Below are 522,523 nucleotides of genomic sequence, written 5' to 3' on the forward strand. Positions count from 1 at the left end.
AATGCAATAATTAAAAAGACAAATTGAAAATTTTAAAGATAAATTTTTCAGCAGACATTTCGAAAAGAAAATACACGGGTGTCCAGTGAGCACATCATCATGGAAATGCAAAGTAAAACCATAATGAGATGTGACTACATACCCACTAAAATTTAAAACACTGACAGCATTGAGAGTTGGTGAGGATGTGAAACAACCGGAACTTTCATACACTGCTGATAGGGGTGTGAAATGGAATCATCACTTTGGAAAACAGTTCAGCAGTGTCAAAGTTGAACATACTATATTTACTATACGACCTAAAAGTTTCACTCGGAGGTATGCAAATAAGAGAAATGAAAACACATTCACAAAAGGCTTGTGTGTAAACATTCATAGCTACTTTATTCACAATAGCCAAAAATGTGAAACAGCCCCAAATTTAGTCAACATTGACAATCAAGTTGTAGTATAGTCTCTACCATAGAATACCACTCAGCAACAAAAAAATAATAAACAGTGTGGGGGAATCTTTAAAACATCATGCTAACCAAAAGAGACTGACACAAAAGACTACAACCTTTGTGACTGCACTTTTGTGGAGTTCAAGGGCAGGCAAAACTAATCTATATGAATAGAAATCCAGCAAGTGGCTGCCTGGGTCGGGGGTGGAGGAATTTACTACAAAGGGGCTCAGAGGTATTTCTGGGGTGATAGAAATGTTCTATATCTTGGTTGTGATGGTGGTTACATGGGTGTATACATCTGTCAAACCTTATCAAACTGAACACTTAAAAAAACAGGTGCATTTTGGTGTATGTATGTTATATTTCAATAAAGTTGACTTTTTTAACAAGAGGTTTTTGTCCTTCAGGAGGTGTCATTCCAGATGGGGAAACCATATTAAAAGCCCAGGGGACTCCCCTGTGGTTCCACATAAGCCGGAAGGGCATTCTACATTACTTTATGCCTTGCATACCTAGGTGCCATGAAGATCCAAGGAGAGGGAGGTGGGTGGCAGACTAGTCAGTGTAAGTTTCATGAGGAATCTGATGCTTGGAGAGAAAGTTTGGAAAACAAATAGACTATAGGGTCTTGGAAGCAAGGTAAAGGATTTATAAGGCTGAAAATGGGCATTCTTGGGATCCTGAGTTGGGTGATGGCAGTGTGAGAGTTCTACAGGTGGGGAATCCGAGGGCAAGAGTCCAGGAAGGAAGCTCTGGAAGGTGGGTAAACACCGACTGATGGAGGTCTGCTCTAGTGAGGTGACCTGAGGATACAAAGGAAGGAGTGGACCTGAGATCCATTCCAATGAGCACAAGCCCTTGGGAGATGCCGGCTGTCTCTTATAGAACCTTCTAAACCATGGAGAGGATGGAGCTGAGACTCTGAAGTCTATTGCCCTAGCTCCAAGCTGGCTCCACTACAAAAAAACTTTGGGAAAATTTCTTAAGCACCCAAACCTTAGCTTTCTCATTTGTAATATGGGATGAATAATTCTTAACATGCAAGGTCATTGAGATGATTAGAGGTGAGGTAGATAAAATACCTGGCATAAAGTAATAATAAATGAAATACATTATAATTAGTCCTAAGGTTCATCAGAGATTCCTGAGACCCCCTGTGAGGTGTCTCCTTCCTTTAGGTCTCAGGGGTGGGGTCACAACTATGCCAGATTAGTGAAAAGCAAAACACTAATAAATACATCAATGTACAAGTGTACTCATCATCAAGGACAAGTAACAATAGGTACACATGTCCTTTACATGTGTGTGGCACATGGTCAGCAAAAAGAGAAGGAGGTGGGTCCCTTTGTCTCTTCCACTAAAAAAAAATGGGTCAGGGCGCCCAACTATGGAAATCTTGGCAAAGGGGTTCATAATTCAGTTTCTCCACTGGGAGAAAGATGCCTTTTTAATCTGCAAATTGATGGAAAGTAGCCTACTTACCCTAACATTTCTGTCATTAAGTGGCCTCCTTGATACTTTGATGCAGGTAACTGTGACTCTCAGGGAATCCTAGGAGACCGATTGTTCCAGAATCTCTTCTCCAGGTAGGGGCATGTGTTGCAGGTGTTGGACAAGCACAAACTTAATACAGTTGCTCAGATCCAGGGAAGATTATTTTTCCTACATTGAAAAAGACAAGCATTCACTGAGCATCCACTGCTTACAAGGCAGGTAGTGTGTTAAAGGCCTTACCTGAAGTGCCTGGGGTAACCATTCATTTATTCATTCATTTATTCAGCAATTATTTATTGAGTTGCAACAAGAAACTGCGTAAGATGTCAGGGATGCACTGGGGTCAGGGAGACAAGCAAACAGATCACAACTACAGGGTCGTAAATATCACAACAGAGTAGGACCAGGGCAGAGAGGCAACACCTAATCTGGTCTCGGCAGAGGAGGGTGCAAGAAATCTTCCCGGAAGGAGTGAGACCTAAGCGGAACACGGAAGCCCGACTGAAAAGTAAGTTAATCGGGTGAAGGGGAGGTGTGGATGGGAGGTTGTGGGGGAGTGGAACATTTCAGGCAAAGGAAAGAGCAAGCCCTAAGGCCTGGCAGTAAGAGAGACAGAGAGTAGTTCATTAGAGGAATTGTTAGCAGTTCACTATGGTTGGAGCAGAAAAATGGCTGCAGCAGTAAGCAAAGGTCTGAGCATGAAAGATTGACAGGCCTGGAATCGAGTTACAGATTTAGCAAATGAAAACACAGTTGCTAAACCTGATGAACACTACCTTAGCCAGGTGATCAAGGTCAACATCGACAGTGGTAAGTCATATGGACAGTACAGACCCTTAATGAGATGTGATGAGAATGGCTCTTGACCTCTGTGGCCTTCCTCCCAAAAAAACAATACCCCAGCCTAATCACGAGAAAACCATCCGAGAGGCTGAAGTGAGGGGCCTTCTACAAAACCCAAGACCAGTGCTCCTCAGAACAGTCAAGGTCATCAAAAACAAGAGAAATCTAAAAAACTGTCACAGCCAGGAGGAACTAAGGAGACTTGACAACTAAATGTGATATGGTGTCCTGGACAGGATCCTGTAATAGAAAAGGACATTGGGGGGAAACTAAGGAAATCTAATGAAGTATGGACTTTAGTTAATGATAATATATAAATCTTAGTTCATTAATTGTGACAAATGTATCATACTGGCATAAGCTTTTTTTTTTTTTTTAGAGATGACATCTTACTCTGTCACTCAGGTTGGAGTGCAATGGCGCAATCATGGCTCACTGCAGCCTTGAATTCCTCGGCTCAAGTGATCCTCCCACCTCAGCCTCCTGAGAAGCTAGGATTACAAACGTGCGCTACTGCACCAACTTGACGTAAGATATTAGTTATAGGGGAAACCAGGTGCAGGGTGTGTGGTAACTCTGTACTATCTTTATATTTTTTTCTGTAAATCTAAAATGATTCTAAAATTAAAAGTTTATTTAAAAATGCAGGTTGCCCAGTTAAATCTGAATTTCAGGTAAACAACGATTTTTTTTAGTGTTAAGTATATCCCATGCAATATTTGAAGCATCATTATACTAAAAAATTATTCAGTGTTTATCTTAAATTCAAATTTTACTGGGTGTCTTGGCAACTCTGCCTGGAAAGGGGTTTACCCTGAGAACAGTAAGAAGGGCAGTGATGAGCTTCCGAAGGTCTCAGCCAGGACAGCACATGATGTGCCACTTCTACAGCAGATGTACAGGTGAGGAAACTGAGGCTCAGTGATTTAGCCAGTCTCCCCGCTAGCTTAGTGGGGAAGCAAGGATCTGAACATGGGCCTGCATCACCCTAGGCCCATGTCTGTCCATTACACCTCCAGACTTCACAAAACTTTTCTTTTCTTTTTCTTTTTCAACTTTTATTTTAAGTTCAGGATACACGTCCAGGATATCCAGGTTTGTTACATAGGTAAATGTGTGCCACGGTGGTTTGCTGCACAGGTCATCTTATTACCTAGATATTAAGCACGGCATCCATTAGCCATTCTTCCTGCTTCTCTCCCTCTCCCCACAACCCCTCAGCCCTGACAGGCCCCAGTGTGTTATTTCCCCGTATGTGTCCATGTGTTCTCATCGTTCAGCTCCCACGTATAAGTAAGAACATGCAGTGTTTGGTTTTCTGTTCCTGCATTAGTTTGCTGAGGATAAGGGCTTCCAAATCCATCTATGTCCCTGCAAAGGACATCACAAAACTTCTTCCAGAAACATCCACCTCCATGAAGAAGAGCATAAATTCGCCCTTGTTGGCCAAAAAAAAAATGAAGTCGGGGGTCAAGAGCACATATTGAACCCGGAGGACTCCAGTAAAAGCAGGCAAGTACTCCTGAATACTAAAACACAGGGCCACACTTCCTGCTGGCCACCAGCTCTCCGCGGAGGTCTCCCTCTCCCTCTTCTCTGCCTTCACCATCACAGTCAAACTAGGGATACTCAGAGCCATGAACTAAAATGTTGGAAGGGGCCTTAGGAGCCATTCATTCATCCAATATCCCGCTTTGGGCAGGATTCGCATCCACAGTTGTCACCATGAATGTCACCTCCCTGGTTTGGCTCTTAACTCTTGGCTCCTGTTTGTGGCAGTCTTTTCTTACCTTCAGTTCCCTGCTTCCAGTCTGTTCAGGTGTCAGAAAGCAGTTCACCAAGCGAACTAGACCTATGTGTTAAGTAAAAGTTAGTGGTCTCAAGCAAGGGCCCAGAAGGCTCTTCTGTGTGGAAAGAGAAACTTTGTAATGTGTATTCCTGCTGCTCAGGGATGTTTGGGGCTTACCTCCTCCCCACCTTGTTCCAAATAGATGTTGCTGCTTTAGACCTGGGTTCCATAGTGATGAAGTTAAATAACTGCATTTAGCTCAGCACAGCCCAGGAGTTACATTAGCGTATTTTAGTAGCACAAGGGAGAATACAGAGGATCAACAGAAGGGTGACGTGTGCTCGGCCGGCAGAGTCTCCTGCAGGAAATTACTGACGCCAGCCAGCTGCTCCAGGCCCCTGCTGGGCTGTTTCTCCTCCTCTCCTATCTCTCAGGGGATGGCCGTCCTGCTATGGCTTGTCAGCTCTGGAAGACAAAGAGGGTAAAACTTTCAGTCTGCTGAGTGCCTGTCTCCAGCACGTTCCCTCCAGAAGCCACCGCTAAACACAGCCCTGCCAGGGGTGGGGGTGGGAGGAATTGTCCAGCAATCCTCTTTTCTCTAGAAATGGGATTGGAAATGGGGTAATCATCTAAATGGGCAGTCCTGATGAGTCGATAAGCATAACTCCCATTTTATTACGGTGATGAGGCTGCCTGGGCGGGCGTAATCCCTCTGCTGGGCTCCAGGCGATTGCCAGGCAGCCAGCCACTACCCCGCCTCTCCACCGCAGCTGCATTAGTCTGATGGGAAGAGGCTGAGCTCTCCACTGAACTGCATTTCATAATGGCATTTAAAAGTATGGATCCCAGGTCACGCCAGAGTCCAGGACACTGCTGGCCAAACTGCCTCTCCCCCTTCATACTGTCCTCCTGCTCCCCCAACCAGTGATGGGGACTACACGATCAAAATGCAGGGCTATGCTCAGCCAGGTAAGATGAAAAAAATGTCAGGGAAGATCCCAACTTAAAATGGATCAAGAAAATATGACACTAGGTTGGTGCAAAAGTAATTGTGGTTTTTGCCATTAAAAGTATTAGCAAAAACCACAATTACTTTTGCCCTAACCTAATATAATGGAAAAACTGTGGATTCTAGCACCCAACAATCTCACTAACTCTCTGGGACCTCTATTTCGTCATCTGCATTATGTGATTTGCATGGTTCTTTCCTGCTCTCCCACATAAATTCATAGATTCATGACTCTCCAACCCAGCCAGGAATTCCACCCTTACAGACTAATTCCTTTGTGTTGTAAAGGCAGTTTTATCTTTCATACCTCCCTATTGAAATTATAATTTTCTACTTTACTAATGCACACTTTGTGGGAGAGGAAGACCTGTTAGTAGCTGGAAGCAAGGACCTGAGGGAACAGGACAGGCAAAGGAGGAGTAACCAGGAAGATGCAAGGGGTTCAGGAAGGGAGGTGCAGAGACACCCAAGGCCATGTCATCTGAGAATGGGTAAGGTCTGGGTAAAGGGCTGCAGATTAGGGCAGCTGGTTCTACCAGTGGAGCTCAGGGGCCTGCAAAATAAATCATATCATGTGTGTATATCTCACTCCTGAAATGAGGCTTCATCTTTACCCTATTCACTCATGTACTCACTCACCCATCAGCCAGGAGGCAAAGAGGTACAGAAAAATTAAGACTGCTTTTAGGGCCAAGTGTGGTGGCTCACACCTGAAAGCCCAGCACTATGGGAGGCCAAGGTGGGAGGATCACTTGAGACCATGAGTTCAAAACCAACTTGAGCAACATAATAAGACCTCGTCTATACAAGAATTAAATAAATGAAAATTACCCTGGTTTGGGGTGGGTACCCATAGTCACAGCTACCCAGGTGGCTGTGAGGTTGGAAGATGGCTTGAGCCCAGGAGGTTGATGCTGCAGTGAGCTATGATCATGCCACTGTACTCCAGCCTGAGTGACAGAGAAAGACCCTGTCTCTAGAAACACAGTCAAACAAACAAACAAACAAAAAAACTAGACTTGGATCCTAAAGCTGGGCCCTAGCAGCAGTGCCAGTATTTAATTATCATATGACATTGAATAAGTCATTTGCCATTCTAAGCCAGCAAAATAAGGCTAATGCCCACCTTGCACACTCCATGGGCAGGGTTGCTCTCCCACATAACTCCGGGGTGCTCTTGCACAACTCCGGGGTGTGCCATGCCCACAGGAATCTACATGAACTGAGCTCACCAGACCTAGCCAATTCACAACTTGCACAGCCAAATGTAGCAGCTCGACTTGTAGTTAAAATTTCAAACGACATAAGCTACATTAGCCATGAACACTATTAACACGGCAGTATTATTATATCGGTCACATCCTAGAAGAGGGTGTTAGATATATAAAACACATATCCTTGAAAAGCTGAAATTTAGTAGCATCAAGTTTCACATTCTGTCCAATTCAATGATTATATTACCCTAGTGTTATCTTTGTCATTCAGACTATAGGAAGCATTAAAAAGAATAGGAAAACAGGTGTGGCTCCAAACCTAGGGTGAGGCAAATACTCGTCCTTATGCATGATGTATCTCCCTGGTCCCAAGCCCACTTTGCCCCTGGTACTATCAGCCTCTCGAAATATTCTTTATTAAGACACTCAGGGATCTCAGTGAAGACCAGCCACCATGATGGACATCTCAGATCAGGTTAGGAGGACCAGAAATGTCCAACCCAAGAGGAATTTCCTTGGATGTCACACCCTCTCACACACCAACTCACCATCAGGTCAGGGCAGCAGGTCCTGAAAGCACCCTCTCCTACTGTTATGCACTGAATGTCTGTGTCCCCTCCAAATTTATATGCTGAACTCTAACCCCCAATGTGATGGTATTTGGAGGCAGGGCCTCTTTGGGAGGTATTCAGGTCATGAGGGTGGAGCCTTCATGAATGAGATTAATGCCCTTCGAAGAAGGGGTCAGAGAGCTAGCTTGCTCTCTTTCTGTCAGGTGAGGATACAATGACAGTCAACTGCTTGCAACCCAGAGAAGCCCATACCGGAACCTGACTATGCTGTCACCCTGCTCTCAGACTTCCCAGCCTCCAGAACCGTGAGAAATAGGTGTCTGCCATTCATAAGTCACTTGGTCCAAGATACTTAGTTACAGCAGCCCAAATGGACTCAGATACCTCCAACCTTCCAACAGGCCACTTTTGCCTGAGAAAGGAAAAAAACCACAGATTTGTAACTCTGCCACTGCCCACTACTCCACTGACTCCAAATCCCCTCTGATTTTTCCCCTAACCATTGGTGAGGTTCAGGTCAGGTAGGTTAAAAATGTTAAAATAATGTAAAGTTCCTTGATCCCTTGCTGCCCTTCCTGGAGGGGGAAAATGGAAATAGAGAATACTAAATGCATTTGCTCCCATTTCTCCATTCTCATTCACTGTCCTGATTCCCGTCATCTGCATCAGATGCCTCCTAATGTGTCTCCCTGGTCCCAAGACGCGTTACCTTCCACACCTCCACCCCACACGCCCCTCAGAGCTTCTGCTCTAAAACACAGCTCTTGGCCAGTCATGCCCTTGGGTTGCAGGCTGCACAGTGCCCCTGTACCTAGAGGGCACCATCTCAGCCATAGGCTTGTTCCCAACCTCACCTCTAGCTGCTTCCTCTCACATAACGAACATGGCAGCCCCAAGGAGTAGCTCTCTGTTCCTAAACAACCCTCATGTATCTATTCATTCAATGCATGTTTACTTGAGAGTCTAAGGTGCATGGAGCCCTGCACTGGGCACTGGAAATGTAGCAAAGGCAAACCCAGCCAGGATCCTGGAGCTCCCAACCTTCCAGGGAAAACAGACATCAATCAGATAACCACAAAAATAAATGTGTGACTACAAACCGTGATATTTGATAAGGAAATGTGCTCTGAGATGTACTAGGCAGAAGGGCTGAAGCAGTCAGGGGGATCCAGGGAGGTTTCCCTGAAGAAGTGACATTTGAGCTAACACCTGAAAAATGAGAAAGGATGAATTACATAACGGGGGTGGGAGGGGAGAGTGGCAGCAATAGCAGAAAGCTTTCCAGGCTGAGAGGCTGCCTGGGCTGGGGGCCTGTGAGCAGACTGCTGCCACTTGGGACAGGGCTGGGGGCACTGGGAAGGTCTCCAGGGGCCAGATGATGAGGGGCCTTAGATGCCCTGCTGAGGATTTGAGTCTTTATCTTAAGAGAAATTAGAAGGCATTAAGAGGTTTTAAGCATTGGGAGGGAGGTAGTTTGGGGACCGTGTGACGTGAGCAGATTTGCATTTCAGAATGGTCATTCCAGCTGCAGTGAAAAGGGGCTGGAGGGCTCAGGGTGGATGTGGGAGGTCCACTGAGGAGGTAGGTATTGCCTCCAGTCCAGGCAAGACACATGGATGCCAACTTGGACTGGGAGCTGAGAACAGAGCAAATGAACTGACCAAGTCAGTTTACCAAGGTAGATGGATGGGTGGTGCCATCTGGAAAGATGGAGCACCAGCAGATGATTGGATTTGGGTGAAAAGATCCTGAGGTCTGTTTGGGACAGAATGGGTCTAGGGAGCCTTTGAAGCTCCCAAGTGGAAATAACAGTGGCGGATGGGTCTGGGATGGAGACACATATTTTGAGAGTCATCTGCACACAGACTGCAATGGAAGATATGGACATAAACCAGATTGCTTTATATCACCACTTAAAGCCACCTCCTCTTTCCAGTCACTCCACCTGTGCCTGCCCCCATGCAGGGAGACAGGTCTCTGCTGCCTCACAGTGACCCCACAGGCCTCTGTACGAGCTCCTGCTGCTATAGTGCCTCTTATATATTGTTTTATGGCCACTTGCTTACATGTCTGTTTTCCCCACTTATGATCCAGGAACACCATGAGGACAGAGACACATGGCTCTCCTCCTGATGTCCTCAGCACACAGAGCACGGCCTGACCCTTTTGTGAGCTGTAAGTTTTACAGGCCCACTTTTCTGACCCACCACAAAGCCCCAGTACAATGTTGCTCTAGAAAGAGGTGAAAATGCTGGCCCAGACCCAAGAGCCTCATCTAAAACCCAGTCTCAGAGTCCTCAGAGGGGAAACTATCTCACTTCCACATAGAAACCAAGATAGGCATTGAAGAATTTTTTTAAAAGAATGGTATTGATGTTTCCCCACTGTTACTACAGGTAAGTAAGCACTCAGGGAATTTAAGGGGGATGGATTGACAGGTAGAGAAATGGGTAAGCTCGGTCCTCAAGGAGCTTCCAGTACCATCTCTTACTCAGAACTCGCTGTGCTCATTATAAGTCAAAATAAAGTTATGTGTATTTCATGCGCAATATCTACAAAAAATCAAAGCCTCAGTCCTCAAGGAGCATATAATTTCAAGAAAATATAGAACAAACATAGATGAAAAGTTCACTCTATCAATACACACAGAGCCACCCCTACCCTCTCCAGTGCCTTTTTCTAATTAGAAAAAGGTACCTTTCCTCTAGGCAGACACAGCACCTCAGTCAGCAGGATGTATGACTGGGCTGGATTCTGGATTTAAGCCCATGTCCCTCTACACTGACCTGACATCTTTGTGCAGTGCACAACCTGCACAACACATATGTGACAGGAGTAGCAGGTGCTGATAACAAGTAGGGATCCATATAGGATGGATGAACAGAGACTAGCTAGAATTGATTGGGTAAGAACAGAAGAAACTACTACAAGGAATGCCAGAGGTATATCCAGTGACAAATCAGATTTGACCAAGGCAAAGGGTACACTTGATGGAGTAAGGAAAGGAGATTGGGAAGCTTAGTTAGGGAGTAATTAGGGAAGGCCTCAAACACCAAGCTAAGGAGTTTGCACTTGACCTTGTAGGAATTGACCCCGCCTAGGGTCATTATCCTCCTTTCACCAAAGTAATGCCATGGAGCGTTGGCTGCCAGTATCAATTGTCACCAAAGAAAGTGCCCACTTTCACCCTGAAGGTCATGAAAGACATCACGTGACAAGAAAACAACTAAATATCTTTGTGCTGACACAGAACCCCTAATAAGGTCCAATCCCTTGCATTTGTAGTCTGCATAAAAATGTATGTTTTATGTCCAATATATTTATTGTTACAATAGTCTCCTTTGATTAATAGGATAAGAAAGTAGGGCAATTAAGGACTGTGGTGAAGGTCAAAGAAAAAATCCACGGGGGCAAAGCTGTGACTTGAACCCAGGTCTTTCGATCAGAATCTGATGCTCAAGGGCACTCAGCCTCCCTGCACTTGCCTCGGCAGAGTCCCTCTCTCACCAGTCACCACGCTGACTACTTGAGTTTGCCAGCCCTGGGTCCTTTCCAAGAAAAGACAATGCTTCCAAACAAGCAGTAGTGACATTGATTATTCCAAGCCAGAGGCAGGGGATTCTGGATCATTTCCTTAAAATACTTGCTCAGCAGCACCCGGGTCCTCACCCTCACTGCCCCTGGTCCTAAGAAAGATATGTACAGTACTTCATTTACATGAAGGGGAAAAGAATTCCCTGTGGATTTTTGCAGTCTCATTTCTCTAGCTTGTCAAATGCCAGCAGCAAGCCAGTCTGGCTGCATTGTTAGCTTGGTTGCATCTTATTTTTGTAGTGTTTTGCAGATTGCAGCAGCTTTTTTTTTCCAGCTGGGTGAAAACATGTCACCTTGAAGCTTCCTGGTGTATCACTCAAAAGATTTTCCTATTCTCCTTGGACTTCATAATATAGAATTCTCTTCTGCTATCACAAGCCATTTTTTTTCTCCAGGAAAAAATATAACATTTATTTTTAACACCATCCTCCAAGATATGTGATCAAAATGTAATTTTTTAAAAAACAAATAAATAAAAGACTTTCCAATATGTCACGCAAAGCATAAAAGACATGCTGTTCAAAAGCTAAATCTCAGTCATTGCATTTACATTCCCTTTTTTTTCTGCTTCACCCTTTTGTTACTAAGGAAGTCGGAATGAAAGGGGATTTGTCTCTTTTTCTCAAAAACCCATCTTTCGCCGCTAAGTTTCTCCACACCTGAATTCACACATCTCCCACATCATGATAATTACCTCCATGGTAACCACTCATGACATCACAAACACAATGTGATAGCAGAAGAAATAAGAGCTCCTGAGATCCTGTTGGATACAAACGCCCTGTACGACCTAAGGGCCTCCACAGCAGGAACAAAAGGAATTTTGTCTTGAGATTTTAGCAGAAAAGTAATTTTTGAAATCTATTCTTGGATTTGGACGTTTATTGGATTTCAAAGCTTCTTGCTGCCCAGGAGCTCATGAATATGGTCAAAAGTCTATGAATTTCCAAAGCAGTACCACAGCAGATGAACCCGAAAGCAAACTGGAGGGACCAACAGAGTCCAGCCTATAGACATAAATCCTTAACTACACCTAGACCTCACTGTCCTTTCCAATGGTCAAAAGAAGGGCTCTTGAAACAGCTCCACTGTTTTATAGAAAACAAGGTGTTCCTAAGAAGTCTTTTTCTCGTATCTTTTTCTTACCCAAAATAAAGGAATGGCCCAAACCTCAAGCCAGGCTTACCAGCTATAAACAACTTGGTGGTCAGCAGCCAAAAGAAGAGTAGACACGCCATGGTCATGTGGCACGTACACTATACAAGTTTCACAGAGAAGAATGGAAGCACTTGATTGTTAGACAGAGTGGTGCAATGTGAGAGGAATATTAACATTCACTTTCCACAGGCATTTTTTTCTGCAAATGGCACTGCTTTGGGACTTAAAATTTTATTCCAAATACTATTTAGATGCATCAGGGCTCTCAAAATATGGATTTCAAGTTGGAGACATCAGAGTGCATTATTTACTATAACCACTGCAGCTTTTTCCCCCTCTCCTTTCACAAGATGCTATTGTAAATTCAAGCTGCTTTAATCTCGGTAATTAAAAAAAAAAAAAGAAAAGGAAGAAAGAAAAAAAAGTGCAGCTTGAAGAGGAACTGAACTCACAATCTGGGAGCTAGAAAGTAAATATTACCCAGAGAGTACCTCACTTTAATTACTGGCTCGAACATTGGTTTCAATTTACATGTGTCTTAATTAGCCACGGAAGGGTTCACCTATTATTCTCTGAATACAAAACTTAAAAAGCAAATAGAAAATAGGGAAAGAAAGGCTTATTTAAGGGTCTCCAAGGATTAATCTTTGCATTCTTCTCATTTTTTCCCCGAATTTGGGGATAAAATTTGTTGCAGGGAATTTGATCTTAGGGAAACATGGAGTTTGGTTTGTGAACACAATCTACTTCTGAACACTATTTTAACAAACAGAATTTTAGAAGCATAAGGCTCTAGCAGAGGGCTATACAGAATTTTGCATAAACTAAATGACGACTGTTTCCTCCTGAAATGCAGGAAATCAAGCTGCATGGATACGTTTGCTGATTGGGTGAGTGAATGAGTGAAAACTCCAGGCTCCTTTACTCTTCCTACCTTTCTTTAACATCCTTAAACTTTTATTTGAATTTTTTAAAGTTTGTAAATTGTTTTGCTTGTCCATCTTGGACTGTCAGTTTCTGCCACCAAAAAAAAAAAAAAGAGTAAAATTAATTGTAATTGACTTTAATTTCAAAACTGTGTCACACCAGATTTCTAAAAAGTTACATTCCAAAACAACTAGGCATTAACAACTAGACTTAAAGAAGCCTTAGAATGGCTGTAACTAGAGAAAGATGTGTGGCTGACTGATTTACCGAGGACTAACAATGACACTTGGGGATTAAGCACTTCTGGATTATGAAGACATAACCTTTTTTATTAAGTCTTGAGCCCCTGACTCCAACTCCACCAACCAGCCAACAGTTATTCAAGCAGGTCCAGTAGAGCTTCTGCACTGGGCAAGGAACTCTGTTAAATGCTTTGGGGGATAAAAAGAGGTCCAGTGGTGTGGTGGCTCACACCTGTAATCCTAGCACTTTGGGAGGCCAAGGCAGGTGGATCACTTGAGCCCAGGAGTTCGACACCAGCCTGGGCAATATGGCAGAACCTTATCTCTATAAAAAGTACAAAAATTAGCCAGGCATGGTGGTACATGCCTGTAGGAGCTACGAGGGAGGCTGAGGTGGGAAGATCACTTGAGCCCATGAGGTCAAGGTTGCAGTGAGCTGTGAGCATGCCACTGTACTCCAACCTGAGTGACAGAGCAAGACTCTGTCTCCAAGAAAAAAAAAAAAAGAGGTCGAGTACATGGTTGTTAAGTTAAGAAGTTTTTTAAGGGAGGTAGAACCTCTATAGACCTATAGCAAGCACTTGTTCTAAGTTCTAAGGACCAGGAGACCACTTCTAAGTTGGGGGACAATTATGGGCTCTACAGAAATGATAATAGTCAATCTGTGAGGACTGAGCAAGAATCAATGGAGAGGTGTAATATATGCACTGTCCCCAAACCAAAAGCCTAGTATATATTTAGAATAATGAGTACAGGACTGGTTTTGCTGAGTGTCTGCTGTGGCCAGAGTGTGGAACAGAAAGGAGACCTTGCAGGTCAAAGCCATGTACCCAAGAGTGGATAATATGGTCAGCCTGTGATCTCAGAATCTGTGTGGAAGTGAGAGGAGAAGAGGAAAGGAGTGACAATGGCCTATAATGAGAGTTCAAAAGGAAACTTCTATAGCTTAAGATAGAGATAATGCTACTCTAAGTGTCTCTGGCAGGAGCCAAGAAGAGAAAGAAGAAACATAGTCAACTACTAAGCTGTTGGGCTCTAGAGCTTACCCAACCTTGCCCTGTTGGCCTGGAATGAGTTTACTGGGTGCGCCGTAGATGCAGTGGCTCTCACCCAGTAGCATCTTAAAGGTACTGCTCTGCTTCTGATAGTTATGCCAACCATGACATAGTAGAAAGCACCGGCAGCTGCTTCTCAGATGGCCGCAACCCCAAGACAGCATGTTAGGAGTCACTCACCTATCAATCTCAAAGTCCTTAGGTCTTCAGCAAAGCTTGGACCACTTGGCAAGGTCTTCTGTCTCCAGAGGAATGATGGGAAAAGCTATGGGACAAAAATCAGGAGAGTGGTGCTGGCTGATCCTGGCCTGGATATTGACTCCCTGGGGACTTCAGGTGAGTCTCTTCCTTTCTCTGAGACCCAATTTCATTTGTTAAATGAGGAGGTTGGAACAAATACTTGCTTCTATGTCTTGCATTCTATGAGTTGGGATCAAGTGACTGCTCCAAGTTCATGAAGCTACACGGAAGTGAGATCCTAGAATAGATCCTGTGTCTCCTGACCCATCAATCTAAAGTTCTTTCCATAATTCTGGGCTGCATGAGCAGATGTTAAGGGTAAGAGGTAACATTCATTGAGTGGATACCACATGCCAAGTGCTCTCTCTCGTGTGTCTGTACTATATCTAGTTAGTTCTTCCATCGTTGTTTGTGTTAGATAAAATTTTCAAATCATTTTACAGATAGGAAACAAACAGAAAGATTAAGTCAATTACCCATAATCACACCATTAGTAAATGCAGAGCTAGGATTTAAAGTCAGTCCAATTCCAGAACCCATTGTCTTCATCTCTACTCTCTACACTACGCAGCAGAACAAGAAGGAGTAGTTCAGTGACATAAAGGACATGGAACCTTAAAACAGAAAATACGGCAGTCTTTCAGACGTGAATTCATATGGGAAGTATGTGAGCTTTCTGAAGAAATATTTTGGTTAGTGTTGCTTGCCTGCACACCTCCCCACTGATGACCACATGAATAGTCCCTAAGGGATCATTTGAGATCCAGTGGCCTTTAATGTGGTCTGAATGCAGTATGGATAATGACCACATAGAAAATTAGGAGGCAGTGGCCTCCTGGCTGACTCCTCTAGCTTATAAAACAAGGAAAACCAAAACCACTACAGATTATTTTTACTACAGAATAAAACCCAAGAGGAATCATCCCATTGAAATCTTTAGGGAGCCACGCTGACATCACCCCGAGGCACACACACAGGCTCACCCAGCAGAATACAACTTGGATTCACAACTATGCCAAGACAGACATTATTTTAAGTAAAATAAGGGGAGGGAGGACTTAAAACTTCTTTCAGAGGCCTATATGATGTGATCTCTATACTTTCTTTTACCTGTAATATCTTAAGATCTTTCTTCTAGGAGAATGAGTTATTTTTGAGCAGATTTTTCTATTGCTAATAAATATGTGTTAGTATGACAGAAAGAACCTTGGATGAAGACTAGTGACTGTTTCTAGGCCAGCTCTTTCACCGAGTGGCCTCTTGACCTTGGCTGGTCACTAGACTCTCTGGAGCCCTAGTTCCTCACCTGTAGAGAAGGGACTGATCTCCCCGAGTCAGCCAAGGACCAGGAGCCCTTGAATTGTGAATTTTGCTAGATAGACCCACCAAACAAAATTGTGATCCATGGAGATTAAATTCAAGTAAGAACAAGAGGCAGTGCTCCTCTGGAAAAGAAATTAAGTTCAGATAAAAAGCTATGCCTTTCTCTGGTTCTGGAAGCTTGGCTGGGCCTGACCTGCTGCCAAGCCTTGGGGGCTCCTCAATCTATCCACACAGCAGGGAGAGCAAAAGCTCCCTCCCTGGGAAGCTGTTTGCATGAAGCAAAGCAGTGCAATCCTCCTTGACCTCCCTGGAGGGAAGGTTTGCCTCCTTCTCAGGGAAAGTTTCCACAGTAGAGATAGTAGAATACAGGACGAAATAAGCTGGACTGGATAGACAAGGCTGAGAGGAAAGCCACATATGAGACCACTGGATCCCTCTGGGATGGGTACATAAGCCCCCTTCATGATTCTGCCTCTTCAGAAAATGGGTTTTCCCATAGCTCTGCCAAAAAAGCCTTTGTCACATTCTTGATGCTCACACACCCCGATGATGGCTGTTTCTCCCTATCCTTCCATTCATGGTTGCATTTACCAAAATTTATATTTTTTCTGAGCCTCTAGGACCTTTCCCATGCTGTCCTACAGAAGCGGATAAGCTTTATTCAGTATTATCTGCATTGTGTAGAGTTGGGTACTTCAAAAGGAACTTCACATTTCCAGCTACCCTGTTGTGTCTCAGGGTAATCAAAAGTATTCTGGATTTTTTCCTATGCATTTAAATTTCTTGAGTAAGGTGAAATTGTCAAACCCATTCTAAGGTGGGAAAATGAAGCATGGAAGAGTTGGGATTTATCCACAATTACACACGTAGTATGTGTCATGCCAGGATTTGAAGCCAGTCAGTGTGACTCCAGAACTCATTCTTTTTTTTTTTTTTTTTTTTTTTTTGAGACGGAGTCTCGCTCTGCCGCCCAGGCTGGAGTGCAGTGGCCAGATCTCAGCTCACTGCAAGCTCCGCCTCCCGAGTTTACGCCATTCTCCTGCCTCAGCCTCCCGAGTAGCTGGGACTACAGGCGCCCGCCACCTCGCCCGGCTAGTTTTTTGTATTTTTAAGTAGAGACAGGGTTTCACCGTATTAGCCAGGATGGTTTCGATCTCCTGACCTCGTGATTCGCCCGTCTCGGCCTCCCAAAGTGCTGGGATTACAGGCTTGAGCCACCGTGCCCGGCCCAGAACTCATTCTTAACCTCAACTCTCCACACTACGTAATACAATAAGAGAGGGAAGCTCAATGACATAGGGACATGGCAAATTTACACACAAATGTATTCACATATATAGGTGTGGCTTTGTTTCCTTTCTGTGTGGTGTTTGCATTTTTTAGGATAAATGGGATCATACACTAGGTACTGTTTAATGAATTGTTTTTTCATACAACACGTCTTGAAGATATTTCCATGCAGTTTTAGAATACATCAACCTTATTTGTTTATAATCTCAGTGTATTCTACTATATGGATATATATTTAACTTTCTTCCTACTGATAGAAAATTAAGTTTCTATTTAATTAAGTTTCCAGTTTTTCAACTGCAATGCTTCAGTTAATATCTGGTACTGTATGCAGACATATGAATATTTCTGTAGTACAGATTTTTAGTAGTGAAATTGTTTGGTCAAGGAAAAATGCACATTTTTTTTAGCAGATTTCTGATAGGGTTTTGCCACTTTGGCTAAGGTCACAGTTAAAGACACCAAGCTGATGTGGACTCCAGAGACAGACAATATGGATGAGTATCCCTATAGCTTACACATAGTACCTCACATATTCCAAGGAGCCTTTACATATATTAGCTCATTTACTCGATAATAAGTTATGAGAGAAGGCCATTCTTATCTTCAGATAAAGAAACTGAGACCAAGCAAAACTAGAGAGATTTGTCCAGGGTCAGTCTGTGAATTAAAATCAGAGTTAGAACTAGAAAAAAAAAAGTCTCATTTGTATTAAGGCTATTTCATTAAAACCACATTGGTATAATAAATTGCATATAATAAAATGTTTGGTTTGTGCTTGGCTATTAGCATATCCATATATACAAGTTTTTAAAAGTAGACAACATGAGCCCAGTTGAGCATTGCAAGTTGTGAGGATAGAAATGTACAAGAGAAGATGGGAGGTGTTTTCCAGTTCGAAAGTACTATGATCTTCTGATCCTAGAGAAGTAAATAAAGAAAATGAAGCGAAGAACTCGGAAATAAAAAGTAAAAGATACGAAAAAGAGTGGTTGGGATGGGAGAGTCTTACAAAAATTGGTCCCAGGAATCCTCACAGAGAGTTGCAAAAAAGAAGCCCTCAGGACATACTAATGTCTTGTGAAAGCCAGAGTAACCCAGGCTCAGGCTTCTTGCCTAAAAACAGTATATAACCTAGAAATTTCTTCTCCAAACCCACAACAGGAAAAATGACAATTACTTAATCAACAGAGAATCTTTAGTAGAATCCACCTCAAAGATAATTTACTCCAAGTAAAAGATTTTACTGTTAAATATTTCTTATGATTGAACAATAGGTATCATTAGATAAAAGAATTTTGAAGAGGAATGAGTAAGCTTCTCTGCAAAAATGAATACAGAAATCTGTTCTTGATCATCTTGATCAGAATAATGACAGAAGGAGGAGGAAACTGTAATGATGTTTTGATAAACTTGCTCAGTCAGGTGCCCTAACATTTACGTGTAAATTTCAAATAAGGATTCTACAAGGACTTAAGATACCTCCTCTCAATAGCTATAAAGACAGCCTGCCCAGTCTCAGCTCCTTTCACTTAGTTAGTATGCAATTTATCTAGAAATTGTAACTCCCCTCTAGTTCTGACTATATAACTTGCAAATGAGATAAATTAGGACACAAAGACAAAGACTCATACTGAGTAGTGTCTTCAAAGATGATTGTCTATCAGTACCAACAAATGCTTTTGAAAACATAAGCTTTCTCTACCAACTGCTCGTTAAGAAAGAGAGAGAGTGACACACACACACAAGAGAGAGAGGAAATGAGTCCATTTAAGAAACATATATTCTGAAATCTATGTGGTTCTTAAGGAGAAGGTCTCGGATTATGAGAAATAGTTGGCAAGAGATTGCACCCTATTACTGCATACCACTGGGAGTTTGGGCTAGAATTTACAATTTTGGCGTTACACAGGATACTCAGTGTCCTGGCCACCCTGCATAAAAGATTGGCTGTGGATTTTGCCAAGGACTTATTCACATTTCAGCTGACCAAGATCTTTAATAATCATCTGACTTCTAAACTACTCATTCTGAGGTCTTCTGCAGCAGCCCACGGGAAACAAAAGCCTTCATTTTCATTTAGATTTCTCCTTTGGCTCCAGCAAAGAATCTCTCCCTCTCTCTCTCTCTCAGGATTCTTGATAAATATGTAGCTCATAAGGAGAGCAAGCAAGGGGTTCAATCTGTGACAGGAAGGAGAGAAACTATGACACCTTTGTAGGACTCTCAACAGATGCTCACTGCACAGAGGGCTTGAAGGAACTATGAGATTGTTGTTGCTGTGGCAACCACGCATGCCTAAATGAACAACAAAATTAATAGTCTTAACAGCCTTCGGTGGCATCAATAGGATGACAGCACTTCCCCTTTACTGGGAAATGTGTACCCTCAATAGTGACCCCACTTAGGTATGGTGCTCATATAAAGAAAAATAATGTTTCATAACAGCAAACAAATAGAACAACCATCATGTACATGTGCCACACAAACTTCTCTAAGCCACAGACAGCGGCCATGTTACTCTGTTTCCCTGCTGAAGTTAAGAGGCACCTTTCAAATTCCCAGGCCTTTTTGTGGCATTCTATTTAATTTCATCATGCTGCTGCTAGTCTCCTGTTGAGCTTTTGTTGTGAGCCAAGAAGGCTAATGGAGAGCTAAGGGAAACCAGAATGAGACACAAAGAGAAAAAAAGGTAAAATTAGCTGAAGCCCATAATTGGACTCTGACCTTGAGGAAGGCACAATACATGTTAATTAAGCAGACTAATATGTTGCTAGCTGGAGGGGCTATTCTAGACAGCAGAAACAAAGTTTAAAACAGGTAAGAAGTTTTTTTTTTTTCTCTTTCTTTCCTGTGTTGAGGTTAGTATTCTGGATTTTTCTATACATTTAAAATAATTAGATAAATTTTATCCTTGAGTAGAAATAGGAAATAGGTAAAGAAGCTTTAAGATGTTAGATATTATTAAAAATCTGCTGGGCCAAGAAACATTTTTAGATCATGAGAACTTTTTGAGAAATTGCCCAGTTACTGCTCTATTAATTGAACTGCACAATGAACATATTTGTACCTTTCAAATGAGTGTAACATTCGGATCCAGTTTTAGGCAGAAGTTTCACTCCCCAAATGTTTATTATTATTATGACAGAATTAGAACGAAGAAAATATTTCAGGTTAAATAATTTGTCCAAAGTTCTGGGCAACGCCTACATTGGGAATTGAAACCTTTGTTGGAAAAATGTGGACTTGGACATTAAAGCCTGTACTAATTGAATGGGGTCAAATGCATGGGGTAGCTGGCTTAGAACAGAGACAGGGCAGCTCCAGGGTCAGACATCCTAATGCCAGTCAGTCCACTCAGAAATACGCTCAAGTTTGCCAAAAAGAATAAGCAAAAATATATAATAAGCTCCATGCAAACCCATCACAGCTCAGCGTATACACAAGACTGATAACAGATTTGAGATTTCACCTTCCTTTAAAAAGAATAAAGTGCACACCTATGCTTACAAATCCCATGTAGCGAATTATCAAAAAATGTTCTAAGTAGTTTGAGCACTATAGAATATGAGTTAGAGTCACACAAGTATTGCTGTTTATGATGCTACAATATCAGCCTGATGACACGTTAATTTTGCAAACAAATAGTCAATAGTAAGCTGCATCTTTACTACACAAAATCTAAGGAATGTATGCCTTAAACACTGTCTTATGAAGTTGTGAGAGTTGTACATGGGAATGAAATTGTCATCTCAAAAGTTCTCTCTCCTCCTCACCCCCCAATAGTGACCTCCTACTATTATAAACCTATAGTAAGTTTTATAGAACAGATTTAGGTGAGAATACATTATTAAAAGTAATTATGTGTTCAATACTAAAAATCTCCCTTTGTCAATGTCCTATTTCTGAACTTGAGTGCTGGTTACATGGGTGCATTCACTTTATAAAAATTCATCAGGGCCAGGCACAGTGGCTCACACTTATTGTCCCAGAGCTTTGGGAGGCTGAGGTGAAAGGATCACTTGAGGCTAGGAGTTTGAGACCAGTGTGGGCAGCATGGCAAGACCCCATCTCTACAAAACAAAAGAAAAAATTAGCCAGGTGTGGTGGCACCTGCCTGTAGTCCTAGCTACTTGGGAGGCTGAGGTGGGAGGATCCCTTGAGCTCAGGAGGTCAAGGCTGCTGTGAGCTACAGTCACACCACTGCACTCCAGCCTGGCTGACAGAGTGAGACCCTGTCTCTAAAAAAAAAAAAAAGAAAGAAAGAAAAAGTCATCAAGCACTACACAATCTTCTGAATGTTAGACTTCAACAAAAAGTTTTTTAAAAAACCTTCTCTTGTTTCTGCACTGCTGATCTCAGATGAATTATACACAGTTATATGTTGCTTTAGAAACAACACCTTTATTCCTATCAATGTGAAGGTTAAAAAAATGTTTTGTAAAGTAATCATATTGTGAAAGTGCATCAAATAAACTCATTATGTAAATGAATGAAAGATATGAATTGTATCTCTGACTTGGCTACTAACTAGTGGATGAATTTGAGCCTCTCTATAGGCTTCAATTTTCTCTCAATTAAAAAGGGATGGGTGAGCTACCGTCCAGTGTCTCTTCCAACTTCAATATATGGTATTAGGTAGGTGCAAAAGTAATCACAGTTTTGCAATTACTTTTTGTTTGTTTGCTTGTTTTTGTTGTGTTTTGTTTTTGAGGAGTCTCACTCTGTTGCCCAGGCTTGAGTGCAGTGGCAGGATCCCAGCTCACTGCAACCTCTGCTTCCCAGGTTCAAGCAATTCTCCTGCCTCAACCTCCTGAGTAGCTGGGATTACAGGCATCTTCCACCACACCTGGCTAATTTTTGTATTTTTAGTAGAGACAGGGTTTCACCATGTTAGCCAGGCTGGTCTCGAACTCCTGACCTCAAGAGATATGCCTGCCTTGGCCTCTCAAAATGCTGGGATTACAAGCATGAGCCACCATACCTGGCCTTGCAATTATTTTTCATGGCAAAAACTGCAAATATTAGATAGTAGGACAAATGACAAATGAGAATCCTTTGGTGAATATGTAAAACAACAAACCACTTCCTGGTTTATCTCAAGAATTCAAGGGGGAAGAAGGGTAGTTGGAGTGAGCAAAAGTCTGATTGTGTGATAACCTTGACTCATATGACTAGGCCTTGTTAACCACAAGAAAACCTCAGTCTAGTCACATAATTCTGTAGTCCCCGCAAAAAGGAGAAGTTATAAATTATTTCCTCCATTAAAGTCTGGAATCAGTAAGACTAGAATTAACCTTTTCCTGCCAAAAGAATTGTGCAGGGTTTTCAGTGGATCTAAGTTTAGTCAAAGGATCACCTATTCCCCAAACACGTACTGAGCTCCTACTGAATGCCAAGCTTCCCAGTAGACTCTGGGGATAAGATGGCAAGAGGGGCAGACTGGGTCCTCCCCTACGGGCCTCTGAAGCTTGTGGAGGATACAGAAAAGTAAGCAAGCAATTACAGAGGTATTATATTGTACGTGCTGTAAAGAGCGAAATAAAAGGCACAGGAGGGGCACATAACCTGCCAAGAAAGTTTTCTGGAGCAAGTGATGTCTAAATAATGAGTAAGAGTTAGCCACATGACTATGTGTAGCTCAATGCTGGGAGGCACCGCAGCCTGGAGCTGGCCCTGGAGTCAGGCTACTTAGCTTCAACTCCCTGTACTTAATAGCTGTATGAGCCTGGGTAGGGCTCTTAAGCTTGCTGAGCCTCAGTTTCCTTATTTGTGAAACGGGAATAATTACAGTGCTCATGGGTTGTTGTAAAGATTCAATAAAAGGATCCATGCAAGCCTTCCTTAGCACAGAGCATAACTACTATTACCGTCATTACTGATAGTGAGACAGATGTGGGGAGAGGACAGGTAATATTCCAGGCAGAAGGCCTGTGCATAGACAAGCCCAAATGGGGACAAAGAATATGGCCATTTGGCATCCTGAAAGTCATCCAGTCCAGATGGAGAGAAGAGTGGGAGGAAGTGGTGTGATGAGGTTGGAGTGGAAGGTGGAAGGCAGGCACTGGAGGGTGAAAGGCCCTCTATGCTGTGTGAAGGGGTTTGGACTTCATCCTGAAGAAATAAAAAGCACTGAAGTCTTCTCAAAGGAGAGGCTCATGATGTTCACTCTCCAATTTATTAGTAGGGGAGAAGTGGGCTGCCCATGTAAAAAGTATTTTTATTTTACCCCAAAGCATTAAGACTCTGCATCCACTAGCCAGTTTCCTCTATAGAGGATAAGGTTCTGTTGGTCACTAACATCCAGGGATTCCCTTCTTTTGGTGCATTCAAGATGTTGGATGCTCAAATAACTGCAGTTAATTCAGGAGAGACATTACAAAAATAATGTAATTCAGCCTCAGAGATCCAGTTCAGAAAATTAACAGACTATATCTTTTCATGAGCCATGAGTTGCAATATACAGCAGGCCTCTCTTGAGTCATTAAACTTGCTCTATTAGATTACAGAAAATCCCAGACAACTCACCCTGCCCTGGCTGGATTTTTGTAGAATGCAGATCTCCTTTTTCTGACAGAGGAAAAGCAAGCATGAACCATAGAAAGAGAGCTTTGTGTAGTATGGGGTGCAAGATACACACTTCTTCTGCACTTTCTGTTTCTTTAAACCTGACCTAAGGGAAACTTGAATGAGAACAAATCAAGGCTTCTTGAGATGAGTAAGTATTAGAGTGAAGTCCATATGGGATGGATGTGAGCACTGACATGATTCAACACTTATAAATGATCTGGAAGAACAAGCAAGCAATAAATCTCTGATGCAGTCAACCCTAAGCGCTTCTGGGTAGTTTAATGCCAAGTCAGCATGAACCAACTCAGAGCAGGAGTGGAGAAGAGAATGGCAGGTGTGATGTAAGTGTATTTGGAAGAGAACAGTCCACATCTCACTTGTAAATGAGCTACCAGTTATAACCCAAAAACAACACCTGGAATTATGGTGTGGTCCCTGTTAGTCTATTAAGGCCAGAAAAATTAGAGTATCATCGTGACAGTCACTAAAAGCAAAAGAGGAAGCAAACCACCATTCTTCAGCCCTCTTAACCAAAATGGAGGCACACCCACTCCTAAAATGCCATGTGGCTTTATGGCCATGCACAAAGAAACAGAAAGCAGAACCTGCTGGCACTTTCGCACTAGCTATAGTGTGAAACTTCAAACTTTCCTGTTTGTCCACCACACTAGCTATAGTGTTTTGCACTCAACGACGAAACATAAGTATCAGTAATGAATACTAGTTTGCTCATGCATTTAATATTTATTGCAAACCGGCTAAATGCAAGGCACCATCCTAATGCCTGGGAGCAACATTTAAAAAGGTGAAATATGCACACTCACCCTGAGTGGCTTACTCTCTGGTAGATGTGATGAGACTTGGACATTATAACACAGGGCACAAAGTAATAAAAAGCCACAATAGAAGAGCAGATGAAGTGTTATAGGACTATCCTACACATATTTAAAGAATATTATGATGTCAATACATCATATATATATATATATATATATATATATATATATATATATATATATGTGGTCTATTTTTATTAAGCACATTTGTTTTAAAGCTTGACCTGGACAGCGATGATCATTGTGATTATAGTAACTGAAAATTCCATTAATGCCCAGAGCCAGCAACTGATATTGACTAGCAGGTCACAGTGGCAACAGGAAGATGAGAAGTTTCTGAATGGAGCTGCATTCCGAGGCTGCTAACAACAGTGGATATTAAGACAACTGACTTTTCTCTAATGGAGGAAGGTGGAAGGGAGAGTTTATGTAGCTTCCCAGTGAGATCCACCATCGTTTCTCCTGCCTGTGCCCACAGGGCACTTGGTTTATCCTGCAACTGCTGCAAGGTGCAAGAGCCCTGCCCTAAAATACTCTTTAAAGGAGGGGAATAAAAATTAGTCTCAGGATGAAGTAGCTGACATCCTGTCTCTTCCCAAGTCAGCTTAGAGAAGGCATTTACTATATTAATACCAACAACACTGTCTTCCCCTTCCCCACACCACTCCGGAAGGTACACATTGGATTTATTTAGGAGATTAATTTTGTCTGTAGAAATACTAGTTCTCCCTAACCCTCATAATCAGAGTTCAAGGGAGAAATCAATAATACTGTAGTAAGGCTTGAGAGATAAATGTCTTTGGGAGTATGACATTTTCATACCTCCTAAATATTCATAACTCTAAGCCAAGGAAACTAGAAAAATGAGTTTTAATTTTGCTGCTTAACAATGGCAACAAAAGCCAAAATTGACACATGGGATCTAATTAAACTAAAGAGCTTCTGCACAGCAAAAGAAACTACCATCAGAGTGAACAGGCAACCTACAGAATGGGAGAAAATTTTTGCAATCTACTCATCTGACAAAGGGCTAATATCCAGAACCTACAAAGAACTCAAACAAATTTACAAGAAAAAAACAAACAACCCCATCAAAAAGTGGGCAAAGGATATGAACAGACACTTCTCAAAAGAAGACATTTATGCAGCCAACAGACACATGAAAAAATGCTCATCATCACTGGTATCAGAGAAATGCAAATCAAAACCACAATGAGATACCATCTCACACCAGTTAGAATGGCAATCATTAAAAAGTCAGGAAACAACAGGTGCTGGAGAGGATGTGGAGAAACAAGAACATTTTCACACTGTTGGTGGGACTGTAAACTAGTCCAACCATTGTGGAAGACGGTGTGGTGTTTCCTCAAGGATCTAGAACTAGAAATACCATTTGATCCAGCCATCCCATTACTTGGTATATACCCAAAGGATTATAAATCATGCTACTATAAAGACACATGCACACGTATGTTTATTGCGGCACTGTTCACAATAGCAAAGACTTGGAATCAACCCAAATGTCCATCAATGACAGACTGGATTAAGAAAATGTGGCACATATACACCACTGAATACTATGCAGCCCTAAAAAAGGATGAGTTCATGTCCTTTGTAGGGACATGGATGCACCTGGAAACCATCATTCTCAGCACACTATCGCAAGAACAGAAAACCCAACACCGAATGTTCTCACTCATAGGTGGGAATTGAATAACAAGAACACTTGGACACAGGAAGGGGAACATCACACACCAGGGCCTGTTGTGTTGTGGGGTGTAGGGATAGTATTAGGAGACATATCTAATGTAAATGACGAGTTAATGGGCGCAGCACACCAACATAGCACATGTATACATATGTAACAAACCTGCACATAGTGCACATGTACCCTAGAACTTAAAGTATAATAAAAAAGGAAAAGAAAATTTCACTGCTTAAAATACAAGCCCTCTTACCCCCCCACTTTTTTTTTTTTTTTTTTTTTTTTTTTTTTTGAGACAGGGTCTCACTCTGTCAACCTGGCTGGAGTGCAGTGGCTCAGTCACGGCTCACTGCAGCCTCAAACTCATGGGCTCAAGTGATCCTCTCACCTCAGCTTCCCATGTAGCTGGGACCACAGGCACTCACCACCACACCCAGCTAATTTTTTATTTTTTTCTGTAGAGATAGGGTCTCTCTGTGTTACCCAGGCTGGTCTTGAACTCCTAGACTCAAGCGATTCTCCCACCTCAGCCTCCCAAGTAACTGTGACTACAGGCATGTGCCACCACACCCAGCTAATTTTTGTATTTTTTGTAGAAACTGGGTCTTGCTATGCTGCCCAGGCTAGCTTTGAACTCCTGGGCTGAATCCATCTGCCCACTTTAGCTTCCCAAAATGCTAAAATTACAGGCATAAGCCACCGTGCCCAGCCAGCTCTCTTACTCTTCTCTGTATGCTCTGACATGGAAAACAAGCTTATGTTGCTAGCTACCTGTGCAGTTATCAATGTCCACCTCTTCATGAAATCTCTTTAATTCATACAAATAAGAGATAGGCTTTCCCCGTTCTCCATCATTTCCACCATTACATTTGCTTTTGCCTCTGCATGTGTTAGTGGCGGGAAGGGCATATTTATACAGCTGTCTCTCAGTTAATAGAACACATTTAACTGGGAAGAGTTCCTAAATGTAATGCAATCACATTTCAGAATAATGCAAACTTCTTAAGATCATACATTTAAATAATACAAAAATTTTCAAGTATATGACTTTATTTTAAATGTTAGCAATGAAATTGATGAAGAAGTATCTATCTGCTAGGTTTCTAATGTACTAAGATATATTGTTAGATGCTGCACAAGTTTTTTTTAAGTTGAAGATATAGATCCTATTTTTAAGAGGCTTATAATCTAGTTGGGAACATAAGTTTTAAAATATACTCAAATTATGTGTAAGAATTAAATATTAGAACAGTATCAAGATGTCTACTAAGTCCAGAGAGTTTAAGGGATGGAAAATAATGAGTGTAAATGTTAGACTTTATTTCAAAAGAGCTTGGGGTTGTTGGAAAATCACCAAGGCTTTAGGAATTTCTACCTTTCAGCTAGAATCACTGTGATAAAGGGTAAAGTTGATGGCACTACTGTCAAGAGTTTCAGTTACTGTGTTATGTTTGCGGTATTTTTAATTTTGTTAAAAAGGGTTTCCACTAATTAATTTAAAGAATTTCAACTAATTAAGGAATATCTGTACTGTTCAATTGTATTTCATCTGGTTTCTTTTATTTTAAGAATAATTGACATGATTATTGCCTACTCTGGGTTCTCTAAAATCTATAGTAGGTGCTAAAGAATCACAAACACATTCTGTACCTAATAAATGAATAAAGACGTTGTTTGGGAGAAGTAGAGATTCCATTTTGTGGGTGCTTTAATTAACAACTGAACTTGTAACTTTCGTTCAAACAAAATAGAAATCTTAATTGCTAACCAAATTAACTCTTAAACTTGAGTTTTAAAATGGCATAGTCTGGGATTCTTCGTTCTCTTTCCCTTCATCTCTAACATACAAAGAACCCAAAAAGGTATAACACCTAGAAAAGACAAAAATTGGCCGGGCGCGGTGGCTCACGCCTGTAATCCCAGCACGCCTGTAATCCCAGCACTTTGGGAGGCCGAGGCGGGCAGATCACTAGGTCAGGAGATTGAGACCATCCTAGCTAACACAGTGAAACGCCGTCTCTAAATTAGCCGGGCGTGGTGGCGGGCGCCGCCTGTAGTCCCAGCTACTCCGGAGGCTGAGGCAGGAGAATGGCGTGAACCCGGGAGGCGGAGCTTGCAGGGAGGCGGAGCTTGCAGTGAGCTGACATCGCGCCACTGCACTCCAGCCTGGGCGACAAAGCGTGACTCCGTCTCAAAAAAAAAAAAAAAAGACAAAAATCAAAGTTGAACATTTGGATTCAAATTGCAGAGGAAGAAAGGGAATATTTTAGAAAATCGCAAGGGATATGCCTGCTGTTATTGCTTTAAATCAGTTCGAGCACACACTGCATTTTAAGTAGTTGTTTGCCTGGTTTGTGTTTTTTTTTTTTTTTATAAATAAACATAAAACTATAATCTTAAATGCACGGTGAGAACCCAGATAATTGCTTTTAGTTTTATAATTGGGAGTCAGCTGTGACTCAAAACAGAGAATCTGAAAGCTACTTCTGGAGACGACACTATATGCATTCAAAATGATGCAGGTGAAGGACTTCCTGAGTGAAGCAACAGAGCACCTGTGGTCACTCCAGCCATCTTTCCAAGCTTTTGTTTCATCCTTTGAGAGCTTCTAGAAACAGGGATTCAGATGTTTATATGTTCAGAAAATGCAGGATCAATTATTTTGTTGCTAACTATAAAACTAAATTGTCCCCAAACTATTCAACTTCACACTTACATACACAAATTATAACATCATAGTTGAAAGCTTCTAAGCCTAATTACTGTGCCCATATGAAGATTATAATGCACCCCATTCTTGATTATTCGAAGACTAATTATCTAGGCCAGGCACTTAAGCTTGTCCTTATTCCCTTGGTTTTCTGCCATTTGGTTATTTTAAGGTTCACTGGCCTCTTCACATGCAGGGCAGAGGAAATAAAAAAAAACATGAAACTCAAATCAGTAAAATTTAACTTCCCACGTGATCTACTAAAACTTTTGGGATAGGGAAGGCAGATGAAATTAATGGTTAACATGAAGATGGAAGTTCTCAATGTATTTGATTTATTCACAGCGCTCTCTTGCACTCTCTGTCTCCAGTGATAAGCTGACCAGATGTCTTGAATTAAGTACAGGTAAAATAGAACTTGATGTTGACTTTTTGACCTTCCTGTTTTTTCACTTGGTTGATGGATTATGTCTCTCAGCTCTTCCTCCCTTTGTCCTTCCTTCTCCCTTTCCTTTCTCACTGTTAGCAGGAGCTACATTCATTCACTAAATGACAGTCCTTTTATTTTTGCCTTTGAAGGGGGGAATCCCTGGGATTTCTAGGCCTTTTCTATCACACTTTAATAGCTTTGCTAAGCCAAACCCCAGTTCTATATGTTTATATGCTACCCCTAGTAGAGAATTGGTTACAGCCCTGTGACCCCTCTTGGGCTGCAAGTTTTATCATTTCTTTAATCCCCTATCTGAAATCTTGTCACATTAGCTATTTATGTAGACATTAAAATGACCCAATATCCAGCCACCCAGCTCTCTCTAACCCCGCTCCCACCATGTTCCTCTGTACATGACAAAATTCTTAGCCAATAGGATATAAATCAAAGCATTACTTGTTTCAGTTCTGCCTCCCACTCCATGGGTTGTTCATCAGCCAAAGCTACAACAGTTTCCTGCGGCTTAAACTGTTAAAAATTCTACCAAAAGCTCAGACCACAGAAAGGAAGGATCCCCAGGGAACAGTATGCCTATGAATAAGATCCCCCAAACTCATAGGATTCATCTTCCATTAGCTCTGTGGGGGCATTAAAACCCCCGTTAAGCCTGTAATTTTGTGCCCAATATTAGAAACCACCAGATCCTAGATGCAGCCCTAAACCTGTCGGGTAGTGACCAGCTGTTCTCTCCACCTCCCACCAAAGCCTGAAAGGTTCATCATGGTTCCAGGATAGTGAAGGAAGAGTAGAAGAATTCGAGTTACAGGTTACAGGCTTATGTTCAATTACAGCCTTTTCTAGTCTGATCTATGTGATGTGATGTTTTATGTTATATTGTGACTCCCATATCTTAGGTCTATATTGTTATTTACATCCAACAGACTCTAAGTGTTTCATGTGCACCATCTCTAATCATCATAGCAACCCTGAGTTAGGTACTATTAATATCTATTAGACATTAGAAACTGAGGATAGCCCTGCCAGGAAATAGCAGAGTTGGATTCAAACCCAGACTGACTCCAAAGTCCATGCTCATTCTACTACACTATTTCACCACCCTAGCCCTGGCCTATTTATCTAGTCTTATTCTCCCACTTTCTCAAATCTCAAGCTGCCACCAGTTGAATCTTGTTATGAGCTAGTCTATAAAGAAGCCCAACCTGTGTTCTTAGTAAGGCCTCATTCCTGTGTAACTAACCAGGCCTTTCACTTAAGACTACTGTAACTTCATCCCAGCCCTGCTAGGGAGGTTATAGCTCCTGCCCAGGATCCCCCAGCCAAGGCCAGTGTCCCCATTAAGACTCTTTTCCACGTGGCCTTTTTACAAAATCTACCGTGAAGAGCAAGGAGGATGAAAATGAAATTGTATGAACTATAGAAATGTAAATGGCATATGGGAGCATAGATTACTAAGAAATGGAAATAAGGATTAAGATAATCTGGAAAGTTAACACCCATCTAATAGGAGGTTGATAAATAATACAATATACCAACAATTGACACAGAAATTAATATCAGTAAAATAAAATAGCATACATTCCTGAAAGACACAAGGTAGACTTGAATACAAGCAAAAATATCCTCTATTCTTGGATAGGATGATTCAGCATCACATATATGTTGGCTCTTCCTAAGTTAATTTATAATTGAACTCAGTTCCAATAAAAATAACAACAAGCCTTTCTAAGGAGTTAGACAAATTGAAACTACAGTTCATATGGAAAAACAAACCTTTAAGAATAGCCAGAAAAATGGTGAAAAAGAGAAACTATGAGGGTGGAGTGGGGAGGGAGAAAGAGCCCCATCAGACAGTCAAACATACTATAAAGCCTCCAAGTTCCCATTTAATCTACAGGTTAAAGAAAATCTCTTAACTATGATTCAAAACCCAGCAGCAATAAAAGATTAATAATTGTGACTACATAAAACTTTTTGTATGGCAAAATAAAAAAAAAAAAACCCACCCTAAGCAAATCAAAAGACTCTGACAAACTAGGAGAAAATATTTGCAGCATATACCACAGACAAGGTGCTAATATCCCTAATAAATAAAGAACTATTAAAAATCAGGAGACAAAGGACCAAAAGTTGAGCAGAAAAATGGAAGGAAAACATGAGCAACCACACACACACACACACACACACACGCACACATGCACGCATGCACAATCTAAAATGGCTCTTAAATGTATGAAAAATAAACTCACAGAGAAATGCAAATTAGAACAACACTGAAATACCATTTCTCATTTATTAGATTGGTAAAAAAATTTTAAAAGCATGGCAACACATTCTCTTGGCAAGGTTGTAGGGAAACAAGCACTCCCATATACTGGTGGTAGGAAGGCAAGCTGATGCCACCCTTCTGGAAGAGAATTTGGACATTATCTAACAAAACCACACATGCACAAAACTTTTGATTGAGTAATCCCACTTCTGGGAATCTAATCTGAACATATACCTCCAATAAGACAAAAATACATATTCTCAAGATTATTCATTGCAATATTGTAATTACTAAATGTTGAAGACACTCTATCTGCCCATTCACAGGACAGTAGTTGAAAAAACTATCATGAAATACTGTATTATATATAGCTGCAAAAAAAAGAATACGGAAGATCTCTATAAATTGATATAGAGTAATTTCAAACAACAACAAAAGTGCAAAAAGAGTATACGAAGAGTATAGGAAAGAAAGGGATTTAAGAAAATATCTGTTATTTTGTGCAGAAGAAATACAGGAAGGATAAACTGGTAGCTAGTGAACATGGTTACTTTGCAGTTGTAGGTGGGAGTAAGGGGCAAAAAGGCATGAGAAATAGTAGTAGGAATAGGGGAGCAACATTCCTCTGAATACACCTTTTTTTTTTTTTTTTTTTTTTTTTTTTTTTTTTTTTTTTTTTTTTTTTTTTTTTTTGAGACGGAGTTTTGCTCTTGTTGCCCGGGCTAGAATGCAGTGGTGTGATCTCAGCTCACTGCAACCTCCACCTCCTGGGTTCAAGTGATTCTCCTGCCTCAGCCTCCCAAAAAGCTGGGATTACAGGCGCCCATGGCCATGCCAGGCTAATTTTTGTATTTTTAGTAGAGATGGGGTTTCACTATGTTGGACAGACTAGTTTCCAACTCCTGACCTCAGATGATCCGCCCACCTCAGCCTCCCTAAGTGCTTGGATTACAGGCGTGAGCCACCGTGCCTGGCCTGAATACACCTTTTGTACACCTCTGACTCTTAGAACCATGGTAAAGCTTCATGGTAATACACAGTTTGGAGATCACAAGAACCAGGCTTTCCACTGTCTAAGAAAGAAGTTACAAATGAGGAAAGGAAGCTGGGTGTGGTGGCACACGCCTGTAAGCCTTAACACTTTGGGAGGCCAAAGCATGAGGATTTCCTGAGGCCAGGAGTTTGAGATCAGCCTGGGCAATATAGCTTGACTGCATCTGCCTCTCTACAAAAAATTTTAAAAGTTGCTGGGTATGGTGGCACATGCTTGTAGCCTCAGCTACTTAGAGACTAAAGCAGGAGGATCACTTGAGCCCAGTAGTTGGAGGCTGCAGTGAGCTGTGATTGCACCACCGCCCTCTAGCCAAGGTGACAGAGAAAGAGATTGACTCTAAAAATAGAGATAAAATAAAAAACAAATTATGAAAGGAGAATGGCTAGAACAAACCCTGTGGTGTTAAATTAGAATTAGAGGCATCACAAAAACTCATGAATTATAAGATAGATATATATATACACAGATGGATACATATATCTATATGTATATGCATGCATTTGAATGTATACATGTTTCCTTGTTCTGTCCACTTTGAGAAAGCTTGGAAAAAGGGACACCAGTAGCAATAAGAATATCTGGTGCCCAAATCTTGGTCTCTAAAAATAACATTTTCCAGTGAAAAGTACAAGGGTTCCTTGGAGAAGTGGCTGGTTCTAGAGCTGGAGGAAACATACAAATGAGTCTGGAATATCTTGGGGTGCCAGAGAGTAAAGAAGTGCTCAGAAAAATGATGGGCCTGTTGAAAGGGCACAGAAGTCAACTTGAAGGAGCTCCCCATAGCTAAAGCTCTCAATGGCCAAAGCTGACAATCTGAGTAACAATAAAGATGATAATAATAGTACTCTATTATAATCCATAGAATAAAATAGTCATGAGTCCATGTTGATCTAAATAATTAATTAAATAAATAGGGTATAACCCCATCACAAAAAGATAAACATTGAATGATTCCTCTTATATGCAGTATCTGGAGTAGTCCAATTCATAGAAACAAAAAGTAGAATGGTGGTTTCCAGGGACTAGGGGAGGGAGAAATAGCAAGTTAGTTTTTAATAGGTGTGGATTCTCAGCTGGGGAAGATGAAAAAGTTCTGGAGATGGATGGTGGTAACAGTTGCACAACAATGTGAATGTACTTAATGCCACTGATCCATACACTTAAAAATGGTTAGAATGGCAAAAGTTATGTTATATATATTTTACCATAATAAATTTTAGCAATATTTAGAAACAAATAATACACAGGGGGAGGAAATAGCTCTTACTTATAGTAGAATTCTAACTAATAAATATAGAGAAAATAAGGCAAAAATATGAAATCTCCAGTAGGCAAACATCAGAGTACTAATTGCTGCAGCAAAAACTACTGATGGATGTTAAAATTATTGGGCATATGATAAGAAACAGGATATTTCCATAGAGTCAAAGTCTCTCCCCCAAAGGTACTTACTAATTACAAAGGGAAAAATCATAATTTTTAAGTAGAGAAACTTTGCAGACATCTTAGTTATGTGATGAAATTTACCACTGGTAAGACATTTTGACATGATTGACACAGCATTAATTCTGTGATACTCCTGCTAAAAGGCATCACCTAAACCCAATCATGAGGAAACATTAGACAAACCCAAACTGGGAAACATCCTACAAAATAACTGGTCTACAAATCTTCAGACACATCAAGATCATTAGAGTTAAAAAAAAAAAAATTCTTTCATACTGAAGGGGATTAAAGAGATTTGACGACTAAACACAACACATGTTTCTGAACTGGATCTACTTTCTATAATGGACATTATTGGGACAATCAGTGAAGCTGTAACAAGATCGGAGGATTAGGTGGTAGCAATATATCCGTGTTAATTTCTTTATTTTGATGATTGTATTGCAATCGTGTAGGAGAAATGTATGTGTTGGAAATATACACTAAAGTATTCTGTGGTAGCAGGGCAACAGATCAGCAACTTGTTCTCAAATTGTTTGGGAAAGGGAAGTTACTTGTACATAACTTGCACACAAAAATTCGAGAATGTTTCAAAATTAAAACATAATAATTATTATAAAAAGATAGAGGGCCAGAAAATATGAAAGAATGGGGAGAGCTCCAACATCTATCTTATGTAATTCCAGAAGCAGAGAATAGAGGAAGGGTCAGAGAGGCACCATCAAGAGAAACAATGGCTGAGAACGGCCAAAAATTCTCCAGGCTGAGGAGTGAAGAAAGACATGAGCCCTCAGACTGAATGTTTATATCAGTTGCTGAGACAGAAAAACAAAAATAAATCCACCTCTAAGCATATCATATTGAAAATTCAGAACAGCAGGGATAAAGAGAAAATCCTAAATACTACCAGGAGGGAAGACAGATTACCTACAAAGAGCCAGTCATTAGACTGAAAGCTTACTTCTCATTGGTAAATTGACACCACAGACAGTGGGGAAATAGCTGCCAAATAATAAGGGAAATAACAAGAATAGTATATGGAGCAAAACCAGTGTTTTTCTGACTGTAGTAAGTCATGAAAGGATATACCTCAGCAAGAAGAAAAATGAACCCAGAAGGAAGGAGTGGGATATAAGGAGCATAATTAGCAAATAAATTAACAAAATATATCAGCATATCTCTTTATGTATTGGTTATTAATAATAACAACTGATTTTGTGCCTTCTAAAATAGGTAAAACTAAATTCTATATAACAATAAAATGGCAGATTAAAGAAGGGACTCTGGATAACTTAAGTTTGGTACCTGGTAAATTCCTTGTTTTGTTCAAAAGAAGAATAGAGAAACTAAAAAACTATAGACAAAGTAGAAAGCTTAGAGTATATGTTAAAAATGTGAAGAAATAAAAATATAGAATCTAAAGTTGTCAAACCGCTGGGGTAGAGGCAAGGGAAAGGATAATAAAAATGCAAAAATCCAAAACAAAGGAAGAAAGAGTGAAAAAAGAAGTAGGTAAAAAGCTTGACAAATAGAAAAGAACATAAGATGGTAGAAATAAGCCAAACTATGTCATTAATCGTAATCAGTGGACACAGATTAAACTCAGTTAATCCAGAAAGTTCCCATAACTATGGATAAAAAAGCAAACACCAGTGATGGGCTACTTTCAAGAGACACCCCTAAAACAAATACAGAAAGATTGAAAATAAAAAGATGAAAAAATATAGATCAGGCAATACCAGCCCAAAGAATTCTAGTGAGCAATATTAACAGCAGATTAAATGGAATTTAAGGCTAAAAGCATTATCAGAGATAAAGAGCTTCACTTTAAAATGATTTTTTAAAGTCTACAAGAAATATAACTATCATTAACTTGTATGAATCTGCTAATACAGCTTAAGCATACCTAAATGAAAAACCGATAGAATTACAAGGAAAATTGGATAAATTCACATTCACAGTGAGAGATTTTAAGGCAACTTTCTCAGACAATGATAAATAAATCAGATGAAGAATCAGAAACACAATTAACAAACATGATCTATTGGACTTATACATCAAAAGAATACTACACCCCCCAAAATAGAGAATATACATTTTTCATATGTATGTGGAATAATTACAAAAATTAATTGCTAAGTAGCAAAGTAAGTCTCAACAAAATTCAAAAAATCAATAGCATACAGTTTGCATACTCTGCTTATCACAATCTAGTTAAATTAGGACCAAACAAGAAAAGAGGGTAAAAATGAAAACATCCCTATGTTTGGAAATAAAAATTGCGTTTTTATACAATCAAGAATTAAAGAGGAAATGATAATGGGATTGTAAAAGATTTAGAACTGAATTAACAGTGAAAATGCTCATTTCTGAAAGTGTTCTTTTAAAACTTGTAGTATATAGCAATGCCAGCCCTGGACTTTTCCCCAACCTATCACCCAACCCACTAACAAATTTCCTTTCTGCCTATCTTCAGAATACAAGAGGGGTAGATATTTTTTCCAATTTAATCACTGTATGGGTCATTTTTCAAGGTCCTGTATTTATCCTGAAGATCTTCAATCCAATTTCCCACTTTGCTGGAGACCTCAGCTTTGTCTCCTGCTCCCCATTTAAGGTCTATGAAAATTGAAGCTCAAAGGATGAAAACAAGGGGATCTGAGGCTTTCCTCAACTTTCTCTCCAGGTTCACTATTTATTTTAAGATTAAAAAAAAATTTATTCAGCATTTTAGAAGTTTCCAATTGGGAGGCTTTCTTGGGATAACTAGTCTACCATTTTGTCCAAAACGGAGTGCCACCCTTAGGCACATTACCTATCCCCTCTGTGTCTTAGTTTCTTCCTTATACAATGAGGATAAGAATAAAATCTATAAGTTTGGTGGGGGTAGTCAATGAGGGACTGCATGAAAGCCCCTGGCGCTAGTAAGTACTCAATAAATGCTGATTATTAGAGGCAGCAGTTGTAGTGAACTTAATGCCAATAAGGAGAGTACCAAAAAAAATCTATAGAACAATCTCATCTACGAATATAAATGGGAAATTCCTAAGAAAAGTTAAGCCAATGAAACCCAGCAGGGTATAAAGAATACAAAACGGCTAGGTAAGTTTATCCCAGGATGCCAAGATAATTCCTCATCAACATATATTTGTGTGTGTGTGTATGTGTGTGTGTGTGTATATATATATATACCCAGATATATATATATATTGGACCATACTAAAATTAAAGGAAAATACTACTTGGCATGATCATCCTAATAGTCGATGCATAGAATTTAATCTTCATTCATTGTAATTACTGTCATGAAAGTAGGAGTAACAGAGACCTCCTCAATCTAATAGAGTAACTACATAACACCAAAAGCAAACCTCAGAAATACAGATGAATCTGCAGAAGGATTTCCACTGTAGTCACAAAACACAGAAGTCTACTTTCACCATGATTATTCAACATGATACTGGAATTTCTAACCCCGTGCTATCCAATAGAAGTGTATTAAGAGTTAAGAGCTGCATAGGCATTTTTAAATTTGCTAGTAGGCAGATTTTAAAAAGTAAAAAGTACCAGAAGTTAATCATAATAATTTATTTTATTTAACCTGATATATCCAAATTATTATCATTTCAACATACAATCAATTTCAAAATTATTAACGAGATATTTTACATTTTTTTCATTTTAAATCTTAAAAATCTGGTGTGCATTTTATACTTCCAGCACAACTCAAAGCAGCTACATTTCAGATGCTCAGTAGGCACATAGGAAAATGTACTGAACTTCATATGTAGTCAGGGAAAAGCATCAGGTTGGCAAACATTAAAAAGTCTGAGAATGTCAAGTATTGGTAAGAAGGAAGATTCTTATATATTGTGGGTAGGAGCACCCTACCATTTGGAGAACAATATGTAATAAATTTGATGTAGATAATATTCAGTCCAATAATTCCACATCTAGATATATACTTTAGGAAAATTCTTCCCCAAGTGTGTAAATAAATATTTTTGATGGATGTCCTCATAAGCTTTGTTTGTAATAGGAAAAGCTATTGGAAACTCTAAATGTCCATAGGTAGAAGAAGGAAAGAGAAATTGAGGTAAACACACACAACGGAATAATACACCACAGTTAAAATGAACTAAATGTATATGCACTAAGATGGAGCAAGCTCAAAAAAAAAAAAAAAAGGAGAATTTGTATATTATGATAGAATTATGTCAAATTTTTAAAATGTATAAAAGTTACATATATTTTAGGCATATTCTATAACTAGTAAAAATATAAAAGATATAGTGGATGGCTACACAGCATAATAATCATAGTGATGCCTCTCAGAAAGAACAGAGGGAAGGAAATGAGAATGAGAAAGGATGGGATCAAAGATTTATCAGTAAAATATTACTTTCTTCATTAAAAAAATGAAGCAAATGTAACATGTCATCTGGAAATTTTATTTGATGGCTACATAAGTAGTACACAGTATTGTCCCTAGCACTTTTCTGTATTTTTTAACATTTTCACGATTATAATCATATAATGCTTCTTGCTATCTGCGTATCGTGGATGAAAATTTCTTACTTGCTACACAGACTGAGTCTTTTCCATTAAAAGGAAATTTAGAGGAAATGAAGTCCTACACATGAATGATCTGTGTGAATACCAACACATGGAGGCACATGCGTGAGTGACAGGTCCAGTCTGGTATCTAGATACTTGATCTGTGTCTAGAACAGTGTCTGGAACATAGCAGTGCCTTAATCAGTACTGAGTCCATGAATGCATGAAGTGTGTTGCACTGGTGGACGGGACCTTCAAGAGTCAATTTGCACCAAGGGAGGTTTGCCACGCTTGTGCTGTGATTATTTAAAACCATGCACTTGGCTTTCCAGATACATTCAAAGGATTAAACTGGCCACGGGAGGCAGAATGCGATACCTGACCCAGATATTGATTTTTGGTCCAACTGGGGTCTTGGCTTTATGGAAGGAGAAAGGGTATCTAGGCTACAGGGGAAGTGACTTTTTCCGCATGTTACTCTGAACACAGCAATTCCACTTTGGTAGCCAAGTGACAAAGCATGTCACAAGCTGTCATGAGCAGGAGAGAGTTGGAGGAAGGATTTTTCCCTAAGTCCTCAGACACAGCATGGCTTTAGTTCAGCAAGGACTCCAGGAGACTCTGAATTACGGATTTGCCACAGAAAGCTGTTATGTATCTCTACTAATGAAGCTCCATGGTAACTTGACCTACCATTATATAGGTTTCCATGTCTCCAGATCAAACCACTTTCCCACATAAAACACGTATGTACCATTAAAGCTGATCTAACAGCAATTTATAGGAAGACAGATGAATAGATGAAAGATACATTAGATTAAGATACATAGATAGATAGATAGATAGATAGATAGATAGATAGATAGATAGATAGATAGACAGATAGATAGATAGATAGATAGATCTCCTTTTCCCTGTCTGAGAGTTTCACTCTATTAGATAAATTTAGCTGCAAAAGGATTGAACAAATATGCCAAAACTCATGAGAATTCTCTGTTTTAAAAAAAAGTAAGATCTTCAGGAATGTTTTTGCAATTAACTATGCTCCATGTATAACAAACCTAAATACAAGAATTGGCAACCGGACCTACAGATACTGTAAAGAAGGGAGTGCTGAGCACTTCACATTGTCTTTTTTGGCACCAAGTTAAAAGGACCAGGATGTGGTTTCAATTTTGGATGTGCTAATTATGTTTGTCAATTGTGAGCTTTGCTTAATTAATTAGTCATACAAATTTAGCTTGAGGTTTTTTTTTTTTTTTTTTTGCACATCTAAATCATTACTGTAGCAATTAAAAAGCTGCTTTGATTAGCTCCTTTCACAGTATGTAGCACAGCATACTCGTGTCAACTTCCTTTTGACAATCTAGCATTTGGGTACTGTTTGGAGAAAATACATTTTATATGTTTTTTCTATGTTTTTTGTTGTTATGTTTGGGGAAAAACATTTTTATATGTTTTATATGTTTGGGGAAAAATAAAAACCAAGGCAGGTAACCAGAAAAGTGGCCCAGCAGAAGATAAGTCAACAACTATTGCCACTATAAAATACAGACTGGAAATTGTAATAACACATGTTCAGGAGGAATACCCAGGGGTGGAGTGAGAGAGTGCTGAATAAACCAGGGACATGCTTCTTTTGGAAAATTAAGGTGGGGAGACGGTAACAAAGATAAGTCTTTGACTCCCAATCAATGTCAAAACCTATAAAATACTATAGGAATCAAGCTTGTTTTTGTCTGGGACACCTAGCCTGATTATCATAATCACAAATAAAGGCTATGGGTAGGGGGCTTCTGCCACACCAATCTCTCCCCATGGCCATTTCATACACTAACAAGCCCAACTGTCAGGAACATTGTATGATATTAGGTTGAATTTCCTCTTAATTGATACATAGGTGTTACCTTCCCTATGAACCACCCGTGGATGCTGTATCACTCTCCTTTCTGCAGAGTGAGAACTTGACACATAGTGGGATTTAATACATTTCCCCCATGCCACACTGAAAATTAGAAGCAAATTCAAGAACAAATACAGGATTTTAACTTCCATTCAGAACAATCTGTCAACCAAACCTTCCCATGCTTGCTCCTCAACATTAGCCCTGCAGGCAGGATGATAGCAAGCAACAGCTAATAGGTTATTACATACCCATGATGTTTATAAAACAAAGAACCAACAGCAATTATTTAAAGAATATAATGCCATTTCTCATTTTAAAGTCATCCCTGAGGCTAATAACTTTACACATGTGGTATGTCTCAAAGGGTCGCCAACATCTCTAATAGAATCCAACTGTGGAATAGAAAAAATATTTCATCTAAGAAGTGGATCCTAGCTGTCAAATAAAAAGTTGCTGTTGAATGCTGTAAAGTACACTTTTACACCCATGGAACTCATGGAAAAAATTAGAGTTAACATGGATAAAGGGATTTTAAAAGGCGAGAGAGGGAAGAGTTTCTTCAGGAGTCTCCAATGACAAAAATGTGTGCATTTTCTGAGACCTCCAGAATAAATTACTAAGGTATCCTCAAACAAAAGTGGTTTTGCTATTCAGAAATTCATATGTTCTAAATAAAGAAAATTAAAAATTAAAAAGACATGATTCAGATTTTGCAGTTTCTTTGATACCCAAAATCCTACAGCACTTTAAAAAAATTGAAATTAATTTTCAAACTTTTCTCAATAAATTTGTCCCCCAAAATATCCCAAATAAGTCCCCCAAAATATCCCAAATAAGTGCATATTTGGATACATGTACACATATATATGCTGAATATATTCCTATTAAATTATCTTATATTTAGGATTTCTCAATACGACTGGTGCTGGATGAGTTCTGAGATCCGGCCCACATCTTCAGGGATCTCCTTTAGCAATTACGTGCACACACACGCGCGCACACACACACACACATACACACTCTCTCTCTTTCTCTCTCTCTCTCTTTCAATTTTCTGTCCTTCTGGATCCCTCCCCTGTGCATATTGATAAACTCATGCCTCCCACTTCAGCATTTTCTCAAGCAATCATGCTCTCCCTCCTTCTGCCTTCACAGCCATTCTCCTAAAGGAGATATCTATTCTCACCATCTCCACTTCCTCGCCACTTACTCACTTCTCAGCCCACTGCAATCTGGCTTCCACTGAAACTGATCCTGCTGAAGTCACCCAAGCCTCTCGATTTGCCAAATCAAGTGAAGACTTCCCCATCTATTTTACAAAGTCTCCCTGAATCGTAGACACCACTGATCTCTGCCTTCTTGAAACTCTGCCATCGAGATAACGCTCTTCTCTGCTCTCTCTTGCACTCTCCTCACTGTCTCTCACTGTCACCCCAGCTCCCTCTTTTCAGTTTCCATCACTGCCTCTTCCTCCTCCAATATCTCCCTAATTGTTGAATGCCCCAGAGGTTCTTCCTTACCCTCCTCTCTTTCTCCTAGATTCCTTATGGCAGATGCATTCACACAAGCCAGAAGCCTGGGACTTATCCTAACACAACGTCATCTTCATCTCCATATTCACCTCAAGTCCAATTGATTTTGTACTTTCATTTTCTGCCCAGCCTCTCTGCTCTTGAGCCTAGTGTCCACACTGCAAACAGAGAGAGATTAAGAAGTAAATCTGGTCATATCACTCTCCTGCTTACCACCTTCTAGTGGTTCTCCCTCACCTATCATTGTGGATTTATAAGTTTTTTAAAAAGGAATCTTTAGGCCTGGTCTGTAGCTCACACTTTTAATCAGAGCACTTTGGGAGGTCAAGGCAGGAGGATTGCTCGAGCCCAGGAATTGGAGGCCAGTGTGGGCAACACAGTGAAACCTCATTTCTACAAAAAACAAAACAAAACAAAACAAAAACTTAAAAATTAGCCCAGCATGGTGGCGCTTGCCTGTAGTCCCAGCTACTTCAGAGGCTGAGGCAGGAGGATTGCCTGAGTCTAGGAGGTCAAAGCTGCCATGAGCCATGATTGTGCTACTGCACTCCAGTCTAGGTGACAGAGCAAGCCTTTGTCTCAAATTTTAAAAAACGAATTTTTTTTTTTTTGCACTGGGAGGTAAGCTCTGTGCGGGTTATGCCTGCAAAATGCTTGGCACCTAGTATGTGCTCAATAGACCACTGTTGGGTAAAATGAAATCTTACAATGAAGTCCAACTTGAAGCATTAACACAGTAAAACTGAGAAATTCCCATTAAGACAAGGGTAGGAGCAGAATCCTCCCTGCTTGCCCTGAACATACCCCACCAATACCCCAGGTACCTCTGTGAACCTCCTACTGATCTACGGCATATCTGGAAAACCAGAAACCTATGTGATAAAGTGTAAGCTTCCTAGCATGAGATAGAGACCCTTGACAAACTAATTTCTACCTACCCTCCAACATCATTTCTAATTGATCTCCATCTTCACCCTTCACTCCAGCCTTGATAGGCTGAATTAATGCCACGCCTGGACATGCAGGGCTTTGCACATGTAGTTCTTTTCTGCCTAGAATACTCTAACCCTCCTTGACAGCCTAGAAAACTCCAACTTACTCCTCAAGAGCAGCTCAAAGGCGAAGATTTTCTGATTCCACAAGCAAAATGTATTACTCCCTTAGTGCCATAAATATACCTCATCCATATTTTTATTATGTCTTTTCACACTCTATATCATTTTTTGTTTACAGGTTTACTAACTCTACTGGGCTATGAAGGCACAAACTCTTTCTCATTTATTTTTGAAACCCAGGGATTAGCTAATGCCTAGTACCCAGGAGATACTCAATATACGTTTGTATAATAAATGCAATTCTACTGGACTGAATCTTTTTTTCAACTCATATCCTTTTGATAATGTCATTTTGCATGTCACAGTGTCCCATGCTAAAAACTGACCAGTTAATCTTCTACTATCTATGTTTCAGCAGAAATGAACAGGGATGAAGACTTGTAGATTCAAATAAATATTTAGAGATAATGTCTTTTTTAAATTTTGCTTTAAGTTCTGGGATACATGTGCTGAAGGTACGGGTTTGTTACGTGGGTATACATGTGCTATGGTAGTTTGCTGCATCTATCAACCCATCATCTAGGTTTTAAACTCCACGTGCATTAGGTATTTGTCCTAATGCTCTCCCTCCCCTTTCCTCCACCTCCTGACAAGCCCCAGTGTGTAATGTTCCCCTCCTTGTGTCCATGTGTTATCATTGTTCAATTCCCACTTATGAGTGAGAACATGCCATACTTGGTTTTCCATTCCTGTGTTAGTTTGCTGAGGATGATGGTTTCCAGCTTCATCCATGTCCCTGCAAAGGACATGAACTCATTCTTTTGTATGGCTGCATAGTATTCCATGGTGTGTATGTGCAACATTTTCTTTACCCAGTCTATCACTGATGGGCATTTGGGTTGGTTCCAAGTCTTTGCTATTGTAAATAGTGCTTGTGAGTCTTTTCAATTGAAATTGAGATGTCTGAGATCAAATGGGTTATTACAACTGTTCTTCTCCTGGGCACTGCTGAAATAATGTCTTGCATCTTAGGTTTTATATAATAAGATAAATAAGATAGGAAAAACATGTGGGTCATATTTGTTCAATATGAGTGAGATCAATAGAGTATAAGAATGTGATCCCTTAGCAGGTTCAGAAGGGGGCCATCTCTTTAATGATATAAAATCGAAAATGAGAAACATCAGATGCAGAAAAGAAAATTTTAGTTAAAGAAAATTTGATAGCAAATTTAACTCAAGCTATGTAAATGAGACTTCCCAGAGAATGAAAAAAATATCTTCTCATTCTCTCCAGCTGGTCTCCAGAGTCGATGTTTCTACAACAATAGTTGCATCAGTTTCCTCACAATTCTGAAACATTTGGGTGCTAAATGCAAACCAGAAAATAAAACTCGGTGTGTTGGTCTCCTGGTAGATGATTTTTGTTTTCCACTTCCAGGGCAGGTTTGCAAATTATGTAGTGGAGAATCATATTCATCTTTGATATATATATATATCTCAATCAGACTATGGTAACCAGCAATTTACCTACCATCTTATTAGCCAAAAATATCTGGTATTACTCAAGACTTCTTTCTGTAAGTACCAATGTAATATTCTTGATGTTCACAAAGATGGTATTGCGGGACCCTGAAGTACCCACTAAATCATGGAAGAACAATGAAATCCCTTGAGTTTCAAGTCCAAGTGTACCTTATTGTATGTATTCTAATTCTCTGAAAAATGGGGACTCATGTAGAGCATATATGGTTGTTTGTGTGTGCGTATGTACCTGTGTGTGTATGTATGTAGAATATTTGTTTGTAACACACCCAGTCCACCACCCATAACCCATAATAAAAAACTTACACTAAATCAGTGGTCCCAGCTGATCACAGTGCCTCACACCTATAATCCTAGATACTCAGTAGGCTGAGGAAGGAGGATCACTTGAGGCCAGGAGTTTGAGACCAGTCTGGACAATATAGTGAGACCTTACCTCTAAAATTTTTAAAAAATTAGCTGGTCATGGTGGTGTGTATCTATCATCCCACCTACTTGGAAAGCTGATATAGGAGGATTGCTTCAGCCCAGGAGTTCAGGGCTGCAGTGAGCTATGATTGCACCACTGCCCTCCAGCCTGGGGAACAAAGCAAGACCTAATCTCTAAAAAAATTTTTTAAATAAATACGTAAATCAGTGGTCCTCCAAGTATGGTCTAAAGACCCTTGAGGAACCTGGAGAATTTGTCAGGAGTTACACAAGGCCATATTTATAATAATGCTAAGACATAATTTGTCTTTTTCATTCTCATTCTCTTGCAGATTTGAGTTTTCCAAAGGTTATATGACATGTGATATTGGAACAGGTTGAATGCAAAAACATATATGAGAATCCAACAGTATTCTACTAAACTAGACATTAAAGAGGTTAACAAAAATGTAAAACAACGCCACTCTTCTCATTAATAGTTTGTTTTGGGAAATAGTTGTATTTCATTAAAATGTGTGATGTATGCTGAAATGCAGTGGGAGAATTTGAGATTTATTGTGCTACCTGAATCTAAGGATTCATGTCTTCTACTTATTCTGGAAAATTCTCACCAATTACCTCTTTAAATATTTTTCATATCCCCTCATTCTCTTTCATCCATCTAGAATATCAGTACAACATATATGTGTTCTTCAAATGCTCACATATTCAATGTTTTTTATATTTTTCCATTCTTGCAACTCTGTGCTGCACTTTAGGTACTTCCCTCAGATCTTTCCAGTTTGCTAATTCTTTTTACAACTGAATCTATTTTGGTTATTTAAGTATTCCATTGTATTCTAAAATTTGATTATCACTTTTTTATTTTTAGAAGTTCTACTTTGTTTTATAAAATCGTCAGGTCATGTTTATGTGTGTGTTCTTATTTACAGTTATTCCTGATATTGTTTCCTTAAACCCTTTAAAAATATAAAACTCTTTTTATATTCTCTATCTGATTGCTCAGTTATCTGAAGTTCCTGGAAGTCTAATAAAGCTGTTTTTACTGCTTGCATTCATACATGGAAATCTGTCTCTTTTGGTATGCAATTTTGGATTGTGAATTTATGTTCAATCAAACCTTTTATCCATGGGAATTGTCTTAGTCTGTTTTCTGTTGCTTATCACAGAATACTGAACCTAGGTAATTTATAAAGAATAGGACTTATTTCTTACAGTAATGGAGGCTGGGAAGTTTTAGGTCAGAGGGCCACATCTGCTGAGGGACTTCTTGCTGGTGGGAACTCTGAAGAGTCCAAAGGTGGTGCAGGGCCTCACATGGTAAGGGGACTGAGTATGCTAGCTCAGGTCTCTTTTCTTCTTATAAAGCCACTAGTCCCTCTCTTGTGATAACCCATTAATCCATTAATCTATGAATGGATTCATCCATTCATGAGGGCAGATCCCTTATGACCCAATCACCTCTTAAAGACCCCACCTCTCAATATGACCACATTGGGGATTAAATTTCAACAGGAGTTTTGGAGAGAAGAATATTCAAACCATAGCAGAATCTTAAGTAGCCTAGGATGAAGACAGGAGTCTTTGGAGAGGATTTGCATTTGCCTCTGTTAGGCACCCAAGGTGTCCCAAGGTAGTATGTATTAGAACTCCTATCCCACTTGAGGGCAGGCCTGAGGTTATAAATTCTCAGGACATACTTTTCGTTTTTACTCTGTATGCCCAAGCCAAGCCAGACAATTTGCCTTATTATCTCCTTTTGCTAGTTACTTTTTTCTATCCATCTTTTAGTGCTTGAGGGTTCCAGATTATTGTGAGGATCTTGGCTCCTCTCTACACCTTGCTGGGTCCAAGGTCTTATCTTCATGTGGCTGTTAAACACCAAGCATCTGGATTACCTGCAACTATAAATGCTCCAGGGCATCAGTGGCTTCAATGTCTGCTCCTCCCTTGGTTTTCAGCTTCTTCATTTTTTGATCCCTGGGGATTTGCCTTGCTTTTTTTGCAAGCTTAGTTCTATATATGAGATATTTGTTACATATTGTTTAATATTTTAGGTGTCTTTTTAAGGGGATTTCCTGGTTATCTTGTTTGCCATATTGCTCAGGAATATAAACGGATACAAATTTCTGAAAGATGAAATCCATATACCATGCAACCAAGCAATTTTACACAAAGAAATTTATCCTTTGCATGGAAATTTGGCAACATCTATCAAAATTTAAAATGTACATAACTTTTAATACAGCATGTCTACTTTCTAGAAATTTATCCTACATATATACTCACACTTATACAAAATGCCATATGAATAATGTTATTTGTTGCAGCAGGCTTTGTGAAAGAATAGAAATTGTCAAATATCCATCATTAGAAGACTAGCTGAGTAAATTAAACCACTTCCCACAATATTCTGCAATTGTTAAAAAAATGAAAAACTTCCATATGACCTGATATGGAAAGATGTTTATGGTGTAAGTTGCATGACTTCTTTACATAAAAAATATAAAATACGAGAAGATGTGCTTGTATATTCATTAAAAGCTGAAAAGATACACAATGGTTAAGGTAGTTTCCTATAGGGATCAGGACTGGGCCATTGTTATACAAAACACTGCACCTAAATGAGAAATTTGCTAACTTGAAATTACTTTTACCCATTTATTAATGGGTAAAAAGTACCTTACTGCTATATTATTAGTAGTAGTGTTACTAAAGGCTTTTAAAAATAAAGTCCTTCTCCCCAAACTGTTCTCCAACTCTTATCATCTACTACCTGCCTGTCATTCCTTACCTGTCATTTAACCTACCTGTCCTCTGCTGACTTTACTAGGACATTCATTACCTAATGCTCTAAATATAATTTTATAGGCTGAAATAGACAGATTTCATACTTCCATCTGTCCTGAGAAGGAATGGTTTACAGTGTACATAAAGGAGTTATATTTTAAATGCCACACCACTGCAGAGGGAAAGGAAGGGCTCGCTGAGAATTAACTGAAAAGCCAGCCCTATTGCTTTGGCTATGTCACAGTTTGATCAGCAGGAGAGACTGATTTCAACATCTGAGCCCAGCTGTAGCTTCTGGCTGGAACTCTTGAATTTTCAATGAGCTGCTTAATGTCCAAGGACTAGAAGCGGAGTTAGGCATTTATACAGCTGGGGACATCTTCTGGCATGAGGTTGAAGGTTTTCTTTTGAACATCTTCATTCCTTCATATGATGAACTCCTGGAGATGACAGTGCACAGCTTGAGTTATTTAATTTCCCATTAGATTTAGATGTGCAAATATAACAAAGCCCATGTAATTTCACATACATTCATAGCCTTTCACATACTAAATTGCAACTCTCTTTACTTCATTCTCCTTTAAATAAGCTTCATATTAGTGCTGTGATGAAAGCCAGCCCAGATATTATTCTACATTTTGGATTATAATTTTCACCATATTGTAATGTTAGGGCATAAGTTATTTCAGATATCTTTGTAGTAATTGGTTGCTTTGAAGATATGGACTTTTTTGTGTTTGTTTGAAAAAATGAAGAAAAAGATCAGAAGAAGAGAGAAATTTTCCTTTTAGAAAAATAATTATTTCCTTTTTGGGTTTTTATTCCCATCAAAGTCCATAAGAGTTGACACTGAGCTCTTTGGAAAATGTAGATACACATAAATAGAAATAGCAAAGATGGCAGTTTCTGAAATAATGTAATCTACAGGCACCAGAAGGGAATATTTCTTGATTATTGGCACCCCAAAGTATCTTTCTTTTTTTATTATACTTTAAGTTCTAGGGTACATGTGCACAATGTGCAGGTTTGTTACATATGTATACATGTGCCATGTTGGTGTGCTGCACCCATTAACTCGTCATTTACCCCAAAGCATCTTTCATAACAGTCCTCTTCAATGCCATGAGTTTCCTCATTCTTTGTATTTCTCAATCCTCTAATAAAACGCAAACATTTTAGAAAAGACGATCTTTGGAGGTCATGTTCAGTCATTAAATTCTATATCCATCATATCACTTTCCAGTGTGAGAAGCTGAGAAGGACTTAAACACAAGATAGGTAACAAGAAGGTAGTAGACAAGTATGACAAGGAGGTCCATCGGGGTGGCAAAGGAGGAAGGACATTTAGCAATAATGGACCAATACCTATGCATTGAAAAGGTGTTTCACTGAAAAACAGTGAAAATAGAGTTACGAACTAATAGTATCCAGTTATTTAATTTCCTAAATATGGCCAAAGGTACAGTGCAACTGGAAATCATATTGGGAATAAAAACAAATGGGTTTAGTAAAGGTTAGGATTCCAGTTCTGCACATATGATGCTCTGAATAAATATGAAACAGTTTCTTACATGACACACATATGACTTCTGGGTAAAATATTAATCCTCCCAAAATTTAACAAACAGCTAAGCTTAAAAGAAAGTGAGAACTCCCCCAGGTGATGGGAATACAATGGGAACATAAAGCCAGGGCAGTAGGGGAGTGCATGGGTAGGCGATTTAAAACCTAGGAACAGGTCCTGGAGCCTGGGAGCTGGGATTCCACCACCCACAAAAGGCTGCTTTGGGATAGAACAGGCTTGTCCAACCCATGGCCTGCAGGCCACATACAGCCCAGGATGGCTATGAATGCAGCCCAACACAAATCTGTAAACTTTCTTAAAACATTATGAGACATTTTTGTGATTTTTTTTCAGCTCTTCAGCTATCGTTAATGTTAGTATATTCTGTGTGTGACCCAAGACAATTCTTCTTCCAATTTGGCCTAGGGAAGCCAAAAGATTGGACACCCGTGGGGTAGAAGGAGGAGAGGTGCTGGAACTGAGGCTTCCACATAAAGCCAAGGCCCTTCAAGGGCTGCTCAGACTGGCAATTATCTGCTGTCAGCTGTGAAAACGCCACCCACCAACTCAGCAAAGCAGTAAAGCAGTTTTTACCTGCCTGAAACGTTGAATAGAGAAAATGTCCCTGTGAGACAGCAAGCCATTCAGATACCTTGGCTGAAAGAACTACCTAAGGGTACAGTTCAGGAAAATAGGTAACTGAACCCAGAGCAAAGATGAAGTGTGAGAAACAATGAGGAGGTAAGAAACTGGTAAAACACCAACAATAAAATCATTAAGATATGTCTCATTCCATGGATATTAAAACAAGAAAGAACTTCAATACTGGACATGTGAGACCCGGGTTGGATTTCCAAATAAAATCCAGCTATATGCTAATTCTAAGAGCTACAATTAAACCAGAATGACACAGAAAGTTTAAGAATAAATGATGGGGAAATTTGCATCAGAAAAAATGCTAACCAAGGTGCATTTATATTAATATCAAGCAGAAAAAAACTCTAAAGAAAAAACAGTACAGTATCATTAGGAATACATAATGGTAAAAGAGTAATTTACTGAAAGACATAATAATTCTGGATTTATATAAATCTAGCAACATAGCCCCAAAATATATGCAAGGAAAATAGAATTAAAAAGATAAAGGGAAAGATTCACAACCATATTAGATTTTTTTAACATGCCATTTTCATCACAGATAGATCAAAAGACCAGAAATAAGTGAGACTATAAATGATTTGCTAACCCAATTAAGAGACTTCATGCAATGACAATAATTATATAGAATACGACATCCAACATTTTGAGAACTAATATTCTTTTTTCAAGCAAAAATGGAACACATATTAGAACAAAGAAAAATTTCAAAAACTACCAAACAAAATATCACACAAATCAAGATCTCTACTCAAAATATAATAAATTTAGGAAACAATAACAAAAGGTTATTTAAGAATTTTTCATTTTGAAAATTTTAATGTATTTCTAAATAATCTGAATATTTAGAATCTGAAGAAGAAATCGCAATAAAAATTATAAAATATTTAGAACTGATTCACAAAGAAAACACTATATTTCAAAATGTGTGCAGCTAAATGAACAAATCCTAAAACTGAAAAATTGATGTAGGCAACTCAAAATAATAGGAGAAAGTTGATGAAATGAAAAACTAAATATCGGAGCAGAAGTTAATGAAATGAGAAACAACAGAAACAAATCTTAAAGTTGCTTTTTAAAAGAAATTAACTATTTTGTTATCAGGGCTAATCATGGGGGAAAAACACAAAACATAAACAAAACAGATCTGAAAGTAAAGGGTGAGACAATCACAGATAGAATAGACATTTTTTTAAAATCACAAGAGAACAGGCTGAGTAATTTGATACCAATAACTGGAAACAAAAAATTGAACCATTCTCTAGAAAAATATAACTTACCAAAACAGACTCATGACAAATTGAAAAGTTGAACAGATCTATATCCATTAAAGAATTGGAATTGATCATTAAAAATCTATATCACCCTCTATAATAAAAAAAAATCACACCATGCTGGATGGTTTTATTGGAGAACATGTCAAACTTCCAACAATCATCATTTTAAAGTTTTTGAGAGAGTACATAAACACGGAAACTTCACTAACTGATTTTAATAAGACTGACATAACTTGGCACCATAACTGAAAAAGTACAGTATTAGAAAGGAAATTTGGCAAGGTGCAGTGGCTCACACCTGTAATCCCAGCACTTTGGGAGGCCGAGGCAGGGGGACTGCTTGAGCCGAGGAGTTCAAGAAAAGCCTGGGCAACATGGCAAAACCCTGACTCTACAAAAAATACAAAAGTTAGCTGGGAAGGGTGGCAGGAGCCTGTAACCGCACCTACTCAGGAGGCTGAGGTGGGAGGATTGCTTGAGCCCAGGAGTTTGAGGCTGTAGTGAGCTGTAATTGTGCCACTGCACTCCAGTCTAGGTGACAGAGTAAGATACTGTCTCAAAAAAAGGAAATTTGTAACTCAGCTCATTTATGAACATATTTGCAAAAGGGCTAAATAAGATACTAGCAGAGCAAAACCAAAAATTTATACTTAAAAAAAATATGTATCATTACCAAGTAGAGTTTATCCCAAGGATTCAAGGCTGTGCTAACATTAGAAAATATTTTAATGTAATTTAACATATTTATAAAGGAAAAATTATCTTATTGCATGTACAAAAAGTATTATTAAATATATACATATTTATAATTTTTTTAAACCCTCAGAAAATCAAGAATAAAAGGAAATTTCCTCAACCTGACAAAAGCATACTTTTAAACCCTATAGAAAACATAATCATAATAATGAAACTTTATTAGCATTTCCTTCAAGACAAGAAAGAAGAGAAAAAAAATGTTTGCCATCAGCACAACTATTCGACAATGTGCTGATAGTCTTAACCAGTGGAATAAGACAGAAAAATAAATAAACAAAACTTAGTAACAAAGTAATCATTGCTTTGTAGGCAATGATTTGTAGGCAGGTTCGAACGATTTTTAAGGCCTTTGGCGAATTTTGACATTTCTGCACAAAGTCTACCTTTCTAAATTAGAATCCCAAAAAGTGCAATTTCCAGGTTCCTTTGCTGTTTGGTGTAGATTTGTAATTTTGATTTTCCCACCAGAGGCACCTATTGGAGGCTTTGATCCAGAACTGGGTTGTAAGTCAGATGTTGTTATAATTATTAAAAACACTCCCTTTCAGACTCAAAAGAGTCCTGAGTTGAACAATAAATTATGCATTTGCTCCATTACATAGGCAAAAAGGCAACATGTAGAGATATATTTGACTGATGGAAATCATGACAGAAGCGGCATGGATCTGGAACTCTTAGCAGTGGAAGCCTGGATTTAGTAGCTTCTGTATTATGGTAAAGGACGTGTAGTCCTGGTGCCAGCAACCTGTGTTTCAATAAGCATGGAAGGTGACTGATGCATGCCTAAGTTTGAGAACTAATGCTCTAGAAAAATTCTTGCCCGTGTGTACAAGAATAAATATATAAGGATGTTTACTACAGCACTATTTGTAATACAAAAATAAGTGGGAACAACTTTAGCAGCATCATCAGTAAGGGAAGGGAATTAAGTAAACTGACTTAGTTGTACAATAGATTCTATATAGTTCTAGTTCAAATGAATGAACTAATCTCCATAGATAAATTTCAAAAACCTAATGCTGAACGGTAAAAGCAAATTGCAAAAGGATATATATGGCATGATAACATTTATTAAAAATTTTGAAACACATAACACCAGAAATTATATATTTATGATATTTACATGTGCTTTTTTAAAACACAAAAACATTGAAGGGATCACACATATCAATTTCAAGACAGTAGTTACTTCTCAGAAGGAAGGGGAAAAATGTCTTGGGGGTATCCTTTAATATTTTATAGGGCAAATATGACAGCATTTTGGACAAAGATTCATCAATTTTTGTCATTTCTCTATGCTGTTCTTCATATTTGAAAAATCATAAGTTAAATGGTAAGATACAGGTTTGTTCTTTAAGTTCACTTTCACTTGGTAAATTTGACAGATAAAATGGTTTTATAAAACATCTGGTAATGTTGCAGTGCTTCATTTCCAGAGGCCTATTGCCAGATAGAAACTCAGTCTATAATCAAAGGTGAATACTGTAAACACCTCAGTAAATATATATATTTTTGGTTCAGTTTATATTCAACTAAATCCCTGGAATTGCTGGCATTCATCAATATAGGGAGGACAAAATACATCAATCCCAAATGAAAACTATAGGAGTAACACATCTTCAGGACTATCTATATATGAAATACTGAGATGTAACATTCCTTAAATGAGGAGTCTGGGCAAATCTCTTTGTAAAATAAATAATTGTTTTTGAACCTATTTGTAAGTTCCCATTTTCAAATGTTTTATTTTCCTGATATGTTACATACCTATAAGTTCAAAAGTAGAGAACTCAGTTTTCCAGCATTGTTACCTTTCCACAATACTGAAAGAGTAACTCAAGCATGCTTTGGAGGAATAGAGTTGAAACCTAAGACTAATCTGTCTACCCATATATCTGCTCATATATCTACTATTTTTTTCCATCCATCTGATGCTCAGGTAATCCTCTGAGATGGCTTTCACATGTCCATTCCAGACTGTTCCAGCATTTTGTATTCAAGTGAAAATCCATGACTGTTAATTTATAAACACTGCATTGACAAATGACAGGTAAGAAATAACAATTTGTAAGAATTGCATTATGTCTAGGATTTTATTAATTTGAAAAAATCAACTTAGAATTTCTACTAGGTAACATTAAAATGTATCTCCACACTTACTAAGAACCAGGTTAAAAACAAAAATAAATAAATAAAGTATCACCCATGTGAACTTAAAACACAAAAGTATTTTTACTAATTGTATGTGCATTAAAATTTTATGTATTGCTAATATTTAGCTATTAATACCTACTCAAATACATCAACATTTTGAAGAAACACAAAAGCTGCTAAAGTGTTAAGAACTCTGAGAAATTGTAGGAAAAATGCAAATAAGACATCAGAGAAGAGCTCACAAAGACTAGGAGATTGAAATGGAGCCTTAGGAAAAAAGAAGTCAGAGAAGGAAGAAAAAAGGGAGCTTCTGAAAATGAGAAGAGTAACGTGCTGAAGGGCTCATCAAAGAAAATTCCCAGATACAAATACTTCACTAGCTGTAAACGATGAGGACAAGTTTATCATGTAAAATGAGAGTACTAACCTGTAGACTGCATTTCATGATACTGGGAACCAAAGTTAAGCGCATCAGATAAATATATTAAATGTCACGGTGGAATATTTCACTGAAACATCTACTCAGTTATGAGAGCTGTTTTTATTGCACACACGAGAAGCAAAAAAATGTGAAACAATTTATATACAAGAGGGCACAAGATGAAATCATTGTCTGTATTTAACAATAAACCATGTGACTATTTTGAGTTTAACAATCATACCAATTATGTGTTGTATCTAAGATATCTGATTGTTTATCATGAAATATAAGTGAATATGAATAAAATGTGTTGCTATATTATGAATAACAGAAACTGCTAGAACTACATATGTTCAGTAGTTTATGTCACTAATCTCTAGATATATCAAAAATCATAATGCAAACTTCCACAGAGTATCACAGATGTGAGGCATAAACAGAGCTTCCCAAAACTTAAAGTAGAAGGAAGATGGTATCATCACAAGCTGAAAATCAATGTCTGTTAGTAGTTGCTTTTCAGCCCTAAACAGATTCATATGTCAGTTTCACTGAGGATATTGACTATGGCATAACCTCATAGGTTTGACTACGTAAAAACCTTCTCTCCCTGAGTTTCTTCCAAAATTAGATGGGAAGCAAATGTGAGAAGTCTTGAACCAAGTGAAATATTAATTAGGTTCATGTACAGTTTGAAGTGTTTGGAGTTTGCTTGCTATTGTTTTTTGCTAGTGTAAGCCTTTAAATACATACACATTTGTTTCTAAACAAACTGATTTATTAGGTGAATTTTAGTTTTATTTTTGTTGGAGACAGAATGTTATTAGAACAAAAAAAACACACACAAAAAAAGTTGAGGTTACATTCCACTCCCCAGAGGCAAACATTTTCAAATATTTTAGCTGTTTCTCTTTGTGGTTATCTTCATATTTCTAAATAACATGTTTAAACTTCTGTATCTTGATTCATCAATTCTGGGTGTTTATTGACTTACTATACCATTTTCCACTTACATCCATTTCCTATCCCCATTTTTCCAACATAAATATATCTATTTTCTTTTTTAATTAAAGCAATATTCAATTTGTATTTACTGGATATTTAAATATCACTCAGTGCTGAGTTAAGTGGTTAACTATGATTACCTCTCCTTTTTGTGCAACTGGTTTTTTTTTTTTTTTTTGAGTTAATAATTGTTCCTCCTTAAAATTTGCTGAGACTTCTAGACCCTACTACCATTAATAGCAATTCAATTTAACTTTCCACATGGTAAAACCAATCAGAAGATTATTTTGCCCTAGAGTCCTCCATCCCCCACTTCCAGTTGGGACTAGTTGCTCTCTAGGCCTAAAGTATAGTTGTCATCCTGGGGTTTTCCTTCAGCATCATCCTGAGAATTTCCTACACACCTTTTTTGCTTCCTGAATCTCGTGCCTCCTTTTTGTTGTTTAATCCCTCATTGTGGTGGAGCACATCATTCTTCAGCTTCCTGAGAAAAGACAAATGGATAAGGAAGGGAGCTGAGGGGTGTCACCATTCAAAATGCACATTTTAACTGAACCCTCCTATTTCCAGTCCAACATCTCACTCCCTTTCCTTCTTCCTCAGTTTTTAATCTCTTCATGATAGGCTCTGAAATAAAAATTATTTCAGAGAAAATAATTGTCAAAACTAAAATATATTTCATTTGCAAAAGATAGGATTTGTTGTAGGAAAAATGAATTTATAGGTCCAAAGCTTGGAGTAGTCAGAGTAAAGGGTTTTTACCATAAGTCATACAGTGGGAAGGATATAAGTTATGAAGTAAGGGCACTTCTCAATACATAGGGTGAAAGTAAAAGCCCTTTCTGAGCTCCAGGAGGGCATCTTGGGCAGGGGGAGGGAAACAACAAACAAAACAAAACAAAACAAAAAACAAAAAGCAAAACAAACAAAAAAGAGAGTAAGAGAGTGGAGACGCAACGAGAGTCTACTTTCTCCCCTGCCATCTTGGAATCAAAATCTCAGGGAATGATGGAGACTCACAGATAGGCATTACGAAACAAGTGGGCATGCTTGTGCTCCAATTCTCAGAGCATAGCCCAAGAAGCCGCAATACAGCAGACGGGCAAGGCAAAACATGCTGAGAGGAAGACAGTGCGTCATGGCAGGATGTCACTACATGATACTTATGACTATGGATCCCAGTTACACCCAGAAGATGCCAACACACAACATACTTCCCCGGGAAGTATCAGAAACCACCTAGGAACTCAGATCATCCTGTAGGTACTCAGGAAGACAGGTGAGGAGATGGGAGGAGTTTCTCCTCCAAAGAGTCTGAGTTAAACTGAAAGAAACAGTTTTAATCCAGAATGACTATGTTATCATGAATGGAGAGTTACAAGTGCAGAAATGCAGGTTAATGCACAAATTGAGTTAAGCTATAGAAAAAAGAGAAGATAACATTTCCGCACATCCATCTGGTAGTGTGTAAATTGCAAGCTGCTAATTAACATTAGTGGTTTGGTCTAGGGTTTAGCAAGAAGTCATGCTCACTTTAATTTATATCCCTGGTTGATGGTCACAGGCTATTTCCTTATAGCAGTTCTCTGCCTTTGAGCATGGGACTTTTATGTCACACGCAGAAAGCCACAATGCAGTGATGGGACAGCATCCTCTCACCTCTATTTCTGTACACACTGCATGTTAGCCATATCTACAATAATGGCTGTATTTCTTACAGAGCCCTCCCAAACTGAGATGATTACCCAGAACTTGGGTTTACTGGCAAAGGGAGAGGCTGGTGGCTGGCCACTATCTTAGGGGAAGAGGGAAGAATTGCCTACACAGTGAAAGTTTTAAGACCACAGATCTCAAGCCTTAGTTCACATGAAAATCACCTGGCAGGCTTGGTAAAACACAGATTATTGGATCACATTCCCAGAATTTCTGATTCAACAGGTCTGGGGTGGGGACCTGAGAGTCTGTACTTCTAATAAGTTCCCAGGCAATATTGATGCTGCTTGTCTGGGGACCACACTTTGACAGAACGACTGCCTTTAAAATATACTCGAGGCTCAGGTCAAAATCTCCCTTACCTATCAGACTACTAAAGCAAAATAAGTACAGTGTCTCTGTCCCTTCCCCCTTTCTGTGCCCAACTAAGCTACCTGTAGCAGTTAGGAATGCATTCAGCTGCAGATAACAGAAAACCCTTCTACCACTGTTAATCAGGATGGGAAGAGCACAGTGTGTCATAGCAGGATGTCACTGTATTATATTTATGACTAAGGATCCCAGTTACATCCAACGGATGCCAACACATAATACCCCAAGGCAGAAGAGGCTGGCTGGACAACTTCACTGCATTTGGGAGTCAGTGTACAAGGACCGGATATTTCTGGCCAGGAACAAATAAGGAGATAAAGAATTATATGGCAATGGACAATGCAAGGATGGCACAGTTTCTCAGAGAGATCATAAAGGCCCCATGTTCCTGCTAAACTCTGCTCTGCCAATGGCGTTTTGCTATGTCTAAGAACTAGCTCTCTAGAAAGAGTGGGAAAAACCTGATCTGCAGCATTTGCCAATTTCCATGGTGAAAATATTCCCACCATGGTGATGTCACTGAAGGCAGAGTTAGAGAGAAGTGGGCACAATACCAGCTCCAGCAGCAGCTCTACCCTCCTTAGGATATAGCTTTGATTCTCGAGGTCTCCACTTTATCTCTCAAGATGGCTGCAGCAGGTCTTGTTATTAAGAAAATCAAAGGTTTTCCAGCAGCCTAACCCACCAAATTACTGCCTATGTCTTATCAACCAAAAGATAGCTGATGGCTTGTTAGCTGGAAGATGACTAAAGGGAGGGAGGTTGGAGCAGCTAACAAACAGTGTCTGTCCCCACTTCTCTGATACAATTTTATCTTCAAGGTTGCCCTTAATATAAATCTGACTTCACTTATATAAAGAGAGAGGAAAACACACAGTGATACGCTCTGCTCTCTATTCCTCCCAGAAGTGGCCTGGAGTTACACACCACCTCGGGATAGCATAGTTACAAGCAGTATTTTATGGGAGTAGTGTCAGGCTGAGCCAAAGCTGGGAAGTGTACCTGATTTGTTGGTCAGTGTTGTGAAGGCGTGGTGAGCTCTTCCAGGCTGACAACACATAGCTGATGTGGCTGAGGATGTAGAAGCTGAGTATGATACAAGACTCTCCATGAAGGGCCATTTTCCTGTTCAGATGATCCCTTTTTTACTGTACCTCACTGAAGTGAAACTGAGTTATTCTAGAACACAGTGGACCAAGAGCAAAACTGTCAGCAGGACTCAGGCAAACAAACTCCTGGCATCCTCCTCAATAAGTCAGATATCCATTCCCTTTTTCCAGAGCCCATATGAAAGGTCGGAGACTCTGAGTGTGGTACCTATTGATTATCTGGTAGCAGAAAAAACAGTTAGACTGAAGCTTGCAAGAGTGGGTATTAATCCCATTCTTTCAATAACTATCTCTGTGACCTCGAACCCGTCACATCTCTTCTCTCAGCTTCAGTTAGCTCATCTGTAATTGAAGGAGTTGAACTGTGTGCCTTTGTCCTATGGGTCATCTGAGCATTTAAGCAGGAAAAGCAGCTAAATATTTTTAGGAGAGTGACAGGGATAAAAATTAGATTTCAACCACACTGCTGTTAATATTAAATGGCTACCTAATCAGACCTCTCTTCCAAATTAATCAGTAATGATTTCGATCATAACTTACAGTTTGTGAAGTGCTTGCTTCTATATTTTTCTCCCATCAACCAATTTGAGGTAAGTAGGGCAGGCATTTTTATCTCCATTATTTTCCTCCTCAGGGTAATGTACAATTCTCACTCTAGGATTCCCATAGTCTACAGCAGCAATTCTCCAAGCATGGTCATAGGCCACTTGCATAAAATCTCTGCAGGACACCTATTACAAATTCCTCTTCCTGGACTCTATTCCAGATCCACTAAATCAGAATCTCTAAGGTTGAGGCCCTGAGATTTGTTTGCACTTTTGACATAACATCTCCATGTGATTTTTATATAACCCAAATTTGAAAATCACTATTTTAAAAAATATATTTGGGGGTACAAGTGCAGGTTCCTTGCATGCATATATTGTGTGGTGGTGAAGTCTGGGCTTTTAGTGCACGCATCACCTGAATAGTGAACCCAATAGGTAGTTTTTCAATCCTCATACCCCTCCCACCTGTCCACTGTTTAGAGTCTCCAATGTGTAAAGAGAGCTAGCATTTGAGGCCTATTATGTGTCAGGCACTATACTGGCTGCTTCATATGAGCTCTTTCATTCAATACTCATAACAACTCAATAAAGTGCATATATATACACATATATACTATATATCTATATACAGTTTGTCAAAAAACTATTTTGGAGTACTTTTTTATACTTATGGAAAAGTTGCAAAGACAGCAGTGATAACATACCCCTCACACAGTTTCATTGCCCCTATTGTTATCACCTTGTGTTACCTTGCTTAGTTTGTCAAAATTAAGAAATCAACATAACATTGGTACATTACTGTCAATTAAACTCTCAATTTTACTCAAATTTCACCAGCTTTTTCATTAATGTATTTTTGTATGTTCTATAATCTAGTCCAGGATACTACATTACTTTAGTTGTCCTGTCTCCTTTGTCTCCTCTGATCTGTGACAGTTTCTCATTCTTTTCTTGTTTTTCATCACCTTGACAGTTTTGAGGAGTCCTGGTCAAAGTAGTACAAAATAGTAGAATGTTCCTCATGTTTGGTTTGTCTGATGGTTTTCTCATGATTAGACTGGGGTTATGGGTTTTTAGAGAGAACACAACAAAGGGAAAGTGTCTTTCTCATCACCTAATATCAAGGGGTACATAATATCTATATGATATCACCTGATGATGTTAATAAAGTCTATGTTTGTAATCCCAATTCAACCAAATAGGAAACAAGTTTATCAAGCCTAGTGTTCCATAACTGCTAAGTGGCAGAACCAGGATAAAGTTTCATTTCTTTTCTCTGCCATTTTGGTTGCAAGTGACCACTCTAGTTTTATTCTCTTCCCATAAAACCCTCCATTTCAGCTCAATTTGCCATTCTCTGTTGTTTCTTGCTCTACTCAACTCCCCTATGTTTCCAAGTCTTTTTCAGTGTTCAGCTCAAATCCAATCTGCTCATTGAAATCCTCCATGATCCCCAACACACTCCTTTCACAAAATTCTAGATGCTCCTCTAATTTTCCACTTAGCACATATTGTCTTAACCGCTGTCTTTCCAAGCCAAAATGAAACAATAATGGGGAGAGACCAGCCTGTATGTGAATCCATTTGCTCCTGAGCTGAATAACATTGGTGTCTTACCTTCTGTAGTCTTTCACACTGTATTCAGAGGAATGCTTCTGTTAAAACAAACTAAATATGGCCTGAGAAGGACTCTGTACTTCTATATTTGAGTCCTTGTGGATGAACTGCAAGCTAACTTAACAGGTAGACAAGATTGAAAACCTAACTTAGGAGTATGTGCCTCTAACAATCGCTGAGTCTTGGCCAATCCCAGCAGCTATACCTCAACCCATCATAGATTGCTGAGTGTTTAAACTGTGTTCAAATAAGGCAGACGTCAAGCTGTAACCAATCCATCTGTTTCTGTACCTCACTTCTGATTTCTGTATGTCACTTTACTTTTTTTGTCTATAAATTTGTTCTGACCACAAGGCATCCCTGGAGTGTCTTTGAATCTGCTGTGATTCTGGGGGCTAGCTGATTCACCGATCGTTCATTGCTCAATTAAACTCCTTTAAATTTGATTCGGCTGAAGTTTTTCTTTTAACACTTCTAAATTGCAAATCTATACCATTACCATGCTTAAAACTTTTCAATGACTCCCTATTATTTACAAAATCCAAATGTCTACCCTTAACATATAAGGCTCTTATGAGCTAAGGCTTGCCCATTATTTCATTTTATCTCTAGCCATCACATCACACTCCACTCCACAATATCCTGCATTCCAGTCATGATGAACTACTGGCGATTTCTAAGTGCCCTGTGACTCTTCTGAGCCCTATGTCTCTACACATGCTCTATTATCACTGAAGAGACCATTATAGAAGACTCCGGTTCACCCTGGCTGATACAACAGGGACAACTATAACATTATGTCATAGACATGTGAAAAGTACGGAAGTTGTCCAGCAACTCAACAATGCCATCAAAGACCCAGGGTCTTTGTATCCTTTTGCTTTGCCATCCTCAGAAAATGTGATTTGTCCTCAGGTTGGCTCCCTTCATAGTCACAACATGGCTGTGGTAGGTTTAAGCATTCCTTCCAAGCACAGCAATGCCTAGAGACAAAAATAAAAAATAAAAATAAAAGAGCTACCTCTTCCAATGTTTCCCTCTTAAGGTCAAGAGACATTTCCAAAGCCCTTCCAGCAGACTTTTTCTTATATCTCATTGGCCAGAACTGGTTCATATGCCTACTCCCCTAAGGTAATCAAACAAGAGGAATGGGCCTACCACAATTATCTTAGACCAATTAGCGCTTATTCCTAAAGGCAGGGATAGTCACTCTCCCTTGGGTCAAGTAGAGGAGGGGACACTTGAGCAAAATCTCAACTCTGCTGAAAGGAAGGTAATTGGTATTTGGTGGGCAGCCAGAGGTATCTGACACACTGCTGTTACTGCCTTATCCTTCTTGTCTACTAGGCAAACTCCTTTTTATCCTTTAAGACTCAGCTCAAATATTACCTCTTGCAGGAAGCCTTCTCTGATATAACCAAGCAGCACTGAATGCTGCTTCTTCTGATCCCCCATATTACTGGGTTCATAACTCTGTGATAGCACTTATTACGTACCTATAATTCTGCTACCTTTAGAAAAAGTGAAACCTTGAAAGAAAGCACCATTTTCCATTCATATTTGAGTCCGACTTTGTTGAAGGAAAGAGAAGGGAAAAGAGGAAGAAAGGAAGGCAAGAAAAAAGGAAAAGAAACTCTCAGGCTGTTCATCTGTTAAATAGGGATAATTTTACTTTCTAATTGTTGTAAAGATTACGTAGAATAATATACAGAAAGCACTCAACAGAGTTCTAACACACAGAGTCCTATGTATATTTTTAACAACATGGACCTCATTTTGTATTTTTTAATACTATCCTCCTACCCTTTACACACATTTCATAGCACAACGCTTTGTATAAGTATAGTTGCTCAATAAATATGTTAATAGTTTACCTCAATCTAAAAATAAATTGCAGATTGCTGAACAAATTAAGCAACGAGCTCAGTTTCCATATCTTGCTTTCCTTTATTAGATTTCCTTAAAATTTTTTAATAACATTTCCTAAATATTCTATTAACAGAACTCTTAATAGAAGCTTTCCTGCAACCATCCAAAACCTTAGATCTGCACTCTCACCTTGGGCAACTTTTCACTAGACACTCTTTTGTTTTACAGTCTACTCTTATCAGTATTCTGGGCTTCATTTCATATCTGTCCTTCTGAGGTATGCTTCCCTCCCCTTCCTAACACTTCTTTGCTGCTAAAAATAAGTGATGTCCCTTCAGAGCAAAAACACTTGGCAAATCAGTTAGCTTTTATAGGTACAGCTTTATACTGGTCTCTGTGAGATTGGGGAATGGATGAATTAAATAAAGGAAGAAGCTCACCACCATCTTCTTCTCTCCATGTACTCCTGCATTCCTCAAAGGACTTTACAAAACCCATGTAAAAATAGCAATGCCACACTCATCAAAAATGCAAAAGCTAAAGGATGCTACCTGAGATTTTGCATAACGCTAAAGAGTAAATAAAACAGCCAGTTCATAAGATCACCAGAAAACATTTTGAGGAAGCATTTAATTAAAGGGCCCCAGGCCCAACTCAACAAAGTAGAGCTGTTGGTGATGATGATTTAATAACCACGCTTTTCCAAGGAAAACTGTAGCATATAACATAGCCAATTTCCTTTAGATTACAATGAATATCTTTTGGACTTCTCTTACCTAAATTATCTCTTGGTATGACACTGTCAGCTTGTATTCTGCCTATATTCAGTCCCTTATATATCCTGTGTTGCTTTTTGACATTAACCCTGAAAGTAGCATTGATACATTGCCTAAAATATCCTTTTCACCTATTACATATTCAACTACTTGAGATACTCTATTTCCCTACAAGTGAAAATTTTCTATGAAATTTGTTTAATAATCCTTACAACTGGTATATGTATAAACAAACATATTCATGTGGATGGATCCATATGTTCATGAGTATCAAGGCATGAACATGTTGCATACATGTATATACTCATGCACAAATTTGTATATGTACATATCCGAAAGTGAATGTACCTGAAAACGAAATGTGGTTTGATCACTTTGCACTTCTGAAACTCATCGCTGGAGTTGCATTGTCCTAATTTCTTTGAATGAAAGTAGTGAAATTGCAACACAAACTAAAATTGCTTAGAGGCCTAAATTTAAAGGTAACCAGCTCAATTTAGTACTCAATTAAATCCTATTCTGTTTAATCTGTTGGCAGTTGTGTCAACCTGCTTGTCAACTACTATCTTCTGATTTTTTTTAACCTCACCTCAAAAATCATTCTACCTTCTCTTTATTTTCTTGAGTTCATACCAAGCTCCCTACCTGCTATTCAGTATTTCATACATATCCTTAGGGCCATGGTTCTCAAAACCTGATTTCTAGGCCTCTGGTTATTAGCCATGGTGGTGGGTGCCTGTAATCCCAGCTACTCTGGAGGCTGAGGCAGAAGAATGGTGTAAACCCAGGAGGCGGAGCTTGCAGTGAGCCGAGATGGTGCCACTGCACTCCAGCCTGGGTGACAGAGCAAGACTCCATCTCAAAAAAAAAAAAAAAAAAGCTTCTTTAGATGTATAAATAATTCAAAGAGTGAGTCACACAAAAATGGAGATGGGGGTGGTGATTAGAAGTATTCTCTAGTGTAGATTGATATTATCACAGAATCACAGAACAGAAAGAGTACATCAAAATCCCAACAATGTTATAATTGATGGGGTATCCAGCTATTAACTTAATATCTTCAGTGTTGGGAAACTGATAGCCATCCAAAAGCATGCCTTCCAATCATAACAATGCTGTCTCATACATCAAGGTACTAACTTCTTGCAGTTTCTACCATTCAAATATTTATCATAAGCCTAGTAGAGTGATTAATCTATAGTAGCATTGAGCCACTGACCCCTTTGAGAATCTAATAAAAATGATGGGCCCTATTCATAGAAAACTACACATGAAAAATAATTTTTCTCACAATTTCAGGAAGCTTACAAGTTATGTGAAGCCGCTTCATCCATGGACTCCCAGGTAAAGACTCCCTCACTCCTGTTTTTTACTGAGTAGAGAAATGGATGAGAAATAAGCCATAGTTTCCTCCTTCAAGGACCTTACTTTCTGATAGCAAATGCATGTGAAACAGTTAATAGTAATAAGGCAGGATATGGTTAAGTACTAATCATACACTGAGAGACAGAAAATTCTACTTCTGACAACACAGCAAGATAAAATCCTTGCAAATGGCCATTGTACACTCACATTCCATAACGGAGATAAAGTCTTTGTTGAGTTCTTGTCTTATCAGAACTTATCAGCACAGCACCAGGGAGCAGAAGAAGGCTCTGGTCATGGTCTGGTACATGGTACTCAACAAATTTTTAATGAATAAATAAATCACCATTTACTTATCAGTTGTTTAAAATGCTCCCTGACCTTCCTGAGAAGAAAGTTGAAAAAAACAATAAAATAATTTCACTACCTTCAAGCTTCTTTAGGAATAGCATTTCCATTCATCCCACCTCTTAATTCAAAAATGTCAGTCTTTCTAAACTCAAAATAAAACTCTATGAGACTTGTTTTAGGTGAGTTGGGAAAGGTTAAAAGAAATGTGTCCAAAGTTACAAAAGCGACACTACAGAATGAATCCAGAAGGTTCTCATTCCAATAGGATCTCAAGAAGGAAGCACTGGTACTTCCATTTTAATGTCTTAGTAATGATATCTTCTAACAGTAATTGGACAGCTTTAACAAGTGGTTAATTTTCTCTGAAATCCAGATGTTACCCTGCTTTCTTTATATGGGGAGACCTTGAAGATTGGGTAAGGAAATACCATCAAATAAGGTAACAGGAAAAATGGCCAGTTTATAATCATTTCTTTTTTTTTTTTTTTTTTTTTTTTTTTTGAGATGGAGTCTCGCTCTGTTGCCCAGGCTGGAATACAGTGGTGCAATCTCGCCTCACTACTACAAGCTCCACCTCCCGGATTCACACCATTCTCCTGCCTCAGCCTCCCAAGTAGCTGGGACTACAGGCCCCTGCCACCACACCCAGCTAAATATTTTATATTTTTAGCAGAGGTGGGGTTTCACCATGTCAGCCAGGATGGTCTCGATGTCCTGACCTCATGATCCGCCCACCTTGGCCTCTGAAAGTGAGCCACCATGCCCGGCCCATAATTATTTCTATTTGCTTTCAGAATTGCTCTGTAATGAAACACAAAATATTTTTTTCTAACCAGGATTGTTGTTCTTTTGTTCTTCACATGCATATTATGTATTATAAGGATGGTTTTGTTTGGTGTCATTTTGTTTAAGTAAAAGGATTTTAACTGAAGGCAAAATCTTGCAAGAGAGAAGGAGTTAACACTCTACCAACTATAAATGAAATACATAGCTTCATTTAACTCCTTATACTGTGTTTTCCCAGATAAATCAAATGATTAATGTAATATAAAGAGGGATCAGAATGTATGCATTCAGGTCCCACCTTTACCATCCAATCATTACATGGTCTCAAATCAAATCAAATCAAATCAGACTGAGGTCAGTCTGAGCCTCAGTTTTGCCACCAGTAAAATAAAACTGATAGGATAATAAGACTTGCCTCGTTGACCTCAATGGTTGAACTGAGGTTTTTGTGAGATTATTCACATGAAGACAGTCCTTTAAAACTCTGTATTAGTGTTGAGACAATATAGTTTCACCCAGAAGAGATGCTTAGTTGGTTAAGTTGGATCTACTGGTGATAGTTGGATCTACCTCCACTTGTGTAGTATCAGAGCCTTAGGGGTCAAACTGGATTAGTGGGTATAGGAGTTAAGATCACTGCCATACATACTTTTCCTTCACCTTCAACTGTACCTCAGCCCAGTACTACTAGGATTCTAACTAGCTAAACAGCATCTGAGTTGCCCCTAATTTCATGAACATTCAAAGCTATTTTGGGGAAAGGTAAGACACATTTAATTACTTTTCCAAAGTCTGATGGCAGACTAAAAACAACAAGTGAATTCAGCAACTCCAGGGTTCCAGTTTGTTATTCAATTGCCACTTGTTATTAATGTATACTACAACATAAGTATATCCTTATGACACAGTTGATAAATGAACATGATAAAAGGGGAAAACAGTCCTTATTTTTTATTTTTTTGTTACATAAATTAACCCATTTATTATAGGCCAGTGATGTCTCAAAGAGTAGAGGAGCGTCTACTGGTCTTTCAAGTCCTTCAGTCTTCTGATGGCGGACTTTACCGTGACAGCGGAAGTGGTATTGAATGTCCAGGCACCGCCGGCCACTGTCTTCATGCAGGAACCACAGTGCCAGATCCCCACAGCTCGTCTCTTCATCTTGGTTTTGCCACAGAAAGAGCAAGTGTACTTGGCGTGCTGGCTGATTTCAATTTTCTTCACCATTCTCCGGAGGGAGGCCCCATACGATCCCGACTTTCTTGGTACCTTTGGCCATGTCGCCGCGCACTAGGTCCGAGCCCAGAGAGCACAGTCCTTTTTTTTTAAATTAACATTTACAGAGTCAGGAGAGTTCAGAAAAACAACAATTCAAAAGTGCCATCCTGAACAGATGGCTGCTCTCTACATGCTATCTCTGAAGGGGATTTTTTTCAAAGTAAATAGAAACAAATGTTTTGGTGCATTGTGTACCAAAATACGTATCTTACAAGAAGCATTTTCCAGGATGAGATGAGTTTCTTATTAATCAGTTTTATGACAGAGACAAAAACTGATTTTGGAGCTAGTTTAAGACATTCACTGTTATTCTATGATTAAATTACTATTAATAGATAATATGTTTAGTTACTTCTAAGATATTTAACACATTTCATTTTAAATCTGCCCATTCTATCCTCTTGTCCCCTCCTTCACCCCCGTTTAGTTTCCAACAACCTTAAGCCAAAAAGGGAGTTTGTCTCTCTTTAAAATATTCCTTTAACATCCAATAAAATATGAATGTCTTTAAGAGAACAATACAGATTGTTCTTTCATTAACTCATTTATTCAATAAACATATTTCAAGGATCAACACTGTGAAAGGGAAAAGTACTTACGAGCCCCAATTCTGTCACTGATAATATGACATTAAAGACATCTCATAATTATTCCCTGCCTCAGTCAGCCATTACAATATTTGACCTGCCCACCTGTCAAACCCTTATACGAATGCTCATTCATTCATTCAGCAAATATTCACTGAGCCCCTACTCTGTGCTGCTCACTGGCATGGTGCTGCACATCTGGTAGTAAACAAAACAGACACTGGCCTGACTTCATGAGTTCAGTTTAAGAGAATTAACAAACGGAAACAAAAACAAAAGGTTCTACTTGAACAGGAAGAGTCAGAGAAAGACATTCTAACTTGGAGTCTTGAGGATGTAGCCTCCTTTTGCCCAAGCTACTGGTGAGTAGAGAAATGGTATAGATTACAAGAGAAAAACGTCATTAGATGTGCAAAAAGGAACCACCTCATCACTGCTTCATATCCATGTTGGCTCAAAGTATGAGCTAAAAATACAATCCAGAAGTTTCTTCCTTCCTCTAGGTGTGCTTTTTCGCCCTATAATAGCTCACATGACTTTTTTTTGAAGGGAAGTATTATGCTATAAATGTAAAGATATGACTTTAAACACAAATGTACAAACAAAAGCAGCATTCTAAATAACACAGGAAAATGTGACATCTTCTCTAGTCCAGTATTTCCCCAAATATGGTATGTAGACCACTGAAAGACATGAAATTATTTTAGGTGGTACATAGATAAAGCTTTCTTCATAGTTATGTGTTCATTTTAATGTGTATCAGAAAAAAAAATACCCTGAATATAAAAAACATTATTTCACTGATATTTGGGCTTAGTATGAGGCTGAAGTAGGTAGCACTGTAATCATTTACTTTATGTAGCCCACATGAATTACGGGGGCAGGGCTCAGGCATGCCTATGAATGTTTTCAGCCTTCTGTCATGATTTTAGAGCCACACACAGCATAAGTGCTATTAGCACAAGTATACTAGCAATTGAATCTCACATCCTGTTCCACGTGTATTGCTGCAGTCTTGTCTGGGATAGGCCATTTGTTACTGGAAACAACAATAGTTCCAGAAACAGACTTGGGAAAGGCCTCACTGGCTCAGTTTAGGTCATGTGCCCATTAGAGCAAACATTATGGCCAGTGGGATGAGGTTCTTAAATTGGCCAGGCCTCAGCTTCGTTGCCCTCTCTGCAATCTGGGGTTGGGGGTAACTCTACCTAAGCCATATGGATAAACAATAGAGGAGATGTGGTTCCACAAAAGAAAACAGAGGGACTGCTCCACATTTGTATAATGAGGATAGTATCTCTTAAATCATAGTACTGAGGTGAGGATTAAATTTAAAAAAGTATATACTGCTTGATGGATACAATGAGTGGCCCAAAATAAGTGCTCAACAAACTGTGGTACTAGGAGTAATAATAATTTTTATTATTGTTTGTAAATAGGATGATTTTTGTTGTTGTTATAGTAGTAATTTTCTGAAACAGTTTTAGGATCATATTTGTTATCTTAAGTATTTTATTAGCCTATAAGTGAAGAGTAATTATTTGAATATAATCTTTGCAGAGCTATTATGTAAAGGTGGCACTTCCTCCAATTATATGCTTAGTTTGTTTATTATCTCCATGCCTAATCAAGGTACTCTGAATTACCACAATAAAATTTTCTATATCTCACCAAACAGCTTTTTGCTTCACTCTTAAGTGACACATAGTTTAATCATGACATCATCTTAAATAATTACTGAACCAATAGTGTTAATAATACTACATTTGCAACAATAAATTGCAATATATTTTTCATAGAACCCATATGATTTTGTGAGTTAATTTAGTATGAAACTTACATGAGTTTCAAAATTAAAAGTGGTGATATTAAAAAAACAACAATATCAGCAGGAACTTAGTAATGTTGCTAGAATCTTTATTTTTTAAAAGTATATAATGTGGTTAGGAAGAAGAGTTAAACATGAAGACTAAAACATAACAAAATAAAATCATTTATTCCTCTTTGGATCAAGAATATAGCTGTGTGTATCCTTTAAATAACGCAGTTGAAGATTTATGATAGACTAGCATAAATTCAAAAGTTAACCAAAATATTTACAGTAAAACGATATATGAATAACATATATTTGCTTCATAATATTACGAGTAAAGATTATCATCAGCCGGGCGTGGTGGCTCATGCCTGTAATCCCAGCACTTTGAAAGGCTGAGGTGGGTGGATCACCTGAGGTCAGGAGTTCAAGACCAGCCTGGCCAACATGGTGAAATTCCGCCTCTAGTAAAAAAAAAAAAAAAAAAATTAGCCAGGCATGGTGGCGGGAACCTGTAATCCCAGCTACTTGGGAGGCTGAGGCAGGAGAATCACTTGAACCCGGGAAGCAGAGATTGCAGTGAGCCAAGATCGCGCCATTGTACTCCAGCCTGGGTGACAAGAGCGAAACTCCATCTCAAAACAAACAAAAAAAATTCATCTATTATGATTATTGCCGAATGTGGTGGCTCACGCCTGTAATCCCAGCACTCTGGAGGCTGAGGCGGGCAGGTTGCCTGAGGTCAGGAGTTCAAGACCAGCCTGGCCAAGATGGTGAAATCCCACATCTACTAAAAATACAAAAATTAGCCAGGTGTGGTGGCACACACCTGTAATCCTAGCTACTTGGGAAGTTGAGGCAGGAGAATCGCTTGAACCCAGGAGGCAGACAGAGGTTGCAGTGAGCTGAGATCGCACCATTGCACTCTAGCCTGGGCAACAAGAGTGAAACTCCATCTTAAAAAAAAAATTATTAGCCGGGCGCGGTGGCTCAAGCCTGTAATCCCAGCACTTTGGGAGGCCGAGACGGGCGGATCACAAGGTCAGGAGTTCAAGACCATCCTGGCTAACACAGTGAAACCCCGTCTCTACTAAAAAATACAAAAAGCTAGCCGGGCGAGGTGGCGGGCGCCTGTAGTCCCAGCTACTCGGGAGGCTGAGGCAGGAGAATGGCGTAAACCCGGGAGGCGGAGCTTGCAGTGAGCTGAGATCCGGCCACTGCACTCCAGCCCGGGCGATAGAGCGAGACTCCGTCTCAAAAAAAAAAAAAAAAAAAAAAAAAAATTATTATGAAAAATTCATAGGCAATATAAAGCACTGAATAAGTTTCTTCAATATATTGGGTCCTCAGCAAGATATAAAATATAAATCATATCAATTTTAAAATGTAGATATGGTATATTTATTTTACCTTCATTTGTATAAAACTTAACAGAGTTCAAGAGAAATAAGACAAAGGTAAGTGAAATATTGTCTAAATATCATAATTTAAAAATATTCTAGTTTACAGTCCCACCAACAGTGTAGAAGTGTTCCTATTTCTCCACATCCTCTCCAGCACCTGTGTGTACATGTACCCTAGAACTTAAATAATAAATATATATATATATACACATTCTAGAATAGTCACAGAGGAATTTAAAATCCTAGGACTAAGTGAGGTAATAACTTCTGATATTAAAAAACATAAAAGTGATTGCCAAAAGAAACAAAGAATTGAGTTTACCTTAAAGTTAAATCCTATTCAGACTGTCAAATAAATTAAATTATATATTAGCAGAAATGACCAGATTCCTATCTACACATAGTGAAGGCAGCTGAAAAAGCTCCCTGGGGACAAAGCCACTTCTGTTTGTGGCTTTTTTATGTTCTAGTGCTTCCTTACACTGAATCAGTTTCTTACAAAAACATCAAAGACCAAAATGCATATCTATAGTATATACTTTAGTAGAAATATAAATGCATGTGGCTTTCTACCAAAAACCTCAAATGAATTAAGAGAGGCATTGGGGTTTGCTTTTAGTAAAGAACTATGAGTTCCTTTTTCTTAGAGTTTTTGCATCTATATTCATGAGGAATATTAGCCTGTAATTTTCTTTTATTGTAATGTCTTTGTCTGGTTCTGGTATCAGGGTAATGCTGGCCTTATAGAATGAAGTCGGAAGTATTTCCTTCTCTTCAATTTTCTAGAAGAGAAATGTTATTACTTCTTCCTTAAAAGGTTAGTAGAATTCTCAGTGAAGTCACCTGGGCCTGTCATTCTCTTCATGGAAAGTTTTTTAACTATAAATTCAATGTCTTTAATAAATATAGGATTATTCAGGCTATCTATTTCTTCTCGAGTAAGTTTGTTAGTTTGAGTCTTTTAGAATGAATTTGTCCATTTAATCTAAGTTGTTGAATTTATTGGCATAAAATTATTCAAAATATTCCCTCATTATCCTTATTAATATCAGTGTAATCTGTAGCAGTGTAACTTCTCTCATTATTGATATTGGTAATTTGTGACTTATATTTTTTTCATTATCATTCTGGCTAGAGATTTAGCAGTTTTACTTATCTTCTTAAAAACCAGTTTTTTGTTTCATTGATTTCTCCCTACTGTTTTGTTTAATATTTCACTGATATCTGTTCTGAAACATTCTGGTATGTTATTATTTCCTCCCTTTTTCATACTTTGAGATTCACTTACTCCTCCAGTTTCCTTTCTTTCCTCCTTCTCCTTTCTTCTTCTTCCTTCTCTTTTCCGTTTTTTAAGAGACAGGGTCTCACTGTACTGCCCAGGCTGCAGTGCAGTGGCTATTCACAGGCATGATCACACAGTGGCCTCAAACTCCTGGGCTCAAGTGATCTGCTTTCCTGAGCCTCCTAGGTAGGTAAGATTACAGGCATGCACGACTGCACCTAGCTTCTTCCAGTTTCTTAAAATGGAAAGTTGGGTTATTGATTTGAGACCTTTCTTTAATGCTATAAATTTTCCTGTAAGTGCTGCTTTATCAGCATCTCACAAATTTTAGTATATTTTCACTTTCATTTAGTTTAAAATATTTTCCGCATTCTCGTTTGATTTCTTCTTTGATTATGGTGACTTAGAAGTATGCTATTTAGTTTTTTAAAATTTGGAGATCTTCCATACATCTTTCTGTTGCTTATTTCTCATTTAACACCATTGTGGTTAGAGAATATACTTTGTATGGTTTTAATTTTTAAATGTGTAAAAATGTGTTTTATGGCCTAGAATATATGCTTGAAAAGAACATGTATTCTGTACCTCATGAGTAAGGTGTTCTATAAATGTCATTTAGGGAAGCCTAGTTGATAGTGGTTTTCAAGTCATTTATATTTTTACTAATTTTCCATTTACTTGTTTTATGAATCACTGGGAAAGCAGTGTTGATCATTCCAATTATAATTGTGGATTTCTCCTTTAACTTCTGCAGTTTTTGTTTTATTCATTTTGAGGCTGTGTAATTAGGTGCATAAATGTTTGAACTGTTATTTCTTCTTGATGAATTTCTCCTTCCATCATTATGAAATTACATTCTTCATCCTTGGTAATAGTCTTTGCTCTGAAATTTACTTTCTCTGATATTAGCCACTCCAGCTTTCTTTTGATAAGCGTTAGCATGGTATATCTTTTTCATCCTTCTACTTTTAAACTCAACTGTGTTTCTTGTAGACAGCATATATTTTTTATTGTTTTTTATTCAATCTGATAATATCTTCCTTTTAATCAGAGTGTTTATCCCATGTACATTTCAGGTTAACCTTTGATATGGTTAAATAAGTCTAACATCATGCTATTTATTTTCTATTTTTACTATTCTTTTATCTCTTCTCCACTTTTTCAGCATACTTTTGGATTATTTTTATTATTCCACTTTATCTCCTTTGTTTATTATCTATAACTTTTGTTTTGCTATTTTAGTAGTTGCTTTAGGGTTTATAGTATACATCTTTAACCTATCACAGTGTAACTTCAAGTGATACTAGTTTATATAGAAGATCCCTAAATTATATACTTCCATTTCTCCCTTCCTATTTTTTTTTGGTCATATATTTACTTATGATATGCTGTAAACTCCATTTTGTCATATATTTTACTTATAATATTCACTCCACAGCATATTATATGGTTGGTGCAAAAGTAATTGCAGCTTTTACTAACAAAAGTGATGGCAAAACCTAAAACCCGAAATTGCTTTTGCACTAACCTAATATTATTTGTTGTCTTTTAAAGAGGTTTCAACAATAAGAAACGTAGTTGTCATTTCTGCTGTTATTTCTTTCGGTAGGTACCTATTTCCACTGGTGCTATTTTACTTCTGCCTGAAAGACTTTCTTTAGAATTTCTAGTAGTGTAAAAATGTCGATAAATAATTCTGTCTTCTATGTGTGAAAAAGTGATTATTTTGTCTAGATTTTTGAGAGAGATTTTCTCTGGGTATAGAATTCTAGGTTGATGGTATTTTTCTTTTGGTATTTTTCAGATATTGATCCAGTCTTATCATCTGTAGCATTTCCAAAGAGAAATTGGTTTGAATATCTTTTTTCTCTGTACATAATGCATCCTTATTCCATAGCTGTTTGTAAGATTTACTCTTTATCATTGGTTTTGAGCAGTTCCATTATAATGAGACTTAGTGTAGTTTTCTTCAAATTTCTTGTGATTGGGGTTCACCATTCATATGGTTTGGCTCTGTGCCCCCACCCAAATCTCACCTTGAATTGTAATAATCCCCACGTGTCACGGTAGGGACCTGGTGAAAAGTAACTGAATCATGGAGGTGGGTCTTTCCCATGCTGTGCTCATGATAGTAAGTCTCATGAGATCTGATTGTTTTATGAAAGGGAATTCCCCTGCATGAGTTCTCTCTTGCCTGCTGCCATGTAAGACATGACTTTGCTCCTCATTTGCCTTCTGCCATGATTGTGAGGCCTCCCAGCCACGTGGAACTGTGAGTCAATTAAACCTCTTTCCTTTATAAATTAACTAGTCTCAGGTATGTCTTTATTAGTAGCTTGAGAAGAGACTAATGCAACCATGATCTTTGGATCTATGGATTTGTAGTTTTCATCAAAATTCAAAATTTTTATTATTATTTCTTTATTGACCCTTATTTTTTTCCTGATTTCCCTTTGTGAACTCTAATTATACATACATTAGCTGGCTTAAAGTTTTCCCTTGCTGCTCTTTATTTTTAAGCAGCTTTATCGAGATGTAATTCGCATACCATGAAATTCATTCACTTAAAGTATACATATTAATGGTTTTTAGCATATTCAGAAAATTATACAACCATCACTACTACATAATTTTAGAATGTTTTCATCACTGAGAAATCCCATACTTACTTCATTAGTTTTCCATGGATACCACAACAAATTACTCCAAACTTAGTGGCTAAAGCAATACAAATGTATTATCTTAGACTTCTAGAGTCAGAACTCTGAAATGGTCCCACTGGGTAAATACCAAAGTGTCTGCAAGGCCGCATTCCTTTCTGGAGGCTGTTTAGAAAGACTCATTTCCTTGCCTTTCCTAGTTTCTAGAAGGCACCCACATTTCTGGTCTGATGACCCCCCTTCCTGCATCTGCAAAGCCAGAAACACTGTATCTAATTATTAACATTTCTCTCTCTAACAAAATCTGGGAGAGGTTTTCTAGTTTGAAGGATTCATGTGATTAAATATTCAAGCGGATAATTCAAGATAATCATTTCATCTCAAGACCTGTACGCTTGATCACATCTGTAAAGTTCTTTTTGTCATGTAAGGTAACATATTCACAGGTTCTAGAATTAAAATGTGGACATCTTTGGGGACTACTCTTCTGCCTACCATACCCACTAACAGAAACTCCCTCATTCTCCCCCTTTCCCACTCTGGGCAACCACTAATTTACTTTGTTTTTATATATTTGTCTATTCTGCACATTTTATATCAATGGAATTATATAATACCTAGTCTTTTGTGCCTAGCTTCTTTCACTTAGCATGTTTTCAAGGTTTATCCATGTTGTAGTATGTATCAGTACTTCATTTCTTTTGGATAATATTTCATTGTATGGATATGTCACATTTTATTCATCAATTCATCAACTGATGGACATTTGGGTGGTATCTACTTTTTGGCTTATGAATAATGCTGCTAAGAAGATTAAATTTTTATGTGGACACATGTTTTCATTTTTATTGGGTATATAATTAGAAGTGGAATTGTTGTACTGTAAGGTATATTTAATTTTTTGAGGAAATACCAAACTGTTTTCCAGTTTGCTGGTAGGCAGTATCATTTTATATTCCTACCAGCAATTGATGAGGGTTCCAGTTTCTCCACAGCCTTAATAGAACTTACAATTGTCTGTCCTTTTTATTATAGCCATTCCAGTAAGTGTAAATTGGTATTTCACTGTGGTCTTGGTTTGCATTTCCTTACTAAGAATGTTGAGCGCCTTTATAGGTCATTACTGGCTATATGTATATCTTCTCTGGGGAAATGTCTATTCAGACCCTTTGTCCATTTTTTAAATTGAGCTATTTGTCTTTTTATTATTGAGTTATACAAGTTCTTTATATATTCTGGATACAAGTCCCTTAACAAGTATATAATTTTAAAATATTTTCTCCCAATAGGAATGCTTTTACACTGTTGGTGGGAGTGTAAATTAGTTCAACCACTGTGAAAGACAGTGTGGCAATTCCTCAAGGATCTAGAACTAGAAATACCATTTGACCCAACGATCCCATTACTGGGTATATACCCAAAGGATCATAAATCATGCTACTATAAAGACACATGCACAGGTATGTTTATTGTGGCATTTTTCACAATAGCAAAGACTTGGAACCAACTCAAATATCCATCAATGATAGACTGGATTAAGAAAATGTGGTACATATACATCATGGAATATTATGCAGCCATAAAAAAGAATGAGTTCATGTCCTTTGCGGGAACATAGATGAAGCTGGAAACCATCATTCTGAGCAAACTATCACAAGGACAGAAAACTATACACCACATGTCCTCACTCATAGATGGGAAATGAACAAGTACCCTTGGACACAAGGCAGGGAACATCACACACCAGGGCCTGTCGGGGAGTTGGGGGCTGGAGGAGGGATAGCATTAGAAAAAATACCTAATGTAAATGATGAGTTGATGGTTGCAGCAAACCAACATGGCACATGTATACCTATGTAACAAACCTGCACATTGTGCACATGTACCATAGAACTTAAAGTATAATAATAATTTAAAAAACTTCTCCAATCTGTGGGTTGTCTTTTTACTTTCTTGATGGTGTCCTTTAAAGCATGAAGATTTTAATTTTGATGAAGTCCAACTTACCTATTTTTCTTTTGTCACTTGTATTTATTGTGTTGTATCTAAGAAACCAATTGGTCCAATAACAGGAAGATTTATTCCTATGGTTTCTCATGAGACTTCTTTTTTCTTTAGTTTTAGCTCTTAAATTTAGGTCTATGATCAATTTGGAGATAAAATAATTTCAGCATTTGGCGTGAGGTAGAGGTCCAAGTGATGCCTTAAAATGTAGGAATCTAGACTATTTTTTTTTATCTGTTTGATTGTCTTGATACCCTTGTCAAAAATCAATTGACCATAAAAGTAAGGATTTCTTTCCAGACTCTTAATTCCATGCCATTGATCTATATATGTCTCTAAATATCTTTCCTTGTGCCAGTATTACACTGGTTTCATTACTTTAGCTTCACAGTACATTTTAAAATCAGGAAGTGTGAGTCCTCAACTTTGTTCTTCTTTTTCAGTATTGTTTTGTCCATTCTGAGTCCCTTACATTGTCACGTGAATTTTAGGATCAGCCCGATAATTTTTTTAAAGCCAGCTGAGATTTGATAGAAATTGCACTGAATCTGTAGATCAATGTGCGGAATATTGCTTTCTTAACATTATTAGTAAAGTCTTCTAACCCATTAACATGAGATGTCTTTTCAATTATTTGGATCCCCTTTAATTTATGTCAACAATATTTTGTGGTTTTTTTGTTTTTGAGACAGAGTCTTCTCTGTTACCCAGGCTGGAGTGCAGTGACATGATCAGGAGTCACTTAGCCTTGACCTCCCTGGCTCACGCAGTCCTCCTACCTCAGCCTCCCAAGTAGCTGGGACTTCAGGCATGTGCTATCACATCTGGCTAATTTTAAAAATTTTTTGTAGAGACAGGGTCTCAATATGTTGCCCAGGGTGGTCTCAACTCTTAGGTTCAAGCAATCCTCCCACCTCAGCCTTCCAAAGTGCTGGGATTAAGGCGTGAGCCACTGTGGCTGGTCAAACTTTGCAGTTTTGAATGTACTAGTCTTGCATTTCTTTTTCTAGCTACTTTTTTAAATTGGTGAAAATTATATAAATTTATGGTGTACAACATGATGTTTTAAAACACACATATTTCGTGGAATGGCGAAATCAAGCTAATTAACATGCATTACCTCACATACTTCCCATTTTTAGTGTGATGAGCACACATAAAATCCACCATCTTAGCCATTTTCAAGTATATAATACATTGTTACCAACTATAGTCATCATGTTGGACACTAGCTCTCTTATATAAAAAGGATACACTAAGATCAAGTGAGATTTATCCCAGGAATAAGAAGTTGGTTTAATATCTGAAAATCAATATAATATGCTATCTTAATAGAAAAAAGAACAAAAACCTCATGATCATTTCAACTGATGCAGAAAAAGAATTGTTGGATTTTGTGAAATGCCTTTTCTGCATCATTTGACCCAATCCCACTTGATCACTGTGTATCCCTTTTATACATGGCTGGATTTCTTTTCTAACATTTTGTTGAAAAATTTTGCATCTATATTCATGAGGAATATGGGCTTGAAGTCTTCTTATGATGTCATTGTCTGATTTTGGTTTTCTGGTGACATAGATTAAGTTGGGAAGTGTTTCTTCCTGTTCTATATTTTGAGAGTTTGAGAAAGGTTAAAATTGATTTTTCCCAATTTTTTACTGTGGTAAAACACATATAACATAAAATTTATTATCTTAACAATTTTAGGTGTATAGTTCGGTGTATAAAATGCATTCATAATGTTGAGCAATCATCATCACCATCAGATCATCTATTTTCATCTTGTAAAACTGAAACTCTATACCCATTAAACAGTAACTGTCCATTCCCCACTCTCCCTGGCTCCTGGCAACCACTATTCTCCTCTCTGTCCCTATGATTTTGCTCTATGATTCTGACTACTCTATTTACCCCATATAGTGTAATCAGAGAATTTGTATTTTTGTGACTAGCTTATTTAATTTACCATAATGTCCTCAAGGTTCATCCATATTGTAGCATATGTAAGAATTTCATTCCCGTTTAAGGCTAAATAATATTCCATTCAATGTATATACCACATTGTGCTTATCTATTCATCCATCAATGGATACTTGAGTTGCTTCCATGTTTTAGCTATTGTGAACAATGCTACTATGATCATAGGTGTATAAACATCTCTTTAAGACCCTTTCCATTCTTTTGGGTCTATGTTGAGAAACTGAATTGCTGGGTCATATGTTAATCCTATTTTTACTTTTTTATGAAACTGTCATACTGTTTTCCGCAGTAGCTGTACCATTTTACATTCCCATCAAAAGTATATAAGGTTCCAATTATTTCCCAACCTCAGCAATACTTGTTTTTCTTTTAATAGTAGCCATCTTTATGAATGTGAGGTGGTATTTCACTGCAGTTCTTATTTGCATATCCCCAGTGAGTAGTGATAATGAGCATCTTTTCATGTGTTTATTAGCCATTTGTATATCTTCTTTGAAGAAATGCCTATTTAAGTCTTTTGTCCATTTTTAATCAGATTGTTTGCCTTCTTGTTGAGTTTTAGGAGTTCTCTACATACTCTGGATATTAATGCCTTATGAGATATATGATTTGCAAATATTTTCTCCCATTTTATGGGTTGCCTTTTTACTCTGTTGATATTGTCTTTTGATGAACAATTTTTTAAAAAAATTAACGAGATCCCATTTGTCTACTTTTTGTTTTGTAGCCTGAGTGTTTGGTGTCATATCCAAGAAAACATAGCTATGTCCAATATCATGAAGGTTTGCCCTGTTTTCTTGTAAGAGTTTTACAGTTTTAGATCTTAAATTTAGGCATTTGATTCATTTTGAGTTAATTTTCGTATGGTGTTAGATAAAGGTCCAACTTCATTCTTTTGCATGTAAATATCCAGTTTTCCCAGCACCATTTGCTGAAAAGAATTTTTCCCCCTATTAAACAGTCTTGGCATCCTTGTCAAAATCATTTGACCATATATGTGAGGGTTTATTCTCAGGCTCCCTAATCTCTTCCATTGTCTATATGGCTGTCTTGATACCAGTACCACACTGTTTGCTCACTGTAGCTTTGGCATAAGTTTTGAAATCAGGAAGTGTGAGTTCTCCAGCTTTGTTCTTTTTCAAGATTGTTTGGCTAATCAGGGATCCTTGAGATTCCATATGAATTTTAGGTGGAGTTTTTCTATTTCTGTAAAAATTGTCATTAGGATTTTGATAGGGACTGCATCAAATATGTAGCTCTTTTAAGTAGTATTGACATCTTAAAAATATTAAATCTGGAACTGATTCTCTGAATGTTTGGAAGAATTCACCAGTGAAGGCTTTTGGGTCTGAGCCTCTCTCTGTGGAAAATTTTACATTACTAATTTAATCTCTTTATTTGTTATAAGTCTATTCAGATCTTTTATTTCTTGAGTCACTTTCAGTTGTTTATTCATTTCATCTAAGCTAATTTTTGGCATTCAATTATTCATTTATAATCTTTTTATTTTGCTAAGGTTAGTTTTAGAGTTTTATTAACATTAAGTTCGTAGTAATGTTATGACATTTAATGTTTTAATTATGTAATGTTATGAAATTTAATGACACTGTTTTACTAACATTAAAGTTAGTAGCAATGTTTTCTCTTTCATTTCAGGTTTAGTAATTTAAATTTTCTCTTTTATTTCCCCCTGGTCAGAAAAGCTAAAAGTTTATCTATTTTGTTGATGGTTTTAAAGAACCAACTTTTGGTTTCATTAATTTTCACTATTGTTTTTCCATTCTGTATTTCACTTATTTCCTCTCTAACCTTATTATTTCCATCATCTGCTTACTTTGGGCTTAGTCTGCCCTTCACTTCAAGTTTTCTATGATGAAGATTAGAATACTGACTATTTTTTTCTTATTTAATATAGGCATTTACAGCTATATAATATAATACAGACATCTATAGTCACTGCTTTAGCTGAATTCTACTGTTTTTGGCATGTTGTATTTATATTTTCACTTATTTCATTGTATTTTCTAATTTCTCCAGTCATTTCTTCCACAGTCCACTGATTATTTAGGAGTGTGTTATTTTTTATATATTGGTGAATTTCCCAAATTTCCTTGTTATTAGTTTTTAATTTAATCCCATTGTGGAAAGAGATACACTTTGTTGATTTCAATCCTTTTAAATTTATTGAGGCTTATTTTGTGCCCTAGCACTGGTCTAACCTGGAGAGTATTTCATATCAGCTTGAGAAGAATGTGTATTCCACTGTTGTTGGGTGGAGAGTTCTATAGATGTCTGTTAGGCCTAGTTGACGTCTATATTGTTCAAGTTTTCTATTTCCTTTTTAATCTTCTATATATTGATGCTATCCATGATTGAGAGTGGGATACAGAAGTCTATTTTTATTGAATTATTTTTCCCTTCAATTCTGTCAGTTTTTGCTTCATATATCTTGGGGCTCTGTTGTTATGTGCATATATTTTTACAATTATTATATGTTCAACTGTTGTATCTTCCTTTTATCATTATAAAATGTCCTTCTTTGTCTTTAGTAACAATTTGTGTCTTAAAACCTGTTTTGTCTGATATTAGTACAGCTCTTTTGGTTACTGTTTGCATGGTTCCTTTTTCCTTATCCTTCTAGTTTCAGCAGATTTGTATCTCTGAATCTAAAGTGTGCTCTTGTAGACAGCATATAGTTGAATTCTTTTTTAATCCATTCTGCAAATCTCTGCCTTTTACTTTGCATATTTAATTCATTTACATTTAATGTAATTACTGATATAATTCATGTCTGCTTAATCTAAAATTTTCTGTTTTCTCTGTGTATTCATTCTGGATAGTTTGTATTTCTATGCCATCAGGGTCATTAATCTTTTTTTTCTTTAATATCTAATGTGCTATTGACCCCATCTAGTTTATTTTTTATCTCAGACATTATTGTTTTTGTCTCTAGATGTTTAATTTGGGTCTTTTTAAAAAAATTTATTTGAAGTCTCTACTCACAGATATAATGCAGTTATAATAACTTTTGTCTTCTAATTCTAACATCTGCATCAGTTTTTAGATGGATGGATTACTTTTCTTAATGTGGGTCAGATTTTCTTGGTTTTCTGCATGCCCAGAAATATTTATTTGGATCCAGTCATTAAGAATGTTGCCTTTTTGGTTGCTGGATATTTTCATATTTTAAAAAATATTCCTGAGTTTTGTTTCAGGACATGGTTAAATTCTTTGGAAATAATTTGATCATTTTGAATCTTGCTTGTGAGGCAAGACCAATGTATAATAACATTTAGTATGAAACTAATTATTCCCCACCACTGAAGCAAGACCCTTTTGAGCACTCTCTCCAATACTTTATAAATTAGGAGATGTTCTGGTCTGGCTGACAGAAATAGGCACTATTATTAGACCTGTGTAAGTACTGTCACTGTTTCCCCTAACTCTCTTTGATGGTTATTTCCCCAGTCTTTAACAGTTTCCTCATATGCACGTGCCAATTATTAATTGGAGTGCTCAAAAGATTCTCTGCAGATCTTTGGAGTTGTGTGTGCAGCTTTCTTCTCTCCAGTACTTTGTCCTAAGAACTCTAGCTTCCTTGGTCTTCCCAGACTCCCAGCTCAATCTCTTCAACCCATGGAGTCTGCTAAGCTTTACCTGGCTTCCTCCTTTCTGCACCACAACCTAAAAAAAAATCCCTCAAGGCAGTAAGCTGTGGTAATCGTGAGGTCACCTCATTTGTTTTTTATCCATCAGGAATCACTGTTATTCCTTGCCTGATGTCTAGGATCTTGAAAACAATTATTTCATGTATTTTGCCTGTTCTTTCTTATAGCTGTTTCAGATGGGATGGCAGATTAACAGGCAGTAACTCTTATTCCATCTTGACAAGAAACAGAAGACTTTCCCTGGTTTTCTTGATGGCTCCCATGGGCTGCAAATGGCTGAGAATTTTTCCAAACCACAGGGGGTATCTTATGACACACTTGATGTAATGTAAAAGGAAGTCTACAACATGCTCTTTGAAGTATTCCTTCCAAAAATGTTTAATCTGAATCTGAGGACTATTGCATCCAAGTCAGGGTAGGCCTCACATAAGCCACCACCCTACAACAAAGAGCAGTTGTAGTTGGGCTCCTCCTGTCTCCAGAGTTCCTTTCTCTTTATATCTATATATACATGACTATATGTTACACCTAAAATGGCATACATAGGCACATTGATGAAGTCAATATTTAAGCATGAATCCAGATCCAAGAGGAAGAAGATACCTTCCTCCATTGTCCTAAAATATAGGCCACTGATGGAGATATCACTGATTTATGCATTTCTAAGTCACTATGTTATCTTTACCTTAGAGACAGCAGGGCCCAAATCATGAGGCAAAATCTGAACTCTTGAAATTCTGATGTACTTGAATGAACTACTAGCCAGAGTGCATCTAGCTGGGCATTATAACCTCTATAAAGTTTCCCCAATCCAGTGAGCAGAAAAATATGAATAAAATAATATTCTAAAATGTAGCAATATTATGATATTCAGAAATTTCTCATGGAAAAGTAGTTTTCCCATGATCTGTCAAAATCAAGTTTGGCTGGGGATAGAATGGCCCTGATAAGGATCAAGCTCCAGAGACTAGGTTTCTCAAAATGTGGTTTTCCCAAGGTATCTCAAAATTATTTGGAGGGACATGTTCAAATGCAGATTTCTAAGGCCTACTTCAGAGTTACTGAATCACAACATCTAAGGATGGAGCCCAGGAACCTGCCTTTTTAATAAGCATATTTGGGGATTTTTATGAACATTAAGGTTTGAGAATGACTACAGGCAATCCCACTGGGACTAGGCAAGATAGTAGGTTCATATGACAGGCACCAAAACTCCAAATGTGTAGGCACCCAAAATCCAAATATGTGGGATTCATGCTATAGATGTCTGTTAGGCCTTAATCATGGTGTGAAGGGAGTCTGATAGTAAGCAAAGGATTATTGTAGGTTATTACAGAGGGGAGAGGAAGGCACCATGATGTCAAGAGGCAGATATCCAAAAGTGAAGAGATGTGTAGGGAGTCAGGCATTGACAATAGGCAAAGTTCCAAACAGACAGATGATGGGCATCAGAGATACAGCAGCTTGTAATAAGAATCTAGTCATGCAGACTTTGGTTTAGGAATTGGCTTCTAATTTCAATGAGGTTGAAGGAATCAAGGTAGAACCCCAATCTCAAAGCAGGGTCAAAGGCAGACACACAGAATCTAAAAGAGGGTTATTACTAGAACTAGTCACAAGCACCAAGGCAACTGCCTACTCCATAGGGCCAGGGTAAGCTCAAAAAAGATCAGCACAGAGACTGATGTGATGCTCAACCACCCAGAAGCGTTTGGATTTTCTTGCTTATGGCCTGGATTAGTCCAGGACCTGTGCCAAGGGTTAGCCTGCCCTAGGGAGCTAAGTGGCCCTGCTGAAAAGCCTAGGAAAGACTACCTGGCTCAACTTCCCATGCCCTTCCTGAATTCTGTTTAAGATGTAAGCCTCAGGATGTTGTCACAGGAGTGATGGTAGTTTTCCTAAGTAGTTACAATGATAGCAGTTAGATGTAAAAGAAGTTGATTCCTAAACAGAGTAGCTCCCTAAAGGAGGTAGGAGACAGCTGGAGCTAGATTCTGGAGCCAACAGCAAGTTATCTTCACCCTTAAGAAATTCTGAAATGTCTCAGCTTAGTCCTCTAGGCCAGGCAACCCAGATGTTCTCTGAGCAATTCTGATTTTCTTTAAAATAGCAGATTACTTTTGTAGTTAAAAAAAAAAAAAAAAAAAAGCCTTTTTCGACTGGGCACAGTGGCTCACACCTGTAATCCTAGTATTTGGGAGGCCAAGGCAGGTGGATTGTTTGAGCTCAGGAGCAGCCTAAGCAATATGGTGAAACCCTGTCTCTACAAAAAATAACAAAAATTAGTCTGGCGTGGTGGCTTGCCCCTGCGACCCCAGCTACTTTGGGGGCCTGAGGCGGGAGGATCACTTGAGCCAGAAGGTGGAGGTTGCAGGGAGGCAAGATCGCACCACTGGCTCTCCAGCCTGGGCAACAAGAGTGAGATCCTGACTCAAAAAAAAAAAAAAAAAAAAAGGAAAAGAAAAAACTTTTGAAATTTTTTATATACATACATTAAACATTTTGTTTTAACCTAAAACATATAAATATACATTCATGAACCAGACTGTCTTTTATTTCCTTGAGATGACGTCTTGCTCTTGTCACCAGGCTGGAGTGCAATGGGGCGATCTCAGCTCACTGCAACCTCTGCCTCCTGGGTTCAAGCAATTATCCTGCCTCAGCCTCCGGAGCAGCTGGGATTACAAGCGCCTGCCACCATGCCCAGCTAAATGTTTTTTGTATTTTTTTTAGTAGAGATGGGGTTTCACCATGTTGGCCAGGATGGTCTCAAAGTCCTGACTTCAGGTGATCCATCTGCCTTGGCCCTCCAGAGTGCTGGGATTACAGGCGTGAGCCACCACACCCAGCCCATGAACCAGACTTTCAATGAAGAGCAAAGGTGTATTCTTCTATGTTATTTGATTGGAGTTCCGATATCCTCTCCACCGATTTCTAAAAACCTTAATTTTTAACTGACAATTGGATAAATTCATAAATCCTTGGTTCCTTCATGCTTAGAGCCACTGGTATCTCTAAGGTTATGAAAGCATCATGCTGAATTCCTCCATCCCCTCAATGACACCCTTTCAGCAAGTAATAGTAACTAATATTAGATAGCTGAGTGATTGGTAGGAAGTGAAGAATCAGGAGAACTGTTAGAGCCATACCAGAGAAAATCACCGGAAAGGCAGGAGTGCAAAGATCTAGTGGAGGCTGTGAGAAAAGGTAAATCCCTTGTTAAGCTCATCTGCCCCTTTAGTTACCACTGGCTGTCTCACTCCTGGACTTATGTGACTCCCTTAGCTATACTTTCCCAGCCCCCTGGGATGTTCCCCAATCATCCTACTCACTCACAAAGAAATACTGTCAAAATCAATTGGGTGATGATTAGGAGCCATTATCTGCCTGCTGTGCTGAAAAGGACACAGGGCTATCTGCAGAAACCTTTCATGACGGGCTAAAAAAAAAATTCCAGTATATCTAGGAGTGGTGTCACTTCTAAGTGCGAAAATCAAAGTCAATCCATAGTCTTTTCATACTATTGGCTTGTTACGTTTACAAGGTGTTATATTTCTAAAGCAAACACCATACAAAATATGAAAAATTCATGCTTGACTTAAAGGGAGGAAAAAAGTAAAGGGAACCATTTTGACAGTGGAACAGATATATTCAGATTCAAGGATTGAATAAATATATTTGTAACGTTTTCTTGCTTTGCCCTCTGGAGCTCTGGATTCTGTAGTCTCCCCAATGTCAGTCCTCCAGGTTCTCTGTCCTTGCAACTCGGATTTAGAATTATGGATAAAAGGTGCCTAAAATCCAATTTCTTGATTGAGGAAACTGAGGCCTGGAAAGTGAATTAAGTCTCCTAAAGTTGGCCAGAGACTAAAAGTCTTGTCTCTTCATTCTGTCCAGTGTTCTTTTCACTCTGCTGCCTTTCTTGGTATTACTTCCCTTCAGTTTTGAAAATTACTTTCATTTATTATTTGTCCAAACCTATTGAAGCTGAAGCTTCACAATATATTTAATAGTTGCATATCATCTACTGCCAATTTCTGGTTTTCACCTTTGAGGGAGCGGATGCTGCAAAATACAGAGAATATTCTGATAAATATGCACTACAAAGATAATCTATTCTGCTGTAAGAGCTAGGAATGATTTATTGGAATAGATATCATGGGATTGTAAGTTTCTTGGGTAAAGTTCATTATGATGATCAATACTATCCAACAAAGTAGAAGAAGGATTACTGAGTAAAGTAAAAGCCCACTAAAATATGAATAGCATAATTGGTGCCTGTGCTATTTAAAAAAGCAACTGAGATGAACCTTGGATCTTTGGGAAGTGGCATGATGTGGCAGAAAGAGCACTGTCTTGGAATTCAGAAAATTAAGGTGTCCATCCTGATTACTCAATATATGAGCTATGTGATCTTAGGTAAATCACTTGAACTCCTCTAAGCTTAATTTCATTGTGCATGCAATGAAAAACAGAAATCCTGGCTATTTCAAATAGCTGTTATAACGATTTAATTAAATAATATATGAGAGATTATTACAATTCACAAGTCTGAGACCATATGCCTCTGCATGATGGCAGAGGACCATGTGTGTTTATTCAACAGTATATTCCCACCATTTAACATAGTGTCTGGCACATGGTAAGCATACAATAAATATAGAAGACATTCATGAATTAAATAAACGAAGATAATTATAGTAAAAATATCATTCTTATCACTATTTCTTGCTGTGGAAATGTTTACGGGGGGATAAAGCCAAGTATATGAATAGAGCAGAGGCAGGGGAGGCAAAAAAAGGAACAAAACGATTGGTATCACTTCCTTCCTAGAACAGAAGCAGAGGTTACAGAATCAAAAAAAGAATGATCAAAGTGACCAATCTCTAAATCTACCCTTCTTCTTTCATTGCCTCATTCACCCCACCTCTCAATCCCACCACTGATTTTTTTTTTAAGATTGCCTTTGGGCATCGACCTCATTAATTTCAGAGTCATGGTTAAGCCATTGCTTTCAGTGTTTTTATTAAGACCTGTATATGTCATCTCTGTAGTCATTAGAAATAGTGCTGTTTTTCATTTATATTGGATATAACTAATTCAGAGTTCTTTCCTCTTAGACCTCTCCAAAGACTACAATGGCCAGGGGGAAAGACAGTGGACTTCAGGGACTACTTGAGAGGAAAATCGATACAGTTCATTTCTTTTTACTTCAACTTCTAAATGATTCTAGGTAAAAGTCCTATGAGATAGGTGCCTGGTTGAAAATGTATCTCTCACTGAATTGTCCTCTTTTAGTTTTATAGATGTGCTCCATCACACACATAGGAATTTCATAAAAATGTTTTTCTCTGCCACAGAGGTCAGGGCTTTGCAGGCCTTTGGAGAATAGATAACATGCCTAAATGTCAGCTCAACTAAAGAACCATGTTATCCGACTGGAACGCCTCGATCTTGGTACTTGGCAGACTTTGGGAACACCTCAAACCACATGTACTTTAGAGAATGCAGACAGGTCACAAAATTAATTCAGTCTAGTCTGGCCAAACACTCTCAATGCACTTCTAAATTTGAACTAATTGATAGCCTCTCCTCCCCCAATTATACTTATTATAGCCAATTCAATTGGTTTTAACTGGATTCACATAAAATTCACCTACTTTTTGCTTTCACAAATATAACTGACAGGAACAAACAAAAATAGTTCTATCTGCAAAAAGCAATGCAGTAATAAGACTTTGGACCTTGAAGCTTACAGAAGACTAATGAGATAATGTCTAAAATGTATTTGAGATGCATGTGTGAAAGGCTCTATGAAGATAGAAAATATGATAAATAATGCAAGTAACCTTTGTGTCAGGAAAGCTCCTGTCTTCTGGAGGATATAAGTATTAAATAAATATTTTACAAATATGTTCCTGCTAATCTTATCTGTCAACTCCAGCCCAGGTAGGTTGAAAAGGACTATTATTCCCATCAAAACAAGTAAGAATCTTAGTTTCTAATGAAAAGTTTTCCAAGAAAATTCCAGTTGGAATCCATGACTTTAGGTAACGTTTTCATATTAAGCTAAGCTTCCGACCTCAATTTCAGCTCTTGGTCCGTTTTATTGTCAATGTGAAAGCACTAGTCCTGGCCCCCTCCAACTTTCCACTCTATTCAAGCCAAAGGCATCACTGTGGGATTCTGTAGCTATCCTAAATTGAAAAAAAAATCACAAAGCACACCCTCTTTGGGGTTCTTGAACCATCAAAGAACACTCAACAAATTATGTTGTCAACCGTGACCACATAATGGACTTCAATAACTTAAGTGCTCAATTCAATTACCTATAAACCTTAATCTGCTCCTTCATGAAAATTCCTTCACTTAAAAGTACACAAAACCTGTATTTCTTCTTATGACATCTCTTATCCCTAAAATTATAAATAAGAAAACTAATTTTTTCACAAAATCTACAAAATAACAAAATGGGACACAAAACTGAGCAAAAAAATTTCTGATGGAAATGTCAAAAACATCTGGCAAACACTCTTCTCACAAGCTGGCATAGGCCAATAAATCTCCCATTCGTTTGTTTAAAATCCATATCATTTCATTTTTCAGAACCTTACTTGAAGACAAGCTATTATCTTTTAGAACTCATCTAATCTTAAGCATTTTCTAGAATAATCAAGTAAAAAAAATTCTACTAAAAAAATAAAAAAGTCTCAGAGGTGGGAAGAGCTTTGTTATATTGTCTGATTTAGCTCTTGCCTACTGACTGGTGAATTTAGTTAACAAATACTGAAACCGATGACCTGTGGGCAGTCGGCCATCCTTGATCTTTGGGGATACATACAAAGTAATAAGACAACTTTGTCCCCTAAAAGGAGTTTACAGTCTACTAATGTTTTCCCAAAGTACCTGAGTACTTGGGGAGAAGGTATGAATGTAAAAATGAAGATTCCTAACCTTCGCCTCAGACTTATTGATTCAGAAATTCTAGGGATTAAACCCAGAAATCTGCTCTTTAAAAAGCATCTTGGGTAATTCTTGTGCACAATGTTTGAGAACCACCACTCTGGTAGGTCTGAGAGATGTGCACAAATATGAGTTACGGAAATGCTGAATAGAGGGCTCGTCTTTTAGGGACATAAAAAAATTGATCAGCACCTTCCCTCATTAATGCCAGATACAAACTGGGGAAAAAAAGAAGTCATCCATTAGCCAAAACCAGACATTCTTCTAAATCATATTCACCACTAAGTTGGATTGTGAGTTATAACAGAAACACTTAGTGCAGAAATCCAAAATTTCTAGTGACCTACCATTCTCCCTAAAATGTCTAATTCACTGCATGTATTGGCTCACACCTATAATCCCAGCACTTTGGGAAGCTGAGGCTGGCAAATCACTTGAGGTCAGGAGTTGGAGACCAGCCTGGCCAACATGGTGAAACCCTGTCTCTACCAAAAATACAAAAAACAAGTAGCTGGGCATGGTGGCGCTCACCTGTAATCCCAGCTACTCGCGAGGCTGGGGCATGAGAATCACTTGAACCTGTGAGGCAGAAGTTCCCGTGAGCCAAGATTGCACCACTGCACTCTAGTTTGGGCAACAGAGTGAGACTCCATCTCAAATAATAATAATAATAATAATAATAATAATAATAATAATAACAGTAATAATAATATGACTAATTCACTGGATATTTAGTTTCATTTAGGTTATGAACCACATATTTTAGCCTATTTCCTTCCCGTGAGAGTAGTATTCATAAGGAAGAGTAATTTTCATAGTTTCTATACCCTCTGACAGAAATACAAAAAAACTAGTAAACATAAAAAAAAAAAAGTTGAATTTATAAACATGTGAGATATCTGGGCTTTAAGAAAGTAAGCTCTTAGAATTAACTGGCACATATGGATTCTGTATAAGACCAACACTTTGTACACAGAAAAATCACCTGGGGAGTAGCTATCAATGCAAATGGCTGAAGAGTCTGAGTTAGTAAAAGTAAGATGGATAACTGAATTTTTAACAAGCACCCCAGCTAACTCTAATGTAAACTGTTTTGAGAAAACATTCCAGAACTTTCAAGATTTCAAGATTCCAAGCTCGTGACATCCCAACCTGTCTTCATGTCTAAATCAATATATTAAACATAGTAGAGTGCCAGTGCATACATATTTAAATAATTAAAGTAATTTTATATTTAATTAAAGTATTAAAAGGGAACAAATAGGGGAATTCAGTTTACCTAATCAGAGCCCACATTCTGTAAGTCAGAGCTGAGGAATCTTATTGATATAATGAATTGCCCTCCAGATCTAGGAGTCACAAGCAGTAAAAAAGCAACTTAATGTAGATTCTGCTGTTGTTCCTTTTAGAGAGTATATAAAATACTCTAATTAACTACTTTTAAAATTAAAAATATGCTGAATGGTATATGTGTGCAGCAAAGGGAATGGCTGAGGTTGGAGGGAGAGTTATTCTCTGGACATCAGCAATAATCCGAGAAATAAAATTCTGAGGATCATATAAAACCAAATGGAATCTGTCTTTGGTCTAAGCATCTCCCGCTGCTGATGTTAGGACAGTAATTTCCTCATTCCCACAGGAATTAATTGTGAACAATTAAACACTTGTGGTATTATCTAATTACTAATACTTCACAGAGAACTGAGAGATTCTTATCCTCATGTCCTCTGGGGGAACCTGAATGTGAGTGGGTTCTGGGGTTGTACGCTTTCTGTAAGTCCAGGAAGCACACTTTATATGTGTATATAGCATGCTGTTTCTCAGATAGTCCACAAACATGTGAAATGAGCACCGGCTTACTACTCACAAGTAGTAGTTAGAAGAATAACTGTTCATGACCCTAAACAGTTAGCGGCTCAGCTTCTTCAGCTATAAAATGGGTACCCAGGTTGATCTGTATTCATGGTCCCGGTTCTTTGCACTCAGCCATGATGCTTCCCACGCCATGTGCTTAACTGAGGTTTATGTGGGAGGATCACATGAGATAATTTTTGTAAAAGTGCTCTGTAAGCTGTAAAGCACTATACAGATGAAGCGGATTATTATTAGTCTTTTACGAAGCCCAGCGATAAAGATGCAAAGTGACCCAGAAAAAAAAAACTGAGTAGACAAACCTGAAATACAACATCTAATAGCCCCTAGAACAGTTACCCTGTACATGGTAGGTAGGTGCTTAACAAGCAGAGTGAGTAAAGAAAAACACAAAACAGGTTTGTGCCTCCATCATACTAGGTCTGATACCAAGAATAAATAAATATACCTAAGGTCAATGATAGTTTCATTTAACCATACAAACCCGAATAATCCAAGAGCCTAAGATTTTAAATTAAAAATTACTTCAAAGAAAGGGCACGGAAACGTGAAATGTGACCCAGCATTCGCAATGAAATAGTTATATTCTTACCTCTTCAGTCTTTCCAATGCAGTCTTGCAGGGATACAGGACTTGGGTGAGGATGTGGAGTGCTTCCCTGCACCTGGTAGATCTACATAACTGTTCCTAGCAACCTCTTGAGGAAATAACACACTCTATAGAATGTTGGGTACCTAAGCTCTCTGTTTTGGATTTGAAAGGCTGCGTTTTAGTGATTTTTAAGCCAAACCAGATTTATCCCCTACCATTCCCCCAAAAACACGCACAGAAAAGAAGAATGAGGGGGGCGGGTAGGTAGAGAAGCAGTTATTCACTTTAGAAAACAACTCTCTATAGGATTCCTTTGTCAGTTTCCTAGACTATGTAAAATGTGATTCAAATTAAAATATTTAAATCACATACCCACAACTTGACATAGGCAGCTATTTGTAAAATGAGGCAAACCCACACTGGGAAATACCAAATTAAAAAAAAAAAAAATCAGGGGAAAAAATATTTTCTTCTGGGTGGCCCTAAACTGCCTTCTTTTTCCCCTTTGCAAATGTATTTTTATGCTGGGTTACATTTCCAAAACAGAAGTGTTTTTTTTTCTATGGTTGAAATGAAACAAACAAGTTTGCTTTCAGAGCCACAGAAATGCCCAACTGTTAGGGAAAAAAAAAAAAACGTTTTCCACTGGCCGCTTGCCTCTCTTATCCCCATGCAACCTTGCCTATTGGCCCCTTTCCCCAGGAGAGCCCCTGGGGCTGTCTGATGGAACTGATTGTAAAACTATTTTGTGCAGCAAAAAATTCGTTTCTTCAAAATCTGAGACCACCCAGAACATACCCAATCTTTGGCAAATATCGACTGGTTTTCTCAGTATTTGACTAGCTGTACACTGAGTAACTGACCCGGGTTTCTGGGTTTTTATTTAAGAAATGAGGGGGAAATGTTTCAGAAGATGAAAAAAGGAAGAAAATCTCTCATCCAAGAATCTATTCAAAATTCATTTTGTGTGTTTCGAAGCAGGAGGACAAGAGAATTTAGTGCAAAGACGGCCTCCACCAAGCTAAACTGTCCAAAATTTGCAAAAGCTTTTAAAATAAACTGCTCAGGGATCAGGAGTTTGCTGGAAACTCCCAGTCGCTTAAAGCCCTGTCCCTCCGCTCAGGGCACCCAGGCCTCCCCAAGGGTGGGCACCCCTCCTGCAACGAGAGCGGCGGCTGGGATCTCCGAACAGGGTCGGCGATGGCCCTGGAGGCAGCGGCTCCCGGAGAAAAGGCCCTGGCTTTTCTCCGCCCGCTCCGTTCCTCTTCTTACAGCCTCAGCTCCCACATACTAAGTGCTCACTAAATGTGGACACAGGAAGCGAAAAGGCCGAATCTGTCCTCATGCCCCCAAGGCGAATTCTGGGGCTGGAGGGTTTATTCCGACCCACTATCACATCGCGTTTCCTGAGGTAACCCGGCCTCGGCTCTGCGGCCCCAGCGGCAGCAGAGCCACGGAGAAGGCGGGCTGCGGGCGACAAGATGGAGAGCCGGCCCGAGAGGGATAGAGGCCGCGCTGGCAACGACCTGGGGGCCCACCTGACCGCCGTGCCGGCAGCCCGGTCCCGCGCTCCCATTGACAAGGAGGTCCGCGCCGCCGGCGCGTGGAGCGGGGGCGGGGGCGAGGGCGGGGTGGGACGCCCCGGCGCGCGCCCGGCTCCACGCCCCGCCCCCGCCAGCCCCGCACGCGCCCACCCCGGGGGAGCCGCGGGATGGGAGGGCTCTGGGGGGAGAGGCAGGCCGCTCCGCGAGCGCGCGTGCGCGCCGCCGACGGCTGACGCGAACCCCGGCGCGCGCCTCCCCCGCCCCGCGCCTTTCCAGTCCCGGGGGCCCGGCGCGCGGCCCTGCTGACGTCAGCGGGCGGCCCGCGGAGCCGGGTGCGCAGAGCCGCTGGCGCACTCGCGCGCTGCACTCGCCTCTTCTCCCCGCCCGGTCCCTGGCGCGCGCGCGCGCTCGTTAGCTCTCCCATTTTTTTTCCCCTCCCTCCCTGCCTCTCTCTCTCCCTCTCCCTCGAGCTCCCGGCTGGCCGCGGCTCCCTGGCGCTCTCCCTCTCTCCGGTAGGCTCACCGAGCGATGAGAGCTCTGGGAGACAGCGACGCCGCCTCCCGCTAGAGACCTGCCTCCCGGCCCGGCCCCCTGCCCAGCCCTGCCCTGCGCGCGGGGGTCGGCGAAGGCGCCGCGGACGCACCGACGGCTGAAGAGCGGCGATGCACATGCACTAGCAGCACCCCCTAACTCACTCCCTCCACATCCCGCGCCGCCGCCGCCGCCTCCTCCACCTCCTCCTCCTCCGCCGCCGCCTCCTCCTCCTCCGGCAGCCGCGGCAGCAGGACCCACCCTGCCCCCCACCCCACCCTCCGTCGGCTCCGGCTGCGGCTCCAGCCTCGACTATTATTTTATTTATTTTGGGTCGTGCACAAGCCTCAGTGCCTGCAGCCCGCGCCTCCTCGGCCCGCGGGCGCCTCCTCCCTCGGCTGCGGAGCCCCAAACCCCGGCCACCCTCGGTTCGACAACCCCAGATCCCCGCCAGCTGCCGCGAGTCTCCGCTGCTGGAATCTTGTTAGCGGCTGTCTTTTTGGGGGGTTCTGGTTTCCCGACATTTTTGTTTCCAGCCCAGGAGAGGATATCGTGATTTTCCCCCCTTGAGCCCAGGCTCTGCTCTCTGGGGGGGTGGGGGGCGCTCCGAGCCGGGGAGCCGTGCCAGCCGAGTCGTGCGGGCTGTGGCAGGGAAGGGGCCACCATGGGATGTACTCTGAGCGCAGAGGAGAGAGCCGCCCTCGAGCGGAGCAAGGCGATTGAGAAAAACCTCAAAGAGGATGGCATCAGCGCCGCCAAAGACGTGAAATTACTCCTGCTGGGTAAGGACCGCCGCTGCTACCCCCATCCCCCGACCCCGGCCACTCCGCACCCCCTGCCGCCAGCTCCCCCACCCCACCCGCACCCGGGAGACCTGGTCCCCAAGTTGGCACCACCATGTGCCCAGGATCGCCCACCCCCTCGCATGCCTGAGTCCCCCCTCCCCCTGTTCCCTTAAGCTGACACTCACCAGTTTTTCCCCACTGTCTGTGTCCCAACAGGGGCTGGAGAATCAGGAAAAAGCACCATTGTGAAGCAGATGAAGTAAGTCCCTGTGGCACTGGGATTTGTACTTTTAATAAGAGTAATTTTTAAAATCGTTTTTATTACCTTGCTTACTCCACATTGCTCTCCAGGCCTGTTTTTTAATTCGTGCACACACACACACATACACACACACACACACCCCTATATTTGACTCCCCTCCCCCACTCCCTACGTTGGTTCTGTCTGGGTCCTCCACCCCAACTCCTGGGTGGGTGTTTTTTGGGAGGGGGAAGGGGAGCGCCTGTAGTTGTATGAATGACAGTGTCCGCCATATTGATCAGAGCATCACACTATTGGCATGATTATGATCATTACTCTTGCTTGTGGAATATTTTTTGTCTCACTGCCTCCATTTCTGTCTGTGTCTCTGTTTCATTCTGTCTCTATTTCTCTCTCCTCTTGCCTCCATACCTCCCTATCCCCCGAGGTCCGTAATCCCACTTCCCCTGCTCTTCTCCTGGGGCAGTGATTTTGAACTTGGCTAACATGGAGGGGACCCAGCCCTAGACTGGGTTGGAGGATCAAGCGTCTGCTGTTCATGCATTTGGTGCTGAATTGGAGGCTGTGGTTTCTACATCCCCTCGCACCACCACCCCCCCCCCCCCCCGCCCCAGAAAAAGAGGGCCAGGGTTAGGGGAGGGGTCGTGTGCTAGGGGAAGGAGTGGGTTTCCAAGCGTACGTGACGGGCACAGTTTTATCCAAGGTAGAGGTGAAAGGGGGAGGGAAGCTGCCTGTGAGGCTGAATGTCCTCCCCTTACTGCTCCCAGCTCCTCTCCTCCCCACCTTCCCAGTATTGCTCTCCAGACACCCGCAGTTTTCGTTCGCTCCGTGGCCTTTATCAGTGTATTTATTTACACTCTGCATAGGCCGTGTTCCATGTAATCTACCCACAATGCGGATTTCAGGCCCCACTTGCCGCCGCCCCCTTCTGCCTTAGCTATCAGTTTCCCCTCCTAATTAACTGGGGGTGGATTTGAGTGATGGTTGAAAATTAAAACAAAATGGGATATTCCTTCCCTTCCACACTTTCTCAGTAAGGAGCCTCGCCCCTCCTTTCCACTTGCAGGCTCGCTTCTTGCCCTTATCTACTCGGCAGTTCCTGGTGAGCCCACAGGCAGCTTTGCTTGGGGAGGGGGTGGCCGGCAGCGAAGTGGTGTGCGCCCTCCGGGCCTCCAGCTTCCGTTGGCCTGTCAGTTCGAGACGGAGAGTTCGTTAAGACCATTTAGCGAAGATTCCACGTCGCTTTGCTGTGACACCTTCGTGCACACACAGCTCCTAATTAGGGGTTGCTGTGCAGTAAACAAAAATGATTATTTTTCAACTTGACAGAATAGCCGAAGTAATTGCATCGCGTAGGGAAACAATGGAAAATAAAAACCCCTTTCGTGGGAAGGTGGGAATGGGAGTGGGAGACGAAGCACGCTTGCGGTTTCAGAACCAAGATGCAGAAAATCTTGCATGTGTAACAGGCATGACAAGCGGGTTCTAGGCGGCGCCATGATGGTAGGGAGTAGCGACTCGGAGACAATTTTCCCATCTGCTTGACATGTTCTTATTTTTGTTTGAGAACTCCCTGGGGCTTTCTTCGCAGAGGCCCACTCGGCTCGCCGCACCCTTCTGAGCCAAGGGTAATTTAGCTTGGGGCTTCTCTTGAGCTTGTGCAACCCAAATTGATGGGGAGGCGGGGCCTGGGGAATTGCTCTTTGCAACAAGGTGCATGTTGCATCTGTCTGGAGCTCTTGCAGATCTGTAAATGCAAGCCGCGCCACCCCTTTCTCCCGAGGGGGGACGTTTTAAAACTTCAGAAGTCTGTAATCAGCAGTGGCTGACTCAGAGCCCGGTAGAAGCCCCAGCCACCTGAGCTGGATGAGGTTTCAGGCGTTGCAAGTGGTGGACAGCGCCCAGCCGAGGCCGGAAAAGTCGATGGGGCTCAGTTCGGCGACGCTCGGCTAGGCTCGGTGCGGTCTGGGCGCGGGGCTCGAAGTAAGTCGGCGGTGTTCGGAGCCGAGTCGGTGTCCTGGCGGAGAGAGCCGAGCCGCTTCGGAGGGGGTCGAAAGCATTCGGAAATGCTCGAGGGAGGGGAGGGCGCAGGAGGAGAGGAAGGAGGGGAACAGGCCAGAGTCTGCAAATTAACTTTGCATCCGCCAAAGCAACTGCCTTTGCTGAACATGCCCCGTAAATTAGGTTGATTTAATGAGAAGTTTAAAAATATATACTGAATCCCCCAAAAGGGTGCCTCGCCTTTTTTTATTCAAAGAGAGCTGAGCTCTCTGAGGAAATAGGTGTGCCACTTTAGGATGAAAATTCCTAATTATGTACTGGGCAGGAAATCTTAAATGAAGGCTGTATATAGACTTCCCCAGGAAAGTCCTATGTGTCTTGCATTTGGTTACACCGAGGAGGGGGGAAAATGAAGTGAGTGATGTTTGAGATTGTTAAATCAGAAGTCAGAGCATTTCTTCTTTTTCCCTTTACTTCTTTTTTTTTTTTTTTTTTTTTTTTTTCACCCTTACAGGACACCTTTTTCAAGAAAAATGTCAGGAAAAACAGATTTTGTAGGTAAAACAATTTTTTTTAAAGCACAATACACCAGCTCTCTTTAGGAAGTAGGGTAGGTCTGTTCAAAAGGTCCATCACAAAGGTTTCTGGTCCCTGTTTGGCACAAGGGACCCTGGCATCCTGTCCTCCTGAAGCATTCATAAATGGCAGCTTTCCCTGTGAGCCCTCCAGCTTGGCTTGAAATACATCAGATCAGGGCCTTGTGCCAAGCTGAATGCAGGACTTGTTTTATTAACCACAAAATGTGGGATTGGTGTCACTGTATCCTAGTAACAAATTTTTTTTAGTCCTCCCTTGCAGATATGGTTTTTGAGATGGCCACTTGACTGAGAGTCACTTTGAGTCAGGAGAATTCTGTGGATAGGGCCAGGCCCGAAAATCTAGGTGGCATTTATAGAAAGCAGTTTCCAACTTCCTTGTGCAGTACGATTGGTGACCGACCTATCAGGCCATATGTACTGGTTAATTAGGAAGCTGTGTTGTTTCACCTGGACAGATGAAATTCAACAGAGAGCCCTCTTTAGGTTATACCCTATGATAACCCAATGATTTCCTAATGGGGGGCTGTAGTCTAAGAGCTCAGCACATTGGATAGAGAGGAAGAATATGGATATTCAGACATCACTGAATAAAACCCCTTTTATTTAGCATTTCCAGAAGAGTAAAGAGTCATTCCATTGAGCCTGTGTTCTCAACCTTGTTGTGGTATGCTAATTAGAAGAAACAGGCTTCCGTATATTCCCATAGTAACTGAGGTTAAATGATAAAGGACCGGCTGGCAGTTGCTATTTAGAACAAAGGGGTAACAGCTTCATCAGCCTAGGAACATTGCAGCGATACTGACATAAAGTTCTTCTGCTTGATACGTGTTGTAAGGGGAAACGTGCATCTGCTTAAGAGATACCACAGTTTTAGAGTGTCATTTGAAAAGCCTGATTCTCAGTACTTATATTAAAATTTTTATTTGAACAGTAGTGTTTTGGGGTTTCTTTTCCCCCTTGTGTGTGTGACTGTGAATTCGTGTGAGGGAGCTCTGTCAGACAATCCAAAACATTTCAGTACTGAGAAATAAACTGATAATTGAGACAGCACAAATGTAATTTTATACATACCATGTGTGAGTAATCAGTGACTCTTTTTTTGCATGGCATTTTAAATAATTTTGCTTGTTAAGGGGTTGTGACCTCACCTGTGATACAGCCTCATCATTTTATAGTCAATCAATAAGACTCTGAGTTATTCAGACTAATCAGAAATTGTTTAAAGAACTGTCAATTTTATTTAATTACCAAACCCTTACAAAGAAATCCCTTAACGAGTTGTAATTTTATGAGGTATAGAATTGACAGAATATCACTTTAAGTGATTTCCCAGTTCTGAACAAATAGTGACACCCACTTGGACCATGTACCTGGTGAAAATGTAAAATGAACTGTGGAGTTGCTCTGGGAGCCACAATTTGCCCTCATTCGAGGTGTTGAATTTTCTGTAATGTTGAGTTCAGCCTATCTGTCTCTGGAGCATTAAGTGGAATTTTTAGAAAGGGAGTTCAAAGGTGGCCATGAGGCATTGCATGCTAGCTGCTAGTCTTTCCCAAAACGGGCACAATAAAAATCGAGCACTTTGGTTGTGCGTCCATTCCCACAGTACCTGCTTAGTGCCATTTTAAAACAAATTTAAGAATTTGCCTGATGAAGACGTCACTGCTCATACAAATATTCCAGCCTGACAAGTGGGATGTGATTCAGAGAACAGACCCTACCCTGTCAGGAAAGGCTGTCTTAAAAGGTCACCTGTCACCAAAAAGCTGATGGTTTTTTTCCTCCCAGCTGACCCTGACTTTGTAATTAGGGTATCTACTGTTTGGTATGGGTTCAGGGCAAGCTTGCATCCTTCACTTGATCTTAGCCAAAAGGCTGAAAAGTGGTCAAGCTTGCATTCTTTCAGCACAATGCTCTTCAGCACCTACTAAATGACAGGCATTAATGGAGGTAAATAGCAACCTGCAGCCATTACTCCATGAAATGCAGCCGTCTAAAAGGACCTTTCCCACACTTGCCCGCAGGGTCGCACGTTGGGGTAGTATTCCACTGAGAACCACTCTTCTAGATTTGTAGACTTGTTATTTCTGCAGTCATCTCGATGGCCGCTTTGCCTCCCTCCCTTCCTCCCATCTCTGTTTATTCAAATGGATGCACCTTGCTCTCCGGAGACAGCAAGAGCGTGAACGGAATGTCAGATCAAGTAGCAGATGAGTTCTCTTTTCCTGATGGATGGTGCTCTCTCCCTCCTTACTGTGCACTGAGCTGTAAATACCAGCAGACCTTCCTGCCAGAAGAGTGGCAAACGGTCCACCTGATCTCCTCGGGAGTCAGTTGTGGAATTCTTGAACCTCACTTACCTATTGGATTCTAAAGTAGAACCTATATGCTTGTTGGAAAGGGTTGTTTCCAATTAGATTAAATGGGTGAAGCTTCATGAGAATCAACATGGCTGGAAAAGAATGCAGAACGTCTGTTCTATGTGCGAACAGGGCAGGATTAGATTTACGATGCTCAGAGTGGGAGTGTGTCTTGTTTCTTTTAACACATGGAATTCCCAGATTTTATTGTGCTTCTTCACATGCCACATCTGCTAAAGATAGGACAAGATCACTCATGTTTTTCAGCTGCTCGCAATACCCTATCTCCGTTAACACTGGAGATTTAATATGAGTAGAACGAGGCCCTATTTTTCCAATATGTACTCAGCCCATCTGGATACTGGGACTCAACTCCCTGCCTCCCAGAGTGTTTTCATTGTCATTTCTTATGGAGCCAGACAGACCATTATCACCAGAATACATCTTGATCTGAAAGACAACAGAAAAACTGGTGAAGGGGTGATTCCAAACTGAAAAAACAAAAACAAAAACAAAAGCAAAAAAACCCAAAAACACATTTTGGAAAGAGTTACCCTCAGAATTGACACTAATAGAGAAAACTTTTGATTCTGAAGAAAGAAAAAGTGTGCCTGTTTGTACATACCCATAGACTTGTGGGTTTACAAGTGGCAGATGCTATGAGAACAGCACTCACCTCACTTTCTTACTGATTGCATCATCATAAAAAGCTTGAAGATCTCAAATGAACTCCATCCTAAGAATTTCTTCAAATCTGTGTCACATTCTTATTTTCTTCCATCACTCATTCACACACAGGACTCATAGAAAGGAATCTGTCCAACAGATCCATGATTAGCACTGGGCGGAAGGAGAGAAGAGAGCAGTAGCCTGTTCACTGATTCAGAGAAATAGGTAGTTTCTTGTGTTTAGAGAATCAGTTTAGCATGCTTCTCTAAAATTGAGAGGTGGTTAAGAGCATAGACTTTGCAAACAGGCTGCCTAGCTTCAAATCTTGGCTCTACTGATAATTAAATATGTGACCTTAGACAAGGCACATAACATTTGGTGCCTCAGTTTCCTTACTGTAAAATGGGACTGATAATGAAAATAATAGGATTGTGGTGAGCATGAAATGAGTTAAAATATGAAATGTGCTTTGAGTAGTGTCTAGAATGTGGAAATCATTATAAAAATGTTAGCTCTAGTTTTTATTCCTTTGATTAGTGGGTGTTCCCTTCCCATATGGAGTTCTCTTGTCAAGTAAGTATGTGGGACTTAGCCGCCCTGAGAAGCAGAAGCGGGGTGCTGTGGTTCATGCTCATGGCTTCTTCCCCTTGCCTGCTCTGCAGCACCAGTTATATAACAAACTGTTTTGTCATAACTAATGTGACATTTTTGATGGCACAGCTGCTTCAGCCCAGGAGGCTGGGGTGACATTTCAAAGGGTGGGAAAGAGCACTGAACGAGGAGTCCAGGTCGGTAGCTCTGCCTCTGCCCCTCCGAAGGCTCAGTTTTCTGAAAGAATTGGACCAGGGATACCCCAAATTCCTTTTCTGTTGTCAACGGTGTATGAAATTGGGAATTCCCTTCGTTTTCAGGGTCTTGATGTTCTCAATATGAAAGCATGAATTATGGTTTTATCCCGTGGGGGTGTAGGGTATCCATGAAAGTTCTTTTAAGACTAAGTTAATTGCAGAATAGCAACCTCAGCCACGAAGCTTTGTCAGCCAGGAAATTTGTAGTTCTGAGAGTCAATTTGAGAAAAACACCTCTAACCAAACTTTTCATGCAGACATGGTTCTTAAACCAAAGAGGAGGATCTGAAAGTATCTCATTAGTAAGAAACAGGATGTTTCTGGGAGGAGAGAGCCAGTGACATTACAAGAGAAGTGGTTTTTCCGTGGCTTCCAGGATGCCCAGAAGTGGAGACAGCCCTAGCATTCACCAGGGATGGCTGCATATGAAGAAACTTGCCTGGGTTAAGGTGCCTAAAACCCAGGGAGCAGGGAGATTTGCAGACTAGTAAAAGGGGAGGATCAGGAGAACTGTATTTTAATTTTGATTCACTCTCTCATTTAACTTTGGGCAGATCACTTGGCCACCCTGGGCCTCAATTTGTTCATCTGTTAATTGAGATATGGGTTTTCACTGTAGAATTTCTCAGGGCTCTTTCAGGTTTCCAGCTCTAAGATGCAGTAAATGCAAAGAGAAACTTAGAAGCCTGAAAGGTGGTGGGGAATAGTGGGAGTATTTACCACCCACAGCTTTTATCTGCTGAGCCATCTTTAGTTCTAATTTTCTTTACAGAGAAGAGGAAAAACATTGTGCTTTTCATAGCACCAAAAAATTAAAGTAAAATAAAATCCTGCAAGGCTAATAGTTGGTGCCCTGAATTTGGTCCCCTACTCTCTTGATTTGTCAGCCATCCTAGAAGCAAGTAGAATGGAGAAAAGAGAAAGGGAGACTAATACATAAGACTAGGATTTCATAGCTAACAATTTACCTTGGATTCTCTGCCTGTGTCTTAGCCAACAGATAGGTTTTTCTGTAGAATATTGTTACTTATGAGAATAGCTTGTCCATGCTTTAAAATTGATCCTGGGGTCACCTGAAGCAAGGATGTTACTTATTTTTGCTCATAGTACAGCACCATGCCCAATGCCTGGCACAAAGGAGGTCTTAATAAATGTTAGTTAAAGAAAAGGAAGAATATGAGGTATACAAGGAATGAACCTTATTATTCTCCGTAAACCAAAATAATCACATTGAAAGCTTTTGGTGGCCATGGAAAGTGTTCATCATTTTCAGTCTATTATATTCATTTGTTTGTCAACCTGTGAGCAAATACAGTCATCAATTCCATTTTACAGTTGAGGAAGTGAGGTTCAAAAAAGTAAGGTGGCTTGTTCAAGGCCACACAGCTTAGTAGGTGACAGGGCTGTATTCAGACAATGATTTGTCTAATTCCAAAGCCTATGTTCTTTTCATTGTAACTCCACACCTTTCTTACTAGACCACCACCAGTATGGGCAGTAGAGACCTGACAGTCTAGGACTTCACACCCAGATGTTGATGGTGCCAGCTATGGTTGAGGTCAGTGGCTGAGAGAATAGAAAGTGCCTAATTGGTGCTGAGTTCCTTCTGGAGGTGGTAGTAATGGTCATCATATATCACATTGATTTGGATACCAGACTATTCCCTAGCAACCATCTGGATGGGTCTTAAAGTAATTTTCCATTACTGCCTCAAAAATAGGGGCCATTTTCAGATTGCAACAGAGAGAAGGCTCTGGCTTTGGTGGAGGCAGGTGTCTTGGAGAACTGTGGAAAGACAGGATGGTAGGAGATCCATCCATCTGTCCATCCATAAGCATTTATGATTGCCTACTTTGTGGGTAGCATACACACAGTGTCATGGAAGTAGAGAGGAACACCTCAGTCCTTGTCCTGAAGGAACTCATGGTCTGGAGGGAGCTACATGTAAAAGAGTCTTGCACTTCAGGGTAGGAAGGGCCACGATGTCTGTATGCACAGTGTGCTGTGGTAAAACAGAAGGCACCTTCTCTAGGCAGGCAGTTCAAGGAAGACAGCCAAGAGAAAATGGCATGTGAACTGAGCCTTTAAAACAAGTGGTAGTTCAGCAGGTCGAAAAAAGGAATGCCAGGCAGAGGGACTGGCATGTGTAAAGGCATTAAGATGTCATCACATGGAGCATGCTAGAAGTGTAAAATAGTGTGATTTGACTAGAACAAAATATGTAAGAGGAGTGTTAAGAAATGAGGAATGAAAGATGGGACAGAAACCAGATCATGAAAGGCCTTATCTATTGTGCTAAGGACTTTGGATTTTATTCTGAAGATAATGAGATGCCACCTGAGGGCTGGCATTAGATCACCTGTGTAGACTGGAGAAGATCAGCTCTGGAGGTTGGGAGACCAGATGGAAAGTTACTTCTGTGACCCATTTGGGAAAAAGATTAAGAACTAAGTTAAAGCAGTGGTAGTGTGGGTGGGGAAAGGAAACAGATTCAAGAGATATTTGGGCAGTGGAGTAATTGAATTTATTTGTTCATCAGTTGGAAGAGCATTGAGGAGGAGATAAATTTTAATGAGTATGGACAAAAATGATTCCAAGATTCCTGGTTTGGGCTACTGGTAGATGGTAGTACCATTCCCTGAGATGGAAAAATGCAGGAGGAAGAGAGAAAACTTGGGGAGAAAAGTGGATGACTATATTTGGTCATGTTGATGATTCTTGTGGACCATCCGAGTGGAGATCCTGATGGTGGTTTAGATAGGACACACCTGGGGAGAGGGGTCAGTTTGAAATTCTGTGGTGCTTTTGAGTGGTGAGAGCCATAGAAGTTGGTAACCTTAGTCGGCTGAGTGAGAAGGAGAGAGAAGGCAGGGATGTGTCTCCCGTCACAGACATGTTCCACCTCCAGGAAATGAGAATAATTTAGGAAGAGGAACCTGTGAGGGAAAATGAGAAGGGGTGATCTGAGAGATGAAAAAGAAAACCCAAGGCAAAGTAGCATCATGAAAGCCAAGGAAGAAAAGACTTTCAAGGGCAGGAAGTGGTTAGTTGAGTCAGATATTGCAGTAGACAGATAAGATGAAGACTGGCAGGTGTCCATTGAATCTGGCAAGTTGTTGCTGACCTTGGCAAGAGCAGTTTCAACAGACTGGTGGGAGAAAAGCCAAATTGCAGTGGAGTTAAGAAATGTATGGGATTGAGGAAATCCATGGAGACCTCCCTCCGGGCCCAAAAGAAAAGTGGGCTGCAGAAAAAAAAGGGGTGAGAGGTAGGGAGGGAGAGGGCAAGTATGGGGTCCTGGGAGGGGTTTGCTTTTATAGTTCATTTGGCTAACATGGGAGTAGTTGGATCCATTGAGAAGTTGTCCAGAGCCCTGATGAATGGAAAAGTTGAAGGTATAGGAAGGAGGAAGTGGTAGAAGGAACACAAGCCCTTAGGGGATGGGTAGCTTGATCTTGACATGAATGTACATCTCCTTCCCTAAGACAGACAGGAGGGCAGTAAGGATGGGAAGTTTGTAGAGAAATTCTAGGGCATAATGATGAGGACAGGAAGTTGAGCTCAGGAGAGATGACCCCTAGTTGAATGTACATGAGAAGAAGAGAGTATATCAGAGAATTCCTCCCCATTTTGAACCTGTGAGGAAAGATAGGAGCAGGGAAGAGAGAGAAGATGGCAGATGAACCCATAAGCATGAATTTCAGGTCCTTACAGGGTAACAGGAAATGTTCAGTTGTTTGCTTGGGAGGTAGTTCTGGCATTTAGGAGAGAGATCTGGGCTAGAAGGAGAAGTGGGCTTAGCTGCCCTTGTGGTCGGGCCGTGAGAGTGGATGTGGTATCCCTGGGGTGAGTATGCAGATGGCCAGGAGAGGGAGGGCCCAGGGAAGGGACGCACCACTGTGGCAGTGAGGAAGGGAACCTGCCTTCAGTAGACCCACAGGTAGCTCCAACTGGCAAAAGGAGCCAGAGAGCAGAGAAGCAGGAGGCAAACCCAGAGCGCCCTGCCACAGTGGATCCCCAGGAAGGGAATATGCTTCAGGAATTCTGGGTGGCGAGCAGGATTCTGTTTCTTGGCATTGCCAAGTTAGATAAGTTCTGAGGAAAGACCATTGTATTTAAAGCTATCGTGGGCCTTTAAAAGTGCAGTTTCAGTGGAGGGAAAGGGATAAAAGCCAAACTTAAAAAATTTTTATGGTAGAAATAGGTCTGAACTGGGAGTCAAGAATCCAAGTTCTCATCCCAGATCTGTTTCTGTTTAGCTTGATGGTCCCCAGGCAAGTTCCTTAACTTCCTTAGGACTTAGTATCCTCACATATAAAATTGGGAAACTGGATTACGTGATCTATAAGCTTCTACTCAAGTCTTGAGGTCATAATTTTATCTTCCTGCCCAGCAAAACAGATGTTCTTGTGGCAAAGGAATTCCCCTCCTTCTCCCTTGGCCACCCCCAACTGACATAATAAATTATAAAAAAAAATTAAGCTTTCAGAACTCTAGTGCTAATTGAGAAAGAAAACTGGGACATCAGCTCAGGGAATTCTGGACACCAGTGCATGTAGTGTCCACATGTACTCTCCACTGAGAATCTGGGGCCCTGCGAGGTAGGAATTTGTCTTGTAATACTGTCAGGGTTACGAGACCTGGATGGTTTGATGCTCTTCCACAGGGAGAAATGCTGAAGGTGGTTCCACAGTACAAAGACAAAACAACTCCTGGGGTTCCCCTCTTTTTGAATTCACGTGGAAAGAAGGAAGGCTGTAATCTGAGCTGGCTGTGTGCAGGAGTTCCAGCCAGGGCAAACAACAAAAGCTGGAGGGACCCATGCCTTAGGAGATGGACAAGCCTGAGGGCACCAGTGGACAAGGGCAGGAGAGGCACCCACTCTATCTCCCTGGTACTCCGTGGCCTCATTGGTGGGAGGACCTTGGGGAAGGGATGGTAGAATGGTGATATGTGGAGAACCTAGTTCTGAGCTGTGGCCATTCTTCCTACTCTTAATTCCCCATGTGCTATGGAGGGCCTGTTTCTTCTTTGACTCCTTTCCTTAGAATTTCAACCACATGGCCCTCGTTGTTCCCTGTCTTCTTTGGTACGTGTTTGTTCATTCTGTGAAGGCCATTGGAAGACCAGCCATACTTTGGCACTTTCTCAGTTTCTAGGAATAGATCCTTTACTAAGATAGACAAGCTCGCTGCCTCAATGGCCTTACAGTTTTAGAGAAGGAAGATAGTACAGGAATAATTGAAGGCAAAGATCATTTCATATAGTCATATGTGTTCTAAAGGAGGAAACTGGGATTAAATAATGGAGAGGGATTGAGGGAGATGAGGGGTAAAAAGGCAGATCAGGAAAGATCTGAGGAAAAGGGAACAGCAGATGCAAGGCCCTGGCGCAGAAATGAGCAGAAAGAAGGCCAGTGGAGATCTAGACCACAGAGAAGGAAAAATAGCACACAATGAGGTTAAGCAGGCAGTTAGGGCCAGGCGCAGTGGCTCATGCCTGTAATCCCAGCACTTTGGGAGGCTGAGGCGGGCGGATCACGAGGTCAGAAGATCAAGACCATCCTGAATAACGCAGTGAAACCCCATCTCTACTAAAAATACAAAAAATTAGCCGGGCATGGTGGTGGGTGCCTGTAGTCCCAGCTATTCGGGAGGCTGAGGCAGGAGAATCGCTTGAACCCGGGAGGCAGAGGTTGCAGTGAGCCGAGGTCATACCATTGCACTCCAACCTGGGCACCAGTGCGAGACTCTGTCTCAAAAAAAAAAAAAAAGAGGCAGTTAGAAGCCAATGTGCAGGGAAGGCCTGTTGGCTGTGGAGAGACATCTGGGTTTCATTTTGAATGCCATGGGAGATTGACAACTTGACCTGACTTATGCATTAAAAGATACCTCTGCATCGTGGAAAAGGCAAAACCACAGGGATGGAAATTACATCAGTGGTTTCCAGGGAATTGGGTGTGGATGGAGCTTGCAAAGGGGCACAAGGGAACTTTTGTGGGTGATATAAATATTTTCTCTCTTAATTGTGGTGGTGGTTATACCACTGTGTGTGTTTATCAAAAGTCATCAAACTGTATACCTAAAAAGGGTGAATTTTACTCTAAGTAAATTATACTTCAGTAAACCTGACTTATAAAATACATATTTTTTAATCGAATAAAAGAATTGCAGTGAGACTTAACAGAATCCCTCTGGCTGCCCTGTGGAGGGTACATGACAGGGAGCAAGCCTGGAAACAGGGACGGTTGCACAGTCCAAGCCATACGCCCCCTCAATGCTGTTCTTACAATTCAGCCTGTGTTATGTGCTGTTCCTAGTGGCTTCCTTACATCAGCTTATTGATGTTGTTCCTAGTTTTCCTGTTTACCTAGCTTTTCCTTAAAAACTGGTTTGAAACCTCAATGTGGATAGAAACCATCTGCTGCTTTTGTGTGGGCCCATGGGAGATGCTTATTACATATTACTTTCCTTACATTTAAGTAGTCTTTAACATTTGCAAGCAATTCGTGATCTCCTTTGAGCCTTACAACATCAGGCTGCACATATGTTACCATGTTCCCATTTTACAGATGAAGAAACTGAGGCAAAAATAAGTCAGTATAGCAGTGTGAAAGAAGCATGAACTTTGGAGATTCTGGCTTTGCCATTTGTTGGCTATCAGTGTGATTTGGGAAAATTATTCAGTCTCTCTGAACCTCAGTTTCCTGATTGTTAAGAAAAGACCAAAAAATAAAAAATAAATAAACACACTGCAGATACACTGTGAGGAGTAAACGAGATAACACAGCTAAAAACAGGTAGCAGATAATTGAAATTCCCTAAATGGTAGCTATTTGTATCATTTTTGCTATCAGAGAAAACATGATTTATTTAAGGTAGTGTGGCCAGTACCTGGTAGAACTAAAGCCTAGTTTTTCTGATTCTAGGTGTGTTTCTTCTCCATCACACCACTCAGAACATTCTTAGTTGTTATCAATTAATTGGTCCAGGGCTAACTACTTTTTACCAACTCAGATGCTTAAATACAATTGTTGATTATTCAGCAAATATTTATTAAGCACTCACCATATGTTCAACACTGTTGGGGACACAGGATATAATAGGGAGTTAAAATAGGCTCCACCTCTGCCCTTACAGTTAATAAAGCAGAATGGTGAGGGAGCACCTACCTCAGTGTGCGGTCTGGGAAGACTTCCTAGAGGAGGTAACGTTGACACTGTCTTTAAAAGAAACATTTTTGTTGTGATGCAGATCAATATACATGCAGAATGTACATTAATCTTATATGTTTTACGGACTTTTAAAAAGCAAGCGCTCTCACCAGGTAAAAAAGTAGGACATTGCTAGTGCCCAAGAATGTCCCTAAATATCCCTTTTTGATCACAGCTCCCTGCCTCACTCCTTACTACCTTAACTTTCGTGGTAAGTTTCATGCGTCCTTGCCTTTCTTTAGAGTTTACCACCTACATATGCATCCTGTAATCATTTAGTCTAGTTTCGCATGGTTTTGATATAATTGGAATCATGCTATTTGTATCTTTCCTTCAGTATTGCATTCATAATATCCCAGTTGTATGTAGCTGGAGTTGATTTTCATTGCTACATAATATTCTATGGTATTCATTTTATGAATATTTTTAATTTTTCTATGTAGCATTCATAAATATTAGTGGATATTCATGAATATACTATATATTATTCTTCACTTCATTGCTATATAGTATTCATTGTTACAGACCAGCTGTGACTATACTGTAATTTATTTATCCATTCTACTGTTGATGTGGCATTTTGTCATTTTGAGTTTGGAGCAGTTACAAAAGATGCTGCTATCAGTGTGTGTGTGTGTGTGTGTGTGTGTGTGTGTGTGTTCTGGGGCACATGCATTTGTGAAGGGTTCTTTGAAGAGGAATTGCTGGGAATCTTAAACTGCATTAGATAATATACAGTGTTTTCCAAAGTGGTAATTCCATTTTTATACTCACAGTAGCAGAAATAATTTCTGTTGTTATAAATTCTTGCCAATATTTGGTACTGTCAGATTTTTTCGTTTTTACCAAACCAATAGGCAAGTAGTAGATCTCATTGTGGTTTTATTTTACATAGTCTAGATTGCTAAAGAGGTTGAACAGCTTTTCATATATTTATTGGACATTTGGATTTCCTCTTTTGTGAGGTACCTGTTCTTTTGCCACTTTTAAAATTAGGTTGTAATTTTCTTATTAATTTGTAGGTGTTCTTTATATGTTCTAAATACTAGTCCTTTTTGTTTTTTGTTTTCTTTGCAAATATTACCTCCCATTCCCTGGCTTGTCTTTTCACTTTGTTAATGGTGTTTTGTGCTGAAGAGATATTTCTCTTTTTTTAATGTAGTCATGTCTTTCAGTCTCGCTCTTTTTGGTTGGTGTTTTTTTGTGTGTGTATACTGTTTAAGAAGAAGTCGGGCCGGGCGCGGTGGCTCAAGCCTGTAATCCCAGCACTTTGGGAGGCCGAGACAGGCGGATCACGAGGTCAGGAGATCGAGACCATCCTGGCCAACATGGTGAAACCCCGTCTCTACTAAAAATACAAAAAACTAGCCGTGCGAGGTGGCAGGCGCCTGTAGTCCCAGCTACTCCAGAGGCTGAGGCAGGAGAATGGCGTAAACCCGGGAGGCGGAGCTTGCAGTGAGCTGAGATCCGGCCACTGCACTCCAGCCAGGGCGACAGAGCAAGACTCCGTCTCAAAAAAAAAAAAAAAAAAAAAAAAAAAAAGAAGTCTTTCTTTATCTTGAGGTGCAAAGGCTACCCTCTATTTCCCCCCCTCTTTAAAAATCTTCGAAGATTGATTTTCTTTTCTATTTAAGTGTTTAATTTACCTGTAGTTGATTCTTGTGTATGATGTAAGTTGTTTTTTCTCTAATGGATACTCATTGGTCCCAGCTTTCTGTCACTGTTCTGTGGGGCCACCGCTGTCATAGGTTAAGCGTGTATGTGATAAGCATGCAGGGACCTCTTTCTTGGCTCGTATAGCATCCCATTGGACTCTGTTCTTATGACAGTGCCACACTGTCTTGATTACGATAGCTTTATAACATGTCTTGATCTTTGGTTTAGCAAATCCCACTCCCTTTGGTCTTCATGAATGTCTTGGCTCTTTGTACTTGCATGTAAATGTTAGAATCAGTTTTTGTGATGCGCACACACATACACATCCCTATTAGGATTTTGATTAGTATTTATTCAAATCCACTACTCTGAGTAGAATTGATGTCTGTAAATCTTGAGTCTTCCTGATCCATGAGCATGATATGTTTCACCGTTCTTTATCGTAATTTCCCTTAAGAAATATTTATAATTTTTCCCATGAAGAGCTCATGTACTTTTTGTTAGATTTATAACTAGATACTTAATGTTTACAATGGTTTTGTAAGTGCTTCTTTTTTTAAAGAGTGGTTTTAGATTCACAGCAGAATTGAGAAAGGGTTACAGAAAATTCCCATACGTCCCTTCCCACACACATGCACAGCCTCCCCTTATCAGCAGTTCTTACCAGAGGGCACAGTTATTCCAGTTGATGAACCTACACTGGTGCATTATAATCACCCAAAGTTCATAATTTACCTTAGGCTTTACTCTTGGTGGTGTACATTCTATGGGTTTGGACAAATATGTAATGACATGTATCCATCATTTTGGTATCATACAGAGTATTTTCACTGCCTTAAAAATCCCCTGTGCTCCACCTGTTCTTTGTTCCTCCCCCAACTCCTGGCTACCAGGAATGTTTTTACTGTCTCTATAGCTTTATCTTTTCCAGAAATGTCACATAGTTGGAATCATACAGTTGGACTCAAAAGACTTCTAATATGTAGCCTTTTCAGATTGGCTTCTTTCACTTAGTAATATATATATATTTTCATGGCTTGACAACTTACTTCCTTTTAGCACTGAATAATATTCCATTGTCTGGATATACCACCATTGTTCATCCATTCACCTACTGGAGAACATCTTGGTTGCTTCCAAGTTTTGGGAATTATGAGTAAACCTGCTGTAAACATTCACGTGCAGGTTTCTGTGTGGACATAAGTTTTTAACTCCTTTGGATAAATACCAGGGAGCACAATTGCTGGGTTGTATGGTAAGAACATGTTTAGTTTTGTAGGAAACTGCCAAATTGTCTTCCAAAATAGACATATCATTTTGCATTTCTACCAGCAACATATGAGAGTTCCTGTTGTCTGCAGCCTCACCAGCATTTGGTGTTGTCCGTTTTTGGATTTTGTCCATTCTGATATGTGTGTTGTGGTATCTCTTTGTTAGAGAAATTTGCATTTCTCTAATGATAAATGATGCAGAGCATCTTTTCATATGCTTATTTGCCATCTGTATATCTCCTTTGGTGAGGTGTCTGTTAAGGGCTTTGGCCGATTTTTAAATTGGGCCGTTTGTGTTCTTATTGTTGAGTTTTAAGAGTTCTTTGTATATTTTGGATAACAGCCTTTTATCTGGTCTTTTGCAAATATTTTCTCCTAGCCTGTGGTTCATCTTCTCAGTCTCTGGTTAATTGCTTCATTTTTTGAATTGCGTTTTGTATCTGTTTCTGGTATATAGAAATATAGTTGACTTTTGTGTATTGATTTTTAAATTCATCCACCTTAATTGTTGTATCATTCTAATAGTTAATGTGTAGATTCTAAGGCCCAGAGAGGGGAGTGATCTGTCTAGGTTCCTATGGCTAGCTAGTAGCAGAGCAAGCATGAATGCAGTCCTATTTCTGCTGACTTCCAAAGAGAATATTCAGGAAGGGTTAGGGAAAGCCAGGTGGGGAGAAGGAAATAACATTTATTGAACACCTGTTATTTAAGATGCTTAATATGCATGATCAGCTTAACTCTCATTGGAGGCAGATTATTGATAACCCCTTTTTATAGATGAGGAAAGTAAGATTCAGAGAGATGATGAAATAAACTTGTTCAGGCACATCCCTGAAAGAACAGTCTAGGGTTGGAGAAGTGCTGTTGCTCTGTCAAGCATACACCAGACTACATGCCTTCTGCATTTGAGCATAGACACCCCAGAACTCCCTGGGCCTCCTACCTCCAGCTATGCTGTCCTCCAGGGTCCCCTCCCAGCCCAGCTCTAGGGCTGCTTCTATTAAAGCTTTGCTAGCATCTCTAGACTTGTGCAGGCCTGGTTACTGTCAACTCTTGGGTTGAGTTTCTGCCCAAAGTTCTGAGGTCAGTCTCCACCCCTGCCCTTCTACATAGTTCCCTCCCAGCCAAGGAAATGAGTTCACAACTTGTTGGGTTCTAGGAACCAAATTAGGAGTTGCTCTGGGCATCTTGTTTCAGTCTTGACTTGAAAATGCATTGAGGTTTTATGACTGCTTTGTTATACAGTGGCCTAGACAGAATTTATGGTCGCAGTGCTTCCCAGCACCCCCTCCCCCTTCTCGGTGATTGTCCGGAGCTGCCTGCATACAAGGAGAGGGTTTGCTGCTGCTGGCTGTGCAAAGGCATGGGGAAATGCTCTGTGTGTGAACACAGCCCAGCAGTACTCTATTCAACGTGACAACTTCCTACTCTGGAACACATGGCTCTTCACTGGGTGACTGTAAATTATGCAACTCCAGAGTCAAAGAATGAGAAATAATGGAGGAAAGGAAGGGACAAACTGTGGACTTTAGCCTGGATCTGAGATGTGAGTGTGCAGACCCAGGCTACTTGGCAATTGATGGGAGGAGAGTCTTCAACGACTGAGAAAAAGCAGGAAGTCCTGTCAAGGGACTACTTGTGAGAGTGGCTTTTACTGTTTAAAAAATGTAAATGTTCTTTTCAAACTCTGTTTATTAATTCAGGGAGAGTTTTAGAAACTTGGAGAGACATTTGCAAAAGAAAGTAGTCACATGCGTTACCAAAAGTAATTGAATGCCATACACGGTATGTAACCTTTGTCCTGATGGCTCCAACTCGTCCTTTTTTTATTATTGCTTCATGCTAAAAATTGGTGCTCCTAAGGGCAGTTGTACAGACTCTCGCCCTCCCCTCCACCCGCAATGGTCCTGGAATGCAGTGAACTCTGCTTCGATAAGCTTTGTGGAATGTTCCTGTGTCTTGGCTGACTGTCATCTCACATGTCTTGCTGCTTTCAATGGTCCCACCTCAAGCATTGTTCCCTTCTCTTGTTCTGCTCTGAATCTGCGATGGCCCAGAAAACTGAATGACCAGGTTTGTCACAATAGAGTGTACAGCAAGAATAAATAGGACATAAGTGAAGACCTGAGGAACTCTTCTAGAAGTAGGGTGCTTGTGCTTTAGTGCCTGGACTTGTCTGCATTTCTCCCTATCTATGACACGATATTAAGTATGTAAAAATGAATTGGCAATTGTGAGTTACTATACAGATGTAAGTGATGGTGACAAGGTTGCTGTTGTGCTGTGTGGGTGCTCAGAGTTCTTCATTGTGCTTGTCCTTCCTGGCTCCTGGTAGGGTTTCGATTCACAGAAATTGCTGGACAGGCAGCTTCCAAATAAGAGTGATGAACTATCATTTCTGACAAAAGATGTTGGACTGGCTGTGGCAGCAAGGAGGCGATCGGAAAACTCCCTAGAGCACAGGGGCTCTGGCAGGCTTTTTCTATAAAATGACGTGGGCACACACAGGGTCAGGCTGCCTGTAGTCAGAGACATCTCCAGGAGCCCTGCCTGGTGGCCAGCACCACGGGCATCTGCTCACCTGTGGGAGAGCTCAAAGTCTCACAGCTAAGCCAGGCCAGACCCAGTTGCTACTTTTTGGTCAAGACCTGCTCTAGGAATTCTTCTGGGGAAGAGGGAATGTAAATTTGTCTATTTTCAGATATTTGTAGCCTTTACACAAAAGTGTTTGAAACTATTTGGTTAAAATGCTTTCCACCGAGGTTATTGTTCTTTCATTTTTCTTTTTTCACTCTGCCAATATCGATTGAGCTTCTACTGTGTACTGAGCACCATCTTAGGTGTTGTAACTGAGCAAGGCACACAAAATCTCTGCCTTCCTGGAGTGTTCTGACATTCTCGTTAGGGGAGACAGGCAATAAACAAGGAAAATATGTGTAGTAGTATATATCAGCTGGTGACAAGTGCAATGGAGAAAAATAAAGCAGGGAAGGGGCATGAGGGGGAGGGAATGTTAGTTTTTGGTTTTGGAGGTGTTTTTCTGAGATGGGGTGGTGGAGGATGAGTCTTGCTATGTTGTCAAGGCTGGTTTTGAACTCCTGGGCTTAAGTGATCCCCTTGAGTGGCCTGTGATTACAGGTGCACGCCACCATGCATGCCTTGATGTTACAGTTTTTTAAGTTGTCAGGGAGGGCCATACTAGAAGATGAAATTGGAGAAAAGCCTTGATGGAGGCGAGGGAGCCAGCCATGTGCACCTGGGGGAAGAGTGCTCCAGGCAGCCAGAAATAGACAGTACAGAGGCTCCAAGTCCTGAGTCTGCCCAGCGTGTGTACGAACCGCAAGGAGGTTTATATGTCTGGAGTCACAAAAAAACTGGAACAGTGGGTGCCCTTGTGGAGTCAGTAGTTTCTCTGGGTGTGGTCTCACTAAAGGCAGGGGCGGGAAAGAAATCCCCATCACAGACTCACATGGACCTATGACTTGTGGCATTCGGACTGTGTTATTCCCCTGCCAGGCCTGGGGCTTGGGGTTGGTGTCCTGTGGATGTGTGTGTGTGTGTCCTGACAAAGGAGGGACATGGAAGGGAAGGATCCCTTCCATGAATTAAGGGGGTTAACTCTGGCATAATCTGGGAAGAATTCTAGGAAGACTCAGTTATTTTTGGTAGGTTTACAGGAGACAAACACTGAACATGTTGGGCTGCCTTGCCTTGCTGGTCTCGTAATGGAGTAGGCTCTCTTTGCTGGGACTTCCCGTTGGCCCTAGCTCTGCATCTGCTCTCCCATATCAGCATTACCAGACCATGAGCACTGAGGCTCTCACAGGACAAGGAGCCTGGCCCCAGACCTCATTCAGGCCTGCTGACCCAGCTTTGGGCTCCACAGCCTGGGGTCTAGGTACAGACTCCTGGGAGCAGAGTCACAGGGGCAGGTTTCCCCAAGTTTAGTGGTATACAAGTACACACTTTATTTTAATGTGTTTTAGGACAAAAGATTCCTAACACATCAAAACCACATAATTATTGCTTAGGATGAAGTTAAAGTAAACAGGACGTTTTTTAAAAGACACTAAAAATCATGTGGGTGGCACAAAAATGCTATCTAAGTAGTGCTAACCTCAAGTCTGCCCTCAGCATGGGAGTACCAATTTCTGTCTAGGGGTTCTGTTCTCATCATTTAGGGATGAGAATGCCTTGAAAGAAGTCCTCCTCTGCCATCCTGGGGACTTAGTAGCTGTCCCTCTGTCCCAACCCCAAGCCTGTGAGCTGGCCACAATTCTCACTTCTTACCAACACTTGTGTACTGGGTGTTTCTGTCCCATTGCCTGTGCCTGGCCTGGGCCCCCTCACTGCCATCACCTCCCAGCCTTCCTCTGGGTCCAGTGCATAAAGTCTCCTCAGCTGCCATCTAGAAATGCTGTTTCTGCCCTTCACTGCCCTGCTCGGTCACCCTCTGCATTGGGTCTGGGCATTGGCTTGGCTTGGAGGACATACCATGGTATAGTGCACCACACTGATCCTGAGTTGACTCCCCCTCCTACAGAATGCCTTCTCCCTGGCACCCACCACCTCCTACCTCCATACCCATAGCTGCTGGCTGCCTAAGCATGCTTCTTCCTCTTTCTCTGTAGATCTGGCCTCCAAGAGCCGCTCAAGTCTCATGGGGTCCATGGGGTGTTCCTCTGGAAGCTGAACCACACTGATCTCTTCAGTTATCTAATTCTTTTACACAGGATGTCTGTACCCTACCATTAAGAGTTTTTATATGCCCTCAAGGTCCCATAGAGATGACTCCTTTGTCTGGGTGTCGCAGACACGAGCACACACACACACGCACTATTACCAGAACAGAATGGTCTTGCTCACCACGAGCCTGACACAGAGCTCCATGCAGGAACCAGTTGAAGAGAAGTGGTTTCAGCACAATGAAGGGTGCCAGCCTGGCTTGAATCCTGGCAATGCTACTTTCTAGCTTTGTGGCCTTGGGCAACTAGGTTTGAGGATGATATGAAACAGTGTAGAAATTACTGAGCCCAGTACTAGGAACATAATAAAATAATTGTGGTTGTTATTGTTCACTAATTGGCAAACATTTGCTATATGTAGATTTGTTTCCTTGTCTAGGCTGTAAACTTCCTCTGGATTCATGGGGCACAGTGAATATTCAGGGTACTTTTACATAATAAGTAGAGTGGTCCATTTACACTGTTGTGGGTTCTCTCATAAATTGGCTGTTAGGTGTAGAAGTTTTTGCAAGCTTATATGAAACTTCAGTGTACATACCTGATACATATCATTTGTGTGTTTGGTTGCCAGTGGGTTAAGAATTATTGAGCTTATCAAATCACAGTTCTTTATTGAGTACTTACTGTATACAGGTGAGAGGGAAGTGTATACCCCCACTTTTTTCCTGATGAGAAGACTTCCATCTCTGACTGCCCCATCTCCTTTCTCCACAGCCTGGGTGTATACCTCTGCTCCCTATCCCTACAGATCGTGGAGTTTTTAGCTCTCCAGCAGGTGCTAGGACCAGGTCTCAGCAATAGAGAAGTGGGTGGCAGGGCTGTAGTGCTAAGTACACCCTTCTTCACACTTATTTCTACTGCTAGGAGCAAAAAATCCAAAGGAAACATCATCTTGATTTAGGCAGTGGTTACACAGTTGATAACAACTATAAAAATCCACTAAAATGTACACTTACAATGTGTATGTTTTATTATAGGTAAATTATATCTCCATTTTTAAAAAGGTGATCATAATGCTTTTTGTTAAGCAAAGGAAGGCCTAGGGAATTAAGTATTGCCTCTCTGAATTCACCACCCTCAATTCTATCAGGAGGGCCACTCAGCCGGGGGAGGTATTTGAACCCATAAAAGTCAAGGATACACCCCAGGCAGCCTAGTTTTCCCTACTCAACTCTTAGGCACTGGCCATCTGTGAACCTTCTTCATTCTTCACATTTGCACCGGCAAAGAGATGCCCTGGCACCCGCTTCGGACCGCAGCTCTTTCTTTGGCACAAACCTGCCTGCCATTGTGAATCATAAGTGTTCAAGTCTTGTCTCACCACCTTGGGGTTTTTTACCCACCGTACAATGGCGATAAGACCTGATGTGGCTGTTAGGAGTATCAAATGAGATAGTGGATGTGAAAGTCTCACAGGACTGTAAAATATAAGCTGTCAACAAAGTGCACCTCCAAGCCCAGCTTATTTCCACAGTATTCAAGAGCCACAAGGTTTAGAAGGGTAGTAAAGTCTAGTGGTTCAGCAGGTAGGCTCTGGAGGCAGACAGCCTGGGTTCATTGGTCCTGGCCCTGCCACTTACTAGCTGTGGGACCTCGGCCAAGTGCTTATCCCCTTGGTGCCTCAGTTTCTTCCGTTGTCAAATGGGAATAATGATAGCACTTACCCCACAGGATGTAGTAAGGATTAGATGAGTTAATCCAGATAAAGCCCTTGACTCAGGGCTCAGCTATTCACCTAATATTGCCAGGAGCAAGGGTCTCTGCTGAGCCTTGAGAGAGGATGTCTTTATTGGGCAGAAACAGACAAAACCCAAAGAGATCTCATTTGAATGTAATGCTTCATGTCCTGGCTATATTTTCCATAATTTGGAGCTCAAGATTGATTGGTAAGTTTTTTTCATGCTGAAACCATTCATCTTTCAAGTTTTCCTAATAAATAAGGGCACATGTTCTTGCCTTCAGAGTTTTGCTGCAGCATCCATCGTGAGCCCTCTGATTTACAATTCAGCAAAAAAGTGACAGACTGGGTATTCTTGTTCAATCCAAGGTGATTGCTGCATAGTCATTTTTAACAAGACACCAGATTCAGCTAAACGCTTGCAGTGAGGTATTGTGCATATTAAATTCAGGATGCTGGTCATACAGGCTGAGGCTCTGCATCTTTCTGTTGTGAGTAGTGAGTTTAAAAATCACATAAAACTGACAGAGTGGGTTCTGTGCTGCCTAACGGGGCAAGAGACCCTTGTTATTAGAGTCAAGTGTTGACTCTTTCTCCATCTAGTGAATAAAGTAAGTGAAGTATTGAATGAGTGTTTGTAAGGCCCTGGGTAAGGGGGTTACATTTGTTGAAGGGCTGGTGAGTGACAGGTGTTTTAGATGTAAAATTATTTAATCATCAGTCATTATACCATGAGTTAGGTAACAGAAAGGGCAGAGGTGAAGATGGCCCCTGACAAAACTTCTCCATACCTATTATATTTTTAAATCTCCCCCACAGCTCTTTGGACAGCCATGTGAACAGATATCTTTGGCCTCTTTTTGCAGGTAAAGAATCTGAGGTTGGAGGCAGGCTGGGACAAGGACCCAAGCCTCCTGAGTCCTAGCCTGGGGGTCTGCCATCATACCTACCTGCTTACAAAAAACTCACCCCTATGTCCTACGTATGCTCTTTCCTCCCACATATGCTCTTTCCTCCCCTCTGTGAAAAAAAGTACCTCAAAATGTGCTTTCAGAGATCATTCTTTTAAAAATCATTCATTAGAGCTTACTGTGGCCAGGTTTCCTGGTAAGTCCAGACTTCCAGTGCAAAATGACACATAGACTTTCTCCTGCAAGCATTCACAGCCTTCTGGAGAAGTTTGGGGTCCAAAACTGAGGTTCTTAATGTCTTTTGGGTCACAAACCCCTTTGAGAAACTGATGGAAACGATGAAGAATTTCCTTAGAAAAATGCTCCTGTGGTTTTTAATTTAAAAAACAAATGTTTGCATATGGGGGTTGCTATGGTTTGAATGTGTGTCCCCTACAAAATTCATGTAGAAACTTAATCTCTAATGCAACAGTATTAAGAAGTGAGGCCTTTAGGAGGTGCTTAGGTCACAAGGGTTCCACCCTCGTGGATGGGATTAGCGTGGGTTTTGTTTTGTTTTTGTTTTTTTTTTTTTTGAGACAGAGTCTCACTCTGTCACCCAGGCTGGAGTGCAGTGGTGCGATCTTGGCTCACTGCAACCTCTGCCGCTCGGGTTCAAGCAATTCTCCTGCCTCAGCCACCTGAGTACCTGGGATTACAGGCGCCTGCCCCTGCGCCCTGCTAATTTTTGTAATTTTGGTGGAGACAGGGTTTCACCACCTCGGCCAGGCTGGTCTTGAACTCCTGACCTCATGATCCACCTGCCTTGGCCTCCCAAAGTGCTGCAATTACAGGCATGAGCCACTGCACTCAGCCTGGGATTAGCATTTTAATAAAAGAGCTCAAGGGGGCAAGTTCACCCCTTCCATGCCCTTTTGCCCTTCTACCTTCTGCCATAGGAGGATGCTTCAAGAAGGCCCCACCAGACACTGAATGTCAGTGCCTCAACATTGGACTCCCCAACCTCTACAACTGTGAGAAAATAAATCTCTCTTCTTCATAAATCCCCAGTCTCAGGTATTTTTTTTATAGCAGCATGGACAGACTGTGACAGGGGTTAGCAGTCTCCCAGAGGCAGTCTGGGGACCCACCATACCCTACCTCAAGTGTTCACAGATTTCAGATGAATAAGTCATGGGGCCATGAGCAGTGGTTCACGCCTGTAATACCAACACTTTGGGAAGCTGAAGCGGGTGGATCCCTTGAGGTCAGGAGTTCATGACCAACCTGGCCAACATGGTGAAGCCCTATCTCTACTAAAAATGCAAAAATTAGCTGGGCGTGGTGGTATACACTTGTAATCCCAGCTACTTGGGAGGCTGAGGCAGGAGAATCGCTTGAACCCGGGAGGCAGAGGTTGCAGCAAGCCGAGATCGCACCACCACGCTCTCCAGCCTGGGTGACAAAAGGAGACTCCATCTCAAAAAAAAAATAAAAATAAAAATCCAGATGATGCAGTTGATGAGATTATAGTCTTGTTCTTAAGAACAGTTGTTAATTCTCCAAAGGAATCTTGTACCACAGGGTACAAGGATAAAAGCATGGGTGTGACTTTTCTGGTCATCGTCATCATTGTTTCAGGAGTCGAAGTTGTACATGTGTCAGTGTCCTGTGGTCTTTGATTTTTCATTCCAGGGTTGGAGAGGAAACCAAGGCAGAGAGAAGGGTAACCAGCACCAGAGCCAGTAATGGTGTCTGGAGAGAATGTAGCCATCTAACCCCAGTGCTCTGCTTCTATGCAGGGATGGCAAGAGGCTAGGTGGGATGTTGAGGGAAACTTAGGAAAAGAGCTGGAAGTCAAGCACAGAAGTTTCGCAATGGGATTTATCAGAGTTTTTAAGATAACTCAACTTTGAGATGAACAGGAGATTGAGAAAGCCTTTATAAGGTCTTCCTAAGTGATGCTGACAGCTGAGAGTGGCATGCCCCTGAGAGTCTATGATTATCTCGCAGGAGAGATTTTTATGGGAGCCTTATTAAGAACAGAGCATGTCAGTGGGAGGGAGGGAGGGAGCAGCAGCGTGTTCACAGCTCTGGAGGGCAAGTGAGGCAGCCTCCTTGATTTGCAAAGTGCTTTGCAGTCCTTTTTCATTATTTCTGCAACAGACCCATGAGATTGGTGGAGAACCACCCTGCTTCCCACAAATTGTAGAACACTAGGAGGTAGTGGACTGTCTATCTAAAGGTGTCCTTATAATAACAGGACGGACCCTGGGTTTGCCCCCTCTATAACCCACGTGATGTGATAACCTAGATTAGAATACCTTCCCACTCCCCAGACCTTAGAGTCCTGTGATCCCTTGTGTCAGTGACCTCCTTAGAACAAAAGCATACAAGCTTTTCCCCCTATGAGATTGTAACCCCTCAAGCATGCTCACTAGGTGGAGGAAATTCTGACAGCCCTACTCCAGGCTTGAGGCTCACCCTGGAGCCTGGTAACTTGAGCCTCCATCTTAGGTGTGTGTGAGAAAGGAAATGCGGAAATGCAGTGAGCCAGGGAAAAACCCAGGAGAGACAGATCCTCGGAGAGCATTTCGTCCAGTCATTTCCCTTGACACATGGGAGAGCAATGTGACACGGCTTTGCTGCTAGTTGGTGAAGACTGGCGGTGAGTTGGTAATGATAGCTAGCATGTTTTGAGTGCCACATCCCAGACATGGTGCATGGTATCACCCGTGCACCCTGCGAGATGAGCTTTGCAGTGTGGTTGAGTGTCCGTGTTATATACAGAGACCCTGGTGCTAGAGCCCCAGCACCCAGCTCCAGCACCTTCTGGGTGTATAACTGGGTTTCTTATTGTGGCTGTTTCAAATGGACACACATTTTGTGTTTTAAAACAATAGATTTAGTATTTTACAGTTCTACTGGTCAGAAGCCCCATTCAAGTTCACCAGCCTAAAATCAAGGTGTCAGCAGGCTGTGTTCCCTTCTGGGGCTTCTAGGGGGAGAATCCATCCGTTCCTTGCTCTTTGAGATTGTTGGCAGAATTCAGAGCCTGCTCTTTGTAAGAGCCCCCTTTTCATCCTGGCTGGAAACTGAGGGCTGTTCCCAGGTTCTAGAGGCGGCTGCCACGTATCTTGGTGGAGGCCCCCACTCTCCTCTATCTTAAAAGCCAGCAGTGGTGAATTGAGTTTTTCTCAGGCACATCTGACTCTTCCTCCATTGTTATATCTCTCTTTCTTTCTCTGATCCAGCCAGGAAAGGTTCTCTGCTTTTAAGGACTCGTGATTAGATTGGGCCTACCCGGATAATCCAGGATAATCTCCACATCTCATAACCTTAATGACATCTGCAAAGTCCCTTTGGCCATGTGAAGTTCCAGGGATTAGGATGTGGACCTCTTTGTCGGGGGAGGGGGCATTATTCTGCTCATCACAGTGATCTAGGGAATTGCTTGACTTCTTGGTTTAAGTGGGGAAGATGATGGTACCCACCTTTGGGTTATGAGGGTGGGATGTGGAACCCCTCATAGCACCTGGAATGTTGGTAAATACTTAGTTGGTGTTAGCTGTGAGAGTTGTTATCAAACCTGTTTTATGGTTGAGGACACTGAAATTTAAGACTTTGAGTAACTCACCTGAAGAACAAGATTTAAACTCCTTGTGAGAAAGGACAAACTGCATTGTATTCATCTCTTTCATCCCCCACAGTGCTGGCCCACAAAAGATTTTCAGTAAATGGATGTTGAATGAATGAGGGGAACCAAAAAGGGTAAATGGCTTGTCTGAGTTCTGTTAGACTCAGAGAAGGTCAGAGATGAAGGGACTCTCAGAAGAGGTCAAGTTCAAGCCTCTCATCTTATACCTGGGAATCTGAGGCTCAGTGGGGAAGGGGGCCTGCCTCAGGAGATGGGCAGTGCAGAGCCCCAGGATGTGACCAGTGCCTGTCTGGCCAGTATGTCTTCCTTTGGAGCAGGCTGTATTTCCGTGGAAGTCTCTAGATCCTGTGGTCTAAGCCAAGCCAGAAGCTTGTCCAGTAGGATAGAAGTGTTGATTCTGGCCTGGCCGCTGGTGCAGCGTCAGGCAGAGGAACTCAGTAGAAGAGTGGGAGTCCTGCCCTTTCTTCCTGCGGTGGCCTTTGCAGAGGTCTATCTAAAGCTTATTCTCATGCTTTTCTAGACCTCCTGAGGCTGCTCCCCAGTAGGGCAGCAGCCAGATGCCCATGGCCCACTCATGCCCATGTTAATCCCTTCTGCTCTGACCTAAGGCTGCATGACATAGATGGGGGACTTGGGGTTTTTTTGTTTGTTTGTTTGTTTGTTTGAGACAGAGTCTCACTCTGTCACCCAGGCTGAAGTGCAGTGTTGTGATCTCAGCTCACTGCAGCTTGCCTCCCAGGTTCAAGCAATCCTTGTGCCTCTCTCAGCCTCCCAAGTAGCTGTGACTACAAGCATGCACCACCACGTCTGGCTAATTTTTTGTATTTTTAGTAGAGATGGGGTTTCACCATGTTAGCCAGGCTGGTCTCGAACTCTTGACCACAAGTGATCTGCCAAAGTGTTGGGATTACAGGCATTAGCCACCGTGCCCGGCCCAGGGCTTAGGTTTTAGTCTGCCCATTTACACTTATGGCTTTGTGGTATTTAGGGCCATCTGGCTCCTTGGAACTAATTTCTTCATATGTAGCCCGTCTAGACACTTTTAAGGTCTCAACCAATCCTGGTTTCAGGTGCCCTTCAGAGGATGGTTCAAAAACTTTCACATCAGCCTTGGGAACAGAGCTGTGCTGCTATTCCAAGGGCTTCTGGCTCCACTGAAGCTGAACACAACTTGGCAGCCAGTAAAATCTTTCTGGACAGCTGGTAGTGTCCCCCATCTGCATGGGAGCCAGCTAAGGCAGGACAGGGTGCTGACCAGTACCTCTGCTGTGCTAGGCTGCCCCTGACACGAGGCAGCCACAGGAAAAGCCATTATATCTCTGTAGAGCAGCATGTGGCATTTATGCTGTCTCATTGGAATCAGGGCTTCGTTGTCTATTTGTTTGAGGAGGATTGAGCAAAATCTGAATTTGTTTTCCTAGGCAAGAAATGCCAAGTGTCATGATGTCAGGGTTACCAGGTAACTGAGTGGAGGAATGGAATATATGGGTGGTGCCTGGAAAGGGGAGCTAATGCATGTTCCTACTACATACAAGCTCCAGGCTTGGCACTTTTGTGCCTTGCTTACCATGGTTTACTGCAGGTATGATTTGCCTAGTTTTACAGAAGAGAAAACGGAAGTTGGGAGGTGGTGACTCTCCCTGGTCACCCGGAGGGAACTAGCATAAATTGTTTGGGCTCTAGCTAGTTAAATATGAGCTTAGTTCAGTTGCCAATTCAACATCTGGGTGTGTGCACTCTGTCGAGATCTGATGGGGCTGGAGCCATCTTCTCTGCCTTCTAATGGGAGGATGGAGTTCATTCTAGCAGATAGGGAATCAGTAAAACATGGCATAGAAATCATAGCCCCATCCACTAGTAAGACAGTAAGCATTTATTGAGTGTCTTCTGTGTGCTCTTTCTAGTCACTGGGGGTAGACCTCGTTCAGGGAACTGCCATTATAGTTTCATGAACACGGAGAAACACACAAAATTAACTAAATGAGATCATTGCCAGCACTGTATGCCATGAAGAATGTGATGGAGGATAGCTGGGGAGCTACTTTAGCTAAAGTAGGCAGGAAGAACTTCCTGAAGGAATGAAATCTCAGCCAGGATGCAAATGATGAGAATGGGGCAGCCATGGAAAGGTCTGGGGAAAGAGCTTTCCAAGCAGAAGGAACAGGAGTACAAAGACAGTACAAAGACAGAGCCAGTGGTGAGCCTGAGTGTGCGGGGAAGCCATTGGAGGGAGTTAATTAGGAAAGAGATGATCTGACTTCTACTTTGAGTTTGCTGTGGCTGCTGTGTAGAGGGTGGGCTGTGGAGGGGCAAGAGAGGGAGCAGGGAGACCAAGGAGGGGGCATCATAGCCTTTCAGTTGGGTGAAAGATGGTGGTAACTAGGACCAGGGTTGCGGCAGCAGTCAGTGAGAAATTATTGGAATCAGACAGTATTTTGGAATTAGAGTCAATATCCTACTTATTTTAGGATAGTGGTGTGCTGGTAAACCAGCCAAGGGTGGGAGGGAGGCCCTTGTTGGTAGAGCTTGCCAGTTTCTGTGGTGTAATATTCCCACCACGGCTGGTTTCAAGCTACCCATCTGGCCAGTGAGTGATGCGAAGTTAGCTCTCATGAGCTGGTGCAGCCCACTCCAGCACACCACTGGGTCAGGCCATGGAAGATAGAGGCAAGAAGGACTGAAGAGCATTCCATGGCTTTGGTCTGAGCACCTGGGTAGATGGGGATGCCGTCTACTGAGGTAGGAAAGACTAGAGGTGGAAAGAAAGAGCCTGGGGCAGTGGCAGGAAAAAACGGTTTTGCTCTGGCCATGTTAATTTTTAAATACACATTAGATATCTGTTTTATAAGCTTTGGGCACTTGCATCCTTTATGTCATTTAAGTGTCAGTCCTTTCAATAACTATGAGTTTGGTGGTTTCTTCTCCATTCACAGAACAATAAACTGAGGATGCAAGGGACCAAGACACTTAACCAAGGTTGTACAATCAGTAAATGGCACAGCTGGATTTGAACTTAGTTGGTTCTGACCCTGCCCCAACAGCCTAATCATTACCCACACTGCCTTCCAGAAAGCATCCCACTCTTAGCTTGATGCTACGTTTTTGGGATTTAAAAGGGGGTCTTTAGGACGTTTTGGAACAGCCTTTATACCAGAGAAGTAATCACAGAATGGTTGCTCAGAGACCAGACTCTGCCCTTTGATGTGTTGTTTGGTTTTGTTTTTTAAGGGGTGTGGCAGGTAGGGAAAGAGGAAGGTGGGGAGGGGAAACTGTTTGTTTCATTTTGTTTTATTGGCCCATGTGGTGTGTGTTTAAAAAAAAACCAAGAAGAAAGAGAGAAATGTAATGGCTTTAGACAAGTCTGTACACCCCCGCCGCTGCTCCTGGGCTCCTCCATTCCCTGCTGTCTCACCACCTGCCCATCTGACACACGTGACACTTGCTTGGCTCAGGAGGCATCCAGTGTCCCCTGCTCTAGAGGAGCCCAGGTATAGTGGCCTCCACAGGCAGGCTTTTGGCTTCATCCTTGCACCTCAGGGAGTGAGCACCTGGTTCCCACCCTGTCTGCAGGCCTGAGCTTGTCACTGGGGCCTGGGGTGCATTTGATTTGCACTCTCTACTGCTCCCTTCCTGACCACTGCCAGCTACCTAAGACATCACTGTGCTTCAACGGTAAGAGCTGTGGTCTTTGACCAGGCGCAGTGGCTCATGCCTGTAATCCCAGCACTTTGGGATGCCAGGGCAAGAGGATCACTTGAGCCCAGGATGTCAAGGCTACAGTGAGCCGTGACAGTGCCATTATGCTCTAGCCTCAGTGACAAAGGAAGACCCTGTCTCAAAAAAAAAAAAGAAAGAATTGTGATCTTTCTGATTCTATACATACTGAAGCAATCCCACCTCTTTCCCTGGCTGTATTGGTATTATTTTCCCTGGTATTATTGTTATTATTTTGCTAACATAATGAGGCTTGGAGGCATGGTTTTTCTGTCTACAGCCTTTTGGCCTACCTTCTGGTGATATGTTCAATTTAATGGCATTCTTCAGCATCACTAGGCGTGGCTGGAGCTGAGTGGAAACTGCCATCAGGTGGTCTGAGAGAAGCAGACAGCTGCATAAATGGCTGTGTCTGCCTGGCTCCCTTGGACTGAGAAGCCTCCATTCCCTGCCTGGGCAGTGCTGGGCTTGGTTACCTGAAGAGGCATAGCAGGATTGACAGGAAGGTCTCACCCCACGGTTGGCATGACCAGATAGCCCTGAGCATGATGCCAGGGCTGATGGCACTTTGCAGAGCCAGAAAGGGAGGCCAGCCTGCCTCCAACTGCCTCCGTCTGCACAGTTATGTGTTCCAAGTGCAACCAGAGAGGAAGGCTTCCCCAGCTTAGCCAGGGCCACCACCAGGCCAGACTGGAATAGGCCAAGACATACCCAGAGAGTGGCAGGGTTTCTCCTGGCATTTCCATGTATGTACCTCTTTAGTAAAAGATGTTTGAACTGCTAACTCTGTATATATGCACATGTATGTATATATGTGTGTGTGTGTGTGTGTATATATATACATATATATTTATTTATTTAGATTATGTATATTAAAATACATAAAGAAAAATAGAAAAATAGAAAAGTTAACTGAAAGTTATCATGATTAGAAATGTGATGTTTTCTTCCATGCCCCTATGGATGCTGACCCCCACTTTGAACTTGCCGGCCCTGAGCCAGGAGTAGGAGCTGTAAGTAATTGCATCTCTGCTTCCCACCAGGGCAATGGGAAGAGCTTCGTGGTCAGAAAATTTGGCTCCAAGCCCCAGTTCTGCTAACTCACTTGCAGCATGCTGTGGGCACATCTCCTGGCCACACTGCCCCACTTCTGTCAGGTCTGCATGAATGTCACTTTAAGACCACCCTATGTAAATTAGCACCCCACTGTTACTGCCCCTTCACTTACCCTGCTTCATATTTCTTAAAAGTGCGTAGTGCTACTGACGTGTGTGTGTGTGTATATATATGTTTATTTATAGGTTTGTTGTTACACATGTTTGTTAGCTATCTTTACTCGTGTATGCTCCATAAGAGCAAGGATTCTCTTTTGTTCTCTGCTGTGTGTGTGGTACATAGTAGGAGCTCAGTAAATATTTGTTGATTGAATGAATTAACTTTGTTTTATATAACCCAATGCTACTTAGTAAACTTTTGTAATGGAGGAGAAATGAAAAAGACATTAATGCTTGAAAGGAGGATTTGGAGGGTAGAGGCAGAATCATTTTGAGGAATATCTGCTTTGTATAGCGGATACCATTGCTGTTTTTGTTTTTTGTTTGTTTGTTTGTTTTGAGATAGTCTCACTTACTCTGTCGCCCAGGCTGGAGTGCTGTGGCATAATCTCAGCTCACTGCAACCTCCACCTCCCAGGTTCAAGCCATTCTCCTGCCTCAGCCTCTTGAGTAGCTGGGATTATAGGCACACACCACCACGCCTGACTAATTTTTTTTTTGTATTTTTAGTAGAGACAGGGTTTTACCATGTTGGCCAGGCTGGTCTCAAACTCCTGACTTCAAGTGATCCACCCTCCTCGGCCTCCCAAAGTGCTGGGATTACAGGCGTGAGCCACTGCGCCGAGCCCCCATTGTTGTTTTTACACCTGTAAAAACAAGTACTGGGGACCAGGAGCTATAAGTAATTGAATCTCTGCTGACAACCAGGCACTGTTCACGGATGGATGGATGGATGGATGGATGGATGGATGGATGGACGACTAGTTAGAATTTAATCTTTACAATAACCCAGTGAGATTAAGTTTCATTGTCTGCATTTCACAGATTAAAGAACAAAACAAAAACACAAAACCCTGAGGCCGAGAAACTCAAGTGTATCTAATTCCAAAGTACCTAAAACCATGACTAACAGAATGCAGGTACCCAATGAGTGTCTGTGGAATGAAAGAAATCCCAGCTTGTTACACTCTTAGAACTTCTCAAGCTTTTCCACCAAGTAGCTTTTGTGGAAGAAGATGGTGAGTGTGTGCCCAGGAGAGTCAAAGGGCATTGCCTGAAGCAGTCCACCTCAAACCAGAGTTGTGTTTTTTTTTTTAACATCTGGCTTTTTATTTTAAAAATTCATGTGAATGTCTGTATTATCCTCCATATGGTGAAACAATCTCCTCCTGTTTGTTTTACAGGAAAAATTATGCTTTTGATCATTTGGTCACTTATGTTACATAACTTTTAAAAAAAAATCAATGAAAGCTGCTGCTCTGCATTTACTGCAGGAGTGGCATGCTCTTAGCGTGAATTTTGTGCACCTACGAGCTGTCCAGCCTGGTGTACAGTGACCATAGTGGAGGCTGCTGTGGGGCCTGGTCTGTTCCATGCCCCTCAGTGGGATCTCGTGCCATTTGCCCCCTGTGCAAACACAGCTTGTCCAGAGGAAGCGGGACATTCACCTCCAAGCCCCAGCCATCTGTTGTTTCAGGCCTGGATGAGGGCTTCACCTGGGTGAATGGGGCCTTCAGCAAACAGTGCCTCGCCTGGTCCCCTGATAAGGGGTTACCTGTTCAGCAGATTTTATAGCTCTGCCCTTCATCCATAATCAGAGCGTGGGTGGGGAGAGACAGAGAGTATGAAATATCCCTGAAGCTATTGGAATAGCCTTTATGGTTTGTTTTATATAAACCTGTGTTCTGGTGTGGTATGTGAAACGGACCGCTGAGACTCAGCCCACCAGACTTTGATGTCACATAGCTAAGGGCCCCTTTTCTGGTTCATGTTTCAGTGACTGGGTTTCTGAGCATCTTCTCTAATGTAGGGGTCCAGGCTCCAGGATTTCCATTGACTCACGGATAATGGCTTTGTGTCTTTGCTTTCCTCTTCCTGGAAACTGAGTTCAGGCATGTCCAGAGTCATGTGTGGTTTAAAACTGGAAGGGCTCTTAGAGACCATCCAGCACCTTGCATTTCTCAGATGGGAAACTGAGGCCCAAAGACAGAAAGGGAGGCTGCACCCCACTGTGCTCTGTCAGTCTGCAGCCTTTCAGCCCAGGGCTGTGGAGTTGGTGCCCTGGGTGTCTGTCCCTGTCAGGAAACAGCTGAGGCTTTGTTCAGCGTTTCTTATCTAGTTAATCCCCACCCCGTGGGTATGTCATATAGCCAGGACCCAAAGAGAGAAAGAGATGAGGAGAATGAGGATGTACAAGTCCCAAAACAGGACGACATCATTACCTGGGCAGTGTGGCTTATGCTCTATGTGAAAGACTCTGTTGGTCCATGCTCAGACTCAGCCCAGCCTACCCCATGGCCAGGTCCAGACCTTGACTGGCAACTTACCTCCCAGCCCTCTGAAATCCACCGTGGGGTAGGCTCAGAGCACACTCATCCTTACCCAAGAAAGAACTCCATTCAGGACTCTGCCCAAATGTCATCTCTTCCAAGAGGCCTTCCGTGACACCCTGTCTCAAATAGCAGTCCTCATCGCTTGCCGCCCCCATGCTCTGCTTAATTCTTCATTTATTACCACCTTTTCTTTATTCATTTGTTCATTTTCTCTTTTCCTTTTCTAGAATATATGTTCCCTGAGAGCCAGGTCCGGGTCTTTGTCCCCAGCACCTGGCTTGTTCTCTGTGAGCAGGGATTAGAGAGACAGTGGAACAACTGGGAGGAGCTGGGGGGACAACTGGGAGGGACTAAGAGAACTGGGAAAGTGGGAGGGATGCGGTCAAGGAAGAGAATGAGCACCCTTTTCTGAACCACTTAAATAAATCTGAATGCAGACTGTTTAAAAAGAGCTGCTTCAAGGAGCTCATCTGTGATTCCTTGAAAAATCACCAGGCTTGGTACTAGGCACTGGCACCTGAAGTCAAGGGTTTTTGATTCCCTGGTGGTCCAACCTGTATTTCCCAAGGGACCTTTACTCCTCTGAGGCTCAATATCCTCTCCACCTGGCAGGACAGGGCCCTTGGCAAGGTGGAGCCTGGTCCCAGGAGAAGGTGCACCTCCGTGACAATGTCGTCCCTGTGGCCACCTGCCAGTGCTTTTCCCATCTAGTTGGCAGATCAGAGAGAGAAAGAGAATGTGGGGGCTGGGCGGGGTGGGGGGGGGCGCCCAGACCATCTGGTCCATTCCCATTTATTGCAGATGGGCAAGTGGGACTGATGCCTAGAGAGGGTAAAGGACCTACCTAAGGACACATAGCAAGGTGTTGACGGATGTCTGCTTTAAAATGCTTTCTTTACTATTGCTCGTCTTTTGATGCATCCTCCCTCCTACAGTCTCTCCTACCAAAAAAAAAAAAAAAAATCCACAAAAGCTTAACAAGAGCTTTCTAATGCTTGCTGTAACATAACTGACCCTCTTGAGCCTCGTAGCTCTGAGAAGTTCATGGATCTTCAGAAATGCACCCAGTAAGATGAATAGTATTTCTGTCTAGAGAGAGTTGTTCTAATGAATCAGGCGTTTCCCAGGTTCATATCCTTTAGAATTCTGGTTCTGTGAGCTTTAAATTTGTGTTCTATACCTCCCCTCAAAAGAGTTGTAAGGTCAGGCAAGTGTAGAAAATGCTGCCTGCTACAAAAACTCTTGGAGAGACACAATGGACTTTAGCATATTAAAGGCTCTGAGAAGTTCTATAATTAAGAAAAATCCAACAGTTCTTTTTGTGTAATTCAGAGTTTCCCACACTTGTTTGACCTCAGAACTCTTTTTGCATGAAAAACTATTGGCCTCTCACAGAGCTGGTCTTCCTCCAACCACAGACCCAACAGACCACTCACACAAGGGAGTACTCAGCACTTATTTTTCATTTTATACAGTTATGGCTTTTTGTTATTTCAGTATAAAATACATTGGAAAAAAAAGTGACATATGGTAGGCTTCCTCAAAAGGGGTTGGGGTGAAGTGCCCTCCAACTAACTTTTTACTTCTTATAACCAGAAAGACAAAAGACAGCTTCACGAAGACATCTCTTCTTCTTTATAACCTTGTGATTCTATTTTTATTGTTCTAAGAGCCTATAGGCTATTTCCATTTTGTGAGTACAAAAAAACATGCCCCTTACTCAAATGGCTTTCAAGACAGGCCAGAAGGACTTCACCATAAGGAAAATGCATCTATGACACTTATGTAGCTTGGAAGGTGGAGTATCATTACACTAAATGGATTTGAATCCTGCCATCACCAGGAATAATTACTTAATCTAGTTGTGTCTGTTTCCTCATCTGTAAAATAGAGTGCTCATAGTACCTGGCTAAAATTGTTTTGAGGATTATATGAGATCTGTGTTTAACATTTAGAATGGGGTCCAGTACAAAGCCAATACTTACCTATTACTGTTACTATCATAGAATGAGAGCTCTATGTAGGCAGTGACTTTGTTTTGTTCACTATTTGCATGCCCCAGAGTCTAGAACAGGGATTAGCACATAGTAGGTACTTAGTAAAGTTTGGTTGGATGAATGAGTGAATGAGAAAATGAATGGAAGGTCTTCTGTGTATGGAGAGCAACACACGTTTCTGAGAGTCAGATTCCAGCAGAGAAGGCACCAGATTAAAAGTGAGCTGCTTGCTGTAGGCCAAGGCTTTCGCTTCCTCTGCCATGTCCTCTCTGTGTATGAATGAGAAGCCAGTGCCCAAGAGGATGCAAGTCATGGTGTGGAACTCAGAAGCAGAGCATGAGGTGATTTCCTGGAAGGTGATGGTGTCATCTGAATGTTTCAGGCCTCGAGGTTCCAAGCTTGTGGATTTCTATTCCTGTTTACTACACGCAGGCCTGTGTCTGCCCAGCCAGAGTGTTGCCAGCTTAAGAGTTGCCACCATTTACCCTTGGAGCCTCCCAGCGAAGATGCTGCCCGTGGAGCTGCTTTTGAAGGGGAAGTGCTTCTAGGTGTCTGAGGCAGGCTGAGGGCCCCTTGGCCACCTTGACACTCTTGTTCCCCAAAGGCTCCATGTTCCCTTGTCTGTGGGTTGGCACCACATAATGGCATGCGAACCCTTGGCCTGCTGATGTTGATTTTACCTTCTCTTGAGGGAATATAACCAAGGCACTGGGCCAAAATAAACAGCCCAGATGCTGTGCTGACCCAGCTCTGCTGGGAAGCATTGTATTGATTTGCCCCTAGCCTCTCTGCCTTCAGTAACTTCATCTCTGCCTGAGGCTCCTAAGCTAGGAGGTTGATTCACTTCTTTCCTTGGCAGTGTGTTCACCCAAACACCCACACCCACTTTGTTTATATTCCTAAAGAAGCCAGTGTTAGTTAGTTTTAAGGACTGTGAGTGGCCCTAGGTGCCCAACCCTCCTGGTCTGGCTGGAGGTAAGAGGTGACACCCCAAGGTGAGTCTACCTGTCTCAACCTCTCTGGCAGGAAAACCCAGTAGCCACCAGCCTAGGGAATGCGAAAGGCCTGAGCAAACACTTGTGCAGCCAGCCAGGCTCATGGCCTTGGCCCTCTGACCAGAATGCCCTTAGGCTGGGGGTACTCATGGTTGATGGGGTGGGGGCAGTTCAGACTGATCTCCAAAGAGGGGATTGACAGACATGCTCGGGGCCTGCAGCTGAATACTGTCTTTAGGGAAGTGCAGCTGGAAAGAGGGTTTAGCTGTGATTCAGCCAGGCTGCAGTTCCTCAGCCTTGCCCAGGAGGCTCTAATAGCCAGTTTGAGGAGAGCTCATTGAAAGTCTGCATGAACCCATGAACTGTTTCACAGTTGACCCAGCTTTCCAGTTCTGCAGCTGCCATTTTCCCCAGTCCCTGGGTTGTTTGCTTCTCAAATCCAGGGAGTCTTCTCTGAGGGTACAGGTGTTTTTGAGGGAGTGTGATTCAGAATGAGACCAGCCCCTTCCCCTCTGGTCGCTCCCAACTCCTGTTCCAGCGACCACATTGGGCATGCAGGGGGCCCTTTCCAACTCAACGATCCTCCAAGAGAAAACATTCTAGCATTAAAAATTGAGGAAAACAGTCTATCTCTGTCCCCCTGGTCATCTGCCTGGGCCAGAGAATCTGTTTCACTTGAGGGGTGGGCAGTATGTGGCCATTGGGAGCTACACTGCACCTGGCTAGTTAATGTTGAGCCACCAGCTGCCTGTGAAAATGCTGTCTATGTCTTTCTCACCCTACAGCTCCTTGGGGAGTTTAAATAAGGTGCTGTGGCACTTGAGTTCTGCAAAAGACACCTATTTGCTGACCAGACAGAGATGCTTAGCCATAGCTCACAACTCTGAGGGTGCCCTTGGAAGAGGAGGAAGAGGCATGGCATATAAAGCTCATGCCCCCATGAAGGCTGATGATTGAGACAAGTTATGTCTTCCAGCATTTGACTCCCTCAGAGAGATTGCAGGACTTCCCTCTGATTGCAGGTGACTCAGTCCACTCAGATCACCCAGAAACTTGATAGAGATTTAGAATCTTAAAGAAGACAGAAGCTTAGACAGAGCATGTAGCCCAGCCCATCAACAGATGAGGAAGCTGAATGCTGCAGGGATTACAAGGAGGTAGGTAGAGCTAGCAGAACTGAAGGCCAGCGGGACACTACGCAGTCCAGGTGAGAGGCTCCCCTGCTGCAGCCTATGCCTGTCTACCATTTCCCTTTGGCTCCTGGCACCTGCCTGGTCAGGTCTCCTTAACATCCCCTGAGAGCACACACCAATCTGACAATGGTTCCTAAAGGCAGTGCTCCTAAGGGAATGCCCACTGAGAGGAAGGCTTGCATTTAACATGGGACTTTGGTGGAAATGCAGAGTGTGTCCTGTCCTCCCAGCCCTCCCTGGATAATCTTTCAGGACTGTCCTCCTGTGCAGCCAGCAGCCTCTGTATCCTTACTCTGCGGGGATCACCCAGCCCTGCCTGGGAGCTAAGAGGGTGGCCTAGCCTGTAGGTAGCTACCACTTGCCCTTTGGATTAATATGAATATGCATGATTCTGGCAGGAGATAAGATATTTATCTTATTTATTTGACATGCGTGGATTTCATGGCTCTATGTGAAGTAGGAAGGGAAATGGAGTGGTGAAAGTTGGTAGATGGGCATTTTATGTACACGACTTGGACTTTTATCATTTGAAATTTTCACAAAGGGGAATCAAGGCTCTCCTGTTTTCACTGAGATGGTGATTCTTTGAGTCATAGCCTATTTTGACTTGGAGAAGCTGGGCACCAGGTCTCCACTCAAGTTCAGGCAGTCATTCTTGGTTTCACTTCTCAGGTAAAGAGACATGTTCTCCCATCATTGCTTCCTAGATCTTTCCTAAAGATGGTGAACCAGTTGACCTTTGCTGGCAAGTCCACATTGGTCTACTATGGGGAGAAGAAGTGAGTGGTGTGGGCAATTCTGGCTGAAGTTTAAATTGCAGAATTGAACCTTAGGCATGAGTGTCAAAGTAGATGTGTTGGGGAAAAGAGAGCCTGGGTTAACTGTATCTTTTCTAGTCCCGTCACAAAACACAGACACACACACGTACAGAAGGAGAGAGAGACGGAGAAAGAGAGAAAGAAATCATTCAGTTTGAATCCATAGAATTGACCCTGGGAGGTAGATTAGAAGAGAGAAAGGGAAAGTGGAGGTGACTTTCTTAGGAGCTTTAGACATTTCCAGGTATGACTTCCAGGTAAGTCTGAACCTCAGTGTTCCAGGCCAACCCAGTCAGTTCATATTGGCCAAGGTCAGAGAGACAAAGTACCAGTCTTTGGTCACCCTGCAGAAAAAACCTGACTCCAGTCCAGTGCCCGTTTCATTCTACTATGTTACTTCTTTCCTAGAGTGACCTTTCCAAGCTAGTCCAGGGCTCACCAGTGCAAATTGGTCTCATGGCATTATAGTTACACCAGCACTTTTTTTCCAAACGCAGTGATCCTCTGTAATTGCCAAATACCTATGGCTCTGAAGGACTTTTGAACACAAAGGCAGATTCACCAAGAGAAAACAAAGTCTCACCACCATTTAAAGTTTTCAGATTCTGAATACATTCTGAAAATGGCAGTCAGAAGTGCTTTAGCCAAGGGCCATGTCCCAGGAGCATGTAGGATTGTGCGTTTGGATATCTGTGTCTAGCTTCATCACTTACTGCTGGGTGATCCTGGATAAGTTTACTTAATTTATCTGTGCCTCATTGGCCTCATCTGTAAGAGGAGAGTTATAATAGAACTTAGGTCATAAAATTTTGTGAGGATTAAGTGGAATGCTGTACATGAAGTACTTAGCACATTGCTTGGCACAAAATAAGTACTCAAAAAATACTTACTATCAGTATTTTATTCTTTTGTTTTCAGGTAAGTCTCTTATAATTGTACATGCTATCAACCAGTGCAAATTAATATGGTATCAAGAATATGAAGAATCAAAAGACTAAAGAGTAATGACATTAGCTGGTATGGTTTATGCAGTCATTTGTTAAACAGATATTTGTTAAGCACCGTCTATGTACCTGACATGGAGCTGAATATTGGAGCTGAGTAAGATAGATGTGGTCTTACCTTCATGAACCCCTCCTCTTGCAGGGGAGACAGACATTTAATGAGTAACTGCAGCTGTGCAGAGCAATGCCACAGGGATGCCTGCATCTGAAAGAGGAAAAAGAGGAAGGAGAGAGGAGAAACCAGGCATTCTGGTGGCCACCCCACTACTGCAACCAGAAGAACACAGCCATCTCCCTGGAAATCATTCTGTATAAATTTAACTCTAGGGGGAAAAACACAGCCGGTCCATTTCCAAACTGGAATTCTCCCCCCATGTGTTTTTGGGAAGCACAGATGCCTTGGCGTTTTCCCTCTAACAATAACAGAGATTGTTCACAATTATGAATGGTTTTGGTTGACTTCAGCTCCAACAAAACCATGAATCATTTCATAACTTCTGAAATTGCAAAGAAATAACAAACACTCTGGCTCCAGAAAAAAAAAAAAATGGACACATTATGAAGCACAAAGTCGTCTAAATGAAAATGTGAATTCTTTTTTGTTTGTTTAGCAGCTGCACGTTGCAAGGCCAGCTGGCAATGGATAAAAGACCCGAGTTAGTATCTAGGTTCCTGGGGTACCACTTGTACAGTTTCTTCTGTGGGATCCATAGGCAGCCATGATATAAACTTTGTTCTCCATCTTTCTCAAAGCTTTGGGCTAGCAGCATTATTTCATACATTTTACAATATTCTGAGGAAGTGAGGGTGAAAGGAGGTGCTTGGTCTGAGGCTTGTAACAGAGGGTCTCCATCATGGGTCCCATCACAGATCCCACCCGTCCCACACACATCTGTGGGATGACTTTTTTTTTTAGCAGGTCTGCTGCATCCTCCTGATATCTGGCCACAAGATAAGGTTTTCAAAATGTGGGACCAAGAGGATCAGGCTTCCCCCAGTCTGTGACAGCCTCTGAGGTACCAACAGGGCCTGGCATTGGAGCAAGGTTGGCTACTCCTTCTCTTCGCTGTCAATCCAGAAAACTGCACCCTTTCCTGAAGGCTGGAGGCACACAACTATCCTTGATTGCGGTCAAGTCTTGCCTGTGCATGCGGCCAGAGGCACAGCGGGTTCTAACACCTCAGGGCTGAGACCAGATTGGAGAGTGGGGGACAAGCACATGAACACAATGCCACAGTCACACAGTCTTCCTCCCCACCCTGTTAACTTTGTTTTTTCATGTTAATAATGTCAGCATAGTGGTGGCCACCCCACTGCTGCAAGAACATTTGTTGAAAAGACACTTCTTTTAGAAAACAGGCTCGGGGGAGCAATTGTTCCCCCTCAAGTCTGCCTCCACTCCTGATCTCTTTCCACACTGCAGGGTACACGGCAGACAGCAGTAGACTCAGGCCCATTGGCGTAGCATGTGCTTCCCACACATGCATTTTTTAAAGTAACAATTTTATTACACAATTAATGCTTATTTCTCATAGGTAGTGTAGGATATACAGACTTTAAAATGGAAGAAAATAAATATAGCCTGTATTTCTATTACTCAGAGCGAATAATAATTCACATTTGGGTATATATGTTTCTAGACTTCTTTCAATGCATGCGTATGTGTTTTTAAACAAAAGCTAGTATCAAACTGAACACATAATTTTATTGCCCCTCTATACTCTCACTGTACACTCTGAACATTTTCCCATATCTACAAATATGACTGCATATCACTTTGTGTCCTGCAGACATTTCTGTAAATCTCTGGAAGATTTTTCCTTTTGTGCCCTTCTCCCTACCATCAGAGATGGAGACAATAGAAAATACACTTCGCTGTCACATCACAGACTCACATCTTGAGCACTGATGTAAGTTTTGCACTAGCCCGTCACAGGCACTGTGCCTGAGACCCTTCCTGCTTTAGCTGTGATTATGAGTGCCCAGTTCATCAGCCAACTCATTGCCAAGGTAGAGCCTAGCTCTGTAAAATGCCCACCAGCTTTGGCACTGGGAAAACCATGCACAGTTGCATTGATGCTACTCACAAGCCCCAAATAGGTGGTCTCAAAAGAGAAAAAAGACTTATGTTTTAATAAAACTCCCTTTAGTAATTAGTTGCTTTAATAAAAGGCCACTTGGGTCACTGCCTCCCCAGCCTAGACTTCCTGCAGTTGGGAAAAACTTTCCAGGGACAGAGAGGGTTCTAGGGACATACTGGTCAGGCCCTGTTCCCAGCCGCTGAGCCCACAGGGACTGACAAGGCACCACCCCATGAGAATATCTGTACCCTTTTGGAGCCTACATCTGTAGGTGCTGAGGCATCACATTCTTCAGGTTCTAATGAGGAATTATTTCAGTGATGAGTTGTAGAAATAATCGTTTTATGTTTATTATTCTGAGGAAAATTTAAGAATTTCTATATTCAGAGCATATTGACAAATGTGGCAGCCACTTCACATAATCCACACATTAGATCCTTGTAAATGTCATTGTTATCACTGGAGCCTCAGCTATGGTTGTCCTTCCCAAGCTGGATGAATAGGACTGCCAGTTATTCACAAAAGATAGAGACAGCACATGGCTTCTCTTAGTCCAGGTTGCTGGGCAGAGGCTATGGCATTGCCTTGGGGTAGGGGGTGCAGGTCTCAGCAAGTATCCTTGAGCCATTCAAAAGGGAGTCCTGTCTCCACAAAGATGCTCATAGGTCAGGCTTTTGAGTCAGAAGAACAACTTGCAGTTGTTTTCTGGGGCCACAGGAGATGACTGGGTGGGTAGATGGTCTGGAAAATGAAGAAACAGGAGGCTTCACATAACACACCTGGGATTTAGGGCGGGGACACAGTCAGCCCCATTGTAATCTTACAATGGAGATGGGAACTCTTCCTCAGGTGTGTCTGAAAGCCACCTCAGCAGCCTCCAGGGAAGTGTCCTCTCATTGGTCACAGCTCAGTGTGTAGAGGGCTCGGGAGTGGTTAGAGGCAGGCTCGTGCAGACACCGTTCCCTGGACTATGCTTGTCTGTATGGTCATGGAGGGATTTTTTCTGCCTCCCCACATCCAAATTCAGCTTAGCAAACTATCATTGGGCACCCGTGCTGGTGCCTTGCCTCTGGTATCTGGCTGAGGAGGCAATGTGAGCACCAGGAACTTCACATCCCAGGGTGATAGCAGTTTTCAGCATCTTTCCTAGAACTGCTTGGTTTTTGAACCATGGCCCTGTTTAATGCTTTTATTGAGTGGTGGGTCCCATATGTGTATACATTTGAGCATGTCAGTTTGACAGCATTTCTTCTGCTGTCTTGAACTTTTATCTGAGCCTCCTATCAGAATCTAATTTTCCCCATTTCTCTTAACCTTTGCCAAGTCCTCCATGTAATGCCTATACAGGATCTCAAGAGGAACTCCATAGTCTGATTTGGGTTTCATTGGTTGGTCTTAGATTTCCCCTCCCTCTCCAGGCTCAGGGTGCCTCATAGCTGGGCACTGAGGGTGACACGCTTGTGAGCTATAGAGAGGGCTGGGGTGTTTCTCCTCATGCACGGTCACCCCTCAGAATGCATAGGATGCTTATAAAACTAGAACAGGATGAGACTCTGTGGGATATGGTTTGATTTACCTCAGCTCAAGAAGCCCACCCCTATGGAGAAGGAGAAGGCAGGCAGAAGCCAAGGGAATGACAGTCAAGTCCAGGATGCCTCCAAGGGGAAGAGTGCTCCTTCCAGGAGGTGGCATCAGCACCATCCAGCTCTCTCTAGGGCTCTGTACTCTCTGTGTACTTGGTGGCCCAGGCTCTACTTCCTGCTTTGTGGAGTGGGACCTTGAGAACCAGGTAGTCCTGCCACTGCAGCCCAAGGGGAACATGCAGTTCTTTGCCACAGGCCTTACAGTGCTGTGATGCTGCTCCTATGGAACTTTTCCCAACCAGTTCAGAGCACTTTGAGGGGCACAGTGATGCTGGGAGCCTGTGTTGTGAGTCCCACTGCTATCCAGGGAAGGCCAGCGTGAATGAGTAGCAGTGCTAGGGAGTGAAGCATCACTTCTCAAGCCCTGTCAGTCTCATGTGCGGCACTAGCGATGCAGCACTGACTGCACACAGCATGCCACTCAGTCACTGAGGAGGGGAAGTGAGCCCCTTTTAGTTCTCTTCCAGTGCTTCCCATCGAGTTGAGGAGAGAGTCTCCATTGGGCACTAGGATGGCTTAATATCCCTCTAAAGTTTGCCAGTCTTTTGAAGCAGAGTCTTTTATAGGTTTGTTTGCATTGTATTTGTTTTCATGGTTATCTCCTATTTAAAGCAGGTGATACCATTTAAGGCAATGATGTAAAATTTCCTTTTTAAATAATAACAAAGAATAATAATAATATTTGTTTCCAGTGTATAGAATTAAACTACCGAGCAAATGAAGCATAATGGTATAGGCTATGGCCAAAAATCATGAGGGTAATCATTGAGTGACTCAAGTTTGAGAAATGCTGAACCAGACCTGCTGCTTTCCTTATCCTGCAGTCCAGTGTCCCTTCGTGACAAGGCATTTGAGAAGGTATTTTGATTGAGTTTATGTTTATACCACTCACGAAGAGCTCCCAGTTACAAGCCTGTGGGAACTGGGCATGAGCAGAGAAGCTGTGCTGCTTGCTGGCAGAAACTGGCCTGAGCTGCAATGGAAGCTACACTGGGAAGATGAAAAGCCCTGGCCTCAGAAGCCCTGTACCTGGAAAAGGGCTAAATCCCAGGGTGGTCACTGCCAGAGTTAGGGGGTGCTGTGTCATTCATTCAACCCACTCTCCTGCCAGCCCAGGACAGCCTCTGGGGCACAGCAGTGATAGCAGAAATGCTAATAGCAAACATGCATTGGACTCTCACTGCATTCTGGCACTTCACCTGAGTCATTTACTTCTCATAATGCTGAAAGGTTATAGTGGTAGTGGTAGTAATAAGGGGGGGAGAAGAAGGAAGAAGATGAAAAAAATATTAATATTTATTGAATATTCACCCCCACATCATCTATAGATTGAACGGATTAATCCCTATCAGAATCCCAGGTGCCTTCTTTGTAGAAATTGACAAGCTGATTCTGAAATTCAAGTGGAATTTCAAGAGATTCAGAATTGCCAAAACAATCCTGAAAGAGAAGAATAAGGTAGGACTCACACCTCCCAATTTCAAAACTTACTACAAAGCAATGATAATCAGTACAACGTGGTACTAGCAAAAGAATAGGCATCTAGATCAATTGAGTAGAACTGAGAGTCCAGAAATAAACTTATACATCTATGACCAACTGATTTTTGACAAGGATGTCAAGATCATTCAGTGAGGAAAGAATAGTGTTTTCAACAAATGGTATTGGGACAACTGAATAGCCACAGGGAAAAGAATAAATTTGGATCCTTATCTCACGCCATATACAAAAATTAATTCAAAATGGATCAGAGACTTAAAAGAATAAAAACTGTAAAACATAGGGGTAAATTTTCATGACTTTGGCAAAGCATTCTTAAATAAAACATCATAAGCAACAAAAGAAAAACAATAGATAAATTAGACTTTATCAAAATTTAAAAATTGTATGCTTTAAAGCAGTGGTCCCCAACCCCTGGGCCACAGACTGGTAGGAACCCACCAGGCCATACAGCAGGAAGTGAGTAGCAGGTGAGTGAGCAAAGCTTCATCTGTATGTACAGCCGCTCCCCATTGCTCCCATTAGCGCCTCAGCTCTGCCTCCTGTTAGATCAGAAGCAGCATTAGATTCTTATAGGAATGGGAATGCTGTTGTGAACTGTGCATGCAAGGGACCTAGGTTGCGTGCTTCTTATAAGAATCTAATGCCTGATGATCTGTCATTGTCTCCCATCACCCCTAGATGGGACCATCTAGTTGCAGGAAAACAAGCTCAGGGCTCCCACTGATTCTACATTATGGTGAGTTATATAATTATTGCATTATATATAACAATGTAATAATAATAGAAATAAAGTACACAATAAATGTAATGTACGTGAGTCATCCTGAAACCATTCCATCCCCCCCAACCCCAGTCCATGGAAAATTGTCTCCCATGAAACTGGCCCCTGGTGCCAAAAAGGTTGGGGACTGCTGCTTTAGAGGATATTGTCAGTAAAGTACAAAGACAACCCACAGAGTGGGAAAAAATATTTGCAACTCATGTTTCTGATCAAGGATTTGTATCCAAAATATATAGAGAACTCTTACAACTCAATAATAAAAAAAAACCTAACTTAAAAATGGGCAAAGGATCTGAATACACACTTCTCCAAAGACAGTATACAAATGACCAATAAGCGCATGAAAAGATGCTTGACGTTACTGGCCATCAGGGAAATAGATGGAGAAAAAAAGTAGATTACTGGTTGCCAAGGAATGGGAGGGAGTCCAGGAGGGTAGGGGGTGACAGCTAGAGGCTACAGAGTTATTTTTCTTTAGCAGATATATGTTCCAGAATTGACTATAGTGATGGTTGTACATATCTGTGACTATACCAAAACAAACTAAATTGTATACTCTAAATAGGCTAATTGTATGATGTGTGAATTATATCTCAAAGCTGTTGAAAACATTTATTGAGCTCCAGGCACAGTTGTAAGCATTTTACATATATTAACTCATTTGCAGTCACCCTATGAGGTAGGCCCTGTTATACGAATATCACCATTTTGCAGCTGAGGAAACTGAGGCAGAGTTGCCCAGGGCACTCTTAATATCTCCTTCTAGTGCATAAGAAAATGAGGCACAGAGTTTAGAGTTTGTGTTCTGTCTGTGGTCATACAGCTGGTACAGTGGAGGCAGAATCACAGTGTGATCCCAGACCCCCACTCTTGGCCACTCCCCATGCTATACTATGGGGAAAGCAAAGGGTTCCTGCCCATGGGGAGCTGTAGTCTGCTTGAGCGTAGGCACATAAATGGGAAAGAAGTTGAGAAACTGTCGGGATGACCACCTACTAATTTGCTCTGAGACTTTAGTTAAGGCACAGAATTCCTGGGCCTCAGTTTCTTCCTCTTTTAAACCAAGTCTTAGACTGGATAAAAGATGGCCCCATCCTGGGGTTCATGAAAGTAGTAATGCTGGTCTATGGATAACCCTTAGCATTTAAAAAAAAAAAAAAAAACCAACCTAACATTCTATTTGCATTCAGGCCTGGAGAATACAGAGCATCTTTGCTCTTGGCTGTCATTACGCCCCACCAGGGCAGTAACCCTGGTTACCTCTAGCTGATGAGAAGCTTTGATTAGCAGTCACGTATCTGACTCTGCTTGACAAGAAGAAACTGGATCCCTCATTGCTTGTTCTGGGACCACTTGCTGGGGAAGGTCCCTCAGGTCTGAGGACTTCTGCTGCTTGGTCAGACTGAGATTCTCTAAGATCATTTGAACCCCTGGGACTTGCCCTCTCTTGGACTCCCTGGCTTTCCTCTGGTCACTCGGGTCCCAACTATTTTTTCTACCACACCCAGGGTTCCCTGTGGCTGGCCCAAGCTAAGATGGGTATGCGGGGTGTGCCTGGCCAGCACAGCCAAGCTGAGCAAATGCGTGTGCTGTCAGGAGCATGGACGGGGCTCCCGGTGCTCAGAGCCCACCACCGCTCCTGCTCTTCCTACAGGCAGAAGGCAAGGCCCGATTCCCACTGAGTAGCACCTTCTCTAGTCGTGCCTGGGAAGCTCTGAAAATAAACCAGATTGGGAATAGTCAGGGTGTGGGCTACTGATGGCCCCTTGGGTCTATCCAGTGCATTTCCTCTGGCACTAATTTTCAAAGAAAGTTTCACTAAAATATTTTCCATTGGGTAAAATCATACCTTTAGGATCAGCCTACACTAGAGTCGTAGGATAGCTGAGCCAGGAGAAAACCCTGGACAACATTTATTTATTTTATAGACAGAAAAACTCTGTTAAAGATGCCTCATCTACCCTTGTTGTTCCAGGGAGATGTGGCCTCTGCTAGGCTGTTGTGGCTGAGCCGATGATCAGGGAAATTTATCCATTCTTAAAAATCGGGTGAGCCCTGCTTCAGCTCTGTGCAACTGTTAAATTCAGTTTGTATGGGTTTGTCTTGGAATCATGGCCCTGGTGTTCCACTTGATTCAGCTTGGCTGGGGTAACTCTCAGGTCTTTCGTAGAAGAGTTCACAACCCTGGCCAGTTAAAGGGTGTTGTGCCCTCAGGCACTCAGAAAATCTTGTCCACTGACTCATTCATTAACCCACAAACAGAACAAGCATTGCCCTAAGTATTTGGGGGTATGAAAGAAGCTGATGTGGATGTGTTCCTGTCCCAGAAGGAGCTGATGGTTGTATCTATGAAGGTAAGCATTTTTGTAGATAGACGCACCAGTCACCCTAAGCAAAGGCAGAGAATGCTTAGGCCAGACAGAGGGCTGGGGCACTTGAATAGAAAGAGAGCAATTCTTGGGTACAAGAAGCCTAAGGGAAGTTTTCTGGAGGAGGTGGCATTTGAGCTGGCCCCTATAGAATCAGTAAGATTGGAAAACTGATATGGTGTACTTCTCTGTCAAAACATGGCCCACGGAGAACAGAAAACATAGCAATTGAGACGCAGTACCAAGTCGGGAGGGTAGACTTACAAAAATTGTGAAAAGTGTTGGGAAAGGAAAATGCAGGCATTTGAGGAGAGACTAATGAGAGGTTTATAATTCAGATTGGGCTTGCAGGGGGGTAAGGGGCACCAGGATTCAAACCTGGATCTTAATGTTTCCAGAGCCCACACCCATAATTACTGCCCTGCTTCCTCCCAGCTGAGATCTCTGCAGGGCCCCTGGGTGAATCAGAGACAGAAGTCAGGCCTCCCAACCCCCTGGGTCAGCCCTCTTTCCTCACAGCCTACCTGCTGCCTGAGCTGCTGCCTCAGGGCACATGCCTGTGTGCCTGGCTGATGTTTCCCATCAGTGGCTGATTCCACAGTGTGCTCTTGGAGGTGAGGTCAGGGACAGCCCAAGCACCCAGACCGCTTAGGGTGGACATGCAAGGCTCAGGCCCTCCCAAAACAGTCGTTAACCTTTCTTCAAAGGTCATGTTGTGGAAAACCTCTACTTCAGCCTTCCAGCTGTAATCACAAAGGGCATCAGTGAGAAAGCCTTTTCCTGGGAATGTCTGTTCTTGGTAACATGCCCAGGTCACAGTCTGGAACATCAGAGTCCCATTCACAGAAACAAGGATCCTGTTGCAGGCACCCTGGCCCCACCATCACCCGGGCCTGGAGGGTACTTCTGGATGCTGGGCGATCAAGTTCAGTGTCTTCTGGCTAAAGGCAGCTCAAGTAAACTTCCCAGCTGCGGCCTGAGAAGCACGAGGACCCAGTGTGTCCACCAACCAGAGGTCTTTGTCCTCTGCCCAGGATTTCCCATAAGGAAAAGCTCATGGCCCCGCTGTCCCCCAGCGCCCTGCTATGGAGCTTGTTCTCTGTGCGTCCATGTTCCCCGTCATGTGCCCTCCCACTCCAGTGATCATTGCTAGTCTGCTGCTGTCACTTCCCTCCTCCTGTCCCTCCTTTCCTCTCTGACAACCCTTTCCTGGAGTGCAGGCCTTTCCTCTCCTCTCCCTGGGTGTCATTCTCTTCAAAAAGGTTTTTTAAAGAGCAATGTTTAATTTGTGTTTGTTGACTAAATGAATTAATCAAGTAGGGCTCTTCATTATGTAATGCCTTATACATGTAAAAGATTATATGACATCAATAGAAGGTATTAAGAATAAATAAAATACCCACTTTACCAAGTTTAAGGCCCCCATCTATGTGGCCCTCTGCCAGAGTAACAGCCTCCTTAAGTGGCCCTTATTTCCTCTTCTCTCCCCAGTCTAATCCACTGTCCACCTGACTGCTGGGGCCTTCTTTGCCCTGCTCAGCTCCCCTCCATTGCTGTCACCAGCTCCCCAGGTCAGCATGGCCCGTCAGCAGAGCGCAGAGCACGTGGGCTGGTGCCGGCCATCCAGGCAGAACAGAACTGTGCTAGCCTGCGCCCTGCACCCTGCTATCTCCCTGTCTTGGGGCACACAGTTTCCTTTACCTGGAATAACCCCACCCACATGTCCCATGTCTCTGCCTGTCACACCCACCTTTCCTTCTAGGCCGCAAAATGTCATGGTTTTCCCAAAGCTGTACTCAATTTCTCCACTCAGCTGTACTTCCTCCTTCTCTGAGCCCCTTTAAAACATAGGTGATTTTGCTTTTCTCTTGCAGCATATCTGACATTTTGCTACCTTTTATTAGGGTGAGGTTTTTTTTTTTCTTCATTTCTAATCTCACATACTGGATTTATAAGCATCTTATGGACAGCCACATGTCTTTGAATTTGTAGGGCCTACTAGAGCATTTTGTGCATACATAATAGGTGCTCAACTAATAATTGGATTACAGTGGTTTGAACAGTCCTCCCCCAAAGCTCACCTCACATCTCCTTCCTGGAAGTCCTATAAAAATAGGCACTTGTCTCCCTAGAAAGAAGGGCTTCTTGGGGCAGGAATGTGGCTGATGCTTGATAAATAATAGCTGGATGAGTGAATATTTGCAAGCATCCTGCCTAAGATAGAGGCATGGACTCAGTGCTTCCTGGGGCAGAAAGTTGTTTAACCTCTATCACTTCTTGATAAATAATCTCTACATGAGGATATTTGGAATTGCCAACTAGGTCTCATGTAAAGGCAAAACAATTATGATACTGAATGTGCATTCTCACACACATTGGTTGAGGATTACAGCTCTCAGAAGATTGTTCATAAAGGCATGATGTCTCTCTGTGGGTCTCTTTGGGGACAGGGGATTTTTAGGGAGATTCTCTCAGCCCAGTCTCAACTGTTAGTGCCTTTAATAAAACACAAACTGATTTTCTTTAGACAACACTAAGAAAATCATGCACAATTCTTTGAAACAATTTTTAACAGTAAAACATTTATACCTTTTAATTGTGCTGTCTTAACATTTAGAGAAATTAATATGCAAAAACTTTCACCACTCTTAACTCTCGTTTCTGTTTTTCAGTGCTACCTTCCAGTCTTTGTCCATAGGTATGAAAGAAGCTTTCATTTCTGCCAGAAATGAAATCAAACTTCTGATGTTTTCCTGTTATAAACATCAAATCTAACAGGCAAACTTTGTGAACATCTACTGTGTCCAAAGCCATGTACTGAGAATAGCAGGAGATACAAAAAGAGTTTGTTCACTGCACAAGTTTATATTTAACGCTTGCCCTATGCCTAGAGCTGTTCTGGTCCACGGGTAACAGCTGTGAGTGAGACAGGTCCTCAGCTTCCAGGATGGAAAGGCAGACACCAAACAGAAAAATGTGTTGGGGCAGATAGGCTATGAAGAAAAATAAACAGGGAGGGACTTAGAGAAGGACACTGTTATTTATGACAGTGGTCAGGGACATTCTCTCCAAGATAACATTTAAGCAGCCTCTGAAGGAAATGTGGAGGTGAGGGAAGAGTGTTCTAGGCAGAAGAAATAGCAAGTGCAAAGGCCCTGAGGTGGGAGTGGTTTTGATGTGTTTAAGAAACAGAAGCCTCTATGGTGTTAGGGGTAGGGTGGGAAAATATGAAGTCAAGAGAGGGAGCAAGGGGCTAGGACTGGGCTACTTTGGAGGCTACAGAAAGACTTGGACTTTTATTCCGAATGTGATGGGAGCCCATGGGAAGTGTTGATCTCACATTGGAGAACAGCCCAGGGATAGGAGTAGACGCAGGGAGATCATTAGGGGGCTCCTGAAGTTTCTCAGGAGAGAGACTCTGGTGGCCTGTATAAGGTGCTCTCCTAGGCCCTACAAATTCAGAGACATGGGGCTGTCCACAAGAAACTACGGTGGTAGTGATTTAGGGAGGTAGCAGAGCAATCAGGTCCTAGGTGTGTTTTGAAAGTAAAGCCAGCAGATTTCCTTTCATATTGAATGTAGGTGTGAGAGAAAGAGGAGTCAAGGTTGAATCCAAGGTTTTTGGCCTGAGTAACTGATAAAATGGAGGTGATGGTCTCTGAGATACAGGGATTAGGGGGGAACAAGTTTGGGCAATGAAGTCAGGAGTTTTGTTTAGATTCTTGAAGCTGCATATGGCTCCTCCTAAGTTCATGGCAGGTACTGCCACAATACTGTTTCCTTCAGAGCCCCAGCATGGCCTCATCATCTCAACACAGTACTGCAGAACCCACTCCTAGAATGAAAACCATCGCACTTTCCTGGCATTGACAGACCATCCAGTCATGTGCACTGGGGAGGGGAGAGGAGTGCTGGGGAGGAGACTGTTCTGTGGACAACTGGCATGATCAGGGAAAGCACCAAGGGGTAGAAGAGCTGGAACAGAGCTTTTGTGTCAAGGAGCCACTGGCTGCAAGTAACAGAAAACCCAATTCAGAAGGGCTTAAACCATATAGGAAATTATGAACACATATATCAAGAAGTCTGGAAATCAAGCAGGCCCATGGTTGCCCAATGAAGCTATCAAGGACCCAAGTCTTTTCTCTCTATTCTTTGTACCAGTCTCAGCACACCAGCTGGCTCCTCCCTGCAGCAGCTCCAGGCATTATGGTTTCACCACCTAAATCAAGGGAAATGACAGGGTCCAGCCCCTCCTTATTTCAGAAGCCCTGCTGGGAGACTGGCCCTTACATTGGACAGATTTGGCCCTCATTGGATAGATTTGGGTTCCATGTCTCTTCTTAAGCCAATCACTGGTTAGGGCAATCGGTTTACATGATGTGCTTCTGCCAATCAGGAGGAGATAGGGACACCAGGACACAGCTCGGACTTAGCCATCAAGAAATAGAACAATGGTGGATGGCTTGGCCACCAACAGTGTCTGCTCTAGCCCCAAACCATCAGGAAGAATTGGTACTGAGAAGTAAGAAGGGAGGGCATTCTAGGTGGGGAGAAAAGTATGAGCAGAGGCACAGAAGCATGAAGATACAAGGTAGGTCCCTCAGACAAGTTGGCCGGGTTGATGAGCTGTATACAGTGTGGCTGGAACAAAGGCCAGAAAGAAACCATAATTGCTAACCTTATTTGGGGACCTTCTTGGCTTACCAGGGGTCTTCAGACCAGTCCTTAAAAACCACAGATCTAGAAGGCCAATCCATCTCAAGGAAGGAATTCTTGAAGAACTGTAAGCCCTGGCCAATTAGACTAGAAAAAGCCACTGTTAATATTCCCCTGAGCACTTCCACTTTGGGGGAAGATGGAATGTCCTCAGCTTAGTCCCTGTGCTGATGCCAGGTTTAGTTGGGTGGCTCTCTGGTAGAAAACAGAGCACGCAAGACAGAGCTTTCCTTTGGAAAAGATAGCCAGAAGCTGATCCTGAATGTTAGTCATCCTCCTTTCATTTAGATTGTGTATCAAACCCTTTCAGGTGCAAATGGCAGAAATCCTACCACACTGACTTAAATAAAAAACAAGCTTAGCCACCTCTCTCCCTGAAAAGTCTGGCTCCTGGGGCTGTAAGGATGTTATCAGGACCTAGTGTCTCCTCTCTGGCTCTGCTTTCCTCCATGTTAACTTTACTTTCAGGTGGATTCACCCCTCAGCCTCAGCTTCAAATCCCCATGCAAAGTGTGAGTTTCTTTACTGGATATCCCAGGGAGAGTCTTAATGCTTCTCACTGATTCTGTTTGACTTACGTTCCCATCCCTGAACCAACCATTGTGGTTTTAGGGAATGGAATATGTTGACTTAGTCCCCGCCTTAATGACATTGGCCAAGAGTTGGGGAGAAGTGGCTCTTCAAACACTTGATGTTGGCAAATAGGTGAAAGAATGAATACAAGGTGACCCCAAGCCATAAATGTCCAATCTATGATTTAACCCCCGAGTCTAAGAAAGATCTCACATTTTTCACTTTAGCATCACTTTATGTGTTTTACAGTCTACAACAGGCTATCATAGGCATCCCACTTAATCCTAATAACACCCCTATAAAGGAGGCTGGGTGGCAATTATCCTATTTATAGATGAGGAGACTGAGGGTTAGAGAAATGCAGTTATTTGTCCAGGATCATCTAGATCGAAATTGGCAAGTCTGGCCTTTGAACCTGGAACTTGTAACCTCTCGTCCAGTCCTCTCGCCTACCTTCCAGTGAAATTGCCCATTACACTTATGACTTACAATGTGTCTGCCTGCATATTCGAGGCGAGAAGTTCTTAAAACTTCTACAAGTGAAATCAAGTTCACTTCTGTAAGTGAAATCAAGTTGAAGAGTCAGCTCAAGGAGTGCAATATGTAAATGGTAAAATAAAGAACATCATTAAGCTCAAGGGCATGCTTTAATAACAGTTAATTAACTTTTACAAAATAGCAAATATTTTCCCATTCTGCTGAAATGGGTCCTAGGAAAAAGGATTGTAATACAGAACCCCAGGTGGTCAAGTACACATTGGAGTTTCCTAACAGCCTCCTTTATAAAGAAGAGCTTGCCTATAGCTTTGTTTCCTTACTCTCCAGCCTCACCTTCCTTCCCTTGCCTATGCTTAAACCATTGCCCACTAATAGTTCTGCAGATCCCATGACAGAAGTTAATCTGCTTGGAAGGTTCGTCCACTTAGCTTTTCCCCACAGGTATTATTTTGGTACCTGGTGAGAGGGCCTGCCTGTCTCCCTCTCACTCTGCACTCCAGCACCAGTCAGTGAGGCTACCATCTTCCTTGATCAAGAGCTGGCTCCAGTGTGAACTCTAAAGCACCCCTGTTAGATTTCCTGGCATTTGTAAGGACCTTTTCTGGGGCCCAGACAGAACCAGAGGTCTCCAGCCAGAAGCACCAATCCTCTGAGGCCCTGGTGCATGGGCAAAAAATTAGACTTGTTACCTCCAGAAGGACCTATAAGCAGAAATTATAAGAAATATAATAAATCATCCCCCCGCCCTCAAAGTAGGGCCACATAAAGGAGGGTAGAGGGAATTCTGTATCAAATGAGCTGATCAGGCCAAAATGTGTGTTTACGACTCATTGAGAACATATTTGCAGGTACATGGTAAACTACAAGTACTATACTGTGTCCCCTTTGGTTATTAGTCTCTGGATGGCACAGCCAATTGCAATACAAGGTGGGACGGCTCCTGTGAACCCAAGTCTTCTGACTCCAAGTCCCCAAGGCTGGCCCCCTAGATGCCAGGCTGCTGGGCAGTACCCTCAGACAAGGTTAGGGAAAGCAGTGAGTGCTCTGCTTCCTGGGCCAACTTCAGCCGGGCACTGGGTCGCAAGGAGAGCAGTTCAGATGAAGTGGGCACTCTAACGCCTTACTCAGAGCACAAGCTTCCAAGTAACACAGAAACTCAGTTCTGCCACTCACCACCTGAGTGACCTTGAGCAAGTGAGTTGATCTCTCTTGGCCTCCATTTCCTCCTCTGAGGAATCTTCTAATAGTACCTTTCTTGGAGAGCTGTGAGGATGAAATGGGGAGGTGCACACAAACCACCCAGCATGATATCTGGCACAAGGTATTTGCTTTCTATGTTCACATAGTGAGGCTAACGTAGGAAGAACTTTTCATCACAGCTCATCCACATCCCTTCATCAGGAATGCTCAAGTAGACCCTTCTCCCATCCTTCCTCCTGGCCCCAGCCCCATCCAGCTGTTCCTTCTTGTGGGCAGTGGAGTGGGCCCTGTCCTCAGGGCAGACGTGCCCTGCTGCCCTTGCGTGCATTGGCCTGTCCCCCCCGACCAACCCCAACAGCTCACAGGGCCTCCTGGCAGGGGGAGTGCAAGTCACCCTGAGGAGGTGCCGTCCGTGCTGGAGCCAGATTCTGAGGCTGCAGTGAGACTTTGGGCTGATGCACTCACATTGCTTGCCTTCTGCCAGGAGTTCTGCTAGGGAGCTGCCCTCAGCTAACCTCTGAGTGTCTGACTAGATAGCAGCAGCGGCAGCAGCAGCCATGTCTGGAGCCAAGCATTTGAGCAGAGAACAGCCCCTCCTGCTCCTGGGCCCCCTTTTGCCTGGCCCAGGTTCCAGCCAGCTCTCCCTAAAAGACTCCCCAGGGCCGCCTGGATCTGGTGCCAGGATCCTTCGTTCGCCTCGTTCCTCCATCTCACCCACAGCAGCGTGTGACTGACCAACTCCTCCTGCCACTTTGTCTTATCACGAAGATTAGCAGGGAGGAAGCTGGGATGTGGAGTCAGAAGACCTGGGTTGGAGCCCCAGCCCGGCTGCTTGCTGGCCTGTGACCTTGAGCAGGTCCCATCCTTTCCACACTTCTGGAAGATGGGAGAAGAGAATCTTTATCCTTTCTCCTTAATTGGGCAAGTGTGATTAACTATAATACAATGCAGAGTTGCCTGATGAGAAGCTTTTAAAGCAAGCCAGAGGTGTGTTTGAGTGAAAGATGAAAATATTCTTTACAGCCCAGTGGGGCGGGTGTTGATCACTCTTCATCTGTTTGGTGTTGGTAGGTGAAAGCAGGCAGCTCCCTGGGCCACTGTTCGGCCTCCATGCTGAGCCCTGTTACCTACTGGGTCCCTCTCCAGTTCAGTCCCCATGGGAGGTGTGCACATACATGGATAGCCAGGATCTGACTCGATGGGCCATGCACTTTGCCATCGCGTGGAAGCAGAGTTGGGGACATGTGGCGGCTCGTGGGATGAAGGGGCCGGACCTTGGCCCTGCCTTCTCCCCAGCCTGGGGTAGCAGGGAAATGCCAACCCTTCCTGGGATTGAGCTTCTAATTAAAAAACAAACAAAAAAATTGTTGAAATTCTAATTAAAAGTTGTATTAAGTTCCAGTGTACACGGGGCATTTTTTATAATGTTAAATGTTCCCATTTAAGAACATATGCCTTTTCTTCAAATCTGGTTTTATGCCCTTCCATAATTTTTTTTTTTTATTAAACACACACACATTGTTTATTTGTTTGGGGAAGATAAAATTTTGTTTAATTAAAAAAATAAAAAACTTATCTTATAAAATTTGTTAAGTTTATCTCTGTGATCAAGTTTTGTAAGTGATCCATGTCCCAACAAATGATCTATTCCAGATTCAAGGAATGTAGGGCCGCATATTTCTAGTAATTCAGATTATATTATTTATTTTCTCTTTTATCTTATTTTTTGCCTATAAGACATGTCCATTTTTGAAATAGACATCTTTGAAATTTCACACTAAAATTTTATTTGTTCCATTTCTAATAATGCGTGCTTCATATATTTAGCTTCTGTGTTTAATGCATTAAAGTTTCTGATGGTCATTAATGTCTTCATAAAATAAGTGTTCCTTTTATCATTACAAACATCTTTATCCTCTGCAGCATTTTTTTAACTAAAATTCCCCCTTGTCTAATTAATTTTGACACTCCTGCCCTCCTTTTGTTTGCATTTGCCTAGTATCTGGTTGCCTATGCATTTATTTTCAACGTTTCTGTATACCTTTATTTTAATCCGTTTTCTTATAAACAGCATGCACCTGGAGCTTGGTTTTTGTTTTAATTTCTTAACCGAGTCTGGCATCTTCTGTTTTTAATGAGTAATCTAATCTGTTGACTGATGTACTGGATTTTATTCCTTCCATCTTACAGTCTGTTTATAATTTCTTTCCATCAATATTTTGTTTCCCTTGCTTGTGCTGGTTTAATGTAGTTGCTTCAAATTTCATCTTTTCCCCATATTAATTCGAAAGTTCTCTACTTTTCCCTTTCATTAAAGGTTACATTATTTTTCCCTTAATTCATAATTAAACACATATTGCTCTCATGTTATTTGAAAACAAGATAACATGAAATAACTGTTTTATCCCTCCAAGATGTTCCATTCTCTCCCTGCTCTTCCCTGCTTCAGTGGTATGAGATGTTAAAATTGTTTCCCTGTCCCTACTTAAGATGAGACCTTGGAACACTTCTGCTCCCGTCCTCTTCAACTCCTTGATTCTGTTAGGAACATTTAATATTTTTAGCTTTGAGCTGTTGGTGGAATTTCCCTTGTAGTATGTCCCTTCTATTTTCAGAGTCCTTCTTTAGCAGTTCCATTCCCAGAGCATCTACCATTCTCCATTTAGATTTAGGAGAAAAGGGTGGGGCAGGTGCGTGGCAATCTTCCTTACTCCTCAGGGTGTCCTGACCAGTTCATTTTCCCCAGGTCAAGGAAAAATGTTCTGGCGCATTTGTTGTTGCTTTAAGTATTTTCCATAGATGAGATAAACTATGAATTCTTGCATGTTTGCTCTAAAACATGATGGGCAAACTATTTGAGGTCTTTGATTATCTTTTCTGAGTAGTATGTACATGGTATTCTGCTCTCTTTCAGCTTGTAGTGTTTCAGATGAGAAGTTTAGTCTTACTCTTTTTTCCTTATAGGCAATATTTTCTTTCTGTTTGGAAGCTTTTAAGATTTTGTGTTCATCTTGAAGTTTAGCAGTTGTACCAGGGTAACCTATGTGTATGTCTTGTCTTGTCATCCTTCCTGAAACTGTGTGAGCCTTTTCAATCTGTAGATTCAGTTCTTTTTTTCTGTTCAGGGCGATTATCTTCTATTTGTTATTTAATTATTGGCTGTCCTCTCTCAGTTCCTTTTTCTTCTTCTAGAACTCCCAATATTTTTAAGTTAGATCCCCCTGGATCTGTCCTCCATGTCTGTTATCTTTTCCCTTATAAGTTATATCTCTTTATATTTTTGCTCTGTATTTGGAGATAGGTTTTCCATTTTGTCTTCCAGACCAGTAATTCACATCTCAATAGGGACTCACCTGCGATAGTTGGGAAGACATTGTTTTAATATGTGAGAAATCTTTTAAGTCTGCCCTGAATTGCTCTAGGGCTCATGTAATGTTCTGCTTGAGTTTCATTTGTCGCTTGGAGCAGCTGTACTTCACTGGGCTTGTGCACTGTTCTGACAGATCTTCTTCTGCCAGGACTTTGAAGCATGTTGTGAGGGTTCTTTGTTCTTTGTACCTCTCATTATGGAGCCCAGAGTGGCAACAGTCCACAGCTGGTGGGAGTAGAGCTGTCCTTACTCTTGGAGCCAGTGGTGTTGAGGCGGGTAAGCCACCAGTCTACTCCTGAGACATCTGTCTGCCTTACTTCCCATTCCCCTTTAGCTGCAGGGCAGGGGGTTGCAGCCCACTGGTTCAGCCACTTCTTGGTCTGACCTGGGTCAGTCAGGCAAAGCCAGTTGCTACCTCCCCTCTGTTACATCCCAAATTCCACCCACATACACACACACACTGGGGATCTACAGGTCTTCCTTGGCCAAGTTCTTTCCGGCATCCATGGCTTTCGATCCTTGCTCCAAAGCTCTCTGAAGCTGGTCTTCAAGTAAGGGAGATCCCCACACCAGTTTTTCAGCCTTGTTTCCCAAATGTACCCCCATCTGCCCAAAGGCCTCAGCAGTTCTGTAACTTAGGATTGGACAGATAGATTAGAGATGATAATCTCTTTCAGGTTGCCATGTTCTCAGGATTTGTTGCCTTTTCTCAGTTGCTGACGGATCAGCTGAGACTGGAAGTCAGTCTCTCTCTCTCTCTCTCTCTCTCTCTCTCTCTCTCTCTCTCTGTCTCTCTGAGACTGGAAGTCAGTCTCTCTCTCTCTCTCTCTCTCTCTCTCTGTCTCTCTATCTCATTTTCTCTCTCTCTTTCTGTCTGTCTGTGTGTGTGTGTGTGTGTGTGTGTGTGTGTCTTTTTTTCTGGACAGGCTATCCCTGTGGCTGCACTCAGGGGCCACTAACACCCCCCATTAATCTTTGTCTAGTTGAATCTGATTAGACACTGGACTAGCTTCCAGAATCATGTACTCCAGAGTGCCTCAAATTATAGGATGCACACTGCCAATGGCCCAAGATGAGTTGCAGTGGTGTAGGGACAGTGTTTGAGAACGTTGAATCTCTTGGTGGGAAAGTTGTTTGTTCAGTTCTCTTTTAGTTCTTCTAATTATAGCGAATAGTCTCGAGTTTGGCATTACTATGCCTTTGACACATCACGTATTTAGCACTCGTTAAATTCCCTTTTAATAAAACAGAGAGCAGGTGTCAAACCCAGTCTTCAGTAGGCAACAGTATTTTCAGGTGGGGAAGGCTGAAAGGGGACTGGGTTTAGGGGGGAAAATTAGTAGTTCAGTTAGGAACCCATTTATTCTGCCCTGCCTAGTGCATATTTAAATGGAGATGTTAAGTCGGCAATCCATGGTCTTAGCCTCGGAGCACTCCAGTGTTTAGATATTGGATTCCTTCCCCATTGCCAACCAATGCAGAAAGTGCCTTTCTCACTTGCTGGCTAAATGTCTTTGCATGGCTCGCTCAGGAGGTTTGTTTCCCATCACTCTGGGCCACTTCTCAGCAGCCGAGGCCACGTGATTGTCATTAGTGTTCCATGTGTCTGACCAAGCAGCACTTAAGTGCAAACATGGACCATGGCCAAGCTTCCAGCTGTGTAGAGCCTTCTGGCTGTGCATCTTGTTGGGTCCTTGGAGGGGGTGTGGTATTCTCCAGTGAGGCTTCATAAAAAGGTGGAAGCAAGCTGAACCATTTTCACAAGTTTGAACATGGTTCGCACTAACGATTCATTGGACCTGTCAAATTTCTGGCTACTGACCGTATTTATTAGGATGAAAAAAAAATCTTCCATTAGTTTAGCACTTTTCCTTCTTACCAACATGCTGGAAACATTTATTCTACCTGAAATGTGAGGTTGATGCCATTAACTGGCTTGGTGAAGGAGTCCCAATGCCGACAGGGCCAGCAGGCTGGTAGACTGAGGGCTCTGGCCTGGTGGGGCGTGTGGATCACTGGAGAGCACCAGCCTAGCCCACAGCAGGCAGCCAAACTCAGGTCTCACCTAAGGAGGCAGGCCAGCATGTCAGATTCTTCAGAACTAGAAATCAGTATCCTTTTGTGAAAATTCTTCTGATTTATAAATGTTTGCTTAAAGGAAAAAAAAATAAAAAGAAAAGAAAAACTCAAAATTACTGCAGGCCAAACAAAATACATCTCCCTGGCCCAAATCCAGGCTGCAGATGGCCAGTTTGAGACCTCTGCTACGTGACTGCGGGCCAGCCAATCACTCTGATTCGTATACTTCCCACCATTACTGTGAAACAGAACCACTACCAGGCTTGTTGAGGTGGAGATTACGAGCGGGGTTCTGCTTTAGCTCCCAAGTCTGCTGCTTACTGGCTCTGAGATGTTGGCCAAGTAGCCAGTTAACCTCCCTAAGCCTCAGTCTCCTTATATGTAAAATGAGGATAACTGTGTTATTCATTCCTATCGTGAGGACTTAATGAGAAAATATACATAAATGTCCAGCACAAAGTTGGTGTTTTGTCAAGAGGAACTGTTGTTACTATTCAGTAACACGTGAAATGCTTGGAAAACCTGAAACGGAGTGTTGGGCACTTGACAGTTATGGGTAGTGGCACACCGCCCAGAGCAGAAAACCCCTTGCCTATGGTTCTGTCGTAGTGTGGGGTAACAGGGCTTGATCATGGTGAATATATTCCTGGAGTCCTGGAACTTGCCATTCAGGGAGAGCCCTATTCCCCAGCAGCTTCCCTGTGGGCTGATGTCAGAGGCAGGCCTAGCTGCTCTCCCACACATCGGTCTGGACAGGCTTGCAGCCTCTGGGCAGCCCCTTCCCAGGATTGAAAGGTGCTGAGAAGGCAGGGGAGAGTTTCCTGCAGCTCCTCTGGGAGAGACAGGGGATTGGGGCAGGCAATAGCTCTTGGGTGAGAGTAGGCAGGAGAACTTTCAGTCTGAAGTTAGACAGGGAAGCCCTGTGCATTTCTGGCCTCAAGAGCCCCATTGTTAGTGCTTCTCATTTTGACACGGATGTCCCAGTCAAGGCCACTCCTGTACACAGCCCTTTGTTCTTTATGGAAAGTGCTGCCAGGCACACATACACCTGGCTTTAGATGGCATATACATTCTTACATGACCAGCTGAAGAGCCTTAGGGATATTTTGTGATCAGGGGGAGTCAGCAAGTCCATGTTGGAGCTGGGGACGTGCAGGAGCAAGTGCAGGAAGAAAGCCTGGTTTCAGAGAGCGTGGGTAGCACCACTTTAGGAAGCCCCTCAAGAACGGGAGCAACACACCTGAAATAGGACCAAATGCATCTTCAGCCTCACATGCTATGTGAATGCCACCTCCTTGTCAGGGAACGTGATCTGCGTCAGTCAAAGAGGCAAATGCCAGGCCTTGCACTCAGGAGGTGTTGGGTAAATGTCTACTGAACTGAATTCCGTTCTTGGGAGCCCTATTTGTGCCACATCTAATGCTGGAAATTGTGTGTATTCCCTCCCCCTTCTCACCATCCTTCCTGGTTTCCAACTGCCCCTGTTCCATACCGTCCTGATCCACATGCATGTTGGAGCTTGAAGCTCAGTGGATACAGAAGTGTCTTGGGACAGTTGTCTCAGCATTGCTGGCCGTAGTGATAATAAGCAGATGTGACTATGATGGTGATTCCAACAGTGTCAGAGCTCTCCCTAGACGGTCTTCATCTATGCATCCATTGTTCACTCCTTCAGTAGCCATGCGTCTGGCACTGGCCAGGGCTGAGCAGACAGTGCTGGGAGTGGTCCGCAGAAGGGGCAGGGCAGGGGGTTCATGTGATAAGGATTAAGCTAGAAAACTGGAAAGGCATTGAAGAGGGGTAAGAGTTTATGACTCAGGGCCAGTGTGACAACAGAAATCTTCTGATTGTTGGGACCCCCTCTTAATGTGAACATTGTTTAATGCCTTTCCCCTTTTTCGCAGTTGATCAGAAGTCTTGACTCTTACCAGCCTGCTCTGCTTCCTCTGAATGTGCTTGAAGTCATCAGTATTCCTTGGGTATTTAGTCTGAGGGCCATCCATAAAGTGGAGAGCTCTTGAGAACACCCATGTTTGCTAACCATATAACCTTGGGAAAGCTCATTATCTTTCTTATTAACCAGTTTCCTCATCTTCAAAGTGGACCTAGCACTAACACTTGCATAGCTTTGACTAAGGCTAATGCCAGGAGGCAGGGGTTGTTGGGAGGATTCAGTGTGGCAGTGTCCGTGAAGCCCTTAGCACGGTGCCTGCACCTGAAGGGGTTCAACAGACATTACTACTACTCTATTCCCTCAGGCCCAGCTCTCGCTACTGTAGTGTGGCTAAGTGACAATAGGCAGTGTGGGCTGTGGGTTTTTTTTGTTTTGTCTCTACCTGAAATCCAGATGAGAGTCTGAGAGAGTGGACTCTCAGGATGGTAGCTTGAGGGGCCTGTCCTCCTTAGCCTGCTTGTCTTCTACATGCACCAATTTTAGGCTTGATTCACACTGAAAATTCCTCAGCTGCCGGCTGCTGGGCCAGAAGCAGGCCTTTCTCTCAGAGAGGCCCAGATACCATGATGAAGGCTGAGCACACCTGCCCTCCTGGTGGCCTCTCAGAGTGCAGCAGAGCCTCTACTGAGCCCGACTCTGAGAGAGCACAGCTGGGCTCACCACAGGGTCTGCCACCCCTACAGCCAAGTGTGTGCTTTGGCTTTGGCAGTCAGAACACACTACCCCACCCAAACATCCCTAGAGAGGGGATCGATATGGAGGTCCACAAAGTGATCTTTGTGGACTCTTTTTTTGGGGGCATGACCACACTATCATGGTTATTAATGAGGAACTTCCATATGCTTGAGAAGGCCTGGGGTGGGAAACCTGGGAGCCGCGGCGGGGCTATTTAAGTCCACCACACAGAGAGTGGCATTCTTTCTGAGCCATATCTACCTCCAGGAAAGGAAGACTGGCTGGGCTGGGTTTTGCTGTGTCTCTCTGTGAATGTATTTCTCTGGCAAGACATACTGTCACCTGGAATTCTCCCCTACTCTTGTTCAAAGGCCCAAAAAAGGGTTGGTGCAGAGGGAACCAGAAGAATGTGGCTCACATCCATGTAGTCAGAGATGTTCAGGGACCTGACCCAATGCAGACATGGCCCTCTTTGTCCAGCAAAAGTTGGCATGGCAACTGACCACTGCCGTTTCATTTGAGGAGACACGAGTTACCCTGGAGAGGAATGTGCATTCAGACTTGCTTTTGGCAGACTTTACCATAAGCAGTCCTCCCAGAGGACATTAGAAATCATGATTTCCCTGAGGAGCCCCCATCTGGGGTGATCTGTACCTTTTGCCTTAAACTCTTTTAGGCAGGGAGCTGAGAAAGGTGTATTTTGTCTGTTTCAGAACACTCACCTAAAATGGTCCACCATCTGGGGCAACGCTTAGGAGGCTCTGTGGCAAATCTCAAAAGCATGTGTGCCAAGCAGCCTGCACTGGAGAATGAGGGATTCTGTCCGTGCCCCTTTGCCTCTTCATGTTGCTGGTGGTGTATTGGTGTCCTTCTCTTCCGCATCACGGGGCAAGGAGAAGAAACACAAGTCCTCATTTAAAAAGAACAGGAAGGGGAAAACCAAGAGCCTATGAAAAGCATTTTCCAGGCTGGCTAGGTCTGTAATGTAGAAGAGACACAAGAGAGTGAAATTCCCCATGTTTTGGGGTTAGGTGGAGTCGGGGGAGGAGAGGACAGTGCTTTGGGATCAGCTGATCCCCAAAATGCCCATAAGAGAAAATGACCTCCAGTATGGCTTGCTTGGCTCAGCCGCTTGCAAAGTGGGGTGGGGGCAGATGCTGTCCTATGGTGGTGTAACCCTCAGAGCCCTCAGAACCTGTACAGTAACCAGGCAACCCCTTTCAGATCAGCAAGTCCGTGTGACCATCCAATGCCCTGCTGCCATCTTTCCGAACAAACATCCAAGGGCTATGTAGCTTCAATGCAGTCAAGACTCCTGACTGCTAAGAACAGAAACTTGCCCTAGAGTGACTGAAACATATTGTCTCATGTCACTGACTAGCCTAGGAGTACAGTAGCTTCAGACATGGCTGGATCCACATGTGTGCGATACTAACTGACAGGTGTGGATCGGTAACTCGCTTAGCCCTGAGACTTAGGCTAGGAGTGGGGAGAATCCTTAAAGTGTGAGAAAGGATGGTTCCCCCAAGGAAAGTTGAGCTCCTATCTCTCAAGGAAGGGAGGAGTTGCACAGGCAAAGCCAGCAGATGCCCACTACAGCCCTCATTTGCCATTTGCAGAGCTCAGGCTCCCTCAGGCATATTCTGCAGTGAGTCACCACAGCAAGTCGCGAGGGAGCCAGGAGGAACCCAGATAGGAGCCCTCCCACAGGCTGTCAGAGCCCCACCTGGTCTGCTTAGATGACAGAGCCTTTTGGACTTGCCTAGTGTCAGAAAGGGCGATGTCTTAGGTAACCTGGGTTTGTGAAAGCCTTGTCTGTGAGCTGCCAGCCAAAAGACAGCAGCTTTCATGGTCTTTTCTCTTTCCTGTGGTTCATGAGAACACATCCAGGCGCTAACGAGCAGGAACATAAATAATGAACAAACATACCGTCGACAGGAAGGCAGGAAGTTTTTTTTTTCCCCAAAGACTGAGCAAGATGAGCAAAGCTCTGCCAGCCGTACTTGTGCATTCTCCACAAAATATAATTAAAAAGCTATGCAGTCTGCTCCCAATGTACAGTATTGTTCATATACTAAACATAATGTACTAATAGGAATACCTCACTTCATTATGTCAGCAGAATACAAAAGGGAAATCAAGCAGCTGCCCTTATCAGGCAGATGGGAGACCAGAAATGTTACTTAGATCTAGGCAGTAAAATTGACATTGAACCAATTTGCCTCACTCGTGCCTCTTTTACTGTGTTTAATGAAAGCTCATGTCTGCACATAAGGCATTATGAAGAGGACTCAGAAGCCATAAAGCTCTCTGTCATGTCTCTGCAACATAACCAGTGAATTTAACCATTTGGTTTCAAAGAACAGTTTTGGATTTTCCCAGAAGTAAGCCTACAGAGGACAGCATAAGGCAGCTGTGTGTCCTGACCCTTAGAACCCTGTGAGAACCAAGATGTCAGGGTTGAAGGAGGGGAACCTATGCCAGTGAGTGAGGGAGTGAGTCTAGTTACAATCACTAGGAAAGGGCCACAGACTCCGGGCCCACGGGGGTAAGACTGTTCAGTCCGCAAGGTGAAGATGGGATTGGCAGCCAGGGCTATGAGTGGGGGATGGTGGGGAGAGATATGTCCATCTGGGGCCACCGTTTACAGGCTACCCACCTTCACAGAAAGGAGTTATATGTGGAGCCCTCATTTTAGAGCCAAAGAGGTCCCAAGCAATCACCTGTTTCATTCAGCCATTCAACCAACATTGATTGATCATTCACCAAGTACCAAGCCCTGCTCTGGGCACTACAGTCTGTGAACTCAGCCCTTATGGAGCTCACATCGACATGTGGGGAAACAGACAGTATACAAATAAAAACATACATACCAGGTGGTGATACATGTGATGAAGGAAAATAAGGAAGAATAAAGGCATGGAATAATGGAGGGAAGGGGCCTTAGACTGGACTGAGGAGGTGATATCCGAGCAGAGCCCTGAATGCAGTGAGGTATGCAGGTCTCTATTTCAGAGCTCCTCAATCTTTCGTCCAACAAGAACCCTTTGATTATTTGCCCCCATGAGTCACTATGTTTTGTGAGCTGTTGTATCCCAGAAAGGATGCATTTGACAAAGACATAGACGTAGACATAGACATAAATATGCCCGTGGCCCTCGGTCAACCTGAGAAACGGGGCAACCACAGGAAGTTGATGCAACCCAGCCCCAAAGCCAACACCTGACCTGTCCAAGAGGCTGGGCAATACATATAGAAAATGAGTCCAGAGTCATAGTGGCTTGTCCAAGCTTATGCCAGCTGGTCAGCAGAGCTAAGATTTAGACCCCAGGTCTCCTGAGTGATGAAATTGGGGTGGAAGCTGCCACAGTCAGTGGCAGTATTTCCCAAACACACAGGCATGAAAAAGGTGGTGGCTGGAATCTGAGGGTGGATCAAGGTCTTCCCAAGAGGAGGCTGACAGAGCTTCATTGAAGGATTTACTCCACCACCAAGGGGGAGCCCCAGGCCAGGGCCAGTGATGCTGGCCTGGAAGGATTCTTCTGCCCTCATCACCTGGTTTGCAATGTTGATGACCAATCTGCATAATAACCTGAGTCTTGTATCTCCAAAGTCCAAGGCATAATATCTCTAATCTACAGCCAGGGGCCCCAGACCAGCAATGCTACCTGGAAGAGGAGAAGGAACAGAGCTCTAGCAGGCAGTTCTCTGAGCACTACGCTGCTGTGGACTGAGAGCCGGCCTATACAGCACCCACCTCCACCCACCCCAGCGCTGTGACCAAGGGAAAGGGCAGGGTCCATGTTGTTTTTCAGATAATCACAGCAGAGGCTCTGCGCTGGAATCACAAGTCCTGGCCTTGCCCCTGGCTCTGTCTGGTGATAATTGGCAGCTGACATCTTTGCTTCTGGCCAGAGCTACCCCTTATTAAAAATGGCATCTTTATAATAGATTTCTGCAAGTCATTGTCAACAGGACATCCTTGTTTTGTACCAGTCATTCCTCTGGGAGACTGATTTGCCTGTTACTATTATTTTAGAACTCTTTAGAATACCCTTTTATTCTATATTATTCTGATATTAGAATATCAAGTTTTAATGTACTATTAAAAATATAGTATTAAATATAGCATTTTAATATAGTATTAATTACTAATTAATATATTTTTATAGTATAGTATATAGTATTAATATAGTATATAGGATAGTATACTAATATAATATCAATAATTGCTAATTAATTAATTACTAAAGGGGTTCTAATTATTTTTTAAATAAATGTTCATATACCATACAGCTTCACCCCACAATTAAACAGCTGGATTTTTAGCTGGGTCGTTCTTCTCTTCTTTCCAAATAGCCAAGAGATCCATTTGTGCTCATGTTATTCATCCTCACTCTGTAAGGCCCAGGTGTCACCCAGCCTCTGTCTTGTCCCATCTAGGTTTTGTGGTTTTCTGCCTCCCTTGGGAGAAGCACCCTCATGGTCAGACAAGCCCCCCAGCCCCAGCAGCTGGATCTGAAGCTGGAAAGAGCTGTCATTCGTGAGCAGCCCAAATGTCCACCGTGAGGGGTTTGGTTGAATAGCTCATGGTCCATTCAGATGATAAGACCAACCAGCTAATAGAACCCCAGGGTGACATGGAGCCACATCAATGACTTCTCCCTGAAGTCGTCCCTGGCCAGGCTGGATGGAGCCTCGTGCCCCTCTTCCGCATGCCCACAGCTTCTGCGCTAGATAGCAGCTCCAGAAGGCAGGCTTGGCCATGCAGGTCGGGCTCACTGCCCTGTACCCGGTGCCTGGAATGAAGAAAGCACTTCATAAACAGTTGTTAAAATGAGCATCCAGTTCAGTGTAGAAAAAAGCATGTACAGTGTGATTCCATTTCAGGGAAAATAATACTTGTGCGAACTCCCAGGTAAAAGGACTGAAATATACCCCAACATGTGGACGGTGGTTCCCTCCAGCTGGTGGGATGATGGCTGATTTTTTTTCTTCTTTTTTTGCTTAGCTCTGTGGGCTGTAATCTATAAGTGTTCCAAGAACAGGCCTTTCAGTCAGGGCTGGAGAAGTCAGGGAAAGAGGAGGGAAAGCTGCCATTTAAAAATGATCCACAATTAGAGCAGAACCACTGGTGGGAGGCAAGATGGTTTGGGGACGAATGTGTTTTTTTTTAAACAGGTGAGCGTTTGTTTTAATGTGTAGCTGAGAAAAAATTTTAAGTAGTACATTTGCCATAGTACTGGTCCCTGCCGATCCTCTGGCCTCATCTCCCCGTTTCCCTGTCACTCACTAGATTCAAGTCCTGCTGGCTCCTCGCCATTAGAACACTAAATGTGCCCCGGGGCCTTTGCACTTGCTGCTCTCTCTGCCTGGCGTGTTCTTCCTCACCAATATGCAAAGCCCACTCCTCATCACTGAGGCCTCAGCTTCATGCCACCTCATGGCACTTAACTCTACCCTCCCCCACTAACTACTAGTTTTGTGTTTATTACTCTGTAATAATTTGTTTACTTCTTTATGTCTTCCCCTATTGAGTCCTTTGAAGGCAGGTCCTCTGTCTGTCCTGTTCGCCAGTCTCCTGGGTGCTGTGTATACTGCACCTGGTATATAGCAGTCAGTTCTGTTGGATGAGAAGAGGAGGATGCCATCAGTGAGGGGTTGAAGGAGGCCGTAATCTCAGGGATGGCTGAGCTCTGCCAGTCAAGGAAGCAGCCTTTATGCCTGGAAAAGAGCAGAGCTTCTGACCTCCCATCAGGGGCCTCTGTGCTCCTGGAATTCTGGGAAATCAGAAATTAAGGCCCAGAATAATTGCTTTGCAAAACATACACACCTTACCTCTGCCCAACCAGTGGTCCCTCTGAGCCTGTCATTCAAAACGTGGATACTGTCTGGCCCCACCACACCCCATTCAGTTGAGTCAAGGCACTGCTGCACCAGGTGGAAGGAGGGCCCGTGGCTTGGGAAACAAGACTAGTGGTCTAGCCCTGCTTTGGCACTGAATTGCCTGAGACTTTTAAATAATATTAGCAGCTGACAGGTGTTGGGCCCCACTGAGAGCCAGGCTTTCCCCATACGTTAATACCGCCAGTGACCCTGTGAAGGGCAAAATCATTGTCCCTGTTTTGCAGGGGAGAGACCTAGACTCAGGGAGGCTGAGAACTTGCCCACAGCCTGACTGTCAGTGAATAGGAGACTCAGGGTGTGCCCCACTCTTAACAGGTGCTCAGTATATGCATATTCATGGAGGGAATGAATAAACAAAGGAATGAGTGGTGTTCTCTAGGGGATTTGGGCTGCTGCACTTCCTAGAAAGCCCTCCCAGTCTCCAGACACCACCATGCCCACACCATGTGCCCTCCGGACCACTGCAGACCACTCCGCTTAGTCCTCACTCTTGATGGTATCCCCTGAGTCAGGAAGCCAGGTCCCTCCTGCGGGTCCAACACCACTGGCCACAAGACCACATTCCAGGGAAAGGAAATACAAGAGCAGAGTTAGTGGGAGCTCCAACAGGGAGAAGAAGAGGGAGGAGGGTCCAGGCGGGGACCTCTCTCCCCCTCCCCCTGGGGTGCCTGCCCTCTGCTGAGCCCACCTCCAAGTAGGTATGCTGCCAGTGCCTGCCAGTGCCTCTCAACCAGGCGATGTTGATGACATTTCCCCCATTGATTCAACTTGCTGTTCATACCTTCTCCTTGAGTCAATGGGAACCTCCTTCAGGAGGGAACAGCAGACCTGTGCCGGTGCCAGCTCCAGGGAAGCCCTACTGACTGGGGTTTCTGGCTTCCGGTCCCACCGACCAGCACGTGAGCTGCCTTCATCCATTTCACACACATTCCCTGAGCACTCTGTGGGCCGGGGGGGCTCTGGGAGGCGCGAAGGGACCACACAGTGTTGTCTCCAAGCGCTGGTGCTGCCCTCTTGTCTGGATTGCCCTACCTTGTCTGTCCAGCCAGCACCTGCTCCATGGTCACTGCTGTTTCCGGAGAGGCCGGTCCTGCCCTCCACCATGCACCTGTACTGTAGGTGCTCCTTCAGGTCATATTTTCCCCTTATTCCCATTGTGGTTTATAGAACCATTTGTGACATTACTTCTTCCATATCATTCTTCCCTATTAGAATGCAAGCTCCACAAGGGCAGAGATTGTGTCTGTCGCTTTTATCCCAGCCTGTGATATGGTGGCTGGCACCTAGTAAGTATGCAAATAATATATGAAAAATCAATTAGGGAATCAATGAATCAATCAATGCTTACAGAATACACCCCTGTCCCCCACCCTACAGGAAAGCCTCTAAATTATTGGGAACTGGATCTTTTGAGACAGAAGGTAAAAACATCTTTCCATTTTGCATTTGATTAGATGTTTTTCTCACCTGGTGTCACCCAACACCTCCCCTCTCCCAGGGGAGCACCAAGGGAGGTAAGAGGCCTGCAGCACAATGGAAAGGCCTCTGGGGATTTTGTCCCTGCTCTGCCACAAACTAAATGTGCCTATAGGCACATCTCTTCCTCTCCACATCACAGTTTCTTATCTGGAAAATGACTATTTCTGTGTGGGCTCTAAGCAGAACCATTTCTTTGGCCAGTCTTCGCTGCAAAGGAGGCAGGGAAAGGAACTCTTCATGAGAAGGGAGTGGCTTTCGGGTGGCAGCCAGCACATCTAACACACGTATCCTTCAACTGGCCCTTGGCAGATGCCACTTTTTTGTTGTTAATTTTCATTTCTTGGCACTAGCCTTATCTTACCATCTAGATTGAGAGGCTCTGGAAGGCAGGGACCAGGCCTCAGAGGCTTTGAAGTCGGAAGAGACCTTCCAGCAGGCTGATCCCAGATGTGTCACTACAGGAGATTTGTGTTGATTAATGACTCTGCCCCTTTCACTCAAGTATTCTCTCTAGGTCAAAATGGTCCCTAGTAGGTTAAACATGAAGTGTCTGTCTCTTTCATTGGAAATGACTTGTTGTTCTTCCATATAACAAGTACACATTTTTAAACATAAAATATACAAAGAAGAAAATTTTTTAAAAATCACTGAATGCCACCACCCGAAAGTGATTATTAATACATCTTGTTACACATCCTCACATAACATCTCCCTCTCCTTCCTTCTCCCTCCATACCACACCCTACCTCCTGCTCCCACCCACAAACAGTTTTGTGAAAACAGCTGCACAGCACACACACTGTAACCAGCATTTTCACTTTACCATCCTGTCCAGATCCTGGTCTCGTAGGTTCTGTGGAGCCCCCAATTCCTGGCATGTGGCTTCCTCCCTCACTGGCATCTGACAATTGTTTGATTAAAAATGTGTCATGTGAGGCCAGGCAGGTCCGTCCCCACCTCCACTGGGGAGACAGATGGCTCCAGGGGCCACGTCCCATTACTGCCGAGGTCTCCCTGATGGCTGGAAACCATTGGTGCTGGGCATGGGAGTGAAGCACTGGGCCCTGACCCTAACCCAGGCAACCGTAGCACAGCTCTCCGTCAGTGTTCAGAAACACATTTCGTGACACGTTAAGACAGGCTTAAAATCAGGAAATCCACCTTCTCATCCCACAACCACTCCCAACATGTTCATTTGGTAGATGGTAAATGAGCAGATTCTCTGCTTTAGTCCAGAGAAACCCCCTCTGCCGCCCTTCTTCTTTTCTCCACTGTGGCTTGTTAAGCCTTGCTGCTGCTCCTCCTTCTCCTGGCAAGCAGTGGTCCTCCCAGCCTTCCCTCCCCATAGACCCACTTCCCATCCTCTTCCTCAAGAGGACAGATGCAGGACACCTGACTGATTGCATGTTCTCCCCTGTCCCTTGTACCAAGTATGGCAACAATAATAATAGCTAACACTGATTGACTGCCGACTGTGCTGGGCACTCTACATGGATTCATTCTTTTGATCCCAACCAGGAACCAGCTCTGTTACCATGCCTGTCTCCCAGGAACAGATGTGGAAACAGAAGCGCCCAGTCTCACAGCTAGAGAGTCTGGCTCTAGAAGCCCCCGCTTCCTGTAGATCATTAAAGGGATTGTGATGGAGGAGGAGCAGCAGTCCAGTCCCAGGGCAGGGGCCAGAGCACTGATAAAGGGAGCAGACGAGGAACACTTAATCTAGCTGGAGATAGAGTGAAAAGCCATGTGTCCCAGCAGCCTAGGGCCTCTGAGTTTGTGAACCTCCAGAAGTTGGGGGGGACACTGTATGTGTCGGTACATTTGTCACACTCTCAGAGGAGTCTATGATTCAGAGAAGGAGAATGGCTGCTGGGCCAGATGAGCCTCCAAGGTCCCTTCCAGCTCCCAAGCCTGTGGTTCTGTGACCATATAAGGCCAGCGTGGCTGGGGAGTCTCACTGCAGCTAAGTGCAGTCCTGCACTGCAAGGGGGAAGCAGAAAGCAAAGGGAGCCCAAGTTCAGGCCTCCTGCAGGGTCCCTAAGGCAGCAGAGAGAGAAATGGAGGTGCAGGGAGAACTAGGGTTTCTCCTTGGTTGCCTCTTCCCAGAAAGCTCAGACCCGCACAGGCGGGCTTGGTTGCCACCCTCTGTCTCTCCCCATATCCACGTGAGATCTCTCAGCAGCGTTGCCAGGTTTCCAGAGTCCAGCTGGTGGTTTCTGTCCAAAGTCAAACACTCCACAGTCAGCCCTTGGCTGTTCAGACCTCCTGTTCCTCATGGTGCTTCTGGCTTGGTGGCCTGGAACACCCCTCAGAGTCCCTGAGTTTTTGGTGGGCATCAATGTAGAAGCTAGCTTGATCTCTCTTTGATGTCCTGGCTTTGCAGTCATAAGAAATCTAGTAGGTCCCCACCCTGACACACACACACACACACACACACAACACACACACACGGACACACACGTCTGCCTCCTTTAGTGAGTGCTTTGGAGAGGGACAGGTCTGGGGCATCTGTGTACTCCTGAATCATGTAGTTATGTCTCACTTTATCTGAGCACTGTCTGGAGCTCAACCCTATGCCAGGAGATATGAGAAGAGAGCAGAGATAAGTGAGATGTGGTGCTTTAATTTTAAAAATTAAAAATTAGTAAACAAGTCTTCTGGGAGGTGATCTCTGATTATTATTGTTATCAAGGTATAAAACATGTACCTTTTAGTCATGTCTCTGTTAGTTCTAAGTGGCAGAAACCCAAATCAAATTAGCTTATGCAAAATTGAGAGGGAATTATTTGGCTCATATAACTCAGAAGTTTAGGGTGGGTTTTAGACATGGTTGGACCCAGGGACTCAAATGATGTTTCTGGGACTTGATGCTGCACTCTATCGCTCAGCTGTGTAGATGAACAGCCCACCTGGGGCTGCTGCAATGTGAGATGCCACTGGCTGTTGCTAAGGTATCTCGTGGAGCCTCGCTCCTGATTTCCAAATCCTGGCCTTGTCACCTCCACGACTCAGACCTAGGCTGTCACATTAGACTAAACTCTCCAGGGCTGTATCTCCAACTCCAACCCAGAGGCAGGCCTCCTTTCCTTGCCAGAAATTGGGCAGATACAACAGGGCGAGTTCCCAGTGCTTGTTTTGTGGGTGAAATCTCTGGATTCTCCTGGATATAGGGACTCAGGGCAGGAGGAGCAGACCTGCCTTTCAGCATCTGCCATTTACCAGCTGTATTTCAAGTAAGTGGCCTAACCTACCTGCGCCTCAGTTTCCTCGTCTGTAAGGAGGAGATAATTTATCTCCTGGAATTGTTTTGAAGGTTAAATGAAATGACACATGTAAAGCACTTAGCACAGAGGGTAAACCCTCAAACATGAGCTGCAATTATTCTGCTTATTTTATACTGCAAATGAAAGAAATTATACTTGCCAGATTTTAACTTTAGAATGAAAAGACTATTACTTTTTTTTGGTTGAGACAGAGTCTCGCTCTGTCGCCCAGGCTGAAGTGCAGTGGCGTGATCTTGGCTCACTGCTACCTCCGCCTCCCAGGTTGCAGCGATTCTCCTGCCTCAGCCTCCCCAGTAGCTGGGGCTACAGGTGCCCACCACCACACCTGGCTAATTTTTGTATTTTTCAGTAGAGACAGGGTTTCACCATATTAGCCAGGCTGGTCTCGAACTCCTGACCTCGTGATCTGCCTGCCTCGGCCTCCAGAACTGCTGGGATTACAGGCATGAGCCACTGCGTCTGGCAGAAAATACTAATAGCTACCATTTGTTTTATACTTACTATATGAAAGGCACTTTACATTTATTCCTCACAACTCTTTGCTTATGAGGAAACCAAGGCTCAGGAGATTAAATTGTTTACCAGGGACACACAGCTCATCCTATCCAGTGCCCAACCTCTAACCACTGCTCTACTCTGCCTTTCTAGAATGGTGTGGGGAAATAGAAAATAAAGAGGTTCTTATTTGATACATTTAAGGATATTTGCCTCAAATCAATGCTAGAAAGAAAAAAAGAGGAATGTGGCATTAAAAAAAGCTAGGGGGAAGACTTAACATTTAAAAATTCAGTGTTTTTCTGAGTGGTGGGAGTATGAGTAATATTTCTTGTTGGTGAAACCCCGTCTCTACTAAAAATAAAAAAAATTATTTGGGCATGGTGGCGGGCGCCTGTATTCCCAACTACTCAGGAGGCTGAGGCAGGAGAATGGCCTGAACCCAGGAAGCGGAGCTTGCAGTGAGCCGAGATCACACCACTACACTCCAGCCTGGGTGACAGAGTGAGACTCTGCCGAAAAAAAAAAAAAAAAAAAATTTCTTGTTGTTCTGTATGGTCCAAATTTTCTAGTCTTAAAGTACTTATTACATTGTAGTAGAAGGGGATATAAAATTCTACTCTGAAACAGGAAGCCTATTTTTAACCTAATATAAGCCAGTTTGAACAACTTATAGGGCTAATCATGATTTGAGCAATTTCCCCCAAATTGCAACATTTCTGCAAACTGCAAATGAAACTTCTTTATCTTGGGACAACCCAGGCAACAGATTGAGACCTGCCAGCAGTATTTTCAGCCCATGAATTGAGGTGTGATAGAAAGGACTGTGAGCTTGGAGACCTGTGTCTGTTCTTGGCCCAGGCTCTTACCTGCTGGGAGACATTGGGGCAATTACTTATTCTCTTTCAGCCTCAGTTTCCTCTTCTGTCAAATGGTTATAATAAAATCCCACCCTTTCCACCTGATCAAGTGTGTATGAAGATTAATGATATCAATAGGTGTGAAATAGGTTGAGGAAGGTCCCAGAGCCAGCCAAAGGTCTAGAGAGCATTCCCAGGAGAGTGGTAGGGTCTGCTGATCCCAAATGAAGCATGAGAAACTCAATGCACTGGCTTCTGGGGAAGCATGTCATGCCATGGGGACCAGCAAATCCTGCCTGCACCACTCAGGTCACCCAGAGGCCCCCACCCTCTTAGGAGAATCTAGGTACCAGTTGCCTTTCTTTTCTGTTTTTTAGTATTTACGCTAGAGTTTACAATGTGTATCTTGACTTATTACACTTTACTTTCAAGTAATAATATATTAATACTACTTTTTTTACTTATAAGAATCTTTCTACAGTGTAGAGTATACTTTCATTTTATCCCTCCCATCCTTTGTGCTATTGTTGAAGTTTTATTTCTATGTATGTTATAAACATCATAATACATTTTTCAGCTTCTTCCCTCTGTTTCAATTTAGATAGTTTCTATTGCCATGTTTTCAAGTTCGCTCATCTTCTGTATGTCTAATCTGCTGTTAATCCCATCCAGTGAAATTTTTGTTTTAGATATTATATTTTCATCATTTGATATTCCTTTTGTTCTTTTTTACATCTTCCATTTCTTTCCTCATATGTTCATAATTTCCTTCAATTTCTTAGAAATATTTAAAATAGATGTTTTAAAATTCTTACTGTGAATTCCATGATCTCTCTCACTCCTGGGTCTGCTTCTGTTGACTGTATTTTCTCCTAGTTATGGGTCATGCTTTCCTGCTTCTTTGCACATTCAGAATTTTTTTTGTGTGATGCTGATATTATGAATATTGTATTATTGAATGTCTAGATTTTGTTGTTCTCATTTAAAGACTATTTGACTTTATTCTCCAGGTAGTTAAGTTACTTGTAGATCAGCTTGATTTTTTTTTTAACTTTGTTTTTAAGCTTCGTGAGGGCAGGTCTAAAGCAGCCTTTACTCTGGAGCTAGCTCAGCCCTGTTGCTATGGCATGAGCCTTCTGGCATCTCTGCTGAGTGCCCCAGGTGTTCAACAAGGACTCTTCACTATGGCTGTTTGGAACTCGAATATCTCCTAGTCTTGAATGAGATCTGGGAAGTGTTCAACTGATAAGCTCCCTGATGCTTGTTCTTTCTTTAGTACTTGTTCCTTGACCAGCTGTGGAATCTCACCCTATCCAGCCACAGACTCCAGGGCGACCCCTATGCACTGTCTGAAGCATCTGAAGTGCTCTCTCTTTGCAGTTTTCTCCCTTCTGGTACGCTGCCCTTCCAGCTACCTCAGCTTTCCTGAACTCACTTTTTCTCTTCAGCTCAGTGAAATGGCTGTGTTCTGCCTGGGTAACCTCCTGCACTGTGGTCTAGTAAACACCTAAAGGCGGACGCCCAGGCCATCATAGGACTCCCCTCCTCGGTCTCCCTTCTCTCAGGGATCACAGTCCTGCACTGTCTATTCTCCAGTGTCTGAAAATGCTTGTTTCATATATTTTGTCTGGTTTTCTAGTTGTTTACAGTGGGAGTTAGGAAAGATCCCTTTGAGATCTCTCTGGGGTAGTGTACCAGTGGCCTGCACTGGTTATGTACTCCCTCAAGATACTTTTACAAAACTGGACTTAGGAATAATAAAAGTGGACAGAAAGTTGATAGGGTCATTCTGATCTGCTTTTTAGAGAATCTCAGAGTGAAGACCCACAAACCAGCACCAAGTGGAATTTTGCAGCAGGAATTATTATTGTCCATCAACTGATGACTGGATAAATAAAATGTGGTACATCCCTACAGTGGAATACTATTCAGTAATAAAAAGGAATGAGCTACTGATACATGCTACATTGTGAATGAATCTTGAAAACATTGTGTTAAGTCAAAGAAACCAGTCACAAAAGACCATACGTTGTATAGTTCCATTTATATGAACTGTCCAGAATAGACGAATTTATAGAAACAAAATGTACATCAGTGGTTGCTTAGGGTAGGGGCAGGGCATGGAGAGTAACTGCTAATGGATACAAAGTTCCTTTTGGGGAGATTGAACTGTTCCAAAATTAGATTATGGTGATGATTGACCAACCTTATGAATATACTAAAAACCATTGACTTGTATACTTTAAATGGGTGGGGTGTATGGTATATGAATTATATCTCAATAAAACTGTTGTTTTTTTTAAAAAAAAAAAAGAAAAAGAAGAATTTTTAGCCATTTTCTCCTGCATAAAGGTAACGAAGGAATGGGAAGGAGCCGTGGTATAGTAGAAAGGAGGTCTCAGTTGTTATATTGGTGCATGAACGTGTCACAAGTAGTGTTCTATCTGGGACTGAAAATGTGACCACAGAAGAGTTTACATAGTTCATTGGGGAGGACAAATGTGGGATGTTAATCTTAAAATTCATTTGCTCTTTCTGGATTACTTTATTTATAAGAGGATTCTTGTGGTTTTGGCATGAGCCCCTCCTTCTAGTTTTCTCTCCTGCCCGGATCCTTGTCAGCAGTGAGCACAATGTTGAGTGGCTAGCAGGCAGTGCCATGTGGCCTCTGAAAGTTGTGACTTCCCCTTTATGTCCTCTTTGTCCCTGTTCAGATCCACCAGAACGAGGGTGGTATGTGGTTAAATCCTAGCCAAGGACGAAAAAGTAGGCAAACCCTTTTATTGACTTTGCTGTTGTCAAAGATAAAGATGGTTATTTGTTCCTCTTAAGTGAATCATTTTACCTTCATTAAAAGCTGTGAGTTTTCTGTGAAAGAAAAATGCATCATCCATTTGCAGACGTTTTCCAGGGATTTTCAACAATATGCCTCTAGGTGTAAACGTAAGTTGGGACCCTGAGCTTTGGTTAAAATACTCATAACTAACATATATTGAGTTCTTAATGTATGCCCTTCCTGTTCTAAGTGCTTTCAAATATTATCAACACCTCATTGATGGATTTTTCTTTCATTATGTAGGGAATGTGAAAAGACTGCATTTCTTTTTTTCAAGATTCTGTTTTTAAGTAATTTAGGTAGCTTTTCCCTTTAGATTTTATGACATTAATGTAGCAACTCAGTAACTCGGCATCCCGGTTGGACCTGGCCCACAGTCAGCCAGTGCTTCTCATGCCTGTGCTGTCTGTGTTGATGAGGACAATGCTCTCATCAGGTGTGGTATGTGTGGTTTTTCTCTAGGATCATCCATGAAGATGGCTTCTCTGGAGAAGACGTGAAACAGTACAAGCCTGTTGTCTACAGCAACACCATCCAGTCCCTGGCAGCCATCGTCCGGGCCATGGACACTTTGGGCATCGAATATGGTGATAAGGAGAGAAAGGTAGGCCCCTGAGTCCATAAGCACAGCAACAAGAGGTTCTGTCTGTGTTACCCCACTGCCTCCTCTTTATAGTGCTGGGCTGCCTTAAATGAACGAGAAGAGACTCTGCTATGTATGAAAGATATATGGTGGCACAGTCACTAACCTAAGCCATTGCATCCACACCCCTGGCAAACTCCCAGCAAACTCACCAACTTTACAAGTTGCAAGGGCTACAAAACTCTCGGATTTATTTTGCAGATGAGGAAGAGTTGGTGACAGGTTTAAATTGGGGCTATCACAACACTGTCTAAGCACCTGTCCTTGGGCAATTAACTTGAACAGAAAAAAAATATGTATTAAACAAAACAAGCCTTGCCTGGCCACCATCTCCCCTCCTTAGAAGAACTTTCCTTGCCTTGCTGTGAAGTGGGGAAGACCATTTGAATTGACTATCTTTCCTCTTTTATACCAAGGGCTGTTTTCTTCCTCCCCTGGGGAAGTATGAGGACCTACAGGGCTCTCCTTCCTGTAGAAAGTCGGTGTTCTAGAACAGGGACTGTTTGGGGGTAATGTTTCCAGGTTTCTATTAAGTGGTGAGTGGAATAAGTACTATATAAAAACCTCTAATTTGCAAACATTTGTATTAACTGTTAAGACTGAACTATATACAGCTACACTGGCAAGGCTAAATAAAAGGAGGGAGGGAGGGAGGGAGGGAGAGAGGGAGAGGAGAAAATAGCCTCAGAATTCTATCCAGAAGCAGCTCTTTGTCCCTGTTTGGGACTGAATCTCAGTGATCCTCCCTCTGGGACCTGGAGATTGGAGAAGCAGGCAGAGGACAGGTAGAGCCTCCAAGCACCTGGGCTCTGCATCTGAGCCTCTGGATGTTGAGCATTCATCTCTGATTGCTATGTGATTTGATTGTACATTATACACACATCCTGTCTTTGCTAAAAATCATCTTCCTCACAGAGGAAAACTGTCCTGGTTGTCTCTGTGTCTGATAAATCATCCGTGACAGGCAGCTTTAAATGTAAAATTTAATATATTATGCACAAAATCCTAATTCCATGGGGCAGAGTCATCCAGCCCAGGCACTGATTCCTCCAGGTACTGGGGAATTGGGTGACTGAGGGTGTGTCCGAGGCCAGCCCGAGGTGGAGAAACTGGGCACTAGCAGGGGCACCTGGGCCCATCTGCTGCTCCTTCTGGAGGCTAAGTTGGGAAGTTGATTCTGCAAAGGAAGCACTTCTCCCTGGAAGACTGACTTTGGGTTTGGTCACAGAGCCAGGGCCTGTGGAAAGAGGGAATGAGGGAATGGATGGGTCCATTCACTGCAGGTTTATGATGTGCGAGGCTTTGAGCTAGGTGCTGTGGATACAGGAATGAGCACAGCAGAGAATGGTGTCTGGTTTCAGAAAACACCTATTCAGATCATTAGAACTAGCCCAGATGTGTACAGTGCTTCGTTCTTCTTAATAGCAATAGTAGGAATGAAAACAGCAACCATTTCTTGAGCACCTACTGGCTGCCAGGCACATACTAAACACTTTATATATACTGACTCATTTTATTTAACTTATTTTATTACAGCCCAGAGCAGGGAGTGCCTCATCTTATCTTCAGGCATGGTACAAGCCACAGACCTCTGGTCTCTCTCTCTCTCCCTTTGGCTAAGTGGGGAGCATGGTGTCTGAATCTCAGCCAGAGGGCAGACACAGTGCGAAAGGCACACCCCCTACACACACACACACACACACACACACACACACAGTGTGTGAGATCTTCCAGGAGCAAATGTATTCATCTCCCAGCCAGCTCTTCCTGAAAATCTACTATACTGATTATAACCCAGAAAAGTCAATGTGGCTTTGGAATACTTTTCTCCTTCCATTTTGGAAAACATTCATTGTTCCCATGGGATTTTTTTTTCCATTTTATTATCCTGAATGGAGAGATGATTGCTTGGGAATCGCTAGGACTATGATAGGTTAAGGACTGTACTGCAGGCCCCTGGGAAACAGGGTCCCTTCTCTGGCTATTTCTCCTCCGTGGAATTTCCCAGTCAAGTAGTCAGCCTTTAAGTAGGAAGGAGGGGAAGGTTCCAATGGAAGGAGAGACTGAGAGCTAAGCGGGACTCCCTGGAGAGTCCACTGGACACAGTCGAGTCCAAGCCCAGTTTCGTTATGGCAGGTGGCACCATGGCCAGCACCTGGCCCATCCCTAGGGCAACACAGATTTGTCTGGTGTGACACTCAGGCACCCCCTTCCTGTATTCTTATACCTGTGAGGAACAGGAAAGGAGTGAACCCAAGACCCAGGCCACAGCAAGCCAGACAGCTGGAAAAGGCATTCCTAGGAGTGGGCTGGTGTGGATTCGCAGCCTGTGGAGCTGGGCAGAAGAGAGTGGAAGCCACCACTTCTGTCCTCTCGATGAGGAAACATACCAGGCCTGAAAGGGCTGCAGTATATGCTGGTGTGGGGGCAGCTCAGAGCCAAGATCTTTCCCTTTCCATGTTCTCATGGAGCTTCCTATCTAGCAGTATAGGCAGCAAACAAGCCCACAAGTAGGTGACTGCATAATGTCAGATAACGCTAAGGGCTGCAAGGAAAACAAAATAAGGTGATGTGAGAGCCTGATCTGGGGGTGGGAGGAGCAGATACTTCAGAGTGGGAGGACGAGGGGACAGAAAGTTCCAGACAAGCACCCAGGCCCTGAGGGAGGAATGAGCCTGGCGCAGAGGAATATAAAGCTCTGTTCAGCTGGAGCTACCTGCAGCCAGGCAGCTGCTGATGTCCAGATGCCCTGAGCCCAGAGCTGGGTCCCCACATTCTTCTGTCTCTCGGGTCCCCAGCCACACTCCACCTAGGGGATCTGCCATTTGGATGCTGGGGAAACCACCTCATGCTGCAGAAGTCCAGATCCATGTTTTGGTCTCAACAAAAGAGACCTCCTTCCCTCTCGTGTTTTCTTCACCTCTGCTACCCACCACCAGTCATCAGGGGGTGTCTGGAGGAAGACAGCCCCACTCCCACCACCTGCTGGGGCCAGCTAGCCTTGCACCCTCCACACAGAAAAGCACCTAAGAGCTTCCTTGCTGTACCTCAGTGTCAGCCCCTAGAACAGGTAGGTGTCGCAAACAGCGGGGACCTCCTTACATTCTTCTATGGTTTCCACACCCCAGGCCCCAGCCTCAGACTACAGACCCCTCCCAGGGACCCCATGCACTCTCACGCCTCTGGGCCTTCGCTGGGGTGTGCTCTCTGCCTCTAGTACACTCCTCTTCTCTTCCCCTCTTCCCCGTGGAACTGCCGTACTCAGTAAGGGCCCACTAAGCTTCATCTTGTCCATGAAGCCTCCTTACCTTTTCCTCCCCTGAGGAAGAAACTCAGCTCAGCGCTTTCTCCATGAAGCTCTTGTCTCACACACTAGCATGAAGATCAATTGTTTATGCATCTTTCTGTAGAGAAGTGGGCCCTAGGGTGTAGTCAGAGTCCTTTGAGCAGCTCATAAAACCCGTGAGCCTTCCCTCCAGAACAGGGGACACAGCATACATCTAGGAGATTCTGCATGCAATTTCAGGGGGGCCTGGCCCACCAGCGGAGCCCAGCCTAAGAACCCCTTCATCATTGAAGGTCTTCTGATCAGGGCCTATGTCGTTTATCTTTGGATCACCTCCTCACTCCAGTAGCCAACACAGTGCTCAGCACTTAGTAGGTCTTCAAGACCCATCCTATTAATGGAATGACATTTCTAACTTTCCCAGTGTCCACAGAAAAAAAGTCAAAGTGCCTGTAACTTTATCACTGCATGAAAAGCTGTTGATTGAGAACCTACCATGTGTAGGGCTGGTGCTAAGCCCTATGTGAAGATTCAAAGGCATGTGAGTTGGAGCCTTTAAGGAGCTGGTCATCTTCTTGGGAAGATGGAGCTCACAGGCAGAGTGAGCACAACCCTTGCACATGGTGGGCAGGAAGAGCTGCTTAGTGGGAGTGAAGCTGGAACTGTCCCTGAGGCACAGGTACAGTTTGACAGGTGCAGGTGTAGGTGAGCAAAGGCCCTTGAAACCAGGAAAAAACATGGTAGAAACAGTGGTTGGTAATGAGGGAAAGGAGAGTTAACTGGCAGAGGAGGCCAGTGGCCAGAACAGAGGACTGGGGTCAGAGCAAGGTGTGGGAAAACTGGAAGGTCCAGTTGGGTCCAGATTTGGTGGGCCCCGGAAGGTAGGCCAAGGAGTTTGAATTTTATCCTGTTAGCAGTAGGCAGCCATGGACAGATTTTGAGCTGGGATGGGATGAAAGTGAGATTTTAGGAAATTATGATGATGGCATGTGCAGAGTGGACAGGGCGGGGAGGGGGATGGCAGGGGGAGACTAAAGATGGGGAGGCAGGTAAAGAAACTCCAGCAACAGACCATGAATAAGGTGCGAGGGGCTAGGTGAGGGGTCAGAAAGGCAGCAGAGTGATGCACAGCAACAAAGGAAATACAGGGGCCTGGTGATTAATTGACTGTTGAAAAAGGATGGGCACAAGGTGGAACCTCAGCCAGAAAGCCAGGAGGCTGGGTGGGATCGGACCACAGAGGGTGTGTCCCCTTCCAAACCTAAGGAGTTTCCAGGTGGGGGAGGTCTGCACATGTCAGATGGATAGATTCAGAGAACTGAAGCTCTGGGAATTACTGACTCCAGGATAATAACGGCTTTCCATTTTTATGTTTCACAGCCTTTATTGGAAAAGGATGGGCCTGTTATTTGTCCTGTTATTTAATAAATTTTCCTTAATGCTTAAATTATTTAATACTAACAACTACCTGTGCAGTGGGTGCTGTTGTTGTCCTCGTTTTATAGGTTAAAAAAAAATGAGGCATGGAGAGGCTAAGTGACTTGCCCAGCGTCATGCAATACAAATTATATATGTATACAGTGTAGGCACGGAAGCCTAATAAGACTAGAACCTGTGTGGCCCGGGTCCAGAGCAGAGTCCCATTTAGATAGACATAGTATGATCAGGCAAAACAAATCATTCAAAGAATCCCATCCTTTATCTGGAGTCTCTCTAAGAACATAAAAAGGGACCAGAGACAGCTCCCCCTGCTGTTCTCAAACATCCTCTCCTGCCCCCCACGTCTGTCCCACCCCACTCCCTTGAGCTGCCTTACTCCCCCGGGTTCTCCAGAGACCCTCTTCTCCACCCCAGCGAGCAAGGCTGGTCCTCTTTCCCCTTCTCTCTCTCCCACCAAAGGGGTTCCGGCTCTGCCGCTCCTTCACTCCTCCCTTTTTCTTCGTCTCCCTTTCCCCTCCCCTTCTATCTCCCTTCCCCCCGCTTCTTCCCTTTCCCTGTGTCCTCCTCCCTCCTTCTCAGTCACCTTTTCCTCCTCCCCTTCCCTCTCTTCCTCCCTCCCTCCTCGCCCCAACTCATTATTTTGTAAATTGTCTTCACATTCTGAGCCAAGCTCTCCCCCTCTTCCTTCCTCTAGCCTTAGCCCAGGGCCTACATCTGCATCACAGAAGCAGAGGGCCTTGTTCTGGCTGAGCTGGCCTAAACTCTGACACTGGAAGAAAGGGTTGAGGAGAAACTGAACAATTACAGGATTAGAAGGTATACGTGGACCAGTGGGGGGATGGGGAAAGCCTTTGAACAGGCCTGTGTTAATACAGTTCATCATACACACACGTGTATATATAAACATATGTAAAATGTACATGTGTATATGTGTACATCCTTGCATATGTAAAATACATTGTAAACAGATGGACTGGTAGCAGTCATGCATTGAACTTGTATGAGACTTTATTCAGTTGAAAATACTCCAGTTTTCATTTTCTCACTATTTGTGCCTATACCTGTTTCTCTCAACTATAAACTCCTTAAGGGCAGAGTATAGATCCTATTCCTCTAGCACAATGCCTGACATAGGAAGTATTGGATACTAAGTTTAAACCCCAATTGTACCACCAGCTATATGGCCCTGGGTAAATTATGTAACTTCTCTAAGCCTCAGTGTTTTGGACTGTAAAATAGTAATGATCCTGATACCTCCCTCGTTCATATCTGCTGTGAGAGTAAATGAGATAATGCCTGTAGCATGCATAGGATAGTGCCTGTCACATAGCAACTTCTCAACTTGTGTTGGCAATTATTCTCATTATTTGTCTACAGTCGTTGTTTTTGATAAAGTATTGATGAATTCTACTCAAAGCAATCTAGTGAGGAATGGGCAAGGTTTTATCTGCAGTTTTCAGGTTAGAAACAGAAGCACAAGGTTCTTAACTGGCCACCCAAGATCATGTTACCAAGCCTGGGTCTACTCAAGCTGTGCCATAAAGCCAAATACCAACACTGAAGTTTACAAGACAAAAGACTGCGTTTATCTGCAGGGGGCTGAGTAAGGAGGCAGCTCATGCTTAACGCCTCACTTCCTCAGTGGCCCTACAAGCAAGGGCTTTTAAAGGCAAGGGTACATTTTAGGAAAGCAGAAGCTACAGGCAAAACCGTAAACCTATACATGGAGGTTATACATTGGTTTGGCCCAAAAAAGCAGCATGTCTTGTGGGGTGGGCTTTGAGGTCATAGGTAGATCCAGAGATTCTGTGATTTGCAGTTGGTTAAGGAGCGAGCTTTTGTCTAAAACCTTGGGAACAGCCAAAATGAATGTTAAGGTCTGGCCTGTAGGTGTGTCTCTCTCCAGGCCCCTCAGGAAGAAATTTAGAAGAAAGATCGGTGGTCAGCGTTCCGTCCTTAGTTTCCGCTCTTCTGAGGTCTACTTGACTGCAATGGGCATTTTCCATCTGGTGGGGGTCCAGGTTTCTGAAAAACAACTCGGGGACATATGTTAAGATGTTATCTTTAGTTTCCATAGGGAACCAAACATCTTGTGGCTCTAAGTTACTTGGGTGGCTATTATTTTAAGCTATTACAACCTCCTTGCTTTTCAAGTTGCTCATTTACTTCTCAAGGCTAGCTAGGTGCCTGGAATTTGCCTTGAAGAGACTCAAGATTTTTCTCTGTTTCCATGCTTTTTTGGGGTGTGGGGGGCAGCATGCCCCTAACAGGGGGCTCCCTGCTCTATCTCAGTCACCTACCTAAACAGGATGAAAGATGGGTGCCAGCTGGGATTGCCGCCCATGCTCTTGTTCCACCAGGGGCCTTCACTGGAGCTGTATCCCCTAGAGATAAAGGTAGCTCTTTGGGAGGCAGAATCAGATTTCACACTTAGTTTTCAGAATGTCATTGGATCTCCTCTGGTAGAAGAAATCTTGACATTTAAGTCACACAGTGGAGCTCAGGACACTATGTTTTTTAATAATCATGGAAATATTGTGGTGCCGCCTCTACAATGCAGTGCGGTTCACCTTGTGGTTTGCATGAATTCTGAAACAGATAAAAACAAGGATGCTATCTGGCCTGTGTCTCCCTGAGTCCCCTTGGGCTTAGAGATAACTTTAGTGGTAGTTGATAGATCTGATGGCGGCTGGAGGGTGTAACAGATGAAGGCTTCATACTCCATAGCCCAAACATGAGGCCAGGAAGAGGATGTAGATGCGCCCCATGCTGGGTGCTGAGGCTGTCCACCTACAGCAGCCCCAGACCCTGCCCTGACCCTTTGCCAGCCAGGTGAATAGAGCTTGAAACTGCTCCATTCAAGCCCATCTCATTCTGCTGCTCCATTTTGCAGATGGAACATAGGTTTCATCTGGTCCAAACAGGAAAGAGACTTACCCAGGGGAATATGTGGCAGATCCAGGACTAGAGCATTCAGCTTCCTGCATCACTGCTCAGTCCTCTTTCCGTCTCAGCAGTCTGCTTCCAGTTACCCAGCCCATTTGGGGACTCATTTTCTTTCAGTTGGTCAATCAATCATTCCATAAATACTTATCACTCAATTTCTTATTACTTACAAATGCTTACCTCCTGGGGAAGTGCACAAGATGGCAGGGGTGGGTACAAAGATGCAAAGATCAAGAGGCTCCCGGTCTTGGGCAGAGATGCCAGCCCCAGAATGAGAAGGTAAATGCCTTGGTTTCCAGGACTTCTCCCAGCTCTGAAATTCTAGCTCTCCAGGGCTTAGTGCGGCATCAGCACTGCTCCCTGATCCAAGGCTGGATCGGGCTGCAAGCTCCTGGTTTGAAGGAAAGCATCCACCATCTAAGCCCTGTCACAAGGAGCCTGAGACCTGGCTACTGGTACTTTGGCCCAGGGTGGCAGCATCAGTGGCTTTCCCTCACCCTTGTCTAAAAGCAAGAACCAACTCAGAGGAACTGCAGTTTTCAATATGGAAAAGGAAGAGGGACTAAAGTGTCAGATTTTTGAAATGTCTCTTAGCTGCTCCTCCCTCTTAGAGTCTTAGGTTTCCTTAGCTAAAAGTGGTGCCCTCCCCCCAAGCCCCTCTCAGCTGCCCCCCAGCAGCACACTCTACTTCATGGTTGTCTTACCCTTGGGGCCAGACAGCAGGTCTGGAAGAACAGGTCAGTCTTGTTCATCATGCCCACTGCTAGCAGGGGTCAGTGAATCCTGTGCCTGAGTGATTCCATTCATCCAACAGGTGTGCTTCCGGGTCAAGTGCTGGCCTGTTACTAGGGATACACATGCCTGAACAGATGTGTCCAGGGAGGAAAGGATGAAAGATGCAGAATACGCTTCTTTCTATGCCATCCTGATCCCTCCACAGCGTTTGCCATGCGTGCTTCCATTCATGCATTCCCACAGCGGTCGCTCAGCCTGGAGCAGGCACTCAGCCTCCAGGGCTCCAGCACATTGGGCCCTGCAGAGGCACCAGCCAGCACCTAGCCTTCATCTGGCCTGGCCTCCCTTCTCTTCCATGGCTTACAGAGTTGAGTGGATGCTCAAGGCATCAGTCTCTATATGTTCATTGCCTGTAGAAAAGGGCATGGAATTTTAAAAATAAAATTTAATTGAAAGACTTCAACAAACAGTAAACGAAAACTGCAGGCGGTCATGCCTTGCACTTGTGTGCTCTTTCTCTCTCTCACACTCCACCCCACCCCCAACCGCCACTGTAAGCCCTAATTACTCTGCTCTGATGATGGGAAAATGTTATAACCACGTAAATAAATATTCCTCGGCATCAGGACTGAAGTGGTCCCCACCAATCTTAGATGTCTAGGAGCCACCCCATTGCAGCCCCTCTTCTACCCCCATCCCACCCCACCTGGCAGCTATGCAGGGGTAACTGACAGCCTCCCCTCTGGAGAGGGGTCATTGTGTGTGCATCCTTTGGGCTTGTGGTACCTGTTTCAAGGTGGCAAACCAGCTGCCAAGCAGACCTCAGCCTTAAGAGCCATAGGCAACAGCAGAGAGGGGCCTGCCTGGCCAGCGCCCTGTATTTTGAGATTCCTGGAATATTGAAAATTGAAGAATTCCCATCCAGGTGTGGTGGCTCATGCCTGTAGTCCCAGCACTTTGGGAGGCCAAGGCGGGCGGATCACCTGAGGTCGGGAGTTCGAGACCAGCCTGAGCAACATGGAGAAACCCCGTCTCTACTAAAAATACAAAATTAGCCAGGCGTGGTGGCACATGCCTATAATCCCAGCTACTAGTGAGGCTGAGGCAGGAGAATTGCTTGAACCTGGGAAGCGGAGGTTGCGATGAGCCGAGATCACGCCATTGCACTCCAGCCTGGGCAACAAGAGTGAAACTCCGTCTCAAAAAAAAAAAAAAAAAAAAGAATTCCCAAAACAAGATCACAAAATTGTGCTGTATTTTAAATGCATCTACTTAACAAATGAGTACTTTGGGCCTACCACAAATGCAGTGAGATATAATTGTGCTCCCTAAAAAAATAATTACAGCATTTATATAAGTATTAATTGACATTGCAGTGCTGGCCATGTGGTCCTGTAATGGGACACAAGTCAGAGCCCTGTGCTGAGCACTGTAGCTTTCACTGTGAGAGGTCTCTCTTCCAACTATGTCTGGGACCTCATTTGATCCAAGCCCCAGAATTGAGCCCTTTGTTGATGTATAGTCCCTTTCTGGCCACCAGATATACCATGGAGGAACCTGGGAAACCAGTAAGGTAGATTTTAGTTTGCTGAAGGAAGAGGTGCCAGGGACTGAGAAGGGGTTAGGTTTGTGGCCGCAGCGCCACGTGGGGAAGGCTGTGAGTCACAGGTAAGGTGGGGACAGCCAAGGTGGTATCTGCCCCTGCCCTGCTGGGAGTGTAGGGGGGTCACAGTCCTACACATGTGAGATGGAGATGGCTTCCCTAGGAAAACCAGAGCCACTTTCCATCCTCCCACTACACATACCTGCACACACGCTCATCTGCTTTTGCTTTACTCAGCTCCGTTCCCTCTTCTTTCTTTGCCGGGCAACCAACAGTGGTCTTATGTCACTGCTGAAGACCCCACTCTGAGTAAGTTAGGACACTTTGGTTGCAAGTGATGGAAGATACAGTCACACTGGCAAACTGGCTTATTCAAACAAAACAAAACACAAAACAGTCACAGGCCCAGAGAATCAGAAATTCACACACACCTGTGGGGAGTAGGGGCTTGATCAGCAGCTCAGGGGATGTCCCTGGCTTCCCCCATCTCTCCACTCTGCCCCCCTCTATGGTTTTCACCCTCGACTCCATAGCATCACTCCTGCACCAAGCAGGAAAATGGCTCCAGCAACTAGGTCATCCCTCATAACCTTGTGTGCATCCTGGGACATCACCAAGCACAAGGTGCATCTGAGCAGCCACCAAGTCCTGCAAGTCTCTCTCTCTGTCTCTATCCTCTCTCTCTCTCTCTCTGTCTGTTTCTGTGTGTGTGTGTGTGTGTGTGTGTCTCATTGCCCTTCCTTGACTCAATCACCATGACCAAGGGGGCTGGGGGGTTCCTGGGACAAAATAAATCCCCCAGAGGAAAACCGGAAGCTCCTAAAAAAGGAAATAGAATCGAAGGAAATGGATTCTGGGGAGGCTACCAGCCACCCACAGATCTCTCCTTCTCATTGGGGCTGCCAGCTGTGCTGCCCCATGCAGGAGATGACTCATGTCGTAGGGTGGAGGGCCAGCCAGGCTGAGTCCAGTGCAGCAGGACCATGAGATGGCTGAGCTTGGAAGCAAGCCAGCACTGCTGCTCCCTGGCAGCCTCTCCCCCAGGGTCCTGTGTGGCAGGACACATGGGTGCACAGCCCCCAGCCCACCACTCACCAATGGTCTCGCCTTTCCACTGTGGCCACAGCAGGGGCCAGGGAAGAGTGGGAGGTGAAGAGGGGAGATGGGCCAGTAGCAGAAGAGGCCTCCACTAGAAGTCAAGTCCCTAGGAGCCTGCCCCAGCCAGCAACAGCCTTAGAGCTAGTCAACACCTCGCTTCAGAGCTGGGGAGGCACCGCCCCAGAGGGCTGCCCAGGGAGGCAAGGCAGGCAGCAGGAGTCAGAGATGTGACTTTGAATCCAGGCCCTGCCCTCCACCAGCCAGTGGACTTAGCACTAGTCACCTGGCTCATTGACCCTCAGATTCCTCATCTGAAAACTGGAGATCATAATAATACCTACTCACAGGGTTGTTGTGACTGAAAGAAATGATGCATGTTAACAGCTAAGCAAGGTGCCTGGCACCAAGTAACTGTTCAGTGAACAGTTACTGCCATTTCCCTCCTCTTGCCCATACCTCACTGCCTGTTAGTGAAGGGCCAGGACAGGAACCTGGGTGTGACAGTTGTTTCAGAACCAGAGCGAAGGGTCAGTGTGAAGGCCTCTTTGCTACTACAGGTCAAACAGGTGGTGTCATCCCCTCCCAGGATCACCTGTCCCTTCTGATTCCAGGCTGGAAGATGGTATGCCTCAGTGCCTGCCCTCTTGCTGGCTTTGTAGGAGTAGAGCTGAAGAGGGCTGCTTCTGACTTGGGGCTCAGCATGGCCTGAGAGAGAAACCCAAAGAAAGAGAGACAAGGAGAGAGCAGAAGAGATCACAGAAAGGGAGGAGAGTGGCAGACACTATGTGACTGGGAAACACTGAAATAGCGCTGCACAGACCGTGCACCAGTGTCCAGTGTCAGCAGTGCTGACACTACTCAGCATAGTACCTGTGCAGAGTAAATGCTCCTGAAACAGCTGCTGCTCCGTTCCTTTTCATTAGGGCTGCCTATGGCTCTGTGAACGTCATTCCACAGCCCCTCCAGCCAGACATGTCTTCTTTCTCCCCTGGATGCCCTCAGCACCTGACTCTCTCATTCATTCACTGGTTTATTTACTTAAGAAATATGGACGTGGCCTTCTCTGTGCCAACAGCGTGCTGAGTGCTGTGTGCACCATGGTGAACTGACGCAAGCAGGTGTGCTGCTGCCCAGAGCTCAGCTGGCGAGCAGGTGGACAGCCTCAGTGATTCCAGAAAGCAGAGTGTCCTGACAGCGGGCCTGCCCTAGCCTGTGCTGAGGACAGGGTATCTGACAAAGAGCTGAAGGGACTGGCACCATTGGGGCAAACAAGATGGGGAGGTGGGGAGGAAGAACATTTTAGGCAGGTGAAACAGCCTTTGCAGAGGCTCTGAGGCAGGGGAGTCCCATCCCAGTGTAAGGGTCTGAGAGAAGGCCAGTGTGGCTGGAGCCCAGAGGTTGATGGGGACAATGACAGGAGATGAGATGGAAGAAAGAGACAGGGGCTGGCTCTTTCAGGTGAGAAGAGCTTCCAGGCCATAGAAGGAATTTTGGCTTTGTTCCTGGCTCAGCAGGAAGCCACTGCAGGTTTTAAGCAAGGCGCAGACATGGCTTCCCTTAGGAGAGGCTTGCAGTGGCCATGGGGAGAAGGAAGAGATGGGCAGCAAGAATGGCAGCAGGGAGAGGGCCTGAGAGGCTCCTGCAGGCATCCAGGGGTGGTCCAGAGAGAGAGCTGGGCATTGCTCTGGGTCTCCGTCATCCACCCAACATGGAGCCCCTGTGGCATGGCACAGAGCATGCCAGACCCTGCAGGTGTCTGTTGAGTGGGTAGAGAGAGATCTACCGCCCTTAAGCAACACAGGTAGGCCACCAGACCCAGAGCATAACAGCAGCCCTGGCCTCCCTGCACCAGGAGTCCTGGGAGAAATCATCTCCAGACTCTATGCATCCAGAGAGCGGCCACTTCCTTCCCGCAGCCCCTGACCACAGCCCTTTCTGGGTATTCTGACCTCTACTCCCTCCACCCCCACTCCAGCACTAGTTTCCTTATCTGTACAATAGGGATCAAGTATATATTTATGATGATAAAGTAACCCTGAATGGGGCACCCTTGCAATACACTGCACTTCACCAAACACAGCATGAATGTTTCACTACCACTGGCATCCACAGACCCTTCCTGGCCCAGACGGTGAGCTCGCATCACCCAGGCCAGAGCTCTCCTTCCTCCCTACCAAGCCAGCCCAGGAGGAGCTTATTGAGGAGATGTGGATTGCGGGCACATGTGGACTGGGCACATTAGCACCAACAGACTCCCCTCCCCCAGTATCTCTGGTCTGAGGTCCCAGGGCACAGTCCTGAAGTAGCTCCCTGTCGAATTAGGTCCAGCTTTCCCAGCTCTGTGGGGGCCCTCCCCCTTCTTTCCCAGCTTTCTATCTCCCTTCCTTCTTCCTGCTATACTTGTCATGGCAACCCCACTCCCTGCCTGGTGCCTAGACCAACTGGTTCCCCTGATGATAACTGTCCAAGGAGAGGAAGGGCAGCTCTCCGGGCCCAGGCTGGCTCCCTGGGCACAGTCCTTCAGGCAAGAGCACCTGCTGAGGCACAGTCCAGGCCGGGGCTTCATCACTGTTTTTAGTCTGTGGTTATGGACTTGAATGATTAAGTCCTTGACTCCCAGATATTTCCCTCCCCAGGACCAAGTCCGAGAGTTATACTCTGCAGCAAGAAGCCTGATGATAAGATCACAGACTATTGTGTCTTCTCATGGAGAACCACAGTGCACATTTTTGACGTGAAGCTCTGTGTGACGCAGTAAAGAGCACAGGCTTTGGCGTCAGACAGGCTCCCCGTTTTTTAGCTTTGTGACCTCAGGCCGGTTCCTTAATGATCCTAAACCTCAGTTTCTTTATTTGTAAAATGACAATAATGCTAATGTTCTATCCTGACTGTGAATAATACAGTCAGGATACAGGCTCATCTACTGTGACAAAGACCCCCAAAATAACAGTGACATGACTAAGACAGAAATGCATTGCCTGAGCAGCCCAGATGTGACACAGGGTTGAGCCCTCTGCCATGTTGCTCTGTCACACATGGAGTCTCTGTGTCCATTGCAGGTCTATGATGCCACTCCAGCCATCCCTTCTAGCCAGCAGCAAAGGGAGTAGGAGAAATGGAGGGCTGTCTTTTGCAGAAGGGTGGCTGGATTGTAGGAGGTCTCCACAGTGTAGGCCAAGAGCTGTCTGAGTTGAGGGAAGAGCTGGCGCCAAGCAGTGTTCCACAGGGATGATTGGAAGTCCCCTCACTAGACCTGGTTATGACATATCAGATTTACTTTTTATCCATGGCCCAGTGATTATCCCTGACCCAGAACATCAAAATCTTAGCCCCGTCTGCCCCGGCCACAGAGGGGCGAGCTTCTCTTCATACGATGGGAAAATCTGTCTTGCTAGGCAGCTCCTGGTGGACTGCACCGGGGCTGCACAGCCTCCCAAGGAGCCTTTGCAGTGTCCGGCACTACCCCACCTCTCCAGGGAGGCTTTGCTGACTGCCCAATGCGTCCCTTTATTGTGTGTCCCCGTCCCTTGTTGTCCGTGGCAGCCCTGAGAGGACTTAACTGCCACAGACCACTTTCTAGGTAAGCACTTTGCTGTGAACATGCAATTTTGTGCTAGAAGAATCACTCATGCTCTTCTAGCCCGGGATATGGTGGCCAGAGCTCTCTGTGAGTAAATCTGGGAACACAGACCATATGTCCTCTCGGGAAACCACAGCATTACAGTGTCAAAGGCACTCAGTGGAGTCCTGCAGTAGGCATATCTGTCGACACACATCCCACCCAGGGCTTCACAAGCATTTTTTTGTTTGTTTGTTTGTTTTGAGTAATTCTATTAAGTTATATAACCACTGTCCTGAACTTGTTGCTCTCAGGTCGTTCCTCTCACAGAGGGGACACTGAGGCATAGTGTGGGACTGGGCTGAGATCATCCTACCAGGTGACAGCAGAGCTGGGAAGAGAACCAGGCTTCCTGTGTTCTAGGCCAGGGATTTTCCCACCTGTGTGCCTCTTGCCTGTCCCCACTGAAAGCAAGAACCACCCTCCCAGTTTCCAGAAACTGCTCCAGGTCTGGCTTCCCTGCTCCAGGGTTCCTGTCCCATGCACCCGTCGGCATCTGGCCCCCCAAACAGTCGGAGGGCAGGGCTGCTGTCTTCCGCTTCTCCTGCTGCCAGACTTGCCCCACAGCTTCCAGCCTGCTGGGGAGCAGATCAGCCTGTCACTGAAAATGAAGCACCCAGGTTTGCGGCTGGGACCTCTTTTTTGCCATCCATCAATTAGAGTGGTTCAGGTTGTCACTCTAAGACTTTCACCCTCACTTGCACTCCACTTCCCTCCAGGAGTGACAGGAAAGGGCAGCACTGGCACCTCTGTGTGCCTGCACCGTGGCCAGCACATTCCTCATGTCAACCCATTTGATCCTCTTCTCTTGCACCTTGGAGGGCACCGTGTTTCTTACCAGGACCCTGATTGATATGTAGGTTCTATTATTATTCTCATTCTACACGTGAGAAAATGAAGTTCAGGGAGGGGACTAGCCCAAGGTCACACCACTCATAAGTGGTGCAGCTGAGCTCTAACCCAAGCAATCCAGTTCCAGAGTGTGTGCTTTTAACCCAGGGGTCCACAACCCCTGGGCCACAGACCAGTACTGCTCCGTGGCCTGTTAGGAACTGGGCCACACAGTGGGAGGTGAGCAGTGGGCCAGTGAGCGAACCTTCATCTGCATTTACAGCCACTCCCCATTGCTCACATTGCTGCCTGAGCTCCGCCTCCTGTCAGATCAGCAAGCATTAGATTCTCATAGGAGCGTGAACCCTATTGTGAACTGCATGCGAGGGTTCTAGGTTGTGCGCTCTTTATGAGAATCTAATGCCTGATGATCTGTCACTGTCTCCCATCACCCCCAGATGGGACTGTCTAGTTGCAGGAAAACAAGCTTAGGGCTTCCACTGATTCTACATCATGGTGAGTTGTGTAATTATTTCATTATATATTACAATGTAATCATAATAGAAATAAAGTGCACAATAAATGTAATGGGCTTGAGTCATCCCCAAACCATCCCCCATTCCCAGTCCGTGGAAAAATTGTCTTCCACAAAACTGGTCCCTGGTTCCAAAAAGGTTGGAGACCGCTGCTTTTAACCCACCCAACAAGGATGCATGCCCACATTATCCACCTTGACTTTCCTACCAGGAAGATTGCTGGGAGCCACCACCTTGGACCAGGCACTGAGCCAAGCACATAGTTGATAGCCAGTGAGTACTGAGAAACCAGGAAAAGGGCAGCCTCAGCCAGCCATCAGAGTGACTCTGGCATCGGCTGTGCCTGCAGCTGGCTGGCCACGCCATGGTCATGTCCTGCTGGCAGTCGGACCCAAGGTGCCTCTGAGCAATGGAGGCCTCATCTGCTCCAGTCGAGGCTGATTTTACTACCTTCGCTGGCTTGTGGGGTCTCACCAGCCACCAGGAGAGGAGGGTGAAAAGACCGCTCCCTCGTGTCCCCATATGGGGCACGCCAGGAAGTAAGACCAGAGCACATACTTGGGCTCCTGGCTGTAGAAGTTCCCAAGCTATATAGGGAGAGGAGAATCAGGCCTGGCCTCTAAAAGGAGGCTACTTCCTCCTGGAGAAAAGTCAGGGAAGGTGGGAAAATGCAGCCTTCACAGCCCTGTGTCATAAGCTACCCAGCTCTGATAGCAAGAGTGGCCGGCGTGAGGGCCAGTCTTCCCTCTGTGTGACTTTCTGGCCTCTGGACAGTCAGGAGCTCAGGCAGCCTGGGGTCTGCTGGAACTCAGCAGCAGGGGTGGAGGGGGGGTAGGGTCTTTGTCATGAACCGGAAGCATACCAGGCCTTCACTTAGAACACTGACCCCTCACAGAAAGACCAGCCCCCAGGCCCTGCCCCGGCTGGCAGGGCGACCTCAGGCCCATCCCTTACCCTACATGGTCTCCATTTTTTCATCCATTAGATCCGAGGAACGAGATCTAAGATCGCCCCTCCCCCACCCCACCTCCTTTTTAGTTCTATAAATTCCCCTGGCAGAACTTAATTGCTAAGTTTAGGTGATTGCCAAGCACAAGGTTCTTCCTTTGTATCCAAAAAAGAGAGGAGGGGGGGAAGGGGAAAAAAAACACAGAGTTTCAAAGTTAGGGCGCCTGTGTTCAATTGAAGGTTGACTTTCTCTTAAGGAGGGAGTTGTTGCTCCCACAGCCTCCAGGCTGTTAGCAGCAAAAGCAGCCTAGCAGGAGGGGCAGCCCTTGGCGAGCCCCCAGTGCAGGCCACTTGCCCCACAGTATCCAGCGCACTGTGGGGCAGATCAGCCTGTCACTGAGAATGAAACACTCTTTTTGACATCCATCAATGAGAGTGGTTCAGGGTTGTCACTCTAAGACAGGACTATAGCCCGGGCGGGGGACTGTAGAAATGGGCATGGTCCCCACCTGGTGGGGACACCAGTGTGGACTGGCATACATGGGCCGTGGAACCATCAGGGTGAAGCCACTAAATCAGGCAGAAAAACACTGTCAAGTGTTAGCACCACAGCATCTGTGTCAAGGGTAACCATGTCTCAGGGACGCAGGAGACGAGCGGCCCCGTGCAGAGCTGTCAGTTTTAGTCTGATCAGTCCAGAAGGCTCCCGGTGTGGTGGGGAGAGGAAGGATGGATTTCAGTAGCGGCTTGCTAGATGAGGATGAGATGGCAGAGCATACGGTGCAGGCTTGTGGAAGGGGTACGGAGGCCAGGGAGGTCTTTGGGCAGCTAGCTGACAGCACTGTTACAAACATTTTGCACACATTTTATTGATTGGCCCACTCCCCAAACCCAGACCACATAGGCAAGTGTCCCATGGTACTACTGGGGTACCTGGAACCCAGAGCAGTGGGGAATGTCCCTGTCCCAGTCCCCCAAACATTGCACCAGCCTCTCCAGCTTCCCACTGCTTCTCCTGCCTCTCACCCCATAATCTGTGCTCCACACAACAGCTGAAGTGAGCTTTTAAAAATGCATATCTAATCCCCTGCTTAAAAGCGCTCAGTGGCATCTTTGCTCTCAGGATAAAGCCAGCCTTATCTCCTGCAGCTTCTGCCACAAGCTCTGCTGCTGACTCTTTAAATGCCGCAACCTCCTGGCCTCAGGGCTTCTGAGTGAGTTATCTCCTCCATAGAGGACTTCTCCACCACTGCTCCCCTCCCCCAGGCCTGGGTTCCGCCATCACCTCCCCTCCCTTGGAAGCCTTTCCTGACTCCCCAAATAGGCTGGGCCTCTTGTCCTGCCTCTCAGACCCCTGGTGTATGTGCTCACCTGAGTATTTGATCAATGTCTGTGCCCCCTGACCCAACAAGGCTGTAAGGGACAGGGGCAGGGCCTATATGACTTCAGTTGGAGTCAGTCTCCAGCACCCAGCATGGTGCCTGGCCCAGAATTGGTGGGTGTTCTATTAAAGTCTGCAGCTAATCCGTGGTAGAGCTGTTCTTGATCCCAGATGTTTGAGTACCTGGCCCATTGCTTTCTGTATGGCCCCTTATAAAATCAGAGCAGGTAGTTAAAATCAGATCCTGGAGACCCAGAATGAGTTTGGAGCCTGAGTTCTAGAACCCACTTGTTCATAGGCCCTCTGGCAGGCCTCAGTTTTCTCACCTGCTGAATTGAAACCACACCTGCCCAAGCACTGTGCAGGAAGCAAAGAGTAGGGGTCACACATGTGAGGCATGTGAGAGGGGGTGCCTCCTGAAAGCTGGCCCTGTGCATCCACTCCTGGAACCTGGCTCCTCTCCAGGCAGGGCACAGAGGCAAGCACCCCCAAGAGAAACCCTATACCCATTAGCATTCCCTCCCCACCCCGCTGCCTGCAGCCCCTGACAACCACTGATCTGCTCTCTGTCTCTATGGATTTGTCTATTCTGGACATTTTATACAAATGGAATCATACACTATGTACTCTTTTGTATCTTGCTGCTTTCACTTGGCATAATGTTGTCAAGGTTTTTTCCGTGTTGTAGCTGAATCACATTTCATTGTATGGCTAAACCAAATTTCATTCATCCATTCATCATTTGATGGACATTCAGGTTGTTTCCACCTTTCGGCTACTATGAATCATGCTGCTATGAACATTCATGTACAAGTTTTGTACAGACTCATGTTTTCATTTCTCTTGGGTACATAACTAGGGGCGGAACTGATGGTTCATAAGATAGTTCCATGTTTGACTTTCTGAGGAACTGTCAAAATGTTTTCCAAAGTGGCTGCACCATCTTACGTTCCGATCTTCCACATGTGGGGGTTCCAGTGTTTTCCCTTTCTCACCAATACGTGTTATTGTTCATCGTTTTTATTATAGCCATCCTCGTGGGTGTAGTGGTAACTCATTGTGGCTTTCATTTGCATTTCCCCAGTGATTAATGATATTAAGCATCTTTTCATGTGCTTTCGGCCATTTGTGTATTTTCTTCAGAGAAATGTCTATTCAGAATTATCCCATCTTTAAATTGGGTTATTTGTCTTATGGTTAAGTTGTAAGAGTCCTTTATTCCAGATATGAGCCCTTTATTAGATATGCGATTTTGCAAATATTTTCTCCCCTTCTGTGCATTATCTTTCCAATTTTGTGGAAAGGACGGTGCCCTTTGAAGTCTCACCTCATTCTTCCCTTGCCTCTGCCCCCTTGCCAGAGCCCCTCACTCCTCCAGACCTACTCATCTCTCTCTGTTATTTTATGCTACTGCAACAAAATACCTTAGAATAGGTAATTTAGAAACAACAGAAATGAATTGCCCACATTTCTGGAGGATGAGAAGTCTAACATCAAGAAACCAGCAGATTTGCTGTCTGGTAAGGGTTTCTTCTCTGCTCCATAGATGGTGCCCTGTCACTGCATCCTCACGTGGCAGAAGGGACAAAAGGCTCCCTCAAGCCCATTTATAAGGGCACTGATCTCATTCAAGATGGCAACACTCTTATGATCTAATCGCCTCCCAAAGGCCCCACCTCTTAATATCATTGCCTTGGGGATTAGGTTTTGAGCATGTGAATTGTGGATGGACACAGATATTCTGACCATAGCACCATTGCCTGCCCTGACTTCGGGACTTGCACTCTTTTGGAGCTTAAGGAACTGGCTCTTTCTTGCTCCACATTGCTCCCCATTCCCCACCAACGTTCCCCAGCAGGCTCTTGCCCAGCAGACAATCTGAACTGCACCCAGGCTGCAGTCATCCCTGAGTTTGGGGACTTCTGAGGCTGTGTGCTGAGTTGTGCCAGCAGCAGGAGGAGCCCACCATTCACAGAGTATCCCCCTCTGGCCACATGCTGGATGCTCGCAGACACAGATATATCCCACTGTATCCCCAGAACAATCTCAAAAGATACTGGTATTTTTCTACCCTGTGGAGAAAATGGAGCCAGAATTTAAATTTGGATTTTTTTTTTTTTTAAGACAAGGTCTAGCTTTATCACCCAAGCTGGAGTACAATGGCATGATCTTGGCTCCCTGTAACCTCTGCCCCCCAGGCTCAAACCATCCTCCCACCTCAGTCTTCTAAGTAGCTGGGACTACAGGCACATATCACCGTACCCAGCTAATTTTTGTATTTTTTGTGGAGATAGGATTACATCATGTTGCCCAGGCTGGTCTTGAACTCATGAGGTCAAGTGATCCACCCACCTCAACCTCCCAAAATGCTGGGATTACAGGCATGAGCCACTATGCCTGGCCAAATTTAGAATTTAAAATGGAGCTGTTCACTGTCTTATTACACAGCATGTTCATGGCTTATGAGCTGCACGTTCACCTCTGCTGTCCTGTTTGACAATTGCCGACTCTGAAAAGGACCCAGTATTTAAAAATACTGGAGAAAGTATTAATACCTCCATTGGTATAAGCCCTAGTATGGTAGCAACAGAAGTTTCTTGACACTCTGGAAAATGCCCAGCTCCACCTGCTGTAACCAGCAGCCCCGAAATCTCAAGGCCTCAACACAGTGAACGTTAGTTCCTTGCTCCCACCAGTCTAATGTAGAAGTGGTGGAACAGGGGTTGCCCTGTCCCCACGTAGGCCCGAGCCAACTCCCCTGTGGTCAGTGGTTCAGCCTCAGCTGAGGGTCTTCTGCTGGACTCCTGGTATCAGGCCAATGGACTGGGGAAGGTCACAAGGGAGGTTTTTGGGGCCGGGCCAGAACTTGGTCCCTGGTCACACCTAACTGCGGGGAAGTCTGTGAAATGCCTAACTGTGACCTCAGGAAGAAGAGATGAAATACTTTTGTCAGTAGGGAGCCAGTCTCTAGCATAGCGCTCAGGTGCGAATTTTAGCCAAACTGCTGCCAACTGGAAGGAGCACCTCTGCTGGGGTGACAGGTCCATTTTTTTGGCTCTGTTGGCTGCTTTCTGCTCCTTACTTGGGCCCAGCTGAGCAGTTAAACAGCTTTGCTTCTCTATGACATGACAGAGCACACCTGAAAATTCATTTCTTGGTGGCTGTGGTGGTGGCTTCTCACCCTGTCTCCTGTCCCAGCTCTAAAAATGGACTGCCCTTCTGATATGAAAATGCATGACATCTCTGGTACACGAGTCCCACGTTCTGTGTGCAGACAGTGTGCCAGCAGCTTCTCCCGTGTGATGTCAATGTTTCCCTGGCATGGCACACATACTTTGGTGGAATATGAGATTAAATGGTACGTGGATAAACTTTTTATTCCTACTTTTGTAGTTGCATATCGGTTGTAATATGTACTTGAAAAAAGATCACTAACGTATCAAACCCATAATTTCATATCTATGACCGAAAATGAGGCTAATTTCAGAGCTATCCTGATATTGGGTGGGGAGAAGCAATGAATGAATGACGGTCTGGGAACGTTGCATGGGGTGAAAAGGCTCAGATGCCCGACCCCCTTGCCAGACTTGCTAGTGTGTGACCTCTCTGCACTTTTCCTCCTCTATAGTATGTTCCCACATGAACGTAGGTTATAGGAAGTTACACACTTGGTGTGCCAAGTGATTAACAGCAGTACCTGGCACATATTTCATGCTTAGTAGGCGATAGGTCCTAATGTTGTTAGGAAACACCAAATCATATCACTTAACTGTGCTAACAGTATTGTGACAGGGTTATTACTATACTTTATAGATGACCTAAGAAAGGTTAAGTTGCTTGCCCAACTGGCAGCAGAGCCATGCGCTGACCCCCAGTGTGCCTGACTCCTACCTAGGCCAGGCTCTGCGAGGGGAGTTCACTTGCAATCCTGGCTCTGGCACTAACTTAAGAGGACACTGCAGGCAGGCCCTGTCGCTCTCTGGGCTTCAAGCTTCCCATAGGTGGAATGGGGGACCGACATAACTCTTTGTGCAGGATAAGTCTTGCAGAATGTGGAGGCTGCTCTCTTTGCTCCAACCACATCAGAAGCCTTTGCTTAAAAAAAGAAAAAAAAGGTGGACTGGATGTGAGCTAGGTGTCTGAATGCAATGCCCCTCTCAGATCCTCTGCCTGTCTCTGGATTCTTGCTGCTGCCTCTCTCGTCACACTTCTTTACGACCAAGCTTCCAACCTACCCCAAGTGTAAACCATCATTTGTTTGTCTGTCATCTGGTGATGGACATTTCACTTGTTTCCATTCCAGGACTCTTATGAATAATGCTGCCAGAACACTAATGTACAAGTTTTTGTGTGGACATATGTTTTCATTTCTTGCGGTAACTACCCAGGAATAGAATTGCTGGGTCACGTTGGGAGGGTATGTTAACCGCATAAGAAATTTCCAAACTACTTCCCCAAGTGGTGCTACTCTTGAAAATTCTACCAGCAACATATAAGAGTTCCTGTTGTCCTGCACACTCGCTGACATTTGGATTGCCAGCCCTTTTAATTAACTGCTCAAGTTGGTGCACAGTGGTATTTCACTGTGGTTTTAATCTGCCTTTCCGTGGTGACTAATAATATTTGGCACCTTTTAACATACTTTTGGGCCATTCGTGTATCTTCTCTTGTAAGTAACTGTTCAGATCTTTTATTCTTCCCTTTTATTGGGTTGTCTTCTTATTAATGAGTTTTAAGATTTTTTTAATATCCCCGATACAAGTTCCTTGTCAGATATATGAACGTTCATATTTTCTCCCCGTCTGTGACTTGCCTTTACAATTAGCATTTTAAAATAGATTGTTTAATGAATGTTGAGCCATCCACCCTCCAGCTTCCACGTCTAGTCTATACCTCCCTTTCCAGCATTGGGAGCCCTTTGCTAGTTATTTCTATTTGACTGTGAGAGGTCTTCATCTGCAGATAAAGAAGTGGTAATGGCATCAGAGGTTGAACTTGTGGACTCTGGGGTCAGACAGTCCTGGGTCCAAGTCCCAGCTCCGTGGCTCACAGATGGGCAGGTACTTCTCCTGGCTCTCCTGAGCATTGCTTTTCTGGTGTGTAATATGAGGATAATAAGTCACCTACCTCTTTGTGCTGCTGGGAAGATTATATGAGATGATGATCTCAGGGGCCTAGCACCTATCAAGTGCACACAAAGGCTGGGCTGCACCTGTTAGCACTCCTGTTGCTAAGGCACGCTAGCAGCCCAGGCCCAGCCCATGTGAAGCCACTCCGCACAAAGCAGGCTTCTTCTCCCTTCCATCTTTATATCGAAAGCACCACCTTTCTCCCAGTTATCCAAGCAGAGACCCTGGACTCCTCCTGCCCCTCCATGTCTCACTTCCTGTTGCAGAATGGTTCTTGAATCAGCCCTTCCTCTCTCTGCCCAGGCCACTGCCCTGGTGAGGCAGCCTTCCCTCTCCCCGGTGTTCATACGGTGCTCCTCACCGAGGTGGTCTTCCTGCCTCTGCCTCCCAATCTTCCACCCTGCTTGCCGCTGACACTGTTGTCAAAGGCTTCCTTTCTAAATCAGAAACCTGGCGCTCCTGGGTGGGTGTTTGGGGGAGACCACAAGCAAGGCTCGGCTGTCACTGGTGTCTTCCTTGGTTATAAATAACAGGCTCTATTCTTAGCCAACCAGCAGTTAATTCTCCTCCCGTACCTTCCAGAGCCTCTGTTAGGGACCTTTGGCTGTCCTTACTGGAGACAGGCCATTCCTTGGCCTTTGGCAGGACCCATTCCTTTGATACGTGATCAGAAAATGTAATTATAAAGCCAATTACTGATTTCCTGAGCTTTACAAGGGAGACAGGAAAGTTTGATTAAGTTTGAATTTGTGTTTGGCTGATTGCCAGCCAAAGCCGAATGGGCTTGTGGGAGATTTCAGTTGTTGCTGATTCTGTTCCTGTTTTGTGGCAGCGCTCTTGGGGTGGGGGCAGGCGCACTGGTGTTGTGTTGTGGGTTTTTTACCCCTCTTACTTGCTGAATGGCTATTCCTCTGTTGTGATGCATGAGATGTAAATCCCCCGAAGACCAGTTGCCAGAGCAACGGGCTGGAATTGAGCTCAGCTAAACAAAGTCCTTCAGCTTTGAAGGGAGAAGCACTTGTTTCCCATGTGGAGTTGAGTTATAGTGGCCCTACAACAAGGCTGCATTCAAGGATGCCTACATGAACAGGCATGCAGAGGGGGTCGCTGAGCCTGCTGGAGGATCTTCAGCGGCGTGTCTGGGCTCTAACTACCTCTAGGACCTACCCAGGGGGACACACAGATGCTGAGGCTGAGGATCAAGGCTATTCAGGGTGCCTCTGCCCAGCTGGTCACCCTCACCCTAGAACCTGCAGAACTGGCCTTCAACCAGTGACAGCCTGCTGGGCTCCACCTACAGCCCAGCACAGGTGGAGACTGAAAAGCGACCCTTTGTCTCTAGCCAAAGCACTTGCTTTGTCAGATACTTTATGGGAAACCAAACAGAGCCCGTGATGGGACCCAGTGGGAGCTCCCGGTCAGAATCTGACTTGGTTCTAGAGACCCAAGTTTCTTCCCTAGCAATAAAATGAGGGAATCCCAGTTCTCTGGAAGCTGTAGCCATCCCACAACTCTTCCTACAAGGTATACATTATTCAGGAGTGATGGTGGGGTCCCACTTCAAAGCATCTCCCTCATGCCTAAAATCTCCCAGTTAGAGCCCTTTGGGTGTTAAAGGTTTTTAGGTCTCTAAGAATCCTGGTTAAAGTACTAATACACCTGAAAGGAGAAGCATCTACCAGTAGGGATTAGCCATCAGCTAACTGAGAAAACTGCCATTTGGGAGTAGGACACGGGATTCCCTGTACCTAGGGTGGGGTCAGATAAACTCTACCTGCCTCCCAGCTTGCTTGAGGCCAGATCCAAATGTGACCTCTTGCACCAGAAACATTCATATCTCTAACATTCATATCTGGTGTGATGTACCAGAGCTCACCAAGCAGTCATGCCCTGCCCTGTACCCTCATCCACATAGCAAGCTCATGAGCTGGCACTGCCTTGACCCTCAGTTGCAGACAAGGAAGCCAAGCCTCAGAGAGGCCAACCACCTTGCCCAGCATCACACAGCTGGGGAGTACAGGTTTTGGACTCAGACCTGGGATTTCTGAATCCAAACCCAAGCCTGTTTCCTATGCGCAGTCACCACCCAGTGGATGCCATGGACACTGCGCGCCTGTTTTGTCTAACTGGTGTGTGTGTGTGTGTGTGTGTGTGTGTGTGTGTGTGTGTGTGTGTGTGTATGTGTTTAAAAGGTGGGAATTTTTGTTAAGTTTGAATTTCTGTTCTTTTCTTTTTTAAATGAAACTGTTATAGCTTCCTGGTGGAGTTGTAATTAGGAAATTCTGGGTTAGTCAGCTAGGCAGAATTGAAAAATAACCAGGCATTGCTTAATGGAGTACTTTTTCCCCTCCTTAGAAATTCAGGTTTTGTCAAATTTCTGGGGAGGAGGGAGTTGTGAAGATGGAAAAATGTGTGCAGCTGGGCTGGGTCAGGGAGTGTGTATTCTCTTCTTTATGTAGAACTAGGCGATTAAAAAAATAGTTATCAGGTGGGAGTGCTGGCTCACGCCCATAATCCCAGCACTCTGGAAGGCAAAGGTGGGCGGATCACTTGAGCCCCAGGAGTTTGACACCAGCCAGGGAAACATAGCAAGACCCTGTCTCTACAAAATAAAAATAAAAAATTATCCAGCCGTGGTGGTGCATGCCTGTGGTCCCAGCTACTTGGGAGACTGAGGTGGGAGGATCACTTGAGCCCAGGAGGTAGAGGCTACTGTAAGCCATGTTCACGCCACTGCACTCCAGCCTGGGCAACAGGGCAAGACGCTGTCTCAAAAAATAAAATAAAATAGTTATCTTTGTGTAGGATGATCTTCTGCATGTGCAGATATGAGGCAGCCTGTGAAAGATGGTAAGGAAACAGGTGAAGAGGAACCCTGGCTGGGGCCCAGGCTTTGGCAGGAAGAGGATGCGAGCCCCAGATGTGGGTTAAGGGCTCTCAAACCAGGTGCATGCGGAGACTCCATTGTCACGTCCCTTCCAGCTTGCATGTACTGATCAGTGACAGTGATGATGACAAGGGCAGTAACAACTGCCCCCATACGTGGGGCATATATGCCAGGCTCTGAGACACTGTCATTTCTGTGTTACTCTGACAGTCTTCATTTTAATAGTAATATGCTTATTTTAATAAGAATCCAAAACATAGCCCATCTAGCTCATAACTGCCCAGATATTAGAATGGGGCCAAAGTAGGAGTTTAACTTTTTTTAAAAAATGAGTCAATTAAATGAAACATATGAATATAAGGATGGGGTATCGTGGATTGGACAGAAATTGTGAAAACAAGACAGAAAGGTCTGAAGTTTGGGAAAGCTTGCCTCATCCATATGAGCAGGTAAAATGATTAACCTGATTTTACAGATCAGGAAACCGAGGCTCAGAAAGGTTGAGTAACTTGCCTACAGTCACACAGCTGATAGATGGCAGAGCCAGCACCAAGACCCAGGCTTGCCTAACTCCAAAGGCACAACTTGGGGCGGCTGTCCAGATACACATTCCTACCTTCACTCTCCAGATGAAACCCTCAGTGCTGGGTTAGCTAGCCTTCCTGGGGCTGTCCAACCCTGGAGAAAGAAGGCCTTTCTCACTCCTTTCTGAAACATGAACAGAGGCAGATCCCACTCTGGGGAGGTAGGGCCCTGGGGCCTGCTTCCTCCAATCTGCTGCGTCTAACTCTCTCAAATAAAAGCCTTTTCAGAAAGGGCCTGGCATGAGGCTGCATGTGACTGGCAGGGCTGTGACTGCCAAGGCTTCACTGTGCTTCCTCGCCCCTGCCCCAGTCCCACCCAGCCCGCGGCAGCCCCCACCTTCCTTTCTTCCCTGGTCTCTCTTAGCTCTTCCTTCCTTCTTTTTTTGTCTCTGAATCATTTTTTCCAATTAGCTGTTGACTGTCTGTTAAATAATTCTCTGAATGATTTCTAAAAGCCTCCTGATCACTGAAACCTCAGAGATGGAAACACATTTATATTTATGTGGAACTGAGCTTTTAGAACATTATTAAATTTGCATGGGGAGCTAGCAGAGTAGCCACTTCCACACAATCCAGACCATGAGGAAGCAGCATCTCCAGCAGGATGGAAATAGTTCCACAAGCCGCTCTGCCTGGTTTATTACTCTACTGGGAGAAATCAGCACAGTCTACCTGAGGGTCCGGAGGCAGCATGGACCCAGACAATGTGAGCAAATGCTGTGGCTTAGAAACCACTCAGATGCCTGTGTTTTATAATCGGCCAGCTTCCTAACCTAGGGTTCTGGGGCTGCGACCTCAGAAATGAAAGGCAGATTGGGGTGTGTGTGTGTGTGTGCGCGTGTGCACATGTGCATGCAAGTGTGTCTGTGTCCAAGTGTAGCTGGATGTATATTTCCTGGGGGTGGCTTAGTGTGTGCATGACTACATGCCTTCTCTCTCTTAAGAAGAGAGGCTGTAGCTTTTGTCCCATCTCAAAAGGGCCACCTATAATCCTAAAACATTTGCACTAATGACCCACTATGTACCAGGCATGTAAGCTGCTAGCTGAGGCCTCTGAGCAGGATAATTCTCATAGAATTTAGAGTTGAGAAAAGAGAAACAAACAGAAAAGGCTGTAGATAGTGGTCAGGCGGTATAGAGAATTTAAATAAATGGGTGGCTTCTCTCAGTCAGAGTGGTACCAGCTGGCCCCTGGCTGCAGCTCACCATGGCCAACTGTGTGACATAGTAACAGTTAACCTCTGCTGACTGGTCACCATGCTCCAGGCACTGTCTTAAGTGGCTTGTATTCATTCCTTTAATCCTCATAACACCCTGAGACGTTGGGACTGTTTAAACAGATTAGAATGCTAAGGTTTTGTGAGGTCACGCAGGGAGCAAGTGATAGAGTCAAGACTGAATCTGGGGTTACTCACCTCCAAATGCTTTCCTGGGTAAAATACTGGCCTCTCCAGACTTAGTTTTCTCATCTTTAAAATGGGTGAATTCCTATTTGGCCTATCCCTGACCAAAAAAAATTATATTTTTAAAAATATAAACTTTTACACAGGTCGATCTGAAAATCAGCGTCCTGCGCCCACTTGGCTCTGGTGCCCTTGATGGAGCTGAAGGCTGTCTGGGGTGGTTCCTGAGTTTTCTTAGATTCCTTCAGGACTGCCAGTTGAACCACCAATGTGTGGAGTTTTACTTAAGCCTCATTTTATAAATCAGACCATTTGATTTGTCTCCCACTAACTTGTCAAAGTTCCAGCAAGCAGGTTTTAGTTCCAGAAGCCAGATGCTTGCCACTGCCAGCCCCCTGAGGTGGGCGTTCTCACCAGCCCATTCCCTGCTGAGCGGCCATAGGCCCATCTCCCAGCCCAGGGCAAGGCCACATTTCCTCAGACCCCTGAGAGCTCCAAAGTCAACCTGTGTGGCTGGGGTGAATACAGGCAAGCTGATGTGGACAGTGGATACCGGTGAACAATAAAAATAACAGCCATGGCAGTCAAGTAAACAGAGTTTGGGCTTATGCTAACAATACAATTGATGGGGGGGGGTTTGACCTTTTTTTTGTTTCGGGCCCCACCAAGAATACTAGTGGACCATGTAACATCCCTCAGTCAAAACATGGACGTGACTTGGATTTGCTTTTGAGGGTCAAAGAGAAGTCTTACAGAAGGGGTGTGGGGGAGCCGGAAGCACAGACTCTGGGGGTCAGAAAGATCTAGACTCAAACCCCAGCTCTTGCTTCCAGCTCTGTGACCCGGACCCCCTTTTACCTCTGCCTTGCTCTCAGTGATTTCTTCAGGGCATGAAGAGGCTGCAGGAAGGGCTTTCTCTGTTCGCCCTCTAAGCACTTACCACAGAAACTTGGCATTTTTCCATTATTTTTATGTATATGTGCATGTGTATGGAGGGAGATTCGGTTTTTTTAATTTTTTCATTGCATTCTTTTGTTTTGGTGAGTTCTTCTTCATCAAAACCCTGACTTGTGCTTGTTTTGTTGTGCTTCTCTTCCCAGTGGAACACAGCTAAATCATTCTGCCCCACAGAGTGGCTCAGTCAGAGTGCCAGATGTGGGTGATTAATAAGCTGTAGTTGCCATCATGTTGAATTGTTTTTACTGTTGTCACTCAGTGTGCTGAGCACCTGACTGCACTAACTCATTTAGAATTCAGCCATCTGTGAGATGCACGCTGTCACCATCCCCAATTTACAGATTAAAATACTGAGACCCTAATAGGCCTGCTCCCAAATGACTGCTCACAGCGTTACTCCCTTGATATGGAGGTCTGGGCAGAACATCCTAGGGCTCTGAATGCCCCCACCCAGGGGTCCTGCCTGTGGGTCATCCAGCAGCAGCACCTCTGTCCAGTCTCACACTGATGTGAACAGTCTTCTCTGATCTGCAGCTAACAATTTACTTCCAGCCCCACTGTCACCCTCTCCCCACTTGTGTGCCGTGTTCGGTTCTCAGGGACCCCAGAACTAGCCCAAGCAGACTAAGGTTCCCTGGGTTCTAGAATCTTGACAGCTCAAACCACTGGCTTCTCCCTGAAGGGTTTCGACACACCCCCCGCCCCCCCACACCCACCTCCTCCCTAGCCTTTGCTTCCCAGCCAGCCCTACCTCCTTCCCAGGATCTACCAGCTAAGCCACCAGTGACCCTGGAACAGTGAGCTAGCCCCTCCTCTCTGCGCCTCAATTTCCCAACTTGTGTGATGAGGGAGCATAGACAGCAGCAGTTCTATGGGCCCCTCCAGCTCAGACATTCTCCAAACCCCCATCATCTCTCATCTGACAACTGCAGTGGCCTCCTTGGAGTGCTCCCCGGGGGCCACTCTTCCGAGCCCCCAGCCCCATCTGGCTATACACAGCAGCCAGCATGAGCTTTTGAAACAATATTATTTCGCTCCCTGCCTTTAAAACTCTCCTTGACTTCCTACCACACATAGAATACAAGCCAAACTCCTTCCCATGGCCAACAGTGCCCTACATGACTGGGGGTCACGCCCGGGCTGCCCCTCCTCAGAAGGTGCTTTGAACACAGCCAGCCCGCCAGCCCCTGGCTGCTAGGAGCTGCTGCTGTGTTGCTGATACCATCAATGTATGTATTGATTTCTTACCCAACTGGTGCCTTAACTTCATATTTATGTCTTGCCCTGACATTTCCCTTTTCTTACATGTTCCAAATTATTAAAAACAGCTGCTTTATAATTAATTGAACGAATCACAGAAAAACACTTTTTTTTCTCTATATAAATAATTCCACCTAAACTCTTCTGGGAGGACAAAATGCTGTGACAAGGAACCAGCACATACCTGGCACCTGCTGTCTCCTCCCCAGCCTGGACTTGAATTCATCTGAGCCATCTCTGGTTCTCTCCCCGGCCTGAAACGGGACCTCCATGCTCAGCCGACGTGGGGTCGGTGGAGAAGGGTCGCAGGAGTCCTGAGCAGCTTTTGACAGCTCGTTCTGCCTGTCTGTGGACTGCTTCCCATGATTTCACCACTGCCTTTTGTATGCCGAGCTCTGTGCCCTGTCCCATGCTGGGGTGGGGTATGCCAGAGGAAGATATCACTCCTGCCCCAGAGGAATCACAGTCTTGTTTTCCAGATGGACACTTGGAGACCCAGGCAACCAAGTGGTGTGATGCGGAGCTCAGGGTGGGGTCACAGGAGAGCCTCGTGTGGAGGCTGGCGGGCAGCCTTCCCACAGCAAGACCCCCACCAGTGAGGTTTGCCGCATAAAACGGGTGACCAGCTGCCCCAAGAGTCATCTCTCTGTGTTCCCTGCAACAGGCTCTGCTGAAGCCAGCATTTTCTGTGTGGATAGACTCTGACATGGGAGAGGCTGGGAAGTACCAGAGCATGAGTTGGCATCTTGGGTGGGCAGCGAGTTCACCCTCTGGAGCAGTAGGAACCCTTGTGACTGTCAGAGTTTGCAGACTTGCACGCTTGACAAAGCATTACAAAGCATGATGGCTGACAGTGACCTCAGAGATGATCACATCTAAAGGGTGACATGGATGTGTCTTGTGTGCTTGCTATCATTGACCCCCAGCTTTTGTCCCCAGCAGTCACTGTATTTCAGTCATGGCACTGAATCTGCCCTCAGAGTTCTCTCGGGATAGCCATTGCCCCAGGCAGCCACTACCAGTTGGTTGCAGTCAGCCCTCAAGTTGAAGCCAGTTTCCCACCTCTGATCTATCCAACGCGACACTCTCATTTTATAGACACTGGCAAGGGAAAGGGCACTGAAAAGCCACAGCAGAACACCTATCTTGCACCCTAAGTTTTCTAACCTGCTACTTCATTCCTTTTTAGATCTTTCCCTACCAAGCCCTACCAAGTTCATTCACTTGGCAAATGTTTACTGAGCACCTGCTGTGTGCCCAGCTTGTTGGTACATCCTGGATACAAGAGGGCGCCTGGCACAGGAGCCCAGCGCTCAGTGGAGAGACCTGTAAACACAGAACACAGAGGCTGGTGGGAGCCACACTCACTGCCACCCTCACGGGGGAGAGCAGAGACCCTGCCGCCCCAGACTTCAGGGAGCCCCCTGCGTCTGCTTTTCCTGATTCTCAGGGCTTTGCCCATGGTACTGAGGCCTGTGTTCTCTTTAATCCTTCCTGCCATCCCAGGCAGGCAGATTGCAGGTCCCTCTTCAAGCTGGTGCTCTTGAAATATTGTTCATCATTTATTCAGCAGGTCCAGGAAGATGCTGTTATGAAACTTGTTTCTTTATTGTTCAAAATAAGGGATATATTAGATGTGCTGGACTTAACATAACACTTTAACATTGTTGGGAGCTGACTTTCATGGCCATTGTTCCTAACAAAAGAAGACTTGGTGCCTCACAGCCCTTGAAAGGACAAGGGCCCATAATTACACAATTAGGCTCAAACATCAGTTTACAACTTTTTTTTTTTTAATGTAGGCAAACTTCACTTTTCTGCCTAGTTCATGTTTTTTCTTCAGTTTTCATTCACAACTTCCAAACCAGATAACTTCTTAGGAGGAATATTAGAGGGTTTGAAATTTACATAATAAACAAATGTCTCCACCCCAGAAGACAGCCCTGTACCATCCATGACTCAGTTTCAGAGTTTCACCGACCACCCACCTTGGCTGGCTGAGAGCTGGTGGCCTGGCCCATGCCTCCACATGCAGTCTGCACAGGTGGGGTTGTGTTGATACTCAGCTGAATAGGTGGGTGACAAGGAAGGACACTGTCCACCTCCACTGGAGCGCATCAGCACTCGTTTCTCCAGTTGCTCTGGAAGCATCCAGGACAGGTAGGGTTAGCTGGCACCTTATTCTGCTCCCCCTGTGACACTGCAGCTACCCTCATGGCTGGTATGCCCCACAGCCTGGCTCTCCTGGGTCTCCTGTTGAGGTGAGCAGAGACCTTGAGAACAGGCTCTCGGCCATTTCTCCTGTTTCCTCACCCCACCTTCAGCTCACCCCGCCAGACCTTACCAGGACAAGGAGATGGTACCTGGTGCCCATCTCAACGTATAGTCTGGAGTTCATTTATTCCACGAGCAGCATCTTGTAACTGAACACAGTAGTCAATGAAGCAGATGTGGGCCCTGCCCTCACAGAGCTTACAGTTCCCCTGGGAAGAGAAACAGTCATCAAGGAAACAAACCTGTCTAATTACAATAAGTGCTGTTAAAGAAAATCATGTTAGGATGAGAAAAACTTGCTTTAGGTTGGGAGGTGGGGGTGGTCAGAGAAAGCCTTATCTTGGGGGTTAAAGTGAGACTGGAAAAATAAGAAGGAGCCAGTCTGGCAAAGACTCGAGTCCAGGAGGAGCCAGTGCCGAGGCCCTCTAGTGGAAAAGAGGCTGGTGTGTGTGCAAAGCCTCGAAAGGGATGGGTGGAGGGCAGGTGGTGAGGCTCAGGGGAGGAAGGACCTTGACCCCACGTAGATTTGTAGATAGTGTTTGGAATGATGGAGAGAGAACCCTAACTCCCAACCCCAGGCGGAGCTCCACCATGGGGGCTGTATTCATTTCCCAGGGCCGTCATAACAAAAGCATAATCACAGTTCTGAAGGCTGGGAGTCTGAGATCAGGGTGCTGGCAGGGTTGGTTTCTTCTGAGGCCTCTGCTCCTTGGCTTGTAGATGGCCGTTTTCTCCCCCTGTCTTCACATGGCCTTCCCTCTCTGTGAGTCTGTGTCTCAATCTCTATAAGGACGCCAGTCCTATTGGATTAGAGCTCATCTAATCATTTTAGCAGAATTACCTTTTTAAAGACCTGTCTCTAAATACGGTCACATTCTGAGGTCCTGGGGGTTAGAACTTCAACTCATGAGTTTTGGGGGAACACAGTTCAGCTCCTAACAGGGAGCTTCCCTGCCGTCCTCTGAGATGGAGCTTGTGGATCAGCAGATTTTGAATTCTGCAGCAGGCTGAGGAGCCCAGTCCCACTGCTTGCTCCCTGCTCCCTCTTTGTTGAAAGGAATGATTCACAGGTGTTGATGGGCGTCGAAGACAAAAGGGCACCAAGCAGACTTTCTTACTGAAGGTTAGTCAGAAGCCTTCCTCACGTGAGTTAGTGGTATTAATGCAGGGTCCTAGAATGACCTGGAATCTTCAGCGGCCCACACTCTCGGAAATCCCCTTCATCGTTCATCGTTGCGGCAGAATCTGCAGAGTTTAGGCAGGGAAGTGAGTTCACTGGCCAGGACACAGGAGAGCTGGCCAAACTGACCCTGCCCCTTCAGGGTTTCCTCCCAACCCCTAGCAGAACCCCTTGCTGGAGAGAGGCCCAGAAAGGGTAGTGCTGAATTTAATGGGGTGGAGTTACGACCAGCCGTCCCCAAGACCCCTGAGATCAGTGTTTCTTCAGCCTCCAGGGCTAACCTGCTGAGGGCCAAGGTGCCTGCATACCCACAGACCAGCCTCCAGTCACTGCCTCCACCTTATGGTAAAGATCAAAATAACTACAAGGCGGGAAATGTCCTAGAGAAACTACCTTGAAATTCAGAAAACATGAAGCCAAGCTTCATCTAATTAAGATGACATTTTAAAAAGGGGGGAGTGGGGGGAGGCTTGGGTGGCATTTTAAATTGCAAGCTGATTGTGCAGCCTCTCTAATTTTGCTTCTGAGCAAAGATTCCAATTGGACCAGAAAACAGGACTTCAAAGGCACTGCCTACTGCTGGCCAAGCAAAGGGAGTGAAAAGGGCAGCGTGGGGCCTCAGGCACAATGTGGCTGGGAACTCTGGGCAAAGGCTGGGGGCTGCGGGGGACTGCAGCCCTTGGGAGCCTGCTGTGCCTCTGAGGAGATCAGTGGAGCCGCTCCTGGGAGGAGAGCTAATTGAGGTAGCGACTTCTCCTTGGAGAGTGTACTTTGGTCCACCCCGGCCCATCTTGGGGGCAGTCACTGGGCAGAACTCTGGCCTGGTGGTCCCAGGCATGCCCCCACCCAAGTCTCCCCCTGGAGCTACAGAAACAGGCCTGGTTCTTATGCAAAGCGCCCAGTGCCCTCTCCAGGAGGTGGCTGCTCCCTTCCGGAGACTTCTTCCTGCCAGCCTCTAAGATTCACCAGGCGGAAAAGGCCAGCTCCCTCCTTCCCAGAATCCCAGGAAGGGCAGCCCCAGTCCCTTTCAGCTTGGAGGGCAGTGGATGGGCCTCCATGTTGGTAGGGAGATATGGTGGCCAGCTGGCCTGGGAGATGAAGCATTGGCCTCCAGAGGCTCCTGCATGTCTCTCCTTTTTGTGCACCATAGCTTGTCTCACAAAGCCAGCTTCACTCAGCAGATTTTGTAGTTATTATTCATTCTACTGACATGGATCTGGGCACATGCACACACCCTACAGTTTAAGTGCTCCACAGTCAGAGAGCCCATTCCCCAGACCCTGGTTCTCACAGGAGCCCTGGGAGGAGAGCATGGCAGGGAGAACACCATTTACAGTTGAGGAAAGTGAGTCACAGGGAGTCACATAACTAGCCCAGATCCTGTGAGGCCACACCCTGGCACTTCCCACAAGTGTTGTGACCTTGCTGGAATCACTGCTTCCCACTTGACATTTCCTGGTGGAGCCACCGTGATGTGTCTTCCATTCCCTCTGGCCACTGTCTCTCTCTCAGCAGAGGTCTTTCCCCAGCTCCTCCATAGGAAGGATGGTGAGATGAGTGTGAGCTAACAGATGGGAGGAGTCGAAGGAGCTGGTGGGCAAGGGACCTTGCTTAGTTCTTCCATGGCGGCCAGTGGGGAGCACGCAGGGTTCCACTGTGGCACCACTGAAGGACTCAGTGGTGGACGAGAGGGAGATTAGGAAGCCAGTCTGGAGCCGCTGCCCTCATCCATGCAGGGAGGCAGGGGTGTTCTTGCAGGGTAAGAAGAAGGGACAGATTCACACCTTCCTGAGGGTAAATGACCTTGGGAATCAGCCAGCTACAGGAAAGGAGGAAGAGAAGAGTGGAGCCAACTTTGGGGTCCCCAGCCTGTGTCATGGGAAGCACAGAAATGACATTGGAATAGAGGCTGTGTGTCCCCAAAGAGTGGTGTGGGCTTTCCTGGGGCACACAAATGACCTGGCAGTTTATACAGACCAACATCTTTTGTTCTAATAGTTTTATTATTTTAGTGTATATTAGAAAAATTAGCACACAAACCTCCGGTTTTGTGGATATTGTGGCCTAGGATAAGCTGGCTTTTTTTTTTTTTTTAATGAGTCCAATTTAATAACATTTTTAAAAATATTGAGTCAGCCGTGGTGGTGACATGCTGATAGGGCAGAAAGCTGGAGAATGAGGCAGGAAGGAATGTGATGCTGGAGCCTTGGATGGGAAACCAGGAGGAGAGTCCTACTGGGGACACATTGAGTTGAGTCTGAAAGGCCAGTGACCCAGAGATTAGGTAGGGGTTATCCAGTTGTCCTCTGCACAGAGGAAAATCAGGCAGGATCTGGCTCAGGGAGAAGATAACTCGGGAAAGCAAGAAGGGGTTTGAGGACTGAGCCCTTGGGAACATTGGCACCTAAATGTTGGGTGGCGGAACGGGACAACAGTGGAGACAGAGGAGGGCTCACAGTGGACTGAGGTGAACCGGCATCCACGAGGCTGGGTGCCCAGAGAAGAGGAGAAGTGGGCGTGATGGAGTGGAGAGGGAGGCAGCAAGACAAAAGGAGGAGGAGCGGGAGGACAGTGGTTTGAGGGGGAGGCCGGCTCAGAGGATGGGTTAGGATGGAGGGGCCAGAGGCCCCCACCCCCACCTTTTCATCAGGTCAGGTCTAACTTGGGGTGAAGGGTACAGAATTTCCTTCTAGGGATTTCCCTGAAGTTCATGTGGCTGGATGGGGCTTTAGAGGCTTGGGAGGAAGCAGTCCTGGACTTGGTTTCTATGGCTCCCTGCAGGCTCTCTCCCAGGCACGGGAGACAGCCCCCTTCCCACCTGCCTCACTGAAGCTCAAGTGCTCTCCTAGCTGCTGTGGGGACAGGCAGGCAAGGCGGGGTCCCTCTTGCTGCTTCTCAGCTCCCTTCTACGAGGACAGTGGCCACTAGAGACCAGAAGTTACCATGACAACAAAGCTCCTTCACAGAACAGAGCCCCTGGGCCCCCTGCAACCGTGTCCGGGATATTTGAGGTGATCTTCTTCTGTCAAAAAGCATGAGGCCCCAAGTTGGCTTTTAGAGGTGGGGAGAGGTGGTAGGAGGAGGTAGGGACAGATTCATGTTGTCAGCTCTCCCACCCAGCCAAGGAACGTGTGGATGCCCCTTCCCTTCCCATAGGATGCCCCACACTCCTTGGGGAGTCCACCAGTGAGCTCATTCCACCTTGAAACCAAGACCAAGGAACCAAGGGTGAGGACAAGGACAGAGAAGGGAGCAGGAGGTCTGCGGGCTTGGAAGCCTGGACTCAGTGGCATGACCAGATCGCTGCTGGCTGCCTGCAAGCACTTTACATTCCCAGCCAATCAGGGTTGTTCTCAGGCCTCACAGGACCAGAAGCCAAGGCCCTTCTGCTAGGAGAAGAGGCAAGTGAAGTGTGCTGCTTCCAGTCCCACTGCCCAGGGGCCAGACCCGGACCCTCTGCTCCTGTGCATGCCACTCTGCTCCCTGAGAGTTGAAGAATGTGCAGCTGTGCCTGCTGTGCTGGGTGCTGGGGCAGTGCTCCCCAGAGTGGGGAAAGGACGTCAGTTTTAGCTGGCATGATGGATTAACATGTTGATTTTTATCTCTATATTTGTGAATTCATTTTCATGGATATTAGAAAAAGATAAAAGCTAGCATATTAAATACATCCTTTCCCAGACATTGTTGGTACTAAATTTCCTTTTGCTTGAAATACATTTCAGTAGAAAAAGTCTGAAGAAAAATATTAGGTCAGATGCAGTGGCTCATACCTATAATCCCAGTGCTTTGGGAGGCCAAGGCAGGAAGATCACTTGAGGCCAAGAAGACCAGCGTGGGCAACACAGTGAGACCCCATTTCTAAAAAAGAAAAAAAGAAAAAAAATCAGCAGGACGTTGTATGCTCCCATAGTCCTAGGTAGTCACAGGAGGCTGAGACAGGAGGATTACTTGAGCCTGGGGGGTTCAAGGTTACAGTAAGCTATGATCTTGCCACTGCACTGCAGCTTGAATAACAGAGCAAGACTCCATCTTTAAGAAGAAAAGAAAAGAGAAGAAAGGAAAAGAAAGAAAAGAAAGGAAGGGAGGGAGGGAGGGAGGGAGGGAAAGAAAGAAAAATATTAAGTAAATTAAAGTACAGGTCATATACAAACACAGCAAAAATTTAATGATCATTTATTGAGCACCTATTATGTGCCTGCAGTGTTCTGTGGATACAGTGGTGAACAAAAATTATGTGAGTAACTGAGGCTTGAGAGATGCTGCTGTGGAGCATGACTTTTACCCTTTTTAGGGCGAGTATTGGTACAGCACAGATCTCTGAGACTCCAGAAAACTCATCTATGCTCTTTCACCAGCTTACAGCCTTATTGAGAGGGCACTCTATTGCTCACTAAAGCATTAGAAGAGGGACCGTACTCAGTAATCCACAATGTAGGATAAACAGAGGTCAGATGTCAAATAGAGAACAAAAGCCAGGAGAGGAAAGACAATGGCAGAATGTGTTAGTAAGAGTGCCCCTAGCTGCTATAACAAATACATCCAAAATGTTTCATGGTTCAGATGCAGTAGGTTATTTCTTGCTCATCTACTAGTCTGGGGCAGGTGTTCTTGGTGGGTGGGTGGCTCTCCTCCACACAGTGACTCATGGACCAACACCTTCCATCTTATGGCACTACCACCCCCTAGGATTTTGTCATATTCTGCATACAGGAGACACACTCACATCTTAAGAGCCTTGACCCAGAAGTGGTATGCTTTACGTTCACATTTCATTGATTTCAACTTGGTTACATGGCAGGTTGTGGCCTATAGAAAAGTTCCCAACTAGCAGGTCATGAGAGGGCTGAGATCCAGTGCACCTTCCGTTTTCTAAGCCTTACAACCTGCAGAAAGGAACTCCTTTTTTCTAACTACTGGCTGGCTCTATCTACCCTGGCCAGGGTGTGGGGCTTGGGAGTGGAGATGGGGGAGAGAGGCATGGAAGAGGGTAAGAGGAGTGACAGGGATGAAGGAAAGCAAGAAATGCCTTGGAGGGGAGTGGAACCTGAGCCCAGGTGGCACTTGGTGGCCTTGTAGTTTCAGAGAGTGAGTGCCAACCTAAGCCGGTTCCCCCTGCCCCACTGGATTAGGAGCTGCAGTGCTGACCTCTCACCCAGCGAGCTCTGTGCAGCTCTTCCCCAGCAGACGGCAGAGTTGACCTCCTTCCCCACCTGGGCCTGAGCCCATACCTAGAGTCACCCAGTCTATCAGGGAAGATGAGGATGGCAGGGCTAAGTAAAGGCCATGCACCCTGATCCCAGACCTCAGAGAAAGCTGTCGGGGTGATGGTGCCTTGGCTGGAGCAGGCCACCCACCTGGCCCAGCGCTGAACTGAGAACCTGAGGGACACATCCTCTCCCTCCTCCCTCCCTGCTAACATAGCCTGGCAGATGAGTCCCCGGACGCTTGGCTCAACCCCTGACCCCCTGTACCCCAGGAGCCAGACTCTGGGAGTCAGAGAAGCTGGCATCCAGCCCTGGCTCCACTGTGCTGTCCACCTCCTGCCTCACCCAGCACGGCCCGCTGGGACCTCCCTGCCTGGCTCAGCTGCTGCATGGCCATGGGCGCCACTTTGCCTCACCTGTGTTTTAGTTGACAGGAGTATTTGTCACCCTTGTTTTTACACCTGTCGCCATCCCACCTGCGCATGTAAACACTACCAGCATCAACACAGTAACGCCAGTTCCCCCAGGTGGGCACCAGCCAAGCCCTCTGGGAGCTGAGGAGAGCAGGTGATAGCAGCTGGAGAGGTCCCAGGGGCCAGCCTTCCCTGACCCTGCCCTCGGGGAGACAGGGCTGCCAGGCTCTGGGCCAGCTCTGCCCCTGGCTTACTGATGGCCCCACCTCCTACTCCCGGGCCTCCATTTCCTCGCAGAAGATGAGGCCACTAAATCACAGGGAAGCAGGGCTGCACGGGGCTGGCGATGTGGGCTCCGGAGTCAGGCGGCTGGCATTCAATCCCAGCTCTACCACCTACTGGCTGAGGGACCGTCGGCAAGTCTCATAACCCATCCGATCTTCAGTTTGTCTGAGTATAAAATGGGGGAAATGATAATACTTGTGAACATCAAATGGAGTAAAGCTCCTGGTAAGTGCTCGCTAGACACTGGCTGCTGTCATGATCTCTTGGGGTCCCTCCTTGACACCAGGCCCCTGAGTGCATGTGTGGTTGTGTGTCTGTCTACCTGAGCCCCAAGGCTCGCAGCAAACACTGAAGCGGCCACGGCCTGGGCTTGCTGTATCCTGCTGTATCTCTCTGGACTGGTTGGCTCAGCCAGCCCTGACCCCTGAACCCAGAGGTCTTTCCTCAACCCCAACCCTGACAACCTTCCTGCCAGCACTGACTTTCTGCAAAGACTCATAATTCTGGATTTCCTTCCTAAGGTGGTGGCTGTAGCCGAAAGCCCCACTCCCACCCATGAGAAGGTCTCCTGAGAATGAGCCACACCTCCACAGGTGGAGGCCTTGCCATCCAACCCTGGGATGTGCTGCCCAGGGCCTTCCAAGTGGGACGCGTGCCACTGCTCTGTGAGATGAGATGGCTCAGTGCGACAAGGCTCACACATTTAATAGCATGGGCTCACCGAGTTGGAAAGTGGTTCCTTCTTCTCTCTCAGCTTGTCTGAGAACCTCAAAAAAGAAAGTCTCAGGCTGGTGCTTGGACCCTCATAACACCTCTGAACCTATCTCCTAGGTCAACAGAGAGCAAGGCCTCAAGCCCAGAGCCTTCAACAGGCAAGGGATCCAGAGAATTTAGAATCCTATTCTGCTCTCATTGTAGTTATTCTTATGGGTATTTTCTATTTAAAATACTTTATTCAAGTTCTTCACTTATCATAGGAATATGATGTTTATAGGGTAAAAAGATGTGTCAAGGAAAAACAATAAGTATTGCCCATTAGCTGATGCAGGACTTTGGCAGAACTTATGAATATATTAGAGTATGATGTTTGGGAAAGAATGCTCTTGTCCAGCAGCTCTTAAACATTTTGGTTTATACTCCTAAAACTTATCAAGGACCCCAGTAAGCATTTTGTTTATGTAGGTTATATCTATCAATTTTTATTATATTAAAAATTAAAATTAAGAAAAACTTAAAATATATATTTATTTGAAAATAACTATAATAAGTCCATTACACATTAATATAAACAAAATTGTTATGGAAAAGTACTGTATTTTTCAAAAATATTTTAATAAGGAGAATGTCATCGTTTTACATTTTTGCAAATCTCTTTCATGTCCGGCCTGATAGAAAATGGCTCGGTTCTCACATGTGTCTCTGCTGTCTCTCTGTTGTGATGTGTTGTTTTGCTTGAAGAAAAATTTGGCCCCACACGAACAGGGAAGGAGTATTTTACTAGCCTTTTCAGATAATTATTCTTTGAAACTCCCAGAACTTGGCAAATGGTAGTTTCTTAAAGGAGAGTTACAATGTGGAATCTGAAAGTGTTATCAATGACCCTTCTTTCATTACTTTTTTTGAGACAGGATCTGTCTCACCCAGGCTGGAGTGCAGTGGCACAATGACAGCTCACTCCAGCCTCAACCTCTGGGCTCAAGCAATCCTCCCACTTCAGCTTCCCCAGTGGCTGGGACTACAGGTACACACCACTCCCAGGTGGCCACCATGCCTGGCTAATTTTTTCTAATTTTTTGTAGAGATGGGGTCTCACTGTGTTGCCTGTGCTGGTCAATGACCCTTTCCTGTTCTGTTACGTTAAAACTTACTGGCCTACCTTGCACTTTGAATGGATCTCTTACCATGAATGATTTTTAACATCATTTTGGTCATTTGGAAAATATTGGTTCATGAGTTACACAGATCTGAATGTTGACACATTTCAGCGTATTACACCAAAAATTCACATTTGTTAATATCGACACTGATCTTTGAGAAAAGCTTTAGGTATTGGGAAGTTATCAAGTTTACAGTGGTAAACACGAGTCTTCCACAATTCTGGGTTTTCACTTGAAAGCCAGAATTTTATAATTTTGGTAACAAATACGTCAGTGATTTTCTTTGAAATCGTGCCTCACTGGTTCATTTTTGGGAGAACTTCTGCCAGAGACCCCAGTCTGAAATCCCATTGCTGGCCTCTCAGGAAAAGCAGTGTCCCATGAAGGAAGGGGCAAGTCTAGCTTGCAACTCAGCCTTTCCCCAATACAGCCACCACCCTTACATTTGCAGCATGGGTTTTGTGCCTACTTCCCATGTCACAGACAGAATTCTATGTCATCACACAGAATTCTAAGACATGTACTCAAGAGTGGAATTTTTTTCAAGTCGTAATTTTTACTCCTTCACCAACGACATTCTTCAGTCCAGCCAGCATTTGCTTTCTAGGTCGTAGGGAGTGCAATGGCAGCTCTGCAGTCCGGCGCCAAGTCCAGTGCCGGCGCCTGGCTTCTGGCTAAGGGGACCACAATTGTATCTGCTGCTGCTACTTTTGCACCATCCATGCAAATGTTAACACTGTTAGGAAGGCAAGTGACATCTTAGTTTTGTTATGAAAATAGTTTTGGGCTGGGTGCGGTGGCTCAAGCCTGTAATCCCAGCACTTTGGGAGGCCAAGACGGGCGGATCACGAAGTCAGGAGATGGAGACCATCCTGGCTAACACGGTGAAACCCTGTCTCTACTAAAAAATACAAAAAACTAGCCGGGCGAGGTGGCAGGCGCCTGTAGTCCCAGCTACTCGGGAGGCTGAGGCAGGAGAATGGCGTAAACCCGGGAGACGGAGCTTGCAGTGAGCTGAGATCCGGCCACTGCCCTCCAGCCTGGGTGACAGAGCGAGACTCCATCTCAAAAAAAAAACAAACAAACAAAAAAATAGTTTTGATTTCATGGACCCCCCTGAAAGGATCTGAGAGACCCCTCGAGGTCCACTGACCACCCGTCGAGAACCACTGATCTAGCCAATCCCTTCCTTATGCACTGGGGACACTAAGACCCCAAGAGGAGAAAGGACTTGCCCAGGGTCCCAAAGCCAGTCAGAGGCAGAGACCTGAAGCCCAAAGCTCTGAGATCCTGGAAGCAACATGATCTGCACCTTTTCTAACAAAACAGTATCTGGCTACTCCGATGAACGGCACAAGAGCCAATGTCCCTGGGGAAGGGACAAGGAGGCAAGAGGGATGAACCAGCCTGGGGAGAGGCACCAGTTGGCCAACCCTGTCAACTTCAGGACTTGCCCATTCCCACCCTGCACCTTGTGTGTAGTGCTGCAGCCTCCATCTTTTCTCTTCCATGGCTGTGTTGCTAATGTCTCACAGCCGAGGCGGCTGTAATTAAACTATTCACCATCGTCACTTCGTGTTCTGAAGAGATGAGGTTGGCCATTATCATTTTTCTTCTCTTTGAATGAGCTCTGTGTGGGTAATTTCATTCTGCCCTTGTTCATTTCTTAGAAATTTCATCTATCCAATTTAGTTCTTTTTCCCTATCTTAGAACATTGGGCTCAGGGGAAAGGAGGTGGAGGGTAAGGGCATCATAGATTTGGAAATTTCTGTCCCATTCACCTTAAAGCTTGTTTGGGAGAGGATAGTGCCTGCTTGGTGGTGCGGCTATCCACAGAACCCCCACCCAGGAGAGATACCCAGGAGGTGTAGAACGGGGGTCTGGACCCGCCAAGGGGAGAAGGGCACCAAGAGAAAGAGGCACCACTTAAGGCTGTCCCAGAAGGGCAGTGGTTGAAGCTTTGGACAGACGGCGTCCCCACCCCTTTCCTGGTGGTCAGAAGCCTTGCTGACATAAAAACACCCCTGCCCCTGGGGGCCCAGGACAGGCTTCTGTTGCTGATGAAAGTGAGCAGGGGCCAGGCACGGTGGCTCACACCTGTAATCTCAGCACTTTGGGAGGCCGAGGCAGACAGATCACGAGGTCAGGAGTTCGAGACCAGGCTGGCCAACATGGAGAAACCCCATCTCTACTAAAAACACAAAAATTAGCTGGGCATTGGTGGCAGGCACCTGTAATCCCAGCTACTCGGGAGGCTGAGGCAGGAGAATTGCTTGAACCCGGGAGGCAGAGGTTGCAGTGGGCCAAAGATCACACCACTGCACTCCAGCCTGGACAACAGAGTGAGACTCTGACTCAGAAAAAAAAAAAAAAACATGAGCAGGGCCTCCATCCTGCGTTTCCTCTCCCCGCCGTGCCCTGCCAGGCCTCCACTAGCTCCTCTAGGGCCCCCATGCCCACTCTACACAGATGTTGGCAGGACTGACAACCCCCCTGGTCCTGCAGGAAGAGGCCAGAAGCCCAGGCCACACAGAAAACGTGAATGTCCCAGGCCCTAACACATGAAAGGCCTGGCATTTCCTCTGCCAGGCTGTATGAGGAAGTGTTTCCCCCCCATCAGGGCTGCCCCAGGATGGACAGTGGCCTGTCCACCAGGGCAGGGCACCCCCTCATAGGCATGACCAGCAACCTGGCCGAGAGGCTGTCTGTGCTCGAGCCCCTGAGCCATCTGTGTGCCCACAGGGTGGCTGTCCTAAGTTTAAGTTATAGGGCTGCACGGCCCCACTGCTGTCCTCAGGCCCTGCTGATGGCTGCCAGGGCATCTGGTGCCTCCAGGACCCACTGTTGCCCGTCAAGGCCCTCAGTGTTGCCTGAGTCTCACCTCACCTCTCTTTAATTCCCTGCTCACCTCTTGAGGAGCCCCCGGGAAGACCCATGTCTCGCAGACACAGCCCGTCATGCCACCATCCACAAAGCTGTTCCTCCTGAGGCCCAGACCCTGCCTCGTTGGGGTGGCCTCCCCCCTCTCTAGCTGGCGCTGATGGGTCTGATGTCCCTAGTGGACTGCAGGCATGGGCACGGCAGGGTCCAGGCATGGCAGTTCTGTTGCCAGCACTCAGCCCTGGGCTTCACACGGAGATGTCCTCCGGTCTGTTGGGAAGGAAGATTCCTAGGTCTAGCCCTGGCTTCTGCTTAACTGGGCCCAGGGCCAGGGATGGGAAACTGCACCAGCCGCTGACAAGTGGTTTCTGGGTGAAAACTTCCAAGTGTGCGGGAACCAGTGACAGGGCCTCAGAGGACTTGGGCCACAGTCGCCTTCCCACCCCCTGGCCCCTGGTTCTGGAAGGAACATAGTAAGCAGCTTCTGTCTAGGAAAAACCTGCTTCTCAGTCATTGGAAGATCCCTGAGTTCTGAGGCTGAAAAGGAAAGAAAGTTAGGATCAAAAAACCCAAGCCTTCTTTACCTCCACAGGAGGCAGCCTGGGTCCAGGCAGGGAAGGTTCTCAGAAGGGCTTAGGACAAATCCTGGGGAACCCGGGATTTCTCAACGCAGGTGGAGACTTCAGGAAAGCCTTCCTTAACACAGCCACAGACCCCTGACACCGAGGGGACCATGGGACAGAGGCAGGGAAAGCCACAGGGGCTGCTTTCCCTCCACCCTGTTGTGTTCAAGGCACCAACTACTGGGCTGGGGAGATTCCCTTTATGTTGAATGTGAAAGTCCTTAAGGCCCAGACCCTACTGAGTGTCTGCCACCTAGCAGGTGTAAATGGATACATAGTAGATGGGTGAATGGATGAGTGGATCAAGGAGAGAATGACTGGGTGGGAGGCGAGTTGGATCAAACAGGAGTGGATGAGTAACTAAGGAATAGATAGATGCCAGGGAAGAGTGGAGGGGATGGTGGTGGATTGGGAGGGATGTGAGTGGATGGATGAACTAGGGTGGCTGATGAGTAGATGATGTATGGATGGGTAGGTGCACAAGGTTTGATAGGTAGGTATCCTGGGTAGGTGGTACAGGATGTGTGGCTGGCTGGCGGGAGACGGGATGATGGATGGATTTGAAAGAAGAGAGTGGGAGGATCATCATCCTAACTGTAAAAGGAAAGCAAGATTAGAGATGGTACTGAATCCTTGGTTCTGCTGCAGGATCTTTTCGGGGAACCAGGAAGGTTCCCTTCCCTAAAGCAATGATGGGTCCATGAGGTCCCCTTCCTCCTCGACAGACCCTGTGAGCTGACGACGTTCTGTAGGTGCAGGCCTTGCTCAGACTCCTAAGCCCAAGCGAGGAAAGAGCCACAGCTGCCAAATGCCTGCAGCAGCCCAGTTGTTGCCACTACCAAAGACTCATCACAAATGTCTAACGTGCCCCCCCGGGTGGCGATTTGGTACCACTTCCACTGAGAGTCACAGGCAGAGAGGCATCTGCCAGCCCAAGGCCAGGAAAGCAGACCCCCGCCCCGGAAGGGAGTGCTCCCCACTATTCTGAGACCCAGCTGCAGAGAGGGAGGGGCAGGGGGCTCTCTCCTGTGCCGGAGAGAGGAGAGAACGGAGAGAATGTGACGGTATTTCCTCAGAGGTGCAGGCCTGGGTGGGATCGCTAGTTACTAAGTACCCAGAATTCTCTGCCAGCTGGAACTGTAGTGGCCAGGCTGGGCCGCCAGCGGCTGAGGTCTCTCTGCCCCTTCCCATTGAAGAGCAAGTCGGCAGCCCAAGGAAGGCAGCGATGGCCGCCGGGCCCGGCCCTGCAATACCTGGTCTCTGGCTCGGCGGGTCTAGCTCACTGCTCCCTCTCCCATTGGCCTGTGCACTCCTGCCCCCTGGTGGGTACAGGGACAACTACAGTACATGGGGCAGGGTGGGGCCAGATGGAGGCTTTTCCGTGCAACTGGAGGACTGGGTTTGTGTGTGTGTGTGTGTGTGTGTGTGTGTGTGTGTGTGTGTGTGTGTGTGTGTGTGTGTGTGTGTGTGTGTGTTTATGTGTGTGCGCGCGCGCGTGCATGTCTGCAGACTCACACTTCACTTGGCCTAAAAGATTAGAGATGGAGGAAAGCTCTGAGTGATCCAAAGCAGCTCCTCAAATGGAAGGGGTTATTATAATAATTACTATGATTATTGTTATCAAGATTATCATGCTTGCCTAGAAAGTCTTGTACAAAGCGGGCTTATTTTGTGTCAGCTTGTTGTTTGTGTCTGAGGCATTTCATCTTTGCTTATAATAACTAATATTTGCAGGCTTCTTTCATGTTGCAAAGCTGTGTCACATCCTCAGCCCGTTTTATCTGCACAAACAGCCCTGTGCAGTGGGAAGTAGTGAGAGAACAGAGGCTCAGAGGTTAAGTGTTCTGTCCAAGGTCACAGGGCTAAAAAGATGCAGAAGCCAGGATTTGAACTTGGGTCACACAATGAAAATCCCTGTTCATTTCCCCATCATATCCTTGGCACCTCATCCCTTGAGAGAGAAGAGGCCTTTTATTAGGCTTTAGCTTCAAGCCTCTTTGCCACTGATATTTGCTGAAAAGCTTACATTGCCATGAAGAGAAGGGAAGGGTTTTGAAGACTCAAGTGTTAGAAGTGCAGTTTGCCATCCCGGTTTCACACGAAAGAATATACCTGGGCTTTTCCGAGTCACTGCAGCATCTGACGTGTGAGTGGAGAATGTGGTCTTCTATCCTTGTCGCTAAGGTTCTCTTGGTCACTGTCACCACCCCAGGGGTGTGGCACAGGACAGACAGGCATCTGCTACATCTCTGAGAAGCAGGGAAGGAGGTGCTATGGCAGTAGAAGCTGGTGCAGGGGGACTGTCTATGTCCTGGTGGGTAGGAGCTGGGTGCACAGGGATCAGGGCCCTGACTGGGCTCTGGGAGCCTACACCCCTCCTCGGAGCATGGGTTCTATCTCCAGGGACCAGCTGGCTGACTGGAGAGTGCTTTCTGGAAGCAGCATCCCTCCCTGCTGGGCACCATGGGCTGTTATACTGATTGTCACCGGGATACTACTTCCCCAGCACACTTGTGACCAGCCGCCAGCAGCACATATCCTCGTGGCAGGACACAGGTCCTGTGTGCCAGGATAAGGGACCCCCCTGTGTACTGCCAGTTCTGGAGCGTCACTACCCCACCACCTCCCAGGCATCCTGCTCCCCAGCAGCAGCCCAAAGCAACCCACTTCTGGGGGACACCTGTACCAAGTTCCCCACCCCGTCTCAATGCTGGAATGTCCCCTGGGCCCTGTCTCCACAGGCCTCTTCCTCTCCCTGCCCACCCCTTTCTCTAGCTGCTCACAGGTGCAGTGCAAAGTTTACGTAGGGGGTTCTCCAGAGCCTCGAGGTTCCCCAAAAATGCTTCACCTCCACCATGGCAGCTTCGAGCCATTTATTTGTCAGCATTAAGAATGAGATATCATTTAACCGGAAAGATTGTACTGGTTACTATGAAAAAATATGTTCTTGCTGTCTTTAAATCATTGATGTGGAAAAGAGTCCTATAGGTGGCCTTGAGAAATGACAACCTGCCCTGGCCTCCTGATCCTAAACCCATAAGAATGGCATCTCACTTACTGTTAACACTCAGAAATGCACAGCCCCAGCCATGCCCTAAAGAAGAGTCCCATCCTCCTCCCATGCCCCCAATCATCATGAGGGTGGGCAGGTTGCTCTTATCTCTATGTGGCAGCCCTGGGCAGCCCATGAGGTGGAGCCATGTATACTCATCCACTGGGTGGGCACCAGCGCAGCCCACCCTTCAGGGCCATCCCTGTGCTCACTTCCCTCCGTTTGTTCACACAAGTCTTGCAAAGAAAATGATGGTGCTGTCATCCCCATTTTGCAGGTGAGAACACTGAGCCTCAGAAAGGTGATACCCCTTGCTCAAGCTGGAAGCTAAAGCTGGAGCTCAGGTCTGGGTAGCTCCTGAATTTGCAGTCTGAAGCCCCCAGAAGGCTGCATGGAGCAAGACTAAAAGTCCAAGGAGGGAGTGAGCAGAGGAGGTTCCTCAAAAGGTGTGGGGTGGCAGGAAAGTCAGATGTTGGATTCCATGGTGGATTCCAGCAGGCGCAGAATGATGAGGTGGGGGCATTCTGGGCCCTTAATGACTGCAAAACCCATCCCACCTGCACCTGCACACCTGAGGAAACGCAGTCAGGTTTTTCCTCACACACAACAGAGAGCCCCTCCCCTCCTCTCTGTAGCTGGGCCTCAGACCCATGGGGACAGTGGTGGGAAGAGGGGCCCACTCCTTCATGCCTCAGGCAGACATGCATATCCATGAACTCCTTACAGGACTGCCTGCTACTGAATCCCCCAGACTGCCTTTAGTGTGCAGCCTGTGGCCAGTGCTCACAACACAGCTAGTGCCTTGCCAGTCCCATGGGAGAGAGAGGGGCCGCCCACACAGGAAACACCCCACGGCATGTGGGCACTGTGCATGGGGTGTGGTCAGATAGTAAGAGAGGATCAGATTCAGATGCCGGGAAAGCCAGTGGTGCTGCAGGAATGGGAGGGGTCTTCCTGCAGGAGGTCGGCCCCACATTAGCCTTGGCAGATTAGGGAGCATAATAGGACTATGTGGGGTACAAGTGCAAAAATAAACCAAACAAACAAATAACATATCCTCCACTGGATTTTTCAAAGCAGGGGGTTGATTGACTCAAGTAACTAGAAAGCCCAGAGGTCTCTGTGGCTGCAGGCACAGCTGGATCCAGGCATTGACATGTTCTCATGACTCAGGTGCCTCCTTCTCAGCTCTGCTTTCCTCCCTGATGGCTGCACACTCAGAGGGGCCCTCCCTTTGAGAGCCTCTCTTTCCTAATAGCTGCTACAAGTGTCCTGGGGCTGGCTAGTACTGGAGACTGATTGTTAGTCTAATTTGACAAATAGGGATTCTTTGCCTAACCCAGACTGTTCCCAGGCCAGTGAGATGGGTTGTCCAAGCCTACAGCATGTGTCCACCCCTAGAATCGGGAGATTCAGCTCAACACAAACCGCTCAGACTGGGTTGGAGAAGGGTGCTTCCCTTCTGGGAACTAGGGTTCTTCTGCCAGAAAACAAGAGAAAAAAGCCACAGAGGCAGAGAGGGCAGCTGCCCAGCAGAGCAGAGCTGGGCAGAGAGGAGCGGGCAGGCCTTCACTACCACCTGGAAGCGGTCATTGCTGTCTCTCCTGCAGCACTGCCGGGGCGGGAGCACACAGTGAGTTTTCTAAAAAAGTCAGCTCTAGCAGTCTGCCCTGCATAAACGCTCACAGGCCAGACCTGGTATCTTCATCCATTCAGGCTACTATAGCAGAATACCATATGCTGGGTGGCTTATAAATAACAGAAATTTATTTCTCACAATTCTGGAAGCTGGGAAGTTCAAGATGAAGGTGCTGTTCACACAACAGTCTTGCGTCAGGTGGGGACTACTTTCTCGTAGACGGCGCCTTCTTGCTGTGTCCTCACGTGGTGGAAGGGCTGTGGGTCTCTGGGGCCTCTCTTATAAGGGCACTAACCCGCTTCATGAGAGCTCCACCTTTAAGACCTAATCACCTCCCAACAACCCCATCTCCAAATGCCAGCATCTTGGGGGTTAGGATTTCAGCATAAGAATCTTAGGGGGACATAAACAATCAGACTACAGCACCTGGTGAGTCTGCCCAGAGGACATGTGTGTGTTTTGTCATGTGTCATATGGCCTGGGCACCCAGGCATGCTCTGACCAGCAAGAAACAGCAGTGTGATGGGGCCGTAGCAGAGAGAACGGTGCTAGAAAATACCCCCCACACACACCCCATAGGCCCAGGAGGAGCCTTGGATAGGAAATTCAGGCTCAGTGTGAGCCCCGTCCCCCAGATCCCTAAAAGCAGGCAGACTAAGGAGCAGGGCCTCTCCTGGCTCTAGTAATTGCTTATGAAGCCCGCCACCCTCCTTTGTGCTGGCAAAGCCCCTCCTTCCCCTCAGGCCTGGCCCTTCCATCCTATGCATCTCCCTCCTGTCTGCTTGGGGGCTAGGTTAGGTGCCAGTTAGTTCTCAGCTCGGGCCTCAGGCGGCCAGATCTTGTCTGAGATGTCAAGTCCAGAGCTGCTGGCTGTGGCACATAGAGGAGGCTGACTTTGAGTCCAGGCTCTCCTTACTGGCGGTGTGATCTTTAGCAAGCTGCCTCACCTAAGCAGGATACCCACCTGCCGTAATCACTAAGGGAGATACAAACTGACAAGAGCTGGAGGATAGAGAGGACTGAGTGAGAAACCAGGGCCAGGCCTCATATTAAAATGCCAAGGATCCGTACATCCTGGAAATGTGGCTAAGCACCAGCTTCTACCAGGCACTGTGTGAGGCCCAGTACCGTGAGAAATCAGGAAACAATGCCTGCCCTGAATACCCGGCACATACAGCACCAGCTGTACCACGGTGTGTGTTGTGCGCTGTGGGAGCAGGGAGGTGGGCTTCCCTGAGGAGGTGACATTTGAGATAGGGTGGGACGGAGACCAGAGTGATCTGGGCAGATGGAGCACCTTGAGGTGGGATTGCCAGCTTATTTGGGGAACAGGAGTAAGGCTGTGTGACTGGAGCCCCATGAGACGGGGAAAGTGGGAGGATGTCAGGACAGAGAGCAGGCAGGGGCTTCGTAGGCCCCAAGGAGTCTGGAATGCAGGAATGATGGGCAGCTGTTGAGAGGAAGAGCTATACCCATTAGGATTAAGTTTAACTGAATACCAGAGACTCTGGAAATTATGCCTTAAATAAGACAGAAGTTGAATTTAAGTATTAAGAAAATACACACTGAAGATAGTGTGCGGATGACTTCGGATAGTGTGGAGTCTGGTCCTTGACCTAGGCTGTTTTTGGATCACTATTCCACTATCCCGAGGGTGTTGACCTTGTCTTCATGATCCCATTTATCTGCTAGAGCTCCAGCCATCACATCCAAGTTCCAAGCATTAGGAAAGAGGGAATGAGAGAAAAAGGGTGCCCCTTACCTTTAAAACAACCTTTCCTGAGGCCTTACTTCACTTCAGCTTACCTGTCATTGTGCAGAAATTGTCACATGGTCACAACTAGCTGTAAGCAAAAAAAAAAAAAAAAAAAAATCAGCCTTCTAGTTGGATATCAGTGTGCCCAACTAAAAATTTCTGGATTCTTTTTGTAAAGGAGAAGGGGAGAATTGACATTAAGAGGAAACTAATGGTCTCCTGCTGTGTGAGGAACAGGCTGAAGAGGAGAAGGACCGAGGCAGGGAGCCCTTGGGAGGGAACCATGGAGGCCTGGACTCAGAAGTAGGGGAGGAGATGGGGAGGAGCAGACAGCTGAAAGCAGATTTGAAAGAGGAACCGCAGGGCACTGGGCATAGGAAGGTGCAGTGAAATCAAGCAAGTCTCCCCGTCTTTGAGTTTAAGGAGTTGAGCCAATGTGGAAGACAGGAGAAAGCAGAAAGGGCGGGGGGCCAGGGGGTGTTGCTGCCAGCACAGGACCCCTCCCAGCCCACAACGGGAAGGCCTAGACCCCTGGGCTGTCTGCTGGAGAATCCCAGGAAATCATCTATCCCAGATGTCCCCAAGCTGTAGAATGCATCCTACTGCAGTGGGACCCATTAAATTCCAGGTCACACATGGAAGCTCAAACGTGGGAGCACAGTAGGTTTGTGGCCTCGGTTTGTAAATTGCACCCTCTTGAGTGTCCTCCTGCAAAGCCTGTTGTGGCTCCGGGGCCCCCACGTTAGCATGTGATCCTCAGGTCCAGGGAAGGTCTTGCCTCATAGGCGTCCCCTACCCTGCTCTCGGGTCCTGACTTGTTCTGACTCAGGTGCTCCACAGATCTGCAGAAACCGTGAAGGTGGGGCCCAAAGAAGGAAGTTTGGAAAACTCTTGCCAGGTCCACCACCCGCGTTCCTCAGATGGGAAAGTACCCCAAGATTGCCCGAGGTCAGCCAGGCGCGAGGAGCAGGATCGCTGCAGGTCCCTGACTCATAGTCCTTGCACTGTTTTTAGCCCCAGGTGGAGGCGCCGCCCCTGCTCACCCACCTATTGCTGCCCTGAGTCATCCCTGCCTGCCTGGGGCACCCAAAGCCCAGGCCCCAGGGCTGGCTTTCCAGGTCACTGCTGCCAAGGGGGCTCGGACTATCTTCATGCCCGGTGAGGGCGAAGTTGGACCCTAAGGACTGGGGTGTTGGGGATACTGACCTTTGGGAGTTGGGTCAGGTCAGCATGGGGACTTTGCCTTCCAGCCTCTGCACCATTGTAGCTTCCTTCCCAGGACAGGCAATGGGAGGGGGCACAGCTGCCAGAACTTTCTCACTGCCCTTCTGCAGTGGACAGGCTCTGACATGTAAATGGCACCTTAGCTGGACAGCTCAATTCTGGAAGAGCTTTGGCCTCACACTTCTTCTGTATAGACCTTTTGTTGGCCACAAAACTCCCAGATGCTGACCTCATTTTCTTTGTGTCTCTCCCATCCCCAAGGATGCCTGCAGACTTTCAGTACCTCCCACTCACTTCTAGAGCCACGTGCCATGGGCTGGGCAATCAATCTCTCTCCTCTGGCCTAATCAGAGGGTTGGGAGTTGAAGGGGTTTGCGGCAGAATAGTTGTCTAATAATAATACTGCATGCAGCCGGGCGCTGTGGTGCACGCCTGTAATCCTAACACTTTGGGAGGCCAGGGTGGGTGGATCACCTGAGGTCGGGAGTTCGAGACCAGCCTGACCAACATGAAGAAACCCCATCTCTACTAAAAATACAAAATTAGCTGGGCGTGGTGGCACATGCCTGTAATCCCAGTTACTTGGGAGGCTAAGCCAGGAGAGTCTCTTGAACCCGGGAGGCGGAGGTTGCAGTGAGTCGAGATCATGCCACTGCACTCCAGCCTGGGCAACAAGAGCAAAACTCCATCTCAAATTAATAATAATAATGCACACATGAATAAAATATCCCAATTCTGGAGAGCCTGTGAAATCGGGGAGATGGTAGGCCTGGTGTATGCCACTCCCAGACCCCAGTGGGGTCTCGGTCTCTCTTCTTGGCTCCAGGACTCATGCAGGCTGAAACCAGGGGTAAGGCAGCTGGACGAGGGCCCCCAGCTCCCTGCCTCCACCTCCTCCAGTGCTGAGCATCTTGTCTCGGGCCTGGTAGTAGTCAGGGTCTCTGTTAGTGTGAGTGGCAGAAACTAACGGGATGGGGCTCACAGGCCAGGTCACATGAAGGGTAAGGGGATCCAGCCTTGGGGACCTAAATACCATGACACTTCCCTGCTTCTTTCTGGTAGCTTTATTCTGAGAGGCTTCTCCATGGGTTGGGGGACACTGGTCTCAGTGATACTAGTGGCTCTGGGGCCACATCCTCCTAAGCTTCCCCCTTTGAAAAATCCCAGGGAAAGACTACAGGTGGCCCAGCATGGTCACATGCCCACCAGCCACCTCCTCCACTCATCGCCCTTCTTCCTTGCCTTGGCATCTCATACCTGGTTCCCAGGGCCTGGTATGGACTGGAAGCTGGCCTGGGCTCCACAGGACTCAGGGTCCAGCACACTCCTGGCCCAGCCCTGTGCTCCCAGCCATGTCTCTCCCTGTTGCTGGGACATCTCGCAGTGCCACTCAGCTGGTGCACACCCTGAAGCATGGTGCCCCGCGGGCAGGCAGTGGTCACTAGGCAGGGATGTTCTCAGGGCCTGCTAGGATTCAGCCAGGGACAGAGGGGCCACTCAGGTGGTGGTCAACTTGCACTTTGGTTAGGAGAGTGGTCTGAGCAAAGTCCTGTCAGCCACAGAGATATGTGAAGAGCAAGAAGACAGGGTATGTCTGGTGCCGGGGCTGAGACGGGTTTGCTGTCCTCAAGACAGCGTCTAGAGGTTTAGGTTCCTCTAGAAGCTTCCCTGAGACAAGGATTTGGGTAAGACAAGGAGTTTATTTGGGAGGTCATTTCAGGAAGCACCGAGGCAGTGGGGAAGCCACACAGGAAGGGAGGGAAGCCATGAAGGGGAACTGATGGGTGGCCTGCCACGTTGGCAGCTGGGGCTCCATCCTGTGGGATCCTGTCTGACTGTGTAGCTTGTCTCAGAATTGCCTCCCTGGGAGGGCAAGGAAGCTGGGTATTTGCCCATTCCTGTCTGTCCTGGGCACCGACTCCCAAACTGTGCAGCCAGCTATACCCCCGAGGCAGTGAGCTCCATGGGCAGAGGCAGGAGGGTGGCCCGGGGCAGCACCTGCTCTGCTCTCACCTACTCCGAGTTGGACACGAAAGGCTGTGGCTGCCTCCGACGGAGTGCAGGTCTTCCTGGGCAAGGCCAGTTCAGCTGTGGTCTAGACCCCTCTACCAGGCACTGTCGGCCATCCAGGGTGCTCTTGGCACAGGGGGGTGTGATCACAGAGGGTGGGCCTGGAGTCCAAAGGCACCTCATCTTGAGTCCCAGCCCTGCCACTCACCATCGGGTTGTGAAGTGAGTGTCTTCCTCTCTGTGGCCCTCAATTTCCCCACTATGAAGTGGGGATGGTAATACTGTATTAGCTGTGCCACAGCAATGCCATCTAACAAGCCTCTCCTAAACCCAGCCACTTAGTTCTGCTGTAGATCAGAGACCCAGGGCAGGCTCTACTCTGTCCGTATCCCACCCCCAGGCCACCAGCTCCCCAGGTCCTCTTCCCAGGATGAATGACAGAGCCTCATGGCGATGGCAGGGCCCATGAGGACCAGCAGAAAAATGGCCTTTCGAGCTGGCACAGTGCCACTCCTGCACCATTCTGTGGACCGTGGCGAGTCCTGTGCCATACTCAACATCAAGCAGACAGGAAATATACTGTGCCTTTAGCAGGAGGAGCTGAAGAGGCACAGGACAACGGGTGTGGGCAGAGGAGGGGTGAAAGGCCCAATGACACAGCTCCTGGCACTCGCTCCTGAGGTGGGGGAGGTTCTGAGGACAGAGTGTGTCCACCAAATCCTTTGTACACTAAGTACTACTCCCGTGTGCAAGGTGGCAGTGACAGTGCAGTCCTGGGATGTCTCCAGGAGGCTTCTTGTCTTCAAAGACTACCACACTCCTGGTTGTGATGTTACATGCATGTGATTGTAGTCTTTGAAAACAGGTGACCCTACTTTGATATCCAGGATGAAGGGAAGGGGAAGAATCCTGTTAATTATGCAGTACTTTTTCTGTAATTTCAAGAAGGCTCAGCCTACACTTGTGCACCTTAAGCAAATTCAGCTACACCCACTCAGACAAGGAGGAAGGGAGGAGGCAGAGGAGGAGAGCGCTCTAAGCTCATTACCTGTCCTTTCCCATTCCCATGTTTCACCTGACCTAGGGGCTTCCCCTGCCCCCAGAGAAAGGTAGGCCCCAGGTCACAAACAAATCAAGAAAAATTAATAAAATGGCCTTTGACTTTGAGCAATCCAAGGGCCAAAGTTCTTGAGATTTAATGTTGGCATGAGATATTTTTGCCATCTGCACTCACTTGGCAACCAGTCCCTCCCCTCCCCCAGTCCTGAGGCACAGCCCCCCTGTGGCCCATCCCTCAGCTAACCAGAATTCTCCACCGAAACACCTGCTCCTCCACATAGCCCAATTCTAAGGACTCCATTCCAGCCTGCGTAAGAAGTGTAGAAAATTACAACTCAGCAAATAACACTTTTTTTTTCTCCCCCAAACAAAATAACTGTGTTTTCAGGATGAAAGCAGAGCTGCTGGTTGAGTTGGAGGGTGGAGAACAGAGCCCAGCCCACTCTCCCTTCCTGCCCCGGAAAACTCTGGGGCCCCATGGGCTGTGGCTTGGAGCTCCTGCTTTAGGATGTCCATGTGGTAGAAGGCCCCACAGGCCCCATGAACCCCGACTGTGTGTGCTCAGATCGTGGCCCTCCCCAGAGCAGGCTGTGAGCTGAGCTGTGGTCCTGCCACACTGGCTGGGTCCTCATCACAGTCCCAGCCAGGGGAGAGCCCTTGGCTGGCAGGGGTCTTCTGTCCCCACCGAAGTCTTAAAGCCCACCATCCACCTCTCCTCACAGGCTGACGCCAAGATGGTTTGCGACGTGGTGAGTCGGATGGAAGACACCGAGCCCTTCTCTGCAGAGCTGCTTTCTGCCATGATGCGGCTCTGGGGCGACTCAGGAATCCAAGAGTGCTTCAACCGGTCCCGGGAGTATCAGCTCAACGACTCTGCCAAATAGTGAGTGTCCCAGCAGGTGCACAGCCTGGAGCCGGGCAGTGATGCGGGAGTGGAAGGGGACTGGCGATGGGGATTGGCAGAGCAAGGATTCTCATCTGAGGTGATGCCTGCCGGGAGATGTTCTACTACAGGTGGGGGGTGTCAGGAAGGAATGAGAAGGGGCCTCTTTTCCTGCCCCCCAGGAGAAGGAAGAGGCCAGAGAAGGCAGAGGACACAAGAGACAACCACACAGTGGAAATTCCCAGAGGGTGGGACTTTGTCATTGGCCTGTCCCGAGGAGTGCCTGGCATTGCAAAAAGATGGCTTTCAAGTGTAGCAGCTTTGGTTTTTCATGGGGAGCCCCTGACCCCATAAATACAAACCAAACCAGCAGCCATATAGACAGAAAATAAGTGGTGCCATTTTGTTTTATTTTAGAGAAAATAATAAGTTTTCCATTCCCTTATCTTCAAAATTAAAAATAAGGGTCGGGCACGGTGGCTCAAGCCTGTAATCCTAGCACTTTGGGAGGCCGAGACGGGTGGATCACGAGGTCAGGAGATCGAGACCATCCTGGCTAACACGGTGAAACCCCGTCTCTACTAAAAATACAAAAAACTAGCTGGGTGAGGTGGCAGGCGCCTGGAATCCCAGCTACTCGGGAGGCTGAGGCAGGAGAATGTTGTAAACCCGGGAGGCGGAGCTTGCAGTGAGCTGAGATCTGGCCACTTCACTCCAGTCTGGGCGACAGAGCGAGACTCCGTCTCAAATAAATAAATAAGGAATATGTAAGTCTAATATAATAAATGTATACTTTAATACTCTGTTATAACTAAATAAGGGAGATGACAGGAGGGCAGGAGGGTGGAAGGGGGAAAGGAAGGGGACAGAGGGAGAAAGAAGAGGAGAGAAGAGAAGATGGAGAAGTAGGAAGTGGTAAAAGCTGGAGCTGGTTAGAAGGTGCTCCCGGCTCTTCCCATGACTGCAGGTCACAGGTCCATTGGCTGCAGCTTTATCACTCTAGGCATCTCCAAGGACATCCTCACTGCTTCCATGCCCTTGGCCCCTAGATTGGAGGCTCCAGAGCCCTGGGATGGTCAGTGTTGGTCAGGGACATTTCTTCTGTCATGGAGACACTGGGGTTGCCCCCTTGGCTTTTGGGAAACACACCCCACTTTTGCAATTGCAATCTGGTGCCCATACATTCAGTGGGGACTTTCCGCAAGGAGCCTCTGCACTTTACCCCACTGACTGGGAAGACTCTGACATGATCCAGTCCAGCCATTTTCACCAGGTCTTCTCAGCTGGGGCCATTTTGCCTCCAGGGGACATTCAGCAACATCTGGGGACATTTTTGATGGCTGCAGCTAGAGTGGTTCTCCCGGCAGCTAAAGTGGTGCTCCTGGCAGCTAGAGTGGTGCTCCCAGCATCTAGCAGGTAGAGGCCAGAGATGCAGTTAAACATCCCACAGTGTGCAGGATGGCCCCCACAACAAAGAGTTGCGTGGCCCCAGACATCCATAGTGCCAAGATTAAGAAACCCGAATCTACGCAATGCCAATGGACAATGGCTGAGGCCAATGTTCACTCCTGGACATTTCCACAGGCCACACGGCAGCCAACAGACTAGGGACTTGAGCAAGGCCAGGAGCGGCTTCCCATTTCTGCACACCTAGATTGACCGCAGGGCAAATGCCAAAGTCCTGTGAGTTCCAGGTGATGACTACCTAGGTCTCTGGGCCTGATGAGCTCCCAGGGACACCCTGGTGGTCAGGGCAGTGAGCCCAGAAGCTCAGTGTCCACCATTCCGTATGCTCAAATCACAGACCAGAGCCAGGCAGGAGAGAGTGACTTTCAGCTGCCCTCCTCCCTTCTACCACTCCCTGTCCCTGCCATGGAGTCCAGGGCCTCCTCCCCGAGAGTCAGCAAGGCCCAAATCTGTCTTCTAGTGGCTCACCAAATCCTGCTCTCCACTTACATTTTTACCCATTTCACTAATTATAACATGAATCCATTACAAGAAAAAAAAATTTAAACAAATGCAGAGGCATATAAAATGAGAAGCAATCTTCTTCCTACTCCCCTCACCAGCCCTGCCCCTCCCACTTTTACCCACTTCCATTTATTTGTCCCAGTGGCATCCAGAAAAACTTGATCCTCCGACTCAAAATAGTATTTACGGCCACCCACTCTGGCATCGAGGGAGCTCAGCTCACCTTCCTTCCTTCCACCGCTCTCCACCTTCACCTCCGGCTTTTTGCTGGTTACAGGATTATTTTTAGTTCTTCCGGTGCTTACCTTTATAAGTTTAAATAAGAAACTTGAGTCAGTATTTGTCAACTCCCCACCAAGTAAGCTGAGGAAATTCTCCTCCCTGCAGCCTCGTCTCTGCCTTCTTTCAAATTTTCCACTTCCCAGGTTGATGATGTTACTATTCTCTTCTGTCACCATGGCTGAGCCTTCTGTGTCTCCCCTCTGGGAGAGGGCAGGAAAGGCAGGGGACACACAGGTGCTCAGGGCCGGAAGGGCCTGGTACATTTCCTGTTTTAGCAGTTAGACCTCAGCTTCTGACAAAGTCTTGGGCCCAGTATAGAAAGCAGATCAGGGTGGGTTTGTTGTGCTGGAAAGGAGAGGGAGGCCTCACAGGGCTGCCACAGCACGTGCTTCCAGGGGGGTGCCACTGACATCCTAATGCCCCAACCATCAAAGCACCTCTCTGCCCAGCCCTTCACAGGGAAGGGACCAGGGCACAGGTTCCTGAGCAGACTCTTCATGCCCCCCGGCCTGTCTGAGCAGGGCTGACTCTCCCCTCTGGATAACCACCTAGAGGCGGGTCCCAGAAACCCTGGGCACATCCATCCAGGGGCTGTGAAAGGTACTCTGGGGCCTGGTTGGCGCTGGGTTTCCTCAAATCCAGTTCCCCACTGCGTTGTCCATGCTGGCACCCGAAGTTTCTTCTCCTTGCCTTCTCTCTTGACCCCACTCCTATTGGGCTCTTGCTCCTCCGCCTGCTGAGATGGCTCATAGCCCAGTCCTATCCTGGGGGCTGCTCCATCAGCCTCCTCCCACTCAGGGCTCAGGGTTCAGTCCCCCAGTACCTGGGACCTCCTTTCACTCTCAGCACCCTCCTCCTCTCAGGCTGCCCTTTCCAGACTCCCTCGATGCCTCCTGCCCACCCACCCAGGCAGTTGATGACAGGGGAGGTCTGCTGGGGGCTGCTGTATCCCGTCCCCAAGCTCCATCCCAGAAGCACCTCCTATAGAGGCCTGGCGCCTGGTGACCTTCTCCTGTCTCATTTTAAACACCTTGTGCACTTGGACAAACTCTCGAATTCATGTTGCTAGCCCAGCCCTCTCTCCTGACTTCTGCCTACTCAGTGTCTGTTTGAACATCAAATAAGTCTCAAGTTAACATGAGCCCGTGGGACCCCTGGCTCCCATCCTCCCCATAGAACCTGCTCTGTGTGCTCCTCCCTCCCTCTACATGTGTCTCATTCCACCACTTGGAGGTATGTCTACCTCTGCTCATCCTCCTGTATCCCACACCCAGGCCACCAGCAGATGCAGCTCCTCTGGCAGGTACATCAGATTCTGACCACTCACACCCTCCACAACCACCCCCACTGTGCCAGTGCCATCTGGTGATGACAGCAGCTCTGCAGGTCCCACCTGCTGACCTGCTCTCTTGACAGCAGCAGGGCTGTTGTCAACATGCTTCTGGCCAGAACCCTCGAGGGGCTCCCGTCTCACTCAGAGTAAAAGCCCAAGCTCTGACAATGACCTCAAGGGCCTGCTTGCCCCAGCCGGACTCTGGCCACCCTCACCTCCACCACCTTTCCCAGCCTCACCCACCATCTGGCCCCTCCACGTGTGCTTCCTGCCACCACACCTGCCAGTTTTTCCACCGGGCCACTCGAGACCCACTTGGTCCCTCATTCCCCTCAGTCTCCCCTGTCCAGACGCCTTCCCCAACTACCTTGCATCAAATAGCAGCCCCCAGTAGGCCTCCCCCATCACTAATAGCCTGATTCGTTCTCTGACACTACCTCCCGATGTATTGTATCTCTGACTCTCCTGTTTATCACCTCACACATGTGTGTACACTCCCCTGGAACGCAGGCCCTGGGAAGGTGGGGCTGTGTTGATTGCTCCATCCCCAGCTCCTGGAACAGTGGGTAGGTGGGATGGGCAGCAGGTGCGCCGTCAGCCTTCCCGACTGGGTTGCTAAGCAGTTCTCCCACCCCCTCACCCCACCCTCCACAGCCGTCTCCTTGCATGAGGCTCGGCCAGCACAGAGAGGCCAGAGGGCCAGGTTGCCCGTCTAAAGATGGTTTGCCCTGGCTGGGAAAGGAAGAGCAGGACCAGACACTTCCAGGCTGGTGTCCAGCTGCAGATGCGGGGGACGTCCTCACAGCTTGGAAGCAGAGGTCATGGGCGCCAGGGCAGGGCAGGCACAGAGGCCTGGGAGGGGCTCCTTCTGGCTGAGACCAGAGCCTGCCCAGATACCACTGGCTGGCAAGGAGGCTGTGGGGCTGGGGGCACGTACAGGTCTGCTCTGCAGCTTTGGCTCCCTCACCCCCATCCCCACATCGTGCCCTTCCACAGAAGGCAGTCAGGCTCAGGAGAGGAGACCGGGAGTCCTGTTTAAGTTTTTCTTCTGGATTTTTAAAATGTTAATAGAGTCCAATTTAAGAGCATGGGGTCTGGAGCCAGTCAGAACTGGACTGGAATCCCAGCCAAGTTCATTTTTCTTTTTTTTCTTTTTTCTTTTTTTTCTGAAACAGAGTCTTGCTCTGTCACCCAGACTGGAGTGCAGTGGCACGATCTCAGCTCACTGCAACCTCCGCCTCCTGGGTTGAAGCGATTCTTCTGCCTCAGCCTCCTGAGTAGCTGGGATTACAGGCACCCAGCTAATTTTTGTATTTTTAGTAGAAACGGGGTTTCACCATGTTGGCCAGGAAGGTCTCGAAATCCTGACCTCGTGATCCATCCACCTCGGCCTCCCAAAGCGCTGGGATTACAGGCGTGAGCCACCGTGCCCTGAGCCTTGGAATCCACCCTTTTGTTTTCTTTTCTTAACGTCATTCTCACAAGGATTGTCACTGGGTTCTATCAGTGAACACCCTAACTGGTGACGGCATCTGCCCCTCCCAGCCCTGTGGACATTCATGAGCTGGTCAGCATGCCCGTCTCTCATGCAGTGGTGACTGCAGGTCCAGCCAGCAAGCTGGCCCCTAGCAGGTCCTGAAGCAGATGCAGCATGGGACCCCACATCGTCCTGTGGTTCAGACACTCGGGGTTCCTCCCTGTGGGCTGCTTGTGGTTCACCCTGGCAGCTGGGATGGGTGGCCTGGCAGGCTCTGTGGATCACTGAGTCTTCCTTCAGGCCTGGCCCAGCTCCCTACTTCCTGGTTTCCCAGATCCTACCCTGGCTTTAGATTCAAACTTAACCCATAATGAACCCCAAAGCCCTTGCAGGCAGCATCCTCTGAGTGCTTGGCCTGAGGCCTGGGCAGGTGACGTGCAAAGGCCTGGTCTGTTCCCACAGCAAGAGGTAGCAGGGGTAGAGAGCCCTGATTCCAAAGACTGGGTCCCAGGGAGGCCCAGCCGCTGTATGGCTGTGTAGCCCTGAGCCTCCAAGAGCATCAAATTGGAAGGGGCACACAGACCCCTTGGTAAGTGAGAAGGAAGTGTGGAGAAGGCAGGGAGCTGCTCGGGGGCCTCCGAAGCCCCAGCGAGTAATAAAATATGGCCTCTGGGGCCAAAGGTCTGGGTCATGGCCTCAGGCAAAGTACTCACCTTCGATGAGCCCCAGTTTTAGTACATTTAACTCAGGGAAATGATGCATGAAACATGGTTACACATGGAAAGAATAGAACCTGTCTGTTGGCCATTATTATTTTTTACATGAAGAAATGACAAAACAGTATTATTATAAACATGGTAGTCTCATGTAAAAGGTTGACTTTGTCTAAGTGTCCCAGGAGCTGTGTGCATCGCCCTTTTGGCTATGAATGAGAGTGTGAGGCGAAGACCCTAAGACCCTCTTCCTCAGTCGCCCCCACTCCCTGTGGCCTGGGATGGAGGTGATATCGTTTCCACAGTGACCTGGAGGGGCCCTGACTGAGACTGGACTCCGACAGTGGGTGGCCTGGCCAGTCCTGAACAATGTTCAGGCGTTTGGTCCATGGTCGCCTGTTTGTTGCTGTCCTCAGCTACCTGGACAGCCTGGATCGGATTGGGGCCGCCGACTACCAGCCCACCGAGCAGGACATCCTCCGAACCAGGGTCAAAACCACTGGCATCGTAGAAACCCACTTCACATTCAAGAACCTCCACTTCAGGTGAGGCCCAGGGAGGCCCCCAGGCCCTGGCGAGGGCTAAGAGGGGACATGTCCAGCCTCTCAGCGCATTTCGTCGGCAGCACCCAAACATCATCCTGCCCCAGGGACCCCACGGGTTGGGGCAGGCAGCTGGATACCAGAAGGAACCTGCCTGTGTTTCTGCCAAGTTTAGGGGCTGCGGTGAGCAAGGAGGCTTCCTTCCCAGAGTGAGGCTGTAAGGAGCAGGGAGGATTTGGACAAGGAGGGGCAGCCCGTCCCTGAGGTGACTTCCAAGGAGGAGGAGGAGGTGGGCTACCAGGGGACCCTTCCAAGATCACCTTACGGGGAGGGGCCGAGAGGGGGGCTGGGTAAGCCCAGGCTGCCTCTGTGAGACCCTGAGGACCCACGTCATCCCAGAGCTGGAAGGAGCAGAGAGCGCGGACCCACCCTCTCCTGGTACATGTGGGAAGCTGAGGCCTAGCAAGAGCAGAACTTTCCTCAGGCACGGAGCATGGCTAGAACCCAGGGGCTCTGGGCCTCAGAGCAGGGGCCTGATGGGTGAAGTGGTTCCCCGGGTCCTGCTGCAGTGCTGTGTCCCCACCTGCAGTAACCTGCATGCACGGAGGCCTGGGAGCCCTTGCTCCATCCTGCAGGGAAGAGAGGCCAGCAGAGAAGGGGAGGGCAGGGACCCCCTGCAGGGAGAGCTGAATCCTAATATTCCCTGCCTCCCATGTCCCCGACTCCCACCCACTCCTGTTCAGACTGATGGGCGGAGGCTTTGGGCCCAGGAACCGCTAGGCCTCCACGGATCTGGGAAGCAAAACCTTGGTCAGAGCAGCCCTGAGGGGCCTCTCTTGGCTTCCCAGGCTCCTTGGTCTCTCCTGCTCCTCCAATGGGAGCACAGGATGGGGATCTCAGCTCAACCTGGCCCAGCAAGGCAGGGTCTGAGAATAAGCATTCTGGAGGGGCCACGGAGGCCATCCGCCAACGCCCGTGCATTACAAATGGGCAGGTGGGATCTAGGGGAGCCAGTGATAGAATGAGAACCAGACCCATTCCTTGCTCCAAGCCCACTCTTAATCTCTGCCTGCAGTCGCTCTGTTGTGTCCGGTGGGACCAGGGATCCTTCCCTGTTCCCCTCTAGCAGGCTGTGTGTCAGCAGGCGTCCCAGATCTGGAGGCTGCAGGGCTCCTCACTCTGGGGATTGGGGTGGGAGATTGACCTTTTACTTCCAGGACATAAGTCCCACCTGCCCACAATCTCTCCCAGAGTTTTTGTGCCCCCTTGGGGGTAGAGTCTGAGAGGGGGAAGAGGCCACGCTCTGATTGGCCAGAAAGGGGCCGTACTGGGCAGAGGTGAGAGCGCCAGCTTTGTCCACAGCCAGACCCAGCTCCACTGCAGCTGGACTCTCACCAGCTTGGGCATGTCCTAAGTCCATGGGTGGCTCACTTCTGCCATCCACATAACAGGTGACATCTCCTGCCTGCTTCACCGCCACACTGGTTTGGAGTTTGTCCAGAGCAAACCCAGGAAGGAATAGACTGAGGGGAGGGTCCTTCTGAAAGGAGGACTCTCAGAGTCCTTCCTGGGGGTGGCTCAGATGCGCCCTCTTAGTAAAATGCCTCAGATGCAAGGGCAGGTCTTTGAGTCGTGATATGTGAGCACAGCCAGTCCCAGGACAGACTGGGGGCAGTGCCTGGGGATGACAGTGATCCAGCTCTCTGTCAGCACCTGGAATGACGAGGTCTTCTAGTAAGGGCTTCTAGTGAGGCTCTGAGCACCGTGGGCCCCATCCTCTGCCTCTCAGCATGCTCACAGCTTGATCCCCAGGCAGCCCTCACCTGCCTGGACCCTGCGCCTACCAACTCCATGCCTCCTACAGGCTGTTTGACGTCGGAGGCCAGCGATCTGAACGCAAGAAGTGGATCCATTGCTTCGAGGACGTCACGGCCATCATTTTCTGTGTCGCACTCAGCGGCTATGACCAGGTGCTCCACGAAGACGAAACCACGGTAAGTGGCCTGGGCCCCCCGGGCAGGGGGCAGCACTGAGGAGACGGCCGCAGGACAGGCGAGCCCTTTGAGCACTGGGCCTCAGGTGCCCACAGTGGCTCTGGGGTCCAGCCAGCTGTCATGGTTAGAGGTTTCCATCATGGGTGGGCCGTGCCGGCTCTCTCCACCAATTCCGTATTGCCAAGGCAAATGCCTCATGATGCCAGTGTGACGGAGCCTGTGTGTGCAACCTGATCACACATAGCCATGCAGAATGTGCCTCTTCCGTAACTTGGTGGAGTCACAGAGGCCATCAGGCCAGAGCAAAATTAAGCAAACCCTAAAAAACCAGGAGGCAGCCAAGCAAGAATGTACATGCAACAGAAATAGCAGTCTTAGCCTGACAGCCATCCCTGGGGCACTGGCCTCAGATGCTGCTGAAGCAGTGTGGGGCCGGGGATGCTGAGGAAGAGGTGGGGAGGGCCCAGGATGCTGCAGGAGAGTTGTGTGGGGCTGGGGGTGCTGGGGAGCAGTGTGTGGGGCTGATGGGCCAGGAAGGGCAATGGGGATGGGACATGCTGGTGAGTGACAGTCATGGCTCTGGGCTCCTTTGCCAAATGCCAGATTCACATTCAGCCTGGGGCCTCAGCGAGGGGACATTCCCCTGGGAGAGTGCAGCCTTCCTCTGGGCCTAGTCCTGGTTCTGCTACTCACTGGCTTGCTGCTGAATTAGGCAGCACCCTTCCTGGCTCAGTTACTATTTTCCGTAAAAGGGGGATAATAATAGTACCTGCCTGTTGGGGGCTGTCGGCAGTGGGATGGGTGATCCATGTGCAGCGTTCTGGAGCTGTTTCTGGGACAGCAGTGCCAAGCTGGTGGTTGTGCGGTGACTGGTGATTGCCCTGAGCCTGCGGGTCTACTTCATGGTCCCCTTCTGGGCTGCAGCCCGCCAGGCACTGAGCATGGCCCACAGGGTCACTGGAGATAAGCCCCAACACTCCTGACAGCGGGGCCCATAGGCCATGGGGTCACAGCCTGGCGTCTGTCATCTCCTTCTGTCTAGAACACATGCAGACCCCACCCCACGCCTCTGCGGGCTGGCACTGAGGGTTTGAGGTTGGAGGTGGAGCTTGTTGTCACACTGGGCCTTGAGTGAGGCCTGTCTTCTCTCTGGGTCTGTTTCCTCATCATTTCTGGCCCAACTGGTCCACTGGGCTTTGCGAGGATGGGATGAGCTTTGGAGTGTGGGCTACTGGGCACAGTGCTATAGGGAGGAGGAGCCGCCGCCCTGAGGGGCTTACACAGAGTGATGGGGCTTTGGGCTGGTGGTGTGGGTAGTCTGGACCCGTTCCGTGTACAGGCTCACCCACCTGGCTCTTCCTATTTCAGGCCCACTTGTACCCCTGACTTGGGTTTCTGCTGTAATTGTTCTCAATGGCATCTGCAGGCAGTGATGTCAGTCACCAGCTGAGTCTTGATGCTGAGTGGGGCAAGGGTGGATGCACTTCCTGGGCCATGCTTGGACCCAGACTCACTGGCCACCCAAAGCCCAGGTCAGCCTCCTGACCATGCCCCCACAGTGACTGCCCAAACATTTCCCACTCCTCACTGCTGGACTCTACGCTGTTAGGGCCACTGCTCCAACTCCTGGGGTCTGAGCTCCACTTGGCTCACCTTTTTTCCCTGTGTCCACCATGGTTTCAAAGACAGCAAAGGAGCTGGAGGCAGGAAGCCAGGAGGGCCCTTCCCCCTGGAATCCAGCCTCTCCCTGGACTTGCCCTGCCAGGCCTGTGGATGGCTTCAACCCAAGTCCCAGGCCCACCGGCCATGGGGCTGGGCTCTCACTCACCTCTGGAAGATGGAAGCAAAGGGACGTCTGGGTGGGCCTAGCAGCCACAGGCCCCAAGCTCTGCGGCCCACGGGTCCCCAGTGAGCATGAGCCTGGTGCTGGGCCTGGCACTGGGTGACCTTCCAGCCTGTGGGCCTTGTTGCCTGGAGCACTTGCCCTCCAGTCTTCACCTTCTCTCGCCTTCCTTTTGCCCTGTTTCCCCTACCCTTCCACACAAGGGCTGGAGCAGAGGACCTTGGAGAAGCCAAAGCACGTGGAGCCAAGGTCACAGGCAGGCTCTTCCTGTGTCCTTCCTTCCCCAAAGCTGGCCACCTTCGCAGCCTGGGGAAGAGTAGCAACTCGTGCAGGGAATGGGGATGACTTTGCAACCTAACAGCAGCCACAAAGGCAGCTCATTGCCATGGTGGCAGCAAGAATACTGCTGCTGTAGAACTAAGCAGTCGTCGCCGTGTGCTGGGGGCGCGTGCAGAGGTGGTAACTTGGGAGTCAGACAGATCTGGTCCAGGGTCTAGCATCGCCCCTGCCACCTCTGTGATCATGGGCAACCACCCCACCCAGCCCGGGCCTGCACCTCCTCCTCTGTAAATGGTGACGATGGTAGAATGGCCTCGCAGGCCACATGAGGACCACTGGGCTAAAAGCTGTAAATGTGCCTGTACGCAGGAATCATCACTCAGTGAATAGCTCCTGCGGCTACTACATTCAGACGCCATGGCTAGAGGTCAGGTTCTAGGATGTGGGAGCTCTGTCTGCCTCAGGCAAGAGCCAGGCCCCAGGGACTCAGGCCTTGGTCCTCAGCCATCCTCTGGTCAACGCTGCGCATTCCTCTCTGGCCTGGGGTGAGAGCTGGGGTGACAGCCCGTGACAAAGGTGTCTGGAAGCAGCTCCTGGAGCCAGGCCAGGAGAGCCCTGGGGCTAGTGGCTGCCGCTGGCCCTCCAGCCGCCCTGTCCGCTGCATCCCGGGAGCCCGAGAGCCTGGTCCTGGCCTCGTACCTGCTCTCAGCACCACCCAGCCGGGCCTGCGGCTGCCACAACTTCTCCACTACCACAGTCGCCGCCACCGCCTGCAGGGCCTTATCTTGCCAAATCAAGGCCAAAACCAGTTCTGAGAGACCCTCCAAGCCCGGAAGGTATGAAGCACCTCCCTCCAACCGAATCCATCAGCTAAGAGTTGAAAGCAGCAGGTTCTCAGGGCGCCGCTGGGTGACTTTGCTGTGACACCTGCCCAGCCTGCCCCTGCGCCCGCACTCCTCTCCAGCCACTTGGCCTGGGCTCATCCTACCCATCCTGCATCTCTTGCCCTGCGGTCCACAGGCCCAGGATGGCCATGGCCCCTGTGAGCCCACACGGAGCTCTGTGCAGAAACTGGCCAGGATGCCCTGGCCCTGAGACTGGTTGAACCAATTTTTCAGTATTTTTCTCTTTCTCCTATTGGGTTTTTATCTTCTTCTCTGCTTTAATCTGTTTTGCTGTGTTTCATCTTGGGGTTCCTCTGGCCCCTCTACTGAGAAACCAGCCCCAACAACCAGTTCTCCCAGAGCCTCCCCAGCCCCAGCCCACCAACGAAACCACCAACCACACCAAGGCCACAGCAAGCTCACCCCCGAGACGCTATCCCCCTGGTGTCTGCTTCCAACTCGGGATTAATTCGAGGATCTCTTAGTCCTCGGTTAATGTTTCCCAGCCGAATGCGTGCACCCTTCCAACCTCGCTGTCGAAACCGAATGAGACCCTGGTAGAGAAATCTGCATGAGCGGGGTTCTGCGCAGATGCGTTCGGTGGTGGTTGTGGCCCTTGCCCTGTACGTGCATGGTGCATGTCCTCTCCATGAGCTGGAGCCTCTCCAGTGACCTCACTGCCCCCACCTGGGGCCAGCTCTCTTTGGAAGGGGGCAGCGTTCCCCACCCCTGCCCAGCCCTGCTCCGCCCCGCCCTGCCTGCGTGTGGAATGAAACAGGACCACGTCCCGTCTGTCCTTGTGGATCCTCCCGTCTCCGTCCTGGTGGTCTCTGTCCCGGTGGTGCGTCCAGCCACATTGGTGGACCTTCCCTTTGCTTGTCCCGCTGTGTCATTGGCCGTGGTGGGTCAGGGCTTTGGATGCTGCCGCCCCTCACTCGCCCCTCCACTCTGTTGCAGAACCGCATGCACGAATCCCTGAAGCTTTTTGACAGCATCTGCAACAACAAATGGTTCACAGACACGTCCATCATCCTGTTTCTTAACAAGAAGGACATATTTGAAGAGAAGATCAAGAAGTCCCCGCTCACCATCTGCTTTCCCGAATATACAGGTAGAGACCCCTCCAGGGACAGCAGGCCCCCAAGGGAGCGGACCCCATTCCCAAAGCCCAGTCCACCCTTCCTGTGCTCGGTGGATGCCCCCGACTCTGCCACAGAGAATCCACACAAACAGGCCCCACCCTGCCCCCAGATTGTGCTCTAGCGAGGAGGGGCAGCTAGCCGGGACTTCCTCATCAGGGAAAGCAGGTGGAGCCCTGGCTCTGCCACTTATGAGCTATGCGACCATGGTGGCCTCTGGGAGCCTGAGCTCCACTGTCTGCGCACAGGGGCTCTCTGTGACAAGAGAACGCTGAGAAGATGAGGGGCGGGGCACAGAGGCTTGGAGTCAGGCAGCCCAAGGTTTATGCCCCAGCTCTGCCACTCACAAGCAGCTCAGGCAGGTCATGCAGCGTCTCTGAGCCTCAGTCTCTGGGTCTGTGAGGTGGAGTGATGGCTGTAATTGCCCTCGCCTCCCTCACCGGGTGCTCTGAGGAGGGAATGAGCTGATGGGCACGCAGAGCTTCATGTGGTGCTCACATAGGAAGCGCTCCCCGCCTGTCTGCTCTTGCCTTTAGGGTTATGCCTGTAACTCACACGGGGCTGCTGCAAGATTCAAATCACAGAGCTTTGTAAGCAGCAGAGCCCTGGCCCCCTACATAGGGTGCTAGGGATGAGAGGCCAGCCCTGCTAGTGCTGTGGTGGGTTTACCTGACCATGGGGTGGGTGGGCAGCCAGGAAGGCAGCATGACCAGGGTCTCCTGAGGAGCTGCAGGGTGGCAGCCCTAGTCAGTGACCCCAGAGCAGTTACAGGGCCCTAGCATAGCCCGGGTGCCCATCAGTTCTTCTGAGATGGCCAGACCCTGACCAGAGAAGTGAGTGGGAGGAGAAGTGGGGCACCCTCAGCCCAACCTGCCCTGAGTCCTGGAGGGCACAAAGCAGGGGCCGACAGAGTCCCAGTGGGGCACCCCGGGTGCTTGGGGCCAGGCAAGCAGCACAGCTCTCCTACCTCCTGCCTCCGCCCATCCCCCAAAATCAGGCTGAGTACCTGGCAGGCCAGTACCCAGGCACATCCAGCTGTAGTTGAGTAGGGCTCAGCCTCCCTGGAAGCTCCCAGCCAGCTTCCTGTCTAGCCATAGTTGAGGGCCTGTGGATCCTGCCCTAGTGACCTGGGCTTGTGGCCTTTGGGGCAGTGGAAACAAGTGGGGTAGGTCAGTTACCAAGGCCAGTTTGGGGCTGAAGTGGGGAAGGAGGAGGGGACAAGGGAGGCTGAGTAGTCAGCTGCAGTCCTAGGACACTCCCCAACCTCCAGCCCAGATTGAGCAGAGCTGAGGTCTGGCAGACCCTCCAGGCTTTCTGCACAGCAGCCTACTCCAGCTTAGAGCTGCGGCTCTGAACTCCAGCTCCCATCCCTGCTGCCCCCTCCACAGATTGTCACAGCCCTACTTGTGCCTGGCATGGATTCCTGGAGGCTGAGGGCCTTCAGTGCAAAGCTGGGGTCCTATTCTTCTGCCCCTTCCCAAACTAGAAGCTTCTCTTCTAGACTCTCCTCTCCCTGTGTCTACCTGGGAACCAGCTCAATGTGGTGTCCCCGAGGAAGGTAGCATCTGAGCCAGGCGGTTGTTAATCCCCTGTGAGTGAACATCAGAAACAAGAAGTTTGTAGGCTCCTCCTGCCACCTGGCCCAGCAGTGGCCGCAGGAGGTGATGTCAAAGCCTGCTCTGTGAACTCCCAAAGGAAAAGGCCCACCCACAGGGCATGCATCAGCCAGGGATACCTGCATGAGCCCAGTGCCCTCAAACCTCCTTGCACGTGACCCACGGTAAGATGCAACATTTGCCTCAGGAGTCCATAAGTGGCTGGGCGTGATGGCTCATGCCTGTAATCCCAGCACTTTGGGAGGCTGAGGTGGGCGCATCGCCTGAAGTCAGGAGTTCGAGGACAGCCTGGTCAACATGGCAAAACCCATCTCTACTAAAAATACAAAAATTAGTCAGGCGTGGTAGCGCACACCTATAATCCCAGCTAGTTGGGAGGCTGAGGCTTGAGAATCACTTGAACCTGGGAGGCAGAGGTTGCAGAGAGCTTTGATCACGCCACCGCTCTCCAGCCTGAGTGACAGAACAAGACTCCATCTCCAAAAAAAAAAAAAAAAGGAGACCATAAATGCATGTATAAAAGGAAAATGGAAGTTTCACGAAACAGTGCTCCCTTTAATACTGGTGATTGGCTGGGCACAATGGCTCACGCCTGTAATCCCAGCACTTTAGGAGGCCGAGATGAGAGTATCACTTGAGCTTAGGAGTTCAGGACCAGCCTGGCCAACATAGTGACATTCTATCTCTATTAAAAATAATAATAACAGGCCGGGCACGGTGGCTCAAGCCTGTAATCCCAGCACTTTGGGAGGCCGAGACGGGCAGATCACGAGGTCAGGAGATCAAGACTATCCTGGCTAACATGGTGAAACCCCGTCTCTACTAAAAATACAAAAAACTAGCCGGGCGCCTGTAGTCCCAGCTACTCGGGAGGCTGAGACAAGAGAATGGCGTGAACCCGGGAGGCGGAGCTTGCAGTGAGCTGAGATCCGGCCACTGCACTCCAGCCTGGGCGGCAGAGTGAGACTCCATCTCAAAAAAAAAAAAAAAAAAAAAAATAATAATAATAATAATTAGCCAGGTGTGGTGGTACATGCCTGTAGTTCCAGCTACTCAGGAGGCTGAGAAGAGAGGATGAGTCACTTGAGCCCAGGAGGTGGAGGCTGCAGTGAGCCCTGATTGCACCACCACACTCCAGCTTGAGCAACAGAGCAAGACCCCATCTCAAAAAAAAAAAAAAAAAATAGATAAATAGAGGTGATATACTGAGAGACCTGATATTTTGTATATGTCATGACTTTTACACTGTCCCACTGTGTCCTGACTAGATCCAGGACCCCCTATTGACTTTGCTGACCCCTCAGGTCCCCTCCATCAGGTTTTCCCTGTGCAGTCCCATGGGCCTCTCACCTCACCACACCTTGCCTGTTTGCTCTGCAGGCCCCAGCACCTTCGCAGAAGCTGTGGCTTACATCCAGGCCCAGTACGAGAGCAAGAACAAGTCAGCCCACAAGGAGATCTACACCCACGTTACCTGCGCCACGGACACCAACAACATCCAGTTTGTCTTTGACGCCGTGACGGACGTCATCATCGCCAAAAACCTGCGGGGCTGTGGACTCTACTGAGCCTGGGCACCCTGCCCGGCACCCTTGCCCTGCCTGGCCTGCTGCCCCCCTCCCCTGGAACCAGGCTCCACCACTCTCAGATCACTCTTTGCACTTGAGGAAGAAGACCCCAGAGGCTGGCACCAAGGGAGGGAGGAGGGAGCATCCTCCACCTGCACCCCCCAAAAGAACTCGTGGTAACGCATGGGCGGGGCGGGGCCGCTGAGTGCATGCTGCAAGGCCAGGAGACTCCGCCGCTCAGAGCCTCTGCGTCATCTCTTGAGTGCTTTATCGGGAAGCTGTGGGGGCAGGGCAGGGCCGCCATGTGGCCCAGATGGGCACACCCTGCACCTTATGTCTCACTGGAAGCCTCAGTGTCCTCCTGTCATCTTGGATGGTGCAGTGGCGCAGACAGCCCTGCAGCAGGATGCTGGCAGGGCGGGGTCATAGGAGCCATCCTTCCGCTGTGCCTGGGGTCTCTGGTGGAGGGCAGTTTCGTCAACAAAAGCCAGGGTGGGACCAGGCCAACTTGGTATGGGTGGGAGGACTCAGGCCTTGGCGATGGCCTCCGTCTCCCTCCCCTGGGTCTCAGCCCTTCCTTCTCTGGGTCATCCTCCTTTGTCTTTGCTCTCCCAGAGAACCCCCATCCCTGACTCCTCCGAGTTCTGGAAATGCTTCTTGAGACTGACTTATGGCTCAGATAGATGGTCGGGGGGAGGGGAAGAGGGAGAGGTGGGAGGCACGGGGGAGGTAGGTGGAGGCTCCTGTGTCGCCTGGGCTGGGGCCTCCTGCCCAGTCCTTGCAGGCCCAAGGGTGACCCATTTCCTTTTTCCAGTCACCAGGAGCTCGGGTAGTCACTCTGAGGTGTGAACAGATACGTTTTTTCTTTAGTCCACACTGAATTCAACTCAAACCAGCAAAGGCCTTCGGGCTGGGGATTCTGTAGTTGCAGAGGTCTGGGTGGGGCGGGCAGTGGGGTACTGTGTGCAGCCAGTGCCCCGCCTCACTGTCTTGATGAAGAAATCAGGGAGTTTGTCCGCAGCCGTTGGTGTCTTCTCAGCCCCTCGGGACAGAGGACAGCAGGGGATGGAGCTGACACCCTGGAGAATTTGGGCCCAGGCCAGCACAAACGCACTCCCCTGTCCCCCACTCTAAAGGGAGAGTCCTAGGACCCCTTAGAGGAGGCTTCACTGCCCAGATCCCTGAGCAGAAGAGGGCGGGGTAGCTTCTCCTGGGGACGCAGGTCTGGCTGGCCTTGGGCAACCAACACACCTCTCCCACTCCAAGATGCCTCCAGGTGGCTGAGGCCACCGCCCACACCCAGGCCAGTCGTGTGCTTGTACAGCAGGCTGTGCCTGGGGACCTAGATGTGCCATGGAGGGATGAGGGTACCCCCTGACAGGCCTCTGCCTCCCTCCTCAAGCCCTCTGTTCTCCCTGCCCCGACTCTGGACACTGCTTAGTCCCCGGCCAGGCAGGGCCCCTGGGTTTCCACTTGCAGCCCCCAGACTGCCCCAGAGCCAGGAAGCGCCAGTGCCAACAGCTCTGGACTTGTTGGACCCACAGGCACAGAGCTCTCAGTGGGGCCCAGGAGACCCAGGGACCTTCCCTAGTGCCAAATGCCTGCAGGGACCAGTGCCTGGGAAGCCTCTGGCAGCCAGGCTGCAGGAGTCCCCCATCAGCCCAAGTCCATTCTGCTGTGTGCACCTCAGTCATGTTTTGGACCTTGCACCAGGTGCTGGGGCGTGGCAGAGGACAGGCCCTGGGAACCCAGTGTCCTACCATGGACATTGGGCAGCTAAGCCATCCTGCCCAATGTGGAAGGCATGGCAATTATTTCTCAGCAGCACCACCCTGGGTGAGGCCAGCTGTGCCCCTAACTCTGCTCCAAACTGTAACCCCAGGCTCAGAAGCAGCCGGCAAAAGGGGGATGCTGGCCACGCTCCACCTCTAAGGCCATCACCCTGGAGGTGGAAGTCACTGGGCTGAAGGGCTCTCCATATCCCCCAGCAACCTCCCTCAGACCACAGTGGCCAGAGCACCAGGCTGGGTTCAGGCTCCTGATCCAGGCCTTCCCTGTCTACAGAACTGGGGCTGGAGGAGTGGGTGCTCAGGCCTTCCCGCCGTCTGTCCCTGGCCTGCCTTTCTCTTCCCTTGGATGCTCCAGCCTCCTCAGTTTCTTGCACTGCTCTCAATCCTCCCACCCTGGGCTGGGGGGGTCCTTGGCCCTCAGGGGTATCCAGGGAGAAACTATCTCCCTGTGCGTGACGCCTGTCATCCATGTCGTAACCGGCGGCTCCACCTTGTGGGTGGCGACTGAGGGTGACAGATAAGATTTGGCTCCGTCGTGGATGTGGATGTGGGAAGAATGTTGTGAGTGACCAGACATGGGTGCGTTTCTAATCCACAGTGGTCCTGTGTGTGCCCTGAGGGGCCATGCTAACCTCTCCGATGGCTCGGATTTAGCAGGCCAAGCAGAAACTGATTTCTACAAAGAACGTCTTTGCCAAACTCATGAAAATTATGCCTGCCACTTTCATGCCTATGGGCCAGTTTTGTGACCTGCGCCACTGGCCATCATAAGAACCAGGTCTTGGCCTTCCCTCTGAGCACCAATAGAGGCCCCCAAGGCTCTCTGGCCTGAGGAGGGCATGGGGTCTGCCCAGCCCTAAGCAGAGAGCACAACCTGGGCCCCTGGCCAACAGCTTTGGCATTCTGGGTTCCATGGGGACCCTGGAGCTCAGGCAGAAGACCACCAAAGCTGCTGCCAGGACGCAGCTGTCTGCCAGGCCCTCCCCACAGCCCAGCTCCCTCTGGCAGGAACTGGAGGCATCCCTGCCCTCCATGGTCTGCACTGGTCTTCCCTGAGTGTTCTTAGGAGCAGAGGCAGCCCCAAGTTCCCACCTGCAAGCCCTGTAACAAAGCTGTCTACAAACCCCAACAGGGAAGACCCAGGGGTGGTCTCCCCCACGCCCTTCCCTGTGGCCAACATGAGTCCTGCAGTGGGGAGCTTAGCCCCTGCTCCCACCTGACACTCTACAGTTAGCACCCAGGGGTTGATTCTGGAAGTTCTTCCTTTTTCTAGCCCACATCCTTCCTGGTCACCCCCTTTATTTCTCAGTCTGACCTGGTGCACTCTTGGCAAGTAAGTTCCCTGCAGTCCCAGGTGGATATTTATGAGCACTCCCACTGTTTCCTCCAAGTCAGCTAGTGGCCTGCCCTCCCCCTTTTCAAGAAGTCTGGGGCACAGAGCCTCCTCTGGCTGCCTCTTCTCTTCTCTGAGCCTCTGGGAGCCTTCAGGCACAATCTGGCAGTTCTTAGGAACCAAGACCTGAGGCTCCAGCTCCCTGGCCACCAGAGATTCAGTGTGCAGTGCTGAAGGCAGTCACCCTCAGGCAGTTCCTGCTGTCAGGCTGCAAGCCTAGAGTGCAGGATCCCAGCAGCCCAGGGAACAGGACCCGGGCGTGAGCTGCTGCCGTGGGGTCTGTGGTAGGGCTCCCCATCTCCCACCCCTCAGCAAGAAGAGTCCTGACCCCCCCCCCCCCCCCCGCCCAGAGAGGAGCTGGAGCCTCCAGACAGACCCCACTCCAGCCAGATGAAGGCCCCTGTCAAAGAAGGGGCAGGCTGGGGGGAAAGCAGAAAGAATGGCCCCCAATCCAAACTCCTGGACCCCCTCCTTGAGAGAGGGGCTCCCCCTGGAAGAGAAGTTCTCATCCCCAGGCCTGGTGCAGCAAGACCACCAGCAGAGACCCACCGGCCTTCCTGGCAGAGCCGGCAGCTCTGAGGCACCACTCCTCTACTCCCTTCCCTCCCCACTCCTCCCCTTTCTTCCCCTCCCCTCCACACCCCTCCTGTTACTCCCACAGCTCTGGGCAGCCAGGCCCTCCCCTCCTGCCTCCTGGTCTTCTCTACTTCGCTGGTTCTGACCCATCCCTTGGCTCTGCCAGCCATCCCTCACCCTACCCCTGCTGAGTACCTTCTGCCTCCCCACGCACCCCTCTTCCCCATCTAGGCCAGGTGGGCTCAGGCGTCCCAGGCCCTCCTTAGAAAAGCCGTCTCTCTCAAGTGCAGTGGTCCCACCTCCCAACCCCGTCGCTGCCGCCCACCCCATATTAACTGTAATTTTGTAAGAAGAGTGACTTGTTGGTTTAATAAATCTGTAGTTATTGTAATAATTTATTGGCTGCCATAATGTATTTATTAGTCGCCTACTGTTAATAAAAAGTGCCCGCTTTCCTAGCATGAGTGTGATGTGTTGTCAGGGCCCAGGGAGCTCCTGCCAGGTGCACTTGCATGTGTGTCCTCGGGCCCTGCCCCATCCTGGTCCCAGGACTGTGGGCAGCCTGGCAGAGTGGGCACACTCCTGCTGGGGACAGAGAATCAGGGCGACTGGGGCCCTGCCCTCCTGTCAGGATCACCATCTGGTAGGAGGCTGCTCCGTTCTGCGCCGAGCCACCTTCCTGTCCTGGAGAGCTTGGTGCCCACCTGAACACTTCTGTGGGTGACGCAGCAGTGGCCATGGTTGTGCTGGCACCGCTTCCTGCTGCTCCTGGGCCTCCACTGCAGCCTGGGGCAGGTGGAGGTCTCGGGGGTTGGCTGTCGGCCATCTGTGACCTCTGGCTTCTTTCTCTTTTCTCGAATGGTGGTATCTCTTCTTTGAATGTAGCCCGGCGTCTGCTTCCTCCGGGGAGCTTGTGAGGATGAACTGTGCTCTCAGCTCCTTGGCAATGGGCTCCAGGCAGCGTGCCAAGGGAGGGCAGTCAGGCCTGGGGGGCTGGCAGGGGTCTCAGTGCCGGCGCCTCCCCTGCCCTGCAGGATCTCCCCTCCTCACTGCCCTCCCCAAGTCTCCAGGATCAGCCGCTTTTGGGGGCTCCCTCCAAGGCCCTCTCCCCATAAAAACAGACTTGGTTATGCCTGTCCTCTGCTCCCCAAGTCCTCCCCTGCGCTGCCACTCCTGGGACCACAGACTATGCGTCATCTTTCTCCAGCTGGACTCGGAGCTCTCAGAGAGCAGGAGCCTAACGTGGCCATTCTTATATCCTCAGGGCAGCCCAGCAGAGAGCCCTGCACATAGATACCAGGCAGTACTGACTGGAAGAGTGAGTGCGTGTGAGTCATGCTCTGTGGCCCTGAGGCGTAGGGCTGTGACGGGGGCTCAGCCTTAACCAGTGGAACTGTGGAGCCTGAATGAGCCAGCTTTGATTTCTCCTCCACACCTAAGCTCAGTGGCCAAGGGGGCACAGTCCCCACTCCCAGCTCAGGTCACTCTAGTGGCTGCTCCTGGCAGTGCCTGGGCAGGTGTGCAATGGAGGAGGGAGCTTGGCTCTGGCTGTGGGTTTCCAGCGATTTGTTACGCAGCTGCAGGCCAAGGTGGCTCTGTGGAGTGGGGAGCGTGTTCCTGTGGAATCCTTGGGGTCTCAGAACCTCACCACTCTGGCCTCATATGCGGCGCAATGAACTTGAGTGTGGACAGCCCGAGGCCCTGGACACAGGTTCACTGGGCCTCCCAGAAGCCTCCGGTTGCCCTTTTCTGAACAGACCCCAATGAGGTGGCTCAGGGCGAGCGAGATCTGCTTCTTCCCGGTGGGATCACACAGATGACAGGAAAATGCTCCTGGGGACTGAGAATGAAATTGACTGATTAAGGATGGGAGAGTGATGAGATCATGTGAGTTTACTGAGTCTGTTCAGCAGAATGAAAGGCCAGTGCCATGTACTACAGCTCCTGGGGCTGGGGAATAAAGCCATGCCAGCTGTCCAGGTGCCCCTGAGAGGCAGCTGAGAACTCTGCCCCTCCACCTACCAACTTCAGCCAATAAGAACCAGGGGCTGGGGCTGGCCGCCTTTACAGGTCATGGTAGAATGATGCAGGCATTGGGGAGATACCGAAGGGAGGACTGGCTATGAGATGTGCGGAGCCCGCCATGCTGCTGTTAGTATCGATTCCTCGAAAGCCCCACAGCCTGCTGATACGGACTGGAGAGACCCATTGCATAAGTTCTGGATCTGGCCCAGCTGTGTCACCACGGTGTCCCCTCAGGCCAGATGAGGTTAAGTGACATGAGGCAGGGAGAGCGCTGGCACAGCATGGTCCTCGGTGACTGGTGTGGTCACTTCATCTTCGTCACCCTCCTTCTGCTCAGAGGGGGACGGTGCGGCAGCGGAACCAGCAATTCCTCAGCACCCACGGTGTGCTCATCCCTGGGGGAGATACCTCCCCGTAGATGCCCAGTGGTGTCTACGCCAGCTCTCTTCTTTTTCCTGTTACTTGTGTCACTCTTCTTATTTCAGAGGTAGAGTTTAGCCTGGGTCACCTCTGAGCTTTAGATCCAGGGAGCTGGGTTTACAGTGGGCAAGTTCCCAGGACTAGGACAGGGTTCTTGGGGAAAATAAGGGGAGCTGTCCCTTCCTCCCCCTCCCTGTGCAGGAATGGATTCATTCACAGAGACTAAGATGCCCTGTGTACTGCTGAGAAACAGACTACCCAAGTGAATGTGCTCAGGGTCCCAAAGCAGAGTTTTTGCCCAGGGCAGAAGGCTGGCCCCTCGGTTCAGCTTCTTTGGGGTGCCCATCATGTTCATCCATTTGCTAAACAGGCTCCTGTGTGCAGGGCAGCCCTCCACATCTGCCTTGCTTAGAACACCATGCAGTGTCAGATGCGGCTGAGTAGGACCCAGCCAGAGGAGGTGTGGCCAGTCCCCCAGGCACTCCTGGAGGTAGCCCTGCCAGGAACCTCTCCCCTGAGTGGTGGCCCCCAGGAGGCTGGCAGGATGTGGCATGCCTTCCCCTGAGGCCATGGGAAGGGCCTGGAGTCTCTCACCACTCCCAGAGGACATCCCCCGTCCCAGGATGGGCCCAGGAGGAGACGTCTAGGCAGGAAGCGCCAAAGCCCAGCTCTCCGGCTCCAGTCCAGACTCCACCACCCCCAACACACACACACAGAGGCACACACACAGGCGCACACACACAGGCACATGGATGCACAGGCATGCACACACAGGTGCACACACATAGGCACACATAACAGGTACACGCACACACACACAGGCACACAGGCGCATGCACACACACGGCCACACACACGTGTGCTGGGAGACCTTCGCATAGCTGGGAACTCTGCAGTGGGGAGAACCTGGGTCACCCTGTCCTCAGCCTCCCCAGAGAGCCATGGCTGGTGCCCAGTCCAGTCTCTGCCTCTGGCCCCAACATGACAGGTTATCTGGAAGCAGGGAATGAGATGTGCTGTGAGGTGTGACTGATTCAGGTTCCATCTGGCAGCCTCTCGGAGGAGCTGCCGAGTAGCCCAGTCCCTCTCTGTCAAGCCTAATTCTCTCCTTCTCTTTCCCTGTCTCTGTGTCTCCCTCCCGCTGTCTGTCCTCTCTCCTCCCTTCCTGCGGCCGCAGAACCGCATGCACGAGTCTCTCATGCTCTTCGACTCCATCTGTAACAACAAGTTCTTCATCGATACCTCCATCATTCTCTTCCTCAACAAGAAAGATCTATTTGGCGAGAAGATCAAGAAGTCGCCTTTGACCATCTGCTTTCCTGAATACACAGGTGGGTGCCAGGCAGTCCTGTGCAGGGGGAAGCCCGACCCTGACAGGGACCCATGGCTCAGAGAAAAGGCTGCTCGGCCAGCGCTGCTGGGGCTAGCTGGTGAGCAGGACCCATTGCAGGAGTCTGGTGGGGCGCAAAAGTAAAACAGCACTGTGCCACCAGGTTTGGGCTTCCCAGGACACAGTCCTTGGCGTAGTGAGAATGGCCCCTCCTAAGATGTATGTGGTAGGACCCAGTCACTCAGGAGTGACATGGTGGGGAGCAGGGGGCAGGACAGGATCACAGGCTTCCCCCTTCCTTCTGGTCACCCTCTAGGAGAGATCTCAGGATAGCCTCCTGTAATCTCAGCAGTGGCCTCCCCTCACCCCTGCCCAGGGCCACACAGCACCTTTGCATGAAACCAAAAGGTGGACACGTGGCTTGTGAGCAGGGCGTGGGCTGCCTCTTGGCCCCACCTGCTTTCTCTGCTCCCTGTTTTGGTGCCTGGAACATACTTCATCTCTGTGCGGCCGCCCAGCCAGACGACTCCACCCGTCCCACATCATGCCTGCCTTCCCTCCCCAACCCCAGCCCCATCGCACTTCCTCTCTCCCCTTCTTCCTCCGCCCCTGGTCTTTGCCCCAAATCCAACCACTCCAGCTATCTGCAAGCCTCCTCCATCCTTGCCTGTTTCTTCTGACTTCTCTGGGGCTTTCTTCTTGCTCTCAGGGGAATGTATCACAGACCTCCCCACCCCCTAAATGAAGCTCTTTCCAAATGGATGGATGAGGGAGGGTGGCTTCTATGGGATGGGCCAGCTCTGGGCTGCTGCTAATGCCTAAAAGCAGCATTGAGGGGATGCCAGAGCCCAGCCCTGGTCCCTATAGGGGCTGGGAAGCTTCCAGGGGTCCCTGGGGTAGGAGTCGCCTTTGCAGGTTGCAGAGTGCAGAGGGCCAGCACCCTGCCATGGAGCAGGAGGTGTCCTGTCATCCGCCAGGTCAGGGCACAGGTTGGCTCGGCCAAGAACCCGTATTCTGACAGCCCTGGAGTAAGACTTTGGGCTCAGCCACAGGGCACCCACATCCAGCATAGGTCAATGCCGGTCTCCCCACCCTTCCCCACAGCTGGGAGCAGTGTGTAAAGAAGGGCTGTCAGCTGGTTCTGAGCACAAACCGTGTCCTCACTGACAGTCCATGCTGATGTGAATTTGCAAGGTGGTTCTTGCTCTTCCCAAGGTGCAGAGTGGGAGGTGGGGCCAGGAACTGTGCGCTGCACTCAAGGCTCTCAAAGAAAGAAAGACCCAATAGGGCAGGCAGCCCAGGTAGCCTCTGCAGCCAGACCACCTGCAGCTCAGCAAGTTGCTCAGTCACCTGTGCCTCATTCTAATCTGGTGAACACAATGGATAATCATGCCCAGCCCAAGGGTGACTGGAGGGACAGCTGCTTGGTGCCAGGTTTACAGAAGTGCTGGCTGTGGCTGCAGTTGGTATTATTCAGAGGATGGAAACTAGGGGAGGGGGAACTGGCCACAGAGAAGGTGCCCTCTGCAGGATGGAGGGCAGGAGACACAAGACAAGCCCCGAAAGGCCAGCCCCAGGTGGCCCTTGGGCAGAGTCAGGCTGTAGCCCACTCTGGGCAGCCACTGCTGACCTCTCCTGGCCACAACAATGGAGTCCAGCAGGCCCCCTCCGGCCAGGGCTACCCTCAGAGACAGGCCCAACCCTACGGCTCTTTCTTGTCCAGTGTCCCACTGGGGCCCAACTTGGGAGTGGCCATTCTCACTGCTGTGGAGTGCAAGCACTAGATGCCCCAGCAAAGGGCAGTCGGAACCTGGGAAACATGAGTTCTCCAGGGCCTTCAGAGAGATCCAGTTTGAATTCAGATATCATGGATGACAGATGGTCACCAGTGCAGTGGCCCCATGGAGCGCAAGCCTGTGAGGGCACAAAACAAGCAACAGGGGTGGGATGAGAGGTGACGTGTGGGCCAGCGTGGCCGGGTGGCAGCAGGGCTGTGTGAGTACGCTGGGCTCGGCAGACACAGGGAAGGCACGAGGCACTCCTCCCACCTGGACAGCTGTATGTGGCCACCTTCCACCCTGGGCTGTGCCCAGTTCGGCTCTCTCCAGACAGGAAGCTCCTGGGCAGGGTCCACACGGGCTGCTTTGTCCAATCCTTAACAGCTGTGCTGGGCTTGGCATCTCTGCACCAGCGAATCAAGGATGAGGCTTGGCCCTGTGAGTCCAGGCACTCCTACTGGGCTGCCCAGAGCTGGTCTCTGCTGTGACAACCCAAGGATGCCCCCACCCCCTGCCCCTTGCCCCTTGTACACCCAAGGAATTGGTGGGGACAGAGGGCCCCCAGTTGGCATCATACATGCTGATGTCCCCTTCAACTTCCCACCTTGGGGACATCGATGCCTCCATGTCCTGGCCACTCGCTCAACAACCGCGACTACTACTGATATGCTGCCAGCCCTGCCGAGTGGCCTCTTAAAGGAAACCAATGAGGAAGGAGCACAGGTCCCTCTGAGTGCCCACCGCCTTCCTGGGTAGGCCCCTCTCCAGACTTTGTTTTCCTGGTTTATTGTAATCAGCAGGATTGGTTTAAACCATGGGGCGGTGCCTCAATTTGCTCATCTAGGAAGCAAAAGGGATCATCTGTGGCCGCTGCTCTCCCAGGCGGGCTCCCAGGTGGATCTGGTGTGAAAACCTAAGGGATCTTGCAAAGTCCAAAACCAGGCAAATGCTCACCTGTGTATGGTTGGTGCAAAAGTAATTGCAGTTTTGCTATGAAAAGTAATGGCAAGGCCGAGCGTGGTGGCTCACGTCTGTAATCCCAGCACTTTGGGAGGCCAAGGCAGGTGGATCACCTGAGGTCAGGAGTTCGAGACCAACCTGGCCAACATGGTGAACCCTCGTCTCTACTAAAAATACAAATATTAGCTGGGCGTGCTGGCATGCACCTGTAATCCCAGCTACTCAGGAGGCTGAGGCAGGAGAATCACTTGAACCTGGGAGGCAGAGGTTGCAGTGAGCTGAGATAGTGCCATTGCATTCCACCCTGGGCAATAAGAGCAAAACTTCGCCTGAAAAAAAAAACTGTTATTTAATTTAAAATGCAACTAAGGCTTGGAACTGCCCAGCAGTTCCTACTGCTGCCTTCCTCTCATCCCACTTCCTGGGACACGCCACAACCCACTTCTTGTCTTCATGTCCCCAGCCCTGTCCACCCACAGTGCTCACCAGGGCCTCTCCCTGTTCTTCTGTGTCTTGTTACAGGCCCCAATACCTATGAAGATGCAGCCGCCTACATCCAAGCACAATTTGAAAGCAAAAACCGCTCACCCAACAAAGAAATATATTGTCACATGACTTGTGCCACAGACACGAATAATATCCAGGTGGTGTTCGACGCCGTCACCGACATCATCATTGCCAACAACCTCCGGGGCTGCGGCTTGTACTGACCTCTTGTCCTGTATAGCAACCTATTTGGTAATGATTCCAGCACCTACAGAACAGCTTGCGTGCGCGCGCGCACACACACACACACACACACACACACACACACACACACCACTAACAAATGCAAGTTGGTAAATAAACTTTAAAGAGGCATAACAAAACCTTATATATATATATACAAATATATATTTAAAAATCTTTTTAGTTTGTACTAGAAAGAGCTGCAGACAGAACTGACCACCATCCCATAGCTCATGGAGGTTTTCCTGGGACGGCACGTGAGCATGCACGTGTGTTTGTGTACAGACACTCACACATGTCCAGATGGTAGCTTGGTTTGGGAGTCCCTCCTTTTGAGGCTAGCCCCGGGGTGTTCCTCTCTGAGCCCCATTTCTGAGAGCAGGGGAATGGCAGAACAGCCCTGGCCTTGGCCCAGCCAGCTCTCTGTGTTCCGCCCTCAGAACCTCTGCGCCCTCAGTTCCGTCCTGCTCTCAGCAAATTCCAGACCCTTTCAGAAATGGCCAGCGCCCTAAGCCTCTCCTTACTCTACACTCCTAACAACAGGACAATTTAAGGATGCTTCTCTTTCGGGTGGTGGTGGTTGTTAATTTCAGGAATTTAGAAGAATCATTGCTCCGACCAATCCACTGTCTCCTGAGTTTTCTTTATTCATGTTAAGATGGCAAGAATCAGAGAACAGGGAGACTTGGTGTGCTTTCTAAAAGCAGCTGACAGGAGGGGACCCACGTTCACCTGCAGAGTTGAAGCCAGCCCCGCTCCAAGGGGGCACATGGGAAGGCGGGGAGCGAGGGGAACAGGCATGGCCTGGGGAGGGCCGGACTTGTGGGCCTGACCCGAGTCAGGGTCCCAGGGGGGCCAGGCTTCCCCAGGCGCTGGGGATGGGCCTCATTGGGGTTCCAGACCCCTCGTGCTGCTGCCCCATCTCGCCCCACCCCAGCATTAGTCAAAATGTTCTAGGGTTTTTTGGTTGGTTGGTTGCTTTTTAAAATCAAAGAAAATGGTCAGACTGGACCCCTTATCTCTCTCTCTACAGACTGCTTCATGGACTCTTTGCTGTTGACGTTGATCTCCTGGTAGCATGACCTTTTGGCCTTTGTAAGACACACAGCCTTTCTGTATCAAGCCCCTGTCTAACCTACGACCCCAGAGTGACTGACGGCTGTGTATTTCTGTAGAACGCTGTAGAATCCGGTTTTAGTTGAGTCTTCACATTTAGAATTTGAAAGGAAAAAAAAGAACATTTCTCATGTGCTTTGTAGCTTAAAAAAAAAGGAAAACTCACCATTTCATCCATATTTCTTTCTTTTTCTTGCAAAACAAACATACCCATCTGCACCCAAGCCGGCCCCCGTCCCACCTCGCGGCGCAGCCCTGGCGCTCCTGCTGGGGGGCAGGGCTCATCTGCCGCCTGGGGTCCCGGTGCGGTGCACCGGTCCGAGGAGTGTGCTCAGGCCGGGCTTTCCAGAAGGCCACAGGCCCCTGCAAACCCTGCTGCCAGCCGGCCGCCCAGACACTACAGACACCACCTCGCGGCCCTAAGCCACTCCCGCCACATGCTTACTCCAGGTTTGTATAGAAAAAGCACAGCTCTCACTGGCCAGTAGCTGCCAAAAAGAACACCATCGTATATGGAAACCCAGCCCCATAGAAAACAATCTGCCCACCAACCCCCTTTATACAGATAGCCTTTGTGGGTTTTTTTGGTTTTTTTTTTTTTTTTGTCCTGCTGAGTACTATGTATTACACCCCCCCAATCCAAGATCAGTTTTCCTAGTCTTTGGGAAACGGGTTGTGGTTTTCTTCCTTTGCCGTGTTGGATATCCGGTCCCGGCTGACACCCGCCTTCGTGTGTGCGCCCCTCCCCACCTCTGCCTTTGTTTCGGTGCCCTGTGTCCGCTCTCTCATGTGGGGATGTTTGTGCTGCAGACAAAAAGAACAAAAAAAAATTTTTAAATACCACAAGATGGAAAAAAAAAAACAAAAAAATTTAAAAAGATGGAATGTAGTGTTTACATTAAAGCCACCGTTTTCATGACCAATCCTATGTCATTTCTACTTTGACTGATATCCAAACCCCAAACCTCTTCACGGTTTCACTTTTAAGACTTAATCTTTGCTGAAGAAGACCAGTCACAGCCATTTCAAATAAAGAGGAGGCAAAAAGACAAAACACACAAAAAATAAAAATAAAAAAAAAAACTTAAAAAAAAAAAGGAAAAAAGAAAAAAAGCCCACGGGTCTTTGTAAGCCTTTCTATTCCCAATCGGTGAGGTTTCTGTGATATCTTACACACTGCCAGTCTACTTCTCTGACTAATGGAAAATTCCTGTGTAGCTCAATAAAAGAGAATGTTTGTCTGTACTCCTGAGTCTCACCCTGTGCCTTCCAACAATGGTTATTTGGGGTGGGCTTCATTCTGGCAGGAGAGGGAAGGAGGGACTCGGCCACACACGCTGGCAGGCCGGCGGTTAGGAGTCCCACACAGGACCTTCCCATCCCCAGGGCTGTCACTGGGGCCCCAGCTCAGAGTACAGTTGACACGACCACTGCCCAGTGCCACCTGGGAATGAGGGCAGGGGAGCTGCCACTTTCACCTGCGACGTCCTCTCCTCCCGGCTCTTGGCCCCTCCTCACCCTCAGCAGGTTGCTTGCTTTCGAGAAATGAGGTGGAAGTGGGGATTAGGAAGGAAGAAATGCAAGGAGGGCAGGCGAAGCCCCTCTCCTATCATGCAGGATCCTCTTTCTTCTGTAGCCAGAGGTTCCCCCACAGTGGGAGGATGGGTGGTCCCAAGAATGAGGCCAATTGCCTGAGCCCATCTGCACCCAAGAGTTCCCAGCCACTCACATGCCCAGGACGAGCTTAGGCCCTGCCTGACCAGGAAGGCTGCCTTCAATTTGCTCCCTGACTGTACCTGGATGTCAGGAAGCCCCCTGCAGACCAAACATGCAGAGGGTAACCCAGCAGTGCGGTGGGGCGTGCGGAGTCTGATCGCTGTTCCTCCCCCAGACTGTAGGTCTCACCCATCTCCTACATTTATTGCTGTAATAATTAGCAAATGGGTTGCAACAAGGGCCTGGAGGCAACAGCAGCCCACTGAACTCCTTGCATCATATCCACGTGCCACTTACTGGCCAAGCGGCCAAGAGCATCATGTATCATGCCGTCTTCAGTGAGTTGGGGGAGCTGCCAAAAGGTCAGTTACCTGGAATCCTCTCTGAATCCCAACAAATGGGAATTACAGGCTCAGAAAGGCCTCTCTCGGGCAAGTTCCAGCAGCCTTTTGAATCGAGGGAGTGGAGGCAGGGGATATGGTTTCAGAGACTATGGAAGAACAAGAGGCACTGTTACGAATACCCAACCAATACAAGCACCACTTAAACCTCTTCTGCTTTTCCCCCGGTTCCCCAGACCCCAACTTGTTATCTGCAGAGAGGGGCACATGACCTACCCTCTCTATTGAGGGGAAGGTTTGCAATCCAGGCCCCAATCTGACTTTGTAACAAACCAAGATCCACATGGAAGCCTGAAGGAAACCATGACATTTTCCATATATGGCATATTTGAATTTCTCTAAAAACTGAGCCATATTCTCGTAGGGTTCTTTCCCAACTTTCAAATGAGTTTTGCGGATAAAACAAACAGTTTATTTGCCTCATTTTTCTTAGAAGGGAGGTCATAGCATTTTTTTGGAAAGGATGCAGCAAAAAGGCCAATTAAATTGGAACAAGGAGAGTGGGGGCAGAACCTATCTGTTATATATATTTTTAAAGATCCTTTTTCCCCCCTAGCTTATCTGTGCACACAATTGGAAAAAGCTAGTTCTAATTAGAACCAAATCAAATAGGAGATTTACTTCCAATGGCACCTAAAAACGTTCTAAAAGAAATTCTGAGAAAACTGCCTCTATTCAGGAGGTAAACAAAAGGTATCCATCATCGCCACCTGTGGAATCCCTCCAGGCCTTTGATCTCTGCCCTGAAACTCTACTGAGAAAGTCGAAGAGTCGCTGTGAACCTCTTCTGGCTCTGGGGGCTGCCAGATTCCTGAACCATTCTTTGCCCAGTTAGACCACCCAATGAAGACGGGGCTCCAAAATGCACCTTTGTTGCCTAGCTGGCAGTTGCTTAGGGTAATAAGACAGGTGATTAAAAGAGTAATTCTCTAAAGGGGGGAAATGAACACAAATAAAACTACTGAGATTATAAAAAGCAGACCCAACACATTTTTTTTTTCTAAACCAGGACTAATAACTGACAGTGATGTTGGAATGCTAACATCCAGAAAATGATCCGAGCAACATTCCGGCTGAGATCAGATCTGAAACCAGTTAAAATCCTTTAAAGGCTGAAACCGCCTGCTTCAGATGCCCTGCAAGATTTAAAAAAAAAAAAAAAAAAAAAAGTCCTTTCACTGCTACAGCCAATTCCATTCCCAGAGAATTAGTTCCTTTTGGTTTGATATTTGTGTGACTTTTGATGTTTGTGGATAAGGCGTTGCCACCTGGGGGAGAGGATCTTTGGTTAAAAAGACTCAACACCCAGAAATACCAGCTGTTTGTCCCAGCTAAAATCGGGTAATACGAGATTTGAAAGGATTTCAAGAGCTCTACGGTTAGAAGTCAGCTTAATTAAAAGCTGATATTCAGGATATATGTTTATCTTGGTAAGGCCTTCCTGCTTTTTCTCTTTTGGGATCCTGTTTTTGGTAATTTTTTTCTAGTTGACTGGAACCCCCCCTTTTAAAAATACAAAAAATGATGTGCTTGTTTCCTCTGTGCACTTCATTTCCTAAAAATCCTCCTTCCACTTACTTCCCCTCTTCCCTCCTCTTTTTTCTTGGCCATCTTGGGTACCACATGAAAAGATCTAGAGGGGACCGCTAATGACTCAGAGCTCTTAAGGAAAACAGAAAAGGCACCACAGACTCCTCTTGGGGAGAAACCTGTTTTTCCCCACAGAACCAGAACCCCAAGAGTTGCAAATAGACAGATTCCACTCAAGTCAATTCTACCCTCTTGTATTTCGTGACTGGATCTCCTTGGTCCCAGAGACTGCTCTGTCCCGCACTGTGAGAGCCTGACCGTGTGTGTGCGATGGCTGCCAGAGGCGGCTCGCTGCAGTTGTTTACAGTAAGTGACTCTATCTAAAAGCTCCACAAGTGATTCTAACATGCAGCCAAGGTTGGAACCACGTCTAACCTAACAGATAAGCAGCAGCCCAGCAAGATGGAGGCTCCAGATGATGGAGGGCCTTCGAGGGCAGGCAGGCGGCCGCTGCTCCTCACCAGGGCTTGTTGGCAAGGCCGTGGTTTCCTTTTCCATGTGTGTCCTGCTCCAGCAGGACTGAAAGTCACCACAGACAGGATCAAGTCGGCTGGCTACAGATAAAAGGGCACACTGTCTACTCAGCCCAAGTGGAAAATCAGGCCCAAGAGGCCACCTGGGCACCTGGATTCACATCAACACAAGGAAAATAGCCACATGGTCCACCATCCTCTATGGTACATAAAAGCCTCAACATTCAAAACACAACAAAAACTGAGGAGAACCCAGGAGGTCAAAACAGGGCCACTAAGAAAATGGAGAGGGCAACACAGCCTCATTCCAAAAGAGCCCACAGAGGCCAGGGGCAGCTCAACCACCATCCGCCAGAGCACCCGGACGCTCCTGCTGCTGCGCTTACAAACCTGGACCCACAGCCTGACCTGAGTGCTGCTTCTCCAGGGGCTGGGTGTGAGGACCATCTGTCTGACCCTGCAGTTAGCCAGGGCAGCAAAAGGGGTCCTGGGAGGGGAAGCCCCCAGCATAACTGCCACTGCCCTCAGCACCTGTCCCGGATGCCCCCAGGAAGTGGTGAAATCCTCAAGTATCCAGGTATAAAATGGAGGGCGGACTGAGGACTTCACTTCTTGGATCATTTTAAGCTACTTAATAAGCCCCTGCTCTAAACACTGTGGTTTGGCTGTTTCGTAATGTGTCAAGACCCTCTAAAATTGATCCAAATAATTTTCTCTTCTCGCACATCAGAAACGTGAATATGTGGAATTAGTGGCACCTATAATGGGTGCAATGTGTAAAGCATAACGTAATTCGAGGAGAGTAAAATAATCTTTTGCTACCCACTTACCTGAAAAAAAATGATATAAATACAAGGGGAAGAAAAATGCAGTTCTGCCTTCTCCACATACACTACTAGGAAAAATAAAAGTTCCCAATTCAGAAACATGGGAAAAACCCTCCAACCAAAATAGTATACACAAAATCCAAATCAAAATGGGGTTTAACACTGGCACCTCTGGAAAAAGATGCCTTAGCGTCCAGCCACACACATCAGTAGAGTTTGCTTTTTATTATTATTACTGTTGCTTTACAATAAAAACAAATAGCTATGCTCTCAGCAAAACAAAATTTTTTTTTAAAAAATCACAGAAATTTACTAACAGCATTTCAAGGTAAGGCTTTTGAAAGATTTATTGAAATAAATTATCTTTGCCTAAAAATTTACCTATCACGTTTTTCAATTACTTTTCAACATTCTAAAAACTTTCAGTTATGTAAAATACATTTAAACTTTGCCAATAATTGTAGATAATACTGGATTCTTCCCAAAAGGACTACCACAAAACAAAGCTTTCAAACAGTTTGGAAAAAAAAAAAACAAAAAAGTAATCCAGTGGGGCATAAAACTGAAGTCTGCAACCTTTGACTGCACGGTTCAAATCCTTAAAGTGAAACGTGAAGAATTTGAAGAGATTTGGGACCTGGGCCTGCTCCAAGGCATGTAGGTTCACACCTTACCTTCTCTGCTGAATTAAACCAGGAAGAACACAGCTAGGAAAACGCAGCGCTCCCAGGATGAAAGATACAAAAGTTCTCTTTTATTTCTTTAACAAAGCCCTTCGAGGTTTCCTCTCCCATCTTGCAAGGCCCACATCTTGTTCAAGGACCAAACCCACAGGCTTTAGCATTGCCTAATTTACTTGACCAGTGAATGAAAACCATAAACCAAAGCTTGCTGCTTAACCACTCCCGCAGGTCCAGAGGGGACAAGGAAATGCTGAGAGGGGAGGGAACCCATGGGGCACACTCATGAGATGCAGGAGCACCAGTGTTCGTGGAAATCAAGCCGGCTTTGGACTGGGGGCTCAGAAAGTCAGTCCCAGATATAGTGGGACAGAAAGGGGTGATTTTGTCACACCCTACAGCCCTGGGCTTTCCCCTCCTCTGCTCCAGGTATTGAACCAAGAGTTATTTTTCCAAGATGCCCTGCTGGCTCAGGGGTGCCTGAGCCCGTGAGCCTGGCCTCTGGCACAGTCTACGTGCTTCCACAACAAGGACAGCAGTTTGATAACAGATGTTACCCCATGATGTGGGGGCGGGCTCACACTGTGCGTCTCCCCGACACTCTTCCCACTGGATGTGGTGCTCAGGACACCTGCATTTGTGGGATGTACACATGAGGCAGGAATTGAAGTTGCCTACTGCAGGCAGGCGACTGCTCACTTCCTCCTGATCATCCCCTACCCCAAGCAGTCCAGTCAACACCAGAAGGGATCATGCCTAGAGTTAAAATTTGCAGTGTTTCTAAGGGGAAGAGAAATGTCACATAGAAAGTATTACAAAGAAGGATTAAATTTGTCAGCTGTCCAAACACTGTAAGACCACATGCTTTATACAGCGGCAATGCAGTCAAGCCCGCTTCTCCACACAGCAGGCGGAACTGGGACAGGCCTCCTCCGGTCAGCTGGGCACAGGGCGCAGGAGGCAGCTGAGGAAGGCAAGGGAGCGCTAGGAGGTCTGCTGCTTCTGGAGTCTCCGTTCCGCGGCGGCAGCCAGCATCCTTCGACGCAGGGTCGCCGGGTCAGAGGACGCACCTTCTGAGGGAAGGAAGCTCTCTGAGGCCGCATCATCTTCAGAACTTTTGTTCAAGAAACGTCTAGAAAAAAACAGAAGTTTTTTCTGTCTCATGGGAGAGATGGGGAGCTGTGGAACACAGCCAGAAGGCTGATTTCACATCTCCCCACGTCCAGGCCCTTTCATGAAGCTGTCACTCAGCACCACCTCATGACCAAGACATCCAGCCCCCAACAGATGGGCGCTAGTTCTCTCTGCACCAGGGAGGAACCCTTCAGTGCTGTTCCGTGCTGTCTCTCCGTGCCCGTCCCCTCTACCCACAGACACAGCACAGAACCCCCACAATCAGAGTCTGCCGGGGCCCAAACCCACCGATGAACACAGTACTGGCCCTGTCCTCAAGAGCTGGAACAAAACCCCCTCTATCTACAGGATACACCTGCCGCAGCTGCCACCAACCATGGGGGTGTGACGCACAGATGCGCCATGTGTGTTCATAACGCTCGGCTGAAAGAGTGGTCAAGAGGGAGGACACCTGGGAGGCAGACGCCAGGGCCAGGCCAGTGCTAACCTCTCCGGCCTCCATTTCTTCAGCTCTATGTCGGCCGAATGGGTTAACAGAGATCCCTCTTAGAGCTGTGAAAATGATTCATACAAAGGGCTTAGAATAGGTTGGCACACAAGTGCTCTCTTGCCAAGCGTGGCCAAAGGGGTCCACGGGAGATAACTGAGAGTCCCAGCATCAGAGGTAGACCAGTAGGGGCCAGTGTTACCAGATGCTCTGGATTTTTCAAGACAGGCTTAAAATCTGAGTTTTAGGTTGGCATGTAATGGCTTTTCACTGTTGGCATCTGTTTAAAAAGAGAAGACGTGCACCTGACAATGGCCTTCAGCCACTGGTTTTTGACCTGGATTATGCCAAGTGGGGCTGGAGAAGCGACTCACTTGCGAGCTTGCTGGAGGAGCTCGTCCTTACGCTGCACCAGCATGCGCTGTCTCTCATCAGCAGACTTGGAGAAGCGGCTCCCACGAGCCTCAAAGTCTTCCACCTCACTGGGCTCCACTTCCATCTCTCCAAAGTCCAGCGTCTCCTCCAAGCGAGGACTGAGGTCCAGTGGCACACGCTCGGTCTGGACATGGGGCAGGAAGCAAGGAGGCAGCTGTGAGCACAGGCCTCCCTCCTAAGCAGGTTCCTCACCTACAGGGCACCCTAGACAAGGCAGTTCTAGATGCAAAGAGAAGGCTGCTGCCAAGCAGGGAGGCAGAAACTAGGAACCACAAGCTACAGGTAATGGAGTACCAGCTTCCCTGAGGGCAGGCCTGCTTCCTATGGCTTGAGTAGTACTAAGAACAGGACCTGACTCACACAGAATGTTCAGTATCAGCGGGATAAGTAAATGATTTCCAGCATGAAAAACGTAAGCACCTTCAAGCTGCACTCTCAGAATATGCTACCAACATGACAACTGTGAGTTTACATCCTGGGAATTTTCTGTTCACTTCTACTAATTGCTCAAAAATATAAACCAGTCTTATCAAATCTTCCGCACAAATTTTATATCCTCAATTGACTCTGAAAACAGAGGTAAAAAGAAAAACTGCTAAGCATCTATTTATTTATTTATTTACAGACAGGGTCTCACTCTGTCACCCAGGCTGGAGTGCAGTAGCACAATCTCGGCTCACCACAGCCTCAACCTCCCCAGGCTCAGGTGATCCTCCCAACTTAGCCTCCCAAGTAGCTGGGATCACAGGCTCATGCCACCACATCTGGCTAATTTTTGTACTTTTTGTAGAGACAGGGTTTTGCTTTGTTGCCCAGGCTGGTCTCAAAGTACTGGGCTCAGGCAATCTACCTGCCTCAGCCTCCCAAAGTGCTGGGATTGCAGGTGTGAGCCACTGTGCCCAGCCCTAAGGATCTTTTGAAAAGAGACAGGATGGATTATATGGTTCCTTGGCTTTGGTTGAATCTCCAAAGTCCACAACAATGCCCAGGCACCCCCACGTCCTAGCAGGTGCCTGACCATCTACACTGCTCATGCTCCCAGATGCAGATCTGGGCTGGCCAGGGTCAGCCCATCGCCCGCTTCTAGGCTGTGACAGAGTGGAGGTGGGTGCAGCTGAGAGGCAGGCTGTTTTACTTCAGAGCCCCTGCTGGACCTACCCTCATTTTTTCCTGCCTTCAGCTAAGCTTGAGAGTGAACTTCAAGAGAACCACTCGTATCCCCTAGAGTCAAAGGACGGGGGAACTGGTGGCTGCACACACTTGACAAATCCACAGAAAGAAACTGGCAGAAGTCAATAAAAAACAGCAGGTGGGGAGCTGTGACGGGAGCACACTTGCCTTCCACTGACTCCAGACAACACTGTGTGTGTTCTGGAGCTTGGAAAGGCCTCCTACACAAGGGAACCAACCTAAGGTTGCTGAAAACAACTCTGCCCAAAGGACCACTTGGAGAGGTAATGGGACCCCCATGAGGTGGAAGTGGTCATCAGTAGCCAGCCCAGGGTCAAAGGAGGAGTTTCTGGGACCAGATAGGGACAGGGGGATAGTTGGCAGAACAGGTACACACACACACACAGACACAAATAGTTGGCACATGTACGTACGTACGTACACACACACACACACACGCTGGGGTCTCACTGTCCTATCCTATCCCTCTCCTCTAAGCCTGACCCTAGAGCAGGTTAGAAAGAACAGTGAGTGAGGAGGCGAGGAGATGTTAGAAAGACAAGAGCCGCCCACTGCGGCCCCTGCTCTGTGCAGCTGCATGCCTGACTAAGACCAGCCTGAGCGGGGCAGGGCAGAGATTAGAACAGAGGGAGAGTGGAAGGGCTTACTTGGCTACAGTGAGGTTTCTGTTAACTGTTACTCAAGGACTTTTTCTTCACAAATGACCAAAAATGTTGCACAGCAAGGTTTCTTGTGAAACACATACTTTCCTCTATTTTATATATATATATATATATAACGCAAAATCTTCATGCTAACTCTAGAAGCAGAGGTGGAAAATCAAGACAGGGACTGAATGTGCTGTACCCACAGATGCCCCCAAGCCCACCTAGCATCCATATTTCAGCTTCGCCAGCTATCCAAAAACTGGAAATGTAGACATGGACCCCTTCCTTAGAAGCCATGCACCATTTCACAAATGATGCATAATCCAATTACAGATGTGGATATGAAAATCTTAAGCCAGTAGTGTTTACTGGCCTCGTAGTGTTTACTGTTTCCTATTTGTAGAGAAAAACACAAGAGGTGAAAGCTTGTGTCACTCACCAGTGCTTCTAGAGGAGACCTTGTGCACCCCGGTAAGGAAGGCGGCACCACCCTAGACCCAAGCCAGTGTGCAGGAGAGCCCTGCACGGCACCAACACAGAAAGGCCAAGGTGGGGTTGTTCAGTTTTTATTTGTGGTCGCATAAGAAAGTGCTCTGACTACTAGTATGGTAACTGAGGAAGCAAACGGGAATCACAGAAGAGGGGTGGGATCCGGGACCACAGATGTAGGGCGGAGGGCGCAGGTGGGGGTTGGGGGGAGGTGGCGCCTCGACCCTGCTGCTTGGAGTTAGGGTGGCCACCTCAAGGCACCCAAAGTGGGCCAATAGACAGATCTGGTTCTCAAGAAAGCCATGCTTCCCCCAGCCCCACCCAGCCTCAGGCAGTCTGTTTTGCAAAATGCACGGAAGTATCTGGAAATCCTGAGTTTGACAAGTGAGGCGGGGAGTGGGGGCGGGGAGGGTATCTCAATGGCCTCGGCTCCCTGGAGAGCTTGCCCTAGGCCATCCCCATCTGGGTTTAGATGCGTCCAGGCACCCTCAAGGTCCTGAGCCCAGCTTCTTTCTGCCCTTCCACCAGTTCTCACTCAGGCTCAAGGTGGCAGGGCTGGCCCAGGGGAACACAATCCCTTTCTCCTCCAGCATGAGGGCAATTCCCAGGGAGTGGCTGCCAGTCCTGGGTGGAAACACAGGCCACACCATGGGCACAGCCTGACTGGCTACCCTTCATTATTGGGGCGGATATAGCACAGTTTCTTTTGTACTCTTGCCCTAAGCCTTGCAAGCATCAGGACTGAGGAAGAACCACTGCCGGGACTGGACCACATTTCGCCTCCACAGCTCCATGAACTCTCTCACTAGAGTGCAGGTCTTACCTGAGCAGAAGTTTCTCCCTCTTCCTGGTCACTGCTTGGCCTTTCCACGGGACTGTTCAATGCAGGTCTGATGCTATCTGACCGCTGGCAGAAAAACAGCACCACAAACAATCCAGAGTCACTCAGAAATCAAATCACAGACTCAGGGAAACCCTGGCGTGCAGAGGGAGCTATGGTACCCAACCCAGGCTGTAACTCTAAGGAAGTCTACAGCACCACAGAAATTAAAATGCCATAAAGATTAAAAGCAAGACAAAGGAGCCTGGGGCCTAACCTAGAGTTCCAAGTCTTAGAGTCAGCAACTGGCCCCACATTTAGTTTGCTTTTGAATAACAGTAATTAGACAACAAAAACATGATAACAGCAGAGAACACGGACTGAACACGTAACTTCGGCAGGCACCAAGGAAAACTGGGACATGACTGTCTCATCTATCTTTACATCCTATGAAACAGGTGCTGCTGTTACTGTCCTTCTAGCCAGTTAAAGATCTCACACAATGCTGCAGACACTCTGGGGACCGGCCAGTAGGGTCTCACCACCTCAGTGCTGGCTGGCCAGTGTCTGTATTTCATTGCCTGAGGACTTTCTGTGGCTGTATGAGGTAGTTCAGCCACCCCCAGAGGCAGACCTCAACCAGTGAGGGAGAGAATTCCTCTGTGAAGACACCAGCTCCTCATCTCCTGCAAGGGATAAGTTCTGCACTGGATCCCAGAGGCCCCAAATGGGAAGGAGCTTCAGCTACCCACAGTGGTAACCTGCTTGATAACAAACCCATTACTGGCCACCCTCCCCTCCCCAGCTCACGTCCCCACACACAACCTGTGATCCCTGGGACCACTTCCCAAACTATGTGCATTCAAATCCTTGTCCCAGGGTCCACTTTCAGGGAAATCCACAGCCAACAGCCAGGTCAAAGAGCTGAGAACTGGGAACCAATCTAATATCTCAGCCCATGGGACTGAGTCTATGCTGTTTCCTCTTCAAAGAGTCTCAGGTTTTAGAATTTTATTAATAGATTTCCACATATTTTTACATATTAAAATTGAATAATTTGGGGTAGATTATTCCCTGGTCATATGCAAATTCCATGGTCCTGCCAGAGGCTCATCTATATTAACACTTCTTATGCTCATCAAAGTAGAGATCTGACCTTTTTAAAAATCAAAAATACCACCTCAGATAGATGAATGGTAGCTAGGGGAACACCAAGCCAGTGTGCAAAGCCAACTAGGGACAAATGGCACAGCTCCTAGAGCAGGGGGTTGGCAAACTACAGCCTGAAGGTCAAGTTCACTACTCTACTCTCCTTACTTATAAATGAGCACAGTCTTGCTCATTTACTTAAATACTATCCATGGCTGCTGTATAGTACTATGACAGCAGAGTTGAGAAGCAACAAAGATTGTGTGGCCTGAAATGCCTAAAATATTTATTACCTGCCTTTTAAAGAAAAAAATGTTGCCAATCCTTGTCCAATAGGAAACAACACTATGACTTCCTAGACTGGCAAGGGCAGGCTGGTTTGGAGTGTATATTTGAATAACAAGCTACTCAAATACTCACCTTATCTTTGGTGTGTCTGTTCTCAGTTATTCATTAGGCAAAATTAAGAGAGTTGATAGAAACCCTTCATTAAGTCATAAATGATATTCAGCTGTTAAGTAACTAAAACAGTTAACCTACAGTATTCAATCTTTGTGAAGATAGAATCCATTTATCATGCTTTAAAACCCCAGTTTACCTGTGTAGGAAAAGGTACTTGAATCCGTCCTTCTAAAATGTTGTCTGTTGTTATTTCAACTGAGCGTGTCAGCTGGAGGTCCTGCAGCACTAGATGGTATGGAACCTGGGGAAACATCTCTTGAATCTGATGAGCCTACAGGAATACAAATACAGAGTCCACAGAAACGTTCACTGTCAACAGTTGCTCACTGTCTGGCAGGCTTTGGGCAGTAAATGTGGCATCATGCCCTGAAAACACAGGTAAGGGAGCCACCTTTATTTGGTAGGTTACCTTCACACTGTAGTCTCTTTAGTATTTTTCCAGGAAGCCAAACAGGCAACTGTGGACAGCATCAATTTCAACATAAGAAGAACACAGAAAACCACTGGATCCCAAGAGACGCTCGGCTAGAATACTCTAGTTTTAAAAAAAGTGTTCCTTTTAACTACCATTCAAAAGAGCAATCCCACTACTGAGTATATACCCAAAGGGAAAGAAATCATTATATATAGCTGGGCGTGCTGGCTCACTCCTGTAATCCCAGCACTTTGGGAGGCTGAGGCGGGTGGATCACCTGAGGTCGGGAGTTCAAGACCAGCCTGACCAACATGGAGAAACCCCATCTCTATTAAAAATACAAAATTAGCCAGTCATGGTGGTGCATGCCTGTAATCCCAGCTACTTGGGAGGCTGAGGCAGGAGAATCGCTTGAACCCAGGAGGCGGAGGTTGCGGTGAGCCGAGATCGTGCCATTGCACTCCAGCCTGGGCAAAAAGAGCGAAATTCCGTCTCAAAAAAAAAAAAAAGAAAAAGAAATCATTATATATAAAAGATACCTGTGCTCATATGTTTATTGCAGCACTATTCACAGTACCAAAAATATAGAATCAACCTAAGTATCCTTCAACACAGCATTTGATAAAGAAAATGAGGCACATATATACCATGGAATATTACTCAGCCATACAAAAAAACAAAATCGTATCTTTTGCAGCAACATTGATGAAACTGGAGGCCACTATTCTCAGTGAAATAACTCACGAACATAAAGTCAAATACCGTATGTTCTTATAAATGGGAGCTAAACAACGAGTATGCATGGCCATCGAAAGTGGAATAACAGACATTGCACTATGAAAGGTGGGAGGGTGGGGGGGACGGGGGGAGGGTTGGAAAACTACCTATTGGGTACAATGTTCACTCTTCAGATGACGGTAACACTACAAGCCCAGACTTCACCACTGTACAATACATGCATGTAAGAAACCTGCACTTGTAACCTGTAAATATAGCAAATAAATAAATGTTTTAAAAGTATTCATTTTAAAGCTCAAAATATCTTGGGTATAAAAATGTGTTTTCCTTTAAGATGTAATTCCTAAAGGGAACAAACTTCTGATACACACAGCATGGATAAAATTCAAATACATTATATTAGGTGAAAGAGGTCTGACTCAAAAGCCAGCCGTATGATTCCATTTATATGGCATCTGGAAACAGGTAAAATTATGGGGAAAGAAACTTGGTAAGTGGTCGCCAGGGGCTGAGGGTCTGGGAAGGAAGTGGTTGCCAGGGGCTGAGGGTCAGGAAAGGAAGTGGTTGCCAGGGGCTGAGAGTCAGGGAAGGAAGTGGTTGCCAGGGGCTGAGGGTGGGGGAAGGTGGTGACTACAAAAGTGTGTCCAGAATTGGTGGGTTCTCGGTCTCACTGACTTCAAGAATGAAGCTGTGGACCCTCACGGTGAGTGTTACAGTTCTTAAAGATGGTGTGTCCAGTGTTTGTTCCTTCAGACGTTAAGTGCTGATTTGTGTATTTACAAACCCTGAGCTAGACACAGAGTGTTGATTGGTGTATTTACAAACCCTGAGCTAGACACAGAGTGCTGACTGGTGCGTTTATGATCCCTTAGCTAGACACAAAAGTTCTCCAAGTCCCCACTAGCCTCGGGAGCCTAGCTGGCTTCACCTAGTGGATCCAGCAGGGGGGTCGTGGGCAGAGCTGCCTGCCAGTCCCACACCATGCACCCACACTCCTCAGCCCCTGGGCAGTTGATGGGACTGAGTGGGGCAGAGCAGGGGGCGGCTTGGCAGTGCGGGAGCCCACCGCGGGGTCGGGGGGCGGGGTCGGGCATGATGGGCTGCAGGTCCCGAGTCCTGCCCTGCGGGGAGGCAGCTGACACCCGGGGAGAATTCGAGTGCAGCCCCGGCAGACCGGCACTGCTGGGGGACCTGGCGCACTCTCTGCAGCTGCTGGCCCAGGTGCTAAGCCCCTCACTGCCAGGGGCCGGCGGCACCAACCGGCCACTCCAAGTGCGGGGACCGCTGAGCCCACGCCCACCTGGAACTCGCACTGGCCCATGAGCACCGTGAGCAGCCCCAGTTCCCGCACACACCTCTCCCTCCACACCTCCCCGCAAGCAGAGAAGCTGGCTCCGGCCTCGACCAGCCCAGAGAGGGGCTCCCACAGTGCCGTGGCGCGCTGAAGGGCTCCTCAAGCGCCGCCAGAGTGGACGCCAAGGCCGAGGAGACGCCAAGAGTGAGGGCTGGTAGCCATTGTCACCTCTCAAAAGGACACTGTGGAGTTTTGGAGGGTGAGGATCGAACTGTTCCACATCTTGATTATGATGATAGATACACAATTATGTGTTGAACTGGATGTTAAAAAGGGTAAATTTTTACTCTATTTCAATTATGTCTCAATTAAAAAAAATATATAGAGAGAATGCAAATTCCTTATATTGCCCTGGAGCTGTAGTTTTCAAACTGTACTCTGGAGACATCTCAGAGTTTAAGTAGGGCTCTAGAGTGGGTGTATGTGTAGAGAGAGCAGGCATAGGCCTGGCCACACCACCATCCATACTTTCATCCAAGCAGCTTTGGATTTTTTTTCCACATATGTAAATTAATTCTATAAATGTTTACATTCAAGGGTTTATTTTTGGAAAAGTTCTAATAACTAAAACAAAAAACAGGAAGAAAAAAATAATCGCCTTAGAGGCACAATAAAGTCCCCCTGAGGTATTAGCTCCTAGGAACGCGTTGTTCTGACTGTAGAAGGAGCAGGGAGTATGTCAACGTCAGGACCTTGAAGGAAAAGGTTGGCACCAAACTCTGCTTAGAGCTCTTGCTGGGGGTGGAATGTTGGCAAGATAAGCAGTGCCCAGGGCCCCCAGGGCCTTCTCGTTCCTGCAGTCGGCTTGTTTATGTAAACATGAGTTGATCATTATTTTCCCAGGTCAGGTCAAACCTAACTGGGCAAGAGTCCATAAAAACCTCTAAAATCAGATAAAATTTCTCTTTATTCTTACACAGCTTCTCCCTCATTTCCCAAATAAAAAATGCCTAAGATCCATTTTACTAGACCAAAGCTTTTCTACCAGAAAATCCAGCAAGTTAATTATTAGATCTTAATAAAAAATGCATGGTTCCAGTAAATTAGTTGTACCAAAAATAGTCCACTCCAAACCATCACAGAACCGGAGGAAGAACAGCCAGGGCCTGCCTGAGAATTCTAAACAACTCCAAGAATGGAATTCTGATTCCTAGGAGGGGTGCACACCCTTGAAGTCTGACTTTGTAAAGGAGGCGGGTGGGGTGGTCCAGCTGCAGAGCTTCAACAACTGCCTGGCCCCAAAGAAACCCCACAATGCCTGCCATGAGCCCAGCAGTAGCTGCACTGGGCTACCAAACTCCTAGGCCACCTATGCGCACCAAGATGTCACCCTCACTCTCTGCTGACAGCCCAGCTGAGGTTTAAGGAGAAAGAGGAACCAGGAGAGTCATGCTTCCTTCTTCTTTTATTATGGCCCCAAACAGGTAAGATTTGCCATCTTAACCATTTGTCAAGTGTAAGTGAGCCCTCAGTACCACTATATAGGTGAGTTTCACAGGCTGATTCAGCCAGCCCTGGATCAAGTGTTACGTTGTTACTGACATGTACTGTATAGTTAGACCAAGGATGGCTGGGTCTGTACTGAACATGCACAGGCTTTCTTATTTCCTAAACAATGCAGTGTGTAACAGCCATTTACACAGCATTTACATTGTATTAGGTATTAGAAGTAGTCTAGAAATGATTCAAAATATATGGAAGATGTATGCAGGTTATATGCAAAGAGTATCCCTCTCCCCCCGCCTTTTTTTTTTTTTACCTTAAACTATTAAGGGTTAAAGTGTCCCATCTTGTATCAGAGACTTGAGCATCCATGGACTTTGGTATCTGAAGGAGGGGGTCCTAGAACCAATCCCCAGATATCAAGGGATGACTACATAGTGTGGCAGTGTTAACCACAGGCACATAGCTGTGCAACAGATCTGAACTTTTTTATCTTGCAAAACTGAAACTATATCTAAGGGAAACACTCCTACTTCACCTCACCCCAGCCCTCCTGCAGCCATCATTCTGCTGTCTGTAAGCGTTTTATGTGGTATTTGTCTTTTTGTGGTAGACTTATTTCATGCAGCATAATGTCCTCCAGGTTCATTCATGCTGCAGCATGCAAGAGGATTCCCTTCCTTTTGAAGTCTGAGTACTATTCCACTGTACAGGTTTGCCATGTCTTCCTTATCCATCCATCTCCAGCAGACATTTCAGTTGCTTCCACCCCTTGGCTGTGAGCCACGCCTTCTTTTTAAACTAAATCTCAATATGCCTGTAGCTAGATATCCATCCTTCCTCACAACGCTCTCTCCTGCTCAGCTCCCCACCCTAGCCTAGCTTGTTCTTTCAGTTGACTCTTTTACTTGTTCTGTCCCATCAATCTCTGCCCCTCTGGTGATCATTCCTATGCACATACCAGACGTGCTTTTGAATCTACCCTTAAAAAAAAACAGCCAGACACAGTGGCTCACGCCTGTAATCCCAGCACTTTGGGAGGCCGAGGCAGGTGGATCACTTGAGGTCAGGAGTTCGAGACCATCCTGGCCAACATGGTGAAACCTCCATCTCTACTAAAATACAGAAAATTAGCCAGGTGTGGTGGTGCACGCCTGTAGTCCTAGCTACTCGGGAGGCTAAGGCAGGGGAATTGCTTGAACCTGGGAGGCAGAGGTTGCAGTGAGCCAAGATCTCGCCACTGCCCTCCAACCTGGCGAAAGAGCGAGACTTGGTCTTAAAAAAAAGGGGGGGGGGGGGGGGGTGGGGCGTGGAGGTAAACCTGACTTGTAACTGACAAATTGCTACAGACTCAGTGTAACAACTCTGAGAGGTAAAAATTCCAGGGCACTCAGGCTGAGGGAGCTCCCCTGTAATACTGTGAGATTCGGTGCCAACAGTGATCCTACAAGCATCCCCTCCTGCTTCCAGCACAGGGAAGGGAAAAAGCACCTCAGTGAAATCAGCCAGGACACTCTGTTCCTAACAACGTCTGCCCTCAGGAGAAACTACTCAACCAGAACCTTATCTGCTGGGGTCTGATTAGAGCTGCACCGACCAGAGGGAACTCCAGTCCACTCGAGCTATCCTGTCCCACAGGAGGAGGGAAACCGGAGAAGTAGGTTGAAGTTCACAGTCCAGAGCGCGGGCTCACTAAAGGATGGAGCCCTAATCCCAGGACTACAGAATACTTCTTTCCCTCCCCCGACACCTACATCACAACAGGCCTGTTCACCACAGTCCCTTTTACACAGTACATCGTGTTCAACTATCATGAAAATATTATAAGGCATACTAAAATGCAAAAAACACAATTTGAAGAGGCAGAGCAAGCATCAGAGCCACACAGAGCAGAGATGCTGAAATTAACAGACTGGGAATTTAAAACTATGATTAATATGCAAAGAGCACTAATGGATAAAGTGGACAGCATGCAGGAACAGACGGGCAGCATAAGTAGGCAGATGGAAATCCTAAGAAAGAACCAAAGAGAAGTGCCAGAGACCAGAAACACCAACATGAGTGAAGAATTCCCATGGCAGGCTTATTAATAGATGGACCCAGTTGAGGGAAGAATCTCTGAGCCTGAGATACACACTTTGAAAATGGAAAAGCAGGCCAGGTGCAGTGGCTCACACCTGTAATCCCAGCATTTTGGGAGGCCAAGGCAGATGGCTCAATTGCGGTCAGGAGTTCAAGACCAGCCTGGGCAACATGGTGAAACCCCACCTCTACTAAAAATACAAAAATTTAGCCAGGCATAATGGTACATGCCAGTAGTCCCAGCTACTGGGGAGGGTGAGGCAGAAGAACTGCTTGAACTTGGGAGGTGGAGGTTGCAGTGAGCTGAGATCATACCACTGCACTCTAGCCTGGGTGACAGAGTAAGAGTCCATCTCAAAAAAATGGAAAAGCAGAGAGAATAAAAACTGAAAATAACAGAGCAGAAAATTCAGGGACTGTGGGGCAACTACAAAAGGTGTAAACGCGCTTAATGTGAATCGCAGAAGGAAAAGAGAAAGGAACACAAGAAACATTTGAAACGATAATGGCTGAGAACGTTCCCAAATTAATGTCAGACACCAAACCACAGATCCAGCAATCTTACAGAGTGCCAAGCAGGACAAATGCTAAAAAAAAAAAAAAAAAAAAAAAGGACACCAAGGATATAAAATCCAAATTATAGATAATCAAAGATTAAGAAAAACATCCTGAAAGAGGCCAGAGGGAAAAACACCTTACCTCTAGAGGAGCAAAGAAGACAGGAATGACATCGAGAGCTCCTCAGAAACCCCACAAGCAAGAAGACAGCAAAGGGAAATATTTAAAGTGTTAAGAAAAGACTCACCAACAGAGAATTCTATACCCCACAAAATTATCCTTCCAAAGTGATGCAGAATCAAAGACTGTCTCAGACAAACCAAAGTTGAGGGAATACATTGCTGTGAGACCTGCCTTACAAAAAAGGTTAAAAATAAAAAATTGTTGAGAGAGAAAGAAATCGATATAGGTCAGAAAGCTCAGCTCCACATAAAGAAATGAAGAGCATCAAAGAAGGTATAAAGATAAACAAAAACTGTTCCTTAATCTAACAGAACAATCGGTTCAAAATAACAGCAACAGCACATTCAGTTTATGTGTGCTTGTGCGTGTGTGTGCTTATGTACTCATATACAGGTGAAATGAATGACAACAATGATACAAGGGACAGGAGCAAGGAATTAGGATTGTTTTGTTATCAAAAGGTACTCACACTTCCCATGCAGTGGTACAGTGTTATCTGAAAGTAAACGAATTGGTTGCAAATGTATATTACAAACTCTAGAGCAACCATTAAAACAAACTTGTCCAACCCATGGCCCACACAGCTTTGAATGCAGCCCAATACAAATTTATAAACTTTCTTAAAACATTATGAGATATTTTTAATTTTTTTTTTTTTTTTTTGGCTCATTAGCTATCATTAGTGTTACTGTATTTTATGTGTGGCCCAAGACAATTCTTCTTCTTCCAACGTGGCCCAGGGAAGCCAAAAGATTGGACAACCTTGCATTAAAACAAGTAAAAAGAAGTATCCTAATATGCTAAGAAAGGAGAGAAATGGAATTCTATAAAATGTTCAATTAAAACCACAAGAGGCAGAGAAAGAGTGGAAGACAAAAATAGGAACAAAAAACAAGGGCAACAAATAGAAAACATTAACAAAATTGTAGTTATTAATCCAAATACATTAATAATCACTTTGAATATCAATGGCTTAAATGTACCAAATAAGAGAGGTTGTCAGAGTAAATAAAAAAAAAACCAAGACCTAACTGAATGCTGTTTACGAGAAACCCACTTTAAAACAAAGACACATACAGAGTAAAAGAAAACGGATTAAGAAAATATACCACACCAACGCTAACCAAAAGAAACCAGGAGCAGCTATATTACTTTCACAGAGCAAACATCGAAGCAAGCAAAGTTATCAGGGATGAAGAACAGCATTACAAAATGATCATGGGGTCAATTCTCCAAGAAGACATGGCATCTTTAAAGTATATATACCTGCTGGGCACAGCGGCTCACGCCTGTAATCCCAGTACTCTGGGAGGTCGAGGAAGGCAGATCACTTGAGGTCAAGAGTTTGAGACCAGCCTGGCTAACATGGTGAAACTCGTCTCTACTAAAAATACAAAAATTAGTCGGGTGTGGTGGCACATGCCTGTAATCTCAGCTACTCAGGAGGCCAAGGCAGAAGAATCGCTTGAGCCCAGAAGGCAGAGGTTGCGGTGAGCCGAGATCGGGCCACTGCACTCCAGCTTGGGCAACCAAGTGCGGCTCTGTCTCCAAAAAATAAATTACTTAATTAAATTAAATTAATTAATAAAGTATATACACCTAACAACAAAGCATCAGACAAACTGAAGCAAAAATGAAAAGAACCACAAAGAGAAACAAATAGATTTGGAGACTACAACACCTATCACAAATGAACACTCAAGCGGGCAGAAAATCAGTAAGAACATAGCTGAACTCAATACCACCATCAATCAACTGTATACAATCAACATCTGTAGACTACTTCATCCAACAACAGCAGAATACACATTATTCTCAAGCTCACATAGAACATTCAAGACAGACCACAAGCTAGGCCATAAAACACATCTTCATAAATTTAAAAGAAAATAAATTACACAATGTCTGCTCTTAGGGCAGAAATCATTAACAGTAAGAAAACTGGAAAATCCCAAAATACATGAAGATTAAACAACATACTTCTAAATAACACAAAGATCAAAGAAGATATCTCAGGGCAAATTTTAAAATATTTTGAATTAAATGAAAATGAAAACAATTTATCAAAACTGTGAGATGTAGTGAAAGCAGTGCTTGGAGGAAAATGTGTAGCACTGAATGTATATATTAGAAAAGAAGACATAAACAAGTTTCCATCTTAGAAAATTAGAAATAGAATAAATTAAATCCAAAGTAAGCAGAACAAATAAAAATGAGAGCAGAAGTCAATGAAATTGAAAATAAGGAATCAATAGAGAAAAATCAATGAAACCAAAAGCTGGTCCTTTGAAAAGATCAATAAAACTGATAAGCCTCTAAGCCAAGCTAACTAAGAAAAAAAGAGAAAGGACCTAAATTACTAATACAAGAAATATTATACAGATCACTTTTTATAATTAGAATTGCCAAAACTTAAGCAAGAACAATGTGAAATTGTATACATAATTAATAATCTTCCACAGCAGAAGGCATCAGCCCAGATGAGTTCGCTAGTGAACTCTACCAAACATTTAAGGAAGAAATTATAACAATTCTCTACAATCTCTTTCAGAGGATAGAAGCAGAAGGGATACTTCCTAACTCATACTATAAGGTCAGCATTAATACTAAAACCAGAGAAAGATTACAAGAAAACTACAGACCAATATCTGTCATAAACACATAAGTAAAAATCCTCAATAAAATATTAGCAAATCCAACAATGTATAAAAATAATTATACACTACATCCAAGTGGTATTTATCCCAGGTACGTAAGGCTGGTTCAACATTTGAAAATAAATTAATATAATTCAATATTACCAACAGGCTAAAAAAGAAAAGTAACATGACCTTATCAATAGATGCAGAAAAATCACTCGATAAAATCCAACACCCATTCATGATAAAACCTCTCAGTAAAATAGGAATAGAGGGGAACTTTGTCACTGTGATAAAGAATATCTGGGCGTGGTGGCTCAAGCCTGTAATCCCAGCACTTTGGGAGGCCGAGACGGGCGGATCACAAGGTCAGGAGATCGAGACCATCCTGGCGAACACAGTGAAACCCCATCTCTACTAAAAATACAAAAAACTAGCGGGCGAGGTGGCGGGCGCCTGTAGTCCCAGCTACTCGGGAGGCTGAGGCAGGAGAATGGCGGGAACCCGGGAGGCGGAGCTTGCAGTGAGCTGAGATCCGGCCACTGCACTCCAGCCTGGGCGACAGAGCAAGACTCCGCCTCAAAAAAAAAAAAAAAAAAAAAAAAAAAAAAAGAATGTCTACAAAAACCCTACCACTAACATCATGCTTAATGGTGAGAAACTCAAAGCTTTCATATTAAGATCAGGAACAAGACAAAGATGTCCCATCTAACCACTGGTTTCCAATGTCATCCTGGAAGTCCAAGCTAATACAATAAGACAAGAAAAGGTAAACAGATTGGGAAGGAAGAAATAAAACTCTTCAGATGACATGCTCGTCTATGTAGAAAATCTGGAAGAACTGATAAAAATACTCTTGGAACTAATAAGCAATTACAGCAAAGTTGTGAGATATAAGGTTAACAATACTACAGTCAATTGCTTTCCTATATACAGAAACGAGCCAAGTGGAATTTGAAATTAAAAACACAGTATGCTTTATATTAATCCCCACAAAACAAAATATTTAGGACAAAATACATGTAAGATCTATATGAGGAAAATTACAAAATCTTGATAAATGATAACAAAGAAGAATGAAATAAATGGAGAGACAGTCCATGCTCATGGACAGAAAGACTAAATATTGTCAAGATGTCCATTCTTCCCAACTTGACGTACAGATTCAATGCAATCCCAATCAATATTCCAGCAAGTTATTTTGTGGATATTGACAAAATGATTCTAAAGGTTATATGAAGAGACGAAAGACTCAGGATAGCCAATACAATATTGAAGAAGAACAAAGTTGGAGGATATGACACTGCCTGTCTAAAAGACTTGTTACAAAGCTACAGCAATCAAGACTATGTGGTATTGGCAAAAGAGCAAATAGATCAATGGAACAGAATAGAGAGCCCAGAACTAAACCCACATAGTTAGCTGATTTTCAACAGAAGAGCAAAGGCAATACAACAGAGAAAAGATACCCTTTTCAACAAATGGTGCTATAACTGGCCATTCACATGCAAAAAAATAATCTAGGCACAGCCCTTATACTCTTCACAATAACTCAAAATGGATCACAGGCCTAAATGTAAAATGCAAAACTATAATGCCCCTAGAAGATAACAGAGAAATAAATAACCTAGGGCATGGCAATGACTTTTTAGATACACCACCAAGGGCACGATTCATGAAAAGAAAATAATTGATAAGCTGGACTTCATTAAAAGTAAAAAGTTCTGCAAAAGACAGTGTCAAAAATAAGATGACAAGCCACAGACTGGGAGAAAATACTTGTAAAAGACACATCTGATAAAGGACTGCTATCCAAAATATACAAAGAATTTTTAAAGCTCAACAATAAAAAAACAAACAAACTCGTCAAAAAAATGGGTATAAGAACTTAATAGATACTTCACCAAAGATAGATATACAAATGGCAAATAACAATATAACAGGTTGCTCCACATCATATGTCATTAGATAAATGCAAATTAAAACAAGACGCCACTACATATATATTAGAATAGCCAAAATCTGGAACACTGACAACACCAAATGCTGGAGGATGTAGAGTAATGGGAACTCTCATTCACTGCTGGTGAGAACGCAAGATGATACAGCCACTCCGGAGGGCAATTTGGCAGCTTCTAAGAAAACTAAACAATTTTACCATTTGATCCAGCAATCATGCTGTTTAGCATTTGTATTAGTCCATTTTCACACTGCTGATAAAGACATACCCGAGACTGGCAATTTACAAAAAAAAGAGGTTTAATCAACTTACAGTTCCACATGGCTGGGAAGGCCTCAGGATCATGGCAGAAGGCAAGGAGGAGCAAGTCACATCTTACATGGATGGTGGCAGGCAAAGAGAGAGAGCTTGTGCAGGTGAACTCCTCTTTTTAAAACGATCATATCTCGTGAGACTTATTCACTATCACGAGAACGGCAGGAGAAAGACCTGCCCCCATGATTCAACTACCTCCTACCAGGTCCCTTCCACAAAACATGGGAATTCAAGATGAGTCTGGCCGGGCACGGTGGCTCAAGCCTGTAATCCCAGCACTTTGGGAGGCCGAGACAGGCGGATCACGAGGTCAGGAGATCGAGACCCTCCTGGCTAACACGGTGAAACCTCGTCTCTACTAAAAAATACAAAAAACTAGCCGGGCGAGGTGGCGGGCACCTGTAGTCCCAGCTACTCGGGAGGCTGAGGCAGGAGAATGGCTTAAACCCGGGAAGCGGAGCTTGCAGTGAGCTGAGATCTGGCCACTGCACTCCAGCCTGGGCGACAGAGCGAGACTCTGTCTCAAAAAAAAAAATAAAAAATAAAAAAATTAAAATAAATAAAAAAATAAAAAAATAAAAAAAAAGATGAGTCTGGGGTGGGGACACAGTCAACCATATCATCCCGCCCCGGCCCCTCCCAAATCTCATGTCCTTACATTTCAAAACCAATCACACCTTCCCAACAGTCCCCCAAAGTGTTAACTTATTTCAGCATTAATTCAAAAGTCCACAGTCCAACATCTCATCTGAGATAAGGCAAGTCCCTTCTGTCTATGAGTCTGTAAAATCAACAGCAAGTTAGCTACTTCCTAGATACAATAGGGATATACGCATTGGGTAAATACAGCCATTCCAAATGGGAGAAATTGGCCAAAACAAAAGGGCTACAGGCCACATGCAAGTCTGAAATAAGGTACGGCAGTCAAACCTTAAAGCTCCAAAATGATCTCCTTTGAATCCATGTCTCACATCTGGGTCACGCTGACTGCAAGAGATGGGTTTCCATGGTCTTGGGCAGCTCCACCCCTGTGGCTGCTGTGCAGGGTACAGCCTCCCTCTCGGCTGCTTTCACGGACTGGCGTTGAGTGTCTGCAGCTTTTCCAGGTGCACAGTGCAAGCTGTCAGCAGATCTACCATTCTGGGGTCTGGAGGACAGTGGCCCTCCTCTCACAGCTCCACTAGGCGGTGCCCCAGCAAGGACTCTGTGTAGGGGCTCTGATCCCACATTTCCCTTCCGCACTGCCCTAGCAGAGGTTCTCCATGAAGGCCCCGCCCCGCCCCTACGCCAAACTTCTGCCTGGGCATCCAGGTGTTTCCATACATCTTCTGAAATCTAGGCAAAGGTTCCCAAACCCCAATTCTTGACTTCTGTGCACTTGCAGCCTGAAGGCTGCCAAGGCTTGGGGCTTGCACCCTCTGAAGCCAGAGGCCCAAGCTGTACATTGGCGCCTTTCAGCCATGGCTGGAGCAGCTGAGACATAGGGCACCAAGTCCCTAGGCTGCACACAGCACAGGGACCCTGAGCCCCACCCACGAAACCATGTTTTCCTCCTAGGCCTCTGGGCCTGTGATGAGAGGGGCTGCTGTGAAGACGCCCTGCAGATATTTTCCCCATTGTCTTGGAGATTAACATTCAGCCCCTGGTTACTTATACAAATTTCTGCAGCCAGTTTGAATTTCTCGTCAGAAAATGGGATTTTCTTTTCTTCTTTTTTTTTTTTTTTTTTTTTTTTTGAGACGGAGTCTCGCTCTGTCCCCCAGGCTGGAGTGCAGTGGCGCGGTCTCGGCTCACTGCAAGCTCTGCCTCTCGGGATCATGCCATCATGCCATTCTCCTGCCTCAGCCTCCTGAGTAGCTGGGACTACAGGCGCCCGCCACTGCGCCCAGCTAATTTTTTTTGTATTTTTAGTAGAGACGAGGTTTCACCGTGGTCTCGATCTCCTGACCTTGTGATCTGCCCGCCTCGGCCTCCCAAAGTGCTGGGATTACAGGCGTGAGCCACCGCGCCCGGCCAGGATTTTCTTTTCTATCCCACTGTCAAGCTGCACATTTTCCAAACTTTTATGCTGTTTCCCTTTTAAAACTGAATGCCTTTAACAGCATCCAAGTCACCTCCTGAATGCTTTGCTGCTTAGAAATTTCTTCTGCCAGATACCCTAAATCATCTCTCTCAAGTTCAAAGTTCCCCAAATCTCGAAGGCAGAGGCAAAATGCTGCCATTCTCTTTGCTATTGCTAAAACATAACAAGAGTCACCCTTGCTCCAGTTCCCAACAAGTTCCTCATCTTCATCTGAGACCACCTCAGCCTTGATTTCATTGTCCATATCATTATCAGCATTTTGGTCAAAGCCATTCAACAAGTCTCTAGGGAGTTCCAAACTTTCCCACATTTTCCTGTCTTCTCCTGAGCCCTCCAAACTGTTCCAACCCCTGCCTGCTAGCTAGTTCCAAAGTTGCTTCCACATTTTCGGGTATCTACAGCAGCACCCCACTCCTGGTACCAATTTACTGTATTAGTCCATTTTCACGCAGCTAATAAAGACATACCCAAGACTGGACAATTTACAAAAGAAAGAGGTTTAATGGACGTTCAACATGGCTGGGGAGGCCTCACAATCATGGTGGAAGGCAAGGAGGAGCAAGTCATATCTTATGTGGATGGCGGCAGGCAAAGAGAGAAAGCTTGTGCAGGGAAATCCTCTTTTTAAAACCATCAGATCTTGTGAGACTTATTCCCTATCACAAGAACAGCATGGGAAAGACCTGCCCCCATGATTCAACTACCTCCCACTGAGTACCTCCCACAACACATGGGAATTCAAGAGGAGATGTGGGTGGGGACACAGTCAAACCATATCAGCATTTAACCAAGGAAGTTATGAACTTATGTCTACATAAAAACCTGTACACAGATGTTTATAGCACCTTTATTCATAACTGCCAAAACCTGGAAGCAACCAAGATGTCCTTAAGTGAATGAATTAACATATTGTGGTATATTCAGACAATGGAATATTATTTAGTGCTAACAAGAAATGAACTATCAATCCCTTAAAGATATAAAGGAAACATACATGCAAATAATTAAGTGAAAGAAGCCATCTGAAAGGCTACATACTGCAGGATTCCAACTGTATGACATTCTGGAATAGGCAAAGCAATGACAATAGGAAAAAGATCAGTGGTTGCTAGAGGCTAGGGGGAGGAAAGGAAAGACAGAGTGCATACAGAATCTTTAGGGCAGTGAAAATACTCTATATCATGTGGATACATGTCACTATGTATTTGTCCAAACCTACACAGGGAACACAAATGTAAACTATGGACTTCAGGTGATTATGATGTGCCAACACAGGTTTATCAACTGTACCAAATGTGCCCTCTGCTGAGGGATGTTGATAATGGGGAAGGCTGTGTGTGTGTGGGCACAGGAGGTATACAGGAAATCTCTGTACCTTCTTAATTTTGCTGTAAGCCTAAAACTGCTCTAAAAAATTAGTCTTAAAAACAAACAAAAAAGACTCATGAGTATTCAAAAGAATTAGAAGCAGGGTCTCAAAGAAATATATGCCTACTCATGTTCACAGTAGCATTATTCACAATAGCTAAAATGTGGAAGCAATGCAAGTGTCCATCGACAGATTAATAGATAAATAAAATGTGGTATATACATATAATGAAGTATTACTCAACCTTAAAAAGGAAGAAAATTCTGATCTGTGCTACAACATGAATCACGATGACATTATGCTAAGTGAAATAAGCCAGTCACAAAATGACAGATATGGTATAATTCTACTTATATGAGGTACCTAGGTAGTTAAACTCACACAGAAAGTAAGTAGCATAATGGTTGCCAAAGGCTAGAGGGAGGGGAGAATTAGTAGTTAACTGTTGAATGGGTATAGAGCAAGGGTATCCAATATTTTGGCTTCCCTGGGCCACATTGGAAGAATTGTCTTGAGCCACACATACAATATACTAACACTAATGATAGCTGATGAGCTAAAAAAAAAAAAAAAAAAAAGGCAAAAAAACTCATAGTTTTAAGAAAGTTTACAAATTTGTGTTGGGCTGCATTCAAAGCTGTCCTGGGCCACATGCAGCCCACAGGTTGGACAGGCTTGGTATAGGGTTTTGATTGTGCAAAATGAAAAGAGTTATGCAGATGGACAGTGGTGATAGTTGCACAATGTGAATATACCACTGAAATGTACATCTGAAAAATATTAAAATAGTAGATATAACGTACTTCACCAAAATAGAAAAATAAAAAAAAAAAATTCACTTTCTTAATCTTGTCTGTCAGAAAAAGAATATGTACTAGCATTGGCTTGTATGTGCCTATAAGCCTTCTGGAGCAACATAATACATAAGAAACTAACCCAGGCTGTTAAGGGGGCGTAGAAGCTGGGCACATGGGAAAAAGATGGGAGCATGACTTCACTGTATACTCCTCTCTAGGTTCTGAACTTGTAAATAAATGATCTATTCAAAAATCTTAAACAAATGAAACACTCCCCTGGATGCCACACCCCTATCAGGCTACCACCTCTACTGCTCTGTGTCCTTCTTCATAACATACTTCCTGGTATGGTCTATTTCTTCAGCTCCCATTCATTTCAATCTACCACAATCTAGTGTCCAACCCCTTAGGCCATGAAAAGTGCTGGTTCTTTTTCCAGCTAATCAATCACTCCCACTCTGCCAAATCCAATATGCACTTCTATGAGTTCATCTTGTAAGAATTCCACACGCTTGACTCTTCCCTCCTGGAAACCCAACTCCTCTGTGCTGTGCTGCCACCTTCTCCTGGTCTTTTCCCTCTCCACCAGCTGTCATGGCTCCTCCCTCTGCCAGACCTCTGAACATGGCAGGACCTAGAGCTCAGATGTTAGCCCTCTTCTCTTTGCCCCTGCTTTAGATGTCACCTCCAGGCTTCAATCTCCCAAATGTGCATCTCTCGCTTGATCTACTCACTGAGGTCTAGAACTGCCTACAGAGCATCGCAGACTTACCCAAACAGAACACGGTGACCCATCCTCATGCCTGTTCCTCCCGAGTCTTCCCATCTCAGTACATGGTACCACTGTCAACTCAGCTGCTTAATTCAAACCCAACAAGGCAGCTTCCATTCCGCCACTTCTCTCATCCCCCATATCCAACCAAAGCACCAAGTCCCGCCAGCTCATCTTATAAAACTGTCCTAAACCTGCCACTTCTTTTCACCTTTATTACCAATACCCCTGTCCAAGCCCCTATGTGAGTTTGCCTTGACTACTGCAGCAACATCCTAATTGCTGGTCCTGTTGCTTCCATTTCTGACCTTCTATAATTCATCCTCCTCCCAGAAGCAAAATCATTCTGTTAAATGTCCTGTCAGTCCCCTGGTGGTGGTGGTGGGGTCTGTAAGAAGCTTTGAATGGCCTTCTAATACTTTTACAAGATCTAAATTAGCCTGTGGCCTGTAAGACCCTGCATGTTCTGGCTCTGAAATCTCAGTTTATATCACAGTCTTGCTTCCCTACTTGCTAGGCCCCAACCATAATGACCTTTCTCAGTTCCCAGCACTTTCTCACGTCATAGCCTTTGCACCTACTGTTTCCACTGCCTCCTCCCCTGATCCAGCTCCATCTCATCCTTCCTGTTTTAGCATACATATTACCCCTCAAAGAGAACATCTCCAAATGCCTCCTCTAAAATGCTTCCTCTGCCTCTACCCACCCACTCCACCACACTGCCTACCTTACTGCTACCAGAACACTCATCACCATCAACAGTCATCTTATTTATATTTATGACCCGTCTCCCCAGTTAGTATCTACCCTACTTGAGAGTAAGACTTGTGTCTACCTTACTGATATTGCAGGTGCTATGCTCGCCACAGTGCCTGTCTCAGGAACAGGCTCTCAGTTCAAATTTGTTCACTCAGTCAATAAGGATTAACTAACGAATGAACCAATGACCTTCCAAAGCACTGGCCGGGCTTATCCAGGTCAGCCAGAGGCCCTAATCCAAGCAGGACTAAGGTGGTTTGCACTGGATTTGCACTGGTTTGCACATGTTTCTCCATCATTGTAAAATAATAATAACACATTGCTTTGGAAAAATACAAAGAAACTTGAAGTATTCAAACAATATCCTTGAGCCAACAACACGCCTCAACATTTCAAGGCATATACACACGTGCATGCATACACACACACACACACACACACAATTTTTGGAGGCGAGGGAGGAAAAGATGGGGAACAAAAACACACATTTGGTGAGCCTCATACAATTTTTTTTTTTTTTTTTTGAGACAGAGTTTCAGTCTTGTTGCCCAGGCTGGAGTGTAATGGCATGATCTCGGCTCACTGCTACCTCCGTCTCCCGGGTTCAAGCGATTCTCCTGCCTCAGCCTCCCAAGTAGCTGGGATTACAGGTGCATGCCAACATGCCCAGCAAATTTTTGTATTTTTAGTAGAGACAGGGTTTCACCATATGGGCCAGGCTGGTCTCGAACTCCTGACCTCACGTGATCCACCTGCCTCAGCCTCCCAAAGTGCTGGGATTACAGGCGTGAGCCACCATGCCCAGTCTCTTTGCTTTTTTTAGAGATGGGGTCTCACTCTGTCACCCCAGCTGGAGTGCAATGGTGTGAGTACAGCTCACTGCAGCCTCAAACTCCTGGGCAATCAAGCCATCTGCCTGCCTCAGGCTCACAAAGCTCTGGGATTACAGGAGTCAGCCACAGTGCCCAGCCTTGTAAAATTTTTAAGGCAAGGCACATCATTCACTCCAGTCGATAATTCCCCAAAATATTTTGGCTAAAGGCTACGTGCAGTGGCTCACGTCTGTAATCCGAGCATTCTGGGAGGCCAAGGCGGACGGATCACTTGAGGCCAGGAGTTCGAGACCAGCCTGGTCAACACGGTGAAACCTCGTCTCTATAAAAATTAGCCAGGCATGGTGGTCCATGCCTATAATGCCAGCTACTCAGGAGGCTGAGGCAGGAGAATTGCTTGAACTCAGGAGGTAGAAGGTACAGTAAGCCAGACTGCACCACTGCACTCCAGCCTGGGCCAAAGGAAGATCCTGTCTCCAGAAAAAAAAAAAAAAAAAATTTTTTTTTTTTTTTTTTTTTGGCTAAAATCGAAGGAGTCCCAAGGTAGGCCTAGATTACAACAGAGTAAACCTAGTAGTGTTCAGAAAAGGTTAGATTATTCACCAAAGAAATAAAATGAAAGTTTCAAAATTTAAAACACAGGAATGTAAATAGTCCCAGTAAATAAAAAGAAGCCCCTAAAATTCCTTCTATTCTGCCAGAGCAGAGTAAGACCAACAAGGTCATATACCCAACACACACGCTCTAGCTGTTCCTTCCCTCCTAATTCCTAGTGATCCTCTTAAAGCAGCTAGCAGGCCTTACCATTGCATTGAGCTGGGAGTTGCTGGCCTGTGTAATGCCAAGAATGTTGGTGGTGTGCATCACTTCAACCGAAAAACTTGGCAGCCAGCTCGCAATCCGAGACCCTGAAACAAACAAGAATCCAGCATAAATTTCAGAGCCCTGACTCTTTCCCCCATCATCTGCTCTCACAGCAGCCACTGTAATGGCTGGTGTTCACTGAGGGCTTCCTATATGGCAGGCCTCTCATGCCAAGTGTTCCACGTGGACTAGCTCATTTAATCCTCACTACATCCCACATGGTACCTCCTATTATCATTCTCATAGTATCCTTCTCAAAGATACAGCACTAATACCCTTGGTCTTTGGTCTCTGAGGCACTTAGAAGTTAGCGGACTTGTCCAAGATCACACAGTTTAACTATGATGGCTAAGATGTGAAGCCAGACAGGCAAGCTCTAGAACCCTTCACTGCTGAGCAATCCTGCTTTCCAGCAGGGCTGGATGCAGCCCAGCCCAGAACCCTCACACGCTCAGCCTGGGAGATGAAGAAGCTTTTCAAGGCTCTAAGCTTCTATAACACATGAGCTTTGGCTCCTCTCTTTCACGAGCTACACAAATGACTATTCATTTGGAGGCATTTTCACATTTACTTTCAGGAAGTATTTTTTCTTTAATCTTAAAAGCCTTGGTTTTCTGATTCAAAATTCTTTTTAAATAGTGCTATTCTACAACACAGGCTTGTAGACTAACAGCACCAAAAAGTCTGCTACTTCTGTTATTTCCCGAAGAAAACAGGAGCCCAAGATACAACAGCACCAAGAATAGGCTGTAAAACAACCCAATATCAAGCTACACGTTTAAGGCTGCTTTTCATTCCTTCACAAAGAAACCCTGATGCATGGAATAGAAAATCAAGTGTGGCCAGGCGCAGTGGCTCACACTTGTAATCCCAACACTTGCGGGAGGCTGAGGCAGACAAATCACAAGGTCAGGAGATCGAGACCATCCTGGCCAGAATGGTAAAACCCCATCTCTACTAAAAATACAAAAATTAGCCAGGCATGGTGGCACGTGCCTGTAATCCCGGCTACTCGGGAGGCTGAGGCAGGAGAATCGCTTGAACCAGGGAATCGGAGGTTGCAGTGAGCTGAGATCACGCCACTGCACTCCAGCCTGGAGACAGGGTAAGACTCCGTCTCAAAAAAAAAAAAGAAAGAAAGAAATCAAGTGGAATGGCCATCTCAAAGGTCTTGAGATGGGTACAAACAAAATGTACCCATTTAAGAAATGGATATTTATTTCATGTACTAACTAGGGAGAAATAAAGTTGAGTTTATCTATTTAGACTAAATTTTTAGTAGTCATAATTCATAAAATAATGGATTGGATAGCCAGGTCTCATCTCCAATATTGCTAGTATATTTCAGAAGTTTTACCTGGAAGAGCCCTTCATTCACAGCCACCAAACCAGGCCCCCTAAACCCCTCTAACATTCTGGGCCTAGCCAGCCAAGTAGCCCCACCTACTCTTCTGGAAGATATGACTCTACTCCCTCTGGTCCTTTCTTTGAGGGATTTCACCAACATGACACCATCCCCACTGTACCCCATTCTTGAAACTCAAATTGGGGATGTGACTAGCACTACTGCTAACAAAATTCCAGGGATGCTTGTGTTATAGTAATAATTATAAACATGAACTCACAGAATTTAGCGGTACTGGACTGTTGAAAATCAACAGCAGCTTAATGTGAATTAAGGAAGGATGATCAACCAGACCCTGATACGTCACAGTCTTAGAATTTTAAGTGTGGTTTTCATTACAACTCCTTTTAACACTGCTGGGAGGCAGAATATTTATATTTTATGGACAAAGCAACAGGGTTCCAGCTCTGATTCTGCCTGTGGTACTCACTAGAAAGGCTTCTCAATGATCCTTCGTTATATGCTTAAATGCTACACAAATGCAATACATTATTAGCAAAGGTTAACTATTGAGCTAATTAAGTGTGCTCCTTGAAGGCATGGTTGATTCAGTTTTACTTCTCCACCCTCCTGCCCCACCCTGCCCATACTGACATGGAATTGGGCAAAATGCCTGGCACCCCTCTGTTTGTTCTATCTCTATCCATCCATCTATCCATCCATCCCACTTAAATGCTTTCAATTAAAATTGAAATACAGTCAGTGCATAGCTTAACAACAGGGACACGTTCTGAGAAATGTGTTGTTAGGTGATTTTCTCGTTGTGCAAACATCATAGAGTGTATTTACATAAACCTAGATGATATAACTTACTATACGCCCAGGCTATACGATATAGTCTATTGCTCTAGGCTACAATCCTATACAGCATGTTACTGTACTGGAGGCAGTTGTAACACAGTGCTAAGTATTTGTGTATCTAAACATATCTAATAGAAAACATGTAGTAAAAATATGGTACAAAAAAATACAATAAAGTACACCTGCATAGGGCACTTACCAGGAATGAAGCTTGCAGGATTAAGGCTGCTCTAGGTGAGTCAGTGAGTGGTGAAATGTGAAGACCTAGGACATTACTGTGTGCTCCTGTAGACTTTATAAACACCGTACACTTAGGCTACACTAAATTCATGACAAAATGTTTCTTTCTTCAATAAATTAAATTTAGCTTACTATAAGTTTTTTACTTCATAAACTTAATTTTTTTTTAACTTTTTGACTCTTGTAGTAACACTTAGCTTAAAATCCAAACACCCTGTACAGCTGTTAAAAATATTTTCTTTTTTATTCTGCAAGAGTTTTTCTATTTCTAAAAGTTTTAATTTTACTTTTTAAATTTTTTTGGCTAAAAACTAAGATACAAACACACACACTAGCCTAAGCCTACACAGGTCAGAAGTATCAGTATCACCGTGGTCCACCTCCACCTCTTATACCACTGGAACGTCTTCAGGGGCAGTAACACGCATGGAGCTGTCATCTTCTAGAATAACAATACCTTATTCTGGAACCTCCTGAAGGACCTGCCTGAGGCTGTTTTACAGTAAATTTTTTTTGTATGTAAGTATGAGTACACTTTAAAATAATGATAAAAATTGTAGTAAATACTAGGCCACAGGAATTTTTTAGGTCCATTATCATCTTATGGGACCACTACCGTATATGCGGTTTGTCATGGACTGAAATGTCGTTATGGGGCACATGACTGTATAATATTAAACTGGTCTGTACAGGGCAATTTATAATTAAAATAGTATCTGCCTAGGGGAGAACATCCCTTAGGTATAGTTTTAGAGGTTGAAACCAACTAACCATCGAAATGGAAGAAGTGATTGTGTTGGTTTAAGCGAGGTCTCCCTTCGGCTGCTGCTACAGGAACCAAATTCTCATCCAAATTCTCTCCTTGATGGTCTTCCCTGACACGATTATTGTCGGCAATATTAAGAGACATTCTGCATGTTGGACAGGAGGTGTCTTGTTCTAGCCAGGAACGAAGACAGGAGCTACCAAAAAGTCCAAAAGAACATACATCAGCATCCTCGATTGTTCCTTAGCATACTTTGTGAGAATTCACCCAGAAGTACTCTGGATCTATCAAATGTGCTCCAATTTGATTTTCTCTCCACCACTAGTAAGATTTAAGTGTTGAGAAGCATTTACGGACATTACCTCTTTGCCGTACTTCACTTTAATACACTTCCAGCGTGTCCTGCTGGGAACATGAATCCTTTACTATATGAAGTCATCTACCAAGCTCCTGGTTGCGACCCCTTTTCAGTGGGACTTCCTAGCATGGTTCACCATCTTCTCATCCAACTCTATTTGGCTACTTCAAAATCCACGTGGCTGAAACATCCAACACCCTGGCCTCTCATATCCTTGAGTCCTCCACTCTGACGCTCACGTCTTTCACTCTGCTTTAGCTACCACTAGCACAGTCATAGCCTTGGCCTTGTCTTCAAAATCTTGATGTCAAAAATCTCACTCATTCACTCAAGCTCCTCTCCTTCCAACTCACTTATCTGGCACCAAACTTGCTAAGACCTCCCATCTGCTTTTTCCTCAAGCATGACAGCCCTACAGGCCCTTACCTCCCTGTTCCCCTGGCTCACCTGTAACCTCTCCTCTCCATTCACCACCTCAACCTCCTCCACCCTCTTCTCTTTGCATGCTGCTTTCCCAACAAGGCTGAAGCTTCTTTTGCCCTCTCTCGGGAGATGATAATGCCTTAATTATGGTAGACACTCAGTAAATACTTGAGGTGTCCATTAAAGGAAAGGATACTAGAGTAAGAAGCAGAAAATGTGCGATCAGTCCCAATTCTCCCTCTAACTAGCTGTGTGATCCAGGCAAACCCTTCAGCCTCTCTTGACTAGTCCTCTCCACTAAAGAATGAGACGGCTGGATGAATTAATCTCCAAGGTCCCTCCCATTTTATGAGAATTTGTTATTTTTCTCTAAGGGCGCAAGTAGGCACTCAATAAAAATGCTGTATCTTCTTTTAAATATCTATGAACATGTGTAGATATAAAGTTATAAAGGAAAACCTCACCATAATACGATAATCCTCAGAGTCTCCAGCAACCAAATGGTACATAAGTAACAGGAGTTTCCTAGAGGCCAAGATGGAGCTACTTCTTACTCACTCCGTGTCATGAGAGTGTGTGACAGTCGTGTTCCAAAATAATGTCATCTGTCTGTATGTATATACCCAACTCTATTGTATTTTGCAATAATTAAATACCTATAATTTGTCTGTGATAATTTAGTCAAATAAGTGATTTTTTTAAGTCCACTTCTCCTAGTGACACCCTGAAATCACACCACTAGTAGAATAACATTAGCCTTGCGGGGGATTACAAAAGTATGCAAGATCCTTGCCTTCCAATAACGCTACACTGTGACATACTTTTTATAAGAAAATCTAAATTTATTTCACGGAGTGCAAAATCCTCCCACATTAAATATAACAGCCTAAAAACTCCAAGGTGAGTACAACTAGTTAGACATAGTTTTCTGTTTTTAAAAAAAATGCTAGAGTTCCTTAACTGAGAGAAATCAAACTTTAGAGAGAAAACGGATCTATTCACTGGACTCTGAAATGTTGCAAAAATATCCTCTATAGCAACAAATTATCTAGCTATTGTGTCTGCAAGAATATAGGCATTACCTTTATCACAAATTAAAATGAATTTGCCTTAGATTCTCAGCACACAATCATTCCCAAAGCTACAAAGTAAAGCCAACCAAGAGCACATCCTAACAACTATTCGTTCACTCAACCTGAGGCAGATAAGTGTTTTAAAATTAAATCCTAACTCTTAAGCAACCACTGAGTAAAGAAGGAATCACTTGGGAAATGAGACACTTTGAGACAAATGAAAACAAAACCACAACATATCCAAACTTATGAGATGCAGCGGAAGCAATGCTCAGAGGCCAATTTGTAGCAGAAAATGCCTAAAAAGAAGAAAGCTCTCACGTCAAAAACCTAACTTTATGCCTATAGAACCAGAAAAATAGCAAACTAAACCCAAAGCCAACAGAGGTATCTAGAGTAACTCATAGAGACAAAATATAGAATGGTGGTTGCCAAGGGCTTCGGGAGAAACAGAGAGGGACTTGCTGTATACTGGAGACAATTTCAGTTTCATAAGATGAAAAAGTTCTGGAGATAGATGGTGATGAAGGCTGTACAACAATATGGCTGTACTCCATGCCACCAGACCATATACTTAAAAATAGCTAATGGTAAATTTTTTGTTATATTTTACCAGAATAAAAAAACTATATTTAAGAATTATTACTAAAAAACAAAACAAAATTCACCATAATGAGATAACACTTCACACCCACAAGAATGGCTATAATAACAAAAATAGAAAATGACAAGTGTTGGCAAGATTTATGAAGAAATTAGACCCCTCAGGTATTGTTGGTGGGAATATCAAGTGATACAGCTGCTGTAGAAAACAGTTCGGCATTTCCTCAAAAGTTAAACAGAATTATCACGTGATCCAGAAATTCCACTCCTAGGCATATACCCAAAAGAAATGGGAACAAGTCCTCAAACAGATACTTCTCACAAGCACATGTTCCTACCAGCATTATTCACAACAGTCAAAATGTGGAAACAACCCAAATGTCCACTAATGGATGAATGGATAAACTAATTGTTTAATTTATAAAATTACTTAAATTCACCCATAAAAAGTAATGAAGTACTGATACATGCTACAACTTGGATGACCTCAAAAAATACTAAGCAAAAGACGTCAGTCACAAAAAGTCACGTTATATGATTCCTTTATATGAAATGTCCAGAATAGGTAAATCCATAGAGACAGAAAGTGGATTAGTGGTTGCCAGGCGATGGAGAAGGAAGGAATGAAGAGTGCTTACTTAGTGACTATGAGGTGCTATTGTGGAGTGATAAAAGGTTTTGAAACTAGCGAGAAGGGTGGTTGCATAACATTGTGAACACATTAGCCACTGAACTGTACATTTTTAAATGATTAAATGTATATTATCTGAATTTTGCCTCAAAGAAATTAAATCATAAAATTAATCTAACCATATGCTTGAAGATACTATTTCTGAGCTAAAATAGAGTTATTCTGAGTTTATTCTTCTCAACTAGCCTCCAAGCTCCTTAGGGGCTAACTGAAATAATTTTGAGAAATGTATGCAAATTCCCTGGTCTTCCCAACCTCAACGAATGTGCACTGCTCTACACCCAACTGTCCAACCCGCACAACTAGGGAAACCCTGGCACCTCTTTCATTCCTCACTTTCCCTCGGCCGGTCTAGCACCACATCCTTCCTGATCCCCTCAAATCTGTCTTCTCACTAACTCTACTTCTACCACCAGAGTCCAAGTTACAATTTTTTTTTTTTTTTTTTTTTGAGACAGATTTTCGTTCTTGTTGCCCAGGCTGGAGTACAATGGCGTGACCTCAGCTTACTGCAACCTCCACCTCCCAGGTTGAAGCAATTCTCCTGCCTCAGCCTCCCAAGTAGCTGGGATTACAGGCACCCGCCACCACACCCAGCTAATTTTTTTGTATTTTTAGTACAGGTGGGGTTTCACCATGTTGGTCAGGCTGGTTTCAAACTCCTGACCTTGGGTGATCCACCTGCCTCAGTGTCCCAAAGTGCTGGGATTACCCCTGAACCACTGCAGCCATTACTAACCAATCCCCCTGGATCTTTTCAAACAACAAATCTTACCCGCCAATCCTTACTTAATGTTCAACAGCATCTCACCACTCCCAATGGTCCTCCAGACCCTGCCTATGTGTCTTCTGCCTCAGCAGACACCCCTGTCCTTTACTCTCTGGGATCGGCCACACAGCTTCTCTTTTAGTCTCTTCCATTTCTTCCTGCTGCACAGATGCACCCTCTCTCTCAAGTACCTAGTACCACCTGATCCCTCCTTTTGTTGACTTAACTCCTACTTATCCTCAAGAGTCAATTCCTTCAAGTTTGAGTTGGATTTTTTCATTACAAGCTCTCAAGAACCATGTTCCTTTGCTTTAAAGCACTCATCTCATTGATACTTTAAAATTCATAAATATGCCTGGTTCATTCACGTCTGAATCCTCCATTCGACTGTATGCTACAGGAAAGCAATGACCACACTAGTCATTTTCATTTTATCCCCAGAGCCTAACACAGCACTCAGCACATAAAAAAAAAAAAAATCTGTCAACAATGTGTTGAGTTACTGAGACTCTACTCTAGCTCCAAAACTATATGAAAAAGAAGAAGAAAAACCCTTTGAGACTCTAAAATAAAGAAAGGAAGATTAAAAATGCAAAGATCAGAACTTTCCCAATATGCAAAATTGAAAACACATGCAAAAGGCCAAAAGATACCTCAAGGTCCATCAACATCAAAACATCCAACTTATACACGCAGTCATTTATGTGAGACAGACAGAGTCCCAGTGACATCTTAGATCTACTTCCATCTGGAAGGATTACAGAAGAGACTATTTGTAATCCTTGATAACAGACACAGCTCTTCTGTGCTGTTTAGTGGTCCTGGTCTACTCCCCATCTCAATCCACTTCTCTGGTGAGATTTTAGGCTTCTTTTGGGCATATACAAAATGCAAAATTATATATTCTCTCTCTCCCAGTTAGATAATAAGCTGTCTGAAAATAAGGACTCCCCGCTAATCCTTTCTTTTAAATCTTAGACATATTTGCTGTACTTCAGAGCTAAAATGGAGAAGAAATATGAAGACAGCTACCATACCCAGAAATTAAGATGGCAAACTATGGGTGGGAAACAGTCCTATGATGTAGGGAAGAGGCTAAGGAACAAAGAAGGACACCCAAGAGCTTCCCAGAACACGCAGTGCCAGCAGCAAGGCCAGGCTGAGGTAATGTCCCCACTCCTCCACTAGGATGAGTCTCAAGCCTGGGTACAAAAAGCACCCACACACCCTGGACAGAACACCCGTCCCACATGGCCCTTCACAAAGCTCCTACTTGTGGAAAAGATGTCCGCAGGGCAGTTTTCGCGCAGCCTGCATGGAGTCCCAACAGATGGCACAGTCGTCATTGTTGACAGCCAGCTCCTCTGGAGTTGCAACTGCAAACCTGTGGAAACAAAACAAGCCCAGCAGGAACCTCGGTCAGTTCCACACACACACTAAACACCACTTGACAGACTGCACTTGTATCACAGCACAGTTACAGAGAAAGCGTGTTCAGCAAAACATTCTTGATAATCAAAAACATAATTTACCTTCAAAGCCCATTAAAAAGTGAGTGAGAAACTTATGCACAGGAACTTTGTCTAAATAATGGCTGCTAGGCCAAGTGCGGTGGCTCATACCTGTAATCCTAGCACTTTGGGAGGCCGAGGCAGGAGGATCATGAGGTCAGGAGTTCAAGACCAGCCTAACCAACATGGTGAAACCTCGTCTCTACTAAAAACGCAAAAATTCGCCGGGTGTGGTGGCGGGCGTCTGTAATCCCAGCTACTCAGGAGGCTGAGGCAGGATAATCGCTTCAACCCAGGAGGCGGAGGTTGCAGTGAGCCGAGATTGCGCCACTGCATTCCAGCCTGGTGACAGCGCGAGACGACGTCTCCAAAATAGTAATAATAACAATGACTTCTGTTAGTGAAGATCTCGGAGAACACATCCAGACAAATCAGAGAAGTAAGGCCCCCAGAGATCCAATCTGTGTCCCTGGCCACAAAGAAGTGATCCAGGCTGTCCCCCTGGACACAAAGAGGATACCCATTAATCTTGCACCTCCAGGCGTGGTTTAGCCTTAGCTTGGCAAAAGAGTGCCTCCTTCAATGAGGTTAAGTATGTGTGTGTAAACATGCATATGCAGAGAATAACTGAGACCCACTTTCAGGAAATGAGCAGGGCAGAAGCCCAATGAAGCGTCTATTTGATAATAATGACAATAAAATCATGACGAATAAGAGCCTAATACTGAGCACTATGTGCCCAGTACCATTCTAAATACATGAATTATCTCACCAAATTCTCCCAAAAGTTCAGGCAGAAGGTTCTGTTTTCATCCCTAATTTAGAGATGAAGTAAACTGCCCCAAATCACCCAGCACCTAAGCGGGGATTCACACCTGGGCAGTCTGACTCCAGAGCCTCTCCTCTCCACCACTCTGTTAGCAGTTTACAAACATACATTCTGACATACTCTGGAATCTGTTGTTATTAAAAAGCTAAAATGAGTAAACTTAGGCAACATCAACTTGTGCTTCCTCACCTGGCCTCCATGTTCCCAACCACACGCAGATAGTTCTTGTGCCGACGAATTCGACGCTGCACCTCATGAAATAGGTAACGAAGCTGCATAAAGATGACCAGGCTAGCCATGGATAACCAGATGTTGCCAAATAACTTAGAAAGAAACAGAATAAAATACACGGTAAAAGTGAACGTGAACTTGCTAGTGATGAAGGCTCAGTATGCAGCAGAAGCTCTTCACTGTTGGTGATGGTGAACTGCAATATTTTTCAGAAAGGAAATACACAGATGTATCTCATTACTCTAAACAAGGCACATCCTCATCTGCCCAGGTGCTCCACTGCCAGTCATCTTTCCTGAGAAGCTCATCAGAAATGGAAAAGCTTTATGCAAAAAGATGTCTATCCATGAAATTATAAAAGAGAAAATATGAAAATGAACAAAATGCCCAGCAGAAGAACAGTTAGGTTGTAAACTCATATAATGTAAAATTATATACTCATTAATTACATTTATTTATACTATACAACTACATATTACACTATTATATTTGTATATATAACAGTTCTGAAGGTCAATTATGGGAAGACAGTATTAGATAAATAAAAAAAGCAAGATATAACTATCTTTATCAAACTAATACATGATAAAAAATATGTAAAAACGTGAAATAGCAAATAACCGAATATAATCTAAATAACCCACTGTGAGATGTGGCTTATTAAATCATGGTACAGCTATCTGAAGACATTTTTATCCTGAAAGTATTAAAATGGCTTAGAAGAACTGATGCTAGCATAGGAAAATGTTCATAATACATTAGTTTTTTTAAAAACTATATGTCTGTATGTCTAAAATATGATCTCAATTTATGAAGGTATGTACTCAAATACATAAAAAGAAGCAGTTAAACACAACAAAATCTTCAGGAAACAAGCATGAGGAAAAAAATTAAAATTTAAAAAAAGAAGACAAAAAAATCTTAACAGTTATCTTTGGCCATTTGTCCCCTTTTTGAGGGGGGAGGGAGGCTTTTTTTTTTTTTTTTGAGATGGAGTCTCACCCTGTCGCCCAGGCTAGAGTGCAGTGGTGCGATCTCAGCTCTCTGCAACCTTCATCTCCCAGGTTCAAGCAATTCTCTGCCTCAGCCTCCCCAGTAGCTGGGATTATAGGCGTGAGCCACCACGTCCGGCCGAGCCTCTTTTTTTAAAAAAAAGAATTACAGGCTTTCTTTAAAAAGTATGTTTTCAAAGTTTCTTTCAAAAAGCAGACTTAGAAATGTGCCCTGTCTAGCCCAATAATTTTTAAATGCTACTTACTAGCTTATAATTTAAATAAACTGCCCACCAACTATTTTAATTCTTACCATTATTAGATCACTGAAAGGCCAACCAATGAAGCAGATCTATGACACTGTAAATTCTAATATATCAAAGTAAAATGTAAACAATGATGGTAGTAGGAATGTAGGAATTAAGTATAAAGACTTTTTTAAATTACAAAGATGGAAAATGTATGAATCCATGAAGTAGCTAACACTGCAGGAATTCCCATTACCACCTACAAAGTAACTGCTAAATATTTAAAGCCATAGAAACTGGGGAAAGGCAGCTTCTTAGTTTCATGCTAAAAGAATAATCTATTGACTTGGTCAGCAGAGTTAACTAAGTCTCCCAGGACAACAAACACCTCCTGAGTTAGGCACCAGCCAAAGCAATTCCACGGCACTGCCTTATACCCAGTGGCAAAAAGAGGGAGGGTTTGCAGCCACATTCATTTTTAGTCTTTTAAGTAGTCCATCTGCATCTTATTCCTAAAGTTTCATTTTTTTTTTTTTTTCAGGGGAAAGCGCGAACGCAGTCCCCCACTACCACAAATTATGCAGTCGAGTTTCCCACATTTGGGGAGATCGCAGGGGTCAGCACATCCGGAGTGCAATGGATAAGCCTCACCCTGGGAAAACCACCTTCATGATCATGGTATGTCTCCTGCCAGGTAAGTATAAAAGTTTCATTTTTTAATGAAGAAACCATTACTGTTCCTGATTCTGAAAGGCTTGCCCTCTGTTAGAGCTTCTTCTGAGGAAACTTACCAACATGTGAATATGGTGCATGAGGTCCAGGGACAGGAGAGTGAGCTCCATAACGAAGTCTGTGTAATAGACGTATGTCCCCTTTCCTTCCCACGTCCCTTCGTGGTTGAGGTCCCAGAGGTGAATTACGTATCTGTAATGAAGAGAGAAAACACCTTAGTAATTTACTGTTACAACTGAATTTGGTTTAACCATATTGTAATTTAGTCAGATTTTTATATATTTCATACTTGCTACATCTTAAAATCAACTGTATGAGTAGGCCTCAATCACCTCCCTCTCCAGTTTCACTCACCGTAAAATCACATGCGCAGTCCTCACTGTCACAAGAAGAGACTATAAAAAACGATATTTTCTTTTTAGTAAAATTTAGCGTTGCTCAGACCAAACTTATTTTTATAAAATGATAAAAGACAAACATTTCTCAGTTCAATTAAAAAGCAGATTGTTCAAGTTTACCCATTATTTTCTCTGCTTCAAAGTTCCATAAAATATTTTTATGACATAGAAACTCAACTTTTATTGAGGAAACGTCCTGTTAATAGGTGACAACCAATTACACCTATCCCCTGGGAATCCCCCTACAATCTTGAGGTTTATCCTGGTAGTTTGACCATCAATTCTATCTCACACAGCATTAAGTCACTATCACTGATTACTTAGAAGGGTGATGCTGTAACTCCAAGTATAGTTCAGGTACTGCTATCGTAGACATGAGGACCTGCTCTCTCCCTAGTGCTTTGTGCACTCCCTTTGTCCACCAGCAGAAAAAAGAATGAAAGCAATCAAAAGCAAAATAAGGCCAGCCACATTACACCTTTAATCCCAGCACTTTGGGAGACCAAGGCAGGAGGATTGCTCAAGCTCAGGAGTTCAAAACCAGCCTGGGCAACATGGTGAAATCCCATCTCTACAAAAAATACAAAATTAGATGGACATGGGGGAACGTGCCGGTAGTCCCAGTTACTTGGGAAGGTGAGGTGGGAGGATGGATTGAGCTTGGGAGCTGGAGGCTGCAGTAAGCAGAGATTACACCACAGCACTCCAGCTTAGGTGACAGAGCCAGACCCCAGACTCTGTCAAAAGCAAGAGAAGAGAAGAGAAGAGAAGAGAAGAGAAGAGAAGAGAAGAGAAGAGAAGAGAAGAGAAGAGAGAGGGGAGCGGGGGAAGGAGAAAGGGGGAGGGGAGGGGCAGACAAAATAAGCCTCTGGTGGCTTTTTTTTTTTTTTTTTTTTGTAGAGACAAGTTCTTTCTGTGTTGGCTAGGCTGGTCTTGAAGGGTATTTTTTTTATTATAGAAATTGATGGCCAGGGCCGGGCGCGGTGGCTCAAGCCTGTAATCCCAGCACTTTGGGAGGCCGAGACGGGTGGATCACGAGGTCAGGAGATCGAGACCATCCTGGCTAACATGGTGAAGCCCCGTCTCTACTAAAAATACAAAAAACTAGCCGGGCGAGGTGGCGGGCGCCTGTAGTCCCAGCTACTCCGGAGGCTGAGGCAGGAGAATGGCATAAACCCGGGAGGCAGAGCTTGCAGTGAGCTGAGATCCGGCCACTGCACTCCAGCCTGGGCGACAGAGCGAGACTCCGTCTCAAAAAAAAAAAAAAAAAAAAAAGAAATTGATGGCCAGGCACAGTGGCTAACACCTGTAATCTCAGCACTTTGGGAGGTCAAGGCAGGCCGATTGCTTGATCTCAGGAGTTCAAGACCAGCCTGGTAACATGGCAAAACTCTATCTCTACAAAAAAAATCAAAAATTGGCCTGGCATGATGGTTCATGCCTGTGGCCCCAGCTAGTGGGGAGACTAAAAAGGGAGGATCACTTGAGCCCACAAGGTGGAAGTTGCAGTGAGCTGAGATCGCACCACTGCACTCCAGACTGGGCAACAGAGTGAGACCTTGTCTCAAAAAATATACATATTTTTTTCATTAAGAAAAAAGTCCTCTTAATCTAGTAGAATAAAACCATTACATTGTTTATGTTTTAGATTAAATTCCCATTTGTAAGTGAAAAATATTTTACAGGAGAAACATTATGAATATAAGAAATGATTTAGTTTAAAATATCAAATCTGTAATATGATAAATTATCTTAAAAGAATAAACAGTAACAAGCTAAAATAAAAGTATATACTATAGTATCATCTGACAGGCCTAAGTTAATTGGGTTTATTTTTAGGTATATCCTTTTCAAAGTTTGGACTAATATTAGTTGAAAGTTAGAGAACCAAAAAAAGGCAAATGTAAGTAGCATTCTAACTGTGCTTTGCAATATAATATACCTAAAGCAAATAAGTCAGTATAAATAGATGTTTCAACAGATTTTGTGTCAAGATGAAATATAGTTGCATATTTTTAAAATACAGAAAGTATTCACCTAAGATTACATATCCTAGTGTTTATATTAGGACTATTGCATTTTAATTATAATATTATAATATAATTAACATTATATATTTAAATGTTCCTTTTCTAATTTTACTTACACTACTAAATGTACTCCAAAATGAATGCTGTCAAACAGAAATAAACTTTAACTCTGCTCTACCAAATTCCCAATTAGTAGTTCAAATTTAGTAAGTGTTTTGATATTAGCCAATTAGCTTCAGTTTATCTAATATCTCATTTTTAATTAATAATACTAATTATGGGTATTTTGCCTTTGGCCTAAGGAAAAAGCAAATACAGCCATTAAATATAAGGACATACAAAGTATTTTTATTTTTTTATTTTTTTTTGAGACAGAGTCTCGCTCTGTCACCCAGGCTGGAGTGCAGTGGCGTGATCTTGGCTCACTGCAACCTCTTCCTCCTGGGTTTAAGCAATTCTCCTGCCTCAGCTTCCCAAGCACGTGGGACTACAGACGTGCGCCACCACGCCCAACTGAATTTTTTTTTTGTATTTTTAGTAGAGATGGGGTTTCACAATACTGGCCAGGCTGGAGAATTTTTATTTCTACTGAACAGAAATTGGTATTTTCAGAAAGGTTTAAAAGAGTAAAAAATTTTTAAATCTTAAAATATTCATGAATAGACCAGATTTTTCCTTCAAAATTTACATATTCATCATTTTGTAAAATCTTTATCCCCTATGTAAAGAAAGAATTACATAAAATACCACACAAAAGCATTCAGTACCAGTACCTAGCACACAAAAAGGAACTGAAATGCTTGTTAAAATGAAAGATCAAATATCCATCTGTCATTTCATGGGTGAAAATAACCTGTCAAACATCCAGCTTCCTTGAAAACAGACAGAAACACAATCTGAGAAAGTCCTGCGTCCAGCATCTCACCTCTGCAGCCATGAAAGCCAAGGTGTGCATTCCGTGGGTGTAGCCGGTGATGCAGCAGATGGCCGCCAGTCCACAGCAAGAAAGCAGCATGGCAACCAACAGGGACAGGACTCGACCGTGGCTGCTCATTGGCGTGGTGGGCGAGAAGGAAAGCTGAAATGCACACAGTGGGAAACTGCTCATTCTTCTTCATGGAAGTGTTCAACTTCACTGAGAAATTCAAGGTTAATCTTGGCTTCTCTACTTAGGGTTCTGTGCTAAGCACAGAAAAGCATCTCACTACTATACGGTCCTATTCTACAATAACCCAAATATGAGCATGAGCTGATATTTAGAGATCCTTGTCATTTAATATACTGAATATAACAATATGCATTATATTTTTATCCCTTACTCTCACGGATCCTCCTAGCACTGGGATTATAAACCTCTAGAAGCAATGTTCCAAGGGTATACAACTCTCTCCTCTCACCTTCAACAGGACTCAGGACAGTGCCTGTTCTGTTGTGTTTCTTTCTTAATCTTGCTTTAGTCCTCCTCTCTGAAACTGGCACTCCCAGTCTATTAGGGCTAGAACAACTGAAATGCAATCCAGGCGCAGATTTACCACTATTACAATGTGATGTCAGCACTATGCAAGGGGAGGCAACTGTCTGAAAAGAAGGCCTGGAGCTGCAACTCCTGAGGTCGCAGGCGGAGATTAAAAAAACCAGTTTGGGGCCGGGCACGGTGGCTCAAGCCTGTAATCCCAGCACTTTGGGAGGCCGAGACGGGCGGATCACGAGGTCAGGAGATCGAGACCATCCTGGCTAACACGGTGAAACCCCGTCTCTACTAAAAATACAAAAACTAGCCGGGCGAGGTGGCGGGCGCCTGTAGTCCCAGCTACTCAGGAGGCTGAGGCAGGAGAATGGCGTAAACCCGGGAGGCAGAGCTTGCAGTGAGCTGAGATCTGGCCACTGCACTCCAGTCCGGGCGACAGAGCGAGACTCCGCCTCAAAAAAAAAAAAAAAAAAAAAAAAAAACCAGTTTGGGAGGTTAGAAGCTCCTGTTTGTGGCTTCAAATGAGGGTTGAATGTGAAAGAAATAAAGGTTTGAGAGTGAGATTAACTCACACCAAGGTGCAAGGTCCATGTGGACTGGGTAAAGACAGGGAAAAACAAGGCCCTGGAGTGGGTTTAACTGAGGGGCAGCATTGTAGGTGCACATTTATCTGGGATTCATGAGACTACTTCAGGTCACTAATGGGTGGGGGTTCACCCATACAGCTATGATCTGAAACCAAGTGACAGATCTTGTACCAGACATAAAAGGATTCACTTCTGCAACCAAGGAAGCTAAGGGAACTAATTCAGTCCTGGCCCGGGGTGGAAAGAGTATAAACTAGTCAGAAAGAAGAGCTCCAGGAACCAGGGTAAGCTGGGGGAGACAGAAGGAGACTAGAACAGAAAATATCTAGAAAAGACCAGATTTTATTGTTTATGTATCAAGGTTTCCTTGCACTGTGAACAAAACAGTCTGCATAGGTGAAGTGACCCCACGTGAGCTGTAATGTAAACACTATGGGATTGGGAAGAAATCTCACCAGGAGACTACAATTCTGCATCTCTTGGCTGCTGTAGAAAGTTCTTCAAGAAACAGGCAATGGGGGCCTGATCTAGAAGTCTTCCCAGGAGAGCCACCTTGACCATGCCTGCTGTGGCTCATTCACGTTACACAATTCAAAGCTGGCAAACATGTGACTTAGCAAGCAAAAAGCTTGGCTAAAAACTCACATATTCAAATCGATCCTTGCAGAGCTGAACCATCAGGTGCAGAAAGACAAGTCCGGCAAACCAGAGGCACCACATGACCACCTCTTCCACTGTTTGGACATTCAGCACACCAAAGATGAAAATGAACTTGTAGAAAATAAAATTCCAAAATTTGTCTTTGAGATGCTAAAAAAGAAAAATGTTTATGAAGGTGAGTACTATCACACCTACCCCATTTGAGGGAAGTTACCATAACAAAAGCTGGTTTCTATGGAAGATATATTCCACACTTGGCATTCTAACACTTGTCCTCAAGAAAACAGAAGAAAAAACAAAAAGCAGCCATCTGAAGAATAGGTAAGACACCCAGAAAGTAATCTGTAAACTCTGGATTATAACCCTAAATCAATTATGGAATGTTAGCTATTCAAAGGATAGTGATATGAGTTTAGTAACTTATGTATTAAGACATAGGCCCGACGCAGTGGTTCATATCTGTAATCCCAGCACTTCTGAAGGCCGAGGCAGGTGGACAGCTTGAGCTCAAGAGTTTGAGATCAGCCTGGGCAACATGGTGAAAACCCATCTCTACCAAAAACAAAAAAAAAAAAAAAAAAACAAAAATTAGCTGGGAGTGGTGGTGCACACCTGTAGTCCCACCTACTCAGGAGGCTAAGGTGGGAGGATTGCTTGAGCCCAGGAGGTCGAGGCTACAGTGAGCCATCATCACACCACTGCACTCCAGCCTGGGCGACAGAGCAAGACCATCTCTCAAAAAAAAGAAAAAAATGCTTACATTTTTAATGCACAATGAAAAAGAATGGCAAGGGCTATCATTTTTACTACTTCTACCTTCCAGATTCTTACACAATAGAAAAGATTAGACTTTTTAAAAAAAATTATTAAATTAAAAAATAACACAATCACTTGCCAGCCCATAATAAATGGGGCATAAAAAGGACAAAGAAAACAAAAAATGATGCCTTAACATTTTTATGAATTTTCTTGTCTTTTCCCTATGTGCAAGACACATTAATTTTCGCACAATGCTTTCTTTCACCTATCGTATTGTGAGAACCTTACCAATGTCAATGAATATTCTCTGAATATACCAATATACCGTTTTAATGGCTAAAGATGGATACTGAAACTGTTTTAAAATTTTCACCACTAGAAGAAACATTATAATGAGGGCCAGGCGTGGTGGCTCACGCACGAAATCCCAGCATTTTGGGAGGCCAGGGCAGGCGGATCACTTGAGCCCAGGAGTTCAAGACCAGCCTCGGTAACATGGCAAAATCCTGTCTCTACTAAAAATACAAAAATTAGCTGAGCAGTGGCACATGCCTGTAATCCCAGCTACTCAGGAGTCTGAGGCATGAGAATTGCTTGAACCTGGGAGGTGGAGGTTGCAGGGAGCCATGATCATGCCACTGCACTCCAGCCCGAGCAACAGAGCGAGACTCTGTCTCAAAAAAAAAAAAAAAAAAAGAAAAAGGAAAAATTGTGACTGGCTGGGTGCGGTGGCTCAAGCCTGTAATCCCAGCACTTTGGGAGGCCAAGACGGGCGGATCACGAGGTCAGGAGATCGAGACCATCCTGGCTAACACGGTGAAACCCCGTCTCTACTAAAAAAATACAAAAAACTAGCCGGGCGAGGTGGCGGGCGCCTGTAGTCCCAGCTACTCAGGAGACTGAGGCAGGAGAATGGCATGAACCCGGGAGGCGGAGCTTGCAGTGAGCTGAGATCCGGCCACTGCACTCCAGCCTGGGCGACAGAGCGAGACTCTGTCTCAAAAAAAAAAAAAAAAAAAAAGGAAAAATTGTGCTGAATATTTGCATGTATCTTTGTATGAGTTACCTCAGCACTGTCAAATCAAAAATTGCATATGTTTTTATGGTTTACAGTAAAATCTACCTAACTTCCAAATCAGTCCTGTAAGTGTATATTCTCATGGGCAGTGTGTATGCATATTTGCTTTACTGTACTCTTTTACACAGAGGGCTTCCAGTTTTAACAATCTTCACTAACCCTGAAATATGAGAGCTATAAGGAGGGTCTAGTTCACCCCACATGCTAAAACAGACTATCAAGCCGTCTAGGGGGCTCAGGGAGAACTGAGTGAAGAGGATAAGAATGGAAGCATGATTCTAAGTATACTTTTTTTTTTTTTTTTTAAAGAGACAGGGTCTCACTCTGTCATCCTGGCTGGAGTACAGTGGCCCAGTCGTCTCACTCTGTCACCCTGGCTGGAGTACAGTGGCCCAGTCATAGCTCACTGCAGCCCCAATCTCCTGGGCTCAAGTGATCCTCCCACCTCAGCCTCCTGAGTAGCTGGGATTATAAGCACATGACATCATGCCTGGCTAATGTTTTTTATATACATATTTTGCAGAGATGGGGCCTCCCTCTGTTGCCAAGCCTGGTCTCAAACTCCTGGGCTCAAGTGATCCCACCTTGGTCTCCCAAAAGAATGCTTTTATACGTACTTTGGAACCATGTAATTGTTTCACAAATTCAAAAAATAAACAGAAAAAAGCAAAATGTACTACAAATTAATAATGTGACTCCTTAAAGATTTTGAGAATTTAAACGCACTGTACTCTGACCAGACATCTTTCGTAGAGAACAAAATAAAGTGGAAAAAATTCATAGACTATGCCCTAACTCTATCCACCAAAAGGGCTGAGACACCCTAGTAACAATGAGCACAGTCAGTCAGTATACAACTTGGCTTCTAAATATCATTGCCCAATAACATGAACTAGGAATCACTGGTGAATGTCTGTTTCCAGACCTGGTACAGGGAAAGCACAAGGTGAACTTAGGACATTTTGTGCCCTGGTTTTGAATGATACTGCCACTTGGTTCTGCCATTTAGTTTCTGTGTGACGTTGGGAAAGTCACTTAACATCCCTGTGCTTTAGTTTCCTCATCTATACAATAGGTCTTACAATAACAGCATATACTTCATAGAATTGTTGGGGGAATTATACATAATATATGTGAAATGGTTAGACAAGTGCCATACTAAGCACTAAGCACTTAAAAAAAAAAACAAAAAGCTTCCTTGCTCTAAACCTCCACTTAACATTTTAATCATTTTAGATATTCAATGTCTTTGCATTGAATGTAATGTATAGCATTACTCTATTTCTAGAACTTTAAGCACCCACAGAGCAAACCCATGTCAATCCTAGGGATTTCTAACTCAAAATGGTTCCTAATTGATGCTCTGGATGACATTAAACATCAAATAAACCAACATAGAACAGCAGGGAAGATGCGATCAATGCTGAAAAAACCGAAAGTGGAGCTGGATAAGAAATATGCTCATTATAATTACCTCTGGATCTAGTAAAAAAAATCTCTAAAATACTCCAAGGTTATACTTTCTATAAATTTCAACCTGACAGAACTAACCTTTTAGGGAAAAGAAAGTATATAAAGCCCACTGGTGCCAGATCAATCCACCAAGCCTGCCTGGCCTGACCAATTTCTGGTCTACAAATAAAAAATACAAAGAAAAACTTGAAGTAGTATCAAAAGAAGCATTTAAGCCAGTAGAAGTGGCTCACACCTGTAATTCCAGCACTTTGGGAGGCTGAGGCGGGCGGATCATTTGAACTCAACAGTTCGAGACCAACCTGGGCAGCATGATGAAATTCTGTCTCTACAAATACCAAAACAATTAGCCGGGTGTGGCACATGCCTGTAGTCTCACTCAGGTACTCAGGAGGCTGAGATGGGAGGAGACTGCTTGAGCCCAGGAGGTTGAGACCGCAGTGAGCAGAGATCGCACCACTGCACTCCAGCCTGGGTGACAGAGCAAGACCCTGTTTCCAAAAACAAAAAAGGCAGCATTTAGAACCTATCTGGGAGACCTCTAGAGTTGATACTGGAGAAAGTACTGAATACTAACTAATGAAAAATCTCTGGGAATACAAAACAGTTCTGTTCACAATGCCATTCAAGGGCTCAACCACCAAGTAATACATGTCAGCTCTAAACCAGGACTTCAGCTGATTTTATAAAAGGAAATTTGGGTTGAAAAGGGTAGGTAAGGAAAGAATGGAACACTTTGAATACAAAGTAAAGCTGCTGTTGTGCTTTTCATGTAATAGGTTCCTGTGTCTTACCACTGGGATAAGATAGAATAAAACACAGTTTTGTTCTTATGTTGTCATTTTGAAGGCCAGTTCTAAATTCTTACTTTAAAACATACCACCAGGCACAGTGGCTCACGCTTGTAATCTCAGCACTTTGGGAGGCCAAGGCAGGTGGATCACCTGAGGTCAGGAGTTTGAGACCAGCCTGGCCAATATGGCAAACCCCTGTCTCTACTAAAAATACATGAATTAGCTGTGGTGCACACCTGTATTCCCAGCTACTTGGGAGGCTGAAGCAGGAGAAGTGCTTGAACCCAGGAGGCAGAGGTTGCAGTGAGCTGAGATTGAGCCACGGCACTCCAGCCCGGGTGACAGAGCAAGACTCTGTCTCAAAAAAAAAAAAAAAAAAATTATTCTACACCCTACCCACTCAAATCCTCAAGGAACTGCCAATCTATACGGTATGCTTGTGGCATAATTCTTCATTGAAAGTGTTCCCTGCCTGTTCTGAGTCACTTTCCAGTGTCAGACAATCTCACCCAAAACAAGAACAAATCTCCTAATTTCATGCTTTTAGAATTCTTAATTCACCTTCCCACAGAGAAAATTGTCCTGGTAAATTCTTTTGGAAAAGAACCCACATTCTACAGAGTGACATTTATGATCATTCAAAATCAAACAAATCTATGCTTCTCTAAAAACGACATTCCTAAAAATCCTGAAGAAAAACAGCCATAAAAAACAATACTGGGACAATTTGGCTGCACTGAATATGAACTGTGGATTAGACAAAGTATTTTTTCAATGTTAAATTTCCTAATTTTAATCACTGTGCTGTAAAAATGCCTTTGCTCTTAGAAAATACAAACTGAAGTATTGAGGGGTAAAGGGGTAATGATGTCCACAACTTACTTTCAAATGAATCAGAACAAAAGTATGTATAAATAAAAAGTGACTATTAAAACAAATGGAACAAAATATTAACAACGGGCGAATCTGGATAAAGGGTATACAGGAGTTTTCTGTAGTATTCATGGAACTTTTCCACACATCTGAAATCATAAGAAATACAAAGTTTAAAAAAAATCTAGTCACAAGAATCCATCCTTTCAGTGTAGACTTACCTGTCTCTCACTCACTCGAAGAGGGCCAAACACAATACACTGGATAAGCTTAGCCACCAACATCAAAACACAGCAAGCAGTATTTACTAGAACCTGTAAACAAATCGGAGAAAGGAAGTTTATTTCTTCCTGCTGAAAAATAAAAGCAGCTCTAAAAATCTCATATTAGGAATTCAGCCATCATTTCCAGCGACTGAGCCTTTCTGGTTCTCTCCCAATGCAAGATGAGTAATATCTGAAAAGGCACACTGTTCTGGGCAGTGGGTGTTAGGGATGAGGATTGGGAAGAAAGGCACCAGCTCACCAAGTCACAGCTCTTCTTCCAATATGCACCCTCCAGCAGGCCACCTTATCTTTCATCCTTAACTGAATTGTATGTATACTTTGTACTGTTTGTGCAAAACTACATGAACCTTGTAAACTGCAGGTCCTTCCCAAGTACCTCAATTCCAACATTATTTTGATAGCCTTAAAGAAAACTGTTCTAGAAACTGAAGTTACCATGAATAGTAAAATCCAGCACCCAGAGATTCTGCCGTGCCAAACAAATAGGAGGTAGGGGTAGGAGTGTGGATGGTCACAAAAAAGTCTCATCATGAGGAACTAATAACCAAAAAATATAACAGAGAGAATATTTTAACATTTACTGGAATGGAAAAATCTTTCAACCAAAAGATAAATGTGCTCCATGCTTGGTGTTGGCTTTGAAGTAAAGGTTCTGTGGCACTGCAGTGGGGTGGAATGGGGAAAACAGAAGGAAAAGAAAACTGGCAAGAGGGGCTAAGAGATGAAAGGCAACCTGGGGATACCAATGCAAAACTAAGGCCTTCTTCAACAGTCTATGAGAAAACTTAAAAAACAAAACAAAACCCTAAATGATGAATATCCTTACACCTAAACACCAAATCTTAATGCTTACAAAATGGAAGAGTTGGCTGTCTCCAACCCAGAGATTACTGTGGGGTATCACATTACTCTGAATGACTCCAAAAAGCCAAAAGGATCTTGATAAAAACAGTACAGATGACTTGTTGAGAGCAAATGAAAAGGAACTCCAATTCAATGTAAAGCTGCTTCTGCCTCTGATTCACTACATTTACCATATTACCCTTGCCAAGTCATTCTTCCCTCTACTTTTAAAAGCAAATGATAATTTTAAAGAAGAAAGAAAGGGGACAGAAGAGAGTAATTTAAGAAAGCAAGATCCCGAGGCCGGGCGCGGTGGCTCAAGCCTGTAATCCCAGCACTTTGGGAGGCCAAGACGAGAGGATCACGAGGTCAGGAGATCAAGACCATCCTGGCTAACACGGTGAAACCCCCTCCTACTAAAAAATACAAAAAAAAAAAAAACCTAGCTGGGTGAGGTGGCGGGCGCCTGTAGTTCCAGCTACTCGGGAGGCTGAGGCAGGAGAATGGCGTAAACCCGGGAGGCAGAGCTTGCAGTGAGACGAGATCCCGTGACTGCACTGCAGCCTGTGCGACAGAGCAAGACTCCACCTCAAAAAAAGAAAAAAAAAAGAAAAAGAAAGCAAGAGCCCTGAGATCACCTCAGGGTCTGTTTAGTACCTCACACCATCCCTCCTTCGGGAGAACAGTTAAGGGCAGCCCTGATTCATTACAAATGATTAAATTTAGTTCTATTCTGTCTGCCTAATGGGCCACGGACGTATGTATTTTTAAAAGATTGAAACAAAAATAGTTCTGCTGAAAAAATAAACTGTTTTAGTACTTAAATCCTTCAAACAACCAGGAACAAAAGCCCAAACCAGTTGCCCCAAATATCCTAATTTGTGTAACAGGCCTATTCAAAACGGTCCAGATCACCAGGAGCGTGGTGGCTCACGCTTGTAATCTGGGCACTTTGGGAGACCGAGGTGGGAGGACTGCTTGAGGTCAGAAGTTTGAGACCAGCCTGGAACACACAGCAAAATCTTGCCCCTACTGAAAAATATATAAAATTTTTAAAAAAGAAAAAACAATTCAGGTAACTTGAAATGTTCATTTTTAAGGTGATGAAATAGATGCTAAAGAGACTCACCTTCATTGTGATCTAACCAGTCAATCTCAGCCACATTAACTAAGAGAAACGTTGTAAGACAAAACCACAACCCCTCATGTCATATCCCCCAGACAAACATGCCCCAGCTTTATTATGACGCAATTTCTTAAAAGAATTCTTCTTGTTTTTACAGGTAGTCAAATGAATTTAAAAAATAAATGCAACACATTTAGCACTTGTTCAAGGCATGTGGGAAATCAAAAAAATGATGGAACTCTGAACCCTAAACTCAAAGAACTTTTAGAATCTACAAGAGATAGAACATGGTAAACAGTTTAACAGAAGGCCAAGCAGGCTACCATGAGAGTAATGATGGAGAAAAAAAACAAATTTAGGGGCACTTAAACATTTCTCTATTCAAAACAGCACTGTCACACACATCTCAAGTTATCAAACAAAAAATAAAGTATTATTTACTATTTCTCAAACTCTGTAAATAAAAGTCTCACTCTGTTGCCCAAACTAAAGCACAATGGCGCAATCTCCGCTCACTGCAACCTCTGCCTTCCAAGTTCAAGCTATTCTCCTGTCTCAGCCTCCCAAGTAGCTGGGATTACAGGTGTGAGCTACCACACTAATTTTTGTATTTTTTTGTAGAGACATGGTTTCACCATGCTGCCCAGGCTGGTCTCGAACTCCTGGGCTCAAGTGATCCATCTGCTTCAGCCTCCCAAAGGACTGGGATTACAGGCATGAGCCACTGCACCTAGCCTAAATAAGTCTTTGAATTCAAATAAGGTATAAAAAATATGTATCTTTAATTTATCAAAAAAAAAAAGTAAAAGTCTCTTATAATCCCATCACCCATAGACAACCACTTCCTATTTTAATTTAAATGAAGATTTGGAAATTAACTGGCCAAGCAGGAAAAAAGAAAAGCTTGAGTATACTGATACTAAAAAGGGAATTTATGTAAAAAGGAGATAAGCTGTTGTGAACTTTGTAACCAAAGCTACAAAGGATTGAAAGCAACTGAAAATTATTTTAAGATTATAAACAAAGTTTTTTAAAACACCTTAATGATTATTAATAACATTACATGTCTATTTATAGAAAAATGCCTTAATTATAATGATTATATGTTAATAACAAATACTGACCAGGCACTGTAGCTTACACCTATAATCCCACCACTTTGGGAGGCCAAGGTTGGGGGATTGCTTGAACTCAGGAGTTCAAGACCAGCCTGGCCAACATAGTGAAACCTCATCTCTACAAAAGATACAAAAATTAGCCGGGTGGGGTGGTGTGCACCTGTAGTCCCAGCTACTGAGGAGGCTGAGGTGGGAGGATCTCTTGAGCCCAGGAGGTCAAGGCTGCAGTGAACCATGATTGCACCACTGCACTAGGGAACAGTGCAGCCTGGGCAACAGAGTGAGACCTTGTCTCAAATAAATAAATAAATAAATAATATTGTGTTATACATATAACTTCTCAACTTCAGTTAACAAAGGCTTAAAAAACTGTAAATACGGCCGGGCGCGGTGGCTCAAGCCTGTAATCCCAGCACTTTGGGAGGCCGAGACGGGCGGATCACGAGGTCAGGAGATCGAGACCATCCTGGCTAACACGGTGAAACCCCGTCTCTACTAAAAATACAAAAACTAGCCGGGCGAGGTGGCGGGCGCCTGTAGTCCCAGCTACTCGGGAGGCTGAGGCAGGAGAATGGCGTAAACCCGGGAGGCGGAGCTTGCAGTGAGCTGAGATCTGGCCACTGCACTCCAGTCCGGGCGACAGGGCGAGACTCCGCCTCAAAAAAAAAAAAACAAAAAAAAACTGTAAATACAACTGAGCACCCCAATGCAAAAATCCAAAATCTGAAATGCTCCAAAATCCAAAACTTTCTGAGCACCAACATGGTGCCACAAGTGGGAAATTCCACACATGACCTCATGTAATGAGTCACAGTCAAAATGCAGACTTACAAGAGGTTACTGAGTGTCCCTAAGGGAAAAATGAAACTGCCTTCAGGGTATGTGTATGAGGTGCATTTGAAACAGAGGAATTTCACGTTTACATTTGGGTCCCATCCCCAAAATATCTCATTATGTATATGCAAATATTCCAAAATCCAGGAAAGAAATCCCAAATCTAAAACTTCTGGTCCCAAGCATTTTGGATAAAGTATTCTCAACCTATACTGAAAGAAACTTAACTGGAGCATTCCTCATTTAAAAGCAAATCCCACTGGCTCATGTCTATAATCCCAGCACTTTGGAAGGTCAAGGTAGGTGGGTTGCTTGACTTCAGGAGTTCGAGACCAGACTAAACAACATGGCGAAACCCAATCTCTACTAAAAACACAAAAAACGTAGCCAGGCGTGCTGGTGTGTGCCTGTAGTCCCAGCTACTCGGGAGGCTAAGATGGGAGAATCACCCTAGACACAGGGAGGCTGAGGCTCCAATGAACCAAAATCACACCACTGTACTCCAGTCTCCAGTGAGACTGATTCAAAAAAAAAAACACTGCTTAAAAAAGTAAACTAAAATAAATAAAATAAATCCCTGGGTCAGGTGCAGTGGAACATGCCTGTAATCCCAGCACTTTGGGAGGCAGACGAGGGAGAATCACGAGGTCAGGAGTTCAAGACCAGCCTGGCCAACATGGTGAAACCTCATCTCTACTAAAAATATAAAAATTAGCCAGGGGTGATGGTGCTCACCTGTAATCCCAACTACTCTCAGGAGGCTGAGGCAGGAGAATCACTTGAACCCGGGAGGCAGAGGTTGCAGTGAGCGGAGATCGTGCCACTGCACACCAGCCTAGGTGAGAGTGAGACTCCATCTCCAAAAAAAAAAAAAAAATCCGGGGTCAGGCGCGGTGGCTCACGCCTGTAATCCCAGCACTTTAAGAGGCCGAGGCGGGCGGATCACGAGGTCAGGACATCAAGACCATCCTGGTTAACACGGTGAAACCCTGTCTCTACTAAAAATACAAAAAATTAGCCGGGCTCAGTAGTGGGCCCCTGGAGTTCCAGCTACTCAGGAGGCTGAGGCAGGAGAATGGCATGAACCTGGGAGGTGGAGCTTGCAGTGAACCGAGATCGTGCCACTGCACTCCAGCCTGGGCAACAAAGGGAGACTCCGTCTCAAAAAAAAAAAAGGAAATAATGTGTGCACATACATGTTTGTATAATATGTACGTGTGAACTGTCAAGGACTTGATTAATTTGGGTATTTCTTAGTCTCCTACTTAACACTAGCACTTACTACAAGAATCTGATAATTGCCATTTCTGGAAGAGAGAAGCAGGTAACAGGGAGAGAGCGAGAGATCTACTTTTCACTGCATATCACTTCTGTATCCCTTAACTTTTTTTTTTTTTTTTTAATTTTAGATGGAGTTTCACTCTGTCGTCCAGGCTGGACTGCAGTGGCGCGATCTCAGCTCACTGCAACTTCCACCTCCCAGGTTCAAGTGATTCTCCTGCCTCAGCTTCCCAAGTAGCTGGGATTACCGGCACCTGCCACTATGCCTGGCTAATTTTTGTATTTTTAGTAAGGATGGGTTTCCCCATGTTGGCCAGGCTGGTCTCAATCTCCTGACCTCAGGTGATCCTCCCGCCTCGGCCTCCCCAAGTGCTGGGATTACAGGCATGAGCCACCATGCCGGGCCTGTACCCCTTAACTTTTGTACCCTGAGCATGCATTATCTATTTTTTAAAATTTTTTTAAAGTTTAGAATCTACTAAACTAACCTGACTAGTTCTACAATTCCACATTATTTTTCTCACCATATGAGTAACAAACCAAAACTAGTTCGCCTGTTACAGCACAATATTTCAACTATGGCTGGGCATGGTGGCTCATGCTTATAACCTCAGCACTTTGGGAGGCCAAGGTGGGTGGATCACCTGAGGTCAGCAGTTCAAGACCAGCCTGGCCAACATGGTGAAACCCTGTCTCTACTAAAAATACAAAAAATTAGCTGGGCATGGTGGCGCACGCCTGTAATCTCAGCTACTTGGGTGGCTGAGGCAGAAGAATCGCTTGAACCTGGGAGGCGGAGGTTGCAGTGAGCCGAGATCATGCCATTGCACTCCAGCCTGGGTGACAAAGAAAGACTCTGTCTCAAAAAAAAAAAAAAAAATCAACTATATTAAAACACTTCACAATGTTTCTCATAGCTATAGTGCTGTCAAAGCTTCAAAGCATTTTTTAAAAACTCACCAAATGCCTTTTTTTTTCCAGTCTACACAAAATAAAAACAAGTTTTACTTGTCCCTGTTTAGAGTGTAGCAGGTCAGGCAGCAGTGATCCCAGCAACTCTGACTTACTCAAGGCTCTAAGTTAATTCCCTTCACTCCAAGGCCTGGGAGGAAAATGTCCCTTCCAGAATGGTTCTACTCTTCCACTGGAGAAAACAGAAACTAAATTATAAAATAGTTAGGCCTGCCTGTGAGGAAAAGAGAGGAAGGTGCATTTATCACCATGTAACCCTACAGGTGTTTTTGACCCTGTAAAATGTTGGCCACCAACGGGGGCTTATTTATGAGCTTGCAAGGACATGGGATTAAACTACCAGGAACTGTTTCCAAGACATGGTCAACCTGGATATTTTTTAAGACACCTGCCTACATCAGCACCACTCCCCTGCGCCCCCTACCATTTGGTGGTTTCCTCCCTTTAAGGACAATCCACGTACTGTTACCTCTCTGCAGGCTCCCAGAGACAAACACAAAATACAAACATGCACACACTACCCCCCTCATCACATAGATGATGACTGTGTTCCTCCTTTAACAATACTAGGGAAATACATGACAGTCCGCATGCAAAGCACACCTAGGAGGTGATCAAATAGCAGTCCCCTTCTCCCTTACCCAGAAGGCATTCCTTTTATTTTTAATTTATCTAGGCTCACATCCAATTATTCACAAGTTTAGTCTTTTTTCCTTCAGCTGCCCCCAACACTTCTGGAGCTAACATTTTTTCCTCATATACCTTGAAATAGTCAACTCATAGAGACTCAAACCTAGGAAGTCACTTTCAGCTCTTTTGTTTTTTTTTGAGACCAGGGTCTCACTCTGGCCCAAACTGAAGTGCAGTGGCACAATCATAGCTAACTGTAACCTTGAGCTTCTGGGCAGGCTCAACCAATCCTCCTAACTCAGCCTCCCAAGTAGCTAGGACTACACTTAATTTGCGTAATTAAGTCAGAACTTTGACAGTAGTTTCCTATTTCTATTTCTCCATTTACATGTCTTGCTCTTAGAATTTTAGAAGCAGGTATTTCATATTTTTAAAGGGTTGTAAAACAAATTAAATAAGGAAGTTGCAGCGCCTAAAATATTCACCATCTGAGAGCACTTTAGAGAAAAATTGGCTTACTCCTATTTTAAAAAGCCGATTTTCACATAATTATAATGGTGGCTAATTTTTTTTTTTTTTTTGGTAGAGCAGGGGATCTCACTATGTTGCCCAGACTCCTGGGCAGCTCCTGGGCAACTCCTGACCTCAAGCAATCCTCCCACCTCCTGCCTCAGCCTCCACTTCCCAAACTGCTGAGACTGCTAGTGTCAGCCACTGAACCCAGCCCTTAAGTTTTATAATAATATGAAAATAGGCTCTTTAAAATAGGAGTCAGCCAATTTTTCTCTAAAGTGCTCTCAGATAGTGAATATTTTAGGCTCTGCAACTTCCTTAATTTATTTAATTTGTTTTACAACCCTTTAAAAATATAAAAAACATTCTTAGCTGTTAAGACAAAAATAGGCCTAGTCAAATAGGCCACAAGTTTGCCAATTCCTGTTCTAAATGGTCAATTCAGTTTTATCCACTTTTATTTGTGGTTATTTTTCCCCTTGAGAGTTCTATTTAAATGATATTATTTGCACAATTAATCAGAACCTTGACACTAGTTTCACATTTCTATCTCTCCATTTGCATATCTTGCTCTTAGAATTTTAGAAGCAGATATTTAAGAAAGCAGAAAAGGGGCCGGGCGCTGTGGCTCAAGCCTGTAATCCCAGCACTTTGGGAGGCCGAGACGGGTGGATCACGAGGTCAGGAGATCGAGACCATCCTGGCTAACATGGTGAAACCCCGTCTCTACTAAAAAATACAAAAATCTAGCCGGGCGAGGTGGCGGGCGCCTGTAGTCCCAGCTACTCAGGAGGCTGAGGCAGGAGAATGGCGTGAACCCGGGAGGCGGAGCTTGCAGTGAGCTGAGATCCGGCCACTGCACTCCAGCCCGGGAGACAGAGCGAGACTCCGTCTCAAAACAAAAAAAAAAAAAGAAAGCAGAAAAGGGAACTAATAAAAGTAATAAGTAATGAGTAAGAATTAAAAAATGAAAAAGCCAAAACACCTGAACAATCCAAAACCATGCTAAAATGGACCAAGAGGGAGCTGAATGGAAGCATTATCTGAGCAATGTAAAATAGCCCAGAAATGAGTAACAAAATAAAAACTCATCTGAAATCAAACTTTAGGGTGGAAGTTTTAGAAAGACAAGGGAAACAAAGAGTCAGGTCAAACCCACATATCTGTTAGTGTAAAAACCCAGAAGCCTCCTCCCAAATCCGTTCTCAATGTCATGTCTGAGGGCCACCTGGAGAGGCCCCCTTGGGAGGAGGAAGTTATAGGTCACTAGATCTCCCGTCCTCTTCCCACTCGACATAACTCTATCTTCCACACTGCTCCCAGACTATCTTCTAAAAGGAATCATGACAGCACCCCTATTCCTCCATGCCCCACCCCCCACTTAAGCCCCAATACTGTCCACACTTGGTAGAGCAAGAAAGGTCAAGGTTACATGGCGCCATACTCTAGCCTCTTCCTTGGTCAGTTTTTCAACCACTAGTGTCCCTCAGCTCACCTAAGGCATTCATTAAAATGAAGATTCCAAGGCTCCACCCTTCTCTCTGAAATGGATCCCCAGGGAAACTACATTTTACAAGTACCCCAGATGACCACATACCAGGCTGCCAGAGGTCCACACTCGGAGAAAGAAACCTTCAAAGGGGTTGCTCACCTCCTCCTCTCACAGCAGAGGCACCTGCCCCACCTCCTTCTCCCCCCCACCCTTGACCTTCTCAACCTCCCTCTTAAACCAGAAGATTCAACAGATTTTTTATTTAACAGCCCAGCTTCCGGACCACCCTGCCTGTGCCCAGCACTGTCCTCCCCCAGCCAGACCAAGCTCCACATGCTGGTTTCTTTATCTGGAATACCCATTGCTGCTGGTTGAGACCCTTCCCACCTTCCAAGCTGGTTCAAACATCAACTTCTACGAACCCTTCCCTAGGCACAATTCCTTTCTTTTTCGTCCAAACTCTGCTGCATTTTATCTATTATCACCTGTAAAATTGTGCCATATTACTGATGGTAGGGGAAAGTGTTGTTCACAGATATGCCCTCCAGAGTGCCCAAAATAACACCTTCGAAAGGTTTTAAATTGAGTTTGTTCATGAAAAACCTCCTGTGATGCTATCAGACCGATATTATTCTAAACTGCTCTACAAAGATAAGTTTTAGGAACTGCAATATGTTAAACAATATCTAGCAGGACTTGCACTGGCAGAAGGATCAGTCTTTGTTTTGTCTTACTTGGCCTTGGCAGGCAGTGTTTGTGAAAAAGTTGAATCCGAATTCAACAGAACTAGGGGAGGATCCAGTTGACAAAGGCACCACCACATAGGGTATTCACTCAACAGTCTTATCTGTCCCACCACTGGGGAAGGCTTTTGAGATTGTCACTTCTACTCAGCTGCTAAAGCAGAAACTACATAAACACTGAGTGATGAGACAGACTCACAGTGAGCACATGGAGGCTCTGAGAAACCAAAGCAGGCCAAAATAAACACGTGGATATAAACACCCAGAGGAAAGATGGAAGAAAAACAGCACTAGGATCAACTGAGAAATGAAAATACCATCAGCAGAGAGTAAGAAGTGATAAACTTGCCAGAGGTAAGACCTCTACTGAAAATGCTGGAAGAAAAGGAAATTTCCTAAAAAGTAATCATCATCACAGAAAAATCAACAGCCTTTTATGTAATGTTTTCTGAAGAGGTATTAACCTTAGAATCTGAACATGGCTTTTATCAAAAGAAAGTCCTGCGGGGGAAAATCCATTAAATAATGCCAGGGTGTTCCTTCTCAAAGGCTTATTTATATCTCAGACTTAAAAAATATCAAAGACTACATTATAATCTTAACATATGGCAAAAACACTCTCTATATCACTTTAAGTTGTTTACCTGCTAACTCAAATGCAAAATCAGATTTGAAATTAAGCAAGAGATGTGAGTGAGTTCTTTCTCTTCTCCCTTCTTTGGGTCTGTAAAGTTCAGTTTTACACAGCAGTAGACAAACAGGAACTTCACCCTTCACTGCCTTCTACTAAATTCTCCATCAGAAGGACCAGGAGACTTAATCCACAGCCCACAGAGTCCATAAATCCCACCGCTTCCTGATGAAGCACAGTGGGACTAATTATAACAAATGAGTTGCATATCATCCTATCAACTTGGAATATTAATCTCTCAGTCATTTGCAGCCTACTTTCAACCCCAAATGGGAACTTGGAAGGAGACAAAATCCAGGAAGCCATATAAAATCCAAGTGAGACTTTAAATCCTGGAGAAACTTTTCTGATCACTGTGGGATTTACATAAGTATTCAAGGCCAAGGTGAAAGCAAAATTCTGTAGCCAAAATATCACTGATCTGCTCAGTCTGATATTATCTATTCTAATGAGGGAAACCAGCATGTGTGCCTTATCAATGCTGCTTATCTCGCGGGGGCAGACAATCTGGAAACTGCGTTAGAATAGATCCTCAAATAAGAAACATTCAGTTAAAATGATGGGCTGCCTCTTGACACTGCGAATGTTTTGCTGTGTTCATACATCAAAGGAAAACTGTCATGAATCATCAGGTAAAGGCAGCAGAAAAGGAAGCACAGTTTGCCTGGTGTTTGTTTCATTAAACAGCTCCCAAAGGGGACAATCGAATACTAACCGGCAAAAAAGTTGTAGGAGACGCCTCTCTACAACAGGAATGTCCAAAGACACCCGAGTGCTGAAAATTCCTCCATACTTAACGTCTGAATTCTCCCCTCTGCCCTCTCCTCTTCGTCGGAAGAAAACCCGCTAACAACAATCCCACGCTTGACCAAGTGAGAAAAGCTTTCAACTTCCCTCTACTTCGTCCAACCCTAGGGATAACGCACTCCCAGATCCCGACCTCCCCTTGAACCTGCCCTCTGAGATCTTAGTCTAGTTTCTCCCGAGGGTCCCCAGCCCCTTCCTCCCCACTGCCCTTTAACCCTTCCCCTGCCCCGGGCCCCGTCCGCACCCCAACGCAGACCCTCGCCCGCCGCCTCCCCGACTCCCTTCCCGGAGCCCCCAACGCTGCCCTGCCCCTTAGGGCCTCCTCCTCGCAACCCCACGCGATGTTCCTCCCGCCCCGCGGTTCCCCCCCGCCGCCCCCCAGCGCCTCACCGCTCTCCCTAGGCAGCGCTCCCGCGGGCAAGGCCGCGCCCCCCAGGCGCTCGCCCTCCGGGGTCCCTGGCGGAGGGGCCCCTTGGCCCACCACGATCCCCGCGGATAAAGGGTGACGTAGCGGACCCCGTCCCTGCCCCGCGGGCCCGGTCGCCTCGCTCACCCACACGAAGAGGCTATCTGAGAGCAGGTACTGGGCCACGTCGCGGGCCCGGGGTCCCCCCGCACTCGGCCGGGCGGGCGCCGGCGGCTCGGGTTGCAGCGAGGCCGTTAGCTGGTCCGGCTCGCCGGGGCCGGCCTCGGGCTGGCTGAGCGCGCGGTAGGCGCTGATGATGGTGCCCAGCAGGGCCAGGCCGCTGAGGCCCGTGTAGGTGCGGAGGCTGGGCCAGGGGAAGCGCTCGAGGAAGAGCAGCGGCATGGCGGCAGCGGCGACCTCCGGCCTCCGGGCCTCCCCGCGCTGCGGCCGGGCCCCTACCGCGGTCTCGCGAACGGCGCCCACGGGCTCTGGGGTCGCTGCCGCCGCCGCCGCCGCCGCCGCCGCCGCCGCCGCCGCCGCCGCCGCCGCCGCCGCCGCCGCCGCCGCCGCCGCCGCCGCCGCCGCCGCCGCGCCGGGCCGGGCCGGGCCGCTCCTGGCTGCTGGCGCCGCTCCGCCCCGCGCTGCTCCCGCTGCTGCCCCTGCTGGCGCGGAAGAGCCTCGGCGGGCTCCGGGCAGGCCACCGCCCCCAGCGGGACGCGGGCGGGACGGGCGCAGGGGCGCGGCCTTCGTCCCCCGCCCCCAGCGGTCGCGCCGCCGCCTAGCGGGCGTAGGCCCGGGCCTCAGGCCCCTGGGGACGGCACCCAGCATCATCCGCTGCCCGCACCACGGCTCGGCTGGGCCCACGGACACAGAGGGCACCTGGTCCGGCCGCGGCGCAGGCGTCACTAGGGCCCGCAGGCGCTGACGGGCGGGCCGGGCCTCAGGGCGCGGGGGACCCTGGCCACCTTGCCGCTGGCCACTTGCACCCCACCATTAACCCTCTGAAGCAGGTTACCCCCAAGCACTCCTAGGGGCCGAGCAGCTTCCCTGGTGCCCAAAACCCCAGAAGAAAAAATATTAACAGTCTTTCAAGTTTCTGCTGTTTACTAGTAGCCTCCAGCAGAAACTAAAAAATGAACCTGATTTAGCGGGAAATAATGTGTTCCCTCATACACCAGAAATAATGTGTTCCCTCATACACCAGAAGTGAGAATGTCAAACGGTGCAGTTGACTTGGAAAATAATCTGTCCTTTCCTTAAAGTCAAACAAGAGTGACCATTTGACCCAGTAATTCCACTCCTCTAAGAAAAGTGGAAACATACCTCCACACAAACTTGTACACAAATGTTGATACCATTCTAACAACCAAAAGATAGGAACAACGCTAATGTCCATCAAGTGATGAGTAGATAAATGTGATATAGCCATACAATGTACTATATTCGGTCATAAAAATGAACTACTGATACATGCTACAATAGGGATGAACCTTCAACACGTGCTAAGTCAAAGTAGACAGCCACAAAGGTCCACGTGTTGTGTGATTCCATTGATATGAAATGTCCACAATAGGCAAGTACATATACAGACACAGAAAGTTGATTAATGGTTGCTTAGGGATGGAAGAGGGAAGTAGGGGGTGATAAAGGGCGCAGGTTTCTTTTAAGAGACAGGGTCTGTGGCCCAGGCTGGAGTACGTACAGTGGCAGGAGCATGGCTCACTGCATCCTCCAGCTTCTGGGCTCAAGAAATCTTCCTGCTTCAGTCTCTCCAGTAGATGGGATTACAGGCATATGCCACCACACCTGGCTAATTCTTAATTTTTGGTAGAGACAGCGTCTTGCTATATTGTCCAGACCTGTCTGTGGCTCCTGAGCCCAAGTGATCCTCCCACCGCGGCTTCACAAAGTGCAGGGATTACAGGCGTGAGTCACTGGCTGGGATAGGTTTGTTTTCAAAGTGATGAAAATGTAAAATTGAGGTGATGATTGCACAACTCTGAAAAATCATTGAATTGTACACTTTAAATAGTTCTATCTCAATATGTGAATTGTATCTCAATAAGCTGTTACCAAAGGAAAAAAAATGTTACCTTGGGAGTTTTATTCCTTTTGCATCCCCAAGGCCTGTAATACTTCCCAGCCCAGAGTAGGTGCTCCGTAAATATTTGTAGGATTTTCCAAACTTTCTAAAGAAAAGGACCAAATTATCTTTCAAGGTCTTTTTTCATGCCTAATATTCTAAAAGTCTGTTAACTATAAAACAAAAGATCTCTCAGGCTTACCATTCCACTTTGGAAATTTTAGAAACATCTTGTTAAAGGATCTTTGATGAACGTTTAGTTTTACCGGGACAAGGAGAGGTCTTACCTTTGTACACGTGCATTTTTTTAAAACAAGGTCTATATGAATACTAGACTTGAGTTCACTTTGGTTCTCTTCCCACAGCCATGCAATTAAAATGCTAAACTTTATACTTTATCAGTAAAATAAAGGAAAATTTTATTTTGAAAAAATATTGTAATTTTCAGGGAAGTGTTCTACTTTACAGGTCAAGATCTGGGCCGTCATAACTTTTAAACCACTAACTGGCAATCTTTATTCAATCCTAGCCACAGTAGTTCTAAACTATCACAAACCAAATTTGTCCTGTCACCCTTAGAAACAGGCTGCTCTTAATAGATCTGCCCTTATTAAACTTTTAGAAGCTTGGACTTTCTGAAACTTCACATGAACGGGGGAAGTTAACCCAACTATAAAAGCTTATATTTTGTTTGCATTTTTAAAGAATGTAAACGGTTTGTGTTTGGATCTTTTACTAGAATTAGTAATTTTTCTACCATTACTTTTTCCTTTCCCACTCCAAGAAGGTACTTTGCACACCCTTATCTCAAGGAAGGACATTTTGGCAATAACCAAACAAGTCTTCTTAAGTCTTAACCAATACTTCCAGTTCTTGGTAATTGCATCTTACTCCATGAGAGGACCAGGGGAGGAGGCAGGACCCAAAAGGGATGAATGCTTAATGTGCCTGGGGAGACTGAATCAACATACAGGCTACGTGTCAGCTGTGTCCCAAGCCCCAAGTGTGGCAGACTGATGACAGCATCAGACTTTGAGAGGCTGGTCCTGCTTGGACAAGAATCAGTAGAGTCCATGATGAAAGCTCGAGCTCCCCCGTCACCACCACCTTCATTTCAGAATACCACTATGCCTTCTAGATTTGAGACTTCAAATAGCTCCTTCATTTCCATTATGACTGATAGACTGAATTTCCTGCCGTCTTTGTGGGATGGTGGTTCTGACTTGGTTTGATTTAAAGGGAATAAAATAATTATTTCAGACAAATCAGTTTGTGTGGACTAAGATTCATACCTAGATACAATGCTATTTTCATTTTTAAAATATCTGAAGTCCTTTCATATTCATGACCTCATTCACCATCATGTGAGACTGGTTGAGTGGCTTTGTTGTTGCTTAAGATTCTCAGAATCCTAGAAGCTGAACTTCACTATCTAATCCAGTAGCTTTAAATGTATTCCCATGGCATGCTAGTGTTTCATCAGCTGGACCAATATGTTCCAAGCTAAATCTAGCAGAGAGAAAAATAACCAACTCTTCAAGTTTTTAGAGGAAAAACTAAATTAATGGATACATTTCTATTTGTAGCTTGTCTTTCATATTTATTTTTCATAGACCTCTGGTGCCTGCTATAAAATACACAAGTAGTAAAGTTTTCAGAAAAACCTTTCAATTACTTTCTATCAGGTTTCATTCAAACTTCTGTTCAGATATAAAGGCTGAAAGGGCTATAGTTTTATCAGACACACATATATTCCCATATTTTGGGTAAACTTTCTATTTAACATGACATTGAATTACACAGTATTACATATGCAGCAGGCATAGTGTGTGTCATAGAACATTAAGAATTCCAGGCAAGTTTGAGAAAATAACTAAAGGAGTCAACCCTCTCTTTGCAGATGATGAAACGGCTTCAGTCCCCAATGATATGGACTACACATAGTTAACAACACAACTGTGTAGCAACTTCTAACTTCTGGCCTTCATGTTCCAAATCTAGTGACCCTTTCACACCGCAGGAAACTAAGTCTGCTAAAAACACTGCTAACACACAATGGGATGGGGGGGAGTGTGTGGGGCACAAGGCGAAGGCAACATCAATGACCCAGGCCATCAGGGCCTTGCTATTATGCTAAGCTGTCTCTTACCTAAAGGCCTTTGGCCACTCACAATGAAGAACCATGCAAGATTTCTACTAGCACAGTAGGGTCAGCAGCCACACATACAGGACTATCCCAAAACAATCACAGAGTCATTCTCTTTCAAATATTTTTTATTGAAATGACAATAAAATAAAAAAAAGAACAGTGATCACTTTAACCAAACTTTTACTTTACAAATATAAAAATATAACCAAAACTTGTTTCTTTTATACATTTTCCATAAACGTAATACCAGAAGTTCTCAAAGCCAAACTATAAATGATGCTTGTATACTATGATGTGAACACAATAACCAAAAGTTTAAATTTCTAAATACGTGACCTTTCCCTCAACAGAACAGCATAATCAATATATCTTCCCAACTTATCTCTATTTTTACGATATGATCCATTACTAAAATACAAAATACACCTAAACTGGCCTAATCTAGACTTACCTAGGTTTTAGTAAGTTTTTTCCCACAAAAACAAGCTTAATAAATATAATACAAGCTAATATTAAAATGTGTTTTATGGCTCAAATCAAATTACAGTATTAAGTTTCTCATCACGATTTGAACAACAAAAGCAAACTGCTTGAAATGAGTCCAGTTTAACCCAAATAGTCAATGATGTATAACAAGTGGGGTAAGTATGGGAAAATCAAATCTTATGCTACAGAAAGTTGACTTACACTACAGTCAACAACCACTAAGCCTTCTTTGGCAATGAAACTTACAAAATTGCAAACTCTGAAGCAGTCTCAGTGATTGGCACATACTGTTCTAAACACTATGAACAAGTAAAAACATTAAGTTTGAGGATGGAAAAGCTACCCCAAGCATTTCATCTCAAGTGACTGAACAAGTACTGTAAAAATAAAGTCATTAAAAAGCTGAGAGCATAAGAGCACAACATTTAAGGAAGGGAATTTTAAGCCGATTGCTTGCTGGCCTGTTGAATTTGAAGTACTTCTACCTCTCACTTCTAATTAAACATGGAAGAAAACAGACTGGCTAATTTGGTTACACTTCGTCCAAATACAATGTTAACTTAATGGAACCCTTAAATATCCAAAATAATAAGTGAATGCTAGTTATAAGACAATAAAAAGTTTAAAAATCTTCCAAATGTGCTGTTAACAGTACACATTCAAGTGCAGAATTATTATGCCATTTTAAGTATTATATACTTTTTAAAAAAATCACAATGGTCTTCCATCACACGGTGAAAAAACAAATTTCACTCTTCTCCAAAGGGGTAAGTCCATCCTAAAGGTAACTACAAACAATCATGTAAAACTTTATAGTTTTTTCCCCCAATCTACTCAACATATTCCAGTGTCATTTAGTAGTTTTACATAGAATCTGCACTATACTTGGATTACTCAGGGAAAATAAGATGACATATATTGTAGTTTTAGAACGCAAATGAGAACTTTCATTTTAGACAAATGTACAACATAGGAGCCACTAAAAAATATGGGTCTATTAATCAAGAGCCCATTTCAAATTGATTCAGCATTTAGTATGTAGATCTGGAATGCACAGGGAAATATTAGAACTTACGTATCAAAAGAACTTAGTGTTAAACAGTGCCCTTATACCCTCTTCTAATACTGTAGACATCTACCAACCAGATTTGATTTCCCCTAGTTCTATTATTTCCATCAGAAAACCAAAAACAAATTATTGGGATCCACCTGTAACTGACCAGAGCAAAAAGTTTTTAAGACTTCCATTTGTGTGTTATGAATTTTACATTCAAAACCAGATCTCTTACATTCCAAGGTTAGTAACCCAGCCATCCTGAATCAAAGGTTTTTCTCAACTAGGCCTTAGTGTACAGATGACTGGCTCATGTACTTCCTGTATATTGGGAAGAAGTGGGAAGTGAAGAATTTGTCAAAGTTACAAAGAACATGAGTGGCCTCAAATCAGATGACTCTTCAACTCAAACACTCCTTACTGAGAGCACTTTATAAAACACACAACAAAAAGTCTACCTCTCTCATCCTCCCCAAACTGCAAAAGTGAACATCTGAAATTTGGCCACTGTAGCTTTTCCCTCAGAAGCAATCATGGAAGGTAAGCTGAATCAATCTATCTTCATATCCACTTCCTCCAATCTAAAGGTCTTGCTCCCCGATCTAAAGGAATAGCTGAAGGATGCAGCTAATGGATGAGCTTACCAGCAAAATACATTACATGAGAAATATGCTAATGTAGGCTAGAGGGGTAGGACTGTTAGGGGCAGGAGGGAAAAGGACAATTCACAGAACTAGTGGCTTTTTCAAAGGAAATCGGGGGCATTTTTGGTCATGGAGACTGGTGCTCACATACCACTAAGGACATGCACAGTTACTCACTACTTAACTACCATGTGAGGGTTTGACATGACCCCAACTAAAAACACTTGAGTGTTTATTAATACAACTGCTCAGCTACACTTGGCCTGATTTTCTCAAGCATCATATACCTTTGTCATCACCCAATATTCAGCAAAATAGCCCTGTGACTGGTACCATACTAATCAAAAGTTCATTCCTATTAAAAACCCTTTTTTCCTTAAGTAGCTACATCTGGCAAGATTCCTTTTTACATTAAGCCTACAGTCAAGTCTATAATAAGGCATACACACTACACTTTGATCATTAAATAACGACACATCCAGCAAATTCCTTTGCTCTAATATTTTTTATTCCCTCAAATTTGATCTGAATTTGTCAGTACTTTTTAAAGTTTTTAAAATTTCATATTTTTCTCTTAACCGGACAAAACCTGTCCTCTGCCTTGCCCCCAGTTTTTGGTTGATTCACATTATTCCAAAAATATTTTCGAAGGCTCCGTCATTTGCTAAAACCAAATTTTCTTCTATATGTATATAACTTCAAGTTAATTGAATATTTGTGCAATCTCAGAGTTCAAAACCTAATACGTCCAATTTTAGAAATTTCCTTCACAGATCACTATTTTTACCATGGCATTAAGAATAAGACACATAATTTTGCAACAGCACAAATAATTAATACCCCCATTATGTGAAGAAAACTCTGAGCTCTAAATGAGTCTCTTCTTATACCAATCCCTATGATTGCTGATCAAGACCATTTTAATAGTTTCCTATACGTTTAAGGTCTGTTGCTTGCAAACCAAGGCCTGGATGGTTATAAAATGTACTGATCAGTGAATTATATTGGGAGTTCTCTGCAACACAATTCATTTAGGAGTTGCACCTTGGACTCATTCAGACAAACACAGTTTTCAAAAGTAATGGAAGCTCTTCATCATAAAAATCTAATACAGTCTTGGAGTATGTGCCCAAGAATGGTATCAAAGCAAGGGTTCAATAAACTTGACTGACCTAAACCTGTAACTGTGTTGTAACATTCACCATCCTAAAGTGGAGGGAAAAATGATCCTCACCTACAAGAATTTTAGAAGTTTAATGAGAAATTAAAATTTTAAAAAAGTCAATTTTCTTTAATGTTGTACAAAAAGTATGAGTAGAACCAAAAGTAAATAAACATTATCACATTTGTTTACACCACTATCTAGTTCTTCATATTAATTTTACTATTCAAACAAAAGAAAGTAGGTGGCAATTTAGGGATCGCAAAAGAGATAAAACCAAAAAAACTTTTCTACCACATTTATTCTACACTGTATATAGCTGTGCTCACAGAGACAAGCGGCTTCTTTTACTTCTCCACTGCGCAGGAATTCAGTTGTATATAAAATTGAACCTGAATTTTAAAAAGAACAATACCTTTATTAAAGACAGTACATACTACTTTCCACGTAAGATAAAGAAATTTATCTGGATGTTTCTACCCTCTCTTAACATGTCTGGCATTTTCTTTTTTTCCCCTTCAAATGCCTTTTTACCATGTTTGGCATTTTCTACACCAATTTTCTCTCACTGGTCACATCTTATGCATTAAAAACACTGTTGCTGAATACTTATAATAAAAAAATTAAGACTATAAATTTGATTAATTATCCACTAATAAGTTCCTTAATGCAAGAAAAGTTTCTACATGTCCTTATACTCTTGACTACTCAGCACAGTTCCTGCACTTGGCAAGTAGCTGTTTGAATAAATAATATGACTCTTTTTCCCCCATATGCATTTCAACTTGTAACCTATCAGGAGGCCCAAGTGGAGTGACAAAAGATAAAGTCTGATTAGTGACGAAGTAGAAAGAGCAATTTCATACTCAATAAGCTTTCACAAAAGGCCAATTTCACTAACATTTATTAAGTACATACCAGATTACTGGCACTGTTGTAAGCATTTTATATGCATTATTTCACTTGGTCCTCACAATCCTCTGAAGTACAGACTACTATCCCCATTTACAGATGAAGAAACAGTCAAATAGGTAAAATAGTTTTTTCCAAGGTCACACTGCCAGCAAGTATTGAGATTGGGATTCAAATCCAAACACTGACTGTAGAATCTACATTCATAACCACCATGTTATTCTGCAATTCCTATTGATGGCTGGCTCTAATAGAGACCTCAACCAGTACAAGTCAGTTTTTAAAAAACTGCATTTTGGTCGGGCGCGGTGGCTCACGCCTGTAATCCCAGCACTTTGGGAGGCTGAGACGGGCAGATCATGAGGTCAGGAGATCAAGACCATCCTGGCTAACATGGTGAAACCCCGTCTCTACTAAAATACAAAAAAAAATTAGCCGGGCTTGCTGGCGGCGCCTGTAGTCCCAGCTACTCGGGAGACTGAGCCAGGAGAATGGCGTGAACCCGGGAGGCGGAGCTTGCAGTGAGCCGAGATCACGCCACTGCACTCCAGTCTGGGCGACAGAGTGAGACTCCGTCTCAAAAAATAAAAATAAAAAAAATAAAAAATTGCATTTCTTATCACTCTAACTGCCTAAAGATTCAAACCCCACATAAAAGTTCAGGACCTAATCCCACAAGCCTCAATGTGGGCCAAAATATAGTAAGTTTCAAAAAAGGAAAGAGAATATATTACACCAAGATATTCAATTTGCCACCTTTTTTTTTTTTTTAGGTGGAGTCTCGCTCTGTCACTCAGGCTGGAGTGCAGTAGCGCGATCTCGGTTCACTGCAACCTCTGCCTCCTGGGTTCAAGCAATTCTCTGCCTCAGCCTGAGTAGCTGGGATTACAGGCGCCGGCCACCACGCCTGGCTAATTTTTGTATTTTTAGTAGAGATGAGGTTTCACCATCTTGGCCAGGCTGGTCGTGAACTCCCAACCTGGTGACACACCCGCCTCAGCATCCAAAAGTGCTGGGATTACAGGCATGAGCCACTGCATCCAGCCAATCTGCCACATTTTTATACAGACAACTCCACTCATATTTACACACTGTTGACTGCTATTTAACCATCTCTTCTTTGAATAAAGACATCAACCATAACTCTTGAGAACATCAGAATTAGGGAAGAGCATTTGCACAAATACCAGAATGTCATGCCGAAACTTAATAGTCTGGGAATGGTATTAGTCACAATTAATCTATGGCTTGCACATGACCTAGGAGACTACTTTCTTAGTTTCCTTAAAGACCAAAATTCATGAACCATACCTTCTCAAGTGGCTCAGAATATTTTAAATTTTACAGTTAATATGGATGAACCAAAAAATGTTCAACTTTCTATACCTGCTCAACAGCTGAGGGAGACTAGAAATGATGGGTCCATATCCTGGTGCATTGTCATACAATTCAAACAATGGTGCAGCTACCAGCTTGTAATTTTTAGGGACTGCAAACAAGGCTAAAATAAGACAGAATTCATTATTATAAGTTCTTATATAATCACTGCTTCCATTTCATTTTTAAATTAATTACCAATTTTACATTTAACAAAAAGTTTAAGAAAAAAGATAATTCTCATTAATACATTTTGGTTGTGTCTTTTAAGGTACATTTCGTAGTCACAGATTTTAAACTAAAAGCATGGTATGTATTTTTAGTTTTACAATAAAACCCAAAATTCAAGGAACTTTGAGAAAACACAAATAGAGGTATCCTTAAAATTACTGTACAGAAGTTTTTAGATGGTTACCTTCGAAAACAAAATAACTTACCTTTTTCTTGAAGCTGAACCAGAAACAACTTCTTATGTTCCTTAGGCTTTGTAATATGTGCAGGAATATATGGATACTGAAATTACAAATGAATACAACTTTAACATGTATTCCATGGCTTCATTTCTTTACATGCTTACTCCCCAGTATAGTATAAACTGTTAGAAGCATACTACTTTCTGTTCTCTTTACCAGGACTTATCTAACAGATACACTAGTAAATAAATGCTTTAATGCATATAAAATAACAAGCAGTAAACCAGTCAACCATTCAAGATAAAATATGTAGTCACAGAATTTATAGCTTCAGATACTTACAACATAATGAAGTCTGATTTAATTAGTATCTTTAATCAAGGCTTTTGTTTGTTTGTTTTTTAAGATGGAGTTTCGCTCTCATTGCCCAGGCTGGAGTGCAATGGCACAATCTCGGCTCACTGCAACCTCCGCCTCCCGGGTTCAAGTGATTCTCCTGCCTCAGCCTCCTGAGTAGCTGAGATTACAGGCATGCGCCACCACGCCCGGCTAATTTTGTATTATTAGTAGAGGCAGGGTTTCTCCAGGCTCATCTTGAACTCCCGACCTCAGGTGATCCGCCTGCCTCGGCCTCCCCAAGTGCTGGGATTATAGGTGTGAGCCATCATGCCTGGCCTAAAAGCTGTTTTTTTTTTTTTTTTTAATATATATATAGGCTGGGCACTGTGGCTCATGCCTGTAATCCCAGCACTTTGAGAGGCCGAGGCAGGCAGATCATGAGGTCAGGAGATCGAGACCATCCTGGCTAACACGGTGAAACCCCATCTCTACTAAAAATACAAAAAATTAGCCAGGCATGGTGACGGGCACCTGTAGTCCCAGCTACTCGTGAGGTTAAGGCAGGAGAATGGCATGAACCCAGGAGGCAGAGCTTGCAGTGAGCTGAGACTGTGCCACTGCACTCCAGCCTGGGCAACAGAGCGAGACTCTGTCTCAAAAAATAATAATAATAATAATCATATATACACATATATATATGTATCAGTAAGTTAAACAGTCTAGAATCCTGATGTAGACCTGTTTACTACATTAAAAATTCAAATATAGCCTGTGAGGCATTTGACAAGATGCTTCTTGCTCCACCTCCCAGCCCCAACCTCAAACCTCCCCGTATCCCAGGGTGCATGCTTCAGGAATACCAGAAGAGCAGTCCAAATGAAGTTTTGCCAGATGGGCAAAGCCAAAGCCATTTTACTCGATGAAATTTAAGAGAATTTAAAGAGATGAAGAGAATTAGAGAGGGAAGTTGCTACCCGGGAAGGAAAAATTCTGACACAGAGAACAAAAAAAAAAAGTCTAAGGGTTATACAATTCTTGTATAAATCTCTCCACAATACATTGAGAAATCTACTTTTGCTGTTGGAGTTGTATTTGACCGGGGGAATTTAAAATTGCTGAAAACAGATAAAAGGGGAAAGTGAGATAAAAGCAGAAGCTGCCAAAAGGAGGTATTAGCATCATCCTCAATTTACATAGAAACACATGCTAAGAGAGGCTAAGTATCTTTCCCAAGATTACTCAGCCAAGTTGTGAAGCCAAGATTTAACTGTATCTATTCAACTCTTATCTAATTATAAAAGCCTATGCTATTTTCCACTATGTTACTCATTGGCACCTAACCAGTATTCCAGTTAGAATAATTATATACCAGAGCCATCCCTAGGGTACAATGAATTGAGGCAATTGTCCCAGGCTTTGGAGGTTCCTTAAACTGTCATGAAAACCAGATACAATAACAGTCACAGAGAAGTGAGAAGTGGCTTGAACAGCACAAGCTAAGAGATCTGTGGATCACATACAACAAAAGTTCCCAAACCATGACCAAACAAAATGAGTAGCATTTCCCCAAATTTCCTCTGCTCTCAAGGCTACGTGTTCCTATTTTTTTTAAGCCTTTCTTCTCTGGTCTTAATGTTTAAGTCGACTGTAGTTTATACAAAAAGACTTGAGATAGGGAGATGATAGGCTCCTTTTCCACTGACATCTAACTAATACTCTAGGCTTCCTAAATAAATCAATACACTTACCTTATATCAAATACCACCAGGGCAAACTCTAGGCTTTAGTGAATGAAGGGAACTGTCCTAGGACAGTGGTAGGGGAGATGAGTGAGGATATTCAGAAAAGTTATCTGGAAAATGACTGGGGTCACTACTAAGCATTTTCCAATTAGATCAAGGAATGTTCAGAAAGCCAAAAAAAGTTTAGAATAATTGTACTATGTATCTTTGAACAAGTAACTTCACTGTTTCCATATGAAATTGTTCTTCCTTAAAGCCAAGATGTGTTCCTGGCAATTCTTAGTGAACACCAGCATCAGCTTCCACAGCCCCTATCTTCCTGTCCCTCTGCCATACAAGGGAGTCAGAAGCAAGAGAAAAGAACAATCTTTTGCTTGGTTGATATTTTGTGCAACACTTGACCTGAAACATCTTGTCATGTAAAAGAGCTATAAAGTCATAGGGCTTTTTAATTTGCCTAAAGAATTCAGGATTCAACTTTAAGAAGTTCCACCATTAGCAAAAACAGGAATATTTGAGCATCAGTAACATTATCACTCATTATCGTGTATTAAAATATTTCAAATTATTTAAATCCAAAAGGTCATACTGACACTTTGAAGGTCACTGAAACATGTTTTTGTGTGTGTGTGTGCCCCCATTACACTACCTCCAATTTCAGGGCAGCTATGTTTGAAAGGTATCAGGGAGTTCCCTGTGTGCTGCCACTGTCTCAATAAGCAATCAGACTCAACATGGAAGTGCAAGGGAGTTCATTATCCAACGGAGGATAGGAGTCCCTAGCCATCTATCTTTCTGACAGACAATTATGAGGTACATTCCACATTGTTCCCAGTCCTTAACAGAACAAACCCAGTTGCCCACAGGTGTAAAAAGATCAGTAACATGCCTGTCTTACTTCTGCTGCTTCTGGTCTCACTCTCCCTGTATTCTGCTGCTTCCTGGAATCACCTCTCAAACTGCCTGTACCCAAGTCTTGGTCTTATCCTCTCTTTTGAGTAAAGTCAAGTCTTTAGATGATGGTAAGGAATTAAATCATTCTTCTGAAAAATGTTAAGTAAAGGAAAAGCAGCATATATATTTTTTTCTACACAAACCACATACTTCAGTAGTACGTAAGTTTCTTTTTACATGAGGATCACAACCCTTATGTATTCATAGACCAGGAAATGATCATCAATGAGCTGCTAACATTGCAAAAAGAGACAACCAAATATTTTTAAATTCCTGATGGAAGTACACTATACCACTTGTGGTAGACTGCCTTAAGATGACCCCCAATGACTCCTGTTTCCTGGTATTCACTGCTTTGTGTAGTCCCTCCTACAGTGTACCAGGGTTGGCTTGTGTGACCAACAACATACTGCAGAAGTGATGGTATGCCACTGCCAAGATTAGGTTATCACAGACTGAGGGTTCCTACTTGGGCACTCCTCTAGCACTCTGTCTCTCACTATCTCTTGGATCACACAGCCTGGGGGAAGCCAGCTGCCTGAGAGTTGTCCTTTTAGAGATGTTCTCATGGCAAGGAACTGAGGGAGACCTGGAGACAACAGCCAGCAACACCTGAAGCAAAGCTTTAGTCTAACAGCCCAGATGAAACCAAGAAGTCTGCTAACACACTCGAGATCAGATACTTTAACCCCAGTTCTGCCTTATGATGCAGTCCCAACTGACAACTTGACTGTAACTTCATGAGAGAGCCTAAGCCAGAACCACCCTAAGCAACTCCCAGAGGCCGAAAGGCTGCTAAATTTTGAGGTAATTTGTTATGCAGCAATAGATATTATATCGCCTATGACAAGCCTTGTTACCCCTCCCCAAATTAACCGAGCCTGAATACAATTTCTTGATCTAACTATCAATTTGCATGGCACACAGGGGAAATAACTACATATTCAACAACAACAGGGGAATGCAATCAGAATGGAAACATTAGCCTGTTTTCATCAACAAATAAAATACAAGGGAAAAAAAGGTGCCAACTGTGTAAAAGAGACTTCAGAGACTATCCTAATCCAAACAAATTATAAAAAGAAAATTGAAATAATCAGGATATGTGAACAGTGACTATATATTTGACAATAATATGGAATTGTTTTAGTATGATAATGACAGAACTACGGTTGTTTTTAAAGAGATCCTTATCTTTTATGATTCACAATGAAATATTTACAATTGAAACTTCAAAATAATCCAAGATGAGGGCAGGAGAATGGTGCCGTGGAACAAGGGGCTATGATGTGCTAACTGTTAAAGGCAGATAACGGGTAGGGCAAGTCATTCACTTTTACCATTCTCTCTTCTTTTGTATTTGTTCTATTTATTTATTTACTTTGAGAAGGAGTCTCACTCTGTTGTCCAGGCTGGAGTGCAGTGACACGATCTCGGTTCACTGTAACTTCTGCCTCCCAGGTTCAAGCAATTCTCCTGCCTCAGCCTCCTGAGTAGCTGGGATTACAGGTTTGTACCACCAAACCCAGCTCATTTTTATATTTTTCAGTAGAGATGAGGTTTCGCCATGTTGGCCAGGCTGGTCTCAAACTCCTGATCTCAACAGGTGATCCACCCGCCTCGGCCTTGAAAAGTGCTGGGATTACAGGCATGAGCCACCTCGCCCGGCCTTGTATTTGTTTTACATTTTCCTTTAAAATAAGAAGTGCTTGGCTTAATTTTGTAATTTAAATTAAGGAGGGAAGAGAAGAAAATTTCAAGTCAAATTCTACTTTATTCTTTTTTAAAGTGGCTAGAATTAAACGAGCTTTCTGCTTCCAAAATGCCTAGCAAATGTAACTGAACACTAACCTGAGGAGGTTCAAAATTTGGTCTCCACCAGTTACCAATGCAGTCGTCAATGACCCAGTCTTGCAAAACTCCATCCTGACGACCCAGTATCTGTCAAAAAGAAATAAGATAGCCAGTGAACAACTAAATATATGTACTCACAAATCCCCTTCTTCAGTGAACAGAAAATTCTTAGCAGTGCTCCTAATAGAGACAAAGGGATAATACACCTTCCATACAGATTTCATCTCTATAATTTGTTATTATAGATGTCACTCTGCCCAAGACATACAATATTAGTTCAAAATTGGCAAGCTAGTATTAACATAAAAACTGTATTCAAAATTCAACTTTCATTTGTATTAATTTGTATAGCAGAACATTAAACTTATTTTAATCAAAGTCATACTCTACATATTTTAAGTGGCCAAAAACAGTTCCACAATGTTCATGGTGAGAAACTGCAGTTCTCTGTCCTGCTTCACCCATTCCCACTGGCTGTAACTTTCAACTCTTCGTTGTTTTTCCCCTGTTTGCTTCTATTTTTAAAGCATTCTTCTTGGTCTTAAATAAACGGTTTATGTTAGGGTAGTTTTAGATTTACAGAAAACTTGCAAAACTTGAGCAGAGACTTCCCATATACCCCACACCCAGTTTCTCCTGTTGTTAACATCTCACATTAGTAAGGCACATTTGTCAAACTAATCAACCAATACCAAGACAAGGTTATTAATTGAAGTCCATATATTATTCAGATATCCATAATCTTTAACCTAATGTCCTTTTTCATTTATCAGTCCCAGGATCCCATCTAAGATACCATATTACACTTAATCTTCATTTCTTCCGAGGTTCCTCTACATTGTGACAGATTTTCATACTTTCCTTGTTTTTGATCATCTTGATAGTTTTGAGGAATACTGGTCAAGTATTTTGTAAAACATCCCTCAATTAACTGAGGTTATGAGCTCTTGGTAAGAAAAATACAGAGGTAAAAGGGCCATTCTCATCACCATCATATCAAGGGTACACGCTGCATCAATGTGGCTTATCACTAATGCCAACCTCGATCACCTGGCTGAGGTACTGTTTATCAGGTTTCTTCAATGTAAAGTCATTATTTTTCAAAACTTTTTTTTTTTTTTTGAGACGAAGTTTTGCTCGTTGCCCAGGCTGGAGTGCAATGGCACAATCCCGGCTCACTGCAACCTCCGCCACCCAGGTTCTAGTGATTCTCCTGCCTCAGCCTCGTGAGTAGCTGGGATTCCAGGCACACACTACCATGCCCAGCTAATTTTTTGTCTTTTTAGTAGAGACAGGGTTTCACCCTGTTGTTCAGGCTGGTCTCAAACTCCTGATCTCAGATGATCCGCCCGCCTCAGTCTCCCAGAGTGCTGGGCTTACAGGCATGAGCCACTGTGCCAGGTCTCAAAACCACATTTTTCTAAGAGATAGGGTCTTGCTCTGTCACTCAGGCTGGAGCGCAGTGACGCAATCATGGCTCACTATAACTCCTGGCCTCAAGCAATCTTCTGGCCTCAGCCCCACAAAGCACTGGGATTACAGGTGTGAGCCACCAGGCCCAGCCAAAATATTCTTTTATGACGGTTTCTTGATTTTTCATTTTCATTTTATTTTTTTGAGACAGAGTCTCACTCTGTTACCCAGGCTGGAGTGCAGTGGCACAATCTCGGCTCACTGCAACCTCCGCCTCCTGGGTCCAAGCGACTCTCCTGCCTCAGCCTCCTGAGTAGCTGGGACCACAGGTACCCGCCACCACACCCGGCTTTTTTGTATTTTTAGTAGAGATGGGGTTTCACCATGTTGGCCAGGATAGTCTCATCTCTTGACCTCGTGATCCACCAACCTCAGCCTCCCAAAGTGCTGGGATTACAGGCGTGAGCCACCGTGCCCAGATTTTCATTTTATTTTTTTTTTTTTTTTTTTTTTTTTTTTTTTTTTTTTTTTTTTTTTTTTGAGACGGAGTCTTGCTCTGCCGCCCAGGCTGGAGTGCAGTGGCCGGCTCTCAGCTCACTGCAAGCTCCGCCTCCCGGGTTCACGCCATTCTCCTGTCTCAGCCTCCCGAGTAGCTGGGACTACAGGCGCCCGCCTCGTCGCCCGGCTAGTTTTTTTTTTGTATTTTTTAGTAGAGACGGGGTTTCACCGTATTAGCCAGGATGGTCTTGATCTCCTGACCTCATGATCCGCCCGTCTCGGCCTCCCAAAGTGCTGGGATTACAGGCTTGAGCCACCGCGCCCGGCCTTCAGATTTTCATTTTAAAAACGTTTTAAAAAGCCTATAACCCTCTACTATGAATGAGAATTTAGATATTAAAATCACATGACCTAGTTATACTTTTTCTTCCAGCATCTCCCATTAACAATATTTGGTTAAGTCAATATTCAATATTTAAGTTAGCATGATCAGGTAGATCAGTCACAACAGAGCAACCATATCTCCTTACTTGTTCAATCATCCTGTTCTTTAGTTAATAACTTTCATTTCTTTTGCTATCACTAAATTCATTTCCCACATTCTCCACGAGAATTTAAATTTCTTCTCAATTCAAATATCAATTGTCAGTTATTCTATTAATTTCACCTTCTCTAAGACATGTTTTTGTTTTTTTCAAGACAAGATCTCACTCTGTCACTCAGGATGGAGTGCAGTGGTGCGATCTCCACTCACTGCAACCTCCACCTCACGGGCTCAAGTGCTTCTCTCACCTCAGCCTCCCCTGTCCCCCAGCCTCTCGAGTAGCTGGGACTACAGGTGCAAGCCACCGCACCAGGCTAATTTTTCGCCATGTTGCCAAGGCTGGTCTCAAACTCCTGGGCTCAAGTGATCTGCCCATCTTGGCCTCCCTAAGTGCTGAAATTGCAGGCATGAGCCACCACACCCAGCCTAAGACACGTTTTTCTATCATCCTGCTGTAATCTGTACTTGATAGTCTCAACCCTGCTTCCCAGCTGGAGTCCTAGGGTTTCTCTTGGTCTCTCTCCTATGTTGTTAGATCTTAGTATTTCTAAATTCTCTATCTTCTTATTTTATTCCAGTTTGGGGGTGAACACCCTCTAGTAGCTTCCTGAGACAAGGTAAAAGAGATGAAACTTTTTGAAATTCTGCATGTCCAGAAATAACTTTTACCACACATTTGATTTATAGTTTGATTAGAAAATTCTGGGACAGAGATCATAGTCTCTCAAAATCACAAAGACAACACTCCACCATCCTTTAGCTTCCAGAATTATTTCTGGGTAGTTTAATGCAATTTCTTATTTTGATGTTTTGCATTTAACCTCTTTACTTACCAATCCTCCACCTCCCACTTTGGAAGCTTTTAGGATCTTTTTGTTTTTATTTGTTTGTAGGATCTAAAATTTCATGATGACATGCTTTTGCATGGATCTTTAAACATTCACTATAGAGGCAAGGCCAGTAGGCCTTTTCAATCTAAAAACTCATGCTCTTTGAGATTTGAGAAATTTTCTCCAATTATGCTTTACTAATTCTTCCTTTTACTCTGTTCTATTTATCTATAGTTTATATTGGTCCTTCTAGAATGACCCACTAATTTTATCTTTTCTTACCTATGTTCTATCATCTTTTCATTCTATTTTCTGGTAGCATGAAACTCTTTTTACTGAATTTTTTATTTCTTCCAACATTTTTTTAAATATCTATGAGGTTTTTCTGGGCTAAAATGCCTTTTTAACAGCACTGTTTCACAGGTGCAAAATCTCCTCTTAATTAACCAAGAATATTAATCACAGTTTTGTCAATGGTTGAATTTTCTGCTTCTGTTAAGGTCCTTTTGCTTCTTTTGATCTTTCTTGTTAAGAAGTTTTCTCCAAAAGCCTGGTGATATTTGGTTGTGTACTCACAAGGTAGAAGCAACAAGAGGCTTAACTGTCACCTCTGTGTGCATGAGTGACAGGACTACAATTTTTTTTCTTTTTTTTTTGTAGACGAAGTCTTACTCTGTTGCCCAGGCTGCCGTGCAGTGGCGCGATCTCGGCTCACTGCAACCTCCACCTCCTGGGTTCAACTGATTCTTCTGCCTCAGCCTCCTGAGTAGCTGGGATTACAGGCGCCTGCCACCACGCCCGGCTAAATTTTTTTGTTTTAGTAGAGACCGGGTTTCACCATGTTGGTCAGGCTGTCTCAACCTCCTGACCTCGTGATCTACCTGCCTCGGCCTCCCAAAGTGCTGGGATTACAGATGTGAGCCACTGTGCCTGGTCCAGGACTACATTATTTCTATAGAAAATTCTTGCTTTGTTTTGGATATGGTTTGTCTCCCTGCCCCCAAACTCATGTTGAAATCTGATCCCCAATGTGACAGTGTTGGCAGGCAGGGCCTAGTGGAAGGTGTTTAAGTCATGGGGGTGGATCCTTCATTAATAGTTTTAATACCCTTCCGCCATCAGGAATGGATTAGTTCCCTGGAAACGGGTTGTTCACGAGTGTGGCTTCCCGGATTCACTCTTGCTTCCTCCCTTGCCATGTCATCTCTTTGCACATGCCCACTCCCATTTTGCTTTCTGCCATGAGTGGAAGCAGCATGAAGCCCTCGCCAGCTGCCCAATCTTGCCACCGCAACTGGTGAGCCAAATAAATCTTTTTCTTTATAAATTACCTAGCCTCAGGTATTCTGTTATAGCAACATTAAACAGATTAAGACAGCTCCAAAATGGCAGTATCTGAAGTTTTTCTCGGACTGGTCACTTTTTCCAGAAACAAGATTTCCAACCCTCAGCCTGGGATATATAAATCTAATTGTTGGCTGGGCCTGGTGGCTCATGCATGTAATCCCAATGCTTTGGGAGGCTGAGATGGGAGGACTGCTTCAGGCCAGGAGTTTGCAACCAGCCTGGGCAACATAACAAGATCTCATCTCTATAAAAAAATTTTTTTTAATTAGCCAGGCATCGTGGCACACACCTGCAGTCCTAGCTACTCAGGAAGCTGAGGCAGGAAGATTGCTTGAGCCCAGGAGTTTGAAGTTACAGTGAGCTATGATCACACCACCGTCCTCCAGCCTGAGGAACAGAGTGAGACCGTCTCTAAAAAAAATAAATAAGCCTAGACCGCGCACGGTGACTCACATCTGTAATCCCAGCACTTTGGGAGGCCAAAGCAGGTAGATCACCTGAGGTCAGGAGTTCGAGACCAGCCAGGCCAACACGGTGAAACCCCATCTCTACTAAAAATACAAAAATTAGCTGGGCATGGTAGTGGGCACCTGTAATCCCAGCTACTCTGGAGGCTGAGGCAGGAGAATCGCTTGAACCCAGGAGGCAGAGGTTGCTGTGAGCAACTATTGCTCACATTGGATATCACACCACTGCACCCCAGCCTAGGCGACAAGAGCAAAACTCTGTCTCAAAAAAATTTTTAAAAAATAAGCCTAATTGTTAACATTCTGTCAGCCTAATAGAAGTCCAAGAGTCTGACTATTCAGAATGGGAACTCTTGCTTATTCTTCCCCATTCCCTAAACTTTTTTCATTGCTAGTTGTTCTCTGATTCAATTACTACAGAGAATCAATCATCAGCCAGTCTTTGCCTAATTACAGAGTGGGGAAGACAATCTAGATACACAGGTTGAACATCCTAATCTGAAACTCCAAAATCTCAGACTTTTTGAGCACTGAAATGATGTTCAAAGGAAATGCTCAGGCTGGGCGCGGTGGTGCACGCCTGTAATCCCAGCACTTTGGAAGGCCAAGGAAGGCGGACCACCTGAGGTCAGGAGTTCCAGACCAGCCTGGCCAACATGGTGAAACCCCGCCTCTACTAAAACTACAAAAATTAGCCAGGCATGGCGGCAGGTGCCTGTAATTCCATCTACCGAGGAGGGTGAGACAGGAAAATCGCTTAAACCTGGGAGGTGGAGGTTACAGTGAGCCGAGATTGCACCATTGCACTCCAGCCTGGGTGACAAGAGAGAGACTTCGTCTCAAGAAAAAAAAAAAAAAAAAAAAAGGAAATGTTCATTGGAGCATTTCAAGTTTTGTGTAAGGGATGCTTAACTGGTAAGCATAATACAAATATTCCAAAACCTGAAAAAAATCCCAAATCCTAATCACTTTTTAAAAAATTTTTTTGAGTACATAGTAGATGTATACATGTATGGGGTACACAAGATGTTTTGATAGGGGCATGCAATGCATAATATTCACATCATGGAGAACGGGGTATCCACCCCCTCAAGCATTTATCCTTTGTGTTACAAACAATCCAATTATACTCTTTTAGTTATTTTAAAATTTACAATTAAGTGATTACTGACTATAGTCACCCTATTGTGCTATCAAATAGTAGCTAAACACTTCTGGTCCCAAGCTCTCAGATAGGGAATACTCAACCTGTATAAATATACTTCATATATACTTTGAACCAGTCCAGTTTTCAGCCCATGCATGCCCCCACTTTCGTAAGTACCTAGCACCTTCAGTTCCTCATTCTGGTACTCTGCAATGTTGGATTCTGCCTGCCTATCTGTTGGACTAAGGTTTCTGCCAAGTTAGTTATAATTTGCCCATCTGTTTTCCAGTTTCTAAAAATTTTGCTTTTGTGATTCTCTCATTTTGCACTCCCTCAATCCTACTGCACTTATATCTTTGTACCAGACATTATATAAATGGAAGTCCAAGCACAATAAAATGTTTAAGAGTTATAATACATTTTTAGAAATACTAGAAAGACAAACCAATAGGTCAAAAGTAGGAGAATTACAGGTGACTTTAGTTTTGTTTCTCCTTTGCTTTTCTGTGTTTGCCAAGCCTTTTGCACAGAGAATGTATGAGTTTTGTAAAGGGGGCAGGCGGCAATTGCATGTTAAAGAAGAAAACTAATATTGAAAACAACTTACAGTCTCAAAATCCTCAGTATCTATGCATTTGGCCCCAAGTCTTTACATGCAGGCATTACAATGATTTTTTAAAAGTAGAATAATTTGGGCAAAGTCTAAAAAATATGTGAAAAAAGTGAAAACACAGGCATCTTTCTCTTTTCAAAATTCCATAGAGGCCTACTCTTGAACAAAACTACCTGCATTCAAACCTCTAGCTCTACAACACACTAGCTATATAACAAGAAGAAATTTAAACTTAATAATATCTGCTTCCTAGAGTTGTGGTGGTGATTAAAGGAATTAGCACATGTAAAGCACTTAGAACAGTGTCTAGCATAGTAATACTTAAATGTCAGTTTTTATCATTGCTGTGACACAGTTTAACATTTTAAAAATTGAAATAAGTGTAAGTTCAGCTTGTAAAAAAAAATCAACATTGTACTAACATTCTGGGGTTTAAGTTGTATTTATTGAAAACTAAATATTCCAAAATAAACACCCTTTTTACAAGACATTAAAAGCCAAATTAACTATTAAATTGATGGTATTCAAAGTTAGGTTAAACAGAAAAATACCTCTGTCATTAAGCGTTTTAGTCCTTCAACTTCATCTTCTCCTGGGTTAAGTTCACCACCAGGTCTGTATAAAAGTTAAGAATTTCAGCTTTCGACTTAATGCAATTTGGAGATAACAAAGAACACAATAAATGTTATGTCTATCAAGTCACTAAGTAACATATTTCAGTGCAATAAGGCAATCAAAACAAGTATCAAAGTGAAGGGGGAGAATATACTTGAATTCATGTCAATTCCCCAGACTAACAGTATACAAACCCTAGGTTTTTTTTCTCTTTGTATATATTTATTTTTATTTTATTGTCGATTCAAAGGGTACATGTACAAGTTTGTTACATAGGTATATTGTGTAATGGTAAGGTTTAGGCTTCTAGTGAACCCATCACCGAAACAGTGAACATAACATCTAATAGGAAGTATTTCAACCCTTGCCTCTCCCTCCCCGTCTCCACCTTTGGAGTATACAGTGTTCAGTTTTTCCAACTTTATGTCCATATGTACCCATCACATAAACCCTAGTTTTAAACCAACAGAATATATAACATAGCACAAACATAAACAAAATTGCTAACCACCAGTCCATCCCAATCTCGTCTCTGAAAGGTATCTGATGATAATGGAGTATAGAAATGCCCAGAGAGGAACAGATCACATTCTTTAGGCCTAAACAATGGGACACTTTTTCAAGAGCGCCATGTAAGTATTGGAGACCTTTCTTTTTGGTATAATCTAGTCAAATAGTTGTGGATCAAATGTTTGAGAGATGCAGGAGCTTAAATGACAAAAAAATAAACTGTTATCCACAAAAACCTAAGTCATCTTAAGAAAAGGAAACGCAAATCATACCAAGAAAGAAATATCAATTGTTCTTGGTGATGCTATAATGACATCTAACATTGATCCTGAACTCAACTATTCCACAGGGTTTCTACCAAGCTCAATCACTAACATTGACAACGTATAGAAACACGCAGATTACTAGTTAGGAAAATAAATGAGTACCACAATGGAGAAAAATTACTCGTGATTTTCTCTTTCTAAAGACATCATTAACAGCAGTGTTTGTTGAAATAAATGACCGAGGGCTAAAATTGTAGTCCACAGCTGCATAAACAGCAATCCTACTAAAAACTGTCTTCCTGTTAATTTCCAACACTACTTACAGTTTGAAGAAAGTTGTTCCCAGCTGTAGCAGTAACACATGGGGTAGCCGGTGCTCATGTACAATCAGAACCCCTTCTACAGTCCTCCTCATTCCAATTTTATCAAATTCTTCCCTCATGCGCTGAAATCTGGCTGCCACAGAGCTGTCCTTCTCATAGAGGGGCTCTTTTGTACCAAAAGTATAATTGGTAAGAGGGTACCTGTGATCCGAAGACAAACATCTAACATGAGAACTGAAGAATGTAATTTACCATGACAGACATTAGCATAAAGAAACCACAGTACAAAAAAAAAGTGCATATGTTGTACTCAGAGACACAGGATTTGTACAGTTACATAACTAAAGTTAATGAGAGAGCAGAGATTGGAATCTTGTTCTCTGGACTCTTAAAGCCAGAGCTTCCATGAGATAAAGCTGCTCCTCCATACTTTAACTTTCAAGTGTAGATAACACTATTCTTAAATGCTTAGAGAAATGGTTATCTGAACATTAGTAATCCTCTGGTTTTAGACCATGGCTGCTATTCCAACAAGACCAATTTGGCTAATAATTAATGTCCCCCTGCATTCCTCTGACTACTAATCTAATCAGAAAGTTTTAATTATGGGTGCTAATGGCTAATCTCTTTTTTCTAAAACTAAGCCAGCACTTTTCATCAACATCCCTCCAGTTATTTTCTATTTCTCTCAGTCAACTATCCTCAGATTTTTCTTGCACCACAGCCTTTCCTTTTCACAGCAACTCTTCTACTTTCTCTTTTTGTCCTCTAAACCTATTTACTAGCCTTGGGCATTTATTCTATTCAGTCTCCTTATTGTTTCCTTCTCCTCATCTGAATCTTCTACCCACCCCTTTACCAAGAATTTAAAATATAGCTCAAACTGTTCAAGACAGTTTCCATCTTGCCTAATAAGGATCAAATTTTTCTTTAAAGATACTTAAAAATTCCATACTTATATGTTGTATGCCCTTAATTAAAGCCTAACAGCAAGAAGCCTTTGAGTAAGAATTTAGGCCACACTTGCCCACCCATGGTATCTATTCTACCAAAAGCCCTTGACATTAATAGTCAACATTATTGCATCTACTACACTCAGCCATTCTTGAAAGGGGAACAAATCAAGGTTGCCAAAACTTTAAAAATTACTTTAATTCCAGAAGCCAAGTTCTAGGCATATAAAAAAGCTATAAAATAATTAAAATATACCATTTCAAGGATGCTTTAAAGACTTAAAGAACGCCCCCCAGTAGACCCAATGCTAAATCTAACACTATTATCCATAGCAGCAGCAGATATGCTACACAGCACGATGTGCCAGGCAATTTTTTTAAACGCTTTACATATATTAACATTTAATTCTCACAACCTGAGTTAGAAAGAATTAAGGATACCTATTACACATCTCTGTTGCAAGAGCCAGCTCCAATATGTCAGTAAAGAGATATCAAGATGAAATGTCAGAATTTTCACCTGTGAAATCAGAGTGCCAGCCCAGACACACACATTGTTCTCATCATACTGTGAGCTTCATAAAGCAGGGGCTACACCCTACTTCCTCACCACTGTATATCCAGTATTGTGCACAGCGCCTGGCACAAAGTAGGCACTCATGCAATATTTCCTGAAAGAAAATATACTGGGGAGAGGGCATCTGTTTTCAACTTAATATTAACTCAGGTGAACTTAAGTTCACAACACAATGATTATTTGTGAATATTTATATAGGAGAAGAAATGTACTGTAAATCAACCCATAATTTTAATAGAGCGAAGATTAAAATATCTTGCTGAAAGCTAACTATTTTGCCAAGTTAATTCTACATAATGGCTTGATGCAAATTAATTCAGTAATCAAGACAAAACAAGAAAAGACTGTGGGTTTTAGCTCTAATCACCACTGAAAGTAACCCAGAAGCTGTGCTTTCATACTTTTAAAAAGGATAACATTTGCCTTTACCATTTGATGGATTTTTTTCTTAATTTTTAAAAAAAAATTTGTAGAGACAGCCTATGTTGCCCAGACTTGTCTACAACTCCCGACCTCAAGTGATCCTCCCACCTCGGCCTCCCAAGGTGCTGGGATTACAGTTGTGAGCCGCCACTCCTGAGGACTTTTATACACACAACTATCGACTAATTCCAGATTTTATAAACCCAGCATTTCCATCATCTAAATTTCCAAGCCAACACATTTTACAAAATAAAACAATGTTAACCATCTTTTCAACTTCAAATCACTTTCGGTTGGGGGACGGAGAGAGAACGTCCATTTATTTTAATATAAAACAAGAGAAACACCTAAACTGCCTTACGAAAACATCAATACCACCAAATCCTTGCACTTGTACACAGAGTGGCATAAACTGGCCACTTTCCTCCATCAGGAAAATAGAGGCACCACGTTGCCTCGAAAACAAATCCTCAGACACGATTTTCAAAAGCATTACTGACAATTTCTTCAGACACCTCAAACGTCAATTACCTGCTACAGCAAGTCTGCCGCTGAGAGTGACCTTGAAATGCAATGGTTTCAAGTGCCGAAACGGAAAGGTGTTGAAAATAAAACACAGCCCACAATGGGTTTTCTGGTACAAACATTCTAGTTCCCTCCAGTCTGAAAGCCCAACCATAGCAGCATCCTTACTCCCACGGAGGGGCCTACTTGGGGTGCCTGGGATACCGGCGTTGAGACATCATCAGACGACGCGAAGGCATAAGGCATGGGGCAGGGCAGACAGCCCTGAGCACATGAATAACGTGTGTTGTATTCATAAACTGAAATATTTAAGTAGCAATTAAAAGGAAAAAAACTAGACCTAGGCATTACAGCTGGATCTCGAAAGCTTACTGTCAGAGTGAAATGTGCAAAAATGATACTAGGTTATACCATTCGTATCACATCAACAATCACAAAGCAATACCATATACGTGATGCCAAAGCATAAACATTTCACTGGAAGGATAAAACACACACACACACACATTTTGAAGTTGGTTACCTCTGGAGAGGTGGGGAAAGGATGAGTTAAAAGCAAACTCCGTTTTTCCCCATTATGACCGAATACATAGGATGGGAACAAGCCTTCCTTTCAGAAAAAGACTCTAACTCCCGGAGGCAGGAGGATGAGAAAGGGGCCTGAGGGAGCGAGGAAAGCGCGCATCAGCCAGCGGGAGTTGGAGGCGAGGAGGTGCGGAGGCGTGAAGCACGCCGAAAAGCCGGGGACGCGCGGGAGAGTCTGCAGGAGCGCTCACGAGAGAAATGCCCGCCAAGGCCGCCCCGCACTTACAGATTGATGGTGCGCTCCAGGGTGAGGGGCTTGGTCTGCTGGATGTACTTGTTGCCGAACTGAGTGACCCCCCGTGGCCAGCCGGTCTGCGAGCGATTGGGCGGTACCACAGACATGCTGGCGAGCTCCGGCGCTGGCGGCGAGCAGAAAGTGGGAGGCAGGGGAGACTTTCCCAGTGCGGGAAGCGGTTATCTGCAACCCCCTCAGCGGCTACCGCCCGCCATTAACAGGAGCGCGCAAGAGGAGGCGTAGGCACGCCGGAAGTGAACCCGGGGCCTCTGGCGGCAGGAAGTAGAGAGGAGATGGCCTGCCAGACCGAGCGCCATTGGGCCAATCGCTGGTGGGATGGCTGCAATAGCTGTAGCTCCCATTGGTAACAGGGTATAGGTTCCGCCTCCTCTTACTTTGGTGATTCCCATTGGAAACACAGTAAAGGGGGCATGCCGGGAATTGTAGTCCCCTCAGGAAAGCGGCGTCTTGATCAGTGTGGCGTGGTTCTGTACCTTGGGAGGAGATGAATGGAAAGCGGCCAGCGGAACCTGGCCCAGCCAGGGTGGGAAAAAAGGGAAAGAAGGAGGTGATGGCGGAGTTTTCGGACGCTGTTACGGAAGAAACCTTGAAAACGCAGGTGGCTGAGGCCTGGAGCCGCAGGACGCCGTTCAGTCACGGTAACCGGGTGCTCTCAGGGAGGGGCCGCCACGCAGGGGTCTGGGGACCTCTGAAAAAGCCCTGGGACTCGCGCGCAGCCCTGGGCAGCGGGGCCGCCAGGGGAGAGGCTCTTGGAGGACTTTGACCACCTTGTATCCTCCTGCCTCGGCTGCTGCTCCCTTTCACTCCAAATTCGGTTTGAATTTAAAAATGTGAGAAAAGGGAGAAATGGAGGCCGGAGAGTTTTGGGAAGCAGAGGGTATGCAAGTGATAGTTGCATTCTGGAGTCACAGATTACTGAGTTAGAGTCCTCTCCCCTGATTGTGCGTCGCCGGGCAATGGAATTAACCTTATTAAACTTCCGTTGCTTCCTAAGTAAAATGGGATAGTTCATAGTATTTACCTCAGAAAGTCGGTGAATGGGAGCAATACACTAATGCTTGCAAGCTTCAGTATATGTTTCCCTGAGTAAGGCCCAATACACATCTGGACAAATACGGGAGTAGCTGATGTCATTTCTCCTGCAAGGGCGTTGCTCGGCTGTCCCAGGAGAGTCTAGCCAGGGCATTTGTCGCGAGCTGCCAGCTTGGCTCCCTAGTGCATTCGTCTCTACGCGCCTGTAGTTTGACTCCATCATGTATGAAAATAAACGCGCGTTGACCAAGGAAAGGAGCCTACGTTGAACGATTCCAGCCTCAGTTTTAAATATCACCTTATGTGTTCAGAGCTCTGCTTCATGCGCCAGGCATCCCTTTCTAAGTTTGCCGTAATTTTTCTTTCCGTTGTCAAGTGCTTTGAAGAGGTGAGTCCTGGAAAACGATGGCGTAGTATGAAAGTGCAGACTGTCTTCTCTCAGTTTCTTCATCTGTAGGATGGAGAGAGTGATAATGTCTCCCTCAGAGCTGTTGAAAAGATTAAATGAGATAATGGGCCTGGGACATGGTAGTGGTGCTGATGATTACAGGATGGGGATCTAGCCAGCCGGAAGCAGTGGGTAAATGTTGGGGTAGAAATCAAGGAATTAGAGGCGGTTATGCCTGAACTGACCTGAATTTTTTTTTTTTTTTTTTTTTTAAGCACAGTAGGTAGTAAATGCCTCTGACAATAACTTAGGAAAAGAAAAAGCAGGGAAACTGCCGGCCAGTATTGCTACTCTCATTTAATGTGCTACCCAAAGTTTGAGAGAAATGAATTAAGAATCTAAAATACATTCAATTCAATAATCATTGAAACACATTTTTAAAAAAAGAGTAGGGGCCGGGCACGGTGGCTCAAGCCTGTAATACCAGCACTTTGGGAGGCCGAGACGGGCGGATCACGAGGTCAGGAGATCGAAACCATCCTGGCTAACACGGTAAAACCCCGTCTCTACTAAAAATACAAAAAACTAGCCGGGCGTGGTGGCGGGCGCCTGTAGTCCCAGCTGCTCGGGAGGCCGAGGCAGGAGAATGGCATGAACCTGGGAGGCGGAGCTTGCAGTGAGCTGAGATCCGGCCACTGCACTCCAGCCTGGGCGACAGAGCCAGATTCCGTCTCAAAAAAAAAAAAAAAAAAAAAAAGAGGAACCTTGATTTAGTGACATCACCCATCACTCATCTCAAGGACTAGTGTTGTAAGCATAGTATCTTTAAAAAGTAGTAGTTCATGGGTAAAGAAGAAAGGTCAGAGCTTATGATTTTTTCCCCAAATCTTAGACTTTAAGTATTAGGTTCCCCAAAATTCATGACCATCCCCTTTTGTATTAGCGGTGCTGTGTTACTTGGGGGTCAAAAATACAAAAGGAAAAAAGCCACAGATAATACTTTCCTTCCAACAGAAGTCATTGTCATGGACATGGACCCTTTTCTTCACTGTGTGATCCCAAACTTCATCCAAAGCCAAGACTTCTTAGAAGGGCTTCAGAAGGAACTGATGAACTTGGACTTCCATGAGAAGTATAATGATTTATATAAGTTCCAGCAGGTATTTATTCCCCTGCCACATTAACTCTTCCAGCTCAGAAATTCACTGTCTCTGAAATCATTCAATACCTTTAGCCTTGAGGTTTTAGGATGAGTTTGCCTTGAAGGGTCCTTGCATTGACATTGTTAAGAGCATGCCTTCATTTAACCAAGCTTACTGAATGTTAACTATGTGTTAAGTGCTATAATTATTATATGGAAGCCTTAGACAGTGCCTGCCCTGTAAGACTTCAAAATCTAGTGTTTTAAGTGCAGGCTCTGTACTCTCAAAGACTTCTCAGTTTCTTCATCTGCAGCATGGGGAAAGTGATAATGTCTTCCCTAGGTACACAGATTTCTATGGGTCTCATGGCCTTGCGTCCTCTTGGATGTCTAGTAAGTGTCTGACTCTTAAGTCCAAAACTAAACTCCTCGTCTTCTCTAAATTTGCTCCACCTGCAGTTTTCCCCATCACAGTTAATAGCAACTTGATCTTTCCAGTTGCTCAGGCCAGAAGTGATAATAGGGGTGAAAGTGATGGTGATAGAGATAGTGAAGAAACAAATTAAGCCGATGAGTGAATATGTTATAAACAAAGGGATTAAGTACATGTGGGTAAGTGGTATGATGATGAAGAGAGTTGTATGTTGGGAGACAATTACCATTTAAGATTTTGAGTTCGGGCTGGGTGCGGTAGTGCATGCCTGTAATCCCAGAACTTTTGGGAGGCCAAGGCGGGTAGATCACCTGAGGTCAGGAGTTCGAGCCCAGGCTGGCCAACATGGTGAAACCCTGTCTCTACTAAAAATACAAAAATTTTCTGGGTGTGGTGGCATGCACCTTTAATCCCAACTACTTGGGAGGCGGAGGCAGGAGAATTGCTTGAACCCGGGAGGTGGAGGTTGTAGTGAGCCGAGATCACATCATTGCACTCCAGCCTAGGCAATAAGAACAAAATTCCATCTTGAAATAAAATAAAGTTTTGAGTTTATGTTTTTGTTTCAGGTGGTTTGCTATATTACAGTATGCTCTACATTGCAGTAGGGCAAAGAGTTAATATTCTTTTTTTTTTTTTTTTTTTGGTGGACAGTTTAATTGGGCAGAAAAGACGATCTCTTTTTTTTTTTAAGGTTGGTTTTTCTACTCTGGAAGACACAGCCTAGTCTAGGTATAGAAATACAGGTCATTGGTTTCCCCAGTTTGGGGGTATATCTTTCAGTGCATGGAGGATGTCACTCTTAGAAATCCTTGTAAACCTCAGGGACATCTGTGCTTCAAATTGGGAAAAAAAAGAAAAAAAAAGAAAAATGAAAAAGGTGAAGATTTTTTTTTTTTTTCATTTTCCCATTTTATTTTATCTGGGATAAGAGAGTAAGTAACGAATTTCTCTCTCTTATTCTTCTACACTAGAGCTGATTGGTCAGATGGATATATCCTGAACTTCCCCAGATCTTTCTGTCTTTGGGCCTTATACACATGACTGAATTAACCAGGATAAATACATGAAAGATATGACTCTTAACAATTCAGAAAGCTGAAAACTAAACTGCTTTCCATGGTAAGGTTGCACAAAACCACAGTTGCCTGCTATTGTGATTATCACACACTTGGCCTCTTGTTGATTTAGGGCCATATGCATCTGATTACTAAAATTGAAACATCAAAATACTTTTTACTTAATGCAATTTGGAAGATTAAAAATACTGGAAGAGGGCCCAGCACAGTGACTCACGCCTGTAATCCCAGCACTTTGGGAGGCTGAGGCAGGTGGATCACCTGAGGTTGGGAGTTCGAGACCAGCCTGACCAACATGGAGAAACCCCATCTCTACTAAAAATACAAAAAATACAGGGTGTGGTGGCACGCACCTGTAATCCCAGCTACTCAGGAGACTGAGGCAGGAGAATCGCTTGAACCCGGGCGGTGGAGGTTGCAGTGAGCTGAGATTGCGCCACTGCACTCCAGCCTGGGTGGTGACAAAGTGAGACTCCACCTCAAAAAAAAAAAAAAAAAGAAACAAAAACTGGAAGATAAAAGGCAAAATAATAAAAAGAGCCTTGGGTGATTGAAAAAAAAAAAAAAGGAGCTGCCATTACTCTGGATCCACATGGAAGTTTGGTGAAACTACTGTGAATAATTTTTACTGTTAATCTCTGTTGGACAGGAACTCTTCACCCTGACAATAGATGTAAAACCTGGTTTCATTCTCCTGCCCCTTTAATCCTCATCCATGCCCTTTTCTTTGCTTGTGGTATGAATTGACTTGATAATTGGGTCTCTGACATCTTCCAACTCCCATAACCAACTCTGTCATTAGGAGTTGCCCAATATTCTGTATTTTTTAAAGCAAGCATTATTGAGTGCATAATTTATGCCATGCTAAGTGCTTTATATTTATTCATTAAATCCTCAAAACAATCCCATTACTATACCTGTTTCACAGTTGAGGAAACTACATTAGTTTTTCTTTTTCTCTGGATCATTCCCTTCAACATAACAAAAAGAAAAAAAGCTGTTAGTTCTTATCATAAGAAAAAAACAAAGTTCTTGACCTAATTTTCCCTTCAGCTACCACCCCATTGCTGTGCTTCTCTTGACAGCAGAATTTCTTATAAGAGTTGTCTGCACTGTGTCCAATTCCTCTCCTGTCAGTCTCTGGTAAGCCCATTTTAATCAGGCTTTTGCTTGTACTACTGCACTGAAACTACACTTGTCAAGGTCACCCATAACCTCCACGTTACTAAATCCGATAATCAGTTTTCAGTTCTTCCTTGCTCATCAGCAGCATTTGACCCACTATATCACTGCTTCTTCCTTGAGACATTTTTTTCACTTTACTTTCAAGTTACCATGCTCTCTTGGTTTCTCTTCTTCCTCAGTGGCCATTTCTTGTTAGCTTCCTTTGCAGGTTTTCCTCTTCCACCTGACTTCTTAATGATAGAGTACTCTGCATCCTAATGCTTGGCCTCCTTCCCTAGGGACACAGATTTCTGTGGGTCTCATGGCTTTGCCTCCTCTTGGATAGCTAATGAATTTCTGACACTTAAGTTCAAAACTAAACTTCTGGTCTTCTCCCTCTAAATCTGCTCCACCTGCAGTTTTCCCCATCACAGTTAATAGCAGCTTGATCTTTCCAGGGGCTCAGGCCAAAAAGGAGGTCATGCTTGATTCCTCTCTCACCTTATATCCAGTCCATCATGAAACTCTGCCATCTCCACCTTCAAAATACAGGCAATCACCACATGACATTTTCTGTCAACAACAGATACAATAGTGGTCCCATAAAGTAACACCTATTTTTACTGTACCTTTTCTATATTTAGATATGTTTAGATACACAAATACTTCCTATTGTATTGCCTGTAGTATTCAGTAGAGTAACATGCCAGGTTGTTCGTAGCCTGGAAACAATAGGCCATACCATATAGCCTAGGTGTATAGTAAGTTCTACCATCTAAATTTATGTAAATGCACTCTGTGATGTTGGAACAACAATGAAACCACCTCACAACAAATTTCTCAGAGTGTAAATGACATGCCACTGTATATCCAGAGAAGCCCACTTCTTACTACTTTCACTGCCAAAAGCCAACACCTGGTTCAAGCTATCTGTGTCTCCCAGGGATTATTCTGTTAGTGTATCAACCATTTTCCCTTTTACTGTCTCCTGCTTAGACAGTCGCTGAAGTCGTTGTATTTTTAAAATATGTAAATGGACCCAAGATAATTAAAAATATGTTCACATAAAAAGTTGTACACAAATATTTATAGCAGCTTTATAATTGCCAAAAAGTGGAAACAATTTAACTAATGAATAAACAAAATGTGGTATACCCATAGAATGGAATACAACTCAGCCATTAAAAGGAATGATGTACTGATACTACCACAACATGGATCCTTGAAAACATTAGGTTAAGTGAAAGAAGTCAGATGCAGAAGGCTATGTATTATATGATTCCATTTATGTGTAATGTCCAGAATAGGCAAGTGGTTGCCAGGAGCTGGAGGGAGGAGAGAAGAGGGAATGACTACCTAAATGGGCACAAGGGTTTCTTTTTGGGGTGCTGAAAAGTTCTGAAATTAGGAAGTGCTGATGATTGCCCAGCATTGTGAATATACTAAAATCTAATGAATTATACACCTTCAAAAAATTGAAATTATGTGGATAATTATGTGTTAGGCAGATATTATGTTAAAAAATGTTATTTCTCAAAAACTCCAATGACTTTTTTTTTTTTTTTTTTTTTTGCTTCAGAAATCATCATGTGAGGCCTCTCATTTCTTTAAGTCAAAGCTAAAGTACTTAAAATGGCTTTAAGTCCCCTATTACTTTTTTTTTTTTTGGACGGAGTTTTGCTCTTGTTGCCCAGGCTGGAGTGCAATGGCGAGATCTCGGCTCACTGCAACCTCCGCCTCCAGGTTAAAATGATTTTCCTGCCTCAGCCTCCCGAGTAGCTGGGATTACAGGCATGCGCCACTATGCCCGGCTAATTTTTGTATTTTTAGTAGAGACAGGGTTTCACCCTGTTGGTCAGGCTGGTCTCGAAGTCCTGACCTCGTGATCCACCCACCTCGGAGTTCTGGGATTATAGGCGTGAACCACTGCACCTGGCCCCACTATTGCCTTTTTGGCCTCATCTCCTACTGCCCTCCCTCTCCCTCTCTGCTCTTGCAATAGCTTGAATAGGCCAGGCATGCTTCATGCTCAGGGCCTTGAATGCTTTATGCCTTGATATTCCCTTGCCACACTTCCCAGCCTCCTTCAAGTCTTTGTTTCACCTCCCTGAAGTCTACCTTGGCCAACCTGTTTATAATTGCAAACCACTCTCCAGGCTGAGCACTCCCCATTCTTCTTTTCCTGGGATTCTTTTTTTCCCTTAGGCACTTCTCACCATCTTTATACTAATCTGCTTTTTGTGTCTGTTGTCTATCTCCCTCAACAGGTGTAGAAACTAGACTATAACGACTTAAGTATTTGTTTAATGAATAAAGCACAGAGGGTAATAACTTGGCAAGTCACAGACCCATCCAGTGGAGGGGCCCTGTATTAAGCAGCCTGGCTTCAGAGTCGGGGCTCTTAATGACAATGCTAGGACCAGAACACTCACTAAACAGCTCTCCTTTGTGTGTCTCTTATTGAAAGAAATCCCTTTTTTTCTCTCTTTTCATGATCAAGTCTGATGATTTGAAGAAGAGAAGAGAGCCTCACATCTCCGCTTTAAGGTAAACAAGTAATCATATTTGTTGGGTGCTAAATATGTGCCAGGCAGAGTAGTAAGTGCTTTAAATGTTACAACGTTGTGTATGTCATATAATTCTTGTTGACATTGTTAACCCACTTTGTAGAGGAGGAAAGAGACCAAGAAATTGAGTTTACATAGCTTAAAATTAAGGGAGCTAGCATACAAACCTAAGTCTGTCTGATTCCAAGGCCCAAGTTCTCAGTGATAAAATGCTCAACCTTGTTAGTAATCAAGGAAACAGAAGTTAAAGCTGGAGATACCATTTTTCACACGTTAGGTTGGTAAATATTAAAAATAAAAACCCTAGTGTTGACAGATATAGATCGATACCTTTATACACTGCTGCAGTCTTTCTTAGAAGATGGTTTTAAAAGATGTATCAGAACCCTTACAAGTATGCATATCTTTTTGTAGAATAATTTCATTTATAAGAATTTATCCTGAGGGCCAGGCGCGGTGGCTTCCGCCTGTAATCCCAGCACTTTGGGAGGCCGAGGCGGGTAGATCACCTGAGGTCAGGAGTTCGAGACCAGCCTGACCAACATGGAGAAACCCCGTCTCTACTAAAAATACAAAATTAGCTGGGTGTGGTGGCACATGCCTGTAATCCCAGCTACTCGGGAGGCTGAGGCAGGAGAATCGCTTGAACCCAGGAGGCGGAGGTTGGAGTGAGCCGAGTTCAAGCCATTGCACTCCAGCCTGGGCAACAACAGCGAGACTCCATCTCAAAAAAAAAAGGAGTTATCCTGATAAAATAAGGATATGCTCAAAGATTCCATACAAGATTATTTATTGTAATATTGTTTATAATATTGAAAATTATATACAAATTTTATGGCCCATGGAGATTTAAACATAATAGTACAAAACATAAAGTGGAAACTATACAACCATTAAATATGATACATATGAGTTTCGACACATGAATGTAGTAGTTATCTATTTTCTCAATTCTAAGAAACTTTTAACATTTTAACATCTCTGGGATCTAGTGTCTCACACAATCACTTTTGTGTCCTACTTTAATTGACAGCATTTTTTTCTTAGTAGTATATAAAATAATGATACTTAACACATTTTTGTCGAGAGAAAAAATAAAACAATACACACACTTTGATGCTTTGCTGTTTTTTCTGACCAATGGATTCACATCACATGATCTTATTTTAAAAAGAGATACACACACCTACATTTGGGTGTCTGTGTGTACAAAGTAAAAGATTTGGAAAACTGGAGTAACTCTTGCTGGTAGGAATACAGATTTTTTTTTTAACAGTTTTTTACTTACATGGGATTTTTTCCTAGTTTCTATAATAAGTATATGTTGCTTTGTAATAGCTGTTTTTCATCTATATGGTATAAATTATTCTCATTATATATTTTTTCTCTGCAATACTTCCATGTATTATAGGCAGCTTGCACAGTTTCTTCTAAATCCTGAAGTATTGCTTGTGTGTTAACTGTAACACATTATGTTTCATATTTACTTAGATTTTTTCCCCCTAAAGAAAGATTATCATGCATTAAAGCATTATCTCCTTAGTTCACAACACCCCTCTGCTAAGCATTTCATGTAGGACTGAGTTACATTCCACATCAAGGGCTTACAGCCAGATGGTGAGCAAGCTGCAACTCCTTAATCATTACAGAGAGCTGATCTTTTTATTACCCACTTGGGTTCTGTGAGTTCCTTCATGAATACAATTAACAAATGCTAACAATGACAGAAAATAAGCCCGTCCTTGTGACACTTTCATAGAATGAGTAGAAGAGCTTTTTCTGGAATTTGTGAAAGCTGATGTTACCAGTAAAGGATTTAAGACTATTAGTTGCTTAAAGTATCACGACTTGAAGAAATATTTATCACTCACATTATCTGAAGCCTGGTTCAGCAGTTTGCTATCCTGACCCATTTTATATGATTTGTAACTCTGCCTTTAAAAGTTATATGGACTGACTGAGCACAGTTATTTTATGGAATGTTCTTTAAGCTTGTTCACAGCTGATAATGGAATTTTTTGGTTTGGGTAGTATATAATACAAAAAGGTATTTCCTAATGAAATCTTAGAGATCAACCTGGAGATTTGATATTTAGTTATAAACAGGACAGTTCTATTTTATGGGAATTTCAGTTATGTGCATTTGGAGTAGGATGATCCAAAAAAATATTAAGTATCTTTGTAAGTGTAATTTGAACTAATGTAAATCTTTAAAAAATGTTTTTAATTCTTTTTTTTTTTTTTTTTTTTTTTTTTTTTTTTTTTTTTTTTTGAGACGGAGTCTCGCTCTGTCGCCCAGGCTGGAGTGCAGTGGCCAGATCTCAGCTCACTGCAAGCTCCGCCTCCCGGGTTTACGCCATTCTCCTGCCTCAGCCTCCCGAGTAGCTGAGACTACAGGCGCCCGCCACCTCGCCCGGCTAGTTTTTTGTATTTTTTAGTAGAGACGGGGTTTCACCGTGTTAGCCAGGATGGTCTCGATCTCCTGACCTCGTGATCCGCCCGTCTCGGCCTCCCAAAGTGCTGGGATTACAGGCTTGAGCCACCGCGCCCGGCCAAAAATGTTTTTAATTCTTTAAGGTTAGTAATAATTCATAATTTCAAAGTTGATTGCCTGAGTGAGTTATAAATTGTGTTAAGAGAGTTCTACATGGAGAGCCAGTTTAGCTGGTAAATGGAAGCGTTCACCATTTTCTATTGGTTTCCTGTTAGCATCAGAACTTCTATGAAAAATTATACTCATTATTATGCATTTAATTCAACACTCATCATTATTGCCATTTAAAGTTGTTTTAATCTTCTAAAACAGTGCCACCCAAGTGTTCATTAAATGGTGGTACCAGTATTATAGTGCTTGTGATTTATAATAAATGTATATTTGGTCTTGGTCTCTATTCCTGGCACAGACCTTTCTGACCTCCTGCAAGGGAAGAGGGGTTGGAAGTTGAGTCAATCACCAATAGCCAGTCACCTAATCAATGATTCCTTCGTAATGAAGCCTCCATCAAAAACCCTAACCAAAGGAGTTCAGGATTGCTGAACCCATGGAAGTGCTGGGAGGGTGGTGTACCTGGGGAGGACATGGTGTGGAAGCTCCACACCCCTTCCGCATACCTCACCCTATACGTCCCTTCTGTCTGACTGTTTCTCAGTCGTATCCTTTTATAATAAACTGGTAATCTAGTAAACAAACTTCTTCTGAGTTCTGTGAGCTATTCTAGCAAATTATCAAACCCAAGGAGGCAGTAATGTGAACCTCCAGTTTATAACTGTCTGGTTAGAAGCATATGGGTCACAACTTGAACTTGTAATCAGTATCTGAAGTGGGGTTGGGGGAAGGGGCACACTGGGGGTAGTCTCATGGGACTAAGCCCTTAACCTTTATTAACCCCTGGTAGAAAGTGTCAGAATTGAATTGAATTTTAAGACACTCAGCTGGTGTCAGAGAATTGGACAGTGTGGGGGGATAAGCCCACACATTGGGCATTGGAAGTGAAGTAAAGTGTATAAAGAAAAACAGTTGAGGCCAGGTGCAGTGGTTCACGCCTGTAATCCCAGCACTTTCGGAGGCAGAGCCATGCGGATCACTTGAGGTCAGGAGTTGGAGACCAGCCTGGCCAACATGGCAAAACCCCATCTCTACTAAAAATATAAAAATTAGCCAGGTGTGGTGGTGCACGCCTGTGGTCCCAGCTAGTTGGGAGACTGAGGCAGGAAAATCGCTTGAATCCAGGCAGAGGTTGCAATGAGCCAAGATCACACCACTTTACCCCAACCTGGGCAACAGAGCAAGACTCTATCTCAAAAAAAAAAAAAAAAAGAAGAAAGAAAAGAAAATATAAACAGTTGAGCTTTCCATTTTAGTGCTGAAACACTTGTCTGAAAACCAGTAACTTGGACTAGAACATTGGTGTGATGAGTTGTTATAACAAAGGCCAAACTGCTGCCTTGAGAGGGCATACTTTAAATTTAGGAGAAAGAAAATACTGAGAAAACATGAACCATTAGAACAAAAACTAACAAAAACAGTGTAGATAGAGATTTACATTTATTTTTCTGGGAACATTAGACTTAAACTATGCAAATTTCAACTGAGAAACATTTCTCAGAATGTCTCAAATGAGATCTGATCTCATTTGAATGAATGTGATCTCCAGGAAAGAAAAGTTGTGGCCTAGATCCAAATTGTTGTGGCCTAGATCCCACACTGTGGCATAACAAATTTTCTTTTGTTTACATTTCTAGGAAAATTCTGTTTGAAGATTTCCGGTCCTGGCTTTCTGATATTTCTAAAATTGACCTGGAATCAACCATTGACATGTCCTGTGCTAAATATGAATTCACCGGTAAGGAAGATAAAGACCTGGTGTCTATAAGATTTAAAGGCTTTAATTCAACATGAATGGAGAGATGGTATCTGTGCATCAAAACATTCAACTGAATGTCCCTGCAAAGCATCTGGATCTTCCTGATAAAGACCCAGTTCATAGACAGAAATGCCTACCTTATTGGAAGGCATAAGCAGTGGTTGTCTTTCAGAATATGATGAAAGCTACCGACCATATTTTCAGCAAAATCCCCATGACATACATACACATCAACTGTACATACAATATCAAGAAATTCAGAGTGATATATAAACTCTATTCTTAGACTTCCTAAGGAATAACCATCTCCTTCAGTGCTATTTTCCCTTCTCTTTTTTATTTTGAAGGCAATAAGTGAATGCATTCTTAAAGGAAAAAAAAAATCAATATTGTAGGTATATAGTGTAAAACCATGATAGCCTTCTTCACCTTCTCCCTGCTCCCTCTTCTCTTCAGAGGTACCCATTGTCACCAGTTTGGGATGCATCCTTCCATTTCCCTTTCTGAGCATATAAATGGTTTTTTTTTTTTTTTTTTTTTTTTTTTTTTTGGATACAAGCTTGGTTTTTCACCCAGAAGGAAAAGGTTTTTTTCTTTTTTAAATTTTACTAAATAAAATAATCATTTGAGTGTGCTCTCATACCCTGTCCTGGAAGTATAGATGGCTCACAACTTTTAGAGGATGACTTGGTGATACATAGGATCATAGGATATCTTCATTTACTGCCATGTTTTCTTTTTTTTGTTTTGTTTTTTTATTTTTTGTTTTTTTCGTTTGTTGGTTTGTTTTGAGACGGAGTCTCCCTCTGTCACCCAGGCTGAAGTGCAGTGGCACGATCTTGGCCCACTGCATCCTCCACCTCCCGGGTTCAAGGGATTCTCTTGCCTCAGCCTCCTGCGTAGCTGGGATTACAGGCATATGCCACAACGCCTGGCTAATTTTTGTATTTTTAGTAGAGTTGGAGTTTTACCAGTTGGTGAGGCTGGTCTCAAACTACTGACCTCAAGTGATCCACCTGCCTTGCCCTCCCAAAGTACTGGGATTACATGTGTGAGCCACCATACCCAGCCAGTATCTTTTTTTTTTTTCTTTGAAGTAATTTCAAACTTGCAGAAAAGTGGCAAGCATAGTACAAATAATTTATTTTTTCCTATTTTACTTGAGAGTAAGGTGTTGGCATGATGTTCTATGACCCCTGAATACTTCAGTAATTTCTACAAGGACATTCTCCTACATGATAATCATAAACCATCAGAATCAGGAAATTAATGTTGATGGCTTATTCGACATCAATGGATTATCTAATCCCCAGGCTCCATCCAGGCTTCATTATTTGGTCCTTTATAGCAAAAGGACCCAGTCCAGGATTGCATGTTGCATTTAGTTATAATATTGTCTCTCCAGCGTCCCTCAATCTAGAACAGCCCTTACATCTTTCCTGGACTTTCATGATCTTTATGCTTTAGAAGACTTACAGATGAGTTATTTTGGAAAACTTTCCTCGGTTTGGGATTGTCTGATGTTTTCTCATGATTAGATTCAGGCCATGTATTTTTGGCAGGATTACAGAATTGATACTGTGTTCTTCTCACTGTGTCAGGTGGTGCATGGTTTCAAATTGTCACATTATTAGTGATATTAACTGTGATCACTTGATTAACGTGGTGGCTGACATCAGGTTTTTCCACTGTTCTTTTTCTCTGTCGGTATATATTTTGTGGGGAGATACTTTAAGATTATGTAAATATCCCATTTCTCATCAAATTTTGATTTGCTTATTTTAGCATTCTCTGATGTTTCTTGCTAAATTATTACCATGAAGGTTGCCAGATGGTGATTTTATAACAATAATTTCTCTACATTTGTCATTCCACTCTAGAGAAGACATTTCTCCCGATATATTTATTCATTCGTTTATATTGGTATGGATTTATGGATTGCTATTTGTGTAATGAGCATGTTATCAGTTACTGTCATTATATTGATGCTCATACTGTCCCTGATTTATCAAGGAGAACCCCTTCAAACTGACTTCTGTGTCCTTTTGCTATGTCCCCATCGTTCTTTTTTTTTTTTTTTTACTTTCTGCAAAACAAGATTTTCCATGCCAAGGTCCTAGAATGGCCTGGAGTTGGCCATTCTTCCAAAGAATCCTGGTTCTTTTTAGTGAAGAATGATACTTAACAATCAAGATCTGGACTCTTAAATGTCTTTGCTATTAGGGTGTCACTGCTCCCAGACCCTTTCAGTGTGAAGAGGTGGTAAATATCTGTATGCATGTACATACACACATGGATGCACACACATACATTTACATTTGGAGTGTATTTCTTTTTTTTTTTTTTTTTAGACTGGGTCTCACTCTGTTGCCCAGGCTGGAATACAGTGGCGTGATCTTGGCTCACTGCAACCTCTGCCTCCTGGGTTCAAGCTATTCTCCTACCTCAGCCTCCTGAATAGCTGGGATTACAGGCATGCACCACCATGTCCTGCTGATTTTTGTATTTTTAGTAGAGATGGGGTTTTGCCATGTTGGCCAGGCTGGTCTCCAACTCCTGACCTCAGATGATCCGCCTGCCTTGGCCTCCCAAAGTGCTGGGATCACAGGCGTGAGCCACCGGCATGCCCGGCCTGTATTTCTGTATATAGATATATAAAACTATAGATATAGGAAACTGAATTCACATTGATTCCTTAAGTTCCAATTGAACACCACAGGGTTCATTCTAGATTTCTGCATTTCCGTATTTGTAACTCCCTTCTTGAACAGTGAGAAACCTGACTCCCATTATCTTCAATGTATTTATTTATTTATTGCAACACTCCCTCCACGTGTAATTGGTTGCAGTTCACCATAGCCTTCCCTCCCTCTCAGCCTGCACAGATGCCTATCTTGCTAGCCCCACGACATGCCTTTTAGAAGTTTCCCTCATGAAATTAATGGGAACAAGTGCAAAAGATCCATGTACAATAATGTTCATTAAATTAGTCTTTATAATAGCTAAGAAATAGAAACAACTTAATTAACAAATAGGAAATCTATTAAAGGGGGGAAAGAGTTAAGTTCATAATCCATATAGTGGAATAACTACAGCCATTAAAAGTGATGCCAATTGTGTATATTGATAGGGAAAGATACTTGCCATGTAATTTAAAAAGCAGGACACAAATAGCCACTGCTGGATGCTACTCTTTTAAAAAAGTAAATACATATATGCAGGAAAAATACTGGGAGATTATATGTAAAAATATTGTTCATGGTTGTATCTGGATCTAATTATGTGCTCTTTAGAATTTTTAGAGTTTTCTGTATTGATTTATTTGTTTACTTATAAAAGAGGAGAAGTACGTGTCATTTTAAAGCTGGAAGACATTTAAAGCTGGAGCTGACATTATAGTTGAATGTCAGATGGACTGATATTAAATGCAGAGTCAGGTGTCAGCTGGTCACTGTCTGCAGGGATCTAAGGTGTGCATTAAACTATTGCAGATGCCCTGCTGTGCCATGATGACGAACTGGAAGGGCGCCGGATCGCCTTCATCCTATACCTGGTTCCTCCCTGGGACAGGAGCCTGGGTGGCACCCTGGACCTGTACAGCATTGATGGTAAGATAAGTATAAGTGCATGCACTTCACCACCAGTGGCCACTTCTGAGTTAAAGCTGAGTTGATTCAGTATCATGTTCTTATATACAATGTCTGTACTCCTCAAAGGAAGTGGAAGCTATTTATTATAGTGACTACCTCAAGAGGAATAAATGCCAGCCCTGACAACCACCTCTTTAAGTTAGACTTGAAAATGACTCCAGAGATCAATTAGAATCCATTTAAGATGAGAAACAGTCAGACCGAGCTTCTGAATACTGATTGGGGAAGGGTAGAGTATATATAAAGCTGCTTGTGGCTAAGAATCTGCCAGGACCAGTCCATTTGACAGAAAGTCAAGGTTTTTTTGAATGTCTAGCACCAGAAGTTGACTCCAGGAAACTTTGAGGACTTATTCCAGCCCTTCTCAATAATAGATGGATGGTGTAGTAAGAACAGATGCCATGTAGTCAGACTTGCAAGTATGAGTGAAACAGATGGAAAGGGCAGTATTTCAGGGTCTGAAGGGCACATCTAGATGCCCTGAGAAGTTTGGAAATTGTCAAGAGTAAAATGAGGCAGCCTGGAAGTGGTTAATGATAATGAACCACATTTATGGATGTGTTCTCTCCTGGTGCAGAACACTTTCAGCCGAAGCAGATTGTCAAGTCTCTTATCCCTTCGTGGAACAAACTGGTTTTCTTTGAAGTATCTCCTGTGTCCTTTCACCAGGTAAAGATTGTAAGCCACAAATAGAGTCCCAAGGATTATGCTTTTTAATCACCCATTATCCAAACATGACAGCTTCCTGTTAGACTTGTTATCCGATGTTGTTTTAATGCTTAGCATGGAGGACCCTGAAATTAATGTGCATTGGCGGTAATCCCCCTTATTCTTCGTGTTCATGTGCTCCTGGGCTTGTCCTTTCAGGTGTCTGAAGTCCTGTCTGAAGAAAAGTCACGTTTGTCTATAAGTGGCTGGTTTCATGGTCCATCGTTGACTAGGCCTCCTAACTACTTTGAACCCCCCATACCTCGGAGCCCTCATATCCCACAAGATGTAAGAAGAATTGCTGATATCCTTATCTTAGGAGTTATAGCATATCATTTGTTTCTCTGATTTTAAAATTAGCTGTTCCTTTTAATGAAACTGTACCTTGAGCTTGGCCCCGCCCCTTTCCACTTCTCTTTTTTTCTTCCTTTTTTTTTTGAGACAGAGTCTTGCTCCATTGCCCAGGCTGGAGTACAGTGGTGCGATCTTGGCTCACTATAACCGCCACCTCCTGGGTTCAAGCGATTCTCCTGCCTCAACCTCCTGCGTAGCTGGGATTACAGGCGCCCACCACCATGCCTGGCTAATTTTCGTATTTTTAGTAGAAACAGGGTTTCACCATGTTGGCCGGGCTGATCTCAAACTCCTGACCTCAATGATCCACCCATCTTGGCCTCCCAAAGTGCTGGGATTACAGGTGTGAGCCACAGCACCAGGCCTCCACTTTTCTTAAGTAAACTTTTGATAGTGTCTTTCTCAAGCAGAGTTTTCCAGTACTTTAATAGGAGAAACTTATGAAGTGAGGATTTGCATGTATTTTATTACTGTGAAATGATGTAAGAGCAAAAGCAATAGGAATTATTAATTCACATTTTGCATCTGCTGCCTCTTCATAAGCATGAGATTTTGTATGATTGGATCAACCCTACTTATCTAGACATGGATTACCAAGTTCAAATTCAAGAAGAGTTTGAAGAAAGTTCTGAAATTCTCCTGAAGGAGTTTCTTAAGGTAGGTAGGCTTAGCGTATGTTGTTCTGAATATTTTGTTTGGCATGCAGTTTTGCTTCCTGAATGGGTGAATAGGCATCACTGGGGAGTTTTTGTTTTGTTCCTGATTAGAATGTTTATGTCATTCCCTTTCTCAAATGAAATACAGAAGTGATGATAACACTAACAGTATCAGCGGTGTGCTTAGTGGGTTAAGAATCCCTTGGGTATTCCTCAGTTTTCTAGAGTCTTAAACACACATACACACACACACAAGCTTCCACCCTGAGAAGGAGTTGTGTGTAGTTAACCTTTCTATTCATCTAATATGGTGCTTCTTATTACTTTTAAAAATAGATTACTAATAGAGCAATATCTGTTGATGAACGTTTGACAGTGATGAGGCAGCTTCTTATAGTAGAAAGCGATTAGAAATCAGAAGACTGGCTGGGCGCAGTGGCTCACACTGTAATCCCAGCACTTTGGGAGACCGAGGTGGGCAGATCATCTGAGGTCAGGAGTTCAAGACCAGCCTGGCCAACATTGTGATACCCCATCTCTACTAAAAAAAAAAAAAAAAATACAAAAATTAGCCAGGCATGGTGGCATGCACCTGTAATCCCAGCTACTCAGGACGCTGAGACAGGAGAATCACTTGAATCTAGGAGGCAGAGGTTGCAGTGAGCTGAGATTGTGCCATTGCACTCCAGTCTGGGTGATGGAGCGAGACTCCGTCTCAAAAGAAAAAAGAAAAAAAGAAATCAGAAGACCTATTCTCATGCCCTGGCTCTGGTTTTACTAACCTGGGCAGATCACTAAATCACTCTGGGTATTTATTTTGTCTTCAGTTAAACTGGGATTCATATGTGCCTTGTCTTTCTCACAGAGTTGTTGTGAGGGCCAATAAGATAGCTTTTGCTGGCATGGCACTTTACAGTTGACTGTGGGTCCCATGGAACCATGGTCCCAAGAGCTGTTCTTCCATGAAAAAAGGTTGGGAGACTCTACATCCTGTCTCTCTCTAGGAATTGTATAGCTGACATTAGCATATTAAGATTTTGAGAAGTATTATAGTAAATAAACTGAATACCCTATTCAATTGAGTTTACCTAAACCATGCTATGGGATCTTTCCTTTTTCACACATTTATAACTGACAGGACTGCTTGGGAAACTGCATTAAACAAATAAATGGGAAGCCTCTTGTGGGGAATATTTTAATAGATTAACCAGCTACCTTGTGTCGTACTTAACTTTTTGAATTTAAAATGGTTATTAAATTAGGGGCCTAGAGAATCTGAATTGTTATACAGAGATTGTCATGGTAATGACCTTGATTGTAATGCAGTTTAATTTTTTATCCTCACAACATCTTGTGAATTGTATTATGGTCTGTATTATGATCCTCATTTTATAAATGCAGCAGTTTGGGAGGTTGAGCAGATTGACGTAAGGTATATAACTACTTAAGAGGATGAACCACAGTAGCACTCAGATCTCTTGACTAAAGCAAGCCGATGATGTATCCAGTCTTCACCCTGGCTTTACCACAGCAGGAGTAGGGGATCTTGTATGAAAGGAGTGAGAGTTGGCCAGGCGCGGTGGCTCTGGCCAACTCCCAACACTTTGGGAATCCAAAGGCAGATGGATCACCTGAGGGTCGGGAGTTCGAGACCAGCCTGACCAACATGGAGAAACCCATCTCTACTAAAAATATAAAATTAGCCAGGCATGGTGGTGCATGCCTGTAAATCCAGCTATTTGGGAGGCTGAGGCAGGAGAATCGCTTGAATCCAGGAGGTGGAGGTTGTGGTGGGCCAAGATCATGCCATTGCACTCCAGCCTGGGCAACAAGAGCGAAACTCTGTCTCAAAAAAAAAAAAAAAGAAAGAAAGAAAAGAAAGGAATGACAATCAACTGCACCTTTTAGGAATTAGCCAGATTGATGTTTGGCAGAGCTGCTGTACCTGCCAAACCGTGTGGGGTAATAGGGAGATCTGCTGACTGCTGCTTTATCTGCTCATTTTCTAGCCTGAAAAATTCACGAAAGTCTGTGAGGCCTTGGAGCATGGAGATGTGGAATGGAGTAGCCGAGGTCCCCCTAACAAAAGGTAGAACCTGTCATCTGAGATATTTGCTTCTACATTCAGCACCTATAACTTTTTTTTATAACTAGTAAAATGACAAAAAGCCTAAAGGAAAAATACACTGAGGTGATGACAGGCAATTCATGAAAGAAAATCAAATAACCAACAGGAAAAAATACACAATCATGCACCAAGGCTCACACCCAATAATAGGACACTTGCCCTAATGATGTTTTGTTCTCAGGGACATCCAGTAGCAGGATGTCCTAACCAAATCCTAAGAAAATCTCACTGTTGTAATAACTTATGCTTTAGTAAGCTGTGCCAAGATTTAGGAAGAGCGGTACAAAGCTAATGATCAGCTTTTATCCCATGAGTCATTTTACATCTGTGGCTTTGCTGAACAACTTGACATTGCTGTTTTTCAGGTTTTATGAGAAAGCTGAGGAGAGTAAGCTTCCTGAGATATTGAAGGAGTGCATGAAGTTATTTCGCTCTGAGGCACTATTCTTGCTGCTCTCCAACTTCACAGGCCTGAAGCTTCATTTCTTGGCCCCTTCGGAAGAAGAAGAAGAGATGAATGACAAAAAAGAGGAAAAAGCCGCTGATAGCACTGAAGAAGGGACTAGCCATAGTCCTCCTGAGCCAGAGAATAATCAGACAGCCATCAGCAACAGCAGCCAACAGAACAATGACCAGACAGACCCAGAACCAGAGGAAAATGAAACAAAGAAAGGTAAGCTGTTGTTAGGATTTGTCCTCACTTACCATTAACCATTCACCATTCAAACGTATTCATTCAGCAAACATTTACTGAGCATCTACTGTACCCTAAGCCCTATTTCGGGAGCTGAAGAACAAAACAGACAAGGTCTGTGGTCTTTGGGAGCTTACATTCTAGTAGAAGAAGACAGAGATTAAATATATATACAAACAACAAGAAAATGTCAAGTAATGATAAGTGCTATGCAAAACATTGTAATAGGGTTATATGACAAGAAATGACTGAGTAGGCCGAGCATCGTGGCTCGCGCCTATAATCCCAGCACTTTGGGAGGCCAAGGCAGGCGGACCACCTGAGGCCAGGAGTTCGAGACCAGCCTGACCAACATGGCGAAACCCCGTCTCTACTAAAAATACAAAAAAAAAAAAAAAAAAAAAAATTAGCCAGGCATGGTGGTGAACGCCTGTAATCCAAGCTACTCGGGAGGCTGAGGTGGAAGAATCACTTGAACCCGGGGGGAGGAGGATGAGGTTGCAGTGAGTCGAGATTGCACCACTGCACTCCAGCCTGAGCAACAGAGAGAGACTACAACTCAAAAAAGAAAGGAAAGGAAAGGGGAAGGGGAAGGGGGAAAAGGAAATGACTGAGTAGCCTCTTAAATAGGTGATCTAGAAAAGCCTCTCTGAGGAGTGCCATTTAAGCTCAGATCTGAATGTAACAGCCTAAGAAAACTTGCTTTAATTTGGACAGACAAGTAGAAGAAAATTATTACAAGTAGAAGTTTAATCATCTGCAACCAATATGGAGAAGAGAGAAATACAAGAAATTTAAGAGGTAACACTCCTGTGAAAATACTGGCACCATTAACCAAGTAGCGACAAATTCAGCTTAGATGTTTCAGCATTTATTACTATGTCAGATGAGAATATCTGTCACCCAGTTTACCATTCCCTGCTTCCACTCAGATTTCTTGAAAACCCTGTGCAGTTTGGTTTGAGATGCTAACTGAAAGCAACATAACTCATTCTGTGGCCTTCCAAAACCGACTGACCAGTCACTTTGGCCACTGCAGATATTTAGAAAAACCAGACCCGGGTAGCTTTTTCTGTGCTGTTTTAATACACAGGGTAGCCTTTCTTTGAAAGATTAGTTTTCCGTGTTAATTGATACTGGCATTTATGCCCAGACCCTAAGAGGAACCAGAGTCAGTATCCATGGAGTCTCAGTCTCAAAGGGATTTTTTAAAAACCTTATCCACTTCTGTTTGATTTTTTTTTTTTGTTTTGTTTTTTGAGACAGGGTCTTGCACTGTCACCCAGGCTGGAGTGCAGTGGCGCAGTCACAGCTCACTGCAGCCTTGACCTGGGCTCAAGCGATCCTCCTGCCTCAGTATCCCAAGTAGCTGGGATCACAGGCATGTGCCACCACACCCAGCTAATTTTCTTGATTTTTTTTTTTTTTTTGTAAAGACGGGATCTTGCCATGTTGCCCAGACTGGTCTCGAACCCCTAGGCTCAAGTAATCCTCCCATTTGTTCTGCCAAAGTGCAGGGATTATGAGCGTGAGCTATCACACTTGGCCAAAATTTGTCCAGCTCTATTCCTTTTTTGGTTTCATTTTTATGGGAACCTGCAACTTAGGATAAAATCTATATGGGCAGCCAAAAGATGCTTTATTCCATTGTTGAGCATCTACTGTATACAAGAGGCTCTGGGCCAAAGCAGAGTAGGGAATACAAAAGTGAATGAGAAACGTCACTGATTACAAAGTTTACCATCTTGAATAGAAGCTATAAATCTTGGCAAAAACTATCAAATTGCTGGGCATATGATAGCAGTGCTAAACATTGGCATAGATGGGACACATCTAGTGAGATAACATTACAGACCTGATAACTTTAAGATGTTTTTAAAAGACTAACACATCAATTTCAGAATGTTTAGAAAACAAGCAAAAGGAAAATAATCATCTATAAGTGGCCATATTAGCATTTGGAATATATCCTTCCACTGTTTTTTTTTTTTTTTTTTTTTTGCTATGTAGACATATACATGTATGCACATATGGAGGGTATATTTTTACACATGTATTTTTTTTTTTTTTTTTTTGAGATGGAGTCTCGCTCTGTCGCCCAGACTGGAGTGCAGTGGCCGGATCTCAGCTCACTGCAAGCTCCGCCTCCCGGACTTACGCCATTCTCCTGCCTCAGCCTCCCGAGTAGCTGGGACTACAGGCGCCTGTCACCTCGCCCGGCTAGTTTTTTTGTATTTTTTAGTAGAGATGGGGTTTCACCATGTTAGCCAGAATGGTCTCAATCTCCTGACCTCATGATCCGCCCACCCTGGCCTCCTAAAGTGCTGGGATTACAGGAGTGAGCCACCACGCCCTGCCCACCAAAGCAGTTTTATATATCTGCTTTCCAACATAGCATTTCTAGAAGATTTTATTTCAAGAATGCCACAACTAAAAGTTTTGAAAAACACTGTTCTCTAGTATAATTTTTAATGCCTGCAATCTATTGGATCAGATGACCTTAACCAGTCCTGTGTTGAGCATTTAGATGTTTTCCAGTTCTTCGCTGTCATAACAAACGATGCAACCATTGTGTCTTCAGAATGCTTCTCAGAAGTATGGTGATACATCAAAGACTGCTCAAAATTTTAAGGCAGTTGCCAAATTGCCCTCCCCAAAACTTGTGTCGGTCTGCACTCTCACCAGCATTGTACATGATATTTTCATTCTTCCTAGCAAACTTTTATTTTCTTTTCCAACTTACTTATTCTTTAGGTGAAAATGGCATTTGCCTATCATTGACTAATGGTGCATGGTTGTATATTTTTCCCTATTGGTTACTTGATTTTTTATCATGAGTTGACTGTCATTACCTCAGTGTATTTTCCTTTGGGCTTTTTGTCATTTTATCAGTTATAAAAAAAAAAAAAGTTACATATAGGAGTATTAACCTTTTTTTTTTTCTGAGGCAGAATCTTGCTCTGTCACCCAGGCTGGAGTACAGTGGCGTGATCTCAGCTCACTGCAACCTCTGCTTCCCAGGTTCAAGAGATTCTTATGCCTCAGCCTCCTAAGTAGCTGGGATTACAGGCACACGCCACCATGCCCAGCTACTATTTTCGTATTTTTTAGTAGAAACGGGGTTTTGCCATATTGGCCAGGCTGGTCTTGAACTCCTGACCGCAGGTGATCTGCCTGCCTCAGAGGGGTATTAACCTTCTGTTTAACAGGTTGTAATAGTTTATTTTTTAATTTTGTTCAGCATGGTTTAAATTTTATAAAATATTTTAGTAATCAGGTCTTTGCCTTTCCTGGTTTCTACTTTAGGTAATAACATGCTGAGAAATCTCTAAGGTTAGATAAAATAATAATCATGTTTTATATATATATGTATTTTTTTTTGCAACTAGATTTCTTTTCCATCTGAAATTTATTATTATAGAGAGAAATCAAAATTCAACTTTTTTTTTTTTTTTGTGAGATGGAGTTTTGCTCTTGTTGCCCAGGCTGGAGTGCAATGGCACAATTTCAGCTCACCACAACCTCCGCCTTCTGGGTTCAAGCAATCCTCCTGCCTTAGCCTCCCAGGTGGCTGGGATTACAGGCATGCACCACCACGCCTGGCTAATTTTATATTTGTAGTAGAGACGGGTTTTCTCCATGTTGGTCAGGCTGGTCTCGAACTTCTGACCTCAGGTGATCCGCCTGCCTCGGCCTCCCAAATTGCTGGGATTACAGGCATGAGCCACCGTGCCCAGCGCCAAAATTCAACTTTTTTACCCCAAAATAGAGCTGGTAATTTCTGACAATCTTTTATAAGGCTGGATTGGTAGAATAGCACTTCAGTCAAAGGTTTGAAAGGAATGGTTTCCCTGTATTGCTGTATCATTCCTAATTATCATTCCCTTACAATCTAACAGTTCTATCAAGGTTATTTTTTAAAGTTGCTCGTCCTTTTTTTTTTCCTTCTTAGAATCAAGTGTCCCCACATGCCAAGGGGAACTGAGGCGCTGGAAGACCGGTCACTACACTTTAATTCATGACCATAGCAAGGCTGAATTTGCCCTAGACTTAATTCTCTACTGTGGCTGTGAAGGTAAGAGAGTGGAAAGCAGTGAATTATTCCCCATAGGAGGGGCAGTCTCTTCTGAGGGACCCTTTCCAGCTGAACCAATTCGTAAGTTATTTGCCTAGTTCAGAATCTCACATCACAGGATCTCAAAGTCGAAGGGATTTTAGGGGTCATGAGTTCCAGTCTCCCAGTTCAAAATAGGATTTATATCTGTGACTAGGGAATGGGGAGATGGACCATGCCATAATTTTCCCCTAAGTGTGCTCCCAGATCTATAGATTTTATGTAATTGCCTTTCTGGGAAAATATTTAGCATTTAATTCTCTCTTAATTTTCTTATTCAAAGTTTTTTGAAATAAGTCTGCATTTCAGTTGAACTGTCTCAGGAAATTAGGCATTTAGGGGAAGGGAATCCATGACAAACTAGATGATAATAAGTTCAAGCTCATAAGTCATAGAACCAGTTACTGCTGAACTCCCAGATCGCCCACTGCAGCATGGGATCAGTGATTTAAACAGATGATGCAACTCTTGCAGTGAGGGCTTTCTGAATGCTATTTGTTTTTCTCTTGTAAGGCTGGGAACCAGAATATGGTGGTTTTACTTCTTACATTGCCAAAGGTGAAGATGAAGAGGTAAGTTTCTTCTGATAGCAAACTATCCTTTTTAGTTATTGAGAATGCTTTCATTTTTCAAAGACCCAATTTTTATGACCTTTTACCAATGTCTTTAGCTAATAAATCTGTTGGTCTGCCAGGCAATGGTACTAATTTCTAGTAGAAAATACTCAACATGGAGTAAAGATGCTAAAGGATACTCAGTAAACATTTATTTTACCCTCCTGAGAAATTCCAAATTAAGAGCCTTGTGGTGCATTGCCACAAATCTTACAATGTATAAGAAATAAATGTAACAGGTAAGTACCTTTCTAGGTATATGCTGGAATAGGGCTTGTTGGAAAATGGCTTGACAGCCACCCCTAGTAAAGGTTCATTCAGAGGACCCCTCTATCCCCAGATTAAGTGCTTGGTATGGAAACCCTGTTCATGGTTAATCATGCAAGAGTTGAGAATAAGTTTCTCTTTTTCAGCTGCTAACAGTGAATCCAGAAAACAATTCTTTGGCATTGGTCTACAGAGATAGAGAGACTCTGAAATTTGTCAAGCATATTAACCACCGAAGCCTGGAACAAAAGAAAACCTTCCCAAACAGAACAGGTTTCTGGGACTTTTCATTCATATATTATGAATGACAGCACTGGACAAAGCTGAACAAAAACGTGACCCTTCGTCAGTACTGGGAAGTCTGGAAGAGCTAAGCATGGAGTCAAGGAGAGCTACATGGTAGCTTGCCTGACAGTGTTCTTAAAACTGGTTGTCTTTTACTAGGACTCATAATGATTGTCCTCAACCAAGACCTTGAGTTTGGAGCTACGTACTTATCTCTTGATTAAAAAAAAAAAAAAAAAAAAAAGTTGACTTTTTTTAAACATTGAGTCCTTCTTTTTCCATATTGGCTTCTTTAGTTAATTTTTAACTTCAATTTTTTTTTATTGAGGTAAAATATTTATAACATAAAATTGACCAGCTTACCCATTTTTAAATATGCAATTCAGTGGATTAAGTACATTCCCCTTGTCCAGCTATCACCATCATCCATCACCAGAACTTTTCCATCTTTCCAAATTCTGTGCCCGTTGGACAATAACTCCCCACCCCGCTTCCCCTAGCAACAGCCATACTTTTTGTCTCTGTCATCAACTTCACTACTCATATTTCTCATATAAGTGGAATCATTCAGTATTTGTCCTTTTGTAACTGGTTTCACTTAGCATAAAGTCTTTAAGATTCATCCATGTTTCCAGCGTTTCGGTTTTTTTAGAAAAACTCGTAAGTTATTGCAGCCAGCCATGGTAGCTCATGCCTGTAATCCCAGCACTTTGGGAGGCCAAGGCAGGCGGATCACCTGAGGTCGGGAGTTCAAGACCAGCCTGACCAACATGGAGAAACCCCGTCTCTACTAAAAATACAAAATTAGCTGGGCGTGGTGGCACATTCCTGTTAATCCCAGCGACTCAGAAGACTGGGGCAGGAGAATTGCTTGAACCCAGGAGGTGGAGGTTGCAGTGAGCCAAGATTGTGCCATTGCACTCCAGCCTAGGCAACAAGAGTGAAACTGAGTCTCAAAAAAAGAAGGGAAAAAAAAAATGATTGCAGATTTTGTTCTTCTCAATCATGCTGGTTTAGAAAATTACAGAGCCTTACATCCTGATCATGCTGGGCCTTAGAATTCTGACCCAGTGAGTCATCACATTTCCTCCCATTGCCTGTGGCCTTGTTCCACCATGACTCTCACAGGACAGTGTAGGCTTAGATAATGTGTAGTATTACTCCTTTGGAAAGGGTCTGGCCTACCATCACATGCCCCAAGAAACTTCTGGTTGGTAAAGAAGATAGGCTGCTTATTGCCATGTGTAGTCACTTCCAAGTGCCCACTGCCTTTCCATCCTGGAGTTGTGGCCTTTGTATAATTAAATGATTCTAGCCTCACATGTTGCTTCTGTTTTCCTAAATACTGTAGGGTCAACTATATAACTAATTGCTTTTTTTTTTTTTTTTTTTTTTGAGACGGTTTCACTCTGTCGCCCAGGCTGGAGTGCAGTGGCGCGATCTCCGCTCACTGCAAGCTCCGCCGCCTCCCAGGTTCACGCCATTCTCCTGCCTCAGCCTCCCTAGAAGCTGGGACTACAGGCGCCCGCCACCATGCCCGGCTAATGTTTTTGTATTTTTAGTAGAGACGGGGTTTCACCGTGTTCGCCAGGATGGTCTCCATCTCCTGACCTCGTGATCCGCCCGCCTCGGCCTCCCAAAGTGCTGGGATTACAGGCGTGAGCCACTGCGCCCGGCCTGCTTTTTATTTTAAGAGATGGAATGCTAAAAAGCCACATCAGAATGCCAAGAGGCTGTGCATCTTGTTAATTTTTTTTCTTGAGCTGTTCCAGGGACTTATATCATAATTACCTATGTGTGGGTATGCATGGGTGGATGAAAGATGCTGTTCTCATTCCATCCCAACAGTCTCCTTCTTCCTTTCTCTTTTTTACATTTATTTTTAGCTTTTGCAGTAGCATTTAGTGTGGGTTTTACTAATTAATAGAAAAAGCACTGGGCCTTTAAACTTCTTAACCACTCTTCTCTTTCATCTCCTAAAACTTTGAATATTCATTCTTTCCTGAAGTTTGCATTTAAATGAAAATGAGTTTCGCTTTGTCTTTTAGGTTTAGTTTCAAAAAGGTTTAATTCTGCACCCCAGCCAGTTAAGAAATGTTTTAGCAGGTATGCCCTTGATATGGATATTTATTTATATATATATAATTTTTATATTTATATAAATATATTTATTTATATATTTTACGCATGTAGTAATATTAGTTATGCATGTAGTAATATTAGTTCTATTAGTACTAATATTAGTACTGTTATAAAACACTAATTTTTAAATGATGAGATAAAAATAAATATCTAGAACTAGTTCTAACATTGTCTTCCCTTATGCATATGGTAACAAACCATTTTACACCATACTATTTTGGAGACCACAATTTTGTGTGTGCATGTTTGAGACGGAGTCTCACTCTGTGGCCCAGGCTGGAGTACAGTGGCATGATCTCGGCTCACTGTAACCTCTGCCTCCTGGGTTCAAGCAATTCTGCCTCAGCCTCCTGAGTAGCTGGGATTACAGGCGCCCGCCTCCACACCCAGCTAATTTTTTAAAATTTTTAATAGAGACTGAGTTTCACCGTGTTGGCCAGGCTGGAGACCACAATTTTTTAACCACAGTGCAGCAGCACTCTAGTGGGATTGCGAATACTTTGTTACTAATGGTTTATGTCACAGCTTGCCTTTTCTATGTTCCAGCTGACTGAAGGTCATCTCACTTGCCTTCTGTTGTGTTTTCATGAGTTGAGGGGAAAGGGTGTCAGTGGCATAACTCCAGGAAGAGCCAGGGAAAAGTGCTTAGGTAGGTGACACTGTCATGTATGCCAACCTTGGAAAATAGTTTGAGGCTCATGGCTGTAGGTACCATCCAAGGCCAATTTTCCAATTCTGGAAAGCCAAATCTAAATCTTAGAATACCTCACAAATGTTAAAAATGTGCTTGTTAGTGTCTCCTTTATCTCAGTGTGTTTATAATCTGTCAACACACAATCTTTTATACACTACAAAAAGGGACTCGGGTGTCTGAGGGGAGAGAATCCCTAAGAGCCCAACTCTGATGTTGCTGTCAGTTACATCATCTACAGCAGCACCTCTTAGACTGTGAAGGATGGTGTAACTTACAGATTGTGTTTCTGCACTGAAGACACACAGTGACAGTGAAGCTTGTTTTCCTTATAGTACTTCATTTTGCATCTTGATTACTTTTTAGGGCCTGGGGCCAATGTCAACAACTGTTAGGTAGCAAAAGAAGAATTAGAACATGGGCATCTTTGTTTATACCTCTTTCAGATAAAAGCTATGATATTCACCTACAAAATATATGGTTTCTCTCTTTATTCTTAATAGTGAGTCTCCATTTCTTATAACTCCCATTTTTATCCCCAAAGAAAACAGCTCTATGGGCCCGGCACAGTGGCTCACACCTGTAATCCCAGCACTTTGGGGGGCCCCAAGGCTGGCAGATTACCTGAAGTCCGGAGTTGGGAGACCAGCCTGGCCAACATGGTGAAACCCTATCTCTACTAAAAATACAAAAATTAGCTGGGCATGCTGGTGCATGCCTGTAATCCTAGGTACTTGCGAGCCTGAGGCAGGAGAATCGCTTGAACCAAGTAGGCAGAGGTTGCAGTGAGCCGAGATCGCATCACTGCCCTCCAGCCTGGGCAACAGAACGAGAATCCGTCTCAAAAAAAATAGCTTTCTGTTTTTTCAGACTACATAAATAATACATGCTCATTGTAAGGTAATAACATGTAATGATCTAAAGATCACCTGAAATTCCACCATCCTATGACAGCCACTGGTAGCTTTGTCATTTTTCAACTTGGCTAGACCAAACTACATTTCCCAACTGTCTTCCCTATGTCTCAGGTTAGGATGAGCCACAAATTCCTATGCCAGATCTGCAGGGTCCAATGCAGCAGCAGCCCTTGAGTAGCTGGCACACCTTGCTGGTGTGAACCACACCTGTGCCTGGGCCTGCAACCACTCCACCTTCCCCTGGATGGATCTTCCTTCAGTTCCTCTGCAAACGGTCTGTTTCAGCAGAATGCCCACACCATCAAGGTCAGAAGCAACAAAAATGAACAGATTGTAGCATCCTCATGTGCTCTAGCCCATGCCTATGGGTTGCAGTTTGTTCTCCCCAACTCCACATCTTTTCTGACTACCTGCCCTAGGGGCTTCAAGCTCCAGCACTGGACAGGAAGAGAACAGCCCTATAGAGACTACTTCACTACTTCTTCTTTTTATGTTAACCATACTGGAAATGAGGAACATTTTCACAAAACTTGTGAACATATTTGCATCTCTGAATAAGAAGAAAAATAAAACGTCTAAGGAAGTACCCTACAAATAACATTAGTCCTTAATTTTAAGGATGTGGAAAATGAAGGTTCCAAGAGAAATAATCTGTTAGTTTTGAACTAGGCTTGTTTACTATTTAAAGATTGCCTCTCGGCCGGGCGCGGTGGCTCAAGCCTGTAATCCCAGCACTTTGGGAGGCCAAGACGGGTGGATCACGAGGTCAGGAGATCGAGACCATCCTGGCTAATATGGTGAAACCCCGTCTCTACTAAAAAATACAAAAAAACTAGCCGGGAGAGGTGGTGGGCGCCTGTAGTCCCAGCTACTCGGGAGGCTGAGGCAGGAGAATGGCGTAAACCCGGGAGGCGGAGCTTGCAGTGAGCTGAGAACCGGCCACTGCACTCCAGCCTGGGCGGCAGAGCAAGACTCCGTCTCAGAAAAAAAATAAAAAAATAAAAAATAAAGATTGCCTCTCAAAATTCCACCAAAGTGTGGGTTTCTTCCCCACAGAACACCCCCCACCCAAAAAAAACAAAAAAATCAAAGCTTGGGTTACCTCTCCTAGACTAGTATTTTTTTTCTTTATTATTGTGATTATTATTATTTTGAGATGGAGTCTCCCTCTGTCACCCAGGCTGGAGTGCAGTGGTGTGATCTGAACTCACTGCAACCTCTGCCTCCCAGGTTCAAGCAATTCTCAGATTACAGGTGCCTAACACCACACTGGCTAATTTTTGTATTTTTAGTAGAGATAGGATTTCACTATGTTGACCAGGCTGGTCTCAAACCCCTGACCTCAAGTGACCCACGCGCCTCAGCCTCCCAAAGTTCTGGCAGTTATTTATTGAATAAGAAGTTTTGGGGCCGGGCACGGTGGCTCAAGCCTGTAATCCCAGCACTTTGGGAGGCCGAGACGGGCGGATCACGAGGTCAAGAGATCGAGACCATCCTGGCTAACACGGTGAAACCCCGTCTCTACTAAAAACTACAAAAAACTAGCCGGGCGAGGTGGCGGCGCCTGTAGTCCCAGCTACTCAGGAGGCTGAGGCAGGAGAATGGCGTGAACCCGGGAGGCGGAGCTTGCAGTGAGCTGAGATCCGGCCACAGCACTCCAGCCTGGGTGACAGAGCGAGACTCCATCTCAGAAAAAAAAAAAAAAAGAAGTTTTGGGGTGCATTATCTCGTCAACACCATGACTAAACAATGAGGAAGTGCAAACCCTGTTGAAAAGGTCCTGGGTCAAGGAGATCTAGTGAAATGATGCCAGAGGAGAGCTCTCCAGCCTGCATGGAACTGGGTGTCCTGATGATTCTCTCTCTGATGTAAAATCAGTCCACAGACAATTTAAAAACAACTTGGGAACTGTCCATGTGACATCACTTTTAGGAAAAGCAGATTCTGTACTGTACAGATTACAAGATGACTCCAGAGCTAGAGCATAGAGTGTGGGAAGGGGCCAGATGGAAAAGAGGCAAAATGCGAAACACCAGGCTGTAATGGGTGTCTTACTGTACTTGAGTTTCCAAATGAAATTGGAGGTAATTTAGTTCTATAATGACAGGACTGTGCATTGGCAGATCTGTAACTGCTAATTATAAAATTTGAAACATTAATAACAATGTTGAAAATCATTCCTGTAAAACACTTGTAGGGTTGCATAATAGTTTTAAAGTTCCTAGTTCTTTGATTTCTAAAGCTGCTGACAGGCGTATTGAGGACAGACAATCCCAAGCAGAGCGGCAGATGCTATTCTATGCTCAAGGCATTGGCTCAGCACTGGGGCGAGGGTGATGCTGGTTAAGATGCAGACACCATTCTTGCTTAACAGGGGATTAAGATTTAGGTAAAGAATTTAATAAGGGTTAAGGAGTAGACATGGGAGAGGAAAGGTCACCTAAGGAGAGAGCATTTGAGTGGGGCCTTGAGGTACTGGATAGGCAGTCATGGTGGGAAATAATACAAATTATACTCTTAAAAATCCTCAGAACCTGAATTATGGTACTGAAAGCTTTCTCTCAGATATCAAAATCCTCAAAGTCAGTTTTAAATGACAGCTCAGTGCTCACTTAAAGCTTCAATGTAATTCAGCAGTGAAATACAGCTTCACCGTAGCTTCTAGAAGTATTCAGATTCTATCAGGATAGAAACATATGGCAACAAAATAGAGAAGTTACTGATAAACTCATTTCTCCTTGTCCAGTTTTTCCTCATTCCTAAGCTGAACAGGATGAGTTCTAAGTGGGGAAAAAAAGGGTAGTTGTATGTTTTATGAATGTTTTCACTTCAGCCAGTCTTCACTTGCTTGGGAAGTTTGGAGTAGAAGAGGTTGTGACTACTTGGTTCCAACACCTCCTTCACACCAGGGCTTACCCAGCTGTGGGACCCTGTACAGGACACTCTGTCTTGGAGCTCAGAGCCTCATCTGTGAAACAGACACTGCCATCAACAGGATCAAATTACTGTGAAAATAACCTATAAATCAGAACAACTTAAGATGTCTTGCTGCAGGTCAATGCCTTCTAGCCTGGCCATGAGTATTTTTAGGTCTAAGAAGGAAGTTTTTTGGCTAAAGAACAACAGAGTGACCTTTGATGAGATTATGTTATTAGACTCCCTAAAAATGAATGGCATTATATAATTTAAAACTAGCACCAACTAGAGATTTTAATCTCAAATGGTATAAATTAGACTATGGTTAAAACAAAGACTCAACAGTAGGACTCAGGTTTCGTCTTGAGTCACTAGACAGGTCACACGGGTCACTAACTCTGTGACCTGAAAAGGAGGTTATCTATGCCTCAGTTTCCTCCTCTGTGAGGCAGATTTATTTATTTATTTATTTATTTTTTGGAGACGGAGTCTCTCTCTGTCACCCAGGCTAGAGTGCAGTGGCACGATCTTGGCTTACTGCAACCTCCATGTGAGGCAGATTTACGATGATACTTTACTATTTTGGAGATTGAAAATAATACAGTATATGTGGATTATCTCGAGTTTATAGGTTGAAAATGGAAAACAGAAGTATTAGCATATTCTCATAATTAGGACTCCTTAAGGCTTACATTTCAGATATAGGAGGGGCGATCCTAAAGTGGCCACATCAAAATCAGTAAAATTAATGTATACTAACCTCAGGGAAATGGGCCACTTCCCCTAAACTGCTTATGAATGCTATTAAGATATTAAAACAAAGTGAAGTTTCACTCATTAAACCAGTCCTGAAATCTACGTTAGGGCAAAATTTTTCCTAGAGAAGAGACTGCTAGCTGTTGGCACAAATACCAGCGTTCTCACAGGCACACAGCTAGATTCCATCTCCCGGCCTCCCCTGCAGATGTGGTCATGTGATTCAATGGAATTCTGAGTGGAAATGATAGTGTGCTACTTTCAGACCACACTTTTAAAAGAAGCCATGTTTTCCTCTTACTCTCTTCTACCAGCTTAGCTATACGGTCATGTTCCACTTAACAACAGGGATACAGTCTGAGAAATGCATCGTTAGGCTATTTTGCGAACACTGTACAGTGTGCACTTAAACAGTATCATGCGAACACTGTACAGTGTGCACTTAAACACACCTAGATGGTATAGCCTACTCCACACCTAGGCTATATGGTATAGCCTGTTGTTCCTAGGCTACAAATCTGTACAGCATGGTACTATACTGAATACTGTAGGCAACTGTAACATAATGCTAAGTATTTGTGTAATTACAATTACACATAGCTAAACACAAAGGTACAGTAAAAATACAGTATTATAATCTTATGGTGACCTAAACTTCATTATCTGGCACATGGCTGTAAATAACCACAAGGCCCTATGACAGCCCTTGTCAAATAGGGTTCCAAGTGAGATAATAAAGCCCCACTGTCCTAAGACCTCCCTCCACTGTATGTACTGAATGTGAAACTAGTCACCCAAACCTTTTTCCTTAGGCTTATTCCTTTAGGGAACTCAGGTAGAAAAGTTTGTCCTAGGGGATGACAGAGCCACATGATTAAAGGAACCTGGGTCCCTGCATAACTATGGAGATACCCTTACAGAACAAATGAAAAATGAGTCATCATGATTTTGAGGTCTATTTGTTACAGCAGCGAACATTACCCCAACGAAGTGATCACTCTAAATTGACTCTTCCTTAATGTAAATTTGTTGTTTGCACCCACCTTTCAGTGATTAACAAGCACACAAATCCAAATATCCACTTTTTTTTTTTTTTTTTTTTTTTGAGACAGTTTCGCTCTTGTCACCCAGGCTGGAGTGCAGTGAGTGGTGCAATCTTGCTTACTGCAACCTCTGCCTGCCAGGTTCAAGCAATTCTCCTACCTCAGCCTCCCGCATATCTGGGATTATAGGTGTCCACCATCAAACCTGGCTAATTTTTTGTATTTTGAGTAGAGACCACGTTTCATCATGTTGGCCAGGCTGGTCTCAAACTCCTGACCTCAGGGGATCCACCCGCCTTGGGCTCCCAAAGTGCTAGGATTACAGGTGTGAGCCACTGCGCTCAGCCCAAATATCCTTTTTTTTTTTTTCTTTTGAGACAGGAGTGTTGCTCTGTCACCCAGACTGGAGTGCAGTGGTACGATCTCGGCTCACTGCAACCTCCGCCACCCAGGTTCAAGCAATTCTCCTGCCTCAGACTCCCAGGCAGCTTGGACTACAGGTTAGTGCCACCACACCCGGCTAATTCTTTGTATTTTTAGTGGAGACGGGGTTTCACCGTGTTAGCCAGAATGGTCTCTTCTCCTGACCTTATAATCTGCCCGCCCTGGCCTCCCAAAGTGCTGGATTACAGGCATGAGCCCTGCACCCAGTGCACATTTTTGTTTTTCTCTACAAAATACAAATGGGCAATTCTGATTTGGTGGTGATTTTATAATTAATCAACACAAAGTTTAACATGTTTACCTTTTAATTAAAAAGTAGATAATCGATTTGAAAAGTACAAATTCAGTTACAATTTCAAGAAAAAATATGTATTTATATACCATAAATAAGCAAAAATTGGACTCTGAAGCCCTAATACTTCAAGAGCATTCATCCTATTCCATATAAACCTAGTATTATTCAGCAACAGTACTACTGATTTTAAAATAGAAAGTGAATCTGTCTTCACAAGTAGTTCTCTGTCTTTAATTTGTACAACTCACCAAGGTTATTTTCATTCTTAGCACCTGGGGTTCACCAGGGTATGATCCAAAGCAAACCAGCATAGGTTTTTAACAGAAAATCTTTGCCAAGAACTTCATGAGCTGTATTTTCCTCTCCTATGAAGAAGCTGTCCCCACTCGCATGATTCTGAACAGTGTGTTGATGTTATTGCTTCGAATTGCATCCCGACAAGCAGTGATCACCTGATTCTTTGGTTTTCCAACTGCGTGAGAAGAAACATCAGGAACCAAAAGATTGTTAGATGTGAAATTATAAAATTAGAGGCCAGTTTTAAAACAGCATAAAACCAGGAGGGAAAATAGTTATATGTGAAATATAACTAATTTATCTTACCATTCCCTAAAAAAGATAACTTGGTGAGGGAATTTATTGAAAAAACTGACTTAAAGACTGTCTCAAACCTAGAAACCAACAGTCGGTTTTACAGAAAAGGATCAAAGCTCATAGTCACCTAGCAAAGATTATTTCTAAAGAGGTCAAAACATCGACCCAAAACAGCAGAATTCAGGTATAAATCTCTGGCTATATTTCTGCTTCCTTGGGTTTGCCCTATTGTTCTTTTTCTAAATTTTTAAGTTAGACACAGCATTAATTTTCAGTCTCTTTTTTGCTAATTGGGCCTTGATGGTTTTATATATGCTTTTATATTTCCTTTGGGTTATATATAGTAGGTTTTTGTTTAGAGGATGCAGGAAGATCTAAGAAAAAGAGCTGAAGGTTTTCTTTCCCTCTGAAGTCCGGAGACAAAAGCCAAACACCAGGCTGACTGACTGAAACACAAGTGACTGGTGCCAGCTCTGGAGTGTGAAAGGTATGCTACTTTCAGCCCCAATATGAATGATTGGATGTTACCACCATCTTCAATGAGTTCCACCAAAAACATTACAGATGAAAGTGCAGTGTTAAGAAAAGAGACTTACCCCGTAGACGACCTGCTCTTTGAATTGCTTGATTTACTGCTTTGAGGTTTCCCAACAGCTCTGTGTGATTGTTACAGCGAATTTTATATCCATTTAGCAAGTCTCTATTAAGGTCATAGAGTTCCATATAACGACTCTTCATTGTTTTCCTGTGCAAATCAGTAGAAATCTGACATCATTTCATGTTGATACGGCAAGCTTAAGAAACACTTGCAAACTTCTTAGACATACAAAGAAAAGACACCATTTTTAAGCTATATTTTCATTAAAATGGAGTAACTGCTAGTTTGCTTTGAAAATATGGATAAGTTCCACAAAAATGTTCTTTTCTTTCCAAATAAACAAAAGACAAGTGGCCTTCCTTGGTTACTGGTCAATGGTTGGTTTTGATTTAGGTGGTTAAGAATTCTCAAGCCCACTGTGCTGGGAGTACGGACAGGTGAGCAAGGTGACAGCCCACCTTCAAAGTTTCAGATGAATATTCATTCAACTAATTTGGCCTGGCTGACAACTCAGCCTTGTATTTTATCAAAGTTTTAGAAACAAAGTCATAAAATTAAAACAGAAATGAGATCTATACTACACAACAATGAAAATGACTAAAGAAAAATATAGCTGAAGATACCAAATGCTAGCAAAGAAGTGGGATAAGTGGAATTCTCATGCATTGTGGACAGAAATACAAAAAGCTGCAACTACTTTGAAAGGTGATTTGGCAGTTTCTTATAACGTTAAACACACACTGTACGACCCAGCAATCTCATTGTAAGGTATTTTACCCAAGAGAAATGAAAACATATGTCTACAAAAAACTTGTATGCAAGTATTTATAGCAGCTTTATTCTACTCACCAAAGTCTGGAAACAACCCAGTTATCCTCAATTGGTGAATGGATAAATACCATATATCCATACAATAGAATACTATTCAGCAATAAAAAGGAACAAACTACAGATACATGCAGCAACAGGGATGAATTGCTAAGACATTATGTAAGTGAATGAAGCCAGACTCAAAAGGATATATAGATATAGATATCGTATGATTCCATTTATATGGTATTTTGAAAAGGGTAAAACTATAGGAAAAGAGGCCGGGCGCAGTGGCTCACACCTGTAATCCCAGCACTTTGGGAGGCCGAGGCGAGTGGATCACCTGAGGTCGGGAGTTCGAGACCAGCCTGACCAACATGGAGAAACCCCGTCTCTACGAAAAATACAAAATTAGCTGGGCGTGGTGGCGCATGCCTGTAATCCCAGCTCTTCGAGAGGCTGAGGCAGGAGAATCGCTTCAACCTGGGAGGCGGAGGTTGCAGTGAGCCAAGATCATGCCATTGCACTCCAGCCTGGGCAACAAGAGCAAAACTTTGTCTCAAAAAAAAAAAAAAACTATAGGAAAAGAAATAAGATGAGTGGTTTCCAGGAACTGGAGGTTAGGAGAGGTATTGATACAAACAGTCACAAGAATGACAGAAATTTTTTTTTTTTTGAGACGGAGTTTTGCTCTTGTTGCCCAGGCTGGAGTGCAATGGCACAATCTCAGATCACTGCAACCTCTGCCTCCCAGGTTCAAGCGATTCTCCTGCCTCAGCCTCCTGAATAGGTAGGATTACAGGTACCCACCACCACACCTGGCTAATATTTTGTATTTTTAGTAGAGATGGGGTTTACCATGTTGGCCAGCCTGGTCTCAAACTCCTGGCTTCAAGTGATCAACCTGCCTTGGCCTCCCAAAGTAGCTGGGATTACAAACGTGAGCCACCCAGCCAGTGATAGAAATATCCTATATCTCGATTGTGGTAGCAGCAACATGATTACATAAGTTTCTCAAAATTGATTAAACTGTAAACCTAAAAAGTGTAAATTTTCTGCATGTATGAGTTATATATCAATTAATTTGATTTTAAAAATAAAAACAAATATTGACATTTTGCAGTCAAATGCCTAAAGCCTTTTTGACATAAGAGAGAGATAGAGAGACAGAGAAACTAGGGACCCTACAGATAGTTGGCCAAAAAAAGCAAATATCTATCTCAATTTACAGATGATACAAGAATACATCTGGAAAAACTATAAGATAATTAGTAAAGGGCACATTATAAAATCAGATAAAAATCAGTGTTCATATGTACAAACACAAAACCATAATTATAGAATAAGATATAATGTAAACAATATTTACAATTATAAAATATTTCGTGATTGTCTAAAAATAAAGAAAATATCTAAGCATAAACTTAACACTGGTAACATCCAGTATCTACAAGAGGAAACTATTAAAGCACTCCAGAAAGACACAAAACATGGCTTGAGCAAATATAAAGACATAGCATGTTCTTACTTAGCAAGACCAAACGTCACTGCAGCGGCGTCAGTTCTCCCTAAGTTAATACATTTAATGTCATCTTAATTAAAATGCCTATTTTTGTTACGGAGCTACAAAAATTGCTGATGAAATTCATTGGAAGAACAAACAAGCACAAGCAGCTAGGAAAAACCATGAAAAAGAAAAGCAACAGTGGGGACGGGGCACCTACCCACACCAGGTATTGAAACATACAAAACATCCATACACGAAAGAATGGCACCATCAATGGTAGTTGCCAGAGCTAACGGGAAGGGAGAATGGTTACTGTTTAATGGGTACAGAGTTTCAGGTTTAAGAGATAAAGAATTATGGAGATGCTGCTGGTGATGATGGTTGTACACATTATGAATGTATTTAATGCCACTGAACTGTACACGAAAAGTAGTGTACAGTAGTTAAGATGGTAAATTTCACATTATGTGTATTTTACCATGAGTGGGAAAAAGAAAACAAACTGTTCCCCCTCTGCTCCCACACCACAGCAATCAACACAGAAGACTGCTGTCCTCAACTGTGTAGAGGTTTTTCCCCCACACCAGGAAACAATCAATTCTGTAGCAGACACCAGCTGGGTGTCCTCCAATTCCCTTCTGACACTATTCATCTGGAGACAGTGTCTGATCTCACAGACTGAGGGCTCAGTCCCACAAGACTGCCCCGACTTCAGACACACAGCACAAGTTCAGGCTGACAGAATTTCTGACTCATCTGCTTCAAGTTAGGGTTCCCAGGACCCCCTCTCTGGGTTTGATTAGTTTGCCAGAGCAGTTCACAGAACTCAGGGAAACTTAATGGCATTTACCAGTTTATTATAAAGGATATTACAAAGGATACAGATGAAGATATGCACAGAATGAAGTATTAGGGAAGACGCTTGGAGCTCCCACGCCCTCCCTAAGTGCATCAACCTTCAGGAACCTCCGTGTGTTCGGACGTCTAGAAAATCTCTGAATGCTGTCCCTTTGGGTTTTGATGGAATCTTCATTATTTAGGCATGACTGACTAAACCACTGGCCATAGGTGATCAACTTAACTCTCAGCACCTCTCCGCTCCCTAGTGGTTGGGAGAGGGGTGGGCAGAAAGTCCCAATCCTCTAATCCTGGCTTGGTCGTTCTGGTGACTAACCCCTATCCTGAAGCTACCTAGGAGCTGCCAGCCATAAGCCAATCAATAGCATACAAAAAGACATCACTTCAGAGATTCTAAGGATTTTAGGAGTTATTATGTCAGGAAACAGGGTGAAGATCAAATATATATTTTACAGTATCACATATCACAATGAAATTTCTATTTTCTTTTTTAGAGATGCGGTCTTGCTATGTTGCCCAGGCTGGTCTTGAGCTCCTGGCCAGCATCCTCATGCCTCAACCTCCCAAAGCACTGCGATTACAGACATAAGCTACTGTACCCAGCCAAAAATTTTTTAAATAAAAAAGAATGGCTGAGGCAGGATGATGGCTTAAGCCCAGGAGTTCGAGACCAGCCTAGACAATATAGTGAGACCCTGTCTCTCCCAAAAACAAAAAAAAATTAGCAGGATGTGGTGGTGTGTGCCTATAGTCCCAGTTACTCAGGAGGCTGAGGTAGGAGGATCCCTTGTACTTGGGAGGCCGAGGGCTGCAGTGAGCTGTGATCACACCACTGCACTCCAGCCTGGGCAACAGAGTGAGATTCCGTCTCAAAATAATTTTTTTTTAAAAAAAAGAATGATATTGTCAAATGAAGTGACAAGTCAGACCAATGGAATAGTGCAGAAAATCCAGAAATAGATTCAACTGTGAACAGAAATATGATATATGATAAGGGCAGTATCTGAAATCATCGTGAGCATGATGAACTTTAAAAGTAGTATCAGGCCGGGCACCATGGCTCACGCCTGTAATCCCAGCACTCTGGGAGGCTGAGGTAGGCGGATCACCTGAGGTCAGGAGTTTGAGACCAGCCTGGCCAACATGGTGAAACTCCATCTCTACTAAAAATACAAAAAAAAAATTAGCTGGGCATAGTGGCGCATGCCTGTAATCCCAGCTACTTGGGAGGCTGAGGCAGGAGAATCGCTTGAACCAGGAAGGTAGAGGTTGCAGTGAGCTGAGATAGCGCCACTGCACTCCAGCTTGGGCAAAAAGAGCAAAACTCCATCTCAAAGAAAAAAAAAAGTAGTATTAAAATAATGCAATGTGGCCAGGCACAGTGGCTCACACCTGTAATCCCAGCACTTTGACAGGACAAGGAAGGCAGATTGCTTGAGCCCAGGAGATCAAGACCAGTCTGGGCAACATAGCAAGACCCTGGCTCTACACAAAAATTAGCTGGCTATGGTGGCACATGCCTGTAGTCCCAGCTATTCCAGGGGCTGAGGTGGGAAGATAACTTGAGCCCAGGAGATTGAGGCTACTGTGGGCTGTGATCTCTCTGCACTCCAGCCTGGGTGACATAGTGAGACCCTATCCACACACACACACACACACACACACACACACAATAATAATAATAATATAATAATAATGTGATAGTCATATGGAAAATGATAAAACTGAGTTTACTGTTTATATGAACACGAGGATAAACTCCAACCGGAACAGAGACTTAATGTAAAAAAGGAAAATGTACAAGTACTAAAGGAAAACAGGTGAATTACTACTCTATTCCCTGGTGTTAAAGGAAACTTTTCTAACAGTAACTTAAAATGTAAAAGTATTAAGAAAATGTGGCTGGGCACAGTGGCTCATACCCATAATCCCGGCACTTTGGGAGGCCAAGGCAGGCAGATCACCTGAGGTGAAGAGTTTGAGACCAGTCTGGCCTGGCCAACGTGGTGAAACCCCGTCTCTACTAAAAATGCAAAAATTAGCCAGGTGTGGTAGCGCTACTTGGGAGGCTGAGGCAGGAGAATTACTTGAACCTGGGAGGCAGAGGTGGCAGTGAGCCGAGATCACACCACTGCACTCCAGGCTGGGCAACAGAGTAAGACTCCATCTCAAAAAAAATAAATAAAGTATTAAGAAAATGAGTGATCAATTTGACTACATACAAAATTTTAAAAGCTCTTACAAGGCAAAACCAATATTAAAGCAAAATTTTTTTTAAAAATCTAAGCAAAGTTTGGAAAACCCAAATGACAAACTCAGGAAAACATATTTGCAACTCACACCACACATAAGAGATTAATATACCCACTATGGTTTGGATGTGGTTCATCCCCGCCAAAACTCATGTTGAAGTTTAAATGCCAGCGCAGCAGTGTTGGGAGGTGGGCCTAGTAGGGGGTGTTTGGGTCATGGGGGCAGATCTCTCATGAATAGATTAATGCCACCTCTCAGGAGTGAGTTCTCACTCATGCAGGAATGAAGTCGTTCTCAAAAGAGCAGGTTGTTATAAAGCGAGGGCACCCTCAGGCTTTGCCTCTTCACACATGTCCCCTTCTCCTGTGACCTTTTCTGCCATGTTTTGACCTCACGCATGGCCCTCAACAGAAGTCAAGTGGATGCCAGTGCCATGTTTCTTGTAATTCCCAGCCTACAGACCCATAAGCTAAATCAACTTCTTTTCTTTATAAATTACCCATTCTCAAGTATTCTGTTACAGAGGCACAAAATGGACTAAGACAGTACCTGATATGTAAACAGACAAATAGTTCACACAAAAAAGAAATGCAAATGGCCCTTAATTAAAACAATGAAAAATGCCCAGTGCTGAACATAAATAGCTCCTACAACTCAACAGCGAAAGAAAATAAATAAATAAACCACTAGTAATCCAATTAAAAAATGAGCTAGGGACTTGAATAGAAATTTATCCAAACAAGAAAAACAAATGACCAACAGGTATATAAAAAGATGCTCAATACCACTAGTCATCAGGGAAATGCAAATCAAAACCTCAATGAAGTATCATTTCACCTCTGTCAGGATGACAATTATCCAAAAAAAAGACAACAAGTGTTACCAAGGATGTAGAGAAATTGGAACCCTTGTACACTGCTGATTAGAATTCAAAATGGTGCAGCCACTACAGAAAACAATTTAGAAGTTCCTCAAAAAATTAAAAATAGAACTACCATATGATCCAGCAATCTCACTTCTGGGTATTTATCCAAACAAACTGAAGTCAAGACCCTGAAGACCTATTAGCACTCCCACGTTCATCACCACACTATTTACAATAACCAAGATGTGCAAAAAACATAAATGTTCATCAACAGGTGAATGGATAAAGAAAATTTAGTACATATAAACAATGGAACACTATTCAGTCTTAAAAGAGAGGGAAATTCTGCAATATGTGACAACATGGATGAACTCTGAAGACGTTACGCTAAGTGAAATAAGCCAGTCACAGAAGGACAAATATTATATATTTGCATAGAGTATCTAAAATAGTCAAATTCATAAAATCAAAGAGTAGAACGATAGCTGAAAAAGGGGAAGAAGAAATGGGAATTTGCTTAGCAATAGTTTCAATTAAGCAAGAAGAATCAGCTCTAAAGATGTGCTGTACAACACTGCACCTATAGTCAACGATAATGTATTATACACTTAAAAATGTGTTAAGAAGGTAGATCTCATGCTGTGGTCTTACCACAATAAAATAAAATTCAAAAAATAAAAATTAAAACTAAGAGACCATTTCTCATCCACTGGAGTATGCCAACACACTCCCCTGGCGAGGCTGAAGAGAAATAGGCAATTCTCATACATTGTATGGGAATACAAAATGATGTAACACCTACGGAGAATTTGACAAGATCTTGCAAAATTCTGTATGCATGTATCATTTACTGCAGTAATCCCATTTGTTAATAAGCCTTTTTCTCAAAGGTATCCTGGCAAAAATAAAAAAAGATTTACATAACAAAACTATTCATTAAAGCATTATCTACAGTAGCAAAAGAACAAATCCAAATAGAGGAAACTGGCTGAAAAACAGTCAGAAAATGGAGTAGCTGTAAAGACAAATGAGATGTATTTCTCTATACCATGGTGGAAAAATCTCCAAGATATATTTTAAATGTAAAAAGCAAGGTGGGAAAAAAAAAAAAAAAAAAAAAAAAGCAAGGTGGAGGCCGGACGCAGTGGCTCACATCTGTAATCCCAGCACTTTGGGAGGCTAAGGTGGGAGGATCAGTAGATCCCATGAGTTCAAGACCAGCCCAGGCAACACAGTGAGACCCTGTCTCTACAAAAAAATAAAAAATTAGCCGGGCTGGTGGCTCATGCCTATAGTCCCAGCTACTCACTAGGCTGAGGTGGGACAATCCCTTGAGCCCAGGCGGTCAAGGCTGCAGTGAGCTGTGACTGCATCACCACATTCCAGCCTAGGTGACAGAGCAAGACTCTTGTCTGAAAAAAAAAAAAAAAAAGCAAGGTGGAGAAAAAGATGTATACATACTATGACTTAATCTAAGATATGAAGAGGTGTGTGTGTATAGATCTGTGTGTATATACTTAAATATTCAACTGGTTATTTATAGTAAAAGGGAGAGAACAGAAAGAAGGTCACAGGAATGGAAAGTTAGACTTTTCTGTGCATGCCTGTCTTATAGATCTAACTTTAGAATCACAAAAAGGTTTTAGTAAATATGTAATAAAATTAAACCTAAAAGGTAAAAATGCCAATCCTCCAAAACTGAGAGCAAAATAAAACAAGGAACCTAACTCTGTATCAAATCTGTGGCATAACCAAAAGAGAAAAAATCTCAAATGATTTTAAGATACAGTAATTTGACTGAAACTCCCTGCTGGGATATGCCCTAAAGGCACAAAAAACTAACACTCAGCAATCATATTGTTGATAACAACTTGGCTAATATTCTTAAATGTTGTGTCTGTGCTGTAAAATGAAGCAAATAAATAGTTATGTTGATACTGATTGAAGCCATGATATTCCCCCACTTTTTTAAAAGAGATCTTGCTCTGTCATCCCAGGCAGGAGTGCAGTGTCATGATAATAGCTCACTGCAGCCTCAAACTCCTAGGTTCCAGAGATCTTCTTACCTCTACCTCCTGAGTAACTAGGACTACAGGCATAGGCATGCACCACCATGCCCAGCTAATTATTTTTTTTTTTTCTCAGAGACTGGGTCTTGCTATGTTGCCCAAGCTGGTCTTGAATCCCTGGGCTCAAGTGATCCCCTCACCTTGGCCTTGCAAAGTGCTGGGATTACAAGCGTAAACTACTGTGCCCAGCCTGAAGCCATGATTTTCAATGTGAGAGAGAAGAGATGCAATAATAAAATCAAAGTTAAGAGCCTACATTCATAAATTTGAATGGTAAATAGTATGAACTCATATTTTCTCATGGAAAAAAAAAATTTCCTAGCTCTATTCACTGAAAAGGCCTAAAAACAAAAATCAACCCAGTAGCAATGAACACCTTTAGTGGTCAGACCATGATCTCTAAATACCATTTCTCATGTAAAAGAACCAGGACTGGAGAGAAATGGCTGGTTCCATATTTAGACTGGGCATGTACCAGATAAGCCTAAAACATTTCATCATACAAGAAAACAAAGAACCAACCAAATTAATGGGACCATGTCCAAAGGCAACTGTATCCAACCTAAAGAGACTTCCATAGACCCACAGACTGGGAAATCTAGCCACAAAAAAATAATAATAACTGATATAAATTGAAACACATTAAATATGTTCAAATACATGGGTATATAAGGACTTAAAAATCTCACTGGTCACTTAGTGCATGCTGGAGACCAACGCATTATTTTAAAGCCATTAAATAAAGCTGATAAAGAACCTGTCTTTCCTGTACAAACTGTACCTCAGGGAACCAAGTAATTCATTAATTCATGAGGGAACATTATTTTTCATAGAAGTAGTTCAACTAACATATGAAGAAAATAACAGAATTAGAATATCACTATTTTGCAAACCCCAAAAGAAATAATGAATCTAGGCAATGATCATCAATGGCTGATAATATCATAAAAAGAAACAATCAGAAATTGCATGCTTCCTCATGGAAGTAAACAACACTACTCAGGAAATATTCTTGCCAAAATTTGAAACTGAATCTAATCAAGCCTCCAGATCCACCACTATCCCTTCTACACAGGGGACAGAAGAATAATACTTAACATTACCACAAGGATACAACCAGCAAAATCCAAAATGGGACCCCACAGGAAAGGGAGAGAAGAGACTGAGTGGGCAAGCAAAAGTGTGGATTAAAAGATTTCCAACCAAATCCAATGTATGGTCTTTGATCTAGATCTTGATTTGAACAAGCCAACTTAAAACACACATGTCCGCCGGGCGCAGTGGCTCAAGCCTGTAATCCCAGCACTTTGGGAGGCCGAGACGGGCGGATCACGAGGTCAGGAGATCGAGACCATCCTGGCTAACACGGTGAAACCCCGTCTCTACTAAAAAAAATACAAAAAACTAGCCGGGCGAGGTGGCGGGCGCCTGTAGTCCCAGCTACTCGGGAGGCTGAGGCAGGAGAATGATGTCAACCCGGGAGGCAGAGCTTGCAGTGAGCTGAGATCCGGCCACTGCACTCCAGCCTGGGCGACAGAGCGAGACTCCGTCTCAAAAAAAAAAAACCAAAAAAAAAAACAAAAAAAAACACACATGTCCACATTTATAAGACAACTGAGAACATCTAAACAGATGAGATATTTGTAATATTAAACAATTATTGTACATTTTTCTAAGTGTGATATGGCATTGTGGTTTTTATACATACGTGTATATATACATATATATATGTGTGTGTGTATATATATAATATTGAAAGGCCCTTTGTCTGAAATAGTTGTGGCTAGAATTACACAATGTCCAAAATTTGCCTCAAAATTATCTAGAGCCTGGGAGGGAAAGAAGGTGAGTGTAGAGATGAAAAAAGATCAGTCTTTAGCTGATAACTGTTGAAGCTGGATGGGTGGTATATATGAAATCATTATATTCAAGTACTTTTGTATGTGTTTGAAATTTTCAATAATACAATTATCTTAAAAACCATTTACCTCTGAGCAAAACCATTATAATTATTTGCCAAAAATTCAGGCCTCTCAGAAAAAACACAAGCAGCACTCTGGGTGAACTCTTGCCCCTAATATATACATATAAATTTCATCTATGATTTGTTAGCTATTTTACTGAATTTTTTTCAGTACATTTTATTGGCAAGGTAAATTTGGCATCCTAGCAAGCACCAAGGAAGACCTGCACATACTTAACTTTTTTATTGTAAAATGTTACATATTCAGAAAAATTCACAGAATACTTAACGAAGTCAAACAAGACATCAGACAGGAAGTTTCCCAATGTGTTTTTTCTGAACATAGTCTCTCCTTCTCTGGGAGAAAATACTATCTTATATGATAATCTCTTCCCTGAATTTATTTATATTTTTATTTATTGCATGTTTCCCAAACTATACTCTTTTCTCTAACTATACACACGGATACATTTTATAGTCTTTTAAGTCTGTCTTCTTTCAGTGTGTACTATGCTTATCAGATTTTTCCTTGCTCTTATGTGTCATGGAGATTCATATGCTCTCACTGCTGTGTAGTATTCCACTGTATGAATATATCACAATTCAGCCACTGTTGCTACACTGTTCATGCTAATTTGGATTGTTTCCACTTTGAGATTTTTATAAACAATGGCTTTACAAATATTCTTATACAAATATCCTGGTTTATAAGCATACATATAACTAAGCTGTAACTTTCTCTAAGCTATAAACCAGGAATAGAATTGCTGGGTCATAGAGGACATGCATTTTCAACTTTACTGATAATGGCAAGTTATTTTCCAAAGTCACTGTAACAATTTATACTTCTACTAGTAACATCTGAGAGTTGCTATTCCATACTGCTCACATTTTTAACCTTGCACCTGTACTAACCATGACAAATACTCACATGTCCCTCATCAGACGAGCATCCTCAGCTCTGACCAGCAAACTTCGGATCAGATTAGAATGATCAGCCATGTCAGCACTGAGCTTCTGATGCACTGAATGATATTCATCCACCTGGAGACCATGAACACTCATGAATGAAAAAGGCCTCACAAACTTCTTAAACCCAGACAAATGAAAAGACACTATTTACCAGATACAGAGACCCCTTCTTTCCTCTATTCACTTCTACCAATTAAGCTACTTCCCGTTATTTCATCTCTTTCTCAACAAGTTAACTCATCTGTGCTGCCTCCAATTTCAACAGGACACTCCATGTGAATCCTGCCCATGCTTTAGTTCCAGGAGCCCCCATAACACACATATTAATATTTCAGGGATTTGCAGTGGGAATATTGTATACTTTGGGGCCAATCACAATCCTCTTTATTTTGCTCTTTTATCTTGAATTTGGGTTTTTGGAAAGACCTAAACTGAAGACCAAAGCACATACTACAAATAAGATGAAGAGCTAACAAAGGAAAATGTTAATATTTAAATGCATCACTTTAAACCAAAGAAAGCAAGCATGGTGCTCAAGAGCTAAACACTTCCCTTTATAAAAGAAATCCTTAAGTAGTAAACTCTCCAATACTAGTTCAATTTTTGCTTCAAGAATTGCAAAAATTCTTGAAAACATCACTACAAGTACATCTGTAGTATCATTAATCTCCTCAGATATTAGACTACCACATTCTCACAAATGCATCTACCGCATGCCCTCACCTTCACTAGCACCTTTCGTAATTCCTCAAAATAGACAGGAAAATCCGCTTCTACCTGAAGGTCTTCAATAGCAAAAAATGATGCCATTGACTGAATGACATCACCAGCCAAATCAATATCATCAGTATTTATAGTGATCTACCCAGGGAAAAACAGACAAGTTTAGCATCCTCAGACATTAGACAGACTTAGCTAAAATAGTACCTGAATTTCCCCATATTCATTATATTATACTACTATAATATACATGATATATAATATTATAAATATTATACTACTATAATATTTATAGGCAGTGTTGAAAAAGGTAAGTTTATCTCTCAAAGAAATTACAAACTGCATTATTTCCAGCAGCTAGCTAAAAGGTAAATCCTCTAGCATTAGAAATGAAATGACAAAATCATCCAAACAATGAAAATGTTTTTGTTGACCTCTGTATTCCCAACTCTTTCCAAATTAGACAAGGAAGAGATGAAGGGAAGGAAGTAGAAAACATCTATTCCAGATTATACCCCAGTGTCTAAGATGGTAACACTAACAGACTAAGTTAAACTATGTGAAAAAAATAAAACAAAACATGTGGTTTTATGACCTTGACATTGATGTCCCCCACCTCACTTTGGACTGAATGGTAAACACCACATGAGAAATCTATGCCCCTCTCATTCCATGGTCTAAGTGTTTGAATAAATAAATTTAAAAAAGAAATCTATGCCCCATTATATTAATCATTACCTCTCCATTAAGTTTTATTTTTATATACAGGTGGCCACCATTCCGTAAAGATGTGAAACACACTTGAAATGGAGCATTCTGAATGTGAGTGTCTTCTGGTAACAGAAAGTTCTGACTGAGCCATACAACAACCTTAAAAATGAACACAATGAAATGAGCCTTCACTTTTAAGGTACAGACATTCTTTTTTTTTTAATACGCCTCTAAATATGAAGGTACAGCCATTCTTAAGGGAAGAGTCCTCCTTTCTAGTTTTACTGCTTTGTTGAGGATAAAAAAAAAAAGAATTATACTTCATCTTACACCAAGAAAATACTAAAACACTAGTCACACTCCCTTTTCTCACCTCACCCATGCTCTAAAGTAACATTCATAATTATGCCTGGCCCCACAGAAGACATGATTTCATAGCGTCTTCTACTTAGGCATAGTCTAATATGCAATGTACAAATGATTCAGGTATGATGCTGATTCTGTTACACAACAGCTCTTCTGTAGGTATAACCTGGACAATGTAGTGTGCTTAAAACCATTCCCTTCTATTCTTTAAGAAGTGTAAAATGAAGTATACATGGGCACATACCACAGATATATCCACACAAAAAGGAAAATATAAGTTTTAATGTTAATAGCAGTAACACCATGCAGTGGCTTGCAACACTGGTTCCACCATGTGGAGAACCACCCATGAGACCTTCTGGAAGGGGCCACCTATAGAGTTTGTGGTTCCACAGGCCAGGCAGAGGCCTGAGAATCCACATGATTAAAAAGTACCACCAGGAATTCCAAAGCCCAGCCAAGGTTAAAGTCCACCGGTATCAGTCCTTTCAAATGTACAAGGTGGTACTATTACACCAATCATGTAATCCTTGGGCCCCCCCCCCAAAAAGGTGGGTAAGATTATCCTCACCTACAGATAAGAAAACTGAGGCTCACACTGGTGAGGGGAATTCCCCAAGATCACTAAGAATTTAATGAGTTAACGTAGCGCTTAAAGCCAAAAACGTTCTTAGCTCCAAGTCCCACTATCTTTGCATCTTGCTGCAGGTTCCTCTTGAAATACTACAGGACAACCACACTAAGACCACAACGGAAAGAGAGGAATTAAACACTGGTAAGAATTCACCAGTAACAGGATTGCTCAGGTGCTTTTTCAAAGTGAGAGAAGATATGTTAGCAATATTTTTATTACAGGTTATAAGCCACCCCCAAGTTAGAGAATTCTTTCATATCCTATTTACTGCCACCAATATAACACATTCATGTAATTTTCCCTTCTATAAATAACATCTAAAGGGTTCTACTGTGTAAAAGCATTGAAAGAGAAAAGCGAGATGCTCACCCTCTGTGCCCGTTCTGCAATGGTAAAGTTAACATAACTGATTGGCTCACTGGCAGGGTCCAGGCTGGTCAGCGCATACATGGAGAATCGAGGGAGCTGTCTTGTCGATTCAAATACATGAAACTGGGTGCTATGGTCAATCAATGAAACACAAGATAATTGTTTTGTACAGAATGTTGCTTCAAAATGCAAGGCCCAGAAAATAAAAGTCACTTCTGGGTCATCAAATGATATTTAAGGGTTTCACTTAAGAAGGAACCCTCAAAACACTTGAGGCTTAAAGTACTACAGTAATATATAAGGTTTGGGATTTAAAGACAGCATGAGTCTACATATATACCTGCATGCATTAAGGGTTTAAAACACCATAAAGGGGATGTAAAAAGTCTCTTATCTTACACAAATATAGCAGGTTTTCTTCACTAGCTGAGATTATGTATGACTGTAATATAAAGTTGCATCCTAAGTCTTGTAGTTTTAGTGGCCAATACTACAAATTGACAAATCATCAATTAAACATTTTGTGATTATGAGATCACCTGACTAAAAACAGAAAACAACGATCTTAGCCAGGCGTGGTGGCTTATGCCTGTAATTCCAGCACTTTCGGAAGCCAAGGCAGGCGGATCACCTGAGGTCAGGAGTTCAAGACCAGCCTGGCCAACATGGTGGAAACCCTGTCTCTACTAAAAACACAAAAATTAGCAGGGCGTGGTGGCGGGCGCCTGTGGTCCCAGTGCTCGGGAGGCTGAGGCAGGAAAATGGCTTGAACCCAGGAGGTGGAGGTTGCTGTGAATCGAGATCACCCCACTGCACTCCAGCCTGGGTGACAGAGTGAGACTCGGTTTCAAAAAAAAATAGTCTCAAAAAAAGAAAAAAAAGAGATGGAGTCTCGCTCTGTTGTCCAGGTTGGAGTGCAGTGGCACGAACTCGGCTCACTGCAAGTTCCACCTCCCCGGTTCACACCATTCTCCTGCCTCAGCCTCCCAAGTAGCTGGGACTACAGGTGTGCACCACCACGCCTGGCTAATTTTTTTTTTTTTTGTATTTTTAGTAGAGATGGGGTATCACCATGTTAGTCAGGATGGTCTTGATCTCCTGACCTTGTGATCCACACGTCTCAGCCTCCCAAAGTGCTGGGATTACAGTCATGAGCCACCGCACCCGGCCAAGAACCATCTTAAACTTACATATCAGTTTCTTCTTTTTCTTTTTACAGGTTTCAAATTGAGGAAATAAAAGGTCATGGGAAACTCTGGGTAGATAGAACCATGAAACGGTTTCTCAGGCCCCCCAGAATCCACTGGGTATATGGAAAATGTACATATCTTGCCCTCCTTTAAGTGCTGTATTGAAATGAACTGTGACTTGCAAAGGGTCACCTGCTTCTGTAACCCACGAACGCTTTCAAGTGCAGATCCACAGGGACGTCTTTGGGAGCCACAATAGGGATGCAGATGGAACTGGAGAGGTTGTGAATGCTGGGATGTACCACGTGGCTTTCACCTGTAAAAATTCCCTCTGCAAAAATCAATACTGCTCGGATGATGGTATCTGCAGGGAAGAGGAAAAATAGTTTAGCACCGACTCCAAGATGTGCAGGTGCCTCTAAACACCAGCTGTGAGTACTGTCTTACCATTAGAAGTAGAAATGCGTAATTCTGTATGAGCAGTTTGGGTCTCACTCCCCAGGCTGACTGACAGCGTGGTGTGGAGCCTGGTATTGGCTGGGATTATGCCCCGATGCCCATCGGCCTCGTTCAGTGGACTGGCCAATTCAGCCTGCAAAACACCCCAACCATTTCCTAGTCAGTCAACAAAACACTGAACTAATATCAATTTTAAATAATATTGCTATTCAGCTTCAAAAGACAGAGCCTCCAGAACCTTATTATTATAGTAATCTGATTCTTTAGAATTCAGAGAACTCACCTCATTAGTGCTCCCTTGCTCTATCTGGCCATGTGGGAAAATACTCTTGCCTCTTTCTATGGCTATGGTCTATTGTATCCCATCATGCCTTTTACATTTTTAAGTATTGTTCTTTTAAAGTAAGCAAAGAAATTCCATTGGTACACCAAATTCAAATATAGTAATGCATGACAGGACAAATTAAAGAAACATTTCAGCCAGTTTGCTGTACACACACACAGTTTTTACAATTGCCAATTTTTAAATTATTTGTTTTTGAAAAAGATAAAAGACATTCTATATATATTGTTCTTGCCTTTTGTCACTTAGTAAAACGACAGATATCCTTCCATATCAGTCCAAGTATTCACTCTTTGAGCTGCTTAAGATTCTCCAGCACATACTCCCTACTGCTGACGAACACCTAAGTTGCTTCCAGCTGCTTTCACTGCTATAAATAAATAGTGCTGCAGGAAATGTCCTTGAACAATCAGGAAAACATTTCTACAGTTTAACTACCTGGAAGTGAAATTTCAAGATCAAAGGATATATCCCCTCTCAATTGTGACACTGGCAAAAAAGGCCACACCCTGGCAATGACACTGTCATTCTTCCGCATTTGCTGATCCTCCCGGTCAGTCTCAACATTTCAGCCTCCATTACCTGGTCACATTAAGACCTACCTTGGCATTTTCCTCATAGTTACGGAGCTCCAGCAACAGATTCTGCTTCTTCTGACTCAGCTCTCGGATCAGGTTCTGCTCTACGCTGGTGTCCATGAGGTTCCCCTTCATCTCAGCCGTGCCAGGAAGATAGCCCCGGACTGAACAGAAGGAAGAAACTCCAAGTATAACCAGGTATACTTTTAGGTCATCAATTACCTGCTCTTAAAAACAAAAACCTAAGTTCTCCCCAACTTTGGTGAATTTATTAGAACTACAGGATCTGAGTACTTCTGGTGAAATTTCCTGACATTCTGACCCAATCAAATGGAAAATGTGACTTTTTAAGCATTTTTCTCATCCCAATTTACTTTCCCCATCCACTGAGCAGCAGATTAACTGTATGTGGCCATCCATCCGGTAATCTCCCTCTACCACACTGGCAATTGCAGAAGAAAAACTGTCCTTAAAGATGACGTCCCCACTTCGGTCACTTCGAGCATCAACCTACAAATAAAATACAAATTTAAAAGTTGCTTATGCTACACATTTAAAAACCACAATTTAAAAATAAAAATCAGCTTTAAAGGTCATTTAGTCTAGCAGTTTTCAAGAATATTCTATGAAGCCCTACGACTTCTCAGGAGATACATATGACTGCTGGGGCCAAGAGGGACCCTAAAGAGCCTCAACCAGCTGTGTTTTCTTCTTTTTAAATAAAAGCTGTTTTTCATATTGGCCTTCACACAATGCTTCATTTGAAGAAATGGGTCTGCTAAGAGCCAGAACATACAGTACACACAGCACAGTGCAAAACGGCATGGGCTTAATGGCCAAACTGCTCGGGTTCAGAATCTAGCTCTGCCACATACTATCCAAGGCATCTTGCAAGCTTCTTAACCATTCTGTGCTTGGTCTTTTCATCTGGCAATCAACAACCAGAACATGGAGAAATTAACAGTACTATACCTCATTGGGTTATAATGAGGCCCAATGAAGTTAACGTATATCAACAGGGCCAGACACACAGAAGTACGTAATAAATGTTAGCTCTATATAAAAATTGCATCTTTATTATATATGTGTGTAAAGTATGTTGAATCTGAAGTTCAAAAACTACAGTTAGCCCAATCTTCCACCACACAACCTTTTCCAACAACCGTGTTAAGAGTCCCTCTTCCACACAAAAACCATTCAGATCTTTAGAGAGCTCTCCTATCCTCTAAGTCTCCCACTCCCAAGAGAGAGAACAAATAAAGAAATGACTGATCAGAAACAAATGCATCTCAAAAGTGGTCATAAATGACCATCACTTTAAATGATTGATGATTATGAGGCCGGGCACGGTGGCACACGCCTGTAATCCCAGCACTTTGTGAAGCCAAGAGAGGCAGATCAGGAGGTCAGGAGATCAAGACCATTCTGGCTAACACGGTGAAACCCCGTCTGTACTAAAAATACAAAAAATTAGCTGGGTGTGGTGGTACGCACTTTTAGTCCCAGCTACTTGGGAGGCTGAGGCAGGAGAATTGCTCGAACCCAGGAGGTGGAGGTTGCAGTGAGCTGAGATCGTGCCACTGCACTCCAGCCTGGGTGACAGAGTGAGACTCCGTCTCAAAAAAAAAAACAAGATGATTATGTTCCAGGCAAGGACACAGGTATTATCAACAAAAGGCTAGCTACAGAAAATCTAGCAGAGCAATCATTTCGATGACCAATGCTACTCACTATTTTTGTCTTTTCATAAACAATCTTCTGGGCAAAACTTTGCAATAAAAACATAAAGTAATTTAAGTTACAGCCTACCCCTTGTCTACAGTATATCACTGTCAAGTATCCATGCTATTAATAACATCATGGAAGCCTGAAAATTATCAATGCTAAAGCCTGTGAAAGAACGAATGACCTGTATTTTTACCAAAGCACATTAATGTAGCCCTCTAACTCAGACTAACCTGAACTTGCATCTTTCTAGTAGTTAAAGCCTAGCTACCTAATGGCTTCTACCACAGCATTTCCACAATATTTAGCAAATAAGAAGACTCATTTACTAACTAAGAACCAGGACTATAAATTAATATTTCTGTGGATATTCTGATCTTTTGCTTAATCCAACAGGGAGGTTTTACCCTGAAAGGAAAGGATGGTCCTCCAATTCATCAAATGACATACAAAAGACAAAGTTAATTGGCTGGCAGCATTTATTTAGTATTTTCACACCTGTATTCACAAGTTGGATCTGTATATTTCCTTTCTGCATATTTCTGTTAAATGTAGATAATCAGTTTTTCCACTTATATAATTTTCTTATCTTTTTCATGCTCAGGAACAGATTGCATAATAGAAAGTCCTTAAAATTTCAAAAGCATTTAACTATAAAAACATCTAGGTCAAGAATTATATTTCGAGGTAACCTGATAAGTTTTCAAGTCTAGTAGTTTTCTAATTCTTAAGTCAGTCATAAAAATTTATATTCCCTCAAAATATGATCCACTGCTATGATATGAATGTTTGTGCCCCCACAAAATTCCTATGTTGAATCCTATTAGCCAAGGTAATGAATGGTATTGGCAAGTGGAGCCTGTGGGAGGTGATTAGGTCATAAGGGCAGAGCCCCCATGAACAGGATTAGTGCCCTATAAAAGAAGGCCCAGAGAGATCCCTTGCCCCTTCCACCCTGTAAGGCTCCTGTCTATGAGGAAGTGGTCCCTCAACAGACACTGAATCTACCACCTTGACAGCGGGCTTCCCAGCCTCCAGAACTATAAGAAATGAATTTCTGTTGTTTATAAGCCATCCACCCTATGGTATTTTGTTACAGCAGCCCAAACCAACTCAGACATCCATTTCACAGACTTTCATATTTCTTAGTGAGCAACTATACAGTCTCATAATTTTTTAGTACCCATACTAATGACAAAACTAAGTGGAGAAGCAGAAATCAACAGAATAGCTTTTTAGAATCTGTTCTCCACATAACACCAAAGGAATGTTTACAAAGGTGCTAGAGAAAAGTAAAGATAAATCAAAGAAGAAAAGGTAAGAATTTGCTGATCCCCTTCAGGCAATCCAACACTGACAGACAAGAAAGCGAGGGCAAATGGTATCCATGGAGATCTGGCAGCTACCTAGGCAGCTTCTAAGAAGACAATCCTGACTTGCCAAAAGACTGTAAAAAATTCTGATTTAAAGTTAAAAAAGGAAAGCAAGCAAAAAGATTTTATTTTAAAGTTATAGCTCAGAAAACAATATGCTAACATGATTCTTCCCATTAGTGCTAAGTTGTCAGGCAGTTTTGAAGATTTATTAGAAAAGAGCTATTCAAACAATTACTTAAAACTCTTTTTTCCTGTTCTACTACCTAGAATCAATCTGGCTGATGGATTCTCAGTACTTCAAATAAGAGATTTAGAAAGAATCTCCCCGAAGATTCCCCCCAAACACCGCTTATGAGACTTAACCGTCTCTCAACTCTGCTGCTCTTGACAATGATAGCAGGAATAATGTGTCGAGATTATTAAGCTAAATGTGAAAACACCGCCAAGGAACAAATTGAAGTTTACATCCCAATGTTACTGTTCTAAGTCCTACAGCCAATACACCTTGGACAATTATTACTCTGAATTATACCTGAACTTTGCTATTCAAACTTACCTTCCCATTGGACCAACCAGTTATCAGTTCATTCACTCCATCAGAATTAAGGTCAAAAGCATGAATGCTCATGGCATGATTTTTCGACTGAAAAAGAATTTCAATAATTAGCACAGAAGTCTCACAGTAAGTATCAAGTGCCTGAATATCAAAGGCTGAATTATACTAACTTTAATTCTCCAGTACCGGGCTGTTTTGTCATAAACTCCAACTATGCCATTGGAAAGGGCATAACCAAATCGACTGCCATACATGGGACAAAGAGAGGTGACTACCTGCAAAACAATCCATAAAAACACAACATCTTTTCATTAAGGCTCAGTTTACTGTCAAGTACAGCTTTATAAGACTTCACACTCCTTATTACAACTATGTTAAAATTAGATTTAAAAGCGCTTCCAATCCATTAGTGGGGAATGTATTCCTCTTCTCTACGATACATGTCATCTACTTCACAGTTGTATAATCAGATTTAAATAAACTCACAGAGTTTGGTGTTTTAGAGCAACCTTATGTGGCAAGTTTCAGAAAATTATTTTTAAAAAACACATGAAAACTGAAGGACTAAGGAAGAAATAAGCTAACTACACAAGATAGAGAATATGCATATGCAATAGATATTATATATGTTCACCCAAGAGGCTTTAATTATTACTTAACATAACATTCTACAGTCTCAATTTTTAAAAGACTTGTAACAATTCACAATTGAATATCTTACTTCATGTATATACTTTTCTTTCTATGACATAACTTGTTTGCTAGGGGTAAAAGAAAGAACACATAATCCTTTGAAAAGTAAAAACACAGGCACCTGGATTTGTGTAGTATGTAACAATAGATAGAATGCATATATGATACAGAAATATGTATAGGACTGTTCGAGGATGTGACATCCTTAAAAGGATAAACTTTTAGGTACTGAACAAAACTTTCCTTTAAAGTTAAAACCAAAGCTTAATGATATCCATGATCCTGCAGATCTACTTTCTAATTCTGCTCCTAATACAAGAGATATTAAGAAATAAATTGTATAAAGCAGAGAATAGTTATATAATTTCCTTTACACCTACAGCTTTTCTACAAAACCACCCACTTAACTATGAATACAAAGTGCTGTGTAGGATTCCAGAATTATTTAGCTCAAGGCATTCTTCTGACAATACTTTGTACTGTTCAACTGCCAAATGAATCATGATTTTGCTGATCTGGGAAAAGATATCTGAACTAGGAGCAAAACCTAACAAAGAGAACAGAAAAATGACCCTGCAAATGAACAATGTTATGAAGTCCATTTTCATAAATGTAGCCCCAGATTCCTGAGCTCCTTTACTGCTTCCTTAGTTCACCAGTTTCTTCCTTTTGTGAACTAGAAGATCAACAAGTCTCCTCAAATCCCTAACCCTATTCCAGGTTCTTGTACTCTTTTCTAGGACTTAGGAAAGAGGCGTTTCAAGAATTCAGTCGCCTCACATCTAGTATTAACAAGCAGTAAAAATCCAACAAAATCTGAATGATTCCCACCAAAGGAGGAAAGATTTACCACAAATTAGAATGAAAGGGATATGAGAATGCGGGACACAGCATCTATCAGACAGGGATTCACAAGTTGTTTTTTCTTTTAGTGGCGGGGAAGGTTGCAAACCCCTTTGAGAATCTAATGAAGGAGAAAGCACACCTAAGCACATACACACAAAACAGACTCCTGGGCCGGGCATGGTGGCTCATGCCTGTAATCCCAACACTTTGGGAGGCAGAGGCGGATGGATCACCTGAGGTCAGGAGTTCAAGACCAGTCTGGCCAACATGGCAAAACTCCATCTCTACTAAAAATGCAAAAATTAGCTGGGCGTGGTGGCAGGTGCCTGTAATCCCAGCTACTCAGGAGGCTGAGGCAGGAGAATCACCTGAACCTGGGAGGCAGAGGTTGCAGTGAGCCAAGATCATGCCACTGCACTCCAGCCTGGGCGACAAGAGTGAAACTCCATCTCAAATAAAATTTAATTTAATTTAATTTAATTTAATTTTAAAAAAAGAAAGAAAAAAAAAACAGACTCCCTGTATAGACACACATCCTCAGACTGCTCCTTTTGGCACCCATTTCTCCTCTTCGTTTATTCTCTGTCCACAACTATCATCTTACATCATAATAACTGTGAATATATAAAAAGTATAGTGGACTAAATAAAAACTGATGACTCTTGCCATAGGATACATTAGTTAAAATCATTGATAACACTGTACATCAATATGTAGGTTTTGCTTTTGGTCTTCTTTTATAGTTGGGGGAAAGAAGTCTGACCTTCTTAGACAGCTTTTATGAGTGACATGAAGCAAGTAATTTAAGGGCAAGTCGCCAAGATCAGTTTTGAGACCAGCACCCTCGAGCTTTTCTGCTACAGACTCCTAAATACCACATAACTAAATTTTGCAGAATCTCACCATTCTGATCTCTAAGACTCTCTTTTACTGGTTTCTTTCTGTCCATTTACAACGTTCACAAGCTATTGCTCCTTTATCCTCTTCTTATTCCTTAATTAACAATATCTTACACTTTTTTTTCTGTTTCAGTCTTGCCCAATCCTGGAAAACTAGCAGCAAATAAATATCCTAAGAATGTCAAAACCATAAAGGATACAGGTAATCTTTAGATACTGCTTTTTACTTTATTTTTGTCTTTATTTTCCCAACTCTTAATACTGTTACTTTTTTTTAATTTTATTTTATTTTTGAGACAGAGTCTTATTCTGTTGCCCTGGGTGGAATGCAGTGGCGCAATCATAGCTCACTATAGCCTCCATCAAGCTCCTGGGCTCAAGGGATCCTCCTGCCTCAGTCTCCCAAGCAGCTGGGACTACAGACATGTGCCATCACCTTCTGGCTAATTTTTTATATTTTTTGTAGAGATGGAGTTTTGTTATGTTGCCCAGGCGGGTCTCAAACTCCAGCCTCAAGTGATCCTCCCACCCTGGCCTCCCAAAGCACTGGGATTACAGGCATCAGCCACTGCACCAGGCCTAAACATCACTTTTTAAAAATAAAGTTTAAACTCTTTAAGAAATATCTCAGGTTCAGTTACATGAGTGATTCTAATCACAAGTTCTCTAACACCTAATTTTTAAGTTTACCTACAGAAATGTGCCAAAGAAGTACTGAATTTGCATAAAGAAAAAAATATAAACATCTCATTTGTGCACTTCAGCCCTATTCAATACACAATGAGGAGGAAGAGGCATAAAGGTTCAAATGCTGACCACACCACTTCATAGATAAGACCATGTACAAGTAACTTAACAAAAAATATAACACCAGGCCAGGCCCAGTGGGTCACCCCTGTAATCCCAGCACTTTGGGAGGCCAAGATGGGCGGATCACTTGAGGTCAGGAGTTCAACAGCAGCCTGGCCAACATGGCAAAACCCCATCTCTACTAAAAATACAAAAATTAGCCAGGCATGGTGGTGCGTGCCTGTAGTCCCAGCTACTCAGGAGGCTGAGGCATGAGAATAGCTTGAACTTGGGAGGTGGAGCTTGCAGTGAGCCAAGATCGCACCACTGCACTGCAGTCTGGGAGATGGAGTAAAACTCTGTCTCAAAACAAACAAACAAACAAAAAACCAGAACATAATTTTCCTCATCTATGTAAATAATAATAATTTATCTTCCTATTAGGGTTGTTGTAAGGATTCAATATGTTACTTCATATAAAGTACTTACAGCACAAACTGGCATACGATAGGTACATAATAAATGGTTGCCATTATTATTATTTGCATGTATTAACTCATTAAAAGAAATGCCTTTATGTATTTAACTATACTCAATAATTTTTCTCTATTTAATCAGTCTTTTCAAAACATATCTTAATTAGGATTTTTGTTGCTTTTCTTTCCATAACATACAGCTCTGTCTGACCTCCCCAGTTTTCATCCTAAAAACCACCTGGGTTGGGAGCTACCCCAGCACTCTCACTTGGTGTTTCATCTGACGGTGCTGATCTAGCTTGCCCAAGGTTACCACAGTTCGAGGTGGCGCTTCTTACCTCTGTTTCTGTCATTTCTGCCACAATCTCATCTTCCTTAAAAACTCGGATATCAAAATCCTCAGATCCAACAAGAAGCTGAAGGGGAAATACCATACGTGTTTAGGTGAGTAAGCGAAAACAACAAAATTTCCATAAACAAAACAAAAAAATTGCACAATACTTTGCATGCTGTTTCTGCCACCCAAGATTGACAACCTCCTAATAGTCTGATGCTCAGAAATGCTCCCTCTAATGGGAGGATCAGCAGATTCAGTCAGTGAAGAAACAGGGGCTACAGCAGCTTTTATCCTGCCATGGGAGCTGCACATCTTGCCAGAATACGTTATTTCCCAGAGTACCTGAAAATGTTCCCTGGATCAGCAACTTTCTCTGCCTACAGATGGAAGCCCTGTTCAGACACCAGAGCCCAGTGTCCATGGACAAGAGAGGGGCAAATCAGTGCCCAACACAGCACTTCACACCAACTGACTGCTCAAGAAGCTAATTTCTAGGGTAACCATAATTTCAAAGGCTAAAAGCCAAACTTTAAAACATTTAGATTCCTCAGAAAAGTTGGCCAAAATTGAAAACTACATACAATATGGTTTCAAAGCATCAGGAGCAATTTATAAGACTGTGAATATAATTGAAATCCCAACTCTTCTACCCTCTCTCCCCTCTCCTGTGTCTCTGAAACACCGTGGCTTTGATCTTTGTACTTATGACACAAGCACAAGTGATTTATTGTTCAAAAGAGAAGAGAAAGATGAATGAGGCCAACTTCTGATCATTTAGGCAACAGAGCACCAATGTCACTGTCGCTGCAAAATTTATTTGGCTGAACACACAAGAGAGGTATCTCCTCCCCCACGTACCTCTTTCTTTCCATCACCATCAAAGTCACACAAGGCCAAGGAATTAACATTGTCTCCAGTAACCTGAAAATAAAACCCCAAACCATTAGCATGCCATCATTTTTCCATTTACTCCAAATATATTAGCTACATGAAGGAGAGGATTACACAAAACACGAATGAATGCTATTCAAATTATTCATATCCTTTTTTAATGCACAGAATTATAAATATTGTTCTATATTTTAATTACTCAGTGGAGTTGGTGGTTAAAAAAAGAAGAACATTAAAAGTAAAAATGCTTAAGGGTACCAAAAAGAATGTTTTCTTCTTCATACCGTCCAAAAGAGATCTCTTCCTTCATGATTAAAACCCTGCAGAGCACAATTGCCACCAATAATCGCAAGAGGGGAAGAAATGTCTCCCAACGTTCCCAGCACAATGGCATTTGCCCCATCTGCTACCTAAGAAAAGTAAAAGGACACATTATCTTAGACACAATAATCTGCAGGCACACTGAAGGTAATGTATATCCGTATTTTTATTTGGACACCCAAATTCCTCTGTCATCATTTGTGAGAAGCCAGATGGTCTCCTGAGAGGGCAGCCAGGGCTGTCCACAGAGACCTAACCCTGTGGCTTTTGCAAGGATGAGCACAGATACAGGGTAAATCAGAGCCTTGGCTTTCACACTGAGCCACTACAAAACACAGCTACAGTACTCTGTGGGCCCTCTGGGACCACAGGTTTCAGAGGGCAAATTCTCCGGAGAATCAAGACTTACGCCTTTAAGCACCCAAACTTGGTAATTTATTTTAACCGTTTTGGATGGAAACCTTTTTAATACTTGTAATCCAGTTCTTTACTACTCTTTTTAACTTTACTATTCTTTCTACTAAAAAGTACAAAGAATAATAAAACACCCATGGTCCCACCATCCAAAATAAATATTTTAGACTTCTTGAATAAATTACATAAGTTAATTTATTTTTGAAAGACTCAAGGAAATCTTTGTAAACACTGTTTATGGTACAGGAAAATAACTGTTACTTATATAATCTTTAAGTAGGAAAACTATAAAGATTGGCTATATAGGAAAGAAAAGATTTCATAAGAAATTAAAACTGTTAAATGGCCAAAGAAATAATAAAGTTAAAAGGTAAACAATGAGGTGGGAAAAAACCTTTGCAATATATAAGACAAAAAGTTAATATAAGAAAAAGGTTAATAAAAGGCAAATAAATACAAAAATGGTAAACACCTCAACCAAAAAAATAAACAGGAAATATTAGAGATGAAATACACTCAACAAACATGAAAAATGTTCTTTCTCACAGTATATCATTTTCCACTTTTTGGATTAGCAATGAAAAAGAATAATAATATTCACTACCAGTTAGGGTGTAATGAAACAGGCATGATCATCATTGAGGGGGGTGTGGAAAATGGTAATCTTTCTAGGGAGGAATTTACCAATATCTATCAAAAATCTCATTTTTAAAAAAGTCTTTGACTAGGCAATTGTAAAGCTGAGTCCTTGTAATGTTAATTTATGTGTCAACTTGGCTAGGCCATGGTACTCAGATATCTGGTCAAACATTATTCTAGAGCTGCACACATTAATTGGGCCAAATTTTGAGTAAATTGATTAGATTTTGAGTAAAGCAGATTATTATCCATAATGTGGGTGGGCCTCACACATTAATTGGCCCACACACATTATGGATAATAATCTACTTTACTAGTAAGTCCTTCAATACTTTCCAGTAAGTACTTTCTATCAAGTATTGAAGGACTTAATAGAAAAGAGACTGACCTCCCCCAAGGAAGAAGGGATTCTACCAGCAGACAGCCTTTGTACTTGAGCTTCAACATCAATTCTCTCCTAGGTCTCCAGCCTGCTGGACCACTACGCAGATTTTTGACTTGCCAGTCTCCACAACTGTATAAGCCAATTCCTGAAAATAAATATTTCCCCCTCTAATATGTACATATCCTAGTGGTTCTGTTTCTCTGGAGAACCCTGACTAATACAGTCCTAAACTCAATTTCAATTCTGAACAAAAACAACGTGACCTTAAAATAGGCAAAGGGCAGAAAAAGTCCTAACCACTAAAGAAAAAATGTGATAAGCTGGACTTCATAAAAATGAAAAACTTTTGCTCATCAAAAGACACATGCCTACTGGAACAAGCCACAGACTGGGAGAAAATATTTAGTATATATAAATCTGATAAAGAGCTTGTATCCAGTATATCCAAGAAATGTCTACAAATCAATAATACAGAGACAAACTACCAATAAAAAATAGGCAAAAGACATAAGACACTTCACAGAAGACACATAAATGGACAATAAGCACAAGAAAAGGCGCTCCGCATCAATGATTATCAGGGAAATGCAAAATGAAACCACAGTAAGATATCACTTCACACCTTCCAAAATGGCTAAAATTAAAGACTGGCAACAACAAATGTTGACAAAGGATGTGGTGCAACTGGAACTCTCCTACACTGCAGATAGGAGTGTAAAGTAATACAATAACTTTGCAAAAACAGTTGGGCAGTGTCAGAAAGTTCTTATAAACCATACAGTCCAGCAATTCCACTCCTGGGTATTTACCCAAGATAAATTAAAACATATATCCACAAAAAGTCTTATACAAAAAGTCTTATTAAAAACAAAAGTCTTATATGAAAATGGTTGTTAAAAACTGAAACAACCCAAATGTCCATCCACTTGTTTATCACCGAGAGAGTGGATAAACAAACCATAGTATGTTCACACAATGGAATATACTATTTTTGTTACTTAGCAACAACAACAAAAGACTACTTTTATATGTAACAACATGGATAATTCTTACAAGCATTATGTTAAGTGAAAGAAGCCAGACACCATAGAATACGTTCTGTATGATTCCATTTGTATGGAGTTCAACAACAGGAAAAGCTAATCTAAGCCGATAGAAGTCAGAATGTGAATGTCTATCGGAGATAGAAACTGACTGGAATGGGGCACAACAACATTTTCTGAGGTGATGAAAATGTTCTATATTTTTATTGGGGTATTGGTTACAGGGATCCAAACTCATTGAACTGTACACATAAGGTCTGTGCAATTTTCATGTATGTACATTTTACGTCAACAAAAAAAAGAAGAAAACCAGTCAAATGCAGTGGCTCACATCTATAATTATAACACTTTGGGAAGCTGAGGCAGGAAGACTGCTTTAGCCCAGGAGTTTGAGACCAGCCTGGCCAACACAGTGAGACCCCATCTCTCTAAAAAATAAACAATTAGCTGGGCGTGGTAGTACACACCTGTAGTCCCAGCTACTCAGAAGGCTGAGGTGGGAGAATTGCTCGAGCCCGTGAGGTCAAGGCTGCAGTAAGCCATGATCATGACACTGCACTCCAGCCTGGGTGACAGAGCAAGACTCCGTCTCAAAAAACAAAAACAAAAAGAAAGAAAACCATCTGCATTTTCAGGAACTTATCCTCAGGAAATAATTAGGGAAGTGGTCAAAGATATACAGTTATTACACTATGAACTATAATAGAGAAACAATGGAAATAACATAAATGTTCAACAACATGGAATGGTTAAACAAATTATATTAACACAATGAAATACTATAGAACCGGCCAGGCGCGGTGGCTCAAGCCTGTAATCCCAGCACTTTGGGAGGCCAAGATGGGCGGATCACGAGGTCAGGAGATCGAGACCATCCTGGCTAACACGGTGAAACCCCGTCTCTACTAAAAACTACAAAAAACTAGCCGGGCGACGTGGCGATGCCTGTAGTCCCAGCTACCCAGGAGGCTAAGGCAGGAGAATGGCGTAAACCCGGGAGGCGGAGCTTGCCGTGAGCTGAGATCCGGCCACTGCACTCCAGCCTGGGAGACAGAGCAAGACTCCGTCTCAAAAAAAAAAAAAAAAAAAGAAATACTATAGAACCAATAAGAATGACATAACGGGTATATAGTAACTTCATATAAAGATGTTCACAACATATTATTGAATGAAAGAGCCACACATAATAGCCAGGGAGTGGAATGTCCATTAACTGATAAATGGATGAATAAAATGTGGTATATACATACAATGGAATATTATTGAGCCATAAAAATGAATTATTGACACATGCTACAACGTGGATCAACCTTGAAAATATTATGCTAAGAAAAAAGCCACTCACAAATGATTACATATAATTCCATTATTTATGAAATGTCTAGAATATGCAAACTTCTAGAGACAGAAAATAGATAACTGGTTGCCTAAGGTTAGGAGGTTAAAGAAAAATGGGGGGTGATACTAAAGCATATGGGTTTTCTTTTGGGGGTAATAAGAAGGTTGAAACTTGATGATGGTGATGGTTGTACAGCTCTCTGGATACACTAAAAACCACTGAATTGTATACTTTAAGTAGGTTAGTTGTACATGTGAATCATATCTTAATAAAGCTGCTTTAGGGTAAAAACAAGTAAAAGGCTACATGTATATATGATCCAATTTTACTACAAAATGTATTCATATATGCTTGGTAAAAAATCTCAGTTCAAAAATTCAAGTGTGAAGTGTTATTTTTAGATGAAAAAACAGATGTAATTTCTTTTACTTTTTACTTCCTTATCTTTTCTGTAATAAACATGAATTGCTTGGGTATTAAAGTTGCAGCAGCCTGTAGGTGGTAGGCTACAGTAAGGGCTTCTCCTACAAACTATTGCACTAAACTTGAATGTGAGTCCACCAGGAGACCTGTCTACTGGTTTCCCAGCTCTTCGTTGAATTCTCAACAGGAGATCTTGACAGATGGTAGTATCACAGATACACCTCATAGAGATAAGCTCGAGTGTCACCAAGTAATTAGCAACCATAACCAAATAAGTAAGTTCCGAATACATAAAGCAGATGTTAATAGCAAAATCTCCATGTTGTTTATGTACACTATAACAGTCACATAATCAACATACCAAAATAAATGATCTGATCTCTTCTAAGCATAAAAAATGGACATTAATGAGTAATGACAATTTTATGGTTATAAAGGTCATACTTGCCTCTCTGTAGAACAAATCCGAATTATTGCAGACATCATAAGCCAGAAGATTAGTCTGTGTCCCCACTAAAAGGGCATCATAGCCAAGCTCAGGGTTCAATACACCTGCAGTCAGGCAGCTGACTGCCTGGTTAATGTTGAGAAGAGAAACATCAGATTCCAGGGGGCTCTGGAAGACCCTGGATGCCCTGACATGCTGGTTCCGTGTATGAGGATTATGAATAAAAACCTGAAACAAAAATAATTACATTCCCTTAAAATATAAAAAATTATTGTTATACATTTTTTCAAAAAAAGAACCAGGTTACTAACACATCCACATTAACAAGAAGTCACTTTAATCTCCTATGAAACTTAAAACACTAGTACATAGTTCAATGCATGGACAACTTTCAGTCATTATGAATCATGGAAATCCAGTGGTTCTTAGCCTTGTAAGGAACAGGGTAATGAACAAGATCTAGTCACTGCTTACCAGGCCAGCTTACATGCTACCCACCAGCAGGATGTCAAAGCACTCTTAAAAGCTAGCCTTTTCCTGATCAACCTAGAATAAGCTGCTACCACCTTCAATGCGATTGCCACACACCAAGAAGATCATGGAAAACAGAATAAACACTACCTTTATTATCTTGCATCCGAGCACCTAATGAATTCACTTCCCAGACCTTAAAATGCTCTGCTAGTTAGTAAACCTGTTTCACAAACTTAAACCAAGTCATGCAAATCAAGTATCTTGAAGACTTTCATAATTTATACCAGTGACGCAGAACTAAGTAATTAGCCCAAAGATAATAAATTCAACAGTTTCAACTATCATAAATATAATCTGAGTGTCTGCATAAATTGTTCAACCTTCCTAAACTTCATCTGTAAAAAGGAGGTTTGGACTAGAAAATGCATTCTCAAGAGGGGCGCGATCACTCCCAGGACAAGTAAATGGGTTTGCGACACAGGAATCGTGTAGCCCTTCGCAGGACCACAGTACAAAAAGAGATATACAGTATATCTGAGGTATCAGAATTTCACTGGGGAAATCTTCACGGTCTAAAAAAGTTCCAAGGTGGGCAACATGAAAAAAAGGGTTGGGGGGATGAAAAACACTGGACTAGGGGGTCCCTCTAGCCCCTTCTATTTCTAAAATGTGTAAAATTTACATGAGTATTTTATCTCTTTCACATAAATCCAAACAGAATTTTAAATTAATACCTACCCAAGGCAGCCTATTCAACAAAAAATAATTTTCAAAAGAATTGACTAAAAACATAGAAAAGATGTGCAGCCACTGAACACTGCCTTCATGTTCCGTCTGTGTAACACTTGACAACATGCTTTGGTCAATGTTAACTGCATTTGAACCTGACACCAACCCTTGATTTCCAGACGAGGTCGGAAGAGTTAAGGCCCTTTGCCAAGGTCTCGAGACTGGTGACAGGGCTAAGACAAGAGCCTGGTGTGCTCCAGACCCTGAGCTCCAGCCACCACCACGTCACACTTCCTTTTATAACAGTTCTGAACAAACCAATTCTTACAGAGTTTTCCAGAAATCTAATATGCTAAGAACAGGAGAGGAAATAGCTTACAGGCTCCATATACATTCTTACTGGAATGGAAAGAGTTTGCAATTTTTATCAAGAGCAACAAAGGTCTCAGGAATCAGACTTTCCCCCAGTTCACTCCTGCTGTTCTCTGCACCCAGAGAGTCCACAGGGAAACAAGTCTGTCCCTTCAGGCAAGGAAAGAAAGCCAACCTCAGTCACATAAAAGGACCACTCCCAGGGTTTCCAAAGGACTGGCTGAAGTTCACACATCTGTTCTAGCTGAGGAGGTGCTGCAAACAATGTAAATTCAACGGACGCCTAAGCATTACCGTGAGAGAAAAAATGTCCCCAGAGGAAAACTCTAATGTCCACCCTGCAAGAGATTCCTTTTATTTATTTATATGTTTTTTGAGACAGAGTCTTGCTCTGTTGCCCAGGCTGGAGTACAGTGGCACAATCTTAGCTCACTGCAACCTCTGCCTCCCGGGTCTCAGCAATTCTCCTGCCTCAGCCTCCCGAGTAGCTGGGATTACAGGGGTGCACCACTACGCCCAACTAATTTTTGTATTTTTAGTAGAGACGAGTTTCAGTTGGCCAGGTTGGTCTCGACCTCCTGACTTCAATTGATCTGCCCATCTCGGCCTCCCAAAGTACTGGGATTGCAGGCGTTAAGCCACCATGCACGGACAGAGACTCCTTTTAAAAATATCCTTGCTGCCGGGCGCGGTGGCTCACGCCTGTAACGTCAGCACTATGGGAAGCCGAGGCAGGCGGATCACGAGGTTAGGAGATCAAGACCATCCTGGCTAACATGGTGAAACCCCGTCTCTACTAAAAATATAAAAAATCAGCCAGGCGTGGTGGTGGGCACCTGTAGTCCCAGCTACTCGGGAGGTTGAGGCAGAAGAATGGTGTGAATCCGGGAGGCAGAGCTTGCAGTGAGCTGAGATTGCGCCACTGCACTCCAGCCTGGGTGACAGAGCAAGACTCTGTCTCAAAAAATATATATATATATATATACATATATATATGTATGTGTGTGTGTGTGTGTGTATATATATATATATATGTATATATATATCCTTGCTAAGACCCAGAGTCAGCTCCATGTTCACAACAGGGTCCCAGATGTAATGATAAAGTTCTGTTTCTAGAGATGCAGGCTTTAACCCTAGCTGAAATGTTTTAATTGCTTTTAAGAGAATATATTCATGGCATTGAGTCATAAAATACTAATTATTTTTAAGGTCTCAAGATAAAAGATCTGGTCAGAACTTTTTAGATTTGTTTATAGGGCTGAACACAAAGTATCTACCCAATTACACAGGACAAAGGACCTCATTTATTTTATTTTATTTTATTTTATTTTATTTTATTTTATTTTATTTATTTATTTATTGGCCATTTTCGACAACAGCCCTAGAACCAAGCATTCCTGCATTCCACTCCAGGTCACACCCTATCTAAGGGCTGCCCTAAGGACCTCTGCCTCATCTCCCTGCTTCTACTCCGATACTTACTTTCTTGCATCCCGTCACAGAACATCTGTTCTCCACATACCAGCCAGTTAGCCTTTATCTAAAACATAAAGCAAATTCCAACACCCACTTTATCAAAACCCTCAGGGACTTCCCAACTTACTCAGCATAAAAACCAAGGTCTTTGCCATGGCATTCAGGTTCCTATATGATCTGGCTTGTGGTTACCTCATGGCAACCCTCATTGCCTTCTAGCCTGTCGCTTCCTTGTGCTCCTGAAACACACCACGCGTATCTCCAGCTCAAGGCCCTTGCACCTGCAGATCCCTTTGCCTGCAAGGCACTTATCCCACAAATCTGCAGAGCTTGTTTCCTTAGTTCCTTCAAACCTCTCATCAAATGTTATTAGAGGCCAACTGACCACCTGTCTAAAACAGCAAGCACCCATCACACTGAATCCCTTATTCTTCTACGAAAACACTTGCATATTTGGTTAACTGCCTGGTTCCCCCTCTCAAATGTAAGCTTCAAGGGGGCAAAACTTGTCTGTCACATTCTCCAATACACCTGTAGGGCTAAGAACACTGCTCAGCACATAGCAAGCCCTCAAATTAGGGGCTGAGTTAGTATCAATGGGATATTTTCAGCCCATTTATGTATCTGCTATGCACCTACAGCACAACCAACATGAAGTTCTTTTTGGCGTTTGTCAGTGCTTTTTCTTTTTTTGAGACCGAGTCTCATTCTGTTGCCCAGGCTGAAGTGCAATGGTGTGATCTCGGCTCACTGCAACCTCCACCTCCCAGGTTCAAGTGATTCTCCTGCCTCAACCCTCAAGTAGCTGGAATTATAGGCACCCACAACACCTGGCTAATTTTTGTATTTTTAGTAGAGACAGGGTTTCACCATGCCAGGCTGGTCTCGAACTCCTGACCTCAGGTGATCTGCCCGCCTCAGCCTCCCAAAGTGCTGGTATTACAGGCATGAGCCACTGCACCCAGCCTGTCAGTGGCTTCTAACTGTAACAATAACATCATGATGTGCCAGATCCCATATTAATAGCTTAACTCTGTTATACTACTTGATGAAAATGAAGCCTTCCTTTTTACTTCCATATCCCAAGACATATAACATACAACATACGTGGAAGGGTCCTAAAAACTATAAATTGTTACACAAATGCTAACTTATTAAATCCACACTGGGTCAGACAACATGCACTCTGACTACATTCCACACTTTCTAGTTGAGTGGCCCCAAGCACTGTGTTGAACCTCTCTCAACTGCAATTTCTAGTCAATAAAGTGAGAATCATAAAAAGAAAATAACAGGTAACAATCAGTGACCACTTCCTGTATGTCAAGCGCTTTACATGTATTAACTTTAAAGCTCATGATTCCACGTATTAGGTACTATTATTAAGTGCCTTGCCCAAGGTCATGAAATTAGTAGATACTGGAGCCAAGAAACACCATACCTATGCCATGCTGCTGCCCTTGGCCTTGTAGCAATGATGCTGAGATGACTCATGTAATAAAGTTCTGTGCCTGTTATGTTATTAGCCTTGTCACTACATTCCATGTATTTTGGGCATGCCTCTGTCAAATATACAGGGCTCTGATTTGCCTTGTCTGTTAACTTCTGGACTATAAGCTTTCTGAAAGTAGGGACTCCTTTTACATCCGAGTCTCCAAAATCTATACAGGTGTTCAGTAGAAGTCTGGTGAATGTTAAATGATCATGTCTCTTTTATCTCTTTGACTCTCACACCTTGCCCAGTAATCGCACATAGTAAGCACCTAATACTTAGTGAATAAATTATGGGGAAAGAACTGAATGTACATGGGCAAGGATCAAAGTGCAATTTATATAAGTTAAGTTTTGTATTGCATTCTTTTGTCGTTGTTGTTCGGTAAAGGAGCAGTGTGAGAGGCTGGGTGCAGTGGTTCACGCCTGCAATCCTACCACTTTGGGAGGCCGAGGCAGGTAGATCACTTGAGGTCAGGAGTTCGAGACCAGCCTGGCCAACATGGTGAAATCCTGTCTCTACTGAAAATACAAAAAATAGCCGGGCGTGGTGGTGGGCGCCTGTAATCTCAGATAGTCAGGAGGCCGAGGCAGAATTGCATAAACCCGGGAGACGGAGGCTGCAGTGATCCGAGATCGCGCCACTGCACTCCAGCCTGGGCGACAAAGCAAGACTCCGTCTCAAAAAAAAAAAAAAAAAAAAAGGAGGAGGAGGAAAGAAGAAGAAAGAAGGAAGAAAGAAGAAGAAAGAAAGAAGAAAGAAAGAGAAGAAGAAAGAAGGAAGAAGAAGAAAGAAAGAAAGAAAGAAAAGAAAAAAGAAAAGAAAAGAAAAGAGAAAAGAAAAGAAAGAAAGAAAGAGAAAGAAAGAAGCAGCAGCAGCAGCAGCGTGAGAGAGTGGGAGGAATTCTGAGTTCCAAGTGACAAGCAGAGGCCCTTGGCTTGAATCTGGGGTCGGTTATTACTGGAACCCGAACCAAGCCCCTTCCCTCCGGAGACGTCTATTTTCTAAGCTCCCTATGTCCAGGGACCCCGACCTCGCCTGACGACAAGAAAACGTCAACTTCTCGGAAAAGTTCTTCCTCTAAGACCCCACCGTCCTCTGCAAGATGGAGCTACAAGGCGCTAGCGGATCAGTTGCCGGGCAACACGGGCTGGGGGCGGGGCCGGAGGGGGGCGGGGTCCCGGGGGCGCGGCAGGCGGAGGTCCCGGGGTTCACCGGGGCCCGGACTCCCTGCGGGTGGGAGCGGTTACCTTGCCCGCTTGGGTGGCGGCCGCCAGGCACGGGTGAGTCCCGTCGTAGCGCCCTATGGCCACCATGCGGGGGCTGATTTTGTGGCGCAGTTTCAGGGTGAACACAGGCAGCAGCATGATGGCGGCGGCTTAGGGGAGGAGGGCTGGAGGCTCAAGGCCAGCGCAGCGCAGCCGGCTTCACGCGGCCAGCTGAGGAGTGCAGGGACACTACCGGCCCGGCCCCAGCCGCCTCGAGCCTGACGCGAGACAGCCCGGGACGAATCCGTCCACGTACCGCCTGCTGCTCCTGCGGCTGCGCAGACCCGTCCGCTCCTTCTGCGGCTGTGCGGTAGAACCGCGGCGCCTTTTGCGGCTGCGCGGTGGAACCCCTGCTGGGCTGCGGATGCAGTTGATTCCCACTGCGGCGATTTATCCCTCTGAGTTGAACTCCACTGATGAGCCTACAGGCTCAGCCCCGAGGCTTCCCCTTCTAGCGCCACAACCAAACTGCAACCTGCAAACTTCACACAATGCTACCCAACTCCAGAGAGTCATTAATTCAAGAATTATTTCTTGAGTGTCGGCTCTGTCCCTTTCTTTAGCCGTTGTGTGGAGGAAAACCATACCAATCCTTAGACTCACGTTAGGTTTAGGGCTCCTGGTAAGGCTCCCTATGTATTTTTAAGTGCAAACCTGCAAAACTGAGAAGTGACCAACATAATTTCCTTGAGGGCCTATTGTGTATCAAACACTGTTCTAGGTAATAAATAGCAAACAAAAGACAAACCTCCGCTTTCCTGTACTAATCAGGGGAGACAAACACTAAACAAGAAATGCATGTAATTTGGCAGTGAGCACTAGAGAGGAAATTAAGGGAAGGAAAAGGGGAGAGAGGGTTGGAGGGAATGCAATGTTAAGTAGGGTGGTAGGAAAGAGACCTCTCTGAGAAAGTGACATTCAGGCAAGGACTATTAGGAAGTGAGGAAGCCAGCCTCGAGGGAGGGTGTTCCTACAGAGAAACTTCAGGTGAGGACCGGGGCTCACTCTGCTGCCTTCTGGAAATGGACAATCTGGGGTGGATGATGAGATGAGCAAGGACCGCTAGAGGAGACTTGGAGTAGCCAGCAAGGAAGTACAATCAGGAGAGTATAGTGTCCTGGAAGCTCAAAGAGAGGGTGGCCAGGAGGAGGAAAACAACTGTGTCAGATGCTGCAGGCAGGTCTTGAAAGATGAGTTCTGGGCCGAGGGCAGTGGTTCACGCCTGTAATCCTAGCACTTTGGGAGACCAAGGTGAGTGGATCACTTGAGGTCAGGAGTTCAAGACCAGCCTGGCCAACATGGTGCAACCCCTACTCTACTAAAAATACAAAAATTTGCTGGATGTGGTCGTGGGCACCTGTAGTCCCAGCTACTTCGGAGGCTGAGGCAGGAGAATCGCTTGAACCCGGGAGGCGGAAGTTGCAGTGAGCCGAGATCATGCCACTGCACTCCAGCCTGGGTGACAGAGCGAGACTCCATCTCAAAGAAAAAAAAGAAAGATGAGTTCTGGAATAGTCTTGATACTTGCATTTTGTAATTACAATTATATGAATGAGCATTTTTTTTTTCAAGCCTATTGGTGTGTCTGTGACTATTTGTAACCTCTTTCGCAAATAATATCAAAATACTAATGTTAAAAGACTAAGATTGGTAATCTTTACTTTTTAAAATTGATTTTTATTTTATTTTATTTAGAGACAGGGTCTCACGCTGTCAATCAGGCTGGAGTGCAGTGGTGCTATCACAGCTCGAACTCCTGGCCTCAAGTGATCCTCCAGTTTCAGCCTCCCAAAGTGCTAGAATTATAGGTGTAAGCCACTACTCCCAGCCTAAATTTAAAGATCTTGATGGAATGTAAGACCTGAGCCAGTGACCCTCCAGTCCCCCTCTGATGGACCATGCTTCTGAGACCCAGCCTCTTTCTACCTCATCTCCACCCCCACCCTTCTGTCACCTGTCTACACCCCAAGTCCTATAGCAGCTCCCTGACCAGCCATGCCATGGAAATTACCCTGGGTCATTAGAACTTACTTTGTTTTGTGATGTCCCTTCTCTTTAGTCCCCAGATTCTACCTACACAAAATCATCATTTCACTGAATCCACTCAGCTGTGTTACTAGCGGATCACAACTTGATCAGCTACCTCTCCCAGGAATAGCTTGAAAGGAATGACTCTCTAATAGACATCATTTCAGATCCTTTATTTTTTCCTGATAAACATTTATGGAGGGTATCCATGTTCTAGATGGTGTTCAAGGACCTAGGGATACAGCAGTGAACAAGAAAGATATAATTCATACCCTTATGGAGTTTACATGCTCTAGGGGATAGGCAGCAACAGACCCTAAACATGAAAATAAGTAAGATCATTTCATCTGGCGAGAAGGCTGATGTTCTAGGGCTCAAGAAGGTCTCTTAGAGGAAGTAACATTTGAACCAAGAACTTTGTGACAAGTAAGTGGCAGCCATTCAAAAATGTGAGGGACGGGCAGTCTAGACAGAGGGAACAGCAAGGGCACAGGACCAGTTTGGACATGTTTGAAGACCAGAAAGAAAATAATGTGGCTGGAGCCTAATGTATGAGAAGGGGCCAGGTCACCTAGTGCTTTTGAGCCAGACCAAGAAGCTTGGGTTTTACTCCAGCAGGTAGACAAGTCCTGGACTTCTATGTAAGGCTGGTCTTGGCCTCTGTTTACCTGGCCACGCCTTACTTACTGTATGGACTGCCTTGGTGGCCTCTAACTTTGTGGTTTCTCTTCCTAATAGGACATTACAGTCATCAGCATCAACATCATTAACATTTACTGAGCATTTTTGTTATTGTTGTTGAGACGGAGTCTAGCTCTGTCACCCAGGCTGGAGTGAAGTGGCATGATTGTGCCTCCCGGGTTCAGGCCATTCTCCTGTCTCAGCCTCCCGAGCAGCTGGGACTACAGGCGCCCGCCACCTCGCCTGGCTACTTTTTTGTATTTTTAGTAGAGACGGAGTTTCACCGCATTAGCCAGGATGGTCTCCATCTCCTGACCTCATGATCCGCCCGCCTCAGCCTCCCAAAGAGCTGGGACTACAGGCATGAGCCACTGCGCCTGGCCTTACTGAGCATTTTTTAGGTGCCATTCTAAGAACTTTATATGTATCATCTCACTTAATCATACAACAATTCTACAACCCTACATAGGGTTATTGTATGATTATATATATAATGTATAATAATATATGATTATACAATAATCCTACAATCCTACGTAGGATTGTAAAATGGGATAACCATACAATAATCCTACAATCCTATGTACACCTGACAAAACTTTACCATTGTTACTTCCTCTATAACTCTTCCTTGGCTCCCTATTTTCAATCAAAAAGAGTCCAAGCACTTCAGCAGATTACACAAAGATTTCCAAATTCTGACCACTGTTGACTGCTGCAGCCTCATCTTATGCTTCTTCTTTCTTCAGACTTGATCCTTCTCAGATGCCATGTCTAGCCTCTCTGCTCACATTGTGCCCTCTGCCCAGAATGTCCTTCCCCTCCCTTCATAACTTGCCCCCATCCTTGAAGACTCAGGTTGGACATCACCACTCCAGCAGATCATGTTTGACAGCCTCCCTCACTGCTATTTCCACCCTTAGGAGGCAGCCACACTTCCCCTGTGCTTCCATCAGATCATGTATCATAATGAGGGTACTTGAGTTTAGGATATCCCTAGAGAGATAGGGAATCCCCCATCCTCCCTGCCAAGCACTGATCAGGGCAGGGGACTTACAGGCTTTCCTCCAAGGAGAAAGGCCCAGGGCTGACCCTCTTCTGCCAAATGTCCAATAATCTTCTCTGCCTCCCACGACTCACCAGGAATCATTGGTTCTTCCGAGGAGACCCGTGTCATCCTCACATCAGTAAGAGCTGAGACTTCCAAGGATCTAGGCCTTGAAGGTGGGAGAGGAGTTGAGAGCTGGTGGGCTCTAGGGAGACAGCACTACATAGCAGGTAAGCCTTTGACCCTTAACCATATCACACCCGGGTTCAGATGCCTCCTCCATCAGCCACTAGCTGAGATTTAGGCCCATTATTTAATCCCAGTTCTCATATTTATTGAGCATCTTCTCTGTGCCAGGACTACACATACTCTTTTTTTTTTTTTTTTTTTTTTTTTGAGACAACGTCTCACTCTGTCATCCAGGCTGGAGCACAGTGGTGTGATCATAGCTCACTGTAACCTCAAACTCCTGGCTCAAATGATCCTCCTCCTGCAGCCTCCCAAAGTGCTGCAATTACAGGCATGAGCCACAATGCCCAGCCACATCCTAACTCATTTAATCACCACCACCCTTGGAGGGAGACACTTCTTTCTTGACATATTAACATAAGAAAACAAGTATCTCAATTCTTTAAACCCATCCTTAAAGATGTCATCCCTTAAAGTCATCATCCCTGTTTTACTAGAGGGGAAACCAAGTATGGGAGACTCCATGATGTAAGCCTGAGGTCACACAGCTGATAAGCGGCAGAACCAGGATGGCTGACCAGGTGATCAGACCACAGAGCCTGACCTCTTCACCACTGCACTTTCCTGCCTCCTGCAGTAAACCTCCCTGAGCACCAGCATCCTCATCTAGAAAAGAGAAATATTAGCAGTCCTCATTCTTAAAGCAAAGCCTGGCCTTCAGTAAGGGCTCCCAGAAGTGGTTATTATCATTACCTCTAGGTGAAAGCACTGCCTTTGACTACTTAGGGTCACTGTTCTAACAAATTTGATCTTTTTTCTTTTGCCAGTAGGTAGCATTGCTCCCAGTTTCCTTTTGGCCCTGGGATTGGAAAACCAAACTAGTAGCCAAGTTTTAGTGAGACTTGGTCAGGACCAAAATTGAAGATCCTAATTTCCAAGGGCGGGGGAGCCCGATGGGAGGGTGCCTTAGGCAACACCTGCCACCTGCCACTCCGTCTTCTTGTCCTCACATTGAGTTTGCAAAGCACCCCCACTAGAGGGTGTGCAGGTGTAAAAAACAGATTCAGGCACCTCAAGACTGGATTAAAGGCCTGGAGGGAGGCAGCATGGAGGGCTCCCTAGCACAGGAGATTCCAGCAGCTGCAGGGCCCACCTTGAAGAGCAGACTTGGTCAGGGAGGCCACCTGGAGAAGGACTTCTGCCTTTTTCTTTATGCACTGTATATGTTTTTGTTTGTTTGTTTGTTTTGTTTTGTTGCTGAGATGGAGTATCACTCTGTCGCCCAGGCTGGAGTGCAGTGCAGTGGCACGATCTTGGCTCACTGCAACCTCCGCCCCCTGGGTTCAAGCAATTCTCCTGCCTGGGATTACAGATGCCTGCCACCATGTCTGGCTAATTTTTGTATTTTTGGTAGAGACAGGGTTTGACCATCTTGGCCAGGTTGGTCTTGAATTCCTGACCTCATGATCCACCTGCCTCGGCCTCCCAAAGTGCTGAGATTACAGGCATGAGCCACTGAGCCCGGCCTATGCACTGTATATGTTTATGCTATTTTTCAGCATGCTTGTTTTACTTTTGTAATTTAAAACAAAACAAAACCTTTAAAATAAAGTAGTGTAAGGGTAGGGTTGTCTGTGGATTTCAGGAATCCAAATCCAGGGCCTCTCCCCACCCCTCTTGATCCAGAACCTGCCTATAAAGGACCTCAGTCTTCAGTTTCCCCAAACTCTTTAAGGCAACTGGGAATTAGGACCGCTCCTCAATTCGCAAAGGGACAGGGGCTGAGAGACCCCCGGGACAGAGCAGGCGGAACAGGGCTGGACTCCGTGAGAACTTTCCACCCAGCTTCCCTTAGGAAGCAGTCCTCCCAGGCTTCCCGTCCTTTAGTCTTTCATCACTTGACTTCCTTTCTGGAATTCCTGGTAACTCTGTGATGTGTCTGCTGTGGGCCGTGGGGGTGAAGCTCTCCATGTTGGTCTCTTCTGTCAGCTCATTTCACACTTGCAAGAAATGAAATTAAGAATCATATGTTCAAAATCACTTTGCAATGTGTCATATGAAAAACAGAAACAGTACCTTCCAGTCAGTAGACAGGAGGAAAAGCTACAACTGCTACTAATAGCTAACATATGTTGAGCACTTCCTACATGCCAGACTGCAAATTATTTACTTATATGATCATCTCAATCTTCCCAATAATCATGTGAAGAAGGTAATATTATTATCTCCAATTTATGGATCAGAAACGAATTCAAGCCCAAATTCCACCCCCCCCCACACACACACATATCCCACGGAAGTGGTAGGAAAAGCCACCGAAATCAGTGTTAGTTACCTCCCACCCCCACCCTCAGAGACCCATCAGAACCCTGGATACCTAGTGGTGCCAGAAAAGGGGCAGAGGATCTTGGACCTCTAGTTTCATGTTTGTCACAAGCAACCTTGAGATATCCAATCACACGATACCCTTGGCCAAGCTCCCAATGGCCTCTTGTTATGGTGGATTCTCTGACATTTTCATGGGCTCGAAAATCCCTGGAGAGGCCACACATCCCAGTGTCCAGGATCCCCTATCCCTCAAAGCATCGTGCAGCCCTCCTCTCAGGCCCTTGCTCCACCCCCAGGTGAGGCCAGGGTCCACAGTGTTTCCTAGATGCTTATAGATCAAGCCTGTAAATAATCTTGGAAAAAGTTGCTGAAAATGAGACTAAGAGAGAAGCACTTACATTAAAATGGAATCACTGCACATCTAGAATGTGTCCTGTACAGGGAGGCCAAGGCGGGTGGATCACAAGGTCAGGAGTTCCAGACCAGCCTGGCCGACATGGTGAAAGCCAGTCTCTACTAAAAATACAAAAATTAGCTGGGTGTTGTGGCACGTACCTGTAATCCCAGCTACTCGGGAGGCTGAAGTAGGAGAATCGCTGGATCCCAGGAGTTGGAGGTTGCAGTTGGAGGTGCCACTGCACTCCATCTCAAAAAAAAAAAAAAAAAAAAAAAAAAGAATGTGCCCTGTACAGATAAAGGAACTGTTTCTAAAGCTCCCCCACTGTAGAGTTTTTGAAATTGTATTCTGTTATTCTCCATTCACCTCTCCAGATCCATCCTCTCTCTCCTCTGTCCTGGTCTATGCTAAGAAGGCCAACCGTGGCAGATTTCATAGCCCGTTTCCTTGCACCATCAGGTAATCAGATGATGGGAGAGGAGAAAGGTCAGAAAATTGATTCCTCTCCCGCTGCTGGGTGTAATTTTGGCAGTGGTTATATTCCTCTACCTACCACCACTGCTTCTACCAGGTAGCTCCTCAACCTCTACTCCAACTTTCCCTGGGCCCTATAATGCCACCTCTCTCTCTCCTTCCTTCAGGGTTAGGGACAGTGACAGTTCCCACCGTGCTAGTCTCTAGGTGCCTCATCATCTCTCCTGAATGTCCCTAATCCTGCTCACACCTCTGTAAATTGTCCCTTCATTAAACTCTGGTTCTGTTGAAAGGTAGCAGGCTCTTCCACACCAAATATACCATTTGGCATGAGGATTATTTTGAGCTGAAAGCAGCTGAGAAGAAGTAGATATAAGAAAAGCTTTCTGTTTGCCTCTATTTGCCTAAAGCAGGACATAGGTGTCCCTCCTCCCCTTCCTACTGGGAAGGACAAAGGTCGATTAATGAAGATGTCTTCAGGGCCTTATTAGACCAGAGGAATCTTCCTAACAAATTTTTCTAACCAGTCTTTATCTACCATTAGTTTCTTGTATATTTGCCTTCCTACAATTTGCGATCCCTTAGAGACTCAAGGTCCTTTTTGTCTTATCACTTCTCTAAAAATGTATTGTCTTTTGTCAGAGATACTATATAAGCTGGAATTCTAAATAACCTCTTTGAGAATTACTCATTCCCTGGCTGTCTCCCATGCACATGTGATATATACATGTTAATACAATCTTGTTTTTCTCTTGTTAATCTGTCTTTTGTTGCAAATACTAGCAGGGGTCCCAGCTAAGAACTCAGAAAGGTGAAGGGCAAATTGTTTTTCCTCCCCTAAACTGTAAACACGTTGTACCCCCTCTTTCCTGCTGGAAACTGACTGTTACACAGACTGTGCTTTTGACTTGGCCTTGGTGAAGAAGGTTCTTTTTGGAGTTAAGCATCAGTGTTTCCTGTGAGGGTCATGTGGCTACAGCTCACCTCCACCTCTCCCCCAGAATGGCAGCATGGTCCAGCATCTTCTCTTGCTCTCTCCTGGTCCAAATCTCTACCCAGTCACAGTCACCTCCCAACAGTCTCTCTGCTCCCACTTTGCCTTCACAAAGCAGCCAAATATCTTTATTTTAAAAAGAGAGAAAATAACATTTTGCAAGATGTAACCATTAGAGGAAAATGGGTAAAGAGACTTGAGGTCTCTCTATATTATTTCTTACAATTGCTTGTGAGTCTATAATTATTTCATAATGAGAAGTTCAATTTTTAAAAGTTCAAAGGTAAGAACAGAAGAAGATCAGGGAGCAGCGTGAAAGGCACTATGAAGAAAACACAGAAAGAAAACATGACTATGAAATCACTGTGCTGGGAAAGGGAGACAAATTGTTGTCACAATTTAAGGTACTTAGGTAGCTAGCTCTCAGCTTTATCAGTATCCAAAAATGGCACTTCAGAATTTAGATATCCAGGGGGAGGTGGGGATGGTGAATGGGTACCAAAAAAATAGAAAGAATGAATAAGACCAGTATTTGATAGCACAGCAGGGTGACTGTAGTCAATAATAACTTAATTGCACATTTTGAAATAACTTAGAGTGTAACTGGATTGTTTGTAATTCAAAGGAGAAATGCTTGAGGGGATGGATACCCCTTTCTCCAGGATGTGCTTATTTCACATTGCATGCCAGTATCTCAGCATCTCACATACCCCATAAATATATACATCTAGGCACTCACAAAATTTTTTAAAATTAAAAAATAAAATAGAGAAAAATAAAGTAAAAATACTGTTTTAACTACAAAACAAAAAAACAAAATGTCACTATCAAGATGCTTCCTCAACATGAACTTTCAGGAATTGTGGTCACAGAAATACATCAAAGATGGTAGAGTTGAGAGACTGGAGACTGGAGAATGAAGTGCACACTCACCAAGATCCCGGACTGCCCTGCACTGGTTTCAAAAAGGTCTAGAGCTGTGCTTTCCAATATGGTAGCCTGAGTCATATGGCCATTGAGAACTTGAAATGTGGCTAGTTCACTGAAATAAGCTGTAAGCATAAAATACAAGACAGATCTGCAAGAATTCACATAAAATAAGAATTTCAAATATCTGACTGATATTTTTATGTTGATCATATTTTGAAATCATATTATTTTGTATATATTGTGCTAAATAAAGTATATTATTAAGGTTTTTATAAATGAGAAAAGTCCTGGTGTGAAAATATTTTCAACACTTACTGAATAAACCAAAAAAACTCTCACAAGTGTTTTGTTCCCTTTTGGATCACTTCCAGCAAAATACAAATATGCTGTTATTTCCCCTATTTAAAAAAAAAAAAAAAAAAAGCTTCCTCTGCCAAGCACGGTGGCCCATGCCTGTAATCCTAGCACTTTGGGAGGCTGAGGCAGGCAGATTGCTTGAGCTCAGGAGTTCATGACCAGCCTGGTAACATGGCAAGATTCTGTCTCTACCAAAAATACAAAAATTAGCTGGGTGTGGTGGCACATGCCTGTGGTCTCAGCTACTCAGGAGGCTGAGGCAGGAGGATTGCTCAAGCTTGGGAGGCATAGGTTACAGTGAGCTGAGATTGCACCACTGCACTCCAGCCTGGGTGACAGAATGAGACCCCCTCTCAAAAAAAAAGAAGCTTTCTCTATGAATAAATAACTCCAAATAGTATATGTGTACTTCCCCCACTCTGGAGGTGAAGCTTAACTCTCCTCCCATTTATAGATGGGCTGTACTTCACGACTTGATTCCAAAAAGTAGATTATGGAAAGGGAAAAATAGTGACTTCATAGGAGGGAACCTGGCAGACACCATTTTAACCAAGTGACCTAGGTTAACATCACTAGCGATAGAATTTGGTATCAAATACTCCCTGATATGTTGGGATGAGAAGGGCACGTCATCTATGTGGTTTTCTTCCCCAAATCTGTAAATTCTAATCATAAGAAAACATCAGCTAAACCCAAATCGAAGGACATTCTACAAAACACCTGACCAGTTTGCCCCAAAACTGCCACGTTCGTGAAAAATGAAGAAAGTCTGAGAAACTGTCACTGATCAGAAGAGATTAAAGAGACATGATTACTAAATACAATCCTGGGTGCACTCCTGGAATGGATCCTGGAGCAGAAAAAAGGACATTAATGAGAAAATTGGTGAAATCTGATTAGAGCTGATAGTTTGGTTCCTGACACTGTAGCAATGTTAATTTCTCGGTTTTGACAAACATACATGGTTATGCAAGATGGTAACTCCAGGAAGCTGGGCAAAGGAACTGCAGGATCTCTTGCCTAAGGCTGGAGATTGGGGTAGTAATAGGAGAATCAATTGTGAGGAGAACTTTTTAGGGTGATAAGAAGGCTCTATCTGTATTTTGATTGTGGTGGTGGTTACGTAGCTGGATATATTTGTCAAAACTCACCAAACTGTACATTTAAAGTGATTGTATTTTGTTATTTGTAAATTATGCCTCAAGAAAAGTGATTTAAAATGTTTTTAAATAAAAAAATGGCCAAGCGTGATGGCTTACACCTGTAATCCCAGCACTTTAAGAGGCCAAGGTGGGTGGATTGCTTGAACCCAGGAGTTCGAGACCAGCCTGGAAAACAGGGTAAAACTCTATCTCTACAAAAAATACAAAACAATTAGCTGGGTGGGGTGGTGCTCACCTGTAGCCCCAGCTACTTGTGAGGCTGAAGTGGGAGGATGACTTGGGCCCAGGGGGTCAAGGCTGCAGTAAGCCATGATCACACCATTGCACTCCATTCTGGGCATCAGAGTGAGACTATCTCAAGAAAATAGGTTAATTTTTTAAAATAAAATCATGTCAGTCCCATATATGAAATTCTCCAGTGGCTTCCCATTACACATGGAATAAAATCCAAACTCCTGTGTCTGGAAATCATTCCAACATATCAAATTTGGTCTCACCTCCTGGCCTTGGCACTTGCAGTTCCCTCCACCTGGAATCCGCCTGAAATGTTTTACCCCAAATCTTTTCAAGTCTAGCTGTGAAGGGTTGGGGTCTGAGCCTTCTGCACCAATCTCAACCTGAAACTAAGCACCTCCTACCCCAGGTTCCAGATGTCCTCAAGCTCCAGCCTAGGCTTCTCCGCTCATCTGAGAATCAAGACTCAGGCATCCACCCCTGACTCCTGCCCGTCCCCAGTGGAACTCAGATGGCTCTGCAGGCCCTCCTAACTTTGATTGAACTCAGAATTCTCACTAAGCATCCCTCCCAGCTCTACATCCTAGCTTAACATCAGCCTATCCCTCCTCTCACGCTTCCCTGGCCTGGCTTCCCCGACAAGAAACATTCTAGCCTAACGTCATCCAAGCACCTTCAACAGTTCCTGGCACTAGCGGGTGCTCTTTAAATATTTGGTGAATGAATGATTGCCTATTCCAATAAATCAGTATTCACATCTTGAATAACTCATTTGGCGGGACCTACTATACCACCTTACAATTCTCTCCACCTGGAATGCTCTGCCCCTAGATTGTTTCAAACCTGGCTCTTACAATCAGATCTCAGCTCAACACTCCCTTCCTCAGAGAGGACTGCCCTGCACCCCTAGTCTCTCACATCACCCTGCTCTATCTATCCCAGCCTGTAGGATTCACCTGTATAACTTCTCCCCATTGAAAAGTACAGAATAGATTATATGGTTTTGCACTAATAAGCATTGAGAAGTGATGTTTCTTTTTCTTGTTTTGCACCATTTACCACCTCTATATCATGTAGATAACCTGACATTCACTAAATGCAATCCTGGGTACAATCCTGGACTGGATCCTGGAACAGAAAAAGGACATTAGTGAGAAAATTGGTGAAATCTGGAGAGTGTAGTTTGGTTAATAATATTATAGCATATTATTACTATAAGTATCCTTAGGTTCTAGGCATCCTTAAGATTCTAGGCAACATGAGTGAGCCAGAGACTGCAGAAGCAAAGAAGGGAAGCCATGGGAGAGTGATCACCATTTGCACACATATGAGGATCAGGACTTCATGTTTTTATAAATAACAATAAAGCATCGCATCCTCAGTCATCCAAAGATTTATTCAGTCAATTACTTTTAGGAAAATCAGAAAGATTTGACCCACTGGAATCCAAATACCATAATAGTTTTACCAGACAATTCACTCAAAGCATTTTGATTAATTTTTGTTGATATGGTTGTTACTTTTCTAACATTCTCTGGCTTTTGCATAAGCTTCTTTTTTTCCTTTTTAGACAGAGTCTCGCTCTGTCACCCACACTGGAGTGCAGTGGCACAATCTCAGCTCACTGCAACCTCCACACCTCTACCTCCCAGGTTCAAGCAATTCTCCTGCCTCAGCCTCCCGAGTAGTTGGGATTACAGGTGTGCGCCACCACACTGGGCTAATTTTTGTATTTTTAGTAGAGACCAGGTTTCGCCCTGTTGGCCAGGCTGGTCTTGAACTCCTGACCTCAAGTGATCCACCTGTCTCGGCCTCCCAAAGTGCTAGGATTGCAGACGTGAACCACCATGCCTGGCCAGGCATAAGCTTCTGATTTTGAAATGACTATATAACTTACATTAGTTGTGATTGTTTTCAATCTACCAACCTACTCTTCTTAATCTTTTCATTGTTAGGATCTGTGAAAAACTCCTCCCACTTTCATCTCCACCTGCCAAACCCACAGTAGTAAATGAAATTGATGGGAAGGTGTGACCCGAGATGTGCTAACAATGACAAGCCTGCTTTGCCAGAGCAACAAAGAGCTGAGCTAAGAAGTCTTCAAATGATTCTGAAATTAGAGGAGGCCACACCTGGATGCAGTAAGCCCAGGTCTCAAGGGGCAGAGGAACCAGCTTCTGGCCCATCCTGTCCTGGGTTCAGATCAAAGCTGATAGCTGGAGTCTGTTCCATTTTCCAAGAAGTGTGCTCTTTATAGCCCCCTGCATTCCTGGGTGTGACTAGCATCAGACGCTGGCTCAGCCTTGACTCAGCTTTAGTAACTACCTATTTGAGCGGGAAGCCAACCTCTGGAGCACCTGCTCTGGAAGGTTTGAGTTTTTCTACTTTGGTACAAACTCCTATAGCTGAAAGCAATATGCAGCTTTGTGAATCTGAACATCATGTCCTCAGGGGACATGGAAGACTAAAGGAAACTCCAAGTTCCATTTCCACATTCATGGCATTTCCAAGTAGGAAGGGGCCAGAGAGATCACCAGCCCAGGCTTCTGCCCAAGGCGAGAATCGCCATCCTGCCCCTATTTAAATACTTCCTGTGTGCGGGTGGCTCACATCTCACATGGAGGCCATTACATTTCAATGCAGTTCCCAGGTTGAGACCAGCCTGGACAATAGAGCAAGACTCTGTCTCTACAAAAAAAATACAAAAAAATTAGCGGGGCATGGTAGCATACACCTGTAGTCCCAGCTACTCGGGAGGCTGAGGTGGGAGGATCACTAGAGCCCAGGAGGTCGAGGCTGCAGTGAACTATGATCGCACCACTGCACTCCAGCCTGGGTAACAGAACAAGACCCTGTCTCTGGAAAAGAAATTCTCAGAAATGCCCAAGTTATAATGAGCCACATTATCAGTCTGTGGAAACGGATTGGCTTCATCACTCTGCCCCTGTCAGCTTCTCGGGTATTTGAAGATATATCATCTTCCCTCCAAGCCTCCTCGATGCTGAAACCCCCATGTGGCCCCTTCATGGGATCCTGGGGAATGCAATTCCTAGTTTCTTTATCAACCTGGGCACACTTTAGCATCACATCTTCCTTAAGGGGCCAGCTCCGAGAGAAACAGAACCCTAAAGCAGATGTGGACATGTCATGAGAACCTCCTCTGGCTCCCTACACCCAAAAAGTCTCCCTTTCCCTCTACCAGCCTCAGCTCCCAGGTGCAAACAAGAGGTAACACAGAGATCAGGGCTGTGCCAACACTGTAGAACTCTCCAGAGGAAGACACTGAGAAACAAAGATCAGCGCTCCCTCCCTTTTTTTTTTCTTTTTTTTTTGGGGGGGGGGGCGGGCAATTGACTAGAGGTTTATTTTGCCAAGGTCAAGGATGTGACTGGGAAAAAGAAACACAAGTCACAGTAGGATCTAAGACCTGTGCTTGTTCCAAAGAAGATTTTAGGAACTTTGATACTTAAAGGGGAAGCAGCATTATCCCCTTTGATATTTAAAGGGGAAAGACCTTCCTCTCCTCTTCCTCAAGGAGAGGAAGGGAAATAAAAAAGGAGAGAGAGTAGGCAATGAAGCCAAGTGGTTACATTTTTGTGAGGCTCTGATTAGCGCTCAGTGAATCGATACTTTTTTTTATGTGGAAAGAGGGAGTAGGGGAAAAGTCAGTGATGCATTTTCTGGTGTTCAGTAACTCCATTTTACATAAGATAAAGTAAGCATGCGAAATTACAGCTATCTATTTGGGAACAAAAAAGGCAGTTTCTTGCATGACTCAGTTCCCAAACTTAACTTCCCTCCAGTGTAGTGAGTTTGGGGTCCCCAGATTCTCTTTTCTTTCAGCAGCAGCAACTATGCCCAGCTCGTCCTTGGCAGTTACATGCTACCACTTAGCCCTGCCATCCTGAAATCCAATTACTCCCATTGGATTTAGGTTTCCTAATTCAGTGACTGCAGTTCCCACTGTTAAGTTCTGGCCTACAGAGAAATTACAGTACTGCTGCCTTTTTTGTTTTTGTTTTTAAGACAGGGTCTCGCTCTGTCACCCAGGCGGGATTGCAGTGGCACTATCACGGCTCACTGCAACCTCAACCTCCCAGGCACAAGTGATCCTCCCATCTCAGCCTCCTGAGTAGCTAGAACTACAAGTGTGTGTGTGCCACCACACCCAGAATTTTTGTATTTTTTTGTAGACATGGGTTTTGCCATGTTGCCCAGGCTGGTCTCATATCCTGGACTCAAGACATCTGCCCACCTCGGCCTCCTCCCAAAGTGTTGAGATTATAGGCGTGAGCCACCATGCCTGGCCTCACAGAGCTTCTTAAGGATGTGGGGGTTCCTCTCACAGATTTATTTCTGACAGGACTGGAAAAAGCATGTCTTCTGGACCTTCCCAATGTGGTTGACTAGGTCTTAAATGACAAATCCATCGACAAAAGTGAACTGGCCGAGGTGATGAGGCTTGATGGATTCCCGCACAACACAGAAAAGGCGTGCTTACCTGCAGAAGGCGTGCTCACCTGCAGAAGGTGTGCTCACCTGCAGAAGGCGTGCTCACCTGTGACTGTGAAGACGTGAAATGGAGAGTAGGATTTGGGACACCACACAAGATAAACAGGCAAAAGGGGAAGCTGGGACCACCTGTTTTGGGGTGACTCAGTATCTCAGAATGTGAGCTTGTTTTTTTTTTTTTTTTTTTTTTTACGTAAATTTCTTTTTATTGGAGAAAAAAAGAAACAAGCAAGACTTGGCAGTATGTTTTTTAGGCATAGATACCAATGAAACAAAAACTGCATTTTAAATTTTTTTTAAAAAATTTTATTTCTGGCCGGGCGCGGTGGCTCAAGCCTGTAATCCCAGCACTTTGGGAGGCCGAGACGGGCGGATCACGAGGTCAGGAGATCGAAACCATCCTGGCTAACACGGTAAAACCCCGTCTCTACTAAAAAATACAGAAAGCTAGCCGGGCGAGGTGGCTGGCGCCTGTGGTCCCAGCTACTCGGGAGGCTGAGGCAGGAGAATGGCGTAAACCCGGGAGGCGGAGCTTGCAGTGAGCTGAGATCCGGCCACTGCAGTCCAGCCGGGCGACAGAGCGAGACTCCGTCTCAAAAAAAAAAAAAAAAAAAAAAAAAAAAATTTATTTCCAAAGGCTACTGGGGAACAGGTGGTGTTTGGTTACATAAGTAAGTTCTTTAGTGGTGATTCGTGAGATTTTTGTGCACCCATCACCCGAGCAGGATACGCTGCACCAATTTGTAGTCTTTTACCCTCACTTCCTTCCCACTCTTTTCCCCTGAGTCCCCAAAGTTCATGGTGTCATTCTTATGCGTTTGCATCCTCATAGCTTAGCTCCCACTTATGAGTGAGAACATACGATGTTTGGTTTTCCATTCCTGAGTTGCTTCAATTATAATAGTCACCAATCTCATCCAGGTTATTGTGAATGCCATTAATTCATTCCTTTTCATGGCTGAGTAGTATTCCATCATATATATATGATATATGTATGATATATATCATATATATCTGTGGATAAGGAAACTTATCCATATGTATGTATATATATACACCACAGTTTCCTTATCCACAGAATGTGAGCTTGTTTAGAGATAGGGGCTTTGCAGAGAAAATCAAAGTAGGGTGTCATAATCAAATGCATTATCCAATATGACTGGTGTCCTTATAAAAAGGGGATATTTGGACATGAGACACACACACAGGGAGGGTAGTACATGAAGATGAAGACAGAGATCAGGATGATGCTTCTACCAGCCAAGCAATGCCAAGGATGGCCAGCAAACCACCAGAAGCCAGGAGAGGCGTGGAACAAATTCTTTCTCACGGCATCTGAGGGAACCAACTCTGCCAACACCTTGATCTTGGTGTTGTAGCCTCTAGGACTATGAGAAAATACATTTCTGTTGTTTAAGCTGCTCAGTTTGTAGTACTTTGTTAGGGCAGCCCAAGCAAATGAACACACCACCCCTAGGCCTAAAGGAATAAGGAAACTCTGTCTCAGAAACCCAGTGAGAGGGCACCTGGCTGGAGCTGCTGGAGGCAGCAGTGTAAGAAGGAAACAAGCACTGAAAATCTCAACCTCCTTCTCCTCCCACCTTTGTCTCCTGCATTGCTTAAGCCAACTGGAAGCCAGTGAGGAAAGGAGGTGGGGGATGCAAGCCAAGAGTATGCACCCACTTGGAGAGGATGTTGTCCACACTTCCCTTCTGACCTATCTATGTGGGGTCCTTAGTTAATGGAGCAGGAAGGGAACTCAGGAGCACCTGATCCAGCCCTTTCCTTTGACCCCTGGGGAAACTGAGTCTCAGAGGGGAATGTAAGAATGCAACCAATCAATGCAGAGTCAAGGCTAAGTCAGTTCTCTTGACTCCTAGTCATGTGCTCCTTCTGAACAGGGCTGCTTTTTATCGCTGGTGTCTTTCACCTTCCACTCACCCACCTAAGCTCTTTAGCCCAGAGCCTTTTAAAAGTATTTCTTTAATTTCTTATTTGAATAGGTAATACTTTGATATACCAAATTAAAAGGTATAAAAGCACATACATGAGGATGTGGAGAAATTGGAATTCAATCTTTGTACGTTGCTGGGGGAACTGTAAAATGGTGCTGTGGAAAACAGGACAAGTCCTCAAAGATTAAACAGAATTACCATATGATCCAGCAATTCCACTCCTACATATATACCCAAAAGAAACGAAAACAAGGACTCAAAAAAACACTTGCATCAATGCTCACAACAGCATTATTCGTGATAATGCTTCCAGCCTAAAGGTAGAAGCAACCCAAGTGTTCATCAACAAAAGAAACAAAACGTGGTCAGTACATACAATGGAATATTATTCAACCATGAAAAGGAATGAAGTTCCGACCCCTGCTATAATATGGATGAACCTTGAAGATATTATGTTAAGTGAAGTAAGCCACCCACAAAAAGACAAATACTGTATGATTCCACTTATGTGAGGTACCTAGTCAAATTCCTAGAAGCAGAAAGTAGGATAGAGGTTACCAAGGGCTGGGGGGAGGAGGAAATGGGGAGTTATCGTGTAATAGGTACAGAGTTTCTGTTGGGAATGATGAAAAAGTTCTGGAAATAATGGTGATGGTTACCCCCATTTTACAGGTCCGGACTCTGAGGCAGGAAGAGATTAAATATCTTGCTTAAGATCCCCTGACAATGAAGGACAGAACCGGGGATTGAACCCACAGAGTGGGGCTTTAGGGCCCTTGCTCTTGTTTTGTTTACTACATGAGCTGCCTCTCAGGCACAACTTTGTGGCTTAATGCCACTGAATTGCATACTTTAAAGTGGTTAAAATGGTAAAATTTATGTTATATATATTTTATCACAATAAAATGTATATTTACTTTTTTTTTTTTTTTTTTCTGAGACAGTGCCTCTGTCACCCAGGCTGGATGGAGTGCAGTGGCATTATCTCAGCTCACTGCAACCTCCACCTCCCAGGTTCAAGTGATTCTCTTGCCTCAGCCTCCCGAGTAGCTGGGATTACAGATGCCCGCTACCACACCTGGCTAATTTTTGTGTTTTTAGTAGAGATGGGGTTTCACCATGTTGGCCAGGCTGGTTTCAAACTCCTGACCTCAGGTGATCCATCCTCCTCAGCCTCCCAAGGTACTGGGATATTTACTTTAAGGCCAGGCATGGTGGCTTCACACCTATAATCCCAGCAGTTTGGGAGGTCGAGACGGGTGGATTACTTGAGCCCAGGAGTTCGAGACTAGCCTGGGCAACATGGGAAAACCCCATCCCTACAAGAAACAAAAGTATATTTACTTTAAAAAGGACATAATGTGTACAATGAAAGAAAGTCCCCCTCCCATCCCAGTCCTCACCACCAAAATCCTCTCCCTGGAGATGCCCCACTGACGTAGTTCCCTGGGTCTCCTTCCACAGATGGTCTGTGGTTACACAGGTAAGTCCTCTCTTAAACATATGCCTTACCTAGCTTTTGTGTACTCCATAAATGATAGAATACTACATGCACGGTTTTATATTTTTCTTTTTTCATTTCATATGCTTTGGAGAGCATCCTCATCTTTTTAAGGCCACATAGTATTTCTGCACAAAGCCTTTTATGCAGGAACTGTTCAACTAATATTTGAAGGTGACAACAATTGCATTTTAATAAGTACATTATCTTAACTCCAAAGAATGAATTAGGAATGGTAGAATTTCAGGTCAGGTGCGGTGGCTCATGCCTGTAATCTCAGCACTTTGGGAGGCCAAGGCAGGAGGATTGCTCAAGTCCAGGAGTTCAAAACCAGCCTGGGCAATGTAGTGAGACCCCATCTCTATGAAAAATAAAAAATCAGCCAGGAATGGTGATGTGCACCTGTGACCTCAGCTACACAGGAGGCTGAGGTGGGAGAACCGCTTGAACTCAGGAGGTCAAGGCTGCAGTAAGCCATGATCTCACCTCTGCCACTCCAGCCTGGGTGACAGAGTGACACACTCCATCTCCAAAAAAAAAAAAAGAAAAGAAGGAAAGAAGGAAAGAAGGAAGGAAGGAAGGAAGGAAGGAAGGAAGGAAGGAAGGAAGGAAGGAAGGAAGGAAGGAAAAGGAAAAAATAAATGGTAGAATTTCATAAACCTGCAAAGTATGTGTATGCATGGAGAGAGGATGGGATAGGGGTTTAGTCTTTTAGGTCAGCTTTACAAAGTTTACAGGGGCTACGTCTGGCAAAAGGCCCTGTGCTAGATGCTGGTTACAATAAATAACAGCCAACGACTGTATGGCTCTCATCCCACAGCAGCTACTGTTATAAGCACTTTAACCATGTTGACTTATTTAATCCTCACAACAACTTGATGTTATAGGTGCTATTATTAATTACCCCCATTTTACAGGTCCAGACTCTGAGGCAGGAAGAGATTAAGTATCTTGCTTAAGATCCCCTGACAATGAAGGACAGAACCAGGGATTGAACCCACAGAGTGGGGCTTTAGGGCCCTTGCTCTTGTTTTGTTTACTACATGAGCTGCCTCTCAGGCACGCAAACACTTACTGAACTTCATGCCAAGCCCTGGGCTTCCTACTGAGAGAGATATAATGATGTCTTAGCCATAAACCTCACCCTCAAGGTGTGACAGGGACACAGTTCACCCCAATACAAGGTGGACAACTGATCTGTGTTATACAAGAGGAACATATAGAATGTTCTGGAGGCTAAAGGAGAGATGGTACCGAACATTGAATGCCATGTGGAGGATGTGACACTTAGATGTGAAAGGGAGCAACAGCCATTTGTTACATCGAGTCTTCCTGACAATTCTATTATCATCCCCATTTCATAGGTTTAAAAAGATTACTGTACTCCTAACACTTTGGGAGGCTGAGGCTGGAGGATTGTTTGAGCCCAGAAGTTCAAGACCAGCCTGGACAATATAGTGAGACCCAGAATCTACCAAAAAAAAATTTTTTTTTAATTAGCCAGTATAGTGGTGCACACCTGTAGTCCCAGCTGCTTGGGAGGCTGAGGCAGGAGGATCACTTGAGCCCAGGATGTCAAGGTTGCAGTGAACCACGATTGCACTACTGCACTCCAGCCTGGGTGACAGAGTGAGACCTTGTCTCAAAAAATAATAATAATAATTAATTGAGGCTCCCAGAGATGCATTAAAGTGGTAGAGTTGGGATTCTCTCCCAGGCTTCTCTAACTCAGAGCCATGCCTTGCCGAGACAGCCTGGCAAGGTCTACTCCACGCTGTTCACATCAACCCATCAGGGATGTTTGGGTTCTTTAGTGGGCTTGGTGCAAACCACCATCCTTGGCAGGGCTGCACCGGGCAATTAACAAACCAAAAGCACTTTGAAGATAAAATTGTCCATAAAAAGGGCTGGTTCCCACAGGTGTAGGCAATGAGGCAGGGACAGTTTGTGGGGAAGCTTGTGGTGACGACAACATGGGATCCTTGAACAAGGAGGCTGAGTTTCCAGGCACTTCCAAAAATCTCCTTCTCTGGCCCCAGAGGAAGCTATGATTTGAAACCATCCCTATAAAGTTTACAAAATTAATCAGCTGACAAGGGAGGGAGGGAAGTGAAACTAAACCAAGCTTTCAGGACATTCAGCATTAATCACCAGGTCACCTTGCTCCCTGGCCTCCTTCCTCATGGTCATTCACTGCCTCTTGCCCTCGAATGACATAAACCCTGCCACCCCTTAACTGCTCTGTAGATAACAACTTGAACATTGTGAAACATTGTTTTCCATTTGAGATAGTCTTTCAAGTCCTGCGTAACAGTGAAAGTACTGACGTCAGCTGTTCTGAAGGACTCCACTGACATCAGCTGGTCAGAAGGACACCATGAGAAGCTGACATACCAAAAAACCCAGTTTCCGCATCCTGATGATTTCATTCCTCTTACCCCAACCAATCAATGGCCTCAATTTTCCAGCCCCTCACCTGCCATGATCCTCTTAAAAACCCCAGCCTGGGTGACAAAGTGAGACTCTGCCTCAAAAAATATCCCAGCCCAGCACTCCTTGGAGAGATGGATTTGAGTCTTCTTCTATCTCCTTATGCGGTGCTCTGCAAAAACTTTCTCTGCTGCAAACCCTGCTGTCTTAGTGTATTTTTCTGTTACTGTACCATGGACATACGAACTTGTTGGTCCTATAACAGACTGAAGGCAAAACATTCCAAACTGCAGCATGAAGCACTGTCCTCTGAATTTTGCCATAACTATGTTCTACCTGTGCTATAGTTTATTTAGTACTATCTTCATTAAATTAACTCACTTAAAAATTATTCATCCTGGCCAGGCACTGTGGCTTACCCCTGTAATTCCAGCACTTTGAGAGGCCAAGGCAGGCAGATCACCTGAGGTCAGGAGTTCAAGACCAGCCTGCCCAACGTGGCAAAGCCCTGTCTCTACTAAAAATACAAAAAATTAGCAGGGCGTTGTAGCAGACGCCTGTAATCCCAGCTACTCAGGAGGCTGAGGCAGGAGAATCGCTTGAACCTGGGGGGTGGAGGTTGCAGTGAGCTGAGATCGCACCACTGCACTCCAGCCTGGGAGACAAGAGCGAAACTCTGTCTCAAGAAAAAAAAAAAATTATTCATCCTAAGCACTTAATCTTTGTGAAATTATTTTCAATGCATTTATAATTTCTTTTTCATATACATAAATTAAAACTATTTAAAACAACAACAACAAAAGTTTTTCTGTGGATCATCTAAAAGCCTCTCCCTTTTGGGAATGCCAGGCTAGGGCACCGCTCTCCCTCGTGAGAGGAGATTCACTAACCCCACACTTCCTCCTGCTCCATGACTTTTAGCAACTTTCTTTTCTTTCTCTGAGCCTCAGTTTCCTCATCCCCAGATTCCTTGCAGCTCTTATATAAGGAATTGGTGAAATGCAGCCTCAAGCCAGTCAGCCTGGTCTAGAATCCTGGCCCTGCCCTTTCTTGCAGTTTGACCTCAGGCAAGTTATTTAGCCCATCTCTGCCCCAATTGCACCGTCTGTGAAATGGACACCACTTCACAGGGCTGCTGAAGGGCTTTGCATCTCCTCTAAGAAGCCCACCCTGACCATTTGATTGTATACACCACGTGTTGCCTACCCCGGCAACTTCTGGGCCTCTTTACTTGTACTTTTTCCCATAGCATTAATTACCTTCTAACAAACAACTGCATGATCTAACAAATTGCATGATTGATTGGTTATGTTTACTGTATTTCCTCCTGCCCTCTCTGAGAATGTAAATTCCACAAGGCCAGGGATATTCACCAGTTTTGTTTGCTGATGTATCTATTCCAAGTACCTAGGTGGAAGACTGCCTGGCCCTCAATTAATAGTTCTTGAATGAAGGGAACGACTGAATGACTCCTGAGTCTCATAGCCTCCCACATGGGGTAAGAACCCCACACCCCAGGAACAGTCAGTAAAACCCCTGACCAAAGAAAGCATTCCCTTCAGTTTCATAGTTTGAAGGAATAGGGGCTATTAGGGAACAGTCCCTGACTCAAAGGAAGGCAGTATTTTGGGCTTTCTAGAAGTACTAATGATACCATCAAAGGAAGTGAAATTGTCATCAAAATCAATGCCTTTCAGCAAGTCCAGCAGATGTGGGCGGAGCTGCTGTCCTGTGGGTTTTGAAAGGGGTGTGTACTGGGAGAGCCCCCATGGTCACCTGCTGGCTGTGATTTCTACCTCCCTGTTGGGATGGGAAGTTGTAGTTACTTTTACTAAGTGCCTGCTAAGCACCAGGGGCTTCCTATAGATTAGTTCATTTATTCCTCAAAACAGCTAAATGTTGGCTGGGTGGGCATGGTGGCTTACGCCTGTAATTCCAGTGCTTTGGGAGACCGAGGCAAGAGAATCATTCAAGCCCAGGATTCAAGACAAGCCTAGACAATATAGAGAGACCCCATGTCTACAAAAAATAAAAAAATTAGCCAGGTGCAATGACACGCACCTATAGTCCTAGCTACTCAGGAGGCTGAGGCAGGGGGACTGCTTGAGCCCAGGAGTTCAAGGCTGCAGTGAGCTCTGATGGCACCACTGTACTCCAGCCTTGGCAACAGAGTGAAGACCTATCTCTAAAAAAACAACCAAAAAAGAAAAATACAAATAAATGTAGTGGTGGAATTATGCCTATTGTACAGATGAGGAAAGAAGGATGAAAAAAGGAGTGAGTTGCCCAGGGTCACCCAGCTGACTGATTAGTACCAGAGTCTGGCTGGAACGCTGGCCTGCTCAGGCTTAGGCTTATGGTCCCAGTCTATAGCTCCTGCTCATGGCGCTCCCAGACCCTCACTCCCACCATTTGCCTCTGACCTGTGGATCTTGCGCTTCCCTGAAACAGGAGTGAAACGAGCTTCCTTAGATGCTGATGTAGAAGTATATCTATTCACCATGGAAAGATGGTTACAGCATCACTTGAAACTCAGACCTTGCTTTCTGAGCCCAAAGGAGTGTCCCACCTCATCTACTAGGCTGGTCTCTAAGAAATCTTGACTGTTTCTAGAGGGATCAAAGGAGCCTGCTGGTCAGGTACGGTGGCTCACACCTGTAATCCCAGCACTTTGGGAGGCTGAGGTGGGAGGACTGCTTGAGCCCAGGAGTTTGAGACCAGCCTTGGCAACGTAGTGAGACTGTTTCCACAAAAAAAAAAAAAAGAAGAAGAAGGAGGAGGAGGAGGAGGAGGAGAAAGGAAGGAAGGAAGGAAGGAAGGAAGGAAGGAAGGAAGGAAGGAAGGAAGGAAGGAAGGAAGGAAGGAAGGAAGGAAGGAAGGAAGGAAGGAAGGAAGGAAGCGAGGGAGGGAGGGAGGGAGGGAGGGGAAAAAAATAGTTGGGTGTGGTGGCACATGCCTGTAGTCCAGCGACTATAGCATATGACTATATTACCTATTCAAAAACAAAACTGGCTGGGCACAGTGACTCGCTCCTGTAATCCCAGCACTTTGGGAGGCCAAGGTGAGTGAATCACCTGAGGTCAGGAGTTCAAGACCAGCCTGAACAACATGATGAAACCTTATCTTTACTAAAAATACAAAAATTAGCCGGGCATGGTGGTGGGCACCTGTAGTCCCAGTTACTCGAGAGGCTGAGGCAGGAGAATCGCTTGAACCTGGGAGGTAAAAGTTGCAGTGAGCCAAGATCATGCCACTGAACTCCAGCCTGGGTGACAGAGCAAGACTCCATCTCAAAGAAAAACAAACAAACAAATAAAACTAAAAATAGTGAATGTTAAAAAATAAAGATGATCATAATCTTTGATTGGGGAGGTTACAAAGTAGCTTGTTTAATACAAGCTAATTGTTTTGTGTTTTAAAAATGTATGTATGTCAGTAGTAATGGGACAAGCTGACATCACACACCTCTCGGCAGGACAGACTGAGGACACAACATCATTTCTGTTGCTGACAGAAATGCAGAAACTGTTGTATCTAATCTCAAAAAAGTTTATCAGGCAAACCTTGAGGGGCACTCTATATAATAACTGGCCTATACTCTTCAAAACTGTCAAGGTCTGCCTGGCTTGGTGGCTCATGCCTGTAATCTCAGCACTTTGGGAGGCCAAGGCGAGCAGATCGCTTGAGCCCAGCAGTTCCAGACCAGACTGGGCAACATGGTGAAACCCCATCTCTGTTTAAAAAAACAAAAGAAACCTGTCAAGGTCATGAGGAAAAAGAAAAGCTGAGGAATGTTTTCACGTGAACAGAGAATAAAACACAGGACAACTAAATGTAATTGTTGTTCCTGGGTTAGATCCTGAACCAGAAAAAAAGTTGCTGTATAGGCCATGAGTGAGACAATTGTGGAAATTTAAGTAAAGTCTGTAGACTAGATGATAGTATCGTATCAAAGTTAGATTTCCTGATATTGTTAACTGTATTATGGTTATATAAATTAATATCCTTGCCTTTAGGAAATATATAATGATGTATTTAGTAGTAAAGGGGCAACATACTCTCAAATAGCTCAGAGGAAAATATATATGTATATGTATATGTGTACTGTATATATCTACATATATGTTGAGAGCGAGAGGGGAAAGAGGAATGACAAAGCAGATGTGGCCAGACACACATGTGAGTAAAGAGATCTTTTTATTGTTGTTGCCAGTTTTCTTTAAGTTTGAAATTAATTCCAAAACTATAGAAAATTCTGAGTCAAAGTCTTACTAGGGCTTATTTCTGGATGTTGGAATTATTGTTACATTTTATTTTATTTTTGCTTTTCTTTTATCTTTCTTTTTTTTTTTGGCTTACTTTTTTTTTTTTTTTTGAAAATGTTAATACAAGCATATGGTAAAAATAATCCAAATGCTAAAAAAAAAAAACACCTCCAGTGTAAGTTTCTCTCCCAGCTGAGTGTGCCTTCAGCTCCCTAGTCCTCTCAGAGGCAGCCACCACCACCTGTTTGGTTCAGAAACACATCTCTATTCTGCCAGGTTCTGCATTTATTTTCTTTTTTCTTTTTCTTTCTTTCTTTTTTTTTTTTTTTTGAAACAGAGTCTCGCTGTGTCGCCCAGGCTGGAGTGCAGTGGTGGGATCTCAGCTCACTGCAAGCTCCGCCTCCTGGATTCACGCCATTCTCCTGCCTCAGCCTCCTGAGTAGCTGGGACTACAGGTGCATGCTACCACGTCTAATTTTTTGTATTTTTAGTAGAGACGGGATTTTACCATGTTAGCCAGGATGGTCTCGATCTCCTGACCTTGTGATTCACCTGCCTTGGCCTCCCAAAGTGCTAGGATTAACAGGCGTGAGCCACCGCGCCTGGCCTATTTTCCTTTTTTTTTTTTTTTTTTTTTTTTGAGACAGAGTCTCACTCTGTTTCCCTGGCTGGAGTGCAGTGGCACGATCTTGGCTCACTACAAACTCCGCCTCTCAAGTTCAAGCAATTCCCCTGCTTCAGCCTCCTAAGTAGCTGGGATTACAGGCATGTGCCACCATGTCCGGATAATTTTTGTCTTTTTAGTAGAGACGGAATTTCACCATGTTGCCCAGGCTGGTCTCGAACCCCTGACTTCAGGTGATCCGCCCACCTCGGCCTCCCAAAGTGCTGGGATTACAGGCATGAGCCACCGCACCCGGCTGGTTCTGCGTTTCTGTACTAAACAGATAGTGGTCTCCCAGTAGGTGTATTCTGTTCATAAACAAATGTATATGGTTAGGTTGCCTCTTCCCACTTCCCTCATTCCCCCACCAAAAGTAGTGGTATCCTGATCCATACCAATCTACACTTTGTTTTTCCTTTAACATAATATCTTCATGATCCTTCCATATGGTGACACATAGAGCTACTGAGTATTTGCAGTTGTTGTTATTGTTTTGTTTTATTTCTGGGACAGGGTCTTGCTCTGTTGCCAAGGCTGGAGTGCAGTGGTGTGATCATGGCTCACTGCAGCCTCAACCTCCTGGCTTCAAGCAATCCTCCCACCTCAACCTCCCAAGTAGCTGGGACCACAGGTGTGTGCCACCACACCCAGCTAATTTTTATTTATTTTTGTTTTTTGTGGAGATTGGATCTCCCTCTGTTACCAAGCTGGTCTCAAACTCCTGGGCTCAAACGATCCTCCCATCTCAGCCTCCCAAGGTGCTGAGATTACAGTTGCGACCCACTGTGGCCAGCAGACCTTATATTTTTATGGGCTGTTTAGAATTCCACTATACGGATATATCATAACTTATTGAACCTATTGCCATTGTCATGAACATTTAAGCCTAGTCCAGTCTCTTACAAACAAGATTGCAATGAACGACAGTCACTTCTTTGTGCACAATGTGTAAAGAAATATGCAGAATAATCTCCCATAAGTGGAGCTGCTTTTTGAACATGTGCCTTTTACATTTTGAAAGCTACAGTGGTCACCCTCCAGTGTGCACACCAACGTCAGCACTTGATCACACCTACCTTCTCACAGACACCCTGCACAGTACACTTTACATTTTTTGATCTTTGCCAAGCACATGGATTTTTTTTTTTTTCTTTGACAGAGTTTTGCTCTTGTCGCCCGGGCTGGAGTGCAATGGCGTGATCTCCGCTCACTGCAAACTCCGTCTCCCGAGTTCAGGTGATTCTCCTACCTCAGCCTCCTGAGTAGCTGGGATTACAGGCATGCACCACCACACCCTGCTAATTTCGTATTTTCAGTAGAGATGGGTTTTTGCCATGTTGGGCAGGCTGGTCTCAAACTCCTGACCTCAGGTGATCTGCTGCCTCAGCCTCCCAAAGTGCTGGGATTACAGATGTGAGTCACTAAGCCCGGGCCACATATGTTTTTCAATGCTATCTGTTTGTAGTTTTAATTCTGATTTCTATCATTAAAAGTGCAGGTGAAAATCTTATCATTTGCTCTAAAAATCACTTGTATTATTTTTTTTTCTCTGTGATCTCTTCCTGAGCTTATAGGAATGGTCTGATTTTCTACCACTGACCCAGCCCTTCTACAGGGAAACGCACAGTATTAATGCCAGGCTGAGTCTTTCTGGTCCTCTCTGGGTGCTGGAAAGAGGAGGATCTGTATCTTCTGGTGTAGCAGGACGAGCCACAGACAAAACTCCTCAGACACCGGGTTAAAGAAGGAAGGGGTTTATTCGGCCAGGGGCATCGGCAAGACTCCTGTCTCAAAAGCCAAGCTCCCCAAATGAGCAATTCCTGTCCCTTTTAAGGGCTCACAATTCTAAATGGGTGAGCATGAGAGGGTCATGATCGATTGAGCAAGCAGGGGGTACGTGACTGGGGGCTGCAAGCACCGGTAATTAGATCAGAACAAAACAGGACAGGAATCTTCACAGTGCTTTTCTATACAATGTCTGTAATCTATACATAACATAAGTGGTTAGGTCAGGGGTGGATCTTTAACTACCAGGCCCAGGGTGTGGCTCCGGGCTGTCTGCTTGTGGATTTCATTTCTGCCTTTTAGTTTTTACTTTTTCTTTCTTTGGAGGCAGAAATTGGGCATAAGACAATATGAGGGGTGGTCTCCTCCCTTATTCCTCCTCTTTGAAACTCTCACTCAATAGTAGGAGTTCTCACTTTCATTTTTACTACCCATGTCTTCTCACAAGACAGATGGATAGTGATTCATATAGTTACACTTGTGCTGAAGCATTCTGGTGAACTAAGGTAGCGATGAAGCTTTTTATCATTTGAAGAAGTACAGGTAGCAAACACGGGAGCAGTAAGTAGGTTCCTATTACTATTATAACTCTTACTATAAGAGTTTTAAATCCTCCTAGCACTGGGAATCATTTTCTAAACATGGCCCCAGGATCAAATCCATGCCACACTTGCACAGGCACATGTGCCAGTTTTGTCACATATCTATGTCTTCAACTACTTGCCCTTGATTATCTACGTGTAGGTAGCAATTAGTAAGGTTAAATTTCCTACAGACCTCTCCTTCAGCTGCTAGCAAGTAGTTGAGAGCTAATCTATTTTGATAGATAGCATTTCTCATCTGACTTTCTTGCCAGGCCAGAATAGTCAAGGCTCTGCTGGTTTTATTAGTGATTATTTTTAAAACAGCTTGTAACTATATGATTCCGTGGATCATGTAAATGGGGGTCCAGTATCCCCAAAAGCTGTCTTGTGCCTAAGTAGCAGGCCTATAATATTGTATGACTCTCTTGGGGGGTCATTTATCATTTTTTCAATTTCCTACAGCTATGCCTCTCTTTTCGCGGGAAGCATAGACAGGGAAGCCCAGGAGTTCACCTGTTTTTATGGGCAGTAGGAAGAAAGATGGTTTAATAGTGCCAATAACACAACTACTTGTCTGCTGGTCAGGCAACTTAGCATAGGCTCTATGTCCACACATCCAGTATAGCCCAGTGGGGGCCGTCCAGTCCTAGTGGGATTCTGGGTGGGCCTAAACGGTTTCTGCAACTTTGGAAATTTACTGAATGGATTTTTCTCTGTGTGGTTTCAACTCCACCATGTAGTCTTCCTACAGGAAGGGTGAAGTCCTTCTCCACTCTTGCTATACAGTATTGTCTAATGATTGAGACTTTTAGGACCTAAAAGTGATCAAGGTGATTCTTTTGGGCCGAGAGTTTATCAGGAACTGGGTCTGTAGGTACTAATTCTATGGCTTCCTATGGCCACTGATCTCCTGTTACAGTTCCTCCACACATGTAACATGAATTGACATTGAGATACTGGGCTACACGCTTGGCTAATTGCAAAAACAAATTTCTTGTTTTTCATGGAATTTCTGGTACTGGCACTTTTAGTTTATCACAGAAGTTTTGAAATACTGGCTCAGGAGAGCGTTTATAAACTTTTTCTCAAACCACGATATTTACTTGAAGATCCAGTCCAGCTCCACCAATTTTTAGGGTTACACGTTCCCCTTTTTTCCAGCGAGGATCAAGGGGATTGGTTATTACTAGCTCTAAGGGGTTACGTTGTCCCTTAGTACAGGAAGGGTCAGTTTTTCCTTTCTGAAGGTGGACTGGATCCTTTTCTTTTTTTTTTTATCCACGTGGCTTAAATGACACAAGACCAGTATTAATATTTATTTCCACACAGTCCTAATTCATGACAGATGTACTTATTTTCTGCCATATAGCCTCTTTTCTAATTAAGAGAGCTACATCTTATTCCTAACTTTTTACTATTAATGACAGCACAGGCATCAAATTTTAAGGTGACTTGTTTGGGCACCCCTTTTTCTTCTGTTTTGGCTAACACTTTACTCGTATTGTTTATGAGCCCCTACCAGTCTTCAGTTCTTAATCTTATTTTAAAAACTGTGGTCATGGGAGGCTCAGATGGGTCATAACACACATCAGGTTGGTCATTTCCTAGGCTACACACCTTGTATAGAATAACATTATACAAACAAGTTCTCTTTAGAGTTCCAGTACACTTATAATAACAATAAAATAATAGGACCATAGCCACCTTTTGTCCTACCTTAGTGACTTGATGTATACACTGGGAACAGCCCTCAGTCTGAGGAAGGTCAGTTGAAATCCTTACTGTACAAGTCCAAATTTTAAGGAAAATGAGTCCTGTGATGAGTTTCCTCATGCTTCGGCCATGCGTGGACCAGTCAGTTTCCGGGTGTGACTGGAGCAGGGCTTGTCGTCTTCTTCAGAGTCACTTGGCAGGGATTGGCGAAGCTGCTCCTGCCCACGTGTTGCTCACAGTCTACTGATGTTTAAGGATGGTCTCGGAGGTTGGGCCCGCTAGAATAAACTGAGTCCAACACCTCTACACAGTTATGTTCAACTGGGCTCGCTGATACCGGGAGAAAGGTGGTGGGGTTTAGGGTGTTGCAAACTTCAGTGGTTATGTGGGGATTTTCACATAGCAAGCTTTGGTCCTTGGTTCATCTAGCAGTTGTTAACCAATGATGTCCTTTGGTATTTATTAAAGTTACCACAGCATGGGGGGCCTTTATATTCAGGTTTTGCCTAAGGGTTAGTTTATCTGCTTCTTGTGCTAACAGGGCCGTTTCTGCTAGGGCCCTTAGACCTAGGGGCCAACCTTTGGAAACCCTGTCTAGTTGTTTTGAAAGGTAGGCCACTGGCCTTGGCCAGGGCCCCACAGTCTGGGTTAAAACTCCAACTGCCATTTTTTCTCTTCTGACACATAGAGTGTAAAGTGTTTTGTCAGGTCAGGTAGCTTCAGGGCTGGGGCCGACATGAGTTTTTCTTTTAACTCATGAAAACCTCGTTGCCACTGGTTGTAATAGATATAGTTTATCTAATCTACATTTTTATTAACTGTCACCCACCAAAATACGGACTTAAATCCTGCAGCTATTTGATTTCAAGTTTTAAATTGATCTTGTATTCCTCATGGGACTCCAATTGCATCTAAAGAGACATGAGAGTCTAAAGACCCATAAGGGGCTTCTCTCACTTTACGGTGTCCTATTTTTTTTCCTTCTGATTGATGAAATGCCAGGGTGAAAGGGATAGCCAATTGGACTAAAGTACAAGTGTCACTCCAGTTATTCAGCAGAGTGCCCAATAAAGGTCCACCACAGTACCACCACACATCTGCTCGGGGATGAACAAGGGCTGACTGATTGATAAGCTCTTGAAAATTCTTAAGCTCGTCTCATCCCTTCAGGTCTCCAAGGAATGCTGTTTCTTCCCTGTTGTGAGAGACATGAAGTGAACTTAGTATTGGGAGAGAGAAGCTGGATGGCCCTCGGGGGCTGACCTGCAGGGTGCCCGACTTCAGGATACATCAGAGAGAGCTTGGCATGACTTATTACTCCAGGCTGTAGAATCCTGGAAAAGAGCTACCATGCAGCCTATGCCTGGTCGACTGGAGGACCACCTTAGTGGAAGGGGACAATCTGGGCCTCTGGACTGCCATGTGCACAAGCATAACAACTGCTTTTGTTTAATACACAGATGGAATATTTGATCCATTTTAACCCGGCATTTGCATCTTGGTATCCTGTCTTAATTGCTAAAGTTTGTTTTAAGTCTTTAACTTCTATGATCCTCTGGTAAAATGAATGTATGGTTTTAGGAAATTACAAAAACTGGTTCGTGCAGTCCATCTTTGCTCTTTAGTGGTCCAAAGAATGTTGGACCAAATATGGCATGAAAGCTCTACATCGAGGGGCAAGACTCCTGGTTGGCACTGGAGTCTTCATTGAAATCTCCCCAGATTAAATGGTCCTAGTTTACTAATGCCCAGTCTGAGGAGAGTCAGGAGGGACAGAAGTACTTTTCTGAAGTAGAGAGCTGTCTTTGACTTGGCAAGTCCCCCACAGGGTATAAAAAGGCAAGCATTAAATGCAATAGTTTGAGGTGAAATTGACTTGGTTATGTTAATAACTAGATGGTCAGCAATAGATCACAGAAAGAAGAAAGAGTAATAGAATAGATGAAAAGAGTTAGATTTTTCTTAGCTTTAGTTTGGTAGGATTTTCCTCTGGGACTATGGCCCACGACTCTGGAGGGGGTGGTGCTTTCTTGACTCGGGTGTGATGAGTCCATCCTTTTTTTGCTGTATGAACAGCAGTCTTGGTGGTTAGCAGCACAAGGTAGGGTCCTTCCCAGGCTGGCTCGAGTTTTTCTTCTTTCTACTCTTTGATGAGAACGTGATCTTCAGGCTGGTGCTGGTTTACCGGAAATTCTAGCAGTGGTACATGTGCTAAAAGACTTTTAGTTTTTGAGAGAAAGGAAAGTGGAAGATAAACCAAGTATATACTTTCTAAGAAACTGACCTTTTGTTTTAAATGTGGGGACCTTGGCAGTGGACTTTATAGTCCTTAGTGCCTTTTTACTGAGAAATTGCCTTTAGCACCTATTTTTATTAGTTTTTAGACCAAAGAAAGCTAAACACTGTTTTATATTTAATAATGCTTTTTGTATGATTTTTATACCAGATAAGCTAAATTTTATCTTTATATTAGTGTGTTATTAATGTTAAACCTAATTTTAATAAAACCTTGTAGACATAGTTATCTAATTTTTAATGCTTGACTATAGGGTAAGATTTTATAGACTCTTTTAACCTTTTATAATTTTTGCTAAAGAGCAGATTGGTACTTTAAGAAAAACCTGTTATGCTTTTACTTTAATGTCCAGTCCACAGAAAAACTGGATGATACTTATTTAACTTTAGCTAACATGTTAAACACAGAATTTTCTTTACAATTAACGTTTTAAAACTTGCTTAAACCTTCAAAACAATAATTTTTTTAACTTTTTAATGTAGGTAAAAATATACATTCTTATGCCTCCTCATAAGGTTACTTATGCCTCCTCATAATAGTTACTTTTAAATTACACAACATTTTTTGCATAAATTCTTTTTTTAACACACTTATTTTTATAACCATTTTTTTTCTTTCATGACTTTTACAGGCAATTTTTCGACATGCCTTAACTTTCTGACTTATTACAAACACTTCTTTCTTTAAACAACCAGTTAATTTATTTCAGGACAAGAATTTAACATATAACCCTCTTTTTATATAAATTCCACCACCACCCCCTTTTTTCCCTTTTCTGTTTTCAAAAATAATAACCATTCTTTTCCAAAATGAACATTTTTTTATGTCTGTGGACTAGACTGTCTAAGGCCACAAGAATAGAAGTTACTATAATACAGGTTACACTGTTTTTCTTTTTTTTTTTTTTTTGAGACGGAGTCTCGCTCTGTCACCCAGGCTGGAGTACAGTGGCGCCATCTCGGCTCACTGCAAGCTCCGCCTCCCAGGTTAATGCCATTCTCCTGCCTCAGCCTCCTGAGTAGCTGGGACTACAGGCGCCCACCACCACGCCCGGCTAATTTTTTGTATTTTTAGTAGAGACGGGGTTTCACTATGTTAGCCAGGATGGTCTTGATCTCCTGACCTTGTGATCCACCTGCCTTGTCCTCCCAAAGTGCTGGTATTACAGGCGTGAGCCACTGCGCCCGGCCTACACTGTTAACTTTTAGCAAACTTTACTTTTGTTGAAAATCTTGTAAGTTTGGGATTTTAATTATCCTTTGCTATTATTAAGACCTTGTTTGTCCAAATTAGAATTGGTATAGATGGCTTTTTTTTTTTTTCAGTTACCCAGAAGGAACCATCAATCATCCTGTCCTGAAGGGAGTTCCTCTTAGGTCTGGTCAGACCTTCGTATGGTAATTGAGATTTAGATCCCCTGTTAGGAACTGCTGGGTTAAGGGAATTTTCAGCGGTTAATGTTAAATCATCTTCCTTCCTTCCTTCCTTCCTTCCTTCCTTCCTTCCTTCCTTCCTTCCTTCCTTCCTTCCTTCCTTCCTTCCTTCCTTTCTTTCTTTCTCTGACTTTGTCTCTCTCTCTTTGACTTTCCTTTTGCCTCTGTCTCTTTCTCTCTCTCTCTGCCTCTCTCTTTCTTTCTCTCTCTCTCTCTCTCCTTGACTCCCTCTTTGTCTGTATCTTGCTCTCTGTCTCTTTCTCTCTCTTTTTGCCTCTTTTCCTTTCTGTCTCTTTCCTTTCTGTCTCTCTGCTGATCTTTCCTTGCCTCTGCCAGCCGCTTATGCTGCTGTTTTCTCAACCACTGTGTGTTGGGGGCGGGGGGTCTAAAACCAGCTGTAACCAAGTGTCTATGTACGGCAGCTGGTCTGGGAGCCCTGGCTTACAGGTTACCTTGTGCCATACCTTTGAAACAGGGGACCTGTCCAGGCTTCCTTCTAATGGCCAACCTACCTCTAATGCTGGCCAGTCTATCTTACACAAAGGTTTGAGTTTTCCTGGTGTCATAGTACTCCTTAGTCTCCCTTAAATGCTTTTTTCTGAAATTTTTCAACATAAGTTCCTAGTGGGGTGAGCTTACTTTGTGCCTCACCCATGTTTCCTAGAGACGAAACACCACGCTCACACCACACGCACACCACGAAACAAAGAACGGGTAAAAAGGGCACACACACACTTTAGTAATTTACACCAAACCAAAATCGAAACCAAAATCAGAGTATCCAGAAATCCAAGCCAGGTCAAAACCAAAACCAAAGTATCAAGCAATCCAAGTCAAGTGAAAACAAAAACCAAAGTGCCAGTATAGGCACACCGTGGGTGATCAGGCCTCGTTTCCACTCAAATGGAGTGGGCAAGTTCCCAAGACCGGTCCTGTCGAGCAATTCAAACCAAGTCAAAACCAAAACCAAAACCAAACCAAAGTGCTGATAAAGGCACGCTGTGGGTGATCAGGCCACACTTCCACTCACATGGAGTGAGCATGTTCTCAAGACTAGTCTTACCAAGTTTCAGATGTCCGGACTCCAAGTACCAGTTCCTTCCCAGTGTTCAGCCACTGCGCTGATCCTCCACAGGGGCCTGCCACACACTGCTCTGACGAGGCGTCCAACCGGGGCAAATGCCTACCCAGGAGCGCTCTCAGGATCCGCGTCGCTCGGGCTGGTCAGAGTCCCCCACATGGATGTTCCATGGGGCAGGCTTAAGCCGCCTAAGGAACTGCCTCAACCATCCACCAATCACCTCACTTCCCAGTCAGGGAACCAAGAAATGTAGCAGGACGAGCCGCAGACAAAACTGCTCAGACACCGAGTTAAAGAAGGAAGGGATTTATTCAGCCAGGGTCATCCGCAAGACTCCTGTCTCAAGAGCCGAGCTCCCCAAGTGAGCAATTCCTGTCCCTTTTAAGGGCTCACAACTCTAAGGGGGTGCATGTGAGAGGGTCGTGATCGATTGAGCAAGCAGGGGGTACGTGACTGGGGGCTGCATACACCGGTAATTAGATCAGAACAAAACAGGACAGGGATTTTCACAGTGCTTCTCTACACAATGTCTGTAATCTATACATAACATAGCCGATTAGGTCAGGGATCGATCTTTAACTACCAGGCCCAGGGTGTGGCACCGGGCTGTCTGCCTGTGGATTTCATTTCTGCCTTTTAGTTTTTACTTTTTCTTTCTTTGGAGGCAGAAATTGGGCATAAGACAATATGAGGGGTGGTCTCCACCCTTACTGGAACATTTGGACCAACGTGTGTCTCATCATGTCCAGTGACTCACGTCTCCTTTCAGGTTTTCTAGCTATAAGCCCAACAGCAATAATTTACCAAGGTGTTGGGTATGTGATGGCAGCCCATGCCAAGGGCAGCCTCCCTATCCCACAGCAGGCCTGTCCTGGGACGTTGCAGGGCATCTATCTGCCCATCCCTGAGAAGCAGCACTTCTTAGTCACTCTGGGTTCGTTTTCTCCCCACGTCTTTCAAAGCTTCGATGGGAACAGAACAATTCGTTCAATAGGAGGCCCTGAAAGGCCCTTTTGTGCAACATCCGTCCCAGGAACCAGCTCAATGTTCTCTGAAAGAAAAAAGGCTTGGATAAAGACTGGCATTTTAAGAACCCTGGAGGTCAGGCCCTTGGTAATGAGCCTCGTTAATATGCAAACACACGCAGAGCAAAGCTTTAGCTCCTCCTGAACCTAGCTCTTTGCAGATGTTGATTTTATACATGGGGTTTTTTTTCCCCTTCAGCATCTGTGGGGTTGCTGCACAGGTGGGAGATTTTTTTTCTGCCTGGAAATGTAGCTGAGACAGGTCACTTCCCAGGCATTCTGCCAGGTTCTGCATTTCTGTCCCAAACAGGAAGTGGTCTCCTGGCAGATGTATTCTATTTATAAACAGATGAGTATGATTAGCTTGCCTCCTCCCACTTCCCTCATTCCTCTACAAACATGGTGGTATCCTGATCCATTATTTTGACCATGCCTGCATTGTGCACAGAGCCGGGGTTTTGGAACCAGATACACTGAGGCTCAAATCCTCACTCTGCCTCTTCCTGGCTGGGTGACCTTTGCAGATGACTTCTTTGAGCCAGTGTTTTCCTCTCAAATACAGATTTACAATAGTACCTATTTTGCAAGTGAGGTGCCGGCGTCTTAGGATGCAAAAAAGATGTAAAAATGAGATTTGGTGACCAGAGAAGAATACAATTAGAAGCAACTCATTGGCCAAGATTTTCCTGTAAGGAGATGAAATCAAGGAAGTAACTACTGAGCTCTGAAAAAATGCAGTCAAATCCTAACATTTCCTTTTGGGTTGAAACTCAGAAACTTCCTATTACCCTCAAGGTAAACACACACACACACGCACACACACACACACAAACAACAAAACAAAACAAAAAACACCCATACTCTGGCTCCAAAGGCTCTGGGTGTGTGTGATTTGGCTCCTATTCACTTCCTAGCTGCCAGTCTATCGTTTGACCTTGGGCTCTGGGGCTCTGCCACTGTAGACATCTCTAAAGTCTGAGACTGACTCCTTATCCTCCCTCCAGCCTCTGATCCTGGAAGCTCCCTCTCCCTGGGATATTCTCCAATCCTCTCCTCCGCGCTGGCTAACTCCTGCTCAATGTCCAGATTTCAACTGTAGCATCACTTACCCAGGACTGGGGTGTATTAAGCCCTTAAAAGGGTTATTTGCTTCTGTGGCTTCTAGGGCCCCTACAAGTTCCACCCTGTAACACACACTACACGTGGAATTTTTTTTTTTTTTTTTTTTTTTTTTTTTTGAGACAGAATCTCGCTCTGTTGGCCAGGCTGGAGTGCAGTGGCTCAATCGCAGTTCACTGCAACCTCTGCCTCCCAGGTTCAAGGGATTCTCATGCCTCAGCCTCCCAAGTAGTTGAGATTGCAGGCACATGCCACCATGCCTGGCTAATTTTCTTTGTTTGTTTTTGTATTTTTAGTAGAGACAGGGTTTCATCAAGTTGGCCAGGCTGGTCTCGAGTTCCTGACCTCATGTAATCCACCCACCTTGGGCTCCCAAAGTGCTGGGATTACTAATGTGAGCCGCTGCACCCAGTCATGCAAGTGGAATTTCTGATTCCCTATTTTCCTTGCTGGGTTTGCAAGCTCCGTGGGGATGTATTTCTACCTGGTACCATGGCTGGCACACAGAAGGGACTCACTGAGTACCTGGGTGAGAAAGAAAATGGGAACTAAAGGAAAATATAGGGTAATAGGGGATATGTGAATATACTGGGGTGCTCCCCAGGTTCCCACAGCAGAGCACAGCCACTTGTTCATATACCCTCTGGATCAGGCCCCCTGGACATGGGATGAGATGAAGCATATAGTAGCACTTTAAGGAACAAACCTTTGAAATCCCCTTCCGAGCTTTACTGGGTACTTAGCTCTGTCTTCTGCTTTGGAAAGCTTCAAAGTCATTTCCAAGCCCTAATTACCCCACACAGCACAGCCCCAGGCAGCCGCCAAACTTGGCCAAACTTGGCCTCAACACTCCCAGTTGCAAATTAGAAAACTGAGCCCCAAAGTAAAAGCTTGCCTGGGGCCCAAAGAGAAAACCCACTTGAAATGTCCCTTGTTCCTCAGGAAACCACCTATGGAACAAGGGCTGAGGGCTGAGAATTCTTTGGGCCTCAGTTTCCTCACATGACTGTGAGACGTTCCCTGCTGTACAATTCTTTGATTCTCCCCTGTGGATTTACCCAGTTCAGGAGCTGCAAGGAGGTAGCACCCAGGCTGCCAAATGTGTTGTGAGGATCTCAGTATTGTTTTTTTAATTGGAGATTTTGTATAAAACTATCTATTTAGAGGTTTTTTTGAAAAATCAATTTATCTGGCAACACTGAACGCACTGTTTCCATCTCCATATGTATAAAACTGGCTGCAGTTGAGCAGTAGCTGCCTCTTTTCTACAGGTCATGTTTTCTCCACTTTGCCACAGTCTCCACTCTTCCCTATTGTCTCTGACCTGGCTCACGTTAATCATTTGTGAAACCTGCTAAACCCTGTAGGCATGTGATTCACAGCTCTTGCAGTAAACGCTTTCCCCTTAGTCACTACTTCTAGCTACACTGGCGTTCTCTCAGTTTCTCAAAAAAGTCAAACTTTTTCCAGCCGCAGAGCCCTTGCGTATACTGTTCCCTCTGCCAGGAATGCTCTTTCCTCCACAAGTTGCAGCTGAAGGGTCACCTTCTTTGTCTGAATTGGATTTCCCTTCATGTATCTGTATTCTTCCATGTCACATATAAAACTTTGTGATTACTCATGGGTGTGATGATTTGTCTGTCTTCTCTCTCCCCTATTAGAATATTAGAATTAGGAGGGCAAGGACTTGCTTAGTTTAAAGGATTGCTACCTCTGAAGCATGCAATCTAGAGCCTGGTACATCTTAGGACCTTGGTAAATATTTGTGTAATAAATGCATGAATGAATACATGAGTGGGTCTCCGCCAGGCATCCATTCCATGAGAAGTGGCCGCTAGGTGCAGTGGCTCACACCTATAATCCCAGCACTTTGGGAGGCCAAGGCAGGTGGATCACTCAAGGTCAGGAGTTTGAGACCACCCTGGCCAACATGGTGAAACCATGTCTTTACCAAAAAACAAACAAAAAAACAAGCAAACAAACAAAAAAGACAGAAAGTTAGCTGGGCGTGGTGGCATGCCTATAATCCCAGCTACTTGGGAGGCTGAGGCAGAATTGCTTGAACCTGGGAGGCGGAGGATGCAGTGAGTCAAGATTGCGCCACTGCACTCTAGCCTGACACAGCACTCCAGCAACAGAGAGAGACTCCGTCTCAAACAAACAAACAAACAAACAATAACAAAAAAAAAAAGAAGTGTCCAATCATCCCATCTTCCTGCTTCCTGTGGGGTTGGTAAAAAGATGTCACTCTCTGGCCTCCCTATGTCCTCGGGCCCATGTCAGCAGGTACATGTGTTCTACTTTTCCAGAAGCCCTAGGATGAAAGGTGGGTGAAGACACTTTAGGAGCATTTGCATTCAAACCTGGGTATATTTGTCAGGCAACTACAGATGCCTACAGAGATCAAAGGGATGATGAGATGACAGAGCTAGGAAATGAGGCCTTTTCTCCACGTGGAGAAAAGGAGGCTTGGCTTGAATTAGATCTATAAAGTCCCAAAGTGGATGCAGAGGGATGGACGCTTCAACAATTAGAAAGATTCGAAGTCTCCCTTGAAGTTTAAAAGAGTTCAAGGCAAAGAAGCATCTCCTCCAATGGACTTGACTCAGAAGGATCTTATGGAGTGTTCTGCTCCTTAGTGCCAACCCCCAGACGGAACAGCTACTTGTCATTGTTTAAAACTTGTCCATGTTTAAAAATCGCAATTTTAAACATTTAAACCCCCTCCCTGCCACACACACAGTCCTGATTTTCAATTTCTCTATAAAATCAGAAGAGCTAAGCTGGGCATGGTGGTTCACAACTGTAATCTCAGCACTCTGGGAGGCCGAAGTGGGCAGATCACTTGAGGTCAGGAGTTCAAGACCACCCTGGGCAACATGGTGAAACCCCATCTCTACTAAAAATACAAAAATTAGCTGGGTGTGGTGGCGCCCACCTGTAAACCCAGCTACTCTGGAGGCTGAGGCAGGAGAATCACTTGAACCCCAGAGATGAAGCTTGCAGTGAGCCGAGATTACACCACTGTACTCCTTCCTGGGAGACAGAGTGAGACTCCATCCCTGCCCCAATCCCCCCGACCAAAAAATCAGAAGAGCCGGCAAAATTTGACCCTTATTCCCAAATCCCAATATTCAACTGAAGCTCAGACAGTTTGCCATAGTCCCCACCCACCACCCCCTTTTACCTACAATCAGCCTACTTCACTCCTGTGTATTAACCACCTAGCCCTTGAATGCACTTAAGTTTGCTTTCTTTAATTCAAAGTTTCCCAGGAATTCATCAGCTCTGGATATTGTTGACTCTAAAGTGATTCCCAAACTGAGACGGGGCTGTTTGCTCCTGGCTGAGCTGGGAACTGAGGGGCCTAAGGTCTACACTTTCCCCAGCCCCCTGCCTCCCAACCGCTGACCTCTAGGTCCTGTAATTCTAGCACTGGGGCCAAGCACTTCAAAGCCAAACAAGATCTAAATTTAGTTGGCACACATCCTCTTCGGCCTCGACCTGTTTTCTTCTGCCAGGCAGAGCCTTCTGGACTCTGCTCATTTCCTATTAAAATTAACAAGCGTTGCAGGCAGGCATCAAAGACCGGGTTGTGCCTTTAATATTCTAGGCAGGCCCAGGCTGTGATCACAGCCCCTCCCGCTTCCTCCCTTCCAACTGAACTGGGGAAAGTGGTTTGGCTGGGAGTGCCAGAATCAGAACATTGGCCATCCTTGTCTGTTTGATATCTGCACGAAGGAAAATTCCAGGGCCAGTAGAACATCCCCACAGCAATTTTCTTCAAAGTGCCCTGTAAAAACTGGCCAATTATTCTTAAGAAGCACCCTTAAAGGGATATATTATTATCCCTATTTTATTGGCAGAGAAACTGAGGACAAGTGGCTTGCCCAAGGCCACAGAGAGAGAGAAAAAGAGAGGCAGAGAGAGAGAATCAAAGCAGTGACAGCATATATCTGTGTCCACCCCAGGCTCCCTCAGACCTGTATCTGGCCCAGGAATTCTAGCACACCCAGGCCTTCATGCCCAGCCAGGGTTGTCGTGGCCACCCTGTCTCATTCTCAGGCTGGGCTCCCCAGATCCAATCTGTGTGAGGACATTAGGTCAGTAACCCACAGGCACTACTGATGGGGGCAACGAGGTCTGTCACCAGCCCCTTTACAACACAAGAAATGAATGCTGTGGCTAATTATTCTCCTTCTATAAATGCTCAAACTGTTGCCTTTGTTTTTAATGTTCTACCTAACATTAATTGGAGAGTCTCTGATTTATTTTTATTTTTATTTTTATTTTTTTTGAGACTGAGTCTTAACTCTGTCACCCAGGCTGGAGTACAGTGGCACTATCTCGGCTCACTGCAACCTCCACCTTCCAGGTCAAGCGATTCTCCTGCCTCAGCCTCCTGAGTAGCTGAGATTACAGGCACGCACCACCACACCTCCTGGGTTCAAGCGATTTCAGAACAGGAGGAAATGGTGGATATGGGTGTGAATTCAGCAGCTCAGGTCCTGCAGCCCTTGCAGGGTGCTCGACACAGAGCGGGTTTGCCAAGATACCACCATTGCACTCCATCCTGGGCAACAAGAGCAAAACTCAATCTCAAGAAAACAAAAAACAAACAAACAAACAAACAAAAAAACGGAGCACAAGAGAAGAGATAGGCTCTTTTTAAGGTGCACTGGGGTGCCTTAGTTAATTTCACGTCTGAGCACACGGTTCTGTGATGCCTGCCAACGACTTCTTTTCTGGGTGTCTGAACTCTTCAATGACATCATAAAACCTTCGTTGTACCATGGGTTGAACCACATGGCACTTTGTGGGGTCCTCGCGGTTGCTTCATCCAAGAAGTTGGTTCTGCAAATGGCCACACTCCATAGCTGCCTAAGAAGTTTCAAAGGCACCTGGAGTTTCCTCCCCAATTTGCCAGCCCACTCAGCTGAGTTGCATTGGGGTGGAATGATAGGCAAGGCACTTCCCCTGTGGGCCTCAGGCTCCCAATCTGCAAATGGGGTTTAGGCTAAGAGAAAGTTTGGACCATGTTCCTGCTCTTAGAGCTCTGGCATTCTAGAATTATGTCAATTCCAAGTTACTCTGCTTCTCTCCTTCTTCAAGTATTTGTGAGAGGCATTACAGACCGAGTCCAGAACTCCTTGCTATGAATTAATTACAACTGGAAGAAAAAGGTTAAATGAACAGGGGATAAAGTGCCAGGAACCTAACACAGACCTTGCTCAAGTCGATAAGACCATCCCCCATGGGGTTAGCAACTGCTTTTGGTGGATGTGAAGGCCGAGGGTGCTGATCCAGGCTGCCACCTCCCTCCACTCCCCAGCTACCTTGGACAACCTCCCCATAATGTCCTATGGGGACACACCAGTATGTTCATCATCTTCATCTTCCAAGGGCATTTTTGAGCCTCCTTAACTGGGAAGTTATTAAAAATCAGAAGTGTGGAAGGACAGAAACACCCGGTGTGTTTGAGAAAATGATACAAATTGGGATTGGTGTGTGCTGTGTCCAGCCAAGCAATCATGGGGTGCAGCATGCTAGAAACAACACTGGACCACAGAGAGGAGATCCACATGGCCAGAGAATTTATGATAGCGTGCTTTGCCTCAGTAGTAATTAGGGAAATGTAAATCCACAACCAAGGAAGTGACATTTCATATCTGTTGTATCTGTCCCAACCAGAAGGCTAACCCAAAGCCTAGCACACTGTTTAACCGGCAAAAATTAGAATCCAGGCATGGGGCTCACACCTGTAATCCCAGTACTTTGGGAGGCTGAAGTGGGAGGATCACTTGAGCCCAGGAGTTTGAGCCCAACCAGGCCAACATAGTGAGACCCCCATCTCTCCAAAAAAAAAAAAAAAGAAAGAAAAGAAATAATTAGAAAGTCTGATAATACCAAGTGTTGAGAAGGACGTAGAGAAATGGATACTTGAGTACTTTGCTTGTGGGAGTGTCAACCTCTACAGTGAGCAATTTGGGAATATCTAGTAAAGTAGAATAAGCACATTCCCTTCAAACCAGCAAGTCCACTCCTAGGCATGCCCCCTAGAGAAACTGATGGATTTCAAATAAGGAAATATGTCTATGTGGTCATTCATTGCAAGAGTGTTCATCATAATGAAAAGGTGGAAATGTCTGTATGCCCATCAACAGGGAAAAGGAGAAACTGTGAAATAGTTCTACAGTAGAATACCATAAAGCAGTTAAAATCGTAGGTAAATTTTGAAATTTCACACTATCATAAGATCTCTGGCCACATGGGGCCCCTCTCTGTGGTCCAATGTTCTTTCTAACATGCTGATGCTGCAGCCTGTGATTGCTCAGTGGGACATAGCACTCGCCAGTCCCACTTTGGGACCAGCTTATATCATTTTCTCAGACACACAGGATGTCTCTGTCTTTCCACGCTTCTGATTTTTAATAACTTCCCAGTTTAGGAACAAAAAAGACAAAAAAAGATAATAAGCTACATGGCAAATTATGCCATTTTGTACAAGGTTTATAAACCTGTAACACAAGACTATGTAATTTTTATAGATACATACATATGCAGTAAAAGCAGAAAACTATGCGTGGTCTGGAGACAGTATAGGTCATAAAAAATAAAAGAAAACTTTGTGTGGGCATGATAAACACATAATTTGTAAAATTGGTTCCCTGGTTTGGTGGTGGAGTAAGAACGAGGCCAGGGAAGATTACACAGGGAGTTTCCACAGTCTTTGACTTTTTTCATCTCTTTAAAAAATTGAAATGAATAGACCTTAATGTTAGTATTTGATAATGTGAGAAGGTTTCATATTTAATTCTCGATTCTGGTCTGTTTTAAAAATAGTTGAGAATAAAAAAATAATTTCTATTCTATTAAAAATATTTCTTAGAGACATGGTCTCCGTCTGTCACCCAGGCTAGAGTGCAGTGGCACAATCATAGCTTGCTGCAGCTTCTTGGCTGGAGCTCCTAGGCTCAAGCAATCCTTCTGCCTCAGCCTCCAAAGTAGCTGGGACTACAGGTATGTGCCACCATGCCTGGTTCATTTTATATTTTAAAAATTATTTTTAATTATTATTTTTTTTGAGATGGAGTATCACTCTGTCAGCCAGGCTGGAGTGCAGTGGCATGGCTCATGCAACCTCCACCTCCCGGGTTCAAGAGATTCTCCTGCCTTAGCCTCTCAAGCAACTGGAATTACAGGAGGGTGCCACTGTGCCCGGCTAATTTTTTTGTATTTTTAGTAGAGGTGGGGTTTCACCATGTTGGCCAGGCTGGTCTCGAACTCTTGACCTTGTGATTTGCCCGCCTTGGCCTCCCAAAGTGCTGGGATTACAGGCGTGAGCCACCGTGCCCGGCCATCATTTAAAAAGTTTCTTATAGAGACAAGTTCTCCCTCTGTTGCCCAAGATGGTCTGGAACTCCTGGAATCAAGTGATCCTCCTTCCTCGGCCTCCTAAATTACTGGGATTATAGGCATGAGCCACCACATCAGCCAAAACAATAATTTGAAAAAGAAGAAAAAACATAGAAAAGCATTGAGCCATGAGCTCCGTCCACTTGGGACTGCAGACTCAGATCTGCTACAATCCCTCTGTTGTACTGGGCAAATCCACTAACCTTGCTAGGCAGGGCCTGTATTCAGCAGTTTTCCAACTGGTTCTTACTCAGCACTGTCTCCCCTGGTACCATAAAGGCATTATGTGTGAGGGGGGAAAGGTGGGATGTACAGGATAAAATAGATTTTTGAAAGAGGAATCGCCTGCGTAAATAGGGAAAGTGGGGGACAGAAGGACCTAGCATCCCACCTACAGCAGCCCCTACCATTCTCCATGAACCCTGGGGCTCTGAGCACGCACAGCTTGAATACCCCTAGTCCAGCCCCAACATCCCATGAGGAACCTGGAGGCTGTCTAGACTGGCAGAAATGAAGGGATAAGATTAGAGTGAGATGGGTGAGGTGCCTACGACACAGCATTTCAGGAGGTGCTCACTCTTGGGGTGGTTCAAGTGCCCCCCTGCCCTTGTGTGCTCTCATAGAAACTCTGCCTGTGTTCTCCTTTTCTGATAGTCATGGACACACTCATCACCCCTACTAGAAAAGCAAGCTCCTCAGGACCACGGCTCAGCTGTGTCTGGTTCACTCACCCCATCCAGAGGGCAAGCTCAAAGCTCGGCATGCAGTAGATCTTAAATATTGTTGCTGAAAGATTGATTAGAGAAGGATAGAAGAAAAAAGAAAGAAAGGAAAAAAATGGCTGGGCAAGGTGGTTCACATGTATAATACCAACATTTTGAGAGACCAAGGCAGGAGGATCATTTCAGACTGGGAGTTTAAGACCAGCCTGAGCTACACAGCAAGACCTGGTCTCTACAAAGAATTTAAAAACAAAATTGGCTGGGCACAGTGGAGCGCACCTGTAGTCCCAGCCATTCCAAAAGCCAAGGCAGGAGGATCCCCTGAGCCCAGGAGTTTGAGGCTGCAGTGAGCTCTGATCGTGCCACTGCACTCCAGCCTGGGTGACAGAGTGAGACTCTGTCTTAAAAAGAAAGAAAGAAAAGAAAGAAAGAAAGAAAAAAAAAAACAGAGGAAGGAGAAAGCAAGCAAAGAAGAAAAGCACAAAGAAAAGAGGAGGGAAGGAAGAAAGGACGGACGGGGAGACTCCTCACTGTCTCCAAAGCCAGCATCTGGGCTGCCAGCCAACCTGGACCAGTCACTTTGCTGCTGGGGGCAATGAGTGTGGGTAATTGTTGGCTTCAGCCTTACTCATCCTTCCTGGGGGCTGTGTGCAAAGCAGAGGGTTTCACTTGCCCAGTGGGTACTGAATTATAACTGTGGAGCCGAGTCCCATGTAATTAACCAGCAGCCGCAAGCCCCGGAGAGTCTGTGAAGGTTGCCTAGTGCACAGGTGGTTTGGGCCCTGAGCAAGGCAACTCCTAATTAGCCTTGGCCTGATTTTTACAATCCACAGCGCTGGGACCCACCTCCCGGGAGGCTGGCTACACATTGGCTGTGGAGTTCCTTACTGGGGCTCCCAGAGTGGAATTGGGTCCCAGAAAAGCAGAATTTCGCATGTGTTTGTGCATATATTTGGGTTGGGAAGAGAGGCTTCCTTAGAACTACTCTAAGAGAGTAGTTCTTCCATTTATAATCATCTTCCTTTTAAAGATAACACACTGGTGTTTAGAGAGGTGACGTGCCTTGTTGAAAGCATTGGGGCTGAACTCCAGATATATGTGACTCCATATCAAGTTGCCTTATCCCTCCACTATAAACACTATAAACATGAAACCTTAATATCATTTACCATTCCTTGAACACTTGGTGTGTTGAATGTCAGACTTTTATTTTCTTAATTCTCACCATAACTTCATGAGTAGACCCACTTATCCCCATTTTGTAGGTGAAGTTCACAGAGACAAGGGGGCGTGTCTGAGGTTGTGCAGCAAACAGAGAGAGGAGCCAGGATGAAAACCAAATCCGAAGGTCTGCAGCCCATCATCTTCACCATGCTGTCTCTTGCTAGGGAGTGAAAGGCTGATGAGAAACGACAGTCAGCATGGGGAAGACTGGACCATGGCTCACTCTCCGGATGTTAATGGTTGATGACACTGGGAGGCAGAAACATACACATTGTACCTCAGATACCATTGCACTTCTTCACACTGATTAGGTGGGCACACTTTTCAAAGTCTGAATAAAGGAAGTATCGGAGGAGGTACTGGGGAAATGGGGACTCTCAGAAATTGCTAGAAGGAGCATAAATTGGAGTAGGATCTTTGGAGACCAATTGCCCCATACAACCTAGCCATCCTTCTAGGGAGGAATGAACACTCATCTATCTACGTAACATGAATGGGGCTATTCCTTCCTTGCAGCATTTTTGTAATAGAGGATATGTGAAAGCAAGTTAAATGTCAGTAGGGGAATGGATAAGGAAAATATGGTGTATTCACACAATGTGATATCATAATCAGGCATCAGCATAGATAGATCTCAAAAACATGGTGATGGGGCTGGGCGTAGTGGCTCACGCCTGTAATCCCAGCACTTTGGGGGGCTGAGGTGGGCGGATCACCTGAGGTCAGGCATTTGAGACAAGCCTGGCAAACATGGTGAAACCCCGTCTCTATTAAAAATACAAAAATTAACTGGGTGTGGTGGCTGGAGTCTGTAATCCCAGCTATTTGGGAGGCTGAGGTAGGAGAATTGCTTGAACCTGGGAGCTAGAGGTTGCAGTGAACCAAGATCACGCCACTGCACTCCAGTCTGGGCAACAGAGCGAGACTCCATCTCAAACAAAACAAAACAAAACAAACAAACAAAAAACATAAAGATGGAAGGAAAAAACAGTTGTAGAACAATATTTATGTTATAGTACCACTTATGTACTTTTTAAAAACACATAAAGCAATACTGTATACATGTATACACATACATAAGAAAATAATAAAAACAAGAATGGAGAGAATACACATGAATTTTATCATTGACTTCCTTTGGAGAGAGAGGGGAGGAGTCTGGGAAGAAATATAAAAGGAACTTCAATATATTCAATTCAACAAATTGAGCCCCTGCCTTGTTCCAAGTGCTTTTCTGGACACTGAGTATATGGCAGTGAGCAAAACAGACCAAAATCCCTGCACAAGTGAAGCTCACATTTTGGAAAAGGAGTCAGACAATAAACAAGACAAACATGCAAAATATATAGTATGTTTCATGGTGAAAAGTACCAAAGAGGAAAAAGAAAGCAAAATGGCACGCACGTAGTGTGGACATTTCAGATAAGGTGGCCAGAGATTACCTGACCTGAAGGAGAGGTAAAATATCACCAGATAGCTCAAGCAGATATCTAGGGGAAGATGTTTTAGAGATGTGCAAAGGCCCTGGGGCTGCGGCATGATTGACAAGTTCAAGTATTGAGCAGGCAGAGAGGCTGGGAAGTGCCATAGAGACAAAGGCAGAGAGAGAACAGGGGCTGACCTGGTGGCCAAGAGCTTTTTTGTTTACTAGGTGAGATGGAAAGCTTCTAATGGATTCTGAGCAGAGCAGTAACACAATGTAACTTTTTTCTTTTCTCTTTCTTTCTCGCTTTCTTCCTTTCTTCCTTCCTTTCTCTCTCTCTCTCTCTCTCTTTCTCTTTTTTTGACAGAGTCTCGCTCTGTTGCCCAGGCTGGAGTGCAGTGGCAGGATCTCAGCTCACCACAACCTCCTCCTCCCACATTCAACCGATTCTCCTGCCTCAGCCTCCAGAATAGCTGGGACTACAGGCACGCACCACCATTCCTGGCTAATTTTTGTGTTTTTAGTAAAGACGGGATTTCACTATGTTGGCCAGGCTAGTCTCAAACTCCTGACCTCGTGTTCCGCCCACCTCAGCCTCCCACCTCTATTATTTTAATAGAACCACTCTGAGTGTTGTGTGGCTAATTAGGGGGTTTGGAGAGAGGTAAAAAGGACAGCAAAAGGAGCAGAGGCAGGGAGGCCAGTTAGGAAACAAGTGCTGAGTCTAGGGTAGATGATGGTGGCTCAAATCAGGTGGCAACCATGGAGGCAGACAAGACTGTGGGAGGATCTGGCAGGAGGTGAGCAGGAGCAGGAGCTCAGCTGAGGACAGGAGGAATTTGAGATGCTGTTTGACATTTACATGGAGGTGCTAAGTAGCAGCCAGGCTACGAGATTGGAGTTTGGAAGAGAGGCTGGGTTGAAAGCATAAGTTGGGGGCAACCAGCACATAGGTGGTGTTTAGAGCCATTAACCTGTTAATTTTGTTTGTTTGTTTGTTTGTTTTTGAGATAGAGCCTTGCTCTGTCACCCAGGCTGGAGTGCAGCGATGCAATCATAGCTCATTGCAGCCTTCAACTCCTGGGCTCAAACATTCCTTTATCTCAGCCTCCCAAGTAGCTATGACTACAGTCGTATACCATCACACCTGGCTTTTTTTTTTTTTTTTTTTTTTAATAGAGGCAAAGTCTTGCTATGTTGGCCAGGCTGGTCTTGAACTCCTGAGCTCAAGCAATCCTGCTGCCCTGGCCTCCCCAAGTGCTGGGATTACAGGTATGAGCCACCGTGCTCAGCCCTGTTGAATTTTTATTTCTTAAAAGAGCTGAAGCAATAGGGCAGTGTCAACATCTGTTAATTCTGGGTGGTAGATACAGTGGTGTTTGGAATACTATTCTTTGCACTTTTTAGTATGTTTGAATCTTTTCTAGTAAAAAATTAATTAATAAACAGCTTATAAAGCCACAGAGGCTTTAATGTGCTGAACAATTCTGTCATGAGGGCTTTGGACGTAAGGCATGAGTGCCAGCAACAAGTTGAGAAGTCAAATTCAAATATCCCCCGTCACCAACCTAAGCTCAGTGGCAGGGCTTGGCCCGTCTCTCTGGGCTCCTGTTTTTCCTATTTGGACAACGAGGGGCTGGCTTCTGACTTATCAGGGTTCTTCCAGTGCTGATCCTCTAGGATTCAAGCTGGTGCCCCATAGGCCACTCTGCCCTCTCTGATTTTACTCCCAGGGTCTCATGCCTAATCCTACATATAAGGCCAGAAATACCCCCCAGGAGAGGCCTCTGTAGGAGAAACATCAACTTTGCCTCCAAACAGAGAGAAACTGCAGCAAAGAGAATCAGAAAGGACCGTGCCCCATGCTCTCTTGGCCCTGGGACTCAAAAGTTCCATTGAGTGTAAAAGCTGGGAGTCCCGAGACTAAAACCCCACAATATTTACGGCTGATGAATGCATCCTGCTCAGGACTGCAGAACCATATGGTGATCTATGAGCCTGAAACATGCAAATGGGTGGGTGGCCAAACCAAACTACCGATTTGTATTAGATACAGATCGTGATAATCATATTAATAGTAATAATGTTGATGATAATAATATTGTGCCAGATTTTGAACTCAGTGATTAATATATATTCTCTCATTTAACCTCCACAACAACAGTGCTGTAGGGTTGTCATTTGCACGAGCTAGATTTTGCAGATCAGGAAACTGAGGCTCAGAGAGGTCAAGCAGCTCTGAGTGTCAGAGCTCAAGCAAGTCTCCCTATGCTGCCCGGGCTGGTCTCGATCTCCTGGTCTCAAGCAATCCTCCCGTTTCAGCCTCCCAAGGTTCTGGGATTACAGATATGAGACACTGCATCTGGCTTTGTTTTGATATTAGCATTCAGTTGGGGCCTTAAGCAACTTCACACTGTCCATCATCCAAGGAAAAAGCGATTCCTGGCCTAGGCAGAGGAGGGAGAGAGATGGCTTCAATAAGGGTGAAGGGAAATCCCTTCCTCTCTCTGGTCTCACTTGGTTAGGCCAGACCTTCTAAGCCATTAATACTTGCTGGAGGGTAGCCCAAGAGGTGGAGGAGGCTGGGCCTGCCACGAGAGATGTGCCAGAACTGGGCTGGGGGTGCAAGCCCAGTAAGATGGATCCAGCTTCAAGAGTCTGGGAGCAGCCACACCTGGTCATGGGTCTCCTGGGCTGAGATGTCCTCCCGACCTTCTGAACTATAAACTGCTTTTACTCACCCATTGGCTCCCCAGTGCCCAGCACAGTGCCTGACCCTTGGAGGGTGATGAATGAATACATGTCCCCTACTAGGCTGTGAACTCCTTTAAGGAAGGCACCACTTGGGGATCACTACAGTATTGCCCCCTCCTCCCCTCCCCAGTGTCTGCCACAGTGACCTGCTGATGACCATGGAGCCAAATCCCTTTCTCCTCATTAGAAGCTCTCAGCCCAAAATCCATGGTTCCATGGGTCAGACTGAGGCCCAGGTGGTCCTTATGGATGAATGATGGAGACCCCACCAAGCTGAGAACTCGGAGGAATGATCTCCCATGGTTATGGCCAGGCCCGTTTTTCGCCTTTCTGAATGGCAACAGCATATTTCCGCAGAGGTCCTCAGTAGAGCCACACGCAGGAAATACATGCATTTGTCCACTCGTCACTCACTTAGTCATTTGTTCACTTATATATCCACTCTCTCACTCATGCCTTTGGTCATTTGATTACTCATCTGATTAATTCATCCATTCATCCAACATTGTGCGGGACGTTGAATGGGTTTAGAGATGCTTCAGGCACAGGTTTTTTACCTGAGAGCTCCCAGATTGGGGCGAGAAAGGTAAGAGCCATCAACACAAATAATCATACAGCAGCTTAGCAAGTAGTAAATGTCATGAGAAATATACAGACACATCAGCCAAGGGATACAGAGAGAGATTTCTCCCAACTAAGAAAGGGAGTGATCAGAGGTGGCTTCCTGGAGGAAGTGTAATCAGCACCAGCTCCAGAATTTCTCCATGGGGATTGGGTGCAGATGGCAGCTTGTCAGGGAAGCTTGAAGCTGCATCCTCTATAGGGCACTTTACAAAAGACTGAAATATAGGCCGGGCACGGTGGCCTATAATCCCAACACTTTGGAAGGCTGAGGCGGGCAGATCACTTGAGCTCAGGAGTTCAAGACCAGGCTAGGCAATGTGGCATAACCCCATCTCTAATACACAAAAAAATTAGACAGGTGTGGTGGCTTGCGCCTGTGGTCCTAGCTACTTGGGAGGCTGAGGTAGGAGGATCCTTTGAACCCGGGAGGTGGAGGTTGCGGTGAGCCGAGATCGAGCCACTGCACTCTAGCCTAGGCAACAGAATGCGACCCCAACTCAAAACAAATAAATAAATAAACAAACTGAAAAGTGCTCAGCTGCCCATACCAAAGAATGGGGTTATAATGGAGAGTGAAGACGTGGTTAAATCTCCCCCACGTCCCCTCTTGCTGCATCTGCTTTGTGTGTGGTCTAGAAGGAAAGTTTGCATGCTCTGGGTGGGCACAACTCCCTGATTTTCCACTGTTTCACTTATGAGGAGGGTGCGGCCAGTAGAGGTTCTTGGTGGGACCTTCTAAAGCTCAGGGCCAGGGATAGAGGCCCCCACCTACCCATAGTAAGGGCTTTTACAGTCAACCAGGGGAGATAGGATGAGGCCCCAAGCCAAGGCAGGAGGAGCCCCTATGAAGGAGGGAACAGAAATGGCAGATAACAGAATGCATAGGACTTATAGGACTTGGAGACAGGGTGGACGTAGCTGCTGATCTGAGCTGCATGTGCACATCTAAGCCTGAGCCTGGTTCCCTGAAACCTTGCCAGGTGGGTGGGTGAGGTGGGTGCAGCCACCTGCATCCCTGGTGAAAAGCCACCCAGATGACTGTACTGCTCGGTCTCTCCTCTGCCCTCCTCCGCCTACTCTTCCCAACTCCCAGCCCAAGGTGCCTTACTGGGCCGTGTGCAGGGCGTCTGGCCCCAGGGAAAGGTGGGGTGAGCTGCAAACTACACCCACATGGCTATAAATGGGGAGCCTCTGGCTGCTGATCACGCAGCCTCCCTTCCCCAGCGGTGACAGCACTGGAACCTTTCGGACACCTGGACCATGGACCCCAGGAAATGTGTCTGCATGTCTGGTGAGTAAGGAAGCCCTCCCTGGAGCCTGGGAACCTTGGACCAGCTTCCTACAGGGAGTCTGCAGGTCCCTGATGAAAACTTCTCTGAAAACTTCTCTTCCCTCCAATTAGGAGCCACCAATGGAGTTCATCCTGGGAGCTGACAGGTGGACTGGCCACCTGTGAGGCAGCTCCCACTCTCTGTTGGCTCCCAGCCTGATTTTCTAGAATTGATATCCTGGTTCAGGGAATGGCTGACAGGGGACCTGCAAACTTTGGTCCTTCTAGCACTGGCCCCTAAGGGCACCCACCAGAGTGAGGAGAACTCTGGTCCAGAACCTGGCAACCTGGTTTGAGTCCATCACTGCCATCCCCTCCCTGGCACTTATTCTTTCTGGTCCTCACTTTCCTCATCTGTAGACTTAGGTTCCTTATTCCCAGCCAACCACATCCCAGAGCTGCTATGAAAGTGCTAAAACCATTAAGCACCTGCAGATGTCAGGGGAGTTGTGGACTCCCCTAACTTATGTGGACTCTTGAGTCACTGAAGCTGCTTAATTCCACAGGAGCATGTTGGTCAGAAGGAGAGAAATCAGGGTTCAAAGCCATTCTGGGCTTTTACAGTCATGGAAATAGTATAAAGAAGTCTCACAAGTCTGGGTGCTGTGGGTCACGACTGTAGTCCCAGCAATTTGAGGCTGAGGCAGGAGAATCACTTGAGACCAGGAGTTCAATATCAGCCTGGGCAACATAGTGAGACTCTATGTCTACAAATTCTTTTTTTAACTTACCTGGGTGTAGTAGTGTGCACCTCAGTCCCAGCTACTCAGGAGGTGCAGATGGAAGTATCGCTTGAGCTCAAGAGTTCGAGGCTGCAGGGAACTAGGATTGCACCACTGCTCTCCAGCCTGGGTAATAGAGCAAGACCAAAGGAAGGAAGGAAAGAAGGAAGGAGGGAAGCAAGGGAGGAAGGGAGGGAGGGAGGGAGGGAAGGAAGTAAGGAAGGAAGGAAGGAGAGAGAGAGAAAGAAAAAGAAAGAAAGAAAGAAAGAAAGAAAGAAAGAAAGAAAGAAAGAAAGAAAGAAAGAAAGAGAGAAAGAAAAGAAAGAAAGAAAGAAAAGAAGAAGAAGGAAAGAATGAAAGGAGGAAGAGATAGATAAAGAACTGAATTAAGAAGTTAAGGAAGTTCAAGGCCGGAAGGCAGGACTTTAGGAAGGAAGGGAGGGCTGGAGGTAGGGAGGGAGGGGGCCGGGTGCGGTAGCTCAAGCCTGTAATCCCAGCACTTTGGGAGGCCGAGACGGGCGGATCACGAGGTCAGGAGATCGAGACCATCCTGGCTAACATGGTGTAACCCCGTCTCTACTAAAAATTACAAAAAACTAGCCGGGCGAGGTGGCAGGTGCCTGTAGTCCCAGCTACTCGGGAGGCTGAGGCAGGAGAATGGTGTGAACCCGGGAGGCGGAGCTTGCAGTGAGCTGAGATCCGGCCACTGCACTCCAGCCTGAGTGACAGAGCGAGACTCCGTCTCAAAAAACAAAAAAAAAAAGAAAGAAAGAAAGAAAGAAAATGAAGTCTTACAAGACTCCCTTGTCTTTTAACTAGACATCTCTGTACCAAAAACTTGCAAAAGAGGCAGAAGCTTCCAGCATTTTGAAACTCAAAATGAAAGATGGGATAATTTTTTTTAAGTGTAGATGGTCATTATGGTATAAAACCAAGGTGGTGGCTCACATCTGTAATCCTGGCACTTCGGGAGGCCAAGGCAGGATGATCGCTTATGCCCAAGGAATTTGAGACCAGCCTGGGCAATATACTAAGGCCCTGTTTCTACAAAAATTTAAAAAATTAGCCAGGTGTGGTGATGTGTGCCTGTGGTCCCAGCTACTCAGGAAGCTGAGGCAGGGAGATCACTCGAGCCCAGGAGCTTGAGGCTGCAGTGAACTGTGTTCCCACCATGGCACTCCAGCCTAGGTGACAGAGCAAGACCCTGTCAAAAGAAAGGAAGAAAGAAAGAAGGAAAAAGGAAAGAAAGAAGGAAAGAGAGAAAGAAAGGGGGAGAGAGAGAGCGCGAGAGAAAGAGAGAAAGAAAGAAAAAAGAAAGGGAGGGAGGAAGAAAGAGAGGAAGGAAAGAGGGAGGGAGGAAGGAAGGAAGGAACGATGAAAAGAAAGAAAAAGAAAGGGAAGAGGAGGCGAGGAGAGGGGAGGGAAAGGGAAAGGAAAGGAAAAAACGGCCGGGCGCGGTGGCTCAAGCCTGTAATCCCAGCACTTTGGGAGGCCGAGACGGGCGGATCACGAGGTCAGGAGATCAAGACCATCCTGGCTAACACTGTGAAACCCCGTCTCTACTAAAAAATACAAAAAAAAAAACTAGCCGGGCGAGGTGGCGGCGCCTGTAGTCCCAGCTACTCGGGAGGCTGAGGCAGGAGAATGGCGTAAACCCTGGAGGCGGAGCTTGCAGTGAGCTGAGATCCGGCCACTGCACTCCAGCCCGGGCGACAGAGCGAGACTCCGTCTCAAAAAAAAAAAAAAAAAAAAAAAAAAGGAAAGGAAAAAACCAAACAAGGTGTGGCTCTTGTTTTGAGTTCACTGACGTTCCTTGACCTTCCTTAAACCATTCATGGTTTTCATCTTGACTTGTGAAGGTGACGAGGGTGTAAAAGGTCTTTTTGTTTGTTTGTTTGTTTTAAGACAGAGTCTCACTCCATCACCCAGGCTGGAGTGCAGTGGCACGATCTCGGCTCACTGCAACCTCCATCTCCCAAGTTCAAGAGATTCTCATGTCTCAGCCTCCCTAGTAGCTGAGATTACAGGTGTGTGCCACCACACCTGGCTAATTTTTTTTTTTCTTTTAGAGATGGGGTTTCTCCATGTTGGCCAAGCTGGTCTCAAACTCCTGGCCTCATGTGATTCACCTCCCTTGGCCTCCCAAAGTGCTGAGATTGCAGACGTGAGCCAGTATGCCTAGCCAAGAGGGTGTGAAAGGATAGTTTCAGAGGATAGTTCTCAGAGGAACCTTGGGCTTGGAAACATTGGCCTCGTCTGTTGGTTCTCATTGTACTTAAGAATTATTTGAGTTTCAAGGCTGGGCGCGGTGGCTCAAGCCTGTAATCCCAGCACTTTGGGAGGCCGAGGCGGGTGGATCACGAGGTCAGGAGATCGAGACCCTCCTGGCTAATACGGTGAAACCCCATCTCTACTAAAAATACAAAAAACTAGCCGGGCGAGGTGGCGGGTGCCTGTAGTCCCAGCTACTCGGAGGCTGAGGCGGGAGAATGGCGGGAACCCGGGAGGCGGAGCTTGCAGTGAGCCGAGGTCACGCCACTGCACTCCAGCCTGGGCAACACAGCGAGACTCCGTCTCAAAAAAAAAAAAAAAAAAAAAAAGAATTATTTGAGTTGCTTTTCAAAAATATGGACTCCATTTCCCCACCAAGACTTATGAATCAGAACATCTCAAGGGTTGGTCCCAGGAATCTGCATTTTTACAATTATCCCAGGCACGATTGATGCAGCCATGCTAGCTCCCATCCATGGCCTGTGACTGTGGACTATTGCACGGTTCTTGACACTGGGGTGATGCTCAGCAGCCTTGTCACCCTCTCGTCCAGCCAGTCCCCAAGGACAGCCCAGAAGCCTTGCCACTGTGACAATCGACATCAAGCCTTATGTTCCCCACTCCATCTCCATCCTCATGTTCGTGGTGGCTGTCCTCTCTTCCAGGAGGAAACTGCATGTGTGGAGACAACTGCAAATGCACAACCTGCAACTGTAAAACGTGTCGGAAGAGTGAGTATGGTGACTGGGGGCACCATGGGCTGGGAGTTAGAAAAGTCCCATCCAGGCCAGGTGCAGTGGCTCATGTCCGTAATCCCAGCACTTTGGGAGGCAGAGGTGGGTGCATCATCTGAAGTCAGGAGTTCGAGACCAGCCTGACCAACATGGTGAAACCCCATCTCTACTAAAAATACAGTTATTAGCTGGGCATGGTGGTGGGTGTCTGTAATTCCAGCTACTCGGGTGGCTGAGGCAGGAGAATTTCTTGAACCCAGGAGGCAGAGACTGTAGTGAGTGGAGATCATGCCATTGCACTCCAGCCTTGGTGACAAGAGTGAAAATCAGTCAAAAAAGAAAGGAAGGGAGGGAGGGAGGGAGGGAGGGAGGGAGGAAGGAAGGAAGGAAGGAAGGAAGGAAGGAAGGAAGGAAGGAAGGAAGGAAGGAAGGAAGGAAGGAAGGAAAGAAAGAAAGAAAGAAAAGAAAAGAAAGAAAGGTCCAATCCCCATCCTCAACCCTCCAGCCATGATGGACTGGGGCTTGGGGGGAGGGAGTCTAGATGCCTTTTACCCATTTGGGAGATATCTGAAATGAGAACCGTGTAGAGACCTATGGCAGAGCTCTCCATGGCTGCAGCCTACCCAGGGATGAGGGCATCCATAGTGTTTGGAGCAGGAAAAAGACTGAGGGGAGGTTCTGTTCTGCCGAGTGGTAACAGGGATAGAGCACTGGCCTGGAGTCATGAGCCCTAGATTCTAGTCTTGCCTTTGCCACTGTCTCATGACCTTGGCAAACCTCCCTTCTGTGGGCTTCTGATGGACTCTAGATGGCCCCTGGAATCCCTTCCAGTTCTAATATCCCTCAACTTTCTGTCCCAGGATTTTTGCTAATGTGGATTGAAACCTCATGCACACACCCCTCTTTTCCTACTTCCTCTAAGTGGTGGGAGGGGCAGTGGTGAGATGGGAGTGTTGACCCATAGCAGATCTGCGCATCTCCTGACTCTTTCAGGCTGCTGTCCGTGCTGCCCGCCAGGCTGTGCCAAGTGTGCCAGGGGCTGCATCTGCAAAGGAGGCTCAGACAAGTGCAGCTGCTGCCCATGAAACCCATCCATCGTGCCCACCTCTTCCTAGGAGAGAAACCTGGGAAGTGTCTGTACAGTGCATGAATCGAGAAGGTGGAATAATTGTACAATAGGTTGTGCTTTTTATATATTTGCCCAAATGTGGTGTTGGTCACATTCATGTAAAGTACTTGGGGCAATAAAGTTTTCACTCTCTTGGTTGTCTGGTGGCTCAGAGCATTGTTTTACCCTCACCCAGCAGGACCGAAAGGGCTGCTTCTGTTGCAGATCCTGTAACCGCCACCCACCTGTACCTGTGACAGATGGCTGCCTACTGCAAGCTCCTGCGACTCTGCCTGGGGGCTTTCTCCTCCTGCACAAGCTTGCTTGACCCATGCACAGGGCAGGCCAGGAGCACTGAGGAGCTAAAGTCCCTGGGAACAGCCCTTCACCAATGACAAGTGTAGGTTGGTGGGTAAATATCCCAGCATCTTTACCCCTCAAAAGGAACAACTCTGAGACTCATTCTATGCTGTCTCCCAGAAGTCTTTAGAAGCACTGAGCTTCAAAAACTCACAGAAGTAACCTGCTCATTAATATAACCTACAGTGGCCTCCTTCCTTGCCTCACCTCCCCAATTCCCCACCATTGCTTTCTGGGATCTCCATCCAAAGAAACTACTTGACAGGGTCCGCTTTGTGGGTAACCTAATCTTGGCCAGGCTCTCCTGTCATAGCCCAGAATGCCTCATTGTGCAAACATAGCTGTTTAATGGGTTTGAGCACTGAATCACTCATGAATGAAGGCTGTGTGTATCTAAAGGAAATCTCCAAGGTCAAGACACTGAGGGCATTAGCTGCCCTGGTTTGGTTATTTGGACCAGTCTTTAGGACTGGATGACCTGGAAGGCATGAACCAGGAAGAAGACGCTGGTGGAGGTGCAGAAACAACATCCAAAGCAGAACTCCTAGGAGATGACATTTTGGCTAAACAGCTGAGAAAGCTGAAGTCCCTGGAGGCTGGCATTGGAGACTGGGGGTGATCCCCAACTCTCACCCACACCACCATCCTCAACAGAGCTGAAGACAAACCGATGATCTTCTTTTTTTTTTTTTTTTTTGAGACGGAGTCTCGCTCTGTCGCCCGGGCTGGAGTGCAGTGGCCGGATCTCAGCTCACTGCAAGCTCCGCCTCCCAGGTTTACGCCATTCTCCTGCCTCAGCCTCCCAAGTAGCTGGGACTACAGGCGCCAGCCACCTCGCCCGGCTAGCTTTTTTTGTATTTTTTAGTAGAGACAGGGTTTCACCATGTTAGCCAGGATGGTCTCGAACTCCTGACCTCGTGATCCGCCTGTCTCGGCCTCCCAAAGTGCTGGGATTACAGGCTTGAGCCACCGCGCCCGGCCCACAAGACTTCTAAGGGACAGAACTGGGAACTGAGCTCAGGTCTGCCTGACCCAGAGGCCATGCTCTTGTCTACGCAATATGAATGAGGCAGAGAGGAGGCTGCAGGCAATGCTGCCCCAGACCCAGGCAGAAGAGTCTTTGCCTGGGGCCTTGTACTTTAGACAGCACATACACCACAAGCACACACATGTGTTAAAGCAGCGGCCCCCGACCTTTTTGGCACCAGGGACAAGTTTCGGTGGAAGACTACTTTTCCACGGACAGTGGGGCAGGGCGAGATGATTTGGGGATGAAACTGTAGTTACCTTCTGATAAGGAGCACACAACCTAGATTCCTCGCATGTTCACAATAAGGTTCTCATTCCAATGGAATTCCAATGCCACCTCTGATCTGACAGGAGGCAGAGCTCAGGTGGTAACATTCACTTTCCCCACAGCCTGGTTCCCAACAGGTCACGGACCAGTACTGCAGCCCGGGGGTTGGGGAAGCCCGTATTAAAGAATACTTGGGGACCCTGTCACTCAGGATCTTGTATTTGCCGTTACAGTGTGATCAAGTGATCCTAAACATCTTCTCTGGTGACTAACACTGTTCACGCCCTGGGAAACACTTCTCCATCTCTTGCCCTATGTCCTCAAAACAAAGAGTGACTATATTTGAATGCCAGGATGGTTTTATAGATTGTCCCAATGCTGATGTCAGAGATAGACACTGTCTTCAAAGTACAGGGAGGATTTACGTGTAGAAATTAGAAAAAAGACAAATTAACAAACTCATCAAATCCTCCTCAAAAAGCGTGAATGCAACCGACTCTCACGTCACTCCATCATTTCCCATGAGAGTGACTTGTCCATTTTCTTGCTTTTTTTCTTTTCCAATTTGTGTTTCCAGAATATTTACGATTTTATGCTAATTACAGAAGCTGCACAAGGCAACTGAGGAATGCTTTGTTATATTAAGCAATTCATATTATTCACATAAATTCATATTACTCTTAAATTGGTGTAGATAGAGCTATAGCTATAGATAAATATACAGATAAACATACTATGGACTGAATGTCTGTGTGCCCCCAAAATTCGTATTTTGAAGCCTAAATCCCCAATGTGATGGTATTTGGAGGAGGGGCTTTTAGGAGGTGATTAGGTTGTAAAGTAGAGTCCTCATGAATAGAATCCGTGCCCTTATAAGAAGAGATGGGCTGGGCCCAGTGGCTCATGCCTATAATCTCAGCACTTTGGGAGGCCAAGGCAGGCAGATTGCTTGAGCCCAGGAGTTCGGGACCAGCCTGGGTAACATGGGAAAACCCCATTTCTAAAAAAAAAATACAAAAATTAGCCGGACATGGTGGCACACACCTGTAGTCTCAGCTACTCAGGAGGCTGGGGTGGAAGGATTGCTTAAGCCCAGGAGGCAGAGGAGGAGGTTGCAGTGAGCTGTGTTTTTGCCACTGCACTCCAGGCTGGGCAACAGAGTGAGACATTGTCTCAAAAAAAAAAAAAAAAAAGGCATGAAATGATCTCTCTGTCTCTCTTCTCACTGCATGTGAGGATACAACCAGAAAAAGGCCACGTATAAACAAGAAAGTGGACTCTCACCAGACACCAGATATGTCTGTGCCTCGATCTTGGATTTCCCAACCTCCAGAACTATGAGAAATAAATTTCTGTTGCTTAAGCCACCTAGTCTATAGCATTCTGTTATAGCAGCCTGAATTGACTAAGACATACATAAATATGTAAGATATACCTTTCTATATGTAGATAGAATTTTTAAATATTTCAGCTGGATGAACATCAAGTTCTAGAACAATGAATCATTTTATTTTAATAAAAATATTTAATAAAATTTCATTAAATCCTTAAGAAATTAAATAGGCCGGACATGGTGGCTCAAGCCTGTAATCCCAGCAGTTTGGGAGGCCAAGGTGGGCAGATCACCTGAGGGCAGGAGTTCAAGACCAGCCTGGCCAACATGGTGAAACCCCGTCTCTACTAATAATATAAAAATTAGCTGGGCATAGTGGTGCATGCCTGTAATCCCAGCACTTTGGGACGCCAAGGTTGGCTCATCACTTGAGATCAAGAGCTCAAGACCAGCCTGGCCAACATGGTGAAACCCTGTCTCTACAAAAATACAAAGCTTAGCTGGGCATGGTGACATGTGCCTGTAATCCCAGCTACTCAGGAGGCTGAGGCAGGAGAATCGCTTGAACCTGGAAGGCAGAGGTTGCAGTGAGCCGAGATCTCACCATTGCACTCCAGTCAGGGTGACAAGAGTGAAACTCCGTCTCAAAAAAAAAGGAAGAAAGAAGAAAGGAAGAAAGGAAGAAAAGAAAGAAAGAAAGACAGAGAGAAAGGAAGGAAGGAAGGAAGGAAGGAAGGAAGGAAGGAAGGAAGGAAGGAAGGAAGGAAGGAAGGAAGGAAGGAAGAAAGAAAAGAAAAGAAAAGAAAAGAAAAGAAAAGAAAAGAAAAGAAAAGAAAAGAAAAGAAAAGAAAGAAGGCCGGGCGCGGTGGCTCAAGCCTGTAATCCTAGCACTTTGGGAGGCCGAGATGGGCGGATCGCAAGGTCAGGAGATCGAGACAATCCTGGCTAGAACGGTGAAACCCCGTCTCTACTAAAAAATACAAAAAACTAGCCGGGCGAGGTGGCAGGCACCTGTAGTCCCAGCTACTCGGGAGGCTGAGGCAGGAGAATGGCATAAACCCGGGAAGCGGAGCTTGCAGTGAGCCGAGATCGCGCCACTGCACTCCAGCCTGGGCGACAGAGCGAGACTCCATCTCAAAAAAAAAAAAAGAGAAAGAAAGAAATTAAATAATACAGGACATTGAAGTTGGATGGAGAAATGTAGATGATCTTGGAGGCTTAAGAATTCTTAAGCACATGCGTCTCTGGGATGACCACTTCTGGCTGCCTCATAACAGTAGAAAAATAAACCCCTATTTAGGGTTTCAGCCGCTGTTCAGCTAAAAGCAATCTGATGTATTGTATAACCATGAATAAGTCTTCCATGCTCTGTTAAGTTGCTATGAAATTTGGAATAAAATAAAATTTGAAATAAAATGTCAAATAAAATTTTAAAGCCAGATGTGGTGGCTCATGCCTGTAATCTCAGCACTTTGGGAGGCTAAGGCAAGAGGATCACTTGAGCCCAGGAGTTTGAGGCTGCAGTGAGCTATGATCATGCCACTGCACTCCAGCCTGACAGAGCAAGAGTCTGTCTCTAAAAAATAATAATAAACAAATAAATCAATCACCACCACACCCAGCTAATTTTTGTATTTTTAGTAGAGACGAGGTTTCACCATGTTGACCAGGCTGGTCTCGAATTCCTGACCTCAGGTGATCCACCCACCTCCACCTCCTAAAGTGCTGGGATTACAGGCACGAGCCGCCGTGCCCAGTTTAAGTTCAATACCATTTTCTCTTAGCACTTTTGAAGGCATTGTTCTATTGTCTTCTGAGAGTCAGTGTTGCTGTTGTGAACACCAACATTACCTGCCTTTTATTTCTCACTGGAAGCTTTTGGGTGTTTAACTTATCCTTGGCACTCTAGGATATGTAGTATGGGTCCAAATTTGAATTTCCTTTTTTTCATTCAACATGCTCTGTGTTTGCTAGGCCTTTTCATTCTGAAGAATAACTTTTTTCCCCTAAAGTCTTGGAAAATTATTTCTTTAATAATTTTCACCCCTCCATTCCATTTTCTCCTCTAAAACTCCTATCAGTGGTTAGTGGTTTTCCTGGATCAATCCTCTATGTCTCAACATATTTTCCTTTAGTATGCATCTATTTCTGTCTTAATGTGTGTGGGTCTCTCTCTTTCTCTCTTTCACCTTTTAAGTGAGACATTAGAAAGTACTTTTTGTAGTACTTTCACTGATGTTTAAAAATTTTGTCAACCATACTTAAATATATAAGACCCTCTTCTTCTTTGAATGTCTCTTCATCATAATATTCTGTTTTTATTTTATGAGTGGAGGTGTTGTTGTTGTTGTTGTTGTTGTTGTTGTTGTTGTTGTTGTTTTGAGACAGAGTTTTGTTCTTGTTGCCCAGGCTGGAGTGCAATGGCGCGATCTCGGCTCACGGCAACCCCCGCCTCCCAGATTCAAGTGATTCTCCTGCCTTAGCCTCCTGAGCAGCTGGGACTACAGGCACGTGCCACCACGCCCAGCAAATTTTGCTTTTTTTTTTTTCTTTGGTAGAGACGGGGTTTCTCCATGTTAGTCAGGCTAGTCTCGAACTCCCGACCTCAGGTGATCCGCCCGCCTCTGCCTCCCAAAGTGCTGGGATTACAAGCCGGAGCCACCGCGCCCAGCCTGGAGTCATTTCTTGAATCACTCCGATGAGTTAAAGGGTTTTAATTTCTTATTGTTTTGTCTTTTTTTTTTTTTGGAGGTCTAAACAAATATTTATTGAATTCCTATTATAAGCCAGATTTTATACCCTGACCTAGGGATAATATACGGTTAAGTTTTCCTTGAATTATTTCTGCTTCTTTGAGCTGAAAGAAGGCTCTGTGGGTGAGTGGAGCTTGCTGACTGGCAAGCTTGGTTTTAGCGTGCCCAGGTAGGGAGATGGTAGCCACCCCTTAGGGTCAAAACAAGAAGGGCCATCTTCTATGGGGTCGACCCTGCTCTGGAAGTCCTGACTCCTCCTAGGCTGGTTACTCAATTTCTTCAGAGAAAATCTTGCAGTCTCAGCCTGGGGGAAAATAGTGGGGCTGCCCAGAATAATGGTACTGGGGCGTCAGTGTGACAAACACATGTCAGTTCTACAGCCAGACCTTCCATTAGCTGCCATCTTGGTTTTTACTCCTCCTTCCTCTTCTGCTCTCTCGGCCTCACCTCGCCCCACCACACCAAAACAAAGCACACCAAAATCTCCTACAGACTTCTTCACTTCTTGATTTGAGCTGTGGCTTTCTTGACTCTCATTTACCCATAAATGTGATTTAACTCATTCCAGTATTCCAGAAATGGTAAAATCTCTGATCTCTTGATGTACTGTCCCAGCCACCTCCCCCAACACAGCTCTTTAATTGGTTTTTCTTTTTCCCTCTTTAACCTTCTTTACTTTCTTTCAATGTGTGTTCAGGAGGAGGAGAGGAACATCCATGTGCTCAGCCTCCCATCTTGGGCCAAAAATCTGAGCCAGGCTTTTTATTGGTACGATTTTGAATCTTTATGATAACTCTGCAGTATAGAGATTAGTGTCCATTCCACAGGTGAGGAAAATTGAGACTCAAGGAAGTGAGAGACCTCGTCCCAAGCTCAAGCAGAACCAGCTGGTGGAGAAGCTTTAAGGCCATGAGGGAAGGTGAGCTGGAGGGGAAGAAAGGTCGCAGGGATAAGTGAGCAGAGTGGCTATGTGTGGCCCTGAGGGATAACACTTGAGCATTGAGAGGAAACACCAAGGAAACAGATTTTTAAGTCAAGAAAAATAAGAGCTCTCTCATGGTAGAGCAGCCTAGAGCAGGAAAGTGCTGTGTCAGGAGACGGACGCGTCATGGCTTATGTTCCCGTACTGCCTAAGGGACAATGGCAACCTCAGAGAGGCTGTGACCCACTCTGCACCTGCTCAGGCCATACCTGGACTGGGGTGGAGGCCAGAGGAGGGTGTGGTGAGAAGGCAGGAGAAGCCCCGATCACAGGACAGGAAGGCAAGGTCCTCATGTGGGCTGTAGGGGGCGCTCCAGGCCCAGAGACAGGGGCAGCAGGAATCATCTGAGTTTTGAGGGCGGATGTTCTCACTTCACTCTGGCTGCTGTTGCGGCCCAAGACAGCCTAGAAAAGTCGTGGGACCTTCAGACATGGCTGCTGGGAGGACAAATCAGGACAAGCTCTCCAAGGGCTCAACAGGCCATAACAACGTGCAAATCACCCAGATTCACAAGGCGTGGGCTTTTAAAATAATTTGGCGATATATGATGAGTACATCAAAGAACCATAAAAACAGTCTTCCTGCTTGACCCTGTCATTTTACTTCTAGAAACCTATTCTAAGGAGTTCACCATAAATTCAGAAAAGAAGGAAAAAGAAAGCTGGGCATGGCGGCTCACACCGCAATCCAGCACTTTGGGAGGCCAAGGCAGGTGGGTCGTTTGAGCCCAGGGAGTTTGAGACCAGCCTGGGCAACAGAGTGAAGCCTCATCTCTACAAAAAATACAAAAATTGACCAGGCATGGTGGCTCATGCCTGCAATCCCAGCACTTTGGGAGGCCGAGGTGGGAGGATCGCTTGAGCCCAGGAGTTCAAGACCAGCCTGGGCAACATAAAAAGACCCCATCTCAGTTGTCAAAATATTTATTTAAAAAATATTTTTAATACAAAAATTAGCTGGGTGTGGTGGCACACACCTGAAGTCCCAGCTACTTGCAAGGATCAGGCAGGAGGATCACCTGAGCCTAGGAAGTCAGGGCCGCAGTAAATGTTTGCACCACTGCACTCCAGCCTAGGTGACAAAGTGAGACCCTGTCTGAAAAAAAAAAGAAAGACAACCTTACTCACAAAAAGATTCATTGCAGTACTATTTACATTTGTGAAAAACTGGAAACAACCTAAAGTCCAAGTCTACGAAAATGTTCAAGTAAGCTAAGACTATTAAAAATACAAAACAGACCGGGTGCTATGGCTCATGCCTGTAATCCCAGCACTTTCAGAGGCCGAGGCAGGCAGATCAGTTAAGGTCAAGAGTTCGAGATCCACCTGGCCAACACGGTGAAACCGCTGTCTCTACTAAAAAATACAAAAAAAAAAAAAGTAGCCAAGAGTGGTGGTACATGCCTGCTACTCGGGGATGCTGAGGTTGGAGAATCGCTTGAACCCTGGGACAGAGGTTGCAGTGAGCCAAGATCACGCCACTGCACTCCAACCTGAGTGACAGAGTGAGACCTTGTTTCAAAAAAAAAAAAAAAAAAGCAAAACCACAGAAAATGGTTATAGCAAAACCTAAACAGATAATAGGCCATAAATTAGTTATGCAGTGGTTTTTCAAAAAGAAGCCATGTAGAATACAAAATACTGAAATGAAATATACTAAAATGTCAACAGGGATTGTGTTCAGATCACAGTAAAAGATAATTTTTACTTTTCCTTCTTTCTGTGTTTTAGAATTTCCCAAAATTTTCTGAAGTAGTATGCTTTAAAATAAATAAATACAATCTGAAAAGGAAAAAAAAATAGCATGTATCCTTTGAGCCAGAAAGTTTACTTTAAGAAATGTTGTATGGAAAGGAAAAAAAGAATCATGAATATACACATACAAATGCTCCCAAGATGTTTATCACAGCATGAATTATAATAGTGAAGATTTGGAAACAATCAAAATGTCTCAAAGTAGGGTACTGGGTAAGTCAATTATGGAATGAATCTATTAAAATAAAATTGTAGAAGTGAAATTCATGTCATAGATGTTCACAATCTACTGTTAAGCAAGGAAGAAAGCCATTTATAAATCAGCATGTACTGTGGGCTTCTAATTTTATATTTAAGGGGGTTATATACGTACTTTTCATATTTTTCCAGAATTTTCTACAATCAACAGAGAAGGAGGAGGAGTTGGGGAGAAGAACTAGACTCAGGTGGAGACCCAGGTGTTTTTAAAATCTGAGGCACAGATGACATGAATTATCAAATTTAATTTTGAAGACAAGGAAAGGGAAGAATATTTGGAATTGAAAACATCTTGGAAAAGTTGGGCCATTTGATGACAAGAGATATAGGCTAAATGGAGGATTCCCCCTTCTCTGTGCCCGCCTTACTGTCCACCTTCTCTTGCAAATTACTTCCCCAAGTGTCTTCCTTCGATTTGACATATTTGAGCCCCCAAACACCTTTGTCGACAAGGCAGGGGCACTCCATGACTCTCTGCATTTGATAAAGGCCAAACGTGCAAGTTGGCAATAAGGCTGGGATTGTGAAGCAGGTCTTCTGATTTCCCCGGCTCTTTTCCCCACATGTTTGAGCTGCTAAAAATCAAGGCAGGTTTGTTACAGGATAAAGTGGAGCAGGATATCTCAACTTTGCCAATATTGACATTTGGGGCCAGATGAGCCTTGGTTTTGGGGGGTTATCCTGTGCATTTTAGGATGTTTGGCAGTATCCCTGGCTTCTACCCATTAGACACCAGTAGCGCCACTGGCCCCCAACCCCACCACTATCAAAAATGTTTCTAGACATTGCCAAATGACCTCTGGGGGCAAAACCACCCGCAGCTGAGAACCACTGAGATAAACAAGGAGTGAGAGGGATCTTTGATGCCCCAAGGTCGTTCCTGGGAGAAGGCAATGCTGCCTGTTCCTGCACCTGGGAAGCTAATAACTAGGAAGGGAGAGAGGGGAGACTAGTTTATGTAAAATGGCGTGGGTGCTACCAATCTACTATGCAGACTCCTAGCAGCATTTTTATTCTTTCCTTCTCTTTTCTTTTCTTCTTTTATTTCCTTTTCCCTTTCCTTTCCCTTCCTTCCTTCCTTCCTCTTTCTTTCTTTCTCTCTCTCTCTTTCTTTTTTTCCCTCCCTCCCTCACTCCCTTCTTTCTTTCCTTCCTTCCTTCCTTCTTTCTTTTTTTTTTTTTTGAGACAGGGTCTCACTTTGTCACCCAGGCTGGAGTGCAGTGGCATGATCTCAGCTCACTGCAGCCTCAACCTCCTGGGCTCAAGCGATCCTCCCACCTCAGTCCCCCAAATGCCTGGGACCACAGGCACGCGCCACCACACCCAGCTAACTTTTTGTATTTTTGGTAGAGATGGGGTTTCACCATGTTGCCCAGGCTGGTCTCAAACTCCTGAGTTCAAATGATCTGCCCGCCTTGGCTTCTCCAAGTGCTAGGATTACAGCACTTAATAAAAGATTACAGCACTTAATAAAAAAATGTGTGAGACACCACACCTGACCCATGTGTTGATCTTTTATTAAACAGCTTCCTCCTCACCCAGGCTGTGGGTTCTTGAAGAAGGACATTGTCTTACTCATCTTTGTATCTGGCGTTCCTAACACAAGGTCTGGATTAAGGCTGTTGTGTTCAATAGATGTTTGTGGTCGGAAATGAAATTCACCACCATGTTACTCTTTTAAGCCAAGCAGGATGATGGGGGCTACAGGGTAACTTCATGCCTCCGTATTTAACTCAGCCTGACTCTTCATGACTCAACCTTCAAGGTGTCCCACAAAAAGAATTAGCCCAAAGTCAGACTCACTCAATTCTCACATTCATTCATTCAACATTCAAAGGACATTTCAGGTACACAGGGAAATTTGCTAAGCACAGGAGTTGGAAGGGGGAGGGGAAGGAATCATCCCTTCTGGCCCCCAACTTCAGGGACCTTAGAGTCTGTCTTGGAAATGTCAGAATATCTTGTCTCCTCTCCTATAGGGAGAATATATCTAGACAAGACCCCACAGAAGTGCCAAGGAGGGGAGGTTGCAGCTGGCTGCAGGCAGGAGTGAAGACTTCCCTGGAGGAGGTGGCATTTGAGCAGGGCCTAAAAGGATACATAGTTTTTTTGTTTTGTTGTTTTGAGACAGGCTGGAGTACAGTGGATAGGTCTCAGCTTACTGCAACCTCTGCCTCCCAGGTTCAAGTGACTCTCCTGCTTCAGCCTCCTGAGTACCTGGGATTACAGGCATGTGCCACCACACCCAGCTAATTTTTGTATTTTTAGTAGAGACAGGGTTTCACCATGTTGGCCAGGTTGTTCTCAAACTCCTGACCTCAGGTGATCCACCCGCCTTGGCCTCCCAAAGTGCTGGGATTACAGGCGTGAGCCAATGAGCCCGGCCTGAAATTCCTTTTAAAAGGAAATCTCGTATCACTACTGTAGAAGAGATGCTGAATCATTTGCCATAAACAGGAGGTAACCATGGAAACAAATACAGAGAACATAAAGTCAAGTTATTAAATGTCTAGCTAGGTACTATGGTATGGTGAGGTTCCTCTGTTCTTTCCTGACTCCTCAGCCCATTCTCTGTTAAAAAGTGGAGCTGGGGTCGGGCACGGTGACTCACACCTGTAATCCCAGCACTTTGAGAGGTTGAGGCAGGAGGATCACTTGAGCCCAGGAGTTCCAGACCATCCTGGGCAACATGGTGAAGCCCTGACTCTACCAAAACAAACAATCAAACAAACAAACAACAACAAAATACCCTGAAAACCACATACACACAAATTAGCTGGGCATGGTGGTGTGTACCTGTGGTTCCAGCTACTTAGGAGGCTGAGGTGGGAGGATTGCTTGAGCCAGGGAAGTCAAGGATGCAGTGAGCCATGATTGTACCACTGCACTCCAGCCTGGGTGGCAGAGCAAGACCCTGTCTCAAGGAAAAAGGAGGGAGGGAGGGAGGGAAAGAGAGAGAGAGAGAGAGGGGCCGGGCGCGGTGGCTCAAGCCTGTAATCCCAGCACTTTGGGAGGCCGAGACGGGCGGATCACAAGGTCAGGAGATCGAGACCATCCTGGCTAACCCGGTGAAACCCCGTCTCTACTAAAAAATATAAAAAACTAGCCGGGCGAGGTGGCGGGCGCTTGTAGTCCCAGCTACTCGGGAGGCTGAGGCAGGAGAATGGCGTAAACCCGGGAAGCGGAGCTTGCAGTGAGCTGAGATCCGGCCACTGCACTCCAGCCTGGGCGACAGAGCGAGACTCCGTCTCAAAAAAAAAAAAAAAAAAAAAAAAGAGAGAGAGAGAGGAGAAGCTGGGCACTGAGAGAGAGGAGAAGCTGGGCGCTGAGAGAGAGAAGGGGAGGCACTGAAAGCATCTTAGCTCCAAGCTGAGTCTCCTTGGAGCAACCAGGAAGATTCATTAAGAACTGAAAAGAGAATACTTTTTAATGTGATTCAAGGTTATTTCATACACTCATCTCACTTTGGGAAGCTAGACCAGTGGAATCAGGCTTGGAGTCAAGAGACACGGTTCAGGTTCTGGCTTCATTACAACTTTGCTGTGTGACTTTGGACAAAATCTATGCTGTCTCTGAGTTTCCTCATCTGCTGAAATAAGCAGATGGTACTCATGGGATGAGTTTTCAGAAAGAATCTCAGGATCCCTACTCAAACCCTAGTGTAAGTGGGGCAAGGATGTCACAGGTGAGCGATAGTTATCTGGGCCAGGGGTGTAGGGGTAAAGGAATTTACCAAGACAGTTGTAGATAAAGAAAGGCAGATTTATTAAAGAAAGTATGAAAATACATTGCTGGGGAGCAACTGGCAAAACCAGCAGAAGAGGAGCTGACTGCAAGGAAGCAAAGGCTTTCTGAGGATTTTATAGAATGGAACTTGGGCTGATAGGGAGTAGCAGGGAGCTTAACTTACGTTCTTTCCTCAGCGGGGGTGTTTGATAAATTGAGGCATTTAATGGTAAGTGGGAAGTCTGCAAGTTATGTATGTTATCTGCACGGGCCAAGGTAGACCTAGAGCTTATTTGCTTTCTCTCTTTGCTCTCTCTGGTCCCACCAGTCTGACTCCTTTTCCCTAATCAGGATTCCATAAAGGATAGGACAGGGGAGGAGGGGCATTTTGCCAACTTGAGGGTAAGATCTCGGGGCATCAATGATCCAGTGACAATTGGGAAGTCAACATCACAAAAGACCTAAAAGAATGTAGGCCCCCAGAAGCTAGTTCCTGTGGCTCACAGTGACTGCACCAGGCTGAGAGATGTGGTCTCCTCCAGATAAGTGCTGGAAGCAGGTTGTTGTGGGCTGGAACTTGGTCCAGGCCAGGATCTGCTTGGAATGGAGAATCTACCTTCACGAAGAGGTCTAAAGTCAGTGTTTTGTTTTGTTTTGTTTTGTTTTGTTCTGTTTTTTTGTTTTTGTTTTTGTTTTTTTAAGATGGAGTCTCACTCTGTCACCCAGGCTGGAGTGCAGTGATCCAATCTCAGCTCACTGCAATGCCTCTCAGGTTCAAGTGATTCTTCTGCCTCAGCCTCCCGAGTCACTGCAATTACAGACGCCTGCCACTATGCCTGGCTAATTTTGGTATTTTTAGTAGAGGCGAGGTTTCACCATGTTGGGCAGGCTGGTCTCAAACTCCTGACCTCAAGTGATCCACCCACTTTGGCCTCCCAAATGCTGGGATTACAGGCATGAACCACCACGCCTGGCCTAAAGTCAGTGTTTTGATGTCCTCTTGTGTGGACAACCATGTACATTATCACACGCCAGGCTGTGGGCTGAGTCAGAACTGGTGCAGGTCAGGTAGGGCCTGAATGGGGCATTTCCAGAGGTTGAGGACCTGCCTTGTGGGTAGAGAGAGGAGGCAGGATGACTTTCTTTGTTGCAAATGAAGATTCTGCAATTCTGTAAAGTTTGATTGGGGTATCAAAGCATTACCAACTATCTAGGGGCCTGGCGGGCAGCATGCCTAATAACTAGAATTCATAGTGGATTGAAGTAAAGACATCAGGGCAGGCTGAAGAGTAATGCACTTAGATTTAAGTCCAGGGTCTGCCTCCAGGGCAAGCCACTGAATCTCTCTGAGCCTCGATTTCCTTCCCTACAAAACGGAGTTAACAATGCCTACCATAAGGATAACTGGAAGGAGTCCATGAAATAATATGTGAAGGAGTCAGTGAGATAACATGAGATTAGCTCCCCATGGTGCTCTATATGGTACCTGGTACACGGTAAACTCCCAGCAAGTGGAAGACATTGTCCATAGTAGCCATTAGCAGTCATCTGGTCAACCCATGTGAAAAGAGGGGCACAAATTGGGGAGAGGCTTCCTTGGGTTCACTATACCACTTACTAGACAAGCTGAAACTAGAAACCACGGAACTTCTAGACCCCTGCCCTTTCTCTAGCTTCAGCTGCCCTGTGCACAAAATTGTTCATTCAACATTCATTCTACTAACACATCCAGATTTCTCCAAGAAATGACTTTATTTGTAGATTTGCATATTTGCAAACTCTTTTTGTATACTATATGCCCAGGCTTCTAAAATCCTAGCCAGTTGTTCAGTCCCAGGATAGTAAATTGGGAAACTCTTTGAGAGCGATGCAACAGTCTTAATCCTGCACTGGACCAATTTCATTAGGGTGTGGGGTTTGCTGGGGTCTTGCTTTTTTTCTGAGATCATCTGGGGATTTTCCATCCCTTAGTGTAACCTTGAGTGATCTCCACCCCTCAGCCTACTGGTCTTGCCTCTTGGCCCCAGTTAAATTGAAAAAGTAAAAGTTTCTGTGAACTCCCTTCTCCCAGGAAGCTCTAGGATTGGGTGTAAGGTCTGGATTGAGGACTGATGTCTGTGACTCAGGTGGCCCATGCTGACATCTGCAGTACTGTACCAATTACAGGCCACAGGTGACTGTGTTTCCAGAAGCACAGAGCTGAGGCCCCACCATGAGACTGGGTGTCAAGCAGCAGCTTCAGGAACCCAGGCTCCCTGCAGAGTCCTCACCTGATCTCTTCATTTGTAAATGGTGAGAACCAATGTGGTGAGGACCCTGCTCTAAGTCTTTTCCCAATGCCATCCCATTTAAGTCCCTGACAAATCTATTAAGCAGGAACTATTATTACTATTACTATTATTTTCATTTTACCGTTGAGCAACTCAAGGCACGGAAATGTTAAGTTGACCTAGTTAGTAACTTGCTATGGTGTTTGTTTGTTTGCTTTAGAGAGAGAAGGGGTCTTGCCATGTTGCCCTGGCTTGCCTTGAACTCCTGGGCTCAAATGATCTTCCTACCTCAGCCTTCCAAGTAGCTGGGACTACAGGTGCACACCACCATGCCTGGCTGCCATATTACTATTAAGCGGCAGAGTCACACTGTAAACTCAACTAGCATGACCTCAGGCTCATTCATTCATTCGTTCATCAGGTAAATGTGTCTTGAATGTCTATCATGTACCAGGCACTATTATAGGCACTCCAGAGACACCAGTGAACAAAAACAATGATCCTTGCTCTTTCTTGCTTAAATTCTAGCAGAAGAGAGACAATATATAATCATTACAAATAAGTAAATAGTTTAGTTTGCTTATGAATGTTAAATGCTATGGAAAAAGGGAAGATAGAGCAAGGTAAAGGAGATGAGAAATACTGGGGTGTCGAAGCATGCAATTTTACGTAGTGTGATCATGACTGGCTTCACAGAGAAAGCAGATTTGAGCAAAGACTTAGAAGTAAAGAAAGAAGGCCGGGCGCAGTGGCTCACGCCTGTAATCCCAGCACTTTGGAAGGCCGAGTCGGGCAGATCACGAGGTCAGGAGATCGAGACCATCCTGGCTAACATGGTGAAATCCCATCTGTACTAAAAATACAAAAAATTAGCCTGGCGTGGTGGCGGGCGCCTGTAGTCCCAGCTACTTGGGAGGCTGAGGCAGGAGAATGGCGTGAACTCGGGAGGTGGAGCTTGCAGTGAGCCAAGATCAGCCACTGCATTCCAGCCTGGGCAACAGAGCGAGACTCCATCTCAGAAAAAAAAAAAAGTGAAGAAGGGAGTGACTTGCATGGTTATCTGGGGAAGGAGAATCACAGGCTACAGAAACATAGACAAGATAACTTCGAGCTTTTTTTTTGTTTGTTTGTTTGTTTTTTGAGATGGCATCTGGCTCAGTCGCCCAGGCTGGAGTGCAGTGGTGCTATCTTAGCTCACTGCAACCTCTGCCTCCTGGGTTCAAGCGATTCTCCTGCCTCAGTTTCCTAGTAGCTGGGATTACAGGCACCCACCACCATGCCCGGCTAATTTTTTTGAATTTTTAGTAGAGACAGGGTTTCACCATGTTGGCCAGCATGGTCTCAAACCCCTGACCTCAAATGATTCACCCACCTCTGCCTCCCAAAGTGCTGGGATTACAGGTGTGAACCACCACGCCCGGCCACTTCGAGATGTAAGAATTAACAAGGGGTCAGAGAGGATAAAGGTAGGGGAGAAAGGGACCTCCTGGAATGATAGACCTGCACGGCATGCTCCTCACAGAGGCTGAGAACTGAAGGCCACATGCAGGATGAGGGGTAGGGGGTATCAGAAAGATGCTGTGGTTTTCAGACCCCTCAATATCCTGGCCATCCTTGGGCCAGGAAGGAGGTTGCTATGCGAGCTCTGAAACCTCAATCCCAAAGAAATCTGAGAGGCCTGAGGGAGATTGCTGGGTAGGCAGCTTCGGTTGAGTGCATCCCAAGCGTGAAGGTCCTAGATACAGAAACCCTGAGGTTCAGGGCCTAGGGCAAAGAAGTTAGAGGTCACAGTGCCCTTAGGCAAAATGAAAGCAAAGAAACAGATGACTGGCTGATGCTAGAGTTGGCGAACTCTGAGATCTGATATTCCAACTGTCCAGTGGCTAGAACCTACACTGTCCATGTGAGAGCCTACACTGGAATACAGCCTCTGACTCTCCATACAAGGCTCTATTTTGGACCTTGGTTAGCCTTGGTTGGCCTGGGTACCCCTCTCCTGTGGTAGCACAGCATGCAGCTGCTCTCGCCCTGCCCAGTGCAGGCTTTGCTTTAAAAATTGTCATCTCAGGATGAATTTCCTTATTGGGTTACTCCAGTGTGACTAGTTCTTTGTCAAACACCTCCTCTGTCCCTGCCTTCATTTGGGGGTCATCTTTTTTGCGGGGGAGGTACAGGGTCTTGCTCTGTCATCAAGGCTACAGTTCAGTGGTGTGATTATAGCTCACTGCAGCCTCAAACTCCTGGGCTCAAGCAATTGTCCCACCCCGGCCTCCCAGGTAGCTAGCGGTACATGTACTCCCCACCACTCTTGGCTAATTTTTTTAATTTTTATTTTATTTATTTCTTTTGTAGAGATGGGATCTTACTATGTTGCCCAGGCTGGTCTCAAACTCCTGGCTTCAAGTGATTCTCACCTTGACCTCCCAAAGCATATGGGCGTTACAGGCGTGAGCCACTGGCCTTGGGAGCCATCTTAATGCTCGACTCCATCTACCCCGAAATACAGCCCCTTCTGTGAAAGCACTGGCAAATAAGGAAGATTTTCAGAAAGTCTCAGAAGGACAGCAGAGACAGTGACAGTCACACACTTCACAATAACATTTTTTTAAATGCCTTTTACAGAGGTCCTCTCCCAGCTCTCGTCCCTTCTTTGCTGCCCCCAAACTTCAATGACCTCTCTCCTCTCCACTTCTCAGGGTCTCATTCTCACTCACACTACCCTGCTCAGTCACAAATGATTCTCCTTGGCAGCTTACACCTCTTTTCCTTTCATTTTGCACCGAAATCCCTTATATTCATATAAATATTTATCAATCTTATTTTACCTAGGCTCTCTTTTCTTTTTGAGACAGGATTTTGCTCTGACCCAGATTGGAGTGCAGTGGTGCAAAAAGGCTTACTGCAGCCTCCCCAACCTCCTGGGCTTAAGTAATCCTCCTGCCTCAGCCTCCCAAGTAGCTGGGACTACAGGTGCATGCCACCACACCCAGATAATTTTTTTTTTTCTTTTGAGACCCAGTTTCCCTCGTGTTGCCCAGACTGGAGTGCAATGGCGTGATCTGGGCTCACTGCAAGCTCTGCCTCCTAGGTTCAAGTGATTCTCCTGCCTCAGCCTCCCAAGTAGCTGGGATTACAGGCACCTGCCACCAGACCCGGCTAATTTCGTATCTTTAGTAGAGAGAGGGTTTCTCCATGTTGGTCAGGCTGGCCTCCAACTCCCGACCTCAGATGATCCGCCCACCTCGGCCTCACAGAGTGTTGGGATTACAGGCGTGAGCCACCATGTCCGGCCTCCTTTTTAAAAATAGAAAAATCTCACTGAGCTGCCGTGATTTTAACATGCCCCCCACTGACAATCCCTCTAAGTACCTGAGTTCTGAGAGTTCTAGGCCTGGGTCGGCCTCAGGCTCATTCTGAGACCTATGCACATTCCTGCTTCTCTGGCCTCACTTTTTCTTATCTTATGATGGAGGGTTAGGAGTCAAGGATCTGAAGATGCCAGGCAGGACAGCGGGGAAATGGAACACGCCCCTTGCCAGTGGCACTCGGAGGGTGCAAGAGTCAGTGTCGGGCTCAACGTGAGGAGGCTCTTTCTGTCCCCAGCCCAGCAACCCATTTGAACAGATCTGGCATCCCGGAGAATTCTCGAATGAAGGGAAAGAGAGGAAGGGAAGAGCCGGGAAATACGCAGAGCGCCTTTTTCTCCACTTTCGGAGATGGTACGTGCGCGCTTCCACGCAGTGGCGGCTGCTGCGGCGGGCACGTCCCCTACGAGACCCACGCGGGGAGCGGACTGGCAGCGCGCGCGTGGCGGCGGCGAGTGGGTCGTGCAAGCGACAGCGGGGTGGGAGTGGGGGCGCACGCGCGGGCGTGGGCGAGCGGGCCCCAGCAGTGCACACACACGGCGGGGGCGGGGGACAGATGCCGCAGTGCGTGCGCCGGGGCCCGAGCGCACAAACGCAAAGAGCGGGCGCGGTGCGCAGGGGCGGGCGCCCGGCGGGCTTGGCATGCGCGCCCCCGCCTGGGGCTATAAAAGCATCGCCACCTGCTGCCACTAGCCAAGCCGCGCGTCCAGTTGCTTGGAGAAGCCCGTTCACAGCCTCCAGCTGCTGCTCGCTTCGACATGGACCCTGAGACCTGCCCCTGCCCTTCTGGTGAGCCCCCGCCCCCGCTCCCATCCTGAGGCACTGCGCGCCCTTGTACCTGCAAAAAAACCCACGCCCCGCGCCTTCGCTCAAGGACACTTGGGGGAAGGGCTCCTGATTCCCTATTCTTCACCTCCTGAAGGGTGGGCATGCCTGTGTCACGGAGAACAGGGAGACTTGGTACCCCATCTCCTCGTGACAGGCATGGGGACCCGAGTTTGTCCACATTAACCCTTCCTGTGGCGTCGCCCTCTCTAGGTGGCTCCTGCACCTGCGCGGACTCCTGCAAGTGCGAGGGTTGCAAATGCACCTCCTGCAAGAAGAGTGAGTGCGGGGACCCTTCCCCTCTGCCGCCGCCCCCTTTGCTCTGCAGAGTTGGTGTCTCACCACGCAGGATACTCAGGATACGGAGAGACCGCCAGGCCCCGATCCCGTGGTTTCTGACTCTTGCTGGAACAGAACCACCCGGGAAGACATTAAAATACAGATGCCCCTGCCCCACACCTAGGAATTGATGGCCTAGGCATGGGACGAGAGGTTTTTGTAAATCCCCGGAAGACTCCAATGGCAGCTGGGGTTGAGGACTGCTACACTGGTCCAATCTTTCCCGCCCCACCCCTCAAAACCCCCAAAACCTGGGGAAGCCATTAGTGAGGCTGGGGCTCAGCTGTAGAGTTCCGGTCCCTTGGCCTCTCTCAGGCCTTACGGATCCTCTCAGTTTGATCTCAGAATCTCCCCAGCTCACAACAGTGTAATATGCATAGATAGTAAGAGGTGGGAGGAAGGCTCCCTTCTTCTCTAGGTATAAGACCAGGCACAGGTCCCCACTCCCTCCCCACGGCTTTCCTGGGCCCCCTACATCTGTATCATATCTGCCCCTCCCAAGTTTATCCTTCAAGGCCCCTTTCAAGGTCGTTTACCCTGTGATGCTTTCTCCTTAAGGCCTAGTACCCACCTAACCTGGGCTTAAGCCCACCAGCCCCCAGGACTTCCTGGCATCCATCCAAGGGGCTCTGGTCTATTTCCTGGGTACCTCTCTCCTGTGGTGGTGCAGGATGCCACTGCCGCGACATAGATGCTGAGTCAGAGCAGGTGCGAGACTAAGGAGGAGGCTGTGACCAGCCCTGGCTGAATGAACGAGGATGACTCCCCACCCAGCACCCTTCCCTCCCCTTTGATGGGGACGGATTTCGGGAGTGTGCATCAGACTGATCATCTTCCATTTTATCTGCAGGCTGCTGCTCCTGCTGCCCTGCGGAGTGTGAGAAGTGTGCCAAGGACTGTGTGTGCAAAGGCGGAGAGGGGGCCGAGGCAGAGGCAGAGAAGTGCAGCTGCTGCGAGTGAGGAAGCACCCCTCCATGTGGAGCACATGGAGATAGTGCCAGGTGGCTCAGTGCCACCTATGCCTGTGGTGAGGTGTGGCTGGTATCCCCTTCCCCTGCTGACCTTAGGGGAGTGGCAATAAATCCCATGAACAGCATGAGCCAAGGACTAGTCTCTTCTTAAAGGGGGGAAGGATGCGGAGCAGTCGGGGGGAGCCTACTCCAAGGGAGCCACCCAGTTGAGTGAAACCCTGGCTGGGCAGGGTGGCTCACGCTTGTAATCCCAGCACTTTGGGAGGCTGAGGCGGGCGGATCACCTGAGGTCAGGAGTTCAAGGCCAGCCTGGCCAACATGGTGAAACCCTGTCTCTACTACAAATACAAAAATTAGCCGGGCGTGGTGGCAGGTGCCTGTAATCCCAGCTGCTCGGGAGGCTGAGGCAAAAGAATCACTTGAACCCAAGAGGTGGAGGTTGCAGTGAGCTGAGATCACGACACTGCACTCCAGCCTGGGCAACAGACCAGGACTCTGTCTCAAAAAAAAAAAAAAAAGGAAGAAACACTGAGACTTGGCCACTGGTCTGTTTGGGGCTGGGGTGGAGCCTGGGGGACAGAATGCATTCTCCTCCACCTTCAGATGGCACCCCACCCTCCTGCTAAGTCAAGTTCAAGTCTAGGGAAACAGGAGAGACCAGGCTCATCTAGGTTTGGCCCTCTCCAACCTCCTAACCTCACTTTCTTCATCTGTAGAATAGAGTTAGGGGGAGTTAAAGCCAGCCCCTAGCCTGTAGGGCCTGTGAATTTGGGGATTTTCTAGTTGCTCCTGCAAAGCTGTCTGTTTTCAGATTTATCAGAGGAATGTCCAGGAGGCCCAGGGGCTTGTCTTGGCTGACAGTCAGCTGCATTCCCAAGGTCACCACCCTGAGTAGCCTGTTTCCCCAAAGCACATTGTTCCGTTCCCTTTCACATTTTCTCATTTGGCAGTTTGTCTCCAGCCCCTCCTATCTTCAAGGGTAATAAGAGCTTTTATCCACAATGGTTGTGATCCAGTCCTTGGTGAAAGAGAACACTCAGGTTTACCTGGGTGAGCTAAGAAGGGAGAAATGAATTCTGAGAGACAAAAGTTTCCCAGTAAGAGGATACAACGCTGTGAACACATCACTTTTCCTCCACGTTAGTTTTTGCTGACAGTTAATTCAAAAGCTCACCAGGAGATATATATATATTTTAACAGGCTGAGTTTAGAAAAGGAGAATGCGGGGAAAGCCAAGCCAGCTTTGAAAAGGAACAACAAAGGGAGCTTTCTCCAACCTGTTAGCTCCACTTGTTTCCAAAGCTCTGGAAAATGGTAGAGGGTCAGGAATAGATCAATTGGACAGAGGACAGTCCAAAAACAAACCTCTGTGTTGCTAGAAACCAGTGGGAAAGTACACACTACTCAGTAAAAGGTGTTGGAACAATTTGCATGTCTGCCTAATTTTTGTAGAGATGGGGTTTCACCATGTTGCCCAGGCTGGTCTCGAATACCTGAGCTCAAGTGATCCACCAGCCTCGGCCTCCCAAAGTGCTGGGATTAGAGGCAGGGTTTTTTTTTTTTTTCTCTCAGGCTGGAGTGCAGTGGTGCCATCAGAGCAGTGCAGTGTGGACCTCCAGGGCTCAAGCAATCCTCCCACCTCAGCCTCCCAAGTAGCTGGGACTACAGGTGCATCCCACCATGCCTAGCTAATTTTTTTTTTTTTTTTTTTTTTTGGTAGAGGCTGGGTTTTGCCATGTTGCCAAGGCTATCAGTATGATTTTTAACTTCATTTTACAAATGGGGCACTAGCGGTTGGGGAAATTTGCATGAGGACACACAGCTAGAGTGATGTGGTATAGCCAGGATTTGAATACAGACTGTCTAACTGAAGGGTAGCCCCCTAAACTTAAGCATGCATTGTTTTCTTGCTTCTGGCTTGCCTTGTGTTACAAAAATCATAGAAAAAGAAGCAAAATCACCTCACATACACTAATATGGCTAGTATCAGCAATACAAAATAAAAAGTGTTGGCCAGAATGTAGAGATATTGGAACCCATGTGCCTTGCTGGTAGGAATGTAAAATGATGCAGTGCTGTGGAAACCTGTAGTTCTCAAAGTTAAAAATAGAATTCCATATGACCCAGCAATTCCACTTCTAGATATACCCCCCAAGAATTGAAAGCACAGTCTGGAAGCGGTGTTCTTATATACATGTTCATAGGATTATTTATAATCGCCAAAAAGTGGAAGCAATCCAAGTGTCCAATGACAGATGAATAAACAAAGTGTGTTGTATACATACAAAGGAATATTATTCAACCTTAAAAAGCAAGGAAATTTGCCATATGCTACAACATGAATGAACCTTGAGGACATTATGCTGAGTGAAACAAACCAGTCACCCAAAGACAAATTCTATGTGATTCCATGCGTATGAGGCACCTAGAGCAGTTATAGTCTATCCACACAGAGACAGGTGCAAGTGTAGGATGGAAGTTGCCAGGGGCTGGAGGGAAGGATGATATGGTTTGGCTGTGTCCCCACGTGTCAGGCGAAGGACCTGGTGGGAGGTGATCGGATCGTGGGGATGATTTCCCCCATGCTGTTCTCATGATAGTGAGTTCTCATGAGAGCTGATGGTTTTGAAAGTGTTTGGCAGTTCCCCCTCTGTTCTCTCTCTCTCTCCTGCCACCCTGTGCAGAAGGTGCTTGCTTCCCCTTTGCCTTCCATCATGATTGTTTCCTGAGGCCTCCCCAGCCATGCGGAACTGTGAGTCAATTAAATCTTTTTTCTTTACAAATTATCCAGTCTCAGGTAGTATCTTTATAGCAGTGTGAAAACAAACTAATACAAGGTGGAAATTGAGAGCTGTTTAATCAGTATAGAGTTTCAGTTTTGCAAGACGAAAAGGGTTCTGGAGATGGGTTGCAGACAATCTGAATGTACTTGTCATTACTGAACTGCACACTTAAAAATCTTTAAGATGGCAAATTTTATGTCATCATATTTTACAGTTTTAAACAATAAACAAAGCTAAATGATGAAGGACAATAGTTTCTATTAATATACTGTGTGCTGTGGATTTAATTGTGTCCCCTTCACAAAATTCATGATGAAGCCCGAAGTCCCAATGCGACTGTAATTGGAGACAGGGTTTATAATGAGGTAATTTAGGCTAAATGAAGTTACAGGGGTGGGGCCCTCCAACTATAGGGTTAGTGTCCTTGTAGAAGAGTCACCAAGAGCTCACTTGCTCACTCTCTCCTCTTGTGCACGAAGAAGAGGTCACGTGAGTATACCTCTTCTTTGTGAAGATGGTGAGATGGGGGCGGCCTATGAGCCAGGACAAGAAACTGACCATGCTGGCACCTTGATCGTGAACTTCCAGCTTCCAGAACTGTGAAAATATAAATGTCTGTTGCAAGCTGCCCAGTCTACAGTATTTTGTTATAGCAGCCGGAGCTGAGTCATATAGTGTGTGTATATAGTAGTCCCCCCTTATCCACAGTTTCACTTTCCAGTTACCTATAATCAACCCCAGTCCAAAAATATTACACACAATAAGATGTTATGAGACAAGAGAGAGGGAGATCACATTCATATAACTTTTATTACAGTATGTTGTTACAATTGTTCTATTATTTGTTAATCGCTTATTGTGCCTAATGTATAAATTAAACTTTATCATACCTATGGATCCATAGGAAAAAACATAATATATATAGGGTTCGGTACTATCCACAGCTTCGGCATCCACTGGGGATCTTGAAGGTATCCCCTCTGGATAAGGGGTACTACTGTCTACATACATATGATCTTTTGTACACATACACACACACATTTGACAAAAGATCAGTATATACAATATATAAATAGTTTCTATAAATAGATAAGAAACAGACAACGATTTAAAAATTAGGCAAAAGGCCGGGTGCAGTGGCTCCCGCCTGTAATTCCAGCACTTTGGGAGGCTGAGGCAGATGGATCACCTGAGGTCAGAAGTTCAAGCCAACATAGCAAAGCCCCATCTCTACTAAAAATACAAAAATTAGCCAAGTGTGGTGGTGGGCACCTGTAATCCCAGCTACTTGGGAAGTTGAGGCAGGAGAATCACTTGAACCCAGGAGGTGGAAGTTACTGTCAGCCGAGATCGTGCCATTGCACTCCAGCCTGTGAAGGGGTGACCTGCCGCTCCACACCTGTTGGTGTTTCTCTTTAGGTGGAACGAGAGACTTGAGAAAAGAAATGAGACAGAGACAAAGTATAGAGAAAGAAAAAGTGGGCCCGGGGGACCCGCACTCAGCATACAGAGGACCCGCGCCGGCACCAATCTCTGAGTTCCCTCAGTATTTATTGAGGGAATTATATTTACCATCTTTAAGAAAAAGGGAAGTGGCAGGACAATAGGGTCATAGCAGGGAGAAGGTCAGCAGAAAACCATATGAATAAAGATCTCTGTGACATGAATAAGTTTAAGGAAAAGTGCTGTACCTTGATGTGCATATGCAAACATCTCCATAAACATTTTCACCGCATAAAGAGCAGCATTGCCACTAGCAAGTCCCACCTCTGGCCCTAAGGCGGTTTTCTCCTATCTCGGTAAATAGAACATACAATCGGATTTTACACGGAGATGTTCCATTGCCCAGGGACGGGCAGGAGACAGATGTTTTTCTCTATCTCAACTGCCAAGAGGCCTTCTTTCCTCTTATACTAATCCTCCTCAGCACAGACCCTTCACAGGTGTCAGGCTGGAGGACGATCAGGTCTTTCCCTTCCCATGAGGCTGTATTTCAGACTATCACATGGGGAGAAACCTCGGACGATACCTGGCTTTCCTAGGCAGAGGTCCCTGCGACCTTCCGCAGTGTATGTGTCCCTGGGTACTTGAGATTAAGAGAATGGCGATGACTTTTAACAAGCATACTGCCTTCGGGCACTTGTTTAACAAAGCACACCCTGCACAGCCCCAAATCCTTTAAACCTTGAGTCACCACAGCACATGTCTCTTGCAAGGACGGGGTTGGGGGTAGGGTCACAGATTAACAGCATCTCAAATACAGAACAAAATGGAGTCCCATGTCTACTTCTTTTTGTATAGACACAGTAACAGTCTGATCTCTCTTTCTTTTCCCCACAAGCCTGGGCCACAGAGAGAGACTCCATCTCAAATAAAGAAAAAAAAATTAGGTAAAGGATATAACTAAGCAATTCATGGGGAAAAAAACTTGAAAGGCTAAAGAACAAATGAAATGAAATAGAATGAATATTTTACTTCATTATATCAAGGAAATGGAAACTAAAATAACATTTTGTCATTCATTTGGCAAAATCATAAAAGGTTGTTATTTTTTATTAATAGTGATGGGTAGGGGACTGGTTACATACCTCCATTCCCTGAAGAGTGTAAATAGGTACAGCCACTTTGGGTATATACTTCACCCAGGATTGTATTATCATCTGTATCAGCAGAAGTCTCAAAACAAGCTAAATATCCTTTTGTAGAGAAGTAGACTTTAAAAATGATCATAATGGGCCAGCTGCAGTGGCTCGCACCTGTAATCCCAGCACTTTGGGAGGCCAAGCAGATGACATGGGGCCAGGAGTTTGAGACCAACCTGACCAATATGGCGAATCCCCATCTCTACTAAAAATACAAAAATTGACTGGGCGCAGTGGCTCAAGCCTGTAATCTCAGCACTTTGGGAGGCTGAGATGGGCGGATCATGAGGTCAGGAGATCGAGAACATCCTGGCAGACACGGTGAAACCCCGTCTCTACTGAAAAATACAAAAAACTAGCCGGGCGAGGTGGCGGGCGACTGTAGTCCCAGCTACTCAGGAGGCTGAGGCAGGAGAATGGCATAAACCTGGGAGGCGGAGCTTGCAGTGAGCTGAGATCCGGCCACTGCACTCCCGCCTGGGCGACAGAGCAAGACTCCGTCTCAACAACAACAACAACAAAAAATTAGCCAGGTGGTGGTGCACGCCTGTAATCCCAACTACTCAGGTGGCTGAGGTAGGAGAATTGCTTGAACTCAGGAGGTAGAGGTTTCAGTGAGCGGAGATCTGCACTCCAGCCTGGGCAACAGCCTGTCTCAAAAAAAAAAAAAAAAAAAAAAAAGATCATAATGAACATCTAATAGAAAGAATGAGGTAAGACTTGGATACTAGGCCGGGCACGGTGGCTGAAGCCTGTAATCCCAGCACTTTGGGAGGCCGAGACGGGCGGATCACGAGGTCAGGAGATCGAGACCATCCTGGCTAACATGGTGAAACCCCGTCTCTACTAAAAAAATACAAAAAACTAGCCGGGCGAGGTGGCGGGCGCCTGTAGTCCCAGCTACTGCGGAGGCTGAGGCAGGAGAATGGCGTAAACCACGGAGGCGGAGCTTGCAGTGAGCTGAGATCCGGCCACTGCACTCCAGCCCGGGCGACAGAGCGAGACTCCGTCTCAAAAAAAAAAAAAAAAAAAAAGACTTGGAAACTGCAGTGGAAACACCTCCACAACTTACCATTAAGTATGAAAAAAAAAAAAAAAGCTGTAGAACAGTGCATATCATATAGTGCTATACAATACATATAGTATAATGCTAATTATGTAAAAAGATAATTAAAAACTCCACATTTGTGTATAGAAAGGAAATGGGATTTTCCAGGAGAATCGAGGGTGTCTTTAGCTTTACACATATTAATGTTCACTTCTGTTTGGCTAATTTTTAGGTATGCAAGTGAATAGTACCACTTCCTTTTTTTCACTCAACAATATGTCTTGGCCAGGCATGGTGGCTCACGCCTATAACCCCAGTACTTTGAGAAGACAAGGTGGGAGAACCACCTGAGCCTAGGAGTTCAAGACCAGACTGGGCAACAAAGTGAGAAGTGGGACCCTGTCTTTCCAAAAAAATTAAAAATGAGCCAGGCCCCCGGCATGGTGGCTCAAACCTGTAATCCCGCAATTTGGGAGGTGGTGGCGGGTGGATCACGAGTTCAGGAGATCGAGACCATCCTGAATAACACGATGAAACCCCAACTCTACTGAAAATACAAAAAATTAGCCGGGCATGGTGGCTGGCGCCTGTAGTCCTAGCTACTCGGAAGGCTGAGGCAGCAGAATGGTGTGAACCCGGGAGGCGGAGCTTGCAGTGAGCCGAGATTGCGCCACTACACTCCAACCTGGGCGACAGAGCAAGACTCCATCTCAAAAACAATAAATAAATAATAAATTAAAAAAATGAGCCAGCGCATGGTGGCACACACCTGCAGTCCTAGCTACTTGGGAGGCTGAAGTAGGAGGAACACTTGAGCCTGGGAGTTTGAGAGAGCAGTGAACTATGATCATGCCATTGCACTCCAGCCTGGGCAACATAGCACAACCCTGTCTCAAAAAAAAAAAAAAAAAAAAAAGAGAGAGAGAGAGAAAGAAAAATAAAAAAGAAAGAAAAAGAAAAAGTCTTGACAATTTTTCTATGTTAGGAGATAAAGATCTAATAACTGCTACAGAAAACATCATGGAATGGTTATATCATAGTTCATTCTGCAACTGTCTTACAAACTGATGGATGGACATTTAGGTGGCTTCCACTTGTTTCAATATGCAGACTGTGCACCTGTGCCAGTGAGTTTCTCTGAGTTACAAGCTGAGATATGTAATCACTGGAGCATAGGAAATAGCCCTTATTACTTTTCACGTAGCCTGCCAGACAGCCCTCCACTGAAGCTATTTCAATTTGCATCCCACCTGCAGTGTTTGAGAATTTTCAATGCTTTATCTCTTCATCAGCCCTAGGTATTAACCTTACATTTTGTCAACCTGGTGGGTGAAAAATGACATCCTAGTTTCTAAATTACATCTTTTCTTTTAGTGGTGAGGTTAAGCATTTTCCCACTGGTTTATTAGTTGTCATTTTCTGTGAACTGCTGTTTCGTGTTCTTTGTTCTTTCCATATTCAGTTATTTGTCATTTTCTTATTGATTTGTAGAAGCTCTTTATATATTTTAGTCACTGATCCTTTGTCTTCTATCTGCTTTTTGTTTTTCAGAAAGTTTTCAAAGTTTCTGGCCTCCTTGTGACATTCTTTTATTTTTTAACACCCTTATCAATGTATAGTTTACATGTCATAAAATTTACCCATTGTAAGGGTACAATCCAATGATACTAGCAAATTTTTAGACTTGTGCAACCATCTCCACAATCCAGTTTTAGGGCATTTCCATCATCCAAAAGTTCCCTTGTGCCTATTTGTAGTTAATCCCTGCTCCCACCCCCACCCCTAGGCAACCACTGACTTGCCTTCTGTTTCTATAGGTTTGCCTTTTCTAGACATTTTATATAAATGGAATCATACAATATGTAGTCTTTTGCATTTGGCTTCTTTCACTTAACATAACGTTTTTGAGATTCGTTTCACTTTGTTGTATGTATTAGTAATTCGTTCTTCCTTTACATTACTGAGTAGTGTTTAGATATTGCATTTTGTTTATCCATTCACCAATTGATGGGCTTTTGGGTTGCTGTCATTTTTTTGCTATTTTGGATGATAGCCATGTTTATAAATGGCTGCAAACATTTATGCATGAGTCTTTGTGTGGATATATATATATATGTATATTTTTGAGATGGGGGTCTTGCTATGTTGCCAAGGCTGGCCTTGAACTCCTGGGTTCAACTGATCTTCCTACTTCAGTGTTCTGAGTAGCTGGGACTACAGGTGCTTGCCTCTGTGCTCTACTTTGCCATATATTTTTATTTCTCTTGGGTTGATATCTAGGAGTGGAATTACTGGGTCATATGGTACTTCTGTGTTTAACTTTTGAAGAAATTGCCAAATTGCTTTCCAAAGTGGCTATACCACTTAACATTTCCACCAGCAATGCATAAGTATTTCAATTTCTGCACATTCTTACCAACACTTTTTGTTTTCCATCTTTTTTATGATAGCCATCCTAGCAAGTATAAAGTGGTCTCTCACTGTGGTTTATTTTTATTTATTTATTTATTTGAGATGGAGTCTCGTTCTGTCACCAGGCTGGAGTGCAGTGGCACGATCTTGGCTCACTGCAACTGCCACCTCCCAGGTTCAAGCGATTCTCCTGCCTGAGCCTCCCAAGTAGCTGGGGTTACAGGCATGTGCCACCACGCCCAGCTAATTTTTATTTTGTTTTAGTTTTGCCAGGATGATCTCGATCTCTTAACCTTGTGATCCGCCTGCCTTGACCTCCCAAAGTGCTGGGATTACAGGTGTGAGCCACCACGCCTGGCCTCACTGTGGTTTTAATTTGCATTTCCCTAGTGACTCATGATGTTAAGCATCTTTTCATGTGCTTATTAGCCATTCATGTATTTTCTTTGGTGACATATCTATTAGAAGATTTTGCCCATTTTTTCTCTTTTTTATTGTGGTAAAATATATATAACATAAAATGTACCATTTTTAAGTGTACAGTGCTGTGGCTTTCATTACATTTACATTGTTGTGAACCATCACTATCATCCATCTCCAGAACTTTTCCATCTTGCCAATCTGAAACTCTATCCATAAAACACTAACTCCACCCCTGCCCCGCTCCCACCACCGCCCAGGCCTGGGGCCACCTTGTTACTGTCTGTCTCTGTGGATTTGACTATGTTACTTACTTCATATAAACTGGGATGATACAGTATTTGTCCTTTTGTGTCTGGCTTATTTCATTTAGCATAATTTTTTTTTTTTTTTTTTTTTTTTTTGAGATGGAGTCTCGCTCTTTCACCCAGACTGGAGTGTAATGGCATGATCTTGGCTCACTGCAACCTCTGCCTCCCGGGTTCAAGCAATTCTCCTGCCTCAGCCTCCTGAGTAGCTGGGACAACAGGTGCCCATCACCACTCCGGCTAATTTTTGTATTTTTAGTAGAGACAGGGTTTCACCATATTGGCCAGGCTGGTCTTGAACTCCTGACCTCGTGATCTGCCCACCTCAGCCTCCCAAAGTGCTCAGATTACAGGTGTGAGCCACTGCGCCTGGTCATCATGTTTTTAAGGTTCATCTACTTTGTAAGATGTGTTAAAATTTCATTCCTTCTTAAGGCTGAATAAATTTTCCATTGCATGTCTATGCCATATTTTGTTTATTCATTCATCAATGGACATTCAGGCTATTTCCACCTTTTGGCTCTCATGTGTAATACTGCTATGAATATTGTTATACAAATATCTGTTTGAGTCCCTGCTTTCAATTATTTTCTGTATGCATTTTTGCCAGTTTATTTTTATTTTTATTTTTATTTTTTTTTTGAGACAGTCTCGCTGTTGTTCAGGCTTGAGTACAGTGGCATGATCTTGGCTCACTGCAACCTCTGCCTCCTGGACTCAAGCAATTCTTGTGACTCAGCCTCCCAAGTAGCTGGAACCACAGGCGCACGCCACCACACCGGCTCATATGTTTTTGTTTTTGAAACAGAGTCTGTCTCTGTTGCCTAGGCTGGAGTGCAGTGACACAATCTTGGCTCACTGCAACCTCCACCTCCCAGGTTCAAGCGATTCTCTTGCCTCAGTCTTCTGAGTAGCTAGGATTACAGGCATGCACCACCACACCTGGCTAATTTTTGTATTTTTAGTAAAGATGGGGTTTTGCCATGTTGGCCAGGCTGATCTCGAACCCCCGACCTCAAGTGATCTACCCACCTCAACGTCCCAAAGTATTGGGATTACAGGCATTGCCCTTTTTAAAATTCCATTGTTTGTATTATTGAATTGTAAGAGTTCTTTATATATTCTGGATACCAGTCCTTAATCAGATATATGCTTTGTAAATATTTTCTCCCAGTCTTCTGGGACTGTCTTCTGATTTTATTGATGATGTCTTTGAAGCACAAAACTTCTTAATTTTAAGAAAGTCCAATTCATCAGTTTTTTCCTTGATAAATTGTGATTATGGTATCATATCTAAGACCTCTTTGTTTAACCTAAGGTCATAAAGATTTCTCCCATGCTTTCTTCTAGGTGTTCTATGTTCTATAGTTTTAACTCTTAAATTTAAGTCTATGATCCATTTTGAGTTAATTTTCGTGTATAATGTGACGTAAAAATCTGATTTCTTTTTTTTTTTTTTGCATGTGGATATCCAGTCGTCTCAGTATCATTAGTTTAAACATCTACCCTTTCTCTATTGAATTGTTTTGAGACCTTCATCAAAAATCAATTGACCATACATGTGATTTCCTTTTAGACTTTTGATCCTGTTCCATCGATCTATGCCTGTCCTGATACCAGTACCACACAGCCTTGATTACTGTGGCTTATTGGAACTTTTGAAATTGGATAGTGTGAGTCCTCCAACTTTGCTCTTTTACTGATTGGGTTCTTCTTTATCTTCTGCCATTCAGCCTTTTAATGACATTTTTTGGCTTTTCATGGGATCGAGCACACACAGGAGATGTATATATCCACTGAGTCTGCATCTCAACCCAGCCCTCCACACAGTTTCATCACAAAAATATTTATGGATGCCCAAAAGTCACCATGCCCTCTGCTGGTCACTGGGGATACTTGAAAAGAAACGGTCTCTGCTTTTCAGGGAACTCATAGACTGATGGGGAGGATGAGACCGTTGCAAGAACAACCTGAGTGGAATCCTGGATGCTTTAGAGCTGGAAAAGAAATCCAGGCCAAGGCACGTAGGCTGTGCCCATTTGATAGATGGGAAGACTGAGGCTCAGGGAGGGAGGGGAGGTGCAACTCAAAATCTCTGGGTGCTTTAAGAAGGGAGAGATGGTCAGGCGCAGTGGCTCATGCCTGTAATCCTGGCACTTTGGGCGGTCAAGGCAGGAGGATCATTTGAGGCCAGGACTTTGAGACCAGCCTGAGCAACATAGTGAGACCTCTGTCTCTACGAAAATTTTCTTAAAATTAGCTGAGCATGCTAGGGCATGTCTGTGGTCCAGCTACCTGGGAGATTGAGGCAAGAGGATTGCTTGAGTCTGGGAGGTTGACGCCACAGTAAACTGTGACAGAGCCACTGCACCCCAGCCTGTGTGATAGAGTGAGACCCTGTCTCAGAAAAAAAAAAAAAAAAAAAAAAAAAAAAAGAAGGGAGAGATGCCATCATGTTGGGGGCTCAGGAAAGACTCCTTGGAGGAGGGGGCATTTGGGGGATGGTAGAAGAGGAGCAAAAACCTGGAGTGTGTGTTTGGAGAAGGGTGTAGCATGGCAGGGTCTGATCCAACAGCAGAAGAACAGGGCTTGGGGACAGGTAAGACAGAGGAGGAAAGTTGAGGCCAGATGGGTGACGAAGGGATGATGTAGCAGGATTTTAGCTTCTCCCTGAATGCAGGTTTTCCAAGCTGGCTCTCCACAAGTCAGGCCTCGCCCTTCACAGAGCCTCCTTCCAGCTCCTGGCAGGATCCAATTCTCTCCATTCCTCTGCATTATTAAACACCCACCATGAGCCGGGCGCAGTGCCAGGTGCCAGAGCTAGGACGACGAATGCAGCAGACACAGCCCACAGCCTCGTGGGGAGACAAGGATTAAACAAAAAGCCACACACAGTACCGGCTGCTGGGAGAGGCTGAGGGACAGAAGGCCAACCTCTCAGGTTCTGGAGCTCCAATGCCTGGTGTGGCCCTTTCTTAGTGAGTGACTGGCAGTGTTACTTAACCTCTCTGAGCCTTGGTTTCTCCCTCTGTCAAATGTGGATAATAACAGTCCCCATCTTATAGGGCCGTCGAAAGGACTGAGTTCACATGTGCCAAGAACTGAACAGCTGGCACGGGATGTGTGATATAGAAGTGTTAGCAAGCCTGTAATCCCAGCACTTTGGGAGGCTGAGACAGGTGGATCACGAGGTCAGGAGATCGAGACCATCCTGGCTAACACGGTGAAACCCCGTCTCTACTAAAAAAAAAAAAAAAAAAAAAATACAAAAAACTAGCCGGGTGAGTTGGCGGGCGCCTGTAGTCCCAGCTACTCAGGAGTCTGAGGCAGGAGAATGGCGTAAACCTGGGAGGCGGAAGTTGCAGTGAGCTGAGATCCAGCCACTGCACTCCAGCCCAGGCGACAGAGCGAGACTCTGTCTCAAAAAAAAAAAAAAAAATTTTTTTTTTTTTTTTTAAAAAGAAAAGTTTTAGCAGGTTGGGTGTGGTGAGTCACACCTGTAAGCCCAATGCTTTGGGAGGCTGAGGCAAGAGCATCGCTTGCGACCAGGAGTTCAAGACCAGCCTGGGCAACAGAGCAAGATCCCATCTCTATTAAAAATAATTAAAAAGAAAAATGTTAACTTCTTTCTTACTGGCAACTGTAATTGCAATAAGTGCTACAAAGAAGGGATGTGCTTGCTGGTACCAGATGGATTTGGCCTATTTGGGGTTCCAGGAAGGCTTTCCTGAGCAAATTGCCTTTAAACTGAGACCCACCAGATGAAGGAGACAGAGGGTTAAGGAGAGCATCCAAGACAAAGGAAACAGCACATGCAAAGAGCCTGAAGTCACACATGTATCAGCACCTTTGCCCAGTGGTAGCCAGGCTTTGAAGATGGTCCCAGTGATGCTAGACTCTGGTATTCATGCCCTGGTGTAATCCCCTCCCCTTGAATACAGCCTGGACCTAGTGATTTGCTTCTAAAGAATAGAATACTGAAACAGGGATGAGAGATCACTTCCGTGATTAGGTTACAAAAGATGATGACTTCTTAATTCAAATATTAGAAGAAAAAAAGAAGGGAGGAAGTTGTTTTCCAAATAATTTGGAAAAGGGAGAAATACCTATTTTATGGAACAATGGAGAGTAATGAGAGAAGTGATGGTTTACAAAGAGGATTTCTACTATATGGAAACAATCTGTAGAATGAAAACCTTCACCTGGGTTGACTATAGATTGTTAATGGTATGATTTTTCTGATGTTTATTTATTTGTTTTTGAGGCAGAGTCTCGCTCTGTCACCCAGGCTGGAGTGCAGTGGCGCGATCACAGCTCACTGCACCTCCACCTTCTAGGTTGAAACTGTAATGCGCGTCCGTGTGAAGAGACCACCAAACAGGCTTTGTGTGAGCAATAAAGCTTTTTAATCACCTGGGTGCAGGCAGGCTGAGTCCGAAAAGAGAGTCAGCGAAGGGAGATAAGGGTGGGGCCGTTTTATAGGATTTGGGTAGGTAAAGGAAAATTACAGTCAAGGGGGGTTCTGGCGGGCAGGAGTGGGGGTTACAAGGTGCTCAGTGGGGGAGCTTTTTGAGCCAGGATGAGCCAGGAAAAGGAATTTCATAAGATAATATCATTGCTTAAGGCAAGGACCGGCCATTTTCACTTCTTTTGTGGTGGAATGTCATCGGTTAAGGCGAGGCAGGGCATTTGCACTTCTTTTGTGATTCTTCAGTTACTTCAGGCCATCTGGGCGCATACGTGCAAGTCACAGGGGATGCGATGGCTTGGCTTGGGCTCAGAGGCCTGACAGAAACGATTCTCCTGCCTCCGCCTCCTGGGTTCGAGTGATTCTCCTGCCTCAGCCTCCTGAGTATCTAGGATTACAGACACGGCCACCAGGTTCGGCTAATTTTTGTATTTTTAGTAGAGATAGGGTTTCACCATGTTGGCCAGGCTGGTCTCGAACTCCTGACCTCAGGTGATCCACCCACCTCGGCCTCCCAAAGTGCTAGGATTAAGGCATGAGCCACTGCGCCTGGCCTATTTATTTTAATTTTTAAAAAATAGAGATGGAATCTTGCCCTCCCTACCCAGGCAGTGACACGATCACAACTTACTGCAGCCTCAACCTCCTGGGCTCAAGCAACTTTCCCACCTCAGCTGCCCAAGTAGCTGGGACTAGCAGTGCGTACCACCACATCTGGCTACTTTGTAAAATCTTTTGTAGAGACGGGGTTTCACTATGTTGCTCAGGCTGTTCTCAAACTCCTGACCTCAAGCAATCCTTCCGCCTCAGCCTCTCAGAGTGTTGGGATTATAGGCGTGAGCCATCGTGCCAGGCCTAATTTTTCTGATGTTTTAAAATGAAAAGTTTCCTGTTCATCCCCGCCCCACATGGCAGGGGAGAGAAGGGGACTGTATCCTGCTCTGGGCCACTATCATATCACTATTTGGAGCCATGTGATTGAGATCCCATGCCTTGGATGCCTCTTGAATAAAGTTAATATCATCTTTCGCTAAGAATGAATGAATAAAAGACGATGACAAGACAAAATTAGCTGGGCGTGGTGGCGCACACCTGAAATCCCAGCTACTTGGGAGGCTAAGGCAGGAGAATTGCTTGAACCTGGGAGGTAGAGGTTGCAGTGAGTCTAGATCGCGCCATTGCGCTCCATCCTCGGCAACAAGAGCAAAACTCCGTCTCAAATAAATAAATAAATAAATATTTAAAAAAAAAAAACAAAACAAAACACTATGACTTCTCTCTTGCTCCCACCCTTGTTCGCACTCTGGCCCTCTCACTAGCTCGCTGTCCTGTGGTGAGATGCTCTGTGGAGGGACCCATGTCACAAGGAGGGAAGCCGCAGTACCATAGCCCACAAGGAACCAAATTCTGTCCACAACCACATGAGGGAGCTTGGAAGCAGATCCTGTCCCTGCTGACACTTGAGCTGACTGCAGCCCTGGCTGTCACCTTGATGGCTATCTATAAGACATCCTGAGCCACAGGGCCTAGCTAAGCCTGTCTGATTTCTGTCCACAGAAACTGAGATAGTTCATGAGTGTTGTCTTCAGCTGCTAAGTAATTTGTAATGCAGCAAGATAACTAATACACCTCCAAAATGAAGGCAGCATCCGCAGAAGGAGGAAGAACTAAGAGCGGATAGATGGTGCCTGTGATGGGGGCCACTGAGTCACAGAATTTCCCGGGGAAGAAGGAAACTAACCTCTTCTTATCCCCCTATTTAATGCTGGGATCTGCTGGCCTCTGCTGTAGTAACAGGGAACTATCCCCCAAGGGGTCCCTTCCACTCATAACCAGCTCTAATTGCAAGAAAGGCCTTTCTGGCTGGGTGCAGTGGCTCACACCTGTAATTCCAACACTTTGGAAGGCTGAAGCGGGAGAGTTGCTTGAGTCCAGGAGTTCAAGGCCAGCCTGGGCAACCTAGTGAGCCCCCATCTCTACCAAAAAAAAAAACAAAAAAAAAAAACAAAAAAAACAAAATTAACCAAGTGTGGTGGCACACACCTATAGCCTCAGCTACTCAGGAGGGTTGAAGTGGGAGGATCTCTTAAGCCCAGGAGGTTAAGGCTGCAGTGAGCCATGATCACACTGCTGCACTCCAGCCTGGCAACAGAGCTGAGACCCTGTCTTTAAAAAAAGAAAAGAAAGTAAAAGAGATGGGAGGAGAGGGAAGGAGAGGAGAGAAGGGGAAAGACCCTGCTACCTGGAACACAACCTTTATTCCTGTAACCTTACCCCCTCCCCGCCGACTGCGATTGTCCTGATTCTGCCCTTAGGACCACAGAGAGCAAGCCTAATTTCCTCTTTTCAGCATGGCATAAACATGTAGGTATGGGTTCAAATCCCACCTCTGCCACTTACAAGCTGTGTTACCCTGAACAGATCCCGTAACTCTTTAGTGCATCATCTGTAAAATGGAGACAACAGCACCTGCCTTATAGGACTGTGTTAGGCTTTAAGATAAACTCATAGTGTTCTTAGCACAAGTCTTGACTCACAGCAGGAGCTCAATATTATTCCCCATGACTACTATGGCAGATTAGACACGCCTGAAATTCGTTGACTCCTCCCTTCAAGAGAGGGGGTCTTGTTCCCCTCCTCTTGAATCTGGGCAGCTTCTCTCACTGCTTGACCAATAGAGTGTGGTGCAAGCGACCTGTACTAGTTTCAGGGTCCAGGGTTTAAGAGACTTGCAGCTACCACTCCCGTCTCTTGAAACTCTCATCTATATGACTTGAGTCTAATTGCCCTGAGGCCACCATGCTGAAGAAGCCACATGTGGGCCGGGCGCGGTGGCTCAAGCCTGTAATCCCAGCACTTTGGGAGGCCGAGATGGGCCGATCACGAGGTCAGGAGATCGAGACCATCCTGGCTAACACAGTGAAACCCCGTCTCTACTAAAAAAATACACAAAAACTAGCCAGGCGAGGTGGCGGGCGCCTGTAGTCCCAGCTACTTAGGAGGCTGAGGCAGGAGAATGGCGTAAACCCGGGAGGCAGAGCTTGCAGTGAGCTGAGATCCGGCCACTGCACTCCAGCCTGGGCAACAGAGCGAGACTCTGTCTCAACAAAAACAACAAAACAAGAAGCCACATGTGGAGCTCTGGTCAACAGTTCCAGCTGTGCCCAGCCTCCAGCCCTCCCTGCCAAAGTGCCAGATGTGTGACTGAAGCCATCTTAGATTCTCCAGACCAGCCCATCCACCAGCCGAACAGCACCAAGTGACCTCAGCTAATGACACATAAAACAAAAGAATCACCCAAGTGAGCACTGCTCCAACTTCTGACCCACAAATTCAGGAAAGAAAATAAAATGGTCGTTGTTTTAAGCTGCTAAATTGTGGGTAATTGGTTGCACAGCTACAGATAACTGGGGCAACCACTGGCAAATATTTGAAGGTAACTGTTCCCTTCCAGATCGAACCTGCCTATCTCTCTCAGCTGATGCTCACATGATAGGGTTTTAGGCCTTAGGACCCCTGTGATCAATTGTCTTCTGGACAATGGAAGCCCAACAATGAACATGGCCCTCAGGGCAGAGGGGGATTCTGCCCAACTAGGCCAGTGAGGACTCTATCTGGAATAATTTAAGCAAAAAAGGAAATGATTGGCTCATAATGGCTTCAGGCATGGCTGGATCCAGGTGTTCCAAGATATTGTCAGGCTCCATTTCCTTTGTGATTATTTTATTTTTGGGCTCTTCTCACAGAGCCAAAAAGCTTTAGAAACTCACTCAACTTCACTTCCTCTCAGGTTCAAGTCCAGATGGAAAGACCATCTGCCATTCTCCTAGCATTCCCAGCAAAAATATCACTGATTCTCTTTGGTTCGTGGCTGTGTGGCCCAATCAGAGCCAATTACTGTGGCCAGGTAGGTAGAATGGCCTAGGAGCTCACGGATGGGACATACTCCATCAAAACCATATGGATTGGGAATAAGGAGGGGTGATTCTTCAAAGGAAAACCAAGGATATCATCACAGAGGAAGGACGAGTGGATGGCTGGGCAGCAGACCTATATGTATCCACCCCTGCACCTAAAAGAAGGATGAAAAACATAACCTCTCTCACTCTACACGGCATACCTCTCTTAATGCAGCCCAGGGCCGCATCATCACCTCACACTGATGACTCACACCAGATATTCGGGGGGATGTTTTTCCTTATCCAATCAATGTTGCTTGGTTTCACTCCCTCATCCCCTGCCAAGTCAGGGATGCAAACGTGCAGGTGGGTCCTCCCTCTCCACCTCTGTCCCAAGCACAGTGCGGCTTCTGGGGGCATGGAGAAGAACAGACTAGGCCTGTGACCTGCTCCACCTTCCCTGAGTCACTATCCCTCCCTCCCCTCAAAGAGTCAAAGTGATTCAAAGGAGACAGCTCAGGCCCACAAGCAAGTTTTACCGCCAACATGGCTGGCACAAACCCAGGGCTAGAACCAATGCTTTTGAGGGCAAAATAAGCTCTTCTGTTTCTTCACAGAGTTGGATTGTTTGCCTTGAGTGGATAGGTGATCATCTGAGTTATTAGCAACCAGGGATTTGGTATATAATAATGTGCATACATAAATAACAACAACAAAATCGGCCCACTGCCCAGAGAGCTCTCAATCCACAGGGCTGCCAGGCGTCATGAGATTTCAAAAGATCTTGGCTCTAAAATCAGAGTATGTTTGGATATAAATTCTAGTACAACCCAGTCATTTGACAGATGAGTAAACCAGGGATCAGAAGAGTCCAGGCACGTAATTGCCCCAAGGTCACTGAGCAAGTGAGTGGCCGAGTGACCACTGAAATTTAGTACATCTGAGAGCTCACCCCTCCTGCCCTGTGTGGTGTTTTTACTTGAGTGAGCACACAGGTTCCAGGGTAGTGAAGAGGTGTTTATTTTCATTTTGTAGTCGGCCTTCATACAAGGTGGGGGCTGGGAAGGGAAGAACAATCCAGGCCATTACCCTCATGAATTCATTTGACAAATATTTATTAAGCATCTACTGCAAACTTGGCCCTGTGTTGGAAGCTGAAGACACAATTCCAGAGGCAGGTGATGACTGCCCTTGGTATTTCCAGTGGTCAGGGGTTGGTGAGGAGGGGCAGAGACACTAATCCAAGAGTCCCCCAAGTTTATACATACCACAGGCATGGAAAGTGCCAGGAGGGGAACGAACAGGATGTTTACCAGCACCTCCACGGGCAGCCACAGTCATGGGGGTCAGGACAGGGTCCCCAGAGGAAGTGAGATTTGGCTGAGCTAGGAAGACGTTTCCACAGGAACTTACAGTAAGGGATGCAAGGACAGCCTGTCCTCCCTGCCCCTGCCCCACCACCTCACTAAACTCCCACTGTGGCAATCAGCATTTCCTAAGCCTGCCAGGAAGCTTCCAGTAACCGCTTCCTGACTCCTAGCATGACACACTTTGGGCTTTCCAAGGTTGATGATCTAAGACCCTTACACAGCGCCAGACACGTGCAGACAGGGAGGCAGGATGTGCCTCTCCAGACAGGAATCTGGATGCTGAGGCTCTTCCCCTCAGCCTCCACAGGGGCAGAACATTCTTGTGGGGGTTTTCCCTTCCAAATGTCTCAGGGCGATTCCAGTGTTCCCGCTAGTTCTTCCCTTCCCAGGCCAGAACACAAATCCTTCCCCTTCCCTGCCTGGCAAACACCTTCTTACCCTCAGGCCCAAGGCAATGGCCCACCTCCTCCCAGGCTGGATGGGGTCTCCTCCTCTCTGTTCCCCCAGTCCCTGAGCTTCCTGAGGACCAAGCTTGTGGCTTCTTGTCCTTATTCTCCCTCCCTGGTGTCTCTATGTTAGAGGACCGTCAGCATCTGCTGGGGCCTGGTCGCATTCACCCTGCTCTGCCACTCACTAGCTGTATGACCCTGGACAAGTAACTTCTCTGGACCTGCAGTTTCTCCTCTCTACGATGAGAATACGGGAGAGTCCTTATCTTATGGATTGTTACAGAATGAAGTGATATCTCACACACAACAAACTTCCTACAGTCCCTGTTGCACGCTAAAGTACTCAACATGCAACGGATACGTCATCAGT

At 44.4% G+C, this 522,523-nt stretch overlaps 7 protein-coding genes, 1 long non-coding RNA gene, 1 other non-coding gene and 2 pseudogenes across 16 annotated transcripts; 5 read left to right on the plus strand and 6 right to left on the minus strand.

The window, feature by feature from the left end:
* Positions 1-67,338: 67,338 nt before the first annotated feature.
* LOC115895282 lies at positions 67,339-67,663 on the minus strand (annotated as a pseudogene). The gene has a single exon (XR_004055486.1). The product of XR_004055486.1 is annotated as a putative 60S ribosomal protein L37a (transcript).
* A 19,025-nt stretch (positions 67,664-86,688) lies between these two features.
* Positions 86,689-89,264, minus strand: LOC104664016. Its single transcript, XR_748201.1, has 2 exons — positions 88,910-89,264; positions 86,689-87,125 (listed from the first exon to the last, which is right to left on the minus strand). It is a non-coding gene; the product is annotated as an uncharacterized LOC104664016 (long non-coding RNA).
* A 5,011-nt stretch (positions 89,265-94,275) lies between these two features.
* GNAO1 (G protein subunit alpha o1) lies at positions 94,276-261,476 on the plus strand. 3 transcript variants are annotated; one of them, XM_030925456.1, is made up of 9 exons: positions 94,383-95,343; positions 95,563-95,605; positions 175,290-175,431; positions 232,313-232,473; positions 238,666-238,794; positions 240,656-240,785; positions 255,496-255,649; positions 258,909-259,124; positions 260,149-261,476. In XM_030925456.1, the coding sequence occupies exons 1-8, from the start codon at positions 95,226-95,228 to the stop codon at positions 259,094-259,096; spliced, it is 1,065 nt and encodes a 354-aa protein (XP_030781316.1). In that variant the 5' UTR covers positions 94,383-95,225; the 3' UTR covers positions 259,097-259,124; positions 260,149-261,476. The 3 variants fall into 3 exon arrangements, with proteins under 3 accessions (XP_030781315.1, XP_030781316.1, XP_030781317.1); XM_030925455.1 differs by lacking the exons at positions 255,496-255,649; positions 258,909-259,124; positions 260,149-261,476 and adding exons at positions 244,749-244,902; positions 247,927-252,269 and having other exon boundaries at positions 94,276-95,343; XM_030925457.1 differs by lacking the exons at positions 94,383-95,343; positions 95,563-95,605; positions 175,290-175,431; ... (1 more) ...; positions 258,909-259,124; positions 260,149-261,476 and adding exons at positions 198,377-198,562; positions 244,749-244,902; positions 247,927-248,114.
* On the plus strand, positions 248,267-248,956 carry LOC115895283 (annotated as a pseudogene).
* A 3,972-nt stretch (positions 261,477-265,448) lies between the features above and the next one.
* On the minus strand, positions 265,449-326,001 carry AMFR (autocrine motility factor receptor). Of its 2 annotated transcripts, none has more exons than XM_030925453.1 (14): positions 325,579-326,001; positions 313,910-314,002; positions 308,697-308,861; positions 306,922-307,074; positions 303,923-303,963; positions 303,628-303,760; positions 301,555-301,688; positions 300,299-300,409; positions 295,114-295,304; positions 291,837-291,940; positions 272,869-273,003; positions 271,125-271,208; positions 267,914-268,098; positions 265,449-267,050 (listed from the first exon to the last, which is right to left on the minus strand). In XM_030925453.1, exons 1-14 carry the CDS (start codon positions 325,831-325,833, stop codon positions 266,903-266,905), a joined length of 1,932 nt encoding a protein of 643 aa, XP_030781313.1. In that variant the 5' UTR covers positions 325,834-326,001; the 3' UTR covers positions 265,449-266,902. The 2 variants fall into 2 exon arrangements, with proteins under 2 accessions (XP_030781313.1, XP_030781314.1); XM_030925454.1 differs by lacking the exon at positions 325,579-326,001 and adding an exon at positions 325,416-325,493.
* LOC115895365 lies at positions 303,375-303,538 on the minus strand. The gene has a single exon (XR_004055567.1). It is a non-coding gene; the product is annotated as a U1 spliceosomal RNA (small nuclear RNA).
* Positions 326,002-329,770: 3,769 nt separating the features above from the next.
* Positions 329,771-352,751, minus strand: NUDT21 (nudix hydrolase 21). Its single transcript, XM_010365435.2, has 7 exons — positions 352,463-352,751; positions 349,174-349,374; positions 348,011-348,074; positions 340,598-340,687; positions 335,736-335,811; positions 335,308-335,422; positions 329,771-333,401 (listed from the first exon to the last, which is right to left on the minus strand). Exons 1-7 carry the CDS (start codon positions 352,576-352,578, stop codon positions 333,380-333,382), a joined length of 684 nt encoding a protein of 227 aa, XP_010363737.1. The 5' UTR covers positions 352,579-352,751; the 3' UTR covers positions 329,771-333,379.
* Positions 352,752-352,864: 113 nt separating this feature from the next.
* OGFOD1 (2-oxoglutarate and iron dependent oxygenase domain containing 1) lies at positions 352,865-378,749 on the plus strand. Of its 3 annotated transcripts, XM_010365436.2 has the most exons (13): positions 352,865-353,130; positions 354,927-355,072; positions 360,230-360,276; positions 364,539-364,639; positions 368,152-368,268; positions 368,888-368,979; positions 369,178-369,306; positions 369,916-370,029; positions 372,038-372,117; positions 372,522-372,829; positions 376,803-376,925; positions 377,478-377,536; positions 377,992-378,749. In XM_010365436.2, exons 1-13 carry the CDS (start codon positions 352,977-352,979, stop codon positions 378,151-378,153), a joined length of 1,632 nt encoding a protein of 543 aa, XP_010363738.1. In that variant the 5' UTR covers positions 352,865-352,976; the 3' UTR covers positions 378,154-378,749. The 3 variants fall into 3 exon arrangements, with proteins under 3 accessions (XP_010363738.1, XP_030781161.1, XP_030781162.1); XM_030925301.1 differs by lacking the exon at positions 369,916-370,029 and having other exon boundaries at positions 352,870-353,130; XM_030925302.1 differs by lacking the exon at positions 354,927-355,072 and having other exon boundaries at positions 352,995-353,130.
* Positions 378,750-387,326: 8,577 nt separating this feature from the next.
* On the minus strand, positions 387,327-424,938 carry BBS2 (Bardet-Biedl syndrome 2). Of its 2 annotated transcripts, XM_010365438.1 has the most exons (17): positions 424,590-424,938; positions 418,794-419,021; positions 414,066-414,191; positions 413,749-413,811; positions 412,892-412,969; positions 409,021-409,125; positions 408,851-408,937; positions 405,568-405,703; positions 405,218-405,357; positions 404,261-404,405; positions 404,006-404,177; positions 402,624-402,753; positions 401,282-401,413; positions 400,547-400,684; positions 399,783-399,895; positions 388,525-388,673; positions 387,327-387,806 (listed from the first exon to the last, which is right to left on the minus strand). In XM_010365438.1, the coding sequence occupies exons 1-17, from the start codon at positions 424,704-424,706 to the stop codon at positions 387,700-387,702; spliced, it is 2,166 nt and encodes a 721-aa protein (XP_010363740.1). In that variant the 5' UTR covers positions 424,707-424,938; the 3' UTR covers positions 387,327-387,699. The 2 variants fall into 2 exon arrangements, with proteins under 2 accessions (XP_010363740.1, XP_010363741.1); XM_010365439.2 differs by lacking the exon at positions 400,547-400,684.
* Positions 424,939-477,136: 52,198 nt separating this feature from the next.
* On the plus strand, positions 477,137-482,259 carry MT4 (metallothionein 4). The gene is made up of 3 exons (XM_030925422.1): positions 477,137-477,247; positions 480,945-481,010; positions 482,007-482,259. The coding sequence occupies exons 1-3, from the start codon at positions 477,217-477,219 to the stop codon at positions 482,096-482,098; spliced, it is 189 nt and encodes a 62-aa protein (XP_030781282.1). The 5' UTR covers positions 477,137-477,216; the 3' UTR covers positions 482,099-482,259.
* An 18,492-nt stretch (positions 482,260-500,751) lies between these two features.
* MT3 (metallothionein 3) lies at positions 500,752-502,482 on the plus strand. The gene is made up of 3 exons (XM_010365440.2): positions 500,752-501,008; positions 501,258-501,323; positions 502,234-502,482. Exons 1-3 carry the CDS (start codon positions 500,978-500,980, stop codon positions 502,341-502,343), a joined length of 207 nt encoding a protein of 68 aa, XP_010363742.1. The 5' UTR covers positions 500,752-500,977; the 3' UTR covers positions 502,344-502,482.
* The last annotated feature ends 20,041 nt before the right edge of the window (positions 502,483-522,523 follow it).

Source organism: Rhinopithecus roxellana, chromosome 20, assembly GCF_007565055.1.
Source record: "Rhinopithecus roxellana isolate Shanxi Qingling chromosome 20, ASM756505v1, whole genome shotgun sequence".
NCBI classification, from domain to species: domain Eukaryota; kingdom Metazoa; phylum Chordata; class Mammalia; order Primates; family Cercopithecidae; genus Rhinopithecus; species Rhinopithecus roxellana.

Excerpts from the sequence above, each read along its gene's own strand:
- GNAO1 (XM_030925455.1), top strand. The coding sequence starts at position 95,226 with ATGGGATGTACTCTGAGCGCAGAGGAGAGAGCCGCCCTCGAGCGGAGC. Across the intron at positions 95,606-175,289 it reads ACCATTGTGAAGCAGATGAA|GATCATCCATGAAGATGGCT; the intron begins GTAAGTCCCTGT and ends GTTTTTCTCTAG. Across the intron at positions 244,903-247,926 it reads CTGCTTTCCCGAATATACAG|GCCCCAGCACCTTCGCAGAA; the intron begins GTAGAGACCCCT and ends TTTGCTCTGCAG.
- NUDT21 (XM_010365435.2), bottom strand. The coding sequence starts at position 352,578 with ATGTCTGTGGTACCGCCCAATCGCTCGCAGACCGGCTGGCCACGGGGG. Across the intron at positions 348,075-349,173 it reads GGAACAACTTTCTTCAAACT|ACCTGGTGGTGAACTTAACC; the intron begins GTAAGTAGTGTT and ends ACTTTTATACAG. Across the intron at positions 335,812-340,597 it reads CAAATTTTGAACCTCCTCAG|TATCCATATATTCCTGCACA; the intron begins GTTAGTGTTCAG and ends TTGTAATTTCAG.
- BBS2 (XM_010365438.1), bottom strand. The coding sequence starts at position 424,706 with ATGCTGCTGCCTGTGTTCACCCTGAAACTGCGCCACAAAATCAGCCCC. Across the intron at positions 408,938-409,020 it reads CCCGGTACTGGAGAATTAAA|TCGAAAAATCATGCCATGAG; the intron begins GTTAGTATAATT and ends ATTCTTTTTCAG. Across the intron at positions 404,406-405,217 it reads ACTATGAGGAAAATGCCAAG|GCTGAATTGGCCAGTCCACT; the intron begins GTAGGTCTTAAT and ends GGTGTTTTGCAG.
- AMFR (XM_030925453.1), bottom strand. The coding sequence starts at position 325,833 with ATGCCGCTGCTCTTCCTCGAGCGCTTCCCCTGGCCCAGCCTCCGCACC. Across the intron at positions 291,941-295,113 it reads TCACTTCTTCCATTTCGATG|GGTCTCGGATTGCGAGCTGG; the intron begins GTTAGTTGGTTT and ends TGTTTGTTTCAG. Across the intron at positions 273,004-291,836 it reads ACTCCCAGCTCAATGCAATG|GCTCATCAGATTCAAGAGAT; the intron begins GTAAGGCCTGCT and ends GTATTCCTGTAG.
- MT4 (XM_030925422.1), top strand. The coding sequence starts at position 477,217 with ATGGACCCCAGGAAATGTGTCTGCATGTCTG. Across the intron at positions 477,248-480,944 it reads GAAATGTGTCTGCATGTCTG|GAGGAAACTGCATGTGTGGA; the intron begins GTGAGTAAGGAA and ends CCTCTCTTCCAG. Across the intron at positions 481,011-482,006 it reads CTGTAAAACGTGTCGGAAGA|GCTGCTGTCCGTGCTGCCCG; the intron begins GTGAGTATGGTG and ends TGACTCTTTCAG.
- MT3 (XM_010365440.2), top strand. The coding sequence starts at position 500,978 with ATGGACCCTGAGACCTGCCCCTGCCCTTCTG. Across the intron at positions 501,009-501,257 it reads GACCTGCCCCTGCCCTTCTG|GTGGCTCCTGCACCTGCGCG; the intron begins GTGAGCCCCCGC and ends CGCCCTCTCTAG. Across the intron at positions 501,324-502,233 it reads ATGCACCTCCTGCAAGAAGA|GCTGCTGCTCCTGCTGCCCT; the intron begins GTGAGTGCGGGG and ends TTTTATCTGCAG.
- OGFOD1 (XM_010365436.2), top strand. The coding sequence starts at position 352,977 with ATGAATGGAAAGCGGCCAGCGGAACCTGGCCCAGCCAGGGTGGGAAAA. Across the intron at positions 355,073-360,229 it reads ATTTATATAAGTTCCAGCAG|TCTGATGATTTGAAGAAGAG; the intron begins GTATTTATTCCC and ends TTCATGATCAAG. Across the intron at positions 377,537-377,991 it reads CCAAAGGTGAAGATGAAGAG|CTGCTAACAGTGAATCCAGA; the intron begins GTAAGTTTCTTC and ends TCTCTTTTTCAG.